The following is a 576,716-nucleotide window of genomic DNA, read 5'->3' as shown; positions in this document are numbered from 1 at the left end:
AGCAATACAACTCCGACTTCTCTTTCAAAACAACCTTATTATAACCTTGATATATATGCATGCTCATTCATTGTTACCAGAGAACCTCTTATATTCCACCATATTATCATCAGCGTTTAATCATCTAAAAACACAAATTCTCCTGAAACTACCTCGGTTTGATAACCGATAACTCAGATCAGTTAACTTTGAAAATGCTGACGAAGCAGCATGTTGTAGATGATCTTAATGGCTAAAAGTTTGATGATAAGGAATGGAGTGTTGGGAACGCTCGATAGAAAATTTAGTACTGAAAAACGGATTTTGCTAACCATGAAGGAGACCAAGGACAAATACAAGGACCAAACCCTATATTCATAGAACCCAGATAATTCTGGATCCAACGAAATCTTAGAGAATACCTTGCTCTGAAGTCATGTTAAAATCTTGAGAAAAATTTTTCTCCATCAACCTTCGAACTTAGAAATTCCAAAATATCATCATAAATATCTTCGATAAATATTTATGAGGATATTTTCATAAATATTCTTGTTCGAAATTATCTACCTCTTCGTGTTTTCTGTACTCCATTATGTTGGAAACTTCTGTAAAATCTATGTATAAATTATGAATGAATTGCGGAGAAATGTTGGGAATTGAAGCATGGGTTAGTATAATATAATGACCCTTGGCCAACGTGATTATATTACAGTAAGCCATGCTAAGTTTTTAATGAAACGTGATGATGGTTCACAGTAGATCATACCACCATCATGTGCCATGTTGCATAACTCTTTCATTCTACTTAACCTCTGAACATATCAAGAAAATATATTCTTGATAGTTCTATCCTCGGTGATTTTGATAAATTTGAAAATCAAATCGTGCTATCACGTTCCTTTCTGCTTAGAATATCATAATCATTCGAAACTTATTATCTACGAATTCTGGACCATGATTCGCTTGACTTGAAGTCGGGAAGAGAAGATGTAACGACCCGCACTTTTTCGATCATTCTATACTTATAAGATTAATATTTACATAAATTAAACCTTACCAACATGATAAGCAATCCAAATTGTCGAGACTTATGTTTTTCGAAAAGAGATTTACACAACGTTTAACCGTCTAGTTTGACCGATGATATCACGAACTATACAATATATGATAATTATACGTTTGTATATATATATGTATATATACATGTTTAACATGATTTAAGGATGTTTTAATACCTCATTTTGTATTAATAACAATAAGTTATAAGTATATTTTGAAACTACTAACTTAAGTTTTCAAAACGATAACCATACGTAACGTTATTTGACTTAAATACTTATGACATATAATGTTTATACATATATCGTATAAGTAATGTATTTAATCATTTTTAAGGACTTAAATACATAAAACCATATAAGTATATTCACAAAAGATAGCTATATTTGAATCCTCGTTCCGTTTTCACAAGATTTCTATACGTATACTTAGGGTATATGTACCCGTATAAATACGCAGTTTCTAGAAGTTTTACTATTGAAAAATACCAATTATTAGACTTCAATTATATGATCTTAGCAGCCTTTGATTAGTCAATACATGTGGGATCATATATGAGGACTTTTGAGCTAAAAATCAAAAAAATAAAGTCTATATATACATATACATATATACGCCTATATACACATATGCACACTTTCATAACAATTTTCTTTCAAGTTAAATGATCTTCTAAACTCTCTTATCTTCAACCTTCAAGTGTTCTTCAAGGTCCTCATAAGTTTTTAGCTTCAAAACATCACTTAATCATCATAAGAAAACCCTTACAAAAATACTTCAAGAAAACCTTCCAAGAACACCAACTTACTTCCAATCTTTCATCCACTTCCATCACCCTTTTGGTTCTAGGTTCTTACTCCTCTTTTACAGCAACCTTGTCCAAGGAATTTGAGGTAGAATCTATGTTCATAACCTTATTCGATTCATATATATATAGCTATCTTATTTTGTGGTATAAAATTTTAACAACAAGAACATAGTTTGAATGTTTTCAAACTTGTTTGCAAACTAAATAGATCCTTCTAACTTAACTTTTAAAATACTCCAAGACCTGTAATATAACTTAAATATATGCTAATTTAACAAGGTATAACTTGGTTTTTCAAAGATTATCTTAAAAACTGTTTTTACGACGTCGGAGTGCCACCGGGGACTGTTTTGGGTTGGATAATTAAAAACTATCTTAAACTTTGAATTGGAGGTTTATGTTCTGGAAAAATGATTTTTACTATGGATATGATAACACATAAAAATTCCATGATTTAATTCAAAGTATAAGTATTTTTAGAAAAATAATCATTTAAGGTTGTTTACATAAAGGAAAATGTTTAACTTCATAAGTTTCACTAAAGTTTCACCTATGCCGTGTGATTTTGAATACAAACCAAGGTATTTTCAGTTCATAGTCTTAAAGAGGGACTCTATCCAAGGAGATGTCAAGTTGAATCAACGAAAACGGATTTGTAACGAAGAAACTATGACCGAAACAAAATTGGTTATCCAAGACTTGTTTAACTTCGGGATTAATTGGGAAAAATTAAATAAAATCACATCTTTCTAAGATAACATGATATTTTATATAATTCAATTTTATATGGTTCAGGATCACCCGTAAACAACACGAGAAGATTAATCATAAGATCCCATGATTGTACGCAACACGTCATTTGACAACACCGGTACTTTATGTACGCAACACGTCATTTGACAACACCGGTACCGTTGGTCAAGATTAATCTCGACCAATACATATACGATGGGGTTTTATTTATTTCGTTGGGGGTTTTATTTATTTCATTGCGGGTATATTAAACATCTAAAAATGAACCATTAAAATTGAATTACTAACAACGAACTGCTAACTACGGACTAAGGAATTATTCAAAGTATTAAAAGTATAACAAGTATATATATGTGACGTTTGTTTAAAAAGAAAAGGTATTGATATATTATATATGGATAGGTTCGTGATATCAACCGGAGACCAAGTCAAATTATATATATATATATATCTTCAAGACGAAAGTGAGTATATAGTCCCACTTTTAAACTCTAAATATTTCGGGATGAGAATACATGTATTTTATGTTTTACAATATGGACACAAGTAACTGAAAAATATATTCTACGTTGAGTTGTACCACTGGCATACTTCCCTGTAGCTTGGTAACTAATATTTACAGCGGTATTGTAAACGCGAATCCTGTTGATAGATCTATCGGGCCTGACAACCCCAACCGGACTGGACGACCAGTATTCAACGGTTGCACAGTACTTCGTTTCGTGACTACACTTGGTACAGTGTAGTAAGATTTCATATTAAAGGGAATATGCGACGTGATTAATTGTTAAGTATGGTTACCAAGTGCTCAACCACTTAGAATATTTTTATTAAACTGTTTATATACGAAATCTTGTGGTCTATATATATATTGCTGCCTGCACTAAACCTATATCTCACCAACTTTATGTTGACCTTTTAAAACATGTCTATTCTCATGTGATTTCTAAAAGCTTCCGCTGCATTATGTTGAATTTGAGCAGGATCTTGCGTACGCATATTTGTGTCAAAAATAAGACTGCATATCCAAGAACTTGTGTTGTAAAGTATGCTAGAAATCGTGTTGTTATCATCATTTGTAAAGTTTGTAAGTCGAAGATTATCGCTAAACGATAATCATCTTTATTTCGTCCAAAGCTTGTATCAAAAATAAGAATCATGGTTTGTAATGTATAATATATGCAGTTTTTCTTTTAAAAATGTCGCATATAGAGGTCAATACCTCGCAATGAAATCATACGTTATCTAACACGTTCTTACGGTTAAGGATGGGTTATGACATGTGGTATCAAAGCGGTGGTCTTAGCGAACCAGGTTTGCATTAGTGTGTCTAACTGATAAGTCGTTAGGATACATTAGTAAGTCTGGACTTTGACCGGGTCTGATTTAAAAACCATTGCTTATCATTGTTGGTTAAAATTTATATGTAAATATTATGTAGTACTAATGGGTTAGTTGTTGTGTGATAGATGTCGGGCTCAAAACTTGTTATCACATTCAGCGACTCCGAACCAGAATCTTCAGATGGTGTTCCAGTCATTAACCTATCCGATGACGAAAATAATATCTTTGGGGAAGACTCACAAATTCCGGATGAACCGACTATAGAGAACCCGGAAAGTAAACCCGAGGAGGAAAGTGAACCCGAGGAGGAAAGTGAACCCGAGGAGGAAAGTGAACCCGAGGAAGAAATACAGGAAATTACAAAAGAAGAGTTCGAACTAGGAAAGAAACGAAAGGCTAATGAATTAGAAAATTCAAATCCTGAGTTTAATAAGGATGATGTGGCACCAACTCCACTAGACACTACCACCCCTATTCCCGCTATTCCTATTCGTTCTATCCCGGCATCCAGTTCTTCAGTCCCACAGCCAAAATATAGGCAGACAGCCAGGATAAGCGTTAAGCGATTCTTTGAACCTAAACGTCCTAGAAAATAGACCAAACGATGCGCTGCCGTATTAAACCATGGGATCATATAATGTTTTGTATAATATTATTAGTGTGGTTTGCTTAATGTTCGATGTAAGATAAGCATATGTAAAATAGTGAAGTGTGAAATGCAATAATTTTCCATGGTTAAGTATTATTTAGATGGTAGTAATTGATTCTGTACTAAGCTATTAAGTATGGACATTAACGGGTAGGTACTACCCTAGATATAATTATAAAATGCTAATAAGAAGAAAAGGCTTTTATAATAATACCTGGTTCATATTATTAATAAGCTATAATGTACTGTAAATATACACTACATCTATAATATTCCATGTGAATAATTATTTTCTTTTCATTCTTATAGAAGAATATGGCGCGATTGAACCGAATGACGGAACAAGAAATCCAGGAACTCATCAATCAGCGAGTGAACGACAGAATGTTATGGGTCGAGGCTGCAAGAGGTGCTGCAGTTAACCCAAATCCTCGTGTGGGGTGCACTTACAAAACTTTTCAAGCTTGCAAGCCCTCATCATTCAGTGGAACAGAAGGACCGATCGGTTTAACCCGGTGGATAGAAAAGATGGAGACTGTGTTTAAAATCAGTGGTTGTGTTGAAAAGGACATGACCAAGTATGCATCGTGCACTTTACAAGATAGTGCACTCACGTGGTGGAAAAATTATGTGAATGCTGTAGGAGGAGATGTAGCTTATGATACTCCATGGGAAGAATTCAAAATAATGTTAATCAACGAGTATTGTCCAAGGAACGAGGTTAGAAAGTTGGAAGATGAATTACGAAGCCTGAAGGTTGTTGGTACTGAAATCACCAACTACAATCAGCGATTCATGGAATTAGTTTTGCTATGTCCTGAATTGGTTCCAACCGAAGAACGGAAGATTGAAATGTACAAAGATGGTTTGCCCAAAAAGGTCAAGGAAAATGTTACAGCATCGAAACCTAAGACAATTCATGAAGCTATAACCATGGCAAACGAGCTAATGGATCAGGTCATCATGGATAAGAAAGCATCCAATATTGATGTGAAGGTATCAGGTAACAAAAGAAAGTGGAATGGAAATTATGATCGAGGTAACCAACAACAATCTTTTAAGAAACAAGAAACCACGCAAGGTGCAGGTAGTGGTTCAAGCTTTGGTTACAAAGGACAAAATCCTTTATGCAACCGTTGTCACAAACATCACTTTGGTTACTGTAGTGTGTTATGCACCAAGTGTAATCGACAGGGTCATCTTGCTGAAGATTGTAGGGCTCTCGTTACAAATACAAATGGTACCAAGACTCCTGCCACCAATGCAAATAGAACTGCTTTGGCTACCGTTACTTGTTTTGGGTGTGGAAAACAAGGTCACTATAAGAGTCAGTGCCCGAATTCAGAGAAGAATGTCAGACCTGCACGTGGGAGAGCATTTGTTATTAATGCTAGAGAGGCACGCGAAGATCCGGAGCTTGTTACGGGTACGTTTACCATTAATAACTTATCCGCATCTATTATATTTGATACTGGTGCTGATAGAAGTTACGTGTGTAGAGACTTTCACGCTAAATTGAATTGTTCATCATTACCTCTAGATGCTAAGTACATGATTGAGTTAGCTAATGGTAAACTAATTAAAGCCGATAAAATTTGCCGTGATTGTAAAATAAATTTAGCCGGAGAAACATTTAAGATTGATTTGATACCCGTAGAATTAGGAAGTTTTGATGTAATAATCGGCATGGACTGGATGTCCAAAATAGGAGCTGAAGTTGTGTGCGCCAAGAAGGCAATTCGCATTACTCGTAAGGATAAAACGCCAGTAATGATTTATGGAGAGAAGGGTAACTCAAAGCTAAAACTCATTAGTTATTTGAAAGCTCAAAAGTACTTGAAGAAAGGGTGCTATGCTATCTTAGCACATGTTAATAAAGTCGAAAAGAAAGAAAAAGAGAAGTGCATCAATGACGTGCCTGTGGCAAGAGATTTTCCTGAAGTATTTCCGGAAGAGTTGCCGGGATTACCTCCATTTAGATCTGTAGAATTTCAAATAGATCTTGTATCAGGAGCTGCACCGGTTGCCCGTGCTCCATATAGACTTGCACCGTCCGAGTTAAAAGAACTTCAGAGTCAGTTAAAAGAATTACTGGATCGTGGATTCATACGACCAAGTACTTCACCGTGGGGAGCTCCAATTTTATTCGTCAAGAAGAAAGACGGATCTTTCCGAATGTGTATAGATTATCGTGAATTAAATAAGTTAACTATCAAGAATCGGTATCCACTACCGAGAATTGACGACTTATTTGATCAACTCCAAGGATCATGTGTTTATTCGAAAATCGACCTAAGATCGGGTTATCATCAATTACGTGTCAAAGAAGAAGATATACCGAAAACTGCTTTTCGGACACGTTACGGTCATTACGAATTTTTGGTCATGCCGTTTGGATTGACGAATGCGCCAGCTGTATTCATGGACCTCATGAATCGAGTTTGTAGTCCATATTTAGATAAGTTTGTTATTGTTTTCATTGATGACATTCTTATCTATTCCAAGAGTGAGCAAGAGCATGAGCAGCATTTAAGTTTAATATTAGAGTTGTTAAGAAAAGAACAGTTATATGCTAAATTTTCTAAATGTGCTTTCTGGTTGAAAGAAGTGCAATTTCTTGGCCACGTTGTTAGTAGCAAAGGAATTCAGGTTGATCCAGCAAAAATTGAAGCCATTGAAAAATGGGAGACTCCTAAGACAGCAATGCAGATACGCCAATTTTTGGGTTTAGCCGGTTATTATAGAAGGTTTATTCAAGATTTTTCCCGAATAGCTAAGCCGTTGACAGCGTTAACACAAAAAGGGAAGAAATATGAATGGACTTCTGAGCAGGAGAGTGCATTTCAATTACTAAAGAAGAAGTTAACTACGGCGCCTATTTTATCGTTACCAGAAGGGAACGATGATTTTGAAATATATTGTGACGCTTCGCGACAAGGTTTTGGTTGCGTTCTTATGCAACAGAAGAAAGTTATTGCATACGCATCCCGACAATTAAAGATTCACGAGCGGAATTATACGACGCATGATCTAGAACAGGGAGCAGTCGTGTTTGCATTGAAGATATGGAGACACTACTTGTATGGGGTTAAATGCACTGTGTTTACTGATCATAAAAGCCTTCAACATATTTTTGATCAGAAACAGTTGAACATGAGGCAACGTAGGTGGGTCGAGTTAATAAATGACTATGATTGTGAAATTCGTTATCATCCCGGGAAAGCGAACGTAGTGGCCGATGCTCTAAGCAGAAAGGAACGAGAACCAATCCGAGTTCGAGCAATGAACATAAAAATTCGCATGAATCTCAACTCACAAATCAAAGAAGTTCAACAAGAAGCACTCAATAAAGAAAACATAAGAAATGAAATAATGAAGAAGTATGAGAAGCAACTCGTTATACGGGAAGACGGAATTCGATATTTTTCAAATCGTATTTGGGTACCGAAGTTGGGTGGATTAAGGAAGTTGATATTGAATGAGGCACATAAGACAAGATACTCGATACATCCTAGAGTTGGAAAGATGTATCAAGATCTTAAGACACGTTATTGGTGGCCTAATTTAAAGACAGACGTAGCAACATATGTTGGGGAGTGTTTAACTTGTTCCAAGGTCAAAGCAGAACACCAAAAGCCATCAGGATTACATCAACAACCAGAAATCCCAGAATGGAAATGGGATGGTATTACCATGGATTTCATCACGAAGTTACCAAAGACTGCCTGGGGTTACGACACCATTTGGGTGATTGTTGATCGTCTCACCAAGTCTGCACATTTCTTGCCTATAAAGGAAACGGATAGAATGGAGAAACTATTACGATTGTATATAAAGGAAGTTGTTTCAAGGCATGGAATACCTATTTCCATTATATCTGATCGTGATAGTAGATTTACCTCAAAGTTCTGGCAAGCACTACAGGAGGCATTAGGAACTCGTTTAGATATGAGTACCGCATATCATCCGCAAACGGACGGGCAGAGTGAAAGAACAATTCAGACTCTTGAAGATATGCTCAGGGCATGTGTGATCGATTTTGGAAACGGATGGGATAAGTATTTACCGTTAGCAGAATTCTCGTATAATAATAGTTATCATGCGAGCATTGGAGCTGCGCCATTCGAAGCATTGTATGGAAGGAAGTGTAGATCTCCTATCTGTTGGAATGAAGTAGGAGATCGACAATTAACTGGTCCCGAGATCATACACGAAACGACTGAGAAGATAGTACAAATCAAGGAGAGATTGAAAACAGCCCGTAGTCGCCAAAAGAGCTACGCCGATGTCCGAAGGAAACCATTAGAGTTTCAGGTCGGGGACATGGTTATGTTAAAGGTGTCACCTTGGAAAGGTGTAATACGTTTCGGCAAAAGGGGTAAGCTGAACCCAAGATATGTAGGCCCGTTCAAGATTATTGAACGCATTGGACCGGTAGCTTATCGCCTTGAGTTACCGCAACAACTCGCCGGGGTACATAATACCTTTCACGTCTCAAACCTTAAGAAGTGTCTTGCAAAGGAAGACCTCACTATTCCTCTTGAAGAAATCCATATCGACGAGAAACTACAATTCGTCGAAGAACCAATCGAAATCATGGACCGTGAAGCTAAACAGCTCAAACAGAGCAACATACCGATTGTTAAGGTTCGTTGGAATGCTAGAAGAGGTCCCGAGTTTACTTGGGAACGAGAGGATCAGATGAAACAAAAGTATCCACACTTGTTTCTCGATGACGCAAAATAGGTACAATTTTAAAATTTCGGGACGAAATTTATTTAACGGGGAGGTAATGTAACGACCCGCACTTTTTCGATCATTCTATACTTATAAGATTAATATTTACATAAATTAAACCTTACCAACATGATAAGCAATCCAAATTGTCGAGACTTATGTTTTTCGAAAAGAGATTTACACAACGTTTGACCGTCTAGTTTGACCGATGATAACACGAACTATACAATATATGATAATTATACGTTTGTATATATATATGTATATATACATGTTTAACATGATTTAAGGATGTTTTAATACCTCATTTTGTATTAATAACAATAAGTTATAAGTATATTTTGAAACTACTAACTTAAGTTTTCAAAACGATAACCATACGTAACGTTATTTGACTTAAATACTTATGACATATAATGTTTATACATATATCGTATAAGTAATGTATTTAATCATTTTTAAGGACTTAAATACATAAAACCATATAAGTATATTCACAAAAGATAGCTATATTTGAATCCTCGTTCCGTTTTCACAAGATTTCTATACGTATACTTAGGGTATATGTACCCGTATAAATACGCAGTTTCTAGAAGTTTTACTATTGAAAAATACCAATTATTAGACTTCAATTATATGATCTTAGCAGCCTTTGATTAGTCAATACATGTGGGATCATATATGAGGACTTTTGAGCTAAAAATCAAAAAAATAAAGTCTATATATACATATACATATATACGCCTATATACACATATGCACACTTTCATAACAATTTTCTTTCAAGTTAAATGATCTTCTAAACTCTCTTATCTTCAACCTTCAAGTGTTCTTCAAGGTCCTCATAAGTTTTTAGCTTCAAAACATCACTTAATCATCATAAGAAAACCCTTACAAAAATACTTCAAGAAAACCTTCCAAGAACACCAACTTACTTCCAATCTTTCATCCACTTCCATCACCCTTTTGGTTCTAGGTTCTTACTCCTCTTTTACAGAAACCTTGTCCAAGGAATTTGAGGTAGAATCTATGTTCATAACCTTATTCGATTCATATATATATATAGCTATCTTATTTTGTGGTATAAAATTTTAACAACAAGAACATAGTTTGAATGTTTTCAAACTTGTTTGCAAACTAAATAGATCCTTCTAACTTAACTTTTAAAATACTCCAAGACCTGTAATATAACTTAAATATATGCTAATTTAACAAGGTATAACTTGGTTTTTCAAAGATTATGTTAAAAACTGTTTTTACGACGTCGGAGTGCCACCGGGGACTGTTTTGGGTTGGATAATTAAAAACTATCTTAAACTTTGAATTGGAGGTTTATGTTCTGGAAAAATGATTTTTACTATGGATATGATAATACATAAAAATTCCATGATTTAATTCAAAGTATAAGTATTTTTAGAAAAATAATCATTTAAGGTTGTTTACATAAAGGAAAATGTTTAACTTCATAAGTTTCACTAAAGTTTCACCTATGCCGTGTGATTTTGAATACAAACCAAGGTATTTTCAGTTCATAGTCTTAAAGAGGGACTCGATCCAAGGAGATGGCAAGTTGAATCAACGAAAACGGATTTGTAACGAAGAAACTATGACCGAAACAAAATTGGTTATCCAAGACTTGTTTAACTTCGGGATTAATTGGGAAAAATTAAATAAAATCACATCTTTTTAAGATAACATGATATTTTATATAATTCAATTTTATATGGTTCAGGATCACCCGTAAACAACACGAGAAGATTAATCATAAGATCCCATGATTGTACGCAACACGTCATTTGACAACACCGGTACTTTATGTACGCAACACGTCATTTGACAACACCGGTACCGTGGGTGAAGATTAATCTCGACCAATACATATACGATGGGGTTTTATTTATTTCGTTGGGGGTTTTATTTATTTCATTGCGGGTATATTAAACATCTAAAAATGAACCATTAAAATTGAATTACTAACAACGAACTGCTAACTACGGACTAAGGAATTATTCAAAGTATTAAAAGTATAACAAGTATATATATGTGACGTTTGTTTAAAAAGAAAAGGTATTGATATATTATATATGGATAGGTTCGTGATATCAACCGGAGACCAAGTCAAATTATATATATATATATCTTCAAGACGAAAGTGAGTATATAGTCCCACTTTTAAACTCTAAATATTTCGGGATGAGAATGCATGTATTTTATGTTTTACAATATGGACACAAGTAACTGAAAAATATATTCTACGTTGAGTTGTACCACTGGCATACTTCCCTGTAGCTTGGTAACTAATATTTACAGCGGTATTGTAAACGCGAATCCTGTTGATAGATCTATCGGGCCAGACAACCCCAACCGGACTGGACGACCAGTATTCAACGGTTGCACAGTACTTCGTTTCATGACTACACTTGGTACAGTGTAGTAAGATTTCATATTAAAGGGAATATGCGACGTGATTAATTGTTAAGTATGGTTACCAAGTGCTCAACCACTTAGAATATTTTTATTAAACTGTTTATATACGAAATCTTGTGGTCTATATATATATTGCTGCCGGCACTAAACCTATATCTCACCAACTTTATGTTGACCTTTTAAAACATGTCTATTCTCAGGTGATTTCTAAAAGCTTCCGTTGCATTATGTTGAATTTGAGCAGGATCTTGCGTACGCATATTTGTGTCAAAAATAAGACTGCATATCCAAGAACTTGTGTTGTAAAGTATGCTAGAAATCGTGTTGTTATCATCATTTGTAAAGTTTGTAAGTCGAAGATTATCGCTAAACGATAATCATCTTTATTTCGTCCAAAGCTTGTATCAAAAATAAGAATCATGGTTTGTAATGTATAATATATGCAGTTTTTCTTTTAAAAATGTCGCATATAGAGGTCAATACCTCGCAATGAAATCATACGTTATCTAACACGTTCTTACGGTTAAGGACGGGTTATAACAGAAGACAAGAGCATGAAACTCCGATATATAAGGGAAAATACAAAACCCAACAAGAACACCGAAATTACAAACCGTGTATATCAATGTTTATCGCAACGTAAAGACACGGGAGAATTAAAAACATTATAACCCCAAGGGCGAAGTAGAAGAAAACAGATTCCTCTGGTGGTAGTTGGAAAAGGAGAAGGATTGTTGCGATAGTAAGGATAAGGACAAGAATCAGAACCGGATTAAGCATTTTCAAAATCTTTTGAATTTGGAAATTTAGTATAGGAGTGGTGAAAAATAATAGAATGGAAGAGCTTAATTTATAATGGAAATATCAGACAGAGAAATCGAGTCAGATCACCTTATTTAATTATAGAGATCTTAATTTCCTTATTTGACGAAGAATCAAATCTTTTAGATTTCGAAGATTTTCTTTAAATCCCTTAAATTTCGAAATTCAACAGTAACTACGTCAAAAGTTAAGGCGAAGAGTTATTTCCACATTTCACTCTTTTGTGAGAGCTTCATTTGTACGCTTCACATAATCGAATCGTTTTACCTATATTAATCAATAATGCTAAAACTCTATTTATCAACTCATATTCGTCATGAAAACATTCTTATTATTAGACATGACGACCACACTCAAATTTCGGGACGAAATTTCTTTAACGGGTAGGTACTGTGACGACCCGGGAATTTCCGACCAAATTTAAACTTGATCTTTATATGATTTCGACACGATAAGCAAAGTCTGTTAGGTTGAGTCTCAAAATTTTTGAACTGTTTTCATGAATTCATTTAACCTCGACCAGTTTCGATGATTCACGAACAACTATGTGTAAATAAATATATATATATATATATATATATATATATATATATATATTATTTGAAATATAAATTAATGTGCATGGTCACAGTAGTAGCTAGTTTTAATATTTGGTTAGCACTTAGTATTTAATTAAATGTTATTGTTAGTTGGTTTATTTTTCAAGCTATAGTTGTATAAGTTGATCACCGATTCTTTAGCATTAGAGTTGGTAAATTTGACATTAATGGGTGGGTGTGAGTATCCCTACTTTCATGCCACGTTGATTTAGATTTTGGCTATATGAATAAAGTAGTAACCTTTGTTTTTCTTTCTGTTACTACTTCAATTTTAAGGGATTTGATCCTACAATATATACAGACATATAATTATACAAATCATTTTGGACAGCTCAGCTCGACACACACCATGCAACCTTCAACTATTGTCTTTACTGTATACCTTTTGAATTCATGAAGTTATTGCATGTTACTAGGCCACTTTTTGTTATCTATCATTTTCTATCATTGTCCTTGTTGTCTTCCCTCTATTATATATGGATATTGATTGCTTGCTTTATGTCATCCATCCTTTTCATTCATACATTAAGCTATATAAAATATCGATATAGATATAGTAACTTGATCAACGATTAACAAACACCACACTTCACCATCTCTCTGCTTCCTTTCGATTCACAACCTTCACTCCATCCCTTTTTTTCTCTCTCTACAACTCACGATTTTATTTTATTTTTTATTTTGATTCCTGGTTCGATTATAGCAGCCAACATCACGACCACCATCACACTTCAATCACCACCACTTATCAAACATCAAATGACTTGTTGTTACTATGAATTCTTCTGTTTCTAACCAACCACAACTCACCACCATTGTAAATCGATCACCACCACATCGAGCCCATAACCACGGTTAACCATCATCACCTCTATGTGTTATTTTCCATTCGTTTATGTTGTATTTTCTTTTGTCTGTTCGTGGTCATTCAGCAAAACCACCGTGACCTTCACTCTTACCATTTTACAACCACGATCCGCGTATATTATCCTTATTCCTGTTTCGATCAGTTCTCATCACAAGACCACCACCCATAAGATTTAATATTGTTGCTTTATCCAAATACTACTATCCACTTACTCGGTTACACACCCAAGCAAAACTTACTTGTTATCTATTTCAATCGAACCCTAATATCTATATTTTTTTTCCTGGCCAACCACCATGAACCATTTGCGTGAAAACTGCTCAAACCATAACCCATACGCTGCTATTCCTTTTTTTTTCTTCTTTTATGTTTTCTACTGTTGCTCAACATTAACGGGGGAGATGAAAATATAAAGATGTTGTATTAAATATTAATATGCACTACCTTGTCAAGCTCCAAGACAAATGTGCATATGGAATACGTTGAAATATAGACGCCAACACCCAAAAGCAAATAAAGCAAGTGGATTGATTGATAAGGACATGCACTACCATAATCCTAATAATTAACTAGTTAAGAAGGTGTAATTGGGAGACCAAACCTTCAACGTACAACACCTTTATTACAATTATATGATTGATTACATCCAAACAACATCACCATGTAGTTTCATCTGCTATTCGATCATGTTTCACTACTACCATTCGGTTTGATACTATTTCCTTCAGTTTCATTGTTACTTTCCGAAAATGTGATTTAATTATGATGATGATACGAATAACGATATAGTTGGTGACACAATGATCATGACGAGGATAATCATTGTAAGATGACAACGATGATTGTTATAGATGAAAGTGAATTATGTTAAAGAGGTTGAGAACGGCGTATTATACCTGTTTATACTTCTACGGCCATCCCAATATTTCTATTACCTAAACCTTAATCCTTTCAACAAAAACGCATTTGGATTAACTAGCTATTTTTGGATTGAGTCTGTTATTGGATCATTTACGTTTTGCAATATGGATTAAATGATATTGGGCCCTATGTTCGGGTTGCTAGTTGGGCTGAAAACCCAAAATGTAATCAGATAAAACGGATAGAATAATGGTGAACGTATGATTATTTTAAATGTGTGGGGGAATAATTATGATTAAGATGAAACACATGGTTAAATTAAATAAGAATGGGTTCAATTCGAAGCAATTGAATGGTGAAAGGGTCTGGGGTGTCTATGTTTAGAAAGAGGTCTAGAGTTCGAGCCCAGAGGTGGATTATTTTTTTAAGCTTGTCTCTTTGAAGGTTCGTCAATTCAAAGTCAACCCTGCATTGTTCAGTTGTTCAATACAGTCATATGTATTTTTACTACAAAATACATTAGGTGAGTTTCATTTGCTCCCTTTTTATTTGCTTTTGCAATATATATTTTTGGGCTGAGAATACATGCGCTGCTTTTATAAATGTTTACGAAATAGACACAAGTACTTGAAAATATATTCTACGTTGAGTTGTACCACTGGCATACTTCCCTGTAGCTTGGTAACTATTATTTACATAGGTATTGTAAACGCGAATCCTATTGATAGATCTATCGGGCCTGACAACCCCAACCGGACTGGACGACCAGTATTCAACGGTTGCACAGTACTTTATTTTGTAGGCTACACTTGGTACAGTGTAGTGAGATTTCATAATAAAGGGAATATGCGACGTTGATTAATAGTTAAGTATGGTTACCAAGTGCTCAACCACTTAGAATGCTTTACATACACTTGCGAGTGTATTATGTTTATGATTATGAAATCTTGTGGTCTATTAATATATTAAAAAGATTGTTATGATAAACCTATGAACTCACCAACCTTTTGGTTGACACTTTAAATCATGTTTATTCTCAGGTACGAATTAAGTCTTCCGCTGTGCATTTGCTCATTTTAAGGACATTACTTGGAGTCGATCATCGCAATGGGACCAAATGTTGATGACTTCGTCCAGGTGAATAAGGACGGGTTGTTACAATCTTAAATGCTTTAGTTAACTTATCTAAATATCAATCGAATCAATAAACGAATGTTACTATCGTTTACTAAATAACTTGAAATTATATATATGTATATATCTTTTTAATATATAAATCAGTTTTTAAATACACCTTGAAAGTTATCTATAAATAAATTTTAATAATAAATATTTCAACTTATCATATATATTCAAATAGATATTTAAACCAATAAGTTTAATGTACGGTATCAAACAATTAATACATTGTTACCTTTTCAAGTTATAGTATATATGTATCTATATAATTGTTCGCGAATCGTCAAAAACAACCGAAGGGTATTTAAATATATAAAAGTAGTTCAAAAATTTTGAGATTCAGTTTTACAGACTTTGCTTATCATGTCGGAAATGTTAATCATACAAAGATTAAGTTTAAATTTGGTCAGAAATTTTCGGGTCATCACAAGATAGTAGCCCCAACATGATTCTCGATGTACCTAACTACAATATTAAATATAAACAAGTATCAAAGTGGTATTTAAACAGACACAACAATTTACATGTGAAGGTATTACTTATCATATGATCTAAAAGTGCAAAATTCACCTTTAAAAATAGTAAAATGTCATTTTCGGCATCTAAACTTCTTCGAACGGGGGAACGCCTTAACAAAGTCTTGCTTATAGTGCTATTTTATAGTTATCTTGGAAAAATGGGCCTAATCAGCAATTGAAATTTTTTCGTAAAATTCTCCACAAAATTTTGCCCGATTTTGTGGGGAATGTAGTGACTTCAAATATGTGTTTTGCGGCCATTAATTATCATCAAAACGAAACTACACTCTCATATATTCGCATTCAATATAAAATTTAGAAACAAAAACAAAAATAAGGTTATGAATCTAGAGAAATAAAAAAGCGGCTAAAATTACTCGAACAATAAAACCAAGACGTTATAAAAGCGGCAACATTTTGTAGCTAGTGGTGAGATAGTAGCGCCAACATGATTCTCGATGTACCTAAATAAAATATTAAATAAAAACAAGTATCAAAGTGGTATTTAAAAAGACACAACAATTCACATGTAAAGGTATTACTTATCCTTAGATCTAAAAGTGCAAAATTCACCTTTAAAAATAGTAAAATATCATTTTCGGCATCTAAACTTCTTCGAACGGGGGAAAGCCTTAACAAAGTCTTGCTCGTAGCGCCGTTTTATAGTTATCTTGCGAAAATTGGCCTAATCTGCAATTGAAATTTTTTCGTAAAATTCTCCACAAAATTTTGCTCGATTTTGTGGGGAATGTAGTGACTTCAAATATGTGTTTCGCGGCCATTAATTATCATCAAAATGAACTACACTCTTATATATTCGCATTCAATATGAAATTTAGAAACAAAAACAAAAATAAGGTTATGAATCTAGAGAAATAAAAAATCGGCTAAAAATACACGAACAATAAAACCAAGACGTTATAAAAGCATCAATGTTTTGTAGCTAGTGGTGAGATAGTAGCCCCAACATGATTCTCGATGTACCTAAATACAATATTAAATAAAAACAAATATCAAAGTGGTATTCAAAAAGACACAACAATTACCATGTGAAGGTATTACTTATCATAAGATCTAAAGTGCAAAATTCACCTTTAAAAATAGTAAAATGTCATTTTCGGATTCTAAACTGCTTCGAACGGGGGAAAGCCTTAACAAAGTCTTGCTCGTAGAGCCGTTTTCTAGTTATCTTGCGAAAATGGGCCTAATCTGCATTTAAAAATTTTTCAGAAAATTCTCCTTGCCCGTTTTTGTGGGGAATGTAGTGACTTTAAATATGTGTTTTGTGTAGTCACCCGAACTTTTCCATGATTATATATTAAATGAAATTGATATTTACATGATTAAATGTTTCCAACATGTTAAGCAATCGAACTTGTTAAGACTTAATTATTTGAAATGAGTTTCATGTAGACAATTGACCACCCAGTTTGCCTGATGATTCACGAACGTCATAACTTGTGATAATTATATAATCGTTTTATTTTTTTATGATGTAAGTTTTTATTATATATATATATATATATATATATATATATATATATATATATATATATATATATATATATATATATATAAGAAAAAATACAATTAAATTCAAGATGTACAAGTAAAACACTATTTGCTACAATAAAACACTATTTGCTACAGTAAAACACTATATGCTACAGTAAACACAATTTACTCGTATTCAATCCGTATTCGTACTCGTACAATACCCAGCCTCTAGACGTATATACTATTGGTATATACACTTCAATGATCAGCTCTTAGCAGCCTTAATGAGTCACCTAAACATGTGGGAACCATCATTTGGCAACTAGCATGAAATATCTAACAAAAATACAAACTAATGGAACCTTATATTCAAGGGTAGGATCACGTTTTTCTTCACCAACCATAACACTTTCATTTTTCAATTTTCGTGCATCAAACTTATCTCTTCTCTTGATGTTCTAAGTGTTCTTCATCACCTTCATCAAAATCTAGCTCAATCTAGCTCATAAATCCTAACCTAGATCAACTTACAAAACAACTACTCAAGAACACACCAAAAACACTTTCAAGTTTACTAGCTTACTTCCAATCTTGCAAATCCATTTCAAGTGATCATCTAAGAAATCTTTCTTATTTACAGTAAGATATCTTTCTAATTCAAGGTAATACTCATATTCAAACTTTGATTCAACTTCTATAACTATAACAATCTTATTTCGAGTGGAAATCTTACTTGAACATGTTTTCGTGTCATGATTCTGCTTCAAGAACTTTCAAGCCATCCAAGAATCCTTTAAAGCTAGATCTATATTTCTCATTTCCAATAGGTTTATCTAATAAAATTAAGGTAGTAATGATGTTCATAACATCATTCGATTCATACATATAAAACCATCTTATTCGAAGATTTAAACTTGTAATCACTAGAACATAGTTTAGTTAATTCTAAACTTGTTCGCAAATAAAGTTAATCCCTCTAACTTGACTTTTAAAATCAATTAAACATATATTCTATATCTATATGATATGCTACTTAATGATTTAAAACCTGGAAACACGATGAACACCGTAAAACCGGACATACGCCGTCGTAGTGAAACCGGAGGCTGTTTTGGATTAGAAAAATAAAAAAACTATCTTAATCTTTGAATTGAAAGTTTATTTTCTGGAAAAATAATATTTCATATGAACATGATACTATATCCGAAAATCATGGTTAAACTCAAAGTGGAAGTATGTTTTTCAAAATGGTCATCAAGATGTCGTTCTTTCGACGAAAATGACTACCTCTTTAGTAAATGACTTGTAACCTGTATTTCTGACTATAAACTTATACTTTTTCTGTTTAGTTTCATAAATTACAGTTCATTATGAAACCATAGCAACTGGAATCACTCAAAACGGATTTAAAACGATGAAATTATGGGTAATACAAAATTGGAAAATTTTACTTGTTGTAGCTACGAAAATTTTACAACAAATCTACACTAATCATATCCTAGCTAACTTATATTGTATTATACATGTATTCTAACATATATTATGTAATCTTGGGATACCATAGACACGTATACAATGTTTTGACATATCATATCGACCCATATATATATATATATATATATATATATATATATATATATATATATATATATATATATATATATATATATATATATATATTATTTGGAACAACCATAGACACTCTATATGCTATAATGTTCGAGTTCGCTATACAGGGTTGAGGTTGATTCTAAAAATATATATACTTTGAGTTGTGATCTAGCCTGAGACGTGTATACACTGGGTCGTGGATTGATTCAAGATAATATATATTGATTTATTTCTGTACATCTAACTGTGGACAACTAGTTGTATGTTACTAATGAGGACTGCTAACTTAACAAACTTAAATCATAAAAACGTAATAAAAAATGTTGTGAATATATTTCAATCATACTTTGATATATATGTACACATTTGTTATAGGTTCGTGAATCGACCAGTGACCAAGTCTTATTTCCAACGAAGGAAAAAATATGTGAAAGTGAGTTATAGTCCCATTTTTACTATCTAATATTTTTGGGATGAGAATACATGCAGTTTTATAAATGTTTTACAAAATAGACACAAGTACTTGAAACTACATTCTATGTTGGATTATGAATACCGAATATCGTCCTTTTTAGCTTGGTAACCTAAGAATTAGGGAACAGTACCCCTAATTGACGCGAATCTTAAAGATAGATCTATGGGCCTAACAAACCCCATCCGAGGTACGGATGCTTTAGTACTTCGATTTTTATACAGACGGGAGGATTCTGTTATATAGACGAGAGGATTCTGTTTTGGGGATATTCTATATGCATCTTGTTAATGTCGGTTACCAGGTGTTCATCATATGAATCATTTTATCTTAATGCAGACGAGAGGATTCTGCTTGAGGATTATGTTTATAAAATGAAATCTTGTGGTCTATTATTATTACAATTTGATATATATAGATTAAACCTATAACTCACCAACATTTTGTTGACGTTTTAAGCATGTTTATTCTCAGGTGATTATTAAGAGCTTCCGCTGTTGCATGCTAAATTAAGGACAAGAATTGGAGTCAGCATGCTTGCATAATATTGTTTAAAAACGGCATTCAAAGACTTAAGTTATTGTGTAATATTATTGTAAATCATTATGTAATGGTTGAGTGAAAACACTATATAGAGGTTATGGTTTGTTTTAAAAACGAATGCAATCTTTGAAAAATGTCTCATATAGAGGTCAAAACCTCGCAACGAAACCAATTAATATGAAACGTTTATAATTGATATGAACGGGACATTTCAGTTGGTATCCGAGCGTTGGTCTTAGAGAACCAGAAATTTGCATTAGTGTGTCTTATCGAGTTCGTTAGGATGCATTAGTGAGTCTGGACTTCGACCGTGTTTACTTGAAAAATGATTGCTTAACATTTTCTTGTTGGAAACTATATATTGTTAACATGTAAATATTATGTGATATATTAATCTCTTAACGTGTTTGATATTATGTGATAGATGTCTACCTCTAGTACAAATCCTATCGACTCACCTAATAATAATGAAGAGTCAAATTTATATTGGGAAGATTCACAAATTCCAGAAGAGGAACCGGAAGAAGAGGAACCGGAAGAGGAGGAACCGGAAGAAGAGGAACCGGAAGAAGAGATTCCAGAGGGGGAAATATTAGGAACCACAGATAAATAAAAGAAAATCCTCAACCAATGGACCAAAGTTAATAATGGTCAATGGTGTTTCCGCCAAGGAAGCAAAATATTGGAAAAATTACCAATTTTCTGATGAATCGGATTCCGATGAGGAATCCGATGATGTTATAGAAATTACCTCGACTCAATTTGAAAAAGCAAAAGAAAATAATAAGGAAACGGGCATCAAACTAGATAAACCTGATTCCAACCCTGATGAATTTTATATGTATCGTCAACACCCGTATTTCTTAAGTTGTAACAATAACCCGGGAACCTCTAAGCCAACAGGTTTTTCTAAACCATTTGTGAAAACAACGGCTCGTATTAGAGGAACATCATATATCCCTAGGAAATTAGCTAAACGAACCAAGTCGGAAGAGGAAGAAACGAGTGAGTCGAAATAAAGAGTTGTAATCATGTTGTGTAATATATGTATTGTTGTATGCTTGTATTTTCATGTTATATGTAAAAATTGCTTGTATTGTTTGTTAATTATCTTTTACGAATCTAATCCTCATCTATTTTACAGTATAAAAACACACAATGGACGTTAAGGATAGACAACTGAATATTTTAGAAGACCTACTCGGGGACGTGATTGATGAAATCTTGTCTAAAGTCAGTCAGAATTCGTCGGCACAATTATTTACGGCAAAATTAGTTTGTAGAACATTTGAAGAATGTTCCAGGCATGCCTTAGTTTATAAAAGGCATTCATTTGAAAGATGGGGTATATCACATTGGGGACACCGTAAGTTACACCGTGTTTTCTGTAAAGCGTTAAATGTGGGGAACTCAAATGCAATTTTACGCTACGGGTTAAGAACCTATTTTAACTCAACATATCCCAACGTAGGACTTCGTGAGTTAGAAAGAGCTTCTTACATGCAACATAAAGAAGCATGTTATGCTTACCGGTTAGTGATGTTCACTTCTCACCAAAGTGAGAAAAAGAACATCGGATTACAAATTTTAAATAAAACCTTCCCACAAGTGACGGATTCAGTAGTTGGGGTGAGAAACAAGGTTTTTAGATTATTACGGGGCTGTTGGACATTACAAAACCCTTGTCACTTTGATGACGTTACAATTGTTGTCTTGTCAACGGCCACAATGGTTATGTTCCACAAGACCAAGGATGGTAAGTAGTCTTAGTAAAACCAGAATGCATGACTTGTTTCTGGACTTATGAATTACGTGTTTTTATTGCTTTTGCTGAACGACTTGTGTATTAACTAGGATTGTTGTCACAACTATTTTGTATCAAAGTTATTGTGTGCTATATTTCATGCTATATGTATAATAGCGGTATTGTAAGTTTGTAAAATATTGTATAAAAGTTTGAACGCGAAATATTATTATAATCAGTTTTTTCATATAGAATTGTAGTAGTTGAATTGTATGTTAGCTACTAAGTATGAACTTAACGGGTAGGTACTACCTGAATTAAAAATTATAAAACGCTAATATAAAGAAAAAGCTTTTATAAATAAGTTCATATTATGCTATGAAATACTATTGACTACTCTTAAAATTCTATATGATTAACTCAATTCTTTTGGCTATTTTTGAAGGAAATGGCACCGACTACTCGTCAGAATTTGAATATGAGCGAGGAAGATTTCCGTGCATTCCTTGCCGCAAACATAGCCGCAGTTCAGGCTGCGATGCAAAACAACAACAATAACTCTGGGTCTAGCAGTGGAGTTAACTCCACAGGAAACCGTGTAGGATGCTCCTACAAGGCTTTCACTACCTGTAAACCTCTAGAATTTGATGGAACTGAAGGACCAGTCGGACTGAAACGATGGACCGAGAAGGTTGAATCTGTGTTTGCTATAAGCAAATGTACCAAAGAAGACAGGGTTAAGTACGCCACGCATACCTTCACAGGTACTGCGTTAACATGGTGGAACACCTACCTCGAACAGGTGGGACAAGATGCTGCTTACGCACTACCGTTTCAAACACTTGATGAATGAGCAGTATCGTCCCAGAAATGAAGTCAATAAGCTCAAGACAGAGCTTAGAGAATTACGAGCGCAAGGATTCGATATTACCACATACGAACGACGATTCACAGAGTTGTGTTTATTGTGTCCAAGAGTGTTCGAAGATGAAGAAGAGCAGATCGATGCGTTTGTAAAAGGGTTACCAGAGAGAATTCAGGAGGATGTGAGTGCGAGCGCGCCTACCTCAATGCAAAAGGAAAGTCGAATGGCTCACAAACTTATAAATCAGATCGAGGGGAGGATTAAAGAGCAGGCGGCCGAGGAGGCCAAAATGAAACAAGTCAAGAGGAAGTGGGAAGAAAACAGTGACAAGGCTCACCAACACAACAACAGTAACTATCGCTTCAACATTCAGCCCAACAATCACAACTACAATCGCACCATTTTTCGCAAAAACAAACGCAACAACAACCATCTCAATAACAACTACAACAATCGTTCCAACAACAATAATAACAACAACAACAACAACAATCCCAGCAATAACAACAAGGGGCAGAAACCGTGCCAGAGGTTTGAAGGATACCATCCGAATGGGTTCTGCACGACATTTTGCACCAAGTGTAAGAGAAATGGTCATAGTGCGATGAAGTGTGAAGTCTACGGACCAATGACCAACAGAATTAAAAGAAGAAATAATGTCGGAACAAATAATGTCGGAATAAATAATGCCGCCATTATTTGTTATGGATGTGGGAAACCGGGCCACTTCAGGACTAACTGCCCGAACCAAGGGAATACTAATGGGCAAGGCCACGGAAGAGTCTTCAATATTAATGCGACAGAAGCACAGGAAGACCCGGAGCTTGTTACGGGTACGTTTCTTATTGATGAAAAACCTGCTTATGTTTTATTTGATTTGGGTGCGGATAGAAGCTATATGAGTAGAGATTTTTGTGCTAAATTGAATTGTCCATTAACGCCTTTAGATAATAAGTTTTTACTCGAATTAGCAAACGGTAAATTTATTACAGCGGATAAAATATGTCAGAACCGAGAAATTAAATTAGTTGGCGAAACGTTTAAGATTAATTTGATACCAGTAGAGTTGGGGGGTTTCGATGTAATAATTGGCATGGATTGGTTGAAAAAGGAGAGAGCAGAGGTTGTATGTTATAAAAACGCGATTCGCATTGTACACGAAAAAGGAAAACCCTTAATGGTGTACGGAGAAAAGAGCAATGCGAAGTTAAATCTTATTAGTAGCTTGAAGGCGCAAAAACTAATAAGAAAAGGTTGCTATGTCATTTTAGCACACATCGAGGAAGTCAAAACCGAAGAAAAGAACATCAGTGATGTTCCCGTCGCAAAAGAATTTCCCGATGTATTTCCGAAAGAATTACCGGGACTACCTCCACATCGATCCATTGAATTTCAAATAAATCTTGTACCCGGAGCTACACCAATAGCTCGTGCTCCATACGGACTCGCACCCAGCGAAATGAAGGAATTACAAAGCCAATTACAAGAACTTTTGGAACGTGGTTTCATTCGACCAAGCACATCACCATGGGGAGCTCCTGTTTTGTTTGTCAAGAAGAAAGATGGTACATTTAGATTGTGTATCGACTACCGAGATTTGAACAAAGTTACCATCAAGAACCATTATCCACTACTGAGAATCGACGACTTATTCGATCAACTGCAAGGTTCGTTGGTTTATTCGAAGTTCGATTTAAGTTCTGGGAATCATCAAATGCGGGTGAAGGAGGATGATATTCCAAAGACTGCATTTAGAACACGTTATGGTCATTATGAGTTTATGGTTATGCCGTTTGGTTTAACTAAAGCACCAACCGTGTTCATGGACCTCATGAACCGAGTGTGTGGACTATACCTTGACAAGTTTGTCATTGTTTTCATCGATGACATACTCATTTACTCAAAGAATGATCAAGAGCACGAAGAACATTTGAGAAAAGTGCTAGAGTTGCTGAGGAAAGAAAAACTGTACGCTAAGTTTTCAAAGTGTGCATTTTGGTTGGAAGAAGTTCAATTCCTCGGTCACATAGTGAACAAAGAAGGTATTCAGGTGGATCCGGCAAAGATTGAAACCGTTGAAAAGTGGGAAACCCCGAAAACTCCAAAGCATATACGTCAATTTTTAGGATTGGCTGGTTACTACAGAAGATTCATCCAAGATTTTTCTAAAGTAGCAAAACCCTTGACTGCATTAACGCATAAAGGGAAGAAATTTGAATGGAAGGATGAGTAGGAGAAAGCGTTTCAATTGTTGAAGAAAAAGTTAACAACGGCACCTATATTGTCATTGCCTGAAGGGAATGATGATTTTGTGATATATTGTGACACCTTAAAGCAAGGCCTCGGTTGTGTATTAATGCAACGAACAAAGGTAATTGTTTATGCGTCTAGACAATTGAAGATTCACGAGCAGAATTATACGACGCATGATTTGGAATTAGGCGCGGTTGTTTTTGCATTAAAAACTTGGAGGCACTACTTATATGGGGTCAAAAGTATTATATATACCGATCACAAAAGTCTCCAACACATATTTAATCAGAAACAACTAAACATGAGGCAGCGTAGGTGGATTGAATTGTTAAATGATTACGATTTTGAGATTCATTACCACCCGGGAAAGGCGAATGTGGTAGCCGACACTTTGAGTAGAAAAGATAGAGAACCTATGCGGGTAAAAGCTATGAATATAATTATTCGTACTAACCTTACTACTCAAATAAAGGAGGCACAACAGGGAGTTTTAAAAGAGGGAAATTTGAAGAATGAAATACCCAAAGGATCGGAAAAACATCTTAATATTCGGGAAGACGGAACCCGGTATAGGGCTGAAAGAATTTGGGTACCAAAATTTGGAGATGTGAGAGAAATGGTACTTAAGGAAGCACATAAAACCAGATATTCGATACATCCCTGAGCGGGGAAGATGTACAAAGATCTCAAGAAACATTTTTGGTGGCCGGGTATGAAAGCCGATGTTGCTAAATACGTAGGAGAATGTTTGACGTGTTCTAAGGTCAAAGCTGAGCATCGAAAACCATCAGGTCTACTTCAACAACCTGAAATCCCGGAATAGAAATGGGAAAATATTACCATGGATTTCATTACTAAATTGCCAAGGACTGCAAGTGGTTATGATACTATTTGGGTAATAGTCATCGTCTCACCAAGTCAGCACACTTTCTGCCAATGAGAGAAGATGATAAAATGGAGAAGTTAGCACGACTATACTTGAAGGAAGTTGTCTCCAGATATGGAATACCAATCTCTATTATCTCTGATAGGGATGGCAGATTTGTCTCAAGGTTTTGGCAAACGTTACAACAAGCATTGGGGACTCGTCTAGACATGAGTACTGCCTATCATCCACAAACTGATGGGCAAAGTGAATGGATGATACAGACTCTTGAAGACATGCTACGAGCATGTGTTATTGATTTTGGAAACAGTTGGGATCGACATCTACCGTTAGCAGAATTTTCCTACAACAACAGTTACCACTCGAGTATTGAGATGGCACCGTTTGAGGCACTTTATGGCAGAAAGTGCAGGTCTCCAATTTATTGGAGTGAAGTGGGGGATAGACAAATTACGGATCCAGAAATTATCCAAGAAACTACCGAGAAAATCATTCAAATTCAACAACGGTTGAAAACCGCTCAAAGTCGACAAAAGAGCTACGTGGACAGTAAAAGAAAGGATATAGAATTTGAAATTGGTGACATGGTCATGCTTAAGTTTTCACCTTGGAAAGGCGTTGTTCAATTTGGTAAACGGGGGAAATTAAATTCGAGGTACATTGGACCATTCAAGATTATTGATCGTGTCGGACCAGTAGCTTACCAACTTGAGTTACCTCAACAACTCGCGGGTGTACATAATACCTTCCACGTCTCAAATTTTAAGAAATTCTTTGCTAAAGAAGATCTCACCATTCCATTAGATGAGATTACTATTAACGAAAAACTACAATTCATTGAAGAACCCGTCGAAATAATGGATCATGAGGTTAAAAGACTTAAGCAAAATAAAATACCAATCGTTAAGGTTTGATGGAATGCTCGTAGAGGACCCGAGTTCACCTGGGAGCGTGAAGATCAAATGAAGCTGAAATACCCGCACCTATTTCCAGAAGATGCGTCAACACCTTCAACAACTTAAAATTTCGGGATGAAATTTATTTAACGGGTAGGTACTGTAGTGACTCGAACTTTTCCATGATTATATATTAAATGAAATTGATATTTAAATGATTAAATGTTTCCAACATGTTAAGCAATCAAACTTGTTAAGACTTGATTATTTGAAATGAGTTTCATGTAGACAATTGACCACCCAGTTTGCCTAATGATTCATGAACGTCATAACTTGTGATAATTATATAATCGTTTTATTTTTTATGATGTAAGTTTTTATTTTATATATATATATATATATATATATATATATATGTATATATATATATATATATATATAAGAAAAAATACAATTAAATTCAAGATGTACAAGTAAAACACTATTTGCTCCAGTAAAATACTATTTGCTACAGTAAAATACTATTTGCTACAGTAAAAAAACTATTTGCTACAGTAAAATACTATTTGCTACGGTGAAATACTATTTGCTACAGTGAAATACTATTTGCTACAGTAAACACAATTTACTCGTATTCAATTCGAATTCGTACTCGTACAATACCCAGCCTCTAGATGTATATACTATTGGTATACACACTTCAATGATCAGCTCTTAACAGCCTTAATGAGTCACCTAAACATGTGGGAACCATCATTTGGCAACTAGCATGAAATATCTAACAAAAATACAAACTAGTGGAACCTTATATTCAAGGGTAGGATTGTAGTGACCCGAACTTTTCCATGTTTATATATATTAATTGAGATTGATATTTACATGATTAAATGTTTCCAACATATTAAGCAATCAAACTTGTTAAGACTTGATTAATTGAAATAGGTTTCATATAGACAATTGACCACCCAAGTTGACCGGTGATTCACGAACGTTAAAACTTGTAAAAAAAACTATATGATGACAAATATATGGTTATATATATAGTTAACATGATATTATGATAAATAAACATATCATTAATTATATTAACAATGAACTACATATGTAAAAACAAGACTACTAACTTAATGATTTTGAAACGAGACATATATGTAACGTTTATCGTTGTAACGACATTTAATGTATATATATCATATTAGGAGATATTCGTACATCATAATATCATGATAATATAATAATTTAAAATCTCTTTTGATATTATAAACATTGGGTTAACAACATTTAACAAGATCGTTAACCTAAAGGTTTCAAAACAACACTTACATGTAACGACTAACGATGACTTAACGACTCAGTTAAAATGTATATACATGTAGTGTTTTAATATGTATTTATACACTTTTGGAAGACTTCAATACACTTATCAAAATACTTCTACTTAACAAAAATGCTTACAATTACATCCTCGTTCAGTTTCATCAACAATTCTACTCGTATGCACCCGTATTCGTACTCGTACAATACACAGCTTTTAGATGTATGTACTATTGGTATATACACTCCAATGATCAGCTCTTAGCAGCCCATGTGAGTCACCTAACACATGTGGGAACCATCATTTGGCAACTAGCATGAAATATCTCATAAAATTACAAAAATATGAGTAATCATTCATGACTTATTTACATGAAAACAAAATAACATATCCTTTATATCTAATCCATACACCAACGACCAAAAACACCTACAAACACTTTCATTCTTCAATTTTCTTCATCTAATTGATCTCTCTCAAGTTCTATCTTCAAGTTCTAAGTGTTCTTCATAAATTCTAAAAGTTCTAGTTTCATAAAATCAAGAATACTTTCAAGTTTGCTAGCTCACTTCCAATCTTGTAAGGTGATCATCCAACCTCAAGAAATCTTTGTTTCTTACAGTAGGTTATCATTCTAATACAAGGTAATAATCATATTCAAACTTTGGTTCAATTTCTATAACTATAACAATCTTATTTCAAGTGATGATCTTACTTGAACTTGTTTTCGTGTCATGATTCTGCTTCAAGAACTTCGAGCCATCCAAGGATCCATTGAAGCTAGATCCATTTTTATCTTTTCCAGTAGGTTTATCCAAGGAACTTAAGGTAGTAATGATGTTCATAACATCATTCGATTCATACATATAAAGCTATCTTATTCGAAGGTTTAAACTTGTAATCACTAGAACATAGTTTAGTTAATTCTAAACTTGTTCGCAAACAAAAGTTAATCCTTCTAACTTGACTTTTAAAATCAACTAAACACATGTTCTATATCTATATGATATGCTAACTTAATGATTTAAAACCTGGAAACACGAAAAACACCGTAAAACCGGATTTACGCCGTCGTAGTAACACCGCGGGCTGTTTTGGGTTAGTTAATTAAAAACTATGATAAACTTTGATTTAAAAGTTGTTATTCTGAGAAAATGATTTTTATTATGAACATGAAACTATATCCAAAAATTATGGTTAAACTCAAAGTGGAAGTATGTTTTCTAAAATGGTCATCTAGACGTCGTTCTTTCAACTGAAATGACTACCTTTACAAAAACGACTTGTAACTTATTTTTCCGACTATAAATCTATTCTTTTTCTGTTTAGATTCATAAAATAGAGTTCAATATGAAACCATAGCAATTTGATTCACTCAAAACGGATTTAAAATGAAGAAGTTATGGGTAAAACAAGATTGGATAATTTTTCTCATTTTAGCTACGTGAAAATTGGTAACAAATCTATTCCAACCATAACTTAATCAACTTGTATTGTATATTATGTAATCTTGAGATACCATAGACACGTATACAATGTTTCAACCTATCATGTTGACACATCTATATATATTTCGGAACAACCATAGACACTCTATATGTGAATGTTGGAGTTAGCTATACAGGGTTGAGGTTGATTCCAAAATATATATAGTTTGAGTTGTGACCAATACTGAGATACGTATACACTGGGTCGTGGATTGATTCAAGATAATATTTATCGATTTATTACTGTACATCTAACTGTGGACAACTAGTTGTAGGTTACTAACGAGGACAGCTGACTTAATAAACTTAAAACATCAAAATATATTAAAAGTGTTGTAAATATATCTTGAACATACTTTGATATATATGTATATATTGTTATAGGTTCGTGAATCAACCAGTGGCCAAGTCTTACTTCCCGACGAAGTAAAAATCTGTGAAAGTGAGTTATAGTCCCACTTTTAAAATCTAATATTTTTGGGATGAGAATACATGCAGGTTTTATAAATGATTTACAAAATAGACACAAGTACGTGAAACTACATTCTATGGTTGAATTATCGAAATCGAATATGCCCCTTTTTATTAAGTCTGGTAATCTAAGAATTAGGGAACAGACACCCTAATTGACGCGAATCCTAAAGATAGATCTATTGGGCCTAACAAACCCCATCCAAAGTATCGGATGCTTTAGTACTTCGAAATTTATATCATATCCGAAGGGTGTCCCGGAATGATGGGGATATTCTTATATATGCATCTTGTTATTGTCGGTTACCAGGTGTTCACCATATGAATGATTTTTATCTCTATGTATGGGATGTGTATTGAAATATGAAATCTTGTGGTCTATTGTTACGATTTGATATATATAGGTTAAACCTATAACTCACCAACATTTTTGTTGACGTTTAAAGCATGTTTATTCTCAGGTGAATATTAAGAGCTTCCGCTGTTGCATACTAAAATAAGGACAAGATTTGGAGTCCATGTTTGTATGATATTGTGTAAAAACTGCATTCAAGAAACTGATTTCGATGTAACATATTTGTATTGTAAACCATTATGTAATGGTCGTGTGTAAACAGGATATTTTAGATTATCATTATTTGATAATCTACGTAAATCTTTTTAAACCTTTATTTATGAAATAAAGGTTATGGTTTGTTTTAAAAAGGAATGCAGTCTTTGAAAAACGTCTCATATAGAGGTCAAAACCTCGCAACGAAATCAATTAATATGGAACGTTTTTAATCAATAAGAACGGGACATTTCAGTTGGTATCCGAGCGTTGGTCTTAGAGAACCAGAAAATTTGCATTAGTGTGTCTTATCGAGTTTGTTAGGATGCATTAGTGAGTCTGGACTTCGACCGTGTTTTCTTTAAAAATGATTGCTTAACATTTTTGTTGGAAACTATATATTTTTAACATATGAATTTTATGTGATATATTAATCTCTTAACGTGTTTGATATTATGTGATAGATGTCTACCTCTAGAACAAGTCCCATTGACTCACCTAATAATAATGAAGAGTCAAATGTAAATTGGAATGATTCGTGGACTGATTCACAAGTTCCCGAAGAGGAACCGGAAGAAGAGTCGGAACCGGAAGGAGAATCGGAACCGGAAGAAGAATCGGAACCGGAAGAAGAATCGGAACCGGTGGGGGAAATAATAAAACGGTTAAGTAAAAGAGAATCCTCAACCAACCGACCAAGGTTAATTATGGTCAATGGTGTTTCCGCCAAGGAAGCAAAATATTGGGAGGATTACCAATTCTCCGATGAATCGGATTCCGACGAGAATTCCAATGATGTTATAGAAATTACCCCAACTGAATTTAAAAAGGCAAAAGAAAATAATAAGGGAAAGGGCATAAAAATAGAGAAATCTAATTCCAACCCCGATGAACTTTATATGTATCGTCAACCCCCGAAGACCTTAAGTTGTAACAATGACCCGGGAACCTCTAAACCACCAGGTTTTTCTAAACCAATGTGGACAACGACGGCTCGTATTAGGGGAACATCATATATCCCTAGAAACTTGGCAAAACGAACCAAAACCGAAGAAGAAGAAACGAACGAGTCGGAATAAGATAGTTGTATTCGTGTGGTGTAATATATGTAATATAGTGTTCTTATGCTTTATGATATATGTAAAAATTGCTTGTATTAATAAGTATTTTTTTATGAATCTAACTCTTGTCTATTTTACAGTTTAAAAACACAAAATGGATAGACAACCCAATATTTTAAGAGACCTACCCGGAGACATGATTGATGAAATCTTGTCTAGAGTCGGCCAGAATTCCTCGGCACAACTATTTAAGGCGAGATCAGTTTGTAAGACATTCGAAGAACGTTCCAAGAATGTCTTGGTTTATAAAAGGCTTTCGTTCGAAAGATGGGGGATATCACATTGGGAAATCCATAAGTTACGATGTGTTTACTTTGACGCATATATTGCGGGGAACCCAAATGCTATTTTACGCAATGGGTTAAGAAATTATTTTGACTCAATATATCCGAATATTGGACTTCGTGATTTAGAAAAAGCGGCTAACATGCAACATAAAGAAGCATGTTATGCTTACGGATTAGTAATGTTCGCTTCTCACCAAAGTGAGAACAAGAACATCGGGCTACAACTATTAAACAAAACGTTCCCACAAGTGACGGAGTCGGTAATTGGGGTAAGAAATGAGGTTTTTAGATTGTTATGGGACTGTTGGACATTACGTAACCCTCGTCCCTTTGACGACGTTACAACACGCTGTCTTATCAATGGCCATAACGGTTATGTTCCACAAGACCAAGGATGGGAAGTAGTCCTAGTAAAACCAGAATGCATGACTTGTTTCTGGACGTATGAATTACGTGTCTTTATTGCCTTTGCTGAACGACTTGTGTACTAGCTAGAATTATCTTCAAAACTATCTTGTATCAAAGTTATTGTGTGCTATATTTCATGCTTTATGTAAAATAAGCGGTATTGTAAGTTTGTAAAATATTGTATAAAAGTTTGAACGCGAAATATTATTATAATCAGTTTTTCATATAGAATTGTAGTAGTTGAATTGTATATTAGCTACTAAGTATGAACTTAACGGGTAGGTACTACCCGAATTTAAACTTATAAAACGCTAATATGAAGAAAAAGCTTTTATAAATGAGTTCATATTATGCTACGAAATACTATCAACTACCCTTAATATTCTGTATGATTAACTTGTTCCATTTGACTATTTTGAAGGAAATGGCACCGACTACTCGACACACCGTGAATATGAATGAAGAGGAATTCCGTACTTTTCTAGCTTCAAACATAGCCGCAGTACAGGCTGCGCTACATACCAACAATAACCTTGGATCTAGCAGTACAGGAAATCGTGTAGGATGCACCTACAAAGAATTCACTGCCTGCAAACCTTTGGAATTTGATGGAACCGAAGGACCGATCGGATTGAAACGGTGGACCGAGAAGGTCGAATCGGTGTTTGCCATAAGTAAGTGTACTGAAGAGGACAAAGTGAAGTACGCTACGCATACCTTCACAGGTTCTGCGTTAACATGGTGGAATACCTATCTAGAGCAAGTGGGACAAGACGTTGCGTACGCACTACAGTGGTCAGCATTCAAGCACTTGATGAATGAGAAGTACCGTCCCAGAACCGAGGTCAATAAGCTCAAGACAGAACTTAGAGGGTTACGAACCCAAGGATTTGATATTACCACGTATGAAAGACGATTCACAGAATTGTGCCTATTGTGTCCGGGAGCATTCGAAGATGAGGAAGAGAAGATCGACGCATTTGTGAAAGGATTACCGGAAAGAATCCAAGAAGATATAAGTTCACACGAGCCCGCCTCCATACAACAGGCATGTAGAATGGCTCACAAACTAGTGAACCAGATTGAAGAAAGAATTAAAGAACAGACTGCTGAAGAGGCCAATGTGAAGCAAGTCAAAAGAAAGTGGGAGGAAAACGGTGATAAGAATCACCAATACAACAACAACAGCAATTACAACAATAATCGCAACAATTATCCCAACAATCGCAACATCAATCGCAACTACAACAAACGGCCCAACAACAACAACAACAACAACAACAACAATAACAACAACAGCAACAGCAACTACAACAATCATCCCAACAACAATAATAACCGCAACAACAACAACAATCAGAAGCATCTATGCCAAAGGTGTGAAAAGTATCACTCGGGGTTCTGCACCAAATTTTGCAACAAGTGTAAAAGAAATGGTCATAGCGCGGCGAAGTGTGAGGTCTACGGACCAGGGGTTAATAGAACGAAAGGAACAAATGGTGTCGGAACGAGTAATGGCGGAGCAAGTAGTGTCAGAGCAAGTTATGCCAATGTAGTTTGTTATAAATGTGGAAAACCGGGCCACATTATTAGAAATTGCCCGAACCAGGAGAACACGAATGGACAAGGCCGCGGAAGAGTTTTCAATATTAATGCGGCAGAGGCACAGGAAGACCCGGAGCTTGTTACGGGTACGTTTCTTATTGACAATAAATCTGCTTACGTTTTATTTGATTCGGGTGCGGATAGAAGCTATATGAGTAGAGATTTTTGTGCTAAATTAAGTTGTCCATTGACGCCTTTGGATAGTAAATTTTTACTCGAATTAGCAAATGGTAAATTAATTTCAGCAGATAATATATGTCGGAATCGAGAAATTAAACTGGTTAGCGAAACATTTAAGATTAATTTGATACCAGTAGAGTTAGGGAGTTTTGATGTGATAATCGGTATGGACTGGTTGAAAGAAGTGAAAGCAGAGATCGTTTGTTACAAAAATGCAATTCGCATTATACGAGAAAAAGGAAAACCCTTAATGGTGTACGGAGAAAAGGGCAACACGAAGCTACATCTTATTAGTAATTTAAAGGCACAAAAACTAATAAGAAAAGGTTGCTATGCTATTCTAGCACACGTCGAGAAAGTACAAACTGAAGAAAAGAGCATCAATGATGTTCCCGTCGCAAAAGAATTTCCCGATGTATTTCCGAAAGAATTACCGGGATTACCCCCACATCGATCCGTTGAATTTCAAATAGATCTTGTACCAGGAGCTGCACCAATAGCTCGTGCTCCTTACAGACTCGCACCCAGCGAGATGAAAGAACTGCAAAGCCAATTACAAGAACTTTTAGAGCGTAGTTTCATTCGACCAAGCACATCACCGTGGGGAGCTCCTGTTTTGTTTGTCAAGAAGAAAGATGGTACATTCAGGTTGTGTATCGACTACCGAGAGTTGAACAAACTTACCATCAAGAACCGCTACCCACTACCGAGAATCGACGACTTATTTGATCAACTACAAGGCTCGTCTGTTTATTCAAAGATTGACTTACGTTCCGGGTATCATCAAATGCGGGTGAAAGAAGATGATATTCCAAAGACTGCTTTCAGAACACGTTACGGTCATTACGAGTTTATGGTCATGCCGTTTGGTTTAACTAATGCACCAGCTGTGTTCATGGACCTTATGAACCGAGTGTGTGGACCATACCTTGACAAGTTTGTCATTGTTTTCATTGATGACATACTTATTTACTCAAAGAATGACCAAGAACACGGTGAACATTTGAGAAAGGTGTTAGAAGTATTGAGGAAGGAAAAATTGTACGCTAAGTTTTCAAAGTGTGCATTTTGGTTGGAAGAAGTTCAATTCCTCGGTCACATAGTGAACAAAGAAGGTATTAAGGTGGATCCGGCAAAGATAGAAACTGTTGAAAAGTGGGAAACCCCGAAAACTCCGAAACACATACGCCAGTTTTTAGGACTAGCTGGTTACTACAGAAGGTTCATCCAAGACTTTTCCAGAATAGCAAAACCCTTGACTGCATTAACGCATAAAGGGAAGAAATTTGAATGGAAGGATGAACAAGAGAAAGCGTTTCAGTTATTGAAGAAAAAGCTAACTACGGCACCTATATTGTCATTGCCTGAAGGGAATGATGATTTTGTGATTTATTGTGATGCATCAAAGCAAGGTCTCGGTTGTGTATTAATGCAACGAACGAAGGTGATTGCTTATGCGTCTAGACAATTGAAGATTCACGAACAAAATTATACGACGCATGATTTGGAATTAGGCGCGGTTGTTTTTGCATTAAAGACTTGGAGGCACTACTTATATGGGGTCAAAAGTATTATATATACCGACCACAAAAGTCTTCAACACATATTTAATCAGAAACAACTGAATATGAGGCAGCGTAGGTGGATTGAATTATTGAATGATTACGACTTTGAGATTCGTTACCACCCGGGGAAGGCAAATGTGGTAGCCGATGCCTTGAGCAGGAAGGACAGAGAACCCATTCGAGTAAAATCTATGAATATAATGATTCATAATAACATTACTACTCAAATAAAGGAGGCGCAACAAGGAGTTTTAAAAGAGGGAAATTTAAAGGATGAAATACCCAAAGGATCGGAGAAGCATCTTAATATTCGGGAAGACGGAACCCGGTATAGGGCTGAAAGGATTTGGGTACCAAAATTTGGAGATATGAGAGAAATGGTACTTAGAGAAGCTCATAAAACCAGATACTCAATACATCCTGGAACGGGGAAGATGTACAAGGATCTCAAGAAACATTTTTGGTGGCCGGGTATGAAAGCCGATGTTGCTAAATACGTAGGAGAATGTTTGACGTGTTCTAAGGTCAAAGCTGAGCATCAGAAACCATCAGGTCTACTTCAACAACCCGAAATCCCGGAATGGAAATGGGAAAACATTACCATGGATTTCATCACTAAATTGCCAAGGACTGCAAGTGGTTTTGATACTATTTGGGTAATAGTTGATCGTCTCACCAAATCAGCACACTTCCTACCAATAAGAGAAGATGACAAGATGGAGAAGTTAGCACGACTGTATTTGAAGGAAGTCGTCTCCAGACATGGAATACCAATCTCTATTATCTCTGATAGGGATGGCAGATTTATTTCAAGATTCTGGCAGACATTACAGCAAGCATTAGGAACTCGTCTAGACATGAGTACTGTCTATCATCCACAAACTGATGGGCAGAGCGAAAGGACGATACAAACGCTTGAAGACATGCTACGAGCATGTGTTATTGATTTCGGAAACAGTTGGGATCGACATCTACCGTTAGCAGAATTTTCCTACAACAACAGCTACCATTCAAGCATTGAGATGGCGCCATTTGAAGCACTTTATGGTAGAAAGTGCAGGTCTCCGATTTGTTGGAGTGAAGTGGGGGATAGACAGATTACGGGTCCGGAGATTATACAAGAAACTACCGAGAAGATCATCCAAATTCAACAACGGTTGAAAACCGCCCAAAGTCGACAAAAGAGCTACGCTGACATTAAAAGAAAAGATATAGAATTTGAAATTGGAGAGATGGTCATGCTTAAAGTTGCACCTTGGAAAGGCGTTGTTCGATTTGGTAAACGAGGGAAATTAAATCCAAGGTATATTGGACCATTCAAGATTATTGATCGTGTCGGACCAGTAGCTTACCGACTAGAGTTACCTCAACAACTCGCGGCTGTACATAACACTTTCCACGTCTCGAATTTAAAGAAATGTTTTGCTAAAGAAGATCTCACTATTCCGTTAGATGAAATCCAAATCAACGAAAAACTTCAATTCATTGAAGAACCCGTCGAAATAATGGATCGTGAGGTTAAAAGACTTAAGCAAAACAAGATACCAATTGTTAAGGTTCGATGGAATGCTCGTAGAGGACCCGAGTTCACCTGGGAGCGTGAAGATCAGATGAAGAAGAAATACCCGCATCTATTTCCAGAAGATTCGTCAACACCTTCAACAGCTTAAAATTTCGGGACGAAATTTATTTAACGGGTAGGTACTGTAGTGACCCGAACTTTTCCATGTTTATATATATTAATTGAGATTGATATTTACATGATTAAATGTTTCCAACATATTAAGCAATCAAACTTGTTAAGACTTGATTAATTGAAATAGGTTTCATATAGACAATTGACCACCCAAGTTGACCGGTGATTCACGAACGTTAAAACTTGTAAAAAAAACTATATGATGACAAATATATGGTTATATATATAGTTAACATGATATTATGATAAATAAACATATCATTAATTATATTAACAATGAACTACATATCTAAAAACAAGACTACTAACTTAATGATTTTGAAACGAGACATATATGTAACGTTTATCGTTGTAACGACATTTAATGTATATATATCATATTAGGAGATATTCGTACATCATAATATCATGATAATATAATAATTTAAAATCTCTTTTGATATTATAAACATTGGGTTAACAACATTTAACAAGATCGTTAACCTAAAGGTTTCAAAACAACACTTACATGTAACGACTAACGATGACTTAACGACTCAGTTAAAATGTATATACATGTAGTGTTTTAATATGTATTTATACACTTTTGGAAGACTTCAATACACTTATCAAAATACTTCTACTTAACAAAAATGCTTACAATTACATCCTCGTTCAGTTTCATCAACAATTCTACTCGTATGCACCCGTATTCGTACTCGTACAATACACAGCTTTTAGATGTATGTACTATTGGTATATACACTCCAATGATCAGCTCTTAGCAGCCCATGTGAGTCACCTAACACATGTGGGAACCATCATTTGGCAACTAGCATGAAATATCTCATAAAATTACAAAAATATGAGTAATCATTCATGACTTATTTACATGAAAACAAAATAACATATCCTTTATATCTAATCCATACACCAACGACCAAAAACACCTACAAACACTTTCATTCTTCAATTTTCTTCATCTAATTGATCTCTCTCAAGTTCTATCTTCAAGTTCTAAGTGTTCTTCATAAATTCTAAAAGTTCTAGTTTCATAAAATCAAGAATACTTTCAAGTTTGCTAGCTCACTTCCAATCTTGTAAGGTGATCATCCAACCTCAAGAAATCTTTGTTTCTTACAGTAGGTTATCATTCTAATACAAGGTAATAATCATATTCAAACTTTGGTTCAATTTCTATAACTATAACAATCTTATTTCAAGTGATGATCTTACTTGAACTTGTTTTCGTGTCATGATTCTACTTCAAGAACTTCGAGCCATCCAAGGATCCATTGAAGCTAGATCCATTTTTCTCTTTTCCAGTAGGTTTATCCAAGGAACTTAAGGTAGTAATGATGTTCATAACATCATTCGATTCATACATATAAAGCTATCTTATTCGAAGGTTTAAACTTGTAATCACTAGAACATAGTTTAGTTAATTCTAAACTTGTTCGCAAACAAAAGTTAATCCTTATAACTTGACTTTTAAAATCAACTAAACACATGTTCTATATCTATATGATATGCTAACTTAATGATTTAAAACCTGGAAACACGAAAAACACCGTAAAACCGGATTTACGCCGTCGTAGTAACACCGCGGGCTGTTTTGGGTTAGTTAATTAAAAACTATGATAAACTTTGATTTAAAAGTTGTTATTCTGAGAAAATGATTTTTATTATGAACATGAAACTATATCCAAAAATTATGGTTAAACTCAAAGTGGAAGTATGTTTTCTAAAATGGTCATCTAGACGTCGTTCTTTCAACTGAAATGACTACCTTTACAAAAACGACTTGTAACTTATTTTTCCGACTATAAATCTATTCTTTTTCTGTTTATATTCATAAAATAGAGTTCAATATGAAACCATAGCAATTTGATTCACTCAAAACGGATTTAAAATGAAGAAGTTATGGGTAAAACAAGATTGGATAATTTTTCTCATTTTAGCTACGTGAAAATTGGTAACAAATCTATTCCAACCATAACTTAATCAACTTGTATTGTATATTATGTAATCTTGAGATACCATAGACACGTATACAATGTTTCAACCTATCATGTTGACACATCTATATATATTTCGGAACAACCATAGACACTCTATATGTGAATGTTGGAGTTAGCTATACAGGGTTGAGGTTGATTCCAAAATATATATAGTTTGAGTTGTGACCAATACTGAGATACGTATACACTGGGTCGTGGATTGATTCAAGATAATATTTATCGATTTATTACTGTACATCTAACTGTGGACAAGTAGTTGTAGGTTACTAACGAGGACAGCTGACTTAATAAACTTAAAACATCAAAATATATTAAAAGTGTTGTAAATATATCTTGAACATACTTTGATATATATGTATATATTGTTATAGGTTCGTGAATCAACCAGTGGCCAAGTCTTACTTCCCGACGAAGTAAAAATCTGTGAAAGTGAGTTATAGTCCCACTTTTAAAATCTAATATTTTTGGGATGAGAATACATGCAGGTTTTATAAATGATTTACAAAATAGACACAAGTACGTGAAACTACATTCTATGGTTGAATTATCGAAATCGAATATGCCCCTTTTTATTAAGTCTGGTAATCTAAGAATTAGGGAACAGACACCCTAATTGACGTGAATCCTAAAGATAGATCTATTGGGCCTAACAAACCCCATCCAAAGTATCGGATGCTTTAGTACTTCGAAATTTATATCATATCCGAAGGGTGTCCCGGAATGATGGGGATATTCTTATATATGCATCTTGTTATTGTCGGTTACCAGGTGTTCACCATATGAATGATTTTTATCTCTATGTATGGGATGTGTATTGAAATATGAAATCTTGTGGTCTATTGTTACGATTTGATATATATAGGTTAAACCTATAACTCACCAACATTTTTGTTGACGTTTAAAGCATGTTTATTCTCAGGTGAATATTAAGAGCTTCCGCTGTTGCATACTAAAATAAGGACAAGATTTGGAGTCCATGTTTGTATGATATTGTGTAAAAACTGCATTCAAGAAACTGATTTCGATGTAACATATTTGTATTGTAAACCATTATGTAATGGTCGTGTGTAAACAGGATATTTTAGATTATCATTATTTGATAATCTACGTAAAGCTTTTTAAACCTTTATTTATGAAATAAAGGTTATGGTTTGTTTTAAAAAGGAATGCAGTCTTTGAAAAACGTCTCATATAGAGGTCAAAACCTCGCAACCAAATCAATTAATATGGAACGTTTTTAATCAATAAGAACGGGACATTTCAAGGATCACGTTTTTCTTCACCAACCATAACACTTTCATTTTTCAACTTTCATGCATCAAACTTAATTCTCTCTTGTTCTCTCTTGATGTTCTAAGTGTTCTTCATCACCTTCATCAAAATCTAGCTCAATCTAGCTCATAAATCCTAACCTAGATCAACTTACAAAACAGCTACTCAAGAACACACCAAAAACACTTTCAAGTTTACTAGCTTACTTCCAATCTTGCAAATCTATTTCAAGTGATTATCTAAGAAATCTTTCTTATTTACAGTAAGATATCTTTCTAATTCAAGGTAATACTCATATTCAAACTTTGATTCAATTTCTATAACTATAACAATCTTATTTCGAGTGGAAATCTTACTTGAACTTGTTTTCATGTCATGATTCTGCTTCAAGAACTTTCAAGCCATCCAAGGATCCTTTAAAGCTAGATCTATATTTCTCATTTCCAGTAGGTTTACCTACTAAAATTAAGGTAGTAATGATGTTCATAACATCATTCGATTCATACATATAAAACCATCTTATTCGAAGATTTAAACTTGTAATCACTAGAACATAGTTTAGTTAATTCTAAACTTGTTCGCATATAAAGTTAATCCCTCTAACTTGACTTTTAAAATCAACTAAACACATGTTCTATATCTATATGATATGCTAACTTAATGATTTAAAACCAGGAAACACGATGAACACCGTAAAACCGGACATACGCCGTCGTAGTGAAACCGGGGGCTGTTTTGGGTTAGAAAAATAAAAACTATCTTAATTTTTGAATTGAAAGTTTGTTTTCTGGAAAAATGATATTTCATATGAACATGATACTATATTCAAAAATCATGGTTAAACTCAAACTGGAAATATGTTTTTCAAAATGGACATCAAGATGTCGTTCTTTCGACGAAAATGACTACCTCTTTAGTAAATGACTTGTAACCTGTATTTCTGACTATAAACTTATACTTTTTCTGTTTAGTTTCATAAATTACAGTTCATTATGAAACCTTAGCAACTTGAATCACTCAAAACGGATTTAGAACGAAGAAATTATGGGTAAAACAATATTGGAAAATTTTACTTGTTGTAGCTACGAAAATTTTACAACAAATCTACACTAATCATATCCTAGCTAACTTATATTGTATTATACATGTATTCTAACATATATTATGTAATCTGGGGATACCATAGACACGTATACAATGTTTTGACATATCATATCGACCCATCTATATATATTATTTGGAACAACCATAGACACTCTATATGCTGTAATGTTCGAGTTCGCTATACAGGGTTGAGGTTGATTCCAAAAATATATATACTTTGAGTTGTGATCTAGCCTGAGACGTGTATACACTGGGTCGTGGATTGATTCAAGATAATATATTGATTTATTTCTGTACATCTAACTGTGGACAACTAGTTGTAGGTTACTAACGAGGACTGCTAACTTAACAAACTTAAATCATAAAAACGTAATAAAAAATGTTGTGAATATATTTCAATCATACTTTGATATATATGTACACATTTGTTATAGGTTCGTGAATCGACCAGTGGCCAAGTCTTATTTCCAACGAAGGAAAAATCTGTGAAAGTGAGTTATAGTCCCACTTTTTACTAACTAATATTTTTGGGATGAGAATGCATGCAGTTTTATAAATGTTTTACAAAATAGACACAAGTACTTAAAACTACATTCTATGTTGGATTATGAATACCGAATATTGCCCTTTTTAGCTTGGTAATCTAAGAATTAGGGAACAGTACCCCTAATTGACGCGAATTCTATAGATAGTTCTATGGGCCTAACAAACCCCATCCGAGGTACGGATGCTTTAGTACTTCAATATTTATACAGACGAGAGGATTCTGTTTTGGGGATATTCTATATGCATCTTGTTAATGTCGGTTACCAGGTGTTCATCATATGAATGATTTTACCTTAATGCAGACGAGAGGATTCTGCTTGAGGATTATGTTTATAAAATAAAATCTTGTGGTCTATTATTATTACAATTTGATATATATAGATTAAACCTATAACTCACCAACATTTTGTTGACGTTTTAAGCATGTTTATTCTCAGGTGATTATTAAGACTTTTCGCTGTTGCATGCTAAATTAAGGACAAGAATTGGAGTCAGCATGCTTGTATAATATTGTTTAAAAACTGCATTCGAAGACTTAAGTTATTGTGTAATATTATTGTAACCATTATGTAATGGTCGAGTGAAAACGCTATATTTTAGATTATCATTATTTGATAATCTTCGTAATGTTTTAAACCTTTATCGATAAAATAAAGGTTATGGTTTGTTTTAAAAACGAATGCAGTCTTTGAAAAACGTCTCATATAGAGGTCAAAACCTCGCAACGAAACCAATTAATATGAAACGTTTATAATTGATATGAACGGGACATTTCATTTTGCAGCCATTAATTATCATCATTATAAAACTACACTCTCATATATTCGCATTCAATATGAAATTTAGAAACGAAAACAAAAAAAAGGTTATGAATCTAGATAAATAAAAAAGCGGCTAAAAATACTCGAACAATAAAACCAAGACGTTATAAAAGCAGCAACATTTTGTAGCTAGTGGTGAGATAGTAGCCCCAACATGATTCTCGATGTACCTAAATACAATATTAAATAAAAACAAGTATCAAAGTGGTATTTAAAAAGATACAACAATTCACATGTGAAGGTATTACATATCCGAAGATCTAAAAGTGCAAAATTCACCCTTAAAGATAGTAAAATGTCATTTTCGGCATCTAAACTTCTTTGAACGGGGGAAAGGCTTAACAAAGTCTTGCTCGTAGCGCCGTTTACTAGTTATCTTGCAAAAGCGGGCCTAATCTGCAATTGAAAATTTTTCGAAAAATTCTCCACAAAATTTTGCCGATTTTGTGGGGAATGTAGTGACTTCAAATATATGTTTCGCGGCCATTAATTATCATCAAAATGAAAGTACACTCTCATATATTCGCATTCAATATGAAATTTAGAAACAAAAACAAAAATAAGTTTATGAATCTAGAGAAATAAAAAAGCGGCTAAAAATACTCGAACAATAAAACCAAGACGTTATAAAAGCAGCAACGTTTTGTAGCTAGTGGTGAGATAGTAGCCCCAAAATAATTCTCGATGTACCTAAATGCAATATTAAATAAAAATAAGTATCAAAGTGGTATTCAAAAAGACACAACAATTACCATGTGAAGGTATTACTTATCATAAGATCTAAAAGTGCAAAATTCACATTTAAAAATAGTAAAATGTCATTTTCGGATTCTAAACTGCTTCGAACGGGGAAAGCCTTAACAAAGTCTTGCTCGTATAGCCGTTTTCTAGTTATCTTGCTAAAATGGGCCTAATCTGCAATTGAAAATTTTTCAGAAAATTCTCCACAAAATTTTGCCCGATTTCGTGGGGAATGTAGTGACTTTAAATATGTGATTTCCAGCCATTAATTATCATCATTAAAAAACTACACTCTCATATATTCGCATTCAATATGAAATTTAGAAACGAAAACAAAAATAAGGTTATGAATCTAGATAAATAAAAAAGCGGCTAAAAATACTCGAACAATAAAACCAAGACGTTATAAAAGCAGTAACGTTTTGTAGTTAGTGGTGAGATAGTAGCCCCAACATGATTCTCGATGTACCTAAATACAATATTAAATAAAAACAAGTATCAAAGTGGTATTTAAAAAGACAACAATTCACATGTGAAGGTATTACTTATCCGAAGATCTAAAAGTGCAAAATTCACCTTTAAAAATAGTAAAATGTCATTTTCGACATCTAAACTTCTTCGAACGGGGGAAACCCTTAACAAAGTCTTTCTCGTACAGCCGTTTTATAGTTATCTTGCAAAAATGGGCCTAATCTGCAATTGAAAAAGTTTCGAAAAATTCTCCACAAAATTTTGCCTGATTTGTGGGGAATGTAGTGACTTCAAATATGTGTTTTGCGGCCATTAATTATCATCAAAACGAAACTACACTCTCATATATTTGCATTCAATATGAAATTTAGAAACAAAAACAAAAATAAGGTTATGAATCTAGAGAAATAAAAAAGCGGCTAAAAATACTCGAGCAATAAAACCAAGACGTTATAAAAGCAGCAACGTTTTGTAGCTAGTGGTGAGATAGTAGTTCCAACATGATTCTCGATGTACCTAAATACAATATTAAATATAAACAAGTATCAAAGTGGTATTTAAAAACACACAACAATTCATATATGAAGGTATTACTTATCCTAAGATCTAAAAGTGCAAAATTCACATTTAAAAATAGTAAAATGTTATTTTTGGCATCTAAACTTCTTTGAACGGGGGAAAGCCTTAACAAAGTCTTGCTCTCATATATTCGCATTCAATATGAAATTTAGAAACAAAAACAATGTTATGAATCTAGAGAAATAAAAAAGCGGTAAAAATACTCGAACATTAAAAACAAGACGTTATAAAAGCAGGAAGGTTTTATAGCTAGTGGTGAGATAGTAGCCCCAACATGATTCTCGATGTACCTAAATACAATATTAAATAAAAACAAGTATCATAGTGGTATTTAAACAGGAACAACAACTCACATGTGAAGGTATTACTTATCGTAAGATCTAAAGGTGCAAAATTTACCTTTAAAAATAGTAGAATGTCATTTTCAGAATCTAAACTGCTTCGAACGGGGGAAAACCTTAAGGAAGTCATGCTCGTAGCGCCGTTTTCTAGTTAACTTGTGAAAATGGGCCTAATCTACAATTGAAAATTTATCGAAAAATTCTCCACAAAATTTTGCCCGATTTTATGTGGAATGTAGTTACTGCAAATATGTGTTTTGCATCCATTAATTATCTTCAATAGTTAAACTACACTCTCATATATTCGCATTTAAATGAAAATTAGAAACTAAATTAAAAATAAGGTTATGATGTTAGAGACATGAAAAAGCGGCTAAAAATACTCGAACAATAAAACCAAGACGTTATAAAAGCAGCAACATTCTATAGCTAGTGGATAGATAGTAGCCCTAACATGATTCTCGATGTACCTAAATACAATATTAAATAAAAACAAGTATCATTGGTATTTAAACAAGCACAACATAGTAAAATGTCTTTTTCGGAATCTAAACTACTTCGAACAGGGAAAAGCCTTAAGAAAGTCTTGCTCGTAGTGCCGTTTTATAGTTATCTTGCCAAAATAGGCCTAATCTGCAATTGCAAATTATTCGGAAAATTTTCCCCAAAATTTTGCCCGATTTTGTGAGGAATGTAGTGACTTCAAATATGCGTTTTGTGGCCATTAATTATTAACAAAACGAAAGTACACTCTCATATAGTCGAATTCAATATGAAATTTAGAAGAAAAAAAACAAAAATAAGGTTATGAATCTAGAGAAATAAAAAAGCGGCTAAAAATACTCGAACAATAAAACCAAGACGTTATAAAAAAAGCAATGTTTTGTAGCTAGTGGTGAGATAGTAGCCCCTACATGATTCTCGATGTACTTAAATACAATATTAAATAAAAACAAGTATCAAAGTGGTATTTAAACAGATACAACAATTCACATATGAAGGTATTACTTATCCTAAGATCTAAAAGTACAAAATACACCTTTAAGAATAGTAAAATGTTATTTTCGGCATCTAAACTGCTTCGAACGGGTGAAAGCCTTAACAAAGTCTTGCTCGTAGCGTCGTTTTCTAGTTATCTTGAGAAAATGGGCGTAATCTGCAATTGAAAATGTTTTGGAAAATTCTTTACAAAATTTTGCCCGATATTATGGGGAACTAATGTAGTTACTACAAATATGTGTTTTGTGGCCATTAATTATCATCAAAATGAAACTACACTATCATATATACTCAATATGAAATTTAGAAATAAAAACAATAATAAGGTTTTGAATCTAGAGCAATAAAAAAGCGGCTAAAATTACTCGAACAGTAAAACCAAGACGTTATAAAAGCAGCAACGTTTTGTAGAGAGTGGTGAGATTTTAGCTCCAACATGTTCCTCGATGTACCTAAATATAATATTAAATAAAAACAAGTATCATAGTGCCATTCAAACAGACACAACAATTCACATGTGAAGGTATTACTTATCCTAAGATCTAAAAGTGCAAAATTCACCTTTAAAAATAGTAAAATTTCATTTTCGTAATCTAAACTGCTTCGAACTGGGGAAAGCCTTAAGGAATTCTTGCTCGTAGCGCCGTTTTATAGTTATCTTACGTAAATGGGCATAATCTGCAATTGAAAATGTTTCAGAAAATTCTTCACAAAAATTTGCTCAATTTTGTGGGGATTGTAGTGACTTTGAATATGTGTTTTATGGCCATTAATTATATTGAATGCGAAACTACACTCTCATATATTCGCATTCAATATAAAATTTTAAACCAAAAACAAAAATAAGGTTATGAATCTTGAGAAATAAAAAAGCAGCTAAAAATACTCGAACAATAAAACCAAGACGTTATAAAAGCAGCAAAGTTTTATAGCTAGTGGTGAGATAGTAACCCCAACATGATTCTCGATATACCTAAATACAATATTAAATAAAAACAAGTATCAGAGTGGTATTTAAATAGATGCAACAATTCACATGTGAAGGTATTACATATCCTAAGATCTAAAAGTGCAAAATTCACCTTTAAAAATAGTAAAATGTCATTTTTGGCATTTAAATTACTTCGAACGGGGAAAGCCTTAACAAAGTCTTTCTTGTAGCACCATTTTCTAGTTATCTTGCGAAAATGGGCCTAACCTGCAATTGAAAATTTTTCAAAAAATTCTCTACAAAATTTTGCCCGATTTTGTGGGGAATGTAGTGACTTCAAATATGTGTTTTGCGGCCATTAATTATCATCCAAACAAAACTACACTCTCATATATTCGCATTCAATATGAAATTTAGAAACAAAAACAAAAATAAGGTTATGAATCTAGAGAAATAAAAAAGCGGCTAAAAATACTCGAACAATAAAACAAAGACATTATAAAAGCATCAATGTTTTGTAGCTAGTGGTGAGATAGTAGCCCCTACATGATTCACGATGTACCTAAATACAATATTAACTAAAAACAAGTATCAAAGTGGTATTTAAACAGACACAACAAATCACATATGAAGGTATTACTTATCCTAATATCTAAAAGTGCAAAATACACCTTTAAAAATTGTAAAATGTCATTTTCGGCATCTAAACTGCTTCGAACGAGGGAAAGCCTTAACAAAGTCTTGCTCATAGCGGTGTTTTCTAGTTATCGTATGAAAATGGGCCTAATCTGCAACTGAAATTTTTTTGGAAAATTCTTCACAAAATTTTACTAGATTTTGTGGGGAACGTAGTGACTTCAAATATGTGTTTTGCGGCCATTAATTATCATCAAAACGAAACTACACTCTCATATATTCGCATTCAATATGAAATTTAGAAACAAAAATAACAATAAGGTTATGACTCTAGAGCAATAAAAAAGCAGCTAAAAATATTTGAACAATAAAACCAAGACATTATAAAAGTAGCAACGTTTTGTAGCTAGTGGTGAGATAGTAGCCCCAAAATGATTCTCGGTATACCAAAATATAATATTAAAAAAACAAGTATCATAGTGGTATTTAAAAAGACACAACAATTCACATGTGAAGATATTACTTATCCTAAGATTTAAAAGTGCAAAATTCACCTTTAAAAATAGTAAAATGTCATTTTCGGCATCTAAACTTCTTCGAACGGGTGATAGCCTTAACAAAGTCTTGCTCGTAGCGTCGTTTTCTAGTTATCTTGCAAAAATGGGCCTAATCTGAAATTCAAATTTTTTCGTAATATTCTCCACAAAATTTTGCCCAATTTTGTGGGGAATGTAGTGACTTCAAATATGTATTTTGCGGCCATTAATTATCATCAAAACGAAACTATACTCTCATATATTCGCATTTAATATGAAATTTAGAAACAAAAACAAAAATAAGGTTATAAATCTAGAGAAATAAAAAAGCGGCTAAAAATATTCGAGCAATAAAATCAAGATGTTATAAAAGCATAAACGTTTTGTAGCAAGTGGTGAGATAGTAGCCTGAACATTATTCTCATTGTACCTAAATAAAATATTAAATAAAAACAAGTATTATAGTGGTATTTAAACAGACACAACAATTCACATGTGAAGGTATTATTTATCCTAAGATCTAAAAGTGCAAAATTCAACTTTAAAATTAGTAAAATGTCATTTTTCGCATCTAAACTGCTCTGAACGGAGGAAAGCCTTATCAAAGTCTTGCTCGTAGCACCGTTTTATAGTTATCTTGCGAAAATGGGCCTAATCTGCAATTGTAAATTTTTCAAAAAATTATTCACAAAATTTTGCCCGATTTTGTGGGGAATGTAGTGATTCAAATATGTGTTTCGCGGCCATTAATTATCATTAAAATGAAACTACACTCTCATATATTCGCATTCAATATGAAATTTAGAAAGAAAAAAAAATAAGGTTATAAATTTAGAGAAATAAAAAAGCGGCTAAAAATACTCGAGCAATAAAACCAAGACGTTATAAAATCAGCAACGTTTTGTAGCTACTGGTGAAATAGTAGCCCCAACATGATTCTCGATGTACCTAAATACAATATTAAATAAAAACAAGTATCATAGTAGTATTTAAACAGACACAATAATTCACATGTGAAAGTATTATTTATCCTTAGATCTAAAAGTGCAAAATTCACCTTTAAAAATAGTAAAATGTCATTTTCGACATCTAAACTGTTTTGAACGGGGGAAAGCCTTAACAAAGTCTTGCTCGTAGCACCGTTTTATAGGTTTCTCGCGAAAATGGGCCTAATCTGCAATTGAAAATTTTTCGAAAAAATCTCCACAAAATTTTGCCCGATTTTGTGGGGAATGTAGTGACTTCAAATATATGTTTTGCGGCCATTAATTATCATAAAAAAGAAACTACACTTTCATATATTCGCATTCAATATGAAATATAGAAACAAAAACAAAAATAAGGTTATGAATCTAGATAAATAAAAAAACGGCTAAAAATACTCGAACAATAAAACCAAGACGTTATAAAAGCGGCAACATTTTGTAGCTAGTGGTGAGATAGTAGCCCCAACATAATTATCAATGTACCTAAATACAATATTAAATAAAAACAAGTATAAAAGTGGTATTTAAAAAGATACAACAATTCACATGTGAAGGTATTACTTATCCTAAGATCTAAAAGTGCAAAATTCACCTTTAAATTAGTAAAATGTCATTTTCGGCATCTTAACTTCTTCGAATGGGGGAAAGCCTTAACAAAGTCTTGCTCGTAGCACCGTTTTATAGTTATCTTGAGAAAATTGGCCTAATCTGCGATTGAAAATTTTTCGGAAAATTCCCCACAAAATTTTGCCCGATTTTGTGGGGAATGTAGTGACTTCCAATATGTGTTTCGCGGCCATTAATTATCATCAAAATGAAACTACACTCTCATATATTCAATATGAATACTCGAACACTAAAACCAAGACGTTATAAAAGCAGCAACGTTTTGTAGTTAGTGGTGAGACAGTAGCCCCAACATGATTCTCAATGTACCTAAATACAATATTAAATAAAAACAAGTATCAAAGTGGTATTTAAATAGACACAACAATTCACATGTGAAGATATTAAGATCTAAAATTGCAAAATTGACCTTTAAAAATAGTAAAATATCATTTTCGACATCTAAACTTCTTCGAACGAGGGAAAGCCTTAACATAGTCTTGCTCGTAGTGCCGTTTTATAGTTATCTTGCGAAAATGGGCCTAATCTACAATTGAAAAATTTTCGGAAAATTCTCCACAAAATTTTGTCCGATTTTGTAGGGAATGTAATGACTTCAAATATGTGTTTTGCGGCCATTAATTATCATCAAAACAAAACTACACTCTCATATATTCGCATTCAATATGAATTTAGAAATAAAAACAAAAATATGGTTATGAATCTAGAGAAATAAAAAAGCGGCTAAAAATACTCGAACAATAAAACCAAGACGTTATAAAAGCAGCAACGTTTTGTAGCTAGTGGTGAGATAGTAGCCCCAACATGATTCTCGATATACCTAAATACAATATTAAATAAAAACAAGTATCAAAGTGGTATTTAAAAAGACACAACAATTTACATGTGAAGGTATTAATTATCCTAAGATTCCAAAATTGTAAAATTCACCTTTAAAAATAGTAAAATATCATTTTCGGCATCTAAACTTCTTCGAAAGGGGGAAAGCCTTAACAAAGTCTTGCTCGTAGCGCCTTTTTATAGTTATCTTGTGAAAATGGGCCTAATCTGCAATTGAAAATTTTTCGGAAAATTCTCCACAAAATTTTGCCCATTTTATGGAGAATGTATTGACTTCCAATATGTGTTTCGCGGCCATTAATTATCATTAAAATGAAACTACACTCTCATATATTCGCATTCAATATGAAATTTAGAAACAAAAACAAAAATAAGGTTATGAATCTAGATAAATAAAAAAGCTGCTAAAAATACTCGAACAATAAAACCAAGACGTTATAAAAGCAGCAACGTTTTGTAGCTAGTGGTGAGATAGTAGCCCCAACATGATTCTCGATATACCTAAATACAATATTAAATAAAAACAAGTGTCAAAGTGGTATTTAAAAAGACACAACAATTCAAATGTGAAGGTATTACTTATCCTAAGATCTAAAAGTGCAAAATTCACCTTTAAAAATAGTAAAATGTCATTTTCGGCATCTAAACTACTTCGAACAGGGGAAAGCCTAAACAAAGTCTTGCTCGTATCGCCGTTTTATAGTTATCTTGCGAAAAAGGGCCTAATCTGCAATTGAAATTTTTTCGGAGAATTCTCCACAAAATTTTGACCGATTTTATGGGGAATGTAGTGACTTCCAATATGTGTTTTGCGGCCATTAATTATCATCAAAATGAAATGACACTCACATATATTCGCATTCAATATGAAATTTAGAAAAAAAACAAAAATAAGGTTACGAATCTTGAGAAATAAAAAAGCGGCTAAAAATACTCGAACCATAAAACCAAGACGTTATAAAAGCAGCAACGTTTTGTAGTTAGTGGTGAGATAGTAACCCCAACATTATTCTCGATGTACCTAAATACAATATTAAATAAAAACAAATATCAAAGTGGTATTTAAAAAGACACAACAATTCACATGTGAAGGTATTACTTATCCTAAGATCTAAAAATGCAAAATTCACCTTTGAAAAAAGTAAAATGTCATTTTCGGCATCTAAACTTCTTCGAACGGGGGAAAGCCTTAACAAAGTCTTGCTCATAGCGCCGTTTTATAGTTATCTTGTTAAAATGGGCCTAATCTACAATTGAAACATTTTCGAAAAATTCTCCACAATATTTTGCCCGATTTTGTGGGGAATGTAGTGACTTCAAATATGTGTTTCGCAGCCCTTAAGTATATCATTAAAACAAAACTACACTCTCATATATTCGCATTCAATATGAAATTTAGAAACAAAAATAAAAAAAAGGTTATGAATCTTGAGAAATAAAAAAGCGGCTAAAAATACTCGAACAATAAAACCAAGACGTTATAAAAGCATCAACGTTTTGTAGCTAGTTGTGATATAGCAGCCCTAACATGATTCTCAATATACCTAAATACAATATTAAATAAAAACAAGTATTAAAGTGGTATTTAAAAAGACATAACAATTCACATGTGAAGCTATTACTTATCCTAAGATCTAAAAGTACAAAATACACCTTTAAAAATAGTAAAATGTCATTTTCGGCATCTAAACTTCTTCGAACGTTGAAAAGCCTTAACAAAGTCTTGCTCGTAGCGCTGTTTTATAGTTATCTTGCGAAAATGGGCCTAATCTGCAATTGAAAATTTTCGAAAAATTCTCCACAAAATTTTGCCCGATTTGTGGAGAATGTAGTGACTTCAAATATGTGTTTCGTGGCCATTAATTATCATCAAAACGAAAATACACTCTCATATATTCGCATTTAATATGAAATTTAGAAACTAAAATATAAATAAGGTTATGAATCTAGAGAAATGGAAAAGCGGCTAAAAATACTCGAACAATAAAATCAAGACGTTATAAAAGCAGCAACGTTCTGTAGCTAATGGATAGATAGTAGCCCCAACATGATTATCAATTTACCTAAATACAATATTAAATAAAAAAAAAGTATCATAGTGGTATTTAAACAAGCACAGCAATTCACATGTGAATGTATTACTTATCCTAAGATATAAAAGTGCAAAACTCACCTTTAAAAATAGTAAAATGTCATTTTCGGCATCTAAACTGCTTAGAACGGGGGAAAGCCTTAACGAAGTCTTGCTCGTAGTGCCGTTTTCTAGTTATCTTGCGAAAATTGGCCTAATCAGCAATTGAAAATTTATTGGAAAATTCTCCATAAAATTTTGCCCAGTTTTGTGGGGAATTTAGTGACTTCAAATATGTGTTTTGCGGCCACTAATTAATATCAAAACGAAACTACACTCTCATATATTCGCATTCAATATGAAATTTAGAAACAAAAACAAAAATAAGGTTATGAATCTAGAGAAATAAAAAAGCAGTTAAAAATACTCGAACAATAAAACCAAGACGTTATAAAAGCAGCAACGTTTTGTAACTAGTGGTGAGATAGTAGCCCCGACACGATTATCGATGTACTTAAATACAATATTAAATAAAAACAAGTATCATAGTGGTATTTAAAAAGACACAACAATTCACATTTTAAGGTATTACATATCGTAAGATCTAAAGGTGCAAAATTCACCTTTAATAATAGTAAAATATCATTTTCGGATTCTAAACTGATTCGGACGGGAGAAAACCTTAAGGAAGTGTTATTCGTAGCGCCGTTTTCTAGTTATCTTGCGAAAATGAGCCTAATCTGCAGTTGAAAATTTTTTGGAAAATTCTCTACAAAATTTTGCCCGATTTTGTGGAGAATGTAGTGACTTCAAATATGTGTTTCGCGGCCATTAATTATGATCAAAACAAAACTACACTCTCATATATTCGCATTTAATATGAAATTTAGAAACTAAAATAAAAATAAGGTTATGAATTTAGAAAAATGAAAAACGGCCAAAAATACTAGAACAATAAAACAAAGACGTTATAAAAGCAACAACGTTATGTAGCTAGTGGATAGATAGTAGCCCCAACATGATTCTCGATATACATAAATACAATATTAAATAAAAACAAGTATCATAGTGGAATTTAAACAAGCACAACAATTCAAATGTGAAGGTATTACTTATCCTAAGATCTAAAAGTGCAAAATTCACCTTTAAAAATATTAAAATATCATTTTCGACATCTAAACTGCTTAGGACGTGGGAAATCCTTAACAAAATCTTGCTCGTTGCGCCGTTTTCTAGTTATCTTGCGAAAATGGGCATAATCTGCAATTGAAAATTTATTGGTAAATTCTCCACAAAATTTTGCCCGATTTTGTGGGGAATGTAATGACTTCAAATATGTGTTTTGCGGCCACTAATCATCATCAAAACGAAACTAAACTCTCATATATTCGCATTCAATATGAAATTTAGAAACAAAAATAACAATAAGGTTATGAATCTAGGTCAATAAAAAAGCGGCTAAAAAATAATCGAACAACAAAACCAAGACGTTATAAAAGCAGCAACGTTTTGTAGCTAGTGGTGAGATAGTAGCACCAACATGATTCTCGATGTACCTAAATACTATATTAAATAAAAACAAGTATCATAGTGGTATTTAAACAGACACAATAATTTACATGTGAAGGTATTACTTATCCTAAGATCTAAAAGTGCAAAATTCACCTTTAAAAATAGCAAAATGTCATTTTCGTAAACTAAACTGCTTCGAACGGGGAAAAGCCTTATAGAATTCTTGCTCGCAGCACCGTTTTCTAGTTGAGAAAATGGGCCTAATCTGCAATTGAAAATGTTTCGGAAAATTCTTCACAAAATTTTTTCCGATTTTGTGAGGATTGTAGTGACTTCAAATATGTGATTTGCGGCCATTAATTATTATCAAAACGAAACTACACTCTAATATATTCTCATTCAATGTGAAATTTAGAAACAAAAACAAAAATAAAGTTATGAATCTGGAGAAATAACAAAGCGGCTAAAAATACTCAAATAATAAAATCAAGACGTTATAATAGCAGCAACATTTTATTGCTAGTGGTGAGATAGTAGCCCCAACATGATTCTCGATGTACCTAAATACAATATTAAATTAAAACAAGTATCAAAGTGGTATTTAAACAGACACAACAATTAACATGTGAAGCTATTACTTATCCTAAAATCTAAAAGTGCAAAATTCACATTTAAAAATAGTAAAATGTCATTTTCGGCATCTAAACTGCTTCGAACGGGGAAAGCCTTAACAAAGTCTTGCTCGTAGCGTCGTTTTCTAGTTATCTTTCGAAAATGGGGTCTAATCTGCAATTGAAAATTTTTCAGAAAATTCTCCACAAAGTTTTGCCCGATTTTGTGGGGAATGTAGTGATTTCAAATATTTATTTTGCGGCAATTAATTAACATCAAAACGAAAGTACATTCTCATATATTCGCATTCAATATGAAATTTAGAAACAAAAACAAAAATAATATTATGAATATAGAGAAATAAAAAAGCGGCTAAAAATACTCGAACAATAAAACCAAGACATTATAAAAGCAGCAAGGTTTTGTAGCTAGTGGTGAGATAGTATGATTCTCGATGTACCTAAATACAATAGTAAATAAAAACAAGTATCAAAGTGGTATTTAAAGAGTCACAACAATTCACATGTGAAGGTATTACTTACCATAAGATCTAAATGTGCATAATTCACATTTAAAAATTGTAAAATGTCATTTTCGTAATCTAAACTGTTTTGAACGGGGGAAAGCATTATAAAATTCTTCCTTGCAGAGCCGTTTCCTAGTTATCTTACGAAAATAGGCCTAATCTGCAATTGAAAATTTTTCAGAAAATTCTTCACAAAATTTTGTCTGATTTTGTGTGGATTGTAATGACTTCAAATATGTGTTTTGCGGCCATTAATTATTATCAAAACAAAAGTAAACTCTCATATATTCCCATTCAATATGAAATTTAGAAACAAAAACTAAAATAAAGTTATGAATCTAGAGAAATAACAAAGCGGCTAAAAATACTCGAACAATAAAATCAAGACGTTATAAAAGCAGCAACGTTTTGTTGTTAGTGGTGGGATAGTAGCCCCAACATGATTCTCGATGTACCTAAATAAAATATTAAATAAAACAAGTATCATAGTGATATTTAAAAAGACACAATAATTAACTTGTGAAGGTATTACTTATCCTAAGATCTAAAAGTGTAAAATTCACCTGTAAAAATAGTAAAATGTCATTTTCGGCATCTGAACTGCTTTGAACGGGGAAAGCCTTAACAAAGTCTTGCTCGTAGCGCCGTTTTCTAGATATCTTACGAGAATGGGCCTAATCTGCAAATGAAAAATTTTTGAAAAATTCTTTACAAAATATTGCCCGATTTTGTGGGGAAGGTAGTGATTTCAAATATGTGTTTTCCGACCATTAATTATCATCAAAACGAAACTACACTCTCATATATTTGCATTCAATATGAAATTTAGAAACAAAAACAACAGTAAGGTTATGAATCTAGAGAAATAAAAAAGCAGCTAAAAATACTCGAACACTAAAACTAAGACGTTATAAAAGCAGCAACGATTTGTAGCTAGTGGTGAGATACTAGCCCCAACATGATTGTCGATGTACCTAAATACAATATTAAATAAAAACAAGTATCATAGTGGTATATTTAAACAGACACAACAATTCACATGTGAAGGTATTACTTATCCTAAGATCTAAAAGTGCAAAATTCACCTTTAAAAAGAGTAAAATATCATTTTAGGCATCTAAACTGCTTCGAACGAGAGTAAGCCTTAAGGAGATCTTGCTTGTAGCGACGTTTTCTAGTTATCTTACGAAAATGGACCTAATCTGCAATTGAGAATTTTTCGAAAAATTCTCCACAAAATTTTGTCCGATTTTGTGGGGAATGTAGTGACTACAAATATTTGTTTTGCGTCCATTAATTATCATCAAAATGAAACTACATTATCATATATTCGCATTCAATAGGAATACTCGAACACTAAAACCAAGACGTTATAAAAGCAGCAACGTTTTATAGCTAGTGGTGAGATTGTAGCTCCAACATGTTCCTCGATGTACCTAAATATAATATCAAATAAAAACAAATATCATAGTGGTATAAAAACTGACACAACAATTCACATGTGAAGGTATTACTTATCCGAAGATCTAAAAGTGCAAAATTCACCTTTAAAAATAGTAAAATGTCATTTTCGTAATTTAAACTGATTCGAACGGAGGAATGCCTTAAGGAATTCTTGCTCATAGCACCGTTTTCTAGTTATCTTGCGTAATTGGGCCTAATCTGCATTTGAAAATTTTTTGGAAAATTCTCCACAAAATTTTGCTCGTTTTTGTGGGGAATGTAGTGACTTCAAATATCTGTTTTGTGGCCATTATTCATCATACAAACGAAACTACGCTCTCGTATATTCTTATTCAATATGAAATTTAGAAACAAAAACAACAATAAGGTTATGAATCTAGAGCAATAAAAAAACAGTTAAAAATACTCGAACAATAAAACCAAGACGTTATAAAAGTAGCAACGTTTTGTAGCTAGTGGTGAGATACTAGCCCCAACATGATTCTCGATGTACCTAAATACAATATTAAATAAAAAAAGTATCATAGTGGTATTTAAAGAGACACAACAATTCACATGTGAAGTTATTACTTATCTTAAGATTTAAAAGTGTAAAATCACCTTTAAAAATAATAAAATATCATTTTGGGCATCTAAATTGCTTCAAACGAGAGAAAGCCTTAAGGAAGTCTTGCTCGTAGCAATGTTTTCTAGTTATCTTGCGAAAATTGGCCTAATCTGCAATTGAAAATTTGTCGGAAAATTCTCCACAAAATTTTGCCCGATTTTGTGGGGAATGTAATGCCTTCAAATATGTGTTTTGCGGCCATTAATTATCATCAAAACGAAACTACACTCTCATATATTCGCATTCAAAATGAAATTTAGAAACAAAAAAAAATAAGGTTATGAATCTAGAGAAATAAAAAACGGCTAAAAATACTCGATCAAAAAAAACAAGACGTTATAAAAACAGCAACGTTTTGTAGCTAGTGGTGAGATAGTAGCTCTAAAATGATTCTCGATGTACCTAAATACAATATTAAATAAAAAAAAGTATCAAAGTGGTATTTAAACAGACACAACAATTCACATGTGAAGGTATTACTTATCCTAAGATCTAAAAGTGCAAAATTCACATTTAAATATATTAAAATGTCACTTTCGGCATCTTAATTCTTCGAACGAGGGAGCGCCTTAAAAAGTCTTGCTCATAGCGCCGTTTTATAGTTATCTTGCAAAAATGGAGCTAATCTGCAATTGAAAATTTTTCGAAAAATTCTCCACAAAATTTTTCTTGATTTTGTGGGGAATGTTGTGACTTCAAATATATGTTTTACGACCAATAACTATCATCAAAATGAAACTACACGCTAATATATTCGCATTCAATATGAAATTTAAAAACAAAAACAAAAATAAGGTTATGAATCTAGAGAAATAAAAAGCGACTAAAAATACTCGAGCAATAAAACTAAAACGTTATAAAAGCAGCAACGGTTTGTAGCTAGTGGTGAGATTGTAGCTCCAACATGTTCCTCGATGTACCTAAATATAATATTAAATAAAAACAAGTATCATAGTGGTATTCAAACAGACACAACAATTCACATGTGAAGGTATTACTTATCCTAAGATCTAAAAGTGCAAAATTCACCTTTAAAAATAGTAAAATGTTATTTTCGAAATCTAAACTGCTTCGAACGGGGGAAAACCTTAAGGAATTCTTGCTCGTAGCTCCGTATTCTATTTATCATGTGTAAATGGGCCTAATCTGCAATTGAAAATTTTTCGAAAAATTCTTCACAAAATTTTGCTCGATTTTATGGGGAATGTAGTGTGTTTTGTGGCCATTACTTATCATTAAAATGAAACTACACTCTCATATATTCGCATTTAATATGAAATTTATAAACAAAAACAAAAATAAGGTTATGAATCTAGAAAAATAAAAAAGCGGCTAAAGATACTCGAACAATAAAACTAAGACGTTATAAACGCAACAAGGTTTTGTAGCTAGTGGTGAGATAGTAGCCCCAACATGATTCTCAATGTACCTAAATACAATATTAAATAAAAATAAGTATCAAAGTGGTATTTAAACAGACACAACAATACACATGTGAAGGTATTATTTATCCTAAAATCTAAAAGTGTAAAATTCAAGTGTAAGAATTGTAAAATGTCATTTTCAGCTTCTAAACTGCTTCGAACGGGGGAAAGCCTTAACAAAATTTTTCTCGTAGCGCAATTTTCTAGCTATCTTAGAAAATAGCCCTAATCTGCAATTAAAAAATTTTCAGAAAATTCTCCACAAATTTTTTTCGATTTTGTGGGGAATGTAGTGACTTTAAATATGTGTTTTGCGGTCATTAATTATCATCAAAAAGAAACTACACTATCATATATTCGTATTCAATATGAAATTAAGAAACAAAAACAAAAATAAGGTTATGAATCTAGAGAAATAAAAAATTCAGCTAAAAATACTCGAACACTAAAACAAATACGTTATAAAAGCAGCAACGTTTTGTAACTAGCGGTGAGATAGTATGCCCAACATGATTCTCGACGTAAGAAAATACAGTATTAGATAAATAAAAAAACAAGTATCATAGTAGTATTTATACAGGCACAACAATGCACATGTGAAGGTATTACTTATCTTAAGATCTAAAAGTGCAAAATTCACCTTTAAAAATATTAAAATGTCATTTTCGTAATCTAAACTGCTTCGAACGGGGGGAAAACCTTGAGGAAGTTTTGATCGTAGTGCTGTTTTCTGGTTATCTTGCGAAAAAGGCCCTAATCTGCTATTGAAAATTTTTCGGAAAATTCTTCACAAATTTTTGACCGATTTTGTGCGGAATGTAGTGACTTCAAATATGTGTTTTGCGGCTATTAATTATCATCAAAATGAAACTACAATATGAAATTTAGAAACAAAAACAACAATAAGGTTATGAATCTAGAGAAATAAAAATGCGGCTAAAAATACTCGAACACTAAAACCAAGACGTTATAAAAGCAGCAATGTTTTGTAGCTAGTGGTGAGATTGTAGCCCCAAGATGACTCTCGATATACCTAAATACAATATTAAATAAAAACAAGTATCAAAGTGGTATTTAAATAGACACAACAAATCGCATATGAAGGTATTACTTATACTAAGATCTAAAAGTGTAAAATAAACCTTTAAAGATTGCAAAATGTCATTTTCGGCATCTAAACTGCTTTGAACGGGGGAAAGCCTTAACAAAATCTTGCTCGTAGCGCCATTTTCTAGAAATCTTACGAAAATGGACCTAATCTGCAACTGAAAATTTTTTGGAAAATTCTCCACAAAATTTTGCCCGATTTAGTGGGGAATGTAGTGACTTCAAATATGTGTTTTGAGGCCGTTAATTATCATCAAAACGAAACTACACTCTCATATATTCGCATTCAATATGAAATTTAGAAACAAAAACAACAATAAGGTTATGAATCTAGAGCAATAAAAAAACGGCTTAAAATACTCGAACAATAAAACCAAGACATTATAAAAGTAGCAACATTTTGTAGCTAGTGGTGAGATAGTAGCTCCAACATGATTCTCGATGTACCTAGATACAATATTAAATAAAAACAAGTATCATAGTGGTATTTAAACACACACAACAATTCAGATGTGAAGGTATTACTTATCCTAAGATCTAAAAGCGCAAAATTCACCTTTATAAATAGTAAAATATCATTTTGGGCATCTAAACTGCTTCGAATAAGAGAAAACCTTCAGGAAGTCTTGCTCGTAGCGAAATTTTTTAGTCGTCTTGCGAAAATAGGCCTAATCTACAATTGAAAATTTTTCGAAAAATTCTCCACAAAATTTTGCCCGATTTTGTGGAGAATGTAGTGATTACAAATATTTGTTTTTTGGCCATTAATTATCATAAAAACGAAAATATGAAATTTAGAAACAAAAACAACAATAAGGTTATGAATCTAGAGAAATAAAAAAGCGGCTAAAAATACTCGAACACTTAAATCAAGACGTTATAAAAGCAGCAACGTTTTGTAACTAGTGGTGAGATAGTAGCCCCTACATGATTCTCGATGTACCTAAATACAATATTAAACTAAAACAAGTATCAAAGTGGTATTTAAACAGACACAACAATTCACATACGAAGGTATTACTTATCTTAAGATCTAAAAGTGCAAAATTCACCTTTAAAAATCGTAAAATGTCATTTTCAGCATCTAAATTGCTTCGAACGGGGGAATGCCTTAAAAATTTCTTGCTCGTAGCGCCATTTTCTAGTTATCTTGCGAAAACGGGCCAAATCTATAATTGAAAATTTTTCGGAAAATTCTCCACAAAATATTGCCCGAATTTGTTGGTAATGTAGTCACTTCAAATATGTGTTTTGCGGTCATTAATTATCATCAAAACGAAACTACACTCTCATATATTCACATTCAATATGAAATTTAGAAACAAAAACAAAAATAAGGTAATGAATCTAGAGAAATAAAAAAGCGGCTAAAAATACTCGAACAATAAAACAAAGACGTTATAAAAGTAGCAACGTTTTGTAGCTAGTGGTGAGATAGTAGCCCCTACAAGATTCTCGATGTGCCTAAACGGACACAACAATTCACATATGAAGGTATTACTTATCCTAAGATCTAAAAGTGCAAAATTTACCTTTAAACATATTAAATGTCATTTTTGGCATCTAAACTGCTTCGAACGGGGGAAGCCTTAACAAAGTCTTGCTCGTAGCACCGTTTTCTAGTTATCATACGAAAATGGGCCTAATCTACAACAGAAATTTTTTTGGAAAATTCTCCACAAACTTTTACCCGATTTTGTGAGGAATGTAGTGACTTCAAATATGTGTTATACGGCCATTAATATTTATCAAAACGAAACTACACTCTCATATATTCGCATTCAATATGAATTTAGAAACAAAAACAACAATAAGGTTATTAATCTTGAGCAATAAAAAAGCGGCCAAAAATACTCGAACAATAAAACCAAGACGTTATAAAAGTAGCAACGTTTTGTAGTTAGTGGTGAGATAGTAACCCCAACATGATTCTCGATGTACCTAAATACAATATTAAATAAAAACTAGTATCATAGTAGTATTTAAAACGACACAACAATTCACATGTGAAGGTATTACTTATCTTAAGATTTAAAAGTGCAAAATTCACCTTTAAAAATAGTGAAATATCATTTTGGGCATCTAAACAGCTTCAAACGAGAGAAAGGCTTAGGGAATTCTTGCTCGTAATGACGTTTTCTAGTTATCTTGCGAAAATGGGCCTAATCTGCAATTGAAATTTTTTCGAAATATTCTCCACAAAATTTTCTTGATTTTGTGGGGAATGTAGTGACTTCAAATATGTGTTTTGCGACCATTAATTATCATCAAAACGAAACTACACTAATATATTCACATTCAATATAAAATTTAGAAACAAAAACAAAATTAAGGTTATGAAAGTAGAGAAATAAAAAGCGACTAAAAATACTTGAACAATAAAACTAAGACGTTATAAAAGCAGCAACGTTTTATAGCTAGTGGTGAGATAGTAGCTCCAACATGTTCCTCGATGTACCTAAATATAATATTAAATAAAAACAAGTATCATAGTGGTATTCAAACAGACACAGCAATTCACATGTGAAGGTATTACTTATCCTAAGATCTAAAAGTGCAAAATTCACCTTTAAAAATAGTAAAATGTCATTTTCGTAACCTAAATTGCTTCGAACAAGGGAAAGCCTTAAGGAATTCTTGCTCGTAGCACCGTATTCTATTTATCTTGCGTAAATGGGGATAATCTACAATTGAAAATTTTTTGAAAAATTCTCCACAAAATTTTGCTCGATTTTATAGGGAATGTAGTGACTTCAAATATGTGTTTTGTGGCCATTACTTATCAATAAAATGAAACTACGCTCTCATATATTCGTATTTAATATGAAATTTATAAACAAAAACAAAAATAAGGTTATGAATCTAGAAAAATAAAAAAGCGGCTAAAAATACTCGAACAATAAAACCATGACGTTATAAAAGCAGCAAGGTTTTGTAGCTAGTGGTGAGATAGTAGCCCCAACATGATTTTCGATGTACCTAAATACAATATTAAATAAAAACAAGTATCAAAGTGGTATTTAAACAGACACAACAATTCACATGTGAAGGTATTATTTATCATAAGATCTAAAAGTGCAAAATTCACGTTTAAAAATAGTAAAATGTCATTTTCAGCTTCTAAACTGCTTCGAACGGGGTAAAGCCTTAACAAAGTTTTTCTCATAGTGCCATTTTCTAGTTATCTTGCGAAAATAGGCCTAATCTGCAATTGAAAATTTTTTGGAAAATTCTCCACAAAATTTTCCCGATTTTGTGGGGAATGTAGTGACTTCAACTATGTGTTTTGCGGTCATTAACTATCATCAAAACGAAACTACACTATCATATATTCGCATTCAATTTGAAATTAAGAAACAAAAATAAAAATTAGGTTATTGATGTTATGCGAGGTGTATATGAAATAGCTATATATTTTTCTAAGAAAAACTATTAAATACGATACAATTTTACACAAAATATGACAAGTTTTAATTATTTATTTACAAATGGGATATACCTAAATCTTGCTACAACACTATAGGCAGTGTACCTAATCGTAGAGTAGTGTAGTTTTTAGTAAGTCCGGTTCGTTCCACAGGGAGCTGGCTTATTTCACACTATATTTTAAACAATTATATTCGTACAAAATATATTATATTAATAATATATAAAAGGGGGTTTTACCGGTTAATGACCGGTTTGTCGATTTTATATTTTAAGCGAAGCGTAAAGTAAATGACGATATTTAACTAACAATATAAAATAAATAACAATAATTAAAATGACAATAAATAAAAGTACGAGGAAATATGAAATAAAATATATTATGCTTATTTAAACTTCCGTAATCATGATGTTTGACGTGTTGATTTTTAATTTATTCCCATGGGTTAATTGTTCTTTGTCCTGGATTATTTAATATGCCTGTCTGGTTTTTGTCCATAACAGTCCATCAGTCATAAATATAAAGTGCGAGTGTCCTCGTCAAATTATCCTTATATCCGAAGTCAAATATTCCAACTAATTGGGGACTTAAACTGTAACAAGGTTTTAATACTTTGTTTAATAATTACACCAGGATATCGACTGCGTGTAATCCAAGGTTTAATACTTTATTAACAATTACGCCAAGTGTCCTTGTACATAATTTCACCCCTGTTTTAATAATTCCATAGACTATTAATCCATTCCCGTGTCCGGTTAAATGAACGATTATTCGTACATATAAATATCCCACCCATCGTGTCCGATCGAGTGTATATGGTTATTTATAGGGACGTCCAATTGTAAATCTTTATATTAAAATTAACAAACTATCATTTAGTTAAACAAATATAAAGCCCATTAATAGCCCATAGTCTAATTTCCACAAGTGTCGTTCTTTTGTCCAAACCCCAATTATGGTACAAAGTCCAATTACCCAATTTTAGATATTTTTAGCCCAACATCATGATTACTTCGGTTCAAATAAGCATAATAACAACTTAGTTATGAGACATTAATTTAAAAAGGGAGAACATAACTTACATTGATTATTTAACGCGTAGTGTTACACGGACAGAGTTCCGGCTTAAAAACCCGTAAATAACCGTTACATAACCCAAACTAACTAATATAAAACTACCCTATACTATATATATATATATATATATATATATATATATATATATATATATATATATATATATATATATATATATATATATATATATTTATTTATTTATTATTTATTACAGAGTATTATTATTATTTTTTTATGTTTTTTAAACTCGGCAGAATGCATGGCCTTTTATAGGCATTTCTGATTTTTGCAGCTCCGCGAGTTGCGGCATTTTAAGCCTTCAAACTTCACGAGTCGCGGAGTTTGAAAATCCAGCTCACACAATTTTGAAACCTTGCTTGTCGACATAATTTATATATAAATATAAAATATAAATAATTAATATAATTATTTATATATTATATTATATTCTTGTGCATAGTAGACTTGTAATTTTTAGTCCATTGCATCGGGCATTGATAGTTGGCTCGGGTACCGGTTTCGGATTTTCGAACGCCTTTTCGTATAATTTAATATCTTGTACTTTGCATTCCGCAACTTGTACTTTTGTCATTTTTAGACGTTTCTTATCAATAAGTTGAACCACTTGGATTGTATCTTGTACATTTGAGCTTTTTGGACGTTTTTGTCTTCAAATCGTCGTTTTCGCCTTTTGTCTTCGCACTTATTTAATATAAACGATTACAACTTAAAATAGAACAATTACAACTAAATAATTTACATATTGGGAGGATATTGCTACAAAATATATGTTCATTTGGAGCACTATCAAATATCCCCACACTTGAACGTTGCTTGTCCTCAAGCAATACATAACTTGAAATAATATAATACATCACACGAATCACTTCTTTATTCTTCACACTTTGTACATCAGTGATTTTAATATGGCGGTATAAATAATTATAGTAACGATAGAACCATGGTTGAAGGTGGGTGTATCATCCACAGTTGCCTCAGGTTTAGGTCAACAACACTTGCAATCAAATAGCCGATTTACTTTCGGTTTCCAAAGCAAAGTGCACATTTGAAAGGCGGTTTACAGTCCCACATGACTATAAAAATGTAGATCCTTAAGGAAATTGGATCTTTATGAAAACATTTGATCTTTTGAAAAGTCAATCTAGCTTTTACCCTAGATAAGTTTTCCGGAATAACCCTTCACCGGTGTTTGCAAAATGATTTTTTGTGGGTTTTGTGGGTTTCAGATTTGAAAATTTTAGCTCAAAACTTATGGTTTTGTGTTACACACTTGCTAACCTTGTATTAGGAAAGCAACACGTCCAGTTTACTTGTCCCGTATATTACCTTTCGGTAAACTACCGTCCGGTTGTAAAGGAAAGCGATGAACAAGCAACTGTTAAGGCAATGTCCCGTGACTTGCTTTTGATTATGGTCTATAAATGTGTCGGATGCTAGTACTATCCTTTGTAGGAACAATAGTAAAGATCATCCTATGATTTTTCGGTCTGGCACAAGGTCCTGTCTCCGACCATGCTCTGCAACCACCGTTCTTACGGTTGACACCCGATTTGGTTCAGGTGACCTAATGAATTCCAGGTGAATTCCTAGGATTTTACGTTCAATGGTAATGAACGCATTGAAAATAGGTTTTCAGAAAACAAATCGGTTTTAATTTTGATCAAAATATTTTCTCGTTCAAGCTCGAGTTTAGATATCATTGAATTCCATGAGTTTGTAATTCTCAATCTTTAAGGTCAATCTCAAGGATTGAGTAATATCAGGCTTAAAAGCTTATTTTTAATCTTTAAGGAGATTATCCTTTCTGGGGATCTGATTCATTAATCTTATCAAGCTAATTTGCACGGTGCCGCCCCATTGTACGAGCTAAATCCTTCTCATGGTTAGGATAAATCTGAACACTTGGCGACCCTGTTTGATGCTGAGGTCCGTGGATTTCCTACTGATTTTAGTGATGACTTTTCTAGATTTTTCGTCAACCTACAGCTGGTCTGGACGACAACTTCTTGACCTAAATCAAGAAGCGCGTGTCTTTTTCGGAAGACTTTACTTCCTTTTAATGATGGAATCGATTCATCGTGTAGATCCATCTTTTCTTTTCTTTCATCGGGTAAAATAGTTAATTTAGTCCAAAATAAAAGCACCTGCAATAAACTTTACAGAAACATGTGCTAGATAGTTTTTAATTGAATAACTAGGTACATTCTCCCCACACTTAGTTTCTTTCTTTGCCTTTTTATTCTCCTTTATTCCATTTTAAATGAATTCAAGCATTTTAGGGTGTTTCTCAATTTATTTCCTTTCTGAGGTAACGATAATTTCGGTATTAACACCTAGTTTTCACCGTTCATAAATATATATAAACATGATTTTAAATTCATTTAGTTGAAAATTTTTCAAATTTTCATAAAATTTGGCAAATAAACCAAGTATAAACCCGAGAGAATTTATAACCCTTCCCCACACTTGAGATCATGCAATGTCCTCATTTGCATGAAATCAGACTCTAATTATAAATTCATGAGGGTGATTAGTGTAGAAAAGTGATTGAAAATACCCAGTTTGAAATTACAAAGCTTGTCGAATGATAGATGGCGCGCCTCATCATTCATTCCTTCTTGTTTTATCACACATGCTTTTTTTCAAAAACGGCTGCTTTTGTGAACTGTTTACTAATATTTGAAAAAGTGTCTTTTACCCTAATCATGTATTTTTATTAACGAGTTATGCACTAACCCGAACCCCTAATTTAACGTTAAGTGGGGTCAGACTTCCCCACACTTAGCTGACGACATGTGAAGTCGGTAGAATAAGTTCCACGAATTAAAATAGTGAGCCAGTTATTTACATCTCGGGTGGTATATATTATATCAATGGGTTTAAAGTTTAGATCCACCCGATCGTTACTACCTAATTCTTTTTTAAGTGTAGCTTTTAGTAAATGGATATGTCTCTTTTCTGGTTCTTGGTCAAATGGATCGATATACACCGACATACTTATTTCTACAGGGTGGACAATTCTTAATATTTCCTTCCTTTTATTCTCGTGATCAAAGTTTTCACCTCTATTACCCGATTGGGTAAAATCCGAGGTGTCATTATCTATTACAGCTCATAGTTCATCTTCGGTAGATGACTCGTCTATTGAGAATATTGGGCTGGAAGGTTATGTAATGGTGAAGTTCGGTTTGGCCTCGGGGGTAAAATTTTCAACGTTATCGTTTTCCCAAGAGTACCAATTTGTCACCCTTACTTCTTCTTCATCATCCATTGATGGATTGATGATTTCGTCGGTAGAGGCTAATGTGTCATTATGTTGTGAAATTGGTAAGACTGAATAAAAAGTATCATCGGGATAGTTGGTGATTTCGGAGCTCTCAAATTCATCAAAATTCGATAATCTGAGATTTTCTTGCACACTACTCCTCAGATCAACAGCTGTATAATCTGATAGAGTTTCAACTTGCCTATTTACAAACTCTCTCATTTGTTCATTTTGAGCATGAAGTTCTTCGAGTTTGATTTTCATATAATCTAAAGAATTTTCAGACACATACTTTTCCTCGTCCTCTGGTTGTTGAGTTTGGATATATTCTTGGGAATAATCCCAATTAGAATTGTATTCTTCATAATCGTTCCATTCAGGTTCTATGGGTTCATAATTTTCCATAGGAACGTAATAATAACATTCTCATGTTGAGTGATAATCTCCACAAATTTCACAACCATTTACTGTTTCGTCATTCGTGATCCAAGATTGACTGAACGAATTACCATCAAAACCCGTTTGAGAGTATTGATTTAATTGATTTTGGAGTTCAAAAAGAGTTTCCAAGGCCTTGTTTTCAAAAATTTTCATTTTATTGCGATGGCCAAATTTTAATTAATAAAACTAAACTAATTATAATAATAATTAAGTAAATAGGGTTAAATAAAAAAATAATAAATAATAATTACTCCGTACTTAATGCGAATTAGGGTTTGTGGTGGCCTGACAGGGCGGCTCCGCGAGTCGCGGTTCCACCTGGCAACAAACTCCGCGAGTCGCGGAGATTTGAAATTAAAATGACAAGTTTCGTTTTTTTTTAAATATTTATATTAATTAAATAAAACTTATATTTAAAAACTAAAATATAAATACTTTATGATTTTATAAATAGAAATCTAAAAAAAATAAATTTATATATATATTTTTTTCGATTTTTAATTTTTTAAAAAAAATTTTTTATTTTTATTTTTGGACACTTATAATAAATAAGAAAATATTTTTACGAAATAAGAAATAATATATTTTTACAAAAATATAGTTTTTTACCCGATCCCCGACAGCGGCGCCAAAATACTTGATGTTATGTGAGGTGTATATGAAATAGCAATATATTTTGCTAGGAAAAACTATTAAATACGATACAATTTTACACAAAATATGACAAGTTTTAATTATTTATTTACAAATGGAATATACCTAAACCTTGCTACAACACTATAGGTAGTGTACCTAATCGTAGAGTAGTGTAGTTTTTAGTAAGTCCGGTTAATTTCACAGGGAGCTGGCTTATTTCACACTATATTTTAAACAATTATATTCGTACAAAATATATTATATAAATAATATATAAAAGGGGGTTTTACCGTTTAATGACCGGTTTGTCGATTTTATATTTTAAGCGAAGCATAAAGTAAATGATGATATTTAACTAACAATAAAAAATAAATAACAATAATTAAAATGACAATAAATAAAAGTACGAGGAAATATGAAATAAAATATATTATGCTTATTTAAACTTCCGTAATCATGATGTTTGACGTGTTGATTTTTAGTTTATTCCCATGGGTTAATTGTTCTTTGTCCTGGATTATTTAATATGCCCGTCTGGTTTTGTCCATAACAGTCCATCAGTCATAAATATAAAGTGCGAGTGTCCTCGTCAAATTATCCTTATATCCAAAGTCAAATATTCCAACTAATTGGGGACTTAAACTGTAACAAGGTTTTAATACTTTGTTTAATAATTACACCAGGATATTGACTGCGTGTAATCCAAGGTTTAATACTTTGTTAACAATTACGCCAAGTGTCCTTGTACATAATTTCACCCCTATTTTAATAATTCCATAGACTATTAATCCATTCCCGTGTCCGGTTAAATGAACGATTATTCGTACATATAAATATTCCACCCATCGTGTCCGATCGAGTTTATATGGTTATTTATTGGGACGTCCAATTGTAAATCTTTATATTAAAATTAACAAACTATCATTTAGTTAAACAAATATAAAGCCCATTAATAGCCCATAGTCTAATTTCCACAAGTGTCGTTCTTTTGTCCAAACCCCAATTATGGTACAAAGCCCAATTACCCAATTTTAGATATTTTTAGCCCAACATCATGATTACTTCGGTTCAAATAAGCATAATAACAACTTAGTTACGAGACATTAATTTAAAAAGGGAGAACATAACTTACATTGATTATTTAACGCGTAGTGTTACACGGACAGAGTTCCGACTTAAAAACCCGTAAATAACCGTTACATAACCCAAACTAACTAATATAAAACTACCCTATACTATATATATATATATATATATATATATATATATATATATATATATATTATATTTATTTATTATTTATTACAGAGTATTATTATTATTTTTTTATGTTTTTTAAACTCGGCAGAATGCATGGCCTTTTATAGGCATTTCTGATTTTTCCAGCTCCGCGAGTTGCGGCATTTTAAGCCTGCAAACTCCGCGAGTCGCGGAGTTTGAAAATCCAGCTCACACAATTTTGGAACCTTGCTTGTCGACATAATTTATATATAAATATAAAATATAAATAATTAATAAAATTATTTATATATTATATTATATTCTTGTGCATAGTAGACTTGTAATTTTTGGTCCATTGCGTCGGGCGTTGATAGTTGGCTCGGGTACCAGTTCCGGATTTTAGAACGCCTTTTCGTATAATTTAATATCTTGTACTTTGCGTTCCGCAACTTGTACTTTTGTCATTTTTAGACGTTTCTTATCAATAAGTTGAACCACTTGGATTGTATCTTGTACATTTGAGCTTTTTGGACGTTTTTGTCTTCAAATCGTCGTTTTCGCCTTTTGTCTTCGCACTTATTTAATATAAACGATTACAACTTAAATAGAACAATTACAACTAAATAATTTACATATTGGGAGGATATTGCTACAAAATATATGTTCATTTGGAGCACTATCAGTTATGAATCTAGAGAAATAAAAAATTCGGCTAAAAATACTCGAACAATAAAACAAATACGTTATAAAAGCAGCAACATTTTGTAACTAGAGGTGAGATAGTAGCCCCAACATGATTCTCGACGTACCAAAAAACAATATTAGGTAATAAAAAAAAACAAGTATCATTGTGGTATTTATACAGGCACAACAATTCACATGTGAATGTATTACTTATCCTAATATCTAAAAGTGCAAAATTCACCTTTAATAATATTAAAATGTCATTTTCGTAATCTAAACTGCTTCGAACAGGGGGGAAAACCTTGAGGAAGTTTTGATCGTAGTGCCGTTTTCTGGTTATCTTGCGAAAATGGCCCTAATCTGCTATTGAAAATTTTTCGGAAAATTCTTCACAAAATTTTTACCGATTTTGTCAGGAATGTAGTGACTTCAAATATATGTTTTGCGGCAATTAATTATCATCAAAACGAAACTACACTATTATATTTACACATTCAATATGAAATATAGAAATAAAAACAAAAATAAGGTTATGAATCTAAAGAAATAAAAAATCGGCTAAAAATACTCGAACAATATAACCAAGACTTTATAAAAGCAACAACGTTTTGTAGCTAGTGGTGAGATAGTAGCCCCAACATGATTCTCGATGTACCTAAATGCAATATTAAATAAAAACAAGTATCGTAGTGGTATTTAACAGACACAACAATTCAAATGTGAATGTATTACTTATCCTAAGATCTAAAATTGCAAAATTCACCTTTAAAAATGGTAAAATGTCATTTTCAGATTCTAAACTGCTTCGAACGGGGGATATTCTTACGGAAGTCTTGCTCGTATTGTCATTTTCTAGTTAGCTTGCGAAAATGAGGCTAATCTGCAATTGATAATTTTTCTGGAAAATTCTCCACAAAATTCTGCCCTATTTTATGGGAAATGTAATGACTTCAAATATATATTTTGCGGCCATTAATTATCATCAAAAGGAAACTACACTCTCATATATATGCATTCAATATGAAATATAGAAACAAAAACAAAAAATAAGGTTATGAATCTAGAGAAATAAAAAAGTGACTAAAAATACTCGAATAATATAACCAATACGATATAAAAAGCAGTAATGTTTTGAAGCCAGTAGTGAGATAGTAGCCCCAACATGATTCTCAATGTACTTAAATACAATATTAAATAAAAACAAGTATCATAGTGGTATTTAAACAGACACAACAATTCACATGTGAAAGTATTACTTATCCTATGATCTAAAAATGCAAAATTCACCTTTAAAAATAGTAAAAAGATGTCATTTTCGGCATCTAAACTACTTCGAACGGGTGAAAGCCGTAAGGAAGTGTTGCTCGTAGCGCCATTTTGTATTTATCTTGCATAAATGGGCATAATCGGTATTTGAAAATTTTTCGAAAAATTCTCCACAAAATTTTGCCCGATTTTGTGGGGAATGTAGTGATTTCAAATATGTATATTGCGGCCATTAATTATCATCACATGTGAAAGTATTACTTATCCTAAGATCTAAAAGTGCAAAATTTACCTTTAAAATAGTAAAATGTAATTTTCGGAATCTAAACTGCTCGTAGTGCCGTTTCCTATTTAAATAAAAATTGCTCGTAGTGCCGTTTTCTATTTATCTTGTGTAATTTTCAGAATCTAAACTGCTCGTAGTGATTTCAAATATGTGTTTTGCGGCCATTAATTATCATCAAAACAAAACTACACTCTTATATGTTCGCATTCAATATGAAATTTAGAAACAAAAACAAAATAAGGTTATGAATCTAGTGAAATAAAAAAGCGGCTAAAAATACTCGAATAATAAAACCAAGGCGTTATAAAAATAGCAACATTTTGTTTCTAGAGGTGAGATAGTAGCCCCAACATGATTCTCGATGTACTTAATAACATTATTAAATAAAAACAAGCATCATAGTGGTATTTAAACATGCACAACAATTCACAAGTGAGGGTATTACTTATCGTAAGATCTAAAAGTGCAAAATTCACCTTTAAAAATAGTAAAATGACATTTTCGGCTTCTAAACTGCTTCGAACGGGGGAAATCCTTAAAGAAGTCTTGCTCGTTGCGCCGTTTTTTAATTATCTTGAGAAAATGGGTCTAATCTGCAACTGAAAATTTTTCAAAAAAATCTCCACAAAATATTGCCCGATTTTGTGGGGAATGTAGTGACTTCAAATATGTCACACCTCCAAATAGGGCCTGGGGTATTTGTGACTAATTATATCAAATCACAGTTGTATAAACGAGAACGACTCTATATGAGACATTTTATTGAGTTTTGCAGCGGAAGATTAATAGATTACATTGTATTTAGAGCATTAAATGTTCTTAATTAATATGATATGTAATGAAGACTCCAAGCATAGCAAGCAATCATCATCAAAGCAGCAGATATATAGCAGAAGCTATATTTAAGTACCTGAGAATAAACATGCTTTAAAGTGTCAACACGAGGTTGAGTGAGTTCATAGATTTATCATAAATAATGATTTCAGTAATAGATATAGACCACAAGATTTTTATAAAGTAGATCTCGCAGATCAAAAAGTTATGCCAGTTCGTGATATTTAGACTAAACGTTCAAAGTTTGCCCCAATGACAAGTTGTGTCTATACTTGTCGGTTTAATTTCATTATTAAGGAATACAAAGACTTAGTCAAATGTATCGGGGACGTTACTCCCGATAGGCCTACCCCCAATAATTAAGAATGCATTTAACGAGCAATTAAAAATATCACTGTAGGGACTTAGTCGGACATAGCCAGGTATAACATAGTTTAACAGTTGGTACGTGTGTCTAACGTATAAAACAGTTATAAAAGTTGCGCATGTATTATCAGCCCAAAAATATACAAAAAGGGAGCTATGAAAACTCACGATACTGTATTTCGTATTTTTACGAGTATGATGGCACTTGAACAAGTGCAGAGTTGTCCTCGGATTCACGAACCTATATCAATTATTTATATATTAACATGTATACTCGTAATTGAATAAGTTTATATATATATATATATATATATATATATATATATATATATATATATATATATATATATATATATATATATATATATATATATATATATAGGGGCAGGATCAATGAGGAGGAAGTAACCAATCGGGGGGAAGAGGGGGAAGCAAAAAAAAATTCGTTTTTTGAAAAAACTTTGTTCACGAACATTATAGATTGGATGAAAATAAGAACATTTATAAAAGACACTTCGTGATGAATGTTATTATTTTGGCGGGAAAACGATCGACAAAAATAACATTCAAGATAATATTGTTCGTGAAGAATGTTAACGTTTTTTCCATGTTTTGTGAAGTAAAATTTAGCCCCATTTAGAGTTTAGGGTTTAGGGTTTAGGGTTTAGGGTTTGGTGTTTTGGGTTTATTCCATAAACCCAAAACACCAAACTCTAAACCCTAAACCTTAAACTCTAAACCGTTCGTGTTAAAAACTCAATCTAAATCCTAAATCTATACCCTATATCTAAACCCTAAACCCTAAACCCTAAATTTCTAAACCCTAATATCTAAACTCTATAAACCATAATATCTAAACCCTAATATCTAATCTCTAATGTCTAAAACCTCAACATACGCTCGAAAAACACGATAATTGTTATATATTACTTCTTCGAGCGTTTTCCCGCCAAAATAATAACATTCATCACGAAGTGTCTTTTCAAAATGTTCTTATTTTTATCCAATCTATAATGTTCGTGAACAAAGTTTTTTCAAAAAACAAAAAAAAAAATTTTGCTTCCCCCCGCTTCCCCCCGATTTGTTACTTCCCTCTTGATCCTACTATATATATATATATATATATATATATATATATATATATATATATATATATATATATATATATATATATATATATATATATATATATATATATATATATATATATATATATATATATATATATATATATATATATATTAGTTGTTATATTTTTATATATATACTGTTATGTATATATTCTACATATAAGTATTTATTTGATAAAATATTATTAATAATGTTAATGAATAAAGAGTTGTAATATTTTGTAATAATAATAATACTGGTAGTAAAAATGATAATAATCATAATAAGGTGTAAAATTAATAATAATTATTATAATAATTGTAAAAGTGAAAGTTCTTATAATAATTAAAATGTTATATGTTTATAGTAGTAATGATATTAATAATTTTTGTAATATCTACAATAATAATCTTAGTATTAGTAATAATAAGAGTGATATTACAACAACAACAACAACAACAACAACAATACCCAATCCCGCTCCTGCGAGGTATGTGGGAGGTAAGATGTAGACAATCCTTCATCTACCCTAAACTAGAAGAGAAGTCGTTTCTGTTACCACGAGTCGAGAGAATTCTCCACCCACGGGAAAGGAAATTCATCCCCCTCTCTACTCCAGGGTAGAGAGATTGCTTTCGTGAGGACCTCCGGCTAAAAAAAGACTTTTTTTTTTAAATTTAAAACTAAAAAATAGAAATTAAAAAATACAAAGATAAATATAAAAAAATAATAAAAATAATAAAATATATAAAAAAAAAGGGGGACGCCATGAAAATGGTAGAATCAGATTTTCATGGGGTTTAAAGCATGCCTAAGAATCAATAAGAGTGATATTAGTAGTAAAAATAATAATAATAATACTATAGTGTTAATGATAGCAAAAATAATAATTTTTGTAAAAATGATAATACTTTTTAATAATAATAATACTAATAAAGATAGTCATATTAGTAATAATAATAATGATAATGTTAATAATAATACTTATATAAAATGATACTAGTACTAATAACAATGATAATAATAGTTTGTATTGTTTTCAAATTAATAATAATAATAATAATTCTAATCATAATAATGATAGTAATGTTTAAAACGATAATAATAATGATAGTTTTAATAATACCAATAATTATAATGATAATACTAATAATTATAATAATAATACTAGTAATACTAATAATACTTTTAATACTAGTAACAATAATAATAATAATATTAGTAGTAGTAATAATAATAATAATAATAATAATAATAATAATAATAATAATAATAATAATAATAATAATAATAATAATAATAATAATAATAATAATAATAATAATAATAATAATAATAAAATAATAATAATAATAGTAAAAGTATACCTCACAAGAATAGGTTTTAAAAAAATAAACTGCCATGACCGGGACTCGAACCCGCGACCTCACGTTAGTCCTACAACACACTGAACCATTGTACTGCTGCATACTTATCTGATTAAGTCTCCCCTCCTATTTTATTTAACCCAAATTTCAAATTCATCTTCTTCTTCCTCTTCTTTATTAATTAATCGATCAGAGGTATTTAAAACCAAAATAATGAATTTATGATACCATTTAGGACTTGTAAATAAATATAGAACTAGAAAGAGATTTTTTTAAAAAAATAAAAAATAAAAAAAAGGAAACAGCATAAGCTGCTGTTCGTCGCATGGTTTTAAAAAAATATATTAATTTTTGATTTACAAACGTTTTTAGCTTATGATTCCTTCATGAAGCATTTTCCAAATCACTTCTTGAAACCTTGTGAATCCTCAATTTGAACCGAAACATCAAACATAAATTGAATTTTAGAATGAACACATCGGTTGACTTTTAAAATACAAACTTTGACTCAAAAATTAGAATTTGATACAAAGAATTGGAAGCTAAGATTTTTCAGAAAGATTAACTAGATTAATCCTAAACTAGATGCATTTTTACATTTTAAAAAACAATTGGAATTCGAGGTTTTTGATAAATGAATTAGGAATAGAGAATGCTCGAGCTTTTAATAAAAAAAATCTATTTTTAATTCTTTGAATTGCAGCAATGATTTTATAGAGTGCAAGTATGATTAATACAGTCACAATGACTCGATCAAATTTGTTTTGTATCATAATTGAAATCGACTGGATCCAAATTCGTTACCAGTAGAAGATTAAAATATATCAGGAAAATAAATAAATAAATAAATAAGTTGCTCGTGATTTATAAAAAAAATAAAAGTAGATATGAATCTATATAAAAAATAGAGGAAGCAGATACAAAAATTTATAAATCGTGATCTGTTCTTGACTTCTATATTTATTTTTTTTATTAATAATTAATAGATATATTAATAATAATAATACTATTAATAATAAAAATGCTAATAATAATAATAATAGAATTTATAATAATTATTATTATATTAATAATAATAATAATAATATTAATGATAAATAATAATATTGATAATAATAATAATAAATAATTATAATGATAATAATAATAATTAATAACAAGTATAATAATGACATTAATAATAATGATATTTATAAAAATCTTATCACTTTTAGTAAAAGTGATAATAATATTGAGAGTAATAATAATTGTAATTGATAATGATGAGTGATAATAATAATATTAATATAACAATTTAATATTAATAAATAATTATTTACAAATAATGATTCGTGAATCGTCGGAATTAGTTGAGGTCAGGTTTAAATTTAGTCGGAAATTTCCGGGTTGTCATAGTACCTACCCGTTAAAAGAAATTTCGTCCCGAAATTTAGTTGTTGCCATCAATCAGCGTTGTTCGTACATAGACGAGGATATTTACGTTTTATTTAGTCTTCACGTTTGAAATGTCCCGTTCTTATTGATTAAAAACGTTCCATATTAATTGATTTCGTTGCGAGGTTTTGACCTCTATATGAGACGTTTTTCAAAGACTGCATTCATTTTAATACAAACCATAACCTTTATTTCATCAATAAAGGTTTAAAAAAAGCTTTACGTAGATTATCAAATAATGATAATCTAAAATATCCTGTTTACCCGCGACCATTACATAATGGTTTACAATACAAATATGTTACAACGAAATAAGTTTCTTGAATGCAGTTTTTACACAATATCATACAAGCATGGAATCCAAATCTCGTCCTTATTTAGGTATGCGATAGCGAAAGCTCTTAATAATCACCTGAGAATAAACATGCTTAAAACGTCAACACAAATGTTGGTGAGTTATAGGTTTAACCTATATATTATCAAATCATAATAATAGACCACAAGATTTCATATTTCAATACACATCCCATACATAGAGATAAAAATCATTCATATGGTGAACACCTGGTAACCGACATTAACAAGATGCATATTTAAGAATATCCCCATCATTTCGGGACACCCTTCGGATATGATATAAATTTTGAAGTACTAAAGCATCCGGTACTTTGGATGGGGTTTGTTAGGCCCAATAGATCTATCTTTAGGATTCGCGTCAATTAGGGTGTCTGTTCCCTAATTCTTAGATTACCAGACTTAATAAAAAGGGGCATATTCGATTTCGATAATTCAACCATAGAATGTAGTTTCACGAACTTGTGTCTATTTTGTAAATCATTTATAAAACCTGCATGTATTCACATCTCAAAAATATTAGATTTTAAAAGTGGGACTATAACTCACTTTCACAGATTTTTTACTTCGTCGGGAAGTAAGACTTGGCCACTGGTCGATTCACGAACCTATAACAAATATGTACATGTATATCAAAGTATATTCAAAATATATTTACAACACTTTAAATACATTTTGATGTTTTAAGTTTATTAAGTCAGCTGTCCTCGTTAGAAACCTATAACTAGTTGTCCACAGTTAGATGTAGAGAAATAAATCGATATATATTATCTTGAATCAATCCACGACCCAGTGTATACATATCTCAGTATTGATCACAACTCAAACTATATATATTTTGGAATCAACCTCAACCCTGTATAGCTAACTCCAACATTCACATATAGAGTGTCTATGGTTGTTCCGAAATATATATAGATGTGTCGACATGATAGGTCGAAACATTGTATACGTGTCTATGGTATCTCAAGATTACATAATATACAATACTAGTTGATTAAGTTATGGTTGGAATAGATTTGTTACCAATTTTCACGTAGCTAAAATGAGTAGTTTTTACCATTTTTGTTTTGTTCGCCATTTCTTCGTTTCTAATCCGTTTTGAGTGATTTAAGCGACCACGGTTTCGTATTGAACTTGAATTTATGAAACTAAATAGAAAAGGTATAGGTTTATTGTCGGAAATATAAGTTACAAGTCGTTTTTGTAAAGGTAGTCATTTCAGTCGAAAGAACGACGTCTAGATGACCATTTTAGAAAACATACTTCCACTTTGAGTTTAACCATGATTTTTGGATATAGTTTCATGTTCATAATAAAAATCATTTTCCCAGAAGAACAACTTTTAAATCAAAGTTTATCATAGTTTTTAATTAACTAACCCAAAACAGGCCGCGGTGTTACTACGACGGCGTAAATCCGGTTTTACGGTGTTTTTCGTGTTTCCAGGTTTTAAATCATTAAGTTAGCATATCATATAGATATAGAACATGTGTTTAGTTTATTTTAAAAGTCAATTTAGAAAGATTAACTTTTGTTTGCGAACAAGTTTAGAATTAACTAAACTATGTTCTAGTGATTACAAGTTTAAACCTTCGAATAAGATAGCTTTATATGTATGAATCGAATGATGTTATGAACATCATTACTACCTCAAGTTTTCTGGATAAAGCTACTGGAAATGAGAAAAATGGATCTAGCTTCAAAGGATCCTTGGATGGCTTTAAAGTTCTTGAAGCAGAATCATGACACGAAAACAGTTCAAGTAAGATTTTCACTCGAAATAAGATTGTTATAGTTATAGAAATGGAATCAAAGTATGAATATGAGTATTACCTTGTATTAGAAAGATATGTTACTGTAAATAAGAAATATTTCTTGAGGTTGGATGATCACTCTACAAGATTGGAAGTAAGCTAGCAAACTTGGAAGTATTCTTGATTTTATGAAACTAGAACTTGTAGAATTTATGAAGAACACTTAGAACTTGAAGATAGAACTTGAGAGAGATAAATTAGATGAAGAAAATTGAAGAATGAAAGTGTTTGTAGGTGTTTTTGGTCGTTGGTGTATGGATTAGATATAAAGGATATGTAATTTTGTTTTCATGTAAATAAGTCATGAATGATTACTCATATTTTTGTAATTTTATGAGATATTTCATGCTAGTTGCCAAATGATGGTTCCCACATGTGTTAGGTGACTCACATGGGCTGCTAAGAGCTGATCATTAGAGTGTATATACCAATAGTACATACATCTAAAAGCTGTGTATTGTACGAGTATGAATACGGGTGCATACGAGTAGAATTGTTGATGAAACTGAACGAGGATGTAATTGTAAGCATTTTTGTTAAGTAGAAGTATTTTGATAAGTGTCTTGAAGTCTTTCAAAAGTGTATGAATACATATTAAAACACTACATGTATATACATTTTAACTGAGTCGTTAAGTCATCGTTAGTCATTACATGTAAGTGTTGTTTTGAAACCTTTAGGTTAACGATCTTGTTAAATGTTATTAACCCAATGTTTATAATATAAAATGTGATTTTAAATTATTATATTATCATGATATTATGATGTACGAATATCTCTTAATATGATATGTATACATTAAATGTCGTTACAACGATAATCGTTACATATATGTCTCGTTTCAAAATCATTAAGTTAGTAGTCTTGTTTTTACATATGTAGTTCATTATTAATATAATTAATGATATGTTTACTTATCATAATATCATGTTAACTATATATATAACCATATATATGTCATCATATAGTTTTTACAAGTTTTAACGTTCGTGAATCACCGGTCAACTTGGGTGTTCAATTGTCTATATGAAACCTATTTCAATTAATCAAGTCTTAACAAGTTTGATTGCTTAATATGTTGGAAACACTTAATCATGTAAATAACAATTTCATTTAATATATATATAAACATGGAAAAGTTCGGGTCACTACAGTACCTACCAGTTAAATAAATTTCGTCCCGAAATTTTAAGCAGTTTGAGGTGTTGACGTATCTTCTGGAAATAAATGCGGGTATTTCTTCTTCATCTGATCTACTCATTCCCAGGTGAACTCGGGTCCTCTACGAACATTCCATCGAACCTTAACAATTGGTATCTTGTTTTGTTTAAGTCTTTTAACCTCACGATCCATTATTTCGATGGGTCCTCTATATGATAGGTAACTCAATTCGGTAAGCTACTGGTCCGACACGATCAATAATATTGAATGGTCCAATATACCTTGGATTTAATTTACCTCGTTTACCAAATCGAACAACGCCTTTCCAAGGTGCAACCTTAAGCATGACCATCTCTCCAATTTCAAATTCTATATCTTTTCTTTTAATGTCAGCATAGCTCTTTTGTCGACTTTGGGCGGTTTTCAACCGTTGTTGAATTTGGATGATCTTCTCGGTAGTTTCTTGTATTATCTCCAGACCCGTAATCTGTCTATCCCCCACTTCACTCCAACAAATCAGAGACCTGCACTTTCTACCATAAAGTGCTTCAAACGGTGCCATCTCAATGCTTGAATGGTAGCTGTTGTTGTAGGAAAATTCTGCTAACGGTAGATGTCTATCCCAACTGTTTCCGAAATCAATAACACATGCTCGTAGCATGTCTTCAAGCGTTTGTATCGTCCTTTTGCTCTGCCCATCAGTTTGTGGATGATAGGCAGTACTCATATCTAGACGAGTTCCTAATGCTTGCTGTAATGTCTGCCAGAATCTTGAAATAAATCTGCCATCCCTATCAGAGATAATAGAGATTGGTATTCCATGTCTGGAGATGACTTCCTTCAAATACAGTCGTGCTAACTTCTCCATCTTGTCATCTTCTCTTATTGGCAGGAAGTGTGCTGATTTGGTGAGACGATCAACTATTACCCAAATAGTATCAAAACCACTTGCAGTCCTTGGCAATTTAGTGATGAAATCCATGGTAATGTTTTCCCATTTCCATTCCGGGATTTCGGGTTGCTGAAGTAGACCTGATGGTTTCTGATGCTCAGCTTTGACCTTAGAACATGTCAAACATTCTCCTACGTATTTAGCAACATCAGCTTTCATACCCGGCCACCAAAAATGTTTCTTGAGATCCTTGTACATCTTTCCCGTTCCAGGATGTATTGAGTATCTGGTTTTATGAGCTTCTCTAAGTACCATTTCTCTCATATCTCCAAATTTTGGTACCCAAATCCTTTCAGCCCTATATCGGGTTCTGTCTTCCCGAATATTAAGATGCTTCTCCGATCCTTTGGGTATTTCATCCTTTAAATTTCCCTCTTTTAAAACTCCTTGTTGCGCCTCCTTTATTTGAGTAGTAAGGTTATTGTGAATCATTATATTCATAGATTTTACTCGAATGGGTTCTCTGTCCTTCCTGCTCAAGGCGTCGGCTACCACATTTGCCTTCCCCAGGTGGTAACGAATCTTAAAGTCATAATCATTCAACAATTCAATCCACCTACGCTGCCTCATATTCAGTTGCTTCTGATTAAATATGTGATGAAGACTTTTGTGGTCGGTATATATAATACTTTTGACCCCATATAAGTAGTGCCTCCAAGTCTTTAATGCAAAAACAACCGCGCCTAATTCCAAATCATGCGTCGTATAATTTTGTTCGTGAATCTTCAATTGTCTAGACGCATAAGCAATCACCTTTGTTCGTTGCATTAATACACAACCGAGACCTTGCTTTGATGCGTCACAATAAATCACAAAATCATCATTCCCTTCAGGCAATGACAATATAGGTGCCGTAGTTAGCTTTTTCTTCAATAACTGGAACGCTTTCTCTTGTTCATCCTTCCATTCAAATTTCTTCCCTTTATGCGTTAATGCAGTCAAGGGTTTTGCTATTCTGGAAAAGTCTTGGATGAACCTTCTGTAGTAACCAGCTAGTCCTAAAAACTGGCGTATGTGTTTCGGAGTTTTCGGGGTTTCCCACTTTTCAACAGTTTCTATTTTTGCCGGATCCACCTTAATACCTTCTTTGTTCACTATGTGACCGAGGAATTGAACTTCTTCCAACCAAAATGCACACTTTGAAAATTTAGCGTACAATTCTTCCTTCCTCAATACTTCTAACACCTTTCTCAAATGTTCACCGTGTTCTTGGTCATTCTTTGAGTAAATAAGTATGTCATCAATGAAAACAATGACAAACTTATCAAGGTATGGTCCACACACTCGGTTCATAAGGTCCATGAATACAGCTGGTGCATTAGTTAAACCAAACGGCATGACCATAAACTCGTAATGACCATAACGTGTTCTGAAAGCAGTCTTTGAAATATCATATTCTTTCACCCGCATTTGATGATACCCGGAACGTAAGTCAATCTTTGAATAAACAGACGAGCCTTGTAGTTGATCAAATAAGTCGTCGATTCTCGGTAGTGGGTAGCGGTTCTTGATGGTAAGTTTGTTCAACTCTCGGTAGTCAATACACAACCTGAATGTACCATCTTTCTTCTTGATAAACAAAACAGGAGCTCCCCAAGGTGATGTGCTTGGTCGAATGAAACCACGCTCTAAAAGTTCTTGTAATTGGCTTTGCAGTTCTTTCATCTCGCTGGGTGCGAGTCTGTAAGGAGCACGAGCTATTGGTGCAGCTCCTGGTACAAGATCTATTTGAAATTCAACGGATCGATGTGGGAGTAACCCCGGTAATTCTTTCGGAAATACATCGGGAAATTCTTTTGCGACGGGAACATCATTGATGCTCTTTTCTTCAGTTTGTACTTTCTCGACGTGTGCTAGAACAGCATAGCAACCTTTTCTTATTAGTTTTTGTGCCTTCAAATTACTAATAAGATGTAGCTTCGTGTTGCCCTTTTCTCCGTACACCATTAAGGGTTTTCCTTTTTCTCGTATAATGCGAATTGCATTTTTGTAACAAACGATCTCTGCTTTCACTTCTTTCAACCAGTCCATACCGATTATCACATCAAAACTCCCTAACTCTACTGGTATCAAGTCAATCTTAAATGTTTCGCTAACCAGTTTAATTTCTCGATTCCGACATATATTATCTGCTGAAATTAATTTACCATTTGCTAATTCGAGTAAAAATTTACTATCCAAAGGCGTCAATGGGCAACTTAATTTAGCACAAAAATCTCTACTCATATAGCTTCTATCCGCACCCGAATCAAATAAAACGTAAGCAGATTTATTGTCAATAAGAAACGTACCCATAACAAGCTCCGGGTCTTCCTGTGCCTCTACCGCATTAATATTGAAAACTCTTCCGCGGACTTGTCCATTCGTGTTCTCCTGGTGCGGGCAATTTCTAATAATGTGGCCCGGTTTTCCACATGTATAACAAACTACATTGGCATAACTTGCTCCGACACTACTTGCTCCGCCATTACTCGTTCCGACACCATTTGTTCCTTTCGTTCTATTAACCCCTGGTCCGTAGACCTCACACTTCGCCGCGCTATGACCATTTCTTTTACACTTGTTGCAAAATTTGGTGCAGAACCCCGAGTGATACTTTTCACACCTTTGGCATAGCTGCTTCTGATTGTTGTTGTTGTTGCGGTTATTATTGTTGTTGGGATGATTGTTGTAGTTACTGTTGTTGTTGTTGTTGTTGGGCCGTTTGTTGTAGTTGCGATTGATGTTGCGATTGTTGGGATAGTTGTTGCGATTGTTGTTGTAATTGCTGTTGTTGTTGTATTGGTGATTCTTATCACCGTTTTCCTCCCACTTTCTTTTGACTTGCTTCACATTGGCCTCTTCAGCAGTCTATTCTTTAATTCTTTCCTCAATCTGGTTCACAGTTTGTGAGCCATTCTACATGCCTATTGTATGGAGGCGGGCTCGTGTGAACTTATATCTTCTTGGATTCTTTCCGTTAATCCTTTCACAAACGCGTCGATCTTCTCTTCCTCATCTTCGAACGCTCCCGGACACAATAAGCACAATTCTGTGAATCGTCTTTCGTACGTGGTAATATCAAATCCTTGGGTTCGTAACCCTCTAAGTTCTATCTTGATCTTATTGAGCTCGGTTCTGGGACGGTACTTCTCGTTCATCAAGTGCTTGAATGCTGACCACGGTAGTGCGTAAGCATCATCTTGTCCCACTTGCTCTAGATAGGTATTCCACCATGTTAACGCAGAACCTATGAAGGTATGCGTAGCGTACTTCACTTTGTCCTCTTCAGTACACTTACTTATGGAAAACACCGATTCGACCTTCTCGGTCCACCATTTCAATCCGATCGGTCCTTCGGTTCCATCAAATTCCAAAGGTTTGCAGGCAGTGAATTTTTTGTAGGTGCATCCCACACGATTTCCTGTACTGCTAGATCCAAGGTTATTGTTGGTATGTAGCGCAGCCTGTACTGCGGCTATGTTTGAAGCAAGAAAGGCACGAAATGTAGTGACCCGAACTTTTCCATGTTTATATATATTAATTGAGATTGATATTTACATGATTAAATGTTTCCAACATGTTAAGCAATCAAACTTGTTAAGACTTGATTAATTGAAATATGTTTCATATAGACAATTGACCACCCAAGTTGACCGGTGATTCACGAACGCTAAAACTTGTAAAAACTATACGATGACATATATATGGTTATATATATAGTTAACATGTTTTTATTATAAGTATGTATCTCATTAGGTATTTTAACAATGAGTTATATACATAAAAATGAGACTATTAATTTAAGAAACTCGAAAACGATATATATAACGATTATCGTTATAACAACGTCTTACTAGGTACATATGAATCATATTAAGATATTGATACACTTGGTTAATTATGTTAAATTATAAGTAAATATATTATTAAGTGTATTAACAATGAAATACATATGTAAAAAATAAGACTACTAACTTAATGATTTCGAAACGAGACATATATGTAACGATTATCGTTGTAACGACATTTAACTGTATATACATCATACTAAGATATATTATATATCATAATATCATGATAATATAACAATTTAACATCTCATTTGTTATAATAAACAATGAGTTAACAACATTCAACAAGATCGTTAACCTAAAGGTTTCAAAACAACATTTACATGTAACGACTAACGATGACTTAACGACTCAGTTAAAATGTATATACATGTAGTGTTTTAATATGTATTCATACACTTTTGAAAGACTTCAAGACACTTATCAAAATACTTCTACTTAACAAAAATGCTTACAATTACATCCTCGTTCAGTTTCATCAACAATTCTACTCGTATGCACCCGTATTCGTACTCGTACAATACACAGCTTTTAGATGTATGTACTATTGGTATATACACTCCAATGATCAGCTCTTAGCAGCCCATGTGAGTCACCTAACACATGTGGGAACCATCATTTGGCAACTAGCATGAAATATCTCATAAAATTACAAAAATATGAGTAATCATTCATGACTTATTTACATGAAAACAAAATTACATATCTTTTATACCTAATCCATACACCAATGACCAAAAACACCTACAAACACTTTCATTCTTCAATTTTCTTCATCTAATTGATCTCTCTCAAGTTCTATCTTCAAGTTCTAAGTGTTCTTCATATATTTTACAAGTTCTAGTTACATAAAATCAAAAATACTTTCAAGTTTGCTAGCTCACTTTCAATCTTGTAAGGTGATCATCCAACCTCAAGAAATCTTTGTTTCTTACAGTAGGTTATCATTCTAATACAAGGTAATAATTATATTCAAACTTTGGTTCAATTTCTATAACTATAACAATCTTATTTCAAGTGATGATCTTACTTGAACTTGTTTTCGTGTCATGATTCTGCTTCAAGAACTTCGAAGCATCCAAGGATCCGTTGAAGCTAGATCCATTTTTCTCTTTTCCAGTAGGTTTATCCAAGGAACTTAAGGTAGTAATGATGTTCATAACATCATTCGATTCATACATATAAAGCTATCTTATTCGAAGGTTTAAACTTGTAATCACTAGAACATAGTTTAGTTAATTCTAAACTTGTTCGCAAACAAAAGTTAATCCTTCTAACTTGAATTTTAAAATCAACTAAACACATGTTCTATATCTATATGATATGCTAACTTAATGATTTAAAACCTGGAAACACGAAAAACACCGTAAAACCGGATTTACGCCGTCGTAGTAACACCGCGGGCTGTTTTGGGTTAGTTAATTAAAAACTATGATAAACTTTGATTTAAAAGTTGTTATTCTGAGAAAATGATTTTTATTATGAACATGAAACTATATCCAAAAATTATGGTTAAACTCAAAGTGGAAGTATGTTTTCTAAAATGGTCATCTAGACGTCGTTCTTTCGACTGAAATGACTACCTTTACAAAAACAACTTGTAACTTATTTTTCTGACTATAAACCTATACTTTTTCTGTTTAGATTCATAAAATAGAGTTCAATATGAAACCATAGAAATTTGATTCACTCAAAACGGATTTAAAATGAAGAAGTTATGGGTAAAACAAGATTGGATAATTTTTCTCATTTTAGCTACGTGAAAATTGGTAACAAATCTATTCCAACCATAACTTAATCAACTTGTATTGTATATTATGTAATCTTGAGATACCATAGACACGTATACAATGTTTCGACCTATCATGTCGACACATCTATATATATTTCGGAACAACCATAGACTCTCTATATGTGAATGTTGGAGTTAGCTATACAGGGTTGAGGTTGATTCCAAAATATATATAGTTTGAGTTGTGATCAATACTGAGATACGTATACACTGGGTCGTGGATTGATTCAAGATAATATTTATCGATTTATTTCTGTACATCTAACTGTGGACAACTAGTTGTAGGTTACTAACGAGGATAGCTGACTTAATAAACTTAAAACATCAAAATATATTAAAAGTGTTGTAAATATATTTTGAACATACTTTGATATATATGTATATATTGTTATAGGTTCGTGAATCAACCAGTGGCCAAGTCTTACTTCCCGACGAAGTAAAAATCTGTGAAAGTGAGTTATAGTCCCACTTTTAAAATCTAATATTTTTGGGATGAGAATACATGCAGGTTTTATAAATGATTTACAAAATAGACACAAGTACGTGAAACTACATTCTATGGTTGAATTATCGAAATCGAATATGCCCCTTTTTATTAAGTCTGGTAATCTAAGAATTAGGGAACAGACACCCTAATTGACGCGAATCCTAAAGATAGATCTATTGGGCCTAACAAACCCCATCCAAAGTACCGGATGCTTTAGTACTTCGAAATTTATATCATATCCGAAGGGTGTCCCGGAATGATGGGGATATTCTTATATATGCATCTTGTTAATGTCGGTTACCAGGTGTTCACCATATGAATGAATTTTTATCTCTATGTATGGGATGTGTATTGAAATATGAAATCTTGTGGTCTATTGTTACGATTTGATATATATAGGTTAAACCTATAACTCAAAAACATTTTTGTTGACGTTTAAAGCATGTTTATTCTCAGGTGAATATTAAGAGCTTCCGCTGTTGCATACTAAAATAAGGACAAGATTTGGAGTCCATGTTTGTATGATATTGTGTAAAAACTGCATTCAAGAAACTGATTTCGATGTAACATATTTGTATTGTAAACCATTATGTAATGGTCGTGTGTAAACAGGATATTTTAGATTATCATTATTTGATAATCTACGTAAAGCTTTTTAAACCTTTATTTATGAAATAAAGGTTATGGTTTGTTTTAAAAATGAATGCAGTCTTTGAAAAACGTCTCATATAGAGGTCAAAACCTCGCAACGAAATCAATTAATATGGAACTTTTTTAATCAATAAGAACGGGACATTTCAGTTGGTATCCGAGGGTTGGTCTTAGAGAACCAGAATTTTGCATTAGTGTGTCTTATCGAGTTTGTTAGGATGCATTAGTGAGTCTGGACTTCGACCGTGTTTACTTGAAAAATGATTGCTTAACAAATTTTGTTGGAAACTATATATTTTTAACATGTGAATATTATGTGATATATTAATCTCTTAACGCGTTTGATATTATGTGATAGATGTCTACCTCTAGAACAAGTCCCATTGACTCACCTAATAATAATGAAGAGTCAAATGTAAATTGGAATGATTCGTGGACTGATTCACAAGTTCCCGAAGAGGAACCGGAAGAAGAGTCGGAACCGGAAGAAGAATCGGAACCGGAAGAAGAATCGGAACCGGAAGAAGAAATAGAACCAGTGGGGGAAATAATAAAATGGTTAAGTAGAAGAAAATCCTCAACCAACCGACCAAAGTTAATTATGGTCAATGGTGTTTCCGCCAAGGAAGCAAAGTATTGGGAGGATTACCAATTCTCCGATGAATCGGATCCCGACAAGGATTCCGATGATGTTATAGAAATTACCCCAACACAATTTAATAAGGAAAAAGAGAACAATAAGGGAAAGGGCATAAAAATAGAGAAATTTGATTCCAAACCCGATGAACTTTATATGTATCGTCAACACCCGTATTTCTTAAGTTGTGACAATAACCCGGGAACCTCTAAACCACCAGGTTTTTCTAAACCAATGTGGAAAACGACGGCTCGTATTAGGGGAACATCATATATCCCTAGAAACTTGGCAAAACGAACAAAAACCGAAGAAGAAGAAGAAACGAGCGAGTCGGAATAAGATAGTTGTATTCGTGTGGTGTAATATATGTAATATAGTGTGCTTATGCTTTATGATATATGTAAAAATTGCTTGTATTAATAAGTATTTTTTTTATGAATCTAACTCTTGTCTATTTTACAGTATAAAAACACAAAATGGATAGACAACCCAATATTTTAAGAGACCTACCCGGAGACATGATTGATGAAATCTTGTCTAGAGTCGGTCAGAATTCCTCGGCACAACTATTTAAAGCGAGATCAGTTTGTAAGACATTCGAAGAACGTTCCAAGAATGCCTTGATTTATAAAAGGCTTTCGTTCGAAAGATGGGGGATATCACATTGGGAAATCCATAAGTTACGATGTGTTTACTTTGACGCATATATTGCGGGGAACCCAAATGCTATTTTACGCAACGGGTTAAGAAATTATTTTGACTCAATATATCCGAATATAGGACTTCGTGATTTAGAAAAAGCGGCTAAGATGCAACATAAAGAAGCATGTTATGCTTACGGGTTAGTAATGTTCGCTTCTCACCAAAGTGAGAACAAGAACATCGGGCTACAACTATTAAACAAAACGTTCTCACAAGTGACGGAGTCGGTAATTGGGGTAAGAAATGAGGTTTTTAGGTTATTTCAAGACTGTTGGTCATTACGTAACCTTCATCCTTTTGACGACGTTACAACACGCTGTCTTATCAACGGCCATAACAGTTATGTTCCACAAGACCAAGGATGGGAAGTAGTCCTAGTAAAACCAGAATGCATGACTTGTTTCTGGACGTATGAATTACGTGTCTTTATTGCCTTTGCTGAACGACTTGTGTACTAGCTAGAATTATCTTCACAACTATCTTGTATCAAAGTTATTGTGTGCTATATTTCATGCTTTATGTAAAATAAGCGGTATTGTAAGTTTGTAAAATATTGTATAAAATTTTGAACGCGAAATATTATTATAATCAGTTTTTCATATAGAATTGTAGTAGTTGAATTGTATATTAGCTACTAAGTATGAACTTAACGGGTAGGTACTACCCGAATTTAAACTTATAAAACGCTAATATGAAAAAAAAGCTTTTATAAATGAGTTCATATTATGCTACGAAATACTATTAACTACTCTTAATATTCTGTATGATTAACTTGTTCCATTTGACTATTTTGAAGGAAATGGCACCGACTACTCGACACACCGTGAATATGAATGAAGAGGAATTCCGTACTTTTCTAGCTTCAAACATAGCCGCAGTACAGGCTGCGTTACATACCAACAATAACCTTGGATCTAGCAGTACAGGAAATCGTGTAGGATGCACCTACAAAGAATTCACTGCCTGCAAACCTTTGGAATTTGATGGAACCGAAGGACCGATCGGATTGAAACGGTGGACCGAGAAAGTCAAATCGGTGTTTGCCATAAGTAAGTGTACTGAAGAGGACAAAGTGAAGTACGCTACGCATACCTTCACAGGTTCTGCGTTAACATGGTGGAATACCTATCTAGAGCAAGTGGGACAAGACGATGCGTACGCACTACCGTGGTCAGCATTCAAGCACTTGATGAACGAGAAGTACCGTCCCAGAACCGAGGTCAATAAACTCAAGACAGAACTTAGAGGGTTACGAACCCAAGGATTTGATATTACCACGTACGAAAGACGATTCACAGAATTGTGCCTATTATGTCCGGGAGCATTCGAAGATGAGGAAGAGAAGATCGACGCGTTTGTGAAAGGATTACCGGAAAGAATCCAAGAAGATATAAGTTCACACGAGCCCGCCTCCATACAACAGGCATGTAGAATGGCTCACAAACTAGTGAACCAGATTGAAGAAAGAATTAAAGAACAGACTGCTGAAGAGGCCAATGTGAAGCAAGTCAAAAGAAAGTGGGAAGAAAACGGTGATAAGAATCACCAATACAACAACAACAGCAATTACAACAATAATCGCAACAATTATCCCAACAATCGCAACATCAATCGCAACTACAACAAACGGCCCAACAACAACAACAACAACAACAACAACAGCAACTACAACAATCATCCCAACAACAATAATAACCGCAACAACAACAACAATCAGAAGCAGCTATGCCAAAGGTGTGAAAAGTATCACTCGGGGTTCTGCACCAAATTTTGCAACAAGTGTAAAAGAAATGGTCATAGCACGGCGAAGTGTGAGGTCTACGGACCAGGGGTTAATAGAACGAAAGGAACAAATGGTGTCGGAACGAGTAATGGCGGAGGAAGTAGTGTCGGAGCAAGTTATGCCAATGTAGTTTGTTATAAATGTGGAAAATCGGGCCACATTATTAGAAATTGCCCGAACCAGGAGAACACGAATGGACAAGGCCGCGGAAGAGTTTTCAATATTAATGCGGCAGAGGCACAGGAAGACCCGGAGCTTGTTACGGGTTCGTTTCTTATTGACAATAAATCTGCTTACGTTTTATTTGATTCGGGTGCGGATAGAAGCTATATGAGTAGAGATTTTTGTGCTAAATTAAGTTGTCCATTGACGCCTTTGGATAGTAAATTTTTACTCGAATTAGCAAATGGTAAATTAATTTCAGCAGATAATATATGTCGGAATTGAGAAATTAAACTGGTTAGCGAAACATTTAAGATTGATTTGATACCAGTAGAGTTAGGGAGTTTTGATGTGATAATCGGTATGGACTGGTTAAAAGAAGTGAAAGCAGAGATCGTTTGTTACAAAAATGCAATTCGCATTATACGAGAAAAAGGAAAACCCTTAATGGTGTACGGAGAAAAGGGCAACACGAAGCTACATCTTATTAGTAATTTGAAGGCACAAAAACTAATAAGAAAAGGTTGCTATGCTGTTCTAGCACACGTCGAGAAAGTACAAACTGAAGAAAAGAGCATCAATGATGTTCCCATTGCAAAAGAATTTCCCGATGTATTTCCGAAAGAATTACCGGGATTACCCCCACATCGATCCGTTGAATTTCAAATAGATCTTGTACCAGGAGCTGCACCAATAGCTCGTGCTCCTTACAAACTCGCACCCAGCGAGATGAAGGAACTGCAAAGCCAATTACAAGAACTTTTAGAGCGTGGTTTCATTCGACCAAGCACATCACCGTAGGGAGCTCCTGTTTTGTTTGTCAAGAAGAAAGATGGTACATTCAGGTTGTGTATCGACTACCGAGAGTTGAACAAACTTACCATCAAGAACCACTACCCACTACCGAGAATCGATGACTTATTTGATCAACTACAAGGCTCGTCTGTTTATTCAAAGATTGACTTACGTTACGGGTATCATCAAATGCGGGTGAAAGTAGATGATATTCCAAAGACTGCTTTCAGAACACGTTACGGTCATTACGAGTTTATGGTTAAGCCGTTTGGTTTAACTAATGCACCAGCTGTGTTCATAGACCTTATGAACCGAGTGTGTGGACCATACCTTGACAAGTTTGTCATTGTTTTCATTGATGACATACTTATTTACTCAAAGAATGACCAAGAACACGGTGAACATGTAGTGACCCGAACTTTTCCATGTTTATATGTATTAATTGAGATTGATATTTACATGATTAAATGTTTCCAACATGTTAAGCAATCAAACTTGTTAAGACTTGATTAATTGAAATAGGTTTCATATAGACAATTGACCACCCAAGTTGACCGGTGATTCACGAACGTTAAAACTTGTAAAAAACTATATGATGACATATATATGGTTATATATATAGTTAACATGATATTATGATAAGTAAACATATCATTAATTATATTAACAATGAACTACATATGTAAAAACAAGACTACTAACTTAATGATTTTGAAACGAGACATATATGTAACGTTTATCGTTGTAACGACATTTAATGTATATATATCATATTAAGAGATATTCGTACATCATAATATCATGATAATATAATAATTTAAAATCTCTTTTGTTATTATAAACATTGGGTTAACAACATTTAACAAGATCGTTAACCTAAAGGTTTCAAAACAACACTTACATGTAACGACTAACGATGACTTAACGACTCAGTTAAAATGTATATACATGTAGTGTTTTAATATGTATTTATACACTTTTGAAAGACTTCAATACACTTATCAAAATACTTCTACTTAACAAAAATGCTTACAATTACATTCTCGTTCAGTTTCATCAACAATTCTACTCGTATGCACCCGTATTCGTACTCGTACAATACACAGCTTTTAGATGTATGTACTATTGGTATATACACTCCAATGATCAGCTCTTAGCAGCCCATGTGAGTCACCTAACACATGTGGGAACCATCATTTGGCAACTAGCATGAAATATCTCATAAGATTACAAAAATATGAGTAATCATTCATGACTTATTTACATGAAAACAAAATTACATATCCTTTATATCTAATCCATACACCAACGACCAAAAACACCTACAAACACTTTCATTCTTCAATTTTCTTCATCTAATTGAACTCTCTCAAGTTCTATCTTCAAGTTCTAAGTGTTCTTCATAAATTCCAAAAGTTCTAGTTTCATAAAATCAAGAATACTTTCAAGTTTGCTAGCTCACTTCCAATCTTGTAAGGTGATCATCCAACCTCAAGAAATCTTTGTTTCTTACAGTAGGTTATCATTCTAATACAAGGTAATAATCATATTCAAACTTTGGTTCAATTTCTATAACTATAACAATCTTATTTCAAGTGATGATCTTACTTGAACTTGTTTTCGTGTCATGATTTTGCTTCAAGAACTTTGAGCCATCCAAGGATCCATTGAAGCTAGATCCATTTTTCTCTTTTCCAGTAGGTTCATCCAAGGAACTTAAGGTAGTAATGATGTTCATAACATCATTCGATTCATACATATAAAGCTATCTTATTCGAAGGTTTAAACTTGTAATCACTAGAACATAGTTTAGTTAATTCTAAACTTGTTCGCAAACAAAAGTTAATCCTTCTAACTTGACTTTTAAAATCAACTAAACACATGTTCTATATCTATATGATATGCTAACTTAATGATTTAAAACCTGGAAACACGAAAAACACCGTAAAACCGGATTTACGCCGTCGTAGTAACACCGCGGGCTGTTTTGGGTTAGTTAATTAAAAACTATGATAAACTTTGATTTAAAAGTTGTTATTCTGAGAAAATGATTTTTATTATGAACATGAAACTATATCCAAAAATTATGGTTAAACTCAAAGTGGAAGTATGTTTTCTAAAATGGTCATCTAGACGTCGTTCTTTCGACTGAAATGACTACCTTTACAAAAACGACTTGTAACTTATTTTTCCGACTATAAACCTATACTTTTTTTGTTTAGATTCATAAAATAGAGTTCAATATGAAACCATAGCAATTTGATTCACTCAAAACGGATTTAAAATGAAGAAGTTATGGGTAAAACAAGATTGGATAATTTTTCTCATTTTAGCTACGTGAAAATTGGTAACAAATCTATTCCAACCATAACTTAATCAACTTGTATTATATATTATGTAATCTTGAGATACCATAGACACGTATACAATGTTTCGACCTATCATGTCGACACATCTATATATATTTCGGAACAACCATAGACACTCTATATGTGAATGTTGGAGTTAGCTATACAGGGTTGAGGTTGATTCCAAAATATATATAGTTTGAGTTGTGATCAATACTGAGTTACGTATACACTGGGTCGTGGATTGATTCAAGATAATATTTATCGATTTATTTCTGTACATCTAACTGTGGACAACTAGTTGTAGGTTACTAACGAGGACAGCTGACTTAATAAACTTAAAACATCAAAATATATTAAAAGTGTTGTAAATATATTTTGAACATACTTTGATATATATGTATATATTGTTATAGGTTCGTGAATCAACCAGTGGCCAAGTCTTACTTCCCGACGAAGTAAAAATCTGTGAAAGTGAGTTATAGTCCCACTTTTAAAATCTAATATTTTTGGGATGAGAATACATGCAGGTTTTATAAATGATTTACAAAATAGACACAAGTACGTGAAACTACATTCTATGGTTGAATTATCGAAATCGAATATGCCCCTTTTTATTAAGTCTGGTAATCTAAGAATTAGGGAACAGACACCCTAATTGACGCGAATCCTAAAGATAGATCTATTGGGCCTAACAAACCCCATCCAAAGTACCGGATGCTTTAGTACTTCGAAATTTATATCATATCCGAAGGGTGTCCCGGAATGATGGGGATATTCTTATATATGCATCTTGTTATTGTCGGTTACCAGGTGTTCACCATATGAATGATTTTTATCTCTATGTATGGGATGTGTATTGAAATATGAAATCTTGTGGTCTATTGTTACGATTTGATATATATAGGTTAAACCTATAACTCACCAACATTTTTGTTGACGTTTTAAGCATGTTTATTCTCAGGTGATTATTAAGAGCTTCCGCTGTCGCATACTTAAATAAGGACAAGATTTGGAGTCCATGCTTGTATGATATTGTGTAAAAACTGCATTCAAGAAACTTATTTTGTTGTAACATATTTGTATTGTAAACCATTATGTAATGGTCGTGTGTAAACAGGATATTTTAGATTATCATTATTTGATAATCTGCGTAAAGCTTTTTAAACCTTTATTGATGAAATAAAGGTTATGGTTTGTTTAAAAATGAATGCAGTCTTTGAAAAACGTCTCATATAGAGGTCAAAACCTCGCAACGAAATCAATTAATATGGAACGTTTTTAATCAATAAGAACGGGACATTTTAGTTGGCATCAGAGCGTTGGTCTTAGAGAACCAGAAAATTTGCATTAGTGTATCTTATCGAGTTTGTTAGGATGCATTAGTGAGTCTGGACTTCGACCGTGTTTTCTTTAAAAATGATTGCTTAACATTTTTGTTGGAAACTATATATTTTTAACATATGAATATTATGTGATATATTAATCTCTTAACGTGTTTGATATTATGTGATAGATGTCTACCTCTAGAACAAGTCCCATTGACTCACCTAATAATAATGAAGAGTCAAATGTAAATTGGAATGATTTGTGGACTGATTCACAAGTTCCCGAAGAGGAACCGGAAGAAGAGTCGGAACCGGAAGAAGAATCGGAACTGGAAGAAGAATCGGAACCGGATGAAGAAATAGAACCGGTGGGGGAAATAATAAAACGGTTAAGTAAAAGAAAATCTTCAACCAACCGACCAAAGTTAATTATGGTCAATGGTGTTTCCGCCAAGGAAGCAAAATATTGGGAGGATTACCAATTCTCCGATGAATCGGATTCCGACGAGAATTCCGATGATGTTATAGAAATTACCCCAACTGAATTTAAAAAGGCAAAAGAAAATAATAAGGGAAAGGGCATAAAAATAGAGAAATCTAATTCCAACCCCGATGAACTTTATATGTATCGTCAACCCCCGAAGTCCTTAAGTTGTAACAATGACCCGGGAACCTCTAAACCACCAGGTTTTTCTAAACCAATGTGGACAACGACGGCTCGTATTAGGGGAACATCATATATCCCTAGAAACTTGGCAAAACGAACCAAAACCGAAGAAGAAGAAACGAGCGAGTCGGAATAAGATAGTTGTATTCGTGTGGTGTAATATATGGAATATAGTGTTCTTATGCTTTATGATATATGTAAAAATTGCTTGTATTAATAAGTATTTTTTTTTATGAATCTAACTCTTGTCTATTTTACAGTTTAAAAACACAAAATGGATAGACAACCCAATATTTTAAGAGACCTACCCGGAGACATGATTGATGAAATCTTGTCTAGAGTCGGCCAGAATTCTTCGGCACAACTATTTAAGGCGAGATCAGTTTGTAAGACATTCGAAGAACGTTCCAAGAATGTCTTGGTTTATAAGAGACTTTCGTTTGAAAGATGGGGGATATCACATTGGGAAACCCATAAGTTACGATGTGTTTACTTTGACGCATATATTGCGGGGAACCCAAATGCTATTTTACGCAACGGGTTAAGAAATTATTTTGACTCAATATATCCGAATATTGGACTTCGCGATTTAGAAAAAGCGGCTAACATGCAACATAAAGAAGCATGTTATGCTTACGGATTAGTAATGTTCGCTTCTCACCAAAGTGAGAACAAGAACATCGGGCTACAACTATTAAACAAAACGTTTCCACAAGTGACGGAGTCGGTAATTGGGGTAAGAAATGAGGTTTTTAGATTATTACGGGACTGTTGGACATTACGTAACCCTCGTCCCTTTGATGACGTTACAACACGCTGTCTTATCAACGGCCATAACGGTTATGTTGCACAAGACCAAGGATGGGAAGTAGTCCTAGTAAAACCAGAATGCATGACTTGTTTATGGACGTATGAATTACGTGTCTTTATTGCCTTTGCTGAACGACTTGTGTACTAGCTAGAATTGTCTTCACAACTATCTTGTATCAAAGTTATTGTGTGCTATATTTCATGCTTTATGTAAAATAAGCGGTATTGTAAGTTTGTAAAATATTGTATAAAAGTTTGAACGCGAAATATTATTATAATCAGTTTTTCATATAGAATTGTAGTAGTTGAATTGTATATTAGCTACTAAGTATGAACTTAACGGGTAGGTACTACCCGAATTTAAACTTATAAAACGCTAATATGAAGAAAAAGCTTTTATAAATGAGTTCATATTATGCTACGAAATACTATTAACTACTCTTAATATTCTGTATGATTAACTTGTTCCATTTAACTATTTTGAAGGAAATGGCACCGACTACTCGACACACCGTGAATATGAATGAAGAGGAATTCCGTACTTTTCTAGCTTCAAAAATAGCCGCAGTACAGGCTGCGCTACATACCAACAATAACCTTGGATCTAGCAGTACAGGAAATCGTGTAGGATGCACCTACAAAGAATTCACTGCCTGCAAACCTTTGGAATTTGATGGAACCGAAGGACCGATCGGATTGAAACGGTGGACCGAGAAGGTTGAATCGGTGTTTGCCATAAGTAAGTGTACTGAAGAGGACAAAGTGAAGTACGCTACGCATACCTTCACAGGTTCTGCGTTAACATGGTGGAATACCTATCTAGAGCAAGTGGGACAAGATGATGCGTACGCACTACCGTGGTCAGCATTCAAGCACTTGATGAACGAGAAGTACCGTCCCAGAACCGAGGTCAATAAGCTCAAGACAGAACTTAGAGGGTTACGAACCCAAGGATTTGATATTACCACGTACGAAAGACGATTCACAGAATTGTGCCTATTGTGTCCGGGAGCATTCGAAGATGAGGAAGAGAAGATCGACGCGTTTGTGAAAGGATTACCGGAAAGAATCCAAGAAGATATAAGTTCACACGAGCCCGCCTCCATACAACAGGCATGTAGAATGGCTCACAAACTAGTGAACCAGATTGAAGAAAGAATTAAAGAACAGACTGCTGAAGAGGCCAATGTGAAGCAAGTCAAAAGAAAGTGGGAGGAAAACGGTGATAAGAATCACCAATACAACAACAACAGCAATTACAACAATAATCGCAACAATTATCCCAACAATCGCAACATCAATCGCAACTACAACAAACGGCCCAACAACAACAACAACAACAACAACAACAGCAACTACAACAATCATCCCAACAACAATAATAACCGCAACAACAACAACAATCAGAAGCAACTATGCCAAAGGTGTGAAAAGAATCACTCGGGGTTCTGCACCAAATTTTGCAACAAGTGTAAAAGAAATGGTCATAGCGCGGCGAAGTGTGAGGTCTACGGACCAGGGGTTAATAGAACAAAAGGAACAAATGGTGTCGGAACGAGTAATGGCGGAGCAAGTAGTGTCGGAGCAAGTTATGCCAATGTAGTTTGTTATAAATGTGGAAAACCAGGCCACATTATTAGAAATTGCCCGAACCAGGAGAACACGAATGGACAAGGCTGTGGAAGAGTTTTCAATATTAATGCGGTAGAGGCACAGGAAGACCCGGAGCTTGTTACGGGTACGTTTCTTATTGACAATAAATCTGCTTACGTTTTATTTGATTCGGGTGCGGATAGAAGCTATATGAGTAGAGATTTTTGTGCTAAATTAAGTTGTCCATTGACTCCTTTGGATAGTAAATTTTTACTCGAATTAGCAAATGGTAAATTAATTTCAGCAGATAATATATGTCGGAATCGAGAAATTAAACTGGTTAGCGAAACATTTAAGATTGATTTGATACCAGTAGAGTTAGGGAGTTTTGATGTGATAATCGGTATGGACTGGTTGAAACAAGTGAAAGCGGAGATCGTTTGTTACAAAAATGCAATTCGCATTATACGAGAAAAAGGAAAACCCTTAATGGTGTACGGAGAAAAGGGCAACACGAAGCTACATCTTATTAGTAATTTGAAGGCACAAAAACTAATAAGAAAAGGTTGCTATGCTGTTCTAGCACACGTCGAGAAAGTACAAACTGAAGAAAAGAGCATCAATGATGTTCCCATTGCAAAAGAATTTCCCGATGTATTTCCGAAAGAATTACCGGGATTACCCCCACATCGATCCGTTGAATTTCAAATAGATCTTGTACCAGGAGCTGCACCAATAGCTCGTGCTCCTTACAGACTCGCACCCAGCGAGATGAAAGAACTGCAAAGCCAATTACAAGAACTTTTAGAGCGTGGTTTCATTCGACCAAGCACATCACCGTGGGGAGCTCCTGTTTTGTTTGTCAAGAAGAAAGATGGTACATTCAGGTTGTGTATCGACTACCGAGAGTTGAACAAACTTACCATCAAGAACCGCTACCCACTACCGAGAATCGACGACTTATTTGATCAACTACAAGGCTCGTCTGTTTATTCAAAGATTGACTTACGTTCCGGGTATCATCAAATGCGGGTGAAAGAAGATGATATTCCAAAGACTGCTTTCAGAACACGTTACGGTCATTACGAGTTTATGGTCATGCCGTTTGGTTTAACTAATGCACCAGCTGTGTTCATGGACCTTATGAACCGAGTGTGTGGACCATACCTTGACAAGTTTGTCATTGTTTTCATTGATGACATACTTATTTACTCAAAGAATGACCAAGAACACGGTGAACATTTGAGAAAGGTGTTAGAAGTATTGAGGAAGGAAGAATTGTACGCTAAGTTTTCAAAGTGTGCATTTTGGTTGCAAGAAGTTCAATTCCTCGGTCACATAGTGAACAAAGAAGGTATTAAGGTGGATCCGGCAAAGATAGAAACTGTTGAAAAGTGGGAAACACCGAAAACTCCGAAACACATACGCCAGTTTTTAGGACTAGCTGGTTACTACAGAAGGTTCATCCAAGACTTTTCTAGAATAGCAAAACCCTTGACTGCATTAACGCATAAAGGGAAGAAATTTGAATGGAATGATGAACAAGAGAAAGCGTTTCAGTTATTGAAGAAAAAGCTAACTACAGCACCTATATTGTCATTGCCTGAAGGGAATGATGATTTTGTGATTTATTGTGACGCATCAAAGCAAGGTCTCGGTTGTGTATTAATGCAACGAACGAAGGTGATTGCTTATGCGTCTAGACAATTGAAAATTCACGAACAAAATTATACGACGCATGATTTGGAATTAGGCGCGGTTGTTTTTGCATTAAAGACTTGGAGGCACTACTTATATGGGGTCAAAAGTATTATATATACCGACCACAAAAGTCTTCAACACATATTTAATCAGAAACAACTGAATATGAGGCAACGTAGGTGGATTGAATTATTGAATGATTACGATTTTGAGATTCGTTACCACCCGGGGAAGGCAAATGTGGTAGCCGATGCCTTGAGCAGGAAGGATAGAGAACCCATTCGAGTAAAATCTATGAATATAATGATTCATAATAACATTACTACTCAAATAAAGGAGGCGCAACAAGGAGTTTTAAAAGAGGGAAATTTAAAGGATGAAATACCCAAAGGATCGGAGAAGCATCTTAATATTCGGGAAGACGGAACCCGGTATAGGGCTGAAAGGATTTGGGTACCAAAATTTGGAGATATGAGAGAAATGGTACTTAGAGAAGCTCATAAAACCAGATACTCAATACATCCTGGAACGGGAAAGATGTACAAGGATCTCAAGAAACATTTTTGGTGGCCGGGTATGAAAGCCGATGTTGCTAAATACGTAGGAGAATGTTTGACGTGTTCTAAGGTCAAAGCTGAGCATCAGAAACCATCAGGTCTACTTCAACAACCCGAAATCCCGGAATGGAAATGGGAAAACATTACCATGGATTTCATCACTAAATTGCCAAGGACTGCAAGTGGTTTTGATACTATTTGGGTAATAGTTGATCGTCTCACCAAATCAGCACACTTCCTACCAATAAGAGAAGATGACAAGATGGAGAAGTTAGCACGACTGTATTTGAAGGAAGTCGTCTCCAGACATGGAATACCAATCTCTATTATCTCTGATAGGGATGGCAGATTTATTTCAAGATTCTGGCAGACATTACAGCAAGCATTAGGAACTCGTCTAGACATGAGTACTGCCTATCATCCACAAACTGATGGGCAGAGCGAAAGGACGATACAAACGCTTGAAGACATGCTACGAGCATGTGTTATTGATTTCGGAAACAGTTGGGATCGACATCTACCGTTAGCAGAATTTTCCTACAACAACAGCTACCATTCAAGCATTGAGATGGCGCCGTTTGAAGCACTTTATGGTAGAAAGTGCAGGTCTCCGATTTGTTGGAGTGAGGTGGGTGATAGACAGATTACGGGTCCGGAGATTATACAAGAAACTACCGAGAAGATCATCCAAATTCAACAACGGTTGAAAACCGCCCAAAGTCGACAAAAGAGCTACGCTGACATTAAAAGAAAAGATATAGAATTTGAAATTGGAGAGATGGTCATGCTTAAAGTTGCACCTTGGAAAGGCGTTGTTCGATTTGGTAAACGAGGGAAATTAAATCCAAGGTATATTGGACCATTCAAGATTATTGATCGTGTCGGACCAGTAGCTTACCGACTAGAGTTACCTCAACAACTCGCAGCTGTACATAACACTTTCCACGTCTCGAATTTAAAGAAATGTTTTGCTAAAGAAGATCTCACTATTCCGTTAGATGAAATCCAAATCAACGAAAAACTTCAATTCATCGAAGAACCCGTCGAAATAATGGATCGTGAGGTTAAAAGACTTAAGCAAAACAAGATACCAATTGTTAAGGTTCGATGGAATGCTCGTAGAGGACCCGAGTTCACCTGGGAGCGTGAAGATTAGATGAAGAAGAAATACCCGCATCTATTTCCAGAAGATTCGTCAACACCTTCAACAGCTTAAAATTTCGGGACGAAATTTATTTAACGGGTAGGTACTGTAGTGACCCGAACTTTTCCATGTTTATATGTATTAATTGAGATTGATATTTACATGATTAAATGTTTCCAACATGTTAAGCAATCAAACTTGTTAAGACTTGATTAATTGAAATAGGTTTCATATAGACAATTGACCACCCAAGTTGACCGGTGATTCACGAACGTTAAAACTTGTAAAAAACTATATGATGACATATATATGGTTATATATATAGTTAACATGATATTATGATAAGTAAACATATCATTAATTATATTAACAATGAACTACATATGTAAAAACAAGACTACTAACTTAATGATTTTGAAACGAGACATATATGTAACGTTTATCGTTGTAACGACATTTAATGTATATATATCATATTAAGAGATATTCGTACATCATAATATCATGATAATATAATAATTTAAAATCTCTTTTGTTATTATAAACATTGGGTTAACAACATTTAACAAGATCGTTAACCTAAAGGTTTCAAAACAACACTTACATGTAACGACTAACGATGACTTAACGACTCAGTTAAAATGTATATACATGTAGTGTTTTAATATGTATTTATACACTTTTGAAAGACTTCAATACACTTATCAAAATACTTCTACTTAACAAAAATGCTTACAATTACATTCTCGTTCAGTTTCATCAACAATTCTACTCGTATGCACCCGTATTCGTACTCGTACAATACACAGCTTTTAGATGTATGTACTATTGGTATATACACTCCAATGATCAGCTCTTAGCAGCCCATGTGAGTCACCTAACACATGTGGGAACCATCATTTGGCAACTAGCATGAAATATCTCATAAGATTACAAAAATATGAGTAATCATTCATGACTTATTTACATGAAAACAAAATTACATATCCTTTATATCTAATCCATACACCAACGACCAAAAACACCTACAAACACTTTCATTCTTCAATTTTCTTCATCTAATTGAACTCTCTCAAGTTCTATCTTCAAGTTCTAAGTGTTCTTCATAAATTCCAAAAGTTCTAGTTTCATAAAATCAAGAATACTTTCAAGTTTGCTAGCTCACTTCCAATCTTGTAAGGTGATCATCCAACCTCAAGAAATCTTTGTTTCTTACAGTAGGTTATCATTCTAATACAAGGTAATAATCATATTCAAACTTTGGTTCAATTTCTATAACTATAACAATCTTATTTCAAGTGATGATCTTACTTGAACTTGTTTTCGTGTCATGATTTTGCTTCAAGAACTTTGAGCCATCCAAGGATCCATTGAAGCTAGATCCATTTTTCTCTTTTCCAGTAGGTTCATCCAAGGAACTTAAGGTAGTAATGATGTTCATAACATCATTCGATTCATACATATAAAGCTATCTTATTCGAAGGTTTAAACTTGTAATCACTAGAACATAGTTTAGTTAATTCTAAACTTGTTCGCAAACAAAAGTTAATCCTTCTAACTTGACTTTTAAAATCAACTAAACACATGTTCTATATCTATATGATATGCTAACTTAATGATTTAAAACCTGGAAACACGAAAAACACCGTAAAACCGGATTTACGCCGTCGTAGTAACACCGCGGGCTGTTTTGGGTTAGTTAATTAAAAACTATGATAAACTTTGATTTAAAAGTTGTTATTCTGAGAAAATGATTTTTATTATGAACATGAAACTATATCCAAAAATTATGGTTAAACTCAAAGTGGAAGTATGTTTTCTAAAATGGTCATCTAGACGTCGTTCTTTCGACTGAAATGACTACCTTTACAAAAACGACTTGTAACTTATTTTTCCGACTATAAACCTATACTTTTTTTGTTTAGATTCATAAAATAGAGTTCAATATGAAACCATAGCAATTTGATTCACTCAAAACGGATTTAAAATGAAGAAGTTATGGGTAAAACAAGATTGGATAATTTTTCTCATTTTAGCTACGTGAAAATTGGTAACAAATCTATTCCAACCATAACTTAATCAACTTGTATTATATATTATGTAATCTTGAGATACCATAGACACGTATACAATGTTTCGACCTATCATGTCGACACATCTATATATATTTCGGAACAACCATAGACACTCTATATGTGAATGTTGGAGTTAGCTATACAGGGTTGAGGTTGATTCCAAAATATATATAGTTTGAGTTGTGATCAATACTGAGTTACGTATACACTGGGTCGTGGATTGATTCAAGATAATATTTATCGATTTATTTCTGTACATCTAACTGTGGACAACTAGTTGTAGGTTACTAACGAGGACAGCTGACTTAATAAACTTAAAACATCAAAATATATTAAAAGTGTTGTAAATATATTTTGAACATACTTTGATATATATGTATATATTGTTATAGGTTCGTGAATCAACCAGTGGCCAAGTCTTACTTCCCGACGAAGTAAAAATCTGTGAAAGTGAGTTATAGTCCCACTTTTAAAATCTAATATTTTTGGGATGAGAATACATGCAGGTTTTATAAATGATTTACAAAATAGACACAAGTACGTGAAACTACATTCTATGGTTGAATTATCGAAATCGAATATGCCCCTTTTTATTAAGTCTGGTAATCTAAGAATTAGGGAACAGACACCCTAATTGACGCGAATCCTAAAGATAGATCTATTGGGCCTAACAAACCCCATCCAAAGTACCGGATGCTTTAGTACTTCGAAATTTATATCATATCCGAAGGGTGTCCCGGAATGATGGGGATATTCTTATATATGCATCTTGTTATTGTCGGTTACCAGGTGTTCACCATATGAATGATTTTTATCTCTATGTATGGGATGTGTATTGAAATATGAAATCTTGTGGTCTATTGTTACGATTTGATATATATAGGTTAAACCTATAACTCACCAACATTTTTGTTGACGTTTTAAGCATGTTTATTCTCAGGTGATTATTAAGAGCTTCCGCTGTCGCATACTTAAATAAGGACAAGATTTGGAGTCCATGCTTGTATGATATTGTGTAAAAACTGCATTCAAGAAACTTATTTTGTTGTAACATATTTGTATTGTAAACCATTATGTAATGGTCGTGTGTAAACAGGATATTTTAGATTATCATTATTTGATAATCTGCGTAAAGCTTTTTAAACCTTTATTGATGAAATAAAGGTTATGGTTTGTTTAAAAATGAATGCAGTCTTTGAAAAACGTCTCATATAGAGGTCAAAACCTCGCAACGAAATCAATTAATATGGAACGTTTTTAATCAATAAGAACGGGACATTTCAGAACATTTGAGAAAGGTGTTAGAAGTATTGAGGAAGGAAGAATTGTACGCTAAGTTTTCAAAGTGTGCATTTTGGTTGGAAGAAGTTCAATTCCTCGGTCACATAGTGAACAAAGAAGGTATTAAGGTGGATCCGGCAAAGATAGAAACTGTTGAAAAGTGGGAAACCCCGAAAACTCCGAAACACATACGCCAGTTTTTAGGACTAGCTGGTTACTACAGAAGGTTCATCCAAGACTTTTCCAGAATAGCAAAACCCTTGACTGCATTAACGCATAAAGGGAAGAAATTTGAATGGAATGATGAACAAGAGAAAGCGTTTCAGTTATTGAAGAAAAAGCTAACTACGGCACCTATATTGTCATTGCCTGAAGGGAATGATGATTTTGTGATTTATTGTGACGCATCAAAGCAAGGTCTCAGTTGTGTATTAATGCAACGAACGAAGGTGATTGCTTATGCGTCTAGACAATTGAAGATTCACGAACAAAATTATACGACGCATGATTTGGAATTAGGCGCGGTTGTTTTTGCATTAAAGACTTGGAGGCACTACTTATATGGGGTCAAAAGTATTATATATACCAACCACAAAAGTCTTCAACACATATTTAATCAGAAACAACTGAATATGAGGCAGCGTAGGTGGATTGAATTGTTGAATGATTACGACTTTGAGATTCGTTACCACCCGGGGAAGGCAAATGTGGTAGCCGATGCCTTGAGCAGGAAGGACAGAGAACCCATTCGAGTAAAATCTATGAATATAATGATTCATAATAACCTTACTACTCAAATAAAGGAGGCGCAACAAGGAGTTTTAAAAGAGGGAAATTTAAAGGATGAAATACCCAAAGGATCGGAGAAGCATCTTAATATTCGGGAAGACGGAACCCGGTATAGGGCTGAAAGGTTTTGGGTACCAAAATTTGGAGATATGAGAGAAATGGTACTTAGAGAAGCTCATAAAACCAGATACTCAATACATCCTGGAACGGGGAAGATGTACAAGGATGTCAAGAAACATTTTTGGTGGCCGGGTATGAAAGCCGATGTTGCTAAATACGTAGGAGAATGTTTGACGTGTTCTAAGGTCAAAGCTGAGCATCAGAAACCATCAGGTCTACTTCAACAACCCGAAATCCCAGAATGGAAATGGGAAAACATTACCATGGATTTCATCAATAAATTGCCAAGGACTGCAAGTGGTTTTGATACTATTTGGGTAATAGTTGATCGTCTCACCAAATCCGCACACTTCCTACCAATAAGAGAAGATGACAAGATGGAGAAGTTAGCACGACTGTATTTGAAGGAAGTCGTCTCCAGACATGGAATACCAATCTCTATTATCTCTGATAGGGATGGCAGATTTATTTCAAGATTCTGGCAGACATTACAGCAAGCATTAGGAACACGTCTAGACATGAGTACTGCCTATCATCCACAAACTGATGGGCAGAGCGAAAGGACGATACAAATGCTTAAAGACATGCTACGAGCATGTGTTATTGATTTCGGAAACAGTTGGGATCAACATCTACCGTTAACAGAATTTTCCTACAACAACAGCTACCATTCAAGCATTAAGATGACGCCGTTTGAAGCACTTTATGGTAGAAAGTGCGGGTCTCTGATTTGTTGGAGTGAAGTGGGGGATAGACAGATTACGGGTCCGGAGATTATACAAGAAACTACCGAGAAGATCATCCAAATTCAACAACGGTTGAAAACCGCCCAAAGTCGACAAAAGAGCTACGCTGACATTAAAAGAAAAGATATAGAATTTGAAATTGGAGAGATGGTCATGCTTAAAGTTTCACCTTGGAAAGGCGTTGTTCGATTTGGTAAACAAGGGAAATTAAATCCAAGGTATATTGGACCATTCAAGATTATTGATCGTGTCGGACCAGTAGCTTACCGACTTGAGTTACCTCAATAACTCGCGGCTGTACATAACACTTTTCACGTCTCGAATTTGAAGAAATTTTTTGCTAAAGAAGATCTCACTATTCCGTTAGATGAAATCCAAATCAACGAAAAACTTCAATTCATCGAAGAACCCGTCGAAATAATGGATCGTGAGGTTAAAAGACTTAAGCAAAACAAGATACCAATTGTTAAGGTTCGATGGAATGCTCGTAGAGGACCCGAGTTCACCTGGGAGCGTGAAGATCAGATGAAGAAGAAATACCCGCATCTATTTCCAGAAGATTCGTCAACACCTTCAACAGCTTAAAATTTCGGGACGAAATTTATTTAACGGGTAGGTACTGTAGTGACCCGAACTTTTCCATGTTTATATATATTAATTGAGATTGATATTTACATGATTAAATGTTTCCAACATGTTAAGCAATCAAACTTATTAAGACTTGATTAATTGAAATATGTTTCATATAGACAATTGACCACCCAAGTTGACCGGTGATTCACGAACGTTAAAACTTGTAAAAACTATACGATGACATATATATGGTTATATATATAGTTAACATGTTTTTATTATAAGTATGTATCTCATTAGGTATTTTAACAATGAGTTATATACATAAAAATGACACTATTAATTTAAGAAACTCGAAAACGATATATATAACGATTATCGTTATAACAACGTCTTACTAGGTACATATGAATCATATTAAGATATTGATACACTTGGTTAATTATGTTAAATGATAAGTAAATATATTATTAAGTGTATTAACAATGAAATACATATGTAAAAATAAGACTACTAACTTAATGATTTCGAAACGAGACATATATGTAACGATTATCGTTGTAACGACATTTAACTGTATATACATCATACTAAGATATATTATATATCATAATATCATGATAATATAACAATTTAACATCTCATTTGTTATAATAAACAATGGGTTAACAACATTCAACAAGATCGTTAACCTAAAGGTTTCAAAACAACATTTACATGTAACGACTAACGATGACTTAACGACTCAGTTAAAATGTATATACATGTAGTGTTTTAATATGTATTCATACACTTTTGAAAGACTTCAAGACACTTATCAAAATACTTCTACTTAACAAAAATGCTTACAATTATATCCTCGTTCAGTTTCATCAACAATTCTATTCGTATGCACCCGTATTCGTACTCGTACAATACACAGCTTTTAGATGTTTGTACTATTGGTATATACACTCCAATGATCAGATCTTAGTAGCCCATGTGAGTCACCTAACACATGTGGGAACCATCATTTGGCAACTAGCATGAAATATCTCATAAAATTACAAAAATATGAGTAATCATTCATGACTTATTTACATGAAAACAAAATTACATATCCTTTATATCTAATCCATACACCAACGACCAAAAACACCTACAAACACTTTCATTCTTCAATTTTCTTCATCTAATTGATCTCTCTCAAGTTCTATCTTCAAGTTCTAAGTGTTCTTCATATATTTTACAAGTTCTAGTTACTTAAAATCAAGAATACTTTCAAGTTTGCTAGCTCACTTCCAATCTTGTAAGGTGATCATCCAACCTCAAGAAATCTTTGTTTATTACAGTAGGTTATCATTCTAATGCAAGGTAATAATCATATTCAAACTTTGGTTCAATTTCTATAACTATAACAATCTTATTTCAAGTGATGATCTTACTTGAACTTGTTTTCGTGTCATGATTCTGCTTCAAGAACTTCGAGCCATCCAAGGATCCGTTGAAGCTAGATCCATTTTTCTCTTTTCCAGTAGGTTTATCCAAGTAACTTAAGGTAGTAATGATGTTCATAACATCATTCGATTCATACATATAAAGCTATCTTAATCGAAGGTTTAAACTTGTAATCACTAGAACATAGTTTAGTTAATTCTAAACTTGTTCGCAAACAAAAGTTAATCCTTCTAACTTGAATTTTAAAATCAACTAAACACATGTTCTATATCTATATGATATCCTAACTTAATGATTTAAAACCTGGAAACACGAAAAACACCGTAAAACCGGATTTACGCCGTCGTAGTAACACCGCGGGCTGTTTTGGGTTAGTTAATTAAAAACTATGATAAACTTTGATTTAAAAGTTGTTATTCTGAGAAAATTATTTTTATTATGAACATGAAACTATATCCAAAAATTATGGTTAAACTCAAAGTGGAAGTATGTTTTCTAAAATGGTCATCTAGACGTCGTTCTTTCGACTGAAATGACTACCTTTACAAAAATAACTTGTAACTTATTTTTCCGACTATAAACCTATACTTTTTCTGTTTAGATTCATAAAATAGAGTTCAATATGAAACCATAGCAATTTGATTCACTCAAAACGGATTTAAAATGAAGAAGTTATGGGTAAAACAAGATTGGATAATTTTTCTCATTTTAGCTACGTGAAAATTGGTAACAAATCTATTCCAACCATAACTTAATCAACTTGTATTGTATATTATGTAATCTTGAGATACCATAGACACGTATACAATGTTTTGACCTATCATGTCGACACATCTATATATATTTCGGAACAACCATAGACACTCTATATGTGAATATTGGAGTTAGCTATACAGGGTTGAGGTTGATTCCAAAATATATATAGTTTGAGTTGTGATCAATACTGAGATACGTATACACTGGGTCGTGGATTGATTCAAGATAATATTTATCGATTTATTTCTGTACATCTAACTGTGGACAACTAGTTGTAGGTTACTAACGAGGACAGCTGACTTAATAAACTTAAAACATCAAAATATATTAAAAGTGTTGTAAATATATTTTGAACATACTTTGATATATATGTATATATTGTTATAGGTTCGTGAATCAACCAGTGGCCAAGTCTTACTTTCCGACGAAGTAAAAATCTGTGAAAGTGAGTTATAGTCCCACTTTTAAAATCTAATATTTTTGGGATGAGAATACATGCAGGTTTTATAAATGATTTACAAAATAGACACAAGTACGTGAAACTACATTCTATGGTTGAATTATCGAAATCGAATATGCCCCTTTTTATTAAGTCTAGTAATCTAAGAATTAGGGAACAGACACCCTAATTGACGCGAATCCTAAAGATAGATCTATTGGGCCTAACAAACCCCATCCAAAGTACCGGATGCTTTAGTACTTCAAAATTTATATCATATCCGAAGGGTGTCCCGGAATGATGGGGATATTCTTATATATGCATCTTGTTAATGTCGGTTACCAGGTGTTCACCATATGAATGAATTTTTATCTCTATGTATGGGATGTGTATTGAAATATGAAATCTTGTGGTCTATTGTTACGATTTGATATATATAGGTTAAACCTATAACTCACCAACATTTTTGTTGACGTTTAAAGCATGTTTATTCTCAGGTGAATATTAAGAGCTTCGCTGTTGCATACTAAAATAAGGACAAGATTTGGAGTCCATGTTTGTATGATATTGTGTAAAAACTGCATTCAAGAAACTGATTTCGATGTAACATATTTGTATTGTAAACCATTATGTAATGGTCGTGTGTAAACAGGATATTTTAGATTATCATTATTTGATAATCTACGTAAAGCTTTTTAAACCTTTATTTATGAAATAAAGGTTATGGTTTGTTTTAAAAATGAATGCAGTCTTTGAAAAACGTCTCATATAGAGGTCAAAACCTCGCAACAAAATCAATTAATATGGAACGTTTTTAATCAATAAGAACGGGACATTTCACGAAATTCCTCTTCACTCATGTTCAAGGTGTGTCGAGTAGTCGGTGCCATTTCCTTCAAAATAGTCAAATGAAACGAGTTAATCATATAGAATATCAAGAGTAGTCAATAGTATTTCGTAGCGTAATATGAACTTATTTATAAAAGCTCTTTCTTCACATTAGCATTTTATACTCTTTAATTCGGGTAGTACCTACCCGTTAAGTTCATACTTAGTAGCTAACATACCATTTCAACTACTACAATTCTATATGAAAAACTAATCACAAAAAAAAAAAATATATATATATATATAATATATATATATATATATATATATATATATATATATATATATATATATATATATATATATATATATATATATATATCATATTCAAACCTTTATACAATAACTTGCAAACTTACAATACCTCTATTTTACATATAGCATGAAATATAGCACATAAAAATTTGATATAAAGTAGTTGCGAAGATAATTCTAGTTAATAAATAAGGCGTTCAGCAAAGGCAACAAAGACACGTAATTCATACGTCCAGAAACAAGTCATGCATTCTGGTTTTACTAATACCACTTCCCATCCTTGGTCTTGCGGAACGTAACCGTTGTGACCGATAGTATGACAACGTGTTGTAACATCGTCAAAAGGGCGAAGGTTACGTAATGACCAACAGTCTCGTAATAACCTAAAAACCTCATTTCTTACCCCAATTACCGACTCCGTCACTTGTGGGAACGTTTTGTTTAATAGTTGTAGCCCGATGTTCTTTTTCTCACTTTGGTGAGAAGCGAACATTACTAACCCATAAGCATAACATGCTTCTTTATGTTGCATGTTAGCCGCTTTTTCTAAATCATGAAGTCCTATATTAGGATACATTGAGTCAAAATAATTTCTTAACCCGTTGCGTAAAATAGCATTTGGGTTCCCCGCAATATATGCGTCAAAGTAAACACATCATAACTTATGGGTTTCCCAATGTGATATCCCCCATCTTTCAAACGAAAGCCTTTTATAAACCAAGGCATTCATGGAACGTTCTTCGAATGTCTTACAAACTGATTTTGCCATAAATAGTTGTGCCGAGGAATTCTGACCGACTCTAGACAAGATTTCATCAATCATGTCTCCGGGTAAGTCTTCTAAAATATTGGGTTGTCTATCCATTTTGTGTTTTTATACTGTAAAATAGACAAGAGTTGGATTCATAAAAGATACTTATTAATACAAGCAATTTTTACATATATCGTAAAGCATAAGCACACTATATTACATATATTACATCGCACAAATACAACTATCTTATTCCGACTCACTCGTTTCTTCTTTTTCGAACTTGGTTCATTTTGCTAAGTTTTTAGGGATATATGATGTTCTCCTAATACGAGCCGTCGTTTTCCACATTGGTCTAGAAAAACCTGGTGGTTTAGAGGTTCCCGGGTTATTGTCACAACTTAAGAAATACGGGTGTTGACGATACATATAAAGTTCATCGGGTTTGGAATCAAATTTCTCTATTTTTATGCCCTTTCCCTTATTATTCTCTTTTGCCTTATTAAATTGTGTTTGGGAAATTTCTATAACATCATCGGATTCCTTGTCGGGATCCGATTCATCGGAGAATTGGTAATCCTCCCAATACTTTGCTTCCTTGGCGGAAACACCATTGACCATAATTAACTTTGGTCGGTTGGTTGAGGATTTTCTTCTACTTAACCGTTTTATTATTTCCCCCACTGGTTCTATTTATTTTTCTGGTTCCGATTCTTCTTCCGGTTCCGATTCTTCTTCCGGTTCCGACTCTTCTTCCGGTTCCTCTTCGAGAACTTGTGAATCAGTCCACGAATTATTCCAATTTACAATTGAATCTTTATTATTATTAGGTGAGTCAATGGGACTTGTTCTAGAGGTAGACATCTATCACATAATATCAAACACGTTAAGAGATTAATATATCACATAATATTTACATGTTAATAATATATAGTTTCCAAAAAAAAAAATTAAGTAATCATTTTTAAAGAAAACACCGTCGAAGTCCAGACTCACTAATGCATCCTAACAAACTCGATAAGACACACTAATGCAAATTTTTCTGGTTCTCTAAGACCAACACTCGGATACCAACTGAAATGTCCCGTTCTTATTGATTAAAAACGTTCCATATTAATTGATTTCGTTACGAGGTTTTGACCTCTATATGAGACGTTTTTCGAAGACTGCATTCATTTTAATACAAACCATAACCTTTATTTCATCAATAAAGGTTTAAAAAAAGCTTTACGTAGATTATCAAATAATGATAATCTAAAATATCCTGTTTACACGCGACCATTACATAATGGTTTACAATACAAATATGTTACAACGAAATAAGTTTCTTGAATGCAGTTTTTACACAATATCAAACAAGCATGGAATCCAAATCTCGTCCTTATTTAAGTATGCGACAGCGGAAGCTCTTAATAATCACCTGAGAATAAACATGCTTAAAACGTCAACAAAAATGTTGGTGAGTTATAGGTTTAACCTATATATTATCAAATCATAATAATAGACCACAAGATTTCATATTTCAATACACATCCCATGCATAGAGATAAAAATCATTCATATGGTGAACACCTGGTAACCGACATTAACAAGATGCATATTTAAGAATATCCCCATCATTCCGGGACACCCTTCGGATATGATATAAATTTCGAAGTACTAAAGCATCCGGTACTTTGGATGGGGTTTGTTGGGCCCAATAGATCTATCTTTAGGATTCGCGTCAATTAGGGTGTCTGTTCCCTAATTCTTAGATTACCAGACTTAATAAAAAGGGGCATATTCGATTTCGATAATTCAACCATAGAATGTAGTTTCACGAACTTGTGTCTATTTTGTAAATCATTTATAAAACCTGCATGTATTCTCATCCCAAAAATATTAGATTTTAAAAGTGGGACTATAACTCACTTTCACAGATTTTTTACTTCGTCGGGAAGTAAGACTTGGCCACTGGTCGATTCACGAACCTATAACAAATATGTACATATATATCAAAGTATATTCAAAATATATTTACAACACTTTTAATACATTTTGATATTTTAAGTTTATTAGGTCAGCTGTCCTCGTTAGTAACCTACAACTAGTTGTCCACAGTTAGATGTACAGAAATAAATCGATATATATTATCTTGAATCAGTCCACGACCCAGTGTATACATATCTCAGTATTGATCACAACTCAAACTATATATATTTTGGAATCAACCTCAACCCTGTATAGCTAACTCCAACATTCACATATAGAGTGTCTATGGTTGTTCCGAAATATATATAGATGTGTCGACATGATAGGTCGAAACATTGTATACGTGTCTATGGTATCTCAAGATTACATAATATACAATTCAAGTTGATTAAGTTATGGTTGGAATAGATTTGTTACCAATTTTCACGTAGCTAAAATGAGTAGTTTTTACCAATTTTGTTTTGCTCGCCATTTCTTCGTTTCTAATCCGTTATGAGTGATTTAAGCGACCACGGTTTCTTATTGAACTTGACTTTATGAAACTAAACAGAAAAGGTATAGGTTTATTGTCAGAAATATAAGTTACAAGTCATTTTTGTAAAGGTAGTCATTTCAGTCGAAAGAACGACGTCTAGATGACCATTTTAGAAAACATACTTCCACTTTGAGTTTAATCATGATTTTTGGATATAGTTTCATGTTCATAAGAAAAATCATTTTCCCAGAAGAACAACTTTTAAATCAAAGTTTATCATAGTTTTTAATTAACTAACCCAAAACAGGCCGCGGTGTTATTACGACGGCGTAAATCCGGTTTTACGGTGTTTTTCGTGTTTCCAGGTTTTAAATCATTAAGTTAGCATATCATATAGATATATAACATGTGTTTAGTTGATTTTAAAAGTCAATTTAGAAAGATTAACTTTTGTTTGCGAACAAGTTTAGAATTAACTAAACTATGTTCTAGTGATTACAAGTTTAAACCTTTGAATAAGATAGCTTTATATGTATGAATCGAATGATGTTATGAACATCATTACTACCTCAAGTTTTCTAGATAAAGCTACTGGAAATGAGAAAAATGGATCTAGCTTCAAAGGATCCTTGGATGGCTTGAAAGTTCTTGAAGCAGAATCATGACACGAAAACAGTTCAAGTAAGATTTTCACTCGAAATAAGATTGTTATAGTTATAGAAATTGAATCAAAGTATGAATATGAGTATTACCTTGTATTAGAAAGATATCTTACTGTAAATAAGAAAGATTTCTTGAGGTTGGATGATCACTCTACAAGATTGGAAGTAAGCTAGCAAACTTGGAAGTATTCTTGATTTTATGAAACTAGAACTTGTAGAATTTATGAAGAACACTTAGAACTTGAAGATAGAACTTGAGAGAGATCAATTAGATGAAGAAAATTGAAGAATGAAAGTGTTTGTAGATGTTTTTGGTCGTTGGTGTATGGATTAGATATAAAGGATATGTAATTTTGTTTTCATGTAAATAAGTCATGAATGATTACTCATATTTTTGTAATTTTATGAGATATTTCATGCTAGTTGCCAAATGATGGTTCCCACATGTGTTAGGTGACTCACATGGGCTGCTAAGAGCTGATCATTAGAGTTTATATACCAATAGTACATACATCTAAAAGCTATTTATTGTACAAGTACGAATACGGGTGCATACGAGTAGAATTGTTGATGAAACTGAACGAGGATGTAATTGTAAGAATTTTTGTTAAGTAGAAGTATTTTGATAAGTGTCTTGAAGTTTTTCAAAAGTGTATGAATACATATTAAAACACTACATGTATATACATTTTAACTGAGTCGTTAAGTCATCGTTAGTCGTTACATGTAAGTGTTGTTTTGAAACCTTTAGGTTAACGATCTTGTTAAATGTTGTTAACCCAATGTTTATAATATCAAATGAGATTTTAAATTATTATATTATCATGATATTATGATGTACGAATATCTCTTAATATGATATATATACATTAAATGTCGTTACAACGATAATCGTTACATATATGTCTCTTTTCAAAATCATTAAGTTAGTAGTCTTGTTTTTACATATGTAGTTCATTATTAATATACTTAATGATATCTTTACTTATCATAATATCATGTTAACTATATATATAACCATATATATGTAATTTTTACAAGTTTTAACGTTCGTGAATCACCGGTCAACTTGGGTGGTCAATTGTCTATATGAAACCTATTTCAATTAATCAAGTCTTAACAAGTTTGATTGCTTAATATGTTGGAAACACTTAATAATGTAAATAAAAATTTCATTTAATATATATATAAACATGGAAAAGTTCGGGTCACTACAACGTTCCCATGTATGCTCGGGGCATTTCGTGAATTCCAACGGATATAATATTGTTCTGTGTCAAGCGTTTGAACCATAATTTCTATAGGTTCTTCTATGAAGTGCATTTTATCATTAATGCGGAGGTTATCTAAAGGATTAACAAGAGTGTCATTTGACTAGGTTATCCTCAAAGGGATGATGGTGTTATATGAGCATTTCAGTAAACTGAACACATGAAATGTGTTATGAATAGTATTGAGCTTATTTAAAACTTTGAGTGTTTATGCCACAATATTAGGGCAGACAAAACAGAGAGTAGTTCATGAAATTTGATAGAGATCATCATTGTTTACAACAAGAATATTGTAATGATGAATATAAGTTGAAAAATAAAGTTTTATCACTATTGAATAATATGGATAAAACGATTCGATTATAGGAAGCGTATAAACGAAGCTATCGTAAAAGAGTGAATGAGAAAATTAAATGTTCGCCTTAACTTTTGACGTAGTCATGATTGATCCAGAATTCAAGGGATTAAAGGAAATCTTCGTAATCTATAAGATTTGATTCTCCGGTATTTACGAAATTTTGGGATTTCTTTGATTAAATGCGGTGAATTGCCTCGATTGCTGTGTTTAGAATTTTGCTATAAATTAGCTTCTTCCGTTTCATTATCTTCACCACTTCTATACTTTCTTCCTAAATTCATACTTTCAAAGATTGTGAAAATGCTCCATCCAGTTCTCATCCTGGATATTTTTCTGACTATCGTTTCTGTCATTCTTCTTTTTCATTTACCCCCAGAGGAATTTGTTTACTTCTACAATTACCTTGGGGTTATAGTGTTTTTAATTCTCCCGTGTCTTTATGTTTCTATACGCATTGATATACACGGTTTGTAATTTCGGGGTTGTTATCGGGCTTTGTATTTTCCCTTATATGTCGGAGATCTTTGCCTTTTTATTCTCCTCTCGACTCTAAGTAAAGCGAGTAATGGTCCAGAATTTGTAGGTATGAAGTTTCGAATGGACCTACTGTTCTAAGCGTAATACGATTTGATTTGGTAAATTACCAGAATTACTGAGGATAAAACTATCAAGAATATATTTTCTTGATATGTTCAAAGGTTAAGTAGAATATAAGAGTTGTGTAACATGGGAAATGATGATTATAAAGTCTATGAATCATCATCTTCCATTAAAAATTTAGCATGACTTACTGTAATATAATCACGTTGGCCTGACGTCATTATATTATACTAACTCATGCTTCAATTCCCAACACTTCTTCAAAACATTTATAATTTATTGAATTTTACAGAATATAGAAACTAATACAGTTTCCTGAAATAAAGATATCGCAAAGAGATAATTAATTGCGGACAAGAATCGTTATGAAGATATCTTCAGAAATATAGAGGATATTTATAACGAAGGATACGATGATATCTTAGAATTTCTAATATCGCATGATGATAAAGAAGATTTGTCCGTAAAGGTTTAGAGTCAGGAGCAAGGTATTCGTTAATGACTTCATCAGATACTGAATCATTTGAATTCTTTAAAGGCAGGTTTAGTCCTTGTGATTTATCCACAGCCTCCTTCATAGTTTGCTCAATCCATTTTTCAGTTCCAAATCTGAGTTTATTGAAATGTCCCGTTCATATTGATTATAAACGTTCCATATTAATTGATTTCGTTGTGAGGTTTTGACCTCTATATGAGACGTTTTTCAAAGATGCATTCATTTTTAAAACAACCATAACCTTTATTTTATCAATAAAGGTTTCAAAAGCATTACGTAGATTATCAAATAATGATAATCTAAAATATACTGTTTACACACGACCATTACATAATGGTTTACAATAGAAATATATTACATCGACATATGTTTCTTGAATGCAGTTTTTACACAATATGATACAAACATGGACTCCAAATCTTGTCCTTATTTTAGTATGCAACAGCGGAAGCTCTTAGTATTCACTTGAGAATAAATATGCTTTAAACGTCAAAAAAAATGTTGGTGACTTATAGGTTTAACCTATATATATCAAATCGTAACAATAGACCACAAGATTTCATATTTCAATACACATCCCATACATAGAGATAAAAATCATTCATATGGTGAACACCTGGTAACCGACATTAACAAGATGCATATATAAGAATATCCCCATCATTCAGGGACACCCTTCGGATATGATATAAATTTCGAAGTACTAAAGCATCCGGTACTTTGGATGGGGTTTGTTAGGCCCAATAGATCTATCTTTAGGATTCGCGTCAACTAGGGTGTCTGTTCCCTAATTCTTAGATTACCAGACTTAATAAAAAGGGGCATATTCGATTTCGATAATTCAACCATAGAATGTAGTTTCACGTACTTGTGTCTATTTTGTAAATCATTTATAAAACCTGCATGTATTCTCATCCCAAAAATATTAGATTTTAAAAGTGGGACTATAACTCACTTTCACAAATATTTCCTTCCTCGGAAATAAGACTTGGCCACGAATCGATTCACGAACCTATACAAATATGTACATATATATCAAAGTATGATCAAAATATAATTACAACCATTTTTATTATGTTTTAAAGATTTGAGTGTATTAAGTCAGTTGTCCTCGTTAATAACCTACAACTAGTTGTCCACAGTTAGATGTACAGAAATAAATCGATATATATTATCTTGAATCAATCCACGACCTAGTGTATACACGTCTCAGGCTAGATCATAACTCAAAGTATATATATTTTTGGAATCAACCTCAACCCTGTATAGCTAACTCCAACATTACTGCATATAGAGTGTCTATGGTTGTTCCAAATAATATATATACATGGGTAGATATGATATGTCAAAACATTTGCATACGTGTCTATGGTATCCCAAGATTACATAATATATTAGAATACATGTATAATACAATATAAGTTAGCTAGGATATGATTTGTATAGATTTGTTAAACATTTCCCGTAGCTAAAAAGATCAAAAATATCTAATCTTGTTTTACCCATAACTTCTTCATTTAAATCCGTTTTGAGTGAATCAAATTGCTATGGTTTCATATTGAACTCTAATTTAAGAAACCAAATAGAAAAATTATAGGTTTATAGTCGGAAATTTAAGTTACATGTCAATTACTAAAGAGGTAGTCATTTCCGTCGAAAGAACGACATCTTGATGACCATTTTGAAAAACATACTTTCACTTTGAGTTTAACCAAGATTTTTGGATATAGTTTCATGTTCATATGAAAAATTATTTTCCCAGAAGAACAACTTTTAAATCAAAGTTTATCATAGTTTTTAATTATCCAAACCAAAACAGCCCCCGGTTTCACAATGACGGTGTATATCCGATTTTATGGTGTTCATCGTGTTTTCAAGTTTTAAATCATTAAGTCAGCATATCATATAGATATAGAACATTTGTTTAGTTGATTTTAAAAGTCAAGTTAGAAGGATTAACTTTTGTTTGCGAACAAGTTTAGAATTAACTAAACTATGTTCTAGTGATTACAAGTTTAAACCTTCGAATAAGATAGCTTTATATGTATGAATCGAATGATGTTATGAACATCATTACTACCTCAAGTATTTTGGATAAAACTACTGGAAATGAGAAAAATAGATCTAGCTTCAAAGGATCCTTGGATGGCTTGAAAGTTCTTGAAGTAGAATCATGACACGAAATCAGTTCAAGTAAGATTTTCACTCGAAATAAGATTGTTATAGTTGTAGAAATTGAATCAAAGTTTGAATATGAATATTACCTTGAATTAGAAAGATAACCTACTGTAAATAACAAAGGTTCCTTGATCTTAGATGATTACTTGGAATGGATTAGAAAGCTTGGAAGTAGACTTGCAAACTTGGAAGTATTCTTGATTTTTATGAAACTATACTTATGGAATTTATGAAGAACACTTAGAAATTGAAGATGGAACTTGAGAGAGATCAATTATATGAAGAAAATTGAAGAATAAAAGTGTTTGTAGGTATTTTTGGTCGTTGGTATATGGATTAGATATAAAGGATATGTAATTTTGTTTTCATGTAAATAAGTTATGAATGATTACTAATATTTTTGTAATTTTATGAGATATTTCATGCTAGTTGCCAAATGATGGTTCCTACATGTGTTAGGTGACTCACATGGGCTGCTAAGAGCTGATCATTGGAGTGTATATACCAATAGTACATACATCTAAAAGCTGTGTATTGTACGAGTACGAATACGGGTACATACGAGTAGAATTGTTGATGAAACTGAACGAGGATGTAATTGTAAGCATTTTTGTTAAGTAGAAGTATTTTGATAAGTTTCTTGGTGTCTTTAAAAAGTGTATGAATACATATTAAAACACAACATGTATATACATTCTAATGGAGTCGTTAAGTCTTCGTTAGTCGTTACATGTAAGTGTTTTTTGAAACCTTTAAGTTAACGATCTCAATTAATGTTGTAAACCCAATGTTTATTATATCAAATGAGATGTTAAATTATTATATTATCATGATATTATGATGTATGAATATCTCTTAATATGATATATACATTAAAATATCGTTACAACGATAATCGTTACATATAAGTCTCGTTTCGTAATTCTTGAGTTAGTAGTCTTGTTTTTACATATGTAGTTCATTGTTAACACACTTAATGATATATTTAAATATCATTTTATCATGTTAAATATAGTGTATCAACATTTTAATATGATACATATGTATTTAGTAGACGTTATCATAACGATAATCGTTATATATATCATTTCGAGTTTCCTAACTTAGTAATCTCATTTCTTATGTATATCACACATTGTTAATATACTTAGTGAGATACTTACTCATCATAATCTCATGTCTACCATATATATATGTCTATATATACCACAACATGTAGTTTTTACAAATTTGTAACGTTCCTGAATCGCCGGTCAACTTGGGTGATCAATTGTCTATATGAAACTTATTTCATTTAACCAAGTCTTAACAAGTTTGATTGCTTAACACATTGGAAATATTTAGTCATGTAAATATCAATCTCAATTAATATATATAAACATGGAAAAGTTTGGGTCACTACAGTTATACCATTCTTTATCATCAAACTTTTGGCCCTTAAGACCTTCTACAATGTTTCCTCTGCATTTAATGCAACCATATTTGAATCGTTGGTTATCAATCTGAGATGGTTTCAAGAAATCTTATTTTTAGATGATTAAACGCTGATTGTAATCGTCAACGGATCTAATGGTTGACGAATAGGCGTTGTTGATTTCAAAAGTAATGAATGATAATTTCGGTGGTTTGATGTGATAATTCATCATAGAATACGAATTAATATAATTCATGAATGTAGTGATATTTAGGAAGATAACACCTACTAAAGCTTTACTTGGATTCTGATATGTCAAAATCAGAATATGTAATTGAAAATGGTTGTTCTTTAGTGAACGGATATATATATATATCTTGTGAATGTAAGTAGTATAGTTAATAATTGCTGAATCAGAATGGAAGAATGTACAATGTAATATATTACTATGAGATATAAATATGTCTCGGGTATTACCTACCCGTTAAAATATTTTCACAATTAACAGTTTGTACAAAAGAATTTTTAATTACAATCTTTATGAAGATATACGTTCATATATGTATTCTTCCGGTATAATATATATTTAATGAGTTAATATAATATTAAACTCATTTGATTTGCAGTTGGAATGAGAATAATCCCAAAACTTTAGAGATTTCATAATTGTCGCGAAATATTTCGCTAATGAAGTTATGAATCAATGCTTCATTGTTCATTGTTATTGATATACCTCGGTATATGATGTTGATGCTCGTGAAATTCTTGTGAAATTCACAAGGCACGGATAATATTTTCTAGAAAGTTTCGAGTACATCGAAAATATGAGTTTAAGATCAAATATGTATTTAAATAATACACTTGGTTTATTATGAAATGGCTTTTATTGTGCTGAAGCAGTGATTAACGATCGTTAAGTCATTAACGAAGGATGTACATCATAGCATATTAGTGATATGAATTAACCAAGTAGTACATACTAGTTAAGATTCACACGTAATAGCTTAGTACGAAATGATTTATTAAACCATATATATATATATATATATATATATATATATATATATATATATATATATATATATATATAAATTATACATATATAATTCTTCAGGAAGAATGAGTCAATACATTTTAACTCATTATTACTAATATTCCTTGGTATCTATGGGGCGTATGATGTTGATATCTGAGGTACCGAATGTGATGTTGAGGCGTGGGATGCGGATGTTGTTGTTGATGAAGCTGGTGATGTTGGTGGTGATGCTGATGGTACTGGTGGTGATGGTTATGCTGCTGGTGTTCGTAGGTTTTGCACCATATTTTCTAAAGCCACTACTCGAGCGCGAAGCTCGTTGACTTCTTCTATTATTTCGGGATGATTGGCGGTTCGGACAAGGGGACGAATAAGATCTAGAATTCTAGATATTATATAATTGTGGCGAGCTGTTCTGGAAATGAGGGTGAAAATGGTGTTTTGGATCGGTTCGCCGGTAAGTGCTTCAGGTTCTTCGCCAAGTGGTGAATTTGGTTGGTGGAAGGGATCACCTTCTTATTGCCTCCATTGATTGAGTCGACTACGAACCCACCCCCAATTCATCCAAAATAGATGATGGCTAATTGGTTCGTTTGTTCCGGTTATGCTGCCATTAGAGCTCGAGGAATCAAGTGAGTAATCCATATTATGTGATCGGATAAGGGTTTCGATATGAGATGAGTTGTTGAATACTGAATGATATATTCATTTCCTTGAATACGTATGTATAGCAAAAAGATTTCCATAATTTACTGAGAAAATTTAGGAAAAGTGTTAGACAAAGTTTATTGGGATAGATATGATAAGATATGATTTGTCTATACTCCAATAATGGCAGTATGACGTGTCGAGATCATAAAATGATAAGTATGTAATCTAATAATCTTTCGATTAAAGACTTTCAATTCGCATAATGTGATAACCCAATGACATTTTCTGGTTCGCAAACCGATGCATAAAGGCATAAAGCATATAGGTACGTGATATATAACAGGGAGTTATATACGTTTGAGTATGAATAGTAACAATTATAGGAGTTTCAAAAATCATAGATAATATTTCATGTAATACATAAAACCATGATAAATGATATAGGAATGTTAAGAATTTCTGAAATCATGGTGTTGCATTTAAATGCGGTGGCATAATTGGATAGTACTTAGGAAAGTGAGCAGAGTTCTTAGATTGGCTCGGCATTCTAAGAAAAGTAAAGTTTCTAAAGTATAGTGTAGCATTTATCAGTTAAAGGCAACAATTAAAAGCACTACGGTCAAGGAAAGTTGTAGTCCTACATTGCTAAGGTACCTAATTGTATAAGGCACACTTAAAATGCAATCCTGGTTCTCTACAACAAACTGCTCTGATACCAATCTATGTCACACCCCAAATAGGGCCTGGGGTATTTGTGACTAATTATATCAAATCACAGTTGTATAAATGAGAACGACTCTATATGAGTCGCTTTATTGAGTTTTGCAGCGAAAGATAAATAGATTACATTGTATTTAGAGCATTAAATGTTCTTAATTAATATGATATGTAAATGTAATGAAGACTCCAAGCATAGCAATCAATCATCATCAAAGCAGCAGATATACAGCGGAAGCAATATTTAAGTACCTGAGAATAAACATGCTTTAAAGTGTCAACACGAGGTTGAGTGAGTTCATAGGTTTATCATAAATAATGATTTCAGTAATAGATATAGACCACAAGATTTTTACAAAGTAGATCTCGCAGATCAAAAAGTTATGCCAGTTCGTGATATTTAGATTAAACGTTCAAAGTTTGCCTCAATGACAAGTTGTGTCTATACTTGTCGGTTTAATTTCATTATTAAGTAATACAAAGACTTAGTCAAATGTATCGGGGACGTTACTCCCGATAGGCCTACCCCCAATAATTAAGAATGCATTTAACGAGCAATTAAAAATATCACTGTATGGACTTAGTCGGACATAGCCGGGTATAGCATAGTTTAACAGTTGATACTTGTGTCTAACGTTTAAAATAGTTATAAAGTTGTGCATGTATTCTCAGCCCAAAAATATATAAAAAGGGAGCTATGAAAACTTATGATACTGTATTTCGTATTTTACGAGTATGATGGCACTTGAACAAGTGTAGAGTTGTCCTCGGATTCACGAACCTATATCAATTATTTATATATTAACACGTATACTCGTAATCGAATAAGTTTATATATATATATATATATATATATATATATATATATATATATATATATATATATATATATATATATATATATATATATATATTAGTTGTTATATTTTTATATATATATATACTGTTATGTATATATTCTACATATAAGTATTTATTTGATAAAATATTATTAATAATGTGAATGAATAAAGAGTTGTATTATTTTGTAATAATAATAATACTGGTAGTAAAAATGATAATAATCATAATAAGGTGTAAAATTAATAATAATAATTATAATAATTGTAAAAGTGAAAGTTCTTATAATAATTAAAATGTTATATGTTTAGAGTAGTAATGATATTAATAATTTTTGTAATATCTACAATAATAATCATAGTATTAGTAATAATAAGAGTGATATTAGTAGTAAAAATAATAATAATGCTATAGTGTTAATGATAGCAAAAATAATAATTTTTGTAAAAATGATAATACTTTTTAATAATAATAATGCTAATAAAGATAGTCATATTAGTAATAATAATAATGATAACATTAATAATAATACTTATATAAAATGATACTAGTACTAATAACAATGATAATAATAGTTTGTATTATTTTCAAAATAATAATAATAATAATAATTATAATTCTAATCATAATAATGATAGTAATATTTAAAACGATAATAATAATGATAGTTTTAATAATACCAATAATTATAATGATAATACTAATAATTATAATAATAATACTAATAATACTTTTAATACTAGTAACAATAGTAATAATAATATTAGTAATAGTAATAATAATAATAATAATAATAATAATAATAATAATAACAATAATAATAATAATAATAATAATAATAATAATAATAATAATAATAATAATAATGAAATAATAATAATAATAATAATAATAATAATAATAATAATAATAATAATAATAATAATAATAATAATAATAATAATAATAATAATAATAATAATAATAATAATAATAATAATAGTAAAAGTATACCTCACAAGAATAGGTTTTAAAAAAATAAACTGCCATGACCGGGACTCGAACCCGCGACCTCACCTACAACACACTGAACCATTGCACTGCTGCTTACTTATCTGATTAAGTCTCCCCTCCTACTTTATTTAACCCAAATTTCAAATTCATCTTCTTCTTCCTCTTCTTTATTAATTAATCGATCAGAGGTATTTAAAACCAAAATAACGAATTTATGATATCATTTAGGACTTGTAAATAAATATAGAACTAGAAAGAGATGTTTTTAAATAAAATAAAAAAATAAAAAAAAAGGAAACAGCATAAGCTGCTGTTCGTCGCATGGTTTTAAAAAAAATATATTGATTTTTGATTTACAAACGTTTTAGCATATGATTCCTTCATGAAACATTTCCCAAATCACTTCTTGAAACCTTGTGAATCCTCAATTTGAACAGAAACATCAAACATAAATTGAATTTTAGAATGAACACATCGGTTGACTTTTAAAATACAAACTTTGACTCGAAAATTAGAATTTGATACAAAGAATTAGAAGCTAACATTTTTCAGAAAGATTAACTAGATTAATCCTAACCTAGATGCATTTTTACATTTTGAAAAACAATTGGAATTCGCGGTTTTTGAAAAATGAATTAGGAACAGAGAATGCTCGAGCTTTTAATAAAAAAATCTGTTTTTGATTCTTTGAATTGCAACAATGATTTTATAGAGTGCAAGTATGATTAATACAGTCACAATGACTCGATCAAATTTGTTTTGTATCATAATTGAAATTGACTGGATCCAAATTCGTTACCAGTAGCAGATTAAAATATATCAGGAAAATAAATAAATAAATAAAAAAGCTGCTCGTGATTTATAAAAATAAAAATAAAAGTAGATCTGAATCTATAAAAAAAATAAAGGAAGCAGATACAAAAATATATAAATCGTGGTCTGTTCTTGACTTCTATATTTATTTATTTATTTATTATTAATAATTAATATATATATTAATAATAATAATACTATTAATAATAAAAATGCTAATAATAATAATAGAATTTATAATAATTATTATTATATTAATAATAATAATAATAATATGAATGATAAATAATAATAGGGATAATAATAATAATAAATAATTATAATGATAATAATAATAATAATTAATACCAAGTATAATAATGACATTAATAATAAGGATATTTATAAAAATCTTATCACTTTAAGTAAAAGTGATAATAATATTGAGAGTAATAATAATTGTAATTGATAATGATGAGTGATAATAATAATATTAATATAACAATTTAATATTAATAAATAATTATTTACAAATAATGATTCGTGAATCGTCGGAATTAGTCGAGGTCAGGTTTAAATTTAGTCGGAAATTTTCGGGTTGTCATAACATATGTGTTTTGCGGCCATTAATACTCATCAAATCGAAACTACACTCTCATATATTCGCATTCAATATGAAATTTAGAAACAAAAACAAATATAAGGTTATAAATCTCGAAAAATAAAAAAGCGGCTAAAAATACTCGAAAATAAAACCAAACCGCTATAAAAGCAGCAAGGTTTTGTAGCTAGTGGTGAGATAGTAGCCCCAACATGATTCTCGATGTACCTAATTACAATATTAAATAAAAACAAGTATCATAGTGGTATGTAAACATGCACAACAATTCACATGTGAAGGTATTACTTATCTTAAGATCTAAAAGTGCAAAATTTACCTTTAAAAATAGTAAAATCTTATTTTCGAAATCTAAACTGCTTCGAACGGGGGGAAGCCTTAAGGAAGTTTTGCTCGTAGCGCTGTTTTCTGGTTATCTTACGAAAATGGGCCTAATCTGCAATTGAAAATATTTCGAAAAATTCTCCACAGAATTTTGCCCGATTTTGTGGGGAAATGTAGTGACTTCAAATATGTGTTTTGCGGCTATTAATTATCATCAAAATGAAACTACACTCTCATATATTCGCATTCAATATGAAATTTAGAAACAAAAACAACAATAAGGTTATGAATCTAGAGAAATAAAAATGCGGCTAAAAATACTCAAACATTAAAACCAAGACGTTATAAAAGCAGGAACGTTTCGTAGCTAGTGGTGAGATAGTAGCCCCTACATGATTCTCGATGTACCTAAATACAATATTAAATAAAAATAAGTATCATAGTGGTATTTATACAGGCACAACAATTCCCATGTGAAGATATTACTTATCCTAAGATCTAAAAGTGGAAAATTCACCATTAAAGATAGTAAAATTTCATTTTCGTAATCTAAATTGCTTCGAACGGGGGAAACCATAAGGAAGTCTTGCTCGTAGTGCCGTTTTCAAGTTATTTTACGATAATGGGCCTAATCTGCAATTGAAAATTTTTCGAAAAATTCTCCACAAAATTTTGCCCGATTTTGTGGGGAATGTAGTGACTTCAAATATGTGTTTTGCGGCCATTAATTTTCATCAAAATGAAACTATACTCTCGTATATTCACATTCAATATGAAATTTCGAAACAAAAACAAAAATAAGGTTATGAATCTAGAGAAATAAAAAAACGGCTAAAAATACTAGAACAATAAAACAAACACATTTTAAAAGCAGCAACATTTTGTAGCTAGTGGTGAGATAGTAGCCCCAACATGATTCTCGATGTACCTAAATACAATATTAAATAAAAACAAGTAGCATAGTGGTATTTAAACAGGCACAACAATTCACATATGAATGTCTTACTTATCATAAGATCTAAAAGTGCAAAATTTACCTTTAAAAATTTTGAAATGTCATTTTCGTAATCTAAACTGCTTTGAACGAGGGAAAGCCTTAAGGAATTCTTTCTCGTAGCGCCGTTTTCAAGTCATCTTGCGAAAATGGTCCTAATTTTCAATTGAAATTTTTTTGAAAAATTTTCCACAAATTTTTTTTCTGATTTTGTGGGGAATGTAGTGACTTCAAATATATATTTTACGGCCATTAATATTTATCAAAACGAAACTACACTCTCATATATTTGCATTCAACATAAAATTTAGAACAAAAACAAAAATAATGTTATGAATCTAGAAAAATAAAAAAGCGGCTAAGAATACTCAAAAATAAAACCAAGACGTTATAAAAGCAGCAACGTTTTGTAGCTAGTGGTGAGATAGTAGCCCCAACAAGATTCTCGATGTACCTAAATACAATATTAAATAAAAAAAGTATCATATTGGTATTTAAACATGCACAACAATTCACATGTGAAGGTATTACTTATCATAGGATCTAAAAGTGCAAAATTGACATTTAAAAATAGTAAAATGTCATTTTCGTAATCTAAACTGCTTCGAACGAGGGAAAGCCTTAAGGAATTCTTGCTCGTAGCGCCGTTTTCTAGTTATCTTGGGAAAATGTTCCTAATCTGCAATTGAAAATTTTTCAAAAAATTCTCCACAAAATTTTGCCCATTTTGTGGGGAATGTAGTGACTTCAAATATGTGTTTTGCGGCCATTAATTATCATCAAAACGAAAATACACTCTCATATATTCGCATTCAATATGAAATTTAGAAACAAAAACAAAAATAAGGTTATGAATCTAGTGAAGTGAAAAGGCGGCTAAAAATACTCTAACAATAAAACAAAGAAGTTATAAAAGCAGCAACGTTTTGTTGCTAGAGGTGAGATAGTAGCCCCAACATGATTCTCGATGTACCTAATAACAATATTAAATAAAAACAAGCATCATAGTGGTATTTAAACAGGCACAACAACTCACATGTGAAGGTATTAGTTATCGTAAGATCTAAAAGTGCAAAATTCACCTTTAAAAATAGTAAAATGACATTTTCGGCTTCTAAACTGCTTCGAACGGGGGAAAGCCTTAAGGAAGTCTTGCTCGTAGCGTCGTTTTTTAATTATCTTGAGAAAATGGGCTTAATCTGCAATTGAAAATTTTTCGAAAAAATCTTCACAAAATTTTGGCCGATTTTGTGGGGAATGTAGTGACTTCAAATATGTGTTTTGCGGCCATTAATACTCATCAAAACGAAACTACACTCTCATATATTTGCATTCAATATGAAATTTAGAAACAAAAACAAAAATAAGGTTATAAATCTAGAAAAATAAAAAAGCTGCTAAAAATACTCGGAAATAAAACCAAACCGCTATAAAAGCAACAAGGTTTTGTAGCTAGTGGTGAGATAGTAGCCCCAACATGATTCTCGATGTACCTAATTACAATATTAAATAAAAACAAGTATCATAGTGGTATTTAAACATGCACAACAATTCACATGTGAAGGTATTACTTATCTTAAGATCTAAAAGTGCAAAATTTACCTTTAAAAATGGTAAGATGTTACTTTCAGAATTTAAACTATTTCGAACGGGGGAAAGCCTTAAGGAAGTCTTGCTCGTAGCGCTGTTTTCTAGTTATCTTGCGAAAATGGGCCTAATCTGCAATTGAAAATATTTTGAAAAATTCTCCACAGAATTTTTGCCCGATTTTGTGGGGAATGTAGTGACTTCAAATATGTGTTTTACGGCCATTAATTATCATCAATACGAAACTACACTCTCATATATTCGCATTCAATATGAAATTTAGAAATAAAAATAAAAATAATGCTATGAATCTAGAGAAATAAAAAAGCGGCTAAAATACTCGAACACTAAAACCAAGACGTTATAAAAGCATCAACGTTTTGTAGCTATTGGTGAGATAATAGCCCTAACATTATTCTCGATGTACCTAAATAAAATATTTAAAAAAACAAGTATCATAGTGGTATTTAAACACGCCTAACAGTTCACATGTGAAGATATTACTTCCTAAGATCTAAAAGTGCAAAATTCACGTTTAAAAATAGTAAAATGTCATTTTCGGCATCTAAACTGCTTCGATTGGGGGAAAACCTTAAGAAAGTTTTGCTCGTAGCGTAGTTTTCTAGTTATCTTGCGAAAATGGGCCTAATCTGCAATTGATAATTTTTTGGAAAAGTTTCCACAAAATTTTGGCCATTTTTTGGGGAATGTAGTGACTTCAAATATGTGTTTTGCGGCCATTAATTATCATCAAAACGAAACTACACTCTCATATATTCGCATTCAATATGAAATTTAGAAACAAAAACAAAAATAAGGTTATGAATCTAGAGAAATTAAAAAGCGGCTAAAAATACTCAAACAATAAAACCAAGACATTATAAAAGCAGCAACATTTTGTAGCTAGTAGTGAGATAGTAGCCTCAACATTATTCTCGATGTACTTAAATACAATATTAAATAAAAACAAGTATCATAGTGGTAATTAAACAGTCACAACAATTCACATGTGAAGGTATTACTTATCTTAAGATCTAAAAGTGCAAATTCACCTTTAAAATAGTAAAATATCATTTTCAAAATATAAACTGCTTCGAACAGAGGAAAGCCTTAAGGAAGTCTTGCTCGTAGCTCCGTTTTCTAGTTATCGTGCGCAAATGGGCCTAATATGCAATTGAAAATTTTTCGAAAAATTCTCCACAAAATTTTGCCCGTTTTGTGGGAATGTAGTGACTTCAAATATGTTGTTTGCGGCTATTAATTATCATCAAAACGAAACTACACTCTCATATATTCGCATTAAATATGAAATTTAGAAACAAAAACAAAAATAAGGTTATAAATCTAGTGAAATAAGAAAGCGGCAAAAAATACTCGAATAATAAAACAAAGACGTTATAAAAGCAGTAACGATATTTTGTGAAGGAGATGGTTCGTGATTGCGAGCAAATTCGGTCCAGGGGATTTTGTTGTTAAATCCTAATGGCGAGCAACTTTAAGCCATAACTTAATTTTTACGAATCATGAGCTAGAGTTGGGCGATTTTGACCATTCAAAAGCTATTTCTTCGCCAAACCTAAAGAGCTTTCATCAAGGATTAATGATTAAATCATTTTAACATATTTGGTACTCTAGTTTCATTGTTTTGGTGATTTAATTATGATTTCTATTATTTCCATAAGCTTAATTGTTCCTACTTTGATCATGATTAGCTAAACCTTTTAATGTTTACTTGGATGTTAAACTAGTTAATGTGAGTTAATTGGTGATAAACAGATTGTACTTCAACACTTATGTGATCAAGATAATTGCATTTGCGTGTAATTGGTAACTGAATGATAATTGAACATCACAATCGTGTAATTGCATTGATCGATCTTTTTAAGTTGGATTTTATGTAAATTTAATTCATGTTGAATCTTAATAGCTTAATCATTATATAGTTTAGTCATTTGAATGAAATTAATGTGAGTTAGTCAAGTTTGATTGATTATATTATAATCCACTAGACATTATTCAGTTTTAATTGTTAAAGACATTCCACCATTATTGTGAATCATTTGGATGAACATTGCTCTTTATCATCTGAATTTCTTTTACTTTAATTTTTGCATTTTAGTTTTAATTTAAAATCCAGAATTTTATAACCTCTTTCCTTAGAACAATTAATTGATATTTGAATCTTGAGCAAACTTTTCCCTGTACATTGAACCGTTATTTGCATAAACTAGTTAAATACAATTGATAACAGTTGCTCATTTGTGTGGAATTAACCCTAAGTTTTGTCTTATTTAAGTAGATGTAGTTTTCCCATATCAGACACAGAATTTTTTTCTTACTTATCGAAAGAAGAAGCATGACAAATAAGATTAATGAGAATAGTCTTTTAGACATATAGTAGACGTTAATAATATATAATATAACATTATAATATTAATATACTCCATTACTCTATATAATCTACTTATATATAATAAGAAACACAAAAATAGGTCATCTCAATTTTGAACTTTTAATCCTTGCCATCCATTTATAAGTTACCATTAGATCTAAACCATTAAAAAAGTAATGTAATGATTATGACCTCATAATCTTTCAGATTAACAATAATGAGACTAAAATACCCTTACAATTAAAAAAACACGGGATAAAATATAGAAAATAGGGGTTCTGTAGTGACCCAAACTTTTCCATGTTTATATATATTAATTGAGATTGATATTTACATGATTAAATGTTTCCAATATGTTAAGCAATCAAACTTGTTAAGACTTGATTAATTGAAATATGTTTCATATAGACAATTGACCACCCAAGTTGACCGGCGATTCACGAACGTTAAAACTTGTAAAAATGACATGACGATATATATATGGATATACATATGGTTAACATGAGATTATGATAAGTAAGTATCTCCATAAGTATATTAACAATGAGTTGTATACATATAAACAAGACTACTAACTTAAGGATTTCGAAACGAGACATATATGTAACGATTATCGTTATAACGACATTTAAATGTATATATATCATATTAAGATATATTAATATATCATAATATCATGATAATATAATAATTTAACATCTCATTAGATATAATAAACAATGGGTTAACAACATTAATTGAGATCGTTAACTTAAAGGTTTCAAAACAACACTTACATGTAACGACTAACGATGACTTAACGACTCGGTTAAAATGTATATACATGTAGTGTATTTAGATGTATTAAAATACTTTTGGAAGACTTCAAGACATATATCAAAAAACTCATACTTAACGAAAATGGTTACAGTTACTTTCCCATTCTTTTCTTTCATCAAGAATTCTAGTCGTATTCTTACCCGTATTATACACAGCTTCAAAACGTACTTACTATGGGTATATACCAATAGGAACTAGCATGGGATTCCACTCTTGATTATGTCATGTATGACTAATCAATTTTAACTTCTACCATGAGCTAGTCAACTAACTAGAACTCCTTTTAACCCCACTCACCACTCACCAATTACCACTCATCATTCACTCCATTTCACTTCCAATTCTCTTTCTAATTCTCTCTCAACACACACACCCTATTATGAACGTATTTTTCCAGTAGTTAATCATCATCTTCATCAAAAATCACTTCAAGAATCAAGCTATAATCATCATAGGAAGAACACTTCAAGAACACTTCAAAAATCCCTTCAAGTTTACTAATTTACTTCCAAGCTTTCTAATCCATTCCAAGTAATCATCTAAGATCAAGAAACCTTTGTTATATACAGTAGGTTATCTTTCTTATTCAAGGTAATATTCATATTCAAACTTTGATTCAATTTCTATAACTATAAACTATCTTAATTCGAGTAAAAATCTTACTTGAACTTGTTTTTGTGTCATGATCCTACTTCAAGAACTTTCAAGCCATCCAAGATCCTTTGAAGCTAGATAATTTCTTGTCACTTCCAATAGGTTTACCTACTAAACTTGAGGTAGTAATGATGTTCATAACACCATTCGATTCATATATATAAAACTATCTTATTCGAAGGTTTAAACTCGTAATCACTAGAACATATTTTAGTTAATTCTAAACTTGTTCGCAAACAAAAGTTAATCCTTCTAACTTGACTTTTAAAATTAACTAAACACATGTTCTATATCTATATGATATGCTAACTTAATGGTTTAAAACCTGGAAACACGAAAAACACCGTAAAACCGGATTTACGCCGTCGTAGTAACACCGCGGGCTGTTTTGGGTTAGTTAATTAAAAACTATGATAAACTTTGATTTAAAAGTTGTTATTCTGAGAAAATGATTTTTATTATGAACATGAAACTATATCCAAAAATTATGGTTAAACTCAAAGTGGAAGTATGTTTTCTAAAATGGTCATCTAGACGTCGTTCTTTCGACTGAAATGACTACCTTTACAAAAATGACTCGTAACTTATTTTTCCGGCTATAAACCTATACTTTTTCTGTTTAGATTCATAAAATAGAGTTCAATATGAAACCATAGCAATTTGATTCACTCAAAACGGATTTAAAATGAAGAAGTTATGGGTAAAACAAGATTGGATAATTTTTCTCATTTTAGCTACGTGAAAATTGGTAACAAATCTATTCCAACCATAACTTAATCAACTTGTATTATATATTATGTAATCTTGAGATACCATAGACACGTATACAATATTTCGACCTATCATGTCGACACATCTATATATATTTCGGAACAACCATAGACACTCTATATGTGAATGTTGGAGTTAGCTATACAGGGTTGAGGTTGATTCCAAAATATATATAGTTTGAGTTGTGATCAATATTGAGATACGTATACACTGGGTCGTGGATTGATTCAAGATAATATTTATCGATTTATTTCTGTACATCTAACTGTGGACAACTAGTTGTAGGTTATTAACGAGGACAGCTGACTTAATAAACTTAAAACATCAAAATATATTAAAAGTGTTGTAAATATATTTTGAACATACTTTGATATATATGTATATATTGTTATAGGTTCGTGAATCAACCAGTGGCCAAGTCTTACTACTCGACGAAGTAAAAATCTGTGAAAGTGAGTTATAGTCCCACTTTTAAAATCTAATATTTTTGGGATGAGAATACATGCAGGTTTTATAAATGATTTACAAAATAGACACAAGTACGTGAAACTACATTCTATGGTTGAATTATAGAAATCGAATATGTCCCTTTTTATTAAGTCTGGTAATCTAAGAATTAGGGAACAGACACCCTAATTGACGCGAATCCTAAAGATAGATCTATTGGGCCTAACAAACCCCATCCAAAGTACCGGATGCTTTAGTACTTCGAAATTTATATCATATCCGAAGGGTGTCCCGGAATGATGGGGATATTCTTATATATGCATCTTGTTAATGTCGGTTACCAGGTGTTCACCATATGAATGATTTTTATCTCTATGTATGGGATGTGTATTGAAATATGAAATATTGTGGTCTATTGTTACGATTTGATATATATAGGTTAAACCTATAACTCACCAACATTTTTGTTGACGTTTTAAGCATGTTTATTCTCAGGTGATTATTAAGAGCTTCCACTGTCGCATACTTAAATAAGGACGAGATTTGGAGTCCATGCTTGTATGATATTGTGTAAAAACTGCATTCAAGAAACTTATTTTGTTGTAACATATTTGTATTGTAAACAATTATGTAAGGGTCGTGTGTAAACAGGATATTTTAGATTATCATTATTTGATAATCTACGTAAAGCTTTTTAAACCTTTATTGATGAAATAAAGGTTATGGTTTGTTTTAAAATGAATGCAGTCTTTGAAAAACGTCTCATATAGAGGTCAAAACCTCGCAACGAAATCAATTAATATGGAACGTTTTTAATCAATAAGAACGGGACATTTCAGTTGGTATCCGAGCGTTGGTCTTAGAGAACCAGAATTTTGCATTAGTGTGTCTTATCTAGTTTGTTAGGATGCATTAGTGAGTCTGGACTTCGACCGTATTTACTTGAAAAATGATTGCTTAACAAATTTTGTTGGAAACTATATATTTTTAACATATGAATATTATGTGATATATTAATCTCTTAACGCGTTTGATATTATGTGATAGATGTCTACCTCTAGAACAAGTTCCATTGACTCACCTAATAATAATGAAGAGTCAAATGTAAATTGGAATGATTCGTGGACTGATTCACAAGTTCCCGAAGAGGAACCGGAAGAAGAATCGGAACCGGATGAAGAAATAGAACTGGTGGGGGAAATAATAAAACGGTTAAGTAAAAGAAAATCCTCAACCAACCGACCAAGGTTAATTATGGTCAATGGTGTTTCCGCCAAGGAAGCAAAATATTGGGAGGATTACCAATTCTCCGATGAATCGGATTCCGACGAGAATTCCGATGATGTTATAGAAATTACCCCAACTGAATTTAAAAAGGCAAAAGAAAATAATAAGGGAAAGGGCATAAAAATAGAGAAATCTAATTCCAACCCCGATGAACTTTATATGTATCGTCAACCCCCGAAGTCCTTAAGTTGTAACAATGACCCAGGAACCTCTAAACCACCAGGTTTTTCTAAACCAATGTGGATAACGACGGTTCGTATTAGGGGAACATCATATATCCCTAGAAACTTGGCAAAACGAACCAAAACCAAAGAAGAAGAAACAAGCGAGTCGGAATAAGATATTTGTATTCGTGTGGTCTAATATAAGTAATATAGTGTGCTTATGCTTTATGATATATGTAAAAATTGCTTGTATTAATAAGTATTTTTTTTTATGAATCTAACTCTTGTCTATTTTACAGTATAAAAATACAAAATGGATAGACAACCCAATATTTTAAGAGACCTACCCGGAGACATGATTGATGAAATCTTGTCTAGAGTTGGTCAGAATTCTTCGGCACAACTATTTAAGGCGAGATCAGTTTGTAAGACATTCGAAGAACGTTCCAAGAATGCCTTGGTTTATAAAAGGCTTTCGTTCGAAAGATGGGGGATATCACATTGGGAAATCCATAAGTTACGATGTGTTTACTTTGACGCATATATTGCGGGGAACCCAAATGCTATTTTACGCAATGGGTTAAGAAATTATTTTGACTCAATATATCCGAATATTGGACTTCGTGATTTAGAAAAAGCGGCTAACATGCAACATAAAGAAGCATGTTATGCTTACGGGTTAGTAATGTTCGCTTCTCACCAAAGTGAGAACAAGAACATCGGGCTACAACTATTAAACAAAACGTTCCCACAAGTGACGGAGTCGGTAATTGGGGTAAGAAATGAGGTTTTTAGGTTATTACGAGACTGTTGGTCATTACGTAACCCTCGTCCCTTTGACGACGTTAAAACACGTTGTCTTATCAACGGCCATAACGGTTATGTTCCACAAGACCAAGGATGGGAAGTAGTCCTAGTAAAACCAGAATGCATGACTTGTTTCTGGACGTATGAATTACGTGTCTTTATTGCCTTTGCTGAACGACTTGTGTACTAGCTAGAATTATCTTCACAACTATCTTGTATCAAAGTTATTGTGTGCTATATTTCATGCTTTATGTAAAATAAGCGGTATTGTAAGTTTGTAAAATATTGTATAAAAGTTTGAACGCGAAATATTATTACAATCAGTTTTTCATATAGAATTGTAGTAGTTGAATTGTATATTAGCTACTAAGTATGAACTTAACGGGTAGGTACTACCCGAATTTAAACTTATAAAACGCTAATATGAAGAAAAAGCTTTTATAAATGAGTTCATATTATGCTACGAAATACTATTAACTACTCTTAATATTCTGTATGATTAACTTGTTCCATTTGACTATTTTGAAGAAAATGGCACCGACTACTCGACACACCGTGAATATGAATGAAGAGGAATTCCGTACTTTTCTAGCTTCAAACATAGCCGCAGTACATGCTGCGCTATATACCAACAATAACCTTGGATCTGGCAGTCTCTGAAATCATGTAGGATACACCTACAAAGAATTCTCTGCTGCAAACCTTTGGAATTTGATGGAACCGAAGGACCGATCGGATTGAAATGGTGGACCGAGAAGGTCGAATCGGTGTTTGCCATAAGTAAGTGTACTGAAGAGGACAAAGTGAAGTACACTATGCATACCTTCACAGGTTCTGCGTTAACATGGTGGAATACCTATCTAGAGCAAGTGGGACAAGATGATGCGTACGCACTACCGTGGTCAGCATTCAAGCACTTGATGAACGAGAAGTACCGTCCCAGAACCGAGGTCAATAAGCTCAAGACAGAACTTAGAGGGTTACGAACCCAAGGATTTGATATTATCACGTACGAAAGACGATTCACAGAATTGTGCCTATTGTGTCCGGGAGCATTCGAAGATGAGGAAGAGAAGATCGACGCGTTTGTGAAAGGATTACCGGAAAGAATCCAAGAAGATATAAGTTCACACGAGCCCGCCTCCATATAACAGGCATGTAGAATGGCTCACAAACTAGTGAACCAGATTGAAGAAAGAATTAAAGAACAGACTGCTGAAGAGGCCAATGTGAAGCAAGTCAAAAGAAAGTGGGAGGAAAACGGTGATAAGAATTACCAATACAACAACAACAGCAATTACAACAATAATCACAACAATTATCCCAACAATCGCAACATCAATCGCAACTACAACAAACGGCCCAACAACAACAACAACAACAACAACAACAACAACTACAACAATCATCCCAACAACAATAATAACCGCAACAACAACAACAATCAGAAGCAGCTATGCCAAAGGTGTGAAAAGTATCACTCGGGGTTCTGCACCAAATTTTGCAACAAGTGTAAAAGAAATGGTCATAGCGCGGCGAAGTGTGAGGTCTACGGACCAGGGGTTAATAGAACGAAAGGAACAAATGGTGTCGGAACGAATAATGGCGGAGCAAGTAGTGTCGGAGCAAGTTATGCCAATGTAGTTTGTTATAAATGTGGAAAACCGGGCCACATTATTAGAAATTGCCCGAACCAGGAGAACACGAATGGACAAGGCCGTGGAAGAGTTTTCAATATTATTGCGGCAGAGGCACAGGAAGACCCGGAGCTTGTTACGGGTACGTTTCATATTGACAATAAATCAGCTTACGTTTTATTTGATTCGGGTGCGGATAGAAGCTATATGAGTAGAGATTTTTGTGCTAAATTAAGTTGTCCATTGACGCCTTTGGATAGTAAATTTTTACTCGAATTAGCAAATGGTAAATTAATTTCAGCAGATAATATATGTCGGAATCGAGAAATTAAACTGGTTAGCGAAACATTTAAGATTGATTTGATACCAGTAGAGTTAGGGAGTTTTGATGTGATAATCGGTATGGACTGGTTGAAAGAAGTGAAAGCAGAGATCGTTTGTTACAAAAATGCAATTCACATTATACGAGAAAAAGGAAAACCCTTAATGGTGTACGGAGAAAAGGGCAACACGAAGCTACATCTTATTAGTAATTTGAAGGCACAAAAACTAATAAGAAAAGGTTGCTATGCTGTTCTAGCACACGTCAAAAAAGTACAAACTGAAGAAAAGAGCATCAATGATGTTCCCATTGCAAAAGAATTTCCCGATGTATTTCCGAAAGAATTACCGGGATTACCCCCACATCGATCCGTTGAATTTCAAATAGATCTTGTACCAGGAGCTGCACCAATAGCTCGTGCTCCTTACAGACTCGCACCCAGCGAGATGAAAGAACTGCAAAGCCAGTTACAAGAACTTTTAGAGCGTAGTTTCATTCGACCAAGCACATCACCGTGGGGAGCTCCTGTTTTGTTTGTCAAGAAGAAAGATGGTACATTCAGGTTGTGTATCGACTACCGAGAGTTGAACAAACTTACCATCAAGAACCGCTACCCACTACCGAGAATCGACGACTTATTTGATCAACTACAAGGCTCGTCTGTTTATTCAAAGATTGACTTACGTTCTGGGTATCATCAAATGCGGGTGAAAGAAGATGATATTCCAAAGACTGCTTTCAGAACACGTTACGGTCATTACGAGTTTATGGTCATGCCGTTTGGTTTAACTAATGCACCAGCTGTGTTCATGGACCTTATGAACCGAGTGTGTGGACCATACTGAAAGGACCCTTTCATATACATTATAAACGATTCACAATAGTTGATTACATCACAAGGTATTTGACCTCTATATGATACATTTTACAAACATTGCATTCATTTTTAAAAGACAAACTTTCTTTACAACGAAAGTTGACGGCATGCACACCATTTCATAATACATCCAACTATAATTGGCTTAATAATAATCTTGATGAACTCAATGACTCGAATGCAACGTCTTTCAAAATATGCCATGAATGACTCCAAGTAATATCCTTAAAATGAGCTAATGCACAGCGGAAGATTTCTTTAATACCTGAGAATAAACATGCTTTAAAGTGTCAACCAAAAAGTTGGTGAGTTCATAGGTTTATCATAACAATCATTTCAATATATTAATAGACCACAAGATTTCTGTTTATAAATATATGTACACTCGCAAGTGTATAAAAGTATTCTATAAGTTGTAGGCACCCGGTAACAAGCCTTAACGTTCATGTTTTACCCTCTGAAGTACACCAGATCAGGTGTGTTTAAAATAACCTCGAAGTACTAAAGCATCCCATAGTCAGGATGGGGTTTGTCAGGCCCAATAGATCTATCTTTAGGATTCACGCCTACCGTACATAGACAAGTAGTTTAATGTTACCAAGCTAAGGGTATATTTCTGGTTTAAACCCACGTAGAATTAGTTTTAATACTTGTGCCTATTTCGTAAAACATTTATAAAACAGCGCATGTATTCTCAGCCCAAAAATATATATTGCAAAAGCAATTAAAAAGGGAGCAAATGAAACTCACCATACTGTATTTCGTAGTAAAAATACATATAACGTCATTTAACAAGTGCAAGGTTGGCCTCGGATTCACGAACCTATATTAATTATATATATTTATATGTTGGTCAATATTTGTCTAACAATTTTTGGTCAAGTCATAGTGTACCACAATCCTAATGCTCGAGACTAATATACAAAAGTTAACAAAAGTCAACTTAACCCAAAATGACTTCTAAAATTTATACGTGTTTATTATATAACTTAACTATAGTCATTTTATATATTTAAATATATTTATTAGATTTTATAATAATAAAAGTCATTTATTAATAAAAATGTATATTAACGTTTATATATGATAAAATATACTTTTATATATCTTAAGTAGTAAAATTTATAAAGTTCACTTAATATCGTAAAACTATAGTGGTAAGTATTATTAATGTAATTATATTACGCGTGGTGAAAAATATCTTTGTATCCCCTATTTATTTGATAAAATAATATTGATCATAATAATAATAAGTAAAAGTTGTATTATTTTGTAATAATTATTATTATTATTCTATAAAAAAAATAACAATATTTATATTTACTAAAAATGTTATTATGATAAAATGATAATACTAACATAATAGTAATAATGATATTTTATAATAACAATGATATTTCTATTAAAATAATAACGACGATAGTAATAATAATCATTTTAACAATAATACTAAAATTCAGTTGACTATAACTTCTAATCCGTTCATCGAAACCATTCGATATCTAAATGAAAAGTTCTTAATTTTTCGCTAGCTTTCCAATGACGTGCATATCATATACCCTATCTCAGTAGCATATGTATCTAATTCAGGATTCAACAAACCTATCTAAGGACAATATCGAATGTACAAGCATGCATAATCCTATATACTCGAGCACTAGTCAGGGATACACTATTGAAATATAAAAGTTAAGTTATGAGTGCTCACGTATCAATATTGAGATTCAATATTGCAGGAAAGTACGTAGACGAAACAAAAATGATAAACGTTAGGTTGACCACACGAGCAATACCCTCGATCAATACCCATAACCTCCATAGCTATAACCCATAATTTCCTTAGCTCTATCCCGTTTGAAAACTTATTTTAAAATCGTCTGAATATAACTCCGTCGTAGTATTTTATGTATACTAATAATATCTTGAAATAATACAAAGAAAATATATATGTGTAATTCGATTGAGAGAGTTTAGAGAAATATATTTTCAAGTTTCTATAAAATAATAAAACTTATTGAATTCTATTTATAATAGATTTTTGAATTATTAAAGTGAATTATTAAAGTATGAATTATTAAAGTGAATTATTAAAGTATGAATTATTAAAGTGAATTATTAAAGTATGAATTATTAAAGTGAATTATTACAGTAAGAATTATTAAAGTTAAAGTAAAGTAAAAGTAAGGTAAAGGTAAAGTTAAAGTATAGTAAAAGTATAAAACTATGTACGTATAATACGCGTATAAATATATATAATATTAATTTAAATCGTTATATATATTTGATAAAATAAAATATAAATATCGTTATTTTATCATACTAGTTAAGTAATGAGTGGTCAAAAAGAATAGATTTCTTAAATCACAGTGGACCTCATAACATAGGCCCGTAATCATATCATAATGTATCTGATAATTCAATCATTTGATATTATCTCTTAATTCTGTCAATAAATATATCGAAACAAATACGTTCATGTAAAGTATCATATATCTAATACTTTGTTAATGTTTTCAGTTAATATTATATATTATATATACATATCTATATACACATAATTGTTCGTGAATCGTCGAACACGGTCAAAGGATAATTGATTACATGAATGTAGTTCCAAACTTTTTGAGATTCAACATTACAAATTCTGCTTATCGTGTCGGAAACATATAAAGGTTAAGTTTAAATTTGGTCGGAAATTTTCGGGTCGTCACAGTACCTACCCGTTAAAGAAATTTTGTCCCGAAATTTGATCGAGGTCGTCATGGCTAACTATAAAAATGTTTTCATGACAAATATGAGTTGATAAATAGAGTTTTATCATCATTGAGTAATATAGATAAAACAATTTTATTACGCGAAGAGTATAAGTGAAGCTATCGCAAGAGAGTGAAATGAGTAAACGTATATTTATTTTAACCGATGACGTAGTTATGATTGATTTCCAGAATTCATTGGATTTAAAGAAAATCTTTGCAATAAGATTTGGTTCTTCGGCGATTAAGAAAATCATGACCTTCTTTGATTAAATGCGATAATCTGTCTCGATTTCTCTGTCTGATATTTTACTATAAATCCACCCCCTTCGTTTCTTTATTTCCACAGCTCACACCTTCTAGTCTTTCTCCCCAATTCATACTTTAAAGCATTCGTTAATATGCTTCATCCAGTATTGATTCTTGATATACTCTTAACTTTCATATCTGTCATTCTTCTTTTTCATCTACCACCGGAGGAAGTTATTTTCTTCTACCATTACCTTAGGGTTATTGTGTTTTTCATTCTCCCGTGTCTTTATATTGCTATACGCATTGATATACACGGTTTGTAATTTCGAGGTTGTTATCGGGCTTTATATTCTCCATTATATTTCGGAGCTTCATGCTTTCATTTTCTCTTCTCAGCCTTAAGTCAAGCAGATAATGGTCCAGAATTCGTAGATATGAATTTTTGGATGAACATAGTTAATGTTCCAAGAAGAAAATCGTAATGGCACGATCTTAATTTGGCAACTTACCAGAATATCTGAAAATATAGAGCTATCAAGATGATATGTTCTTAATATGTTTGGAAATTGGGTAGAATGTAAGAGTCGTGTAAATAGTACATGATGAAGGTATGTTCTATGAATCATCACGTTCCATTAGAAACTCAGCATGACTTACTGTAATATAATCACGTTGATCAAGTGTCATTATATTATACTAACTCATGTTTCAGTTCCCAACACTGCTTTAAAAACATTCCTATTTTAAATTCGAATTTCTTTTTTCCTTCAGAATTTAGAAACTAACACAGTTTCTTTTTATGTTGTAACGCAGATATTGCGAAGAGATAAAAGATTTCGGATAAGAATAGTTGTGAAAATATCTTCAGGAATATTGAAGATATTTATAATAAAAGATATGATAATATCTTAGAATTCTTAACATAGATGGATGATGAAGAAGATTTGTCTGTGAAGGTTTAGAATAAGAAGTAAGGTGTTTGCTAACGATTTCAGTAGACACTGAAACATTTGGATCCTTTGAAGGCAAGTTTAGTCTTTGTGATTTGTCCACGGCCTCCTTCATGGTCTGCTCAATCCATTTTCCAGTTTCAAACCTTCTCTTTTTCTCAGCTTTACCACCATACTATTCTTTATCATCAAACTTTTGACTGTTAAAGTCGTTTACAGTTTTTGCTGCTTCATCAGCATTTTTCCAATTTCGGAGAACTAGTTCATAGTTTGGGATGTTTTTCCGAAAATTCACATTCGAAGTATGTAAGTCTAGGAGATAGACGTTATATGTATACATATAACTTTTAACGTAAAATTGTCGCGAAATTCAAAATACTGATTGCTAATTCCCAGTAGTTGGTGTGACAATTATTGTTACAGGATGTAGGTGAGTACATGATGGGGTTTTAATGAATAAGTATAGTGGATTTTCGGAGAGGCTTAAGTAGAAGGTTAATGAAGTTGTTGATAAGTTTACTGCTAATGTGACGAGATATGAAAGGTTCCCCGGTAACCATGATGAAGGGTTTATTCGTATAAACAAATGAAGGTGATTTGCTGGAGCTGTGACAAAACTGTCTATTTTGGAAAGAGATTGAAAAATTATATTTGGTAATAAATATCAAAGGATCTGACATTGATACATGTTAAACTATAACTTTGGTTTCGAGAGCTTTTCAGGTGCATGACAGTGGGTAATGTGTGGTTGGATAATCATCTCGCATGTCTTTAGGAATTTCGAAGTGTTTGAACACATATTGTAATTGTTAATATACATATGATGTTCTAAGATTTTGAATGATACAAATATTTTTGTGAGTTCCATGAATAGAAATGAGGTTCTAGGACAGTTTTGAAGTCAAAGTATAGTTTTGAAAGATGTAGGAATCTAAGAGTGATGATTTCGGTTATATCTTGAATCGAATTCTGAGATTTTAAAATCAGAATATGTAATTAGATTTTGAATGAGTATGGTTGTTTTGATTTATATAAAAGAATGTATATTGTTGTGAAAGTAGGGAGTATAATGGATGACAAGCTGAATCAGATTCGAAGAATGTAATATATTAATTGTGAATTTATATATCTCTCGGGTATTACCTACCCGTTAAAAAAAATTCACAATTAATATTTTGTACAAAAGAATTTTATTACAGTCTTTATGGAAATATATATGTGTATATTTCTTCAGATGTAATATAGATTTAATGAGTTAATATTAAATTAAACTCATTTGATTTATGGTTAAGGCTAGGATAGATAATTTCTAAACTTTAGAAATTACATAATCGCCGTAGAATGTTTCCTCAATGAAGTTATGAATCAATACTTAATCGTTGTGGTATTCCTTGGTATCTACATGGCGTATGACGTCGATGCTCGTGGGACAGATTGTGAAGTTGAGGTTTGCGATGCGGTTGTTGTTGGTGGTGGTAATGGTACTGTTGATGTTGTTGATGGTGGTACTGGTTATGCTGCTGGTGCTGCTGCTGGTGTTTGTAACCTTTGCACCATATTCTCCAAAGCCACTACCCGAGCGCGAAGCTCGTTGACTTCTTCTATTACACCGGAGTGATTGTCAGTTCGGACGAGCGGATAAATAAGATCTAGAATTTGGTGTAGTATATAATCATGATGAGATACTCTGGAAATGAGAGAGAAAATGGTGTTTCGGACAGGTTCGCCAGTAAGTGCTTCAGGTTCATTGCCAAGAGGGCAATGTGGTGGATGAAAGGGATCACCTTCTTCTTGTCTCCAATGGTTAAGTAGATTACGAACCCATCCCCAATTCATCCAGAATAGATGATGGCTAATTGGTTGATCCATTCCGGTCACGCTGCTTTCGGAGCTCATGTGGAAATCCATATCGGCATAGCTGTCGGAATCCGAGGAACTCAAACTGGTTGAGGGATCCATCTTGTATGATCAGGGAAAGAATTTTTTTGTATGAAATAGATTGTAGAATTTAGATTTGGTATTCTTCAATACATAATTTACATATGTATATATAATACCAAAATCCCATAAATTACGGAGGAATCTTTGAAAGATGTCAGTCAAAGTTCACAGTAACAGATATGCTAAGATAAGAATTCGTCTATACACTATTATGCAATAAATGTAGGAAAACGCATCTAGACTTAAGAATGATAAGCAGGTAATTTCCTAAGGGTGGTAAGTAGATGATTTCAGACTAAAAATGATAAGCAAAACTTTTGACATGCAGACACGGTCGAAGTCCAGACTCACTGATGCATCTTAACAACTATCAGTTAGACACACTAATGCAAGACCTGGTTCGCTAAGACCACCGCTCTGATACAAACTGAAAGGACCCGTTGATATACATTATAAACGATTCACAATAGTTGATTACATCACAAGGTATTTGACCTCTATATGATACATTTTACAAACATTGCATTCGTTTTTAAAAGAAAAACTTTCTTTACAACGAAAGTTGACGGCATGCACACCATTTCATAATACATCCAACTATAATTGGCTTAATAATAATCTTGATGAACTCAATGACTCGAATGCAACTTCTTTCAAAATATGCCATGAATGACTCCAAGTAATATCCTTAAAATGAGCTAATGCACAGCGGAAGATTTCTTTAATACCTGAGAATAAACATGCTTTAAAGTGTCAACCAAAAGGTTGGTGAGTTCATAGGTTTATCATAACAATCATTTCAATATATTAATAGACCACAAGATTTCTGTTTATAAATATATGTACACTCGCAAGTGTATAAAAGTATTCTATAAGTTGTAGGCACCCGGTAACAAGCCTTAACGTTCATGTTTTACCCTCTGAAGTACACCAGATCAGGTGTGTTTAAAATAACCTCGAAGTACTAAAGCATCCCATAGTCAGGATGGGGTTTGTCAGGCCCAATAGATCTATCTTTAGGATTCGCGCCTACCGTACATAGACAAGTAGTTTAATGTTACCAAGCTAAGGGTATATTTCTGGTTTAAACCCACGTAGAATTAGTTTTAGTACTTGTGCCTATTTCGTAAAACATTTATAAAACAGCGCATGTATTCTCAGCCCAAAAATATATATTGCAAAAGCAATTAAAAAGGGAGCAAATGAAACTCACCATACTGTATTTCGTAGTAAAAATACATATAACGTCATTTAACAAGTGCAAGGTTGGCCTCGGATTCACGAACCTATATTAATTATATATATTTATATGTTGGTCAATATTTGTCTAACAATTTTTGGTAAAGTCATAGTGTACCACAATCCTAATGCTCGAGACTAATATACAAAAGTTAACAAAAGTCAACTTAACCCAAAATGACTTCTAAAATTTATACGTGTTTATTATATAACTTAACTATAGTCATTTTATATATTTAAATATATTTATTAGATTTTATAATAATAAAAGTCATTTATTAATAAAAATTTATATTAACGTTTATATATGATAAAATATACTTTTATATATCTTAAGTAGTAAAATTTATAAAGTTCACTTAATATCGTAAAACTATAGTGGTAAGTATTATTAATGTAATTATATTACGCGTGGTGAAAAATATCTTTGTATCCCCTATTTATTTGATAAAATAATATTGATCATAATAATAATAAGTAAAAGTTGTATTATTTTGTAATAATAATTATTATTATTCTATAAAAAAAATAACAATATTTATATTTACTAAAAATGTTATTATGATAAAATGATAATACTAACATAATAGTAATAATGATATTTTATAATAACAATGATATTTCTATTGAAATAATAACGACGATAGTAATAATAATCATTTTAACAATAATACTAAAATTCAGTTGACTATAACTTCTAATCCGTTCATCGAAACCATTCGATATCTAAATGAAAAGTTCTTAATTTTTCGCTAGCTTTCCAATGACATGCATATCATATACCCTATCTCAGTAGCATATGTATCTAATTCAGGATTCAACAAACCTATCTAAGGACAATATCGAATGTACAAGCATGCATAATCCTATATACTCGAGCACTAGTCAGGGATACACTATTGAAATATAAAAGTTAAGTTATGAGTGCTCACGTATCAATATTGAGATTCAATATTGCAGGAAAGTACGTAGACGAAACAAAAATGATAAACGTTAGGTTGACCTCACGAGCAATACCCTCGATCAATACCCATAACCTCAATAGCTATAACCCATAATTTCCTTAGCTCTATCCCGTTTGAAAACTTATTTTAAAATCGTCTGAATATAACTCCGTCGTAGTATTTTATGTATACTAATAATATCTTGAAATAATACAAAGAAAATATATATGTGTAATTCGATTGAGAGAGTTTAGAGAAATATATTTTCAAGTTTCTATGAAATAATAAAACTTATTGAATTCTATTTATAATAGATTTTTGAATTATTAAAGTGAATTATTAAAGTATGAATTATTAAAGTGAATTATTAAAGTATGAATTATTAAAGTGAATTATTAAAGTATGAATTATTAAAGTGAATTATTAAAGTGAATTATTACAGTAAGAATTATTAAAGTTAAAGTAAAGTAAAAGTAAAGTAAAGGTAAAGTTAAAGTATAGTAAAAGTATAAAACTATGTACGTATTATACGCGTATAAATATATATAATATTAATTTAAATCGTTATATATATTTGATAAAATAAAATATAAATATCGTTATTTTATCATACTAGTTAAGTAATGAGTGGTCAAAAAGAATAGATTTCTTAAATCACAGTGGACCTCATAACATAGACCCGTAATCATATCATAATGTATCTGATAATTCAATCATTTGATATTATCTCTTAATTCTGTCAATAAATATATCGAAACAAATACGTTCATGTAAAGTATCATATATCTAATACTTTGTTAATGTTTTCAGTTAATATTATATATTATATATACATATCTATATACACATAATTGTTCGTGAATCGTCGAACACGGTCAAAGGATAATTGATTACATGAATGTAGTTCCAAACTTTTTGAGATTCAACATTACAAATTCTGCTTATCGTGTCGGAAACATATAAAGGTTAAGTTTAAATTTGGTCGGAAATTTTCGGGTCGTCACACATACCTTGACATGTTTGTCATTGTTTTCATTGATGACATACTTATTTACTCAAAGAATGACCAAGAACACGGTGAACATTTGAGAAAGGTGTTAGAAGTATTGAGGAAGGAAGAATTGTACGCTAAGTTTTCAAAGTGTGCATTTTGGTTGGAAGAAGTTCAATTCCTCGGTCACATAGTGAACAAAGAAGGTATTAAGGTGGATCCGGCAAAGATAGAAACTGTTGAAAAGTGGGAAACCCCAAAAACTCCGAAACACATACGCCAGTTTTTAGGACTAGCTGGTTACTACAGAAGGTTCATCCAAGACTTTTCCAGAATAGCAAAACCCTTGACTGCATTAACGCATAAAGGGAAGAAATTTGAATGGAATGATGAACAAGATAAAGCGTTTCAGTTATTGAAGAAAAAGCTAACTACGGCACCTATATTGTCATTGCCTGAAGGGAATGATGATTTTGTGATTTATTGTGATGCATCAAAGCAAGGTCTCGGTTGTGTATTAATGCAACGAACGAAGGTGATTGCTTATGCGTCTAGACAATTGAAGATTCACGAACAAAATTATACGACGCATGATTTGGAATTAGGCGCGGTTGTTTTTGCATTAAAGACTTGGAGGCACTACTTATATGGGGTCAAAAGTATTATATATACCGACCACAAAAGTCTTCAACACATATTTAATCAGAAACAACTGAATATGAGGCAGCGTAGGTGGATTGAATTATTGAATGATTACGATTTTGAGATTCGTTACCACCCGGGGAAGGCAAATGTGGTAGCCGATGCCTTGAGCAGGAAGGACAGAGAACCCATTCGAGTAAAATCTATGAATATAATGATTCATAATAACATTACTACTCAAATAAAGGAGGCGCAACAAGGAGTTTTAAAAGAGGGAAATTTAAAGGATGAAATACCCAAAGGATCGGAGAAGCATCTTAATATTCGGAAAGACGGAACCCGGTATAGGGCTGAAAGGATTTGGGTACCAAAATTTGGAGATATGAGAGAAATGGTACTTAGAGAAGCTCATAAAACCAGATACTCAATACATCCTGGAACGGGGAAGATGTACAAGGATCTCAAGAAACATTTTTGGTGGCCGGGTATGAAAGCCGATGTTGCTAAATACGTAGGAGAATGTTTGACGTGTTCTAAGGTCAAAGCTGAGCATCAAAAACCATCAGGTCTACTTCAACAACCCGAAATCTCGGAATGGAAATGGGAAAACATTACCATGGATTTCATCACTAAATTGCCAAGGACTGCAAGTGGTTTTGATACTATTTGGGTAATAGTTGATCGTCTCACCAAATCAGCACACTTCCTACCAATAAGAGAAGATGACAAGATGGAGAAGTTAGCACGACTGTATTTGAAGGAAGTCGTCTCCAGACATGGAATACCAATCTCTATTATCTCTGATAGGGATGGCAGATTTATTTCAAGATTTTGGCAGACATTACATCAAGCATTAGGAACTCGTCTAGACATGAGTACTGCCTATCATCCACAAACTGATGGGCAGAGCGAAAGGACGATACAAACGCTTGAAGACATGCTACGAGCATGTGTTATTGATTTCGGAAACAGTTGGGATCGACATCTACCGTTAGCAGAATTTTCCTACAACAACAGCTACCATTCAAGCATTGAGATGGCGCCGTTTGAAGCACTTTATGGTAGAAAGTGCAGGTCTCCAATTTGTTGGAGTGAAGTGGGGGATAGAAAGATTACGGGTCCGGAGATTATACAAGAAACTACCGAGAAGATCATCCAAATTCAACAACGGTTGAAAACCGCCCAAAGTCGACAAAAGAGCTACGCTGACATTAAAAGAAAAGATATAGAATTTGAAATTGGAGAGATGGTCATGCTTAAAGTTGCAACTTGGAAAGGCGTTGTTCGATTTGGTAAACGAGGGAAATTAAATCCAAGGTATATTGGACCATTCAAGATTATTGATTGTGTCGGACCAGTAGCTTACCGACTTGAGTTACCTCAACAACTCGCGGCTGTACATAACACTTTCCACGTCTCGAATTTGAAGAAATGTTTTGCTAAAGAAGATCTCACTATTCCGTTAGATGAAATCCAAATCAACGAAAAACTTCAATTCATCGAAGAACCCGTCGAAATAATGGATCGTGAGGTTAAAAGACTTAAGCAAAACAAGATACCAATTGTTAAGGTTCGATGGAATGCTCGTAGAGGACCCGAGTTCACCTGGGAGCGTGAAGATCAGATGAAGAAGAAATACCCGCATCTATTTCCAGAAGATTCGTCAACACCTTCAACAGCTTAAAATTTCGGGACGAAATTTATTTAACGGGTAGGTACTGTAGTGACCCGAACTTTTCCATGTTTATATATATTAATTGAGATTGATATTTACATGATTAAATGTTTCCAACATGTTAAGCAATCAAACTTGTTAAGACTTGATTAATTGAAATATGTTTCATATAGACAATTGACCACCCAAGTTGACCGGCGATTCACGAACGTTAAAACTTGTAAAAACGACATGACGATATATATATGGATATACATATGGTTAACATGAGATTATTATAAGTAAGTATCTCCATAAGTATATTAACAATGAGTTATATACATATAAACAAGACTACTAACTTAAGGATTTCGAAACGAGACATATATATAACGATTATCGTTATAACGACATTTAAATGTATATATATCATATTAAGATATATTAATATATCATAATATCATGATAATATAATAATTTAACATCTCATTAGATATAATAAACAATGGGTTAACAACATTAATTGAGATCGTTAACTTAAAGGTTTCAAAACAACACTTACATGTAATGACTAACGATGACTTAACGACTCAGTTAAAATGTATATACATGTAGTGTATTTAGATGTATTAAAATACTTTTGGAAGACTTCAAGACATATATCAAAACACTCATACTTAACGAAAATGGTTACAGTTACTTTCCCATTCTTTTCTTTCATCAAGAATTCTAGTCGTATTCTTACCCGTATTATACACAGCTTCAAAACATACTTACTATGGGTATATACCAATAGGAACTAGCATGGGATTCCACTCTTGATTATGTCATGTATGACTAATCAATTTTAACTTCTACCATGAGCTAGTCAACTAACTAGAACTCCTTTTAACCCCACTCACCACTCACCAATTACCACTCATCATTCATTCCATTTCACTTCCAATTCTCTTTCTAATTCTCTCTCAACACACACACCCTATTATGAACGTATTTTTCCAGTAGTTAATCATCATCTTCATTGAAAATCACTTCAAGAATCAAGCTATAATCATCATAGGAAGAACACTTCAAGAACACTTCAAAAATCCCTTCAAGTTTACTAATTTACTTCCAAGCTTTCTAATCCATTCCAAGTAATCATCTAAGATCAAGAAACCTTTGTTATATACAGTAGGTTATCTTTATTATTCAAGGTAATATTCATATTCAAACTTTGATTCAATTTCTATAACTATAAACTATCTTACTTCGAGTAAAAATCTTACTTGAACTTGTTTTTGTGTCATGATCCTACTTCAAGAACTTTCAAGCCATCCAAGATCCTTTGAAGCTAGATCATTTCTTGTCACTTACAGTAGGTTTACCTACTAAACTTGAGGTAGTAATGATGTTCATAACACCATTCGATTCATATATATAAAACTATCTTATTCGAAGGTTTAAACTCGTAATCACTAGAACATAGTTTAGTTAATTCTAAACTTGTTCGCAAACAAAAGTTAATCCTTCTAACTTGACTTTTAAAATTAACTAAACACATGTTCTATATCTATAAGATATGCTAACTTAATGGTTTAAAACCTGGAAACACGAAAAACACCGTAAAACCGGATTTACGCCGTCGTAGTAACACCGCGGGCTGTTTTGGGTTAGTTAATTAAAAACTATGATAAACTTTGATTTAAAAGTTGTTATTCTGAGAAAATGATTTTTATTATGAACATGAAACTATATCCAAAAATTATGGTTAAACTCAAAGTGGAAGTATGTTTTCTAAAATGGTCATCTAGACGTCGTTCTTTCGACTGAAATGACTACCTTTACAAAAACGACTCGTAACTTATTTTTCCGACTATAAACCTATACTTTTTCTGTTTAGATTCATAAAATAGAGTTCAATATGAAACCATAGCAATTTGATTCACTCAAAACGGATTTAAAATGAAGAAGTTATGGGTAAAACAAGATTGGATAATTTTTCTCATTTTAGCTACGTGAAAATTGGTAACAAATCTATTCCAACCATAACTTAATCAACTTGTATTGTATATTATGTAATCTTGAGATACCATAGACACGTATACAATGTTTCGACCTATCATGTCGACACATCTATATATATTTCGGAACAACCATAGACACTCTATATGTGAATGTTGGAGTTAGCTATACAGGGTTGAGGTTGATTCCAAAATATATATAGTTTGAGTTGTGATCAATACTGAGATACGTATACACTGGGTCGTGGATTGATTCAAGATAATATTTATCGATTTATTTCTGTACATCTAACTGTGGACAACTAGTTGTAGGTTATTAACGAGGACAGCTGACTTAATAAACTTAAAACATCAAAATATATTAAAAGTGTTGTAAATATATTTTGAACATACTTTGATATATATGTATATATTGTTATAGGTTCGTGAATCAACCAGTGGCCAAGTCTTACTTCCCGACGAAGTAAAAATCTGTGAAAGTGAGTTATAGTCCCACTTTTAAAATCTAATATTTTTGGGATGAGAATACATGCAGGTTTTATAAATAATTTACAAAATAGACACAAGTACGTGAAACTACATTCTATGGTTGAATTATCGAAATCGAATATGCCCCTTTTTATTAAGTCTGGTAATCTAAGAATTAGGGAACAGACACCCTAATTGACGCGAATCCTAAAGATAGATCTATTGGGCCTAACAAACCCCATCCAAAGTACCGGATGCTTTAGTACTTCGAAATTTATATCATATCCGAAGGGTGTCCCGGAATGAAGGGGATATTCTTATATATGCATCTTGTTAATGTCGGTTACCAGGTGTTCACCATATGAATGATTTTTATCTCAATGTATGGGATGTGTATTGAAATATGAAATCTTGTGGTCTATTGTTACGATTTGATATATATAGGTTAAACCTATAACTCACCAACATTTTTGTTGACGTTTTAAGCATGTTTATTCTCAGGTGATTATTAAGAGCTTCCGCTGTCGCATACTTAAATAAGGACGAGATTTGGAGTCCATGCTTGTATGATATTGTGTAAAAACTGCATTCAAGAAACTTATTTTGTTGTAACATATTTGTATTGTAAACCATTATGTAAGGGTCGTGTGTAAACAGGATATTTTGGATTATCATTATTTGATAATCTACGTAAAGCTTTTTAAACCTTTATTGATGAAATAAAGGTTATGGTTTGTTTTAAAATGAATGCAGTCTTTGAAAAACGTCTCATATAGAGGTCAAAACCTCGCAACGAAATCAATTAATATGGAACGTTTTTAATCAATAAGAACGGGACATTTCAGGTTCTCCCCATTTTTATTCATTCAAGTTTAAGCTACAAGGAATAAAACCCTAACGCTCTCCCCAAAATCGTGGACACCGATCAAGCTCAACTGTAAAGGTATCGTCCCAAATTAGTAAGAAAAATCATCAACAATTACACTCTGATCGTTGATTCGATAGTATTAAACCCTAGATCGCCGTTATATTGATTTTTTGAATTTCCATCGATGATTCTGCTACAATCTTCTAGGTACGCAAAACAGTCTTTAGAATTAGTTATTAAATTAGATAAGATCACCTAAAAAAACCCTAGGCGAATTGTCGACGAATTGCTATTTAATCGGTCTTAATTTTAACATCAGTTCATGTATACACATGGAAGCTAATTAGGGTTTCATCGAATAGATCATATGAAGATCGAATACGCTATCTGAAGATTTCACTTACGAATCAATTGGAGTCATTCTAGGGTTTCATTGAACACGCCATCTGAATATCGAATACGCTATATGAAGCAGATGTTTCAACCATCTTTCAAAGGTAGATTAACATTAGTTTGAAACAGATGGTTTAGTTCACATTATGGATTTGTACATTTTTCTATTATTGTGTTGCAAATTCGGGTTCTTATTAATTATAAGATTTTAAATTAGCTTGTGGGTTGGGTATGGTCATTTGATCGACACTTCAACAAGGTGCTTGAGTATGTTAGAGAAATAAAAACTGGGGTTAGTTAATTCATGAAATTTAGTTGTGCAACATTTTTTATTCTTATTTTATTTTACAAAATTCTTTGTTCAAAAAAGCTTGTGCCTTCTATGATATCATCATGGATTTTATATGTTAGGTGCCCAAGACATGAAAAGACAAAGAAGAAAGCATTTTATTTTTACATAGATAAGTTCATTAGCAAGATGTTTATCCGAGGTGATTCCATCACCATTCATCATTCTATTTATTAAACCTGTTGTAAAAGGTATTCTTCTTTTTTCTTTTCTTGATCGTCTTTCGTTTTAGCTTTTTGATTTCAAGATGATGTAGTGTTTACAAAGTGACTTGTGATGCAACTTATTGGTGCTTCTGCATTTTTTTTCTCATGTGGGCTTCACACATAGGTTAGTCTGTTTATTCATTGTGCCCGTTTACTATGCCCTGCTGCTCCTAAGGGGGATGTTATATGTAGTATATGGGGGATCAACGCAAGCTTCCTTTATGAGACTCACGAAAAAATTGCTAAAAGTACAAATTTTTCAGTGTGTCTCACACATACCAAACTGAATAAAACAGGTATAAAACTGAATCCAAACTTTTATTACTTTAAACAATTGTTTAGGTGCCAACTTTTGGAAGTTATAGGGTTGAACAATCCAAGATGCTAATTATGTATTTACCTGCTGCACCAGTGCCATATAGGGTATGTGTTGCATATGTATGCTTATTAAGATACAATTGACTATATGAATGAAGGAAGAATAAATAAAACAAAGTTTGTTATTCAAATTGTTGCTGACTATTTAGATAATTACAAAGTTAGGGAAAGAAAATATATGTTAGTATTTAATTGATAGTTCATTTCTTGATTATTGATTTGAATGACGGCTTATAGTCTCGACTAAAAATTTTGGAGTTTACTAATGGTTAGATTTGGGTAAGAAGTTTTAACAGGGTTAGCATGGTTAGCAAAATTATAAGATTGTATGCTTTTAAGTTTACTTACATGTTTTATCAGAATTGGTAAAATTGAGGGGTTGAATTAAGACGTTTTCTTAGGGTGTTTTAAGAATTTAAATTTTAAAGTAAGCTATGGATTCAATGTTTCTTATTGGATGCAAATTGTTGAATATTCTTCCTCTTGGACGATTTTACGATTTTAATCCTTTTTGTATAGGCTGCTGCAAGAGTGTGGTGGGATGGGCAAAGTAATAGAGTATGCATGTATAAGTTTTACGATAATATGTTGTATTGTGAATGTGTACCAGGATGAGATATTTAAAAATATCCTTCAAAAAGTCATTCAACAAGAAAAATGTCAAAAAGGTTCCAAGATCCAGGTGTTTGTTGTTTCGTATTTGCTTCAATCCAGGAGTCAAAATTGACCAAGAATATGATGTTCAATGATCTTGGTAATCAATTGAATTTGTATTTCTACTTTTTTGTTATTATCTTGGACTCTAACCAATGATAATTATTAGTGGTTATCTTTGTAGATGTTAATAAGAAATGGTGTAAGTATTCTATTTAGCTTGAAGATAAAAAATGATGATCTGAGATCTTCTTTGAAGAGGTTAGAGGTAGATAAGGAACAAGGAAAGGTATGTTATTCGGAAGTTCATAAAAGATAGTTGCTCGCAAGTTTAGACCCTTTTAACTCTAAAAGGTCAAACAAGATAATCTTTTTAAACGATCAAATGGGTCGAACATGTCTAACGGGTATAAATAATGATGTTGAAGCTTTACATGTATTTTGATAGGTTCGCGTGGGACTATAAATCATGTTCAGTGGTATGGATCCGTATTGTATTTGTCAGTGTTCTTTTTCGTTGAACAGAGCAAGTAATATACCGTAACGTTGATATTCATTTTTCAATTGTTTGATCACTACCTGAACCCTCATCACCGGGACTCAATTATTCACTCACTCTGCTGGTTGCCAAAAGATAAGGAAAAAGGTTAGCAAATTCTCATATTAAGGAGATCTTTTAATTGCCACATTTGGGTTTTTGTTGAATTTATCCAACTAACTATTTTCAGTTGACCCATCAAGTATTGGTTTAGTTTTTTAGTTTATTTATCTTCTTGAAATATAGATGTAATTTTACAATTAGTAAAAAAAATGAAGAATGGGGTTTTAAGTACCATGGTCGCAAAAGCTAATGCAGAAGGGAATGCTCACACAAATACTCATATTTGACTCCATTTTTTCTTCGTAAAAGTAAAAATCTGGTTAATTCTTTTTTCAATGCAGAGATTGCAACCTAAATATATGGAAGAATATTGGAGGACGAGTTACATATAGGATTCGGTAATGCCCTGCAACAACTTTGTCATTCTCAAGGTTAGCCCTTGAAACTTGAATAATTTTTTGTAGTGACTATATTATAATAGATAGAATTACATGGTTATGATTTATAGGTTAATTATATAACGTGTGTCATGAATTATGTATGTATGTATGTATATATATATATATATATATATATATATATATATATATATATATATATAGTGGTAGGATCAAGAGGGAAGTAACCAAGCGGGGGGAAGCAAAAACTTTTTTTTTTTTCATTTTTTGAAAAAACTTTGTTCACGAACATTATAGATGAGATGAAAATATGAACATTTAGTAGGGACACTTTGTGATAAATGTTTTTATTTTGGCGGGAAAACGCTCGAAGAAGTAATATATAACAATTATCGCGTTTTTCGAGCGTATATTGAGGTTTTAGCTATTGGGGTTTAGATATTAGGGTTTATAGGGTTTAGATATTAGAGTTTAGAAATTTAGGGTTTAGGATTTAGATTTAGGGTTTAGATTGAGTTTTTAACACGAACAGTTTAGAGTTTAGGGTTTAGGGTTTAGGGTTTAGGGTTTGGTGTTTTGGGTTTATGGAATAAACCCAAAACACCAAACCATAAACCCTAAACCCTAAACCCTAAACTCTAAATCGGGCTAAATTTTACTTCACAAAACATAAAAATAAAAAAAAATAAAAAAAAAACGTTCATATATATATGGTTGTGTTATGTGTGTCAAAATTCAGTAGGAGTAGGTGATTACTGTACTGTTTTAATTATTCACACAATTACAGGTTGCAAAATGGGTAAAGAGGGCATGTGGGCTGGTGGGTAATACTTCTCATTGTATCCTATCATGTTAACCACTTATGTGGTATATAATTTAGTTGTGTTCTTTGAGTGAGTAGACAGTTATTTTGGTTTATATGTGACACATCAATGTATTTTATGAAATCAAGTTATTGTATTTTATCGAGTTGGAGTATGGATGTTGTCGTGCTGAATGACATACGATTTTTTTTTTACTAATAATTGGACATCTATGCAGAATAGACCTAAAATGACAATAAAGGTACATGATTAAAGATAATAAACAGAGGAGTACTTGAATTTCTTGAATTGTTATTTTCCTCCGTTTTGTGGATTCTATATCAGATAACGATATGCTCAACATTATGGTACAAGTTGCGATATGTTAGAATGTGCTGTGGAAGAGTAACGTAATAGGAGCAATTGAACTTGATGCTTGTGCTTTGGAGGTTGATAGAAAATTTAGATGAACATCTGAGAGTTTAAATTAAACAAAAACAATTTGGGGCAAAAATTAGCAGAAATAAAGACCGATTTTGTAGAAGTTTGAAAGAACTCGAAAGTGAGAAACATGCACGTGAGATAATGGAACGAGTTTGTGAGGAATTAGTTGATGTTAGTGAAGATCGGGATGATGAAGAAAAATCTGAACGAGATTCGGCTAAAGTTTATGACAAGTTTTAAGTGGACTCATGATCATAACGCATCAATGCTTACAGATTTGTTTGATGATGAAAAAATGGAGTAATTTATTCAACGGGAAAACATCAAAATGTAAGTGTTCGATTCAAATGAACATTTCAGATGGAAATGATGGAAAATCCAAGAGACTTGTATGTTTATATTAAGAATCTGACTTCAACAAGTCATCGGCGGTGCTGAGATACAAGTCGGTCAAAGATCTAATATACCAAATGTTGACTATCTTGAAGCCACATCTGTCAACAGATATTGACAGTTCGGTTCACACGAGTGACATAAGAAGTCTTATGCTTAGTATAGTCTTTTACAATGATGGATTTGTGTTTTGCAAGTGATTGCTTATTAACTAGATATATTAATAAAACTCTGTTAGGAAACCATCATGGAAAGATTATACAAAGTACGTTAATAGATGATACACATAGTTACTTTTTCTGTAACAAGTTGTTTTTGGGTGGTTTTAATTTATGATTTTGTATTTCATGGATTCATGTTCTTTGTACAAGTGCTTAATTTTCTCTAACGATTAATTTTAATTGGTGTGTTAGTAGGTACAAAGATTGGTTTAGTTGGTTTATTGGTTAATATCCTATAGTGTAAGATTTTACTATGATTACAATTTGTCCTTTTTCTTATTTGAATGACGTTATGTTCATGAAAAGCTAATACACACAAGACCTTGAGAACAAAACTGTTACCCATGATTTACTATCAAATCATTTGCATATAATACATGGAAATTGACTAATACCATAGTATTAGTGTATTACAAATTGGATCATACTACAAAATTACAAATAATTTTAACAACTTGATTAAATTACGTATACCATATTTAAATTGAGTACTATAACAAATCCCGTTTCTACTTTACTACTATAAAAAGATAAATGTGTGCTTCATGTTAATTGTTTACAAAAGAGCTAATGGTCTTTGCGATGGTTATCAATGTGTAAAAACTTATATTTTTTTATCAATGTGTGTTTATATATAAAGTTACTTTACTGGAACCATCACAATTTCAATAATGCCTATAATAAAGTGCCCGCGAAATCGCGGGCCTTAAGCTAGTTATAATATAACGTAATAACATAAATAATGTAATTAAATAATAAGAATAAGATATAGATTATATTTTTGGGTAGGTACTAATGAATCACACGCACAAATAAGAGTGCTCTCCCTAGGTTGATTGGTCACTTGAAAAGATGATTTTTGCTAGCTAGGATTGTTGAGTTTCTACTTAGTAGTGTGGAAACCAGAACTCTTATAATAAATGTGTATGCTCCTTAATGATACCGCGGCCAGCAAGCACTAGTATGCGCATGCGCATGGAATCTGCGGTATGCGGTAGCGCATTGAATACTTTGTTTCCGGTATGACGGTTACTTGTTGACTAAGTTCCGGTATGACGGTTACTTGTTGACTAAGTTCGGTAATCTTTTCCATAATTATGTCCGATATATGGGGGAGTTGGTTATGGAAAGGATTATCACAATCACGGATGAATCTAGTGTTAGGGTTTGCCTATATATACTAACCCTAATCATCATTCTTAACATAATAACACGTAACACGTCTTACGTAACCACTATTATCATCATCTCTCTTATCTGCTAGTATTAACATGTTAGTTCTCTTACGACTGTTGCCTACAACCTTACTTAGGGCCTTCCGATCGACGGCCGTCATCGAAGGTGGACTAGCCACTTAGCCACCTAGCCGACATCATCATGTCGGCCAGGGTTATTTACGGTAGGTGGACCGGAGAGCTAAGTTCTAAGATCCTTAAACCCGCTTAAATGTATTGAGCGTGCATATTTACCTTTTGGAAAATATACGCATGATCAAGTGGTGCTTTCATTGAGAGTCGAACTAATTCAAGACGTGTTTAATTGTTTTTTCTTTTAAGTTTTGAATTGTAAAGCTCGTTACTCACAAAATTTTTTCAAACTTTTTGTTTCTTAACAGAATCATGACTTCCGGGAAATCATCGGAACGTACTCAAACTGATAATCAGAACACGTCGTCTGGTAATCAGCACACACAACCAAAACCACTTTTCGAAGCATCGCAATAAACGACGAAATCATCACTACCTTCAGGAAGAGATAAGATAGGTGTGGTGGTCAACTTCTTCTTCAAGGTTTGAAATGCTGATTCGTGTGCGGGTTCCCAAATGAACTTCTTCCCTTTGTGAGTCAACGTGGTCAAAGGACGCGCAATCAAAGAGAAACCTTCGATAAATCTTCGATAGTAACCGGCGAGACCTAAAAATTGGCGAATATGAGTCGGGGTAGTAGGGGTCTCCCACTTGCTGATAGCTTCAATCTTGGCGGGATCAACTTTGATACCCTGGTCACTCACAACATGACCCAGAAATTGGACTTCCTTCAACCAAAATTCACACTTGGAGAATTTGGCGTAAAGTTGCTCTTGCCTCAAGAGTTCAAACACTAATCGAAGGTGTTGCTCATGCTCTTCTTCGCTCTTGGAGTAGATGAGGATATCATCTATGAAGACGATAACGAACTTATCCAGGTATGGCTTGCAGACACGATTCATGAGATCCATGAACATGGCAGGTGCGTTGGTTAGACCGAATGGCATCACGAGAAACTCATAATGACCATAACGAGTTCTGAACACAGTTTTCATCACATCACTTTCCTTCACCCTCAACTGGTGATAACCGGATCGCATATCGATCTTAGATTAAACACTCGATCCTTGAAGTTGATCAAAAAGATCGTCAATGCGGGGAAGAGGATACCGATTCTTGATTGTCAATTTGTTGAGTTCACGGTAGTCGATACACATGCGGAAGAATCCATCCTTCTTCTTCACAAATAAAACAGGTGCGCCCCAAGGCGATAAACTTGGTTGGATAAATCCACGGTCAAGTAGTTCTTGTAGTTGGCTCTGTAATTCTTGCATCTCGGAAGGTGCGAGTCGATAAGGTGCGCGAGCTACAGGTGCAGCTCCTGGTACTAAATCGATCTGAAACTCTACTGCTCTCGGCGGTGGTAATCCAGGCAATTCTTCAGGGAAGACATCGGAAAATTCATTCACAATTCGAACGTCGTTCACACTCTTCACCTCGGTTTCTACCGTTTTCACATGTGCTAGGACAGCAATACGTCCCTTCTTCATGATCTTTTGCTCTTTCACGCAACTAATGAGGTTCAGCTTCGAGGTACATCTCTCTCCGTAAATGATCAGTGGCTCACCGTCTCCGTGTGGTATACGAAGAGCTTTATCTCCACAGATAATGTCGGCCCTTATCTTGGTCAACCATTCCATACCGACAATAACATCAAAGCTTCCCAACTTAATGGGTATTAGGTCAATCTCGAAATTCACACCAGCTATGTTGATAATAGCTCCTCGACTAATATGGTCAACTTTCTCAAGTTTTTCATTGGCGACCTCGACAAGCATACTCTCTTTTAACGGGACTAACGACCAATTAATCTTATCGTAAAAGTGTCTACATACATAACTTATATCGGCACCAGTATCAAATAGGACAGAAGCTAAAAGATTGTTGATAGTGAATATACCTGTCACCAAGTCGGGGTTCTCACGGGCGTCCCTTGCATTAACATTGAAAGCTCTACCACGCGGTGGTCCGCCATCTTTTCGCTTGTTGGGACACGCGTTTCTGAAATGGCCCGTCTGTCCGCATTCGTAGCACTTTTTCTGTCCATTGGGGTTCGCCTTCACATTCAGGGTGGTGACCTTGCAGTCCTTACCGATATGTCCAGTCCGTTGGCACTTTTCAAAAACAACATTACAATACCCGGTATGGTGCTTGTAGCACCGCTTGCATTGTGGTAGGGTACCCTTGTAGTTGGGGTTTGAGTTGGTGTTCGGATTGGGGTTTCCACCGTTGTTGTTTCCTCTGAAACCCTCATGTCGTTTCGCCAGGTTTTGATCATAGGTCCTTCCCCTATTGTTATCCCATTTGCGCTTCTCACTACTACCCGCTTCAGACTTAGCCTTCTCCGGTTCGTCGATGATAATTTGGTTCATTAAAGTATGCACCATGCGCATCGCTTCCGAGACATTGGGTGGTTTGGACGAGTTGACGTTTCCCTTAATGGACTTAGAAAGTCCCCACAAATATCTCTCCATACGCTTGAATTCCGGGGTGACCATGGTAGGACACATCAGGGCTAGTTCCAAATATCTACGATTGTACCCATCGAGATCATTCCCCACGACCTTCAACTTCATAAACTCAATCTCCATCTTCTGGATCTCGGTCCTAGGGCAATATTCCTCAATCAGGGCCCCTTTGAATTCCTCCCATGGAGTAGCAAATGTGACGACCCGGAAATTTCCGACCAAATTTAAACTTAACCTTTATATGTTTCTGACACGATAAGCAGAATTTGTAATGTTGAATCTCAAAAAGTTTGGAACTACATTCATGTAATCAATTACCCTTTGACCGTGTTCGACGATTCACGAACAATTATGTGTATATAGATATGTATATATAATATATAATATTAACTGAAAACATTAACAAAGTATTAGATATATGATACTTTACATAAACATATTTGTTTCGATATATTTATAGACAGAATTAAGAGATAATATCAAATGATTGAATTATCAGATACATTATGATATGATTACTGGCCTATGTTATGAGGTCCACTGTGATTTAAGAAATCTATTTTTTTTGACAACTCATTATTTAACCAGTATGATAAAGATAACGATATTATATATAACGATTTAAATTAATATTATATATATATTTTATACGCGTATTATACGTACATAGTTTTATACTTTTACTATACTTTAACTTTACCTTTACTTTACTTTTACTTTACTTTAACTTTAATAATTCATACTTTAATAATTCACTTTAATAATTCATACTTTAATAATTCACTTTAATAATTCATACTTTAATAATTCACTTTAATAATTCATACTTTAATAATTCACTTTAATAATTCACTTTAATAATTCATACTTTAATAATTCACTTTAATAATTCATACTTTAATAATTCACTTTAATAATTCATACTTTAATAATTCATACTTTAATAATTCATACTTTAATAATTCAAAAATCTATTATAAATAGAATTCAATAGGTTTCATTATTTCATAGAAAGTTGAAAATATATTTCTCTAAACTCTCTCAATCGAATTACATATATATATTTACTTAGTATTATTTCAAGATATTATTAGTATACATAAAATACTACGACGGAGATATATTCAGACGATTTCAAAATAAGTTTTCAAACGGGATAGAGCTAAGGAAATTATGGGTTATAGCTAAGGAGGTTATGGGTATTGTTCGAGGGTATTGCTCGTGAGGTCAACCTAATGTTTATCATTTTCGTTGCGTCTACGTACTTTCCTGCAATATTGAATCACAATATTGATACGTGAGCATTCATATCTTATTTTTTTATATTCATAGTGTATCCCTGACTAGTGCTCGAGTATATATGATTATGCATGTTTGTATGCTTAGTTTCGTCGTTAAATAGTTTATGATAAATCACGAATTTGATACATATGCTACTAAGATAAGGTATATGATATGCACGTCGTTAAAAAGCTAAAGAAAAATTAATAACTTTTCATTTAGAAATCGTGTGGGTTCGATGAATGGATTAAAAGATATGGCCAACTGAATTATTATTAATTTTAATATTATTATTAAAACTATTATTATAATTGTTATCATTTGATGTTATTACTAAAATTATCTTTATTACTAAAAATTAATATTTTTTATTGAAACTATCATTTTATTATTTGTATCATTATTATTATTATTATCAATATTATTTAATCAAATAAATATGCGTACAAAGATATTTTTACCACACGTAATATAATTACATTAATAATACATACCACTATATTTTTATGATATCAAGTGAATTTTATAAATTTTATTACTTGAGATATATAAAAGTATATTTTTATCATATATGAATTTAAATATAAATTTTTATTTATTAATAAATGACTTGTATTATTTAGTATAATAAGATCTGATAAATATATTTAAATATATAAAATGACTATATATAAGTTATATAATAAACATGTATAGATTTTGGAAGTCATTTTGGGTCAAGTTGACTTTTGTTGACTTTTGCATGTCGGTCTCGAGCATTAGGATTGTGATACACTACGACTTGACCTAAATTGTTAGACAGATATTGACCAACATATAAATATATATACTTAATATAGGTTCGTGAATTTGAGACAAACCCTGCACTTGTTCAGTTCCGTCATATACATAATTGCTACGAAATACAGTATGGTGAGTTTCATTTGCTCCCTTTTTATATATATTTTTGGGCTGAGAATACATGCGCTGATTTATAAATGTTTTACGAAATAGGCACAAGTACTAAAACTAATTCTATGTGGGTTTAAACCAGAAATATACCCTTAGCTTTGTAACATTAAACTACTTGTCTATGTACGATAGGCGCGAATCCTAAAGATAGATCTATTGGGTCTGACAAACCCCATCCTGACTATGGGATGCTTTAGTACTTCGAGGTTATTTTAAACACACCTGATCTGGTGTACTTCAGAGGGTAAAACATGAACGTTAAAGCTTGTTACCGGGTGCCTACAACTTATAGAATACTTTTATACACTTGCGAGTGTACGGATATTTATAGAAACTGAAGTCTTGTGGTCTATTACTATTACGGAAATGATGGATTATGATAAACTAATGAACTCACCAACCTTTTTGGTTGACACTTTAAAGCATGTTTATTCTCAGGTATTAAAGAATTCTTCCGCTGTGCATTAGCTCATTTTAAGGATATTACTTGGAGTCATTCAAGACATACTTTGAAAGACGTTGCATTCGAGTCGTTGAGTTCATCAAGATTAATATTAAGTCAATTATAGTTGGATGTAATATGAAATGGTATGCATGCCGTCAATTTTTGATGTAAAGAAAGTTTGCCTTTTAAAAACGAATACAATGTTTGTAAAACGTATCATATAGAGGTCAAATACCTCGCGATGTAATCAACTATTGTGAATCGTTTATAATGTATATGAACGGGTCCTTTCAGTTGGTATCATAGCGGTGGTCTTAGCGAACCAGGTCTGCATTAGTGTGTCTAACTGATAGTCGTTAGGATGCATTAGTGAGTCTGGACTTCGACCGTGTCTGAATGTCAAAAGTTTTGCTCATCATTTTTGTCGGAAATTATCTGCTTATCATTCTTAGTCTAGACACATCTTATTGCATTGATTGCATGAATAGTGTATAGACAAAATTCATATCTTAGCGTATCTGCTAATTCATATCTTAGCGTATCTGTTACTGTAAACTTTGCCTGACATATTCCGTAAATTCCTCCGTAATCTACGAAACCTTTTGCTCTATATAATTAGAATACCACCTGATAGCCGGAAAATCATTTCATATCGAAAAATTCTTTATTCAACCGTACGAAATGGAATTCGTCATTAGTTCAAGTCCCTCGGATTCCGAAATGGAATCCCACTCAAGTTCCGAAAGCAGTGTGACCGGAATGGATCAACCAATTAGTCATCATCTATTCTGGATGAATTGGGGATGGGTTCGTAGCCTCCTTAATCATTGGAGACAAGAAGAAGGTGATCCCTTCCATCCACCACATTACCCTCTTGGCAATGAACCTGAAGCACTTACCGGCGAACCTGTCCGAAACACCATTTTCTCTCTCATTTCCAGAGTATCTCATCATGATTATATACTACACCAAATTCTAGATCTTATTTATCCGCTCATCCGAACCGAAAATCACCCCGGTGTAATAGAAGAAGTCAACGAGCTTCGCGCTCGGGTAGTGGCTTTGGAGAATATGGTGCAAAGGTTACAAACACCAGCAGCAGCACCAGTAGCATAACCAGTACCACCATCAACAACATCAACAGTACCATTACCACCACCAACAACAACCGCATCGCAAGTCTTAACTTCACAATCTGTCCCACGAGCATCGACGTCATACGCCATGTAGATACCAAGGAATACCACAACGATGAAGTATTGATTCATAACTTCATTGGGGAAACATTCTATGGCGATTATGTAATTTCTAAAGTTTAGAAATTATCTATCCTAGCCTTAACCATAAATCAAATGAGTTTAATTTAATATTAACTCATTAAATCAATATTACATCTGAAGAAATATACACATATATATTTCCATAAAGACTGTAATAAAATTCTTTTGTACAAAATATTAATTGTAAAAAAATTTTTTAACGGGTAGGTAATACCCGAGAGATATATAAATTCACAATTAATATGTTACATTCTTCGAATCTGATTCAGCAAATCATCCATTATACTCCCTACTTTCACAACAATATACATTCTTTTATAGAAATCAAAACAACCATACTCATTCAAAATCTAATTACATATTCTGATTTTGAAATCTCAGAATTCGATTCAAGATATAACCGAAATCATCACTCTTTGATTCCTACATCTTTCAAAACTATACTTTGACTTCAAAACTGTCCTAGAACCTCATTTCTATTCATGGAACTCACAAAAATATTTGTATCATTAAAAATCTTAGAACATCATATGTATATTAACAATTACAATATGTGTTCAAACACTTCGAAATTTCTAAAGACATGCGAGATGATGATCCAACCACATATTACCCACTGTCATGCATCTGAAAAGCTCTCGAAACCAAAGTTATAGTTTAACACGTATCCGTGTCAGATCCTTTGATATTTATTACCAAATATAATTTTTCAATCTCTTTCCAAAATAGACAGTTTTGTCACAGCTCCAGCAAATCACCTTCATTTGTTTATATGAATAAACCTTATTATAACAATTACCCCTTCATCATTGTTACCGGGGAACCTTTCATATCTCGCCACATTAGCAGTAAACTTATCAACAACTTCATTAACCTTCGACTTAAGCCTCTCCGAAAAGCCACTATACTTATTCATTAAAACCCCATCATGTACTCACCTACATCCTGTAACAATAATTGTCACACCAACTACTGGGAATTAGCAATCAGTATTTTGAATTTCGCGACAATTTTACGTCAAAAGTTATACATATAACATCTATCTCCTAGAATTACATACTTCGAATGTGAATTTTCTGAAAAACATCCCAAACTATGAACTAGTTCTCCGAAATTGGAAAAATGCTGATGAAGCAGCAAAAACTGTAAACGACTTTAACAGTCAAAAGTTTGATGATAAAGAATAGTATGGTGGTAAAGCTGAGAAAAAGAGAAGGTTTGAAACTGGAAAACGGATTGAGCAGACCATGAAGGAGGCTGTGGACAAATCACAAAGACTAAACCTGCCTTCAAAGGATCTAAATGATTCAGTGTCTACTGAAATCGTTAGCAAACACCTTACTTCTTATTCTAAACCTTCACAGACAAATCTTCTTCATCATCCATATTATCGTATCTTTTATTATAATATCTTCGATATTCCTGAAGATATTTTCACAACTATTCTTATCCGATATCTTTTATCTCTTCGCAATATCTGCGTTACAACATAAAAAGAAACTGTGTTAGTTTCTAAATTTAAAAAAAAAATTTGAATTTAAAATAGGAATGTTTTTGAAGTAGTGTTGGGAACTGAAGCATGAGTTAGTATAATATAATGACACTTGATCAACGTGATTATATTACAGTAAGTCATGCTGAGTTTCTAATGGAACGTGATGATTCACAGAACATACCGTCATCATGTACTGTTTACACGACTCTTACATTCTACCCAATTTTCAAACATATTAAGAACATATCATCTTGATAGCTCTATATTTTCGGATATTCTGGTAATTTGCCAAATCAAGATCGTGCCATTACGATTTTCTTCTTGGAAGATTAACTATGTTCATCCAAAAATTCATATCTACGAATTCTGGACTATTATCCGCTTGACTTAAGATCGGGAAGAGAAAACGAAAGCATGAAGCTCCGAAATATAATGGAGAATATAAAGCCCGATAACAACCCCAAAATTACAAACCGTGTATATAAATGCGTATAGCAATATAAAGACACGGGAGAATGAAAAACACAATAACCCCAAGGTAATGGTAGAAGAAAATAACTTCCTCCGGTGGTAGATGAAAAAGAAGAATGACAGATATGAAAGTTAAAAGTAAATCAAGAATCAATACTGGATGAAGCATATTAACGAATGCTTTAAAGTATGAATTGGGGAGAAAGACTGGAAGGTGTGAGCTGTGGAAATAAAGAAACGAAGGGGGTGGAATTATAGTAAAATATCAGATAGAGAAATCGAGACAGATTATCGCATTTAATCAAAGAAGATCCTGATTTCCTTAATCGCCGAAGAACCAAATCTTATTGCAAAGATTTTCTTTAAATCCCATGAATTCCGAAAATCAATCATAACTACGTCATCGGTTAAAACGAACATACGTTTACTCATTTCACTCTCTTGCGATAGCTTCACTTATACTCTTCGCGTAATCAAATTGTTTTATCTATATTACTCAATGATGATAAAACTCTATTTATCAACTCATATTCGTCATGAAAACATTTTTATAGTTAGCCATGACGACCTCGATCAAATTTCGGGACAAAATTTCTTTAACGGGTAGGTACTGTGACGACCCGGAAATTTCCGACCAAATTTAAACTTAATCTTTATATGTTTCTGACACGATAAGCAGAATTTGTAATGTTGAATCTCAAAAAGTTTGGAACTACATTCATGTAATCAATTACCCTTTGACCGTGTTCGACGATTCACGAACAATTATGTGTATATAGATATGTATATATAATATATAATATTAACTGAAAACATTAACAAAGTATTAGATATATGATACTTTACATAAACATATTTGTTTCGATATATTTATCGACAGAATTAAGAGATAATATCAAATGATTGAATTATCAGATACATTATGATATGATTACGGGCCTATGTTATGAGGTCCACTGTGATTTAAGAAATCTATTTTTTTTTTTAACAATTCATTACTTAACCAGTATGATAAAGATAACGATATTTATATTTTATTTTATTAAATATATATATATATATATATATATATATATATATATATATATATATATATAACGATTTAAATTAATATTATATATATATTTTATAAGCGTATTATACGTACATAGTTTTATACTTTTACTATACTTTAACTTTACCTTTACTTTACTTTTACTTTACTTTAACTTTAATAATTCATACTTTAATAATTCACTTTAATAATTCATACTTTAATAATTCACTTTAATAATTCATACTTTAATAATTCACTTTAATAATTCATACTTTAATAATTCACTTTAATAATTCATATTTAATAATTCACTTTAATAATTCATACTTTAATAATTCATACTTTAATAATTCACTTTAATAATTCAAAAATCTATTATAAATAGAATTCAATAGGTTTCATTATTTCATAGAAACTTAAAAATATATTTCTCTAAACTCTCTCATTCGAATTACATATATATATTTACTTAGTATTATTTCAAGATATTATTAGTATACATAAAATACTACGACGGAGTTATATTCAGACGATTTCAAAATAAGTTTTCAAACGGGATAGAGCTAAGGAAATTATGGGTTATAGCTAAGGAGGTTATGGGTATTGTTCGAGGGTATTGCTCGTGAGGTCAACCTAATGTTTATCATTTTCGTTGCGTCTACGTACTTTCCTGCAATATTGAATCACAATATTGATACGTGAGCATTCATATCTTATTTTTTTATATTCATAGTGTATCCCTGACTAGTGCTCGAGTATATATGATTATGCATGTTTGTATGCTTAGTTTCGTCGTTAAATAGTTTATGATAAATCACGAATTTGATACATATGCTACTAAGATAAGGTATATGATATGCACGTCGTTAAAAAGCTAAAGAAAAATTAATAACTTTTCATTTAGAAATCGTGTGGGTTCGATGAATGGATTAAAAGATATGGCCAACTGAATTATTATTAATTTTAATATTATTATTAAAACTATTATTATAATTGTTATCATTTGATGTTATTACTAAAATTATCTTTATTACTAAAAATTAATATTTTTTATTGAAACTATCATTTTATTATTTGTATCATTATTATTATTATTATCAATATTATTTAATCAAATAAATATGCGTACAAAGATATTTTTACCACACGTAATATAATTACATTAATAATACATACCACTATATTTTTATGATATCAAGTGAATTTTATAAATTTTATTACTTGAGATATATAAAAGTATATTTTTATCATATATGAATTTAAATTTAAATTTTTATTTATTAATAAATGACTTGTATTATTTAGTATAATAAGATCTGATAAATATATTTAAATATATAAAATGACTATATATAAGTTATATAATAAACATGTATAGATTTTGGAAGTCATTTTGGGTCAAGTTGACTTTTGTTGACTTTTGCATGTCGGTCTCGAGCATTAGGATTGTGATACACTACGACTTGACCTAAATTGTTAGACAGATATTGACCAACATATAAATATATATACTTAATATAGGTTCGTGAATTTGAGACAAACCCTGCACTTGTTCAGTTCCGTCATATACATAATTGCTACGAAATACAGTATGGTGAGTTTCATTTGCTCCCTTTTTATATTTATTTTTGGGCTGAGAATACATGCGCTGATTTATAAATGTTTTATGAAATAGGCACAAGTACTAAAACTAATTCTATGTGGGTTTAAACCAGAAATATACCCTTAGCTTGGTAACATTAAACTACTTGTCTATGTACGGTAGGCGCGAATCCTAAAGATAGATCTATTGGGTCTGACAAACCCCATCCTGACTATGGGATGCTTTAGTACTTCGAGGTTATTTTAAACACACCTGATCTGGTGTACTTCAGAGGGTAAAACATGAACGTTAAAGCTTTTTACCGGGTGCCTACAACTTATAGAATACTTTTATACACTTGCGAGTGTACGGATATTTATAGAAACTGAAATCTTGTGGTCTATTACTATTACGGAAATGATGGATTATGATAAACTAATGAACTCACCAACCTTTTTGGTTGACACTTTAAAGCATGTTTATTCTCAGGTATTAAAGAATTCTTCCGCTGTGCATTAGCTCATTTTAAGGATATTACTTGGAGTCATTCAAGACATACTTTGAAAGACGTTGCATTCGAGTCGTTGAGTTCATCAAGATTAATATTAAGTCAATTATAGTTGGATGTAATATGAAATGGTATGCATGCCGTCAATTTTTGATGTAAATAAAGTTTGTCTTTTAAAAACGAATGCAATGTTTGTAAAACGTATCATATAGAGGTCAAATACCTCGCGATGTAATCAACTATTGTGAATCGTTTATAATGTATATGAACGGGTCCTTTCAGCAAACGCCTCATCAATACCTTTTGCTTCAGCCAACGTGTTCCACCACGTTAGTGCGCCGTCATCAGATCCTCGACAGAGGGAGTGGGTGGGGCAGGCGGTGCAGTCGGTACGGGTGGTGCTGGTGGAGCTGGTGGTGCAGACGGTCCGGCTCCAGAAGTATAGGCTGCGAAGCGGTAAGGCTTACGGATGAAGAGATCAGCAGGATACGGCACAAGCCGCTTACGGGCGGTAACCCTACGACGCCGACCATATGCGTCAGTGAATGCTCGACCTCCATTGATCCCTGGAATGACGGTACCATCGAAACGGTACCGCTTCTTCGGCGGGGTGGAGGGTGGCTGAACAGGTGCATCATCGGGGTCCTCCTCGTCAAAGTCATCGGTGGAATCCTCGTCACTAGAGTCGTCTGTGGATGAGTCATCGGATGACGGGTCATCTGAATCATGTGGAGGTGGCTGCATGGGTGGCTGTACTGGCTCTCCTCGGGCGGCCATCATCTGTCGGTATCTGAAAGGCGGGATCGGCACGAGACGTCCATCAGGAGTGCGTCGGCACCAATGACGATACTGATTACGAAATGGACCTTCCCCAAATTCCGCGGGAATCACAACACCACTGGGATGGTGCTGTGGCTCCTGAGGTACCAGGGCAAGTGGAGCTGGAATCTCTGGGAGGTCCTAGGCTCCGTCTGCAGTACCCACTGGGGCAGGCGCATGACTACTAGCTCCGGAGGACGAAGCGCCTGGATCACTAGAGTGTGTCACCGACGGGATCGGGGGATCGGCAACAGTGGCAGGTGAAGTGGCTGAAGTGTCTGTGTCGCTGCCCAAAATGATAGCAGGTGGAATATCCGACATCTGAACAAGGAAAAATAACTTTTTCCATGTCAGTAAGTCATAAAGCAAGCATGTATTAGGCAAAGTAACTATGATAGTCTAAATCATGTGTAACCGTAAGTAGCATGGCAATAACGACAAGTATCATGAAATCGAAAAAGGATAATAGCATGCAATAGTGAAATCATGTAATAGCATACGGCATATGGCAGTAAAAGTAAGCAGCATCATGCAGTAAGTTCAGCAGAAACAAGTAAACTAGCAAGTTATAGATTAGTCCTATTAGTGAATCCTACTCGGGTCGGTCTTAGACGCACTAATACAACCTAATTCCCTACAACCAATGCTCTGATACCAAATGTGATACCCTATACAAAACCATCGTGTACGAATCATCAACAACAGGATCATTACAAGGTCAAACACTATATGCGTTTTCAAAACAAGTTTGCATTCGTGATAAAAGGTGACGTCATAACTAACGTCGAATGTTTTACATCAAATTATGCTCCTATGAATAGAAGCAAAGATAATAGTGCGTGACCCTTAGGTCATTACAAATCATTGTTTCAAAAGTAATAAAGTTTATGAATGCGAGATAAACATTCATGCGGTGACATCTCTAGAGCAACGGGTGTCTACAGCAAGACTAGTACGACAGCGGAAGCAGCTAACCTTAAGCACCTGAGAAAAACATGCTTAAAAACATCAACACAAAGGTTGGTGAGCTATAGTTTAAGTATAACAGTAATGTAAGGTAGGCCACGATATTTCAGTGCTACAAAGAGAGTTTCAAAACAGTATGATAAAGTATATGTTTAACCGTGGGCACTTGGTAACTAACTTAACGTTTATAAACCCCTGAAAGTACACTTGGAGAGTGTGTATGTTTAAGAAGTATTAAACAACCGTTAAATGCTAACGCTACTATCCCGAGTGGGGATGTCAAACCCTATGGTTCCATGTCTAAGATTCGCGTTCACCGGTTCAAAAACCAATGACTAAACGTTACCGAGCTAAAGGGAATGTTTATTCCGTTGTATAACCCACACATATATAAAGTTTAAGTACTCGTGCCTAGTATGTAAAACGTAAAATGCGCATGTATTCTTAGTTCCCAAAATAGTTAAAGTAAAAAGGGATGCTATAACTCACAGTGGTAAAGTAGTGGTAAAGTCGAGTCGGGAAGTAAGCAAGTCCGTAGGTCCGGAAAGTCCTCAACCTAAGTCAAATAGTACTAAGTCAGTAAATCTTCCCAATAGGTTTAAGTGTGTGTAAATTAGGTCTTAAAGGTCATCATCATTCATCATCAAACAAAAGGTGTAAAGTAAGTTTCATTCACGAAAAGAGTTTAAAACAAAGGCTGACTTCGATCAGTCACCATGGCTCCGTATATGAGTCCTTTAGTTGTGGTAAAAATTTCAAAATCAAACTCGTCTTCGTTTGACCATGACGACGGTCTAAGTGCGACTAGGTCAGAATTTTCGGCACAACGTTAAAGGACATAGTGACACTCGGAGGGCCATAGATCCTAAACCGTAACTCGGATTAAGACGAGTCTTAAATGAAAAATTATCTACTCGAATAGAGATAACTGAAAATCAACTTTACAGTAGCCAGGTATTCGGGTCTATTCCAAAAAACAGTAAATAGTAGGTTCCTGTGGGTTCTTGGTGCTCGATGCTTATCACGGTTCTCATCCTTGATGCATATAGCTTCAAGTGTACAACTCGTTGATGTGTTTGCATCATCTTAACCAAGGTTTGACCATCATAACACTTATGTAAGTCTAAGACATTTAGCACAACTCATTTAAGTGTTGCAAGTAGTTTGATGAACCAAAGTTACATCAAGATCTTAGATCCGACACATACATGAACTCTAAAAGTAATATTAACCAAGTTTTGACTATCATGACACAAGTGTAAGTCTAAGACATGTAGAACAACTCACTTAAGAGTTGTATGAAGTTTGATGAACCAAAGTTACATCCAAATCTTAGATCCAACACATACAAGAGTTATACAAGTAATATTAAGCTACAACTTGAAATTTAAACTTAAGCAAACAAGATCTTAGGTTGTAAAACATAGTTCTTAGTTAGATCTTGAAGATCCTAGACCCAAAAGTCTAGATCTAGAGTTCTTAAGTTAAATCCAACACAAGTATATGAAGTTATAACTAAAAAGTTATACTTTCATGTTCTTGAACCTTCAAAGTTAACTTTGGTTTCAAGAAGTATGAGATCAAGTTTTAACTAGTAATACTTGACCATGAACATCAAACATAAATTTAAAGTAAGTAAAATTGAAGAAATAAACTAGATCTACAAGTATTTTGTTTATATTTGCTTCATACTTGATAAGATTCAAACTAAAGTTTTGAATCTTAAGAATTCAAGTCTACAAACATGAAAACAAAGAAGATTATAAACTTATGAATTTTTAGTCTTGAAAACACTTTAATATAGAACCACCAACTAGTAAGTTTTAGGTTCTTTGTTCTTGGTTCTTCATCAAATAAAAGATGGAAAGTAACCAAAATTTATGAAGATGCAAACTAATAAGTTTGATCTTTAACAACAAACAACAACAACTTGTAAGTAATTAAACATTAAACAAGAACAAATAAAGATGATGATGAGGTGATTGGCTACGGTTTTGGAAGGGAAAAGGAAAGAGAAGAAATGTTGTTACTAAGTCTTAGAGAGAATAAGAGAGAAAATTGAAATGGTGTTTGTAAGTGTGTGAAATGGAAATGAAATACAAGAGTTTATGTATCAAAAATTGGAAAATAAAAACTCCCTCCTAGCTACATGAGAATGGACGGTTTTGGAGCTCAAGAAGGAAGGTCAAATGGTGCTTTCATGTATTGGAAAGATGGGGAAAGCTAGGAAGGGTAATGAGGTTAAAAGCATGGAAAAGAATGCATGCATGCTTGTAAGGTTTTGTCTCTTCATTAAGCTAATTAACCATGATTATTCCTAATGTAATACTAGCATGAAAGTTGGGCTTACAAGTCCATTATGGGTGTAGAGTGGGCTTACTAGTCCAAGTTTATTAATTAAAGGCCCAAGTCCAAGTAAGGATGCAATTAAATACATAAAAGCCCAAGTAATTAACTACTAACCTTAGTTAATTAAAAATGACTAATATTAATTAATCATGAATGTAAATAATATTCAAAAATATTATTCGTGAAAAGTACGCGTGTCACAAAGGCTAGTCGGGCCATGAAAAAATTAAATACGATAACAAGTAAATGTATATAAATACATTTATTAAAGCGCAAGTATTAATAATAAATATTAATAATAAACGTTGAAAAATTCCGGGTTGTTACAAAACCTGTGAAACGCATTTGGCACGCGACGTTGTTGAAAAAATGTTACATGTAGTTGGTTGGACCTGATCACTCCAACATACTTTAGCACATTATTTTTTCTTTTTGTTTATGTAATTCCCGTCCGTTTGGATGTGTCGCGGTTGTAATCACACTTTTAATGCCTATGAAAATATTTACTCGCGCATACTTTTTCTATATATGTTTCATCTTTTTGTATGCGGTTTCCTGCCTACACAAGGGGTGTCCTCTAGCCCCCGCGCGGCAGAAGCCTGTTTGGTTACAAGGCTAGACATACACGGCAGGTGAAGGGAATTAGTTTTCCCCCAGCCAAGCGCCACGCAGACTAGAATGCTGCAAAGTCGACTTAAAATACAAGCATTGGTTTGCTTGTGCGTAATTACTCTCTCGCATTGGTTTGCTTGAAGAACTCTTAAGTAGAAAAGCATTGGTTTATTTTTAGTTGCGTTGCTTACCATATAGCTAAAGTGCACCTCTAGTACGTGACAAAGCAAGAACGCAGTAGCTTTTGAGTCTAAAACACTTAGGGTAAGTTTGCTAAAATATTGATTTATTTTATGCAATGCCCGCGTATGCGCATAAGTTTTGGTTAACTCACGCGCATAGGCATGCGGTTTACATTTGTTTTGATTCGCGATATATAAACAATATAACAAAGGCGCATGCAAAAGATACAAACATAATGTACATAAATATACAATGTGCTGCATTATTTTAAACGCCTGCCCAACACGGGACTTAGGGCTTCAAAAATTTGAATACATAATCATGCCTAAGCATAGGACTTACGGCGCAGTTGTTGGGGCATTGTTTCAAGATTACAAATTTTCTTTTAAAAGCTGATCGATGGAGGCGTTTGGGTCCGTGGAAAATGCAACAAGCTTCATAATGTCAATACATTGAACTGCTTGCTCTGCATCCAGAAGTACGACGGCGGTATCCTCCTTGATGTGTTTCTAGACGGCGTCTGGGTAAGGGGGCGCAAGGTCATAACATCGAAGCACCTCTCTCAAGACCTTATTGCAGTCATGCTCCATCGTCGCGTCCACATACGCGTTGAACTTTTTGGTTACGGGATCTGTATCCATAACCTTCTGCGCAAGGGCCGGGAGAGAGGTGCATAGCTTTGTCAAATCTGCTTCCACCAACTCGCGACCCGTTACCGCGTCATCCTTTTCTCTGCAGACCTTCTCAAGCTCAGTCCGCAAACGCTTTGCTTCCCCCTTGGCCTGATCAACTGCTCCCACCAACTCTTGGTTCTTCTTCCTCTCTGCAATCAAGGTCGTCTTCATTTCAACATCAGTAGTTTCGGCAGTTGAATGCGCATCTTCCACAACTTTCCTATCATCCCTCAACTGCTGCCTGCAGCAAGCCGAGCTCGATTTCCTTTCGCAGCGCCACTTGGTGCAAATTGTTGGAACGATGGGCGTAATCCGCAAACATGCCAAAAAACACAAGGCCATTTTGAATAATAGCGTCATGTGCTTGGCGGAAGGGGAGTGCGGAAAGTTGCTAGTGGAATTCCGTCGGAAAAATTTGCTGCAGGAAGGCGGACTGCTCGGCGGCATTTTCGGCAGAGGACTGGGTGAGCTGGGCTAGATTAGCCAAGTGGAAGCTACCGCGCGGTGGTGTTGGTGTAGTATCTGAATCCAAGTGTATGGCCTGGTCTTTGGAAGTGGCGGTTGCTTCAAGATCGGGATTCCCCCGCGGCAGCGTTTGATGCGTGTCATCAATATGCTCTGCGAGAATGTGTGTAAGTTAGAACAAAGGAAACGCTCATGTCAAACGCATAATGAAATGCTTACCAGTAACTGGAGGAGGCAGGTTTGCGGATGGCTGCTCAACGGGAACAAAGTTGTCATTCCGCATGTCTTTCTTTTGTTTCGGGGTGAGTTTCTTCTTCTTGGGTTGATTCGTTTGTGGGGTTTCGGCTGCCTTGCGCTTGGTTGCCGAGGTTTGCGAGGCGGAAACCTCATTCTCACTAGTTTTCTCCTGCTCTAGTTGCTCCTCAACGTTCTGTTTACGGAAGGAGATTGCCGCAATCTCCTCCACGGTCAACACCTTCTTCATTTTCATCTTCATCTCTGTGTAAACAAGCAAATGATTAAATTATAGACATATGTGGATGCGTAATATAAAGTGCACGTATTACTATTCCTACCCTTTCCATTCGGTGCGACTATCGCTGGGTGCATGTTTTCCCACGGCCAATGTGAGGATATCTTTCCCAACCGCAGCATCACATTCCCATACGTGCGGTGGACAAGTTGTGCGTTCGCGCACTCCATGAGCAATTTGGTTTCTTCATCGTCAAGTTTTGTGGTTTTGTTAACATCTTTGGCTATGCCATCACACCAAACCAAGGTCTGCGGAAAATTTGTGCCCACTACGGTTTGGTCGATGAAGAAAAAGGTTTCTTTCCATTGGCCAACGTTGGATTTGGGGTTTTCGTGAAGTTTTGACGGGCGAAAAAAGTGAACCAGGACTTATGGTGAGTGGCAAGGCGGTATAAATGACAAAACACGTTGACCATTGGTACTTTGTTCAACGCAGTGCACCACATTTCAAACAGGATTATCTTTCCTATGGCGTAAGGGTGCAACTGCCCTAATCCTACATGGTAATGGTCTAGAAAGCCTAAAAAGAAGTCCGACGGTGGAACCCTAAAGTTTCTGTGCTTAAAAGCGTGTTCATATATGGCTACTTTTTTCTCCGGTGGTTTATGGGCACGTTGGTTGGCAAGGGGTGGCACCGGGTTGTACTGTTTTAACGGCGGGTATTGTTTAACCAGGGAATCTATGTGTTTCTGTTCGATAACGGATACTACACTATCTACGAAGGTTTCATTTGCTTTCGTCATTTAATAAAAGTTATCGAACGAGGGACTGACCTGAAAATATTTTGCCGGAATGTTTGCTAGAATGATCGGAATTTTTGTGGCAGCGTATCGGAGACGATTTGGCAGAAGAGTGAAAATGAGGGGTTTTTGCGTGTATTTATAGGCAAGAGTGGGATGGCAATGTAATCATGAAAGTACACGTGTCTCAATCTGACGGTCGTTATTTTTCACCCATAAGTTATCATTGGGCTCCGTTCCTAATGTGGGGCGAGTGGCTCACCTGCACCGAATCACCGTTGCTTTATGTCTTGTCAGCCGAACAGGATCTGTGGCATGGACAGGCATTTAATGGCTTCGGGCCGTGTAAGGGGCATTTAATGTCCTGCAGTTTCTTTTTCTTTTTCTTTTTGCTTAATAGTTTGTGATGTGTCAAGACGTAACTTTTAAAATGTAGACAATATGCTCAATAATTAACACATAATAAAGGCAACTAAACCCGATCATGCAGTAACTAGCAAGTAAATTGACCAGTTCGATCCACATGGAGAAGTTTGTTTTAAGGACTTTACAACAATTAATTATTCTAAAGGGGGATTTATATTTGAAGTTGTATTTCTGTTAACAAAACAGTAATTAAAATGTAGTGAATAACAAGAATGAGAATGCGATGTTTACTTCTATGCTTGATAAACGACAAGGATTGTTCTTTTATAATTAAAACCATTATGTGATAGTTACAATAGAGGAGTTTATATTAATTTCACAATTTCTATAAACTTAAGAACTATGTTTAATCAACAGGATTTTTTCTTGGTTAAATTCACATAAAACCTAGTTTACTAAGATCACTCTAAGTGAACTACACGACTGTAAAACCTAAATATCATTCAATTATCATCCTATACTCACATATAGGTGACTAGATCACTAGGTGTTGAAGTACAAGTTATAGCCAATGATAAACTCACATAAATCAAGTCACAACTCGTATAATTGAACTAGGATATAAAGATGGTTACAACAATGGATTTCTCGAAAGAACACGGTGATTTAGATTAATTTAACTAACTAGACCCAACCCGGTTAAACTCACGTAAAACCTAAACTATAACAATCACTTGAGGTAATTTCATGACTATGTTGCTTTGAAACTTGTTCAATTACCGGATTAAACACATAACGAAATCACTTAAGCTTATGTATCTAACCGTCTAGATTACTAGGTGTATTGAAGAATAAATTGTTCACCAAGTTAACTCACATTAATTGGTTTACTATTTACGTAATTGAAGTGAGAAACTAACAATCATAACTATGGTTCTTTTGGTTGGACTAGGTAATTTAATCAATCAAACATATATGTAACTATCATAACATCGAAATATAGAACAATCCCAAGCCATAAATCTTACATTGAAGTAACCACACAAGGCTTTTAGCCAAACATAATCATAGTAGAACTAATGAAACAGTAAATACAATTTGAATTCATGTTTAAAAGATATAAAATGATAATATCGATTGCGATGAATAATCCTAACTTAATCTTGATGTTGAAAGAATGGAGATTGACCTTATAACCTTCCTTGAGCCTTGAAAATCGTACTAGAACTGAAGGAATTCGTTTATTTCAGGGTATGTTCAATATGTAACCAAAGCCTTCCTTAAATAGGCTCAAAAGTTAGGTATTTTGGCCAGAAAGTGACCAGATGCGCCGCATTTACTTTGGATGCACCGCATCCCTTTAAGGCTAGTGTAATCCAGCTCGTTTTGGCACTCAGACTGTCGGCAGGGGGACAGATGCTCCGCATCCATTTCAGATGTGCCGCATCTGTTGCTGTTTTGGTCCAAAATTCCTAATGTTCCGCATCTAAAACTGTCGGGATTTATTTTGTGCATAGATGCGCCGCATCTAAGAGAGATGCTCCGCATTTGGACCTGTTTCAGTAGTTTCAGGCTGTTTTACGCGTTCAATCTTCGTTTTAACGTCGTTTTCGCTGTTGGTCTTCATTTATTCAATCACAATGGACTTTTACAAATATACATGAATTACAATACTTAAGTACAATAAATACATACAAATAGATATAGAATTAGATTGAAATAACGACAATAAACATGTTTGATATTGGCGTTTTCAGTTTGCTATCATATGTCTTGCGTCACATAACACCAAACTGGGGGGACATAATGATACCGCGACCCGCAAGCACTAGTATGCGCATGCGCATGGAATCTCTGCGGTATGCGGTAGCGCATTGAATACTTTGTTCCTGGTATGGCGGTTACTTGTTGACCAAGTTCGGTAATCTTTTCCATAATTATGTCCGATATATGGGGGAGTTGGTTATGGAAAGGATTATCACAATCACGGATGATTCTAGGGTTAGGGTTTGCCTATATATACTAACCCTAATCATCATTCTTAACATAATAACACGTAACACATCTTACTTAACCACTATTATCATCATATCTCTTATCTGCTAGGGTTAACAGGTTAGTTCTCTTACGACTGTTGCCTACAACCTTACTTAGAGCCTTCCGATCGACGGCCGTCATCGAAGGTGGACTTAACCACTTAGCCACCTCGCCGACATCATCATGTCGGCCAGGGTTATTCACGGTAGCCGGACCGGAGAGCTAAGTTCTAAGATCCTTAACCCCCTTAAACGTATTGAGCGTGCATATTTACCTTTTGGAAAATATACGCATGATCACTCCTCAAGGTGAGATCCGAAAAGTCGACATCCAGTTTCAAGTAAGGCTGTTAGCTTCGAAATGGAGTGGACCGATGTGCGTACACTCTTGGAGATTTCAACTGTACATGCTCTCATGAAGAAACACTTCGAGAGATAAGAAAAGCTCTAATGTTTTAACGGGAATTATGACGTAAAATTCAAGCTTGTGTTTCATGGCTAAAATAAGGAGATAAAGACACGAAATTTTTCTTCTTATGGCTTGAATTCGTCTCTTTCGTGTCATGTAGCAGGGCTTATCATTGATGACATTTGGAAAGTCAATCCAGAGTTGAATAGAATTTTGATGTCTCATTTGAAATATCTGTGATCCATGGTTTCTCATTTGATGCTACCGATTCAAGTTGGATGGCAATCTCCTGTTTTTGTTGTGTTCACTTAGACAAATGTATAGATGATTTTGGTTGCAATGTTTGTGTAGGACTTTTGTTACTTTGTATGTCCCTCATTACCTTTGTACTTATCAACTCCTTTATCATTTTGATGATTCGAGTCTCTTATTTATTGTGGGCTTTATATAATTATGTTTTTCGCCAAAAAGGTAAATAGGTCGAAACATGGAAAGAAGAACTGATATATTTGTGTGATTGATAAATAAATAAAAACTTGAGTAAATTATCTTGTTGGTTCTATTTACATGAGCCCCGTGCGTTGCACGACTACTCAAAAATCATTTCAAATAAATTATTTATAGAGATTGATTTAATAGTCTATTTCAACTACATAATATAAAATATACATACCTTCAATTTCAATTGCATAAAACAATTTGTATCATCAAGCCATCAATAGATGCAGTAGGGACTTCACGTAAGTGAAAAATCTAGTAAGTGAAACCTAGTAAATGATCGACATTGGCTACACGTGAATCAAGTAATGAAAGACTTCTCTCATTACTCAAACAATCCATTGCTAAACAGAATCAAAACTCCAAGTATAAATCAAAGAAGACTAACAAAAAAAAAAAGTTCAAAGACATAATTTAACTCTAACACAAATAAATTAAGCTTATAAAATACTAACCAACTAACACCCAAAAATAAATCGCTTTTGAAACAATATCAGTGAAACATAGGTTAAGCGGTTGAGTTGTCCATTCCACCAATGATGAACCTGTATTTTTAAAACACTATATAGTTAATCAAGGGGAAGTGACACGTATAATATTCAATCGTAACAATATATAGAAAAAACTCAATCAACAACTTAATGTTGTTTCAATATGCACTTCTAAGAAACTGCATTTTAATCGACTATTGTATAGTTGATCCAGTTAAGATCACAACTATGTGATACAAAAACAATTGCCTTGACATAAGTAGTGACAACTAAACTTTGTCAAAATTTAGTCAGAGTAAAGACAAAATTACACGGGGGTCCTTGTGGTTTGTTCGAAATTACACAGGGGGTCCAAAAGAATTTTTTCGACTTGAGGGGTCACTGTGGTTTGCAATTGTTTCACCGGGAGTCCAACTCAGTAACAGACGTTAGTTTTTCTGTCAAAGCTCATCACATGCTAAACATGTGAGGGTAAAATCGTCTATTTACTTTTCCCATCCTCAACTTCATATGCCCTTATTTTAGAACCCCACTTCCCATCCCCATTTTCATTTTCTTCCTTTTTTTATTCACCAAAATCATAAACATATAATTCAATGTCAGGTACAAATTGTAATTCTAAATTTATAAATCTCAAATTTTGAACTTAAAAAATTTCTATCTTCTTCCCTAATTTTAAAACCTAAGTTTCACATCATATTTTGTTCACCTAAATCATAAACATTTCAATTCAATCTCTAGTACAATTTACAAATCTCTTATACGATTAGCAAAACCCATTTGTGTACGGATTGAATTCGTCATTAATTTGAGCATGTGGATAAACACAATTTGTATAGCTCATTCGGCATGTTGATAAACAGAGAGTACTATTTGTGAAACCCATTTGACATTCGAATCCCAATTTGTAAGACTAAAATCAGTCAAAAATATTAAAATTAGAAGAAGAAAAAACGAACAGGTAAATCATGAATTAAACTAATAATAAATTAATCAAAAGAGGACAACAATCACATCTTTACCAAAAATCCAATAAATTACCAAACCACCACTGCTGCTGCGACGGTGACGATTCCAGCGTTGTGGCGACGACAGTGACAAATCCAACGCCGACTTTGAAGATGATAATGCGTTGCACGACATTTATTGGTGGTATCGTACTTATTTGTAAGGATGTAGGTTCCAATTTTGGACGAGTTATCTGAGGGGATTCATCCCACTATGGATGGATGGATACCTGATGGAAAAATGATAACACAAAGGAAAGGATAAACATACAAAAAAGTGAAATGCGATGAGATCAGAGGCAATTAATTTGTCATGACAGGATTGGTCTGAGTTTGTGTTGGTGATATAAAAGATGAAGGTAGGTATGAAGGGTTTTACTGTCAAGTGGGCAGAATTAAAATAAGGCCCAAATATAATAATTAACTAGTTTTGGAAGTCCGTGCTTCGCTACGGAGAACAAATCCACACATATATAATTTCAATACTTTTCTTAATCAATAATAAATAAACGGGTTATAAAATAAGGTAAATTATAAGTCGACTTCCAAAAATAGATAAAAATAATCATTACCTTTTGTATATAAGATAAAAATATAGGTAAAAAGTAACTGGTTAAATGGTAAAGTAAATAAAAAGTATAATATAATGAATGTAATATTTTAAACTGTGTATTTTTACCTAAAGACTATTAATATTGAACCGAGGAGTAACATATAACAATATTTTATAATACTTAAAAAAGTTAACAATTTTTCTATTTTGTATGTAATATTTGTATATGTTCGGTTTCATATTGGTCGGAGGTCTCCTTGGAAGCAATCTCTCTACCCGTCAAAGAGAGAGATGAATTTCTCTGCTTTTGTTAGTGTTTCACTTGGGGTGGAGAAACGACTTTTCTTTATTCAAGGATAGATGAAGAATTATCTACGTCTCACCTCTCCTATAACCCATACATGTGGGATTGAGTTTTGTTGTTGTGTTGTTGTGTACACCAAATTATATATTTTAAAGAAAAATCAAAGAAATCATTTGTTCAATTACTCAACCAACGTTTTAACATCCAAAACCCACCAATGGGCCTCTGGGCTGGCCCGTCTACTAAAAACCCTAATCAGACTATATATTACTCCCTCCGTCCCAAATCTATTGTCCACGGATAAATAACACGCAGTTTTAGGAAATCCCACTAACTTCATTCTCCACCAATAATATATCTTGTCTCACCAGATTAACCTCTTTTGATTGGTTGAAAAGGAATCTGGACAATTAATTTGGGACATCCCAAAATGAAATAATGGACAATATATATATATATATATATAAATTTTAGTTTTTCGACTCATTATTTTTGTTTGTATATCGATATACATAATATGTATATTTATAGTTGCAAAATACACAGCAATTGTGTTTATCTATGGATTTATATTTTATACTTCATTGTGGTAAGGGAAAAAAAAATCAGAGCAACTGTGTTTATCTATGGATTTATATTTTATACTCCATTTTGGTAAGGGAAAATTCAAAAGATTTATATTTTATACTCCATTGTGGTAAGGGAAAGAAAAGAAAAATTCATAGCAACTGTGTTTATCTATGGATTTATATTTTTATACTCCATTGTGGTAAGGGAAAACCCAAAAAAAAAAAAAAAAAAAAATGGAATCTGTACAATTAATTTGGGACATCCCAAAATGAAATAATGGACAATAGATTTGGGACGGAGGAAGTATATAAATAAAATCACTTTTCCATTGATTACCTCATTTCTCGAGTGTTCTTTCTCCATTCTCTCATCCCATATTCCCCATTCACCTTCTCATTCTTTTCTTGTTATTCTTTTACTTATCATCTACTAAATGTCTAATATCTAATTAGGTAATTAAAATTAGTTCGTTATGAATACTTGGAATATTGAAGTTTTCTAGATCTGTTGTATAATCCTTTTACCCACACGACTTCATTTTAGTTAATCTAGTTTGTTAAAAAATTATGCTATGGTGTGTGTGTGTGTGTGTGTGTGTATATATATATATATATATATATATATATATATATATAAATTTAGTTTTTTGACTCAAATTTTTGTTTGTATATCGATATACATAATATGTATATTTATAGTTGCAAAATACACAACAATTGTGTTTATCTATAGATTTATATTTTATACTCCATTGTGGTAAGGAAAAAAAAATTCAGAGCAACTGTGTTTATCTATGGATTTATATTTTATACTTCATTTTGGTAAGGGAAAACCAAAAGATTTATATTTTATACTCCATTGTGGTAAGGGAAAGAAAAAAAAATTCAGAGCAACTGTGTTTATCTATGAATTTATATTTTATACTCCATTGTGATAAAAAAAAATTGCTACAGTAGCTACCGTGATTTTAGGCGAGGTGGCGAGATATGATTGGTGGGTGTTGTCCATATTTAGTATATAGTATAAGGGAAAGAAAAAAAAATTCAAAGCAACTGTGTTTATCTACGGATTTATATTTTATACTCCATTTTGATAAGGGAAAACCCCAACAAAAAAACAAAAAACAAAAAAAAAAGGAATCTGGACAATTAATTTAGGACATCCCAAAATGAAATAATGGACAATAGATTTGGAAAGGAGGAAGTATATAAACAAAATCACTTTTCTATTGATTACCTCATTTCTCCAGTGTTCTTTCTCCATTCTCTCATCCCATATCTCCCATTCTCCTTCTCATTCTTTTCTTGTTATTCTTTTACTTATCATCTACTAAATGTCTAATATCTAATTAGGTAATTAAAATTAGTTCTTTATGAATACTTGGAATATTGAACGTTTCTAGATTTGTTGTATAATCCTTTTAGCCACACGACTTCATTTTAGTTAATCTAGTTTGTTAAAAAATTATGCTATGGTGTGTGTGTGTGTGTCTATATATATATATATATATATATATATATATATATATATATATATATATATATATATATATATATATATATATATATATATATATTTTTTTTTTTGTAGTTTTTTGACTCAAATTTTTGTTTGTATATCGATATACATAATATGTATATTTATAGTTGCAAAATACACAGCAATTGTGTTTATCTATGGATTTATATTTTATACTCCATTGTGGTAAGGAAAAAAAAAATTCAGAGCAACTGTGTTTATCTATGGATTTATATTTTATGCTCCATTTTGGTAAGGGAAAACCCAAAAGATTTATATTTTATACTCCATTGCGGTAAGGGAAAGAAAAACAAAATTCAGAGCAACTGTGTCTTTCTATGAATTTATATTTTATACTCCATTGTGACAAGGGAAAACCCAAAAAAAAAAAAAAAAAAATTTAAATTGCTACAGTAGCTACAGTGATTTTAGGCGAGGTGGCGAAATATGATTGGTGGGTGTTGTCCATATTTAGTATATACTATAATAATATAATTTCATTAATAATAATAATCAATAACCAATTCTAAAATATATTAAATAAATATTATCATTATTATTATAGAAGTGAAAGACAAAAATACCCTCATGTGCACTGCACATGATAAGGTTTAACAGAAAAATTAATGGATTTTAGGCAAATGGACTCTCCATGAAACAAGTGCATACCACAGTGACCTCTCAAGTCGAAAAAATTCTTTTGAACCCCTTGTGTAATTTCGAACAAACCACAAGGACCCCCTGTATAATTTTGTCCAGAGTAAATCCAAATTGTATATGTATACAATCATGTCACTAATTCCATTTGAACATAAGTAAAATATATGATCTTAGATTTTATACACACTTATATTATAACAAATCATACATGAAATATATGCTCTTAGTTGTTTTACACACTTATAATATTACATAATATAAGGTTAGAATTAATGCACATGTGCATTATAGTGTACGTGAAGATCTAAGTAATAAATGTGTTATGTGAGTTGAACTTTTATTTTTTATTTTTTTTGGCGAAAAAGGAAAATAGCATTGAAAGGATTAGATATCTTCATTAAAGTAATGAAGAATATCAATCAAAATATACAATGACGGAGTTAAGCTCGATCATGAGTTCAAGATTACAAAAAAAGGCAAAATAGCCTAGGAGCACAACAAAAAAGCTTTGATCACATACATAAAATTGAAACCCGTGACAAGAGTCGAAGTTAGTTGCCCGAAAAAAGACGTTAAACCTGAAAATCTGCACTCGGTTAACGTGATCTGCTTCTTTGATAATAGTTTGGAGCCCGGTAAAAAGGACCTCATCTAAGTGGGCTTGTGATCGGAATTAACTTATAGGGTCGTTGTTGGGCCGTTTGAAAAAATGCATCAGCCCTCAATTTATCCCATTTGCTTCGAAGAAAAAAATGACAATTGTTAACAATTGAACCATCGGGCTAATGTTTATATAAACACGAAATAAGAGGCGATGCTTTGTGATCTTTAATCTCGTAGAACCATGGCTTATTGAATTGATATGAAAAGGACTTGAGAGATATTGACCAACGAACCCGCCATACGACTACTCGACTAGTTTCCAATGTCACGGGTGTTCTAAGAGGCGGGCCTCATGATTTTGAAGCGTTGACCGAAGACTCATATTCCGCCATATTCTTCATCATTGCGTCAAAATTCTGCAACTCTTCCTTGTATGTCAGTTTCTTAGCCCCGAATTGTTGTCCATTAATTTTGCTTTTTTTGAAATTTGATTCCTGCCCGACTACATGGTTGATTTCACAAGAAGTAACAAAGATATCAGAGAGGTTTGGAACCTCTTCGACCCAATTATTATCTTTAGGTTTGGTATTCCTCTTGCCTTCTCCTTTCTTTGCTTGAACAAAAGGTTCATTGTTGAACTCATTGGGAATACATCGTGATATAATTTTTTCGCAGGATGACCGGCAGTTGTTACCAAAGCATTGATCGTTTTCGATAATATTACTCGTATCCTTTAATTTGGAAGCAAATGAATCCGCATTGTTACTGAGTGCATGATTTTTCGGAACCGAGGAACTGTTTGGAATATGTTTAGAATTGGTAGGACTCTTCGGTGATAATTGATCAAGGGCAGGATATTCGACTTCATTGAAGGTAAATGGTTTATCTTGGGAGGTGAAGTGTTTAGCCAAGGGTAACCTATCCACATTGTCATCTTTGTCAAGGACTTGATCGTTGTTTTTAGAAACAAAAAGAGTCCTTTTGATCTCCTCCGCAGCTTAATAGTTGAACTTGCTAAGCACCTGGTACATCGAGTAATTCAAGTTCGCACATACATTAATTCATTCCTAAATGGCATCGTGATTTTAGGGTTAGGTTTGGGTGAAAGGGATGAGAATAGGTTTTTAAAAAAAGGCAGGTAGATGAACGATATATGTTTGGTTTTCCTATCTTTTAGCTATTCTATATGATTAATTAATTAATTTTCTTTATTATCAATAAAAACGTGTTTGATTAGTTGTTAATTACTCTCAATAATATTATTTATTAGTGTAAATTTTGTTGTGTTGACATCTGTAATTTCCAAGTGTCAATAATTCCTATTAATCCTATTTTAATGACAACAAGGCTTAATCAAACTCTTATATATATATATATATATATATATATATATATATATATATATATATATATATATATATATATATATATATATATATACTAGCCTTTAAGAGCCCGTGCGTTGCACGGCGGGCTCTAATAAGACTAAGTATAAAATGTTAACGAACTTATCAAAAACAACGAAACAACATCGATATAAAACATCACACTTGATATTAAAACGAACAATGTTTTTCATTGAACCAATGCATTCAATTTGTTCTAAGGATTGTTGTAAACATTAATAAAGATAGAACGCACGTTCCCACCAACACTCCATCTTTTGTGAACCTGTAAAACACCCATACACCGACTTTAGAACTAAAAAGTCAACATAAATCCCTAAACCCAGCAAAAAAAGCATCGAATTTTTAGTTCTACCTTAAACCAAATTAAAAACTGAACTAATGATAATGGCAATTACAGACCTTTACTCATGAATGGTACAGACTTCGAAGTCGATTTTTAATGGATGCAAGCTCCTAAGTGTTTTATTAATACCTAAAACTATTAGTAGCAATTTAAACTATTACAATATTTACGTATGGGACAAGTTCTCTTTTTTCCGGGAATCATTGCTTATATTAGCATTTGTTCAATTGTGTGTGTGTGTGTGTGTGTGTTTGTATGTGTGTATCAGCAGGGGCAAATGTACACGTCTAACCGTCACCTCACTCTAGCTCATGCCCCTAGAATTTACAAAAAGTGCCTGTTTTGCAGCTTGGATATACAATATAAAGTCAAAAGGCAAAAAATTGAAGTACACGTCAAATTAGAAAGTTATACAACATATTAAAATCAACAAAATTTTCAAAAACATTATCTGTAATAGAAGAAAATCATCATCCACATTGACCAATCTGAGTATTCCAAAGCACAATATCATCATATGTACCCATTATTAACACAGCCAGAAAATCATCATCCACATTGAGCTTTTGCAAACTGCTAGTACTGATATAAAATAAGTTTACATATACTCAATAACTATGTCAATCTGTGTTGTAAATAAACCATGTCATGCAAAAATAGAATATGAACTATCAAGTATAGTAAATTACTAAATTAGTTTATGTATCAAATATCAGTACTCAAAATTCAGTTAACACGGCCACATAAAGCACACAAGTAGACATACTCACAAACTTAGACATTAATATTCATTCATATGTATATAATAGTGTTCTGAAACATTTCATACTCACCAAATTGACATTCATATATATCTTAGGTTGCTTCAAATTTGATTGTTGTTTGGTATCATCAGAGCAAAAGTTAACTTGAATAACGTTAAAACGTACTACCAAATTTTCTGTAAAATCAAAATTAGTCAAGCGAAATACCTGCGAAATCAGAAACGGTAAATAATAATAAAAATGAAGGAAATAAGAAAATAGTGAGATCATTAAGTGTAGACAAAGTGTAGATCTACTTTGTTGTAGACAAAGTGGATTTACAATCAAACTTTCAAATAACCTATTTAATCACCCTATTACAAATGAACCATTTCTTTAATACATTCATGATTATAATTAATATGGTAAAAATATCATAAAAATACTTATGGTAGAATAATAGCCGATGGACCTAAAACAACCTATTTGAACCAGTATTCCAAATTTACTATTATTTTGACCGATTACCCATACTGCTCGTATTGTCACCAAGAATAGGGACCATTTACATTCCAGAAGTAAACAAAAGCTCAAGCATACCAATGAGGCCATATTTCAACACTCACTATATGCAAGCTTACACCTTCAACTGATTCATTAAATAAACAGTGATAGAGCGTCACCTTTAACACACTAATTTTTTTTTTTTTAAATTGATAAAGTGTGGAGGCACCAAAGTTTACAACCTACAAAACATATTACTCTGTATTAATCATCAAGATACAGTTATTATCTCAAGTATTATGTAAGGCATAAATGATAAACCCATAGCCACGTGGATACTCGAACAATAGAACGGATATTGGTTAAAAATCAAACATATAACATTCAACATAAACTAAACCGTGAAAAATATAAGTGGTTTCAAGTCAAAATAATTAAGTTTCACCACACATTCAAACACCAAATGTAGAAAATTTATACTGAGATAAACTACCCCACTTGCGTTTACCTCAAACACTCAACTTTCAATCGCAAGTTCAGGGCATTGGATCACGCTTTGCCTCTTTTCAGCTAAATTATACACAAGGAAACCAATAACAATGTTTGAAGTGAGTTATTAATCAAGTTATATTTGATAATAAAAAAAAGTCACCTATCCACACACGAAATCAGTCCAAATTACCTTATATGTCAATATGTCACCTGATTATATGATCAGTCAAAATGGCCAGATCAACTGAGGTAACAGAGGTGTTGATCAATGTTAACAGAGGTGACAGATTAAACAAAAATTTGAAACTATAATGTTATTGTCGAAAGCTGTTCATAGAACTTACTGTAAGATCTTGGCCATCTGCTAAACTATCAAACGTTCTTCTAACAGCATGGTCGCATAATTTTCTCACAAGTGAGGCTTCACTCTTGTTCTGCAAAGAGCATAGGTAAGAAAATGTCATGTGTTAGCCTAAAAATATGTCAACACAAAAGAGTAAAGTGAACTACACAATTCCAGTATCCTTACATTGTGAACTACACAACCAGCGTCCTTTTGGTTGTTTAATGCCGCTTCACAGCCACCATAATCTACAAGGTCAGTCACAGTAAAATGTATATAATGGAAAAAAAGCAATCATGATATCTGTTATAATCGGTGTAACATCCCGCATTTTTCCGTTAAATTATTTTAACGCCCGTCTTTTTCTTTTTAAATAATACCCTTCGTATCTAGATTCGTATCCTTTGTTAAGTAACATTTTAAATATTCTCGTTATCGGAATTTAATATCTCCCGTACTCCCGTGAAATTTAAAATAATTCGTTCGGTTAATTCCCGCACCCGATTCATAGTTGAGGGACCAAACTTGCCAAGGGTTCAAACCTTTGACTAGGTCAAAGGGTCAAACCCTTTCCACCCTTTCATTATCACCTCCTCCATTTTATTACTTCCTTCATTTTCTCTCTAACTCCAAACACAAAGATTCATCATCCATTTATGATCTAGCGGGTGTTTTGCAAAACAAATTACATATTTGAGCTCCTTACAACTTCCTCTTCGTTTTGGTACCAACTTCATCTCATTTGGGTAACATTTCTAAAACACTAGATTTCTTTAAATTCGTGTTCTTGACTTATAAAGTTGTTAATTAGCGTCTATGGCTCATTGTGATGTCGTGTGTGTAATTTATATGCTCGATCTCGTTGTTTTAGTGTAACTAGCATGAACTTGAATTTTGGTGCGTTGTTCTTGAATTTAGGATGACCATATGTTGTTAGATGTTAAAAGTTGATGTTTTAATTGTGTTACTAGCATCACTAGCTTCAATTTGATGTGTAGGTTGCCTTAGAAAACTTCATGAACTTGATTATTGATTTTGGTGAATTTGGGTTAGGGTTTGATGAACTTGAAATGGACTTTTGATGCATTGAATGCCATGGATTATTATTGGTAAGTGTTTAGTTGGATTGTATGCTTGATTACCTTCGAAACGGCATATCATACATGTAAATTGGTTGCCCGAATCATAAAATGCGTTTTTGGAACTTGAACTTTGATTATGAATGTTTAATTGCGGTTTTTGGTTGTTTTAAGTGCAAGTTTGATTGATGATATGTGTTTATTTGCATTCCTCGTCAAAATACCTTTCCAACGATATATGATAGGCGTTATAAGTGTTTGCGGGTCAAGAGTTGTGTTAGAATTGGTTTTGGCTCGTGCATAGTTTGAAAGACAGAAAAATAGCTGAACCACAGGTCGCGCGGCGCGCACCCTACCCCGCGCGGCGCGCCAAATGGCCTGGACAGATTCTGACCTCCATGTCCCTTTTAACGTGAAATGTTTGACTAGCTACCGACCTCCGATTCACATGAAACTTGTTTTAATATACTTGTATATGAATAATTAGCATGGAAAATTTGTCCGGGACCCGACCCGAACATGTTGACTTTTTCGTTGACTTTGACCCGACCAAGTTTGACTTTTTGTCAAACTTAACCAATTAATTATGCAATCTTCCTAACATGCTTTTATACTTGTATCTTGCATGAAACTTGACAATTTGCTTCACATGCTATATTAATCGAGTCGTATTGAGCCATAGGACTAATTGAACATCTTTGACCGTTTGTGTTTACCGTTATTGATATAACCTATATGTTTAGGTCAAGACTAGCCTTGTCTTTGCACACGTTTACTTGTTGAAGTACCTTTATACTCGTGCACTCGAGGTGAGATCATAGTCCCACCTTTTCAACAACTTTTATACCTTTAAATCGTGGGCTGAGAAAACATATACTTTGTTACATCTTGTACTACTTACTTTTATGTTTTGAACACAAGTGTGAAAACAAACATTCCACGTGCGAGTTAGAATAAAAATGCCTCAATTCGATTATCATTAGTTACACTTGCAGGGTGTAAGCGAGAACTTATATTGTGTGGCCATACGGGTTTAACAAACCCTCATTCGGACGGTTCGCTACCGTTATGCGGATGAAATATATTTTTGTGTTTTAGTGCGGGTTCTAGCACTGTGTGATGGGGTAACGTTGGTTAAGTTTTGATAATTGAGTGCTCGCGTATAACAACACTTTTGGAATGCAAATGATTTGGATAATCTACGTTATGGAAATACAAAATCTTGTGGTTCAAAAACAACGTTTAATACTTACTAAACCTATGATTTCACCAACGTTTTCGTTGACAGATTTCTATGTTTTTCTCAGGTCTTGCACGATATGTGATACATGCTTCCGCTCACTATTTGATACTTGCATTGGATGTCGAGTATACATGCATTACTTGGAGCGTCTTTTGACTTTACTTTAAACCGTGTCGCCTAGATTTCAAATGTACTTATAACCTTGTAACTTAACTTTTGGTTGAACAATTCTTGTAAACTTTGAAAACAATCTTTATTTTGAAATGAGGGTGACATATTTTGGTCAAACATTGTCATAAAGACTTATGACCAGGTAATGGGACCCACGTAGTCGACGCCGTCACTTGACGATTTGTCGGGGTCGCTACAAGTGGTATCAGAGCCTTGGTTGTAGGGATTTAGAGTTCATTTGTGTCCACCCCGAGTCATAGGGTACATAGGTGAATCTAGACTACAACCGGCATATAGACTGAAGTAGGAATTACTTGACTATTTGTGCATTTATACTCGAACTCTTCTATCATATCTAACTCGTATTCGATCTTGATCTTACGTTGATAAATTTTGTTGACGCGCCACCTTGACTTTATGAAGTAATGTTAAATGCACATGAGAATCAGGGTAATATAATTTCCGGGATTATATTACGGTGATTCATATGGACATTCCGACATTATGACATAAAGAATTTAAGGCGAGTCAAGGAAAATTTTCTCTACATCATCATTCCCTATCATGATTAGTATTATTGAGAATACTAATCAACGATATTCTTGTGTCTTGAAGGAACAATGCCTCCCCGTCGCGGGCCACGTAATGAAACTCCCAAACAAGCTTTTCAACGCATGATAGCCACCGCCATAGGTGCGGCTATGGCTAGTATCTCCTCCGACATCAATAACAACCACAACCACAACAACCATGGAGCCGGTAATTCAAACGAGGGTTGCTCCTACAAAACTTTCATGGGGTGCAAACCTCACACCTTCGATGGGACCGGAGGACCGGTTGTGCTCACCCGATGGTTTGAGCAAACAGAAGCCGTTTTTAGCATAAGCGGTTGTCGGGACCAAGACAAAGTCAAATATTCCACCCACACTTTTGCCGGTATCGCCCTCACATGGTGGAATACGTATGTGCTGTCGGTGGGTATCGATGAAGCCCACACACTCTCATGGGCCGACTTAAAGAAAAAGATGATCACCGAATACTTCCTGCGCGAAGAGACCCGTAAGCTCGAACACGAACTAAGAACTTTAAAAGCGGTCGGGAATGACCTAAAGGCATATAATCAACGATTTTCTGAGCTATCCTTGATGTGCCCAAACCTCGTGACCCCCGAACCTCTAAGGGTTGAACTTTACATGGATGGTCTTCCCAAGAGCATCAAACAAGGAGTAATGTCATCCAAACCCAGTAATCACCAAGAGGCCCTGAATATGGCCCGTCAATTGATCGAAACGGTAGACGAGATTGAAGTGCCGGCACCTAAAGCCGAGGATGAGTCGGGTGACAACAAAAGAAAATGGGAAGCCCCCCAATCGAGTAACTACAACAACAACTTTTCCAAGGAACCTCTCACCCCCGTCGGCAAGAAAAGTTATGCCGGGACACGACCTTTTTGCAACAAATGCCACAAGCATCATTTTGGTGAATGTGGCAAGCTAATTTGCCATCGGTGCCAAGGTAGTGGTCATATTGCCAAGTATTGTGGAAGTACCGCCCCCGTCACTCAAAAGGGGCCCGACGCACCAAAGCCGAGTATTTGCTACAAATGCGGCCAATCGGGTCATTTTAGGAATGAATGCCCAAAGAATAAAGCAAAAACCAACGCGCGCCGTTGAACTTACGACATCGACACCTAGGATGCCCGAGACGATGATGGACTAGTCACGGGTACGTTTCCTCACAACAAACCGTATATTTCATACTTATTCGATTCAAGTACCGTTGGACGTTTTATAACCAAGGATTTAACTCGTGCTCTTTATATTCCACCTCTTTCCCCCAGATACTACTTAGACGATTTAAGTGACCGACGGAAAATATTGTGTGCCTATAAATTTTATTGGAGGATATACGTTAAGACTTTTGACTTGACACCTATAGAACTAGGGAGCTCGGAACCTATTCGTTTAATTTTTTTCCCCATCATCTTGTATAGATTATTGTGAACTGAGTAATTTTCGGTTGGAAACCGATACCCTCTCCCTCGCATCCATGACTTCATGATTATTTGCACGAATCCCGTATGTTCCAAATCGACCTCCGTTCCGGTTATCATCAATTGGGGGTTAAGTGAGACGATGTCTCCTAAGCCACTTTCCGAACTCGCAACGTTAGTTGTAAAACTCTCTTAGTACCGTTTGATTTATTTAGGGCTCGCCCGTATCCATAAACCTCTTGAACCGCGTATGCAAATTCATATAGACTAATCTGTTGTCGTATTTATAGATGACATCTTAACTTATTTAAGTAAAGAAGGAAAACGAACAACATCACCATCTTACGCTCGAACTTTTGAGAAAAGAGCAACTTTATACCAAATTCTCCGAGTGAGAATTTCTGTTGAACGAAGTCCAATTTTCTAGACCATGATGTTAATGGTCAAGGTATTACAATCAATCTCGAAATCAAGCCACATGTAATCAGGAAACTCTCCCAACTCAGACTTGTATTCGTAAAATCTTAGATCTCGCCTGTTATCACCGAAGATTCATTTCTGACTTTTCTCGTGTTACCCGACTTTTACACTCGTTAACTCACTAAGGGAAAACTTTAAACCTCTCCGTGTTCGAACCTTGAGCGTGATTCTTCACACCAACATTTCTAGTTAAAATCGTATAGCAACAGATGGAACTCAAACATGGAAATATTTCTACATGAACGCCGAAAGGCATACTCTCTCGACTCAAAATTAACGTAACTAAAATTCGTTATTTTGCACGAAGAATTCGAATACTAAACTGTAGATCCGATCAACTTTCTCGTCATCACGTACCACACACATACCTCTGTAATTTCACCGTTACTGTCTGATATTACTGGAATTTAAGATAACACACAATCCAACGATACTTCACTCTTCTTTGACTTAACGCCCTTGTGTTTCTGATAATTGGTCAACTATTATTCAACCCCGAACTATACAACTACGTGTACTACCTCGTTTCTCTTTCAGACTTCAACTTTTGACACTAGAGGCACGTTATGGCAACCTCGAGATGTAAACTCATCCTATTCTAAGTCCTCATTTCACTACTATCTTTACCGTTCGCATTTCCGTTTAAAGAAACTCCTTGTAACATTTCTCCATGGATAGAGAAACTCCTCATATTACATAAGTATTCGCCACGAGGGTGAATAGTCCTAACGAACATTTTTCGAACCCTAACTAACTTGTTCAAACGTATCTTAAGAGATTCTATTCCAACACGGTGTATCTTTGTCAATTATTCCGTATTGAAATACTCGTTTCACTTCTAGTTTTACAAGGAACCTTGGGAAACCGCTTAGACATGAGTACCGCGTACCGCCCACAAACTGACGAACCGAGCAAACGAACGATTTACGTCTTGGAAAGACATGTCACAAACTCGTATTGTCACCTTTAGTAGATCACTCTTACAACAGTAGTTACCACTCGTGTGTTCACGCGCACTTTCCGAAACCCTATATGACCGCTAATGTCATACCCCTGTTCATTTAACCAAAGCATCAACCACCGAAATCTGAACTCCATCAAGAAACAACAATTGAAATCATTCAAATCCGAGGAGGGCTCGAGACGATCCGTAGTCGCCAAAAGAGTTATACCAAACTTAGATGAAAACCTCACAAATCCCAGTGTGTAACCGCGTAATATTGAGAAACCGCACCTTGGAAAGGTGTAATCCATTTTGGGAAATCGAGAAAGGCTATAGCCGCAATATTGAACCTTTTGAAACCTTGGGGTGTATTGGAACCGCTTCCTACCGTTTAGAACTTCCGACTCAATTAAGTTTCCGTTTACCTTACATTTCGTGTAACAAACATAGAAACGTGTCCTACGGAACAGGAACGTGCAATTCTTCTAAATGCACCAACTATTGAAGACAAACTTCTCTTCATAGGAAAACCAGTTGAAACCGGGGATCGTAAAAAAAAAAAACCGAACCTTAATGCAACGTAAAACCCTGACTATCCAAATTCATGAGAACCCTCAAGAACGTACTTTCACTTATTCATAGCATTGACAACGTAAAGTCTCGAGTAAGAGATATCGACTACTACTTCCAACTAAATTTCGGGACGAAATTTCTTTTGAGGTGTGGATAATGTAACATCCCGCATTTTTCAGTTAAATTATTTTAACGCCCGTCTTTTTCTTTTTAAATAATACCCTTCGTATCTAGATTCGTATCCTTTGTTAAGTAACATTTTAAATATTCTCGTTATCGGAATTTAATATCTCCCGTACTCCCGTGAAATTTAAAATAATTCGTTCGGTTAATTCCCGCACCCGATTCATAGTTGAGGGACCAAACTTGCCAAGGGTTCAAACCTTTGACTAGGTCAAAGGGTCAAACCCTTTCCACCCTTTCATTATCACCTCCTCCATTTTATTACTTCCTCCATTTTCTCTCTAACTCCAAACACAAAGATTCATCATCTATTTATGATCTAGCGGGTGTTTTGCAAAACAAATTACATATTTGAGCTCCTTACAACTTCCTCTTCGTTTTGGTACCAACTTCATCTCATTTGGGTAACATTTCTAAAACACTAGATTTCTTTAAATTCGTGTTCTTGACTTATAAAGTTGTTAATTAGCGTCTATGGCTCATTGTGATGTCGTGTGTGTAATTTATATGCTCGATCTCGTTGTTTTAGTGTAACTAGCATGAACTTGAATTTTGGTGCGTTGTTCTTGAATTTAGGATGACCATATGTTGTTAGATGTTAAAAGTTGATGTTTTAATTGTGTTACTAGCATCACTAGCTTCAATTTGATGTGTAGGTTGCCTTAGAAAACTTCATGAACTTGATTATTGATTTTGGTGAATTTGGGTTAGGGTTTGATGAACTTGAAATGGACTTTTGATGCATTGAATGCCATGGATTATTATTGGTAAGTGTTTAGTTGGATTGTATGCTTGATTACCTTCGAAACGGCATATCATACATGTAAATTGGTTGCCCGAATCATAAAATGCGTTTTTGGAACTTGAACTTTGATTATGAATGTTTAATTGCGGTTTTTGGTTGTTTTAAGTGCAAGTTTGATTGATGATATGTGTTTAGTTGCATTCCTCGTCAAAATACCTTTCCAACGATATATGATAGGCGTTATAAGTGTTTGCGGGTCAAGAGTTGTGTTAGAATTGGTTTTGGCTCATGCATAGTTTGAAAGACAGAAAAATAGCTGAACCACAGGTCGCGCGGCGCGCACCCTACCCCGCGCGGCGCGCCAAATGGCCTGGACAGATTCTGACCTCCATGTCCCTTTTAACGTGAAATGTTTGACTAGCTACCGACCTCCGATTCACATGAAACTTGTTTTAATATACTTGTATATGAATAATTAGCATGGAAAATTTGTCCGGGACCCGACCCGAACATGTTGACTTTTTCGTTGACTTTGACCCGACCAAGTTTGACTTTTTGTCAAACTTAACCAATTAATTATGCAATCTTCCTAACATGCTTTTATACTTGTATCTTGCATGAAACTTGACAATTTGCTTCACATGCTATATTAATCGAGTCGTATTGAGCCATAGGACTAATTGAACATCTTTGACCGTTTGTGTTTACCGTTATTGATATAACCTATATGTTTAGGTCAAGACTAGCCTTGTCTTTGCACACGTTTACTTGTTGAAGTACCTTTATACTCGTGCACTCGAGGTGAGATCATAGTCCCACCTTTTCAACAACTTTTATACCTTTAAATCGTGGGCTGAGAAAACATATACTTTGTTACATCTTGTACTACTTACTTTTATGTTTTGAACACAAGTGTGAAAACAAACATTCCACGTGCGAGTTAGAATAAAAATGCCTCAATTCGATTATCATTAGTTACACTTGCAGGGTGTAAGCGAGAACTTATATTGTGTGGCCATACGGGTTTAACAAACCCTCATTCGGACGGTTCGCTACCGTTATGCGGATGAAATATATTTTTGTGTTTTAGTGCGGGTTCTAGCACTGTGTGATGGGGTAACGTTTGTTAAGTTTTGATAATTGAGTGCTCGCGTATAACAACACTTTTGGAATGCAAATGATTTGGATAATCTACGTTATGGAAATACAAAATCTTGTGGTTCAAAAACAACGTTTAATACTTACTAAACCTATGATTTCACCAACGTTTTCGTTGACAGATTTCTATGTTTTTCTCAGGTCTTGCACGATATGTGATACATGCTTCCGCTCACTATTTGATACTTGCATTGGATGTCGAGTATACATGCATTACTTGGAGCGTCTTTTGACTTTACTTTAAACCGTGTCGCCTAGATTTCAAATGTACTTATAACCTTGTAACTTAACTTTTGGTTGAACAATTCTTGTAAACTTTGAAAACAATCTTTATTTTGAAATGAGGGTGACATATTTTGGTCAAACATTGTCATAAAGACTTATGACCAGGTAATGGGACCCACGTAGTCGACGCCGTCACTTGACGATTTGTCGGGGTCGCTACAATCGGAATGGGTTATAAATAAAGGAAATTTAAAGACAAATGTGTAGCAAAACAACAAACAGAGCACACCACATATAGAAAAAAACATAAAATATGCAGTCTTTAAAGGATAAAAAACACAATGCTCTATAGGTAAATGAAAAAAATAACGAAAACATATAGATCATGGAGGTATGATAATAAACATGAATTAAAACCTTACCTTTCACCGTCATCGACCGCTTAAAGAAGTAAGAATCATCCGCGAACCTCATCGCAAGTATTCGCAACGAAACAAAAATTAAACCCTAAATTTCCTCCATTATCGTCGGTTTCAAAAGCCTGTCAAATAGATCGTGGAGGTCGATTTCAATCGTATACAAATATATGAATTTTCAATCGAGTATAAAACGTAAACCATCGATTAAAACCATCATTGTTGATGAATCGTATTGATGAACAAACCTAATTCTTGGTCGATATTAACAAACTACCATCAAATCATGTTGATGAATCGTTGCAGATGAATCGCTGATCAATTTATTTGAATGTGTGGTTGCTAGATAAATCAATTATTATTCCATCTGAATTGCAATTCGATTGAATAGCAATTCGAATCGCTGAATGATGCGGAATTGTGTTCCGCGTGTGAACCCTAAAACGTGTTTTGGTGTAGTTACGAATGGAAGAAACAATCGACTAATGACAATTTTGATTTGGTAGATAGAGCGAAGAACCCTAAATTGTTAGAACGGACGTCGGCTATGATGGAGAGGAAATTTTTTTGAAAAAAATGCATCGAATGAGGTAGGGGTTGTTTGAGATGGGGTTTGGGTTGTTGCCACGTGGCGTCTATTTGGGCTTGGTTACGTGGAATTTATTGGCCAATAGTAGAGTGACAAATGGATGGAGAGATGGTAGATGAATGGAAGGGAGCCATGTGGCAGTATGCCACATGCTTTGTAAGATGTGTATATATATATATATATATATATATATATATATATATATATATATATATATATATATATATATATATATATTACTAATTCGGTAGTGTAAATCCACGTGGCAGCACCAGAATTCTCCTCACACATTCTAATTTTCTCATAATTTTGAATTAAAAAAATAGCTAATTACATACAAGTGACGCGTGTCCCTGATTAATCCCTTAATTAACAAATCGACGGTTTCTTCTTCTTTTCTAATCTGTATCTCCTCTCTCTCTCTATTCCGAAATTAAAAAAAACCCTAAACACCTTCTGATGATTGATTGCTTCTTTTTTCGGAGTGTTAGTTAACGCCACCACCACCAATAAATTCGTAGCGAATTTCTGAACATGATGATACAAATTTCATATTGGTCGATTTCTAAAGATAGTATTAATAATCGACAACTGAAGCCGTCTGATATTATTATTCTTTTACTATGTTTCAGATCGCATTACAGGTGAGGATTTTGATTATTTTTTTGTTTGGTCTATTTGATTGATTTCAATTCTAGGTCTGTTCTTTGATATTTCGGTTCCATCGACAACAATTTTGATTGTTTTTATTTGGTTTAATAGGGTTGATTTCATATCAAGAATCAAGATGTACAATACTTTGATTTTAAACTATTGATTAAATATTCAGGTTAATCAGGTTAATCATTATTCTATATACTTAGTAGTATATTTATTTAACGATTTTGGTTGTTCTGTCTATTTTTATGAAGGATACAAAATCAGAAACTGATAGTGTATGCATACTACTGTTATGAGTTATTGAAGATCACATGCTCGATAAAATGCCACAAAGAAGTTCAACAGCGAATGTGGTTAGTTATTTAATATGAAATCATAATTATTTTAAGTGATGCACTGTTAATCATGATTTATAGGTTTTTAATTAACTTACGAATTTGGTTTTTTCTTTGTAGTTTTATTTGTTTAATTCTGACATTCTTTTGTGTTTAGGGTTTGATAATAGACATTGTTCTTCATGAGCTTACGACAGGCTATGATGGTCAACATATGGGACGTAATGCTGAGCAATAGATGTTTTCGTATTTTTGCAGGGCACTCCGCCAAGCTTTTCTTTTAAGTTATTACCAGGTTAGTGTTTTTTATTCTTCTGATAACTACCCTAATTTTTTAGGGTAGTTAACTCTCATTAGGGTTTACATCGATTTGTTTGATTTTTTTAGTCCAAAAATTAGTTTACAACAGATCGAAATTCTTAATTTTTTAGGGTAGCTTTAAATTTGGTGATCCTTGTGTGAAAACAGGAACCCACATGTTCTTGTGAATATAATGTTTTTAATTGAATATGAGATACTCCAGTTAGGGTCAATAGAATTTTAGGATACTATAACTAGGATTGGATAAAGTTTTGCATTAATGTCAAAAACATGGGTAAGTTATTTGTACAGTTAAAGTTGAAGTACATAATTTATAGCAATATTCTTTCTACAATTGGTGTAATGGTAATAGTAAAGTTGAAGAACGTAATTTTGAAGAAGGGTGAAGATGGTTGAAGAAGGGTTCACTCGGCTAAAAAGGGTTTGTATTTCTTTGAATTTTCATTGTAGTTTATTTTTTTAATAAACTCATGGGTTTATGAATATCTGTGTGACTAAATTCAAAACCTCATTTTGTTAAACATTTAGATTTTTGTTGTCTGTTGGGAGATTTGGGAATGCAACTCCCTACCAGGTTGCTCTTGGAAGTCTGACAGCTGAAAGTGTTAAAATAAATGTGGGTGTTCTGACATTAACATGTTTCACGCAGTCAATAGCTTGCAACTTCTATCGGACTATTCAACTCGAAAAATGAAGCTGATCATTCATCAGTTTTGTGAATTGGGTGTTGCGGAAAATATGCTGCACAAAGTTATTGCTAATATTATGCAAAAACCTTGAGTTTTTTCAGGTTGGTTATTTTTTTCTCTTTAAATCTTTATTAGCTTTGCATTGTTACTAAGAGTCCTTAACAGACTATGGTGTTTGAAATTATGTACTGCTCTGGGTAGAAATTTCATACGAATTTCTCTCGATGGCGTTAAAGATGAAGCTGACATTAGAGGCCATAGGAGAACATACATTGGAAGCATGCCAGGTCGCCTTATTGATGGATTAAAGGTGAACATGTTTTTTTTTATAATACATTTTTTTTTTACTTTTTGAAATGTTCATTTTGACAAGCATATTGAGGTATTAAAGTGATTTTAGGAATATATTTATTCATACGTTTGACTTTTGAGATATTGTTTTGACTTCAGAAAGTAGGTGTTTGCAACCCAGTTATGTTATTGGATGAGATTGATAAGACGGGATCTGATGTTCGTGGTGACCCTGCATACATGTATATTGCATCAAAGTTGAGGTTTTGGTTACAATCGAAGCAGGATACGCAGAAGAAGAATTGAATCAGTTTATCTCATCTTCTCTCAATACATGTGAGTAAACATTTATGTATATGAATACTTGTACTTAATAATTTTGATTGTAGGTTGCTAAATAATATTTTTTTTCACTTTTGCTTCAAATGATATATGATTTATGTATATGCATACTAGCTGATTGATTTAATGTTAAGATTTTAATAAAGAGTTCTTGAAGCAATTGGAACACAAAAGAAAAGGTACATTATGTTAGGTTTTTAAGTTTGCGGCTTTGATTATATTAATAAGATTATGTTTCTGTAAATATATTAGCATAGTGATATCTGTATTTTGTATTTTTTTTTTCGTTGATTAATTGGTGACCTGAAATGTGTATGTATAGTACTAAGTAAACTATGGGTTGTTGGTAAGAAACTTAACTACATTGTTTGTAAAACAGCATTGTTACTTGATCCATTCGAGTTGTGAAATCGGTAGGAATTATGTCAGATTGACTGTACATTATTTTTAGTATTGATGAACCAGTATGATAAATGGCCAAAACCAGTAATAGTAAAATAACAAAAAAAAAAATTATTGCCAAGCAGTTATACATTAATGAAGCTCTTCTGCAACCACAATAACATGCAGTCTGATTCGCTTCTATGCATAGAATATTAGACCCAATGTGCACTTCTACTAAACGACAATGGATTTCTTCTTTGTGTGTTAGGGTTGATCAGTTTTCCAAAAGCCCCTTAGTTATTGATATAGGCTTGAAGAACTTTCGATCATTTCATCTGTTTTCGTCGGTCGACGTTGATCTTCTTTGTTTAACATTGTTTCAGTATAAAGGACCCAAAATCAGTCTCAGGTAAACCTTTCCGTTCAATTTTAATAATCGCTCTATTATTTTGTAATGTAATCAATTAAATATAGGCTGTTATATACGTATTTTTATCTCACAGGTCATTCTGTTAAAATGTTCATGGCCGCCTCAAACCACTACCATGGTAACTTAATAATGATTATATAGCATCACTTTGTTGCATGTTTTATCGCTATTCATTGTTCACATCATTAAGAAAAGTAAAGTAGAAAAACAAATTATTTTCTTTTTTTCTTTGAAATTTTTTTCAGAAATTGTTTTTTCCTGAAAATTTAGTAGTTTACTAGTTTATAATGTAAGTGTGTGGGATGTGCGCTAAAAATCATCTCCTTTAACTTTTAAATATAAAAAATGATTTCAATTCATATGCTTCTTTTTTAGGTTTATATTTATGTTTTTAATTTGATGCAATCTACCACGTTTCTAAGTTTAGAGCTCTTGCCAATTCATTAATTAATTTCCGTCGAAGATTTGCAAAAAAAAGGAACATGACAGTGAGTTGAAAGTGACTCTAATTAGTATTAAAAATAATATTAATTCCTAACATTTTTTATATAAAAACTTTTATGATATTTGAACTTGAAATATGGATAGGTACTTTGTAATTATATTTAACATTGTGTTCAAGCTTTTCGGTTAACACTCAACCCACCCATTTCACCTACTCTTTGTAATTATTATATTTAATTTAATGTAGTTTAACATTTTTTTCATTTTTTAAGTTAGTAATTAAAACGTAGTTTTATGACTTTCGTTCAATGGACGGGCTCATAAAACTGTTAATACACATATACTAACTTTTAATGTTATTTTCAAGGTTATAAATTTGTAAAAAACAAAAAAGGAAATCTGGACCAGTAGCTCGAAAATGCAGTATTAAAGGTTCGAAACTTACTAACTTTTACCATGTTGCTAAGTTCAGAGCTCTTACCAATTCATTAATTAAGATCGTTGCTGATTGATAAACTTAAAACCGGTAAGTCTCTGATTGTTGATCATGATTTTTATTCACCCATTTCTTATGTTAAAGGTTGATATGCCTTAAAACCTATCCGGATATTAAATGGTGTAACGTTCGGATCATGCATTAAATTTGCATTTTTAGTTTTTGACATCGAAATTCCAAATGCCATTTTTGTTGATAATTGATATTATCATGCAGGCTCCATCGGTGACGTTGCTGGCACCTGATCGAGTAGTGTACCCAGAGACATACCTCAAGAGGTAGATATAGCTTCTGGATATACATTTCGTTCATAATCTTTTTCATTTCTTTTTGTCACTAGAGCACAATTTAGGGGTTTTGCAGGAAAGTTGACTTCCAACAGTCAATGGGTCATGTTTTTTATTACTGAAATTTAGTTTGTGATGGTTTCTGAATTTGATAAATATGCCGCTAATCGGTTGTAGGTGGAAATTTAGTTGTGATTTTTTGGATAGTCTGGGTTTAAGTTTGACCTCAAACAGTCAAATGGTAGAATATTGGACTAAGGGTGGATACTTTGTTTAGTTCATACCCATTATTACAAATATTTATGATTTTTTTTTAATTTATACGTGCTTCTTATAACATGTATTATTATTTGTCTATGCTTCAGTTTTTTCGTTAACTGCATGACAAAGTATGTATATGTGATGACCCGTCCTTATCCACCTAGACGAAATCATCAACATTTAGTCCCATTGCCATGATCGACTCCAAGTAATGTCCTTAAAATGAGCAAATGCACAGCGGAAGACTTAATTCGTACCTGAGAATAAATATGCTTAAAAGTGTCAACCAAAAGGTTGGTGAGTTCATAGGTTTATCATAACAATCATTTCAATATCTTAATAGACCACAAGATTTCATATTCATAAACATTTCAATAAAAATATTCTAAGTTGTTGAGCACTTGGTAAACATACTTAACTATTAATCAACGTCGCATATTCCCTTTATTATGAAATCTCACTACACTGTACCAAGTGTAGCCTATAAAACGAAGTACTGTGCAACCGTTGAATACTGGTCGTCCAGTCCGGTTGGGGTTGTCAGGCCCGATAGATCTATCAACAGGATTCGCGTTTACAATACCCATGTAAATAGTAGTTACCAAGCTACAGGGAAATATGCCAGTGGTACAACTCAACGTAGAATATATTTTTTAAGTACTTGTGTCTATTTTGTAAACATTTATAAAAGCAGCGCATGTATTCTCAGCCCAAAAATATATATTGCAAAAGCAATTAAAAAGGGAGCAAATGAAACTCACAATACTGTATTTTGTAGTAAAAATACATATGACGTCATTTAACAAGTATAGGGTTGACCTCGGATTCACGAACCTATATCAAGTATATATATTTACACATATAATTAACATGTAATAATTATTATATGTTAATATTGAAATTAATGATTTTACTAACCTTAATAATAATAATAACAAATAATGATAATAATAATAATAATAAATAATAATAAGTAATAAATAAACTACCTCAAAGAAGTAGTCCTAAAGAAAATGTCCAAGTCCAGGTTTGAACCCGTGACGTCCCGCTAACCCAATTTACACCTTTAAACCAATGAACCAGCGATTTGTTTTGATATTAACCCGCATGATTTATTTAGTTCGTCTTTATCAAACACTTATCATTTCATCATCATTATCATGATCTAATATCCCCGTCTTTCTTATATCATGATCATCTAATCATTATCATTATCATAATTATAATCACAATCATATTCAAAATCATAAGTCATAATCCATGATCTTAATCATATATCATAATCTCATTCTCGTTACTAACATCGTTCATCCGTATTCATCACTTCATCGTCATTAACTATATCGGCATCATCTTAATCATACTCATCATTCAACAATATCACGACATTATCTCCCTCGTTCATTCTCATCTATCATCGTTATTGTCATGAAAATCATATCCTCATAATCTTAACTCACACGCATTATTTTCTTAATCTTCCCATAATCCTCACGTCATTTCATCATAGGACGTCTACACTAGTTTAAAACTCGTTAATTGTTCCAGCTCATTTAACAACTCAGGTGTACAGCCCAAGTAGAATCCTATATTTAACATATTATGGCCCAGTTTCATAGAAGAATCACGGCCCAAGAAAAGGTTTCGCTCCAAATTAAATGGTTAGTCTAGTAGTTGATCAGTTTAGCATTTGAAACATTAATATCCCCAATTGAATTCGTTCACCAGCAATCCCACCCAAATTGTCTGCCATAATATGTTCCACTTAGTTATTTAATAGACACCATATGCCATTATTTTTTTTATAAACAAGTTTGGCCAAAACTTTTCTAAATTGCAACCGTACCTGCAGGCCTTCAATGATTTGATTACATTTTTTTTTATCACGCCATCCTTTCAATAACCCCACTTGGTCGGCCATCATCAATAAAAAGGAATACTTGATCCCATTATATATATCATACCTCAACCCTATTGTATAACCCTCAAGAATATTTTACTCTCACTATTGTTTGAAAACAGAAACTATAGCAGTTTGCACAGCAGAAACAAAGATAGTTGGGTGGTGTATTGATCAACGAAACAGTGGATAAAAGACGCCTTAGCAACTACAGTAACTACAGAAACTACAAGGAAAAATTGGTGGGTTGCTGAGTAAGAATAAGAGTGAGAGACTATGGTGGTATTTGTAGTGACAGAAATCGAAGTAGCAGCACAGGATGTTGTTATGACTGCAAAAATAGTGATGGGTTTTTATGATGATAAAGATGAATGAGATTGTATTAATCCTTGGTGATCTATGATGGTAGGTTGTGGTGATTGAAGTGGGTTTGTACATGGTGATCGTAGAGGTTTGTCGCAGGTGAGGTAGTGATTCGAACGAGATAGTAGTGGTTGTTCGTGGTTTCAACAAAAATAGAGACACTGACGAGTTGATGGTGGTTATAGGGTGTTCGGCCAGAAAACATAAGGGACTAATTGTAGTCCGTAAGCATAGCAGCAGATAAGGAAACTAGAAGCGTGTGGTATTGAGGTGTTTGAATAAGAAGAAAGTGGTTTAGGGTGGTGATGAAAGTCGAGATTAGGAGAGAGAGAGAGAGAGAGAGAGAGAGCAAAAGGTGGGTTTTCAAGTGGGTTTGTGATGGTGGATCATGGAGAAGTGGTGGCGAGTTGATTGGTTGGGGTGGTGTTAACAACCAAACAGCAGATCAGTTAGCAAGTTATTCGCAGGTTTTAGTTTTGTGGTGGTGTTCCATTTAGTAACAGAAGCAACCAAAAGGTGTAACAGGTGGGGTTTGGTTGGGTTGTTCGATAAGCAAAAATCGAAGTGAGTAGCATCTTATAATGATAGCCATCTAATGTATGAACCTAATAACAATGATTTGTTTATATGCCAATTGATTTAGACGTGTAACTAAACACAGATAGATAATCACGAGTATCACAGTATATCAGGAAAAAAAAAATAGAAGGAAACAGATACTGATAATGATGCTTTTAAATCTGTATTTATTCTATTATACGGATTTATTTATATTAATAAACATATTAATTAATATAATACCATTAGTATTATAAATAAAGAAATATACTAATATTACAATATTAATAATTAAATTAATGATACTGATAATAATAATAATCAAAACATTGATAATAATGATTTTACTTATATTAATACTAATCATATATAATATTAATATTATTATGATAATAATATTAGTAATAATAATATAACAGTTTATTAAATTCATTAAATTTCGAATTTAACCTACTTAATAACCATCAAAATGATAAACGAGTGCTACAAACGTTTGTTAAATAAATTCTAAATCATCTATATATATTCAGTATACTTTTCTTATATATATATATATATATATATATATATATATATATATATATATATATATATATATAAATTTATAGCAATATCATATATTATTTTATTTACACAAATGCATTAAATCATATAAGTTTCTTGTTCAAATTAATATATATATATATTTAAATATATATGTATTTATTTACAGATAATGGTTCGTGAATTGTCGAGAACAGTCGAAGGGTAAATGAATTCATGAAACAGTTCAAACTTATTGAGACTTAACCTAACAGACTTGGCTTATCGTGTTGAAATTACACTATCGTATCGAGAGTTTGGTTTAAAATTAGTCGAAATTTTCCGGGTCGTGACAGTACCTACCCGTTAAAGAAATTTCGTCCCCAAAATTTGAGTGGGGTCATCATGGCTAACAATAAAATTGTTTTTATGACTAATATAAGTTGATAAATAGAGTTTTATCATTATGGATTAATATAGATAAAACAATTAGATCATGTGAAGCGTACGAGTGATGCTATTATAAAAGAGTGAAAAGTTTCGTCTTAACTTTGGACGTAGTCATGGTGGATTTTCAGAATTCAAGGAATTTAAAGAAATCTTCTAATCAGAAAGAAAATGTATTCGCACGATTTATTAGCAAACTGTTGGAATTACGGAAGAACAGGAATATCAAGGAATTATTTCCTTGATATACTTAGAGATTAAATAGAATGAAAGAGTTGTGTAACATGGCACATGATGATGATAAGGTCTGTGAATTATCATCACGTTACATTAAAAACTCAGCATGACTTACTGTAATATAATCACGTTGGCCTGACATCATTATATTATACTAACTCATGCTTCAATTCCCAACACTTCTCTAGAAAATCATTCATAATTTAACTTGAATTTTAAAGAATATAGAAACTAAAATAGTTTCTTTTAGGATGTAACACAGATAGCACGAAGAGATAGATAATTTCGGACAAGAATATTTATGAATATATCTTCAGAAATATCAAAGATATTTATGACGATATTTTGGAATTTCTAAGTTCGAAGGTTGATGAAGAAAATTTTCCGCAAGATTTTAACATGACTTCGGAGCAAGATATTCTCTAAAGATTTCATCGGATCCAAATTTACCCGAATTCTTTGAATATAGGGTTTGGTCCTTGTATTTGTTCTTTGTTTCCTTCACAGTGTGCTCAATCCGATTTTCAATATCAAACTTTCTATCGAGCGTTCCTAACTCTTCATTCTTTATCATCAACTTTTGGCCATTAAGACCATCTACAACATGCTGCTTCGTCAGCATTTTCAAAGTTAACGGATCTGGGTCATCGGTTATCAAACTGAGGTGGTTTCAGGAGAATTGTGTTTGTAGACGATTAGACGCTGATGGTAATATGGTAGAATATAAAAGGTTCTCTGGTAACAATAAATAAGCATGTAGATATGCCGAGGTTATAATAAGGTTGTTTTGAACGAAGAGTCAAAATCAACTTGCTGGAGCTGTGACAAAATTGGCTAATTTGGAAGGGATTACCCAAATTATTTTGGGTAATGATAACACTAAAAGAATTAGCACAGATACGTGATTACTCAGTTTCCGAGAGTTTTTCAGGTGCATAACTATATGCATCAATCTTTTCTTCTGTAGATGAGGTGCGGTTGGTTCATCCTCTCGATTGAGGTTCTTCAAGAATCAAGAAAGGTTTGAACATGGATTGGAATCGTCAAGATTCAAATGAGGTTTAAGATGAAATCAAGTTACAAAGGATGTTTAAGATGAAATCAAGTGGCAAACTTGAAGAATTGTTTAGTTTCATATGTTATAATCAATATTTTAATTCATTTTAATTGTCCAATGTTATTAGTCCACAGTTGATAGTCCACATTTAACAGTCCAATAGTTCATATATAGTTTAATATATAACATTCGAATTAATTAATACGTATCGTGACCCGTGTACCGGTCTCAGTATTGATCACAACTCAAACTATATATATATTTTGAAATCAACCTCAACCCTGTATAGCTAACTCCGTCATTTGCATATAGAGTGTCTATGGTTGTTCCAAGATAAATATATAGATGGGTCAATATGATATGTCGAAACCTTGTATACGTGTCCCGTTATTTAAAGTGCGTAAAATAAATACAGAAATTAAATGACGATAAATAAAATTGCGAGAATGTAAATTGCGATAATTAAATTGCGATAAATAAAATGTAACCAGTTAGCTAGGAACAGTTAGCTAGGAACAGTTAGCGTGGATTCTTAACAATATTTCAATTAGTTAGTTTGTTTGTTTCTAACAAATTTTACCTTGTCCGATGTTTTCTTCATTATGTCACTTGTTGGATTCTGATAGATCAAAATCCAAATATGAAATTGAATGAAAATGGTTATTCTGTGGTGAACGGATATGTATATCGGTGATTGTAAATAGGATCGTAAATGACTATTGAATTAGATTTGGAAGAATGTACAGTATACTTATTAATGTGAAATCTGAATATTCCTCGGGTATTACCTACCCGTTAAAATATTTTCAACATTAACAGTTTGTACGAAAGAATTTTCAATTACAATCTTTAAGAAAATATACATACATATATATTTTCTTCAGATGTAATCATGGATTTAATGAGTCAATAAGATATTAAACTCATTTGATTTATCGTTAGTACTAAATTACATAATCTCTAAAACTTTAGAAATTACATAATCGACATGTCGAGCGAATATAATCGATGTAGAATGATATGTAGAATGAAGATAAAGTAGATAGAACGATACGTAGAACGATGATTATGCTCGAGGTACAGAATGAGATGTCGAAGCTGGTGACGCGGATGTTGTTGTTGGTGGTACTGTCAGTGCCGGTGATGATGCTGGTGCTTGTAAGTTTTGAACCATATTCTCCAAGGTTAGCACTCGAGCTCGAAGTTCTTTAACTTCTTCTACTAACCCTGGTTGGTTATCAGTGTGAGGTAGAGATCGGATATCTTCTCTAGTTCCATTAATGGTAGTCTCAAGACGAAAAATTCTCGCAAAAAGGGTATAAACGGTGTTGCGAACAGGTTCGCCGGTGAGCAGGTCGAGTACTCCAAGGTTAGGTGGTAGATTCGGTTCATGATATGGAGTACCTTCTTCCCTTCTCCATAGGGTGAGTATGTCGCGAACCCACCCCCATCTTCTCCAGTAATCATGGTAGTTGATTGGTTGGTGTGCTCCCGTCACACTGTCTTCGGAGTCAGAGGAACTTGGACGATTCGTAGAGGCCATCTTTCGCGATCACAGAAAAATATTTTTGGTATGAAACGTTTAGTGACAGCAACTGATAGTTGGATGGTATTCTCAATGCATAATATGCATAGATATATATAATACCAGGATTCCTTAAATTACGGAGAAATTTACGGGAGATATCAGGCAAAGTTTATCGTAATAGATACGCTAAGATATGAATTAGCAGATACGCTAAGATATGGATTTGTCGGTACACTATCTATGCAATAAAGGCAGTAGGACGTGTCTAGACTTAGAATGATAAGCATGTAATTTTTGACACAAAATGATAAGCAAAACTTTTGACATGCAGACACGGTCGAAGTCCAGACCCGCTAATGCATCTAAACAACTATCAGCTAGACACACTAATGCAAGACCTGGTTCGCTAAGACCAACGCTCTGATACCACCTGTGATGACCCGTCCTTATCCACCTGGACGAAATCATCAACATTTGGTCCCATTGCGATGATCGACTCCAAGTAATGTCCTTAAAATGAGCAAATGCACAGCGGAAGACTTAATTCGTACCTGAGAATAAATATGCTTAAAAGTGTCAACCAAAAGGTTGGTGAGTTCATAGGTTTATCATAACAATCATTTCAATATCTTAATAGACCACAAGATTTCATATTCATAAACATTTCAATAAAAATATTCTAAGTTGTTGAGCACTTGGTAACCATACTTAACTATTAATCAACGTCGCATATTCCCTTTATTATGAAATCTCACTACACTGTACCAAGTGTAGCCTACAAAACGAAGTACTGTGCAACCGTTGAATACTGGTCGTCCAGTCCGGTTGGGGTTGTCAGGCCCGATAGATCTATCAACAGGATTCGCGTTTACAATACCCATGTAAATAGTAGTTACCAAGCTACAGGGAAATATGCCAGTGGTACAACTCAACGTAGAATATATTTTTTAAGTACTTGTGTCTATTTTGTAAACATTTATAAAAGCAGCGCATGTATTCTCAGCCCAAAAATATATATTGCAAAAGCAATTAAAAAGGGAGCAAATGAAACTTACAATACTGTATTTTGTAGTAAAAATACATATGACGTCATTTAACAAGTATAGGGTTGACCTCGGATTCACGAACCTATATCAAGTATATATATTTACACATATAATTAACACGTAATAATAATTATATGTTAATATTGAAATTAATGATTTTAGTAACCTTAATAATAATAATAATAAATAATGATAATAATAATAATAATAAGTAATAAATAAACTACCTCAAAGAAGTAGTCCTAAAGAAAATGTCCAAGTCCAGGTTTGAACCCGTGACGTCCCGCTAACCCAATTTACACCTTTAAACCAATGAACCAGCGATTTGTTTTGATATTAACCCGCATGATTTATTTAGTTCGTCTTTATCAAACACTTATCATTTCATCATCATTATCATGATCTAATATCCCCGTCTTTCTTATATCATGATCATCTAATCATTATCATAATTATAATCACAATCATATTCAAAATCATAAGTCATAATCCATGATCGTAATCATATATCATAATCTCATTCTCGTTACTAACATCGTTCATCCGTATTCATCACTTCATCGTCATTAACTAAATCGGCATCATCTTAATCATACTCATCATTCAACAATATCACGACATTATCTCCCTCGTTCATTCTCATCTATCATCGTTATTGTCATGAAAATCATATCCTCATAATCTTAACTCACACGCATTATTTTCTTAATCGTCCCATAATCCTCACGTCATTTCATCATAGGACGTCTACACTAGTTTAAAACTCGTTAATTGTTCCAGCTCATTTAACAACTCAGGTGTACAGCCCAAGTAGAATCCTATATTTAACATATTATGGCCCAGTTTCATAGAAGAATCACGGCCCAAGAAAAGGTTTCGCTCCAAATTAAATGGTTAGTCTAGTAGTTGATCAGTTTAGCATTTGAAACATTAATATCCCCAATTGAATTCGTTCACCAGCAATCCCACCCAAATTGTCTGCCATAATATACTCCACTTAGTTATTTAATAGACACCATATGCCATTATTTTTTTTATAAACAAGTTTGGCCAAAACTTTTCTAAATTGCAACCGTACCTGCAGGCCTTCAATGATTTGATTACATTTTTTTTTATCACGCCATCCTTTCAATAACCCCACTTGGTCGGCCATCATCAATAAAAAGGAATACTTGATCCCATTATATATATATCATACCTCAACCCTATTGTATAACCCTCAAGAATATTTTACTCTCACTATTGTTTGAAAACAGAAACTATAGCATTTTGCACAGCAGAAACAAAGATAGTTGGGTGGTGTATTGATCAATGAAACAGTGGATAAAAGACGCCTTAGCAACTGCAGTAACTACAGAAACTACAAGGAAAAATTGGTGGGTTGCTGAGTAAGAATAAGAGTAAGAGACTAGGGTGGTATTTGTAGTGACAGAAATCGAAGTAGCAGCACAGGCTGTTGTTATGACTGCAAAAACAGTGATGGGTTTTTATGATGATAAAGATGAATGAGATTGTATTAATCCTTGGTGATCTATGATGGTAGGTTGTGGTGATTGAAGTGGGTTTGTCATGGTGATCGTAGAGGTTTGTCGCAGGTGAGGTAGTGATTCGAACGAGATAGTAGTGGTTGTTCGTGGTTTCAACAAAAATAGAGACACTGACGAGTTGATGGTGGTTATAGGGTGTTCGGCCAGAAAACATAAGGGACTAATTGTAGTCCGTAAGCATAGCAGCAGATAAGGAAACTAGAAGTGTGTGGTGTTGAGGTGTTTGAATAAGAAGAAAGTGGTGTAGGGTGGTGATGAAAGTCGAGATTAGGAGAGAGAGAGAGAGAGAGAGAGAGCAAAAGGTGGGTTTTCAAGTGGGTTTGTAATGGTGGATCATGGAGAAGTGGTGGCGAGTTGATTGGTTGGGGTGGTGTTAACAACCAAACAGCAGATCAGTTAGCAAGTTATTCGCAGGTTTTAGTTTTGTGGTGGTGTTCCATTTAGTAACAGAAGCAATCAAAAGGTGTAACAGGTGGGGTTTGGTTGGGTTGTTCGATAAGCAAAAACCGAAGTGAGTAGCATCTTATAATGATAGCCATCTAATGTATGAACCTAATAACAATGATTTGTTTATATGCCAATTGATTTAGACGTGTAACTAAACACAGACAGATAATCACGAGTATCACAGTATATCAGGAAAAAAAAATAGAAGGAAACAGATACTGATAATGATGCTTTTAAATCTGTATTTATTCTATTATACGGATTTATTTATATTAATAAACATATTAATTAATATAATACCATTAGTATTATAAATAAAGAAATATACTAATATTACAATATTAATAATTAAATTAAAGATACTGATAATAATAATAATCAAAACATTGATAATAATGATTTTACTTATATTAATACTAATCATATATAATATTAATATTATTATGATAATAATATTAGTAATAATAATATAACAGTTTATTAAATTCATTAAATTTCGAATTTAACCTACTTAATAACCATCAAAATGACAAACGAGTGCTACAAACGTTTGTTAAATAAATTCTAAATCATCTATATATATTCAGTATACTTTTCTTATATATATATATAAATTTATAGCAATATCATATATTATTTTATTTACACAAATGCATTAAATCATATAAGTTTCTAGTTCAAATTAATATATATATTTAAATATATATGTATTTATTTACAGATAATGGTTCGTGAATTGTCGAGAACAGTCGAAGGGTAAATGAATTCATGAAACAGTTCAAACTTATTGAGACTCAACCTAACAGACTTGGCTTATCGTGTTGAAATTACACTATCGTATCGAGAGTTTGGTTTAAAATTAGTCGAAATTTTCCGGGTCGTGACAGTATAACCGGTCCTCAAAAACTTTTAAAGTTCTAATTATATTTGAATATTATTTTAGTAGTTGTTAGAGCAATAACCTAAATGACTTAATAAGATATTTTTTTAAGTCCTAATTATATTTGTTCTCATTTATTTTTTGTTATATTTTGTATTTTCAATAAAATTTCTAAATTGGGTAATTTTATTTGTAGGTTGCGTAGCTCACTTTGACTTCAGTTCAAACTCATCAGATAATTCTTCTAATGATGACCTGCCCTAAGAGTTTACCCATTTTGACCCACCTAAATGGGCAACCTGTCTCTATTTTTCCATTATTAGGGCATTGTGTAACCTAAATTTGACACGTAACATAAGTGGGTTGAATTAACCACTACTATATCTATTGATCTCGACTCTTGTGATTATATCTGTATATTGACTTTATTTTATTATTTTGCAGATGTTGTCCAATAGTTAATGAAGTTGTTCTAGAGCGTTGCATGAAATATGGTAATTCAATTACTATGTAACTATGTGTCAATTAAATGAAAATCGACCAATCATTTTAGTCGAGTTTAACATAAGAGTTATTTTCATTGTAGGCTCTTTGGTTAATTGTGATGACTCATTCGTTTATTTACATGAGATGCGTTTCATGATTTTTGTCACGTCCGTGAATTTCAAATGTTGCATATGTAACTTTCATGTTGTTGCTAAAACATTTTCAAATGCTGCACGTTCTATATGGTATAATAATATGCTATATAGAATGTTATATATGTCTTACAACAATTTTTATTTCATTTTATTTGTCAAACTCATGCAAGTTTTACAATATATTTTATGAATAGATGTATAATGAATGTCACTAAATCGTGCCATATAATGTTTGAACAAATTATGTACAATGTATAAGAACGTCTTCAGTCGTAAAATGTTTACTTATAGAGACTATTGTATACACTTGACAAATATGGTAGCTTAGTGCTAGATACTATAGAAAGTGCAAAATAGTAATATGTAATATTCCACAACAGTACTTTGACACTTTCGGTATAATATCGTTATTTCATATATAATTTTAAAAACCAATACGGTGTGCGGAAGAGTTCCCGTGCAACGCACGGGCTCATAAATCTAGTATATATATATATATAAAATAATATCAGTAGTCTTTATATTTTAAAACACATACACGCCATCATTTACTTTATATCATGTACATAATGCTAGTCCTTTAAATTAATAACATTATATTGTATTATAATTATAATTATAATTATAATTATAATTATAATTATAATTATAATTATATATTATAATTATAATTATAATTATAATTATATCAATAGAAAATATAGATTTATTATTTACCAGATTATTATATTGGTTAAATGGTATTTCAGTCATTTTACACCTCTCCTATGTACGCTTAATACCTTCAACGGTCTCCAGCTCTTCATTTGCTAAGGTCTTTTTGCGCCAGAAGGTTCTGGAGATTTTATCGCCAACATCGTCCCCATCACCACCAATCATCCTCTCCACCGCCACCAAACATCGTCTCCATCCACAACGTTCTTGCAACTTTTAGAGCCTCAATTGCCACCATCATCTCCATCTTGCTCCACCGATAGAGATTACTTCCTCCGACAATTTTGACAATCCCAAACATCTTACCCTTTTTTTTTAACTAAACTATCTAATTACGGATTTTTTTTTTTATCTGATTTTTGTATCAAATTAGTGCCCACGCCTACCCATCTCTCATAATCAAAATCAAGATTTCTCTACTACACTCACTTCTTCCATGGCTGATCGATTCTCATCTCCTCGTTTGTTGCTTTTAACCTAATAATATAAATTATTTTACTCTATTTTTAGTTTGTTCCGTGACTTTCCTTATATCTCCACGAAGCCTTTCCTTTTAGTTTCTTTGAATAAACATGTTAATAATGCATTAATAATCCACTGTTATAATATGGAGTAATTTCAAGTGGCTTAGAGTAGTTTTGGTAATTTGATTTTTTCATTAGAAACATAGTAAAAAATATATTCTTTTTTGATATTTGTCAAAGTGAGTTTAATGCCGCTTTGGATGAAATTTTTGATATGTTTTTAGGATTTACCTATATTGCCTATGACGAGAACATAGATTGAATTTTTGTTGGTTCTATTGATTGAGGTTGGTTAGTTCAAGGAGGCGGTTGAAAGACCGACCTTGAGAGGACATTCTCTTCTTAACTTTCCGTAACTGTTGCTCCGTATTTACTTTCTATGACATGATTGCTAGGTATACGTGTATATATGTTGTCGGTTATTATATATATATCAACATCTCACTTTACTGGCTGCTAAGTTTATGCTTTGTTTATGCTTTGTTTTATAATATAATATAATATCAACTATTATGTCACATTGTATTAAGGCCTCAACTGTTGTTATTTATATTTGAGATGATGTTTATGAGTTTAAGATCTTTTGCTAACATGTTTTATACCAAAACATCAGTTACATTGTTAACAGGCTGATTGTATATCTTTTTTCCAAGTTGTATCAAAAGTTATATTTGTACTTTAGTCCTCATTTCCTGTATTGTGTTCTATATGGTAACACACTTAGTTATTCATATTGTTGTAGATGATTTACTTTTCGTTATGTATGCTTGCTTATCTATTCCTTTGCACAGATTTATTTGAATCAGAGTGAAGATGTAGATAGGAATTATGGTTTTATTCGATTTATCCGCACGTATTTTCTTGGTTTTTTTAAAAAGTATTGGACAGTTTCATGCGATTATCTTCATTAAGTAGGTGTCTTTATTGATCGGTCCGATGAGTCGGATTCGTATTTTAGGATGAGGACGTCTATGAGGAACTATCCGCGGACATTGATGAAGCTGATAAGAATGAGCCACTTGTTGTGGTTAAGTGTGTTGATGAGATTCATGGTTACTACCGGAAACAATAGGTAATTTTTACGAGTTTATGTTGAAATCTCTTATTAGGAGCATTAACTATGATATAGTGATGATTTTGAGAAAGCATAAGAAAAACAGTAGCATCTTTCATACCACAACATTCATGTTTTTTAGAATTTTTTGTTATATTTTTCAATTTAACACATTCAACTTTTGTTCCCTATTATTATTATCTTCTTAGAACAACAAAACTATGGTGTCAAATGTTTAGAGAAGTTTATGGGATTAAACTGTATTTATTTATGTTACTACATCACATGTTTACTTTAGTACATTGTTGCCTTAGGCAAACATCAAAAGAACTGGTCCAACTTTTAAGTTTCTCAATCGTAATTAAGTTTCCCCCCGAACTCCCAACTTTTTCTCAATCGTCCGTTTTCATGTTCCCAGAGACTATACTTTCGAATCACCTCAATCAGAATTCGTATGAGGGAGATATGACCAAAACAGTAGAGACACATAATTTGGCAACATACTTCCTAGTTATAACAACCCGTCCTAATCCATCTGGACGAATACATTACATTTGGTTACATCGCGAGGTACTTGACCTCTATATGATACATTTTACAAATATTACATTCGTTTTTAAAAGACAAACTTTCATTACATCGAAAGTTGACAGGCATGCATACTATTTCATAATATATCCAACTATAATTGACTTAATAATAATCTTGATGAACTCAACGACTCGAATGCAACGTCTTTTGAAAAATGCCATGAATGACTCCAAGTAATATCTTTAAAATGAGCAAATGTACAATGGAAGATTTCTTTCATACCTGAGAATAAACATGCTTTAAAGTGTCAACCAAAAGGTTGGTGAGTTCATTAGTTTATCATAACAATCATTTCAATATTTTAATAGACCACAAGATTTCATTTCCAATTCTCATAAATATACGTCCCATGCATAGAGACAAAAACATCATTCATATGGATTGAACACCTGGTAACCGACATTAATAAGATGCATATAAGAATATCCCATATCATTCCGGAAAATTCTTCGGACATGATATAAAACAACATCGAAGTACTAAAGCATCTGCTACAACGGATGGGGTTCGTTAGGCCCAATAGATCTATCTTTAGGATTCACGTCAATTAGTAGACTGGTTTACTAATTCTTAGGCTACCAAGCAAAAAGGGGCATATTCGGCTTCGATCATTCAACCATATAATGTAGGTTCGATTACTTGTGTCTATTTCGTAAAACATTTATAAAACAGCGCATGTATTTTCAGCCCAAAAATATATAATGCAAAAGCAATTAAAAAGGGAGCAAATGAAACTCACCTAATGTATTTTGTAGTAAAAATACATATGACTATATTTAGCAATGTAGGGTTGGCCTTGGATTCACGAACCTATATCATTTGTATTTATATTAAAACGTATAATCGTAATCGAACAAATTTATATATTATATCTTAAATTATATATTATACTTATCTAGTTTGTGTTTATATTAGAATGTTTAATATTTATATAGATATATTGATCACATTTGATTAGTATTTTAATAAAAATATATAACATGTTATATATGAATATTTATATAAACTTTGTTAATTTGATTAAAAACATACTTACAACCTTAATAATATCTTTAAAACTTTTATTTTCATAAACGTAATTATTTTTGGTAATATTGATATAGATAATTCTGGTAATAATAATAATAGTTTTAATGGAAATAACATAATAATTTTGGTAAAAATAATCATAGTAATAGTAATAATAACTATATTAATAATGATAATATCAGTAATTTTTAATATAATGGATAATTTAATAATAATAATAATGATGATACTATTACTAATAATACCTATGTTAATAATAATACAAGTAAAAATAGCACCAACTAATAATAATAATAATAATAATAATAATAACCATAATAATAATAATAATAATCTTGATAACAACAATAATTATAATAATAATAATAATAATAATAATAATAATAATAATAATAATAATAACTACCTTTAAAGCTTTCCTAAAAATAAAATGCCTCGAGCAGGGCTCGAACCCGCGACCTCCCGCTCCACACAAACACCATGAACCATTCCTCTTGTCCTTACATTCTGTTACAGTTACTAATTAATTTTCTTTTAACTCGTCATCATTTACAGTCCAACGAATTTTTGTGCTACTTTTATCATTTTCTTTTAAATCAGTCTCGGCCCAGTAACGGTTTTACAAGCCCAAAGCACGGCCCAACAGGAAATCTGATTCTCTCGACCCAAATGATTATTAAGTGGCTTCTTTTATATATAAAAAAAAATGTTTGCAGTCGTCTGGATTCGAACCCAGGACCTCTCTTTCCCCGACCACACTACTAACCATTGAGCCGTCTATTGCTTTCTGGATTAATTAAGATTTTAATTTCTTTTAACCTGATTTCTGTCTATTTCCCATATAACATCATCATCTTAATTCTAATATCTATCACCCTCATTAACATCGATACATACATCATCATCATGATCATTGTATCATCATCGTCATTTCCATTTAACAACATCATTACCACATCATCGTTGTCACTAATCATCATCGTTCCATCTTCATCATTAGCTTATCATCATGCATATCGTTTTCCCTCACCACCACCATCATCATCATCACAAACGATATCATTTTATCGTGGCGATCATCTGGTCATCGTTGTAGAAATAGAAATAAGTATAAACAGCTGCTGTGGCAGCAAACATTGACGAAGAAAGATAACAATATATATATATATATATATATATATATATATATATATATATATATATATATATATATATATAAAGCCGGCTGTTTAATATGAAAAATAGACGCAGCTACAGTGGGTTGCTGGAGGTTTGTGGTGTTTACCATGTAACGTAAACAGAAGTGCTGCAGTAGTAGTAAAATAACAGCCCAAGCTGGTTGTTGTCGTCGAACAAGAACAACAACAACAAAAAAATAAAAAAAATAAAGAAAAACAGTTTCAAGCGATGGTTCTTGGTGGTTTGTTCTTAGTGTTTTAAAACTGTCAACAGAACTAGTAGGGTGGCGGATGAGTGGTTGACGGAGAGGGTGGGGGTGATGTAATGATGGCCGGTGGTGATTTGCATATGAAAGTGGTGAGGTTAATGGTTTCACAGGGTGTTCAATGGTGGTGTTTAAGGTGGTAGAAGATGGTTGTTTATGGTGTTCGGAGATGGTGGAGAGTGGTGGGTTCACGATGGTGGTGATGTATTAAACAAGAAGAAGGTTAAATGATTTGTGGTTTGATCGAATCGAAACAAAGAAGAAGAAGAAGAAGAAGAAGAAGAAGAAGAAGAAGAAGAAGAAGAAGAAGAAGAGGTAGTTGGTGTAATATTCTCATATGTATATGTTTGTATATATAAGATTTTGATAGATATGAAAAGCCAAACAATAATCTTCAATCATTCATAATTCACGGGTAATATTTACTATTACTCTGCCGACATTTTACATGGGTCGTGTCCATTGCTAAACAGTTAACGTATAAAAGTGTTCCTAAAAATCCCAAATTTTTAGATTAAATATATTTAATTATTTCACTCATTAACTGTTTGAAACCTGATCAAAAAGGTTCGATAATTATTTATTTTATGTTTCAATTTATATGTACGGAGTACTAATATTTAAACTTAAAAATGTAAAAATATTTTTAACAAATCTAAAATCTTCGTAATCAATTTACAGTCCAACTTTTATTTCAATCCATCATGAACATGTACAATATATATATATTAAAACTAACAAAACATCAACTGAGTGTTACTGACGTTTACTAATTAAGCTCGAAATCATTTATATTCCCTTTCTATATATAAACAGTTTTAAAATAGCAAAGTTAATTACTAAAACAATTATATTATATATTTTTAAGCAAATAGATTTAATATAACTTTATATATTTACAAGTAATATTTATATACATATTTATATATATCTATATATTCTATAGTTTTCATTAATCGCATTTTATTTTATTTATTTTACAATATAAATCCTAATAATCATATTATATAATATTCTAAATTATATTTCAAATTATAAATACCTAATTAAATATATATATGTTATCTATTTACAAATAGTTGTTCGTGAATCGTCTGGAATGGTTGAAAGTCAAACGAATATATGAAACAGTTCGAAATATTTGTGACTCAACATTACAGACTTTGCTTATCGTGTCGAAATAATATAAAGATCAAGTTTAAATTTGGTTGAAAATTTTCGGGTCATCACAGTACCTACCCGTTAAAGAAATTTCGTCCCAAAATTTGAGTGAGGTGGTCATGGCTAACAATAAAAATGTTTTCATGACGAATACGAGCTGATAAATAGAGTTTTATTACTGTTGAGTAACATGGATAAGATAATTCGACTACTCGAAGAGTACGAGTGAAGCTATCACAAAAGAGTGAGATGAGAAAATAAAGTTTCGTCATAACTTTTACTAGTCATGATTGAATTCCGGAATTCAAGAGATTTAAAGAAAATCTTTGAAATCTAAAAGATTTGATTCTTCGGCGAATAAGGAAATTAAGATCTCTATAATTAAATACGGTGATCTGCCTCGATTACTCTGTCTGATATTTCCATTATAAATTAAACTCTTCCGTTCCATTATTCTCACCATTTCTATACTTTCTTTCTTAGTTCATACATTCAAAAGTTTGTGGAAATGCTTAATCCAGTTCTAATCCTTGTCCTTATCCTTACTATCACAACAATCATTCTCCTTTTTCAACTTCCACCGGAGGAATCTGTTTTCTTCTACTTCGCCCTTGGGGTTATAGTGTTTTTAATTCTCCCGTGTCTTTATGTTGCAATAAACATTGATATACACGGTTTGTAATTTCCGTGTTGTTATTGGGCATTATATTTTCTCTTATATTTTGAAGCTCTATGCTTTTGTTTTCTCTTCTCGACTTCAAGTCAAGCGAATAATGGTCCAGAATTCGTAAGTATGGAGTTTCGAATGAACTTAATGTTCTAATCAAGAAAGAACGTAATAGCACGATTTGATTTGTCAAATTACCAGAATTACTGAGAATAGAACTATCAAGAATAAATTTTCTTGATATGTTCAGAGGTTAATTAGAATGAAAGAGTTATGTAACATGGCACATGATGATGGTATGATCTACTGTGAACCATCATCACGTTTCATTAGAAACTCAGCATGACTTACTGTAATATAATCACGTTGGCCAAGCATCATTATATTATACTAACCCATGCTTCAGTTCCCAACACTTCTCCACAATTCATTCATAATTTATACTTAAATTTTACAGAAGTTTCCAATATAATGGAATACAGAAAACACGAAGAGGTACATAATTTCGGACAAGAATATTTATGAAAATATCCTCAGAAATATCGAAGATATTTATGATGATCTTTTGGAATTTCTAAGTTCGAAAGTTGATAAGGGAAAAAAAAAATTCCGCAAGATTTTAACATGACTTCGGAGCAAGATATTCTCTAAAGATTTCATCAGAAACAGAATCATCAAGATTCTTTATGTACAAGTTTAGTCCTTGTGATTTATCCACAGTCTCCTTCATAATTTCGCATAATCCGCTTTTTGGTACTAAATTTTCTATTGGGCGTTTCCAAAACTCCTTTCTTTATTATCAAACTTTTGGCCGTTTAGACCATCTACGATTTTGCTGTTTCCTCTGCATTTAATGCTACCATATCTGAATCATTGGTTATCAATCTGAGGTGGTTTCAAAAGAATTGTGTTTTTAGATGATTAAACGCTGATGGTAATATGGTGGAATATAAAAAGTTCCCTGGTAACTGAAATGTCCCGTTCTTGTTGATTAAAAACGTTCCATATTAATTGATTTCGTTGCGAGGTTTTGACCTCTATATGAGACGTTTTTCAAAGACTGCATTCATTTTTAAAACAAACCATAACCTTTATTTCATCAATAAAGGTTTAAAAAGCTTTACGTAGATTATCAAATAATGATAATCTAAAATATCCTGTTTACACACGACCATTACATAATGGTTTACAATACAAATATGTTACAACAAAATAAGTTTCTTGAATGCAGTTTTTACACAATATCATACAAGCATGGACTCCAAATCTCGTCCTTATTTAAGTATGCGACAGCGGAAGCTCTTAATAATCACCTGAGAATAAACATGCTTAAAACGTCAACAAAAATGTTGGTGAGTTATAGGTTTAACCTATATATATCAAATCATAATAATAGACCACAAGATTTCATATTTCAATACACATCCCATACATAGAGATAAAAATCATTCATATGGTGAACACCTGGTAACCGACATTAACAAGATGCATATATAAGAATATCCCCATCATTCCGGGACACCCTTCGGATATGATATAAATTTCGAAGTACTAAAGCATCCGGTACTTTGGATGGGGTTTGTTAGGCCCAATAGATCTATCTTTAGGATTCGCGTCAATTAGAGTGTCTGTTCCCTAATTCTTAGATTACCAGACTTAATAAAAAGGGGCATATTCGATTTCGATAATTCAACCATAGAATGTAGTTTCACGTACTTGTGTCTATTTTGTAAATCATTTATAAAACCTGCATGTATTCTCATCCCAAAAATATTAGATTTTAAAAGTGGGACTATAACTCACTTTCACAGATTTTTACTTCGTCGGGAAGTAAGACTTGGCCACTGGTTGATTCACGAACCTATAACAATATATACATATATATCAAAGTATGTTCAAAATATATTTACAACACTTTTAATATATTTTGATGTTTTAAGTTTATTAAGTCAGCTGTCCTCGTTAGTAACCTACAACTAGTTGTCCACAGTTAGATGTACAGAAATAAATCGATAAATATTATCTTGAATCAATCCACGACCCAGTGTATACGTATCTCAGTATTGATCACAACTCAAACTATATATATTTTGGAATCAACCTCAACCCTGTATAGCTAACTCCAACATTCACATATAGAGTGTCTATGGTTGTTCCGAAATATATATAGATGTGTCGACATGATAGGTCGAAACATTGTATACGTGTCTATGGTATCTCAAGATTACATAATATACAATACAAGTTGATTAAGTTATGGTTGGAATAGATTTGTTACCAATTTTCACGTAGCTAAAATGAGAAAAATTATACAATCTTGTTTTACCCATAACTTCTTCATTTTAAATCCGTTTTGAGTGAATCAAATTGCTATGGTTTCATATTGAACTCTATTTTATGAATCTAAACAGAAAAAGTATAGGTTTATAGTCGGAAAAATAAGTTACAAGTCGTTTTTTGTAAAGGTAGTCATTTCAGTCGAAAGAACGACGTCTAGATGACCATTTTAGAAAACATACTTCCACTTTGAGTTTAACCATAATTTTTGAATATAGTTTCATGTTCATAATAAAAATCATTTTCTCAGAATAACAACTTTTAAATCAAAGTTTATCATAGTTTTTAATTAAGTAACCCAAAACAGCCCGCGGTGTTACTACGACGGCGTAAATCCGGTTTTACGGTGTTTTTCGTGTTTCCAGGTTTTAAATCATTAAGTTAGCATATCATATAGATATAGAACATGTGTTTAGTTGATTTTAAAAGTCAAGTTAGAAGGATTAACTTTTGTTTGCGAACAAGTTTAGAATTAACTAAACTATGTTCTAGTGATTACAAGTTTAAACCTTCGAATAAGATAGCTTTATATATATGAATCAAATGATGTTATGAACATCATTACTACCTTAAGTTCCTTGGATAAACCTACTGGAAAAGAGAAAAATGGATCTAGCTTCAATGGATCCTTGGATGGCTCGAAGTTCTTGAAGCAGAATCATGACACGAAAACAAGTTCAAGTAAGATCATCACTTGAAATAAGATTGTTATAGTTATAGAAATTGAACCAAAGTTTGAATATGATTATTACCTTGTATTAGAATGATAACCTACTGTAAGAAACAAAGATTTCTTGAGGTTGGATGATCACCTTACAAGATTGGAAGTGAGCTAGCAAACTTGAAAGTATTCTTGATTTTTATGTAACTAGAACTTGTAGAATATATGAAGAACACTTAGAACTTGAAGATAGAACTTGAGAGAGATCAATTAGATGAAGAAAATTGAAGAATGAAAGTGTTTGTAGGTGTTTTTGGTCGTTGGTGTATGGATTAGATATAAAGGATATGTAATTTTGTTTTCATGTAAATAAGTCATGAATGATTACTCATATTTTTGTAATTTTATGAGATATTTCATGCTAGTTGCCAAATGATGGTTCCCACATGTGTTAGGTGACTCACATGGGCTGCTAAGAGCTGATCATTGGAGTGTATATACCAATAGTACATACATCTAAAAGCTGTGTATTGTACGAGTACGAATACGGGTGCATACGAGTAGAATTGTTGATGAAACTGAACGAGGATGTAATTGTAAGCATTTTTGTTAAGTAGAAGTATTTTGATAAGTGTATTGAAGTCTTTCAAAAGTGTATAAATACATATTAAAACACTACATGTATATATATTTTAACTGAGTCGTTAAGTCATCGTTAGTCGTTACATGTAAGTGTTGTTTTGAAACCTTTAGGTTAACGATCTTGTTAAATGTTGTTAACCCAATGTTTATAATATCAAATGAGATTTTAAATTAATATATTATCATGATATTATCATGTATGAATATCTCTTAATATGATATATATACATTAAATGTCTTTACAACGATAATCGTTACATATATGTCTCGTTTAAAAATCATTAAGTTAGTAGTCTTGTTTTTACATATGTAGTTCATTGTTAATATACTTAATGATATGTTTACTTATCATAGTATCATGTTAACTATATATATATCCATATATATGTCATCATATAGTTTTTACAAGTTTTAACGTTCGTGAATCACCGGTCAACTTGGGTGGTCAATTGTCTATATGAAACATATTTCAATTCATCAAGTCTTAACAAGTTTGATTGCTTAACATGTTGGAAACATTTAATCATGTAAATATAAATCTCAATTAATATATATAAACATGGAAAAGTTCGGGTCACTACAGTAACAATAAAAGATCACGTAAAATTTTTAAGGTTATAATGAGGTTGTTTCGAACGAAAAGTCGAAGTTGACTTGCTAGAGCTGTGACAAAATTGGCTAATTTGGAAAGAGATTTAAAAGTTATTTTCGGTAATAATAACGCTAAAGGAATTAGCACAGCTACGCGTTAAACGTTTACTCAGTTTCCGATAGTTTTCAGGTGCATAACTATACGCATCAGTCTTTTCTTCCGTAGATGAAGTGCGGTTGGTTCATCCTTTGGATTGAGGTGTTTTTTTAAGAATTATGAAAGGTTTGAACGCAGATTGTAATCGTCGAGATACAATTGAGGTTTAAGATGAAATCAAGTGGCAAACTTGAAGAAATATTTAGTTTCATATGTTATAATCAATATTTTAATTCATTTTAATTGTCCAATGTTATTAGTCCACAGTCGATAGTCCACAGTTAACAGTCCAATAATTCATATATAGTTTAATATATAATATTTGAATTAATTAATACGTATCGTGACCCGTGTACACGTCTCAGACTCGATCACAACTCAAAGTATATATATTATTGTATAATCAACCTCAACCCAGTATAGCGAACTCTAGCATTACAGCATATAGAGTGTCTATGGTGATTCCAAATAATATATATAGATGCGTCGATATGATATGTCAAAACCTTGTATACGTGTCCCGATATTTAAAGTGCGTAAAATAAATAACAAAAATTAAATGACGATAAATTAAATTGCGAGAATATAAATTACGATAAATAAATTGCGATAAATAAAATGTAATCAGTTAGCTAGGAACAGTTAGCTAGGAACAGTTAGCGTGGATTCTTAACAAATTTTCCCATAGTTAATTTGTTTGTTTATAACAAATTTTATTTTTTGTCCAATGTTTTCTTCATTATGCCACTTGTTGGATTCTGATAAGTCAAAATCCAAATATGAAATTGAATGAAAATGGTTATTCTGCGGTGAACGGATTCGTATCTTTGTAGATGTAAATAGGATAGTAATTGAATGTTGAATCAGATTTGAAGAATGTACAGTGTAACTTATTAATGTGAAATCTAAATATTTCTCGGGTATTACCTACCTGTTAAAATATTTTCACCATTAACAGTTTGTACAAAGGAATTTTTTTTTTTCAATTACAATCATTATGAAAATATATATACATATACATTTTTCTTCAGGTGTAATCATGGATTTAATGAGTTAATATGATATTAAACTCATTTGATTTACCGTTAGAACAAGAATATATAATCTCTAAAACATTAGAGACTACATAATCGCCATGTAGAACGAAGATAAATGATGTAGAACGATACGTAGTACGATGATTATACTCGAGGTACAGAATGAGATGTTGAGGCATGGATTGTTGATGGTACTGGTGCTGTTACTGATGGTACTGTTGGTGCCGGTGATGTTGCTGAATCTGGTAAACTTTGCACCATATTTTCCAAAGCTATAACTTGGGCGCGAAGCTCGTTGACTTCTGCTATTACTCCAGGATGATTGTCGGTTCGGACGAGCGAATGAATAAGATCAAGAATCTGAGATGGTATATAATCGTGACGAGATACTCTGGAAATGAGAGAGAAAGTGGTATTTCAAACAGGTTCGCCGGTAAGTGCTTCAGTGTGATGACCCGGGAATTTCCGTTCAAATTTAAACTTAATCTTTATATGTTTCCGACACGATAAGCAAAGTCTGTAATGTTGAGTCACAAAAATTTTGAACTGTTTAGATGGATTCATGTAACCTTTGACCATGCCCGACGATTCACGAACAATTGTTTATAAATAAATATATACATATATATATTCAAATACATAAAATTATGTAGATTAAATATAAATAATAAAGTACAATAGATCCGTAAGATTTATTATGAAAAATAATATACAAAATAATAAATTGGTTATTATAATAAAGCTACACTTAAAAATGAATGAATTCTATAAATAACTATTATGATATATATATATATATTGGATTACATATAAAAGATACAAATATTATATGCATTATAGATATAATTATGATACGTAATTTATAATATGTTACAAGTTATAATACAAATTGTTATTAATATTATTACATTCATTAGTATTATCAACATTAGTATTATTATTAATATTAACATCAGTATTATTAATATTATTGTTTCTAATATGAAATTCGATACATGTGACTTGTTGTATCTTAATTAATACTTGTATTATTATTAAATATTATTATTATCTCTATCAAAATATTTATCATTAATAATAATATAATTATCATTCTTGTATAACACTATTATTATTACTTTATCATAATTCTTATTCATATTAGTATTATTATTATTGTTATTATTAATATTATCATAAAATTATTATCACTTTTATTATTAATATCTTTAAAAGAAAAATATAGTATTAGTACTAATAAAAGTGCATCATTTTATAAATAAAATTATTGTTGTTTAGTATTATTAATATTAATGTATATATATATTAATTAGTAATGTTTATCAATAATATAAAAATAAAAACAGATAAATGAATCTGCTTTCTCTTGTGATCTCATCTACAGCGAAATTTTTTCTTTCTATCTACTCTTGTACGAACCAGAGAATCAGACATCAGCATAAAACAAAATCTGTTTGGTGTCAATTTTAACTTTATTTATTTTATGTTATTTTTTTTCCTGTGTTCTTCTTTAATTGATTCTTCTACTGATATTGTCTCAGCTATAAATCAAATAAATATTGTTGTTTTATCAACAACTCAATCGACTTTCCACACTCAATAACCCTTATAACAATTTTGGAACAGATTTTAATTGTAAAAAAAAAAAAATTAAAACCGAGTTATTTTTTTCTGCCGTCCTCTGTTCTTCACATTCTCAATCAAAACTCAATTTCGAATTTAACTTCCAAATCTAAAAATGCAGATAGATTAGGAATCCTCCATTGAACATTTCTGCAAAGTTTCAAATACTAAATCATCTTATCGAGTCATAATTTTCGAGTCAAAGTTTTTACATAAAAAAAGTCAACCGGTGTTCATCACAAAATTCGACAATGTTTTTGTGTTTTAAGTTAAATTAAGGATACAAAAAGTTTCTATAAATCATTTACAACCTTTTTCATGTTGAGTTAATGAGCTAAAACCGTATGAATTTCAAAAGCAATGCTTGAGTTGTCATCGTGAATATTTCTTTCTGTCACAGCTTGTATTTTGAATTTTGTTCTGTTTTAATCTATCTGATTAATCTCTAAACGTTTCTGGGTTAATTATGAACTTCAAATTAATAAATCGAATGGCAGTTAAGAAGGTTTGATATTTAGTCGATTGTGAGTTGAAGAAGAAGAAAACACAGGAGACAGTATACACGGTTTATATTTATATAATTATAAGCTATATCAGATAAAACAGAAACGGAGTAATTGTTGAGGTTGTTTGCGGGTTAGCGGGTGGTCGTGATTTCGAGCCCTGCTATGGGCAGTCTTTTTTTTAGCCTCTTTAAAGGTAGTTTTAAATTTTAAGAATTATTATTATTATTATTATTGTTATTATTATTATTATTTTTGCTATTACTTATTAATGTTATTATTATTAAATATTGATAGGATTATGATTATTATTATTATTACTAGGAATATAAGTAAAGTGAACATTATTAAGGTATTTATTATTGTAAACTTGTCATTTAAGGATTAGTTATCATTTATCATTAATATTATTATGGTTATAGTTAGAATTAAGAATATAATTACTATAATTATCATTAATATTGTTATTATTACTACTTATTATTATTATTATTATTATTATTATTATTATTATTATTATTATTATTATTATCATTATTAGGAACATAATAAAATTATAATTAGTGACAAAAATAATGCGACTTATTATTATTTTTGTAAATATTAGTAATTGTACCATTTCTAGTACTATTATTATTATTATAAATATGTTTAGGATTATTATTATTGTTGTTATAAAACAATACAAGTTATCATTACTCTCACTAATATTGGTATAAATATCATTTTTCGTAATTATTAGTTTTACTATTATTATTATTATAAACATATTTTAGCAATATCGTTATTAATATTAGTATTATCAATATTAAGAAAGTTATTATAACTAGTAAATCATTATTATCAAAACTATCATTTTCGTTACAAATAAATATCTTGTACCTAAAATATACTTAATACATATATTATAATCATATTAATAGTTTATATATCACATACCAAAAATAATAACATTATTTATATAAATACTTATATATAATAAATTAAGAATATTTTCATATAATACTAACCATATATATATAGAAATATATTAATATAACCAAATATATAGATATTAAACATTTTAAATATATACACAAACTAAATAAGTATAATATATAATTCAAGTTATAATATATAAACTTGTTTGAATATAATTATACATTTTAATATATATGCAAATGATATAGGTTCGTGAATCCGAGGCCAACCCTACATTGTTCAGTTGTCTAATGTCGTCATATGTATTTTTACTACAAAATACATTAGGTGAGTTTCATTAATCCCTTTTTAAATGCTTTTGCAATATATATTTTTGGGACTGAGAATACATGCGCTGTTTTTATAACTGTTTTACGAAATAGACACAAGTAATCGAAACTACATTGTATGGTTGAATGATCGAATCGAATATGCCCCTATATAGTCTGGTAATCTAAGAATTAGGGAACAGACACCCTAATTGACGCGAATCCTAAAGATAGATCTATCGGGCCCAACAAGCCCCATCCAAAGTACCGGATGCTTTAGTACTTCAAAATTTATATCATGTCCGAAGGAGGATCCCAGCATGATGGGGATATTCTTATATGCATATCGTGAATGTCGGTTACCAGGTGTTCAATCCATATGAATGATTATTTTTGTCTCTATGCATGGGACGTATGTTTATGAGAAATGGAAATATGAAATATTGTGGTCTATTAAACTTATGAAATGATTATTTATGCTAAACTAATGAACTCACCAACCTTTTGGTTGACACTTGAAAGCATGTTTATTCTCAGGTACGAAAGAAATCTTCCGCTGTGCATTTGATCATTTTAAAGATATTACGTAGAGTCATTCATGACATATTTCAAAAGACGTTGCATTCGAGTCGTTGAGTTTATCAAGATCATTATTAAGTCAATTATAGTTGGATATATTATGAAATGGTATGCATGTCTGTCAACTTTAGATGTAATGAAAGTTTGTCTTTTCAAAACGAATGCAATGTTGTAAAATGTATCATATAGAGGTCAAGTACCTCGCGATGTAATCAACTGTTGTGAATCGTTTATAATCGATACGGACTTCGTCTGGATGGATTAGGATGGGTCCTTTCAGTTGGTATCAGAGCGGTGGTCTTAGCGAACCATGTCTGCTTTAGTGTGTCTAACTGATAAGTCGTTAGGATGCATTATTGAGTCTGGACTTCGACCGTGTCTGCATATCAAAAGTTTTGCTTATCATTTTGTGTCAAAAATTACCTGCTTATCATTCTTAGAGAATCACTTACTTATCATTCTTAGTCTAGACACGTTTTACTGCATTGACTGCATGAATAGTGTATAGACAAAATTCATATCTTAGCGTATCTGCTACTTCATATCTTAGTGTATCTATTACTGTAACTTTGCCTGACAACTTCCGTAGATTCCTCCGTAACTTATGGGATTTTAGTATTATATATGCATATGTAAATTATGTATTGCAGGGTACTAATCTACATCCTATAATCTATTTCTTATCAAAAATCCTTCATCTGATCGTACGAGATGAATCCTGCAACCAGTTCGAGTCCCTCAGATTTCGATAGCTATTCCGATAGTTTTTTTCGACAGCTAGTCTGACATAGATGTTCACCTAAGCTCCTAAAACAGCGTCATCGGCATGAATCAACCAATCAGCCATTATCAATTCATCTAATGGTTTCGTAGTTGACCTAATTAAGGGAAACGCGCAGAAGGTAATCCCTTCCACCAACCGAATTCACCTCACAATGAACCTGAAGCGTTTACCGGCGAACCTGTTCAAGACACCATATTCAGTCTCATTTCCAGGGTAACTCGACAAGATTATATTCTATCCACAATTCTGAACCTTATTCATCCGTTCGTTCCGATCGACAATCATCCTGGAGTAATAAGTCAACGAACTTCACCCTCGAATAGTCAATTCGGAAAATATGGTGCAAAATGTACCAGCTTCAGCAACATCACCGGCACCAACAGTACCATCAATAACAGCACCAGTACCATCAACAAACCATGCTTCAATATCATCATCTGTACTTTGAGTATGATCTTCGTGCTACGTATCGTTCTACCTCATTTATCTTCGTTCGACATGGCGAATATGTAATCTCTAAAGTTTTAGAGATTTTTTATTCTAGCTCCAACCGAAAACTAAATGAGTTTAATATCATATTAACTCAATGAATCAATGATTACATCTGAAGAAAATGTATATGTATATACGTTTTTCATAAAGATTGTAATTAAAAATTCTTTCGTACAAAGTGTTAATTGTGAAAATATTTTAACGGGTAGGTAATACCCGAGGAATATTTAGATTTCGCATCAATAAGTTACACTGTACATTCTTCGAATCCGATTCAACAGTCATTCACTATCCTACTTACATCCACCGGTATCCGTATCCGTCACCGTAGAATAACCATTTTCATTCAATTCTAAATTTGGATTTTGACCTATCAGAATCCAACAAGTGACATAATGAAGAAATAATGGACACAATAAAAATTGATTTGAAACAGACTAATTAACAATATAAAATTTTGTTAAGAAACCACGCTAACAAGATCCTAGCTAACTGTTCCTAGCTAACTGGTTACATTTTTTTTATCACAAGTTAATTATCACAATTTACATTCTCGCAATTTTAGTTATCGTCATTTAATTTCTGTTATTTATTTTACGCACTTTATTTATCGTCATTCTGTTATTTACGCATTTTAAATATCGGGACACGTATACAATGTTTTGACATATCATATCGACCCATATATATATATATATATATATATATATATATATATATATATATATATATATATATATATATATATATATATATATATATATATATATATATATATATATATATAGTTTGAGTTGTGATCGAGTCTGAGACGTATACGGGTCACGATACGTATTAATTAATTCGAATATTATATATTAAACTATATATGAATTACTGGACTATCAACTGTGGACTATCAACTGTGGACTACCAACACTGGACAATTAAAATGAATTAAAATATTAATTATAACATATGAAACTAAACAATTCTTCAAGTTTGCCACTTGATTTCATTTTAAACCCCATTCGTATCATCACAATTACAATCTGCGTTCAAACCTTTCATGATTCTTGAAAACACCTCAGTCGATAGGATGAATCAACCGCACTTCATCTACGGGAGAAAAGATTGATGCATTTAGTTATGCATCTGAAAAACTCTCAAAAACTGAGTAAACGTTTATTACCCAAAATAACTTGGTAATTCCTTTCAAAGTAGCAAATTTTGTCACAGCTCCAGCAAATCAACTTCGACTTTTCGTTCGAAACAACCTTATTATCACCTTGATTTATATGTATGCTCTTTTATTGTTACCGGGGAACCTTTTATATTCCACCATATCACCGTCAACGTTTAATCATCTAAAAACACAATTCTCTTGAAATCACCTCAGATCGATAACCAATGATTCAGATATGGTAGCAGTAAATGTAGAAGAATCGGCAAGCAGTACTTTGAAAACTCACAGCATATCTACATCAACAGTTATATGTATAACATTTATCTCTTAGAATAATGATCTTCCATTCTGAAATTCTGAAAAGCACCCAGTCCGCGAACCAACACCCTGAATTTTGAAAAGTTGAATGAAGCAACAAAAACTGTAAACGACCCTAATCATCAGAAGTTTGATGATAAAGAATAGAATGTTGAAAAAGCTCAGAAAAGTTGGAACTGGAAAACGGATTGAGCTAACCACGAAGGAGTCCAAGGACAAATACAAGGACCAAACCCTATATTCAAAGGATTCAGGTAATTCTGGATCCGTTGAAATCCTTAGAGAATATCTTGCTCCGAAGTCATGTTAAAATCTTGCGGAAAATCTTTCTCCATCCACCATCGAACTTAGAAATTCCAAAATATCATCATCAATATCTTCGATATTTCTGAGGATATTTTCATAAATATTCTCGTCCGAAATTAAATACCTCTTCGTGTTTCCTGTGTATCATTATATTGGAAACATTCAATAGAAAATTTGGTACCGAAATGCAGATTATGCGAAACTATAAGGGAAGTCGTGGTCAAATCACAAAGAATAAGTTTGACTTCAAAGAATTCAAATGATTCAATGTCTGCTAAAGTCTTTAGTGAATATCTTGCTCCTTACTCTAAACCCTTGCAGACAATAGTTTCTATCATCCTCTGATCTTAGATATTCCAAGATATTATCGTATCTTTCATTATAAATATCCTCTATATTTCTGAAGATATTTACATAACTATTCTTATCTGAAATCATTAATCTCATCATGATATCAGCGTTACATCATATAGAAAACTGTTAGTTTCTATATTTTGTAAACTTTCGAGCTTAAAATATAAATGTTATTGAAGTAATGTTGGGAACTGATGCATGAGTTAGTATAATATAATGACACTTGATCAACGTGATTATATTACAGTAAGTCATGCTGAGTTCTAAGGGGACATGATGGTTTACATTAGATCGGAATAAGGGTTTTTGTTATAAGATGAGTGTTGAATATTGAATGATATATTTGTCTTCTTGATATACGTATATATAGCAAAAAGATTTCCGTAATTTACGGAGGAAATTTAGAAAAAGTGTTAGACAAAGTCTATTAAGATAGATATGATAAGATATAATAAGATATGATGTGTCTATACTCCAATAATAGCAGTATGACGTGTCGAGATCATAAAATGATAAGTATGTAATCTGATAATCTTTCGATTAAAGACTTTCAATTCGTAATGGCCTATTCAGGTCTACGGCTTGAGCTATAGGATCCTTTAAATCGATAATCCAAACCCTTCTATTCTAGAGTTTCGTAGACGCCATCCGTCAAGAAAATTCAATGATAAAAAAATAACGAGAAATCAAAGATTTAAAAGTAATGAATATGAGTAGTGATGACATTATAATGTCTTTGAGATAACTCAATGACATTTTTCGGTTCACAAACCGATGCATAAAGGCATAAAGCATATAGGTACGTGATATAACAAGGAGGTTATATACGTTTGAGTATGAATAGTAACAAATATAGGAGTTTCAAAAATCATGGATAACATTTCATGTAATACATATGTAATACACAAAACTATGATAGATGACATAGGAATGTCGAGAACGGTGTCGCATTTAAATGTGGTGACGGAATTGAATAGTACTTAGGAAAGTGAGCAGAGTTCTTAGGTTGGCTCGGCATTCTAAGATAAGTAAAGTTTCTAAAGTATAGTGTAGCATTTAACAGTTTAAGGCAACAATTAAAGGCACTATAGTCAAGGAAAGTTGTAGTCCTACATTGCTAAGGTACCTAATTGTATAAGGCACATATAAAATGCAATCCTAGTTCTCTACGTCAGCCTGCTCTGATACCAATCTATCACACCCCTAAAATGGACCAGGGGTAATTGTGACCAATCATATCATAACACAGTTGTATAAACGAGAACGACTCTATATGAGACTTTTTAAATAAAACCTTTGTTAATAAAACAGCGGAAGCAGTAATACATGTTTACATTATTATTAAAACGTAAAATAAATGTTTATGAACTAAATTATAATATGCGATGTGGACTCCATGCAAGCATCAAATCTATCATCACAAAGTTGCAAACAGCTAGCTCAATCATCACCTGAGACAAAACATGCTTAAAGTGTCAACCAAAAAGGTTGAGTGAAATTCACAGGTTTATAAATAATATCCAAAGTTTTAGACCACAAGATTTAGTTTAAAGTTGATTGATATAGAAATATCAATCTAAAAGTGTTGCTGCATTTTGTAATATCGCTACTAAACAAGTTTACCCTATGACACCTTGTACTGTCAGTGTCGTGGAATCATTATTATGTAACCAAAGACCAACGGTCGAATGGTTAGAGACGTTACTCTCAATAGGCCTACTCACAATAATTAAGTTTGCATTTAAACGTAGCAATTAACGATATTACGGTAGGGATTTAGCTTGAATCAAAGCATGACAGCATAGTTAACAATTTAGTACTTGTGCCTAAGCGTAAAACAGTTATAAAGCAAGCATGTGTCTCACCCCAAAAGTTATAAAACAGTAAAAAGTGGGGCTATGAAGTTCACCTTAGTAGCACACGAAAGAATTGAACGGAAGGACGTGACCGAGATCTCAACCTAGAGATAGAACGTATGATCAGACATTGCCTAACAGACAATAGTATATAGTACTATATTGATAGTAATGGTTCACTAAAGAATTTCCATTTTCGGAAGGTTACTATTTATGAAAAGTTTCCACTTATAGTAATTTTCCAATTTTAGAAAGTTCGGTTAATCTTTAGCAAAACGTTGTATAACTTTACTTAAACTTCGTTGCTATCAAATAAGTCAGGAATGACCAGATGTAACCGGGGGCCCAGGACTCTTGACCAGAATCTAAGTCATGGCATTCGAGATCCACAAGCTTACCCATAAATGGCAACCTAGACATCATTCACTTACGACCGTGAGTAGCGATGAAGTTCACATGAATTATACATTATCTTTGATTAACCTTCACTTTAGGTGTATACACACAACGAATTATTAATGTACTTAATAATTATATATGTGATAATATAACCTAAGTTTTATTTAATATTTAGTTATTATATCTTAGTATGTCTTATATATATTAAATATAATTATCTTTAAATAAATACCTAAATTACTTCAAAAATAATAGTTTTTTATTAATCGAACATTATTCAAAAATGTCTAAATAATAAATTAAATATCTAAAAATTACATACATAATTTTTATAGTCTTAGTTAATCATATAGATTAGTAGAAAAATTTAAGAAAACGTTTTTATTATATTTTTGTATTTATTTTTGTTTTTACCCTTAATGTATTCACAAAACAATTTTAATTCTACATAATTACTAAATAAACCCAAATAATTATTTTTATAATTTTTATAAGTTTCTATCAGTCTAATAACCTGTATAAAAATATTTAAAAAAAATATTTTTTATTATTTTATATTTATTCTTAATTTACCTTCGAATTACATAATAATAGAGTTTAATTATATAATAAATACCAATTCGACCCAAGTAATTATTTTTATAATTTTTTTCAGATCTATATAAGTTTTAAAAACTCAGAAAAAAATTATATATATTTTATTTTTGGTTAAAAGTATTTATTACGAATTTTACATTGTTTTTACGTCTAAACACTACATAATTCGTATTTAATTATAAATAATATTCCATAAATTATCAAAATTATTTTTATGCATCATAACACTTATAATACTAATTATAACATATAAACATAATTAATTTCGAATTTTACAAAGAATATACAATAAATATAAATATAAATGACAATATTGAAAAAAATTAATAAAAATAGAAAGTACCTCAAATTTTCTTCAAGGTTTTGAGAGAATAACTTAAGTTTTTGTGTTTGGCAAGAAAAAATGAATGAGGAGCCATGTATTTATAGGTAAAAAATGGTTGGAGAAAAGAAAAAAATAATAAAATAAAGGTGCCAATTTTGACAAAATAATAAAAACATGTTAAAAATGTTTTTAATAAGTTTTTGTTTTTAAAAATATTTAGTCAAAATTCATGGGCTCATTATTTAATTTATAAAAAAAAAATCTTATTTCTTTTTATTTTTATTTTTTTATAAGCTAAAAATATATATAATGATTAAAATAACTTATCATTTAATTAATAATTATGTTACATATAGTTTTAAATATAATACGCATTAATATTAACTAAAGTTATTTTATATAATTAGTGTAAACTTTAGTTAACAAAAAGTGTCGACTAAAAATAAATATTTGATCAATGTCAAATTTAATTATATATTATGTATGGATAACAACCCTATAGTCAAATTAGTCAATTCAGGCATGAAAATATGAGGGTTGTTATAGTACCTACCCGTTAAAAGAAATTTCATCCCGAAATTTAGTTTTTTCCATTAATCGGTGTTGTTCGTACATAGACGAGGATATTTACGTTTTATTTGGTTTTCACGTTCCCAGGTATGCTCGGGGCCTTGCGTGAATTCCAACGGATAGAATATTATTCTGTTTCAAGAATTAAAATCATACAAACCATAATTTCTACAAGTTCTTCTACGAAGTGCATTTTATTATTAATGCGGAGATCATTCAAAATGATGATGTTATAGAAGTCATTTCAGTAAATTGGATATATAAAATGTGTTATGAATAATATCGAGCTCATTTAAACCTTGAGCGTTTATGCCACCACGCTAGGGTAGACAAAATAGAAAGGAGTTCATGAAAATCATAGTCGTGAAATTTGATAGAGATTGTCATTCTTTACAACAAGAATGATGAATATGAGTTGAAAATATTGTTTTATCAACATTGGGTAATATGGATAAAACGGTTCGATTATAGGAAAAGTATAAATGGAGTTATCTTAAAAGTTTAAAATAAGGAAATATCAGTTTGCCTTAACTTTTGACATAATTAAAGGTGATTTCCGGAATTCAAGGGATTTAAAGGAAATCTTTATAATCTGTATAAGATTTGATTCTCCGGTAATTAAGGAAATTAAAATTGCCTTGATTGTTGTGTCTAGAATTTTGCTATAAATTAGCTACTTCTGTTTCATTATCTTCACCACTTCTATACTTTCTTTCTCGATTCATACTTCCAAAGATTGTGAAAATGCTCCATCCAGTTCTTATCCTGGATATTTTTCTGACTATCGTTTCTGTCATTCTTCTTTTTTATTTACCCCCAGAGGAATCTGTTTACTTCTACAATTACCTTGGGGTTATAGTGTTTTTAATTCTCCCGTGTCTTTATGTTGCTATACGCATTGATATACACGGTTTGTAATTTCCGTGTTGTTATCGAGCTTTATATTTTCCCTTATATGTCGGAGCTTTATGCTTTTGTTTCTTCTTCTCGACTTCAAGTCAAGCGAATAATGGTCCAGAACTCGTAGGTATGAAGTTTCGAATGATCATAATTTATAAAGTAGAAAGGAAAGGTAATAGCACGATTTGATTTGTCAAATTACTAGAATTACTAAGGATAGAACAATCAAGAATATATGTTCTTGATATGTTCATAGGTTAAGTAGAATGTAAAAGTCATGTAACATGGCAAATGATGATTATAAAGTCTATGAATCATCATCTTCCATTAAAAATTTAGCATGACTTACTGTAATATAATCACGTTGGCCTGACATCATTATATTATACTAACTCATGCTTCAATTCCCAACACTACCTCAAATCATTCAAAATTCAAACTTGTATGTTATAGAAATATAGAAACTAAAACAGTTTCCTTTATTATGTAACACAGAAAGTGCGAAGTGATAAATAATTTCGGACAAGAGTAGTTATGAATGTATCTTCAGAAATATGGAGGATATTTATAACGAAAGATACGATGATATCTTAGAATTTTCTAAGATCAAATGATAACGAGAAAAATTCTTCTGTAAAGATTTAGAATGCGTAAGGAGATCTTTTGTGATTTTCATCAGAAATCGAATCATCTAGATTCTTTGATTACAGGTTTAATCCTTGTGATTTGTCCACGGTCTCCTTCATGGTTTGCTCAATCCGTTTTTCAGCACCAAATTTTCTATCGAGCGTTCCCAATACCCCATTCTTTATCATCAAACTCCTGGCCATTTAGGCCATCTACAATTTTGATGTTTCCTCTGCATTTAATGCAGCCATATTTGAATCGTCGGTTATCAATCTGATATGGTTTCAAGAAATTTCATTTTTAGATGATTGAACGCTGATTGTGATCGTCAAGATTCAAAGGATGTTTTCAAAAATTTTGAATTTGAAATGTTTAAGCGTAAGATGCATCCATCAATGGATCTAACAGTTGACGAAGAAATGTTTGTGATTTTCAAAAGTAAGGAATGGTAAGTTCGGTGGTTTGATGTGATAATTCATCATAGAATACGAATGAATATAATTCATGAATGTAGTGATCTTTAAGAAGATAACACTTGCTAAAGTTTTACTTAAATTCCGATATGTCAAAATCAGAATATGTATTTGAATTTGTATGAAAATGGTTGTTCTTTAGTGAACGGATACATATGTGGATGTAAGTAGTATAGTTAATGACTGTTGAATCAGAATTGAAGAATGTACGGTGTAACATATCAATGTGAGATATAAATATTTCTCGGGTATTACCTACCCGTTAAAATATTTTCACCGTCAACATTTTGTACAACAGAATATTTAATTACAATCTTTATGAAAATATACGTACATATATATTTTCTTTCAGATGTAATCATGGATTTAATGAGTTAATATAATATTAAACTCATTTGATTTACGGTTGAAATGAGAATTAATAATCTCCAAAACCTTAGAGATTTAATAATTGTCGCGAAATATTTCGCTAATGAAGTTATGAATCAATACTTCATCGTTCATTGTTATTGATATATCTCGGTATATGATGTTGGTGCTCGTGGATTTCTTGTGAAATTCACAAGGCACGAATAATGTTTTCTAGAAAGTTTTGAGTACATCGAAAATGGAAGTGTAAAATCAAACATGTATTTGAATAATACACTTGATTTATTATGAAAATGGAGTTTAGTGTGCTGAAGCAGTGATTAACGATTGTTAAGTCATTAACGAAGGATGTACATCATAGCATATTAGTGATATGAATTAACCGAGTAGTATTTACTAGTTAAGATTCACACGTAATAGCTTAGTACGAAAATATTTATTATTGTTCCAAACCATATATATATAAAGTATACATATATAATTCTTCAGGAAGAATGAGTCAATACATCTTAACTCATTATTACTAATATTCCTTGGTATCTATGGGGCGTATGATGTTAATGTTTGAGGTACTGAGTGTGATGTTGAGGCGTGGAATGCAGATGTTGTTGTTGGTGAAGCTGATGTTGTTGGCGGTGATGCTGATGGTACTGGTGGTGCTGGTTATGCTGCTGGTGCTGCTGCTGGTGCTCGTAGGTTTTGCACCATATTTTCCAAAGCCACTACTCGAGCGCGAAGCTCGTTGACTTCTTCTATTATTCCGGGATGATTGGCGGTTCGGACAAGGGGATGAATAAGATCTGAAATTCTAGATATTATATATTCGTGACGAGATATCCTGGAAATGAGGGTGAAAATAGTGTTCCGAACGGGTTCGCCGGTAAGTGCTTCAGGTTCTTCGCCAATAGGGCAATGTGGTGGGTGAAAAGGATCACCTTCTTCACTTCTCCATTGATTAAGTAGACTACGAACCCACCCCCAATTCATCCAGAAAAGGTGATGACTAATTGGTTGGTTCATTCCGGTTACGCTGCCATTAGATCTTGAGGAGTTCAAGGAATCAAGTGAGAAATCCATATTATCTGATCGGAATAAGGGTTTTTGTTATAAGATGAGTGTTGAATATTGAATGATATATTTGTCTTCTTGATATACGTATATATAGCAAAAAGATTTCCGTAATTTACGGAGGAAATTTAGAAAAAGTGTTAGACAAAGTCTATTAAGATAGATATGATAAGATATAATAAGATATGATGTGTCTATACTCCAATAATAGCAGTATGACGTGTCGAGATCATAAAATGATAAGTATGTAATCTGATAATCTTTCGATTAAAGACTTTCAATTCGTAATGGCCTATTCAGGTCTACGGCTTGAGCTATAGGATCCTTTAAATCGATAATCCAAACCCTTCTATTCTAGAGTTTCGTAGACGCCATCCGTCAAGAAAATTCAATGATAAAAAATAACGAGAAATCAAAGATTTAAAAGTAATGAATATGAGTAGTGATGACATTATAATGTCTTTGAGATAACTCAATGACATTTTTCCGGTTCACAAACCGATGCATAAAGGCATAAAGCATATAGGTACGTGATATAACAAGGAGGTTATATACGTTTGAGTATGAATAGTAACAAATATAGGAGTTTCAAAAATCATGGATAACATTTCATGTAATACATATGTAATACACAAAACTATGATAGATGACATAGGAATGTCGAGAACGGTGTCGCATTTAAATGTGGTGGCGAAATTGAATAGTACTTAGGAAAATGAGCAGAGTTCTTAGGTTGGCTCGGCATTCTAAGATAAGTAAAGTTTCTAAAGTATAGTGTAGCATTTAACAGTTTAAGGCAACAATTAAAGGCACTATAGTCAAGGAAAGTTGTAGTCCTACATTGCTAAGGTACCTAATTGTATAAGGCACACATAAAATGCAATCCTAGTTCTCTACATCAGCCTGCTCTGATACCAATCTGTCACACCCCCTAAAATGGACCAGGGGTAATTGTGACCAATCATATCATAACACAGTTGTATAAACGAGAACGACTCTATATGAGACTTTTTAAATAAAACCTTTGTTAATAAAACAGCGGAAGCAGTAATACATGTTTACATTATTATTAAAACGTAAAATAAATGTTTATGAACTAAAATATAATATGCGATGTGTACTCCATGCAAGCATCAAATCTATCATCACAAAGTTGCAAACAGCTAGCTCAATCATCACCTGAGACAAAACATGCTTAAAGTGTCAACCAAAAAGGTTGAGTGAAATTCACAGGTTTATAAATAATATCCAAAGTTTTAGACCACAAGATTTAGTTTAAAGTTGATTGATATAGAAATATCAATCTAAAAGTGTTGCTGCATTTTGTAATATCGCTACTAAACAAGTTTACCCTATGACACCTTGTACTGTCAGTGTCGTGGAATCATTATTATGTAACCAACGACCAACGGTCGAATGGTTAGAGACGTTACTCTCAATAGGCCTACTCACAATAATTAAGTTTGCATTTAAACGTAGCAATTAACGATATTACGGTAGGGATTTAGCATGAATCAAAGCATGACAGCATAGTTAACAATTTAGTACTTGTGTCTAAGCGTAAAACAGTTATAAAGCAAGCATGTGTCTCACCCCAAAAGTTATAAAACAGTTATGAAACAGTAAAAAGTGGGGCTATGAAGTTCACCTTAGTAGCACACGAAAGAATTGAACGGAAGGACGTGACCGAGATCTCAACCTAGAGATAGAACGTATGATCAGACATTGCCTAACAGACAATAGTATATAGTACTATATTGATAGTAATGGTTCACTAAAGAATTTCCATTTTCGAAAGGTTACTATTTATGGAAAGTTTCCACTTATAGTAATTTTCCAATTTTAGAAAGTTCGGGTTAATCTTTAGCAAAACGTTGTATAACTTTACTCAAACTTCGTTGCTATCAAATAAGTCAGGAATGACCAGATGTAACCGGGGGCCCAGGACTCTTGACCAGAATCTAAGTCATGGCATTCGAGATCCACAAGCTTACCCATAAATGGCAACCTAGACATCATTCACTTACGACCGTGAGTAGAGATGAAGTTCACATGAATTATACATTATCTTTGATTAACATTCACTTTAGGTGTATACACACAACGAATTATTAATGTACTTAATAATTATATATGTGATAATATAACCTAAGTTTTATTTAATATTTAGTTATTATACCTTAGTATGTCTTATATATATTAAATATAATTATCTTTAAATAAATACCTAAATTACTTCAAAAATAATAGTGTTTTATTAATCGAACATTATTCAAAAATGTCTAAATAATAAATTAAATATCTAAAAATTACATACATAATTTTTATAGTCTTAGTTAATCATATAGATTAGTAGAAAAATTTAAGAAAACATTTTTATTATATTTTTGTATTTATTTTTGTTTTTATCCTTAATGTATTCACAAAACAATTTTAATTCTACATAATTACTAAATAAACCCAAATAATTATTTTTATAATTTTTATAAGTTTCTATCAGTCTAATAACCTGTAGAAAAATATTTAAAAAAAATATTTTTTATTATTTTATATTTATTCTTAATTTACCTTCGAATTACATAATAATAGAGTTTAATTATATAATAACTACCAATTCGACCCAAGTAATTATTTTTATAATTTTTTCCAGATTTATATAAGTTTTAAAAACTCAGAAAAAAATTATATATATTTTATTTTTGGTTAAAAGTATTTATTATGAATTTTACATTGTTTTTACGTTTAAACACTACATAATTCGTATTTAATTATAAATAATATTCCATAAATTATCAAAATTTATTTTTATGCATCATAACACTTATAATACTAATTATAACATATAAACATAATTAATTTCGAATTTTACAAAGAATATACAATAAATATAAATATAAATGACAATATTGAAAAAAATTAATAAAAATAGAAAGTACCTCAAATTTTCTTCAAGGTTTTGAGAGAATAACTTAAGTTTTTATGTTTGGCAAGAAAAAATGAATGAGAAGCCATGTATTTATAGGTAAAAAATAGTTGGTGAAAAGAAAAAAAATAATAAAATAAAGGTGCCAATTTTGACAAAATAACAAAAACATGTTAAAAATGTTTTTAATAAGTTTTTATTTTTGAAAATATTTAGTCAAAATTCATGGGCTCATTATTTAATTTATAAAAAAAATCTTATTTCTTTTTATTTTTATTTTTTTATAAGCTAAAAATATATATAATGATTAAAATAACTTATCATTTAATTAATAATTATGTTACATATAGTTTTAAATATAATACGCATTAATATTAACTAAAGTTATTTTATATAATTAGTGTAAATTTTAGTTAACAAAAAGTGTCGACTAAAAATAAATATTTGATCAATGTCAAATTTAATTATATATTACGTATGGATAACAAACCTATAGTCAAATTAGTCAATTCATGCATGGAAATATGAGGGTTGTTATAGTTTGATATTTAGTCGATTGTGAGTTGAAGAAGAAGAAAACACAGGAGATAGTATACACGGTTTATATTTATATAATTATAAGCTATATCAGATAAAACAGAAACGGAGTAATGGTTGAGGTTGTTTGCGGGTTAGCAGGTGGTCGTGAGTTCGAGCCCTGCTATGGGCAGTCTTTTTTTTTAGCCTCTTTAAAGGTAGTTTTAAATTTTAAGAATTCTTATTATTATTATTATTATTATTATTATTATTATTATTATTATTATTATTATTGTTATTATTATTTTTTCTATTACTTATTAATGTTATTATTATTAAATATTGATAGGATTATGATTATTATTATTATTACTAGGAATATAAGTAAAGTGAACATTATTAAGGTATTTATTATTGTAAACTTGTCATTTAAGGATTAGTTATCATTTATCATTAATATTATTATGGTTATAGTTAGAATTAAGAATATAATTACTATAATTATCATTAATATTGTTATTATTACTACTTATTATTATTATTATTATTATTATTATTATCATTATTAGGAACATAATAAAATTATCATTATAAACATTAATTAGTGACAAAAATAATGCGACTTATTATTATTTTTGTAAATATTAGTAATTGTACCATTTCTAGTACTATTATTATTATTATTATAAATATGTTTAGGATTATTATTATTGTTGTTATAAAACAATACAAGTTATCATTACTCTCACTAATATTAGAATAAATATCATTTTTCGTAATTATTAGTTTTACTATTATTATTATAAACATATTTTAGCAATATCGTTATTAATATTAGTATTATCAATATTAAGAAAGTTATTATAACTAGTAAATCATTATTATCAAAACTATCATTTTCGTTACAAATAAATATCTTGTACCTAAAATATACTTAATACATATATTATAATCATATTAATAGTTTATATATCACATACCAAAAATAATAACATTATTTATATAAATACTTATATATAATAAATTAAGAATATTTTCATATAATACTAACCATATATATATAGAAATATATTAATATAACCAAATATATAGATATTAAACATTTTAAATATATACACAAACTAAATAAGTATAATATATAATTCAAGTTATAATATATAAACTTGTTTGAATACAATTATACATTTTAATATATATGCAAATGATGTAGGTTCGTGAATTCGAGGCCAACCCTACATTGTTCAGTTGTCTAATGTCGTCATATGTATTTTTACTACAAAATACATTAGGTGAGTTTCATCAATCCCTTTTTAAATGCTTTTGCAATATATATTTTTGGAACTGAGAATACATGCGCTGTTTTTATAACTGTTTTACGAAATAGACACAAGTAATCGAAACTACATTGTATGGTTGAATGATCGAATCGAATATGCCCCTATATAGTCTGGTAATCTAAGAGTTAGGGAACAGACACCCTAATTGACGTGAATCCTAAAGATAGATCTATCGGGCCCAACAAGCCCCATCCAAAGTACCGAATGCTTTAGTACTTCGAAATTTATATCATGTCCGAAGGAGGATCCCGGCATGATGGGGATATTCTTATATGCATATCGTGAATGTCGGTTATCAGGTGTTCAATCCATATGAATGATTATTTTTGTCTCTATGCATGGGACGTATGTTTATGAGAAATGGAAATATGAAATCTTGTGGTCTATTAAACTTATGAAATGATTATTTATGCTAAACTAATGAACTCACCAACCTTTTGGTTGACACTTGAAAGCATGTTTATTCTCAGGTACGAAAGAAATCTTCCGTTGTGCATTTGATCATTTTAAAGATATTACGTGGAGTCATTCATGACATATTTCAAAAGACGTTGCATTCGAGTCGTTGAGTTTATCAAGATCATTATTAAGTCAATTATAGTTGGATATATTATGAAATGGTATGCATGTCTGTCAACTTTAGATGTAATGAAAGTTTGTCTTTTCAAAATGAATGCAACGTTGTAAAATGTATCATATAGAGGTCAAGTACCTCGCGATGTAATCAACTGTTGTGAATCATTTATAATTGATACGGACTTCGTCCGGATGGATTAGGACGGGTCCTTTCATTCAGGTCCTTCGCCAAAAGGGCAATGTGGTGGTTGGAAAGGATCGCCTTCTTCTTGTTCCCAATGATTAAGGAGGCTACGAACCCATCAGATGAATTGGGGATGGATGATTGGTTGATTCATTCTGGTGACACTGCTTTCGGAGCTTAGGTGAAACTCCATATTGGAATAGCTGTCGGAATCCGAGGAATTCGAACTGGTTGAGGGATTCATCTCGTACGATCAGATGAAAGATTTTCGATAAGAAATAGATTATAGGATGTAGATTAGTACCCTGCAATACATAATTTACATATGCATATATAATACTAAAATCCCATAAGTTACGGAGGAATCTACGGTAGCTGTCAGGCAAAGGTAACAATAACAGATACGCTAAGATATGAATTTATCTATACACTGTCTATGCAATAGAGGCAGTAAGACGTGTCTAGACTTTAAGGATAATAAGCAAATAATTTTCGACACTAAATGATAAGCAAAACTTTTGACATGCAGACACGGTCGAAGTCCAGACTCACTAATGCATCTAAACAACTATCAGTTAGACACACTAATGCAAGACCTGGTTCGCTAAGACCACCGCTCTAATACCAACTATAACAACCCGTCCTAATCTGTCTAGACGAATACATTACATTTGGTTACATCGCGAGGTACTTGACCTCTATATGATACATTTTACAAACATTACATTCGTTTTTAAAAGACAAACTTTCATTACATCGAAAGTTGACAGGCATGCATACCATTTCATAATATATCCAACTATAATTGACTTAATAATAATCTTGATGAACTCAACGACTCGAATGCAACGTCTTTTGAAAAATGCCATGAATGACTCCAAGTAATATCTTTAAAATGAGCAAATGCACAGCGGAAGATTTCTTTCATACCTGAGAATAAACATGCTTTAAAGTGTCAACCAAAAGGTTGGTGAGTTCATTAGTTTATCATAACAATCATTTCAATATTTTAATAGACCACAAGATTTCATTTCCAATTCTCATAAATATACGTCCCATGCATAGAGACAAAAATATCATTCATATGGATTGAACACCTGGTAACCGACATTAACAAGATGCATATAAGAATATCCCCTATCATTCCGGGAAATCCTTCGAACATGATATAAAACAACATCGAAGTACTAAAGCATCCGCTACAACGGATGGGGTTCGTTAGGCCCAATAGATCGATCGTTAGGATTCGCGTCAATTAGTAGACTGGTTTACTAATTCTTAGGCTACCAAGCAAAAAGGGGCATATTCGGCTTCGATCATTCAACCATATAATGTAGTTTCGATTACTTGTGTCTATTTCGTAAAACATTTATAAAACAGCGCATGTATTCTCAGCCCAAAAATATATAATGCAAAAGCAATTAAAAAGGGAGCAAATGAAACTCACCTAATGTATTTTGTAGTAAAAATACATATGACTATATTGAGCAATGCAGGGTTGGCCTTAAATTCACGAACCTATATCATTTGTATTTATATTAAAACGTATAATCGTAATCGAACAAATTTATATATTATATCTTAAATTATATATTATACTTATCTAGTTTGTGTTTATATTAGAATGTTTAATATTTATATAGATATATTGATATACATTTGATTAGTATTTTAATAAAAATATATAACATGTTATATATGAATATTTATATAAACTTTGTTAATTTGATTAAAAACATACTTACAACCTTAATAATATCTTTAAAACTTTTATTTTCATAAACGTAATTATTTTTGGTAATATTGATATAGATAATTCTGGTAATAATAATAATAGTTTTAATGGAAATAACATAATAATTTTGGTAAAAATAATCATAGTAATAGTAATAATAACTATATTAATAATGATAATATCAGTAATTTTTAATATAATGGATAATTTAATAATAATAATGATACTATTACTAATAATACCTATGTTAATAATAATATAAGTAAAAATAACACTAACTAATAATAATAATAATCATAATAATAATAATCTTGATAACAACAATAATTATAATTATAAACATAATAATAATAATAATAATAATAATAATAATAATAATAATAATAATAATAATAATAATAATAATAATAATAATAATAATAATAAAAACTACCTTTAAAGCTTTCCTAAAAATAAAATGCCTCGAGCAGGGCTCGAACCCGCGACCTCCCGCTCCACACAAACACCATGAACCATTCCTCTTGTCCTTACATTCTGTTACAGTTACTAATTAATTTTCTTTTAACTCGTCATCATTTACAGTCCAACGAATTTTTGTGCTACTTTTATCATTTTCTTTTAAATCAGTCTCGGCCCAGTAACGGTTTTACAAGCCCAAAGCACGGCCCAACAGGCAATCTGATTCTCTCGACCCGAATGAATTATTAAGTGGCTTCTTTTATATATAAAAAAAAAATGTTTGCAGTCGCCTGGATTCGAACCCAGGACCTCTCTTTCCCCGACCACACTACTAACCATTGAGCCGTCTATTGCTTTCTGGATTAATTAAGATTTTAAATTCTTTTAACCTGATTTATGTCTATTTCCCATATAACATCATCATCTTAATTCTAATATCTATCACTATCATTAACATCGATACATACATCATCATCATGATCATTGTATCATCATCGTCATCTCCATTTAACAACATCATCACCACATCATCGTTGTCACTAATCATCATCGTTCCATCTTCATCATTAGCTTATCATCATGCATATCGTTTTCCCTCACCACCATCATCATCATCACAAACGATATCATTTTATCGTGGCGATCATCTGGTCATCGTTGTAGAAATAGAAATAAGTATAAACAGCTGCTGTGGCAGCAAACATTGATGAAGAAAGATGACAAAAATATATATATATATAAAGCCGGCTGTTTAATATGAAAAATAGACGCAGCTACAGTGGGTTGCAGGAGATTTGTGGTGTTTACCATGTAACGTAAACAGAAGTGCTGCATCAGTAGTAAAATAACAGCCCAAGCTGGTTGTTGTCGTCGAACAAGAACAACAACAAAATAAAAAATAAAGAAAAATAAAGAAAAACAGTTTCAAGCGATGGTTCTTGGTGGTTTGTTCTTTGTGTTTTAAAACTGTCAAGGGTGGCGGATGAGTGGTTGACGGAGAGGGTGGTGGTGATGTAATGATGGCCGGTGGTGATTTGCATATGAAAGTGGCGAGGTTAATGGTTTCACAGGGTGTTCAATGGTGGTGTTTAAGGTGGTAGAAGATGGTTGTTTATGGTGTCCGGAGATGGTGGAGAGTGGTGGGTTCACGATGGTGGTGATGTATTAAACAAGAAGAAGGTTAAATGGTTTGTGGTTTGATCGAATCGAAACAAAGAAGAAGAAGAAGAAGAAGAAGAAGAAGAAGAAGAGGAGGTAGTTGGTGTAATATTCTCATATGTATATGTTTGTATATATAAGATTTTGATAGATATGAAAAGCCAAACAGTAATCTTCAATCATTCATAATTCACGGGTAATATTTACTATTACTCTGCCGACATTTTACATGGGTCGTGTCCATTGCTAAACAGTTGACGTATAAAAGTGTTCCTAAAAATCCCAAATTTTTAGATTAAATATATTTAATTATTTCACTCATTAACTGTTTGAAACCTGATCAAAAAGGGTCAATAATTATTTATTTTATGTTCCAATTTATATGTACGGAGTACTAATATTTAAACTTAAAAATGTAAAAATATTTTTAACAAATCTAAAATCTTCGTAATCAATTTACAGTCCAACTTTTATTTCAATCCATCATGAACATGTACAATATCTATATTAAAACTAACAAAACATCAACCGAGTGTTACTGACGTTTACTAATTAAGCTCGAAATCATTTATATTCCCTTTCTATATATAAACAGTTTTAAAATAGCAAAGTTAATTACTAAAACAATTATATTATATATTTTTAAACAAATAGATTTAATATAACTTTATATATTTACAAGTAATATTTATATACATATTTATATATATATCTATATATTCTATATTTTCCATTAATCGCATTTTATTTTATTTATTTTACAATATAAATCCTAATAATCATATTATATAATATTCTAAATTATATTTCAAATTATAAATACCTAATTAAATATATATATGTTATCTATTTACAAATAGTTGTTCGTGAATCATCGGGAATGGTCGAAAGTCAAACGAATATATGAAACAGTTCGAAATATTTGTGACTCAACATTACAGACTTTGCTCATCGTGTCGAAATAATATAAAGATCAAGTTTAAATTTGGTTGGAAATTTCCGGGTCATCACACTAGTCCTTAACGTCATAGCAAGACAATCAAGTTTGAGATGTTACAAACGTCTCCACACAACTCACTCATGTTTCCATTTAAGATATCATCATATATCAACTACAACAAGTTTCTGATAAATTCGGAATGACCTTGTATTCAGCATATAAATTTTGCAGGAAATGTTATCCTATTTGCTGACCTGTCTCAAGATAGCGTAATCAGCATTCAACAGATACCATTTGATATGGTGCAGGGTAAATTGGGTATTGGGATCTCTCTTGCCCTTAGAGCACTGGGTGTGGTGACGTGTCAGTTCAGTGTTAGTTCAGTGTCTTGCTGATGACTGGACGCTGACTGGACTGACACTGAAAACTGACATAGGTGAAAAAACAGGGGAATTGGGAAGATGGTCAGTTCAGTGTCTTAGAGAGAGAAGATATTTTATATTTTATTATTTAATCCTTTATTTAAATTAATTAATTTATTTTATAAAACATTATTAACACAAAATAAATATTTTATTATTATTATGATTATTATTATTATTATTATTATTATTATTATTATTAATAATATTAATTAATAATTAATAATCACAATGATAATAATTAATGATAACAATAATTATAATTATACTTATTAAAAAAATGTAAAGAATCCTTACACAATCTTACACAATGTTACAGTATTATTTTTATTTTTATTTTATCACTAATTAAAAAAAAAAAAAAAAAAAACCCTTGGATTCCAAATAAACTCGTCATCTTTTATTTATATTATTATTTATCATTATCATCTATCATCTATATCTTACCATCTCTTTCCCTTTCCCCTTCATATACACACATATACATATAGACACATATACATATAGATACAGATACGCACCACCATTTTCTTCATCAAAATTAATTCCTAAATTCTAGACTATCAAAATTAACGGCTAGTAATTTGAATTTGGGACCCACAAAACTAACACCTCCACTTTCGTGCAGACGACTTCGGCCCTTGAGACGCCGGACCGACACCGAGATGGTGTGGTCCGACCGTCGGCGGGTTAACCGACGCAATCCGACGCCGAGCTGACTGGATCCACACCCAGTGCTCTTAATGTTCTCATTTTGGAAGCAAAAGTGGGACAAACTGCTAAAGCATGAATTGAAGGCATGTACTTTCACAGTTTCACCCTTAATTTGGTTGTGAATCCTAATTCCCACATATGTTTCTGTTGGCAGTTCAATATATACGTGCAAGTAAAAATATAAGGTTGACGAGAACATGTATCTAGTGTTATTAAAAAGGATGCTTAGGTGCACGACTATTTTATTCACAAGGTGCTTAACAATAAGTTGCACGGCGATTTTGTTCACAAGGTTCTTAATAATAAGTTGTATGAATTCTGATGTTAACACTTATTTGCTAAGAAAAACACATGGCAAGATGGCCAAGGTTGGGGTGGGTAACATATCTAATAGGTTCAAATGGGTCATGTTTAGCATGGGTCAAAATGACATGGTGGGGTTGATCAAAACGTTTTTTGGTATATTTCTTAATATATACTGTAATAATTAGTTTATATTGAATTGAATGTGATAATATATATAGGACATTTAATTCATCTACAAAACATACACATACCTCGGGCGACTTTCAACACGTTTGACATCTTTTCGACTAGATCTATTTTTGACTCAACTTCTTGATTTGACATGTCGATAAGTTCCCCTAATAGCAAGATTTTGATTACTTGGTCCGTTTAATAGAACACAACCCACACCAACCAAAGCTTGAAAGCTGACAATGAAGGGGCCAAAAAACTCAACCAAAACATGTAGTCTTATATATATAAATAAAATTCATAAATTTCATGAATAATACACAATTGAAGGGGAAACACAACCTTTATTAAAAAGAACTATACTCTGTACATTATAATGTAGTAGTTGAGAAAATATAAAATGTAGTAACAACAAAATAGAAAATGAATAGAATACGTGTCATTGATGCTGCAAGATGAAACTTACGAGCATAACAATAATACAAGGAGCAGAAATCTCGAAACTGTTATACGGTTTGTAATCTAATAACCTATTTAGTTTTACAATTTAATAACCAAAGAGTGATAAAATGTATGCTAGAAGTTCAAATTTTAATTTGGTAGGGCCAAGATTTGAATTTTAACATATTTAGTCTCTAAAACCATAAAAAATGCTAGTAAGAACAAAACTTGTTGGGGGGACCATGGCACCCTCCTGCCCTTTAAATCCTCCGTCGCTGACACCAACCATTATAAAGAAAATGGGTTGAAGCTGCCAAATGTGCTAAGGAGGTTCTTTCCTTGCAGGTTGGCGATCTCAAGCAAGACTCCACAGACTTAGAGACTATGGAAGAACCTGTCAACTCCAAGATCGAACGCAAGACTTGACAAACTTAGGACTACTTTTGGATTCACTGGGTGATCGAATTGTATACTCGATTAGGAACATTTATGGGGGGGTAAAACAATAAAATATGACTTTGACCATTGTTAAAAAGTATTCACATGCTAGTTTAGTACTAGTATATGTAAGTTCAATTTGCAACCAGGGCTCTGCTGTTATGAAACATCTGGTACTAGTAATCTAACTCCTATTATGTGAAACCATAATATATGCACATTAAAGTATGAAATCAATTACATCTGAACTAATTATATGCCATGTCAAGTGAGTAGCAAATTGGTTCAACTAGAAACGGGTACCTTTGATTAACAAAATTGATGGTGGCAAACAAACAAAATGATACAACTGAGAGAATAAATATATGACGTGTATAATTTATCCATGAATAACATAACATAAGCCTCATATATGATACATACTCATTATTATTATTATTTATTTTATTTATAACGTATAATATACTTTTTCATTTTATTATATGATATGATATAGTGATGATAAGTGATATAGCTAGTGAAAAAGCTAGCACTACACCGATAAAGCTAGTACTAATAACACAACCACTATGGTTCCAACAGTCACTTGACTGAAAACGGCACCGTTTGGGGCTGGAGCAGGCGCAAATCCATAAAACGGAGAAACCGCAATTGGTGCACTAGCCGGTGGTGAAGGAGGAGGTTCGTTAGTTTCGGAAAACAGTGAAACAGGCGATGGAGACGGCGTTAGATCAATAATCGAAGTTGCTGGTTCTGAAGCTGGTGAAAAAGGAGGATGGCCATTAGCTTTAGATGACATTGTAACAGGAGATGGTGATGGTGTTAGTTCGATAATAGTAGTTTCTGGTGCAGAAGCTCGTGGTTCGGAAGCAATTGCAGATGCTAATAACAGCAGAGTAATTGATAACATGGTGAGAATGATGGAAGCCATTGTTGAGTACAATTATGAAGTTTGTTGAATGAGAAGAATAAAGGACTTTTTAAGGTTTATATAGAGGTATTACTATACAGGGTAGAGTAAAAGTCTGGATGACCGTTTTTTACTGAATTTGGACAGTTGGATTGTTGTATGTGATTAAACCAACGGTGATGATGCTGTGTAACAAATAACCAAGGGTCTCATATTAATCCATGCATAAGGTGAAATAAGTAACAATAATAATTAATTATTTAAATAATATTTGAACAGTAATTTTCTTTTAAACAGTTTTTTTTTTTTCATATATCTAGTTGATTGATTTTGGACAGATTAGCCAGGTTACTCTGTTAAACAAAAAGTAAAAATGATGAGCTTTAGATATCACTAAAACATAGAAATAGGTCCAATCTAATGATAAACGCCCATAGTACAATTTTATGAATAACATGAACCACTAGTGCAAACACAACAGATATAATATAAATTGCAGCTTCAAATGCAAGCTAGCTAAGACATCTATTAAATGGTCAATTCAAGTTTAATGGAGTGTTCCTGCACCATATACATGACCCATCTTGGTTCGTTTGGTCTCGAGATATCGCTTATTATCCTCTGTAATGGCAGTCAGAACTGGAACTCTCTCTACAACTTCTAAACCATACCCCTTTAGCCCGATGCATTTGGCTGGGTTGTTTGTCATCAACCTCAGTGTTTGAACTCCCAAATCCTTCAAAATCTGATCAACATAATCAAGTTACTAAACACGTACGACAAGTATATATTCTCAAGATCTAAAAGGACTGTTATGATCATATGAAATGGAAAGAATATAATGTTTGGTAATTTTGAAAACACAATTAATGCAATGCCAATAGAAAAAGGTAGATAACCAAAGGGCTTCTGGCCAGCGGTATCGAGTAGTCTCATTAACCTTTAGTTTATAAGTTCAAGCCCCGTCTTGGACAAAAATGGGTGCGTGTTTGCCGTTCTAAAATGAAAGGTAGGTAATTACTGTTAAAATACAATGCAAATTTAGAATAATATGGAATTAGTAAATGTATATGGGTAAAATATCTAGATATTAATATGTATAAGAAAATATCTAGATATTAGAATATGAGAGAAAAATCTAGAAATTAAAATGTATAGAAAAATCTAGATATTTATATGTGTAAGAAATATCTAGATATTTATATGTATAAAAATATCTAGATATTTATATATCCATGGAAATATCTAGTTTCTAGAAACTTCCATGGAGTAGTATAAATATAGGTGGTGGGTTCATTTGTGTAAGGTGTGAAGTAAGTTGTGAAAGTTGTGAGAGTGAAATAAGAAGTGAGTTGTGAAGAAGAGAAGAAGAGTGTGAGTTAGCGAAAGTAGAGAAGAGAAAACTTGTAAGTAATATTGTAATTGTAATTTGATATAAGTGTTTTTGTTAAGTTTCCCGATCAAGCCTTAGTTTGTGTTTAAGTTCTTAGTGCACTTTTGTTGTTCTTATTATATGGTCGGCTCTGCCGCCTAAGTAATACATGGTCGGTTATACCGCCTAAAGATATATGGTAGACACTGTCGCCTAAGTACATTGTGCACTAAGGATTTATAAAATTAAAGGCTAAACAACGCCAAAGTGTTGGTGTAGTGAGTCTTGTATAGTCTAGATCCTCTATAGTGGGTGTGTTGGGCTCGTCGAAGCTTCCAACAATTGGTATCAGAGCGGGTCGTTCGGGACCATTTCTAGTGGAGGAAATCGGTAAACGTTGGACGTTTACATCGACTTGTTTTCACCAAGGCTCTAAAGGAGATTCTGTCGGAGCACAGTTAGGAACTGTGAAAGCTCATCGGTCAGGGACCAAGCTTATTGGACGTTGGACGTCATGATGGCAGATCTTGCAAGTACGAGCAGTGGAATCAAGAGTCTCAATAACCACAACTATGGTTATTGGCGGACTTGCATAGAATCCTACCTACAAGGACAGGATTTATGGGAAATAGTTGCTGGCAGTGACACAACGCCTCCACCGAAAGAAAATGCTGAAGCCTTGAGAAAATGGAACATCAAGGCCGGGAAGGCTTTATTTATATTGAAGACTACAATCGAGGAGGATCTATTGGAGCACATCCGTGACGAGAAAACACCAAAGGCAGCTTGGGAAACTTTTGAAAAATTATTTTCAAAGAAGAATGAAGCACGCCTCCAGCTCTTGGAAAATGAGCTCGCGGGTATCTCACAAGGAAGTCTGTCTATTTCTCAGTATTTCACCAAGGTGAAATCAATTTGCCGTGAGATATCTCAACTTGCTCCTGAAGAGAAAGTGAGTGATGCAAGGATGAAGAGAATTATCATCCATGGCTTAAGGTCCGAGTATAATGGATTTATAGCCGCTGTGAGAGGATGGCCTACTCAACCATCATTAATAGAGCTGGAGAATTTGTTGGCTAATCAAGAGGCATTAGCCAAGCAGATGAATGAAGCAACCATAAAACACGGAGAAGATGCACTCTTCACCAATAAAAAGAAAGCAACATCTCGAAGACAAGAGGCGATGAAAGAAAGTAAGACATATGGGTGGAAGGGTCACCCAAAATCAAAAGGCAACGCTTCAGGGGGAGCTCAACAAGGAAGTAGAGATCATCACCAACAATACGGGGAAAATGATAAGAGAAAGAATGGTGAATGCTTCAATTGTGGCAAGAAGGGTCATTTTGCTCGAGAATGTAGATTCCCCAGAAGGCGAACTTTCGAAGGAAATGTGGCCGCCGCAAGAGATGAGAAGAAAGATGTCACATTCGAAGCAACCATTAATGAGGAAACATGGGATGCAGAAGCAGGACTCTCCGTCGAAGCTGACATGGATGATCAAGCTCTTGCAGCAACCTTAAAGTCAAAAATAAACTACAAAGATGATTGGATCATTGATTCTGGGTGCTCAAATCATATGACCAATGATGAGACGAAGCTGCAAGAAATGGAGGATTACAAAGGAAAGAGAGTCGTGTTGACAGCCGACAATTCAAGGTTGTCTATTTCTCACATTGGAAAGACAATAATTCCAAATGAAGGCGACTCTCATAAGCTCCAACTCGAGAAGGTGTATCTTGTCCCTGGCCTAAAGAAGAATTTACTGTCAGTACCACAATTGACAGCAGAAGGGAACTATGTGCTCTTTGGACCAGAAGATGTGTCCGTATTCAAGAGAGTGAAGGTGGTTGGCAATCCAATTATGCAAGGAAGAAGAATAGAGTCGGTCTATGTACTATCTGCTGAAACAGCATATGTGGATAAGACTCGAAAGAATGAGACGGCTGATCTTTGGCATGAACGTCTTGGACATGTGGGCTACAACAAGTTAAAGGAGATGATGGTGAAACACATAGTAAATGGACTTCCTCAAATTGATATCCGAACAGATACAATATGTGCTGGATGTCAATTTGGAAAAGCTCACCAATTGCCATTCAAGGAGTCACAACATCAGTCCAAGACACCACTAGAGCTCATACACTCAGACGTCTTTGGCCCAGTGAAACAAACATCACTTGGAGGAATGAAGTATATGGTGACATTCATTGATGACTTCTCAAGGTATGTGTGGGTTTACTTCATGAAGGAAAAGTCGGAGACTTTTCAGAAGTTTAAAGAGTTCAAGAAGAAGATAGAAAGTGAGCTCAATAATAAGATTAGGTGCTTACGCACAGATAATGGAGGGGAATATTTATCGACTGAGTTCAATATGTATCTTGAGAAGCACAAGATCAAAAGGCAATTAACTTGCCCTAATACTCCACAACAGAATGGAGTGGCAGAACGTAAGAATCGTCATCTTGCTGAAACTTGTCGAAGTATGCTTCATGGTAAGAATGTACCAGGAAGATTTTGGGCCGAATGTATGAGGACGGCTTCATACGTGATTAACAGACTCCCACAAACAAAGTTGGGATATATTTCACCATATGAAAGATTATGGAAGATCAAGCCAACCGTCAACCATCTCAAGGTTTTTGGATGTGTATGCTACGTCTTCGTACCAGATCATCTACGAAGCAAATTTGATAAGAAGGCAATCCGATGCATTTTTGTCGGTTATGATGAATCAAGAAAAGGATGGAGATGTTGTGATCCAAATACTGGAAAGTGTCATACTTCAAGAAATGTGGTATTTGATGAAGCTTCTTCATGGTGGTCACCTCAAAAGATAGAGCTTCCAGAATCTCATGGATTAGAAGAAGTTCCAGAAGAGAAAGAAGAACATAAAGAGCACATATCGGATCCAATTAAAGAAGGAGATGGATCGTACTCTAAGGAAACGAGTCCATGGAAAACTGGGGTACATCAATCTACATCCGAAGAGGTTCGTCCAAGCCAAATGGATGCCGAGGAGCATGTGCAAGAATTACGGAGATCAACAAGGCCGAGGCAACCTAATCCGAGGTATGCCAATGCTGCTCATGTGGATGAATCAATACCTATTGAGCCTTCCACTTATGAAGAAGCAGCACAAAGTCAAGAATGGCAGAAAGCGATGGAAGAAGAAATTAATGCTCTAAAAGAAAACCAGACATGGAGTTTAGTTCCAAAGCCAAAAGATGTAAAACCAATATCTTGTAAATGGGTTTACAAGGTGAAGACTCGATCAGATGGCTCCATTGAAAGGTATAAAGCTCGACTTGTTGCTAGAGGTTTTTCTCAACAATATGGGCTGGATTATGAAGAAACGTTTAGTCCAGTAGCAAAGATCACAACAATTCGAGCTTTACTAGCTTTATCCGCCAGCAAATCTTGGAAGATGTGGCAGATGGATGTCAAGAACGCTTTCTTACATGGAGAACTTGACAAAGACATTTATATGGAGCAACCAAGAGGCTTTGAGAATAAGTCCCATCCTGACCATGTCTGCAAATTAAAGAAAGCACTATACGGCTTGAAGCAGGCTCCAAGAGCTTGGTACGGGAAGATTGGCGAGTTCTTGGTACAAAGTGGTTTCACAGTTGCTCCTTCAGATTCTAGTTTATTTGTGAAACAAGATCAAGGAAAACTAGCCATAGTGCTAGTATATGTGGATGACTTAATCATCACGGGAGATCACTATGAGGAGATCCAAAGAACAAGAGAGAATCTGTCTATCAGATTTCGTATGAAGGAGCTTGGAGAACTCAAACATTTTCTTGGACTCGAAATAGAGCAGAAAAGAGAAGGATTATTTCTGGGACAACAGAAATATGCGCGAGATCTTTTACAAAAGTACGGAATGCTTAATTGCAAACCTATCTCAACTCCGATGGATCCGAATACAAAACTACGAGCAGATGAAGGAAAAAGTCTTCAAGATGTTACCATGTATCGAAAGATGGTCGGAAGTCTTATTTATCTCACACTAAGCCGGCCAGACATATCTTATGCAGTTGGAGTGGTTAGCCGATACATGAGCAATCCGAAGAAGCCTCACCTTGATGTTGTACGACGCATCTTAAGGTATGTTAAAGGCACTATTAACTTTGGCATTTTGTACAAGAAAACAAAAGAATGTCACGTGACTGGATATTGTGACGCCGATTACGCTGGAGACTATGATACACGACGGTCAACAACTGGATACATGTTTAGTCTTGGATCAGGAGTAATATCATGGTGCAGCAAGAGACAACCAACAGTATCCTTGTCAAGCACTGAAGCAGAATATCGATCGGCATCGTCAGCAACACAAGAAATGACATGGTTGAAACAACTAATGGAAGATCTTCATCAATCAACAGACTATCAAGTAGAGCTTTTCTGCGATAACCTATCAGCTATACGTCTAGCAGAGAATCCAGTCTTTCACGCAAGAACAAAACATATAGAAGTACACTATCACTATGTTCGCGAGAAGGTCCTTGAAGGAGAGATCAAGATGGTGCCAACAAAGACCGATGAACAGGTAGCAGATATATTCACCAAGAGCCTAAGTAAACCGAAGTTTACAAAATTCAGAGAAGCACTTGGAATGGTCTGCAAGACATCGTTGGAAGAAAATTTGCATTGAGGGGGAGTGTTAAAATACAATGCAAATTTAGAATAATATGGAATTAGTAAATGTATATGGGTAAAATATCTAGATATTAATATGTATAAGAAAATATCTAGATATTAGAATATGAGAGAAAAATCTAGAAATTAAAATGTATAGAAAAATCTAGATATTTATATGTGTAAGAAATATCTAGATATTTATATGTATAAAAATATCTAGATATTTATATATCCATGGAAATATCTAGTTTCTAGAAACTTCCATGGAGTAGTATAAATATAGGTGGTGGGTTCATTTGTGTAAGGTGTGAAGTAAGTTGTGAAAGTTGTGAGAGTGAAATAAGAAGTGAGTTGTGAAGAAGAGAAGAAGAGTGTGAGTTAGCGAAAGTAGAGAAGAGAAAACTTGTAAGTAATATTGTAATTGTAATTTGATATAAGTGTTTTTGTTAAGTTTCCCGATCAAGCCTTAGTTTGTGTTTAAGTTCTTAGTGCACTTTTGTTGTTCTTATTATATGGTTGGCTCTGCCGCCTAAGTAATACATGGTCGGTTATACCGCCTAAAGATATATGGTCGACACTGTCGCCTAAGTACATTGTGCACTAAGGATTTATAAAATTAAAGGCTAAACAACGCCAAAGTGTTGGTGTAGTGAGTCTTGTATAGTCTAGATCCTCTATAGTGGGTGTGTTGGGCTCGTCGAAGCTTCCAACAATTGGTATCAGAGCGGGTCGTTCGGGACCATTTCTAGTGGAGGAAATCGGTAAACGTTGGACGTTTACATCGACTTGTTTTCACCAAGGCTCTAAAGGAGATTCTGTCGGAGCACAGTTAGGAACTGTGAAAGCTCATCGGTCAGGGACCAAGCTTATTGGACGTTGGACGTCATGATGGCAGATCTTGCAAGTACGAGCAGTGGAATCAAGAGTCTCAATAACCACAACTATGGTTATTGGCGGACTTGCATAGAATCCTACCTACAAGGACAGGATTTATGGGAAATAGTTGCTGGCAGTGACACAACGCCTCCACCGAAAGAAAATGCTGAAGCCTTGAGAAAATGGAACATCAAGGCCGGGAAGGCTTTATTTATATTGAAGACTACAATCGAGGAGGATCTATTGGAGCACATCCGTGACGAGAAAACACCAAAGGCAGCTTGGGAAACTTTTGAAAAATTATTTTCAAAGAAGAATGAAGCACGCCTCCAGCTCTTGGAAAATGAGCTCGCGGGTATCTCACAAGGAAGTCTGTCTATTTCTCAGTATTTCACCAAGGTGAAATCAATTTGCCGTGAGATATCTCAACTTGCTCCTGAAGAGAAAGTGAGTGATGCAAGGATGAAGAGAATTATCATCCATGGCTTAAGGTCCGAGTATAATGGATTTATAGCCGCTGTGAGAGGATGGCCTACTCAACCATCATTAATAGAGCTGGAGAATTTGTTGGCTAATCAAGAGGCATTAGCCAAGCAGATGAATGAAGCAACCATAAAACACGGAGAAGATGCACTCTTCACCAATAAAAAGAAAGCAACATCTCGAAGACAAGAGGCGATGAAAGAAAGTAAGACATATGGGTGGAAGGGTCACCCAAAATCAAAAGGCAACGCTTCAGGGGGAGCTCAACAAGGAAGTAGAGATCATCGGGAATGGTCGAAAGTCAAACGAATATATGAAACAGTTCGAAATATTTGTGACTCAACATTACAGACTTTGCTCATCGTGTCGAAATAATATAAAGATCAAGTTTAAATTTGGTTGGAAATTTCCGGGTCATCACACTAGTCCTTAACGTCATAGCAAGACAATCAAGTTTGAGATGTTACAAACGTCTCCACACAACTCACTCATGTTTCCATTTAAGATATCATCATATATCAACTACAACAAGTTTCTGATAAATTCGGAATGACCTTGTATTCAGCATATAAATTTTGCAGGAAATGTTATCCTATTTGCTGACCTGTCTCAAGATAGCGTAATCAGCATTCAACAGATACCATTTGATATGGTGCAGGGTAAATTGGGTATTGGGATCTCTCTTGCCCTTAGAGCACTGGGTGTGGTGACGTGTCAGTTCAGTGTTAGTTCAGTGTCTTGCTGATGACTGGACGCTGACTGGACTGACACTGAAAACTGACATAGGTGAAAAAACAGGGGAATTGGGAAGATGGTCAGTTCAGTGTCTTAGAGAGAGAAGATATTTTATATTTTATTATTTAATCCTTTATTTAAATTAATTAATTTATTTTATAAAACAATATTAACACAAAATAAATATTTTATTATTATTATGATTATTATTATTATTATTATTATTATTATTATTAATAATATTAATTAATAATTAATAATCACAATGATAATAATTAATGATAACAATAATTATAATTATACTTATTAAAAAAATGTAAAGAATCCTTACACAATCTTACACAATGTTACAGTATTATTTTTATTTTTATTTTATCACTAATTAAAAAAAAAAAAAAAAAAACCCTTGGATTCCAAATAAACTCGTCATCTTTTATTTATATTATTATTTATCATTATCATCTATCATCTATATCTTACCATCTCTTTCCCTTTCCCCTTCATATACACACATATACATATAGACACATATACATATAGATACAGATACGCACCACCATTTTCTTCATCAAAATTAATTCCTAAATTCTAGACTATCAAAATTAACGGCTAGTAATTTGAATTTGGGACCCACAAAACTAACACCTCCACTTTCGTGCAGACGACTTCGGCCCTTGAGACGCCGGACCGACACCGAGATGGTGTGGTCCGACCGTCGGCGGGTTAACCGACGCAATCCGACGCCGAGCTGACTGGATCCACACCCAGTGCTCTTAATGTTCTCATTTTGGAAGCAAAAGTGGGACAAACTGCTAAAGCATGAATTGAAGGCATGTACTTTCACAGTTTCACCCTTAATTTGGTTGTGAATCCTAATTCCCACATATGTTTCTGTTGGCAGTTCAATATATACGTGCAAGTAAAAATATAAGGTTGACGAGAACATGTATCTAGTGTTATTAAAAAGGATGCTTAGGTGCACGACTATTTTATTCACAAGGTGCTTAACAATAAGTTGCACGGCGATTTTGTTCACAAGGTTCTTAATAATAAGTTGTATGAATTCTGATGTTAACACTTATTTGCTAAGAAAAACACATGGCAAGATGGCCAAGGTTGGGGTGGGTAACATATCTAATAGGTTCAAATGGGTCATGTTTAGCATGGGTCAAAATGACATGGTGGGGTTGATCAAAACGTTTTTTGGTATATTTCTTAATATATACTGTAATAATTAGTTTATATTGAATTGAATGTGATAATATATATAGGACATTTAATTCATCTACAAAACATACACATACCTCGGGCGACTTTCAACACGTTTGACATCTTTTCGACTAGATCTATTTTTGACTCAACTTCTTGATTTGACATGTCGATAAGTTCCCCTAATAGCAAGATTTTGATTACTTGGTCCGTTTAATAGAACACAACCCACACCAACCAAAGCTTGAAAGCTGACAATGAAGGGGCCAAAAAACTCAACCAAAACATGTAGTCTTATATATATAAATAAAATTCATAAATTTCATGAATAATACACAATTGAAGGGGAAACACAACCTTTATTAAAAAGAACTATACTCTGTACATTATAATGTAGTAGTTGAGAAAATATAAAATGTAGTAACAACAAAATAGAAAATGAATAGAATACGTGTCATTGATGCTGCAAGATGAAACTTACGAGCATAACAATAATACAAGGAGCAGAAATCTCGAAACTGTTATACGGTTTGTAATCTAATAACCTATTTAGTTTTACAATTTAATAACCAAAGAGTGATAAAATGTATGCTAGAAGTTCAAATTTTAATTTGGTAGGGCCAAGATTTGAATTTTAACATATTTAGTCTCTAAAACCATAAAAAATGCTAGTAAGAACAAAACTTGTTGGGGGGACCATGGCACCCTCCTGCCCTTTAAATCCTCCGTCGCTGACACCAACCATTATAAAGAAAATGGGTTGAAGCTGCCAAATGTGCTAAGGAGGTTCTTTCCTTGCAGGTTGGCGATCTCAAGCAAGACTCCACAGACTTAGAGACTATGGAAGAACCTGTCAACTCCAAGATCGAACGCAAGACTTGACAAACTTAGGACTACTTTTGGATTCACTGGGTGATCGAATTGTATACTCGATTAGGAACATTTATGGGGGGGTAAAACAATAAAATATGACTTTGACCATTGTTAAAAAGTATTCACATGCTAGTTTAGTACTAGTATATGTAAGTTCAATTTGCAACCAGGGCTCTGCTGTTATGAAACATCTGGTACTAGTAATCTAACTCCTATTATGTGAAACCATAATATATGCACATTAAAGTATGAAATCAATTACATCTGAACTAATTATATGCCATGTCAAGTGAGTAGCAAATTGGTTCAACTAGAAACGGGTACCTTTGATTAACAAAATTGATGGTGGCAAACAAACAAAATGATACAACTGAGAGAATAAATATATGACGTGTATAATTTATCCATGAATAACATAACATAAGCCTCATATATGATACATACTCATTATTATTATTATTTATTTTATTTATAACGTATAATATACTTTTTCATTTTATTATATGATATGATATAGTGATGATAAGTGATATAGCTAGTGAAAAAGCTAGCACTACACCGATAAAGCTAGTACTAATAACACAACCACTATGGTTCCAACAGTCACTTGACTGAAAACGGCACCGTTTGGGGCTGGAGCAGGCGCAAATCCATAAAACGGAGAAACCGCAATTGGTGCACTAGCCGGTGGTGAAGGAGGAGGTTCGTTAGTTTCGGACAACAGTGAAACAGGCGATGGAGACGGCGTTAGATCAATAATCGAAGTTGCTGGTTCTGAAGCTGGTGAAAAAGGAGGATGGCCATTAGCTTTAGATGACATTGTAACAGGAGATGGTGATGGTGTTAGTTCGATAATAGTAGTTTCTGGTGCAGAAGCTCGTGGTTCGGAAGCAATTGCAGATGCTAATAACAGCAGAGTAATTGATAACATGGTGAGAATGATGGAAGCCATTGTTGAGTACAATTATGAAGTTTGTTGAATGAGAAGAATAAAGGACTTTTTAAGGTTTATATAGAGGTATTACTATACAGGGTAGAGTAAAAGTCTGGATGACCGTTTTTTACTGAATTTGGACAGTTGGATTGTTGTATGTGATTAAACCAACGGTGATGATGCTGTGTAACAAATAACCAAGGGTCTCATATTAATCCATGCATAAGGTGAAATAAGTAACAATAATAATTAATTATTTAAATAATATTTGAACAGTAATTTTCTTTTAAACAGTTTTTTTTTTTTCATATATCTAGTTGATTGATTTTGGACAGATTAGCCAGGTTACTCTGTTAAACAAAAAGTAAAAATGATGAGCTTTAGATATCACTAAAACATAGAAATAGGTCCAATCTAATGATAAACGCCCATAGTACAATTTTATGAATAACATGAACCACTAGTGCAAACACAACAGATATAATATAAATTGCAGCTTCAAATGCAAGCTAGCTAAGACATCTATTAAATGGTCAATTCAAGTTTAATGGAGTGTTCCTGCACCATATACATGACCCATCTTGGTTCGTTTGGTCTCGAGATATCGCTTATTATCCTCTGTAATGGCAGTCAGAACTGGAACTCTCTCTACAACTTCTAAACCATACCCCTTTAGCCCGATGCATTTGGCTGGGTTGTTTGTCATCAACCTCAGTGTTTGAACTCCCAAATCCTTCAAAATCTGATCAACATAATCAAGTTACTAAACACGTACGACAAGTATATATTCTCAAGATCTAAAAGGACTGTTATGATCATATGAAATGGAAAGAATATAATGTTTGGTAATTTTGAAAACACAATTAATGCAATGCCAATAGAAAAAGGTAGATAACCAAAGGGCTTCTGGCCAGCGGTATCGAGTAGTCTCATTAACCTTTAGTTTATAAGTTCAAGCCCCGTCTTGGACAAAAATGGGTGCGTGTTTGCCGTTCTAAAATGAAAGGTAGGTAATTACTACCTGCGCTCCTACACTATAATCCCTAGAATCAATAGGCAAACCAAGATCCTCGTTGGCTTGAACAGTATCACGACCATCATCTTGCAAGTTATAAGCACGAAGCTTGTGACCTAACCCGATTCCTCTTCCTTCATGACCTCTAAGATAAACCACCACTCCCCTACCAGCTTCTTCGATTTGTTTCATCGCGAGTTCCAACTGGTCCCCACAATCACATCTAGCAGACCTAAATATGTCTCCAGTTAAACATTCTGAATGAACCCTAACAAGAATATCCTTTCCATTCCCAATCTCACCCTGTTAATTATACATTATACATATGTATCATTTTTTCTTTAATTTGTAAAATAAAAATAAAATGACCAAAGCTAGAATCAGTAAATACAACGCGCGCAGATCTGTAAATTCAAGTAAATCGTCACTGACCTTAACCATCGCAACATGCTCTAATCCATCTGACATTGCTTTATAACAATATGCAACATATGATCCCCATACAGTAGGTACTCGTGCAGCAGAAACACGCTTTGCTAGTTTATCGGCTTTACCAATTTTATACCTGAAAAGTTAAACCATCACAACAAAAATCTTACATACACACATACATATAATTCATTCGATCGTTCGTATATATTTACATAAAATAAACAATTTGTGATATGAACAAAACACTTACAGTGACAAAATGACTGCTAATACACCAACAGCACCTAAAGCAATGGTCACTTGGTTCACAATTGCAAAATTCTTTGGCGAAGGTGTCGTTGATGGAGATGATGAAGGAACCGACGAGCCAATGAGCAAAAAAATTAACAGCAACAGGACACTGAATGAATAAGCCATTAATAAAAAATGAAAAATTAGCTGAATGTAGATGAATTGAGATGGTGATCAGGGTTTAAATAGAAAATATTTAAGAGTTTTTGTGTAGTGACATATGATCAGTAGCTAATGGCTGCCTGTTTCAATTAAATTATAGCCGTTGATCGTAGTGATCGTATCATCGTATGGGGAGTGTGTAGATAGTATATTCTAATCAAAGCTCACATGTTAATTGCTTCCCTCCATATTTGGAAGATATTGTAATACAAATATTTGTAGCATGATGAACGGCTTGATAAGCCTGAGTATAATATCTTTAGAATTTAATTGCATTAAATTAAAATAAAAATATAAGACAAAAACATAAAAAAAATCTTGACACTTTAGAAAAATTATACACATACTATAATGTACATGGATTCCGTGGTCGTTTAATATTTTTAATCTTTATCGCATTACTAACAGCGTCCATGTTTAATATTTCAAACCAAAAATATTACTAGAATATCGTTTGATTTGTGTTTTAATTATGAGGTATTAAGTATTAATTTAAAATACGAATGTGTCTATGATTGATTACCATTCAAAATCATGTAATTAATCCGGATTTGGAAACTTATTAATTGTTACCTAAGTTCATGTTAATCTTTCTTTAATTGCGTAATTCGTTTTCCATTGTTCTAGTTTCTTTACTAGATATGCGATTTGCCACTTAAAAGGAAAAAGAAACACATGTTTCATGTGATTGTAGTATAAGAGCACCAGGAGTCGACTTGTTTTTTCGCCGTTATACACATTTAACGGTGGGGACAGTGGGGAATCCCACTCCCTCCCGCCGTTAAAATCCAAAGTTAGGCACCAGCGTCGAGTGGGCAACGGTGGTTGCTTGATGCCGTTGCTTTTTTTTTTCTTTTTCTTTCTTTTTTTCTTTTGTTATTTGATGCTACTGCTGTAATTTTTTTGCTTTCCCTTTTCTTTTATGATTGCAGGTAGGTTTATATGATGAAGAAGAGTTGCAGGTTTATATGATGAAGAAGGTTTATGTGATGAAGAAGATAAATAAAAGAAGTAAAAGAGGCGTAAAAAGAAAAGGAAACACGATTCACAATTCATTTATACTCCATTCTCGAAATTTATTAATTTTTTTGAGTAAAAAGAAAAGGAAACAGACAAATTAAAAGATAGTAGTGATTCTCGAGTTTTTATATTTAAGTAAAAAGAATAAGAGAGTAGTGAATTAGAAAGGATAATACATTAACATTTTATTAGCAATACTCTCCGCCCATATTTGGGCGGATTGGGAAAGATAGTAAAACACTCTCATATCTTTTCTTATCCACTCCTTTCTGCTGAAATTAAAACTCGAGAATACAACGTTAAGATATGTTGGACTGTTGTCCAAATATTTACAATTATTTTGTTGAATATGATATTGCATGGAAAATATGGGAACTAAGAATAATGTTCCAAGCCAATGGGGCTTTGCCTCATTGGTCACCATGTTAACATGGTGTTCGAGGAGACCAGGGTTCGAGTCTCGGGGGGGGGGGATTTTCGTGAATTAACTTCGTGTGCTAACCACTAACATTGCCTTTCAAAAAAAAAAAGAATAATGTTCCAAATTGTTAAAGACTTTGCCTATCTTCAAACGTGCACAATCACAAATCAAAGAATAACTAGTATGACTATTTTTGTATGTCTCTTTCACATGTAGAGTTTACATGAGGGAAAAGCAATATGAATACATGGTTGTGTAGCTAGAGGAAGACATCATAAAAGTAAAAGTAGTAAACATAGTTGATCGATAATATTAACAGAGTGTGTTTCTTTGTGAGGTCGAGAGTTTTATTCTTGTAATGAGTGTAAAAGTGTGTACGAGAAACTTAGATTTTATACTAAATATAAGGGCTTGAGTTTGCGTTTAACTCATAGTGTACTTTTTCTTGTGTCAGGTTCTTTTATATTATAAGAATAAAGGAGACTCTTGAGGCGGACGTAGGCAGGGTTTTGCCGAACCACGTTAACTCGTCATGTTATCATCAGTTACTTTATTTTGCATTCTACTATTTCTCGCAAGTTTGTCTCAAACAATTACATCCTTGCTTCCGCTGGTGTGGGTGTGTTAGACAAGTTTTCATAACAAGTGGTATCGGAGCATCCAGGTGTTTCGGATAGTTTTTTGTTTAGAGATGGCTAGAAATTGCAGTATGCTTTTTAAGGTGGAGCCATTTGATAGAACCGGGAATTTCACATTATGGCAAACAAGGGTGAAGGATGTCCTGGTTCAGCAGGGCTTGGCAAAGCTGTTGAAGGGTAAAAAGGACGGCAAGCCCCTAAAGATGACGAATGATGATTGAAATGACATTGAGAAAAGATGTGTCAGTACCATTCGCCTTACTTTGTGTTTATGGCTTTATCATCTCTCAACTCAATAAGTCTTATCTCTTTCATCTTATGTTATGAATTACATGATTATTACATTATGTCTAACATAACTCCAAGCCATTATGACATGTATGACTTGTTATATCGAAGTCACAGAAAAGTTAGGGTTTATTTTTGTTATTTGTATTTTGATTTGTGTTTTATTTTTGTATTGTTCTTGTTAGTCTTGGTCGCTTGGTCGCATGTTTCTTGATTAAGCTCACTAAGTTCGGCTTTGGCATGTTCCATGTTATTTCTTTATTCAGCCGGCTCAGCTCGTAGAAATCCATTTATGGCTAGTCGGTGTCTGTTATGTTGCGTTTTCTAGTTGCGAGATCTACCCGGATCCCTTGTATCTTTTGATAGGTTTTTCATCATTTGATGAAAATTCATTGTTTATATCCGTTTATTGTTTTTTCAAAAAAAATCCCAAAAAAGTAACATAAACCTATAAAAGAAATCAAGAAAAAGTCACAAAAAGTAAAAAATAAAAATAAACACTATGTACAAGTTAACGGTCAAGAAACTAACGACAAAGAATTTAATAGTAAAGAAGTTGGAAGTTGCAAAAAAATAAAACTTAGGTCACAAAACCGGTGAATATAAAAGTGAAAGGGCCAAATAGTGACACTTTATAAAATATAGTATAAAATTCATGGGAGCGTAGCCGCGTATCCTTAATCGTGAATCGGCAACAACTGAAAACCCTAGACGCCTTCTCATCTCTTTACCTATCTCTAATCTATCGTAAGTTCGTATAAATCTCGATTCGAATTGCTTATGATTTCGATTGTATGTATTTTGTTTTTTGTTTTTGTTTTTATAATCTGATGTTGTATTCGTTTATATTCATTGATGTTGTGTACTTGTAACAGTAGATTTGTTAATTGTTATGAATCTATGATTGTTTGTTTATAAATCAATCAATATAAACTGTGGTTTATAGGTTATTTCTATATTATATACAAATATGTTTTCTGTTAGCTACTTTGGACAATCTGTTAGATATATTGCTTACAGCTCATGTGTAATAATTAAAGTGCATTTTGGTGATTTTTGGTCATATCATTTGGTATATAGATCCATAAGAACCAGAAATAGGTAAAATTAGAAGCAAAAAAAGAAAATAAGATCTAAACATTACTTTATTGATCAAAGGCATTATTATGTGATTGATACTTTCATATAGTAATTTTATTTGGTATTCAACATATACTAATTTGTTACCATCATGTATGTGAAGGTTGTGTTGGTGTGCGGCATCTGTTCTATAAATTCCAAGTTGGAGTTCTCGGAAAGTTAAAAGGGCTTTTTATGTCCGAGCAGGCTATTCGCTACTTAGGGGATATCGGTTTGTTGGGGCAGTATTGTCCTATACTGAAGGAGGAAACTCGTATGCAGCGTGCCCTATTCGAAAATTTCGGTTGCAGATTGTCGCAACCTTCCGTTACTACAAGTATCTTTATTCGTTGGTCTGATCGTTTTCTCTAGAAAAATCAATAATGGCTTTGCAGAACATTGGTGCGAGCAACAGCGATGATGCCTTTTACAGGTATAAGATGCCAAAGATGATAACTAAAATTGAGGGTCGTGGAAATGGAATTAAAACCAATATCGTGAACATGGTTGATGTTGCTAAAGCGTTGGCTAGGCCAGCTTCTTATACTACAAAGTATTTTGGTTGTGAGCTTGGAGCGCAGTCTAAATTTGATGAAAAAACAGGCGTGTCGCTTGTTAATGGTTCTCATGACACAGCAAAACTTGCTGGTCTACTTGAGATATTTATCAAAAAGTATGTTCAGTGTTACGGCTGTGGCAACCCTGAAACGGAGATATTAATTACAAAGACTCAGATGGTTCAGTTAAAGTGTGCTGCTTGTGGTTTTGTTTCTGATGTGGATATGAGAGACAAGCTGACATCATTTATCTTGAAGAATCCACCCGAACAGAAGAAGAATTCGAAAGATAAGAAGGCGATGAGGAGGGCTGAAAAGGAGCGGTTAAAGGAAGGTGAGGCAGCTGATAAGGTACAAAAGAAGCTGACTAAAGATGTTAAGAAGACTAAAGATGTGAATGTGAAGACTAAAAAGAAAGGGAATGTTTCTGATGAGGATCGCGTTTCACCAACTGTAAGCCAGGCTGGCGACAAGGAGGATTCTGAGGGAGATGATGATGTCCAATGGCAGACTGACACGTCAGCAGAAGCAGCACGTCTACGTATCCAGGAACAGCTTAGTGCAGTTACAGCTGACATGGTCATGCTTGCTACAGAAGAGCCTGCAAAGGAGAAGTCCAATGGTGGCGTGACACATAAGCAGCTGGTTGAAATTGCCAAGGAGAATGTGAAGAAGGGTGTTGGTTTAAAGGAAATGTGGGAATTAATGTCGGGTTCGCACCAGGAAAATGTGAGTGCTCTTTATGAAGCGTTGATGGATGGAGTAGAGAAAGGGTTTGCGAAATACGTCGTTAAGAAGAAAAAGTATTTAGCGGCTGTTGTTGTTGAAGGTGAGGGTTCGCAGATGGTTTTGTTGCGAGCGATTGAAGAGTTTTGTGGGAAGTCGAATCCGAATGCGGTTAAGGAAGTGGCACTTGTTCTGAAAGCGTTGTATGATGCTGATATATTGGAAGAGGAATATGTAGTGAAGTGGTATGAGGAGGGATTAAGTGGTGGGAATAAGGGATCTGCGATTTGGAAGAATGCAAAGCCTTTTGTTGAATGGCTTCAGAGTGCTGAGTCTGAAACCGAAGAAGAGTAAGATTATGCTATGCTATGCTCTGCTAATTATACCTTATGGCGTTTTAAGTAACTGTTTTATGCTATTGTTCTTTATTTTAAGGCAGCTTGGATACCTTTGCTTTTGTTTTGTTTGGATCTTGTTGGAACCTTGAATTTATCAATAAATCTTGTTTCTGTTTGCTAATTGTCATGTTGTGTGTGTGTGTGTGTGTGTGGCTGTTTGTGAGCTATCACTAAATTTGGATCTCATGCACTAGGACCAAAGTAGGTTGTTCTTATAAGAGATGTAATGTAAAACTGTTGTTCGTTGGTATGATTAGATTCACAATGTTTTGTCAATGCCAAATGATTCTAGACAGTGATTTAAATTCCACTTTTTGACATAAACAGTCATCTTGTTATGATGCATTTTATAATCATGTTTGGTTTTTTTTTAGGGTAACTTTATCAGTTACGCATCTATATATGGCTCATCATTCAATTTGTTTAACTATTCAGGAAGTATGCATTTCATGTAGTTACCATTTTTGCATATATCTCTACCATGACTCTTAAGTTACCATCAAATATAACAACCCTCATATTTTCATGCCTGAATTGACTAATTTGACTATAGGGTTGTTATCCATACGTAATATATAATTAAATTCGACGTTGATCAAATATTTATTTTTAGTCGACACGTTCTGTTAACTAAAGTTTACACTAATTATATAAAATAACTTTAGTTAATATTAATGCGTATTATATTTAAAACTATATGTAACATAATTATTAATTAAATGATAAATTATTTTAATCATTATATATATTTTTAGCTTATAAAAAAAATAAAAATAAAAAGAAATAAGATTTTTTTTTATAAATTAAATAATGAGCCCATGAATTTTGACTAAATATTTTCAAAAATAAAAACTTATTAAAAATATTTTTAACATGTTTTTATTATTTTGTCAAAATTGGCACCTTTATTTTATTATTTTTTTTTCTTTTCACCAACCATTTTTTACCTATAAATACATGGCTCCCCATTCATTTTTTCTTGCCAAACACAAAAACTTAAGTTATTCTCTCAAAACCTTGAAGAAAATTTGAGGTACTTTCTATTTTTATTAATTTTTTTCAATATTGTCATTTATATTTATATTTATTGTATATTCTTTGTAAAATTCGAAATTAATTATGTTTATATGTTATAATTAGTATTATAAGTGTTATGATGCATAAAAATAATTTTGATAATTTATGGAATATTATTTATAATTAAATACGAATTATGTAGTGTTTAAACGTAAAAACAATGTAAAATTCGTAATAAATACTTTTAACCAAAAATAAAATATATATAATTTTTTCCGAGTTTTTAAAACTTATATAGATCTGAAAAAAATTATAAAAATAATTACTTGGGTCGAATTGGTATTTATTATATAATTAAACTTTATTATTATGTAATTCGAAGGTAAATTAAGAATAAATATAAAATAATAAAAAATATTTTTTTTAAATATTTTTCTACAGGTTATTAGACTGATAGAAACTTATAAAAATTATAAAAATAATTATTTGGGTTTATTTAGTAATTATGTAGAATTAAAATTGTTTTGTGAATACATTAAGGGTAAAAACAAAAATAAATACAAAAATATAATAAAAACGTTTTCTTAAATTTTTCTACTAATTTATATGATTAACTAAGACTATAAAAATTATGTATGTAATTTTTAGATATTTAATTTATTATTTAGACATTTTTGAATAATGTTCGATTAATAAAACACTATTATTTTTGAAGTAATTTAGGTATTTATTTAAAGATAATTATATTTAATATATATAAGACATACTAAGGTATAATAACTAAATATTAAATAAAACTTAGGTTATATTATCACATATATAATTATTAAGTACATTAATAATTCGTTGTGTGTATACACCTAAAGTGAAGGTTAATCAAAGATAATGTATAATTTATGTGAACTTCATCGCTACTCACGGTCGTAAGTGAATGATGTCTAGATTTCCATTTGTGGGTAAGCTTATGGATCTCGAATGCCATGACTTAGATTCTGGTCAAGGGTTCTGGGCCCCCGGTTACATCTGGTCATTCCTGACTTATTTGATAGCAACGAAGTTTGAGTAAAGTTATACAACGTCTTGCTAAAGATTAACCCGAACTTTCTAAAATTGGAAAATTACTATAAGTGGAAACTTTCCATAAATAGTAACCTTCCGAAAATGGAAATTCTTTAGTGAACCATTACTATCAATATAGTACTATATACTATTGTCTGTTAGGCAATGTCTGATAATACGTTCTATCTCTAGGTTGAGATCTCGGTCACGTCCTTCCGTTCAATTCTTTCGTGTGCTACTAAGGTGAACTTCATAGCCCCACTTTTTACTGTTTCATAACTGTTTTATAACTTTTGGGGTGAGACACATGCTTGCTTTATAACTGTTTTACACTTAGACACAAGTACTAAATTGTTAACTATGCTGTCATGCTTTGATTCATGCTAAATCCCTACCGTAATATCGTCAATTGCTACGTTTAAATGCAAACTTAATTATTGTGAGTAGGCCTATTGAGAGTAACGTCTCTAACCATTCGACCGTTGGTCTTTGGTTACATAATAATGATTCCACGACACTGACAGTACAAGGTGTCATAGGGTAAACTTGTTTAGTAGCGATATTACAAAATGCAGCAACACTTTTAGATTGATATTTCTATATCAATCAACTTTAAACTAAATGTTGTGGTCTAAAACTTTGGATATTATTTATAAACCTGTGAATTTCACTCAACCTTTTTGGTTGACACTTTAAGCATGTTTTGTCTCAGGTGATGATTGAGCTAGCTGTTTGCAACTTTGTGATGATAGATTTGATGCTTGCATGGAGTCCACATCGCATATTATATTTTAGTTCATAAACATTTATTTTACGTTTTAATAATAATGTAAACATGTATTACTGCTTCCGCTATTTTATTAACAAAAGTTTTATTTAAAAAGTCTCATATAGAGTCGTTCTCGTTTATACAACTGTGTTATGATATGATTGGTCACAATTACCCCTGGTCCATTTTGAGGGGTGTGACAGATTGGTATCAGAGCAGGCTGATGTAGAGAACCAGGATTGCATTTTATGTGTGCCTTATACAATTATGTACCTTAGCAATGTAGGACTACAACTTTCCTTGACTATAGTGCCTTTAATTGTTGCCTTAAACTGTTAAATGCTACACTATACTTTAGAAACTTTACTTATCTTAGAATGCCGAGCCAACCTAAGAACTCTGCTCATTTTTCTAAGTACTATTCAATTCCGCCACCACATTTAAATGCGACACCGTTCTCGACATTCCTATGTCATCTATCATAGTTTTGTGTATTACATATGTATTACATGAAATGTTATCCATGATTTTTGAAACTCCTATATTTGTTACTATTCATACTCAAACGTATATAACCTCCTTGTTATATCAGGTATCTATATGCTTTATGCCTTTATGCATCAGTTTGTAAACCGGAAAATGTCATTGAGTTATCTCAAAGACATTATAATGTCATCACTACTCATATTCATTACTTTTAAATCTTTAATTTCCCGTTATTTTTTTATCATTGAATTTTCTTGACGGATGGCGTCTACGAAACTCTAGAATAGAAGGGTTTGGATTATCGATTTAAAGGATCCTATAGCTCAAGCCGTAGACCTGAATAGGCCATTACGAATTGAAAGTCTTTAATCGAAAGATTATCAGATTACATACTTATCATTTTATGATCTCGACACGTCATACTGCTATTATTGGAGTATAGACACATCATATCTTATTATATCTTATCATATCTATCTTAATAGACTTTGTCTAACACTTTTTCTAAATTTTCTCCGTAAATTACGGAAATCTTTTTGCTATATATACGTATATCAAGAAGACAAATATATCATTCAATATTCAACACTCATCTTATAACAAAAACCCTTATTCCGATCAGATAATATGGATTTCTCACTTGATTCCTTGAACTCCTCAAGCTCTAATGGCAGCGTAACCGGAATGAACCAACCAATTAGTCATCACCTTTTCTGGATGAATTGGGGGTGGGTTCGTAGTCTACTTAATCAATGGAGAAGTGAAGAAGGTGATCCTTTTCACCCACCACATTGCCCTATTGGCGAAGAACCTGAAGCACTTACCGGCGAACCCGTTCGGAACACTATTTTCACCCTCATTTCCAGGATATCCCGTCACGAATATATAATATCTAGAATTTCAGATCTTATTCATCCCCTTGTCCGAACCGCCAATCATCCCGGAATAATAGAAGAAGTCAACGAGCTTCGCGCTCGAGTAGTGGCTTTGGAAAATATGGTGCAAAACCTACGAGCACCAGCAGCAGCACCCGCAGCATAACCAGCACCACCAGTACCATCAGCATCACCGCCAACAGCATCAGCTTCACCAACAACAACATCTGCATTCCATGCCTCAACATCACACTCAGTACCTCAAACATTAACATCATACGACCCATAGATACCAAGTAATATTAGTAATAATGAGTTAAGATGTATTGAATCATTCTTCCTGAAGAATTATATATGTATACTTTATATATATATGGTTTGGAACAATAATAAATATTTTCGTACTAAGCTATTACGTGTGAATCTTAACTAGTAAATACTACTCGGTTAATTCATATCACTAATATGCTATGATGTACATCCTTCGTTAATGACTTAACAATCGTTAATCACTGCTTCAGCACACTAAACTCCATTTTCATAATAAATCAAGTGTATTATTCAAATACATGTTTGATTTTACACTTTCATTTTTGATGTACTCAAAACTTTCTAGAAAACATTATTCGTGCCTTGTGAATTTCACAAGAAATCCACGAGCACCAACATCATATACCGAGATATATCAATAACAATGAACGATGAAGTATTGATTCATAACTTCATTAGCGAAATATTTCGCGACAATTATTAAATCTCTAAGGTTTTGGAGATTATTAATTCTCATTTCAACCGTAAATCAAATGAGTTTAATATTATATTAACTCATTAAATCCATGATTACATCTGAAAGAAAATATATATGTACGTATATTTTCATAAAGATTGTAATTAAATATTCTGTTGTACAAACTGTTGTAACATCCCGCCTTTTTCCGTTAAATTTATTTTTAACACCGTCTTTTTCTTTTAAATAATACCTTTCGTTATTTAAATTCGTAGTTTCCGTTGACTAACGTTCACAATAATTCCGTCATTTAATTATAACATCTCTCGTTAACTTGCGTTTTAAAAATATTCGTTTGGTTAATTCCCGCACCCGCTCTGAAACTTGAGGGACTAGTTCCGCCACTTGACCAAAGAGGTGGCTAGTAGTTGACTAGTCAACCACTCACCACCTCCACCCCTCATTCATCCATTTCTTCTTCTTTCTTTCTTTCTTTTTTTCTCTCAAGAACACAAACATAAATCATCATCTAAATTCGGATCGGGAAGCAAACTTCAAAACAAATTACATATTTGGAATCCTCTCTTCATCCTCTACAATTTGATACCAACTTCATCTCGTTTGGGTAACATTTCTAAAACTCTAGATTTCTCTAAATTCGTGTTTTTGATTTGAAATGGTGTTAGTTAGTGTCTATGGCTCGTGTCTAGCATGAATATATGATTTACTTGCTCGATTTGTTGTTTTGAGTAACTAGTTGAACATTTGAAATGGGTTTGCTTAATCCTTGATTTTGGATGAGTTAATGTTGTTAGATTGTTAAAGTGCATGTTTTAATTGTGTTACTAGTATCACTAGCTTCGTTTTGATGCGTAGGTTGATTAAGAAAACTTCAAAAACATGAATATTGATTTTGTGATGTTTGACTAGGGTTTGATAGTTCTTGACATGAACTTTTGGATGCTTAAATGCCATGGAATGTTAATTGTTAGTGTTTAGTAGTAATGTATGTTTCATTACCTTCAAAACGGCATATCGTATGTGTAAATTGGATTCCCGAATCATAAAATACGTTTTACGAACTTGAAACTTTGAAAATTAACCTTTCTTGATCAATTGACGAGTTTTCGGTTATTGTAATTGATGTTTTTGCTTGTGAAAGGTAGTTAATTGTATTCCTTGTCAAAAGAGCTTTCCAACGATATAAGATGCGAGTTCTAAGTGTTTGCGGTTTGTGTTTTATGCATAAAAAGGTTTTGGGTTGAGACTTAGAAAACTGAAACTGGCCAGGTATCAGCTCGCGTGTAATGCCGCGGCGCGGCCAGCTTTGTCGCGGCGCGGCATATGCCGTGGTCAGATTCTGACCTACTTTGTCAAATTTCGAAAAATGTTTGCTATGCTACGCACCTCCGATTAACATGTAACTTGGCCAACATGCTCATATATGATTTCTAAGATTAGAAAAATAGTTCGGGACCCGACCCGAACGTGTTGACTTTTTCGTTGACTTTGACCAAGTTTGACTTTTAGTCAAACTTAACCAAACTTTTATACAACCATTCTAACATGCTTTTATACTTGTTTCTTGTATGAAACTTGACAACGTGATTCACATGCTATACTTAATCGAGTCGTAACGAGCCATAGGACTAATTGAACACATTTCACCCAACCATGTGTCGTAACCGGTTAATTGATACAATTTACTTGTTTAGGTCAAGACTAAGCAACTTTCATGCACACGTTTACTTTGTGAAGTACCTTTATACTCGTGCACTCGAGGTGAGATCATAGTCCCACCTTTTCAACAACTTTTTATACTTTTAAATTGTGGGCTGAGAAACATATACTTTGTTACATTTTGTACTACTTGCTTTTATACTTTGAACACAAGAACAAGGAAAACAAACATTCTACAGCGAGTTTAGAACGAAAATCCTCAATTCGATTATCATTAGTTACACTTGCCGGGTGTAAGCGAGAACTTATGTTATATGGCCATATGGGTTGACAACCCTCATCCTTGACGGTTCGCTACCGTCTACGGATGAAATATATTTTCGAGAATCAGTGTTTGTTCTAGCACTAAGTGATGGGGTATACAATGGAAGGAATGTTAAGCTTTGATAATTGGGTGCTCGCGAACCAACTTTTGGAATGCAACTTTTGGATGATCAATTTATGGAAATACTAAATCTTGTGGTTCAAAATATAACGTTTACTAATACACCTATGATTTCACCAACGTTTTTCGTTGACAGTTTTCTATATGTTTCTCAGGTTCATACATGGCTATTTGATACATGCTTCCGCGTACATTCATACTTGCTTGGGGTCAAGCATACATGCATACACTCTGATTTCATGCTTGGAGTCAAGCATACATACATACATACGCTAGTGATAGCACCTTTGGATTCAAACTTTTGTTTACATACTTACGCTATTTATAGCAACTATGTTTTTCAACTTATATTATGTCGCAAGTTATTTCATTTATACTTTACGACTTTTGTAAACTTAGACTTGTTGTCGAACGGTTTTGTAAACTAGACTTGTAAGTCTTGTACCTTTCAAATGATGCGACATAATTTTGGTCAAACGAGTCTCATATAGGGACTACGACCACACAACGGGACCTAAGTTAACGGCGCCGTCAATAACGGTTTTGGTCGGGTCGTTACAAGTGGTATCAGAGCGTTGGTTGTAGGGAACTAGGACGTGCATTAGTGTGTCTAACAGAGTCGTTAGGACGCATTAGTGAGTCTAGACTACAACCGGATAGTTAGCATTTGCATTCTGACATACATTGCTATAGATAGCACTTACTTGACTACTTGTGCATTATACTTGAAACATTCTTAGGCAAACTTTTTTTTTATGGTACCCAACCTTCATCATACGAACTCGTATTCCGCCAATTTTTGGTAAAACACGTGAATTCAAGATTCATACGCGTACGGATGACCGCGACTTCGTTAGCTACTCTAGCTCGGGAACTCAAATTCTTTGGTTGTTATCCACCCCGTCTTAGCTTACTATCCATGAGTATTGTAAAGTCACTGTCACTACTCTAGGTGAGTATCGTCATCACTATTTATCGCTACGGTTGTGTACTACTCGCTATCATGACTCGTTACTCTTTTCATACCTAACTACTTTATTGTCTGATTCGAACCGCATTGACGTGAACAATCACTTATACACTTCCCTCGGGGAACGCATCTTTAGAGTTGCACTAATTCTTTCGATTCAATACGAATCATGTTTGAGACGTCGTTACATTTTGTTCATTTTAGATTTTCACGATGACACGAACTTGAACTCATGGAGTGATGTGGGAATGGAAGTATGATTTGGCGTAATATAACGACACTCGATCAACGTGGTTATATTACGGTAAGACATACCAAAGTTCTAGTGACGCGTGATGGTGGTTAGACTCGATCAACCTAAACACCACCATGTGCCATGTACATGACTTCATCTTTTCATGTTTGGACATCCGAAAACTCCGAGAATATTTATAACAACCATACCGGGGACACACCTTCAATTATTGTCAAATTATATTTATGCTTCCGAATGAATTACCGATTCCATTCGACTTCAACCGTATGTCACACGGGTATACTAGCTCGTCCTCGCGCAGTCTTGTTGACTAACTGCAATTTACTCGTTATGCTCACATCGGGGCGGAAACTTCTCTTGCATCACCCTCGTACTTCCGGTTCAGGAGGTCCTTATTCTAAATTCTCAAAGGAGAGCGACTCTTCACGTCATATAAGTATTCGCCGCGAGGGTGGATAGTCCTAACAACCGTTTTCAAAACCCGATAAGAACTTGCCCCGACGAACGTTTTTGGAAACCGATAAATCTCCCGCGACGTGAATTTCTTGAGAAACTTGTTCCAGCTAACGTTTTCAATTCATAGCAAACTTGTTCAATATGCCTTAGGGAAATGTACCCCGTTTCGGATCGAGACTCGTTTCACTTCTAGATTTTGGAGTACCTTACAAAAAGCCTCGGGACCGCGTTTAGACATGAGTACCGCGTACCATCCACAACCCGACGGACCGAACAAACATGCGATTTAAACCTTGGAAACCATAATACAAGTTTGTATTACCAACTTCAAATTTACTTGAGAAAAGTATTTTCCTTTAACCGAATCCTCGTACTACAATGATTTTCATTCGAGTTTTAACGTCACTCCTTTTGAAACCACATGTGACCGGAAACGTCATTCTCCTTTGTCGAACCAAGTAAACGATGATCAATTCACCGGGGCCGAGGTTATTCATGAGCAACCGAGAAAATTTATTCATATTCAGGCAAAACCCTACGCGACTCGTAATCACCAAGAGCTACGCCGATGTTAGACGTAAACATTTCAAATTCCACGTGAGAAACCGCGTCACGTTAAGAGTCGCACCTTGGAAAGGTGCAATCCGTTTCGGGAAACGTAGGAAGCTAAATCCGCGATATTTTGATCCTTTAAATTCTTGGGGTGTTTTGGACCCGTCGCTAGCCGTTTAGATTTTTCCGACTCATTTTGGGTCTCCGTTTATCCTACATTCGATGTATCAACTCAAAGACGTGTTTTGCGAAACGAGAACTTGTTATCTCCTTTGATGAACTCACTATCGACGATAACCCTCACTTCCTAGGAGGACCGGTTGAAACCATAAATCGTGAAGCCAAACCTTAAAACAACACATGATCCCGACCGTCAAAATTCGTTGAAATACCTTAGAACGTACTTCTCCCTCATTCGTAGAATTGGCAACACAAGATCTCGAGGAAGATTCAACGACTACTACTTCCAACTAAATTTCGGGACGAAATTTCTTTTGAGGTGTGGATAATGTAACATCCCGCCTTTTTCCGTTAAATTTATTTTTAACACCGTCTTTTTCTTTTAAATAATACCTTTCGTTATTTAAATTCGTAGTTTCCGTTGACTAACGTTCACAATAATTCCGTCATTTAATTATAACATCTCTCGTTAACTTGCGTTTTAAAAATATTCGTTTGGTTAATTCCCGCACCCGCTCTGAAACTTGAGGGACTAGTTCCGCCACTTGACCAAAGAGGTGGCTAGTAGTTGACTAGTCAACCACTCACCACCTCCACCCCTCATTCATCCATTTCTTCTTCTTTCTTTCTTTCTTTTTTTCTCTCAAGAACACAAACATAAATCATCATCTAAATTCGGATCGGGAAGCAAACTTCAAAACAAATTACATATTTGGAATCCTCTCTTCATCCTCTACAATTTGATACCAACTTCATCTCGTTTGGGTAACATTTCTAAAACTCTAGATTTCTCTAAATTCGTGTTTTTGATTTGAAATGGTGTTAGTTAGTGTCTATGGCTCGTGTCTAGCATGAATATATGATTTACTTGCTCGATTTGTTGTTTTGAGTAACTAGTTGAACATTTGAAATGGGTTTGCTTAATCCTTGATTTTGGATGAGTTAATGTTGTTAGATTGTTAAAGTGCATGTTTTAATTGTGTTACTAGTATCACTAGCTTCGTTTTGATGCGTAGGTTGATTAAGAAAACTTCAAAAACATGAATATTGATTTTGTGATGTTTGACTAGGGTTTGATAGTTCTTGACATGAACTTTTGGATGCTTAAATGCCATGGAATGTTAATTGTTAGTGTTTAGTAGTAATGTATGTTTCATTACCTTCAAAACGGCATATCGTATGTGTAAATTGGATTCCCGAATCATAAAATACGTTTTACGAACTTGAAACTTTGAAAATTAACCTTTCTTGATCAATTGACGAGTTTTCGGTTATTGTAATTGATGTTTTTGCTTGTGAAAGGTAGTTAATTGTATTCCTTGTCAAAAGAGCTTTCCAACGATATAAGATGCGAGTTCTAAGTGTTTGCGGTTTGTGTTTTATGCATAAAAAGGTTTTGGGTTGAGACTTAGAAAACTGAAACTGGCCAGGTATCAGCTCGCGTGTAATGCCGCGGCGCGGCCAGCTTTGTCGCGGCGCGGCATATGCCGTGGTCAGATTCTGACCTACTTTGTCAAATTTCGAAAAATGTTTGCTATGCTACGCACCTCCGATTAACATGTAACTTGGCCAACATGCTCATATATGATTTCTAAGATTAGAAAAATAGTTCGGGACCCGACCCGAACGTGTTGACTTTTTCGTTGACTTTGACCAAGTTTGACTTTTAGTCAAACTTAACCAAACTTTTATACAACCATTCTAACATGCTTTTATACTTGTTTCTTGTATGAAACTTGACAACGTGATTCACATGCTATACTTAATCGAGTCGTAACGAGCCATAGGACTAATTGAACACATTTCACCCAACCATGTGTCGTAACCGGTTAATTGATACAATTTACTTGTTTAGGTCAAGACTAAGCAACTTTCATGCACACGTTTACTTTGTGAAGTACCTTTATACTCGTGCACTCGAGGTGAGATCGTAGTCCCACCTTTTCAACAACTTTTTATACTTTTAAATTGTGGGCTGAGAAACATATACTTTGTTACATTTTGTACTACTTGCTTTTATACTTTGAACACAAGAACAAGGAAAACAAACATTCTACAGCGAGTTTAGAACGAAAATCCTCAATTCGATTATCATTAGTTACACTTGCCGGGTGTAAGCGAGAACTTATGTTATATGGCCATATGGGTTGACAACCCTCATCCTTGACGGTTCGCTACCGTCTACGGATGAAATATATTTTCGAGAATCAGTGTTTGTTCTAGCACTAAGTGATGGGGTATACAATGGAAGGAATGTTAAGCTTTGATAATTGGGTGCTCGCGAACCAACTTTTGGAATGCAACTTTTGGATGATCAATTTATGGAAATACTAAATCTTGTGGTTCAAAATATAACGTTTACTAATACACCTATGATTTCACCAACGTTTTTCGTTGACAGTTTTCTATATGTTTCTCAGGTTCATACATGGCTATTTGATACATGCTTCCGCGTACATTCATACTTGCTTGGGGTCAAGCATACATGCATACACTCTGATTTCATGCTTGGAGTCAAGCATACATACATACATACGCTAGTGATAGCACCTTTGGATTCAAACTTTTGTTTACATACTTACGCTATTTATAGCAACTATGTTTTTCAACTTATATTATGTCGCAAGTTATTTCATTTATACTTTACGACTTTTGTAAACTTAGACTTGTTGTCGAACGGTTTTGTAAACTAGACTTGTAAGTCTTGTACCTTTCAAATGATGCGACATAATTTTGGTCAAACGAGTCTCATATAGGGACTACGACCACACAACGGGACCTAAGTTAACGGCGCCGTCAATAACGGTTTTGGTCGGGTCGTTACAACTGTTGACGGTGAAAATATTTTAACGGGTAGGTAATACCCGAGAAATATTTATATCTCACATTAATATGTTACACCGTACATTCTTCAATTCTGATTCAACAGTCATTAACTATACTACTTACATCCACATATGTATCCGTTCACTAAAGAACAACCATTTTCATACAAATTCAAATACATATTCTGATTTTGACATATCAAAATTTAAGTAAAACTTTAGCAAGTGTTATCTTCTTAAAGATCACTACATTCATGAATTATATTCATTCGTATTCTATGATGAATTATCACATCAAACCACCGAACTTACCATTCCTTACTTTTGAAAATCACAAACATTTCTTCGTCAACTGTTAGATCCATTGATGGATGCATCTTACGCTTAAACACTTCAAATTCAAATTTTTTGAAAACATCCTTTGAATCTTGACGATCACAATCAGCGTTCAATCATCTAAAAACGAAATTTCTTGAAACCATCTCAGATTGATAACCGATGATTCAAATATGGCTGCATTAAATGCAGAGGAAACAGCAAAATTGTAGATGGCCTAAATGGCCAGGAGTTTGATGATAAAGAATGGGGTATTGGGAACGCTCGATAGAAAATTTGGTGCTGAAAAATGGATTGAGCAAACCATGAAGGAGACCGTGGACAAATCACAAGGATTAAACCTGTAATCAAAGAATCTAGATGATTCGATTTCTGATGAAAATCACAAAAGATCTCCTTACGCATTCTAAATCCTTACAGAAGAATTTTTCTCGTTATCATTTGATCTTAGAAAATTCTAAGATATCATCGTATCTTTCGTTATAAATATCCTCCATATTTCTGAAGATACATTCATAACTACTCTTGTCCGAAATTATTTATCACTTCGCACTTTATGTGTTACATAATAAAGGAAACTGTTTTAGTTTCTATATTTCTATAACATACAAGTTTAAATTTTGAATGATTTGAGGTAGTGTTGGGAATTGAAGCATGAGTTAGTATAATATAATGATGTCAGGCCAACGTGATTATATTACAGTAAGTCATGCTAAATTTTTAATGGAAGATGATGATTCATAGACTTTATAATCATCATTTGCCATGTTACATGACTTTTACATTCTACTTAACCTCTGAACATATCAAGAACATATATTCTTGATAGTTCTATCCTTAGTAATTCTAGTAATTTGACAAATCAAATCGTGCTATTACCTTTCCTTCTGCTTTGTATATTATGATCATTTGAAACTCCATACCTACGAATTCTAGACCATTATTCGCTTGACTTGAAGTCGGGAAGGAAAAACAAGAGCATAGAGCTCCGACATATAAGGGAAAATATAAAGCCCGATAACAACACGGAAATTACAAACCGTGTATATCAATGCGTATAGCAACATAAAGACACGGGAGAATTAAAAACACTATAACCCCAAGGTAATTGTAGAAGTAAACAGATTCCTCTGGGGGTAAATGAAAAAGAAGAATGACATAAACGATAGTCAGAAAAATATCCAGGATAAGAACTGGATGGAGCATTTTCACAATCTTTGGAAGTATGAATCGAGAAAGAAAGTATATAAGTGGTGAAGATAATGAAACAAAAGAAGCTAATTTATAGCAAAATTCTAGACACAACAATCAAGGCAATTTTAATTACCTTAATTACCGGAGAATCAAATCTTATACAGATTATAAAGATTTCCTTTAAATCCCTTGAATTCCGGAAATCACCTTTAATTATGTCAAAAGTTAAGGCAAACTGATATTTCCTTATTTCAAACTTTTAAGATTACTTCATTTATACTCTTCCTATAATCGAATCGTTTTATCCATATTACCCAATGTTGATAAAATAATATTTTCAACTCATATTCATCATTCTTGTTGTAAAGAATGACAATCTCTATCAAATTTCACGACGATGATTTTCATAAACTCCTTTCTATTTTGTCTACCCTAGCGTGGTGGCATAAACGCTCAAGGTTTAAATGAGCTCGATATTATTCATAACACATTTTATATATCCAATTTACTGAAATGACTTGTATAACATCATCATTTTGAATGATCTCCGCATTAATAATAAAATGCACTTCGTAGAAGAACTTGTAGAAATTATGGTTTGTATGATTTTAATTCTTGAAACAGAACAATATTCTATCCGTTGGAATTCACGCAAGGCCCCGAGCATACCTGGGAACGTGAAAACCAAATAAAACGTAAATATCCTCGTCTATGTACGAACAAAACCGATTAATGGCAACAACTAAATTTCGGGACGAAATTTCTTTTAACGGGTAGGTACTATAACAACCCTCATATTTTCATGCCTGAATTGACTAATTTTGTAACGACCCGGAAATTTTCGACCAAATTTAAACCCTAATCTCTATATGTTTCCGACCCGATAAGCAAAAACCCTAATGTTGAGTCTAGAAAGTCTGAAATCTATATCTGAATGATTAGTTACCCTCTTGACCAAGCCTGACGATTCACGAACAACTATTTGAAAATAGATAAATATATATGTAGATATATATGTTTATGTATATAAATATTACTTGAAAAATTTATAAAGTTATATTAAATCTATTTGTTTAAAAATATATAATATATTTGTGTTAGTAATTAACTTTCCATTTTAAAATTGTTCATATATAAAAAGGGAATATATTAAAAATAAATATTAGACGCACCTTTTTGATCAGGTTTCAAACAATTAATGAGTGAAATAATTAAATATATTTAATCTTAAAATTTGGGATTTTTAGGAACACTTTTATCCGTTAACTGTTTAGCAATGGACACGAAATATAACACTTGAAAACTGTCGGCAGGAGGTTGCTATTTGTTAACACGTTTATTAACATTTAATTATTATTAATACTTTACTGTATTTGTATGCTATTGAATGTATCTATCTATCTGTTTGGTTCTTAAATAAAGATATAAATATATCTATCTTTACAACACATACATATAGATATGTGATATCACCAAGTATCCACCATTTCTCTCATTTTTACTATCTCTCTTTTCTTTCTCTGCTGCTCACAATTCGAATAGTATTCACTACTCATATGTGCCGCCATGATTATGTTCATAAACAAATTCCAACACCAACACCGTATTGTGTGCTGTTTACAACCATTAAACCATCACCTTGGAGCCATCACCACCATCACCGATTAGTTCCCTTGAAACCCGTCACCTTGAACCATACTAGTTTCATCACCTTTGTCCATCATAAAAACCACTACACGCCACAAAAACTACTACTGCAGTCGTCTAGACTACTTCTATTTCGATCAACACCCACATACACAAACATCATCACCCCGGCTACTTCCTAGTCGACCCAAAAACCACCCAAAATCGAATACTACAATCGCCACTTTCATCAAATAAGATCAAACCCAACAACCACCTTCACTTACCACTACAATGATCATCATCACGAATCCTTTTTCTTAATCTTATCACAACTAAACCACCATGTCACGTACCTCTACGTTCTCTTCTTTTTGTTCTTTTTCTACTCCAACAACCATCTTCTATCACCTTTAACCACTCTACCACCTTCCAACCACCATAAAACCGCCACCATAACTCTACAACTTATATCACCACCGTGAGCTTCCACCACCATCAACCACGATCTCAATACTCGTGAACCACCTCTATCTTCTTTCATCTCTCTCTCCTGCCATTAACCGTGAACCTGCGAGTATTTTTTTTTTCTGTTCTACACTTCTGTTTGAAACCCAAAACAAACACCATTTATTAATTACATGACTACTAGCTCCTGGTCAACTTTACAATCAAAACTATTACTACCTACTGATTGAACTTTTGGGAAACAAATATAAAGGATCCTTTAAAGTAATTAATTTTTAACAAGTGGATGAGTATAGTGGGATTGTTTGGTATGGAATTCGTTGGAAAGTCCCACATGGAGAACAAGTGGGGATAATGAAAGTGATACACATAAAAGGTGGTGGCTTATTACAACACGTATTATATATATTTTTTTTTTATCTAGCGGACCAATTGGATTTTTATTGGTTTTGTGATCTTGTTCTAGGGACCGAAGTGTTTAAGGGTTAGGCCATGGATTTAGTTAAAACGTAGGGCTTGAACAATTAATTTGGGCCGAGGTGAGTTGGGCCGTTAGTTTTTTATTTTGCCTTCTGTCCATTTGAGATAAATGTTTGCTGTACCGATGATGTACTATGACAAGTGATGAGGATCGAGAAGCGATTTCTGTGGCGATAAAGGATGATCGATTATGAATTAGAATAATCGTGATGTTATAGTTATGTAGAAAATAATTAAGATTATGATCGTAAAAACTATGAATGACACTTGATGATTAGATGATGGTTAGTTGATGATGAGGTTGTTTATGATAAATGAAAATAGTGAAGACGGTGACGAATATAATTTTATGACTATGATTTACATTCGATAATAATATCATGGTATCACGATGGTTAAATTAAGTAAGTAATGATGGTAGAATTTAATGACGAGTTAAAACGATATTTATTATGAATACGAGTTGGATATTGATTAGATGATATCATATGAGAGGGTCACGAGTAAAATATAACGATGATAATAGTTATGTTAAGTGATGATGGGAAATGAATAAGATAATGAATAGTTTTGGGTTTAATTTGATGAAGAATTGAAACACACATCGTAATGGTTAAGAATGTTATCGGGTAACGGGACGTCACGGGTTCAAACCCGGACTTGGGCAATTTCTTTTAAGACTACATCCATGAGGTAGTTACCTATTACTCATTATTATTATTGTTATTCTTATTATTATCATTATTATTATTACCACTATTATTATTATTATTCTTATTATTAGTATTAAAAATTTTCTTATATGTATTAAAATTAACATTTTTTTAATAAGATTACCTTTAATATTATTAAAATTATCAATGTTAGTATCATTAATATAATCATTAATATAATTATCATTATTATTTCGAATATCAAATTTTTTTATTTTTTTTATTTTTTTTATAACAAATTATAGATACAATACTGAAATACATATTAAGATATCTATATGTATAAATATTAATTATTCAAAATATATACGAATTAAATACATATAACATATAAACTAAGATAAAATATATATAAATTTGTTCGATTACAAATATATGTGTGTTAATATACATTAATGATATAGGTTCGTGAATCCGAGGCCAACCTTATATTTGATCAATGATGTTATATGTATTTTTACTACAAAATACATTAGGTGAGTATATAGTCCCTTTTAAACTCTAAATATTTTTGGGCTGAGAATACATGCGCTGTTTTTTATAAATGATTTACGATATGGACACAAGTGATCAAAAACTAAATTCTCGGTTGAGTTGTACCATGGCATATCTCTTTATACTTGGTAACTGCTAATTACGTGAGGAGCGTAAACGCGAATCCTGTTGATAGATCTATCGGGCTGACATCCCCAACCGGGCTGGACGACCAGCATTTAACGGTTGCACAGTACTTCGTTCTCGTTACTACACTTGGTACGGTGTAGGGTTTATTTAAGAATATGCTACGATGACTTTTAGTTAAGTATGGTTACCAAGTGCTCAACTGCTTTTCTATACACGAGGAGTGTATTATGTATAAACTTAAAATCTTGTGTTCCATAGTTATAACGCTGCTAGCATCAAACCTATATATCTCACCAACTTTATGTTGACATTTTAAAGCATGTTATTCTCAGGTACGAATTAAGACTTCCGCTGTGCATTAGCTCATACTAAAGACATTACTTGGAGTCGATCATCGCAATGGGACCAACTGTTGAAGACTTCGTCCGGGAGGATTAGGACGGGTTGTTACAGTTGGTATCAGAGCGTTGGTCTTAGCGAACCAGGCCTTGCATTAGTGTGTCTAACTGATAAGTTGTTAGGATACATTAAGTGAGTCTGGACTTTGACCGTGTCTACCTGTCAAAAAGTTTTGCTTATCATTTCTAGTCGGAAACCATCTGCTTATCATCCTTAGGGAATTGCCTGCTTATCATTCTCTAGTCTAGACACGTTCTACTGCATTTAGTGCATCGATAGTTTATAGACGAAATTCATATCTTAGCGTATCTGATAATTCCTATCTTGGAGTATCTGTAGATTTGCCTGTCATATGCCGTAGGTTCCTCTGTAGGCTACGAAATCTTTTGTATTATATGTAGATATTCTATGAAGTTAGAATATCATCCTATATTCGAAAATCATTTCACATCGAAGATCCATTTCATTCATCGATTTTCTCTTGGCAATGAACCTGAAAGCACTTACCGGCGAACCTATTCGACACACCATTTTCTCTCTCATTTACAGAGTGTCTCGTCATGATTATATACTATCCCATATCTCGAATCTTATTCATTCGCTCGCTCCAACCGCCAATCATCCCGGTGTACCAGCAGAAATTAACGAACTTCGCGCTCGTGTGACGACATTGGAGAACATAATGCGAAGGTTGCAAACACCAGCAGCAGCACCAGCAGTATAATCCGTACCACCATCATCAACACCGACAATACACTTATCATTCCAACCACAATCACGTCGTAAATCTCAACATCACGATCTGTACCTCGAATATCCATATCACACGCCTCAATATCATCATCTGTACTTCAAGTATAATCCTCGTTCTACATATTGTTTTACATCGATTACCTTCACTTTACGTAACATTCTACCTCATATATCTTCGTTCGACATGGTGATTATGAAATCTCTAAAGTTTTAGAGATCATGTAATCCAGTATTAACGATAAATCAAATGAGTTTAATATCTTATTGACTCATTAAATCCATAATTACATCCGATGAAAATATATATGCAAGTATATTTTCATAAAGATTGTAATTAAAAATCCTCTGGTACAAACTGTTAATGATGAAAATATTTTAACGGGTGGGTAGTACCCAAGGAATATTTAGAATTCACATTAATAAGTTACACTGTACATTCTTCGAATCTGATTCAACGGTCATCTATTATCCTACTTACAACCACCGATATTCGTATTCGTTCACCCCAGAATAACCATTTCCATTCAAACTTCATATTCGGATTTTGACCTGTCAGAATCTAAACAAGTGGCATAATGAAGAAAACATTGGATATAATAAAATTTGTTAGAAACAAACGAATTAACTAATTGAAATATTGTTAGGAATCCACGCTAACTGTTCCTAGCTAACTGTTCCTAGCTAACTGTTCCCGGCTAACATTTAATTTATCGCAATTTACATTCTCGCAATTTTATTTATTGTTATTTAATTTCTGCACTTTACATACCGTCGGGACACATGTACAACAACACGTCGGATTAATTCTGAGACAACACGTTGTATAATGGGTCATGATATATATTAATATATTTTACGCATTTAAATAACGGGACACGTATACAAGGTTTCGACTTATCATATTGACCCATCTATATATATATTTCGGAACAACCGTAGACACTCTATATGTGAAGGTGGGAGTTGGCTATACAGGGTCGGAGTTGATTCCAAAATATATATATACTTTGAGTTGTGATCGACACCGAGACCGGTACACGGGTCACGATACGTATTAAGTAATTCGAATATTATATATCTAATTTATATATGAATCTATTGAACCATTGGACAATCGGACTATTGGACTGCTAACTTTGGACAATTAAAATGAGTTAAAATGCTGATTATAACATATGAAACTAAACAATTCTTCAAGTTTGCCACTTGATTTTATCTTAAACCTCATCCATATCTTGACGGTTACAATTCGCATTCAAATCTTTTCATAATTCTTAAAAACACCTCGATCGAGAAAGTTGAAACTGCTGCACCTCGTCTACGGAAGAAAGATTTATGCATACGGTTATGCACCTGAAAAACTTTCGAAATCGAAGTTATAGTTAAATCATAACCGTGTCGAATTCCTTATCATTCATTAAGCAAAAACAATCATATGATTCCTTTTCAAGTAGCAAATTTTGTCACAACTCCACTTCGACTTCCCAGAAAGACTACTCTTATTATAACCTCGATATTTATACCTTGTCCTTTCGCCGTCGTTATCAGAAAACCTTTTACATTCCACGATATCATCATCAGATGTCCCAGCAGTTTGTTATCTATTCGGTGGAATCCGCAATCAGTATTTTGAAAATCTCGCAGAATTTTTCCCGTCATGCCTAAAACGTCTATTCCTAAGAATTTCATACTCCGAATGTGAAGTTTCTGAAAAACACCCTGGACTATGAAGTAGTTCTTGAAATGCTGATGAAGCAGCAAAAACCGTAAACGACCTTAACAGTCAAAAGTTTACGATGAAGTACAGCATGTTGGAAAACCTCAGAAAAAGAGAAGGGTTGAAACTGGAAAACGGATTGAGCAAAGTATAAAGAGACCGTGGACAAATCGTGAATACTAAACCCGACTTCAAAGGATTCAAATGAATCAGTGACTGCTGAAAACGTTAGTAAGAACCCTACTCCTTATTCTAAACCTTTCCGGATGATATTCTTCATCAACATTTTATCTTAGAGATTATAAGATATTTTCATATCTTCCGTTATGCATATTCTTCAAAATTTCTGGAGATATTATTCCCACCCGAAATCATTTATCACTTCATAACATCTACGTTACAATATAAAAGAAACTGCATTAGTTTCTAAATTCTGAAATCTTTGAGAAATGTTCTGAAGTAGTGTTGGGAACTGATGCATGAATTAGTATAATATAATGAAACTTGATCAACTTCATTATATTACAATAAGTCATGTTAAGTTTCTAATGGAATGTGATGATTCACAGTACCGTCATCATGTGCCATGTTACACGGCTCTTACATTCTGTCTAATTCCCAAACGTATTAGGAACATATCATCTTGATGGTTCTATCTTTTCCAGGGTATTCTGGTAACCTAGCAAATCAAAACCATGCCAATATCCTTTCTTTCATAGAGCATTAGCTATGTTCATTCCAAATCTCATACCTACGAATTCCGGACTATTGCTCGCCTGACTCAAAAACGGGAAGAAGAAACGAAGGGAGTAGTTTTATAGTGAAATATCCGACAAAGAAATCGAAATAGATTACCGCATTAAATCAAAGGAGATCCTGTTTTCTAAATCACCGAAGAACCAAATCTTATTACATAAGATTTTCTTTAATTCCATAAATTTCGAAAATCAATTTTAAACACGTCATTGGTTAAAACAAGTATATTTATTCATCTCACTCTTTTGTGATAGCTTCATTCGTGCGCTTCACATGACTGAATCGTTTTATCTAATATCTTTCGGTAATAATAAAACTTCATTATCACCTCATAATCGTCATGAAAACATTTCCATTATTATCTATGACAACCTCTACCAAATTTCGGGGACGAAATTTCTTTAACGGGTGGGTACTGTAACGACCCGGAAATTTTCGACCAAATTTAAACCCTAATCTCTATATGTTTCCGACCCGATAAGCAAAAACCCTAATGTTGAGTCTAGAAAGTCTGAAATCTATATCTGAATGATTAGTTACCCTCTTGACCAAGCCTGACGATTCACGAACAACTATTTGAAAATAGATAAATATATATGTAGATATATATGTTTATGTATATAAATATTACTTGAAAAATTTATAAAGTTATATTAAATCTATTTGTTTAAAAATATATAATATATTTGTGTTAGTAATTAACTTTCCATTTTAAAATTGTTCATATATAAAAAGGGAATATATTAAAAATAAATATTAGACGCACCTTTTTGATCAGGTTTCAAACAATTAATGAGTGAAATAATTAAATATATTTAATCTTAAAATTTGGGATTTTTAGGAACACTTTTATCCGTTAACTGTTTAGCAATGGACACGAAATATAACACTTGAAAACTGTCGGCAGGAGGTTGCTATTTGTTAACACGTTTATTAACATTTAATTATTATTAATACTTTACTGTATTTGTATGCTATTGAATGTATCTATCTATCTGTTTGGTTCTTAAATAAAGATATAAATATATCTATCTTTACAACACATACATATAGATATGTGATATCACCAAGTATCCACCATTTCTCTCATTTTTACTATCTCTCTTTTCTTTCTCTGCTGCTCACAATTCGAATAGTATTCACTACTCATATGTGCCGCCATGATTATGTTCATAAACAAATTCCAACACCAACACCGTATTGTGTGCTGTTTACAACCATTAAACCATCACCTTGGAGCCATCACCACCATCACCGATTAGTTCCCTTGAAACCCGTCACCTTGAACCATACTAGTTTCATCACCTTTGTCCATCATAAAAACCACTACACGCCACAAAAACTACTACTGCAGTCGTCTAGACTACTTCTATTTCGATCAACACCCACATACACAAACATCATCACCCCGGCTACTTCCTAGTCGACCCAAAAACCACCCAAAATCGAATACTACAATCGCCACTTTCATCAAATAAGATCAAACCCAACAACCACCTTCACTTACCACTACAATGATCATCATCACGAATCCTTTTTCTTAATCTTATCACAACCAAACCACCATGTCACGTACCTCTACGTTCTCTTCTTTTTGTTCTTTTTCTACTCCAACAACCATCTTCTATCACCTTTAACCACTCTACCACCTTCCAACCACCATAAAACTGCCACCATAACTCTACAACTTATATCACCACCGTGAGCTTCCACCACCATCAACCACGATCTCAATACTCGTGAACCACCTCTATCTTCTTTCATCTCTCTCTCCTGCCATTAACCGTGAACCTGCGAGTATTTTTTTTTTTCTGTTCTACACTTCTGTTTGAAACCCAACACAAACACCATTTATTAATTACATGACTACTAGCTCCTGGTCAACTTTACAATCAAAACTATTACTACCTACTGATTGAACTTTTGGGAAACAAATATAAAGGATCCTTTAAAGTAATTAATTTTTAACAAGTGGATGAGTATAGTGGGATTGTTTGGTATGGAATTCGTTGGAAAGTCCCACATGGAGAACAAGTGGGGATAATGAAAGTGATACACATAAAAGGTGGTGGCTTATTACAACACGTATTATATATATATTTTTTTTATCTAGCGGACCAATTGGATTTTTATTGGTTTTGTGATCTTGTTCTAGGGACCGAAGTGTTTAAGGGTTAGGCCATGGATTTAGTTAAAACGTAGGGCTTGAACAATTAATTTGGGCCGAGGTGAGTTGGGCCGTTAGTTTTTTATTTTGCCTTCTGTCCATTTGAGATAAATGTTTGCTGTACCGATGATGTACTATGACAAGTGATGAGGATCGAGAAGCGATTTCTGTGGCGATAAAGGATGATCGATTATGAATTAGAATAATCGTGATGTTATAGTTATGTAGAAAATAATTAAGATTATGATCGTAAAAACTATGAATGACACTTGATGATTAGATGATGGTTAGTTGATGATGAGGTTGTTTATGATAAATGAAAATAGTGAAGACGGTGAAGAATATAATTTTATGACTATGATTTACATTCGATAATAATATCATGGTATCACGATGGTTAAATTAAGTAAGTAATGATGGTAGAATTTAATGACGAGTTAAAACGATATTTATTATGAATACGAGTTGGATATTGATTAGATGATATCATATGAGAGGGTCACGAGTAAAATATAACGATGATAATAGTTATGTTAAGTGATGATGGGAAATGAATAAGATAATGAATAGTTTTGGGTTTAATTTGATGAAGAATTGAAACACACATCGTAATGGTTAAGAATGTTATCGGGTAACGGGACGTCACGGGTTCAAACCCGGACTTGGGCAATTTCTTTTAAGACTACATCCATGAGGTAGTTACCTATTACTCATTATTATTATTGTTATTCTTATTATTATCATTATTATTATTACCACTATTATTATTATTATTCTTATTATTAGTATTAAAAATTTTCTTATATGTATTAAAATTAACATTTTTTTAATAAGATTACCTTTAATATTATTAAAATTATCAATGTTAGTATCATTAATATAATCATTAATATAATTATCATTATTATTTCGAATATCAAATTTTTTTATTTTTTTTATTTTTTTTATAACAAATTATAGATACAATACTGAAATACATATTAAGATATCTATATGTATAAATATTAATTATTCAAAATATATACGAATTAAATACATATAACATATAAACTAAGATAAAATATATATAAATTTGTTCGATTACAAATATATGTGTGTTAATATACATTAATGATATAGGTTCGTGAATCCAAGGCCAACCTTATATTTGATCAATGATGTTATATGTATTTTTACTACAAAATACATTAGGTGAGTATATAGTCCCTTTTAAACTCTAAATATTTTTGGGCTGAGAATACATGCGCTGTTTTTATAAATGATTTACGATATGGACACAAGTGATCAAAAACTAAATTCTCGGTTGAGTTGTACCATGGCATATCTCTTTATACTTGGTAACTGCTAATTACGTGAGGAGCGTAAACGCGAATCCTGTTGATAGATCTATCGGGCTGACATCCCCAACCGGGCTGGACGACCAGCATTTAACGGTTGCACAGTACTTCGTTCTCGTTACTACACTTGGTACGGTGTAGGGTTTATTTAAGAATATGCTGCGATGACTTTTAGTTAAGTATGGTTACCAAGTGCTCAACTGCTTTTCTATACACGAGGAGTGTATTATGTATAAACTTAAAATCTTGTGTTCCATAGTTATAACGCTGCTAGCATCAAACCTATATATCTCACCAACTTTATGTTGACATTTTAAAGCATGTTATTCTCAGGTACGAATTAAGACTTCCGCTGTGCATTAGCTCATACTAAAGACATTACTTGGAGTCGATCATCGCAATGGGACCAACTGTTGAAGACTTCGTCCGGGAGGATTAGGACGGGTTGTTACAAATTTGACTATAGGGTTGTTATCCATACGTAATATATAATTAAATTCGACGTTGATCAAATATTTATTTTTAGTCGACACGTTCTGTTAACTAAAGTTTACACTAATTTTATAAAATAACTTTAGTTAATATTAATGCGTATTATATTTAAAACTATATGTAACATAATTATTAATTAAATGATAAATTATTTTAATCATTATATATATTTTTAGCTTATAAAAAAAATAAAAATAAAAAGAAATAAGATTTTTTTTTATAAATTAAATAATGAGCCCATGAATTTTGACTAAATATTTTCAAAAATAAAAACTTATTAAAAACATTTTTAACATGTTTTTATTATTTTGTCAAAATTGGCACCTTTATTTTATTATTTTTTTTTCTTTTCACCAACCATTTTTTACCTATAAATACATGGCTCCCCATTCATTTTTTCTTGCCAAACACAAAAACTTAAGTTATTCTCTCAAAACCTTGAAGAAAATTTGAGGTACTTTCTATTTTTATTAATTTTTTTCAATATTGTCATTTATATTTATATTTATTGTATATTCTTTGTAAAATTCGAAATTAATTATGTTTATATGTTATAATTAGTATTATAAGTTTTATGATGCATAAAAATAATTTTGATAATTTATGGAATATTATTTATAATTAAATACGAATTATGTAGTGTTTAAACGTAAAAACAATGTAAAATTCGTAATAAATACTTTTAACCAAAAATAAAATATATATAATTTTTTCCGAGTTTTTAAAACTTATATAGATCTGAAAAAAATTATAAAAATAATTACTTGGGTCGAATTGGTATTTATTATATAATTAAACTCTATTATTATGTAATTCGAAGGTAAATTAAGAATAAATATAAAATAATAAAAAATATTTTTTTTAAATATTTTTCTACAGGTTATTAGACTGATAGAAACTTATAAAAATTATAAAAATAATTATTTGTTTTTATTTAGTAATTATGTAGAATTAAAATTGTTTTGTGAATACATTAAGGGTAAAAACAAAAATAAATACAAAAATATAATAAAAACGTTTTCTTAAATTTTTCTACTAATTTATATGATTAACTAAGACTATAAAAATTATGTATGTAATTTTTAGATATTTAATTTATTATTTAGACATTTTTGAATAATGTTCGATTAATAAAACACTATTATTTTTGAAGTAATTTAGGTATTTATTTAAAGATAATTATATTTAATATATATAAGACATACTAAGGTATAATAACTAAATATTAAATAAAACTTAGGTTATATTATCACATATATAATTATTAAGTACATTAATAATTCGTTGTGTGTATACACCTAAAGTGAAGGTTAATCAAAGATAATGTATAATTTATGTGAACTTCATCGCTACTCACGGTCGTAAGTGAATGATGTCTAGATTTCCATTTATGGGTAAGCTTATGGATCTCGAATGCCATGACTTAGATTCTGGTCAAGAGTCCTGGGCCCCCGGTTACATCTGGTCATTCCTGACTTATTTGATAGCAACGAAGTTTGAGTAAAGTTATACAACGTCTTGCTAAAGATTAACCCGAACTTTCTAAAATTGGAAAATTACTATAAGTGGAAACTTTCCATAAATAGTAACCTTCCGAAAATGGAAATTCTTTAGTGAACCATTACTATCAATATAGTACTATATACTATTGTCTGTTAGGCAATGTCTGATAATACGTTCTATCTCTAGGTTGAGATCTCGGTCACGTCCTTCCGTTCAATTCTTTCGTGTGCTACTAAGGTGAACTTCATAGCCCCACTTTTTACTGTTTCATAACTGTTTTATAACTTTTGGGGTGAGACACATGCTTGCTTTATAACTGTTTTACACTTAGACACAAGTACTAAATTGTTAACTATGCTGTCATGCTTTGATTCATGCTAAATCCCTACCGTAATATCGTCAATTGCTACGTTTAAATGCAAACTTAATTATTGTGAGTAGGCCTATTGAGAGTAACGTCTCTAACCATTCGACCGTTGGTCTTTGGTTACATAATAATGATTCCACGACACTGACAGTACAAGGTGTCATAGGGTAAACTTGTTTAGTAGCGATATTACAAAATGCAGCAACACTTTTAGATTGATATTTCTATATCAATCAACTTTAAACTAAATGTTGTGGTCTAAAACTTTGGATATTATTTATAAACCTGTGAATTTCACTCAACCTTTTTGGTTGACACTTTAAGCATGTTTTGTCTCAGGTGATGATTGAGCTAGCTGTTTGCAACTTTGTGATGATAGATTTGATGCTTGCATGGAGTCCACATCGCATATTATATTTTAGTTCATAAACATTTATTTTACGTTTTAATAATAATGTAAACATGTATTACTGCTTCCGCTATTTTATTAACAAAAGTTTTATTTAAAAAGTCTCATATAGAGTCGTTCTCGTTTATACAACTGTGTTATGATATGATTGGTCACAATTACCCCTGGTCCATTTTGAGGGGTGTGACATCAAAACTCGAAAACAAACAGTTTACATTGTGAAAAAAGTGATGACCAGAAAGTCCATCTCATAATAGGTACATCAAGTGTTTCTTGCTGAAAGTTAATGCAATGACATCCTAATTTGTTCATAATCATCTTAAATGCACATTCTGGATGCAATTATCTTTATAAAAATCAAAGGCATGCATAAACTAAACTTGCAACATTTCTCCATCCGATGACAATCGACAAACATCACAGTTTCAATAAAAATAATGAATAATGAATTCACCCCGGTTATAATCTCTTAATCTTACAAATTATGATTTTCCTTTGAGTCCTATATGACTTTTTTTGATCTGGGGTAAGTAAAGAATGTGAAGTCAATCAAAAGCTTCAAACTTATTCACTTGCGTTTTCAATGGTTGGTTTGTCGTTTGAAGTGATGAGGTTTGGGACACCATTCTCAGAGCCATAAACATGACCCATTTTGGATCTTTTAGTCTCGAGATATCGTTTGTTGTGCTTTGTAATGGGAGTGAGAAGGGGAACCCTTCCCGCAACCTCCAAACCATAACCCTTGAGCCCAATGTACTTAGCAGGGTTGTTGGTCATCAGCTTCATTGTACTAACTCCCAAATCTCTCAAAATCTGCACACATAAATTCAGAAAAAGAAGATAATAATAGTGTTGAAGAATCACAATTCATGCTCCACATTTGACACTTCAGAATAATATGGCAGTTTCTTTGTTGGAAACTATTTATTATTTATTATTATTATTATTATTATTATTATATTATTATTACCATGAAAAGAAGATGCTTTTGATTATAAAATGACCCCATTAAACTAGGCATCCACATAAATGATATATATATATATATCGACGATATGCTCCTAACAAATTTAGCAAACGCAATTCAAATATCATTATTTTTTTAACAACACTGGGCGAAAGAAATGTTGCCAGCTTCGGAACTTCCTATAAAAGAAAACTTGGCATTTAGTTTACATGAAGTAGACTATTCTCCACATGTCTAAACCACCCTCCAATAATGAAAAAAAAAAAAAAAAAACTGGCCCATTAGTTTTGACCTTCACAACAAAACACCGTTTTAACCCGTACTCAACCAGCCCATATTGACCATTATTTGTTTTGTTCGATGTCATAAACAACAAGAAGATTAATCATTTTCCAAATGTCATAAGTATCACATGGAATAAAATGTATATAGTTATACCTGTGCACCAATACCGTACTCCCTGGAATCTACAGGCAAACCAAGCTCTTCATTGGCTTCAACCGTATCACGACCATCATCTTGCAGGTTATAAGCACGAAGCTTGTGACCTAAACCAATTCCTCTGCCTTCATGACCTCTTAGATATACCAAAACTCCCCTGCCGGCCTCTTCAATTTGTTGCATTGCAAGTGCCAATTGATTCCCACAATCGCATCTAGCAGACCCGAATATGTCTCCCGTTAAACATTCTGAATGTACCCTAACAAGAATATCCTTTCCGTCACCAATCTCACCCTGTTTTTTTATAACCAGAAAATCGTTCATTAGTTTGATACCAACTATTTATGGTTACTTCGCAAACTGCATCATAAGGTGCTCTTTAGTTTCATAGAAGGAAATATATGCACAGCTATACCATTAATGAAAAATGATAAATCTGGAAAATTTAAGACTTCAAAACAATAACTGTGTAATGATTGCGATAGAAAATAGGTATCGAATTCCAAAAAAGGAAGCCAGGATTGATTCTTTTACATGTGAAAAATGATAAACACGTGAAATCTCACCTTAAATTATTATAAGTACGTTCCTTTTACATGCAATTTAACCTCAAAATTTTGCCTACGTATCCATTAACAGATAGCACATTTCTATATATTCGCTCACCTTGACCATCGCAATATGTTCGATTCCATCTAATATTGATCGATAACAATAGGCAACAGATGGACCCCATGTAGTAGGGATACGTGCAGCTGAAGTACGTTCAACTAGTTTATCCGTTTTCCTTCTATACCTGCCAAGTTACACCGCACACATAAGATGGGAAAAAAAAAAAATTACTCATAAATCCCAAACACAAAAGCAAACTATATAAACATTTACCTAATTAGATCAGCAATAGATATAATCTTTAAATTCTCCCTTTTGACGATTTCTAGAAGCTTTGGCAGTCTAGCCATGGAACCATCATCATCCACAATCTCACATAAAACCGCTACAGGGTCAAATCCAGCTAACACGGCTAGGTCAACAGAAGCTTCCGTATGACCAGCTCGTTTTAAAACGCCGCCCTCTCTGTATTTTAATGGAAATATATGCCCGGGTCGGTTGAAATCCCCAGGCTGTGAATCTTTTGAGGCCAGAGCTTTTATGGTTGCCGCCCTATCCCGTGCTGACACCCCAGTAGTAGTACCGTGTTTTGCATCCTATAAATCAATACATGATTATATATAAATTCACTCATTCCCATTGTTTATGTTGTGTACAAAAGGTTTCTCGTAGAAGTGACAAAAAATGGAGGTCAGACAGGTTGGGTATTAGGTCAAGAAATGATTAAACTTTGGCGTCAAAATACTAATCATCCAATTACTATTCTGTAAGCAATTTGTGTATTAAATACACTAACAAAAATATATGTATAGTATTTGTCTGAATTTGTTTAATAAAGGTTTAGTTCTTGTATGCATTTTAAATACATGTTGTGTGACTTTCAAGCTGTTTCCTTTTAGCTACCGTTATATTATTGACCCGTTGAAAGCCACTCATATTAACCAGTACATAGGGGTGGCAATTTGGGTTGGGTAGGGATGACCCACTTGGTTATTTGGTTGGTGGGTCAGAACTAGTCAACGCAGACCCGACAAAATTTTCCAATCGAGTGAGTATTTCAACTAACCCAAAACCTGCCAACCAGACCGAACCCATGTAACACTTTTATCTAATCAGATCAACAAATTTCAGGTCAGTTTCAGCTAATAGAGAAATTTCAGGTCATATGGGTCACTCTCTAAATTTATATTTCATCATAAATAAGCATAAAAACAACAGTGTGCGTTATTAGATTTAAATAAACATTTCAATCTTTATCTACTGTCAAAATTTATTCGGATGACTGGACAACCCAAAAACTCATTGGGTGACCCAAACCCGACCCATAAAAACAGCAGGTTGGCCGGTTTCAGTTTGGTGAGTTTGTGAGTCAATAATCCTGACCAAAAATTATGTATTTCGAGCGGAAAATTGCCAGCCCTACCCGTTATACAAAATTTGGTCATGATTATACATACAGTTTCTTGTATTATAGAGCTACTACATTTGTTTCTGAGTTAACTCTATTGAAAATATATATACCACTGAGATTGTAAAGGCGGTTGAGAGCTTCTCCTCATTATCTTTATGATTAACCATCAAAGGAAGGTCTAATCTATCCAAGTCTTCACCTTTCATGCTTACACAAACGATCCCGGTTCCATGCTTAACAATAAAAGCCATAGCTTCCGGTGTAACACATGTTGCTGCCATTATTAGATCTCCTTCATTTTCTCTATCTTCATCGTCAACAACCACTACCATCTGCCAATATACATAAATATATATAAATTGTTAAAGATGACACCATAGTTTATAAGAGTAGGATAAGAGATCTCATTAAAAGCAAAACTTAAAATGGACAAAAAATTGTGTTACACTTACTGAATCCTGGTGCAGACAGGTATACAGATATGTTTCATCCAAAAATAATATGTAACAATATTCGGTTACGAGCTATTAGTGATTTTACTTGCAACTTTCCATAATCCTAAACTTTCCTTTATTCCTAATTTAGTTCTAGTTAATGCTCAAGTTTCAAAATGGAACGATACCCTTTTTTCTAGTTTTAACTTTAACTCCAACAGTACCTTTATGTTCTGTGAAAACCATAGGAAAACATTAGACCACTGCCATTCGTCACCCTCAAAGCTTCATCAACTTAGCCCTCGAGGACGCCAATGGCAGCTTCGTGTCCTCGCTTGGTCCTCATCCACCCTCAAACTTTCGCGATGCACTTCGTCCTTTTACAACATTTTTGAAAACGAGAATTGTTGAATAAATGGGTTGTATACTTAGCTTTAATATGTTCACATTAGTTTAATTAATTAATATAGTGGGTCCCAGTTTTTTAGTAAGGTGTTGTTTGTTTTTCAGTCAGCAGATCTTATTATGTCTTATGTATGCACGCCCGCATACGTTTTACTGTGCAGACTGTTTGTTTTTCTGAAGGCATAAGACAATATAATGTCTTATTATGTCCGCAATCTCGCAAACCTAGAAATATACTTTTAAGTGCTACATACAGGATTACGATATTTTGCAGAAACAAAAATAAACAGTCTTCACTATTTTGCATGTAGACCTTTAAACCACATCTTCTCTATATATCTTCAGAAAAAAATCTTAAAAAACAAAAAGCACCCATGTATGTCATGGATGGCAGTGGTTCAGTTCTCATTCAGTTCTGGGAGTAAGTTTGAGGAAGTGCTAATGTGACGTTGATGTGATAGTCAATACTGGAAGGAAGTTTAGTGATGGTTGGGAGTGGTCTTGTAAGAAGAAAAAATTAAACCAAGAGATTCTAATAATGCCACCATTTGAGTTTCGAAACAATTATATTCGTCCAAACAGATATTGTACTTCTTTTTAGTACAAGAATTATGAAATAGTTAACTAAATTTAGTGTTAACAAATTCACAAGATATTTCTAATCTATAACATTATACAATCTGAGAAAAGAAAGAAAAAATGAGATAATGAATGAATAAATACCTTCCCTTGGCGTATATCTTCAATTGCTTCCGGAATAGATGAGAAACCCGTAGTGGGCTGGTCTAAATCGTATTCACCAGCACCACTAGAAAACCCATTCATGGTAGGAGTTGTTTCAGCTGCTAGTGCACCCAAAGATATTGAATCCGGTTGTATCACAATTCCAGACGACACACTAACACCGTTTTTCTCTACGCCATCTACCGGATATAACGAGGCTCTGACACCTTTACCTTTGGAGCATGATCTACTACCCAACTGAAGAAACGCATCTGACGTATATCCATTCGACGATAAAAGATTTACAAAGTGAAGACCACTATTTGAGCTGAAATTTGTAATCATCCTGCACCATGGTGAATGGTGATCATAAATAAAGGAAGTTGATGTTTAAAAGTATCTACATTGTTATACTATTGATAAAATACCCGAACAAAACAAATTAAATTGACCAGAATGATTACCATCAAGGTTTTGTAACATATTTAATGAGTGATATCCCATTTAAAACATATACCAAAAATAAATTACAATAGAACAATTCAACACTTTATCCCTATCAAGTATCACAAAATTCCAAATCTTGTTACCTTTTAAGGTTAAAGGATGAAACTTTTTATGGAGTGTTTTACCATTTACCCAAAGTACCCTAGTAAAGTACAAACAAGATCAATAGAATCGGAATTAGAATCAAAGAAACTTTAACTTTGCACCAAATAAGTTGTGATTCCAATAAATTTTATTACAATTACAATATTGACTTCTTCATGTGTCCCTTCTTAGGATCTTTCTAGCTAAAAAAATGACTAATTCAAACAACCCCAAAAGCTTAAAAACAAGCTAAATCAAGAAAAGAAATACCCAATTGAAATCGGAACATAAACGCATCAATCGGCATGAGATTGAATTAAAAGAAAGATGGAAAAAAAAAAACTCACTTTGAGCGAAGTAAAGATGTGGATGGGGAGGACATGTTAATGGAAGCCATGAAATGTGAAGAAATTATGAATCTTGAAAATGGGTTTTTGCTGAATTAATGAAAAAGAAGGGATTTTGATGCGATAAAACAAGAGATTTGAGCCAAATTGGTGGCTGTTTGATAGTAGTAAGAGATAATAGACGATGAAGCAACAACTGGGAAGCAAAGAAACGATGGGTGTATAAGAAAAGTTGTAGGTGTGTGTGTTTGTGGGTGATACATTCTTACGTCACGCATACATCACATACATTCATGAATCATCATCAACAACAATAACAAAACTCAATCCCACACGTGTAGGGTACGGAGGAGGTGAGACGTAAACAATCCTTCCTCTACCCTAGAATAAAGAGAAGTCATTTCTCCTCCCGAGTGAAACACTCCAAGGTTAAAGAAAGTCTTCCCTCTCTATGTTCGACGGATAGAGAGATTGCTTCTATGAGGACCTCCGCCCAAAAAAAGATTAAAAAAAAAATTAAATAAATAAATAAATAAATAAATAAAAATAAAATAAAAAATAAAATAATATATATATATATATATATATATATATATATATATACACACATATATATATATATAATACAACATAAATGAAAAAAGGAAACGCCATAAAAATAGTAGAGTCAAATTTTCATGGGTTTTAAATAATGCCTGGAGTTCACTTTAGGCTCTAAGCGGTAGTTACATTGCCAATAGATCGACGCGAGTTGTTCATTCACATACATTCATGAATGAAACCCTCAAAATTAGGATTATACTCCTTCCCTCGTGTCACTAGTGAAATGATCCGTGAAATCACTAGTTGCTTAAATGAAATAGTTTAATTATATATTTTAGGTATTAAGTTAATGTAAATATTAAAGTCATTTATATTAATAACCCGTGGAACCACAAATTTCGCCTAAAAATTTTATCGTTGTTTTTGCAAATATATTGATATATACTTAACTTGGTCAGAATAAATGAATCAATTATCATCACAATTACTATTTTCTTTGTCATAAAAACCTACACTATATCATTTTATTGAGACATGTATTTCGTATAAATATGTAGCGTAATTAATTCCGTAAAGAGAACTCATATTTGGATAATAATAAGAATATAATAATTATTAGTAATAACAAATGTCACTTTAATTTTTTTATTTAAAATACAATTATTATTATATGAAGGTTGTACAATATACTTCAAAGTTTGTACGTGTGTTTATGTGGTGTTTTGTAAAAATTGTACAATTTGTTTTAAAATTTGTACATATGATAATTATGGTGTTTTATCATAAGGTTGTACATAATATTATGCTTCAAATATTGTACATATGGTCATTGAGGTGTTTTACCATAAGGTTGTACATAATGTTTCAAATATTGTACATATAGTCATGAATGTGTTTCATTGAGGTTTTTTTTTTTTTTTTTTTAAAGAACATACTAATAAAATTAATTATTTTAATAACATCATCATAAGGAGTTTAAATTTTTTCTTTTATTTTTATTTTTTTAAAGTTAGATAATAATTATTTATGACATCATCATTTTAGATATTTATATGATATATGATACTATAGATTTTTCACAATTAATTTTGAACCAAAATAATTTTCTACATCTTGATGGATAAATTACAATGTACTCCATGTTTTTTTATGTTGCTTTTTCTTAACTAAACTGTGTAATTTTATTCGAAGATAGATAAATTAATAAATAATAAATAATCATAACAAAAAATGACTTTTTTGTTTTTATGTCAGATTACATTTTCAAGGCTTCTTTTTAGGTTTCCTTTTCAGGCTTATGTAATCAGACCAAAAAATTAAGCCGACATTTGCATCGTAATATCTAAACTTTTTTTGGCGTAGTTGGTACCTCAGTTTTGCTTAACTATCGTGGTTGACACCCCATCCGAACTGTCGTCAAAATTTTATGGTTAACTACTCATATTATACAATCATAAAAGTACAAGTACTACTAGTGTAATATAGTAAAATTTTATAGAGTATCCTTAAATCAAGTATCTCTTCTTTTGAGTTTTTGACTAGAACTCTAGAAGCATGTTTTTGTAGCATATATTTACCAAACTCATGCATTTTTTTTGAAAATATATTGATAAGTCAATTACATCCTCCTATCTCTAACTTATTATCTCTAACTTATTAAATACAAGAAAGAAAGAAAAAAAATTCCTTATGAGAAAACTCGAGCGTATTCTTCCAGTTATCATCTTCTTACTCGCTGCACGCTCCATCGTATTGATCGTGAGTTCATTGCACACTCCATCTTATTAAAATACAAGAAAAAGAAATCCTTACTCGTTGCGCATATCTGTTGCAATTCCTTTGAAGTTACCAAATTACCCTTCCCAACCACCATTACATTCTTCATTCCTTTCACATTTTTAGCAAGATTCAAAGTTTTTTCATCAGAAACTTCCAGATCCAGATACAACAAGTAATAGTTTCTCGGATGGTAAACCGCTCGGACCAACCGGTTCAGACGAACCCCGTCTCCAATTGAACCGGTTATGAAGTAAGCTAATCGGGGTACTTCAGGCAACTTGGTTTTCAAATATGTGGTTTTTGATTTTGAGATGGGTTTGGAATGGATGATGATTTTAGAGAAAGAAAAAGGATGAGAGAGAGTAAAGTGAGTAGAATTATCATGTATGGGAGTTGATTAGTGAATTTTTTAGTGGAATTGATAGTGGTGAATCGAAATCGAATGTGTGATCGTTTGTTGGTGGTAGTCATGTTTGAGATTTTAGAGCATGATTGATGTTGCTATTGCATCTTCCGTACTCTATTTCCAATATTTAATAAATCTTTTTTTCTTTTTGGCTTTAAAAAAATCGTAAGTTCACTGCAATAATATAAATCATTTGAGAATTATGATAATAAAAACGAAATAGAGTGCCAGTGTTGTAACATTCATCCAACTTCAAACCTAAGCAGTAAACAAGAAATGGAGGATGAAACTTAAATATTGTGAGGATAGTTCCTAAACTTTTACTATATTACCTAGTAGTCGTTGTGCTTTAATGAGTGTATTATGTGAGGAGTTAATCATTAAACTTTGACGGCAGTTAGGTTGGGGTGTCAGCCACAATAATTAAGCAAAACTGAGGTACCAACTATGCAAAAAAAATAAATAAATAGGTGTTATGATGCAAATGTGAGCAAACCACAGGTACCAACAGCATAATTTTTTCTAATCAGACCGATGTCTAAACTTCTTTGGACCAAATTCTACATTTTTGTAGGCTATAGAAGAATAATATAACAGAATATGATGATTATATATTTTATTTTAGTTTTTATATTATTTTCTTATTAAGTATTATTAAATAAATTAAATTTAAATATCTAAAGATCTAGCTGTAACACCGTACATTATTTTTAATACACTACGGAAGTTCCTAATCGGCGTATTATATTAAACAACCACAAACTTTGAAATCGTTAGTTTCTAAAACATATGTCGAAGTATAAATATTACAAACATCATAGTTACTATCGTCGTGTCAAACATAACAAAGACAAACATAACTTGTCCCATCCCAAAAGCATGCACACACTTCCATAAGAGAAAATTTAGGGGATTAACACAATGCTAATTGAATGAGATATCCAGACGAACATCAACACAATGTCCCATGCCCAGCTTCTATCGAAAACAGTAACATATACACAAAATATAATAAGAGGTCTCGCGGCCTGTCCGGGCCTGCAACCCATAGCTGATCGGGCCAGAGTTTACTGATAGTCCTTGCTACAACCTCACTAGCATAGTGCTCTTGATGAAACACATGCGTCATTTGACCTACACCATTTAGGTAGTAACAGTTGAACCAAACCTACCCTGTCGAAGGTTGACCTCTTACGTCAAGACAACACTTTGACGGTAAGCACATAGTGCACATAAGATCACTTGTACAAATAATATAATCGATAGTAGTAATAATCATGCAATCATTCCATTAGTAGCGTAACATGATACGATATAATTATATCCATACGGATAATCCCATTCACCTGATAACGCAAGGTAAGGATACGTAGATATTATTTTACTGAGTCATATCCTTTCCTTTATCGCCTGAGAATACCATATTCTAAGCTCGTTTACATTTCCAAATCATATTCCAGCAATAATATGTGTAAAAGACACTTACATATCACATGGGTTGAGATTGCATCCGACGCATACACTGTCAACATTGATCGTGTGGTTAGTTGCAGGCATATTCGTACGGTTCAAACCGTATCCGTACGATTCAACCGTATACATACGGTTCAAACCATATCCGTATGGTTACGGTTGTAACTCACACCCGTATAGCTGTAGTTCATCAGTGACAACAGGGAGGCTGTTCGTGGTTTTAACCCAAAATTTTGTTTTTGACATGTTTTGGACCTAAAAACCATTAAGGAACTTCATAAAAACCGTATACAAAATAATTCAAACATCTATTTTGACTCACAAACACATTTAAGGAAGATTTGGACACAAAAACCATTTTGTAACAAAAATAACAAAAGAAAAAAAAATATTTAAACATATTAAAGTTTCATGAATTCAAACAGTGATTACCTTATATTCGATTTATAACACAGAGACAAAACCACAACACTAATTCGATTTGATTCGCTTTTAATAGCCTTTGAGGCAGAAGCATTATAGCCCCAACTGGATTACGAGTAATTCAGGTTTGGCAAGTATTAAAACCTAATAAAGCTTAGAAATGGACCAAAAGTTGCAAATATCAACTACACTACATTTTAGAGTTTTTATTTTTAATATAGATGTTGAAACGAAATAAAAACAACGGAGAAAGAGAAAGTGGTCATTTTGAGTATTATTTTGAGTATGAACGAAATGAGAGGAATGGAAAAGAAGCCATAAATCATTAATTTATTTGCTTTGTCTTTTACGAAGAAATGAAAATTATGGGTGTCTATAATAGGTAGGATTGAGTAGCCCTCCAAAGCACAAAGTATAGGGCCGTCGTTAACGTGCTTTATTATGTTGTACAATGTGATAACCGTGAGTTAGAAACTGATAACCATTATAAACAATCATATAATGCATGTTAACGAGAGTTGTCGTTAGCAAAATCCATAAATAAATAATAAAAACAATAAGGATTTTACTAACGACAATCCTTAGGTTGTTGTTAGCAAAACAATAAGGGGTAACTTGTGCAAAAAATACTTGTAAAAACAATATAAACAGTAAGAGTTGTCGTTAACATACAAAAAATACTTGTAAAGTTCAATAACTGTCTTACAAAAGGCAAAATAAACCGTCATGTACAACAAATTGATGCACACTATTGACAGCCTCCCGAGGGGCGGTAGGACTGTAATGTTCATCTCAAGATTTGATTGGGTGAGTGGTTTCCGAAATCACGTTTGAGGTTCCGTCAGTGACTTTTAACCGCCGTTCAAGAAAATAAAAACAAATAAAAGCTTTTCTAACCAAAGCTTTTATGTCGATGACTCAGAAAGGTATAACATACGTAACACTTTATTGTAATGAAGTCCTAAATAAAAATATTTTGTAGCGTATCGTCTATATCTCTAAAATGAGTATTTGAAAATATATTATTTACATGAATCGATTCTTTACATTGTTTTTGTATTATTTATATTTATTATTTATTATTATTATGTCTGCCGGTAGTAAATAGTAAATTTATGGCGACAATAAAAAAATCAAAAATAAAATATTTTATTGTATTGTTTACATGTTAAATGAATATATGATTCTTTATTCAATTTCATTTATTATTATTATTATTATTTAAAAATTAATAGAAAAAGTTTGTTAGTACATATTTCTAACCAAAGCCTTTAACGGTAATAATATATTAATATCTACTCGGTAACAATATTTGCTTGCACATTAAGCAAATAAAAAAATTAACGGTACTAATATTTTTTGCTATAAGCAGCGATATATAAAATCCTATAAACACAAATCAAATCGCACACCGCTTGATAAACAAACCCCTCTTCTAAAACCCTTCCCGCTGTCTACTCTCTCTGCAACGTCGCCGGCTCCGGCGCAAGCACCGGCGATGATGGTATCCACCTTGAGTCTACTTCTAGGTTCCGCTCTTTCGTCGATTAAACCTAGGTAAATAATACCCAATTCCCGCCATTCTACTCTCTTTCTGCAATGTTGTCGGCACCGGCACCGGCACCGGCACAAAAATGGGAGATGTTCGATATACATGGTTGCTTCATATCATCAATTCTCACGATTATAATCATAATCGTGAATTGATCTTAAGGCAAAATTCATTACAACAATTTCATCAGATACGCTGCTGATACGCAAGAATTTAGGGTTTTGTTTCATTACAACATGAGTTTCATCAGGTATGTTGCTGTTACACACGAATTTAGGTTTTTTTTTTTTTTTATAAATTGTATGAATGCATTTACGTATGGCATGCTCATCTTTACTGTGTTTCTTTACTAGTGTTAAATTGTTAATCTTGAATCATCAGCAGGTTGTGCATTAGGGTTTCTGATTGAGGAATTCTTTAAGAAACATTGATTTTTAATTTGTTTTACTCTAATAATATTTCAAGAAACATTGTTTTGAATTAAGGTTTTTGAGAATATTTTTCAAGGAACATTGTATTTAGTTATAGTTTTTGAGAATTTTTTCAAGAAACATTGCTAATTAACAGGGGACCTTTTTTAAGAAAACTTTGTTAATTATCACTAATTTTGAATTCAATGGAATGAATCTTTTTTTGTAAAACCTTGTTGTTTGATAATCCAGACTATTCAAACTTCTTGTCGCTTGCGGTTTGTGGGTTTTTGATGTAGTGGGGTTGTTTTCTTGATATTGTAATTCTTTTCTACTCTATTTTGTTCTTCTTCTAAATTGATTTGCTTCTTTGTAATCATTCTGATTTTATTTTTAATTGCAGTTTTAAGCACAATTTATTGGTTTTTGGCTTCATTTGTTTTGCTTTCCAATAATGAATTTTTACCTTACATTCAAGGAATTGTAATCCTCTAACTAGAACACCTAAACACCTACTTCAACGACCAATTGGTTGAATGGTACCCGGCTCCCATGAACCCCGGGCCCGCAGTTGTATACCCCTTGCCAAATATGGGGTGCAGGTTCGATTCTGGCCTGCGCCAGCTGTTGGGTATTGGGGGGAGGAGTTTTACACGGTATACTTAGCCCTTACGGGGTGGGCGGTATAGGTGCTACGGCACACGGTGTCAGGGTTTCACCGCCAAATTAAACCTTTTGCCAAACACCTACTTCAACCTTTTTGTGCTTTGAGGCTTGTACTTCAAGGTTGACCAGGGATGTACATAGGTTGTTGAAGTAGCTGAATTGCTTTCTCCTTGATAGGGGTATCTTTGATGCTCTCTTATTTATTGATTTTATTAATTCTTCTCAATTATCTTTGTAATAATTTTTAACGTTTTTTGTTCATGTTGGTATTAGCTTCCATAACTATTTGCCTTTTATTGACAAGTTTTCATCTACAAGTATTTTCATTATAACGTTTTACTGTATCGATTCACTGATTTACTTTCCTACTTTTTAATTGTAAATTTTTTCCTATATTCGGAGCTTCCATTACTAGCACATATAAACACTCGATTCAACTTTGTTGTACTTTGAGGCTTGTACTTTAAGGTTGAGTGGGTGTATGTATGTTGTATATGTTATGGGTGCTCGTTCGATATGAGTATCTGCAGCTTTCTTTTTATTTTTTATTTTAATTCTATTTTATTAGTTCACTACTCCATAGCCACCCGTTTCAATCTTCTTGTACTTTGAGGCTTGTATCTTAAGATTTGGTCCAGTGACATTTATAATTGTTTTTTTGGTTTTTAATTTCTGTTGATATTAGCTTTCTTTTTAATTTGGTTTTTGTTCAGATTTTTACTCGTAGTATTTTTGGCTTATATATATCTCGGTATATAATTATTTTACATGTATACTTTTATACTTTATATTCTGTTTATTATATTTTGATTTTAGTAATGATTTTTATTTTAATTCGAGAAGTCGTAATCCAATATTTAACACTTAGAGCACCCACTTTAACATTCTTGTACTTTGAGGCTTGTACATTGATGTTGATTAGGTGTATCTAGACTCGTAAAGTTTTGAGATTTCCTTTTCTTGAAATGGGTATATCGGTTTCACTTACTTACTTTTTGTCTGTTATACTTTTTTTAGTTTTCATTTATGGATTTTCTCCTCGTTTTCTAGTCTTTCTATACTAATATAGTCCATATTTTACTCTCTTGTATCCTTGGTTATTTCCTCATATTTTTAACGCTATACCTTTGTCTTTTTGTTTTTTGGGTAAAGGGTGTTCACCCGATGAGTTAACATGACCCATAACAAACCGAAAATAACACAATTTGGTGAGATGTTCCATCTGGCCTAAACATATTTTTCTGTTTTTTAATAAAGTGTTTTTTACTAACGTTCGTGAAGTTGGAATTCGTTACTTTTTTTTTTTTTTTTATCTTTTCCCAATCATGAACATGAAAATATGCTCCGCTATCGAGGACTTGCAAACACGTCTCCATTACATCTGAACCCCTATTTTAACCATGACATTTCTAATAGTTTCGAGGTTATCTGCTATGCACAACTGAATTATCTTCATATTAAGTCAGTTGTATGTTATTATGATTCTATAGTTCCAGCCTCTGATATTATGATCAAATATGCTTTAGTTTTATGAACTATTTTTTTTCTTTGACATGACATGAAAAATTATTTTAGTTATAAATTGTATATGTAAGGTGCTCCATTCAACTTGTAAAAGAAAACTTCTCTTTAGTTATAAATTGTATATGCTTACTTCGTAGCTGTAGTTCTTCTGTCCAAATTAGCACATAATTACACCTTCATCCATCTCCTAGATACACTTTCTCCCGAAACACACATCACAAAAAAATTAAACCTTTCCATTTTGTAAAGTCTTCACAGGTATGTTTTTTTCATCCTCTTTGTACTTTTCTTCTATTTACAACACGTTTCTTGAAAAAAAATTATCCTGCATCCTTTTATTCTGTCTTTCTTTTTTATTTATTTATTTATTTATATCAATATGATTTCTATTAGTATAAGTATATTATTTCATACGGGTTACGTTCTTTTTTATAACTATTTCTATCTGTTAGTTGTTTGAAGGTTATTCTGGAATTGCTACAAAGCCTGATACTAACTTAATGCTTTATGATTTTGGATTTCAGGTCAGGTTGTTTGAAAGTATACTCTGCTATTTAGTTCAGTCTTTGACTCTAAATACATATCATTTGTAGTATGCATTCAATAAAACTGATCTATATGCTGAAGATGACATGCCTGCCTGAACTCTTGGTTTAATTGCACAGGTCTTTTTGGATCTGGAACGTTCTGTTTTTACTCTATGTTTTTACTCACTATGCTTCACACTTGTTATTCTCAAATGAAGCAATTAGATTCTTTTAAATAAAGAAGTTTGACTTTGTATAAGCATGCAGTAGTAGAGATCAGTGGGATGTTTAAGCAAATTCGTGAAAGAATCCTGATGAAATCAAATGGTAACTAGATATATTTTAGATTTTTATTAAGTTTCCATACTTAAGGCACATTTAGTTGACGATCGGTAAAGTGCTGGTGTCAGTGTTGATTCGGCTAGGCAAAACCTGGCAGCAACGTTTGTACATTTGTTCGTTAATGCTGGTTATGGTCATGTAGATTGTTTTTCTGGCTACTCTTGCCGTTATGATTTGTTGCTCTGTTTAAGGATAAATTCATGCCGGTCCCATCCGAGTGTAAAAGGTGTTTAATATTTGAATCATTGTTATTTACCTAACGTTAATTGAGTATGAACTGTAACATACGTGTTCACGATTCAGGGAATGATCAATCTTTGGGATGTTGATACTTCTCTTGCCCAACTTGACAAGTATACATCGAATTGAACATGTTACTTTGTTCAATTTTTTTTTTTTTTTAGTTTTACACGGCATATATAGTCACCACTGATTTGTTCTTATTGATATGACAGCCTGAAGATTGGGATGAGGAGTTTATTCCTGGTGCAAAAATCACATTCAGGTTTGCCATCAACAAATGTGAACATGCTAAACAGGTTAGTCTCTTAGTATCACCTGTTAAATTGCGTTACGATTTTGCATTCTTCTAATTCACCCTGTTAATATTTAAACTGTTGATTTTTAATGTTTTCAACTAACATTTGGTTAATAGGAAGAAGACTTGGATCAGTCACTTATCTACACACCAATCATTGTTATGCGGCTTGGTAACATCAGTCTGGATTTAATGCTTACTGACCATCCCAATCTGAATCAAATTAGGGTTCAGGTAACCTTTTTATGCAAGTCTATTTATTGTTCGTGTCAGTTTTAGGTTGTTTCTAGTTTTATCCTTCATTTACTTACCCTCAAGAATATTATTATTTCTGATGAATAAAAAGATAACTATAATTATATTGCAGTCAGTGTGGACCAAAAAAGTGGGTCGGTTCTCCGTTTGCAGCAATGTGTAGTACTAATTCTACTTCCATTCAGTTCCAATATCAGACAAGTAAACTACATGTCAATTATTCTTCAGGTAGAAACATAAGTTCTTTTTGTACAGTATCCACGATTCTAATATGTTTTTTCTGTAATTTCTATGTTTTATCTTTAATCATTTTGAGATCCATCCAGTAAAGGTTCATAATTGCTCTATCTTTGTACATTAAACACTGTTTTATCTTTAATCAATAATAATTAGTAATTTAACAACATTTCTTACACATGCTGTAGATCGTAGCAAGCTTTCTCCCAGGAGATTTATATTCCAGCTATAATTCAACACAGGAGACACTGATGTCTATGCTGCACAGTGTGATTAAGGTATTTTAATGATAATTTCACGCTTTCTATGGCTCTTATATTATAATATTATAATATTATAATTTATAATTAAATTATGATTATTATCTTTGGAGTTGCTGCTGTTGTTCAATCTATTATTAGGTTCCTGAAATAAAAAAACAAGACGGTTGAACTGAATGGGGTTCTCGTTAATCATGCTTTGATTACTTTACTTGAACTCTCTATCAAGTGTGCACAATCATGGTAACCGTACCCCAATTAAACTCGAATATGATTGTTTTTCTTTGATGTTATCTCATCATCTTTTCTTTATTTATTTATCAGTTTATGATGTAAAATTAGGAGGTAGTGAGTTGGACATACGTGGTGAAATCTATACAATGTTAGGACTTGCTGGTTTATGCCTAACATGATTTTATAAATTTATATATAGTTGTATATCTAGTTGAGTACTTAGAGTAATTGATAGATAAAAGAAGCTAAAGTAATATGACCTTGAAAATAAGCATTGTTACCCATAAATAGATATAAGAGTGATGAAGATATAAAGAGTAAAGAAGTAAGAGTAACTAGTTAACACTGAGATAGGGTAATGTTTTACGTCACTAAATGCTGCAAGGGATGTTAATAGTTGTGATGAAAGGGGAGTAAGTAGTAATGAACACAATACTTACGGATGATATACGATGTGATAAATTACAAGGATAAAGATTTTTTAGACTGTTTTTGAAAGGTGTGAGAGGAGATTATAGTAGTTGGCTTAAAGTAGTGAGTTTTGTTAAATGATAGACGACTGAATACCGTATGATATGGATGAAGTCATGAAACTTATATTGTTGTAGGCATTAGAATCTGGAAACAACCTTCTCTCTTACGAGTAATGAAGTGGATAGATTAAGAAAGAATCTATAATATTGATGACGGTTGAAGTTTTTTATAGTGGATTTAAGAGTATATATAGTGGGAGAATTTCAATATTAACAGCACAGGGTAGGGGTAAGATATAGAATGTTACCATTTTGTTAAGGTGAATGCAAAACAAGTGGAACGATATTAATGTAATAAATACAATGATGCGTAACATGATAGGAGACAGGATGTCAATGATGTGGAAATAGTAGTGACATGGTAAAAGTAGATAATTATATATAGTGATCGAAGAACAAAGATTTGAGCAAAAAATATGTCCTTGTTGCTCAGCACTAATAAGTTGTTTACATATCACTAAATTTGATAAGGATTGTTGTAGTAAGAGTAAGTAAATGATTAGGTGTGTTGAATAAAAGTAGGATCGACTAAACTAATACGAAGACTTAAACTTACTGTATAGAATAAGAAAATGAATAAAAAAGGTAAGAAATTAGGTATGAATAAATAATCATAAGAAGGTATATATACTGATAGAAATTTAACTAAGACAAGTAAATGCTTCCGCAAGTGAAGCGAGTAGAGTTTAAGATATGTCAATGGAGTTTGTAGTTGAGTTGGAGGGAGTGAATATTAGACGAAATTGATTAAATTGAAATAGTATGGTTATGTTTTATATTTCAGGTAATAGATATTAGCCAACATTAAGCATGAATGGAAAGGTTGAGTAAAGACTTCTCTCTATAGTAAGTATATATATATATATATATATATATATATATATATATATATATATATATATATATATATATAGTGCTAGGATCAAGAGGGAAGTAACCAATCGGGGGAAGCGGGGGGAAGCAAAAACTTTTTTTTTTTTTTGGTTTTTTGAAAAAACTTTGTTCACGAACATTATAGATGAGATGAAAATATGAACATTTAGTAGAGACACCTTGTGATAAATGTTTTTATTTTGGCGGGAAAACGTTCGAAGAAGTAATATATAACAATTATCGTGTTTTTTGAGCGTATATTGAGGACTTAGCTATTGGGGTTTAGATATTAGGGTTTAGATATTAGGGTTTATAGGGTTTAGATATTAGGGTTTAGAAATTTAGTGTTTAGGGTTTAGATTTAGGATTTAGATTGAGTTTTTAACACGAACGGTTTAGAGTTCCATAAACCCAAAACACCAAACCCTAAACCCTAAACTCTAAATCGGGCTAAATTTTACTTCACAAAACATGAAAAAAAAAACGTTCATATTCTTCACGAACAATATTATCTTGAATGTTATTTTTGTCGATCGTTTTCCCGCCTAAATAATAACATTCATCACGAAGTGTCTCTTCTAAATGTTCATATTTTCGTGTGATCTTGATGCCGGAAAAAAAAAATTCCAAAAAAAACGAAAAGAAAAAATTTTTTTTGCTTCCCCCCGCTCCCCCCGATTGGTTACTTCCCCATTGATCCTGCCCCTATATATATATATATATATATATATATATATATATATATATATATATATATATATATATATATATATATATATATAAGGTGCAGTGGTGTTATAAGAAGGGGATTCAAGTAAAAATTAGGAGCCCAAAGAGTGGATGTTGGCTTATAGTTTCTCGGTGTATCGTGAGTGGTTCGTGAGGACATGAACGAACTAATGAGGGAGAATTGTAACAACCCAAATTTTCAAGATAACTTATTATTATGAGTATGTGTTATGTGTTATTTTATGATGTTAATACAAATTAAAATGTATTGAAAATTAGTTTTGGGATATATTTTATTATGTGGACAAGGAGGGACCAAATGTTAGGGGTAGTTTTGCTAAAAGAGTAAAAGCTGAAAGTAGAGGGTAAAAGAAAGCAGGCTAATTGCCACCTTAATAGGAAATGTAGAGAAACGGAGTGGCATTTTGATCATGATCTTCTTCCTTCAAAGCAAAGCAGAATAATGACCAAGAATCTAATAAGGTGAAGTTAAAGCCATGGTGACAGGGTGATATAATGTGGATATGTAATTGTAAGAGTTCATTAATGCTCACCAAATCCTAATTTTATTTTATCTTTTTTCTATTACTGTCTCATTCTATAAATCAAGGACAGTTCGAAGATTGCCAGATTTGGATGACAAGGATTGAATATGTCTGAATAAGGTAAAGTTAAAGCCATGGTGACATAGTGTGAATATGTAATTATATGATACACCCAACTTGGATGCATAAAGCATAAACACAGGGTTGGATATATGCCAGGTTTAATGGTTTTTAAAATTAGGGCTTTTTCTTTTGATGTTTTTAAATCATACGTACCTAAATAGGATTTTGTTTCTTCTGATTCTGTAATTTTCCACAAATTATATATTTTGGTTGTTTTAACAAAATGATTATTTTTTGTCAAACTTAAATTAAGAGGTTTAAATTGCCACCATAATAGGAAATAGGAAATGTAAGGAAACAGAGTGGCATTTTGTATACTGATCAGGAGCATTAAGGACCAAGAATCTAATAAGCTAATGTTTAAGCCATATTGACAGGGTAATATTGTGTGATTATGTAATTGTAAGATTTTTTTTAATGCTCAACAAATCCTAAATTTGTTCTCTTTATTTTCATTACTCTCCCATTGGACACTCAAAGATTGTCACGTTTGGATGACAAGGAGTCTATTCGTGACCTTGAAGACCCATTAAGTGAAATCATATATTCTGCTTTTACATAAGATTTTTTGGTTGATTTGTATCATCTTCTTTGGCATTTCGTTAATTTTATAAAGCTTTATATGATGCACTGATGCACACGACATGGATGATGCATATAGCATAAAAAGAGGCTTGGATATATCCAGGTTCAAAGGTAATTAAGGAATCAGTGGTGAAGAAGTTAAAACTTAAGACATTGTCACACAGGCAAGCTCTTGAATATCTAACTTGGTAAGAGTTTTGTGTAATTCTCATCAAATACTTACTTTTATTTTCTCATGTGTTAATAACTGTCCATTTCTTGTAATATACAGATTGTTATAACAGCTTGAAGATTGGGATGAGTTCATTCCTGACCCTGAAGAAAAGAAGCATGAGGTACTAATTAATATATTAATTTATTCTCTTTCTCTTTAATTTTCAAATGTACTCTTTCTCTAGATGATAGTCTTCTTTTTATCAGGGTGATTTTGTTACCAAGTTCCATCACTGTCTTGTATATCTTTTTATAATCGACTGATGTCACAAACTCTCCACGAGACCGCCTTCATGCCTCTAATCACGTATCTGTACGTTCTTTCTGTTGGTTCAGTCTTTTCTTTTGTTTTGTTATTAGGTCGCTCCCATTGTTCCCGTCCACCCAAGCGCCCAGGCCGCCGCCCACCTGGGCGCCGATGGCAGTAATTCGCCCAGAGGGCCGCCCAGCAATTCGTCCGGCTCATCGTTCTCCCACTCGTGCTTTTTTGACATATTTGTGGACGGATATTTTGATTGTATTTCACATTTCTTTGTATTAATTCTTTTTTTTTTTTTTGCCTACACATGGAGTTTTCAAGTTTGAGAGTGGAGAAGTAAGATGAAGTGTGGAGAAGAAGATGAAGTCAGATGTAATTTTTTTTTTAGGGTTTATTAAATTGGAATTGGGGCCACAGATTGGGCCACATTATTTTTAATAAAATTATATTATATTTTAAGTTTAAGTTAGATTAGATTTAATTTAATTTTTAATTAATAATTATAGTTAAAGTTAATTATCAATGAAATATGTTAATAAATATTTATAATTTATAATTTATAAATGAATAATTAAAATTATTTTATTTTCGAAAAAAATAAAAAATTAAATAAAAAGGGGAAGGAAGAAGTGTCATGGTTGGGAGTGTTTAGTCCTGGGTTTAGTCCTGAAAAGGAAGTGGGAAAAAAGTGCTGATATGGCGCTGATGTGGCGCTGAAGACTAAGGTGGAGACATGTCTCCATTGGGAGCTCTCTTATACCAAATTTCTGTTTTTCTGATAGGGTTAAAATAATGTTAAAGTATGCTAGAGCTTAGTTGTATTAAATTGGTGTAGAGTAGATATACTCAAAATTAGTGGTAAAAGAGAAAAGGGGGATTGTTTAGGAGGTAGAATATTGTGACGATCGCTCCAAATCCATATGGACAATACGTCATTCATCGATTTCATTGCGAGGTATTTGACCTCTATATGATATGTTTTGTAAACATTGCATTCTTTTGAAAAGGCACACCATAAATGAATATTTAAATCAAAGGTTTTCGACATCTGATAATTTCTACATATAGACAATCATCGTAATATAATAGTTTACAATGATACTTCCGTTGACAATGCAGTCAAAATAAGATACATGGTGATGATTTGGTGAATGCAACGTTTCCTTGAAAAGTATGTCATGTAAGACTCCATGCACATAGCTTGTCTAACATATAAGCAAACAGCGGAAGACTTCTAGGGAACCTGAGAATAAACATGCTAACAAGTGTCAACACAAAGGTTGGTGAGTTCATAGTTTTAGTGTTTCGCATAATCTGTATATAAAAGTGGATCACAAGATTTCAGTTGTTTCATCCAGAAACGTTTATCAATAGATTCTACATAACAGAGCACCCTGGTAACTAAGCTTTAACGTTATAATGATAAATACCCCCATTCGTTTTAATACACGCAAACCAACGTGTCCTAAACTCAAATAACACACGTCTGTTAAAAGGCTAGCGCTCTAGCTCGGACGGGGATGTCAAGCCCTATGGATTCATATACTGTTATTCGCGCCCACCGGTCCACATCCTATGTACTGGCAGCTACTAGTTACCAAAGCTAAGGGATTTTCGGTTCAAACTCAGTGTAGAATTAAGTATGTACTTGTATCCATTGCGTTTAAATTAAAGTGCATGTATTCTCAGCCCAAAAATGTATTGCAAAAGCAATTAAAGAGGGATCATATGAAACTCACCTTAGCAGCATATAAAGTTGTTCATCGTAATGTGACCAAAACTTGGAATATCAAATAATCGTAGATCTCAACCTAGAGAACATATGTTGGTCAATAAATGTCTATTAAGTTAGGTCTGGTCATAGTGTATCACAATCCTAATGCTCGAGATCGACATACAAAAGTTATCCAAAGTCGTTTCAAAAAGTCAATTTTTGACAATAGTTTAGCAAAACGAGACGTACCTTATATAAGGATTCATTTACTCGGTTGGTAATATTCATTTATCAATCTCGTAAACAAGTTGTTTAAATCTTAATTGCAGATTCAAAAGTAATTTCAATTAACGTCAATCATAATTCAGTTGATCATATATTTTAATCCGTTCATCGAAACTCTTCGATATCTAAATGAAAAGTCATTGATTTTTCGCCAGCTTTCCAAAAACATGTATATCATATACCTTTTACCAGTAATATATGTATTTAATTCGTGATTCATCATAAACGGTTTAACGACGAAATTTAGCATACAAGCATGCATAAACATATATACTCGAGCACTAGACATGGATACGCTATTAATATATAAAAGATAAAATATGTGTGCTTACGTATCAATATTGAGATTCAATATTGTAGGAAAGTACGTAGACGTAACGGATACGATAAACACTAGGTTTGATTTGCCAATAATACTCACGTACATTACCCATAACCTCCATAGCTATAACCCATATTTTCCTTAGCTCTATCCCGCTTGAAAAACCCATTTTGAAAGTGATACGCTCATAACCTCGTCGTAGTATTTTATGTATAATACTAATTAATAATACTAAAAATAATAAGATTAATAATAATATTAATCTTGATAATAATAATAATAATAATAATAATAATAATAATAATAATAATAATAATAATAATAATAATAATAATAATATATCGAGAGAGAAGTGAATGGAGTGCATCACAGAACCCGAAATAGTTCAATTTATAGGACTTGGCCTGAAAAAGTACCCCATGCGAGTGCATGGGATTTTAGTGCAATTCTCATGCACTTGCATGGGTTTTATGCCTATTTCCCATGCGATCGCATGGCCGTCAGATCCAGCTCACATATTTTTTGTTTTCTTGTTTGTCGACATAATTAAATATAATATATATAATATATATAATTTAAATAATTAATTATATATTATATTAAATTCATGTGCATAGTTAACTTGTAATTTTCGTTCCGATGACTCGTACGTTGTCACTCGACTTATGTCCCGGTTCCGGTTTCTCGAACGCATTTTCGTACGCTTAGAAAACTCGCAATTTACGTTTTGTGACTCGTACCTTTGTCAAAATATAGCCTTAAATTATCCATAAACTATACCACTCAAAGTATATCTTAATCTTTCGAGTGTTTTGGTCATTTACTTCTATAAATCATTGTCTCGTTATTTATTAATATAATAATATTTATCAAACATTTCATAACCAAGTTAATATCTATTCTCAATATTTATAAACACGTTTTAAAATACATATCGCAAGTTATTCATATAATTAATTCTTAACAATTAATATTCTAATTATTGTATGTGTCCAAATTACGTTATTTAAACAAACACTTTATCATTTATTCCGAATACCGTTAAAAAGGAATAATTTCTCAAATCAGTGTGGTCCTCACAACAGAGACCCGTAACAATATCATAATCATTAAGAGACTTAATAAATATCTTTTAATTCAATTGTTTGGCATTATCTTTTAACTTCGTAGTTAAATATATCAATCAGATAATCAAACCAATAAGTTTAATGCACAGTATCATATACTCAACACTTTGTTACGTTTTCAAGTTATAGTATATGTATCTATTTACATATAATTGTTCGCGAATCGTTGAGAACCATCGAAAGGTAATTGAATAGTTCAAAAGTTTTGAGACTCAGTTTTACAGACTTTGCTTATCGTGTCGGAAACGTTAAAGATTAAGTTTAAATTTGGTCAGAAATTTCCGGGTTATCAAAGCTGTTTTTAGGGTTAAACGAATCATGTAGACCTATTTGAGTAGTTAAGTCGTGTGAAATGACCTAAGTTGAAAACATTATATGTAGATCAAGTGAAACGAATTTTTGAAGGATCGGGTAATTAGTAAAGTATGTCAGAAGGAAATGAAAGAGTAAAAGATATAATAATACTGATATTTTTGAACTGTAAGATTTTTGTGTAATTCTAATCAAATACTATACTATTTTTGTTGATGTGACAGCTTGATGCATTAAGTAATATATTCATGTATTCTCTGTAATATTCAAAAGTGAACCAAATGAGTTTTAGGGAAGTGTTGATAATCATAAAGAGATTTAAGAAATGTTCCGGAATGTTTTCAAGGTACGAATAAAGTCATAAAACTTATTTTAGTCAAGATGATTATTTATTAGAGCTAGTATGTATAAAGTGCACTCCATGTGTCAAGTAGGTGACTTATGATAAGAAATTAGTTTGAAAAGTGACTATAATATTATGAAGTAAGCTAGATTGATTTTGAACTTTTGTTAAAAGAAGAACAAGTTAAGTTGAACTACAATATTGATGTTATGATATGAAGGATGTATATTTGGAGGTAGTGAGAACTGGACATGGGTGAAGTCTATACAATGGTATAACTATTATAATTATTAATGTCGACATGAAATGATAGTGATGAGGATATGAGAGGATAGTATTGTATACCTTGTTTATAGAGTATTCAAAGTCATTGATATATAAAAGAAACTAAAGTAATATGACTTTGAAAATAAGGATTGTTACCTATAGTGGGTAAATAAACAGATATAAGAGATGAAGATATAAGAGTGATTGAAGTAGTGAATGTTTAGTAATTGGGTAACGTTTCACAACATTTAAGGTTAAATAAATGTAAATAACGTAGTTTCAAAGAAAGAGAACACAAGTTAATGACCACTATAATACTATAGCATGGGGAAGATCATAGTTATACGAATTAAGATCATAGGTATTGAGGGAATTGTAATTACTTATACGTAACTAAAAGCTTTAAGGGATGTTAATAGTTGTAATGAAGGTGGATTGAGTAGTAACGGAAGATATACATTGTGATAAATTATAAAGATACGGATTTTTTAAACTGTTCATTTAACCTAAAAAGGTGTGGGGGAGATGACCGGTAGATAGTTTTAGTAGTGAAAATAATCAAAGTAAGGAAATTGATGATAGACGACTGACAACTGTATGATCGGGATGAAGTCATGAAACTTATATTGTGGTAGGCATTAGAACCTGGAAACAACCTCCTGTTTCCTCCTCTCTTACGAGCAAGTATGAGGTGTCTAGATTAAGAGCAAAGGTAGATAAGTGATTTAATGGATGATTCAAATTAACATAGTTATGGGGTAAGTTAGAATCTAGAAGTGATGAAGGTTGATGTTTTTATAGTGGATTTATGAGTATATATAGTGGGCTACTTTTTTTTTTTTTTTTTTTTTTTAACAACACGTGATAAGTTATGGAATGTTATTTCATCATTTGTATTTCTCATGTCTAAATCATAGAAAAGTAATTAGCTTCTCAGATCACGTGATAAGATATGGAATGTTATTTCTATCATTTATATTTCTCATGTCTAACTCATAGAAAAGTAATTAGCTTCTCAGATTTTAAATGGGAGTTTTTAATTTTATACGGTTGTGGCGTAGAGAACAATCTTGAAGAAAATCGGACGCATGATTTCCTTCTATTGAAGACTAGTTCCTCGAGTGGCTGCAACAATAGGAACTTGGATAACGTATTTTAGGTACTCATTTTCATTCACTTTCTCATTTGACCGTTGTATCAATATGCACCAACTACATAGTAGTATGAGAGAGAGAGAGAGAGAGAGAGAGAGAGAGAGAGAGAGAGAGAGAGAGAGAGAGAGAGGGAGGGAGAAGGGGAGGGGGGGGGGGGGGGGGGAGGGGGGGAGGGGGAGCATTTCTCTTTATCCCTGTCATCCAATTTGTCTGTTATCTCAACGAGTTTGGCTTTTCAACGCTTTTACCTAAGGTATGATGTACACCATATAAATTGACGTACATATAAGTTTATCGATTTGGGTAATATTTTGTTCTTATTGGGTGTATTCAAGGATGAAAAGAACGAGAAATTTTGGATAATGAGCCACAGTTTGGTTTACAAGGTCAGAACAATCTCCATGTTCATGTTACTTTTTTAGAATAAAACGCCCCACTTACTAGTATAGCTCAAAATTTTTGATGGGTTGACCCACAATCCTTGAAAAGAACGAGAAATTTTGGATAACGAGCCACAGTTTGGTTTACAAGGTCAGAACAATCTCCATGTTCATGTTACTTTTTTAGAATAAAACGCCCCACTTACTAGTATAGCTCAAAATTTTTGATGGGTTGACCCACAATCAGTTTCTTGAACATTTCTTGAAATATGAATTTATAGTTTGCTAATTAGTTTTACACATGCTGCAATATTACTTTACAAGAATAATTTTCCCATGCAGGTGATTCGGCTGTACATTATGTTGTCATATATATGGTTGAGGTGTAGAGAACAATTCTAAGGAACTCATAACAGATACGTTAAAGATTCTTTCCTTCTATTAAAGACCAGTTCCTCGAGTAGCTGCAACAATAGGAGGTTGAATTAATGTATTTAAGGTATCTCATTCTCTTTCTGATACGATTTATATGGTGTATGTCCTTTATGGTTTTCTTCTTGCTCAACAACACTCAAATCTTTAGCAAACTCACTATCAGATGACATCCTCTCCTGAGAGTATGTAGTCTTCATAGGTCATGTTGTCTTTGGTTGTGGCTGCTATGTTTCTTCCTTCTTCTGTACTTTGAAGAATGATGTATTCTTCCATACCCATACCCACACTCAGTGAGCTTCAACAAATAGGGCTTGATCTTCAGCAGTGCTTAGCCTTAGCTCATTTACTTTAAGTTATATGCCTATCGTCATTTTGAGGTTGACAGCATTGATGTAGTGTTGCTGGTCGAGTGGATGATGTAGAACTCCGATTCTTCTATCTCTATCTTCCCTTCACCATCTCATCTTTACGCCGCCATTCTTCAACATATTTGTTTAGCCTTTGGGTTTCTCTTTCTTCAAATGACAAAGATGGAAGTACAAGAGTGCTTGGCTTAACTTCGGTTGTACCAGATGGGACCAGCTTCTCCATGTTTGAGAGATTTCATCATTTTGTCAAAGCTCAACAACTTTCAGTTGTGGATCCATAAAAGAAGATCCTGCTAGCTGGTTAGTAGCAACTAGAGCTGGTCCAGAGCTAGTTCTTGTTGCATGTTTTTGAGTACCAAGCTCAACTAACTTTGATGGGTCTTCTATTTCTTCTTTTTCCAGTAGCACACTTCTTGTTGAGTCTTCTATCTCAACAGCTCCAGTTAAGTCTTCAGATGGTCTTGGCTCATCACTTTTATCACTGCCTCAAATAAGAGTTCAGATCTCAGAGTTTGATTATCTCTTGACCTTGTTTTGACCCTTTGTTCATCAATTGAATCGGGTTCATGAGATTGTTCTTGTGGTAGTGTTGGTTCTTATGTGGCCAAGATAGGGGTAGCCGAAGCTTGCTCCCGCTCCCCCTTAGCAGTAGACTGAGTAGCTACTGCTGGTCTTGATGACCAGCATGACACTAATTAGCTCTTCCTGATTCAGAGACTAATTAGCTCTTGCTATTTCTTCTTCTTGACTAGCAGTAGACTAACTATTTGTCCTGTTATTGTTGTTGTTGTGATATTGGTCCCTTAAATTTGGAGAAGGCCTTGGAGAAGACAAACTCTCTGAGGATAGCACTTCTTTCTTCATGAGATCTTGCTATTTCTTCTTCTTGACTAGCAGTAGACTAACTATTTGTCCTGTTATTGTTGTTGTTGTGATGTTGGTCCCTTAAATTTGGAGAAGGCCTTGGAGAAGACAAACTCTCTGAGGATAGCACTTCTTTCTTCATGAGACTTTGCATTCAGGAGATAGATTTTTGATCTGCCTCAGGAGATAAATTTTTGATCAGTTCTTCTCTTTTGGCATACAGTTTGACTTTCTTCTTCTCCAACTTGATCTGGAAGAGTATCAAAATCATTATTCAACTTTTGTTGCTTCTTTTGATGTCTCTTTGTCTTTCTTTGTATATTTTTTCAATAGATTCAGAAAAAGTTGGAATCTTTGCTTTTGCTGAAGCTTCAGCTTTAGCTTTGTTGGCAGGATTGCTAGTACCATCATCATCCTTCATGTGCTTGTTGGGAGTCTTCTCAGTTTCATGATTCCCTCAGATGTTTTACTTTTCTTTTCATGCTGCTTTGACTTCTCCCCCTTTTTAACATCAGCAGAGCTTCAACAGAGGTAGAAGCTGGGGGAACAGAGAGCTCAGTATCATTGACACTGTCGCGAGACAGTACATGATGATTTCAATTTGCATCAATTTTGGATAAGTTGGCACTAGGATCACCCTGCAAGTGCTTTCTACATAGGTTGACCATCCTTATTTCATTTCCGAAAGCAATCATTTAGATGCGTTATAGGTCTGGTTTAGTAGTAGAGAATAGTTCGACCAGTTGTTGAAGTGTTTCCAGGTGTTTGAGATATTCACTGGTTGGGATTCGAGCAGCAGCCTCCATTTGCAAGTTTTCAATGATCTCATCCTGGTGGACATTCTAGCATCAAGGTACCTATTGATCCTTCTCTCTTTCTCAAGTTCTTCTTGACGGCAATATCAGATATATATTTTTCATGGGAGAGAATCTTGGTACCCAGTTCAATAGTAGAAGCTTGTTGCTGGTGGATATCGTGTGCAACCAGATTTGAACAATCAACAATGTGCTTCAATTGATCTTCAAAAGAGGAAATAGATGCATGTGGAGGCTGAGAATCATTAACTTCTTGAAATGCCTTGCCGACTGCCTGATAAATAAAGTTGTTGTTCAATGGAGGGTAGCAGCAGGGAAACACCCCTTTGAACAGCCGAAAAAGATAACCCTTGTATTTCTTCAGCTTTCATGGTGCTTAGTGATGGTGAAGGAGCACGCGTAACTTGTATAATTGGAGAATGAGGTTGAGGAGCATCATCATCATCATCATCATCATCTTCCATTTTACCCTTACCCTTGTCAGTGGGCTTGGAACCATCCCTAGTATTATCACTATCACCAAATTCACCCTTGTAGAGACCAGTGTTGAAACTAGCAGGCTTTGGTTCCATTTCGATATCAACATCACTCTCATCCGCAAAATAATTATGTGTCTGAATTTTTTTTAGATTATATGAAAATCAAACTCGAAGAACTTGACGCTCAAAATGAACAAATGAGAGAGTTCGCAAATAGGCAAGCTGAAACTCCATCAGACTACACACTTGTTGATCTGAGGAGTATTGTGCAAGAAAATCTCATATCATCGAATTTTGATGAATTCGAGAGCTCCGAAATCACCAATTATCCCGATGATACTTTTTATTCAGTCTTACCAATTTCACAACATATCGACACATTAGCCTCTACCGACGAAATCATCGATCCATCAATAGATGAAGAAGAAGTAAGGGTGACAAATTGGTACTCTTGGGAAAACGATAACGTTGAAAATTTTACCCCCGAGACCAAAGTGGAGGGACCGATAATGACCGATAAAGAAGAAGATTTTGCTTCGATCCCAAAATTCACCATCCCACAACCTTCCAACCCAATATTCTCAATAGACGAGTCATCTACCGAAGATGAACTACGAGCTGTAATAGATAATGACACCTCGGATTTCACCCAATTGGGTAATAGAGGTGAAACCTTTGATTCCGAGAATGAACGGAAGGAAATGTTAGGAATTGTCCACCCTAAAGAAATATGTATGTCGGTGTATATCGATCCATTTGACCAAGAACCAGAAAAGAGACATATCCATTTACTAAAAGCTACACTTCAAAAAGAATTAAGTAGTGACGATCGGGTGGGTCTAAACTTTAAACCCATTGATATATTATACACCACCCGAGATGTAAATAACTGGCTCACTATTTTAATTCGTGGAACTTATTCTACCGACTTCACATGTCGTCAGCTAAGTGTGGGGAAGTCTAACCCCATTTAACGTTAAATTAGGGGTCCAGGTTAGTGCATAACTTGTTAATAAAAATGCATGATAAATTAGGGTAAAATACGCATTTTCAAAAATTAGCAAACAGTTCAGAAAAGCAACCATTTTTGAAGAAAAACATGTGTGATAAAACAACAAAAGGAATGAACGATGAGGCGCGCCATCTATCATTCGACGAGCTTAGCAATTACAAACTGGGTATTTTTAATCACTTTTCTGCATTAATCACCCTCATGAATTTATAATTATAGTCTGATTTCATGCAAATGAGGGCATTACATGATCTTAAGTGTGGGGAAGGGTCATAAATTCTCTCGGGTTTGCACTTAGTTTATTTGCCAAATTTTGTGAAAATTTGAAAAATTTTCAACTAAATGAATTCAAAATCATGTTTATACATATTTATGAACGATGAAAACTAGGTGTTAATACCGAAATTATCGTTACCTCGGAAAGGACATAAATTGAGAAACAGCCTAAAATGCTTGAATTCATTTAAAATGAAAAAGAGGAGAATAAAAAGGCAAAGAAAGAAATAAATAAAAGCCAAGTGTGGGGAGAATATATCAAGTTATTCAATTAAAAACTATCTATCACATGTTTCTGTAAAGTTATTGCAGGTACTTTTATTTTGGACTAAATTAACTGTTTTACCCGGTAAATTGTAATAAAGATGAAAGAAAGATGGATCTACACGATGAATCAATTCTATCATTAAAAGGAAGTAAAGTCTTCCGAAAAAGACACGCGCTTCTTGATTTAGGTCAGGAAGTTGTCGTCAAGACCAGCTGTAGGTTGACGAAAAATCTAGAAAAATCATCTCTAAAATCAGCAGGAAATCTACGGACCTCAGCATCAAACAGGGTCGCCAAGTGGTCAGACTTATCCTATCCATGAGAGGATCTGTCTCGTAAAATGGGGAGGACGCCGTGCAAATTAGCTTGATAAGACTAATGAATCAGACCCCCAGAAAAGGATAATCTCCTTAAAGAGTAAAAATCAGCATTTAGGTCTGATATTACTCAATCCTTGAGATTGACCTTAAAGATTGAGAATTACGAACTCATGGAATTCAATGATATCTAAACTCGAGCTTGAACGAGAAAATATTTTGATCAAAATTAAAACCGATTTGTTTTCTGAAAACCCTATTTTCAATGCGTTCATTACCATTGAATGTAAAATTCTGAGAATTCATCGGAATTCATTAGGTCACCTGAACCAAATCGGGTGTCAACCGTAAGAACGGTGGTCGCATAGCATGGTCGAAGACAGGACCTTGTTCCAGACTGGAAAATTATAGGGTGTTCTTTACTATTTCTCCTACAAAGGATAGTAATTGCATCCGACACGTTTTTGACCATAATTATCTGCATGTCATGGGACATTGCCTTAACAGTTGCTTGTTCATCGCTTTCCTTTACAACCGGACGGTAGTTTACCGAAAGGTAATGTACGGAGCAAGTATACTGGACGTGTTGCTTTCCTAATACAAGGTTAGCAAGTGCGTGACACAAAACCACAAGTTTTGAGCTAAAATTTTAAAAATCTGAAACCCACATAACCCACAAAAACATTTTGCAAACACCGGTGAAGGGTTATTCCGGAAAACTTGTCTAGGGTAAAATCTAGCTTGAATTTTCAAAAGATCAAATGTTTTCATAAAGATCCAATTTCCTTAAAGGATCTAAATTTTTATAGTCATGTGGGACTGTAAACTACATTGTTACTATCATTGTTTATACCGCCGTATCAAAATCACTGATGTATAAAGTGTGAGAATAAAAAAAAGTGTGATTCGAGTGAAGTGTGATTTAATTTCAAGTTATGTATTGCTTGAGGACAAGCAACGTTCAAGTGTGGGGATATTTGATAGTGCTCCAAATGAACATATATTTAGGCACAATATCCTTCCAATATGTAAAGCTTTCAGTTGCAATTGTTCTATTTTCATGTAATAATCGTTTATATTAAATAAGTGCGAAGACAAAAGAAGAAAACGACGATTAGAAGACGCAAATGACCAAAAAGCTAAAACGTACAAGTTATGTAACGACCCTGGATTTTTCAACGTTTATTTATTAATAATTATTATTAATACTTGTGTTTAATGAATGTATTGTTTATATACATTTACTTGTTACCGCGATTAACTTTAAATGTCCGAAACGTCTTTGTGACACGCGTACATTACACGAATAATATTTTCAAGTATTATTTACATTCATGATTGATTTTATTAATCATTTTAATTAACTAAGGTTGTTAGTTAATTACTTGAGCTTTTATTGGATTAACTTGAGAATTACTTGAACTTGGGCTTTGATTAATATTAATGGACTTAAGAGCCCACCCTATATATTTAATGGACTCATTAGCCTAACTTATCATGTAAGTATTACTTATGACTTAACTAGCTTGATTAAAGACTTATGGAATCTAGTTACACACCTTTCCCATGCAAATACATCTAGTAACCATCTTTTTAAGACTTTACATGTAAGAGACTAGTGGTTCTTTTCCTTCCTCCCTTTCCCCTTGATGGCCGTCGGCCATAGTAGGCCTTTAGAGGATTTTGTGCTTTTTTTATTTTATTTACTTCATTCACTAGTTTCATTCACTACACACACACACACACAAATACTTCACTTTTCTCTCATCTTTTCCTCTCATATTCTCTCTAATATTGTAAGTAACTTGAGCAAACTTTTCTCTTCTTCTTTATTTGAAAACCGATTCATATCACATCCATATCATCATCATTTACTTACTTTGTTACTTGTTCTTTGTTGTTGTTAAATTACTTACTTTGTTGTTGTAGTTACTTACTTGTTACTAAGAACCAAACTCTTTAGTTTGTTCTTCATATTATCTTGTATTTACAAGAACACACAAGAGCTAAACTCTCTAGTTTATGTTCTACATCTAATATTTTAAAAGATTGTAAGTTCATGTGTTGTAAGTCATACTTGTAATTCATGTTTGTAAACTTAAAGTTTACTTTCTTAAAGATCAAGACTTTGACTTGAATCTTTAAAGTATGAACAACAATGAACTAGTTACTTGTTTATTTAGTTTGTTACTTCATTTCTTGCATCTTTAAATTTTTTTGATTTATGTTGTTCTTGGTCAAATGTTACTAGTTAACTTTGATCTCATTTTTCTTGAACAAAAGTTAACTTTAAAAGTTCAAGAACATGGAAGTGTAACTCTTTAGTTATAACTTCATACACTTGTGTTAGATTTAACTTAATAACTTTAGATCTAGACTTTTGGGTCTTGGATCTTCAAGATCTAACTAAGAACTATGTTCTACAACTTAAGATCTTGATTAGTTAGTTTACTTTCAAGTTTGTAGTTCAATATTACTTTTATAGTTTGGTTCATCAAACTACATACAACACTTAATTGAGTTGTGCTACATATCTTAGACTTACACTTGGGTTATGATGGTCAAAACTTGGTTAAGATGATGCAAACACATCAACGAGTTGTACACTTGAAGCTATATGCATCAAGGATGAGAACCGTGATAAGCATCGAGCACCAAAAACACACCGGAACATACCGTTTTACTGTTTCTGGGTCTGATCAGTACCACCTGGGCTACTATAAAGATGATTTTCAGTTAGCTCTGTTCGAGTATATAACTTTTCATTTAGGACTCGTCTTAATCCAAGTTACGGTTTAGGATTTATGGCCCTCCGATCGTCACTATGTCCTTTTAACGTTGTGCTGAAAATTCTGACCTACTCGCACTTAGACCGTCACCACTGTCAAACGAAGACGAGTTTGCTTCTGGAATTTTTACCACAACTAAAGGACTCATATACGGAGCCATGGCCACTGGTCTCACCTTATTTCAGTAGGTATTGAGGTCGTGGTGACTGATCCAAGTCAGCCTTTGTTTTAAACTCCTTTCATGAACAAAACTTACTTTACACCTTTTGCTTGATGATGAATGATGATGACCTTTAAGACCTAATTTATATACATTTAAATCTTTTGGGACGATTTACTGACTTAGTACTATTTGACTTAGGTTGAGGACTTTCCGGACCTACATACTTGCTTACTTCCCGACTCGACTTTACCACTACTTTACCACTGTGAGTTATAGCATCCCTTTTTTACTTTAACTATTTTGGGAACTGAGAATACATGCGCATTTTACGTTTTACATACTAGGCACGAGTACTTAAACTTATATATGTGTGGGTTATACAACGGAATAAACATTCCCTTTAGCTCGGTAACGTTTAGTCATTGGTTTTTGAACCGGTGAACGCGAATCTTAGATATGGATCCATAGGGTCTGACATCCCCACTCGGGCTAGTCGCGCTAGCATTTAATGAGTGTTTAATACTTCGTATACATACGCACTTGCCAAGTGTACTTTCAGGGGGTATAAACGTTAAGTTAGTTACCAAGTGCCCACGGTTAAACATATACTTTATCATACTGTTTTGAAACGCTCTTTGTAGCACTGAAATCTCGTGGCGTACCTTACATACTGTTATACTTAAACTATAGCTCACCAACCTTTGTGTTGACGTTTTTAAGCATGTTTTTCTCAGGTGCTTAAGGTTGCTTCCGCTGTGTACTAGTCTTGCCGTAGACACCCCTGCTCTAGAGTTATCACCGCATGAACTATTTATCTTGCATTCATAACTTTAATACTTTTGAAACTATGATTTGTAACAACCTAAGGGTCACGCACTATTATATTTGCTTCTGTTCATTGACGCATACTTTGGTTGTAAAACTTTTGGCGTTGGTTATGACGTCACCTTTTTATCATGAATGCAAACGTATTTTGAAACAACATATAGTGTTTGACCTTGTAATGATCCTGTTGTTGATGGTCCGTACATGATGATTTAGTACGGGGCGTCACAAGTTACAATTCAAGTGGTTCAATTTATTGATGAGAAACGTTTAAAAATTACAAAGAGTACAAGTCGCGAAACGCAAAGTACAAGATATCTAAGCGTACGAAAGGACGTTCGAAAATCCGGAACCTAGACATGAACTGAGCATCAACGCGCGAGTCAACAGAGCTAAAAGTACAAGTCAACTATGCATAAGAATATAATATAATATATAAATAATTATATAAATTATATATATTTATTAATTATGTCGACAAGCAAATGGCCAAAAAGTGGTGAGCTGGAATCCGAAGCTCCGCACTCGCGGAGCTGTAAGGCACAAAAGTACCGCACTCGCGGAGCAGCCAAAGTCAGAAATCTCCTATAAAAGGCACGAAGTCTGCCGAATCTATTGCACCCCATATCAATTCAATCTCTCTATTTCTATAATATATATTATATATTTATAATATATATTTATAATATATATTTATAATATATATTAGTTTAGTTTTATATTAGTTAGTTTGGGTAATGTAAAAGTTATTTTACGGGTTTTAAAGTCGGAACTCTGTCCGTGTAACGCTACGCGATTAATAATCATTGTAAGTTAAATTTTCCTTTTTCAATTATGTATCGTACTTAAGTTATTATTATGCTTATTTGAGACGAAGTAATCGTGATGTTGGGCTAAATATTAAGACGGGGTTATTGGGCTTTGGACCATAATTGAGGTTTGAACAAAAGAACGACACTTGTGGAAATTGGACTATGGGCTATTAATGGGCTTTATATTTAATTAACTACAAGATATCTTGTTAATTTAATATAAAGGTTATAATTTGACGTATCTATAAATAACCACACACGCTTAATCAGGTACGATGAGCGGGATATCTATAAATACCAATAATTGTTCATTTGACCGGACACGGGAATGGATTAATAGTCAATGGACTCGTTGAAACATGGGTGGATTACATTCAAGGGTAATTGGTGTAATTGTTAACAAAGTATTGAAACCTTGGATTACACGCAGTCGATAACCTGGTGTATTCATTAAACAAAGTATTAAGACCTTGTTACAGTTCGAATCTCCAATTAGTTGGAATATTTGACTTCGGGTATAAGGTTAATTTGACGAAGACTCTCGCACTTTATAATTATGACCGATGGACTATTATGGACAAAATCAGATGGACATATCGAATAATTCAGGACAAAGGACAATTAACACATGGTAATAAATTAAAATCAACACGTCGAACATCATGATTATGGAAGTTTAAATAATCATAATTCCTTTATTTTATTTATCGCACTTTAAATTATCGCACTTTAATTATCGTCATTTACTTTACGCTTTAAATTAAGTTATATTTATTTTTAATATTTTGCATTAGGTTTTAATTGTGACTTAAGTTTTAAAATCGACAAACCGGTCATTAAACGGTAAAACCCCCCTTTTTATAATAATGATAATTATAATATATATATATATATATATATATATATATATATATATATATATATATATATATATATATATATATATATATATATATATATATTTTGTACAAATATATTTATATAAAAATATAGTGTAAAATAAGCCGTCTCCCTGTGGAACGAACCGGACTTACTAAAAACTATACTACTTTACGATTAGGTACACTGCCTATTGTGTTGTAGCAAGGTTTAGGTATATCTCATCTGTAAATAAATAATTAAAACTTGTGTAACTTGTATTATATTTCGTCGTATTTTGTAATATAAATAATAATATTTCGTATACCCCGTTGCACACATTAGCGAGCCCACTTCCCTGGGCTCAATTGCTATTTAGTCCAAGGCTGTTTAATAAATGGGAATAAAAAAGCAGCTGCCTAGGTTGGAACTTTGAACATCTAGCTCAACATGTCAAACGGCACACCACCCAGACAACCACACGATCATAACATTAGTTGAGGAACATATATATTTATTTATACAAAAAAGGGAAAAAAGTTGAAAGCAACACCTCACTGTTTTAACCCTCAATTTTAAAGTAATTACGATTGTAGACTAATTGAATAGTACCCATTTTATTTTTCCAATTGAATGTATATATAATATTAATATTTAAGTTTAGTGGGGAATACCTTCGAAGCGAAACCGGATTATCAGTTTATCAACGATAAAAACCTAAAGCTCCTTGTCCACGAATATGCTTCTTTGATTATCTTGTTATCTCTTCATCTTATCATGCGCTGTCTATTTTATTTATGAAACATCATTTGTAGAACTTTGGTGAAATTGGTTTTTGAAAAAGCCTTTCTATAAGATTAAATGATTTTTGAAAAACTTTGTGAATTTTCGAGTGTTCTCAATCCATTTGATTAGGCTTCATATATGGTTGACATATATGTTGTGTGGTTGGTTTATATGTTCATTGTGCTAGTATAAAACCCATATATTGTATGTTTAAAGATTTAAAGTTATTTATAAGACATTATTTATGACATATTTTAATCATTCGTTGTTTATTATGTTAAGAGACTATATCAAGAATTTAATATTTAGCAATAAATATTAAATTGTGGAGGATGATTAGAAGAGAATATATCAATTTTAGAAGAGAATATATCAAGGTGTTTAACGTCTTTCAAGTTATGTTTTAGTCATCAATTTTATGTATGGGATACCAATCCCGGACTTTTGTGTCATTCGGCTTAATTTCTTGTTGTATTAATTCGTGTAAGTTTCATGCTGAATGACTAATTTTGTAATGTACTTTTATGATCCGTTCATTGTTTCGATGAAGGATTAAATTATATGAGATGATTCTCTTTTCGCCGGAAAAAAGAAGAAGAGAATATATCAAGAATTTAATCATTCGTTATTTATTATCTTTGAATGCCCCATTGCGGATGAATTGTGGAGGATGATTAGAAGATGGATCGACAAGCCTATTCCGATTTTCGCCATTTGGTTGGAGTTCAGATAACGAAATAGAGAAGGTGAAAGACAAGCTTTATGTTATTGTGGCGGTGGCGATTTGCCATATTTGGAGATATAGAAATAGCATCATATTCCTGTCTCCTATGAAGAAAATTTTGCTTTTTGATTGTATTTGTCTTATGTCGTTGAATTGGATTAGTAGTAGAGGAAAATGTAATGTTAGTTGGAACTCTTGGCTTTTGATGCCATTGTAATTTGAGGCCTTTCCCTAGCTTCTTGCTAGGGAGTTTTGAGTTTATATAATTGAAAATTGTTCCAAAAATATATATATATATATATATATATATATATATATATATATATATATATATATATAAATAAATGGGTTTCCTTGTTTTGAAGAGGTGTTGGAATACATGCTTTAAATCACCTGACTATTAACAAGTCTATCGTAATTTGTGCATTTATGTATTAATATACGATCTAATGACAAACAAAATAAACACGATACATATAACAATATGATAATCTCCAACTACACTATACTAAGCCGACGATAAAGATTTTCTACACAAAAATGACATTTTCAAACACACTGACAAATTAGTAAAACCCCAATGCTACTTAACAGTTAACCCATATTATTAGAATTTATTAAAATAATAGTAATTTATAGCACAAACATATATTTATCATTTTCGAACCCATTAACATAGTAGTAAAATTTCAATTCTCACTCTTAAAGTGCTACTTTGAAAAACAATGTTGTATCAAATTCAACACGTTTTATCATCATTCAGAATGGCATGTGCAGTGAGTACTTAGCATACAGCACAGCCACACACTTTTTTTCTGCCTTACCCATTATCACCCATTGCATCAACTAAATATCATACTGCAAGCTAATAATAATAGCCTCCAATTACTAAGTTTAATTATTATAATCATATTACAAAAAATCTCAACTAAATATCATACTACAAACTTATGTTTCAAAAATCTTTACTTTTTCCATCTCCATTAATAACTAAATGGAGACCTCTTCAGTTTTCACAACTCCATTAGTCTTCCCATATTCAAGATCAACGTGTTTACATAACCGAATTTGTCCACCACCATTTTCGCTTCTCATCAGATCCCCGCCACAACTGATCACCTCTAATCGTTACGCTAAGCCTTTATTTACGCAACTCACAAAACCCATTAGGCCCATTTTAGTATCGTCGTCAAATGATGACAATTTGATAACAGAACCGCCTAAATTTGAACCACAAGGTGCAAAGATTGTACCTTTAGTACTCTCACTTGCAGTTGGATTAATTTTACGATTTGTTATTGAGAAACCAGATGGTATAACTGATCAAGCATGGCAGCTTCTATCTATCTTTGTGTCCACTATCGCGGGCCTTGTTTTATCTCCATTGCCCGTTGGTGCGTGGGCTTTTCTTGGTCTCACAACAACAATATTAACTAAAACGCTAACTTTTTCAGAAGCGTTTAGTGCGTTTACTAATGAAGTTATTTGGTTGATTGTGATTTCTTTCTTTTTCGCTCGTGGGTTTGTTAAGACTGGGTTAGGTGATAGAATTGCAACGTATTTTGTGAAATGGTTAGGGAAGAGTACATTGGGGTTGTCTTATGGGTTGACTTTGAGTGAGACTTTGATTGCTCCTGCAATGCCTAGTACGACTGCAAGGGCCGGTGGTGTTTTCTTGCCGATTATTAAGTCGTTGTCTCTTTCGGCTGGTAGTAAGCCAAATGACCCGTCTTCTAAAAAGCTCGGGTCTTATCTTATTCAGTCGCAGTTTCAGGTACTAAAATCTTCAAGTACTAAAATCTTGATTACAAGTGTTATTAAGTCGCATATACAATACAAGTATCCATTTTGATTCCAACCCATTTTGACCCCTATCCCGCATATACAATACAAGTGACCATTTTGATTCCAACCCATTTTGACCTGTGACCCGCATGAACAATACAAGTGACCATTTTGATTCAAACCCACTATGTATCTTACATTGTTGTTTATGATTGATGACAGTGTACTGGTAATTCTAGTGCTCTTTTTCTGACTGCTGCAGCTCAAAATCTATTATGTTTACAATTAGCAGAAGAACTGGGCGTTGGCGTTGCAGACCCATGGGTCGAATGGTTCACAGCAGCAAGTTTGCCTGCTCTTGTTTCTCTATTAGCCACTCCATATATCATTTACAAAATATACCCTCCTGAAATTAAAGATACGCCTGATGCTCCTTCCTTGGCTGTAAAGAAACTTGAACTTATGGGTCCAGTCAAAAATAACGAGTGGGTCATGATTGGCACCATGTTTCTTGCCGTCTCTCTATGGGTATTTGGGTATGCAACATTTCTCGATTCATACTTTTTAGCCTCTGCATACACTCATATTGTCTTTTTACACCATATTATTAAATGAACAATATGTTGCTTCTTTTTGTACTCAGAGATGGTATCGGGATATCGAGTGTTCTTACCGCAATGATCGCGTTATCGGTACTTTTATTATTAGGAGTGCTCGAATGGGAAGACTGTTTGAAAGAGGTATCAGCATGGGACACTTTGGCTTGGTTTGCGGTACTAGTGGGCATGGCTAGCCAATTGACTAACCTTGGGATCGTTACTTGGATGTCAAGTTACGTTGCACTTTTTCTGAAATCTTTATCTTTAAGCTGGCCTGCTGCGTTTGGTATTCTTCAGGCAGCTTACTTCATAATCCACTACATGTTTGCAAGTCAAACGGGTCACGTTGGAGCCCTATATCCTGCTTTTCTTGCTATGCACCTGGCAGCCGGGGTGCCTGGTGTGTTGGCAGCCCTTGCTTTAGCTTATAATACAAACTTGTTTGGTGCTTTAACACATTATGGTAGCGGCCAAGCAGCAGTTTACTTTGGAGGTGCGTTTCTATTATCTGGTGGCAATATGGGCCCGTACGGTGGGTTGGGTAACCGGTCTTGAATCAAAGTGGATAACTTTCAGTATGGGTCAACCACTTTTATGCAGTTTTTTTTTATTATTATTATTATAGTTAAATACTGTATGTGTTAATTTTACACATTGAGAGATTTTGACAAGTTTGACTGCTTTCTTTTCAAGCTTATGTTGTTGATTTTACCCATTTGATGTGTTAGAAGTAACCATAACCTGAATCTACCCAATCATATGTAAATGTATCAAAAATGCTGCTACAAAGTAAGACTGATATGGTTTATTTCTTTTGTCTGTAGCTGGTTACGTAGACCTCCCGGATATCTTCAGGATCGGGTTTGCTATGGCCTGTGTGAATGCAGTGATTTGGGCAATCGTTGGTAGTCTTTGGTGGAAGTACTTGGGTCTCTTTTGACACTCTAATTACATGTATATATATATATATATATATATATATATATATATATACTGAATAATATTTGGGGATCTAACTGTATTCTTGACTGAATAATTAATACTGTATATATTTGAATACTTTGCTAATTGAAAAGCAACATGTTATATGAGTCACAAATAGCATCCATAAAGTTAATGATATTAGTACCTTCTCTTTATAAAAAATTGATAACATACAGAAACAACTCATAAAACAGAGTTGATCCCACGTACTATCTCATCAAGAAAGAAAACTGAACATATATAACCAGATAAATTAGTGGCATTACAATATAAATGTTAAAAATAAAACCTGGAACCATAATTAATGAAACGTCATAATTCATACACCTGCAAACGATGCAATGAATTGAAACCTAGGAGGACGGTAGCAACGGAATGGTTTGGAATACGGGAGCTTATGTAGAGTATTTGACATGGTTTTATATTGCATAATTGTTCCATCTAAATCAATAACCATGAATGAATCCTCTTCTCTTTCGCCTAAAACAATGCACCAAACATCAATTGAAACCAACTTATGAGGGTACACCCAAAATTTAGGAAACGATCTCTTCGCTTCATCAAGATGAACAATGTACTTGATCGACCATTCACAATGCCCAATACTCATCTCGTATACGTTCAACTGTTTTAGCTCTCCACGATCAAGACTAAAATGAGGACACACACAAACAGTAAGTAAACAACCACGAGACTCGAACAACTTGTGATTACAACCGTTCTCCCCGGGTGCTTGTACACTTGTGATAGCTAAATCCTCCAAACATAACTTGTTATGATTCGAACCTTCAACCCAATGTATAGCATTACTCCAATATATTCCATGCTCTAAAAATTTTAAACATGATAATTTGGACCAATATCTATCACCACAATCACTCCAAATTCCTGTTTCCGAAGAGTAAGTATAAATTCGAATATTATTAAGAACATGATTATAATCTCTAGGTCTAGCATACACCAATTTGTAATGAGGTGATTTAGTAGGATCATAAGCCATTCTCATAATACCATTATGAATGGGACATGGTGGAATCCTTTTAAACAGACTAGTGGTTGGATTGTACACGTAATAGTGATGAAACCCTAGACACAAAAGTAACCCATGGCAGGACTGTAGAATTATAACTCCGAAGCGGTGATTATAGCTGGAAATTAATTTAAATGGATATCTACTGATCTGATCTACTCTGTTATCTAAAGGCACAAAATCATAAGCAAAGAATGCTCCAGGGTTTTGAATATATAGACCAGAAACAGGTTCGGATTTAGGAATAATTTGGCATAGTAGAGTGATGAAATGAGGGTTTGTGATAATAGATAACCAGCGTTTGGATACGGATTTGAATAGGACAAGTGAGATAACTGGTAAACGGAGCAAGATTTCGATTAAAAGGTCGTCGTTGGATTCGACCGCATGCATGGATGAAGGGATGACTTTGTTTCTGCCGCTTTTGATAACTGCAGGATGTGAAGATGAACAACATCCGGCAAAGGATTTTAGAAAACGGCGTGTCTTTCTAAGCCCGGGAATGAAACACGATCGGACAATATGCATGATCTACGGTATCGTAATAGTACGTGTAAAACGCTATGCTTTATGTAAATCAAAACCCTAGCTAGCTACCGAAATAACATCTAGTCTCTAGTTTATTTATATACAAGAACAAGAACGAGTCCAAGTCTGATATATATTATCATCTATCTATCTATCTATCTAAAGAAGCATTCAAAATGAGAATGTTTTAAATTTTAATTTTTGTGATAATATAGATAGACTAGCATTTAGGGATAATTAGGTACTTCCTTTGAACATGCGCATGAATTTATTTCAGTTAGTTGGAGTAATAACTAAACATTCTTTCACGGTTAATTACATTCAAATCCAAAACTACCTCTCCTTAATAAGTGGCTTTGAAACTGTATGCAATATTTGGATACGAAGGATGAAGACCATATATAATCAGATCATTGATATTATAGTTTAGTATCTATATATTATCTATATCTATATATAATATATATATAATATAAATATAATTTTTATGTATGTTATATAGTATAGATTAATAAATTAATAATTAATTAATATTAAAAAAAGTATAGATTAATAATTACAGTAATATGTATAATTTTAAATTAATTATACATAAAGAGATAAAGAAACCAAATTTATCATCACTTTTTTAATACATGAGTAAAGATTGATAAACATATTTTGTGCTCTAACACATTATAGTAGCGGGCAAGCGGCATTTTACTTTGGAGGTGCGTTTTTTATATCTAGTAGCAAAATGGGCGGGTATGGTGGCTTGGGTAACGGTCTTAAATCAAAGTGGATAACTTTCAGTATGGGTAAGATGTCTTTTGAATTAAAATTATTTCGGAGTCTGCATGTGTTAAAATTACACCTTGGGTGATTTCAACCTGTTTGACTGCTTTCTTTTCAAGCTTATTTTGTTGATTTTACCCATTTGGTGCGTAGTAAATTTATCAAAAATGCTGCCTCCGATTAAGACTGATATGGTTTATTTCTTTTGTCTGTAGCTGGTTACGTAGACCTCCTGGATATCTTCAGGATCGGGTTCGCTATGGCCTGTATGAATGCAGTGATTTGGGCAGTTGTTGGTAGTTTCTGGTGGAAGTACTTGGGTCTATATTGACACTCAAATTACATGTAAATAGATATAGATATATTTCCTTTGTATATACAGCCCTTATTTTACTACTGATTTTCTTTTGTACAAAAGTTGGGATCTTTCGATAGAAATCATTTAAATGTATTTATAGTCTGACTTGGGATTTAACTGTATGTATTCTTGACTGTATAATATATTGAATCCTTTGCTAATTGAAAAGCAACATTTTATTATATGAGTCACAGGGAAAATATTACAGAATGCACACGAACTTCGTTAACAGTAGTCCTATAAAATTCACTGAACGAGCTCTATACAAATTAGATCTAAAACATTCTTAAGTGATGACAAAACTTATGCTTGTTCAAACTAAATGTCGTTGTACAAGTATTTATGCATCTAATACTCGTAGAAAGAATTTTATAAAAAATATTCTGATACAGAAATCAAGTAATTACTAATAGTGGTACATTATTCCTTGTTATAATCCTGGCTGCTACCATCCCAGCAGCTAAAGCAGCTCCAAATAACGCATGCAATCGAACACAGAAATATTTTGCCATAAATATCTTCATTTTATCCTAAAAAGGAAACAAAATAATAAAAACTCATTTACCCTGTTATGTGTCACAATACTTCACAATTTTGTGAATTCGAGACTGACCTGGTGGTTATCCGCAATAAAGGTAACCACAAGCTTGCCCATGGGTAGCGTAAGCGCACACAGAAACTAAACCACAAGATTCAGGTTACTTTTCTTATACGAAAAGTTACATTTGCATGGGAAAAAGATTTAAAATTTAAAAATCTTACGATGGAAGTGATTGGAAGGACTCTACAAATGCCGAAAAGAAACAGAAGTGAATATAAGGAAATCACTGCCAGTTTCACCATATATGAACCAGTTTCTGTGCCGATCCTTACCTATAGATGAACCGACACGTTTTAGTCACGTGGGAGTATCAGAATATGGGTTTGAATTACCACATGACGAAGTGTGAACTATTGTGGGTTGAAAGACTACTTACCAAAGGAGAGAACTTTCCTACCGCTTTATCGCCTGTAATCTGAGTTTGCAATTCAAGAGAACTTAAAAAAGTCAGAAAGATAGCAAAAACAATACAAAAAAAGAGGAAGCAAAATGGGCAGGATGGTACAGATTGGGTCGAGCTGGGTTCGCCCAGAGCATTCTTTATCCAATATTTCCAATTGTATTTTTTTATTATAAATATATGTAGTTTGTCATATATACAAAAATAATATAACTTCAACAATAATAATCTTTCGCGAATAAAATGATTAGGGGGCTTTATGCGTCACAAAATACCCTCTGGGAGATTTTCGACCAGTTTAACATGTTATCCTTTTACTTTTTTAATAATAATACTAATAATTTTCCAAATCAGCTATTCATAAGTATAACGATACCTGGTGAAAGTGACTACAAAAAAGAATAAGAGATGTTGTAATGCCAACTAGTACTGAAGCTGATAGTATTGTAGCAGTTATCGGTACCGTCTCCATTCTTGTGCTACTACATTGTAACAGGTAAAAGGCCGTGGTTGCAAACGGACCGAACGCTGCAAAGCACAACGGTTCACCCAGACCCCGGTAACTCAACCGGAAAGGTGGACACTATAACGGGTTAGTTGTACTGTACAAATCCAGAATGCAGAGCGGAAAATTTATTTTTTGTGTAGAAGATTGTTACCTGATATATGTAACCACAAGTGACTGCAGAAGCCAATAGCAAAATTGACCTCACATTTCCAGCCTCCATGGCTGCCCAAATAAGCCCCATTGACCCGAACCCAAGCAATAGCAATGCAACCATAAGGGTCCCTGTGCAGCTGCATACGCATGATAAATATACATATTGTAGGTGATTATATGTATATTACAACTTCAGATGAATAAATAATCATTTTTACATAACATATACAAAAGGATAGGTTGTAATCTACCTGCCGATCATGTTAACGACGGATTCTTTCTTGTTAATATCTGCTCCTGTATCAAAATCATAAACGGAGCAAGATTTCGATTAAAAGGTCGTCGTTGGATTCGACCGCATGCATGGATGAAGGGACGACTTTGTTTCTGCCGCTTTTGATAACTGCAGGATGTGAAGATGAACAACATCCGGCAAAGGATTTTAGAAAACGGCGTGTCTTTCTAAGCCCGGGAATGAAACACGATCGGACAATATGCATGATCTACGGTATCGTAATAGTACGTGTAAAACGCTATGCTTTACGTAAATCAAAACCCTAGCTAGCTACCGCGATAACATCTAGTCTCTAGTTTATTTATATACAAGAACAAGAACGAGTCCAAGTCTGATATATATTATCATCTATCTATCTAAAGAAGCATTCAAAATGAGAATGTTTTAAATTTTAATTTTTGTGATAATATAGATAGACTAGCATTTAGGGATAATTAGGTACTTCCTTTGAACATGCGCATGAATTTATTTCAGTTAGTTGGAGTAATAACTAAACATTCTTTCACGGTTAATTACATTCAAATCCAAAACTACCTCTCCTTAATAAGTGGCTTTGAAACTGTATGCAATATTTGGGTACGAAGGATGAAGACAATATAATCTGATCATTGATATTATAGTTTAGTATCTATATATTATCTATATATAATATATATATATATATATATATATATATATATATATATATATATATATATATATATATATATATATATATATATATATATATATATATATATATAAAATATAATATAAATATAATTTTTATGTATGTTATATATAGTATAGATTAATAAATTAATAATTAATTAATATTAAAAAAAAGTATAGATTAATAATTACAGTAATATGTATAATTTTAATTTAATTATACATAAAGAGATAAAGAAACCAAATTTATCATCACTTTTTTAATACATGAGTAAAGATTGATAAACATATTTTGTGCTCTAACACATTATAGTACCGGGCAAGCGGCATTTTACTTTGGAGGTGCGTTTTTTATTATCTAGTAGCAAAATGGGCGGGTATGGTGGCTTGGGTAACGGTCTTAAATCAAAGTGGATAACTTTCAGTATGGGTAAGATGTCTTTTGAATTAAAATTATTTCGGAGTCTGCGTGTGTTAAAATTACACCTTGGGTGATTTCAACCTGTTTGACTGCTTTCTTTTCAAGCTTATTTTGTTGATTTTACCCATTTGGTGCGTAGTAAATTTATTAAAAATGCTGCCTCCGATTAAGACTGATATGGTTTATTTCTTTTGTCTGTAGCTGGTTACGTAGACCTCCTGGATATCTTCAGGATCGGGTTCGCTATGGCCTGTATGAATGCAGTGATTTGGGCAGTTGTTGGTAGTTTCTGGTGGAAGTACCTGGGTCTATATTGACACTCAAATTACATGTAGATAGATATAGATATATTTCTTTTGTATATACAGCCCTTTTTTTACTACTGATTTTCTTTTGTACAAAAGTTGGGATCTTTCGATGGAAATCATTTAACTGTATTTATAGTCTGACTTGGGATTCAACTGTATGTATTCTTGACTGTATAATATATTGAATCCTTTGCTAATTGAAAAGCAACATTTTATTATTTGAGTCACACGGAAAATATTACAGAATGCACACGAACTTCGTTAACAGTAGTCCTATAAAATTCACTGAACGAGCTCTATACAAATTAGATCTAAAACATTCTTAAGTGATGACAAAACTTATGCTTGTTCAAACTAAATGTCGTTGTACAAGTACTTATGCATCTAATACTCGTAGAAAGAATTTTATAAAAAATATTCTGATACAGAAATCAAGTAATTACTAATAGTGGTACATTATTCCTTGTTATAATCCTGGCTGCTACCATCCCAGCAGCTAAAGCAGCTCCAAATAACGCATGCAATCGAACACAGAAATATTTTGCCATAAATATCTTCATTTTATCCTAAAAAAGAAACAAAATAATAAAAACTCATTTACCCTGTTATGTGTCACACAATACTTCACAATTTTGTGAATTCGAGACTGACCTGGTGGTTATCCGCAACAAAGGTAACCACAAGCTTGCCCATGGGTAGCGTAAGCGCACACAGAAACTAAACCACAAGATTCAGGTCACTTTTCTTATACGAAAAGTTACATTTGCATGGGAAAAAGATTTAAAATTTAAAAATCTTACGATGGAAGTGATTGGAAGGACTCTACAAATGCCGAAAAGAAACAGAAGTGAATATAAGGAAATCACTGCCAGTTTCACCATATATGAACCAGTTTCTGTGCCGATCCTTACCTATAGATGAACCGACACGTTTTAGTCACGTGGGAGTATCAGAATATGGGTTTGAATTACCACATGACGAAGTGTGAACTATTGTGGGTTGAAAGACTACTTACCAAAGGAGAGAACTTTCCTACCGCTTTATCGCCTGTAATCTGAGTTTGCAATTCAAGAGAACTTAAAAAAGTCAGAAAGATAGCAAAAACAATACAAAAAAAGAGGAAGCAAAATGGGCAGGATGGTACAGATTGGGTCGAGCTGGGTTCGCCCAGAGCATTCTTTATCCAATATTTCCAATTGTATTTTTTTATTATAAATATATGTAGTTTGTCATATATACAAAAATAATATAACTTCAACAATAATAATCTTTCGCGAATAAAATGATTAGGGGGCTTTATGCGTCACAAAATACCCTCTGGGAGATTTTCGACCAGTTTAACATGTTATCCTTTTACTTTTTTAATAATAATACTAATAATTTTCCAAATCAGCTATTCATAAGTATAACGATACCTGGTGAAAGTGACTACAAAAAAGAATAAGAGATGTTGTAATGCCAACTAGTACTGAAGCTGATAGTATTGTAGCAGTTATCGGTACCGTCTCCATTCTTGTGCTACTACATTGTAACAGGTAAAAGGCCGTGGTTGCAAACGGACCGAACGCTGCAAAGCACAACGGTTCACCCAGACCCCGGTAACTCAACCGGAAAGGTGGACACTATAACGGGTTAGTTGTACTGTACAAATCCAGAATGCAGAGCGGAAAATTTATTTTTTGTGTAGAAGATTGTTACCTGATATATGTAACCACAAGTGACTGCAGAAGCCAATAGCAAAATTGACCTCACATTTCCAGCCTCCATGGCTGCCCAAATAAGCCCCATTGACCCGAACCCAAGCAATAGCAATGCAACCATAAGGGTCCCTGTGCAGCTGCATACGCATGATAAATATACATATTGTAGGTGATTATATGTATATTACAACTTCAGATGAATAAATAATCATTTTTACATAACATATACAAAAGGATAGGTTGTAATCTACCTGCCGATCATGTTAACGACGGATTCTTTCTTGTTAATATCTGCTCCTGTATCAAAATCATAAACATCGTTGCTGCCCAGATTACACACCACATGGAGAGTCTTTCTATAAAAAAAAATTTTGAAATATTTTTATAAACTTGATGATATTGTTACCTTAGATTAAGCCAAGTGATTATAAGAACAGATGAAGCTAAAAGCAGAACATATTGCTTGGCTGAACATAACCCTGTTTCTAAATAAGCTGCAGCCGTACCTACCTATAAACAGATAGTGTCATTTGATAATTTCATTGACCAGTTAAAGTGTGACACGAGTGCTCGATTTTCTTAGAAAACTTACAGTCAAGGGAACAAGTGCAACTGAATAGATTGGTAATTTGATCGCCCTCCAAACTAAGGTTGCTCTAGAGATATCATCTTCATTAGTTGAAGTTGTAGTAGGATCATATGTTTGACTTTTTAGGGGAATATGTTGACTTCGTCTTTTACGATGGACTACTGAGGGCCTAATATGCGTCTCGTTGAAGTACAATCTAGTGGAGAAGCAGCACCATGATACAATTTTTAAGTTACTAGACAATGTAACCATAGGGTATAACCTATAAAAACAATTTAATAGTTTAGCAGCTTACAGAACTTAAAAGATAGTTACCATAAGTTACTTATCAATAAAACAACATTGAGATGCCAGATTCAACATTCTGTATGTCTAAAAATAAAAAATAAAGAAATAAATTATTCAATTTTTATAATGTTATTGATTGACAGATGCAGAAATTTCTTAAGTAGGCCTCAAAGAAAAAATCACATTTCCCAAGTTTCTACAAAATTTCATGTAATTCGGTAAAAAAAATAAAATAAAAAATAAATAAATGGGATTCAGAATAGCAATCACATTTTCACAAATTAAGAATACCAAATTTCATGTAATATAGAAAAATAACAATAAACGGATTCAAAATGACAATATAAAATAAAAAGTTCCAATCTTTCAATGAACAGATGATGATGATAAACCAAGATTGTATATGCCCAATTCCTAAAAATACAAGAATTCTCAAAGTATACTAAAATCAACAAATGACAATTATGGAACTTGTAGAAACATAAAAACAGAGTATTCATTATAATTTAAAAATAAATAAATAGGACCATTAGGGGACATGCCTGGGTACATTGTGGGTGTTTTGAATATGAAATCCAGAAGAATCAAATAGTTTTTGGTTGCAAGTTTTGGGCATCATTTTTAACTAACTCCCACACCACATACTCTTACTCTCGAAATGAGGAGAAAAAGGATAAGGGTCTGATGGTTTTCTTATTCATCCTATCCTATATATATATATATATATATATATATATATATATATATATATATATATATATATATATATATATATATATATATATATATATATATATATATATATATATATATATATAATATATATATATATATAGGATTCCTATATACATTCTGGGCTCACTTGGGTAAATTGGGCCGATTGGGCTGAATGTTACTCCATTTAAGTAGGCCACTTGGGCTGAATGTTATTTAATTAGTCGACTTGGGCTTAATATTATTTAAATAGGCCACTTACGCTGAGATAGTAGTAAAGTAATTAGGGAAACAGGTCAAAATGCTTCATGTAAGTTCGAAAGTGTATAACATGCCCTGAAATTTTGAAATTGTAATAATGTTTCCTGACCACGCATCTCACACCACGCATGATGCGTATAGCTTGGTGCGTGATACGTGATCACCGAGCACTTAAGCAAGACAAGCAAGTGGTAACGCATCATGCATTAACCAACGAGCAACACGCATGGTGCCTGTTGCCCGTTTAATAAGGCTCCCCATCAGTTTTAGAACTCACACACACTAAAAACCTAAAAACTCATGAAACGGCGATTATTGTGAATTCATTCGATTCATCCGTTTTTTTTGTCACTCACTCGATTCTAGTTAAGCTTCAACCTACAACCGTGTTTAAAGATCAGGTAACAACACTTTTCCTTTCGTTTGTTTCGTTATCTGTTCAAGACATTTCGTCAAACACTTGGTGTGCGTATATGAATTTGGATTTTATTAATCGATTTAGGTTATAATGTAATATATATGTAGTTTATATGTATTGTCATTGTTGTGTTGTTGTGGTTATAGTACAACAAATTAAAGGAAGAATATTTTGGAAGATAAAGAGAATTTTATTTTAGAAGAAATTGGGGTGAAGCAACAGAATGATGATATGACAAGTTTTGTCTCTAAAAATCCTTTTAGTGCTTTATATGAAGAGAATAATGACATCAGGGACTCTGATTCATAAGGGGATTAGGATACTGAATATGAAATGTACAATTATGAAATAAGGAATGATGATAAGTATCTCTATGACAAAAAAAAAAAAAAAAAAAAAAAAGTATCTCTATTATATAAAAAGTATCCCCTCGAGAAGTCAGATTGAAGTGGAGGGTAAACAAATTGATTATTTCAATTTGAAATGTTCAGGTTTAAATGATCATGAAGATGTTGCTTCTATCTGAAGCAAATGGAACTGCTCAGTTCATGAAGATGGATCATTGTGAAAGTTAAAACTAGCTAGCAATATAAGAATAGTGGGCAGTATTGAGCTAATAGTTCCCAATGACTCAAAATTTTAGGTTGGAATGTTAGAAGTTTGAACAACATTTTGACTTATATTTGGTGGTTATTGAGTCTGATGGTAATGAAATATTATTTGATTTGTACGAGTATATTTTATGAGGGTCACATTTTGGTAGTGTATTTGGATGATTTATGAAGTATTATGTGTTACTTTGAACTCGAGTATGGAGCTGAATGATAACGACACCTCGTATGTCATTTTAAAGCCAAAGTTAGAGTTGGATGATCGAAATTTGTTTGAAAATACTAAGGGTGATTTTGTTTAACTCTTAATAAAATGGTTCAGCGACGAATGCTGACACATTCAGCATTCAGCGCGGTTATTTCTGACACCCAGGGGTGGAACATTGTGGAGACATGGTGGGGCATCCGCCCTAGCCGAATTTTTTGTTTTTTTAAAAAAATCACACTAAAAAAGAAAAATTAAAAATAAGGTTTTTCTTAGTGTTCGCCTCAGCTTCAATGAAAAATTAAATAAATTTTTGCACTCGCCCCTTCTGTGGTCGGGTTCAAGTTCCGCCACTGCTGACACCTGAACGACAAATGATGCTGAATGGTTTAGATATTCAGTGTTTAACTATTTGGAGTTGAAATACACTTTTAAGCACTAATAATATAAATTTTATGTAATATCTTATTTAAATTATATCAATAACACTTATTAAAAAACTATATTCTAGTTTTTATTCATATAAAAGTTAATAAGGTACTTTTAAATCATTAACATTGCTCATTGAAAATGATTATCAAACAGTTTATTGTCATTCAAAACTAAACTCATTCTGTATCTTTATATCATTCAGATTATGCACCATTTAGCGGTTAACCATTCAGTTTTAACAAACGCACCATAATTTCAAGACGAATTGTGTGATGGTTTATATTCTTGCTAGCTATGTGTTGTGTGCTGGGCAAACATCCAATAAAAGTGTAATCACTTTCACTACTTGATATTGATATTGATATCTTCATTAAAACAAAGATTAATAACATTCCAATATTATTATTGAATATCAACGAACATCATCAATATTCACCTTTCTTAGATAAGAAAAACCACTATTTCATTTCTGTTGAATAGTTAAAAGTTCCAAAAATTTCACGATAAACTAATTTTTCTAATAAGTTCTAAGTCAGAAACTAAACTAAGAGTACACAAATTAGCATAACATAAGACAAATAATAAATATATATTTTTTAAAATTCTTACTTTTACTCTATTCAATTGCTATTTTCAGCGTTCGTAGTAGTTAAGATGTCTGTTCGGTCTATATTGAAAACCAAATATTGAAAACATAGTATTAAATTCCTCAAAAGAGTGATCAAGAGGATAGCAAAACTTATTTTGCATTTGTTTTTAAATAAAAATAAATAACAAACGGGCCTAAGCTGTATGAAAGTAGTTAGTTAGTTAAGACCACTTGTTAACAAAAACGTTAATTGGCTAAGATAGCGTGCGAAAACGCCCACAACGACTATTGTAAGGCGTTTTTGACGAGTTTATTATGAGGCATGAATATGCCTTCTCCGACAACATTGATCACTACACCCATTTTTCCCACAACATTGTCACAGGCATTTCACCCAAAAAAAATCCCCACAAATCCATAATCACAATACGTCATAGTAACAATAAAAGATTGTGCTATGATTTATCCATAAAGTTAATGATATTAATTAATACCTATCTTAATAATAAATTGATAACATACAGAAACAACTCATAAGACCGAGTTGATACCACTAAGTCATCAAAAAGAAACCTGAACATATAACCAGCTAAAGTGTAGCAGTAATGGCAGTACAATATAGAAGTTAAAAAATAAAACCTAGAACCATAATTAATGCAGCAACATCATAATTCATACACCTGCAAAGGATGCAATGAACTGAAAGCTACGAGGGTTGTTATAATATGATTTGGAATACGGGAGCTTGTGTAGAGTATTTGACATGATTTTATATCGCATAATTGTTCCATTTAATTCAATAACCATGAATGAATCCTCTTCTCTTTCGCCTAAAACAATGCACCAAACATCAATTGAAACCAACGTATAAGGGTACATGCAAATTTCACGAAACGATCTCATCGCTTCATTATGATGAACAATGTACTTGATCGACCATTCAGAATGCCCATTACTCAACTCATACACGTTTAACTGTTCTAACTCTTCAAGACTAAAATGAGGACACACACAAACACTAAGCAAACAACCACGAGACTCGAACAACTTGTGATTACAACCGTTCTCCCCAGGTGCTTGTACACTTGTGATAGCTAGATCCTCCAAACTTAACTTGTTATGATTCGAACCATCGACCCAATGGATAGCATTACTCCAATATATTGCATGATATAACAACCTAAAATATGATTGGGGCAAATATCTATCATGACAATTACTATCACCACAATCACTCCAAATTCCTGTTTCCGAAGAGTAAGTAAAACTTCGAATATTAAGAACAAGACCATGATTATAAGCTCCAGGTCTAGCATACACCAATTTGTAATGAGGTGATTTTGTAGGATCATAAGCCATTCTCATAGTACTAGATGATATTGTGGGATCATAAGCCATTCTCATAGTACCATTACTAATGGGACAAGGTGGAAGCTTCTTAAACATATTAGTGGTTGGATTGTGAACGTAATAATGGTAAACCCCTCGACACAAAAGCAACCCATTGCAAGACTGTAGAATTTCATACCTGAAAATTATTTTAGATGGAGATCTAATGATCTGACCTACTCTGATATCTAGCGGCACAAAATCATACGCAAAGAATGATCCAAGCTGCTTAATATAGAGACCAGAAACAGGATCGGTTTTAGGAATTTGGCGTAGAGTGATGAAATAAGGGTTTGTGATAATAGATAACCAGCGTTTGGATACGAATTTGAATAGGAGAAGTGAGATAACTGGTAAACGGAGCAAGATTTCGATTAAAAGGTCGTCGTTGGATTCAACTGCATGCACGAATGAAGAGACTAATTTGTTACTGCATTCTTCGATGACAGGATATGGAGATGAACCTTCTCCAGTCACGCAATTTTGAAAACGGTGTATCATTCTAAGCCCAGGAATGAAAATCGATCGGACAATATGTTCTACGGAATCGGAATCGGAATCGAAATCGTACGTGTAAAACGTTATGCTATACGTAAATCAAAACCCTAGTCAAGTCAGATATATAGTTTATAATAAATAATCTTTGCCGTTCAAAAAAAAAACTTTTAAGTTTATGATTTTAGAATATCTATATATAGAAAAGATAATTGACAAAAATAAAATGAACTATACTCGTTATTTAGTTTTTTTTTTTTTTTCTTTTTTTTGATAATTTTGATTTTATTATCTTAACTAATAATGTGTGGTAACAACCGTTTTTAATCATTTAATTAAAGGTTAAAAGGTACAAATAAGTCATATAGTTTCACTTTTTTTTCATGGGAAATTGACCAAAATACACTTTTTTTAAAGTTTTCAAAGAAAACACATTTTTAAAAAAAAATGTCAATATACATCACTGGGTAGACCAAAGTGTTGGTCGACCACCATATACCTTGGTCGACCACCTCATTTTTCAAGGTGGTCGACCAATCTTCATTGAGTTTCTGGTCGACTACCGTGTAAACATGATCGACTACCCCAACAAAAAACAACGCATGCGACCCAATACATGGTCGACTACCAAAAATTGGTCATAAAACTTCATAGTTCAATTAAGAACAGCTTTTCATGGATGTCATGAAGAGAATTTGAGTAACTTGAGTGACACCCATTTAAAACTTCATAGTTCAATTAAGAACAACTTTAAACCTTTAAGATACATGCCTTCACGAGAGGACTTGGTCAGGTGGATGTCACGAGAGGACTTGGTCAAGGCCTTAGAAGATACATGCCTTTATGAACATGGTGTCTCATTTTTTTTCATCCAATTAAATTGAATTACTCCGTAAATGATACGGATTGAAAACACCACAAATCTTTATGACCATGTATTGGGTCGCCCACAAATTGAATTACTCCGTAAATGAACATGGTGTCTCAATTTTTTTCATCCAATTTTTTTTTATCATAGCTTTAATATTTAAGAAATTGGTTACAACAGTAAATTACATACTACTTATTAGTTATTACTGACCATGTATTGGGTAGTCGATCATGTATTGGGTCGCCCGCGTTGTGGGATGGATAGTCGACCATGAAAAAATGAGAGGTAGTCGACCATGTTTACACGGTAGTCGACCGGAAACTCAATGAAGCTTGGTCGATCACCTTGAAAAATGAGGTGGTCGACCAAGATATATGGTAGTCGACCAACACTTTGGTCTACCCAATGGTGTATATTGACAATTTTTTAAAAAAAAGTGTATTTCTTTGAAAACTTTTTTAAAAAGTGTATTTTGGCCGATTTCTCTTTTTTCATTATATTGTATGCTATATACCCCAAATAATTTTCGTGCAAGTTATAAACTTTCAAAAAGTATGTTCGTGTCAACATAAGGTTACTTGCTACCTATTGCACTGGTTAATTAATTACGTGGCATTTTTCTTTTCTTTCAAAGATGACATGGAATGAATATAATTAAGGGTTAAAGTTATAAATAGACTATGTAGTTTCTCTTTTGTTCCAAATGTAGCCTATATACTCAAAAGAATATTATCGTAGGGGATTTAAATACTAACCCTAATCTACGTGGAAGGACAACTCAACGCCAAGTAGGATGACCCGTCATCACGTGTTTTTGTTACATGTTAAAAAAAGTTTCGTCGTTTATATTAATACTTTTTGAAAGTTTATAACATACAGTGTGATTATTTGTGGTATATAGCCTACAATATATTAAAGTGAAAGTAAATAGTATATTTGTATAGCTTTAACCCATTAATTAAATATTATTTATATAGACAAAAATTAAGATCGGGTATTGACATGAAGACTAATATTCAGGACAATATTTCTCATTATCATCTCTCTTTCTCTTCACATTAAAAGAAAAACTTAATTGTGAAATAATTATTCAAATTAAGATATCAAATAAAATATTAACCATTAGACCAAATAGGGTTTCACCTCAATCGGGTTAAACCAAACTCGTTTCAACCAAATACGTAAATCAAACAGGTTTCAATCATATAGGTAAACCAAACAGGTTTCAACCTAATACAATCTAAAACTGTCCAAATATCGTCCGAAACCCGTTCAAAGTCATGTTCAAAATAGTCCGAAAACGATCCAAAAACTGTTCGAATCGACCATTTCATTCAAGACCTTGCGGCACAAGAAATCAGAATGACTCCAAGCCTGAACCGCGATCACAATTTGAGCATCACTCAATCAACAAGTAGGGAAGCGATTTTAGTCAACAATCTCGCAAGGTTCGGTCAAGAACCTCGCAAGGTTCGGTCAAGAACCTCGCAAGGTTCAGTATATGGTCAGCTAAAAGAACATCTTTTACTGCCAACGCATAAAGTTCACACAAGTGAACTTTTCAGGTATTTCAACCTGAGTAAGAGCTACATCCGACTTCGGGTTAAAAAACCTAAATCGGTATGAAAACAAACCCGATAACAGTCGAAAAACGTTTCTGAAATCTGTCCAGAAACAATTTATAAACTGTTCACAATCAATCCGCAAAGCTGTCCAAGAAGTTGTCCGAGAACAGTATGCAAAGCTGTCCAAATTTGTTCTAAACGCAGCAAATTAATAGTAATCGAAAACAAAACAGTGACATGATCTCAATTAATCAGCAAATTAACAACAGTTTAGCAGCACTTTATTTTCATAATAACAACAAATTCCATGTGATCTCAACAAGCAGCTTTATACATTTGGCAAAACAACTTATAAATTCAGCAAACATAATATGCGTTTAACACCAAATATATCTATCTATCTATCTATACACTCTTATAAATCAAGGGATTGAATCCTATGTGTCGGCTCCTCCTTCATCGTGTCCACGTGTCATCCAACGTGTCCTATGATCATTGGTCAGTTTCTTTTCCGCCTGATGACTTGACATCCCGCTTGGCTACAATTTGAATTCAAATCCATATTTTCAGCGGTTACAAGCAAATATTTAGGATCTCACGTACTTAATTTATCAAAAACTTTTTCCATCAATAAATTAATCGTCTTCTCTCTGATTTCATCTACAAAATCGTATTCTTTCTATATCTACAAAATCGTGATCCATCTAATTCCTCTCAATTCTGTCATCGATCCATATGATGCATCTGTGATCCATCTACTACAAAACCCTAATACACCAACAGATGATATATGAATCCAATCAATCATATGCTATTGATAAAAAAGCCCAACCGTCATTAGAATGGGGTTTTCGAATACAATGATCGATCCATGAATTGAAGTGTGTTTTTATAAATTTTTATTATTTAATATGTATTATTTTTTTTATAAAAAGACAAACAAGGGAAAAAATAAATCAAACAAAATTAAAATTAAATTAAAATGGTGGGACCAATTTAACTCATCACATAACCATCACGCCCACCACTACAAACTCCATCACGCCATCACCTTTGTCAAATCAGCACTATACCCCACAAAACACCTCATCACGCCCCATCACCCGAGCACCACTGTGAATGGTCTAATGCGCTTCACAAATTCCAAGTGTACATGTAGTGGTACATGTGGTACGAACGTATCATTTGATTGAATAAATTTAATCATCACTTCCAACATTTAGCGTTCTCTATGTATGTCGAAAGTGAAAGTAGTCATTACTTCAATATGGGGTGCGCTTCCCCCGTAACGCCATGCTTTTGAGCGCTGCGCTACCATGTACCATCAATGACGTAAACGCACGGTGCCATGACATTGTCATTATCATTACGCAATCAATAACGGATAAACTCATGTGACACCATCCGGATGGGGCTCCTGCCCCTTTGCATCACAAGTCCATGGTTGTGGTACGTAAACCAATGGCATCGCATCACCTACGTATGTATCGCGCCATCATTGGCTCCATGAATGTAGTTAAGACGTGGAATGCATTTGAAGTTCGCTAGACCATTCCCAATGGTGTGTTATACACCATGTCATCAAAAGTGTCACATGAGGGCGCCGATGGCATTGGTCCCGCCCTCGGCCGCCCTCCACCGCCCTCGTCACCATCTCCCTCCTTTTTTTTTTCCCACAAGCACAAATCAGGACGGATGCTTTTCTCTTTCTTCTTTAATTTGCATAAACAACTTGTACATATTGCTATTAAAGTTGTAAATTTATTTATTTAATTAATTTTGTGGGGTATGTAATGAGGAGGGAGTATGTCATGGTTGGTAGTAATGTATTATGGGAGTGTTATGGGAGGAAGTGGTGAGTAAGATGGAGAGAGAAAGCTGATGTGCCGCTGAGGAAATGCACATGACGGCGTCATGGTAGGGATTGGTCTAACGAGGAACTATATAGTAACGGCACACCGCACACTTGAAGTCTATGGTGGCGATAAATATGTTACGGCGTCAAATAAGATCGTAACGGCACCACATTTGAAGACCGCTATGGAGGTAAAGTTAAATCCATCACGGGACGACATCCATTTAAACATCCGTTGTAATGTGATGCGGTTCGGATGTGACGTTGCGGAGGTTAAGCCAAGTCAGTTACGGGTGTAATACCGTTACAGATGTGATGATGTTGCGAAGGTCGCGTCGTTGTGTGAGTGATTACCTACCGTCTCCCGGTATCGTACTTAATCATGTGGTTCATTTGTAAGATGTTCATCTTGTACGTGATGCCTCCTGGATGTGATACCATTCCGGTGCGTGATGCATTCCTTCAACTGATGCCGTTACGTATGTGATGCTATCATGCCATTCCGGATGAACGTTGCGGCTTGAGATATTCTCCAAGCAAATATACCTGCCATTACGTTTCTTGTTAATAAAAAATTAAGAGAATAGATGAAGAAACATACGGAGTATGAGAAGATGCCAATATTTTTTGTGGAAAGTAACTATATTGGACGTGACTTTAGGAGGTTTAAACAAGTAATTGTATGGAATAAGCTTATTCAGGCTCTAATTTACTAGCACGTGTAGTGCACTTGGAAGATTGTGGAGTGGTTGCCCTGCTTGTCATCATGTAACAAGATTATTTTCTTTACACATGATAAAATAAATATTGCACTTCTCAATATCACCTAGTGACGTATTTGATGCTACGTACAATGCATAATGTACATGCATATATGCTTTGAAGGTCGCTATTTTCGTATGAAGTAATGCCACCGAATGATGGTTCCATTTTGATATATCCCGTACAAGACTACAAGCGGAGTGCACATGTTGGGTTTACAAGCACATTATATTATAAGTCCATGACTAAGTAGCTTAAATCCATGGCACAAAATTGTAAGTTCGTGGCTGTTAAGTGCAACTCCATGGCGTAGTATTATGAGTTCATGGCTGTTTAGCGTAAGCATATGGCATACATTTGAGGTTCGCTGAGGTATAGTTAAACCATTACGGCACCGAAAATTATTATGATTAGTTGAAAAATTATGATTTTTGTTATTATTAAGATTATTATTATTATTATTATTATTTTTATAATACCCTGTATCATAAAAATCATTATTAATATTATAATATTATCATTAATAATATCATTTTTTTGTTATAAATAATTATTATTATCATCGTTGTTAATATTATCATTTATTATTTATATAATTATTATTATTAGTATTATTATTATAAATATATTTATTAATATTAAATATATAATTAAAAATAATAATAATAATAATAAAAGAGTACGATTCTGTTGTAGGTTCCTTTCAACCTGTTTATGATTGGTACTAGTGTCTCTAATTGCGATTGAATGACATAAACGAATCTGAATGCCAACAAATTCAGTTTTACATCTATATCTGCTTTATTTATTTTATTTTTATTTATCCTTTATTTTTTTTCTTTTTCTTCTTTGTCTGAGTAAACTGTCGACACCTTTATCTATATATCCATCGATTATTTCAGGCTTATTGATAAACTCATTTGAGTTCACTATCAATCATCAATTATTAACTGTAACTGCAATTTTCGATTGAATTAAACAGAAACAAAAGTAAGAATGAAACCGTCGGTCCCCTGCTCGTGTTCATCCTAATCAATCCTTTGAATTTGTAATAAATTTTCAAAATCTTTAAATGTAGTTATGTTAGGAATTCTTCAATCAAACTGTCTGTAAATTCTCAGATTCCAATTCTTTGAAACGAGTTCGAATTATCGAGTCAAAGCTTTGAATTTCAAAAGTCAAACCTGGTGTTCATAGGGAAATTCGTATTAGTATTGATAGTTCTGAATCAATTAATGGTTGATAAAGTTTCTATGGGCGATTTACAACCTTTTTTGTGTTATAAACTTTTTCTAAAACATTCTAATAATCGAATTCAGATATTGAGTTAACAAAACTCAAGAACCACGACTATTTACAGTTTTAAATTATTTTTTTCTTGATTTCTATTACATAATCCAACTCAACTGAATCTTACTCGTTTCTGTTCTATTTGAGAGTCTTAAAAATCAAAAGATTGTTTGTTGTATTGGTGAGATTCTGGTCGACATAATTTGAAAAGAGAAGAACATTTTTTTTCCAGATTAAATGAATTAGGATGACGTTTAAAATAGAAATTTAATGAAAGGAGGAATGGTTAAGTGATGGTGTCGGGTTTCGAGAGGTCTCGAGTTCGATCCCTACTTGGTGCAATTCTTTTTAAAATGAGCTCCTAAGGTAGTTTTTCTTTAATATTATTATTATTATTATTATTATTATTATTATTATTATTATTATTATTATTATTATTGATATTGTTATTATTATTAGTAATATACTTATTATTATTGTTATTGCTACTAATTCAAGATTATAGATCATTTATTATTATTGTTATTATAAAGGTTATAATTATTATCATTAGGATTATATCTAAAAGTATTATAATTATCATTAGTATTATTAGTATTATTAGTATTATTATTATTAATGATTGTATTAAAACAAGTATTATAGTTGTTATCATTATTAATACTAAAATAAGTATTAGTTACCATTTATTATTTATCATAAATAAAACTTCAAATATGATTATTATTATTATCAAAATAACACAAACTATTATTATTATTACTAATATTAGTATTAGTATCATTATGTACTTATTAGTATTATTAGAATCATTATTAACATATGTATTATTATTATTATCATTATCATTTTATTATTAGTATTATCGTTATTAATAAAATTATTATTTGTAAGACTATTATTAGTAAATCATTAATATCAAAACTATCATTTTTAACAAATAAATATTTGGTACATAAAATATACTTATTACATATACTACAATTATATTGATATTTCATATAACTATATATAAGACATATTAACATTTCTTATATAAATACTTACATACAACAAATTTGATATTTTTTATATAATACTAAATATATATATATGGATATATAAAAATAACTAAATGTATAGATTTTAATCATTTTAAATATATATAAAATAAATATATATAACATATACTTTAAAATATAATATAAATATATATTTTTAAATGGAATTTAATATAATGTATATAAACTACAAACACATAAATAATATATAATTAATAAAAGAAATTATGTGATTTCCATTATATGTTATAATAGATATACAATTGATATAGGTTCGTGAATCCGAGGCCAACCCTGCATTGTTCAATATCGTCATATGTATTTTTACTACAAAATACAGAATAGTGAGTTTCATTTGCTCCCTTTTTAAATGCTTTTGCAATATATATTTTTGGGACTGAGAATACATGCGCTGCTTTTATAAATGTTTTACGAAATAGACACAAGTATTCGAAACTACATTCTATGGTTAGATTATTGAACCAAATATGCCCCTTTTTAGCTTGGTAGCCTAAGAATTGGTGTTTATGATAATTGCCACCAATTGACGCGAATCCTAAAGATAGATCTATGGGAACTAACAAGCCTCAGTCAGAGAATTTGAACTGCTTTAGTACTTATTTTTAACATGTCCGATGTGAGTCCCGAAATGATGGGAATATTCTATATGCATCATGTTAAGGTCGGTTACCAGGTGTTCACCATATGAATGAATTTTAATTCGCGAGTTACGCGTGACAATATATGAAATCTTGTGGTCTATTAAAATGATGGAAATGAATGATTATGATAAACTAATGAACTCACCAACCTTTTGGTTGACACTTTAAAGCATGTTTATTCTCTGGTATTAAAGAAATCTTCCGCTGTGCATTTGCTCATTTTAGAGATATTACTTGGAGTCATTCATGACATATTTCAAAAGACGTTGCATTCGAGTCGTTGAGCATCAAGATTATTATTAAGTCAATTATAGTTGGATATATTATAAAATGGTATGCATGCCGTCAACTTTCGATGTAATGAAAGTTTGTCTTTTAAAAACGAATGCAATGTTTTTAAAATGTATCATATAGAGGTCAAGTACCTCGCGATGTAATCATATGTTATTGTATTCCTCCTTATGGATTAGGACGGGTCATCTCATGTGGTATCAGAGCGGTGGTCTTAGCAAACCAGGTCTGCATTAGTGTGTCTAACTGATAAGTCGTTAGGATGCATTAGTGAGTCTGGACTTCGACTGTGTCTGCATGTCAAAAGTTTTGCTTATCATTTTTGTCAGAAATTGTCTGCTTATCATTCTTAGTCTAGACACATCTTATTGCATTGATTGCATAAATAGTGTATAGACAAAATTTATATCTTAGCGTATCTGTTACTGCTACCTTTGCCTGACAGCTTTCTAAATTTTCTCTGTAATCTACGAAATCTTTTGCTCTATATATATAAATATTCTATGTAATTAAAATACCACCCGATAGCCGGAAAATCATTTCATATCGAAAAATTCTTTATTCAATCGTACGAAATGGAACTCGTCGTTAGTTCAAGTTCCTCGAATTCTGACAGCTATTCCGACATGGATGTTCACCTAAACTCCGGAAGCAGCGTCACCAGAATGAATCAACCAATCAGCCATCCCCAATTCATCTGATGAGTTCATAGTCGACTTAATCAACGGAAATGAGAAGAAGGCAATTCCTTTCCACCAACCAAATTTCCTTCTTGGCAAAGAACCTGAAGCACTTACAGGCGAACCAGTCCGAAACACCATTTTCACCCTCATTTCCCGAATATCTCGCCATGATTATATACTATCTCAAATTCTAAACCTTATTCATTCGCTCGTTCTGACCGACAATCATCTTGGAGTAATGGAAGAAGTCAACGAGTTTCGCGTTCGAGTAATCAATTTAGAGAATATGGTGCAAAATTTACCAGCTTCAACAACATCACCAACACCAACAGTATCATCAGTAACAACACTAGTACCATCAACAATCCATGCCTCAACATCTCATTCTGTACCTCGAGTATAATCATCAATCTACGTATCGTTCTACATCAATTATCTTCGTTCTTCATGGCGATTATGTAATCTCTAAAGTTTTAGAGATTATTCATTCTAGTTCCAACCGAAAACTAAATGAGATTAATATTACATTAACTCATTAAATCCATGATTATATCTGAAGAAAATATATATGTATATATATTTTCATAAAGATTGTAATTAAAAATTCTTTCGTACAAACTGTTAATGGTGAAAATATTTTAACGGGTAGGTAATACCCGAGAAATATTTAGATTTCACATTAATAAGTTACATTGTACATTCTTTGAATCCGATTCAACAGTCATTTACTATCATACTTACATCCACAAACATACGAATCCGTTCACCACAGAATAACCATTTTCCTTCAATTTCGTAATTGGATTGTGACTTATCAGAATCCAACAAGTGGCATAATGAAGAAAACATTGGACAAAAATAAAATTTGTTAGAAACAAACAAATTAACTATGAGAAATTTTGTTAAGAATCCACGCTAACAAAATCCTAGCTAACTGTTCCTAGCTAACTGTTAATTCCTTATTACATTTTATTTATCGCAATTTAATTATCGCAATTTTAATTCTCGCAATTTTATTTATCGTCATTTAATTTCTGTTATTTATTTTACGCACTTTAAATATCGGGACACGTATACAAGGTTTTGACATATCATATCGACGCATCTATATATATTATTTGGAATAACCATAGACACTCTATATGCGGTAATGATCGAGTTAGCTATACAGGGTTGAGGTTGATTCCAAAATAATATATATACTTTGAGTTGTGATCGAGTCTGAGATATGTATATAACGGGTCACGACACCTATTAATTAATTCGAATATTATATATTAAACTATATATGAATTGTTGAACTACAAATTGTGCCTGCTACCTGTGGACTGTCAACATTGGACAATTAAAATGGATTAAAATATTGATTATAACATATGAAACTAAAATATTTCTTCAAGTTTGCCACTTGATTTCATCTTAAACCTCATTTATATCTTGACGATTACAATATGCGTTCAAACCTTTCATGATTCTTGAAAACACTTCAATCGAGAGGATGAACCAACCGCACTTCATCTATGGAAGAAAAGATTGATGCATATAGTTATGCACCTGAAAATACTCGGAACCTGAGTAAATGTTTAACACATATCTGTGCTAGCTCCTTTGGGCGTTGTTATTACCAAAAATAACTTTTCAATCCCTTTCTATAGTAGCCAGTTTTGTCACAGCTCCAGTAAATCAACTTCGACTTTTCGTTCGAAACAACCTTATTATAACTTTGATATATATGCGTGCTCTTTTATTGTTACCGGGGAACCTTTGATATTCCACCATATTACCATCAACGTTTAATCATCTAAAAATACAATTCTCTTGAAACCACCTCAGATTGATAACCGATGATTCAGATATGGTAGCATTAAATGAAGAGGAAACAACAAAATCGTAGATGGTCTAAACGGCCAAAAGTTTGATAATAAAGAATGGAATGTTGGGAACGCTCGATAGAAAATTTGGTACTGAAAAACAAATTGAGCTAACCATGAAGGAGACCAAGGACAAATACAAGGACCAAACCTTATATTCAAAGAATCCTGATGATTCTGTTCTGATGAAATCTTTAGCGAATATCTTGCTCCTTAATTGCTCTAAATCATTGTGAATGAATTTCTTCATCACACTTTGATTCTAAAATTCTAAGATATTATCGTATCTTGCATTATAAATATCCTCGATATTTCTGAAGATATTTTCATAACTATTATTATCCGAGATTATTTACTTCTTCGCGCTATCTGTGTTACATCATAAAAGAAACTATTTTAGTTTCTAAATTCTGAAACCTTCAAGTTTAAAATATGAATGTTTTTGAAGTAGTGTTGGAAACTGATGCATGAGTTAGTATAATATAATGACACTTGATCAACGTGATTATATTACAGTAAGTCATGCTGAGTTTCTAATGGAACGTGACGATTCACAGACTCTACCGTCATCATGTGCCATGTTACATGACTCTTACATTCTATCTGATCTTCAAACATATCAAGAACATAATTTATTGATAATTCTATCTTCTGGTAATTTAATCAATCAAGATCGTGCTATTACAATTTCTATCTTAGAACATTAACTCTGTTCATTCTGAAATTCAAATCTACAAATTCTGGACCATTTTTCGTTTGACTTAAAGTCGGGAAGAGAAAACAAAAGCATGGAGCTCCGAAATATAAAGGAGAATATAAAGCACGATAACAACACATAAGTTACAAACCGTGTATATCAATGTTTATCGCAACATAAAGACACGGGAGAATTAAAAACACTATAACCCCAAGAGCGAAGTAGAAGAAAACAGATTCCTCCAGTGGAAGTTCGAAAACGAGAATGATTGTTGCGATAGTAAGGATAAGGACAAGGATCAGAACTGGATTAAGCATTTTCACAATATTTTGAAATTGGGAATTGAGTATAGGAATGGTAAAAGTGATAGAACAGAAGAAGTTAATTTATAGTGAAATACCTGATAAAGAAATCAAGGCAGATCTCCGCATTTAATTAAAGAGGATACTAATTTCCTTGTTTACCGAAAAATCAAATCTTTTATAGATTTCAAAGATTTCTTTGAAATCCCTTAAATTTCGGAATTCAATCATGACTAGTCAAAAGTTACGATGAAACATGTTTTTCTCATTTCACTATTTAGTGATAGCTTCATTCGTACTATTCGAGTAATCGAATTATTTTATCTGTATTACTCAATGATGATAAAACACTACTTATCAACTCATATTCATCATGAAAACGTTTTTTTATTGTTAGCCATGACTACCTCACTCAAATTTCGGGACGAAATTTCTTTAACGGGTAGGTACTGTGACGACCCGGAAATTTTTGACCAAATTTAAACTTGATCTTAATATGAAATCGACACGATAAGCAAAGTCTGTAATGTTGAGTCTAGAAAATTTTGGAACGATGTTCATATAATCAATTGACCTTCGACCGCTCTCGACGATTCACGAACAAGCAGTTACAATTATATATATATATATATATATATATATATATATATATATATATATATATATATACATAGATAAGTGTGTATATATATAAGTATATCTATATATATATATATATATACATAGATAAGTGTGTATATCTATATATATATATATATATATATATATATATATATATATATATATATATATATATATATATATATATATATATATATATATATATATATATATATAATGTAAAAACAAGTATGTATATAACGATTTGAAATAATAAAATACAATTTAATCAATTGAAATTAAAAGTGTAAACTAATGAACAGAATAATTAAGTTGATATGAATATATATATTTATGAAATCTATAAGTAATGGTATATATATAGTAATATATATAATTTATAAATATTCAATAATTGATAAAAGATATTATGTAATATATACATTACATATCTATTAAATATTACATCAAATGTATTACAAGTTTGAAATATAATTGTTATACTAATGTTATTATTACTTCTATTATTATTATTAACATTAATATTAATATCACTACTTGTTAAATTATTATTTTCAATATATATTATAAAGATATGAAGATTAATACATGTAAGGTGTTATAATTACTAATATTATTATTATCTTATTATTATTATATTGATATCAGTATTATTAATTAAAATATACTATGAAAATTTGATACATTTAATCTATTATAGTTATTATTATTATCATTGTTAACAACACTATTATAAATATTAGTAAAGGTATAATATTAGTTATTATGAATGATATTAGTATTATTATTAAATATTATTATTATTACCATTATCACTAAGGATTATGTTATTATTATTATAAATGTTATTAATATCATTATTATTATAATTAGTGGAAAAATTATGATTTTTGTTATTATTAAGATTATTATTATTATTATTATTTTTATAATACCCTGTATCATAAAAATCATTATTAATATTATAATATTATTATTAATAATATCAATTTTTTTTATAAATAATTATTATTATCATCGTTGTTAATATTATCATTTATTATTTATATAATTATTATTATTAGTATTATTATTATTAATATATTTATTAATATTAAATATATAATTAAAAAATAATAATAATAATAATAAAAGAGTACGATTCTGTTGTAGGTTCCTTTCAACCTATTTATGATTGGTACTAGTGTCTCTAATTGCGATTGAATGACATAAATGAATCTGAATGCCAACAAATTCTGTTTTACATCTATATCTGCTTTATTTATTTTATTTTTATTTATCCTTTGTTTTTTTTTCTTTTTCTTCTTTGTCTGAGTAAACTGTCGACACCTTGTATCTATATATCCATCGATTATTTCAGGCTTATTGATAAACTCATTTGAGTTCACTATCAATCATCAATTATTAACTGTAACTGCAATTTTCGATTGAATTAAACAGAAACAAAAGTAAGAATGAAACCGTCGGTCCCCTGCTCGTGTTCATCCTAATCAATCCTTTGAATTTGTAACAAATTTTCAAATTCTTTAAATGTAGTTATGTTAGGAATTCTTCAATCAAACTTTCTGTAAATTCTCAGATTCCAATTCTTTGAAACGAGTTCGAATTATCGAGTCAATGCTTTGAATTTCAAAAGTCAAACCTGGTGTTCATAGGGAAATTTGTATTAGTATTGATAGTTCTGAATCAATTGATGGTTGATAAAGTTTCTATGGGCGATTTACAACCTTTTTCGTGTTATAAACTTTTTCTAAAAAATTCTAATAATCGAATTCAGATATTGAGTTAATAAAACTCAAGAACCACGACTACTTACAGTTTTATATTATTTTTTTTCTTGATTTTTGTTACATAATCCAACTCAACTGAATCTTACTCGTTTCTGTTCTATTTAAGAGTCTTAAAAATCAAAAGATTGTTTGTTGTATTGGTGAGATTCTGGTCGACAGAATTTGAAAAGAGAAGAACATTTTTTTTCGGATTAAATGAATTAGGATGGCGTTTAAAACAGAAATTTAATGAACGGAGGAATGGTTAAGTGATGGTGTCGGGTTTCGAGAGGTCTCGAGTTCGATCCCTACTTGGTGCAATTGTTTTTAAAATGAGCTCCTAAGGTAGTTTTTCTTTAATAATAATAATAATAATAATAATAATAATAATATTATTATTATTATTATTATTATTATTATTATTATTATTATTATTATTATTATTATTATTATTGATATTGTTATTATATTAGTAATATACTTATTATTATTGTTATTGCTACTAATTCAAGATTATAGATCATTTATTATTATTGTTATTATAAAGGTTATAATTATTATCATTAGGATTATATCTAAAAGTATTATAATTATCATTATTATTATTATTATTATTATTATTATTATTATTATTATTATTATTATTATTATTATTATTATTATTATTATTATTATTATTATTATTATTATTATTAATGATTGTATTAAAACAAGTATTATAGTTGTTATCATTATTAATACTAAAATAAGTATTAGTTACCATTTATTATTTATCATAAATAAAACTTCAAATATGATTACTATTATTATCAAAATAACACAAACTATTATTATTATTACTAATATTAGTATTAGTATCATTATGTACTTATTAGTATTATTAGAATCATTATTAACATATGTATTATTATTATTATCATTATCATTTTATTATTAGTATTATCGTTATTAATAAAATTATTATTGGTAAGACTATTATTAGTAAATCATTAATATCAAAACTATCATTTTTAACAAATAAATATTTGGTACATAAAACATACTAATTACATATACTACAATTATATTAATATTTCATATAACTATATATAAGACATATTAACATTTCTTATATAAATACTTACATACAACAAATTTGATATTTTTTATATAAGGATATATAAAAATAACTAAATGTATAGATTATAATCATTTTAAATATATATAAAATAAATATATATAACATATACTTTAAAATATAATATAAATATATATTTTTAAATGGAATTTAATATAATGTATATAAACTACAAACACATAAATAATATATAATTAATAAAGGAAATTATGTGATTTCCATTATATGTTTTAATAGATATACAATTGATATAGATTCGTGAATCTGAGGCCAACCCTGCATTGTTCAATATCGTCATATGTATTTTTACTACAAAATACAGAATAGTGAGTTTCATTTGCTCTCTTTTTAAATGCTTTTGCAATATATATTTTTGGGACTGAGAATACATGCGCTGCTTTTATAAATGTTTTACGAAATAGACACAAGTATTTGAAACTACATTCTATGGTTGGATTATCGAACCAAATATGTCCCTTTTTAGCTTGATAGCCTAAGAATTGGTGTTTATGATAATTGCCACCAATTGACGCGAATCCTAAAGATAGATCTATGGGAACTAACAAGCCCCAGTCAGAGAATTTGAACTGCTTTATTACTTCGATTTATCATGTCCGATGTGAGTCCCATAATGATGGGGATATTCTATATGTATCCTGTTAAGGTCGGTTACCAGGTGTTCACCAAATGAATGAATTTTAATTCGCGAGTTACGCGTGACAATAAATGAAATCTTGTGGTCTATTAAAATGATGGAAATGAATGATTATGATAAATGTAGTGACCCGAAATTTTCCATGTTTATATATATTAATTGAGATTGATATTTACATGATTAAATGTTTCCAACATGTTAAGCAATCAAACTTGTTAAGACTTGATTAATTGAAATATGTTTCATATACACAATTGACCACCCAAGTTGACCGGTGATTCACGAACGTTAAAACTTGTAAAAACTATACGATGACATATATATGGTTATATATATAGTTAACATGTTTTTATTATAAGTATGTATCTCATTAGGTATTTTAACAATGAGTTATGTACATAAAAATGAGACTATTAATTTAAGAAACTCGAAAACGATATATATAACGATTATCGTTATAACAACGTCTTACTAGGTACATATGAATCATATTAAGATATTGATACACTTGGTTAATTATGTTAAATGATAAGTAAATATATTATTAAGTGTATTAACAATGAAATACATATGTAAAAATAAGACTACTAACTTAATGATTTCGAAACGAGACATATATGTAACGATTATCGTTGTAACGACATTTAACTGTATATACATCATACTGAGATATATTATATATCATAATATCATGATAATATAACAATTTAATATCTCATTTGTTATAATAAACAATGGGTTAACAACATTCAACAAGATCGTTAACCTAAAGGTTTCAAAACAATATTTACATGTAACGACTAACGATGACTTAACGACTCAGTTAAAATGTATATACATGTAGTGTTTTAATATGTATTCATACACTTTTGAAAGACTTCAAGACACTTATCAAAATACTTCTACTTAACAAAAATGCTTACAATTACATCCTCGTTCAGTTTCATCAACAATTCTACTCGTATGCACCCGTATTCGTACTCGTACAATACACAGCTTTTAGATGTATGTACTATTGGTATATACACTCCAATGATCAGCTCTTAGCAGCCCTTGTGAGTCACCTAACACATGTGGGAACCATCATTTGGCAACTAGCATGAAATATCTCATAAAATTACAAAAATATGAGTAATCATTCATGACTTATTTACATGAAAACAAAATTACATATCCTTTATATCTAATCCATACACCAACGACCAAAAACACCTACAAACACTTTCATTCTTCAATTTTCTTCATCTAATTGATCTCTCTCAAGTTCTATCTTCAAGTTCTAAGTGTTCTTCATAAATTCCAAAAGTTCTAGTTTCATAAAATCAAGAATACTTTCAAGTTTGCTAGCTCACTTCCAATCTTGTAAGGTGATCATCCAACCTCAAGAAATCTTTGTTTCTTACAGTAGGTTATCATTCTAATACAAGGTAATAATCATATTCAAACTTTGGTTCAATTTCTATAACTATAACAATCTTATTTCAAGTGATGATCTTACTTGAACTTGTTTTCGTGTCATGATTCTGCATCAAGAACTTCGAGCCATCCAAGGATCCATTGAAGCTAGATCCATTTTTCTCTTTTCCAGTAGGTTTATCCAAGGAAATTAAGGTAGTAATGATGTTCATAACATCATTCGATTCATACATATAAAGCTATCTTATTCGAAGGTTTAAACTTGTAATCACTAGAACATAGTTTAGTTAATTCTAAACTTGTTCGCAAACAAAAGTTAATCCTTCTAACTCGACTTTTAAAATCAACTAAACACATGTTCTATATCTATATGATATGCTAACTTAATGATTTAAAACCTGGAAACACGAAAAACACCGTAAAACCGGATTTACGCCGTCGTAGTAACACCGCGGGCTGTTTTGGGTTAGTTAATTAAAAACTATGATAAACTTTGATTTAAAAGTTGTTATTCTGAGAAAATGATTTTTATTATGAACATGAAACTATATCCAAAAATTATGGTTAAACTCAAAGTGGAAGTATGTTTTCTAAAATGGTCATCTAGACGTCGTTCTTTCGACTGAAATGACTACCTTTACAAAAACGACTTGTAACTTATTTTTCCGACTATAAACCTATACTTTTCTGTTTAGATTCATAAAATATAGTTCAATATGAAACCATAGCAATTTGATTCACTCAAAACGGATTTAAAATGAAGAAGTTATGGGTAAAACAAGATTGGATAATTTTTCTCATTTTAACTACGTGAAAATTGGTAACAAATCTATTCCAACCATAACTTAATCAACTTGTATTGTATATTATGTAATCTTGAGATACCATAGACACGTATACAATGTTTCGACCTATCATGTCGACACATCTATATATATTTCGGAACAACCATAGACACTCTATATGTGAATGTTGGAGTTAGCTATACAGGGTTGAGGTTGATTCCAAAATATATATAGTTTGAGTTGTGATCAATACTGAGATACGTATACACTGGGTCGTGGATTGATTCAAGATAATATTTATCGATTTATTTCTGTACATCTAACTGTGGACAACTAGTTGTAGGTTACTAACGAGGACAGCTGACTTAATAAACTTAAAACATCAAAATATATTAAAAGTGTTGTAAATATATTTTGAACATACTTTAATATATATGTATATATTGTTATAGGTTCGTGAATCAACAGTGGCCAAGTCTTACTTCCCGACGAAGTAAAAATCTGTGAAAGTGAGTTATAGTCCCACTTTTAAAATCTAATATTTTTGGGATGAGAATACATGCAGGTTTTATAAATGATTTACAAAATAGACACAAGTACGTGAAACTACATTCTATGGTTGAATTATCGAAATCGAATATGCCCCTTTTTATTAAGTCTGGTAATCTAAGAATTAGGGAACAGACACCCTAATTGACGCGAATACTAAAGATAGATCTATTGGGCCTAACAAACCCCATCCAAAGTACCGGATGCTTTAGTACTTCGAAATTTATATCATATCCGAAGGGTGTCCCGGAATGATGGGGATATTCTTATATATGCATCTTGTTATTGTCGGTTACCAGGTGTTCACCATATGAATGATTTTTATCTCTATGTATGGGATGTGTATTGAAATATGAAATCTTGTGGTCTATTATTATGATTTGATATATATAGGTTAAACCTATAACTCACCAACATTTTTGTTGACGTTTTAAGCATGTTTATTCTCAGGTGATTATTAAGAGCTTCCGCTGTCGCATACTTAAATAAGGACGAGATTTGGAGTCCATGCTTGTATGATATTGTGTAAAAACTGCATTCAAGAAACTTATTTTGTTGTAACATATTTGTATTGTAAACCATTATGTAATGGTCGTGTGTAAACAGGATATTTTAGATTATCATTATTTGATAATCTACGTAAAGCTTTTTAAAACCTTTATCTATGAAATAAAGGTTATGGTTTGTTTTAAAAATGAATGCAGTCTTTGAAAAACGTCTCATATAGAGGTCAAAACCTCGCAACGAAATCAATTAATATGGAACGTTTTTAGTCAATAAGAACGGGACATTTCAATAAACTAATGAACTCACCAACCTTTTGGTTGACACTTTAAAGCATGTTTATTCTCAGGTATGAAAGAAATCTTTCGCTGTGCATTTACTCATTTTAGAGATATTACTTGGAGTCATTCATGACATATTTCAAAAGACGTTGCATTCGAGTCGTTGAGTTCATCAAGATTATTATTAAGTCAATTATAGTTGGATATATTATGAAATAGTATGCATGCCGTCAACTTTCGATGTTATGAAAGTTTGTCTTTTAAAAACGAATGCAATGTTTGTAAAATGTATCATATAGAGGTCAAGTACCTCGCGATGTAATCATATGTTATTGTATTCGTCCTTATGGATTAGGACGGGTCGTCTCATCGGGTAAGAGCCACGTTGCGCCTCTGAGTACCAGTCACGTGACGCCATCGGGTAAGAGCCACGTCGCACCTCCGAGTACAAGTCACGTGACGACATCGGGTAAAAGCTACGTCGCACCACTGACTAAGAGATCACGAGACACCATCTGGAGAGTTATTTTATTTCAAATTGTAAGTCCTGATTCGGGCTAAAAGCCGTCAAGCACAATATAGAAGTTCAATATGATTCTTTGCGTAGTATCACACCGAACTTAGGGGACTAAGATGCTATACTATGTTATTAGCTCGTTTTTCAGTACAATTTGACGAGATATATTCCAGGCGTTATTACAACCAGCGTGTGAAACCACGTTCTTCTCATCCCGATCATTTGGTTTGGCGTAACAAACATATGAGCAAGATATAGGAATTTGGCAATTTATGGCCAATTTGGGAAGGCCCCTATGCAGTGGTTGAAACGTTACCGTGCCACTTGGGAACACCTAATGAAATACTTGTGCCACGAGCTTGGTATGTAAGCAACCTGAAGATGTGTTACCTTTGATGAACTGATAAGTTCTTATTTTGTTTGGCTGATCACCAAACTTTATAGGAGCGTTGCGCATCTGACTTTTCTTCTTGGTTGCTTATTAATTTAAACACATTTCACTTCCCAATTTTAACGAATGTGTTATGTAACTGTCTATGGCCGCACTTCGTTGTTTCGTAAGAATGTAATAATGTAAGTCCATTCATATGTTATACATGCTTTGAACAAAGTATAATCTAGATTTCGGACGGCATGAACGGCGCTTCGCGTAGAAACGTACGCCAGGTGACACCGTAATGAGATACCTTCGAATTTCGTACCCTTCGTGTTTATCTCGGCATGGTCTAGATACATGCATGTCATGACAATTATGGTACAAGTGTTAACTTGATGACGCTATGCAACCGTGGCGACGGGTAGCGTCCTAACAACACAAATGTGTTTTGATACAATTATTAGTAACAAGGGCCCTAAATGGTGGCTCTTAGACGATCAAACTCGTCATCAGCCTCTTGAGAAACTTCAAGCTCGAGATTGTTGTTATTTTTGTTGTGATAAAGGTTTCAAATACTATCTGTCACATTTTCGTTATTTGGACTCGTTACAAATTCATCATCGATTGGGATGATATCTTTTGAAGTTATTAAAAACGATATGTGAAGAAGTTCCATGGCGCGCGTCAGTCCATCGTATTGAAATTAAGGGACTTGACGACATCTGTTGCGCATGACATCTTTTTTATGATTCACGCTTTAAACTCAATTTTCTATTTGGCTCGTTGCAAGCCCGTCATCAGTGATGACATCTTTTGGAGGTACTTAGCCCATTATTTCTTTGTTGTTGTCTGTGGTGATGACATGATTGAAGAAGTTCGACACGACATGTACGAGCTTGTCATATCGAACTTGGGGGACTTAATGACGTGTATATTATTAATACAAACGGGCCATTCTTAATGGGTTATGTTAATGAATCACTCTTGATGGGCTTTCGTATTATTTTACTCTAGGAGTATCATGGGCCAACTATTTTATTACTTGACAACTTATTGGCGGGCTCCCTTTAATGGAGCATCTTTAGTGGGCTTGGCCCACTCCATCCTATATAAAGAAGATTAGGAGGCTTCCAGGGATTTTTCATGTTCATTCTATGCACACATACAAGGAATGAGATGGAGAAACTCCTTCTCCTCTCATCAATACTCATGGAGACTCGGCAAAGGTCAACCACCAACACCACCATCAACCCCTCTTTACCACCCTTGATGAGAACTATCTCGACGGGTTACCACGGCCACCCGGAGTATAAAGAGGCGATTCCCTCACAAGTTGCACTCAGGTCAGTTTTAGCTTGATCAATCATCAACTGTCCAACTGCTCATTTTGTGATCTTCGCGCATGATTAAGAATCCCACATCGCTTCTGGAGGGAGAAATAATTAGCTATTTAAAGTACATTTCAGTCAATCTGATAAATGTAAATTTAAGGCTTTATTGACTCTAGGTTAGTTGGTTAAGTAATTTCAGCCTTTTTCTTACAATTAAATGCAAAAACTACTTGGGCCAAGCCTTTTCTGGGCCCCTTAAATTCATGGGCCCTGTGAAAGTGATCAACTTGCACTACCATCGGGCCGGGCCTGACTTTCAGTATGGGTCAACCACTTTTGTAGAGGGTTTTTTAATATTAGTTTAATACTGTATGTGTTAATTTTACACATTGGGTGATTTTAACCTGTTTGTCTTTGTCTGCTTTCTTTTCAAACTTATGTTGTTGATTGTACCCATTTGATGTGTTAGAAATAACCATAAGCTAAATCTTCGATTTTTCATTACCAGTAGTGCTCTAAAATTAGAACATCCATAGTTAGTGCTGTAAGATTAGTAAGATTACAATATTATCATTGAATATCAACAAACATTGATAACATAGAGTATTGCATACCCAAAAAGAGTGATCAATAGAATAATCAAACATGCATGATCAATAGAATAAATAAACAGGCAGTTTTATATCAGTAAGATCATAACCAACATCAAAGGCCAATGTACATCAATATAATGTTTTAGGGATTCTACTAGGGTTCATTTCGCGTATGGATTAACAAGTTCGTAAGCCATTTTAATTGGAGTTGCGAAATTGGATATGAAAGTAGTTAATTAGTTAAGATCACTTGTTAACCAAAAGGTCATGTTGGCTAATGTAACATGCGAAAACACCCACAACGACTATTGTAGGGCGTTTTTGACGCGTTTATAATGGGAGCTTGAATGGTGTTTCAACAGATGTTTTACATTTTACTAATATTATTTGGTTTGAAAATCCAACCACAATTTCACACTTTTTCACTAAACTCTCATAAATCTTTGCCATTATCACCTTTTCACATATTATTTGGCTAAGTTAATGACATTGATACCTTCTCTTAATAATAAATTGATAGCATATAGAAATAACTCATAAAATAGAGTTGATACCACTATAGCACTATGTCATCAAGAAAGAAAACTGAACGAATATAACCAGCTAAAGTAGTGGCAGTACAATATAAATGCTAAAAATAAAACCTGGAACCATAATTAATGCAGCATCATAATTCATACATCTGCAAATGATGCAATGAACTGAAAGCTATCAGGATGGTAGTGACGTAATGGTTTGGAATACGGGAGCTTATGGAGAGTATTTGACATGATTTAATATTACATAATTGTTCCATCTAAATCAATAACCATGAATGAATCCTCTTCTCTTTCGCCTAAATCAATGCACCAAACATCAATCGAAACCAACTTATAAGGGTACACCCAAATTTCAGGAAACGATCTCATCGCTTCATCAAGATGAACAATGTACTTGATCAACCATTCATTATGCTCATTACTCATCTCGTATACGTTCAACTGTTTTAACTCTCCACGATCAAGATTAAAATGAGGACACACACAAACACTAAGCAAACAACCACGAGTCTCGAACAACTTACGATTATAACAATTCTTCCCAGGTGCTTGTACACTTGTGATAGATAGATCCTCCAAACATAACTTGTTATGATTAGAATCATCGAACCAATGTATAGCATTACTCCAATATATTCCATGCCCAAAAACATTTGAATATGACTTGGACCAATATCTATAACCACAATCACTCTAAATTCCCGTTTCTGAAGAGTAAATATAAATTCGAATATTATTAAGAACAAAAACATGATTATGATCTCTAGGTCTAGCATACACCAATTTGTAATGAGGTGATTTTGTAGGATCATAAGCCATTCTCATTATACCATTATCAATGGGACATGGTGGAATCTTTTTAAACAGATTAGTGGTGGGATTGTACACATAATAGTTATTATAGTTAATATGATAGTCCCCTAGACACAAAAGTAACCCGTGGCAGGACTGTAGAATTATAACTTGGCGGTGATCATACCTGGAAATTATTTTAGATGGAGATCTAATGATCTGGTCAACTCTATTATCTAACGCCACAAAATCATACGCAAAGGATAATGGAGTACGCTGAATTAAGAGACCAGAAATAGGATCCGATTTTGGAATTTGGCGTAGAGTGATGAAATAAGGGTTTGTGATAATAGATAACCAGTGTTTGGATACGGATTTGAATATGACAAGTGAGATAAGTGGTAAACGGAGCAAAATTTTGATTAAAAGGTCTTTGTTGGATTCGACTGATGAAAAACCGTGTGTACTTTTAACAATTCAGATTAACGTAGCGGATAGTTAAAATAATAATCTTTTATTATTTCATAAAACATTTACAAGATTAAATATTCATATATTTAATGAAACATGCACACGATTAATTTATCCCAACGAGATCCAGTTACACCATAATAATTGTCAAGAATATTAAATCATAAGATGAGTTAACGGTATACCTTTCCTGAAGAAACTGATGAACGAAGAGAAACTTATGATCAAAGAGTATGATCGTCTCTTTGGATAGTCCACTATACTTTCAAACAACGCCAATGGATGCTAGTCCAAACCCAAGTAACAATATAATCAACCCTTGATTAATTGTGTGAAACAATTAAAAATAACAAAACTTCGTATGTGTTTCTGTCTTTGATTCAATGGATGATAAAAATCCTAACACCTTTTATTTGTCGTGGCTTTTTAAGCATCCAGAAATACTAACATAATTATATGATTTTCTAAGAATAAAGGGATAGAAAGGGTTGTAAAGAATTAGGTAGTCTCAGTATGTTTTCATGCGTATATATATATATATATATATATATATAACACCCTCGAAGCGGTCCTAGATGTTAGATTACTATTTTTTGCCCTCAAGGTGTGTGGTGTTATTATATGCTTTTATTTTATTTTTATATTTATTATTAAATAATGATGTGGTTAGGACCAGTTTATGACAAGGGTCACATAACCGGTTTGTTTATCTAATTTGGACTTCGTTTGGGTTGCCAAATGATGTACGAAAGATACCAGATAACTGATAAATACCCGTGTGTTGCACAGTATGGGAATTAAACCCAATTAAGTGACTAGTGAGTTGTGTTCTTCCCATTTTCTAGACTTTTCTTCTCAAACCTCGCTCTTCATCTTCTCCACCTACACCAAACCCTAATCCTTAATTCTTGTTTTAAAGCTCAAATCGTTTGTATCTTGGTGTTCCTTGCGATTTACTGATTCTATCAAGGTAAGAATCACAAGTTTTCATGCTTTAATCTTTGAGAAAATTGGATTTTTGTGTAAGTTTTTACAAAGTGTGTAATTTGGGTCAAAGTGGTTAAATTTGATGTTGTTTGAGTCCAAATCTTGTGGGTTTATGTTTCTACATGTTTAGTGTCTTTGATTTGGTCAGTTTTGAGGTCGTAATCGAGCTCTAGAAGAATTGGTCGATTTTGGGTGAAACCCGTCACTTTGTTCTTCAGCTTCTGCAGATAAACACAGTCGGCCGACTGTCTCTTGACAATCGACCGACTGACTCGACCATCGACCGACTGACTCGACCATCGGTCGAGTGTGTCTGTGAGAGACCATCGACCGAGTGTAAAGACACTCAGCCGAGTGAGTGTAGACAGTCGGCCGACTGTCTCTGACAGTCGACCGAGTGTCTTTGGCAGTGTAAAATTTTACTAAGTGTTGATTTTTTAGCCGTTATGCTGCCCGTTTGTATATGGATGATCATAATATTATAACTAACTTGTGAGTATTGTTTTCAGGTGATACAGACGAGGAGAAGACTCGGTGACATTAGACTACCGAGTGATGTCGGTATCGGTGAGTGGGACTAACTGGAGAATATAGTATATAGAAACATGTTATATTATGATTGCCATGCTTGTTAGATATACTTATTGTTGTGGTTAGTTAGTTCTTGTGATGACTGCATGTTAGTTAATGCTTGTCTGCTGGAGCCCAGTGCGTCCCTATTGTGTGGTAGCCTCGGTAGGAGAGATCAACCTGCAGGTTGGGTTCCTCTGTGGTAGCCTAAACAGCCTTGGTGTATATATATGTGAATGACGCGTCCGTGGCGTGTGGATTATATATATACACACGGTGGTGGAGGAACTTCTGGTAAGCCCCAGTCCGATCAGCTGGTGGTTAATGGTTTGGCCGAGCAGCCAGAGTCTCTGTAGACGGCACTTGGGTGATGTTTATGTGTTAGACTATGTGACATGATTAGTATGACGGTTCCTGTATACTATTGCCTGTAGTTAGTTGCACTCACTTAGCTTCGTGCTAATTCCCCACATCTTCCCTGCAGGTTATGGATTTGTTGTATGCTAGTTATCAGGGCGAAGATGGGATGTTGGGAGATATGTTTGACAAAGCCAGAAACTATGATGTCGCGTCTTTTCTATTAAACTTGTATTTACGTTTTAATATAACACCCGGTCGTTTATTTATTAACGTGTTATCATTAAGTGGATTATATATGTATATATACATTTTTAACTTATGTATTAGTTAAATTGGTCTTCTGCTGTATTATTATATAAAAAAAAAATCTTAGGTGTTATAAGTTGGTATCAGAGCGTAGGTTTGGCAGCATGTGCACGGAAGTGACATGTTCCCAAACCGTGTGTCGAGTCAAACATATCTTGGGGTGGGTTAAGTGAATGAAGTAGGTATTGACGAGTTAGTTGGCAGAAACTAACAGATTATCTACTAAGCTTTGTGTGTGAGATGTTGTATTAAGACAGGTATGAAGATCGATTCTACCCTGCTGGTGCCCTGTTGACCCTCAGTACTGACAGAACTTCGGTGGATGCGTTTGATGCCGATTTGGATGAAGGACTTGACGCGTATTAGTTGACATGGCTCCAATGATGAGGATTCAGTTGCAGAGTTGATGAGGGTTAAGGGTGCGGGTGTGATCGAGGTGTTGATAGATACAGAAGATGTCTTCTTATTCATAAAGGTACATTCTTATTACAATGCTGTAATTCTTATTATTGTACTTGTAGATTGTGTTCATGTCTTTGTCGAATTTTGTATGTGTTGTTAGGATAATCTGTGATGATTAGTGATTCTAGTTGTGATTGGGTAATTATTCCTGTAAGATAGAAGTAGATAATAGTTGACGGATCTAGTTACGATGATTGTGTCTAGAGCTACCTGCCACTATCGGGATTTTATTCCCTTAGACTGACTGTTATATTCTATGAGACTTTATAGATATGACCTTTGTGATATGGTGTCATGCTATTGTGAATTGTTTGTTATATGGCCTGTTATACTATATGTGAGATTACTGTTGGCCTAGACTAGAAGAATTGAAGTGAATGATTTGTAGTATTAACAAAAGACGAATATGAAGTCATTTCCTGACCGTTGACTGATGGGACACACGTAGTGACCCATAAAGACTGATTAGAGTAGTAACCCCTTGATAAGTAGTGAAAGTCTCGAACCCTATTGTGTAACTATGTGAAGTGTAGTCTTCATGCTTGGCGATCGTGACTGAACCAGTAGATGACAGACCCTATGATATTATAGTATGACGAGACTTATTGTGTTGGACTTAGGTGAAATGTAATTCTTTCCCATGGATCGACGGGACACACGTAGTGGCCCTTAAGGATTGAAATAGAGTAGTAGTTTCCTTGTCTTCTCATAAGAGGACCCAGACCCTGTTTGTTACTGTCGTATGTATATAGTTTGCGTGTCATGTATGATGTAGACTTTTGGTTCAGATGTTCGTGATCGTAGTAAGACCTTGAGGATTCGCTTTTCCTGCCTTAGACTCATGTGAGTTGGTGGTGACCTTTAAGAAGTATGTTTGAAAGGAGCTTTCCATGTAGTCTTGATTAAAGATAGGAAAATTATGTTTTGTTGTTATGTGAGGATTATTACTAGCCTGATAGTACCGTTGAAGGATTTGACTAGCTATGTAGGATCGTAGAGTTGTCCTGAGAAGTTGTTGACTTTTGTGAATTGATGTGACTCATTAGATGTGAAAGGACCCGTTCATATAGATTATAAACGATTCACAATAGTTGATTACATCGCGAGGTATTTGACCTCTATATGATACATTTTACAAGCATTGCATTCGTTTTTAAAAGACAAACTTTCTTTACATCAAAAAATGACGGCATGCATACCATTTCATATTACATCCAACTATAATTGACTTAATATTAATCTTGATGAACTCAACGACTCGAATGCAACGTCTTTCAAAGTATGTCTTGAATGACTCCAAGTAATATCCTTAAAATGAGCTAATGCACAGCGAAAGATTTCTTTAATACCTGAGAATAAACATGCTTTAAAGTGTCAACCAAAAGGTTGGTGAGTTCATTTGTTTATCATAATCCATCATTTCCGTAATAGTAATAGACCACAAGATTTCAGTTTCTATAAATATCCGTACACTCGCAAGTGTATAAAAGTATTCTATAAGTTGTAGGCACCCGGTAACAAGCCTTAACGTTCATGTTTTACCCTCTGAAGTACACCAGATCAGGTGTGTTTAAAATAACCTCGAAGTACTAAAGCATCCCATAGTCAGGATAGGGTTTGTCAGACCCAATAGATCTATCTTTAGGATTCGCGCCTACCGTACATAGACAAGTAGTTTAATGTTACCAAGCTAAGGGTATATTTCTGGTTTAAACCCACATAGAATTAGTTTTAGTACTTGTGCCTATTTCGTAAAACATTTATAAATCAGCGCATGTATTCTCAGCCCAAAAATATATATAAAAAGGGAGCAAATGAAACTCACAATACTGTATTTCGTAGCAATTATGTATATGACGGCACTGAACAAGTGCAGGGTTTGTCTCAGATTCACGAACGTATCAATATTGTGATTCAATATTGCAGGAAAGCACGTAGACACAACGAAAATGATAAACGTTAGGTTGACCTCACGAGCAATACCCTCGATCAATACCCATAACCTTCATAGCTATAACCCATAATTTCCTTAGCTATATCCCATTTGAAAACTTATTTTGAAATCGTCTGAATATAACTCCGTCGTAGTATTTTATGTATACTAATAATATCTTGAAATAGTACTAAGTAAATATATATATATATATATGTAATTCGATTGAGAGAGTTTAGAGAAATATATTTTTAAGTTTCTATGAAATAATGAAACCTATTGAATTCTATTTATAATAGATTTTTGAATTATTAAAATGAATTATTAAAGTATGAATTATTAAAGTGAATTATTAAAGTATGAATTATTAAAGTGAATTATTAAAGTATGAATTATTAAAGTGAATTATTAAAGTATGAATTATTAAAGTGAATTATTAAAGTATGAATTATTAAAGTGAATTATTAAAGTATGAATTATTAAAGTTAAAGTAAAGTAAAAGTAAAGTAAAGGTAAAGTTAAAGTATAGTAAAAGTATAAAACTATGTACGTATAATACGCGTATAAAAATATATAATATTAATTTAAATCGTTATATATATTTAATAAAATAAAATATAAATATCGTTATCTTTATCATACTGGTTAAGTAATGAGTTGTCAAAAAGAATAGATTTCTTAAATCACAGTGGACCTCATAACATAGGCCCGTAATCATATCATAATGTATCTGATAATTAAATCATTTGATATTATCTCTTAATTCTGTCGATAAATATATCGAAACAAATATGTTCATGTAAAGTATCATATATCTAATACTTTGTTAATGTTTTCAGTTAATATTATATATTATATATACATATCTATATACACATAATTGTTCGTGAATCGTCGAACACGGTCAAAGGGTAATTGATTACATGAATGTAGTTCCAAACTTTTTAAGATTCAACATTACAAATTCTGTTTATCGTGTCGGAAACATATAAAGGTTAAGTTTAAATTTGGTCGGAAATTTCCGGGTCGTCACAGTACCTACCCGTTAAAGAAATTTCGTCCCGAAATTTGATCGAGGTCGTCATGGCTAACTATAAAAATGTTTTCATGATGAATATGAGTTGATAAATAGAGTTTTATCATCATTGAGTAATATAGATAAAATAATTTGATTACGCGAAGAGTATAAGTGAAGCTATCGCAAGAGAGTGAAATGAGTAAACGTATATTCGTTTTAACCGATGACGTAGTTATGATTGATTTTCGGAATTCATGGGATTTAAAGAAAATCTTTGCAATAAGATTTGGTTCTTCGGCGATTAAGGAAATCAGGATCTTCTTTGATTAAATGCGATAATCTGTCTCGATTTCTCTGTCTGATATTTTACTATAATTCCACCCCCTTCGTTTCTTTATTTCCACATCTCACACCTTCTAGTCTTTCTCCCCAATTCATACTTTAAAGCATTCGTTAATATGCTTCATCCAGTATTGATTCTTGATATACTCTTAACTTTCATATATGTCATTCTTCTTTTTCATCTACCACCGGAGGAAGTTATTTTCTTCTACCATTACCTTGGGGTTATTGTGTTTTTCATTCTCCCGTGTCTTTATATTGCTATACGCATTGATATACACGGTTTGTAATTTCGGGGTTGTTATCGGGCTTTATATTCTCCATTATATTTCGGAGCTTCATGCTTTCGTTTTCTCTTTCCGACCTTAAGTCAAGCGGATAATGGTCCAGAATTCGTAGATATGAATTTTTGGATGAACATAGTTAATGTTCCAAGAAGAAAATCGTAATGGCACGATCTTGATTTGGCAAATTACCAGAATATACGAAAATATAGGGCTATCAAGATGATATGTTCTTAATATGTTTGGAAATTGGGTAGAATGTAAGAGTCGTGTAAACAGTACATGATGACGGTATGTTCTGTGAATCATCACGTTCCATTAGAAACTCAGCATGACTTACTGTAATATAATCACATTGATCAAGTGTCATTATATTATACTAACTCCTGCTTCAGTTCCCAACACTACTTCAAAAACATTCCTATTTTAAATTCAAATTTTTTTTTTTTTTTTAGAATTTAGAAACTAACACAGTTTCTTTTTATGTTGTAACGCAGATATTGCGAAGAGATAAAAGATTTCAGATAAGAATAGTTGTGAAAATATCTTCAGGAATATCGAAGATATTATAATAAAAGATACGATAATATGGATGATGAAGAAGATTTGTCTGTGAAGGTTTAGAATAAGAAGTAAGTTGTTTGCTAACGATTTTAGTAGACACTGAATCATTTGGATCCTTTGAAGGCAGGTTTAGTCTTTGTGATTTGTCCACAGCCTCCTTCATGGTCTGCTCAATCCATTTTCCAGTTTCAAACCTTCTCTTTTTCTCAGCTTTACCACCATACTATTCTTTATCATCAAACTTTTGACTGTTAAAGTCGTTTACAATTTTTGCTGCTTCATCAGCATTTTTCCAATTTCGGAGAACTAGTTCATGGTTTGGGATGTTTTTCAGAAAATTCACATTCGAAGTATGTAAGTCTAGGAGATAGACGTTATATGTATAACTTTTGACGTAAAATTGTCGCGAAATTCAAAATACTGATTGCTAATTCCCAGTAGTTGGTGTGACAATTATTGTTACAGGATGTAGGTGAGTACATGATGGGGTTTTAATGAATAAGTATAGTGGCTTTTCGGAGAGGCTTAAGTCGAAGGTTAATGAAGTTGTTGATAAGTTTACTGCTAATGTGGCGAGATATGAAAGGTTCCCCGGTAACAATGATGAAGGGGTAATTGTTATAATAAGGTTTATTGGTATAAACAAATGAAGGTGATTTGCTGGAGCTGTGACAAAACTGTCTATTTTGAAAAGAGATTGAAAAATTATATTTGGTAATAAATATCAAAGGATCTGACATGAATACGTGTTAAACTATAACTTTGGTTTCGAGAGCTTTTCAGATGCATGACAGTGGGTAATATGTGGTTGGATCATCATCTCGCATGTATTTAGGAATTTCGAATTGTTTGAACACATATTGTAATTGTTAATATACATATGATGTTCTAAGATTTTGAATGATACAAATATTTTTGTGAGTTCCATGAATAGAAATGAGGTTCTAGGACAGTTTTGAAGTCAAAGTATAGTTTTGAAAGATGTAGGAATCTAAGAGTGACGATTTCGGTTATATCTTGAATCGAATTCTGAGATTTCAAAATCAGAATATGTAATTAGATTTTGAATGAGTATGGTTGTTTTGATTTTTATAAAAGAATGTATATTGTTGTGAAAGTAGGGAGTATAATGGATGATTTGCTGAATCAGATTCGAAGAATGTAACATATTAATTGTGAATTTATATATCTCTCGGGTATTACCTACCCGTTAAAAAAAATTCACAATTAATATTTTGTACAAAAGAATTTTATTACAGTCTTTATGGAAATATATATGTGTATATTTCTTCAGATGTAATATTGATTTAATGAGTTAATATTAAATTAAACTCATTTGATTTATGGTTAAGGCGAGGATAGATAATTTCTAAACTTTAGAAATTACATAATCGCCGTAGAATGTTTCTCCAATGAAGTTATGAATCAATACTTCATCGTTGTGGTTTTCCTTGGTATCTACATGGCGTATGACGTCGATGCTCGTGGGACAGATTGTGAAGTTGAGGTTTGCGATGCGGTTGTTGTTGGTGGTGGTAATGGTACTGTTGATGTTGTTGATGGTGGTACTGGTTATGCTGTTGGTGCTGCTGCTGGTGTTTGTAACCTTTGCACCATATTCTCCAAAGCCACTACCCGAGCGAAGCTCGTTGACTTCTTCTATTACACCAGGGTAATTGTCGGTTCGGACGAGCGGATAAATAAGATCTAGAATTTGGTGTAGTATACAATCATGACGAGATACTCTGGAAATGAGAGAGAAAATGGTGTTTCGGACAGGTTCGCCGGCAAGTGCTTCAGGTTCATTGCCAAGAGGGCAATGTGGTGGATGAAAGGGATTGCCTTCTTCTTGTCTCCAATGGTTAAGTAGATTACGAACCCATCCCCAATTCATCCAGAATAGTTGATGGCTAATTGGTTGATTCATTCCGGTCACGCTGCTTTCGGAGCTCATGTGGAAATCCATATCGGCATAGCTGTCGGAATCCGAGGAACTCGAACTGGTTGAGGGATCCATCTTGTATGATCAGGGAAAGAATTTTTTGGTATGAAATAGATTGTAGAATTTAGATTTGGTATTCTTCAATACATAATTTACATATGTATATATAATACCAAAATCCCATAAATTACGGAGGAATCTTTGAAAGATGTCAGTCAAAGTTCACAGTAACAGATATGCTAAGATAAGAATTCGTCTATACACTATTATGCAATAAATGTAGGAAAATGCGTCTAGACTTAAGAATGATAAGCAGGTAATTTCCTAAGGATGGTAAGTAGATGATTTCCGACTAAAAATGATAAGCAAAAATTGTGACATGCAGACACGGTCGAAGTCCAGACTCACTAATGCATCTTAACAACTATCAGTTAGACACACTAATGCAAGACCTGGTTCGCTAAGACCACCGCTCTGATACCAACTGAAAGGACCCATTCATATAGATTATAAATGATTCACAATAGTTGATTACATCGCGAGGTATTTGACCTCTATATGATACGTTTTACAAACATTGCATTCGTTTTTAAAAGACAAACTTTCTTTACATCAAAAAATGATGGCATGCATACCATTTCATATTACATCCAACTATAATTGACTTAATATTAATCTTGATGAACTCAACGACTCGAATGCAACGTCTTTCAAAGTATGTCTTGAATGACTCCAAGTAATATCCTTAAAATGAGCTAATGCACAGCGAAAGATTTCTTTAATACCTGAGAATAAACATGCTTTAAAGTGTCAACCAAAAGGTTGGTGAGTTCATTAGTTTATCATAATCCATCATTTCCGTAATAGTAATAGACCACAAGATTTCAGTTTCTATAAATATCAGTACACTCGCAAGTGTATAAAAGTATTCTATAAGTTGTAGGCACCCGGTAACAAGCCTTAACGTTCATGTTTTACCCTCTGAAGTACACCAGATCAGGTGTGTTTAAAATAACCTCGAAGTACTAAAGCATCCCATAGTCAGGATGGGGTTTGTCAGACCCAATAGATCTATCTTTAGGATTCGCGCCTACCGTACATAGACAAGTAGTTTAATGTTACCAAGCTAAGGGTATATTTCTGGTTTAAACCCACATAGAATTAGTTTTAGTACTTGTGCCTATTTCGTAAAACATTTATAAATCAGCGCATGTATTCTCAGCCCAAAAATATATATAAAAAGGGAGCAAATGAAACTCACAATACTGTATTTCATAGCAATTATGTATATGACGGCACTGAACAAGTGCAGGGTTTGTCTCAGATTCACGAACGTATCAATATTGTGATTCAATATTGCAGGAAAGCACGTAGACACAACAAAAATGATAAACGTTAGGTTGACCTCACGAGCAATACCCTCGATCAATACCCATAACCTTCATAGCTATAACCCATAATTTCCTTAGCTATATCCCATTTGAAAACTTATTTTGAAATCATCTGAATATAACTCCGTCGTAGTATTTTATGTATACTAATAATATCTTGAAATAGTACTAAGTAAATATATATATATATATATATATATGTAATTCGATTGAGAGAGTTTAGAGAAATATATTTTTAAGTTTCTATGAAATAATGAAACCTAATGAATTCTATTTATAATAGATTTTTGAATTATTAAAGTGAATTATTAAAGTATGAATTATTAAAGTGAATTATTAAAGTATGAATTATTAAAGTGAATTATTAAAGTATGAATTATTAAAGTGAATTATTAAAGTATGAATTATTAAAGTGAATTATTAAAGTATGAATTATTAAAGTGAATTATTAAAGTATGAATTATTAAAGTGAATTATTAAAGTGAATTATTAAAGTATGAATTATTAAAGTTAAAGTAAAGTAAAAGTAAGGTAAAGTTAAAGTATAGTAAAAGTATAAAACTATGTACGTATAATACGCGTATAAAAATATATAATATTAATTTAAATCGTTATATATATTTAATAAAATAAAATATAAATATCGTTATCTTTATCATGCTGGTTAAGTAATGAGTTGTCAAAAAGAATAGATTTCTTAAATCACAGTGGACCTCATAACATAGGCCCGTAATCATATCATAATGTATCTGATAATTAAATCATTTGATATTATCTCTTAATTCTGTCGATAAATATATCGAAACAAATATGTTCATGTAAAGTATCATATATCTAATACTTTGTTAATGTTTTCAGTTAATATTATATATTATATATACATATCTATATACACATAATTGTTCGTGAATCATCGAACACGGTCAAAGGGTAATTGATTACATGAATGTAGTTCCAAACTTTTTAAGATTCAACATTACAAATTCTGCTTATCGTGTCGGAAACATATAAAGGTTAAGTTTAAATTTGGTCGGAAATTTCTGGGTCGTCACAAGATGTCAGCGTAGGAGACGTTCGTTTAGTGACTTTCTTGGAAGTGGAGAAGACTTTAATCGGAATAGGAATTCAGTTCAAGCTGAATTGTGATGAATTTTGACTAGGTCGGGAGATGTGATTAGAACAGTGATCATATTACTGTTAAGGTAGAATCATTGATTTGATAGTTCGATAGTGACTAATGTGAATATCTTATCTTTTGAAGATTTGAATGCAGGATCGAGGATGGACAATAATAGTATTTGCAAATAAGATGAAGTAAGTAGGTATAGTTTATTGAATGTTGGGTCAGATTTTCAAATGTGGTTGCTAAAGAGGACTTAGTAGAATTAAGATCGAGCTAGAACCAAGTTAAGTGTTTACTTACAAGACTTCTTGCGATTTTGATAGTCTTAGATTGTAAAATCTATTTGATTGGGGTATAGTGAAGATTTATAACTACCATTGACTTGAGAAAATAGACCGTGTTGTATTGATAAACTCTATTAAGATCTTGTTCCGAAATACTCGAAATGAAAGTGTGATTTAGAATGATGTATTACGTCTGGCCAACGGAAATACATTGTAAGTAAATCATATAGTAGTTTTGAGAGTCGGAAGAGATGTATCGAGTGTTAGATCGAGTGTTGTTTGACGATGAATGTGATTTTCGATGAACTGTTGACCGAGTGTAGACTTTTCTGACATAGTAATGTTAGTTGAACAATATTTGGACCTAGGCTATTGATGATCGAATAAGCCTTAGTTTTGAATTTTGATTAAGTTCGAAGCAAAATAAAGTCGATGCAGAGATAGTTTTAGTGGTGTCAAACGCGTGTATTGATATCATTTGACGGACTTAATTGTTAGATGGATGTTTATTGCTTGTGGTAGTGGATATTGTTGACTTGAAATCCATGTTCGAATGATTAATGTTGGGTTAATATTGCATTTGTAAGTATTTTTTCTAATGATGATATGAATAAAGTTATGCTTTAAGTGATGAATTTTGGGTAAGTATCAACCTAGATAAGTGATTCATGACGAAAACCTTAAATATCGAACTTGAACTAGGTATTTAATTGCGGGTTGTGGTAGCATTTTAACCAAGTGACGATCTTTCTGATGTAACTGTAGTAGTGTTGGGCATGTGTATTGATGTTACTTGAGGAAAATTAATACTTAAATATCTACTTTCAGAATGTGTGGACGATTATTCTTTACTCAAGATTTGTGATGTAATGATTGAATTGATTTGAAATTGGGTTGGTAATCATTTCTACTATGATTGAGTTGATCAGAATAACGATTTAGTCGTTGAATAATTGGGGAACATTGAACCAGATAAGCGAATTTCAACAAAATTCTTGAATATCGGGATTGAAACAAGTCTTAAATTACGGAGTTTGGGAAATTTACTGTAATCCGAGTTGATTTGGCTATGTTGTAGTGATGAAACTTGCTAAGTTTGTGTATTCTAAGGTAAATGATAACCATTATTCAGTGTTTTAGAGTGAGTTGATCTAGGAGATTCGATGATGTTGACTCGGGGATAACCTCAAATCATGATTGACAGATTTCAGGTAGTGGGTCATTAGTAGTGACTCGAGAGTTAGTGTGTAAAATCTAGACATGAGATGAAATTTTTGTGGTATTTTGTAAGATTAATGATAGACCAAGTTTGGAATTTAGACGAAATTAGACTTGTTCAGTTACTAGATAGCGGTAGGTTGTCAGCATTGAATTTCTTTAACTCGTGGTAAAGACTGTTTTCTAAGCTCAGAATGTGAGAAACAGTGCAGATATCGTGTAGTGTGCGTAAGTAAGTTTGCAGATCGGTGTATGGCGGGACTTTGACCCTTGGATAGTAGACTAGCAGATGGTGTGTTTAGCCTTAGATCGATAAGTTAGCTTTTGACCTACGAGAATGGACGGAGCTTTGTAAGGTGTATGACCGTAGGACATGTTTTGACTTAGATTATGTTGTGGCCCGTTGTGGTGGTTTGTAATACCATGACCTTTGTTGATTTGATGATGTAGAATTGTAGGCTTAATTAAGTTGTATCTTCATGCGACACTTGGGCAACAGACGGATGACTTAGAATAAACTAAATGGGAAATTTGATGGATCAGTCCGATTCGATGAAATTGATAGTGTATAACCGTTGGTATCTTCAGAAAGTGGGGTGTAGTGACAGTTTGACGTGAAACTTTTCGTGGGAAAACCGAGAAAATCAGACTGATTTATGTAAATTGGAGGACTAAATGATGGATAGTTACATATGATTCGAGAATACGATATGTAAGCGGAAACTTGTTGTGAACCATTTCGTGGAAATCAACTAAATTGATGATGGGTCTGTATAATACTTTTGGGTTGTCTTGTATTTGAATGAATGTTGATTGCATCTAGTATTGAATTGTTTAATCGTTATCCTCTTAGCATAGCGCTAGGATAAAAGATGACGTGCACGACCCTTGTTAAACAGTTGATTGTTGGTACTTGGTTACCCCTTCAAGCGATAATTGGGGTGCTATAGACAATTGCGGGATAAATTATCTGAATGTTGTGTTGATATTTGTTACCTGTGACCCGTGTTGGCTTTGACTTAGCAGATTCCGAGGACGGAATCTCTTTAAGGGGGTAGAATTGTAACACCCTCGAAGCGGGCCTAGATGTTAGATTACTATTTTTTTCCCTCAAGGTGTGTGGTGTTATTATATGCTTTTATTTTATTTTTATATTTATTATTAAATAATGATGTGGTTAGGACTAGTTTGTGACAAGGGTCACAGAACCGGTTTATTTATCTAATTTGGACTTCGTTTGGGTTGCCAAATGATGTACGAAAGATACCAGATAACTGATAAATACCCGTGTGTTGCACATTGTGGGAATTAAACCCAATTAAGTGACTAGTGAGTTGTGTTCTTCCCATTTTCTAGACTTTTCTTCTCAAACCTCGTTCTTCATCTTCTCCACCTACACCAAACCCTAATCCTTAATTCTTGTTTTAAAGCTCAAATCGTTTGTATCTTGGTGTTCCTTGCGATTTACTGATTCTATCAAGGTAAGAATCACAAGTTTTCATGCTTTAATCTTTGAGAAAATTGGATTTTTGTGTAAGTTTTTACAAAGTGTGTAATTTGGGTCAAGTGGTTAAATTTGATGTTGTTTGAGTCCAAATCTTGTGAGTTTATGTTTCTACATGTTTAGTGTCTTTGATTTGGTCAGTTTTGAGGTCGTAATCGAGCTCTAGAGCAAGAATTGGTCGATTTTGGGTGAAATCCGTCACTTTGTTCTTCAGCTTCTGCAGATAAACACAGTCGGCCGACTGTCGCTTGAAAATCGATCGACTGACTCGACCATCGACCGACTGACTTGACCATCGGCCGAGTGTGTCTGTGAGAGACCATCGACCGAGTGTAAAGACACTCGGCCGAGTGAGTGTAGACAGTCGGCCGACTGTCTATGACAGTCGACCGAGTGTCTTTGGCAGTGTAAAATTTTACTAAGTGTTGCTTTTTTTAGCCGTTATGCTGCCCGTTTGTATATGGATGATCATAATATTATAACTAACTTATGAGTATTATTTTCAGGTGATACAGACGAGGAGAAGACTCGGTGACATTAGACTACCGAGTGATGTTGGTATCGGTGAGTGGGACTAACAGAAGAATATAGTATATAGAAGCATGTTATATTATGATTGCCATGCTTGTTAGATATACTTATTGTTGTGGTTAGTTAGTTCTTGTGATGACTGCATGTTAGTTGATGCTTGTCTGCTGGAGCCCAGTGCGTCCCTATTGTGTGGTAGCCTCGGTAGGAGAGATCAACCTGCAGGTTGGGTTCCTCTGTGGTAGCCTAGACAGCCGTGGTGTATATATATGTGAATGACGCGTCCGTTGCGTGTGGATTATATATATACACACGGTGGTGGAGAAACTTCTGGTAAGCCCCAGTCCGATCAGCCGGTGGTTAATGGTTTGGCCGAGTCGCCAGAGTCTCTGTAGACGGCACTTGGGTGATGTTTATGTGTTAGACTATGTGACATGATTAGTATGACGGTTCCTGTATACTATTGCCTGTAGTTAGTTGCACTCACTTAGCTTCGTGCTAATCCCCCACATCTTCCCTGCAGGTTATGGATTTATTGTATGCTAGTTATCAGGGCGAAGATGGGATGTTGGGAGATATGTTTGACAAAGCCGGAAACTCTGATGTCGCGTCTTTTCTATTAAAGTTGTATTTACGTTTTAATATAACACCCGGTCGTTTATTTATTAATGTGTTATCATTTAGTGGATTATATATGTATATATACATTTTAACTTATGTATTAGTTAAATTGGTCTTCCGCTGTATTATTATAAAAAAAAAAATCTGGGGTGTTATAATATATATATATTTTGTCACCTAATTCGTTTGACCAAAAACATTCATGCACCTAACATTCCTCAATGATATAAATATATTATTTTTGAGAAAAAAACAACACCCGTGAATCCTTTTCGTTAATATATTATATTCATATATTAACCCGTGAACCTTTTACTTTTTAAGAGAATGAAAGATAGGATATTGTTTTCGATTTCTATCGGATATAATATCATAAAGTCATATTTCTCAAATACTTTAGGGGTATGTTATGTAACTTATGATTAATAATTTCTATCATATCGCTTTCATGTGAATAGTAAATTAATTAATTGCATTTTATTTACTATTCATATGAATAGTAAATGAATTAATATCGATTCCAAATAACTAAAATATTTAATTAAATATTTTAACTTATTTTGTTACTTGAGTAATATATATACATCATATATATATTTTATTTGACGTCTCGGTGTATATGTGTGTGACCCTGAAGGCTCAAATGAATTTAGCCATATAATTATATGTTGTACCTTACACATTAATCTTACAGACCCCCACTTGTGCATGGCACAACATCAAGTAACTATACAAATAATGGCAAGCGTCTAGCAACACGTCATTGTCCCCAAATTCACGTGAGGGTAGTTTCTCAGAACTACTTATATTAAGTGTTAAATGTCATTCGTCCCTTAGTTTCAGATACTTTAGTTAAACTTGAGATATGGATCATCGGTCATTCTCATTTGTTTAACAATTTTATTTCTCGATCTTAGAACTGAATTAGATCACAAAATTAATTAAGTATCATCTTAGTTATATCTGGGTGCGGCCACACAAATATCTTATTCATTCATCGAGGAGCTCAAAAGTATCTAACTCCAAACATTTTGGAGGAACAAATCCTATATTGCATACACGTGTCTGTTACGAGCTTTACATTATACCCAATAATGGCCTTTATTACAGCCTTATTTAGGACACCATTTAACCATATCAAAGTACAATATTCCACACATCGAAACTGGCGTGCATCTCAAGTCTAAGGACATAAAGACATAATTACTAAAAGATTCACTACTGACAACGATCCATGTAGTGACATCTCGGATTGGTCATTCCAATATTCATCATCAATGAATACATATGAATTTTGGACTCTACAAGTTAACTATTTATCATCAATAAATATAACCAAAACTTCATATTAATCTTAATTCATGTTATTCCCATAACAAGACCGATTATGGAGATTTTGAATAATCAACAATTACTCATGCATTAAACATGCTAATATAGAACACAGTGATATAAATGAAAATGATCGTACCATCAATATATCAATTCATTATGATAATACTGTTTAATGTTCCAAAAATATCCAAATACTAAATTACAAATTAAAAAGATCAGCAGCATAACGAAGTCCAATGCTACTAGCATGATCATCATGCTTGTTTTGTGTCATGGGCTTCGTGAACAGGTCAGCCACATTATCATCTGTATGAACCTTAAGAATACTAATATCATTCCTCTCAATGACTTCTTGAATGTAGTCAAACTTTCGAAGAATGTGTCTGCTACTTTTACGTACACGTGATTCTTTTGCAAGTATAATAGCACTTGAATTATCACAGTACATTTCCATAGGGGATTCAATGCTGGGAACTACTCCAAGTTCAGCAATAAACTTCCTAATCCAGATAGCTTCTTGAGCAGCTTCTGAGGCAGCAATGTATTCTGCTTTCGTTGTAGACTGTGCAACTGTGCTCTACTTTAAGCTTCTCCAATCAACTGCCCCGCCATTCATGACCAAGACATACCCTGACTGGGATCGAGAATCATCTCGATCAGTTTGGAAACTAGCATCTGTATAACATCTAATACTCAACTCTTCTTCCAAACCTCCATAAACCAAGAACATATCTTTAGTTCTCCACAAATACTTAAGAATGCTCTTAACAACAATCCAATGTTCTTCACCTGGATTCTGTTGATAACGACTCGTCAAACTCAAGGCTAATGAGACATCAGGTCTAGTACATAACATGGCATACATAATGGATCCTATAGTCGAAGCATACTGAACACATTTCATTCGTCTTATCTCATCAGGTGTGATAGAACTTTGAGACTTGCTCAAGGTTATGCCCTTTTGCATGGGCAATGCTCCGCGCTTGGAGTTTTGCATGTTAAATCTTCACAAGATTTTGTCAATGTATGTACTTTGACTCAAACCAATAAGCCTTTTGGATCTATTTCTATAGATCCTGATTCCTAGAATATACTTAGCTTTTCCAAGATCTTTCATGGCAAAACATTTTCCAAGCCAAGATTTGACATCTTGCAAAGTTGGAATGTCATTTTCAATAAGTAGGATGTCATCAACATACAAGATCAAGAAGACAACTTTGCTCCCATTAGCTCTAATGTAAACACATGGCTCAACTTGGTTTTAAGAAAAACCAAACTCTTTGATTTTCTGATCAAACTTAAGATTCCAGCTCCTGGATGCTTGGTTTAATCCATAAATGGATTTTAGAAGCTTGCATACTTTATTAGGATGCTTAGGATTCACAAACCCTTCCGGTTGAACCATATATACGTCCTCGCTTAGGTCGCCATTTAGGAAAGCGGTTTTGACATCCATTTGCCATATTTCATAATCATGAAAAGCAGCTATGGCAATAAGTATCCTAATTGATTTAATGCTCGTGACTGGTGAAAAAGTTACCTTATAATCAATTCCTTGAGTTTGAGTATAACCTTTTGCCACCAACCGAGCCTTAAAAGTGTTTACATTACCGTCCATGTCAGCCTTCTTTTTGAAGACCCATTTACTGCCCACTGTCTTGCATTTGGGTGAAAAATCAATCAAGTCCCACACTTGATTATCTTTCATGGACTGCATCTCTACCTTCATAGCATCTCCCCATTTGTCAGATTGTGGATCTGACATGGCTTCACCATAGCTAGAGGGTTCATCATGATCCCCTAGATGAGGTTCATCTGAATTAATCAGAAGATTTAACCTCTCGGGTTGATGAGGAGTTCTACTAGATCTACGAAGTATAGGTGCAACACGTTCTGGCTCACCAACAGTGTGTTCAACTTCAACGTGCAGTTAGCTAGTGCCTTCATAAGGTATGTTACTTTGTGATTCTTGAATTTCCTCAAGATCTACTTTACTCCCACTGACTTCGTGTAAGAGAAGATCTCTTTCAAAGAATTCAGCAAACCGAGTAGTAAACACTTTGTTTTCAGCTTGGTAGTAAAGTAGTAACCCATTGTTTCCTTTGGGTATCCCACAAAGTGACATTTGATACCTCTGGGTTCTAACTTGTTTGAAGTGTCACGTTTCACATACGCTTCACAACCTCAGACTTTCAAATAAGACAACTTAGGACTCTTTTCATGCCATAACTCATATGGTGTCTTTTCTACCTTCTTGGTTGGAACCATATTGAGTATGCGTGCAGCAAACTTTAATGCATAACCCCAAAAAGACATCGGTAGAGTAGTTAGACTCATCATAGATCGAACCATATCAAGTAAAGTTCGATTCCTCCATTTCGACACACCATTGTGCTGTGGTGTGTAAGGAAGAGTGAACTGTGAGACAATCTCACGATTCTTCAGGTGGTCCAAAAACTCTTGACTCATATATTCCCCTCCCCGATCAGAGCGAAGGGCTTTAATGGTCTTTCCAAGTTGATTCTCTACTTCATTTTGGAAGATTTTGAATGTTTCAAAAACTTCATGTTTATGTTTCAGCAAGTAAACATAACCATATCTACTATAATCATCAGTAAATGTAACGAAGTATGATTCACTATTTGTAGACATAGTTCTAAAAGGGCCACACACATCAGTATGTATTAGTCCTAAAAGATCTTTAGTTCTTTTACCTAAACCGGAGAAAGGAGCGTTTGTCATCTTTCCACATAAACATGACTCGCATATATCAAATGACTTAGAGCCAGTTGATTCCGAAAGCCCATCAGATTGGAGTTTTAAAATGCGTTGTTTGTTTATATGACCAAGACGACAATGCCATAGATAGGTATTATTCAAGTCTTGCTTGACTCGTTTGGTAGTACAGGTATATACATAATTATTATTTGAAATCACACCATGCATATCAATTTTAAAAATACCATCATGTTGAATAGCATTAAAATAAAATACATTATTCTTAGAAACTGAAATACCAAGGTGCGTAAAAGTAAGTTCAAAACCAACATCTTTTAAAAGAAAAACTGAAATTACATTGCTCGTAATACTAGGAGCATAATGACATTGTTCCAACAAAACAATAAGACCACTAGGTAGAGTAAGCTCATAGGTGCCAATAGCTTCGACAACAGCTCGAGCCCCATTGTCCACTCTTAAGTCTAGTGTGTTGTTATTCAGTCTCTTACTTCTTCTCATTCCCTGCATATTGTTACAGATGTGAGTACCACAACCAGTATCAAAAATCCAGGAATCACTAGAAAAAGTATATAACTGTATATGAAATATACCTGATTTGCTGGTCTGGCCAGTTTTGCCTTTTCTCAACTCAGATAGGTAGGAAGGACAGTTCCTCCTCCAGTGGCCAACTTTTCCACAGTGAAAACATTCAGCGTCTTTCGCTGGGTTTTCTTTCTTGGGAGGTGGTGGAATTTTCTTCTTAGCAATTGACTTGCCTTTTCCTTTTTCCCAAGTTTTCGGCTTATTCCTTTTTACCTTACCATCCCTAATCATTAGGACACCTGGAATGGAAACCTTAGATGGAATATTCTGTTCAGCAGTTTTGAGCATCGAGTGCACCTCTGCCAGAGATTTCTCCCAACCTTGCATATTGTAATTCATCACAAATTGGTGAAACGATTTTGGCAGTGAAGCCAAAACTGAAATGTCCCGTTCTTATTGATTAAAAACGTTCCATATTAATTGATTTCGTTGCGAGGTTTTGACCTCTATATGAGACGTTTTTCAAAGACTGCATTCATTTTAAAATAAACCATAACCTTTATTTCATCAATAAAGGTTTAAAAAGCTTTACGTAGATTATCAAATAATGATAATCTAAAATATCCTGTTTACACACGACCATTACATAATGGTTTACAATACAAATATGTTACAACAAAATAAGTTTCTTGAATGCAGTTTTTACACAATATCATACAAGCATGGACTCCAAATCTCGTCCTTATTTAAGTATGCGACAGCTGAAGCTCTTAATAATCACCTGAGAATAAACATGCTTAAAACGTCAACAAAAATGTTGGTGAGTTATAGGTTTAACCTATATATATCAAATCATAATAATAGACCACAAGATTTCATATTTCAATACACACCCCATACATAGAGATAAAAATCATTCATATGGTGAACACCTGGTAACCGACATTAACAAGATGCATATATAAGAATATCCCCATCATTCCGGGACACCCTTCGGATATGATATAAATTTCGAAGTACTAAAGCATCCGGTACTTTGGATGGGGTTTGTTAGGCCCAATAGATCTATCTTTAGGATTCGCGTCAATTAGGGTGTCTGTTCCCTAATTCTTAGATTACCAGACTTAATAAAAAGGGGCATATTCGATTTCGATAATTCAACCATAGAATGTAGTTTCACGTACTTGTGTCTATTTTGTAAATCATTTATAAAACCTGCATGTATTCTCATCCCAAAAATATTAGATTTTAAAAGTGGGACTATAACTCACTTTCACAGATTTTTACTTCGTCGGGAAGTAAGACTTGGCCACTGGTTGATTCACGAACCTATAACAATATATACATATATATCAAAGTATGTTCAAATATATTTACAACACTTTTAATATATTTTGATGTTTTAAGTTTATTAAGTCAGCTGTCCTCGTTAGTAACCTACAACTAGTTGTCCACAGTTAGATGTACAGAAAAAAATTGATAAATATTATCTTGAATCAATCCACGACCCGGTGTATACGTATCTCAGTATTGATCACAACTCAAACTATATATATTTTGGAATCAACCTCAACCCTGTATAGCTAACTCCAACATTCACATATAGAGTGTCTATGGTTGTTCCGAAATATATATAGATGTGTCGACATGATAGGTCGAAACATTGTATACGTGTCTATGGTATCTCAAGATTACATAATATACAATACAAGTTGATTAAGTTATGGTTGGAATAGATTTGTTACAAATTTTTACGTAGCTAAAATGAGAAAAATTATCCAATCTTGTTTTACCCATAACTTCTTCATTTTAAATCCGTTTTGAGTGAATCAAATTGCTATGGTTTCATATTGAACTCTATTTTATGAATCTAAACAGAAAAAGTATAGGTTTATAGTCGAAAAAATAAGTTACAAGTCATTTTTGTAAAGGTAGTCATTTCAGTCGAAAGAACGACGTCTAGATGACCATTTTAGAAAACATACTTCCACTTTGAGTTTAACCATAATTTTTGGATATAGTTTCATGTTCATAATAAAAATCATTTTCTCAGAATAACAACTTTTAAATCAAAGTTTATCATAGTTTTTAATTAACTAACCCAAAACAGCCCGCGGTGTTACTACGACGGCGTAAATCCGGTTTTACGGTGTTTTTCGTGTTTCCAGGTTTTAAATCATTAAGTTAGCATATCATATAGATATAGAACATGTGTTTAGTTGATTTTAAAAGTCAAGTTAGAAGGATTAACTTTTGTTTGCGAACAAGTTTAGAATTAACTAAACTATGTTCTAGTGATTACAAGTTTAAACCTTCGAATAAGATAGCTTTATATGTATGAATCGAATGATGTTATGAACATCATTACTACCTTAAGTTCCTTGGATAAACCTACTGGAAAAGAGAAAAATGGATCTATCTTCAACGGATCCTTGGATGGCTCGAAGTTCTTGAAGCAGAATCATGACACGAAAACAAGTTCAAGTAAGATCATCACTTGAAATAAGATTGTTATAGTTATAGAAATTGAACCAAAGTTTGAATATGATTATTACCTTGTATTAGAATGATAACCTACTGTAAGAAACAAAGATTTCTTGAGGTTGGATGATCACCTTACAAGATTGGAAGTGAGCTAGCAAACTTGAAAGTATTCTTGATTTTATGTAACTAGAACTTGTAGAATATATGAAGAACACTTAGAACTTGAAGATAGAACTTGAGAGAGATCAATTAGATGAAGAAAATTGAAGAATGAAAGTGTTTGTAGGTGTTTTTGGTCGTTGGTGTATGGATTAGATATAAAGGATATGTAATTTTGTTTTCATGTAAATAAGTCATGAATGATTACTCATATTTTTGTAATTTTATGAGATATTTCATGCTAGTTGCCAAATTATGGTTCCCACATGTGTTAGGTGACTCACATGGGCTGCTAAGAGCTGATCATTGGAGTGTATATACCAATAGTACATACATCTAAAAGCTGTGTATTGTACGAGTACGAATACGGGTGCATACGAGTAGAATTGTTGATGAAACTGAACGAGGATGTAATTGTAAGCATTTTTGTTAAGTAGAAGTATTTTGATAATTGTATTGAAGTCTTTCAAAAGTGTATAAATACATATTAAAACACTACATGTATATACATTTTAACTGAGTCGTTAAGTCATCGTTAGTCGTTACATGTAAGTGTTGTTTTTAAACCTTTAGGTTATCGATCTTGTTAAATGTTGTTAACCCAATGTTTATAATATCAAATGAGATTTTAAATTATTATATTATCATGATATTATCATGTATGAATATCTCTTAATATGATATATATACATTAAATGTCTTTACAACGATAATCGTTACATATATGTCTCGTTTAAAAATCATTAAGTTAGTAGTCTTGTTTTTACATATGTAGTTCATTGTTAATATACTTAATGATATGTTTACTTATCATAGTATCATGTTAACTATATATATATATCCATATATATGTCATCATATAGTTTTTACAAGTTTTAACGTTCGTGAATCACCGGTCAACTTGGGTGGTCAATTGTCTATATGAAACATATTTCAATTAATCAAGTCTTAACAAGTTTGATTGCTTAACATGTTGAAAACATTTAATCATGTAAATATCAATCTCAATTAATATATATAAACATGGAAAAGTTCGGGTCACTACAGTACCTACCCGTTAAATAAATTTCGTCCCAAAATTTTAAGCTGTTGAAGGTGTTGACGAATCTTCTGGAAATAGATGCGGGTATTTCTTCTTCATCTGATCTTCACGCTCCCAGGTGAACTCGGGTCCTCTACGAGCATTCCGTCGAACCTTAACAATTGGTATCTTGTTTTGCTTAAGTCTTTTAACCTCACGATCCATTATTTCGACGGGTTCTTCGATGAATTGGAGTTTTTCGTTGATTTGGATTTCATCTAACGGAATAGTGAGATCTTCTTTAGCAAAACATTTCTTCAAATTCGAGACGTGGAAAGTGTTATGTACAGCCGCGAGTTGTTGAGGTAACTCAAGTCGGTAAGCTACTGGTCCGACACGATCAATAATCTTGAATGGTCCAATATACCTTGGATTTAATTTCCCTCGTTTACCAAATCGAACAACGCCTTTCTAAGGTGCAACTTTAAGCATGACCATCTCTCCAATTTCAAATTCTATATCTTTTCTTTTAATGTCAGCGTAGCTCTTTTGTCGACTTTGGGCGGTTTTCAACCGTTGTTGAATTTGGATGATCTTCTCGGTAGTTTCTTGTATAATCTCCGGACCCGTAATCTGTCTATCCCCCACTTCACTCCAACAAATCGGAGACCTGCACTTTCTACCATAAAGTGCTTCAAATGGCGCCATCTCAATGCTTGAATGGTAGCTGTTATTGTAGGAAAATTCTGCTAACGGTAGATGTCGATCCCAACTGTTTCCGAAATCAATAACACATGCTCGTAGCATGTCTTCAAGCGTTTGTATCGTCCTTTCGCTCTGCCCATCAGTTTGTGGATGATAGGCAGTACTCATGTCTAGACGAGTTCCTAATGCTTGCTGTAATGTCTGCCAGAATCTTGAAATAAATCTGCCATCCCTATCAGAGATAATAGAGATTGGTATTCCATGTCTGGAGACGACTTCCTTCAAATACAGTCGAGCTAACTTCTCCATCTTGTCATCTTCTCTTATTGGTAGGAAGTGTGCTAATTTGGTGAGACGATCAACTATTACCCAAATAGTATCAAAACCACTTGCAGTCCTTGGCAGTTTAGTGATGAAATCTATGGTAATGTTTTCCCATTTCCATTCCGGGATTTCGGGTTGTTGAAGTAGACCTGATGGTTTCTGATGCTCAGCTTTGACCTTAGAACACGTCAAACATTCTCCTACGTATTTAGCAACATCGGCTTTCATACCCGGCCACCAAAAATGTTGCTTGAGATCCTTGTACATCTTCCCCGTTCCAGGATGTATTGAGTATCTGGTTTTATGAGCTTCTCTAAGTACCATTTCTCTCATATCTCCAAATTTTGGTACCCAAATCCTTTCATCCCTATACCGGGTTCCGTCTTCCCGAATATTAAGATGCTTCTCCGATCCTTTGGGTATTTCATCCTTTAAATTTCCCTCTTTTAAAACTCCTTGTTGCGCCTCCTTTATTTGAGTAGTAAGGTTATTATGAATCATTATATTCATAGATTTTACTCGAATGGGTTCTCTGTCCTTCCTGCTCAAGGCATCGGCTACCACATTTGCCTTCCCCGGGTGGTAATGAATCTCAAAGTCGTAATCATTCAACAATTCAATCCACCTACGCTGCCTCATATTCAGTTGTTTCTGATTAAATATGTGTTGAAGACTTTTGTGGTCGGTATATATAATACTTTTGACCCCATATAAGTAGTGCCTCCAAGTCTTTAATGCAAAAACAACCGCGCCTAATTCCAAATCATGCGTCGTATAATTTTGTTCGTGAATCTTCAATTGTCTAGACGCATAAGCAATCACCTTCGTTCGTTGCATTAATACACAACCGAGACCTTGCTTTGATGCGTCACAATAAATCACAAAATCATCATTCCCTTCAGGCAATGACAATATAGGTGCCGTAGTTAGCTTTTTCTTCAATAACTGAAACGCTTTCTCTTGTTCATCATTCCATTCAAATTTCTTCCCTTTATGCGTTAATGCAGTCAAGGGTTTTGCTATTCTGGAAAAGTCTTGGATGAACCTTCTGTAGTAACCAGCTAGTCCTAAAAACTGGCGTATGTGTTTCGGAGTTTTCGGGGTTTCCCACTTTTCAACAGTTTCTATCTTTGCCGGATCCACCCTAATACCTTCTTTGTTCACTATGTGACCGAGGAATTGAACTTCTTCCAACCAAAATGCACACTTTGAAAACTTAGCGTACAATTCTTCCTTCCTCAATACTTCTAACACCTTTCTCAAATGTTCACCGTGTTCTTGGTCATTCTTTGAGTAAATAAGTATGTCATCAATGAAAACAATGACAAACTTGTCAAGGTATGGTCCACACACTCGGTTCATAAGGTCCATGAACACAGCTGGTGCATTAGTTAAACCAAACGGCATGACCATAAACTCGTAATGACCGTAACGTGTTCTGAAAGCAGTCTTTGGAATATCATCTTCTTTCACCCGCATTTGATGATACCCGGAACGTAAGTCAATCTTTGAATAAACAGACGAGCCTTGTAGTTGATCAAATAAGTCGTCGATTCTCGGTAGTGGGTAGCGGTTCTTGATGGTAAGTTTGTTCAACTCTCGGTAGTCGATACACAACCTGAATGTACCATCTTTCTTCTTGACAAACAAAACAGGAGCTCCCCACGGTGATGTGCTTGGTCGAATGAAACCACGCTCTAAAAGTTCTTGTAATTGGCTTTGCAGTTCTTTCATCTCGCTGGGTGCGAGTCTGTAAGGAGCACGAGCTATTGGTGCAGCTCCTGGTACAAGATCTATTTGAAATTCAACGGATCGATGTGGGGGTAATCCCGGTAATTCTTTCGGAAATACATCGGGAAATTCTTTTGCGACGGGAACATCATTGATGCTCTTTTCTTCAGTTTGTACTTTCTCGACGTGTGCTAGAACAGCATAGCAACCTTTTCTTATTAGTTTTTGTGCCTTCAAATTACTAATAAGATGTAGCTTCGTGTTGCCCTTTTCTCCGTACACCATTAAGGGTTTTCCTTTTTCTAGTATAATGCAAATTGCATTTTTGTAACAAACGATCTCTGCTTTCACTTCTTTCAACCAGTCCATACCGATTATCACATCAAAACTCCCTAACTCTACTGGGATCAAGTCAATCTTAAATGTTTCGCTAACCAGTTTAATTTCTCGATTCCGACATATATTATCTGCTGAAATTAATTTACCATTTGCTAATTCGAGTAAAAATTTACTATCCAAAGGCGTCAATGGACAACTTAATTTAGCACAAAAATCTCTACTCATATAGCTTCTATCCGCACCCGAATCAAATAAAACGTAAGCAGATTTATTGTCAATAAGAAACGTACCCATAACAAGCTCCGGGTCTTCCTGTGCCTCTGCCGCATTAATATTGAAAACTCTTCCGCGGCCTTGTCCATTCGTTTTCTCCTGGTTCGGGCAATTTCTAATAATGTGGCCCGGTTTTCCACATTTATAACAAACTATATTGGCATAACTTGCTCCGACACTACTTGCTCCGCCATTACTCGTTCCGACACCATTTGTTCCTTTCGTTCTATTAACCCCTGGTCCGTAGACCTCACACTTCACCGCGCTATGACCATTTCTTTTACACTTGTTGCAAAATTTGGTGCAGAACCCCGAGTGATACTTTTCACACCTCTGGCATAGCTGCTTCTGATTGTTGTTGTTGTTGCGGTTATTATTGTTGTTGGGATGATTGTTGTAGTTGCTGCTGTTGTTGTTGTTGTTGTTGTTGGGCCGTTTGTTGTAGTTGCGATTGATGTTGCGATTGCTGGGATAATTGTTGCGATTATTGTTGTAATTGCTGTTGTTGTTGTATTGGTGATTCTTATCACCGTTTTCCTCCCACTTTCTTTTGACTTGCTTCACATTGGTCTCTTCAGTAGTCTGTTCTTTAATTCTTTCTTCAATCTGGTTCACTAGTTTGTGAGCCATTCTACATGCCTGTTGTATAGAGGCAGGCTCGTGTGAATTTATATCTTCTTGGATTCTTTCCAGTAATCCTTTCACAAACGCGTCGATCTTCTCTTCCTCATCTTCGAATGCTCCCGGACACAATAGGCACAATTCTGTGAATCGTCTTTCGTACGTGGTAATATCAAATCCTTGGGTTCGTAACCCTCTAAGTTCTGTCTTGAGCTTATTGACCTCGGTTCTGGGACGGTACTTCTCGTTCATCAAGTGCTTGAATGCTGACCACGGTAGTGCGTACGCATCGTCTTGTCCCACTTGCTCTAGATAGGTATTCCACCATGTTAACGCAGAACCTGTGAAGGTATGCGTAGTGTACTTCACTTTGTCCTCTTCAGTACACTTACTTATGGCAAACACCGATTCGACCTTCTCGGTCCACCGTTTCAATCCGATCGGTCCTTCGGTTCCATAAAATTCCAAAGGTTTGCAGGCAGTGAATTCTTTGTAGGTGCATCCTACACGATTTCCTGTACTGCTAGATCCAAGGTTATTGTTGGTATGTAGCGCAGCCTGTACTGCGGCTATGTTTGAAGCTAGAAATGTACGGAATTCCTCTTCATTCATATTCACGGTGTGTCGAGTAGTCGGTGCCATTTCCTTCAAAATAGTCAAATGAAACAAGTTAATCATACAGAATATTAAGAGTAGTTAATAGTATTTCGTAGCATAATATGAACTCATTTATAAAAGCTTTTTCTTCATATTAGCGTTTTATAAGTTTAAATTTGGGTAGTACCTACCCGTTAAGTTCATACTTAGTAGCTAATATACAATTCAACTACTACAATTCTATATGAAAAACTGATTATAATAATATTTCGCGTTCAAACTTTTACACAATATTTTACAAACTTACAATACCGCTTATTTTACATATAGCATGAAATATAGCACACAATAAATTTGATACAAGATAGTTGTGAAGATAATTCTAGCTAGTACACAAGTCGTTCAGCAAAGGCAATAAATGTAACGACCCGGAAATTTCCGATCAAATTTAAACCTTAAACTCTATATGTTTCCGACACGATAAGCAAAATCTGTAATGTTGAGTTTAGAAAGTGTTGAAATTGATATTCATGTCATCAATTACCCTTTGACCAAGCCTGACGATTCACGAGCAATTGCTGTAAATAAATATATATGTGTAAATATAAATCATAGTATATGTATAATAATTTGAGATAATAATATTATCATTATTTTTTTTTAAATTATTATGGATATCATTTATTTAATATTATTTAAAAATATTGATATTATTATTATCATTATTATTATTATTATATTTATTAATTATTAATATTATTTATAAATTATATAAATTAGAAAAACAATCAGGAAAAGGGATTGGTTATGTTGCTTGTTACTTTCAATGTCTCCCTTTACTATTAATCCGTGATTTAATAACATGAGCACTGTGTTTGATTGAGTTTATTCTGTGTCCATTTGCATCTTGAAAGACTTATATATATATTATATATAATATATACATATGCACATATCACATACATAGAAAACCCACTTCATCATCTCACCCACCATCCTTGTTCTTCTTCAACAACCCGACACCCGGGAGACCACCATAAACCACCACGAGCCACCCTAATCAAAACTACAACCACCATCATCAATTTAAATTTTTTTCTTCTTTCGTGTTTATATCCGATGACAAGAACTCCCCAAACCGCCACACAAAAACAACCCTCACATGAAATTGAAACCCACAAAAACCATCACAAATTAATGTTACTATGTTCAACTTTCTGTTTTATGTTCGAAGTAAAACTCATCGCCATAACCATTACAACCGACGACCGCCACTATCCTCCAACACCCAACCACCACCTTCATCATGTGTAACCACCAAATTAACTCCTTCGTTCACCACAACCTACACCATCTTAAACCGAAACACCATCATTTAAAAACGAGGCTGCTATCACGAATCTCTTTCTCTTTCAGTTTTAAACTATCGCAAACCCCAACTTGTTACTAAGGTTTCTGTTTCTAATTTCTGTTCGAGAATCACAACGTACGTCACCCTAAACTACTCGGCCGAACTGTACTACTAAGGATGGTCATGTACAGTGAAGACGTTGTTGGTGATAAAACACGAGGAAGATGAAGGTAGTATATATATAGGTGAAGTTTAGTGATTTAAATAATGATGATATTAATCATATTATGATTATAATTATGATATAATTATGAGTATGATATGATTATGATTTGAAAATGATGAGATGATGGTTAAGATATGATGATGATTCGTGAATGGCAAAAATGAAATGAGAAAAAGATAATGGGTGGTGACGTTTAATTTTAAATGAAGAAGAAGAGAAACTGACCAGTAGAAACGTAAGTTATATAGTTTAATTTGGGAATAAAGTCAGTAATTAAGTGACAACTGAGTGGGTTGGAGTGTTGTGGTTAAACAAGAGGTCCTGGGTTCGAAACCAGGAACCTACAAGTTTTTTTTTTTTTTTTTATTTAAAAGCTGTCTTGAGAAGTGGGGGTCTGTTGGGCCGAAGTTGGGCCGAGGTCTAAGGTTTCAGTTGGGCTTATTAATGAATTCGGGGTCTGGGCTATTAATTTCTAAAAACGGGCTAGAAGATGAAACAGAAATGAAATGGGTTAAATAGAAGTAGCCTATGTATTAAATAAGAAAAGTTACAGTTGGATCTGTGGTTCAAGGTGTTTGTGTTAACTGTGAGGTCGTGGGTTCAAATCCCGTCCTAGGCATTTCTTTTTAGCAAATCCTTTAAGGTAGTTTTCTAATCTTATTATTATTATTATTATTATTATTATTATTATTATTATTATTATTATTATTATTATTATTATTATTATTATTATTATTATTATTATTAACATTAAAATTAATATTTTTAATAAAAATTATAACTATCATTATTATCATTTTTACTATCATTACTATTATTTACATTAACAAAATTTTTATATAATTTTATTATCATTATTATTATCATTATTACGGTATTATTATTACTACAAACATAAATACATTATTTACATAAATATTTACAAATAACAAATTTTGATGTAACTATATAATACTAATTATATAGATATATATGTATTAGTACAACTATATGTATAAAAACTAATATGCAAAATAAATAAATAAATATATATATAACTTTTGAAATGACAAATAGATTACTAAATTAAATATGTAATATACATAAACTAGTTTGATTATCATTACGTGTTAATTATATGTGTTAATATACATACTTGATATAGGTTCGCGAATCCGAGGCCAACCTTACACTTGTTAAATGATGTTATATGTATTTTTACTACAAAATACATTAGGTGAGTATATAGTCCCTTTTAAACTCTAAATATTTTTGGGCTGAGAATACATGCGCTGTTTTTATAATTGATTTACGTTATGGACACAAGTGATCAAAAATAAATTCTACGTTGAGTTGTACCATGGCATATCTCTTTATACTTGGTAACTACTAATTACGTGAGGAGCGTAAACGCGAATCCTGTTGATAGATCTATCGGGCTGACATCCCCAACCGGGCTGGACGGCCAGCATTTAACGGTTGCACAGTACTTCGTTCTCGTTACTACACTTTGGTACAGTGTAGGGTTTATTTAAGAGTATGCTGCTGTGACTTTTAGTTAAGTATGGTTACCAAGTGCTCAACTGCTTTTCTATACACGAGGAGTGTATTATGTATAAACTTAAAATCTTGTGGTCCATAGTTATAACGCTGCTAGCATCAAACCTATATATCTCACCAACTTTATGTTTACGTTTTAAAGCATGTTATTCTCAGGTATGAATTAAGTCTTCCGCTGTGCATTAGCTCATATTAAGGATACTACTTGGAGTCGATTATCGCAATGTAACCAAATGTTGAAGATTTCGTCTAGGGGGATAAGGACGGGTCCTCACAGGTGGTATCAGAGCGTTGGTCTTAGCGAACCAGACCTTGCATTAGTGTGTCTAACTGGTAGTTGTTAGGATACATTAGTGAGTCTGGACTTTGACCGTGTCTGCCTGTCAAAAGTTTTTCTTATCATTTCTAGTCGAAAACCATCTGCTTATCATCCTTAGGGAATTATCTGCTTATCATTCTTAAGTCTAGACACGTCTTACTGCATTTACTGCATTGATATTGTATAGACGAAATTTATATCTTAGCGCATCTGTAGACTTGCCTGACATATGCTGTAAATTCCTCTGTAGTCTACGAAATCTTTAGGGTTATAGATATTCTATCTAGTTAGAATATCATCCGATATCTGAAAATCATTTCACATCGAAGATCTCTTCCATCCACCAAATTGCCCTTTTCAACCTGAAGCGCTTACCGGAAAACATGTTCGAGAAACTATTTTCTCTCCCCTTTTTCCGAGTATTTCATCACGATTACATACTATCCCATATTTCGAATCTTATTCATTCGCTCGCTTCAACCGTCAATCATCCCGTAGTACTAGAAGAAGTTAACAAACTACACGCTCGTGTGACGACTTTGGAGGACCTGGTGCGAAGGTTACGAACACTAGTAGCCACACCATCAGCATAATCCGTACCACCATCATCAACGCCGACAATACTCTTATCACCCCAACCACAATCACGTCATAAATCTCAACGTCACGATCTGTACCTCGGATATCAACATCACACGCTTCAATATCATCATCTGTACTTCAAGTATACTCCTTGTTTTACATATCATTCTACATCGATTAATTTCGTTCTACGTATTGTTCTACCTCATTTACCTTCGTCCGGCATGGCAATTATGTAATCTCTAAAGTTTTAGAGATCATGTAATCAAGTGCTAACAATAAATCAGATGAGTATAAAATCTTATTGACTCATTAAATCCATAATTACATCTGAAGAAAATATATATGCAAGTATATTTTCATAAAGATTGTAATTAAAAATTCTTTCGTACAAACTGTTAATGATGAAAATATTTTAACGGGTGGGTAGTACCCAAGGAATATTTAAAATTCACATTAACAAGTTACACTGTACATTCTTCGAATCTGATTCAACGGTCATTTACTATCCTACTTACAATCACCGATATACGTATCCGTTCATCACAGAATAACCATTTCCATTCAAATTTCATATTTGGATTTTTACCTATCCGAATCCAACAAGTGGCATAAAGAAGAAACATTGGACAAATTAAAAATTGTTAGAAACACACGAATTAACTAATTGAAAATCTGTTAAGGATTCCACGCTAACTGTTCCGGCTAACTGTTCCCAGCTAACTGATTAACATTTAATTTATCGCAATTTACATTCTCGCAATTTTATTTATTGTTAATTAATTTCTGCACTTTACATACCGTCGGGACACATGTACAACAATACGTCGGATTTATTCTGAGACAACACGTTGTATAATGGGTCATGATATATATTTATTTATTTTACGCATTTTAAATAACGGGACACGTATGCAAGGTTTCGACTTATCATATTGACCCATATATATATATATTTTGGAACAACCGTAGACACTCTATATGTGAAGGTGGGAGTTGGCTATACAGGGTCAGAGTTGATTCCAAAATATATATATACTTTGAGTTGTGATCGACACTGAGACCGGTACACGGGTCACGATACGTATTATTTAATTCGAATATTATATATTAAATTATATATGAATCATTGAACTATTGGACCATTGGACAATCGGACTATTGGACTGCTAACTTTGGACAATTAAAATGAATTACAATGTTGATTATAACATATGAAACTAAACTAATCTTTAAGTTTGCCACTTGATTTTATCTTAAACCTCATTCGTATCTTGACGATTACAATCCGCGTTCAAATCTATCATGATTCTTAAAAACACCTCAATCGAGAAGTTGAATCTGCCGCACCTCGTCGACGGAAGAAAGAATTATGCATACAGTTATGCACCTGAAAAACTTTCAAAACTGAAGTTATAGTTAAAACGTATCCGCGTCGAATTCCTTATCATTTATTAGCAAAAACAACTTTATAATTCCTTTTCAAAGTAGCCAATTTTGTCACAGCTCCAACAAGTTAACCTCGACTTCTCATCAAGACTAGTCTTATTATAACCTCGATATATATACGTTGTCCTTTTGCCGTCATTACCAGAGAACCTTTCATATTCCACGACATCATCAACGGATGTACCAGCAGATCGTCATCTCTTTGGCGGAACCTGCAATCAGTATTTTGAAATTCGCAGAATTTCTCCAGTTATACCTAGGACGTCTATTCTTAAGAATTTCATAATTCGAATGTGAAGTTTTTGAAAAACACCCTGAATTACGGATTAGTTCTTGAAATGTTGATGAAGCAGCAAAAACTGTAAACGACCTTAACAAGTCAAAAGTACAGTGTGTTGATAAAGCTCAGAAAAAGAGAGGGGTTGGAACTGGAAAAAGGATTGAGCAAAGTATGAAGGAGGCAGTGAACAAATCGTGAAAACTAAACCTGACTTCAAAGGATCCAAATGATTCAGTACCTGCTGAAGCCGTTAGTAAGAACCCTACTCCTTATTCTAAACCTTTCCAGATGATATTTTTTTTATCATCATTTTATCTTAGATATTATAAGATATCTTCATATCTTCCGTTATACATATTCCCCATATTTCTAGAGATATTTTCACAACTATTCCTATCTGAGATCATGTATCTCTCTGTAATATCTGCGTTACAATATAAAGGAAACTCTGTTAGTTTCTAAGTTCTAAAACCTTCGAGTTAAAAATAGGAATGCTCTGAGAAGTGTTGGGAACTGATGCATGAATTAGTATAATATAATGAAACTTGATCAACTTCATTATATTACAGTAAGTCATGTTGAGTTTCTAATGGAATGTGATGATTTACAGTACCATCATCATGTGCCATGTTACACGACTCTTACATTCTATTCAAATTCTAAAAATATCAAGAAAATATTTCTTGATGATTCGATCTTTTCCAGGATATTCTGGTAATTTGACAAATCAAAATCGTGTCATTACCAATTCTTTCTAAGAGCATTAGCTATGCTCATTCCAAATTTCATATCTACGAATTCCAGACCATTACTCGAAGTCGGGAAGAGAAAACGAAAGCATGAAGCTCCGAAAAATAATGAAGGATATAAAACCCAACAACCATCCAGGATTTACAAATCGTGTATATCAATACGTATTGCAACTTAAAGACACGGGAGAATTAAAAACATTATAATTCCGAGAAAATGATAGAAGTGAATAGATTCTTCTGACGGAAGATGAAAGAGAAGAATGAAAGATATGCAAGTTAGAAGTATAACCAGAATCAGAACGGGATGGAGCATTTTAAAGAATACTCTAAGGTATGAATTGGGGATAGAAGATGTGGAAAGTAAGGAAGGGAAGGAGGTGGATTTATAGTGAAATATCCGACAAAGAAATCGAAACAGATTACTGCATTAGATCAAAGGAGATCCTGATTCCTGAATCGTCGAAGAACCAAATCTTATTACATAAGATTTTTCTTAAATCCCTTAAATTCTGGAAATCAATCCTAATCACGTCATTGGTTAAAACAATTCCATATTCACCCATTTCATTTTTTTTTGTGATAGCTTCACTCGTGCGCTTCACATGATCGAATCGTTTTATCCATATCTTCCAATAATGATAAAACTCTATTATTACCTCATATTCGTCATGAAAACATTCCTATTGTTATTTATGACAACCTCTACCAAATTTCGGGGACGAAATTTCTTTAACGAGTGGGTACTGTAACGACCCGGAAATTTCCGATCAAATTTAAACCTTAAACTCTATATGTTTTCGACACGATAAGCAAAATCTGTAATGTTGAGTTTAGAAAGTGTTGAAATCGATATTCATGTCATCAATTACCCTTTGACCAAGCCTGACGATTCACAAGCAATTGCTGTAAATAAATATATATGTGTAAATATAAATCATAGTATATGTATAATAATTTGAGATAATAATATTATCATTATTTTTTTTTAAATTATTATGGATATCATTTATTTAATATTATTTAAAAATATTGATATTATTATTATCATTATTATTATTATTATATTTATTAATTATTAATATTATTTATAAATTATATAAATTAGAAAAAACAATCAGGAAAAGGGATTGGTTATGTTGCTTGTTACTTTCAATGTCTCCTTTTACTATTAATCCGTGATTTAATAACATGAGCACTGTGTTTGATTGAGTTTATTCTGTGTCCATTTGCATCTTGAAAGACTTATATATATATATTATATATAATATATACATATGCACATATCACATACATAGAAAACCCACTTCATCATCTCACCCACCATCCTTGTTCTTCTTCAACAACCCGACACCCGGGAGACCACCATAAACCACCACGAGCCACCCTAATCAAAACTACAACCACCATCATCAATTTAAATTTTTTTCTTCTTTCGTGTTTATATCCGATGACAAGAACTCCCCAAACCGCCACCCAAAAACAACCCTAACATGAAATTGAAACCCACAAAAACCATCACAAATTAATGTTACTATGTTCAACTTTCTGTTTTATGTTCGAAGTAAAACTCATCGCCACAACCACTACAACCGACGACCGCCACTATCCTCCAACACCCAACCACCACCTTCATCATGTGTAACCACCAAATTAACTCCTTCGTTCACCACAACCTACACCATCTTAAACCGGAACACCATCATTTAAAAACGAGGCTACTATCACGAATCTCTTTCTCTTTCAGTTTTAAACTATCGCAAACCCCAACTTGTTACTAAGGTTTCTGTTTCTAATTTCTGTTCGAGAATCACAACGTACGTCACCCTAAACTACTCGGCCGAACTGTACTACTAAGGATGGTCATGTACAGTGAAGACGTTGTTGGTGATAAAACACGAGGAAGATGAAGGTAGTATATATATAGGTGAAGTTTAGTGATTTAAATAATGATGATATTAATCATATTATGATTATAATTATGATATAATTATGAGTATGATATGATTATGATTTGAAAATGATGAGATGATGGTTAAGATATGATGATGATTCGTGAATGGCAAAAATGAAATGAGAAAAAGATAATGGGTGGTGACGTTTAATTTTAAATGAAGAAGAAGAGAAACTGACCAGTAGAAACGTAAGTTATATAGTTTAATTTGGGAATAAAGTCAGTAATTAAGTGACAACTGAGTGGGTTGGAGTGTTGTGGTTAAACAAGAGGTCCTGGGTTCGAAACCAGGAACCTACAAGTTTTTTTTTTTATTTATTTAAAAGCTGTCTTGAGAAGTGGGGGTCTGTTGGGCCGAAGTTGGGCCGAGGTCTAAGGTTTCAGTTGGGCTTATTAAGGAATTCGGGGTCTGGGCTATTAATTTCTAAAAACGGGCTAGAAGATGAAACAGAAATGAAATGGGTTAAATAGAAGTAGCCTATGTATTAAATAAGAAAAGTTACAGTTGGATCCGTGGTTCAAGTTGTTTGTGTTAACTGTGAGGTCGTGGGTTCAAATCCCGTCTTAGGCATTTCTTTTTAGCAAATCCTTTAAGGTAGTTTTCTAATCTTATTATTATTATTATTATTAACATTAAAATTAATATTTTTAATAAAAATTATAACTATCATTATTATCATTTTTACTATCATTACTATTATTTACATTAACAAAATTTTTATATAATTTTATTATCATTATTATTATCATTATTACAGTATTATTATTACTACAAATATAAATACATTATTTACATAAATATTTACAAATAACAAATTTTGATGTAACTATATAATACTAATTATATAGATATATATGTATTAGTACAACTATATGTATAAAAACTAATATGCAAAATAAATAAATAAATATATATATAACTTTTGAAATGACAAATAGATTACTAAATTAAATATGTAATATACATAAACTAGTTTGATTATCATTACGTGTTAATTATATGTGTTAATATACATACTTGATATAGGTTCGTGAATCCGAGGCCAACCTTACACTTGTTAAATGATGTTATATGTATTTTTACTACAAAATACATTAGGTGAGTATATAGTCCCTTTTAAACTCTAAATATTTTTGGGCCGAGAATACATGCGCTGTTTTTATAAATGATTTACGTTATGGACACAAGTGATCAAAAATAAATTCTACGTTGAGTTGTACCATGGCATATCTCTTTATACTTGGTAACTGCTAATTACGTGAGGAGCGTAAATGCGAATCCTGTTGATAGATCTATCGGGCTGACATCCCCAACCGGGCTGGACGACCAGCATTTAACGGTTGCACAATACTTCGTTCTCGTTACTACACTTTGGTACAGTGTAGGGTTTATTTAAGAGTATGCTGCTGTGACTTTTAGTTAAGTATGGTTACCAAGTGCTCAACTGCTTTTCTATACACGAGGAGTGTATTATGTATAAACTTAAAATCTTGTGGTCCATAGTTATAACGCTGCTAGCATCAAACCTATATATCTCACCAACTTTATGTTGACGTTTTAAAGCATGTTATTCTCAGGTATGAATTAAGTCTTCCGCAGTGCATTAGCTCATATTAAGGATACTACTTGGAGTCGATTATTGCAATGGAACCAAATGTTGAAGATTTCATCTAGGGGGGATAAGGACGGGTCCTCACAATAAAGACACGTAATTCATACGTCCAGAAACAAGTCATGCATTCTGGTTTTACTAGGACTACTTCCCATCCTTGGTCTTGTGGAACATAACCGTTATGGCCGTTGATAAGACAGCGTGTTGTAACGTCGTCAAAGGGACGAGGGTTACGTAATGTCCAACAGTCCCGTAACAATCTAAAAACCTCATTTCTTACCCCAATTACCGACTCCGTCACTTGTGGGAACGTTTTGTTTAATAGTTGTAGCCCGATGTTCTTGTTCTCACTTTGGTGAGAAGCGAACATTACTAATCCGTAAGCATAACATGCTTCTTTATGTTGCATGTTAGCCGCTTTTTCTAAATCACGAAATCCAATATTCGGATATATTGAGTCAAAATAATTTCTTAACCCATTGCGTAAAATAGCATTTGGGTTCCCCGCAATATATGTGTCAAAGTAAACACATCGTAACTTATGGATTTCCCAATGTGATATCCCCCATCTTTCGAACGAAAGCCTTTTATAAACCAAGGCATTCTTGGAACGTTTTCGAATGTCTTACAAACTGATCTCGCCTTAAATAGTTGTGCCGAAGAATTCTGACCGACTCTAGACAAGATTTCATCAATCATGTCTCCGGGTAGGTCTCTTAAAATATTGGGTTGTCTATCCATTTTGTATTTTTATACTGTAAAATAGACAAGAGTTAGATTCATAAAAAAAAATACTTATTAATACAAGCAATTTTTACATATATCATAAAGCATAAGCACACTATATTACATATATTACACCACACGAATACAACTATCTTATTCCGACTCGCTTGTTTCTTCTTCTTCGGTTTTGGTTCGTTTTGTCAAGTTTCTAGGGATATATGATGTTCCCCTAATACGAGCCGTAATTTTCCACATTGGTTTAGAAAAACCTGGTGGTTTAGAGGTTCCCGGGTCATTGTTACAACTTAAGGACTTCGGGGGTTGACGATACATATAAAGTTCATCGGGGTTGGAATTAGATTTCTCTATTTTTATGCCCTTTCCCTTATTATTTTCTTTTGCCTTTTTAAATTCAGTTGGGGTAATTTCTGTAACATCATCGAAATTCTCGTCGGAATCCGATTCATCGGAGAATTGGTAATCCTCCCAATATTTTGCTTCCTTGGCGGAAACACCATTGACCATAATTAACCTTGGTGGGTTGGTTGAGGATTTTCTTTTACTTAACCGTTTTATTATTTCCCCCACCGGTTCTATTTCTTCATCCGGTTCTGATTCTTCTTCCGGTTCCGATTCTTCTTCCGGTTCCGAATCTTCTTCCGGTTCCTCTTCGGGAACTTGTGAATCAGTCCACGAATCATTCCAATTTACATTTGACTCTTCATTATTATTAGGTGAGTCAATGGGACTTGTTCTAGAGGTAGACATCTATCACATAATATCAAACGCGTTAAGAGATTAATATATCACATAATATTCACATGTTAAAAATATATAGTTTCCAACAAAATTTGTTAAGCAATCATTTTTCAAGTAAACACGGTCGAAGTCCAGACTCACTAATGCATCCTAACAAACTCGATAAGACACACTAATGCAAAATTCTGGTTCTCTAAGACCAACGCTCTGATACCAACTGAAATGTCCCGTTCTTATTGATTAAAAACGTTCCATATTAATTGATTTCGTTGCGAGGTTTTGACCTCTATATGAGACGTTTTTCAAAGACTGCATTCATTTTAAAATAAACCATAACCTTTATTTCATCAATAAAGGTTTAAAAAGCTTTACGTAGATTATCAAATAATGATAATCTAAAATATCCTGTTTACACACGACCATTACATAATGGTTTACAATACAAATATGTTACAACAAAATAAGTTTCTTGAATGCAGTTTTTACACAATATCATACAAGCATGGACTCCAAATCTCGTCCTTATTTAAGTATGCGACAGCGGAAGCTCTTAATAATCACCTGAGAATAAACATGCTTAAAACGTCAACAAAAATGTTGGTGAGTTATAGGTTTAACCTATATATATCAAATCATAATAATAGACCACAAGATTTCATATTTCAATACACACCCCATACATAGAGATAAAAATCATTCATATGGTGAACACCTGGTAACCGACATTAACAAGATGCATATATAAGAATATCCCCATCATTCCGGGACACCCTTCGGATATGATATAAATTTCGAAGTACTAAAGCATCTGGTACTTTGGATGGGGTTTGTTAGGCCCAATAGATCTATCTTTAGGATTCGCGTCAATTAGGGTGTCTGTTCCCTAATTCTTAGATTACCAGACTTAATAAAAAGGGGCATATTCGATTTCGATAATTCAACCATAGAATGTAGTTTCACGTACTTGTGTCTATTTTGTAAATCATTTATAAAACCTGCATGTATTCTCATCCCAAAAATATTAGATTTTAAAAGTGGGACTATAACTCACTTTCACAGATTTTTACTTCGTCGGGAAGTAAGACTTGGCCACTGGTTGATTCACGAACCTATAACAATATATACATATATATCAAAGTATGTTCAAATATATTTACAACACTTTTAATATATTTTGATGCTTTAAGTTTATTAAGTCAGCTGTCCTCGTTAGTAACCTACAACTAGTTGTCCACAGTTAGATGTACAGAAAAAAATTGATAAATATTATCTTGAATCAATCCACGACCCAGTGTATACGTATCTTAGTATTGATCACAACTCAAACTATATATATTTTGGAATCAACCTCAACCCTGTATAGCTAACTCCAACATTCACATATAGAGTGTCTATGGTTGTTCCGAAATATATATAGATGTGTCGACATGATAGGTCGAAACATTGTATACGTGTCTATGGTATCTCAAGATTACATAATATACAATACAAGTTGATTAAGTTATGGTTGGAATAGATTTGTTACAAATTTTTACGTAGCTAAAATGAGAAAAATTATCCAATCTTGTTTTACCCATAACTTCTTCATTTTAAATCCGTTTTGAGTGAATCAAATTGCTATGGTTTCATATTGAACTCTATTTTATGAATCTAAACAGAAAAAGTATAGGTTTATAGTCAGAAAAATAAGTTACAAGTCGTTTTTGTAAAGGTAGTCATTTCAGTCGAAAGAACGACGTCTAGATGACCATTTTAGAAAACATACTTCCACTTTGAGTTTAACCATAATTTTTGGATATAGTTTTATGTTCATAATAAAAATCATTTTCTCAGAATAACAACTTTTAAATCAAAGTTTATCGTAGTTTTTAATTAACTAACCCAAAACAGCCCGAGGTGTTACTACGACGGCGTAAATCCGGTTTTACGGTGTTTTTCGTGTTTCCAGGTTTTAAATCATTAAGTTAGCATATCATATAGATATAGAACATGTGTTTAGTTGATTTTAAAAGTCAAGTTAGAAGGATTAACTTTTGTTTGTGATTACAAGTTTAAACCTTTGAATAAGATAGCTTTATATGTATGAATCGAATGATGTTATGAACATCATTACTACCTTAAGTTCCTTGGATAAACCTACTGGAAAATAGAAAAATGGATCTAGCTTCAACGGATCCTTGGATGGCTCGAAGTTCTTGAAGCAGAATCATGACACGAAAACAAGTTCAAGTAAGATCATCACTTGAAATAAGATTGTTATAGTTATAGAAATTGAACCAAAGTTTGAATATGATTATTACCTTGTATTAGAATGATAACCTACCGTAAGAAAAAAAGATTTCTTGAGGTTGGATGATCACCTTACAAGATTGGAAGTGAGCTAGCAAACTTGAAAGTATTCTTGATTTTATGTAACTAGAACTTGTAGAATATATGAAGAACACTTAGAACTTGAAGATAGAACTTGAGAGAGATCAATTAGATGAAGAAAATTGAAGAATGAAAGTGTTTGTAGGTGTTTTTGGTCATTGGTGTATGGATTAGATATAAAGGATATGTAATTTTGTTTTCATGTAAATAAGTCATGAATGATTACTCATATTTTTGTAATTTTATGAGATATTTCATGCTAGTTGCCAAATTATGGTTCCCACATGTGTTAGGTGACTCACATGGGCTGCTAAGAGCTGATCATTGGAGTGTATATACGAATAGTACATACATCTAAAAGCTGTGTATTGTACGAGTACGAATACGGGTGCATACGAGTAGAATTGTTGATGAAACTGAACGAGGATGTAATTGTAAGCATTTTTGTTAAGTAGAAGTATTTTGATAAGTGTATTGAAGTCTTTCAAAAGTGTATAAATACATATTAAAACACTACATGTATATACATTTTAACTGAGTCGTTAAGTCATCGTTAGTCGTTACATGTAAGTGTTGTTTTTAAACCTTTAGGTTATCGATCTTGTTAAATGTTGTTAACCCAATGTTTATAATATCAAATGAGATTTTAAATTATTATATTATCATGATATTATCATGTATGAATATCTCTTAATATGATATATATACACTAAATGTCTTTACAACGATAATCGTTACATATATGTCTCGTTTAAAAATCATTAAGTTAGTAGTCTTGTTTTTACATATGTAGTTCATTGTTAATATACTTAATGATATGTTTACTTATCATAGTATCATGTTAACTATATATATCCATATATATGTCATCATATAGTTTTTACAAGTTTTAACGTTCGTGAATCACCGGTCAACTTGGGTGGTCAATTATCTATATGAAACATATTTCAATTAATCAAGTCTTAACAAGTTTGATTGCTTAACATGTTGGAAACATTTAATCATGTAAATATCAATCTCAATTAATATATATAAACATGGAAAAGTTCGGGTCACTACAAAAACCGTGTTCACAGCCAAGTTAGGCGGCAAGGTAGTTCCAAGTTTTTTCAATCGGTCAATGTAGCTTTTCATTTTCAAGACATGAGAGCTCACTGATTGACCCTCCTCCATTTTACATGTTTGAAGAAGCTTATAAGTTACATATAACTCTTGACTAGCCTGTTTCTGAAATATATTTTTTAGCTCAGTCATCATATCATATGCTGTACGATCTTCCATTTCCTTTTGGAGGTCAGAAGTCATACTAGCAAGCATGATTAAAGCTATCTTCTCTTGCTCATCAAACAACTTCTGATAAGCATTCTTTTGAGCAGCAATAGCTGTCTCAGCAGGAGAATCTGGTAAGGGTTCTTCGATTTTGTTCAACTTCCCTTCATATTTGAGAACAATTCTCAGGTTACGGTACCAATCGAGGAAGTTTGAACCATTGAGTTTCTCCTTCTCCAACAAAGAACGGAGGTTATTTTGGTTTACGTTTTGATTGTTTGACATCTACAAAAGAACAAGGTTCAATTTTAGTATTTTCGATATAATACTTTAATAAATTAATTACCCAAGTTTTAATATATTTAAAAACAATTAATTTACGAAAGCCTAATGAAATGTCCCGTTCATATCGATTATAAACGTTTCATATTAATTGTTTTCATTGCGAGGTTTTGACCTCTATATGAGACATTTTACTAAGACTGCAAGCGATTTTTAAAACAACCATAACCTTTATTTTATCGATAAAGGTTTAAAAATATACATAGATTAACAAGTAATGATAATCTAAAATATAACGTTTACACACGACCATTACATAATGGTTTACAATAATATTATACAACAATATAAGTTTCTGAATGCAGTTTTTAAACAATATCATACAAACATGGCTCCAAATCTTGTCCTTAATTTAGTATGCAACAGCGGAAGCTCTTAACAATCGCCTGAGAATAAACATGCTTAAAACGTCAACAAAAATGCTGGTGAGTTATAGGTTTAACCTATATATCAAATTATAATAATAGATCACAAGATTTCATTTTTCATAAATATCGATCTGCATAAAAATCATTCATATGAATTGAACACCTGGTAACCGATATTAACAAAAATGCATATAGCATATCCCCATACAGGCACCTCATATGTATATAATATAAACTTCGAAGTACTAAAGCAGTTCAAATTCTCTGACTGGGGCTTGTCAAGGCCCATAGATCTATCTTTAGGATTCGCGTCAATTAGTGGCGTTCACTAATTCTTAGGTTACTAGACTAAACAAAAAGGGATACGTGGTATAACAATTCAATCATAGAATGTAGTTCAAGTACTTGTGTCTATTTTGTAAAACATTTACAAAACTGCATGTATTCTCATATCAAAAATATTAGATAGTAAAAATGGGACTATAACTCACTTTCACATATTCTTAATTCGTCGAGAATTAGACTTGTCCATGGGTCGATTCACGAACCTATAATACATATTTACATACATATCAAAGTATGATCGAAATATAATCACAACATTTTTATTACGTGTTGACGATTTAAGTTGTTAAGTTAGCAGTCCAACGTTAGTAGTCCACAATTAGTAGTCCACAGTTAGTAGTACATAAATAAATCAATATATACATATTATCTCAAATCAATCCATGACCCAGTGTATACATGTCTCAGACTCGATCACAACTCAAGTTATATATATTATTTTAGAATTAACCTCGACCCTTTATATGCTATGATGTTATGCGAGGTGTATATAAAATAGTTTATATTTTAGCAGAAAAAAACTATTAAATACGATACAATTTTACACAAGATATTTATTTATTTATAGAATGGATATACTTAAACCTTGCTACAACACTTATAGGCAGTGTACCTAATCGTACAGTAGTGTAGTTTTTAGTAAGTCCGGTTCGTTCCACAGGGAAATCTTTAAACAAAGCTCAACGCTATATTAGTTTACTTTTATTAAAAATACAAATATATATATAAGTAATATTATTATTATAAAGGAGGGTTTTTACCGTTTAATGACCGGTTTGTCAATTTTAAGACTTTAGTCGCAGTTAAAACCTAATGTAAAATATAAAATAAATACAAGACTTAAATTAAAGCGTAAAGTAAATAACGATAATGAAATTGCGAATAATAAAAGTGCGATAAAATAAACTTACGATAATTAAAAAGTACGATAATTAAAAGTGCGATTAAATAACAATAAATAAAAGTGCGATAATTAGAAGTGCAATTAAATATAAAATAAAGGAAATTAAATATGAAATAAAAGAATTATGCTTATTTAAACTTCCGTAATCATGATGTTTGACGTGTTGATTTTGGTTTTATGCCCATGGGTTAATTGTCCTTTGTCCTGGATTATTTAATATGTCCGTCTGGTTTTTGTCCATAACAGTCCATCAGTCATAAATATAAAGTGCGAGTGTCCTCATCAAATTATTCTTATACCCGAAGTTAAATATTCCAACTAATTGGGGATTCGAATTGTAACAAGGTTTTAATACTTTGTTTAATGAATACACCAGGTTATCGACTGCGTGTAAACCAAGGTTTTACTACTTTGTTAACAATTACACCAATTACCCTTGAATGTAATTTCACCCCTGTTTTAATTATTCTAGTGGCTATTAATCCATTCCCGTGTCCGGTTAAATGAACGATTATTCGTACATATAAATACCCCGCCCATCGTGTCCGATCGAGTGTATATGGTAATTTATAGGGACGCCCAATTGTAAATCTTTATATTAACATTAACAAACTATCATTTAGTTAAACAAATATAAAGCCCATTAATAGCCCATAGTCTAATTTCCACAAGTGTCGTTCTTTTGTCCAAACCCCAATTATGGTACAAAGCCCAATTACCCAATTTTAGTAATTAGCCCAACATCATGATTACTTCGTTTTAAATAAGCATAATAATAACTTAGCTACGAGACATTAATGTAAAAAGGTTGAACATAACTTACAATGATTAAAAATAGCGTAGCGTTACACGGACAGAATTTCGACTTACACCCTTACAATATTCGCTAACATACCCTTATTATTAGAATTATAATTAAAATTAAAATATAAATTATAAATATAAATATAAATTTTACGTATGAATGAGGAAGAAAAAGATGATGGTTTTTGATCAGAATTCGGTTGGCTTTATAGGCAGTTTTCAAATTTGGGGCTCCGCGACTCGCGGCAAAATCCTCTTCAAACTCCGCGAGTCGCGGAGAATGAAATTACAGCTCAGTCCTTGGAGTCTTTCTCTGCCGACGGTTTTTTTATTTATAAATATAATATATATATAATTAATATAATTAATTATATATTATATTATATTTATATACATAGTTAACTTGTAATTTTTAGTCCGTTGCGTCGAGCGTTAAGAGTTGACTCTGGTCCCGGTTCCGGATTTTCGAACGTCCTTGCGTACAATTTTATATTTTGTACTTTGCGTTTTGAATCTTGTACTCTTGTAATTTCGAGACGTTTCTTATCAATAATTGGAACCTTTTTGATTGTCTTTTGTACTTTTGAGCTTTTTGGTCGTTTGCGTCTTCAATTCGTCGAATCTGTCTTTTGTCTTCACCTTTTATTATTTAAACGAATATCTCTTGTAAATAGAACAATTGCAACTAAAAGCTTGTCTTTCTTGAGGAATAATGCTATGAAATATATGTTCGTTTTTAGCATTATCAAATATTCCCACACTTGAGCATTGCTTGTCCTCAAGCAATATCGTCTTGAAATACTAGAATCACTTCTTTATTCTTCACACTTTGTACATCAGTGATTTCTATACGGCGGTATAAACAATGGTAGTAACGATATGGTTTACAGTCCCACATGACTATAAAAATTTAGATCCATTAAGGAAATTGGATCTTTATGAAAACATTTGATCTTTTGAAAATTCATTCTAGCTTTTACCCTAGATAAGTTTTCTGATTTGATCCATCATCGGTGTTGCAAAATATATTTGTGGATCAATATTTTGGCTAAAACTTTTAGGTTCGTGTAATCCACTGCTATCCCGGTATCGGAAAGCACACATCCAGTTTACTTGTTCCGTATATTACCTTTCGGTAAACTACCGTCCGGTTGTAAAGGAAAGCGATGAACAAGAAACTGTTAAGGCAATGTCCCGTGACATGCAGATGATTATGGTCTTATTAACGTGTCGGATGCTAGAACTATCCTTGGTAGGAGCGATAGTAAAGATCATCCTATAATTTTTCGGTCTGGCACAAGGTCCTGTCTCCGACCATGCTATGCAACCACCGTTCTTACGGTTGACACCCGATTTGGTTCAGGTGACCTAATGAATTCCAGGTGAATTTCTTAGGATTTTACGTTCAATGGTAATGAACGCATTGAAAATGGTTTTTCAGAAAACAAATCGGTTTGTATTTTTGATCAAAATATTTTCTCGTTCATGCTCGAGTTTAGATATCATCGAATTTCATGAGTTTGAATTCTCAATCTTTAAGGTCAATCTCTAGGATTGAGTATTATCAGTCTTAAAAGCTGATTTTTAATCTTTAAGGAGATTATCCTTTTCTGGGGATCTGATTCATTAGTCTTATCAAGCTAATTTGCACGGTGCCTCCCCATTGTACGAGATAAATCCTTCTCATGGTTAGGATAAATCTGACCACTTGGCGACCCTGTTTGATGCTGAGGTCCGTGGATTTCCTGCTGATTTTAGTGATGACTTTTCTAGATTTTTCGTCAACCTACAGCTGGTCTGGACGACAACTTCATGACCTAAATCAAGAAGCGCGTGTCTTTTTCGGAAGACTTTACTTCCTTTTAATGATGGAATTGATTCATCGTGTAGATCCATCTTTCTTTAAAATATATTACAGTAAACCGGGTAAAACTGATTAGTATCGTCCAAAGCAAAAGTACCTGCAATAATTCTTATACAAAAATGTGATAGATAGTTTTTAATTGAATAACTTGGTACATTCTCCCCACACTTAGCTTTTATTTATTCTTTTCTTTGCCTTTTTATTCTCTTCTATCCCATTTTAAATGAATTCAAGCGTTTTGGGTTGTTTCTCAATTTATGTCCTCGAGGTAACAATAATTCGGCATTAACACCTAGTTTTATCGTTCATAAATATGTATAAACATGATTTTGAATTCATTTAGTTGAAATTTTTTTCAAATTTTCACAAAATTTGGCAATTAAAACAAGTGTAAACCCGAAAGAATTTATAACCCTTCCCCACACTTGAGATCTTGCAATGCCCTCATTTGCAAGAAATCAGTAACAATTTAAATTATTGAGGGTGATTTGTGCGAAAATGATTAAATTTTTACCAAAGTTTCCAAATATATTGGCGTTTGTTTGCTGAATGATAAATGGTGCACATCATTTGTTCATTCCGTCTTGTTGTTATTTCACATATATTTTGCATCTTGTCGTCAAAATTAGTTGCTTTTGCTGAACTTAATGCCAGTCTTTGAAAATGCGTTGTTTTACCCTGTTGTGTACATAAGATAAACTGCAAACATATATACATATTTTTGAAGTTTGGTATATTACCCCACATTCAAAAATTATTAAAATCTAAGAATAAAAGTTAGATAATTATAAAAATGATTACAATATTAACAAAAATATTAAATGTATCAATAATTACAAATTACAAAATAAAAAAAATAATAATAAGTAAACTAAGGATGATATTGGTACCAATAGGGGTTCCAGGCATAACCATAAGTGCTATAGAATGCTTCGGCAGGGTCATACGTAGGATATGGTGGCTGCATCTCTATAGACCAAGGAGGGAAGATGGGTTTCGGTGTAGGAATATAGTTTCTACCTATATGTTGGCAATGAGCTATGATCTGGTTCTGATGAACTTGCCAATCTTCAAATGCTCTCTGTCTAGCATTTTAGTATTCCTGAGAAGCTATAAACCTATGCATTTCTTGCATCTCATTCCCCCCTCCTACATTACCTTGCTGCTGGTTTCTCTCCACCTGTGGATGTCTACCATGGTATCGTACTGCGGCGTTATTTCGCCTCTTCAAAACTTTCGCACCATGGTATACATTTAAACCTATAGTATCGCGGGGTTCTGGTTCTTCTACTAATAATCCCCCCCGACTTATATCCACACCGAGATATTCACCAATCAAAGTAATAAAAATTCCACCTCCTATTATGCTATGTGGTCGCATCCCCCGAACCATAGCTGATAAATAATAACCCACACAATATGGTATACTTACAGCGCTTTGTGGGTCTCGAATACACATATGGTAAAACAAATCCTGTTCATTTACTTTTTCCTTGTTTTTACCCCTTTGTGTAATCGAATTAGCTAAAAACCTATGTATCACTCTTAATTCGGCTCTATCTATATCCAAATAAGAGTAATTTCCCCCTTTGAAACGGTGATGGCTTGTCATTTGACTCCACACACCGTGTGTATCAAAATTCTCATCTATCTTTCTACCGTTTAGTATCAATCCTCTACAATCGGCAGACGCTAACTCCTCAGGCGTATATATACGTAAAGCCTGAGCCATGTCCAGTAAAGACATGTGGCGCATCGAACCTCCTAACAAAAATCTAATAAAAGAACGATCGGTTAAACTAGCTACCCGATCATTCAACTCTATACTACATAACAATTCTTCACACCATACTTTATATACAGGTCTGCGTATGATGAATAAACATATCCAGTCATTAAAAGAAGAATTACCATACCTCTGTACAAGTAATTCCCTAATTGGCCCGGCCAATTCTACAGCTTCTAAGGGTCCCCATTCTATGACCCTCGGTACCTCAACAACCTTAGAATGAGGAGTATGCAAACTCCGTTGATATTTTGGATAATCTATCCAAAGTCTGTCAAATCTCAGGTTCGGGTGCAACTCTTCCAAGTGCATATCGGAAAAGGTCATGACTGGATGAGGTATATCCTGCTTGTAGTAGTTATCTACCTCCTGTTGTTCCAAATTCTCAGCAGGAGCATTGCGGGCTTGGGATGAAGATTCACCCCTTTCATTCTGCAAAACACATCAAACACAATTTTTGTGCATCCAAATATGCATTAGTGTCAGCAAAATCATCAATCAAAATAATTACAATGACATTATCAATTTATATCAAACTTAAGCTTATTTTCACATTTTTATCAAATCTACACTTTTTCAAATAAGCATATACGAAAATTTTCGCCAAGTTCATAAGCATTCAACTCAAATAACATGTCAAAATAATCATTACTAGCAATCAAACAAGTCTCAAATGGCATTATCTTTCAAAAATCAAGTTCATGAATTTTAGACTTGAAAAAGTCCACTTTAATTCTCAAAATCATGTTTTGGCTCAAAGTTTGGATTATTTAACTACCTAGACATGTTACACTACTCAATTTAGCAACAATTCATGACAAAAATCGGCCATAACCTGTTTATATCAAAAAGCCCCAAATTTGCTCAAGAACACAAACCCTAAATTATTCAAAATTTGAAGTTTAAGGCTTCTAATCATGTTAAACAGCATCAATCTAGGTTATACAAGCATAATACATAAACAATTTAAGCTTAATTACACTAAAAAGCATCAAAATCAAATTGGGGAAAAAATAGCTCAAGAACACCAAATTTCGAATTAAATGGTGTTTAGGTGTAGAAATTTACCGTTTTTCTTGAGTAATTCTTAGATAGCATCCTTCTCAACATGATTTTAGCAAAAGATTTGGTGATTAACGGTTAAAAATTGTGATTTTTGGGATTTTTTCTCGGGTTTTTCCGGGTTTTTTCGCTGTGAAATTCGCTGTGTTTTTGAGTTGTGGAGTGTACTGATCGTTCAGCTCTTTTTATTTTTTTTCTGATTTTCGGTACCTCCGCGAGTCGCGGGGATTTACCCTCCAAACTCCGCGACCCGAGGAGTTTTTTATTTTATTTTTATAATCATTAATTTTTGAAACAATTAAGTACTTAATTTTAAAATTTTGTTTCCCTTGTTATTTAGGACGAGGTCGTTTCGGATCGATGTCCTAGTCCGTCCTTCGACAAAATTTTAAAATTTGTCTTTTTGTAGCGATTGTTTTAAAAGCTAAGATTTTTGGGTTTTTTAATGTTTTTGGCATACTTTAAATCAATAAGATTAAAAATAATGATAATAAAAGTTCTCGTCCCTCCCTCGGGTAAAGCAATTTCGGTTCAAAGACCTAGTCTTCAACTTACGACGAATTTTAAAAATCATATTCTTAACTTAATGAGATAAAGTAAATTTTTGTTTTTAAATTCACACAACTTAAATATAAAATTCAAAATTAATATTAAAAATTCACACCAAACTTAAAATTTGAAATGCATAAAATTAAAAATTAATATTTTAAAAATTAAAAATTCACACCAAACTTAATTTAAAAATTTATAAATTCATATCAAACTTATATTAATTTTTCAAATATTTACAATTTTAAATATATTAATTTAAGATTTAAATATTAATTTTAAAAACATGGTAAAAATAAATTTAAAAATCTTTTTGTCTTTTTATCCCACTTTAATTAATCAAATATTATCAAAAATATGCGCCCCTCTTTTCGGTAAAGTAATTTCGGTTCCAAAAACTAATTTAACTCATGACGAATTTTTGAAATATTTTGGGTTGATTGTTTAAAGATATTTATACCTTAAGAATAAACGTTAAATTTCGCAGTGATGTAATAAATTTTTGAATGATATCAATAATTTCGGTCGCCAAACCTAATTTTATTCAATACCAATTTAATACTTTTTAGCGAACAAATTAGCGTTTATTATCAAAAGGTTAAAAATAAAAATAAAAATAAAAACTGTACAGACATACCTGTGAAATAGATTTCTTAGTTATATGATCTATCCCATTCATAAGATAGTCGGTTTAATTGGTTTTCCATGGCTACATAGGCGTAACCTCGAGCATTCAGTGTCTTTTCTTCTAAACATATGAACGGTCCGTCTCTGCATAAAGTAACAAATTCGGTATTTGAATAGGTTTGATTATTTGAACATTTACCTCCATGTGACCATTTTCCGCATTTGTGACATCTTTCTAGGTGTCGTGCTCTTCTTTTCGCTGCGGATTTTGATTTTCCTTTACCAAATTGTAACTTATTATCTTCGCATCTGGATTCTTTTCTAACTCTGTCCATTCTTTCTCTGATTACTGATACTATTTCACTCGGTAGTATGTCATTATTACGTTTAGTGATCAAAGCGTGTAGCATTAGACCATGGTTTAGTTCACAGGCAGTCTTCATTTCGTAAAAACCTAAAAAAAATAAAAATTCAGAATGGGGGGAGAAGACTAGTTCTTTAGGGTCTGCTAGGGAAAGACCATTCGGGTTCCATTTTCGAGAACTACACGAAAACAGACAATCTAACTCTAACAGAAATACATATTATCCTTTAAAGACTTGATTCTTCCCACACTTAGTTAGCTGTGGTGTCGAAATTGTGATTAACTTTGTTGTCGACTTCCATCGGACCATGTATGTAATGTTTAACTCTGTGACCATTAACTTTAAATTCAATCCCATTTGAATTTATTAATTCTATCGTTCCGTATGGGAAAACTCTTTTGACTATGAATGGTCCAGACCATCTTGATTTCAATTTTCCAGGAAATAGCTTGAATCGTGAATTGAAAAGAAGAACTCTGTCTCCTTCTTTAAATTCTTTTGAACTTCTGATTCTTTTATCATGCCATTTCTTCGTTCTTTCTTTATAGATTAACGAATTTTCGTATGCTTCATGTCTTAATTCTTCTAATTCGTTTAGTTGACTTAATCGTAGACGTCCGGCTTCATGTAAATCAAGATTACATGTTTTCAAAGCCCAAAATGCTTTGTGTTCAATTTCTACTGGAAGATGACATGCTTTTCCATAAATAAGTCTAAAAGGTGTGGTTCCAATTGGAGTTTTGTAGGCTGTTCTAAAAGCCCAGAGTGCATCCTCCAATTTAATGGACCATTCCTTCGGATTTGATCCTACGGTTTTCTCTAGAATACGTTTTAAAGCTCGGTTGGTATTTTCAACTTGTTCACTTGTTTGTGGATGATATGCGGTGGAGATTTTATGAGTTACTCCATATCTTTTAAGAACTTTCTCAAGTTGATTATTACAGAAATGAGTACCCCGATCACTTATTAAAGCTTTCGGTGTTCCAAACCTTGTAAAAAGACGTTTTAAAAAGTTGACTACAACTCGTGCATCATTAGTTGGGAGAGCTTGTGCTTCCGCCCATTTAGATACATAATCAATGGCTACGAGTATATATAGATTATTATTAGATTTTGGAAATGGACCCATAAAGTCAATACCCCAAATGTCAAATACTTCACATACTTGGATGACATTTTTTGGCATTTCATCACGTTGACTTATTTTTCCGGCCCTTTGACATGCATCACAGGATTTACAAAGAAGGTGTGCGTCTTTGTAAATTGTAGGCCAATAGAATCCAGCTTCATAAACTTTTCTTGCTATTAGTTGAGGCCCATAATGCCCTCCTGTTGGTCCTGTGTGACAATGGTTTAAAATTTTACTAGCTTCATCTCCAAATACACATCGGCGTATTATTCCATCGGGACAACTTTTAAACAGATGTGGATCTTCCCAGAAATAGTGTTTTATATCACTGAAGAATTTCTTTCGTCTTTGGTACGATAATCCTTTTTCAAGGAATCCACAAACTAAGTAGTTTGCATAGTCTGCAAACCATGGGATTTCTTTATAATCTATCTTCAATAGATATTCATCAGGAAAGTTGTCTTGTATGGCTGATTCATTTAGAACTTCTAATTCGGGATTTTCAAGACGAGAAAGATGATCAGCGGCGAGATTTTCTGCTCCTCTTTTATCTCGGATTTCAATATCAAACTCTTGTAAGAGTAAGATCCAACGGATTAATCTTGGTTTAGCATCTTGTTTTGAAAATAGGTATCTAAGAGCAGAATGGTCTGTATAGACCACCATTTTTGCTAGAACGAGATATGATCGAAATTTGTCAAAAGCAAAGACAATAGCAAGGAGTTCTTTTTCCGTAGTTGTATAGTTTGTTTGTGCTCCTTGTAATGTCTTACTAGCATAATATATAGGTTGAAATCGTTTTTCAATCCTTTGTCCTAAAACGGCTCCCATTGCAAAATCACTTGCATCGCACATTAGTTCAAATGGTAGATTCCAATTTGGTGTTATCATGATTGGTGCATTAGTGAGTTTCTCTTTAAGAATATTAAAAGATTTGATACACTCATCTGAAAAGATGAATGGAGCATCCTTTTCTAGGAGTTTATTCATAGGAGTGGCAATTTTAGAAAAATCTTTTATAAAACGTCGGTAAAAACCGGCATGCCCTAGAAAACTCCTAACTCCTCTAACATTGGTGGGATGTGGAAGTTTAGCAATTACATCTACTTTAGCTCTATCCACTTCAATTCCTTCTTTTGAAATTTTATGTCCAAGAACGATGCCTTCTTTAACCATGAAATGGCATTTCTCCCAATTAAGTACTAGATTTGATTTTTCGCATCTAATTAGCATTCGTTCCAGATTAACTAGACATGATTTAAATGTATTACCGAAGACTGAAAAGTCATCCATGAATACTTCCATGCATTCTTCTATCATGTCGTGAAAAATCGCCATCATACACCTTTGAAAGGTTGCAGGGGCGTTACAAAGTCCAAATGGCATGCGTTTGTAAGCAAAAGTACCATAAGGGCACGTGAATGTGGTTTTCTCTTGGTCCTCGGGTGCTATTGGAATTTGAAAATATCCGGAAAATCCATCTAGAAAACAATAGTAACTATTTCCGGCTAATCTTTCCAACATTTGATCTATGAAAGGTAAGGGAAAGTGATCTTTTCTGGTGGCGTCATTTAATTTTCTATAATCAATACATACACGCCATCCTGTTACAGTCCTAGTAGGAATAAGCTCATTTTTCTCATTTGTAATGACAGTCATGCCACCCTTCTTAGGTACGCATTGAACTGGGCTTACCCATGGACTATCAAAAATTGGATATATCAAACCTGCATCTAGCAGTTTAATAATCTCTTTCTTAACTACATCTTGCATATTAGGATTTAGTCTTCGTTGGCGTTGCACATACGTTTTATGACCTTCTTCCATAAGGATTTTATGTGTGCAATACGAAGGACTTATTCCTTTAATATCATGAATCTTCCATGCAATGGCTGGTTTATGAGCTTTCAACACAGAAATGAGTTGTGATTTTTCATTTTCTGTAAGAGAAGACGATATTATTACAGGTAATTCAGATTCACCATGTAAATAAGCGTATTCCAAATGGTTTGGAAGTGGCTTTAACTCTAATTTCGGAGGTTCTTCTATCGATGATTTATATCGATATCTGTCTTCTTCTTTTAGCATTTGAATTTCTTCTGTTGTTGGTTCATATCCATTAGCTATAAGTGTAGCTAACATTTCAGCTTCATCAATTGGTTCATTACCTTCTCCTAAAGAACATTCTCCTGTTCCTTGTAATTCTGGAAATTCTTCTAATAATTCTGCATGTGCATCTATAGTTTGAATATAATAACATGTATCATCTGCAGATTGTGGTTGTTGCATTGCTCTATCAACTGAAAAGGTAACACTCTCATCCTCTATACTTAGGGTCAGTTTCTTACCGAACACGTCTATCATTGCTTTAGCCGTGTTTAAGAATGGTCTTCCTAATATGAGAGGAACTTGAGAATCTTCTTCCATGTCCAAAACAACAAAATCTACTGGAAATACTAAAGTACCAACTTTAACTAGCATGTTCTCCATTATCCCTCTAGGATATTTTATTGATCTATCGGCTAGTTGTATGCTTATTCTGGTTGGTTTTAATTCTCCAAGGTCTAGTTTAGCGTATAGTGAATACGGCATTAGATTTATACTAGCACCTAAGTCTGCCAATGCTTCTATTGAACTAAGACTACCCAGAAAACATGGAATTGTGAAACTTCCTGGATCAGATAGTTTTTCTGGTATCTTATTCAACAGCACTGCTGAACAATTAGCATTCATAGTAACAGCCGAGAGTTCTTCCATTTTCTTTCTATTTGAGATTAGATCTTTCAAGAATTTAGCATATCTAGGCATTCCTGAAATCACATCAATGAAAGGAAGATTTACATTTATCTGTTTAAACATATCCAAGAATTTAGATTGCTCGGCTTCAAGTTTCTCTTTCTTCATTTTACTCGGATAAGGAAGTGGTGGTTGGTATGGTTTAACATAAGGTTTATCCTTAACTGTGTTATCTTCATTAACCTTTTCAACTACCGGTTCTTTTTCCTTATCTTGATCAGGTTGTGGTTCTTGTGGAGTAGGAATAGTTTCATCAGAAGTTACAGGTATTTCAGGTGGTTTAAGTGTTGTACCACTTCTTGTGGTAATAGCTTTAGCTGTTTCATTCCGGGGGTTAGCATTTGTATTGCTAGGTAGACTTCCCGGTTTTCTTTCACCTATTAACCTTGCTAGGTTACTCACTTCTTGTTCCAGATTTTGAATAGAAGCTTGTTGATTTCTAAATGCTTGAGCATTTTGTTCATTAGTTTGTTTTTGAGATGTGAAAAACTGTGTTTGAGTTTCAACTAGCTTCGTCATCATATCTTCTAAATTCGGCTTTTTATCATCGGTTTGTTGTGGTGGTTTGTTTTGAAAATTCGGTCTTTGCTGATTATAAGTATTATTGGATACTTGTTGATTGCTAGGACCTTGTTGGTTGTTGTATGGAATATTTCGGTTATAATTCTGGTTTTGATTGTAAATCGGTCTTGGCGGTTGATAATTATTCTGATAATTATTTCCAGGCCTTTGGTTTATGTATGAAATATTCTCTCTTTGTTCCATTGTTAATTCAATACTGAGACAATCTTTTGTCAAATGTGGTCCTCCACACTGCTCACAACTAATTCGTATTGAGTGAATATCCTTAGTCATCTTTTCCATTCGTCTCTCCACAGCATCTATCTTTGCGGAAATGGAATCTAAGTCATGGCTAGAATCGGCTCTAGCTGCTTTAGATGATCTAATGATGTCTTTTTCTTGGTGCCACTCATGTGAGTGGGAAGCAGTGTTATCAATAATTTTGTAAGCATCAGTTTCGGTTTTCTTCATAATAGAACCACCAGCTGCTATATCTATGTCTTTTCTTGTAGTGATGTCGCATCCTTGGTAGAATATTTGTACTATTTGACAGGTGTCTAAACCATGTTGCGGACATCCTCTTAATAACTTTCCATATCTTGTCCACGCCTCATATAGAGTTTCATTTGGTTTCTGTGTAAAAGTAACAATTTCTGCTTGAAGTCTTACGGCTTTAGATGCAGGAAAGAATTGTTTAAGAAATTTGTCAACTAAAACGTCCCATGTATCGATCGCCCCTTCAGGTAACGATTCCAACCAATCTTTGGCTTCTCCCTTTAAAGTCCAGGGAAATAACATGAGATATATCTGTTCATCCTCCACTTCTCGGATTTTAAATAGTGTGCAGATCCTATTAAAGGTACGTAGATGTTCATTTGGATCTTCCTTCGGCGCACCACTAAATTGGCATTGATTAGTCACCATGTGTAAAATTTGTCCTTTGATTTCATAATCTGGCGCATTAATGTCTGGATGAGTAATTGCGTGACCTTGGCCAGTGCGTTTAGCTCTCATTCGGTCTTCCATACTTAAAGGTTCCAGATTCTCCATAATTGAATTTGTTGAATCGGTATCACTAGATGATTCTGATTTAATGGTTCGTTCCTCAACAATCTCTGTTTGAATGATTGGTGGTTCCGGAGGAAAGTTTAGTGGTTCAGGATCTACGAACCGTTCCTGAATATTCTCCGGATTCTCAATTGTGATGTCGGGTTCAAAAAATGGATTATCGGAAATTTGAACTGAAGTACTTGGTCGACTGGATGACGATTCTAAAGAAAAATCAACGGCGGTTATATTTGTTAAACGATGTCTTGATCGAGTTACAGGTGGTGAACGTACAAAAGGTGATGAACGTCTTGCTCGGTGCATTCACTGAATATCCTATTAGTTTTTAAAAGGAAAGAAAAATTATAATAAGTTATCCAATCAATAGACTTTTCTGATTTTGCCCACGTTTCGAATAGCCAAAAGATGTAGCAGAGGGGCAGGATTCGTTTGGTCTCAATATAATTAAGGACTGTTTGGCTCCAATAACCCGGTCCACGTACAAATCCAACTATTACTACGAACCAGAAAATTTTGATGTCTATCAATTTAACCACTCAAAATAAATTTTCGTAATTTTAAGAAATTTAGATAAGAAGTAGAAAAAAATTCTAAGTCCTAAAAACTAGAATAGCGAGAAATAAGAGAGAAAAAGAGTTCGTCGCAAAAGGTAGAAAAAGAAAAAAAATGGTTGAAAAATAAAAGGTGACGGAAAAATAAAAGAAACTTATAAAAACTTAAAAATACTTAACTAACCTAACCTTATTACTACAACTAACTTAAAATTATAATTGCAAATTGAAATTACTAATTGGAATGATAATTGATACATAGTAAAAGGTCTAAAAATATTAAAGCTTACAAGGAAAAACTAAATTCCAAATGAAATAACTTAAAAAGAAACTAAAACTTAAAAAGGCGTCGCAAAATTCTAAAGCACCTAAATCTTAGTCTAAAGAAAAAGCACTTAAGGAATTCTACGGCAAAGCCTAAAAATCTAGGAGTAAAAATAACTATAGCAAAAACTAAGTTTAAAATTAAATATGAGCTAAAAAATACAAATATTACGCTACAACGATTAAAAAGGGACAAAATATAAAAATATACAAAAAGTTGTAAAAAGTACAATTTTTATAAAAATATTATTTTTATATTATTTATTTAATAAAACTACTAATTTTATAATTTAATTAAACTTATTTAAACTAAAATATAAATTAAATAAAACTTAAATTAAAATAAAACTTAATTATAATATTAATTAGGGTTAATAATAATAATAATAATTAATAATCCGTAATAAATGCTGAATTAGGGCTTCTGTCCGTGTGTCAGATGGTCTTCGCGAGTCGCGGTATTTTATGCTTCAAACCCCGCGAGTCGCGGGGTTCCAGAATTCAGATGACAGCTTTCAATATTCGACGCGTTTTTTCTTTATTTATTTTTTTTTTTATTTTTTTTTATTTTCTGTTTTCTGTTTTCTGTTTTTTAATTAAATAAAAGATATTAAAACTTATATTTTTATAAACTAAAATAAAAATAAAGAAACTTATAAAACTTAAATATTTAACAAAATCTTAAAAATACTTATATTTTTGTTTTTCTTTTTATATTTTCGAATTTTTAAAACGTATTTTTACAAAAACGACTTTTAATAAAAGTAACTAAAAATCTTTTTTTTTTTTTATATTAGCGTTGCGCTTCCGGTGTTTAAGAGTGTTCCCCGGCAGCGGCGCCAAAAATACTTGATGTTATGCGAGGTGTATATAAAATAGTTTATATTTTAGCAGAAAAAAAACTATTAAATACGATACAATTTTACACAAGATATTTATTTATTTATAGAATGGATATACTTAAACCTTGCTACAACACTTATAGGCAGTGTACCTAATCGTACAGTAGTGTAGTTTTTAGTAAGTCCGGTTCGTTCCACAGGGAAATCTTTAAACAAAGCTCAACGCTATATTAGTTTACTTTTATTAAAAATACAAATATATATATAAGTAATATTATTATTATAAAGGGGGGTTTTTACCGTTTAATGACCGGTTTGTCGATTTTAAGACTTTAGTCGCAATTAAAACCTAATGTAAAATATAAAATAAATACAAGACTTAAATTAAAGCGTAAAGTAAATAACGATAATGAAATTGCGAATAATAAAAGTGCGATAAAATAAACTTACGATAATTAAAAAGTACGATAATTAAAAGTGCGATTAAATAACAATAAATAAAAGTGCGATAATTAGAAGTGCAATTAAATATAAAATAAAGGAAATTAAATATGAAATAAAAGAATTATGCTTATTTAAACTTCCGTAATCATGATGTTTGACGTGTTGATTTTGGTTTTATGCCCATGGGTTAATTGTCCTTTGTCCTGGATTATTTAATATGTCCGTCTGGTTTTTGTCCATAACAGTCCATCAGTCATAAATATAAAGTGCGAGTGTCCTCATCAAATTATTCTTATACCCGAAGTTAAATATTCCAACTAATTGGGGATTCGAATTGTAACAAGGTTTTAATACTTTGTTTAATGAATACACCAGGTTATCGACTGCGTGTAAACCAAGGTTTTACTACTTTGTTAACAATTACACCAATTACCCTTGAATGTAATTTCACCCCTGTTTTAATTATTCTAGTGGCTATTAATCCATTCCCGTGTCCGGTTAAATGAACGATTATTCGTACATATAAATACCCCGCCCATCGTGTCCGATCGAGTGTATATGGTAATTTATAGGGACGCCCAATTGTAAATCTTTATATTAACATTAACAAACTATCATTTAGTTAAACAAATATAAAGCCCATTAATAGCCCATAGTCTAATTTCCACAAGTGTCGTTCTTTTGTCCAAACCCCAATTATGGTACAAAGCCCAATTACCCAATTTTAGTAATTAGCCCAACATCATGATTACTTCGTTTTAAATAAGCATAATAATAACTTAGCTACGAGACATTAATGTAAAAAGGTTGAACATAACTTATAATGATTAAAAATAGCGTAGCGTTACACGGACAGAATTTCGACTTACACCCTTACAATATTCGCTAACATACCCTTATTATTAGAATTATAATTAAAATTAAAATATAAATTATAAATATAAATATAAATTTTACGTATGAATGAGGAAGAAAAAGATGATGGTTTTTGATCAGAATTCGGTTGGCTTTATAGGCAGTTTTCAAATTTGGGGCTCCGCGACTCGCGGCAAAATCCTCTTCAAACTCCGCGAGTCGCGGAGAATGAAATTACAGCTCAGTCCTTGGAGTCTTTCTCTGCCGACGGTTTTTTTATTTATAAATATAATATATATATAATTAATATAATTAATTATATATTATATTATATTTATATACATAGTTAACTTGTAATTTTTAGTCCGTTGCGTCGAGCGTTAAGAGTTGACTCTGGTCCCGGTTCCGGATTTTCGAACGTCCTTGCGTACAATTTTATATTTTGTACTTTGCGTTTTGAATCTTGTACTCTTGTAATTTCGAGACGTTTCTTATCAATAATTGGAACCTTTTTGATTGTCTTTTGTACTTTTGAGCTTTTTGGTCGTTTACGTCTTCAATTCGTCGAATCTGTCTTTTGTCTTCACCTTTTATTATTTAAACGAATATCTCTTGTAAATAGAACAATTGCAACTAAAAGCTTGTCTTTCTTGAGGAATAATGCTATAAAATATATGTTCGTTTTTAGCATTATCATGCTAACTCGAGCACTACCGCATATAGTGTCTTACGGTTATTCTAAAATAATATATATAGATGATGTCAATATGATATGTCAAAACATTGTATACGTGTCTATGGTCTATCAAGGTATATTATATATATATAGAATATAGGATAAGTTAGTTAGGATATGGTTAGTATAAATTTGTTATAAAATATTCGTAGCTAAACTTGTAATTCTATCCAATTTTGTTTTACCCATAATTTCTTCATTTCAAATCCGTTTTGAGTGAATCAAAAGGCTATGGTTTCGTATCGAACCATAATTTATTAATTTAAATAGAAAAAGTATAAGTTTATAGTCATAAATATAGGTTACAAGTTATTTTTGAAAGAGTTAGTTATTTCCGTCGAAAGAACGACATCTTGATGACCATTTTGAAAAACATACTTCCACTTTGAGTTTAATCATGATTTTTGGATATAGTTTCATGTTCATAAGAAATATCATTTTCCCAGAAGAACAACTTTTAAATCAAAGGTTATCATGGTTTTTAGTTATCCAACCCAAAACAGCCCCCAGTTTAACTATGACGGCGTATGTCCGGTTTTACGGTGTTCTTCGTGTTTCCAAGTTTTAAATCATTAAGTTAGCATATCATATAGATATAGAAAATGTGTTTAGTTGATTTTAAAAGTTAAGTTAGAAGGATTAACTTTGTTTGCGAACAAGTTTAGAATTAACTAAACTATGTTCTAGTGATTACAAGTTATATTCTTCGAATAAGATAGTTATATATATATATATATGTATATGTATATATATATATATATATATATATATATATATATATATATATGAATCGAATGATGTTATGAACATCGTTACTACCTCAAGTATAGTAGGTAAACCTACTGGAAATGACAAGAAATAATCTTGAGCTTGAATGGATCTTTGATGGCTTGGAAGTTCTTGAAGTAGAATCATGACACGAAAACAATTTCAAGTAAGATTACTACTCAAATTAAGATAGTTATAGTTATAGAAATCGAATCAAAGTTTGAATATGAATATTACCTTGAATTAGAAAGATAACCTACTGTAAATAACAAAAGTTTCTTGATCTTAGATGATTACTTGGAATGGATTAGAAAGCTTGGAAGTATACTTGCAAACTTGAAAGTATTCTTGATTTTATGAAACTAGAACTTGTAGAATTTATGAAGAACACTTAGAAATTGAAGATAGAACTTGAGGGAGATCAATTAGATAAATAAAATTGAAGAATGAAGGTGTTTGTATATGTTTTGGGTCGTGATATATGGATTAGTTATAAAGGATGTGTAAGTTTGTTTTCTTGTAATTAATTCATGAATGATTAATAATATTTTTGTAATCTTGCTAAATAATTCATACTAGATTAAAAAGAATGGTTCCCATATGTTTGATGACTCATTAAGCTGCTAAGGAGCTGATCATTGAGCGTATATACCAATAGTATGTACAACTAGAAGTTAGGTATTGTACGAGTACGAGTACCGAACGAATACGAGTAGAATTGTTGATGAAAATGAACGAGAATACAATTGTAACCAACTTTGATAAGTATGAGTGTTTCTATATGTGTCTTGAAGTCTTCAAAAAGTGTATTAATACATCTTAATACACTACATATATATACATTTTAATTAAGTCGTTAAGTCATCTTTAGTCGTTACATTTAAGTGTTGTTTCGAAACCTTTAAGTTAACGATCTTGTTAAATGTAATTAATCCATTGTTATTATACTTAATGAGATGTTAAATTGTTATGTTAACATGATAACATGGTGTATTAATATATCTTAATATCATATATATATATATATATATATATATATATATATATATATATATATATATATATATATATATATATATATGTTAAAATATCATTACAACGATAATCGTTACATATATATATTGTTTCGAAATCCTTAAGTTAGTAGTCTCATTTTACTCATGTAGTTCATTGTTAATACACTTAATGATATATTAAATTATCATTTATCATGTTAAACATAGTGTGTTAATATCTTAAGACAATACATATGTATTTAATTTAATTAAAACGCTGTTATAACAATAATCGTTATATATATCGTTTCGAGTTCTTTAATTCAGTAGTCTCATTATATGCATATAACTCTTTGTTAAAATACTTTGTGAGATACTTACTTATCATAATATCATGTTATATATATATATATATATATATATATATATATATATATATATATATATATATATATATATATATATATATATATCATGTCGTTTTTACAAGTTTTAACGTTCGTGAATCGCCGGTCAATTTGGGTGGTCAATTGTCTACATAAACTCATTACAATTAATCAAGTCTTAACAAGTTTGATTGCTTAACATGTTAGAAACATTTAATCATGTAAATATAGATATCATATAATATATAATCATGGAGTTCGGGTAACTACCGTACCTACCTGTTAAATAAATTTCGTCCCGAATTTTTAAGTAGATGGAGGTGTTGACGCATCATCTAGGAATAAGTGCGGGTATTTCTGTTTTATCTGATCTTCACGCTCCTAGGTAAACTCGGGCCCTCTACGAGCATTCCATCGAACCTTAACGATTGGTATTTTATTTTGCTTTAGTCCTTTAACCTCACGATCCATTATTTCGACTGGTTCTTCAATGAATTGTAGTTTTTCACTGATTCTAATTTTGTTTAAAGGAATAGTGAGATCTTCTTTAACTAAGCATTTCTTCAGATTCAAGACGTGAAAAGTATTATGTACGCCAGCTAATTGTTGCGGTAATTCAAGTCGATAAGCTACCGGTCCGACACGATCTGTAGTGACCCGAACATTTCCATGTTTATATATATATTAAATGAAATTGTTATTTACATGATTAAGTGTTTCCAACATGTTAAGCAATCAAACTTGTTAAGACTTGATTAATTGAAATAGGTTTCATATAGACAATTGGCCACCCAAGTTGACCGGTGATTCACGAACGTTAAAACTTGTAAAAACTATACGATGACATATATATGGTTATATATATAGTTAACATGATTTTATTATAAGTATGTATCTCATTAGGTATTTTAACAATGAGTTATATACATAAAAATGAGACTATTAATTTAAGAAACTCGAAAACGATATATATAACGATTATCGTTATAACAACGTCTTACTAGGTACATATGAATCATATTAAGATATTGATACACTTGGTTAATTATGTTAAATGATAAGTAAATATATTATTAAGTGTATTAACAATGAAATACATATGTAAAAATAAGACTACTAACTTAATGATTTCGAAACGAGACGTATAGGTAACGATTATCGTTGTAACGACATTTAACTGTATATATATCATACTAAGATATATTATATATCATAATATCATGATAATATAACAATTTAACATCTCATTTGTTATAATAAACAATGGGTTAACAACATTCAACAAGATCGTTAACCTAAAGGTTTCAAAACAACATTTACATGTAACGACTAATGATGACTTAACGACTCAGTTAAAATGTATATACATGTAGTGTTTTAATATGTATTCATACACTTTTTAAAGACTTCAAGACACTTATCAAAATACTTCTACTTAACAAAAATGCTTACAATTACATCCTCGTTCAGTTTCATCAACAATTCTACTCGTATGCACCCGTATTCGTACTCGTACAATACACAGCTTTTAGATGTATGTAATATTGGTATATACACTCCAATGATCAGCTCTTAGCAGCCCATGTGAGTCACCTAATACATGTGGGAACCATCATTTGGCAACTAGCATGAAATATCTCATAAAATTACAAAAATATGAGTAATCATTCATGACTTATTTACATGAAAACAAAATTACATATCCTTTATATCTAATCCATACACCAACGACCAAAAACACCTACAAACACTTTCATTCTTCAATTTTCTTTATCTAATTGATCTCTCTCAAGTTCTATCTTCAAGTTCTAAGTGTTCTTCATAAATTCCAAAAGTTCTAGTTTCATAAAATCAAGAATACTTCCAAGATTGCAAGTTTACTTCCAAGTTTTCTAAATCCATTCCAAGTAATCATCCAAGATCAAGAAACCTTTGTTACTTACAGTAGGTTATCTTTCTAATACAAGGTAATAATCATATTCAAACTTTAATTCAATTTCTATAACTATAACAATCTTATTTCGAGTGGAAATCTTACTTGAAATTGTTTTCGTGTCATGATTCTGCTTCAAGAACTTTCAAGCCATCCAAGGATCCTTTGAAGCTAGATCTATTTTTCTCATTTCTAGTAGGTTTATCCAAGGAACTTGAGGTAGTAATGATGTTCATAACATTATTCGATTCATACATATAAAGCTATCTTATTCGAAGGTTTAAACTTGTAATCACTAGAACATAGTTTAGTTAATTCTAAACTTGTTCGCAAATAAAAGTTAATCCTTCTAACTTGACTTTTAAAATCAACTAAACACATGTTCTATATCTATATGATATGCTAACTTAATGATTTAAAACCTGGAAACACGAAAAACACTGTAAAACCGGATTTACGCTGTCGTAGTAACACCGCGGGCTGTTTTGGGTTAGTTATGAAGGTATTTCGTATGCCCGAGAGACATATTAAATTAATGTGGCCACTATGTTATGATCCAAGTCGGGTCATACCCAATAACACGCTTACCAACACTTTATGTGTATTTATTTTAACGAATGGATTGTTAAGAAAATACGCGACACTTGGATTTTAGAAAAATCGGTTTTCTAAAGTATTATCACTTGAGGTAAATTATTTGGATAATTTATATATAATTGTTTATAGGTTTAAATGATTATATTATGTTATATTTTATAAAAAGTTTATAAAATATAAGTAACATAAATAATGCATGGTTTTATTTAACAAGTTTTGTAATTGTACTAACTAGTTTTATATATATTACACTTGTTATTTAAATAAATAAAAGGATGCAGATTTTAGGACTCCTAGGTGTGATTCCCATGTTTGCTTGGTAACTTGGAACAAGATATTCCTTAAGCATGCAAGTCTCCTTTTAACCAAGGCATTTCCTAGACTCAAGAGTAGAGAGAAACAAGCAAAACACTTCAAAAAAACTGCATTTTTTCCTGCTGAAACAGGCCTGCTGGCCGTGGCAGTTTTGGGACCAAAAGGGGGTTCTAAAATTGTATTGCAAGCTTGTATCAAGTGTCAAACAAAAGCCTAACCATAGAGAAAGGTGTTGGGGTTAATTGCTTGGGGTATTGCACACTTGAGGCTTCAAGTTAGAAGCTCATTTTGCATCATCTTCTTCTACATTCCTGCTGTCCAAAACAGCCCTCAATCTATATTGAGGAGGTATTATCTCTTATCCTTCTCTTTAGTTTGTAAGTATAGCTTCAAGACTTGATAACTTCATGGAATTCAATCTAAAATGGTTTAACATATACATTTGTTCATAAATAACATAATGCTTCCGCTTGTATTAACATTCATAATATTGGTTTTATGATTTATAAACACTATGAACTTGTTGATATATTGAATTCCATCATTGGTATCTAGAGCCGAAGTCTTGAAATATGCTTCGAGATGGTTTTTGAACTCACCATAACTTTGCATTTTATGTACATGCATGATAATAGAATGCAAAAATTATGGGTTTTGGGTGGGTTTGTTTTTTGGCCGAATTTGGAAGCTCCAAAAATGGGTTTGGTTCCTCCATTTTGGTCATTTTGTTGTATGTTGAAGTTCACAATCAAGCCTTGGCCTTTTGTTTGAAAGTTGCATGTTTGGATGATTATTAATAATTCATTTGGTATGTAATATTAATTCATTCATGTGGTTGTAATATTCATTCAATTTGGTTTGTAATATTATTATTTTGGTTATGTAATTTATTTTATTTTGGTATGTAAAATAGATTAGGTTGTATTTTCATTTTTTAGAAAAGTGTATTAGGATATAATTTTGTAAAAATGAAGATGCAAAAGATGGAGTCAAAGGAAGAACACAAGAAGAATCTACTTGGATGCAAGATTAAGTGGGAGTGGTAAAATCTCCTACTTTGTGTTATGACTCATTACACGGTGGCATTTTGTTTTCGGCTAAACAAAACGCTTACCAAAAGGCTTGATTGTGAACAAATTTATTTTGCATGCGTGGTTGTTTTAATTTCTTGTATGATTGTGGATTGTGTATGTTACTACAACAAGTTATCACACAAGTTAACAACAAACAAAACTACAATTTAATTGGTTAAATTATTAACTATATGCAATGAACAAAACTACAATTTAATTGGTTAAATTGAAATGGCAAAAGACGTTAATAAATGGTTATTAAGAACTAGAAACGGATTAAATGGTTTATATCATAGTAATAAAATTGGCATTATTACATGACATGAAAATGGATTTTCATAAGTACCATACACTAAATGCATGTTGGTGTATGGCATAATTGTTTTCTCAAACTAGAAATAACGAAAACTTAAAATCCCTTTTAACAACAAGGTAAACAAGTTTAAACGCCATCCTATTGTGTGACACTTAGGCGTATTAGGGAACTCATGATGGGATAAAGGTCACCTAACCGTTATGAGCAAACTAATATGATTAAGGTAAATTTTGCACACTTGTGGGATAAAGGTCACCTAACCACTTGTATGTTAAATTTACAAGTTTACACAAGTAGTACGACTTGATTTGGGAATCATGAACTTAGGGTCACCGAAGCATGAGGAACAAATAAGCGTTGATGGGATAAATATGCCATGCAAAAGGATTGCATGATCCCATAATTTAGAAGTTGCAAAAGGATTGCAATTGTCATTATGACTACCTAGCTAAATCAAATAACGGGATAAAGGTCACCTAACCGAAATTTGATTTACCGTTGGATTCTAATATTTAATATGTCAATTAAAATATAAAAGGGTATTGTTTATTAAATTCAAAACCAATACTTAAATGAACTTTGTTAAATTTTGTAGATGGCCACCAATAATATCAACAACACGTAAAATGCACCAATTAACTTACACAACCTATCATTAAGGTCTCTCCTCGAGAAATACAAACTCAACCATACGAACTTTATGGATTGGTTCCGCAATCTTAGGATTGTCCTCAAACTCGAGGATAAGGCGTATGTGTTGGAGGACCCCATTCCCGATCAACCCGACGAGGATGATACGGAAGGCATGGCTTATTGGGATAAGTATTGCACCGATTCGGTGCAAGTCGCTTGCCTAATGCTTGGGACTATGATACCCGAACTCCAAAAGGATTTCAAGCATCATACTGCATACGACATGATCACACAATTGAAGGAGATGTTCCTTCAACAAGCACGTGTCGAGCGCTTCGAGACCGTTCGAGCGCTTCATGCATGTCGTATGGATGACTCCCAATCCGTTTCATCTTATGTCCTTAAGATGAAAAGCCTCATTGATCGCGCAAACCGTCTTAATCTCAACATATCTAATGAGCTAGTCACGGATCTTATCCTAAACTCCTTGTCAAAGAGGTTTGACCAATTTGTAATTAATTACAATATGAATGGGATGGATAAGACCATTGGCGAACTTCATGGCATGCTTAGGACGGCGGAAACTAGTATGTGTAAGAGGGCTTCACCCGTGCTAATGATCAATGATGGTAGGTCCAAAGGTAACAACACCTCTAAGTCAAAGGCGGCTAAGAGAAAAGGACCCGCCCATCAAGGCAAGGGAAAGGGGAGGATGGTTACCCCAACCAAAAACAAGAACAAGAAGCAAAAGGTTGTCGGATAAGAAAACCCCAAGGAAGACCCGTGCTTCGGTTGCGGTGAAATGGGTCACTAGAAACGCAACTGCCCGGTCTACCTTAAGGAGTTGAAGGAAAAGAGGGATGTGGGGCAAACCTCAGGTAATATATATATGGTATATATAGAGCTTAGTATTACTTCTTCTAATACATGGGTATTAGACACTGGATGTGGAACTCACATTTGCAATTCTTTGCAGGGGTTTAAAAGAAGTAGCAAGCAAATGGGAACATCAAGTCTCTTTATGGGTAATGGAGCCAAAGTGCAAGTGAAGGCTCAAGGAGACTTTGTATTAAAACTTCCAAGTGGTTTGGAACTTATTTTGAACAATGTTTTGTATGCACCGGATTTATGTCGAAACATTATTTCAGTTTCCCGTTTAAAACAATGTGGTTTTTATCTTAATTTTGTTAATGATGATATCCACGTTTATTTAGATAATGTATTCTATTTTAAGGCTTCGCCTTCAAATGGAATTTATGAATTGGTTCATGATGACACATCATCTAGTAGCTCAATATACCATACTAGCACCAAGAAACTCAAAAGGGATTTGAGTGATTCCTACTTATGGCATTATCGCCTTGGTCACATAAACAAGAATTGAATGCATACACTTCAAAAGAATGGCCTTTTGAAATCAAATGAACTAGACTCGTTTGATGTATGTGAATCTTGTTTACAAGGCAAAATGACTAAAGCACCTTTCAAAGGGACCTACGAAAGGGCTAAGGACTTATTGGGATTAATACATTAGGATGTATGTGGACCCTTTAAGTCCATAACTAGGAATGGTGAAAGATACTTCGTTACTTTCATTGATGACTTCAGTCGTTTCGGATATGTCTACTTGTTAAGACATAAGGACGAAACTTTAGAAGCATTCAAAGAGTATCAAAACGAAGTACAAAATCAACTCAATAAGACAATCAAGGTACTCCGTACCGATAGAGGAGGTGAATACCTAAGCGATGCCTTCCAAGATCATCTTAGAAGTTGTGGGATAATCTCGCAACTTACTCCACCCGGGACACCACAGCTTAATGGTGTATCCGAAAGGAGGAACCGAACCCTAATGGATATGGTTCGATCAATGATGGCTAGAAGCTCGTTACCTCTGTCATTTTGAGGTTATTGTCTATACTCCGCGGCTCGTATTTTAAATATGGCCCCAACCAAGAAAGTGGAACGAACTCCTCATGAGATGTGGTTTGGAAAACCTCCATCTCTATCATACTTAAAGGTATGGGGATGTGAAGCTTATCCTAAGCGTTACGTCCCTAATAAGTTGAATGCTCGATCCACGAAGTGTATCTTCATAGGATACCCCAAGGATGATATGGGATATTATTTCTATGATCCATCCGAGCAAAATGTATTTGTTGCTCGAAAGGCTGAATTCCTTGAAACTAAGTTCCTAATGGAAGGAAATAGTGAAAGGAAGATAGATCTTGAAGAGGTTCAAGATCAAGTATATGATACACAATTGGTTGACACTAGCACTCAACATGAAAATGTTGAGAGTGATTGTGACGACCCGGAAATTTCCGACCAAATTTAAACTTAACCTTTATATGTTTTCGACACGATAAGCAGAATTTGTAATGTTGAATCTCAAAAAGTTTGGAACTACATTCACGTAATCAATTACCCTTTGACCGTGTTCGACGATTCACGAACAATTATGTGTATATAGATATGTATATATAATATATAATATTAACTGAAAACATTAACAAAGTATTAGATATATGATACTTTACATGAACATATTTGTATCGATATATTTATCGACAGAATTAAGAGATAATATCAAATAATTGAATTATCAGATACATTATGATATGATTACGGGCCTATGTTATGAGGTCTATTGGGTCTGACAAACCCCATTCTGACTATGGGATGCTTTAGTACTTCGAGGTTATTTTAAACACACCTGATCTGGTGTACTTCAGAGGGTAAAACATGAACGTTAAAGCTTGTTACCGGGTGCCTACAACTTATAGAATACTTTTATACACTTGCGAGTGTACGGATATTTATAGAAACTGAAATCTTGTGGTCTATTACTATTACGGAAATGATGGATTATGATAAACTAATGAACTCACCAACCTTTTGGCTGACACTTTAAAGCATGTTTATTCTCAGGTATTAAAGAAATCTTCCGCTGTGCATTAGCTCATTTTAAGGATATTACTTGGAGTCATTCAAGACATACTTTGAAAGACGTTGCATTCGAGTCGTTGAGTTCATCAAGATTAATATTAAGTCAATTATAATTAGATGTAATATGAAATGGTATGCTTGCCGTCAATTTTTGATGTAAAGAAAGTTTGTCTTTTAAAAACGAATGCAATGTTTGTAAAACGTATCATATAGAGGTCAAATACCTCGCGATGTAATCAACTATTGTGAATCGTTTATAATGTATATGAACGGGTCCTTTCAGTTGGTATCAGAGCGGTGGTCTTAGCGAACCAGGTCTTGCATTAGTGTATCTAACTGATAGTTGTTAAGATGCATTAGTGAGTTTGGACTTCGACCGTGTCTGCATGTCAAAAGTTTTGCTTATCATTTTTAGTCGGAAATCATCTACTTACCATCCTTAGGAAACTACCTGCTTATCATTCTTAAGTCTAGACGCGTTTTCCTACATTTATTGCATAATAGTGTATAGACGAATTCTTATCTTAGCATATCTGTTACTGTGAACTTTGACTGACATCTTTCAAAGATTCCTCCGTAATTTATGGGATTTTGGTATTATATATACATATGTAAATTATGTATTGAAGAATACCAAATCTAAATTCTATAATCTATTTCATACCAAAAAAATTCTTTCCCTGATCATACAAGATGGATCCCTCAACCAGTTCGAGTTCCTCGGATTCCGACAGCTATGCCGATATGGATTTCCACATGAGCTCCGAAAGCAGTGTGACCGGAATGGATCAACCAATTAGCTATCATCTATTCTGGATGAATTGGGGATGGGTTCGTAATCTACTTAACCATTGGAGACAAGAAGAAGGCGATCCCTTTCATCCACCACATTGCCCTCTTGGCAATGAACCTGAAGCACTTACCGGCGAACCTGTCCGAAACACCATTTTCTCTCTCATTTCCAGAGTATCTCGTCATAATTGTATACTACACCAAATTCTAGATCTTATTTATCCGCTCGTCCGAACCGACAATCACCCCGGTGTAATAGAAGAAGTCAACGAGCTTCGCGCTCGGGTAGTGGCTTTGGAGAATATGGTGCAAAGGTTACAAACACCAGCAGCAGCACCAGCAGCATAACCAGTACCACCATCAACAACATCAACAGTACCATTACCACCACCAACAACAACCGCATTGCAAACCTCAACTTCACAATCTGTCACACGAGCATCGACGTCATACGCCATGTAGATACCAAGGAATACCACAACGATGAAGTATTGATTCATAACTTCATTGGGGAAACATTCTACGGCGATTATGTAATTTCTAAAGTTTAGAAATTATCTATCCTAGCCTTAACCATAAATCAAATGAGTTTAATTTAATATTAACTCATTAAATCAATATTACATCTGAAGAAATATACACATATATATTTCCATAAAGACTGTAATAAAATTCTTTTGTACAAAATATTAATTGTGAAATTTTTTTTAACGGGTAGGTAATACCCGAGAGATATATAAATTCACAATTAATATGTTACATTCTTCGAATCTGATTCAGCAAATCATCCATTATACTCCCTACTTTCACAACAATATACATTCTTTTATAGAAATCAAAACAACCATACTCATTCAAAATCTAATTACATATTCTGATTTTGAAATCTCAGAATTCGATTCAAGATATAACCGAAATCATCACTCTTAGATTCCTACATCTTTCAAAACTATACTTTGACTTCAAAACTGTCCTAGAACCTCATTTCTATTCATGGAACTCACAAAAAATATTTGTATCATTCAAAATCTTAGAACATCATATGTATATTAACAATTACAATATGTGTTCAAACACTTTAAAATTCCTAAAGACATGCGAGATGATGATCCAACCACATATTACCCACTGTCATGCATCTGAAAAGCTCTCGAAACCAAAGTTATAGTTCAGCACGTATCCGTGTCAGATCCTTTGATATTTATTACCAAATATAATTTTTCAATCTCTTTCCAAAATAGACAGTTTTGTCACAGCTCCAGCAAATCACCTTCATTTGTTTATACGAATAAACCTTATTATAACAATTACCGCTTCATCATTGTTACCGGGGAACCTTTCATATCTCGCCACATTAGCAGTAAACTTATCAACAACTTCATTAACCTTCGACTTAAGCCTCTCCAAAAAGCCACTATACTTATTCATTAAAACCCCATCATGTACTCACCTACATCCTGTAACAATAATTGTCACACCAACTACTGGGAATTAGCAATCAGTATTTTGAATTTCGCGATAATTTTACGTCAAAAGTTATACATATAACGTCTATCTCCTAGACTTACATACTTCGAATGTGAATTTTCTGAAAAACATCCCAAACTATGAACTAGTTCTCCGAAATTGGAAAAATGCTGATGAAGCAGCAAAAACTATAAACGACTTTAACAGTCAAAAGTTTGATGATAAAGAATAGTATGGTGGTAAAGCTGAGAAAAAGAGAAGGTTTGAAACTGGAAAATGGATTGAGCAGACCATGAAGGAGGCTGTGGACAAATCACAAAGACTAAACCTGCCTTTAAAGGATCCAAATGATTCAGTGTCTACTAAAATCATTAGCAAACAACTTACTTCTTATTCTAAACCTTCACAGACAAATCTTTTTCATCATCCATATTATCGTATCTTTTATTATAATATCTTCGATATTCCTGAAGATATTTTCACAACTATTCTTATCCGAAATCTTTTATCTCTTTGCAATATCTGCGTTACAACATAAAAAGAAACTTTGTTAGTTTCTAAATTCTAAAAAAAAAAAAAAATTGAATTTAAAATAGGAATGTTTTTGAAGTAGTGTTGGGAATTGAAGCATGAGTTAGTATAATATAATGACACTTGATCAACGTGATTATATTACAGTAAGTCATGCTGAGTTTCTAATGGAACGTGATGATTCACAGAACATACCATCATCATGTACTGTTTACACGACTCTTACATTCTACCCGATTTTCAAACATATTAAGAACATATCATCTTGATAGCTCTATATTTTCGGATATTCTGGTAATTTGCCAAATCAAGATCGTACCATTAAGATTTTCTTCTTGGAACATTAACTATGTTCATCCAAAAATTCATATCTATGAATTCTGGACCATTATCCGCTTGACTTAAGGTCGGGAAGAGAAAACGAAAGCATGAAGCTCCGAAATATAATGGAGAATATAAAGCCCGATAACAATCTCGAAATTACAAACCGTGTATATCAATGCGTATAGCAATATAAAGACACAGGAGAATAAAAAACACAATAACCCCAAGGTAATGGTAGAAGAAAATAACTTCCTCCGGTGGTAGATGAAAAAGAAGAATGACAGATATGAAAGTTAAGAGTATATCAAGAGTCAATACTAGATGAAGCATATTAACGAATGCTTTAGAGTATGAATTGGAGAGAAAGACTAGAAGGTGTGAGCTGTGGAAATAAAGAAACGAAGGGGGTGGAATTATAGTAAAATATCAGATAGAGAAATTGAGACAGATTATCGCATTTAATCCAAGAAGATCCTGATTTCCTTAATCGCCGAAGAACCAAATCTTATTGCAAAGATTTTCTTTAAATCCCATGAATTCCGAAAATCAATCATAACTACGTCATCGGTTAAAACGAATATACGTTTACTCATTTCACTCTCTTGCGATAGCTTCACTTATACTCTTCGCATAATCAAATTGTTTTATCTATATTACTCAATGATGATAAAACTCTATTTATCAACTCATATTCGTCATGAAAACATTTTTATAGTTAGCCATGACGACCTCGATCAAATTTCGGGACGAAATTTCTTTAACGGGTAGGTACTGTGACGACCCGGAAATTTCCGACCAAATTTAAACTTAACCTTTATATGTTTCCGACACGATAAGCAGAATTTGTAATGTTGAATCTCAAAAAGTTTGGAACTACATTCACGTAATCAATTACCCTTTGACCGTGTTCGACGATTCACGAACAATTATGTGTATATAGATATGTATATATAATATATAATATTAACTGAAAACATTAACAAAGTATTAGATATATGATACTTTACATGAACATATTTGTATCGATATATTTATCGACAGAATTAAGAGATAATATCAAATAATTGAATTATCAGATACATTATGATATGATTACGGGCCTATGTCATGAGGTCCACTGTGATTTAAAAAATCTATTCTTTTTGACAACTCAATACTTAACCAGTATGATAAAGATAACGATATTTATATTTTATTTTATTAAATATATAAAACGATTTAAATTAATATTATATATATATTTTTTATACGCGTATTATATGTACATAGTTTTATACTTTTACTAACTTTAACTTTACCTTTACTTTACTTTAACTTTAATAATTCATACTTTAATAATTCACTTTAATAATTCATACTTTAATAATTCACTTTAATAATTCATACTTTAATAATTCACTTTAATAATGCATACTTTAATAATTCACTTTAATAATTCATACTTTAATAATTCACTTCAATAATTCATACTTTAATAATTCACTTTAATAATTCAAAAATCTATTATAAATAGAATTCAATAGGTTTCATTATTTCATAGAAACTTGAAAATATATTTCTCTAAACTCGCACAATCGAATTACATATATATATTTACTTAGTATTATTTCAAGATATTATTAGTATACATAAAATACTACGACGGAGTTATATTCAGACGATTTCAAAATAAGTTTTCAAACGGGATAGAGCTAAGGAAATTATGGGTTATAGCTAAGGAGGTTATGGGTATTGTTCGAGGGTATTGCTCGTGAGGTCAACCTAACGTTTATCATTTTCGTTGCGTCTACGTACTTTCCTGCAATATTGAATCACAATATTGATACGTGAGCATTCATATCTTATTTTTTTTATATTCATAGTGTATCCCTGACTAGTGCTCGAGTATATATGATTATGCATGTTTGTATGCTTAGTTTCGTCGTTAAATAGTTTATGATAAATCACGAATTTGATACATATGCTACTGAGATAAGGTATATGATATGCATGTCGTTAAAAAGCTAAAGAAAAATTAATAACTTTTCATTTAGAAATCATGTGGGTTCGATGAACGGATTAAAAGATATGGCCAACTGAATTATTATTAATTTTAACATTATTATTAAAACTATTATTATAATTGTTATCAGTTGATGTTATTACTAAAATTATCTTTATTACTAAAAATTAATATTTTTATTGAAACTATCATTTTATTATTTGTATCATTATTATTATTATCAATATTATTTAATCAAATAAATATGCGTACAAAGATATTTTTACCACACGTAATATAATTACATTAATAATACATACCACTATATTTTTATGATATCAAGTAAATTTTATAAATTTTATTACTTGAGATATATAAAAGTATATTTTTATCATATATGAATTTAAATATAAATTTTTATTTATTAATAAATGACTTGTATTATTTAGTATAATAAGATCTGATAAATATATTTAAATATATAAAACGACTATATATAAGTTATATAATAAACATGTATAGATTTTGGAAGTCATTTTGGGTCAAGTTGACTTTTGTTGACTTTTGCATGTCGGTCTCGAGCATTAGGATTGTGATACACTACGACTTGACCTAAATTGTTAGACAGATATTGACCAACATATAAATATATATACTTAATATAGGTTCGTGAATCCGAGACAAACCCTGCACTTGTTCAGTTCCGTCATATACATAATTGCTACGAAATACAGTATTGTGAGTTTCATTTGCTCCCTTTTTATATATATTTTTGGGCTGAGAATACATGCGCTGATTTATAAATGTTTTACAAAATAGGCACAAGTACTAAAACTAATTCTATGTGGGTTTAAACCAGAAATATACCCTTAGCTTGGTAACATTAAACTACTTGTCTATGTACGGTAGGCGCGAATCCTAAAGATAGATCTATTGGGTCTGACAAACCTCATCCTGACTATGGGATGCTTTAGTACTTCGAGGTTATTTTAAACACACCTGATCTGGTGTACTTCAGAGGGTAAAACATGAACGTTAAAGCTTGTTACCGGGTGCCTACAACTTATAGAATACTTTTATACACTTGCGAGTGTACAGATATTTATAGAAACTGAAATCTTGTGGTCTATTACTATTACGGAAATGATGGATTATGATAAACTAATGAACTCACCAACCTTTTGGTTGACACTTTAAAGCATGTTTATTCTCAGGTATTAAAGAAATCTTCCGCTGTGCATTAGCTCATTTTAAGGATATTACTTGGAGTCATTCAAGACATACTTTGAAAGACGTTGCATTCGAGTCGTTGAGTTCATCAAGATTAATATTAAGTCAATTATAGTTAGATGTAATATGAAATGGTATGCTTGCCGTCAATTTTTGATGTAAAGAAAGTTTGTCTTTTAAAAACGAATGCAATGTTTGTAAAACGTATCATATAGAGGTCAAATAACTCGCGATGTAATCAACTATTGTGAATCGTTTATAATGTATATGAACGGGTCCTTTCAGTGATCAAATGGATGATCAAAATATACAAGACGTTCGCAGATCTGGTAGGATTAGTAATCCTCCTGAGAGATATGGGTTTCTCATGGATGGTTGCTATGTGGTTGATTTGGATGAACCAACAAACTACCAAGATGCTTTATCAAGGATTGATAAGGATAAATGGCAGGAAGCCATGAATGCTGAGATGCAATCCATGTATGACAACCAAGTTTGGGAACTTGTTGAACAACCTACTGGCTCAAGGCTAGTTGATTGTAAATGGTTTTTCAAGATGAAAACCGACATACATAGAAACTTGGATACATATAAAGCTAGACTTGTAGCAAAAGGTTTCACTCAAACTCAAGGGGTTGACTATGATGAAACTTTTTCGCCTGTGGCAATGTTAAAGTCTATTAGGATATTACTTGCCATTGCTGCTCATTATGATTATGAAATATGGCAAATGGATGTCAAGACCGCTTTCCTAAACGGACATCTTGAGGAAGATGTCTACATGGTTCAGCCTGAAGGTTTTGTTGATCCGAAATATCCTAAGAAGGTATGCAAGTTAAAGAAGTCGATCTACGGATTGAAACAAGCATCTAGAATGTGGAATCATCGTTTTAATGAGGAGGCCAAGAAATTTGGCTTCATTAAAAATGGTGATGAAGCTTGTGTATACAAGAAAGCTAGTGGGAGCACTATCATGTTCTTTGTATTATATGTGGATGATATATTACTATTTGGAAATGATGTTCCTGCAATGCAAGGAGTTAAAACTTGGTTAAGTAAATGCTTCTCCATTAAGGATCTTGGAGAAGCACAATACGTTTTGGGGATTGGGATCTACAGGGATAGATCCAAGAAGCTGATAGGTTTGAATCAAAGTGCATACATTGAAAAGATCTTGAAAAGGTTCAAGATGGAGAACTCTAAGAAAGGTTTGGTACCTATTCAAAAGGGAACACTTCTCAGTTCATCTCAGTGCCCCACCACGAAAGATGAATAGGAGAGAATGAAGAAAGTCCCATATGCTTCTGCTATTGGGTCAATCATGTATGCAATGATATGCACTAGACCGGATGTGTCATGCGCTCTTAGCCTGACAAGTAGATACCAGAATAACCCAGGAAACAGTCATTGGATTGCTGTCAAAAGTATATTGAAATACCTTAGGAGGACTAAGGATATGTTTCTTATATACGGGTCTGGTGAGGAGGAACTCGCTGTAAAAGGTTACGTAGATGCAAGTTTCCAAACTGATCGAGATGATTCTCGATCACAATCCGGTTATGTCTTCACGTTAAATGGAGGTGCGGTCTCTTGGAAGAGTTCAAAACAGGATGTTGTTGCTTTATCCACTACTGAGTCAGAGTACATCGCCGCATCATTGGCAGCTCAGGAAGCTGCATGGATGAAGAAATTCATCGACGACTTAGGAGTAGTCCCTTCCATTCAGGACCCTCTTGAGATCTTTTGTGACAACGAGGGTGCGATTGCTCAAATCAAGGAACCTCGTGCTCACCAAAAGACCCGTCACATTGAGCGGAGATTCAACTACATAAGGGATGAAGTTGAAAAAGGAAAGATATGTATTCGCAAAGTTCACACAGATCTTAATATAGCGGATCCTCTCACGAAGCTCTTACATGGAGTGAAACATACTGGACATGTTTGTGCATTAGGGCTTTGATATTCTAGTGATTGGTCATGATCTGTTTTAAGTATTGTAACGGAACGAAATTGTTCAAACTCATTAATATAATTATGGTATTAATTTATTTTGAGTTATGTTCCTATTTTTCATATTTTATCCATGAATAAGTAATTATTCTAAATTCCGTAGTCGATCACATTTGTGGGAACAAGTGTGAGGTTTAGACTATTATAAACTTGGATTGGTATACATTCACGGGATGAATATGGGGCAAGGTTGCAACCAAGGTTCATAGATATTTGTGGGATATAAATATTGGAAGACCCGCTCTCAAGATTTACTAAATGGAGCCTTTGTGGTTGATCACACGTAATCTTGAGTAAAGGCGAATATCATTGTATCCTCTGACCTGAGATACATATTCGGTTCGGATATTTACCAAGTATTGTACCTTGATTCTTTCCTTCGCTATTCTGAAATATGGTAGTTCATAAGGAAGAGCTCAGGTATAATGCAAGGTATATATTTAGGACGTATGTAGTCAAGATGGAATTTGTCCCTCTTATTCGTTGAGAGTCAGATGTCTAAGGCCTGATAAAGTTAAATCTAGAAGAGAGTGATCACTCTGTATCTCTTGGATATAACATGACATCTAGGACAAAAGGAAATAATGAAAGATTCACCTATTCATAGTCGAGATGGGAACTCGAAAGGGATGATGTTATTGAATGGCACAAAGTCATAACATATTGGGGGTGATGGACGGTCGTTAGGTGGTATCCATCACTTGCATTAATTTCTTATGTTTCTCGTACAAGTGGGAGATTGAAGGTATTTCGTATGCCCGAGAGACATATTAAATTAACGTGGCCACTATGTTATGATCCAAGTCGGGTCATACCCAATAACAAGCTTACCAACACTTTATATGTATTTATTTTAATGAATGGATTGTTAAGAAAATACGCGACACTTGGATTTTAGAAAAATCGGTTTTCTAAAGTATTATCACTTGAGGTAAATTATTTGGATAATTTATATATAATTGTTTATAGGTTTAAATGATTATATTATGTTATATTTTATAAAAAGTTTATAAAATATAAGTAACATAAATAATGCATGGTTTTATTTAACAAGTTTTGTAATTGTATTAACTAGTTTTATATATATTACACTTGTTATTTAAATAAATAAAAGGATGCAGATTTTAGGACTCCTAGGTGTGATTCCCATGCTTGCTTGGTAACTTGGAACAAGATATTCCTTAAGCATGCAAGTCTTCTTTTAACCAAGGCATTTCCTAGACTCAAGAGTAGAGAGAAACAAGCAAAACACTTAAAAAAAACTGCATTTTTCCTGCTGAAACAGGCCTGCTGGCCGTGGCATTTTTGGGACCAAAAGGGGGTTCTAAAATTGTATTGCAAGCTTGTATCAAGTGTCAAACAAAAGCCTAACCATAGAGAAAGGTGTTGGGGTTAATTGCTTGGGGTATTGCACACTTGAGGCTTCAAGTTAGAAGCTCATTTTCCATCATCTTCTTCTACATTCCTGCTGTCCAAAACAGCCCTCAATCTATATTGAGGAGGTATTATCTCTTATCCTTCTCTTTAGTTTGTAAGTATAGCTTCAAGACTTGATAACTTCATGGAATTCAATCTAAAATGGTTTAACATATACATTTGTTTATAAATAACATAATGCTTCCGCTTGTATTAACATTCATAATATTGGTTTTGTGATTTATAAACACTATGAACTTGTTGATATATTGAATTCCATCAAGTTAATTAAAAACTATGATAAACTTTGATTTAAAAGTTGTTATTCTGGGAAAATGATTTTTATTATGAACATGAAACTATATCCAAAAATTATGGTTAAACTCAAAGTGGAAGTATGTTTTCTAAAATGGTCATCTAGACGTCGTTCTTTCGACTGAAATGACTTCCTTTACAAAAATGACTTGTAACTTATTTTTCCGACTATAAACCTATACTTTTTCTGTTTAGATTCATAAAATAGAGTTCAATATGAAACCATAGCAATTTGATTCACTCAAAACGGATTTAAAATGAAGAAGTTATGGGTAAAACAAGATTGGATAATTTTTCTCATTTTAGCTACGTGAAAATTGGTAACAAATCTATTCTAACCATAACTTAATCAACTTGTATTGTATATTATGTAATCTTGAGATAACATAGACACGTATACAATTTCGACCTATCATGTCGACACATCTATATATATTTCGGAACAACCATAGACACTCTATATGTGAATGTTGGAGTTAGCTATACAGGGTTGAGGTTGATTCCAAAATATATATAGTTTGAGTTGTGATCAATACTGAGATACGTATACACTGGGTCGTGGATTGATTCAAGATAATATTTATCGATTTATTTCTGTACATCTAACTGTGGACAACTAGTTGTACGTTACTAACGAGGACAGCTGACTTAATAAACTTAAAACATCAAAATATATTAAAAGTGTTGTAAATATATTTTGAACATACTTTGATATATATGTATATATTGTTATAGGTTCGTGAATCAACCAGTGGCCAAGTCTTACTTCCCGACGAAGTAAAAATCTGTGAAAGTGAGTTATAGTCCCACTTTTAAAATCTAATATTTTTGGGATGAGAATACATGCAGGTTTTATAAATGATTTACAAAATAGACACAAGTACGTGAAACTACATTCTATGGTTGAATTATCGAAATCGAATATGCCCCTTTTTATATAGTCTGGTAATCTAAGAATTAGGGAACAGACACCCTAATTGACGCGAACTCTAAAGATAGATCTATTGGGCCTAACAAACCCCATCTAAAGTACCGGATGCTTTAGTACTTCGAAATTTATATCATATCCGAAGGGTGTCCCGGAATGATGGGGATATTCTTATATATGCATCTTGTTAATGTCGGTTACCAGGTGTTCACCATATGAATGATTTTTATCTCTATGTATGGGATGTGTATTGAAATATGAAATCTTGTGGTCTATTGTTACGATTTGATATATATAGGTTAAACCTATAACTCACCAACATTTTTGTTGACGTTTAAAGCATGTTTATTCTCAGGTGAATACTAAGAGCTTTCGCTGTTGCATACTAAAATAAGGACAAGATTTGGAGTCCGTGTTTGTATGATATTGTGTACAAACTGCATTCAAGAAACTGATTTCTATGTAACATATTTGTATTTTAAACCATTATGTAATGGTCGTGTGTAAACAGGATATTTTAGATTATCATTATTTGATAATCTATGTAAAGCTTTTTAAACCTTTATTTATGAAATAAAGGTTATGGTTTGTTTTAAAAATGAATGCAGTCTTTGAAAAACGTCTCATATAGAGGTCAAAACCTCGCAACGAAATCAATTAATATGGAACGTTTTTAATCAATAAGAACGGGACATTTCAGTTGGTATCCGAGCGTTGGTCTTAGAGAACCAGAAATTTGCATTAGTGTGTCTTATCAAGTTTGTTAGGATGCATTAGTGAGTCTGGACTTCGACCGTGTTTTCTTTAAAAATGATTGCTTAACATTTTTGTTGGAAACTATATATTATTAACATGTATATATTATGTGATATATTAATCTCTTAACATGTTTGATATTATCTGATAGATGTCTACCTCTAGCACAAATCCCATTGACTCACCTAATAATAACGAAGAGTCGAATATATATTGGACTGATTCACAAGTTCCCGAAGAAGAACCGGAAGAAGAATCAGAACCGGAAGAGGAGGAACCGGAGGAGGAAATAGAACCGGTGGGGGAAATAATAAAACAGTTAAGTAAAAGAAAATCCTCAACCAACCGACCAAGGTTAATTATGGTCAATGGTGTTTCCACCAAGGAAGCAAAATATTGGGAGGATTACCAATTCTCTGATGAATCAGATTCCGACGAGAATTCCGATGATGTTATAGAAATTACCCCAACTGAATTTAAAAAGGCAAAAGAAAATAATAAGGGAAAGGGCATAAAAATAGAGAAATCTAATTCCAACCCCGATGAACTTTATATGTATCGTCAACCCCCGAAGCCCTTAAGTTGTAACTGATGATGTAGCGTGAGGGTACGAAATAGTATTAAATTTTTAATACAAAATACTACAAAATATGACACAAGTTTTATTAATTTACGGATGGGATATACCTAAACCTTGCTACAACACTATAGGCAGTGTACCTAATCGTAGAGTAGTGTAGTTTTTAGTAAGTCCGGTTCGTTCCACAGGGAGCTGGTGAAGTTAACGCTATATTATTAAGTTTATTTGTAAAAATATATATATAAATAAGTAGTAGTATTATTATAAAATGGGGGTTTTACCGTTTAATGACCGGTTTGTCGATTTTAAGCGTAAAAATAAATGACAAAAATTAAAGTGCGTAAAATAAATTGCGATAAATAAAATGACAGAAAATAAAATTGCGAGTAATAAAATGACAGTAAATAAAGATACGATGAGAAATATAATAAAAGAATTATGCTTATTTAAACTTCCGTAATCATGATGTTTGACGTGTTGATTTTAATTTATTACCATGGGTTAATTGTCCTTTGTCCTGGTTTATTTGATACGTCTATCTGGTTTTTGTCCATAATAGTCCATCGGTCATAAATATAAAGTGCGAGTATCCTCGTCAAATTACCCTTATACCCGAAGTCAAATATTCCAACTGATTAAGGATTTAAACTGTGACGCAGTTATCACTTCTGTCAACAATTACACCAGTTATCACTGTATGTAATCCACCCCTGTTTTAATTAGTTTATGAATATTAATTCATCCACTTGATCAGAATGAATAATCAATTACCCAACCCAATTGATTAATTAAATGATTATAACAGATTCCATATGAACATCACTAAATAGGACAACCATAATCATTATTAATTATTAGGTTAATTAATTTGAAGATAGGTTCGACAGACTCCAATGAGTTGTCACTCAATTAGACAATACCCCCCATCTATTAATAGTCAATAGTTCAATTTCCACAAGTGTCGGTCTTTTGCCCAAACCTTAATTATGGTACAAAGCCCAATTACCCAATTTTAGTAATTAGCCCAACATCATGATTACTTCGTTTTAAATAAGCATAATAATAACTTAGCTACGAGACATTAAATTAAAAAGGAAAGACATAACTTACAGTGGGTAATAATATCGTAGTATTACACGGACAGAGTTCTGACTTAAAACCCGTAATTCATTTGTTACATAACTAAATTATTATTAAACTTTAATATAAAATTAAAAATATAAATTATAAATATATATATGTATCATTCGAGAAAGATACAGAGAATGAAAAAGAAAAAGATAGAAAATATGGTGTACATCATATGAACGAAATATGTTGCTTTTATAGGCAAATTGTTAAATGGAATTTTCACTTACGACCCCTGAACTATGCTCAATTAACAACTTTTTATTTTTTAATATTATTCTTATTATGAATTATTTAAATATTATATTTTATTCTTGTGCATAGTTGACTCATAATTTTTACACCGTTGCGTCGAGCGCTGAAAGTTGGTTCATGCCTCGGTTCCGGATTTTCGAACGTCCTTTCGTATAATTTAATATCTTGTACTTTGCGTTTTGTAACTTGTACTCTTGTCATTTTTAGACGTTCTTCATCAATAATTTGAACCTTTTTGATTGTATCTTGTACTTTTGAGCTTTTTGGACCTTTGCGTCTTCAAATCTTCGTTTTCGCCTTTTGTCTTCGCACTTATTTAAAATAAACGAATATTACTCGAAAATGGAACAATTGCAACTAAAATCTTGTCTTTCTTGGGGGATTTTGCTATGAAATATATGTTCCTTTTTAGCCTTATCAATATCCCCACACTTGAGCGTTGCTTGTCCTCAAGCAATACAGTCTTGAAATAATATAATACATCACACGAATCACTTCTTTATTCTTCACACTTTGTACATCAGTGATTTTGATAGAGCGGTATAAACAATGATATTAACAATAGAACCATGGTTAAAGGTGGGTGTGTCATCCACAGTTGCCTTGGGTTTAGGTCAACGACACTTGCAATCAAATAGCCGATTTACTTTCGGTTTCCAAAGCAAAGTGCACATTTGAAAGGCGGTTTACAGTCCCACATGACTATAAAAATGTAGATCCTTTAGGAAATTGGATCTTTATGAAAACATTTGATCTTTTAAAAATTCAAGCTAGATTTTACCCTAGACAAGTTTTCTGATTTGACCCACCATCGGTGTTGCAAAATATATTTGTGGATCAATATTTTGGCTAAAAACATTTAGGTTCGTGTAATCCACTGCTATCCCGGTATCGGAAAGCACACATCCAGTTTACTTGTTCCGTATATTACCTTTCGGTAAACTACCGTCCGGTTGTAAAGGAAAGCGATGAACAAGAAACTGTTAAAGCAATGTCTAATGACATGCATTTGATTATGGTCTTTAAAACGTGTCGGATGCTAGAACTATCCTTGGTAGGAGCGATAGTAAAGATCATCCTATAATTTTTCGGTCTGGCACAAGGTCCTGTCTCCGACCATGCTATGCAACCACCGTTCTTACGGTTGACACCCGATTTGGTTCAGGTGACCTAATGAATTCTGATGAATTCTCAGGATTTTACGTTCAATGGTAATGAACGCATTGAAAATGGGTTTTCAGAAAACAAATCGGTTTATAATTTTGATCAAAATATTTTCTCGTTCAAGCTCGAGTTTAGATATCATTGAATTTCATGAGTTTGAATTCTCAATCTTTAAGGTCAATCTCTAGGATTGAGTAATATCAGTCTTAAAAGCTGATTTTTAATCTTTAAGGAGATTATCCTTTCTGGGGATCTGATTCATTAGTCTTATCAAGCTAATTTGCACGGTGCCTCCCCATTGTATGAGATAAATCCTTCTCATGGTTAGGATAAATCTGACCACTGGCGACCCTGTTTGATGCTGAGGTCCGTGGATTTCCAGCTGATTTTAGTGATGACTTTTCTAGATTTTTCGTCAACCTACAGCTGGTCTGGACGACAACTTCATGACCTAAATCAAGAAGCGCGTTTCTTTTTCGGAAGACTTTACTTCCTTTTAATGATGGAATTGATTCATCGTGTAGATCCATCTTTCTTTCAAATATATTACAATAGATTGGGTAAAACTGATTAGTATCGTCCAAAGCAAAAGTACCTGCAATAATCTTGTACAAAAATATGTGATAGATAGTTTTTTTTTAATTGAATAACTTGGTACATTCTCCCCACACTTAGTTTCTTTATTTGCCTTTTTATTCTCTTTTATTCCATTTTAAATGAATTCAAGCGTTTTGGGTTGTTTCTCAATTTTTGTCCTTTCCGATAATTTCGGTATTATCACCTAGTTTTCACCGTTCATAAATATGTATAAACATGATTTTGACTTCATTTAATTGAAAATTTTTCAAATTTTCACAAAATTTGGCAATTAAACCAAGTATAAACCCGAGAGAATTTATAACCCTTCCCCACACTTGAGATCATGCAATGCCCTCATTTGCATGAAATCAGACTCTAATTATAAATTCATGAGGGTGATTAGTGTAGAAAAGTGATTAAAAATACCGAGTTTGCAGATATATTGTTTAAATCACATTTGATATTGTACGTCTTGTCGTCAAAATTAGTACTTAATGACAGTCTTTGAAAGTGCGCTGTTTTACCCTGTTTCGTACATAATAAAATACAAACATATATATACATATTTTTGAAGTTTGGTATATAACCCCACGTTCAAAAATTTATACAATATAATATTTTTTTGGGCATACTTTAAATCAATAAAATTAAAAATAATGATAGCAAAATTTGTCGTCCCGCCCTCGGGTAAAGTAATTTCGGCTTAATGACCTAGTCTTCAACTCACGACGAATTCTAGAAATCATTTTTTCAACTTAATGAATTAAAGTAAATTTTGTTTTTAAATATCACACAAAACTTAAAAGCATATTAATTTCATATAAAACCTAAAAAAAAAAAAAAATTCAGAATAGGGGGAGAAAACTAGTTCTTTAGTGTCTGCTAGCGGAAAAGACCAATCGGATTCCATTCTCGGAACTACACGAGAACAGAACAAATAACTCCAGACAGCATTTTCTTTTTAGAACATTTGAATCTCCCCACACTTAGGTAGTTGTGGTGTCGAAATTGTGATTAACTTCATCGTCAATTTCTCTTGGTCCATAATCAACTTGCGTATCTGTGACTTTTTCTTTAAACCACTGGCTAGCATCCACAGTAATATCCACAATTTCAACTAGCTTCGCCTTTTCTTTAGGCGATAGATTGGATACTAACCGGTTACATAACTTAAAGTTCCCCTTATTTTTAGCATCAATAGCCCGTTTATAAAGTTTCTTCATTGAACTATTAATAACGGGGTCATCTAATTTCGTATCAACAACGGGGTTCTTTGTTATCAGGTCATCATTAGGTGTTACTTCATTTTCCCCACACTTAGGCGTTTTATTATTATTGAGCACTACCGTTGGAGTTGGTAAAACAACATGGTTATTACCAATCGTTTTTATTGGTTCAACGGTTTTGGTTGGTGGAGATTTAGACTTTCGAATCATAAAGGTAATTGACTTGTCACCACTTTTAAGTGTCATTCTTCCATTTCCTACATCAAATAACGCCCCGGTGGACGCTAAGAATGGTCGACCTAAAATTAGAGGAATGTTTGGGTCCTCTTCTATGTCAATGACAATGAATTCGACTAGAAAGGTTAAATTGCCTACTTGAATGGGTAGGTTGTCAGCGATTCCAACTGGGTGCTTAATGGTTTGATCAAAGAGTCGAACACTCATATCCGTTGGAGTTAACTTACCTACACCTAATCTCTTATATAAGGAAAGAGGCATAACACTTACACTTGCACCTAAATCTGCTAGTGCATCATACATGACACAATCACTAAGTAGACAAGGAACAATAAATTCACCCGGATCACCTACCCTAGGTGGAGGTTTTGGTGGAACTGTCTTCACCGGGTTTATATTTACGGCTTTTATTTCTTGCACTTTCTTATTCTTTTTCTTCTTCTTCTTTCCAGAGGTATCACAATCTTTATTACCTATCACTTGCTCATACTCAACTCCTTTTCTTGGAGACGGGATGGGTGGTTTATATGGTGCCACCACTGGCTTTACATACTCTGGTGGTGGTGCTGTAACTTCTTCATTTTTATTCTCATCTAAAACCTTCCCATCTTCCGGAGCTGGTTTTTCAGAATTTGTTGAAACCATATTAACATTCTCGTTCCGAGGATTTACTTCAGTATCACTCGGTAGCTTTTCTTGTTCCCTCTCACTCATCATGCTAGCAAGAGTACCTACATGTTTTTCTAGATTCAAAATGGAAGCTTGTTGAGTTCTTAATGACTGATCAAACCTCTCATTCGTTTGGGTTTGAGATGTAATAAATTGTGTTTGAGATTCAATCAGCTTTGCCATCATTTCTTCTAGATTTGGCTTTTTCTCTTCGGGTTGTTGTGGTGGTTTATACAAGCTAGGTCTTTGTTGATTGAAAGTGTTGTTTTGAGTTGGTTGGTTATTCGGACCTTGTTGGTTATACCAGTTATTTTCGGGTCCTTTTGGATTGTAAAGAATGTTTTGATTTCGATTTAAGTTTAGCCTTGGCGGTTGATAATTATTTTGATAATTATTTCCCGGCCTTTGGTTCATATAGGAAACATTCTCTCGTTGTTCCATCGTTGGTTCAATGTGACAATCTTTCAATAAGTGTGGTCCACCGCATTGCTCACAACTGATTCGTATTGCGTGAATATCTTTATTCATCTTTTCCATTCGTCTTTCGAAAGCATCTATTTTTGCGGAAACGGAATCAAAGTCAGGGCTAGAATCGGCTCTAGCCGCTTTAGATGATCGAAAGATATCTTTTTCTTGGTGCCACTCATGCGAGTGGGAGGCTGTGTTATCAATAATTTTGTAAGCTTCAGTTGCGGTTTTCTTCATGATGGAACCACCAGCGGTTATGTCGATGTCTTTTCGTGTGGCGATGTCTACGCCTTTATAGAAGATTTGTACTATTTGAAAAGTATCTAATCCGTGTTGAGGACATCCTCTCAACATCCTTCCGAATCTTGTCCACGCCTCATATAATGTTTCATTTGGCTTTTGCGTGAACGTAACAATTTCTCCTTGAAGTCTCACGGCTTTGGATGCCGGAAAGAATCGTTTAAGAAATTTTTCAACTAAAACATCCCATGTGTCAATCGCCCCTTCAGGTAACGATTCTAACCAATCTTTGGCTTCTCCCTTTAAAGTCCAGGGAAACAACATGAGATAGATCTGCTCATCTTCCACTTCTCGGATTTTGAATAGTGTACAAATTCTATTAAACGTACGAAGATGTTCGTTTGGGTCTTCATTCGGTGCACCACTGAATTGGCATTGGTTAGTTACCATGTGTAGGATTTGTCCTTTAATTTCATAATCTGGAGCATTAACTTCTGGTTTAATAATGGCGTGACCTTGGCCCGTGCGTGTAACTCTCATTCGGTCTTCCATACTTAGAGGTTCTAGATTTTTCATGATTGGAAGTGTTGTATCTGAATCACTAGAGGTTTCTGATTTAATGGTTTCTTCCTCAACAATCTCTGTTTGAATGATTGGTGGTTCCGGAGGAAAGTTTAATGGTTCGGGATCTACAAACCGTTCCTGAATATTTTTCGAATTCTCAATTGTGAGGTCGGGTTCAAAAAATGGATTATCGGAAATTTGAACTGAAGTACTTGGGCGACTGGATGACGATTCTAAAGAAAAATCAACGGCGGTTATATTCGCTAAATGTCTTGATCTAGTTACAGGTGGTGAACGTATGACCGGCGGCGAACGTCTTGCTCGGTGCATTCACTGAATATCCTATTAGTTTTTAAAAAGGAAAGAAAAATTATAATAAGTTATCCAATTAATAGACTTTTCTGATTTTGCCCACGTTTCGAATAGCCAAAAGATGCAGCAGAGGGGCAGGATTCGTTTGGTCTCAATATAATTGAGGACTGTTTGGCTCCAATAACCCGGTCCACGTACAAATCCAACTATTACTACGAACCAGAAAATTTTGATGTCTATCAATTTAACCACTTAAAATAAATTTTTGTAATTTTAAGAAATTTAGAGAAGAAGTAGAAAAAAATTCTAAGTCCTAAAAACTAGAATGGCGAGAAATAAGAAAGAAATAGATTGCGCGTCGAAAAATGTCGAAAAATAAAAGGTCGAAAAATAGGCGTCGAAAAATAAAAATAAGAAAGTAGTGCGAAATACGGCGTCGTAAAATTCTAAAGCACCTAAAACTTAGTCTAAGGAATAAGCACTTAAGGGATTTTACGGCAAAGCCTAAAAATTCTAGAAGTAAAAATAACTATGGCAAAACTAAACTTAATACTAAAAGTTGCGACTATAGTCTAAAAATCTAAAGGTAATAAAACTAAAAAAACATTTTTTTTTTATAGACAAAATTTTAAAAATATATATATATTTTTTTAATAATTTTTTTTTTTTTTTTTTTTTTTTTTTTTTACGTTTTTTTTTTTTTTTTACGTTTTTTTTTTTTTTTTTTTTTTTTTTTAAAAAAAACGATTTTTTTTTTTTTTTTTTTTTTTTTTTTTTTTAAAACGATTTTTTTTTTCTTTTTAAAAAAAACGATTTTTTTATTTTTTTTTTTTTTTACACAAATTTTTTTTTTTTTTTTTTTTTTTTTTTTTTTTAAAACGATTTTTTTTTTTTTTTTTTACAAATTAATAATTTTTTTATAATTATAATTTTTTTTTAAAATTTTTTTTTTTTTTTTTTTTAATTCATTTACTATTCATGAATAGTAAATGAAAATAAATTAATTAATTTACTATTCACATGAAAGCGACATGATAGCAATTATTAATTATAAGTTACATAATATACCCCTGAAGTATTTAATAAATACGACTTTTTTTTTTAAATTTTACGTAAACTTTTATTCTTAAATATTTTTATATTATTATATTCTATTTCAATATTATTATATTATTATATTCTATTTCAATATTATTATATTATTATATTTTATTTCAATATTATTATAATTAAAAATATAGCGTTTTAGCGCTCCCCGGCAGCGGCGCCAAAAACTTGATGATGTAGCGTGAGGGTACGAAATAGTATTAAATTTTTAATACAAAATACTACAAAATATGACACAAGTTTTATTAATTTACGGATGGGATATACCTAAACCTTGCTACAACACTATAGGCAGTGTACCTAATCGTAGAGTAGTGTAGTTTTTAGTAAGTCCGGTTCGTTCCACAGGGAGCTGGTGAAGTTAACGCTATATTATTAAGTTTATTTGTAAAAATATATATATAAATAAGTAGTAGTATTATTATAAAATGGGGGTTTTACCGTTTAATGACCGGTTTGTCGATTTTAAGCGTAAAAATAAATGACAAAAATTAAAGTGCGTAAAATAAATTGCGATAAATAAAATGACAGAAAATAAAATTGCGAGTAATAAAATGACAGTAAATAAAGATACGATGAGAAATATAATAAAAGAATTATGCTTATTTAAACTTCCGTAATCATGATGTTTGACGTGTTGATTTTAATTTATTACCATGGGTTAATTGTCCTTTGTCCTGGTTTATTTGATACGTCTATCTGGTTTTTGTCCATAATAGTCCATCGGTCATAAATATAAAGTGCGAGTATCCTCGTCAAATTACCCTTATACCCGAAGTCAAATATTCCAACTGATTAAGGATTTAAACTGTGACGCAGTTATCACTTCTGTCAACAATTACACCAGTTATCACTGTATGTAATCCACCCCTGTTTTAATTAGTTTATGAATATTAATTCATCCACTTGATCAGAATGAATAATCAATTACCCAACCCAATTGATTAATTAAATGATTATAACAGATTCCATATGAACATCACTAAATAGGACAACCATAATCATTATTAATTATTAGGTTAATTAATTTGAAGATAGGTTCGACAGACTCCAATGAGTTGTCACTCAATTAGACAATACCCCCCATCTATTAATAGTCAATAGTTCAATTTCCACAAGTGTCGGTCTTTTGCCCAAACCTTAATTATGGTACAAAGCCCAATTACCCAATTTTAGTAATTAGCCCAACATCATGATTACTTCGTTTTAAATAAGCATAATAATAACTTAGCTACGAGACATTAAATTAAAAAGGAAAGACATAACTTACAGTGGGTAATAATATCGTAGTATTACACGGACAGAGTTCTGACTTAAAACCCGTAATTCATTTGTTACATAACTAAATTATTATTAAACTTTAATATAAAATTAAAAATATAAATTATAAATATATATATGTATCATTCGAGAAAGATACAGAGAATGAAAAAGAAAAAGATAGAAAATATGGTGTACATCATATGAACGAAATATGTTGCTTTTATAGGCAAATTGTTAAATGGAATTTTCACTTACGACCCCTGAACTATGCTCAATTAACAACTTTTTATTTTTTAATATTATTCTTATTATGAATTATTTAAATATTATATTTTATTCTTGTGCATAGTTGACTCATAATTTTTACACCGTTGCGTCGAGCGCTGAAAGTTGGTTCATGCCTCGGTTCCGGATTTTCGAACGTCCTTTCGTATAATTTAATATCTTGTACTTTGCGTTTTGTAACTTGTACTCTTGTCATTTTTAGACGTTCTTCATCAATAATTTGAACCTTTTTGATTGTATCTTGTACTTTTGAGCTTTTTGGACCTTTGCGTCTTCAAATCTTCGTTTTCGCCTTTTGTCTTCGCACTTATTTAAAATAAACGAATATTACTCGAAAATGGAACAATTGCAACTAAAATCTTGTCTTTCTTGGGGGATTTTGCTATGAAATATATGTTCCTTTTTAGCCTTATCAGTAACAATGACCCGGGAAACTCTAAACCACCAGGTTTTTCTAAACCGTTGTGGAAAACGACAGCTCGTATTAGGGGAACATCATATATCCCTAGAAACTTGGCAAAACGAACCAAAACCGAAGAAGAAGAAGAAACGAGCGAGTCGGAATAAGATAGTTGTATTCGTGTGGTGTAATATATGTAATATAGTGTGCTTATTGAAATGTCCCGTTCTTATTGATTAAAAACGTTCCATATTAATTGATTTCGTTGCGAGGTTTTGACCTCTATATGAGACGTTTTTCAAAGACTGCATTCATTTTTAAAACAAACCATAACCTTTATTTCATAGATAAAGGTTTTAAAAAGCTTTACGTAGATTATCAAATAATGATAATCTAAAATATCCTGTTTACACACGACCATTACATAATGGTTTACAATACAAATATGTTACAACAAAATAAGTTTCTTGAATGCAGTTTTTACACAATATCAAACAAGCATGGACTCCAAATCTCGTCCTTATTTAAGTATGCGACAGCGGAAGCTCTTAATAATCACCTGAGAATAAACATGCTTAAAACGTCAACAAAAATGTTGGTGAGTTATAGGTTTAACCTATATATATCAAATCATAATAATAGACCACAAGATTTCATATTTCAATACACATCCCATACATAGAGATAAAAATCATTCATATGGTGAACACCTGGTAACCGACATTAACAAGATGCATATATAAGAATATCCCCATCATTCCGGGACACCCTTCGGATATGATATAAATTTCGAAGTACTAAAGCATCCGGTTCTTTGGATGGGGTTTGTTAGGCCCAATAGATCTATCTTTAGGATTCGCGTCAATTAGGGTGTCTGTTCCCTAATTCTTAGATTACCAGACTTAATAAAAAGGGGCATATTCGATTTCGATAATTCAACCATAGAATGTAGTTTCACATACTTGTGTCTATTTTGTAAATCATTTATAAAACCTGCATGTATTCTCATCCCAAAAATATTAGATTTTAAAAGTGGGACTATAACTCACTTTCACAGATTTTTACTTCGTCGGGAAGTAAGACTTGGCCACTGGTTGATTCACGAACCTATAACAATATATACATATATATCAAAGTATGTTCAAAATATATTTACAACACTTTTAATATATTTTGATGTTTTAAGTTTATTAAGTCAGCTGTCCTCGTTAGTAACCTACAACTAGTTGTCCACAGTTAGATGTACAGAAATAAATCGATAAATATTATCTTGAATCAATCCACGACCCAGTGTATACGTATCTCAGTATTGATCACAACTCAAACTATATATATTTTGGAATCAACCTCAACCCTGTATAGCTAACTCCAACATTCACATATACAGTGTCTATGGTTGTTCCGAAATATATATAGATGTGTCGACATGATAGGTCGAAACATTGTATACGTGTCTATGGTATCTCAAGATTACATAATATACAATACAAGTTGATTAATTTATGGTTGGAATAGATTTGTTACCAATTTTCACGTAGCTAAAATGAGAAAAATTATCCAATCTTGTTTTACCCATAACTTCTTCATTTTAAATCCGTTTTGAGTGAATCAAATTGCTATGGTTTCATATTGAACTCTATTTTATGAATCTAAACAGAAAAAGTATAGGTTTATAGTCGGAAAAATAAGTTACAAGTCGTTTTTGTAAAGGTAGTCATTTCAGTCGAAAGAACGACGTCTAGATGACCATTTTAGAAAACATACTTCCACTTTGAGTTTAACCATAATTTTTGGATATAGTTTCATGTTCATAATAAAAATCATTTTCTCAGAATAACAACTTTTAAATCAAAGTTTATCATAGTTTTTAATTAACTAACCCAAAACAGCCCGCGGTGTTACTACGACGGCGTAAATCCAGTTTTACGGTGTTTTTCGTGTTTCCAGGTTTTAAATCATTAAGTTAGCATATCATATAGATATAGAACATGTGTTTAGTTGATTTTAAAAGTCAAGTTAGAAGGATTAACTTTTGTTTGCGAACAAGTTTAGAATTAACTAAACTATGTTCTAGTGATTACAAGTTTAAACCTTCGAATAAGATAGCTTTATATGTATGAATCGAATGATGTTATGAACATCATTACTACCTTAAGTTCCTTGGATAAACCTACTGGAAAAGAGAAAAATGGATCTAGCTTCAATGGATCCTTGGATGGCTCGAAGTTCTTGAAGCAAAATCATGACACGAAAACAAGTTCAAGTAAGATCATCACTTGAAATAAGATTGTTATAGTTATAGAAATTGAACCAAAGTTTGAATATGATTATTACCTTGTATTAGAATGATAACCTACTGTAAGAAACAAAGATTTCTTGAGGTTGGATGATCACGTTACAAGATTGGAAGTGAGCTAGCAAACTTGAAAGTATTCTTGATTTTATGAAACTAGAACTTTTGGAATTTATGAAGAACACTTAGAACTTGAAGATAGAACTTGAGAGAGATCAATTAGATGAAGAAAATTGAAGAATGAAAGTGTTTTTAGGTGTTTTTGGTCGTTGGTGTATGGATTAGATATAAAGGATATGTAATTTTGTTTTCATGTAAATAAGTCATGAATGATTACTCATATTTTTGTAATTTTATGAGATATTTCATGCTAGTTGCCAAATGATGGTTCCCACATGTGTTAGGTGACTCACATGGGCTGCTAAGAGCTGATCATTGGAGTGTATATACCAATAGTATATACATCTAAAAGCTGTGTATTGTACGAGTACGAATACGGGTGCATACGAGTAGAATTGTTGATGAAACTGAACGAGGATGTAATTGTAAGCATTTTTGTTAAGTAGAAGTATTTTGATAAGTGTCTTGAAGTCTTTCAAAAGTGTATGAATACATATTAAAACACTACATGTATATACATTGTAACTGAGTCGTTAAGTCATCGTTAGTCGTTACATGTAAATGTTGTTTTGAAACCTTTAGGTTAACGATCTTGTTAAATGTTGTTAACCCAATGTTTATAATATCAAAAGAGATTTTAAATTATTATATTATCATGATATTATGATGTACGAATATCTCTTAATATGATATATATACATTAAATGTCGTTACAACGATAATCGTTACATATATGTCTCGTTTCAAAATCATTAAGTTAGTAGTCTTGTTTTTACATATGTAGTTCATTGTTAATATACTTAATGATATGTTTACTTATCATAATATCATGTTAACTATATATATAACCATATATATGTCATCATATAGTTTTTACAAGTTTTAACGTTCGTGAATCACCGGTCAACTTGGGTGGTCAATTGTCTACATGAAACCTATTTCAATTAATTAAGTCTTAACAAGTTTGATTGCTTAACATGTTGGAAACATTTAATCATGTAAATATCAATCTCAATTAATATATATAAACATGGAAAAGTTCGGGTCACTACACTTATGCTTTATGATATATGTAAAAATTGCTTGTATTAATAAGTATTTTTTTTTTTATGAATCTAACTCTTGTCTATTTTACAGTATAAAAACACAAAATGGATAGACAACCCAATATTTTAAGAGACCTACCCGGAGACATGATTGATGAAATCTTGTCTAGAGTCGGTCAGAATTCTTCGGCACAACTATTTACGGTGAAATCAGTTTGTAAGACATTCGAAGAACGTTCCAAGAATGTCTTGGTTTATAAGAGACTTTCGTTTGAAAGATGGGGGATATCACATTGGGAAACCCATAAGTTACGATGTGTTTACTTTGACGCATATATTGCGGGGAACCCAAATGCTATTTTACGCAACGGGTTAAGAAATTATTTTGACTCAATGTATCCGAATATAGGACTTCATGATTTAGAAAAAGCGGCTAACATGCAATATAAAGAAGCATGCTATGCTTACGGGTTAGTAATGTTCGCTTCTCACCAAAGTGAGAAAAAGAACATCGGGCTACAACTATTAAATAAAACATTCCCACAAGTGACGGAGTCGGTAATTGGGGTAAGAAATGAGGTTTTTAGGTTATTACGAGACTGTTGGTCATTACGTAACCCTCGTCTCTTTGACGACGTTACAACACGCTGTCTTATCAACAGCCATAACGGTTATGTTCCACAAGACCAAGGATGGAAAGTAGTCCTAGTAAAACCAGAATGCATGACTTGTTTCTGGACGTATGAATTACGTGTCTTTATTGCCTTTGCTGAACGACTTGTGTACTAGCTAGAATTATCTTCACAACTATCTTGTATCAAAGTTATTGTGTGCTATATTTCATGCTTTATGTAAAATAAGCGGTATTGTAAGTTTGTAAAATATTGTATAAAATTTTGAACGCGAAATATTATTATAATCAGTTCTTCATATAGAATTGTAGTAGTTGAATTATATATTAGCTACTAAGTATGAACTTAACGGGTAGGTACTACCCGAATTTAAACTTATAAAACGCTAATATGAAGAAAAAGCTTTTATAAATGAGTTCATATTATGCTACGAAATACTATTAACTACTCTTAATATTCTGTATGATTAACTTGTTCCATTTGACTATTTTGAAGGAAATGGCACCGACTACTCGACACACCGTGAATATGAATGAAGAGGAATTCCGTACTTTTCTAGCTTCAAACATAGCCGCAGTACAGGCTGCGCTACATACCAACAATAACCTTGGATCTAGCAGTACAGGAAATCGTGTAGGATGCACCTACAAAGAATTCACTGCCTACAAACCTTTGGAATTTGATGGAACCGAAGGACCGATCGGATTGAAACGGTGGACCGAGAAGGTCGAATCGGTGTTTGCCATAAGTAAGTGTACTGAAGAGGACAAAGTGAAGTACGCTACGCATACCTTCATAGGTTCTACATTAACATGGTGGAATACCTATCTAGAGCAAGTGGGACAAGATGATGCGTACGCACTACCGTGGTCAGCATTCAAGCACTTGATGAACGAGAAGTACCGTTCCAGAACCGAGGTCAATAAGCTCAAGACAGAACTTAGAGGGTTACGAACCCAAGGATTTGATATTACCACGTACGAAAGACGATTCACAGAATTGTGCCTATTGTGTCCGGGAGCGTTCGAAGATGAGGAAGAGAAGATCGACGCGTTTGTGAAAGGATTATCGGAAAGAATCCAAGAAGATATAAGTTCACACGAGCCCGCCTCCATACAACAGGCATGTAGAAGGGCTCACAAACTAGTGAACCAGATTGAGGAAAGAATTAAAGAACAGACGGCTGAAGAGGCCAATGTGAAGCAAGTCAAAAGAAAGTGGGAGGAAAACGGTGATAAGAATCACCAATACAACAACAACAGCAATTACAATAATAATCGCAACAATTATCCCAACAATCGCAACATCAATCGCAACTACAATAAATGGCCCAACAATAACAACAACAACAACAACAACAACAACAACAACAGCAACTACAACAATCATCCCAACAACAATAACAACTGCAACAACAACAACAATCAGAAGCAGCTATGCCAAAGGTGTGAAAAGTATCACTCGGGGTTTTGCACCAAATTTTGCAACAAGTGTAAAAGAAATGGTCATAGCGCAGCGAAGTGTGAGGTCTACGGACCAGGAGTTAACAGAACGAAAGGAACAAATGGTGTCGGAACGAGTAATGGCGGAGCAAGTAGTGTCGGAGCAAGTTATGCCAATGTAGTTTGTTATAAATGTGGAAAACCGGGCCACATTATTAGAAATTGCCCGAACCAGGAGAACATGAATGGACAAGGCCGCGGAAGAGTTTTCAATATTAATGCGGCAGAGGCACAGGAAGACCCGGAGCTTGTTACGGGTACGTTTCTTATTGACAATAAATCTGCTTACGTTTTATTTAATTCGGGTGCGGATAGAAGCTATATGAGTAGAGATTTTTGTGCTAAATTAAGTTGTCCATTGATGCCGTTGGATAGTAAATTTTTACTCGAACTAGCAAACAGTAAATTAATTTCAGCAGATAATATATGCCGGAATCGAGAAATTAAACTGGGTAGCGAAATATTTAAGATTGATTTGATACCAGTAGAGTTAGGGAGTTTTGATGTAATAGTTGGCATGGACTGGCTGAAGAAGGTGAAAGCAGAGATCGTATGTTATAAAAATGCAATTCGCATTGTACGAGGAGAAGGAGAACCCTTAATGGTGTACGAAGAAAAGGGCAACATGAAACTACATCTTATTAGTAATTTGAAGGCACAAAAACTAATAAGAAAAGGTTGCTATGCTGTTCTAGCACACGTCGAGAAAGTACAAACTGAAGAAAAGAGCATCAATGATGTTCCCGTCGCAAAAGAATTTCCCGATGTATTTCCAAAAGAATTACCGGGACTACCTCCACATCGATCTGTTGAATTTCAAATAGATCTTGTACCAGGAGCTGCACCAATAGCTCGTGATCCTTATAGACTCGCACCCAGCGAGATGAAAGAACTGCAAAGCCAACTGCAAGAACTATTAGAATGTGGTTTCATTCGACCAAGCACATCACCATGGGGAGCTCCTATTTTGTTTGTCAAGAAGAAGGATGGTACATTTAGGTTGTGTATTGACTACAGAGAGTTGAACAAACTTACCATCAAAAACCGTTATCCACTACCGAGAATTGACGACTTATTTGATCAACTACAAGGCTCGTCGGTTTATTCGAAGATCGATTTACGTTCTGGATATCATCAAATGCGAGTAAAGGAGGATGATATTCCAAAAACTGCTTTTAGGACGCGTTATGGTCATTACGAGTTTATGGTTATGCCGTTTGGATTGACTAACGCACCAGCTGTGTTCATGGACCTTATAAACCGAGTGTGTGGGCCATATCTTGACAAGTTTGTCATTATTTTCATCGATGACATACTTATTTACTCAAAGAATGATCAAGAGCACGAAGAACATTTGAGAAAAGTGCTAGAAGTATTGAGGAAAGAAAAACTGTACGCTAAGTTTTCAAAGTGTGCATTTTGGTTGGAAGAAGTTCAATTCCTCGGTCACATAGTGAACAAAGAAGGTATCCATGTAGACCCGGCAAAGATCGAAACCGTTGAAAAGTGGGAAACCCCAAAAACTCCGAAGCACATACGTCAATTTTTAGGATTGGCTGATTACTACAGAAGATTCATCCAAGATTTCTCCAAAATAGCAAAACCCTTGACTGCATTAATGCATAAAGGGAAGAAATTTGAATGGAAGGATGAACAAGAGAAGGCGTTTCAATTATTGAAGAAAAAGCTAACTACGGCACCTATATTGTCATTGCCTGAAGGGAATGATGATTTTGTGATTTATTGTGATGCATCAAAGCAAGGTCTCGGTTGTGTATTAATGCAACGGACGAAGGTGATTGCTTATGCGTCTAGACAATTGAAGATTCACGAGCAAAATTATACGACGCATGATTTGGAATTAGGCGCGGTTGTTTTTGCATTAAATACTTGGAGGCACTACTTATATGGGGTCAAAAGTATTATATATACCGACCACAAAAGTCTTCAACACATATTTAATTAGAAACAACTGAATATGAGGCAGCGTAGGTGGATTGAATTGTTGAATGATTGCGACTTTGAGATTCGTTACCACCCGGGGAAGGCAAATGTGGTAGCCGACGCCTTGAGCAGAAAGGACAGAGAACCCATTCGAGTAAAATCTATGAATATAATGATTCACACTAACCTTACTACTCAAATAAAGGAGGCGCAACAAGGAGTTTTAAAAGAGGGAAATTTAAAGGATGAAATACCCAAAGGATCGGAGAAGCATCTTAATATTCGGGAAGACGGAACCCGGTATAGGGCTGAAAGAATTTGGGTACCAAAATTTGGAGATATGAGAGAAATGGTACTTAGAGAAGCTCATAAAACCAGATACTCAATACATCCTGGAACGGGGAAGATGTACAAGGATCTTAAGAAACATTTTTGGTGGCCAGGTATGAAAGCCGATATTGCTAAATATGTAGGAGAATGTTTGACGTGTTCTAAGGTCAAAGCTGAACATCAGAAACCATCAGGTCTACTACAACAACCTGAAATCCCGGAATGGAAATGGGAAAACATTACCATGGATTTCATTACTAAATTGCCAAGGACTGCAAGTGGTTATGATACTATTTGGGTAATAGTTGATCGTCTCACCAAGTCAGCACACTTCCTGCCAATAAGAGAAGATGACAAGATGGAGAAGTTAGCACGATTGTATTTGAAGGAAGTCGTCTCCAGACATGGAATACCAATCTCTATTATCTCTGATAGGGATGAAAGATTTATTTCAAAATTCTAGCAGACATTACAGCAAGCATTAGGAACTCGTCTAGACATGAGTACTGCCTATCATCCACAAACTGATGGGCAGAGCGAAAGGACGATACAAACGCTTGAAGATATGCTACGAGCTTGTGTTATTGAGTTCGAAAACAGTTGGGATCGACATCTACCGTTAGCAGAATTTTTCTACAACAACAGCTACCATTCAAGCATTGAGATGGCGCCGTTTGAAGCACTTTATGGTAGAAAGTGCAGGTCTCCAATTTGTTGGAGTGAAGTGGAGAATAGACAGATTACGGGTCCGGAGATAATATAAGAAACTAGCGAGAAAATCATCCAAATTCAACAAAGATTGAAAACCGCCCAGAGTCGACAAAAGAGCTACGCGGACAGTAAAAGAAAAGATATAGAGTTTGAAATTGGAGAAATGGTCATGCTTAAGGTTTCACCTTGGAAAGGCGTTGTTCGATTTGGTAAACGGGGGAAACTAAATCCAAGGTACATTGGACCATTCAAGATTATAGATCGTGTTGGACTAGTAGCTTATCAACTGGAGCTACCTCAACAACTCGCGGCTGTACATAACACTTTCCACGTCTCAAATTTGAAGAAATGTTTTGCTAAAGAAGATCTCACTATTCCGTTAGACGAAATCCAAATCAATGAAAAACTTCAATTCATTGAAGAACCTGTCGAAATAATGGATCGTGAGGTTAAGAGACTTAAACAAAACAAGATACTGATTGTTAAGGTTCGAAGGAATGCTCGTAGAGGACCCGAGTTCACCTGAGAGCGTGAAGATCAGATGAAGAAGAAATACCCGCATTTATTTCCAGAAGATACGTCAACACCTCCAACTGCTTAAAATTTCAGGACGAAATTTATTTAACGGGTAGGTACTGTAGTGACCCGAACTTTTCCATGTTTATATATATATATATATATATATATATATATATATATATATATATATATATATATATATATATATATATATATATATTAAATGAAATTGTTATTTACATGATTAAGTGTTTCCAACATGTTAAGCAATCAAACTTGTTAAGACTTGATTAATTGAAATAGGTTTCATATAGACAATTGGCCACCCAAGTTGACCAGTGATTCACGAACGTTAAAACTTGTAAAAACTATACGATGACATATATATGGTTATATATATAGTTAACATGATTTTATTATAAGTATGTATCTCATTAGGTATTTTAACAATGAGTTATATACATAAAAATGAGACTATTAATTTAAGAAACTCGAAAACGATATATATAACGATTATCGTTATAACAACGTCTTACTAGGTACATATGAATCATATTAAGATATTGATACACTTGGTTAATTATGTTAAATGATAAGTAAATATATTATTAAGTGTATTAACAATGAAATACATATGTAAAAATAAGACTATTAACTTAATGATTTCGAAACGAGACATATATGTAACGATTATCGTTGTAACGACATTTAACTGTATATATATCATACTAAGATATATTATATATCATAATATCATGATAATATAACAATTTAACATCTCATTTGTTATAATAAACAATGGATTAACAACATTCAACAAGATCGTTAACCTAAAGGTTTCAAAACAACATTTACATGTAACGACTAACGATGACTTAACGACTCAGTTAAAATGTATATACATGTAGTGTTTTAATATGTATTCATACACTTTTGAAAGACTTCAAGACACTTATCAAAATACTTATACTTAAAAAAAATGCTTACAATTACATCCTCGTTCAGTTTCATCAACAATTCTACTCGTATGCACCCGTATTCGTACTCGTAGAATACACAGCTTTTAGATGTATGTACTATTGGTATATACACTCCAATGATCAGCTCTTAGCAGCCCATGTGAGTCACCTAACACATGTGGGAACCAAAATTTGGCAACTAGCATGAAATATCTCATAAAATTACAAAAATATAAGTAATCATTCATGACTTATTTACATGAAAACAAAATTACATATCCTTTATATCTAATCCATACACCAACGACCAAAAACACCTACAAACACTTTCATTCTTCAATTTTCTTCATCTAATTGATCTCTCTCAAGTTCTATCTTCAAGTTCTAAGTGTTCTTCATAAATTCCAAAAGTTCTAGTTTCATAAAATCAAGAATACTTCCAAGATTGCAAGTTTACTTCCAAGTTTTCTAAATCCATTCCAAGTAATCATCCAAGATCAAGAAACCTTTGTTACTTACAGTAGGTTATCTTTCTAATACAAGGTAATAATCATATTCAAACTTTAATTCAATTTCTATAACTATAACAATCTTATTTCGAGTGGAAATCTTACTTGAAATTGTTTTCGTGTCATGATTCTGCTTCAAGAACTTTCAAGCCATCCAAGGATCCTTTGAAGCTAGATCTATTTTTCTCATTTCCAGTAGGTTTATCCAAGGAACTTGAGGTAGTAATGATGTTCATAACATCATTCGATTCATACATATAAAGCTATCTTATTCGAAGGTTTAAACTTGTAATCACTAGAACATAGTTTAGTTAATTCTAAACTTGTTCGCAAATAAAAGTTAATCCTTCTAACTTGACTTTTAAAATCAACTAAACACATGTTCTATATCTATATGATATACTAACTTAATGATTTAAAACCTGGAAACACGAAAAACACCGTAAAACCGGATTTACGCCGTCGTAGTAACACTGCGGGCTGTTTTGGGTTAGTTAATTAAAAACTATGATAAACTTTGATTTAAAAGTTGTTATTCTGGGAAAATGATTTTTATTATGAACATGAAACTATATCCAAAAATTATGGTTAAACTCAAAGTGGAAGTATGTTTTCTAAAATGGTCATCTAGACGTCGTTCTTTCGACTGAAATGACTACCTTTACAAAAATGACTTGTAACTTATTTTTCCGACTATAAACCTATACCTTTTCTGTTTAGATTCATAAAATAGAGTTTAATATGAAACCATAGCAATTTGATTCACTCAAAACGGATTTAAAATGAAGAAGTTATGGGTAAAACAAGATTGGATAATTTTTCTCATTTTAGCTACGTGAAAATTGGTAACAAATCTATTCCAACAATAACTTAATCAACTTGTATAGTATATTATATAATCTTGAGATACCATAGACACGTATACAATGTTTCGACCTATCATGTCGACACATCTATATATATTTCGGAACAACCATAGACACTCTATATGTGAATGTTGGAGTTAGCTATACATGGTTGAGGTTGATTCCAAAATATATATAGTTTGAGTTGTGATAAATACTGAGATACGTATACACTGGGTCGTGGATTGATTCAAGATAATATTTATCGATTTATTTCTGTACATCTAACTGTGGACAACTAGTTGTACGTTACTAACGAGGACAGCTGACTTAATAAACTTAAAACATCAAAATATATTAAAAGTGTTGTAAATATATTTTGAACACACTTTGATATATATGTATATATTGTTATAGGTTCGTGAATCAACCAGTGGCCAAGTCTTACTTCCCAACGAAGTAAAAATCTGTGAAAGTGAGTTATAGTCCCACTTTTAAAATCTAATATTTTTGGGATGAGAATACATGCAGGTTTTATAAATGATTTACAAAATAGACACAAGTACGTGAAACTACATTCTATGGTTGAATTATCGAAATCGAATATGCCCCTTTTTATATAGTCTGGTAATCTAAGAATTAGGGAACAGACACCCTAATTGACGCGAACTCTAAAGATAAATCTATTGGGCCTAACAAACCCCATCCAAAGTACCGGATGCTTTAGTACTTCAAAATTTATATCATATCCGAAGGGTGTCCCGGAATGATGGGGATATTCTTATATATGCATCTTGTTAATGTCGGTTACCAGGTGTTCACCATATGAATGATTTTTATCTCTATGTATGGGATGTGTATTGAAATATGAAATCTTGTGGTCTATTGTTACGATTTGATATATATAGGTTAAACCTATAACTCACCAACATTTTTGTTGACGTTTAAAGCATGTTTATTCTCAGGTGAATACTAAGAGCTTCCGCTGTTGCATACTAAAATAAGGACAAGATTTGGAGTCCATGTTTGTATGATATTGTGTAAAAACTGCATTCAAGAAACTGATTTCGATGTAACATATTTGTATTGTAAACCATTATGTAATGGTCTTGTGTAAATAGGATATTTTAGATTATCATTATTTGATAATCTACGTAAAGCTTTTTAAACCTTTATTTATGAAATAAAGGTTATGGTTTGTTTTAAAAATGAATGCAGTCTTTGAAAAACGTCTCATATAGAGGTCAAAACCTCGCAACGAAATCAATTAATATGGAACGTTTTTAATCAATAAGAACGGGACATTTCACGATCAATAAACTTGAATGGTCCAATGTATCTCGGGTTTAGTTTTCCCTGTTTTCCAAAACGAACAACGCCTTTCCAAGGTGATACCTTAAGCATGACCATGTCATCAATTTCAAATTCTAAATCTTTTCTTCTAATGTCCGCGTAGCTCTTTTGCCGATTCTGTGCGGTTTTTCAACCGTTGTTGAATTTGAATGATTTTCTCGGTAGTTTCTTGGATTATCTCTGGTCCCGTAATTTGTCTATCCCCCACCTCACTCCAACAAATCGGAGACCTGCACTTTCTATCGTAAAGTGCCTCGAACGGTGCCGCCTCAATACTCGAGTGGTAACTGTTGTTGTATGAAAATTTTGCTAACGGTAGATGTCGATCTCAACCATTTCCAAAATCAATAACACATGCTCGTAGCATGTCTTCAAGCGTTTGTATCGTCCTTTCAATCTGCCCATCAGTTTGTAGATGATAGGCAGTACTCATGTCTAGACGAGTCCCCAATGCTTGTTGTAACGTTTGCCAAAATCTTGAAACAAATCTGCCATCCCTATCAGAGATAATAGAGACTAGTATTCCATGTCTGAAGATGACTTCTTTTAAGTATAGTCGTGCCAACTTCTCTATTTTATCATCTTCCCTCATTGGTAGAAAGTGTGCTGAATTGGCAAGACGATCGACTATTACCCAAATTGTATCATAACCACTTGCAGTCCTTGGCAATTTAGTAATGAAATCCATGGTAATGTTTTCCCATTTCCATTCCGGGATTTCAGGTTGTTGAAGTAGACCTGATGGTTTCTGATGTTCAGCTTTGACTTTAGAACAAGTCAAACATTCTCCTACGTATGTAGCAATATCGGCTTTCATACCCGGCCACCAAAAGTGTTTCTTGAGATCTCGGTACATCTTTCCCGCTACGGGATGTATTGAATATTTGGTTTTATGTGCTTCTCTAAGTACCATTTCTCTCGTATCTCCAAACTTTGGTACCCAAATTCTTTCAGCCCTAACCCGGGTTCCGTCTTCCAGAATATTAAGATGTTTCTCCGATCCTTTGGGTATTTCATTCTTCAAATTCCCTTCTTTCACAACTCCTTGTTGCGCCTCCTTTATTCGAGTAGTAAGGTTAGTATGAATAATTATATTCATAGCTTTTACTCGAATAGGTTCCCTGTCCTTTCTACTCTAGGCATCGGCTACCACATTTGCCTTTCACGAGTGGTAACGAATCTCAAAGTCGTAATCATTTAACAGCTCAATCCACCTACGTTGCCTCGTGTTCAGTTGTTTTTGATCAAATATATGTTGGAGACTTTTGTGGTCGGTATATATGGTACATTTGACCCCATATAAATAGTGCCTCCATATCTTTAATGCAAAAAACAACAGCGCCCAATTCTAAATCATGAGTCGTATAATTTTGCTCGTAAATCTTCAATTGTCTAGACGCATAAGCAATTACCTTCTTTCATTGCATTAATACACAACCGATACCTTGCTTCGAAGCGTCACAATAAATCACAAAATCATCATTCCCTTCAGGTAATGACAATATAGGTGCTGTAGTTAACTTTTTCTTCAACAATTGAAATGCTTTCTCTTGCTCATCCTTCCATTCAAATTTCTTCCCTTTATGCGTTAATGCAGTCAAGGGTTTTGATATTTTGGAAAAATCTTGGATGAATCTTCTGTAGTAACCAGCCAATCCTAAAAATTGGCGTATATGCTTCGGAGTTTTCGGGGTTTCCCAGTTTTCAACGGTTTCAATCTTTGACGGATCAACCTGAATACCTTCTTTGTTCACTACGTGACCGAGGAATTGGACTTCTTTCAACCAAAATGCACACTTTAAAAATTTAACGTACAATTTTTCCTTCCTCAACAATTCTAGCACTTTTCTCAAATGTTCTCCGTGCTCTTAATCATTCTTTGAGTAAATAAGTATGTCATCAATGAAAACAATGACAAACTTGTTAAGATATGGTCCACACACTCGATTCATGAGGTCCATGAACACAACTGGTGTGTTAGTTAATCCAAACGGCATAACCATAAACTCATAATGACCGTAACGCATTCTAAATGCAGTCTTCGGAATATCATCCTCCTTCACCTGCATTTGATGATATCCGGAACGTAAATCAATCTTCGAATAAACCGACGAGCCTTGTAGTTGATCAAATAAGTCGTCGATTCTCGGTAGTGGATAACGGTTCTTGATGGTAAGTTTGTTCAACTCTCTGTAGTCGATACACAACCTGAATGTACCATCTTTCTTTTTGACAAACAAAACAGGAGCTCCCCACGGTGATGTACTTGGTCGAATGAAACCACGCTCTAAAAGTTCTTGTAATTGGCTTTGTAATTCCTTCATTTCGCTGGGTGCGAGTCTGTATGGTGCACGAGCTATCGGTGCAGCTCCGGTTACAAGATCTATTTGAAATTCAACGGATCGATGTAGAGGTAGCCCCGGTAATTCTTTTGGAAATACATCGGGAAATTCTTTTGCGACGGGAACATCATTGATGTTCTTTTCTTCGGAATTTATTTTCTCGACGTTGTGCTATAACGGCATAGAAACATTTTCTTATTAGCTTTTGTGCCTTCAAGTTACTAATAAGATTTAACTTCGCGTTGCTCTTCTCTCCGTACACTATTAAGGGTTTTCCCTTTTCGCGCATAATGCGAATCGCATTTTTGTAACAAACGACCTCTGATCTCTCCTTCTTCAACCAGTCCATGCCAATTATCACGTCAAAACTCCCTAACTCTACTGGTATCAAGTTAATCTTAAATGATTCGTCAACCAGCTTAATTTTTCGGTTCCGGCATATTTTATCTGCTGTAATTAATTTACCGTTTGCTAATTCAAGTAAAAACTTATTATCCAATGGCGTTAATGGGTAACTTAATTTAGCACAAAAATCTCTACTCATATAGCTTCTATCCGCACCCGAATCAAATAAAACATAAGCAGGTTTATCGTCAATAAGAAACGTACCCGTAACAAGCTCCGGGTCTTCCTGCGCTTCTATTGCATTGATATTAAAGGCTCTTCCACGGACTTGCCCACTATTGTTCCCTTGATTTGGGCAGGTGCTTTCGAAATGGCCCGTCTTTCCGTAACCGTAACAAGTAATAATATTATTCGTTCTGTTCTTCCTATTGGCCATTGGTCCATAGATTTCGCACTTCGCTGCACTATGCCCACTTCTAGTACACTTGGTACATACTACCGTACAGAAGCTATCCGGATGGTACCCTTCACACCTTATACATCGATTGTTCTGGTTTTTGTTGCCATTTTTGTTATTGAATTGGTTGTTGTTGCGATTGTTATTGTTGTTAGAACGGTTGTTGTAGTAGTTGTTGTTGTTGGGATGGTTGTTGTTGCGTTTGTTTTTTGAGAAAAATGGTGCGATTGTATTTGTGATTGTTGTGTTGATTGTTGAAGCAATAGTTACTGTTGTTGTGTTGGTGACTCTGGTCACTGTTTTCTTCCCACTTCCTCTTGACTTGTTTTATTTTGGCCTCCTCGGCCGCTTGCTCTTTAATTCTTCCTTCAATATGGTTTATGAGTTTATGAGCCATTCGACTTGCCTTTTGTATGGAGGTGGGCTCGTTTGAACTCACATCCTCTTGAATCCTTTCTGGTAACCCTTTTACAAACGTGTCGATCTGCTCTTCTTTATCTTCGAACACTCTTGGACACAATAGGCACAACTTTGTGAATCGTCGTTCGTATGTGGTAATATCGAATCCTTGTGTTCGTAATTCTTTAAGCTCTGACTTGAGCTTATTGACCTCGTTTCTGGGATGGTACTGCTCATTCATCATGTGTTTGAATGCTGACAACGGTAGTGCGTAAGTAGCATCTTGTCCCACATGCTCGAGATAGGTGTTCCACCATGTAACGCAGTACCTGTGAAGGTATGCGTAGCGTACTTTACCTTTTCTTCTTTTGTACATTTACTTATGGCAAACACCGATTCGAACTTCTCGATCCACCGTTTCAATCCGATTGGTCCTTCGGTTCCATCGAATTCCAGAGGTTTACAGGCAGTGAATTCTTTGTAGGAGCATCCTACACGATTTCTTGTGGAATTTGTTCTATTGCTAGATTCAGAGTTATTGTTGTTTTGCATTGCAGCCTGTACTGCGGCTATGTTTGTTGCAAGGAAAACAAGAAAGTCTTCCTCGCTCATGTTCATGTTGTGTCGAGTAGTCGGTGCCATTTCCTTCAAAAATAGCCCAAAAGAATTCAGTTAATCATATAGAATATTTGGAGTAGTCAATAGTATTTCGTAGCATAATATGAACTTATTTATAAAAGCTTTTTCTTCAGATTAGCATTTTATAATTCAAATTCGGGTAGTACCTACCCGTTAAGTTCATACTTAGTAGCTAATATACAAATCAACTACTACAATTCTATCATGAAAAACTGATAATAATATTTCGCATTCAAATTTTTAATACAATGTTTTACAAATGTACAATACCGCTATTTTACATACAGCTTGAAATATAGCACATAATAACGTTGATACAAAGAAGTTGTAAGACAATTCTAGTGAAGCTCAAATTGTTCAGTGAAGGCAATAAAGACACGTAATTCATAAGACCAGAAACAAGTCATGCATTCGGGTTTTACTAATACTATTTCACATCCTTGATCAAGTGGGAAATAACCGTTGTGGTCGTTGGCAAGACCGCACGTTGTAACGTCATCAAAAGGACGAGAGTTATGAAATAGCCAACAGTTCCATAACAACTTAAAAACCTTATTTCTCACCTCAACTACTGAATCCGCCACCTGTGGAAATGTTTTATTAAGTAGTTGCAACCCGATGTTCTTTTTCTCAATTTGATGAGAGGTGAACATCACTAACTTTAAAGACCCGTCCTTATCCATCCGGACGAAGTCATCAACAGTTGGTCCCATCGCGATGATCGACTCCAAGTAATGTCCTTAAAATGAGCAAATGCACAGCGGAAGACTTAATTCGTACCTGAGAATAACATGCTTTAAAAAGTCAACATAAAGTTGGTGAGATATATAGGTTTGATGCTAGCAGCGTTATAACTATGGACCACAAGATTTCATATGTAAACATTTTAATAAAAATATTCTAAGTGATTGAGCACTTGGTAACCATACTTAACATTTAATCATGTCGCATATTCCCTTTATTATGAAATCTTACTACACTGTACCAAGTGTAGTCACGAAACGAAGTACTGTGCAACCGTTGAATACTGGTCGTCCAGTCCGGTTGGGGTTGTCAGGCCCGATAGATCTATCAACAGGATTCGCGTTTACAATACCGCTGTAAATAATAGTTACCAAGCTACAGGGAAGTATGCCAGTGGTACAACTCAACGTAGAATATATTTTTCAGTTACTTGTGTCCATAACGTAAATCATTTATAAAAACAGCGCATGTATTCTCAGCCCAAAAATAATTAGAGTTTAAAAGGGACTATATACTCACCTAATGTATTTTGTAGTAAAAATACATATAACATCATTGATCAAGTATAAGGTTGGCCTCGGATTCACGAACCTATATCATTTGTATATATATTAACACACGTAATCTTAATCAAGTAAATATATATATTATTATTATTATTATTGTTAATGGTATAATATTAACTAAAAAAAAAATTAGTAATGATGGTAATAATTATTTCTAATAATAATTTCTAATACTTACTAATTTTAACCATTTTACAATAATATTAATAATAATACATATCTTTATAATAATAAACTAAATATTTATAAATGATACTAGTATTGGTATTAATGAAAATAATAATAAATTTTATTATGTTCTTAATAATAATCGTAATCCTAATAATGATATTAATACTAAAATTATAAAAATAATGATAACAATAATAATAACATTAGTGATTAGTAATACTTATAATAATAATAATAATAATAATAATAATAATAATAACAATTTTTAGAATATATAAACTACCTTAGAGCCTATTTTAAAAAGAAATGCACCAAGCAGGGATCGAACTTGAGACCTCTCGCTTCCCGATACTAACACATTACCATTGAGCTGTCGCCCCATTTCTGAGAATATCCCAACTCAAAAATTTTATAACCCGTTAATTTCTTTTTGATTCTGTGTCTTCTTCACCCTTACCAACCCAGACGACCCCAAATTATAACCATAATCAAAATACGAAGTGTGATGCCATTTAAAACTTGTATCTCGAACTTCAGACTATCTGTGTTAAATAAAAATAAAATAAAAACAGATCGTAGGCCTGCTACTGCTGTTAGCGACTTCCTCTTTAAAAAAAAATTCAATTTTTGATTTTCAGTAGGTTTTAGATAATTGTTAAAACATAAAAGAGATCGCAAATCGTTTATGAAATCTTTCTGTTTCGCTAAATTAAGGTATAATCTCAAATCAAATGCGAATTTCTTGATGAACAATATTGTTGACTTAAGTTTGACTCACGAATTTGAAATTAATACAAGGAATTGGAAGTCGAGATTTTGAAGAATGTTTGAGTGACTGATTCCTAACACAATTGCGTTTTTACATTTTCAAATTGATTTCGAATTCGAATTTTGGCTATAAAGTTGAAGGACAGGGTACCTGCGATGGGTCTTCTTTTATTTTCTGTTTTATTTTACAAAATGGCAGTAGGTATCCTTTATAATGAATGATTAATATCGATTTTTGAATGATGGAGGTAGAATCAAAATGGACGATCGTTTCTTTGGATTTGTATGACTGCTAACCCGACATCTTACTGTATATATGAAGAAATTAGATGAAAAAAAAATAAAATAGCTAAAGTTGATTACGATGGGTAAACTGATCCTAAATATATCTAATATCCTTCGTATAAGTATAAAATATATACAAATAATGATGATATTTGTTATAAAAATAATAGTAATATTAATACAAAGATAATGATAGTTATTAATAACTATAATAATATTTATATTAATAATAATATTAGTAATAATAATATCATAATAATGTTAATATTAATATTAATAAAAATAATAATAAAGGTAATAAAATAATGATAGCAATAATTTTAATTAAAACTGATAATTTTTAGTAATGATACTAATAGAATTTGTAATAATAATAATAATAGATATAATAATAATTTTAATGATAATATAATAACAAAAATAAAGATATCAATTGTATCACTAAAGATAACACTAATGATATTATTATAATAAATTATACTTATCAATTCTTATTTCTATATATTATATATTAAATTTTTAGTATTGATAATACTGATATTAATATAAATAAAGAAAGTAATATTTATTAATATAATAGCTATATTTTAATTTATAACTATGTTTAAGTTATTAATTAAACGTGTTATAAATTTTGCAATACTTATATTATATAATACATATTTGAATGTTTAGTATTTATATAATATATATACACATATAATATTGAATATATATATGTATATAGAAATCATATATTTATATTTAAATTCCCTTTAATTATAGCATAATCGTTCTATATCTTATTTTACTTTTTAAATTTTAAATGTTTAAATTATATTTTATTATTTCCAAATATTATTGTATATCAATATATATTTATTTACATCCAATTGTTCGTGAATCGTCAGGCTTGGTCAAAGGGTAACTGATTATCCGAATAGAGATTTCAGACTTTCTAGACTCAACATTAAGGTTTTTGCTTATCGTGTCGGAAACATATAGAGTTTAAGGTTTAAATTTGGTCGAAAATTTCCGGGTCGTTACACTAACCCGTATACGTAACATGCTTCTTTGAGTTGCATGTTTGAAGTCCTTTCTAAAGAACGAAGTCCTATATCGGGATATAGGGAGTCAAAATAGGCCCTCAACCCGAAGCGAAAAAGTGCATTAGGGTTTCCCGAACACATAGCCTTAAAGAAAACACGAGCCAACTTAGGGTGTCCCCAGTGTGAGATACACCACCTGTCGAAGGAAAGCCTTCTATAAATCAAAGGATGCCTGGAACGTCTTTCAAATGTCCTACAAACTAATTTTGCCATAAACAATTAAGACGGTGAATTCTGACCAACTCTAGACAAGATTTCATCAATTATATCCCGTGGTAGGTCTTCTAAAATATTCGGTTGTCTATCCTTAATGTCCATTTTGTGTTTTTATACTGTAAAATAGACGAAGATTAGATTTATAAAAGATAATTAACAAACAATATAAGCAATATTTACAAATAACATAAAAGTACAAGTACACCACAATACATATATTACACAGCATGATTACAACTCTTTATTTCGACTCACTTGTTTCTTCCTCCTCGGACTCGGTTCGTTTTGCTAATTTCCTAGGGATAAATGGTGCTCCTCTAATACGAGCCGTCATTTTTACAAATGGTCTAGAAAAACCTGGTGGCTTAGATGTTCCTGGGTTATAGTTAAAATTTAAGAAATACGGGTGTTTACGGTATACTCCATCGGGGTATTTCATGTTAACATAGAGTTCATCGGATTTGGGATCGGTTTTCTCTATTTTGATAGCTTTTCTCTTATTATTTTCTTTTGCTTTATTAAATTAGGCCGGAGTAATTTCTATAACATCATCGGAATCCTCTTCGGGATCCGATTTATCGAAAAATTGATAATCTTCCCAATATTTTTCCTCCTCAGTGGAGACACCACAAACCATTTTTAACTTTGGTCCATTAGTTGATGATTTTATTTTATTTAACTCTTTTATGTAGTTTTTAATATTTCCTCCCCCGGATCTTCTTCTTCTTCTTTCGGTTCCTCTTCTTCCGGTTCCTCTTCTTCCGGTTCCTCTTCAGGAATTTGTGAAATTTCCAAAATACATTCGACTCTTCATTGTTATTAGGTGAGTCGATGGGATTGGTACTGGAAGTAGACATCTATCACACATTAACTAACACATTAGTAATATACCACATAATATTTACATGTAAACATATATAGTTTCCAACAAAACTGTTAAGCGATCATTTTTAAAGTAAACACGGTCGAAGTCCAGACTCACTAATGCATCCTAACAAACTCGGTTAGACACACTAATGCAAATTTCTGGTTCTCTAAGACTAACGCTCGGATACCAACTCAAATGTCCCGTTCATATCGATTATAAACGTTTCATATTAATTGGTTTCGTTGCGAGGTTTTGACCTCTACATGAGACATTTTTCTAAGACTGCATTCGATTTTTAAAACAACCATAACCTTTATTTTATCGATAAAGGTTTAAAAATATACATAGATTATCAACTAATGATAATCTAAAAGATAACGTTTACACACGACTATTACATAATGGTTTACAATAATATTATACAACAATATAAGTTTTCGAATGCAGTTTTTAAACAATATCATACAAACATGGACTTCAAATCTTGTCCTTAATTTAGTACGCAACAGCAGAAGCTCTTAACAATCACCTGAGAATAAACATGCTTAAAACGTCAACAAAAATGTTGGTGAGTTATATGTTTAACCTATATATCAAATTATAATAATAGACCACAAGATTTCATTTTTCATAAATATCGATCTGCATAAAAATCATTCATATGAATTGAACACCTGGTAACCGACATTAACAAAAATGCATCTAGCATATCCCCATACAGGCACCTCATCTGTATATAATATAAACCTCGAAGTACTAAAGCAGTTCAAATTCTCTGACTGGGGCTTGTCAAGGCCCATAGATCTATCTTTAGGATTCGCGTCAATTAGTGGCGTTCACTAATTCTTAGGTTACCAGACTAAACAAAAAGGGATACGCGGTATAACAATTCAATCATAGAATGTAGTTCAAGTACTTGTGTCTATTTTGTAAAACATTTACAAAACTGCATGTATTCTCATCCCAAAAAATATTAGATAGTAAAAATGGGACTATAACTCACTTTCACATATTCTTAATTCGTCGAGAATTAGACTTGGCCACGGGTCGATTCACGAACCTATAATACATATATACACACATATCAAAGTATGTTCAAAATATATTCACAACATTTTTATTACGTGTTGACTATTTAAGTTGTTAAGTTAGCAGTCCAACGTTAGTAGTCCACAATTAGTAGTCCACAGTTAGTAGTACATAAATAAATTAAAATATGCATATTATCTCGAATCAATCCACGACCCAATGTATACATGTCTCAGACTCGATCACAACTCAAGGTATATATATTATTTTAGAATCAACCTCGACCCTTTATATGCTAACTCGAGCCTTACCGCATATAGTGTCTTACGTGTTATTCCAAAATAATATATATAGATGATGTCAATATGATATGTCAAAATGTTGTATACGTGTCTATGGTCTATCAAGGTATATTATATATATATATATATATATATATATATATATATATATATATATATATATATATATATATATATATATATATATATATATATATGTATATATATATATATATATGTATATATATATATATATATGTATATATATATATATATATATATATATAGAATATAGGATAAGTTACTTAAGATATGGTTAGTATAAATTTGTTATAAAATTTCCGTAGCTAAACTTGTATTTCTATCCAATTTTGTTTTACCCATAATTTCTTCATTTCAAATCCGTTTTGAGTGAATCAAAAGGCTATGGTTTTGTATCGAACCATGATTTATTAATTTAAATAGAAAAAGTATAGGTTTATAGTCAGAAATACAGGTTACAAGTCATTTTTTAAAGAGTTAGTCATTTCCGTCGAAAGAACGACATCTTGATGACCATTTTGAAAAACATACTTCCACTTTGAGTTTAACCATGATTTTTGGATATATTTTCATGTTCATAAGAAATATTATTTTCCCAGAAGAACAACTTTTAAATCAAAGGTTATCATGGTTTTTAATTATCCAACCCAAAACAGCCCCCGGTTTAACTACGACGGCGTATGTCCGATTTTACGGTGTTCTTCGTGTTTCCAAGTTTTAAATCATTAAGTTAGCATATAATATAGATATAGAACATGTGTTTAGTTGATTTTAAAATTTAAGTTAGAAGGATTAACTTTTTTTGCAAACAAGTTTAGAATTAACTAAATTATGTTCTAGTGATTACAAGTTATATTCTTCGAATAAGATAGTTATATATATATATATATATATATATATATATATATATATATATATATATATATATATATATATATATATATATATATATATATATATATATATATATATATATATATATATATATATATATATATATATATATCGAATGATGTTATGAACATCACTACTACCTCAAGTATAGTAGGTAAACCTACTGGAAATGACAAGAAATAATCTTGAGCTTGAATAGATCTTTGATGGCTTGGAAGTTCTTGAAGTAGAATCATGACATGAAAACAATTTCAAGTAAGATTACTACTCGAATTAAGATAGTTATAGTTATAGAAATCGAATCAAAGTTTGAATATGAATATTACCTTGAATTAGAAAGATAACCTACTGTAAATAACAAAAATTTCTTGATCTTAGATGATTACTTGGAATGGATTAGAAAGCTTGGAAGTATACATGCAAAATTGAAAGTATTCTTGATTTTATGAAACTAGAACTTATAGAAATAGAATTTATGAAGAACACTTAGAACTTGAAGATAGAACTTGAGAGAGATCAATTAGATGAAGAAAATTAAAGAATGAAGGTGTTTGTATATGTTTTGGGTCGTGATATATGGATTAGATATAAAGGATGTGTAAGTTTGTTTTCTTGTAAATAATTCATGAATGATTAATAATATTTTTGTGATCTTGCTAAATAATTCATACTAGATTACAAAGAATGGTTCCCACATGTTTAATGACTCATTAAGGCTGCTAAGGAGCTGATCATTGAGTTTATGTACCAATAGTATGTACAACTAGAAGTTGGGTATTGTACGAGTACGAGTACCGAACGAATACGAGTAGAATTGTTGATGAAAATGAACGAGAATGCAATTGTAACCAACTTTGATAAGTATGAGTGTTTTTATATGTGTCTTGAAGTCTTCCAAAAGTGTATTAATACATCTTAATACACTACATATATATACATTTTACTTAAGTCATTAAGTCATCGTTAGTCGTTACATTTAAGTGTTGTTTCGAAACCTTTAAGTTAATGATCTTGTTAAATGTAATTAATCCATTGTTATTATAAATAATGAGATGTTAAATTGTTATGTTAACATGATAACATGGTGTATTAATATATCTTAATATCATATATATATATGTTAAAATGTCATTACAACGATAATCGTTACATATATATATATATATATATATATATATATATATATATATATATATATATATATATATATATATATTGTTTCGAAATCCTTAAGTTAGTAGACTCATTTTACTCGTGTAGTTCATTGTTAATACACTTAATGATATTTTAAATTATCATTTATCATGTTAAACATAGTGTGTTAATATCTTAATACAATACATATGTATTTAATTTAATTTAATTAAAACGCTGTTATAACGATAATCGTTATATATATCTTTCGAGTTCTTTAATTTAGTAGTCTCATTATATGCATATAACTCTTTGTTAAAATACTTTGTGAGATACTTACTTATCATAACATCATGTTATATATATATATATATATATATATATATATATATATATATATATATATATATATATCATGTCGTTTTTACAAGTTTGAACGTTCGTGAATCGCCGGTCAATTTGGGTGGTCAATTGTCTACATAAACTCATTTTAATTAATCAAGTCTTAAAAAGTTTGATTGCTTAACATGTTAGAAACATTTAATCATATAAATATAGATATCATATAATATATAATCATGGAAAAGTTCGGGTCACTACAGCACCTACCCGTTAAATAAATTTCGTCCCGAATTTTTAAGTAGATGGAGGTGTTGACGCATCATCTAGGAATAAGTGTGGGTATTTCTGTTTTATCTGATCTTCATGCTCCCAGGTGACCTCGGGCCCTCTACGAGCATTCCATCGAACCTTAACGATTGGTATTTTATTTTGCTTTAGTCCTTTAACCTCACGATCCATTATTTCGACGGGTTCTTCAATGAATTGTAGTTTTTCACTGATTCTAATTTCGTCTAAAGGAATAGTGAGATCTTTTTTAGCTAAGCATATCTTCAGATTCGAGACGTGAAAAATATTATGTACCCCAGCAAATTGTTGCGGTAATTCAAGTCGATAAGCTACCGGTCCGACACGATCAATAATCTTGAATGGTCTAATGTATCTCGGGTTTAGTGAAAACTTGACAAATGACATCGTTGTCAAATTGACCTGTTTGCCATCTTCTAAGTCAAACTCCACGTGCATCTTTATCTTTAATCTTCATCTTATTACATTTATTTAAAATTGAAAAATACAACTAATCTAATACTTTTACAATTTAGAATAAACTTAAATACAATACTATGAAAATTAAAAATAAATATAATACAACTTTGGCTTCAAAATGGCCATTCTAATAAAAATAAATAATCAACATGACTTAATATTGCCGTAATCAACAATCACAATAATCATACATAGGTCGGGGCATTATGGGTTATGTGTGCAATCACAATTTTAATAACTACATTATTAAAACCTTCATATGGCTTGTCCATGGTTATAATGCATGTGTACAACCATGGAATGAAATAAACAACAATTATTCAAGCCATAATAAATAAATTCAAAATTTATAACAGTGATTTTTTTCAGATCTTATTCTTGTGTTATGAGGTAATCAATAAAGTTGACTTTCAAAACCATAAAAGTTTTGACTTTTACCAAATCACCACAAAGCTAAATCTAAAGAAAATCACGCGACAATTAAGATGGTGTAAAAGCGGCTCTGATACCACTGATGGAAAACCGTGTGAACTTTTAACAATTCGGATTAACGCAGCGGATAGTTAAAATAATAATCTTTTATTATTTCATAAAACATTTACAAGATTAAATATTCATATATTTAATGAAACATGCACACGATTAATTTATCCCAACGAGATCCAGTTACACCATAATAATTGTCAACAATATTAAATCACAAGATGAGTTAACGGTATACCTTTCTTGAAGAAACTGATGACCGGAGAGAAACTTACGATCAAAGAGTATGATCGTCTCTTTGGATAGTCTACTACACTTTCAAACAGCGCCAATGGATGCTAGTCCATACCTAAGTAACAATATAATCAACCCTTGATTAATTGTGTGAAACAATTAAAAATAACAAAACTTCGTATGTGTTTCTGTCTTTGATTCAATGGATGATAAAAATCCTAACACCTTTATTTGTCGTGGCTTTTTAAGGATCCAGAAATACTAACATAATTATATGATTTTCTAAGAATAAAGGGATAGAAAGGGTTGTAAAGACTTAGGTAGTCTCAGTATGTTTTCATGCGTAAGTATATATATATATATATATATATATATATATATATATATATATATATATATATATATATATATGTAATGACCCGCACTTTTTCGATCATTCTATACTTGTAAGATTAATATTTACATAAATTAAACCTTACCAACATGATAAGCAATCCAAATTGTTGAGATTTATGTTTTTGAAAAGAGTTTTACACAACGTTTGACCGTCTAGTTTGACCGATGATATCACGAACTATATAACAAATGATAATTATACGTTTGTGTATATATATGTATATATACATATTTAACATGATCTAAGAATGTTTTAATATCTCATTTTGTATTAATAACAATAAGTTATATGTATATTTTGAAACTACTAACTTAAGTTTTCAAAACGATAACCATACGCAACGTTATTTGACTTAAATACTTATGACCTATAATGTTTATACATATATCGTATAAGTAATGAATTTAATCACTTTTAAGAACTTAAATACATAAAACCATATAAGTGTATTCACAAAAGATAGCTATATTTGAATCCTCATTCCATTTTTCACAAAATTTCTATACGTATATCTAGAGTATATGTACTCGTATCATACGCAGCTTCTAGATGTATTTACTATTGGTATATACCAATAAAAATCTGCTCCTTAGCAGCCTTAAATGATTAAGAAACATGTGGAACCAACCATTTGTCAAGTAGCATGAATTATTTAGCAAGAAAACAAAGTTAGGTATCTTTTTTTTCCTTTATAACCTAAAAACGTTTTTATGCATGCACACCATTTCTTCACCCCATTTTCTCATACTTACACTTCCATTTCTCTCTCAAAATACTCTTAACTTCATACTTGATCATCTCCAAGCATTTTCTCCATCATTTAGCTTCAAAAACAACACTTAAATCTCATAAAAAAACCTTACAAAAACACTTCAAGAAATCCTTCCAAGAACACAAACTTACTTCCAATCTTTCATCCAATTCCATCACCCTTTTGGTTCTAGGTTCTTACTCCTCTTTTACAGAAACCTTGTCCAAGGAACTTGAGGTAGTATCTATGTTCATAACCTTATTCGATTCATATATATATAGCTATCATATTTTGTGGTATACAATTTTAACAACAAGAACATAGTTTGAATGTTTTCAAACTTGTTTGCAAACTAAATAGATCCTTCTAACTTAACTTTTAAAATACTTCAAGACCTGTAATATAACTTAAATATATGCTAATTTAACAAGGTATAACTTGGTTTTTCAAAGAACACCTTAAAAACTGTTTTTACGACGTCGGAGTGTAACCGGGGGCTGTTTTGGGTTGGATAATTAAAAACCATCTTAAAATTTGAATTGAAGGTTTATGTTCTGGAAAAATGATTTTTACTATGAATATGGTAACACATAAAAATTTCATGATTTAATTCAAAGTATAAGTATTTTTAGAAAAATAATCATTTAAGGTTGCCTACATAAAGGAAAAAGGTTTAACTTCATAAATTTCACTAAAGTTTCACCTATGCCGTGTGATTTTGAATACAAACTAAGATATTTACAGTTCATAGTCTTAAATAGGAACTCGATCCAAGGAGATGGCAAGTTGAATCAACGAAAACGGAGTTGTAACGAAGAAACTATGACCGAAACAAAATTGGCTATCCAAGACTAGTTTAACTTCGGGATTAATTGGAGAAAATTAAAATAAATCACATCTTTTTAAGATAACATGATATTTTATATATATGTACTCATAATTCAATTTTATATGGTTCAGGATCACCCGTAAACAACACGAGAAGATTAATCATAAGATCCCATGTTTGTACGCAACACGTCATTTGACAACACCGGTACTTTATGTACGCAACACGTCATTTGACAACACCGGTACCGTGGGTCAAGATTAATCTCGACCAATACATATACGTTGGGGGTTTTATTTATTTCGTTGGGGGTTTATTAAACATCTAAATATGAACCATTAAAATTGAATTACTAACAACGAACTGCTAACTACGGACTAAGGAATTATAAAAAGTATTAAAAGTATAACAAGAATATATATGTGACGTTGTTTAAAAAGAAAAGGTATTGATATATTATATATGGATAGGTTCGTGATATCAACCGGGAGACCAAGTCAAAATATATATATCTTCAAGACGAAAGTGAGTATATAGTCCCACTTTTAAACTCTAAATATTTCGGGATGAGAATACATGTATTTTATGTTTTACGTTATGGACACAAGTAACTGAAAAATATATTCTACGTTGAGTTGTACCACTGGCATACTTCTCTGTAGCTTGGTAACTAATATTTACAGCGGTATTGTAAACGCGAATCCTGTTGATAGATCTATCGGGCCTGACAACCCCAACCGGACTGGATGACCAGTATTCAACGGTTGCACAGTACTTCGTTTCGTGACTACACTTGGTACGGTGTAGTAAGATTTCATAATAAAGGGAATATGCGACGTGATTAAATGTTAAGTATGGTTACCAAGTGCTCAACCACTTAGAATATTTTTATTAAAAACGTTTATATATGAAATCTTGTGGTCTATATATATATTGCTGCCGGCATTAAACCTATATCTCACCAAATTTATGTTGACGTTTTAAACATGTCTATTCTCAGGTGATAATTAGAAGCTTCCGCTGCAACATGTTGAATTTAAACAAGATCTTGAGTATGCATATTTGTGTCAAAAATAAAACTGCATATCGGAGGATTTGTAATGTAAAATATGCTAGAAATCGTATTGTTATCATCACATGTAAAGTTTGTAAGTCTAAGATTATCGCTAAACGATAATCATCTTTATTTTGTCCAAAGCTTGTATCAAAATAAGAATTATGGTTTGTAATGTAAAATATATGCAGTTGTTCTTTTAAAAATGTAGCATATAGAGGTCAATACCTCGCAATGAAATCATACGTTATCTAACACGTTCTTATGGTTAAGGACGGGTTATGACATGTGGTATCAGAGCGGTGGTCTTAGCGAACCAGGTTTGCATTAGTGTGTCTAACTGATAAGTCGTTAGGATACATTAGTAAGTCTGGACTTTGACCGGGTCTGATTTAAAAACCATTGCTTATCATTGTTGGTTAAAATTTATATGTAAATATTATGTAGTACTAATGGGTTAGTTGTTGTGTGATAGATGTCGGGCTCAAAACTTGTTATCACATTCAGCGACTCCGAACCAGAATCTTCAGATGGTGTTCCAGTCATTAACCTATCCGATGACGAAAATAATATCTTTGGGGAAGACTCACAAATTCCGGATGAACCGACTATAGAGAACCCGGAAAGTGAACCCGAGGAGGAAAGTGAACCCGAGGAGGAAAGTGAACCCGAGGAGGAAAGTGAACCCGAGGAAGAAATACAGGAAATTACAAAAGAAGAGTTCGAACTAGGAAAGAAACGAAAGGCTAATGAATTAGAAAATTCAAATCCTGAGTTTAATAAGGATGATGTGGCACCAACTCCACTAGACACTACCACCCCTATTCCCGCTATTCCTATTCGTTCTATCCTGGCATCCAGTTCTTCAGTCCCACAGCCAAAATATAGGCAGACAGCCAGGATAAGCGTTAAGCGATTCTTTGAACCTAAACGTCCTAGAAAATAGACCAAACGATGCGCTGCCGTATTAAACCATGGGATCATATAATGTTTTGTATAATATTATTAGTGTAGTTTGCTTAATGTTCGATGTAAGATAAGCATATGTAAAATAGTGAAGTGTGAAATGCAATAATTTTCCATGGTTAAGTATTATTTAGATGGTAGTAATTGATTCTGTACTAAGCTATTAAGTATGGACATTAACGGGTAGGTACTACCCTAGATATAATTATAAAACGCTAATAAGAAGAAAAGGCTTTTATAATAATACCTGGTTCATATTATTAATAAGCTATAATGTACTGTAAATATACACTACATCTATAATATTCCATGTGAATAATTATTTTCTTTTCATTTTTATAGAAGAATATGGCGCGATTGAACCGAATGACGGAACAAGAAATCCAGGAACTCATCAATCAGCGAGTGAACGACAGAATGTTATGGGTCGAGGCTGCAAGAGGTGCTGCAGTTAACCCAAATCCTCGTGTGGGGTGCACTTACAAAACTTTTCAAGCTTGTAAGCCCTCATCATTCAGTGGAACAGAAGGACCGATCGGTTTAACCCAGTGGATAGAAAAGATGGAGACTGTGTTTAAAATCAGTGGTTGTGTTGAAAAGGACATGACCAAGTATGCATCGTGCACTTTACAAGATAGTGCACTCACGTGGTGGAAAAATTATGTGAAGGCTGTACGAGGAGATGTAGCTTATGATACTCCGTGGGAAGAATTCAAAACAATGTTAATCAACGAATATTGTCCAAGGAACGAGGTTAGGAAGTTGGAAGATGAGTTACGAAGTCTGAAGGTTATTGGTACTGAAATCACCAACTACAATCAGCGATTCATGGAATTAGTTTTGCTATGTCCTGAATTGGTCCCAACCGAAGAACGGAAGATTGAAATGTACAAAGATGGTTTGCCCAAAAAGGTCAAGGCAAATGTTACAGCATCGAAACCTAAGACAATTCATGAAGCTATAACTATGGCAAACGAGCTAATGGATCAGGTCATCATGGATAAGAAAGTATCCAATACTGATGTGAAGGTATCAGGTAACAAAAAAAAGTGGAATGGAAATTATGATCGAGGTAACCAACAACAATCTTTTAAGAAACAAGAAAACACGCAAGGTGCGGGTAGTGGTTTAAGCTTTGGTTATAAAGGACAAAATCCTTTATGCAACCGATGCCACAAACATCACTCTGGTTACTGTAATGTGGTATGCAACAAATGTAATCGAAAGGGTCATCTTGCTGAAGATTGTAGGGCTCTCGTTACAAATACAAATGGTACCAAGACTCCTGCCACCAATGCAAATAGAACTGCTTTGGCTACCATTACTTGTTTTGGGTGTGGAAAACAAGGTCACTATAAGAGCCAGTGCCCGAATCCAGAGAAGAATATCGGACCTGCACGTGGAAGAGCATTTGTTATTAATGCTAAAGAGGCATGTGAAGACCCGGAGCTTGTTACGGGTACGTTTACCATTAATAACTTATTCGCATCTATTATATTTGATACTGGTGCTGATAGAAGTTACGTGTGTAGAGACTTTCACGCTAAATTGAATTGTTCATCATTACCTCTCGATGCTAAGTACATGATTGAGTTAGCTAATGGTAAACTAATTAAAGCCGATAAAATTTGCCGTGATTGTAAAATAAATTTAGCCGGAGAAACGTTTAAAATTGACTTGATACCCGTAGAATTAGGAAGTTTTGATGTAATAGTCGGCATGGACTGGATGTCCAAAATAGGAGCTGAAGTTTTGTGCGCCAAGAAGGCAATTCGCATTCCTCGTAAGGATAAAACGCCAGTAATGATTTATGGAGAGAAGGGTAACTCAAAGCTAAAACTCATTAGTTATTTGAAAGCTCAAAAGTGCTTGAAGAAAGGGTTCTATGCTATCTTAGTACATGTTAATAAAGTCGAAACAAAGGAAAAAGTGAAGAGAATCAATGACGTGCCTGTGGCAAGAGATTTTCCTGAAGTCTTTCCGGAAAAGTTGCCGGGATTACCTCCATTTAGATCTGTAGAATTTCAAATAGATTTAGTACCAGGAGCCGCACCAGTGGCTCGTGCTCCATATAGACTTGCACCGTCCGAGTTAAAAGAACTTCAGAGTCAGTTAAAAGAATTACTGGATCATGGATTCATACGACCAAGTACTTCACCGTGGGGAGCTCCGATTCTATTTGTTAAAAAGAAAGATGGATCTTTTAGGATGTGTATAGATTATCGTGAATTAAATAAGTTAACTATCAAGAATCGGTATCCACTACCGAGAATTGACGACTTATTTGATCAACTCCAAGGATCATGTGTGTACTCAAAAATTGACTTAAGGTCGGGCTATCATCAATTACGTGTCAAAGAAGAGGACATTCCGAAAACTGCTTTTCGGACACGTTATGGTCATTACGAATTTTTGGTCATGCCGTTTGGGTTGACAAATGCGCCAGCTGTATTCATGGACCTCATGAATCGAGTTTGTAGTCCATATTTAGATAAGTTTGTTATCGTTTTCATTGATGATATTCTTATCTATTCCAAGAGTGAGCAAGAGCATGAGCAGCATTTAAGGTTGATATTAGAGTTGTTGAGAAAAGAACAGCTATATGCTAAATTTTCTAAATGTGCTTTCTGGTTGAAAGAAGTGCAATTTCTTGGCCACGTTGTTAGTAGCAAAGGAATTCAGGTTGATCCAGCAAAAATTGAAGCCATTGAAAAATGGGAGACTCCTAAGACACCAACGCAGATACGCCAATTTTTGGGTTTAGCCGGTTATTATAGAAGGTTTATTCAAGATTTTTCCCGAATAGCTAAGCCGTTGACAGCGTTAACGCAAAAAGGGAAGAAATATGAATGGACTTCTGAGCAGGAGAGTGCATTTCAATTACTAAAGAAGAAGTTAACTACGCCGCCTATTTTATCGTTACCAGAAGGGAACGATAATTTTGAAATATATTGTGACGCTTCGCGACAAGGTTTTGGTTGCGTTCTTATGCAACGAAAGAAAGTTATTGCATACGCATCCCGACAATTGAAGATTCACGAGCGGAATTATACGACGCATGATCTAGAACTGGGAGCAGTCGTGTTTGCATTGAAGATATGGAGACACTACTTGTATGGGGTTAAATGCACTGTGTTTACTGATCATAAAAGCCTTCAACATATTTTTGATCAGAAACAGCTGAACATGAGACAACGTAGGTGGGTCGAGTTAATAAACGACTATGATTGTGAAATTCGTTATCATCCCGGGAAGGCGAACGTGGTGGCCGATGCTTTAAGCAGAAAGGAACGAGAACCAATTCGAGTACGAGCGATGAACATAAAAATTCGCATGAATCTCAACTCACAAATCAAAGAAGTACAACGAGAAGCACTTACTAAAGAAAATATAGGAAATGAAATAATGAAGAAGTATGAGAAGCAACTCGTTATGCGGGAAGATGGAATTCGATATTTTGCAAATCGTATTTGGGTACCGAAGTTGGGTGGATTAAGGAAGTTGATATTAAATGAGGCACATAAGACAAGATACTCGATACATCCTGGAGTTGGAAAGATGTACCAAGATCTTAAGACACATTATTGGTGGCCTAATTTAAAGACAGACGTTGCAACATATGTTGGGGAATGTTTAACTTGTTCCAAAGTCAAAGCTGAACACCAGAAGCCGTCAGGGTTACTTCAACAACCAGAAATCCCAGAATGGAAATGGGATGGTATTACCATGGATTTCATCACGAAGTTACCAAAGACTGCCTGGGGATACGACACCATTTGGGTGATTGTTGATCGTCTCACCAAGTCTGCACACTTCTTGCCTATAAAGGAAACGGATAGAATGGAGAAACTATTACGATTGTATATAAAGGAAGTTGTTTCAAGGCATGGAATACCTATTTCCATTATATCCGATCGTGATAGTAGATTTACATCAAAGTTCTGGCAATCACTACAGGAGGCCCTAGGAACTCGTTTGGATATGAGTACCGCGTATCATTCGCAAACCGACGGGCAGAGTGAAAGAACGATTCAGACTCTTGAAGACATGCTCAGGGCATGTGTGATCGATTTTGGAAACGGATGGGATAAATATCTACCCTTAGCAGAATTCTCGTATAATAATAGTTATCATGCGAGCATTAAAGCTGCGCCATTCGAAGCATTGTACGGAAGGAAGTGTAGATCTCCTATTTGTTGGAATGAAGTAGGAGATCGACAATTAACTGGTCCCGAGATCATACACGAAACGACTGAGAAGATAGTACAAATCAAGGAGAGATTGAAAACAGCCCGTAGTCGCCAAAAGAGCTACGCCGATGTTCGAAGGAAACCATTAGAGTTTCAGATCGGTGACATGGTTATGTTAAAGGTGTCACCTTGGAAAGATGTAATACGTTTTGGAAAAAGGGGTAAACTAAACCCAAGGTATGTAGGCCCGTTCAAGATCATCGAACGCATTGGACCGGTAGCTTATCGACTTGAGTTACCGCAACAACTCGCCGGAGTACATAATACCTTTCACGTCTCAAACCTTAAGAAGTGTCTTGCAAAGGAAGACCTCACCATTCCTCTTGAAGAAATCCATGTCGACGAGAAACTACAATTCATCGAAGAACCAATCGAAATCATGGATCGTGAAGTTAAACGGCTCAAGCAGAGCAACATACCGATCGTTAAGGTTCGTTGGAATGCTCGAAGGGGTCCCGAGTTTACTTGGGAACGAGAGGATCAAATGAAACAAAAGTATCCACACTTGTTTCCCGATGACGCAAAATAGGTACAATTTTAAAATTTCGGGACGAAATTTATTTAACGGGTAGGTACTGTAATGACCCGCACTTTTTCGATCATTCTATACTTGTAAGATTAATATTTACATAAATTAAACCTTACCAACATGATAAGCAATCCAAATTGTTGAGATTTATGTTTTTGAAAAGAGTTTTACACAACGTTTGACCGTCTAGTTTGACCGATGATATCACGAACTATATAACATATGATAATTATACGTTTGTGTATATATATGTATATATACATATTTAACATGATCTAAGAATGTTTTAATATCTCATTTTGTATTAATAACAATAAGTTATATGTATATTTTGAAACTACTAACTTAAGTTTTCAAAACGATAACCATATGCAACGTTATTTGACTTAAATACTTATGACCTATAATGTTTATACATATATCGTATAAGTAATGAATTTAATCACTTTTAAGAACTTAAATACATAAAACCATATAAGTGTATTCACAAAAGATAGCTATATTTGAATCCTCATTCCATTTTTCACAAAATTTCTATACGTATATCTAGAGTATATGTACTCGTATCATACGCAGCTTCTAGATGTATTTACTATTGGTATATACCAATAAAAATCTGCTCCTTAGCAGCCTTAAATGATTAAGAAACATGTGGAACCAACCATGTAGCATGAATTATTTAGCAAGAAAACAAAGTTAGGTATCTTTTTTTTCCTTTATAACCTAAAAACGTTTTTATGCATGCACACCATTTCTTCACCCCATTTTCTCATACTTACACTTCCATTTCTCTCTCAAAATACTCTTAACTTCATACTTGATCATCTCCAAGCATTTTCTCCATCATTTAGCTTCAAAAACAACACTTAAATCTCATAAGAAAACCTTACAAAAACACTTCAAGAAATCCTTCCAAGAACACAAACTTACTTCCAATCTTTCATCCAATTCCATCACCCTTTTGGTTCTAGGTTCTTACTCCTCTTTTACAGAAACCTTGTCCAAGGAACTTGAGGTAGTATCTATGTTCATAACCTTATTCGATTCATATATATATAGCTATCATATTTTGTGGTATACAATTTTAACAACAAGAACATAGTTTGAATGTTTTCAAACTTGTTTGCAAACTAAATAGATCCTTCTAACTTAACTTTTAAAATACTTCAAGACCTGTAATATAACTTAAATATATGCTAATTTAACAAGGTATAACTTGGTTTTTCAAAGAACACCTTAAAAACTGTTTTTACGACGTCGGAGTGTAACCGGGGGCTGTTTTGGGTTGGATAATTAAAAACCATCTTAAACTTTGAATTGAAGGTTTATGTTCTGGAAAAATGATTTTTACTATGAATATGGTAACACATAAAAATTTCATGATTTAATTCAAAGTATAAGTATTTTTAGAAAAATAATCATTTAAGGTTGCCTACATAAAGGAAAAAGGTTTAACTTCATAAATTTCACTAAAGTTTCACCTATGCCGTGTGATTTTGAATACAAACTAAGATATTTACAGTTCATAGTCTTAAAGAGGAACTCGATCCAAGGATATGGCAAGTTGAATCAACGAAAACGGAGTTGTAACGAAGAAACTATGACCGAAACAAAATTGGCTATCCAAGACTAGTTTAACTTCGGGATTAATTGGAGAAAATTAAAATAAATCACATCTTTTTAAGATAACATGATATTTTATATATATGTACTCATAATTCAATTTTATATGATTCAGGATCACCCGTAAACAACACGAGAAGATTAATCATAAGATCCCATGTTTGTACGCAACACGTCATTTGACAACACCGGTACTTTATGTACGCAACACGTCATTTGACAACACCGGTACCGTGGGTCAAGATTAATCTCGACCAATACATATACGTTGGGGGTTTTATTTATTTCGTTGGGGGTTTATTAAACATCTAAATATGAACCATTAAAATTGAATTACTAACAACGAACTGCTAACTACGGACTAAGGAATTATAAAAAGTATTAAAAGTATAACAAGAATATATATGTGACGTTGTTTAAAAAGAAAAGGTATTGATATATTATATATGGATAGGTTCGTGATATCAACCGGGAGACCAAGTCAAAATATATATATCTTCAAGACGAAAGTGAGTATATAGTCCCACTTTTAAACTCTAAATATTTCGGGATGAGAATACATGTATTTTATGTTTTACGTTATGGACACAAGTAACTGAAAAATATATTCTACGTTGAGTTGTACCACTGGCATACTTCCCTGTAGCTTGGTAACTAATATTTACAGCGGTATTGTAAACGCGAATCCTGTTGATAGATCTATCGGGCCTGACAACCCCAACCGGACTGGACGACCAGTATTCAACGGTTGCACAGTACTTCGTTTCGTGACTACACTTGGTACGGTGTAGTAAGATTTCATAATAAAGGGAATATGCGACGTGATTAAATGTTAAGTATGGTTACCAAGTGCTCAACCACTTAGAATATTTTTATTAAAAACGTTTATATATGAAATCTTGTGGTCTATATATATATTGCTGCCGGCATTAAACCTATATCTCACCAACTTTATGTTGACGTTTTAAACATGTCTATTCTCAGGTGATAATTAGAAGCTTCCGCTGCAACATGTTGAATTTAAATAAGATCTTGAGTATGCATATTTGTGTCAAAAATAAAACTGCATATCGGAGGATTTGTAATGTAAAATATGCTAGAAATCGTATTGTTATCATCACATGTAAAGTTTGTAAGTCTAAGATTATCGCTAAACGATAATCATCTTTATTTTGTCTAAAGCTTGTATCAAAATAAGAATTATGGTTTGTAATGTAAAATATATGCAGTTGTTCTTTTAAAAATGTAGCATATAGAGGTCAATACCTCGCAATGAAATCATACGTTATCTAACACGTTCTTATGGTTAAGGACGGGTTATGACAATATATATATATATATATATATATATATATATATATATATATATATATATATATATATATATATATATATATATATATATATATATATATATATATATATATATATTGTCACCCAATTTGTTTGATCAAAAACATTCATGCACCTAACATTCCTCAATGATATAAATATATTATTTTTGAGAAAAAAACAACACCCGTGAACCCTTTTCGTTAATATATTATATTCATATATTAACCCGTGAACCTTTTACTTTTTAAAAGAATGAAAGATAGGATATTATTTTCGATTTCTATCGGATGTAATATCATAAAGTCGTATTTCTCAAATATTTTAGGGGTAAGTTATGTAACTTATGATTAATAATTTCTATCATATCGCTTTCATGTGAATAGTAAATTAATTAATTTCGTTTTATTTGTTGGAAATAGGAGGTTATGTATATTATTTGTGGAAGAGATGATTGATGATTTAGATGTTTGATTGATCTTGAAAGCTTTGTTTATTGCTTATTGAATTTGCTTGATTACAAATGAGGGGTGAAGCCCTCTATTTATACTACTCAATGGAGTAGTCTAGAACTCTTCATCATCTACTAAAATCTAGATTTTTCCTAAGCATTATTTAGATATTTTCTAAGTATTATCTTTAGATATTTTAAAAGATTTTTCTACACACTTTCAATACTACATATTTTAAGAAGTTTCTACATAATGGAATACAATCTTGATCCAAAATACTTGGATACTTGCAAGCCCAAATCCAAAACCCATAGCCCAAAATCAAGTTTAGTTTCTAACAGCCCCCCTTAAACTTGATTTCTTCACTCCGAGCATATTCCGTAATCTCTGAAATGTCTCGTGTTTTAGGGGCTTTGTGAAAATATCAGCAACTTGGTCAAGTGACTTCGCGTACTTTATTTGCACCTCTTTATTTGTAACACACTCCCTTATGTAATGGTATTTTGTATCAATGTGTTTGCTTCGATCATGGAAGACTGGATTCTTTGCTATTGCAATCGCAGACTTGTTATCCACATATATATCTGTAGGTTCCTTTTGAAAAAAACTTAAGCTCATTTAGTAACTTCCTGAGCCATATTGCATGACAGGTGCACGATGTTGCTGCTACAAACTCGGCTTCACACGTTGACAGAGTCACAATGGGTTGCTTCTTCGAGCTCCATGTGAACGCTGTATCTCCCATATAGAACACGAAACCACTCGTACTCTTACGATCATCTATGTCTCCAGCCCAATCACTATCACTGTATCCAACTAGCTTGAAGTGATCAGAAGGCGAATAAAACAGGCCATAGTCAATCATACCTTTGATGTAGCGAAGTATCCTCTTGGCCGCCTTCAAGTGATTTATTGTAGGTGCTTCCATGTATCGACTTACTAGTCCAACTCCGTAGAGAATATCTGGCCTCGTGCAGGTTAGGTACCTCAGACTTCCAACCAAACTCTTGTATTGTGTTGGGTCCACCAAGTATCCTTCATCATCTTTTGACAATTTGAGATTGCAATCCACCGGTGTGTTCATTGACTTGCAGTCGTTCATCTTAAACTTCTTGAGCACCTCATTCGCATAACCTTCTTGGGATATGAATATTCCTTCTTTCTTTTATTTTACCTCGATCCCAAAATAGTAACCCATAAGTCCAATGTCGGTCATCTCGAACTCCCGAACCATTGCTTTCTTGAACTCCTCGAACATTTTGGGATTACTATCGGTGAATATCAAGTCATCCACGTATAGGCACACAATCATAACATCTCCATCAATGCTAACTTTGGTGTAGAGGGCATGCTCATGGGGGCATTTCGTAAAGTCATTCTGCTGAAAATACTTGTCTATCCTGCTATTCCATGCCCGGGGCGCTTGCTTCAACCCGTATAAGGCCTTTTTCAATTTTAGCGCCTTATTCTCTTGGCCTTTCACGATGTATCCCAAAGGTTGTTCTATATAGTCTTCTTCTTCTAAGTGGCCATTAAGGAACGCGGATTTGACATCCATTTGATAAATCTTCCAATTATGTTGAGCTGCAAGTGAGATTATTAATCTTATAGTTTCTGGACGAGCGACGGGAGCAAATACTTCTTCATAGTCTATGCCAGCTCGTTGGCTATATCCCTTCGCTACCAACCTTGCCTTGTATCTTTCAACTTCACTTTTAAAATTCTTCTTGGCCTTGTACACCCACTTTACACCAATAGCCTTATGGCCTCTTGGTAGAGTAGCAAGATCCCACGTATCATTCCTCTGGATTGCTTGAATCTCCTCGTCCATGGCATGTTTCCACTTTTAACTTTTTGTTGCGTCTTCATAGCTTATTGGCTCACAATCGGCAAGAAGGCAGAACAATGTTAGATCCTGTATAGGCTGTGTTACCTCGTACAACTCCTCAATGCTCCTTGTGTGATATTGTAGCCTACTTGATTCTCCTCCTGATATTGGTGTCACTTCATTAGGTGTAGTGGTTGGAGTACGTAGAGAGTGTGGAGATGGTGTGCTAGAAGGTTCTTGAACTTCTAGATATTCTTCATTCCTTGCAGTACTCTCGAATGGATAAGGGAGAAAGTCGCAGTTCTCCTCTTCAGGAACATTCCAATCCCATGTTGCTTCTTCATCGAACACCACATCTCGACTTGAGATTACTTTACCGGTCTTGGGATTGTATAACTTGTAACCCTTCGAACTTGAGTCATAGCCCACGAATATTAGTTTCTCACTTTTATCATCGAGCTTCGTCCTCTTCTGATCTAGCACATGAGCATATGCCACACTTCCAAACACTCGAAGGTGTGAGATGCCGGGCTTCCTTCCACTCTAAGCTTCAATGGGCGTTTTGTTCTTGACGCTTCTAGTTGGCGAGCGATTTTCTAGATAGATCGCATAGTCCACTGCCACAGCCCAAAACTCCTTAGGCATCCTTTTGCTCTTTAACATACTCTGGACCATATCAAGAATGGTCCTATTTTTCCTTTCAGCAACACCATATTGTTGAGGTGAATACGGAAGAGTTAGAGGACGTCGTAACCCATTGTTGTCGCAGAATTCCTTGAATTCCTTAGATGTGAACTCTCCTCCACGATCGGATCTCATCGCCTTTATGGTGAGACCACTTTGATTCTCCACAAATGCTTTAAACTTCTTGAACATTCCAAAAGCTTCCGAGTTCTCTTTTAGAAAATAGACCCATGTCTTTCGACTAAAATCATCAATGAATAGAGGAAAATATCTATTTTTACCGAAAGACGGTGGACTGATGGGTCCACATATATCCGTGTGAATAAGTTCTAGAGGTTACTTCGCTCTACTAGAAGCCTCAATTGGAAAACTGTTTCGGAAGTGCTTTCCTAGAAGGCATCCCTCACAAATTTGATCTGGATGATTAATTGGAGGCAAACCCTTCACCATTCCTTTACTTGATGATAATAATTTTAAGCCTCCAAAATTTAAGTGCCCGTATCTCATGTGCCAAAGCCAAGAATTATCTTTGAAACATGCTTTTAAACATCTTGGAATGTCATGTTGAATATTTAGCAAGAACATCCTATTCGTTGACATTAGCACCTTAGCAATCAGACCTCCTTTTTGGTCTCTCAGATAAAGACTACGATTTATCATGTGAATATCATAGCCTTTCTCTAAGAGTTGTCCAATACTCAGTATATTTGTCTTCATATTGGGCACATAATACACGTTAGAGATAATTTGATGCCTTCCATTTTTCAAGCGGATGAGGATCTTACCTTTGCCTTTAACCGGGACTTTTGAGGAATCTCCAAAGGTGATATTTCCATTTATTACCTCGTCTAACTCCACAAACATGCTTTTGTCACCATACATATGGTTGCTTGCACCCGTGTCAAGATACCACAAATTCGATTCTCCGTTGTCATCACCTTTGCATGATAGTAACAAAGTGTTTTCCACGGCTTTGTTATCTTCTTGTGCAAAATTTACTCTTGCTTGCTCGTAATTGTTTGACTTCTCGCATTCCAAAGCATAATGGCCAAATTTATGACAATTATAGCATTTGGTTTGAGAATTGTCATACCTTGGCCTTCTACTTGTCTAGCCTCTCCCGCGACCTCTTGTCAGGTGAAAATCTTGACTTCTTTCTTCATTTTTGTAAGAACTATACGTTTGATATATCCTTGCCCTCGTCCTCGGCCATGTACTTGACCACGACCTCGTTGACTCGTTTGATGAGTCTTTCACTATTCTCTTCCTTGAAAGAGAGTCTTGCTTGTAAAGCTTGCTCCAAAGGCTCTTTACTTTTCTTATTAAACCTCTCTTCATGGACTTGTAGTGAACCCATGAGTTCATCCATAGTCATTGATTCTAGATCTTTAGATTCTTCGATGGCTACGACTATATAGTCGAATTTTGAATCTAATGATCTAAGAATATTCTCAATGACTCTTACATCACTTAGAGTTTCACCATTCCTTTTTAATTTATTGACAATCGCCAAGACTCTTGTAAAATAATCAAAAATTGATTCTGAGTCTTTCTTATTTAAGGATTCGAACTCACCTCGTAGGGTTTGTAGTCGAACCTTTTTCACCTTTTCAACTCCCTTGTGAGAATTCTCCAAGATCTCCCATGCTTTCTTGGCGGTGGTTGCACTTGCAATTTTCTCAAAAGCTCCATCATCTACACTTTGTTGGATGATGGAAAGAGCATTTTGATCGTTGGTCTTCAATAGTTTTTTCTCCTTGCTAAGATGACCTTTTTCTGCAGGTTCCTCATAGCTTTCCTCCACAATCTCCCATAAGTCTTGTCCACCTAGGAAGGTCTTCATTTGGATGCTCCATCGATCATAATTTTCCTTTGTGAGGCGAGGAAACGTGATGACATTGTTGGCCATCATCTTGTCGAACCAAGCTCTTGATACCAATTTGTTGGAAATAGGAGGTTATGTATATTATTTATGGAAGAGAGGATTGATGATTTAGATGTTTGATTGATCTTGAAAGCTTTGTTTATTGCTTATTGAATTTGCTTGATTACAAATGAGGGGTGAAGCCCTCTATTTATACTACTCAATGGAGTAGTCTAGAACTCTTCATCATCTACTAAAATCTAAATTTTTCCTAAGCATTATCTAGATATTTTCTAAGTATTATCTTTAGATATTTTAAAAAAAATTTCTACACAATTTTAATACTACATATTTCAAGAAATTTCTACATAATGGACTACAATCTTGATCCAAAATACTTGGATACTTGCAAGCCCAAATCCAAAACCCATAGCCCAAAATCAAGTTTAGTTTCCAACATTATTTACTATTCATATGAATAGTAAATGAATTAATATCGATTTCAAATAACTAAAATATTTAATTAAATATTTTAACTTATTTTGTTACTTGAGTAATATATATACATCGTATATATATTTTATTTGACGTCTAGGTGTATATGTGTGTGACCCAGAAGGCTCAAATGAATTTAGCCATATAATTATATGTTGTACCTTGCACATTTATCTTACATCGACTGCATGCACGGATGAAGGGACTTTGTTACTGCCGCATTCGATAACTGCAGGATGTGAAGATGAACATCCGGCAATGGATTTAAGAAAACGGCGTATCTTTCAAAGCCCAGAAATGAAACTCAATCGGACAATATGCATGATCTACGGATTAATCGTAATAGTACGTGTAAAACGCTATGCTATACGTAAAATATTATATTATAGTTTATAAAACGATTACCACTTTTAAGTTTATGATTTAGGATATCTATAGAAAAAGATAATTGACAAAAATAAAATGGTTTATAGTCGTTATTATTATTATTATTATTAAAATCTCAAATAATAATGTGTAGCAACAACTATTTTTTAATAATTTAGTTAAGGATTTTTCTAATGATGACTTTTAGGTTTGTCATTAAGAATTAAAAGTGTGGTTAAATTGGTGATAAACGAGAGTAGTTTTTTGTAGTATGTGGTGGTTTATATTAATTGAAATGTATGTCGGAATGGCTTAATTAACCGTTTATAAATTGTATAAACTGTTAATGCGTGTCCGAATGGCTTGATATTAATTGAAATGAAGACAATATTCAAGACAAAAATTCTTCATTATTGACATTAAGATCGAGTATTGACATGAAGAATATTATTAAGACAATATTTTCAGCTATCATTGATTGCAATTTCTATTTAACTTTTTCGTTAAAAAACAATGATTAATTGAAACTTCAACATAATTTATAAAAATATTTATGGTACGATATCGTATTTATAGGTGAGTTCCTGAGTGGTCTCTCCGTTCCACTCAATATCTAATTGGCTATCTAAGATGTTTCCTCCTTGTGTCCAAGTACTTTAAGTAGGCATGTTGCACTTGGTGTTCTTCAGGCAGCTTACTTCATAATCCACTACATGCTTGCAATTAAAACGGGTCACGTTGGAGCCCTATATCATGCGTTTCTTGCTATGCACCTGGAAGCTGGGGTGCCTGGTATGTTGGCAGCGCTCGCTTTAGCGTATAATACAAACTTATTGGTGCTCTAACACATTATAGTAGCGCCCAAGCAGCAGTTTACTTTGGAGGTGCGTTTCTATTATCTGGTAGTAAAATGGGCGGGTATGGTGGATTGGGTAACGGTCTTAAATCAAAGTGGATAACTTTCAGTATGGGTCAACCGCTTTTATAGAGGGTTTTTTAATTTTAGTTTAATACCGTATGTGTTAATTTTACACATTGGGTGATTTTGACCTGTTTGACTGCTTTCTTTTCAAACTTATGTTGTTGATTGTACCCATTTGATGTGTTAGAAATAACCATAAGCTGAATCTGCCTCATTTCTTTTCGCCATGGCCTGTGTGAATGCAGTGATTTGGGCAATTGTTGGTAGTTTCTGGTGGAAGTACTTGGGTCTATATTGACACTCAAATTACATGTAAATAGATAGATACATTTCTTTTGTAAATATACTTAATACTTGGGGATCTAACTGTATGCTTGACTATATATATATATATATATATATATATATATATATATATATATATATATAATACTTTGCTAATTGAAAAAAAGGTTATACAAGTCACAAACAGCATCCACAGTTATATTTGTTGTAACAAAATGCACTAAATCTTAGATTATTTTCTTTTGCCAGTAGTGCTGTAAAATTACAACATCCATAGTTAGTGCTGTAAGATTAGTAACATTCCAATATTATCATTGAATATCAACAAACATTGAAAACATAGTATTGCATACCTCAAAAAGAGTGATCAATAGAATAAATAAACAGGTATTTTTATATCACTAGGATCACAACCAACATCAATGGCCAATTTACATCGATATAATGTTTTAGGGATTATACTAGGGTTCATTTCGCGTATGCATCAACAAGTTCATAAGCCATTTTAATTGGAGTTGCAAAATTGGAATTATAGTATTGTAAGCTGATATGAAAGTAGTTAATTAGTTAAGACCACTTGTTAACCAAAACGTCTGCAGTTGGCTAATGTAACGTGCGAAAACACCCACAAAGACTATTATAGGGCGTTTTTGACTAGTTTATAATGGGAGCGTGAATGGTGTTTCAACAGATGTTTTGCATCATACTAATATTATTTGGTTTGAAATTCCAACCACAACTTTCACACTTTTTCACTATCTCAATCATCTTTACCGTTATCACCTTTTCACATATTATTTGGTTTGAAATCCAACCACAACTTACACACATTTTTTGACATATTATTTGGCTAAGTTAATGACATTGATACCTTCTCTTAATAATAAATTGATAACATATAGAAATAACTCATAGAACAGAGTTGATACCACTATGTCATCAAGAAAGAAAACTGAACATATATAACCAGCTAAAGTAGTGGCAGTACAATATAAATGTTAAAAATAAAACCTGGAACCATAATTAATGCAGCATCATAATTCATACATCTGCAGAGGATGCAATGAACTGAAAGCTATCCGGATGGTAGCAACGGAATGGTTTGGAATACGGGAGCTTATGTAGAGTATTTGACATGATTTTATATTGCATAATTGTTCCATCTAAATCAATAACCATGAATGAATCCTCTTCTCTTTCGCCTAAAGCAATGCACCAAACATCAATTGAAACCAACTTATGAGGGTGAACCCTAAATTTAGGAAACGATCTCTTCGCTTCATCAAGATGAACAATGTACTTGATCAACCATTCAGAATGCTCATTACTCATCTCGTACACGTTCAACTGTTTTAACTCTCCACGATCAGGACTAAAATGAGGACACACACAAACACTATGCAAACAACCACGAGACTCGAACAACTTGTGATTACAACCGTTCTCCCCGGGTGCTTGTACACTTGTGATAGCTAAATCCTCCAAACATAACTTGTTATGATTCGAACCTTCGACCCAATGTATAGCATTAGTCCAATATATTCCATGCTTTAAAATTTCTGAAGATGATTTGGACCAATATCTATCACCACAATCACTCCAAATTCCTGTTTCCGAAGAGTAAGTATAAATTCGAATATTATTACGGACTAAACCACGATTATAATCTCTATGTCTAGCATACACCAATTTGTAATGAGGTGATTTTGTAGGATCATAAGCCATTCTTATAGTACCCTTATCAATGGGACAAAATGGAATCTTTTTAAACAGACTAGTGGTTGGATTGTACACATAATAGTGATGCAACCCTACACACAAAAGTAACCCATGGCAGGACTGTAGAATTATAACTCCGAAGCGGCGATCATACCTGGAAATTAATTTAAATGGATATCTACTCTGATCTACTCTGTTATCTAAAGGCACAAAATCATACACAAAGAATGCTCCAGGGTTTTGAATATATAGACCAGAAACAGGTTCGGATTTAGGAATAATTTGGCGTAGTAGAGTGACGAAATGAGGGTTATTGATAATAGATAACCAGCGTTTGGATACCGATCTGAATAGGACAAGTGAGATAACTGGTAAACGGAGCAAGATTTCGATTAAAAGGTCGTCGTTGGATTCGACCGCATGCATGGATGAAGGGACGACTTTGTTTCTGCCGCTTTTGATAACTGCAGGATGTGAAGATGAACAACATCCGGAAATGGATTTTAGAAAACGGCGTATCTTTCTAAGCCCGGGAATGAAACTTGATCGGACAATATGCATGATCGATCTTTAAAACGCTATGCTATACGTAAATCATCAAAACCCTAGCTAGCTAGCTACCGCGATAACATCTAGTCTCTAGTTTATATACAAGAACAAGAACGAGTCCAAGTCTGTTATATATTATCATCTTATCTATCTATCTAAAGAAGCATTCAAAATGAGAATGTTTTAAATTTTAATTTTTGTGATAATATAGACTGCTAGCATTTAGGGATAATTAGGTACTTCCTTTGAACATGCGCATGAATTTATTTCAGTTAGTTGGAGTAATAACTAAACATTCTTTCACGGTTAATTACATTCAAATCCAAAACTACCTCTCCTTAATAAGTGGCTTTGAAACTGTATGCAATATTTGGGTACGAAGGATGAAGACAATATAATCTGATCATTGATATTATAGTTTATTTATATTTTATATATATAATATAAATATAGTTTTTATGTATGTTATATAGTATAGATTAATAATTAATTAATATTTAAAAAAGGTATAGATTAATAAATACTCTAACTAGTTTATAACCCGCAGATTCGTGGGGCTATAAAAAAAAGTTTTGTTATACATTATAGTTACAAAAAGTTTATATTATAAATTACATTCAATAAACAACTTCCGTGAAAAAGATGTTACGTTGAATATGTTAAATGAGCATGTTGATCCCGATATGATTAAATTCTAATATTACGTGGGTACTACGTTTTTGTTGAAACGAAATATAAATGTTAGAGATACAAACGATGAAAATTATAAGTTGAATGTAATATTAATATTTATGTAACCCAAAAAATTGTGAATAATGAGTATAACGGCACAACATGGAATAGTTAACAATATACATTGCGTTTTGACCAAACATGATTGTTATTTCCAAAAATGTTTTATGAAAAAAGGTCCATTTTTCGAAGTTAAATTATGTTGTAAGTGTTATAATAATAATAATAATATAGATATGGATAGTCAATTTTGGTGTATACATATAGTCAATTTTGGTACACAAAGTATGTATTTTTATATTGAGATTTTAGGCTATAAATACTCATGAATGCAAGCATTAAACTTGCACCATTTCTCACACTTACAAAGTGTTTCTTTCTTTCTCTCCATTATCATCTTTGTTCTTATACTTCATTATTAGTATTCTAAATCAAGAATCAAATCACTAAAGGTAGTTATAAGCCTACTGAATTATAACATCAAAAATCAAACCACTAAAGGTAGTTATAAGCCTACTGAATTATAACATCAAGAATCAAACCACTAAAGGTAGTTATAAGCCTACTGAATTATAACACGTTATCAGCACGATAATCTTAATACTAAATATGGTTGGCTCTGCCACCAAAATGATATATGGTCGGTTATACCACCAAAATGATATATGGTCGGTTATACCACCAAAATGATATATGGTCGGTTATACCACCAGAATGATATAGGTTGGTTATACCACCTGAAAAAATATATGGTCGACACTGTCGCCAAATTTTCATTTATGTTTACTAATATTTATATTTTTGTTATATAACATTTATTTATGATTGCTTACACATGGTCGACACTGTCACCTACTTATCATTTATGTTATATTAAATTTATGTTTAATGTTTATATACTTATGAATATAAATTGACTCTAATTTATCATGATGTTTGTTTTAATTTTTGATAATAGAAAATGTCGAATCTGGAAAAGCTTAAATTTACTCCTTTAGAATCAACTGGAAACAACTACATGCCATGGGTTATAAAAGTAAAAATGCATCTTAAATCAATGGGCATTCTTGAAACCATAAATGAAAACAACACTTGTTCTGAAAAAGAACAAGCTACGGCATGTTGCTTTATTCATCAACATATTGATGAATGCTTACAAAATAATTATGTGACTGTAGAAGATCCCCATGTTTTATGGGAAGGTCTCAAAAGCAGATTCAATAATCAAAGAGAAATTTTACTTCCAGCTGCAATGGAACAATGGAGAACATTAAGGTTCCAAGACTTTAAGAAAGTAAATGAATACAGCTCAGCTCTGTATAATACATGTTCACAACTTAAATTCTGTGGACATGAAATTAGTGATGCAGACATGATGGAGAAAACTTTCTCCACAATGAATGCTGCAAACATCACAGTGCAAAGAAATTTGAGAATGCTAAAGTTCAAAACATATCCTGAACTTAATTCATATCTCTTAGTTGCAGAGCAAAATGATGAGCTATTAATGAAAAATCAGCAATCCCGTCCTACTGGTACACTTGCAATCCCTGAAGCAAATACTGCAAATAATTATAAACAGGGACAAGGACGCGGGCAAGGTCGTGGTTATAATAACCATCACCATCATCATGCCAAAAGCCATAACTATGGTAGAAACCATCCTTATGGTAATGGTAATGGTAATGGGCGTGGACGTGGTCGTGGTCGTGGCCGTGGTGGTCAAAGAAATAGTAATCCACGAAAATATAAATATCAACCACAAAACAAGCCCATTAAACAAGATGTTGAAGAAAATTCTTCTAAAAATTCTGAAGAATCTTGCTACAGATGTGGTAGAATGGGCCACTGGACTAATACTTGCCGAACATCTAAACATCTTGTTAAGATGTATCAGGATTCGCTGAAAGGTAAAGAAAAGGAAGTAAATTTTGTGGATAATATTGATCCAACAGTCACTGAGAAACCATCTGATTTATATGAAGATTTCTTGAATGTTTAAGTTGTGTGTCTTTTGAAAAATAAACGATTTAATATCGTCTGTCTTTGTCATTATGTTTGCTAAATGTTTCAGTACTATCTATTTGCGTTTAAAATATTGTGTAATATTAATGTACTCACTATTTATTTCTTATATATGAAGTTCAATATGAATTTTGCTGGAATACAACATCAATCAAGTGGTGGAGATCTCTGTATAGCAGACAGTGGAACTACACACACTATACTTAAATCCGAGAAATATTTTATTGACCTAAAACCAACGGAAGGAACTATACATACAATATCAGGACCTGCTAACTTGATAAAAGGGATAGGAAAGGCAAATTTCATACTACCAAATGGTACAAAATTTTTAATAAATGATGCCTTATTTTCTCCCAAGTCAAGCAGAAATTTATTGAGTTTCTCCGACATATACCTTAACGGGTATGATTATCAGTCAGTGACAACAGAAAATGAGAAATATTTAAGTATCACTGACAAGAGTTATGTGGTTGAAAAACTGCCAAGACTTAGTTCTGGATTACATTATACACATATAAATGTACCAGAAATACATATGGTAGTTAACGAAAAATATATTGATCCTGGTGTATTCAGTTTATGGCATAACAGATTAGGCCATCCAGGATCAACAATGATGAAAAGGATTATTGAATGTACTCATGGACATCCACTAAAGGATAGAAAAATCCATCATGATACAATGGTTCCATGTACATCTTGCTCTCTTGGAAAATTGATAACTAGACCCTCACCACTTAAGGTTGAGAAAGAATCACCAATGTTTCTTGAAAGAATTCAAGGTGATATATGTGGACCAATTCATCCACCATGTGGACCATTTAGATATTTCATGGTTCTAATAGACGCATCTAGCAGATGGTCTCATGTTTGTCTGTTATCAAGCCGTAATGTGGCATTTGCAAAATTTCTTGCCCAAATTATTAAATTGAGAGCTCATTTTCCTGATTACACCATTAAAAGGGTGAGACTTGATAATGCTGGTGAATTTACATCTCAAGCATTTAATGACTATTGCATGTCTATAGGAATTGTTGTTGAACATTCTGTTGCTCATGTGCATACACAAAATGGTTTAGCCGAGTCATTGATTAAACGTTTACAGTTAATCGCTAGACCATTGATAATGAGAACAAAACTCCCTGTATCTATATGGGGTCATGCAATTTTACATGCTGCTGCATTGATTCGCATCAGACCAAGTGCAAGTCATAAATATTCCCCCCTACAACTTGCTTTTGGTCAAGAGCCAAATATTTCCCATCTTAGAACATTTGGTTGTGCAGTGTATGTTCCAATTGCGACACCACAACGTACAAAAATGGGTCCTCAAAGGAGGTTGGGAATATATGTTGGATATGAAACATCTTCAATATTAAGGTATATTGAACCTATGACAGGTGACGTTTTTACAGCACGTTTTGCTGATTGTCATTTTAATGAAACATTGTTCCCTAGATTAGGGGGAGAAATGAAAAATAAAGAAAATGATGTTTCATGGTGTGAACCTCAATTAAAGTATCTTGATCCTCGCACAAAAGAATGCGAGACAGAAGTTCAAAAGATAATGCATATACAAGAACTTGCAAATCAATTGCCTGATGCATTTACAGATACAAAAACGGTGACAAAATCATATATACCAGCAGTAAATACTCCAGCTCGAATTGAAATTCCAAAAGCTGGCAATAACGTCACTCATGAATCTTTGCCACGTCAGAAACGTGGAAGACCAATCGGTTCAAAGGATAAAAATCCTCGAAAAAGAAAATCAGCTGATAATGAAGTAAAAGAAAGTGTTCAAGAAGAACCACAAATCAGTACTCCTACTGCAGAGGAGATTGATGATGTCAATACAGAAATTGCAATCAATTATGCATATTCAAAAATATTATGGAACCGAAATGAAATGAAAAATCTTGATGAGAAATTTTCATTTAATGTTGCATATGACATCATGAATAATGATGATGATCCAGAACCAACATCTATGGTTGAATGTCAAAATAGACATGATTGGGCTCAATGGAAAGAAGCAATACGAGCTGAATTAGAATCACTCAATAAAAGAAAAGTTTTCGGATCCATCATTCTCACTCCTAAAGATGTGAAACCTGTAGGATACAGATGGATTTTTGTCCGAAAAAGAAATGAGAAAAATGAAGTTACAAGGTATAAAGCTAGACTTGTAGCTCAAGGTTTTTCTCAAAGACCGGGAATTGATTATGAAGAAACTTATTCTCCTGTTATGGATGCAATTACTTTTAGGTACTTAATCAGTCTGGCAGTTTCTAAAAATTTAGAAATGCATCTCATGGATGTTGTGACTGCTTATCTATATGGATCACTTGATAGTGATATATATATGAAGTTACCTGAAGGATTTAAGGTACCAGAAGCATCAAATGCAAAACCCAAAGAAATGTATTCGATTAAATTACAAAGATCTTTATATGGGTTAAAACAATCGGGACGTATGTGGTATAACCGATTAAGTGATTACTTGATAAGCAAAGGGTATACAAATAATCTTACTTGCCCTTGTGTTTTCATTAAGAAAACAACATCCGGATATGTGATCATAGCTGTTTATGTTGATGATCTTAACATCATAGGTACAAATAAAGAGATCCATGAAGCCATTCAACTTCTAAAGAAAGAATTTGAAATGAAAGATCTCGGAAAAACCAAGTATTGCCTTGGTTTACAAATTGAGCATATGCCTAATGGTTTACTTGTACATCAAACAACATATACTGAAAAGATTTTGAAACGTTTCAATATGGACAAGGCAAAACCATTAAGTACTCCTATGGTTGTTAGATCACTCAATGTTGAAGCTGATCCATTTCGTCCATGTGAAGATCAAGAAGACATTCTTGGACCAGAAGTACCATATCTTAGTGCAATTGGAGCTCTTATGTATCTTACAAATTGTACAAGACCTGACATTTCTTTTGCAGTTAATTTGTTGGCAAGGTTCAGCTCTGCTCCTACCAAAAGACACTGGAATGGGATCAAACACATATTTCGATACTTTCGAGGAACTACTGATTTAGGATTATTTTATTCTAACGAATCAAAACAAGATTTGGTTGGTTATGCAGATGCAGGTTATTTATCTGATCCACATAAAGCTAAATCTCAAACTGGATATGTATTCCTAAATGGAGGTACTGCAATATCATGGCGTTCTCAAAAACAAACACTTGTTGCTACATCGTCAAATCATGCCGAAGTGATTGCATTACATGAAGCTACTCGAGAATGTTTTTGGTTGAGATCAATGACACAACTCATTACTGATTCTTGTGGACTAGAACGCGATAAAAGTCCAACAACTATCTATGAAGATAATGCAGCTTGCATAGCACAGATGAAAGAAGGGTATATCAAAAGTGACCGAACAAAACACATACCACCTAGATTCTTCTCATACACTCAAAATCTCATTAAGGACAACCAGATTGAAATGAGATATGTGCAATCTAGCAAAAACTCTGCTGATCTTTTCACGAAAGCACTTCCAACTGCTATTTTCAGAACACACGTTCATAACATTGGCATGAGACATGTTCAAAAGATGTAACAGCTGAAGCGATGTCTACTTGAGGGGGAGTCAACTCCATGCTGCACTCTTTTTCCCTTAGCTAAAGTTTTTTCCCACTGGGTTTTCTTTAGCAAGGTTTTTAACGAGGCAGTAATTTATAGTTGATCTTCAACAAAATAAAATTGCTATCCAAGGGGGAGTGTTATAATAATAATAATAATATAGATATGGATAGTCAATTTTGGTGTATACATATAGTCAATTTTGGTACACAAAGTATGTATTTTTATATTGAGATTTTAGGCTATAAATACTCATGAATGCAAGCATTAAACTTGCACCATTTCTCACACTTACAAAGTGTTTCTTTCTTTCTCTCCATTATCATCTTTGTTCTTACACTTCATTATTAGTATTCTAAATCAAGAATCAAATCACTAAAGGTAGTTATAAGCCTACTGAATTATAACATCAAAAATCAAACCACTAAAGGTAGTTATAAGCCTACTGAATTATAACATCAAGAATCAAACCACTAAAGGTAGTTATAAGCCTACTGAATTATAACAGTAAGACGAGTTTTTTAAAGAGGGATAAATGTTGTAAGTCTATTGAAGTAGTTGTTGATTGAAACGGTTATGGTTGTTTATTTTTTATCTCAATACTAGGTTTTGAGCCCGTGCGATGCACGGCTACTCAAAAACCTCATGTACATAGGTTTAGTATACGGCTATTTTATATAGACTTGCTGATTTGGATAACTAAATATTGATAACGAAATACATATGAATGATTTAGATCACAACTGGAGGCACATTTAGACTAAAATGGACCATTTATAAACAAAAACGATAAAAAAAGAAAGTGAGCTAAAAACGAATGTACATAGTTTTAATAGGAGGGGTCATGCAGACCCAAACCCAAGAGGTATATGCTGAACAATAACTCCATTCCGGAAATTAATTGAATACATCAAAAGTATTCGTAATTTATGAATGTTCTAAACTTTAGTTTTTACGTTCATTTTCTATTAATTATTAATTGCTTAAATTAAATTAATTTTTTATAAGCTGTTGACACTGATTGAATTAGCCAATAAATGCATCTGTCATTTTAACACTATTTTTGAAAAGGGTGGTGATCCCTACATCACTTCTTATTTGTCATACACCACCAAATTTATTTTTGAACCATTTTACCCTTCAAATTAAATTGAATTTCCCTTGTCTTTCAAAGCGCTATCTCCTCTGCAATTATTTTAGGCCTCCTCACATCTACTTCCCAAAAATTTGTTGCTACTTCTTTGATTAATTATTACAACGGACACATATGTGTTGACTCCAAAATTATTGACGCTCTATTTGTTGTTCATATTTTTTTGTATTTCAATCAGGAGATATAATTTTAATTATATAAATCAAAAGTAGATATTGATCTATCGCTACTTTTTTTTCCTTTTAAACCTTATTTAGCCCTAATGGTTTTTCAGACAACTTTCTAATTAATCGTCATCATGCTCATCGTTTTAATTTCTTTTCATTATTATTATTTTATTTTATGCATATTTGATGCGATGTTCGATAATTGTATCCTATAATTTTCTGTAAATCTGTAGTTTTCAGAGAACCTTAGAAGCCAATTAATGATTTTCTAACTATATGAGTTCGATTAGTAACACCGTACGGACGGTGACTGCCATAGCTTCAGTCGTAAACATTTGTGATTGATTAAGTGATAATATAATCAAGTAAAATTGAAGATTATATATGTTAACAGGTTAATTTTGTACTCCGTATACGTAATTTTTTTTTTGAAAAGCTTGTAAATTTATCATGGAAGGACCACTTATGAAGGTTATCTTAATCTGAATAGATTCTAGGGTGAAAACCATACATAAAGAAATGTTTGAGTTCAAGAATGAAAAGTTCAGATAATTAGGAATGGTGAAAGCGTTGAAAAGAACATGATACGGAGTATATTTTAAAAGACGGAAGAGTAGAAGTGCCCAAAATAATAGTTTGGTGGTGTATTGCATATAAGAAGTGGTGTGAAATGTGTAAATTCCACTTGTCACAATTTCCTATTAATATGCTCCTAATGATAACTATGCTAAATTAAACTCTCTTCCTATATAAGTATATATAGATAGATAGATGTGATGCTTGAAAAAGAAAAGAGTCCTTTTTATATAATCTAATAGTGAGTAAGCCCATCTTATTTTCAAATTCTAGCTTCACCCATATGTAATGATAACTCATTAAAATCTTGGTTGTACAAATCGCCACTCCAATTTTCAAACATTTACAAGTAATCTACAGTAAAACCTCTATAAATTAATAATGTTGGGACTTGGACATTTTATTAATTTAGCGAGATATTATTATATCGATAAATTAATAAATTATTAATTTAAAACATTGACTTATATTTGTGAGCAACTCTCAAAATAATACAATGACATTCAAAATTACCATGTCCGTTCACTTTACCTATTTGAATAAATGATAAACATGGACCTTCAAAATTCTCATTTCATTTACGTACATTTATACATTAATAAACTTGTCAAGTTCAATGTACATAGATCTAGATTGATCACTATAAAATGTCTAATGATAAATTTTAAAATCACATCTAGATCGATCGTTATAGATTACTTTTTTACTAAAAAATTCTAAAATTTTGGAATATTTTAGTAATTATTAATTTATAGTTTTGCTGGAACCAATATATTTACATTGAGATTTCAAAAAAATTATTATCTTATTATTTTATCGATTAGTGTCCAATTTTGTACTGGTCCCAAGTTAGGACCGGACAAATTATTAATTTTATCGAGGTTATTAATTTATCGAGTATTAAATTATAGAGGTTCTACTGTACTAATACATATACATTAACCATTAATGTTGACCATTAATATATGATTCCTCCACACTCTCATACATTGACCATTAATGTTGAAACTCTACTAATAATTATAAACTTTTACTACTTCACTGTGTGCAGAAAACATATGTGAAACAATAATTGAATACGGATGTATAACCTAAACAAAAACATTCAGTCTGGAGAAAAAAATGTGTAACAAATGCCTTTATAATTCAATATAATTCCATTCCAGCACCACAACACCTCTAAAGACCAAAAGATAACACTTGCCCTTAAATATTTTGATTTAGTGTTTCTGCTACTCTTCAAAATTTAAGAAACAGATAAAAAGGATCCATATCAATAACCATAATCACATTCACACACAATCTTCTTTAAGTATTAAGATTAGCTTCTTCTTTCATATTCACAATCATCTGAGCATACACTCTAAACGGCCGCTTAAATACCGTTCTCACCACATCCTTGAAATTGGGAGGAAACGTTGTACCTACATCAAAAAAAGTTGGATGAAATTAGTAACAAACGTTTTACTGAAAAACAGATTTGTCAGTTACAATGAACTATCACACACCAAGTTTCTGAGAAAATATTGATTCGTTATCAACTTGAGTTTCAATCCACTACATTAAATACTCCACATATTTAGGAGCAGATACTCTTATAGGTTTCTTAATAGAAACTCCATCAGCCCACATGTTCTCATATCTGCAAAAACAACAAAGAAAATACTTGATTGTCACAAATCTTTTGTCAACTACAGATATAGTTGACAAACAAACTGTTTTAGATTTTATTGTTTTCATATAATTTTGAGTAACTAATGAAGATGGATTAAACAAGTTACTTTGTTCCAGCTGTCATTGTTGGGCATGTTGATGGTGTGCAGAACTCGATGAGAGTACCATAAAGGATATTCACCTAATTAAAGAAATCAACAGCTGAAAAAAACATAAGGTAATTACATAAAGAAATTAGTGCTCAATTAGTCAAGATCAAACACAATTATAGAATTATAACCTAAATTGCATATAGTAATTGGTAGAAGGTTCTTCCCATTGATTGCCAGCCACTTGTTATTTACTTTCTAACAGTTTATTTCTTTTGTCTGTGGTTACGTAGACCTCCTAGATATCTTCAGGGTCGGGTTCGCTATGGCCTGTATGAATGCAGTGATTTGGGCAGTTGTTGGTAGTTTCTGGTGGAAGTACTTGGGTCTCTATTGACACTCAAATTACATGTAAATAGATAGATATAGATATATTTCTTTTGTATATACACCCCTTATTTTACTACTGATTTTCTTTTGTACAAAAGTTGGGATCTTTCGATGGAAATCATTTAAATGTATTTATAGTCTGACTTGGGATTTAACTGTATGTATTCTTGACTGTATAATATATTGAATCCTTTGCTAATTGAAAAGCAACATTTTATATGAGTCAAGAGCATCATCCATGGTTATATTTGCTGTAACAGAAATATAAAATTCACACGAACGAGCTCGATACAAAGATCTAAAACATTCTTAAGTGATGACAAAACCTGTGCTTTTCAGACGAAATGTTGTTGTACAACTATGCATCTAATACTCGTAGAAAGAATTTTGTAATAAGAATTCTGATATAGAAATTAAGTAATTACAAATTGTGGTACATTATTTCTTGTTATAATCCTGGCTGCTACCATTCCAGCAGCTAAAGCAGCTCCAAATAACGCATGCAATCGAACACAGAAATATTTTGCCATAAATATCTTCATTTTATCCTAAAAAAAGAAAAAAATAATAAAAACTCATTTACCCTGTTATGTGTCACACAAAACTTCATAATTCTGTGAATTTGAGACTGACCTGGTGGTTATCCGCAACAAAGGTAACCACGAGCTTGCCCATTGGTAGCGTAAGCGCACACAGAAACTAAACCAGAAGATTCGGGTCACTTTTCTTATACGAAAAGTTACATTTGCATGGGAAAAAGATTTAAAATTTAAAAAGCTTACGATGGAAGTGATCGGAAGGACTCTACAAATGCCGAAAAGAAACAGAAGTGAATACAAGGAAATCACTGCCACTTTCACCATATATGAACCAGTTTCTGTGCCGATCCTTACCTATAGATGAACCGACCCGTTTTAGTCACGTGGGAGTATCAGAATATATGAGTTTAAATTTTCACTTGAAACGTGAAATATTGCGGGTTGAAAGACTACTTACCAAAGGAGAGAACTTTCCTACCGCTTTATCGCCTGTAATCTGAGTTTGAATTTGCAATTCAAGAGAACTTCAAAAAGTTAGAAAGATAGCAAAAAAAAAAAAAAAAAAAAAAAATACAAAAAAAGAGGAAACAAAATGGGCAGGATGGTACAGATTGGGTCGGGCTGGGTTCGCCCAGAGCATTCTTTGTCCAAGAGTTCCAATCGTTTCTTTAATTATAAATATTATAATTTATACCTGGCGATTGATGTCCATACTCTCAAATTTGGGTCAATTAAAATCTATGTAAAAGTATATGACCCGTTTGGACCCATTTGACTCGTGAGCAGTTTTGACACATTACCCAACCTGACCCATTTGGACGAGTTTAAAATTTTGACCGTTTGACCCATTTGGACGAGTTTAAAATGATTAGGGGGCTTTATGCGTCACAAAATACCCTCTGGGAGATTTTCGACCCGTTAAACTTGTTATCCTTTTACTTATTTAATTATAATAATAATAATAATAAAATTTACCAAATCGGCTATTCATAAGTATAAGGATACCTGGTGAAAGTGACTACAAAAAAGAATAAGAGATGTTGTAATGCCAACTAGTACTGAAGCTGATAGTATCGTAGCAGTTATCGGTACCCTCTCGACTCTTGTGCTGCTACATTGTAACAGGTAACAGGCCGTGGTTGCAAATGGACCGAATGCTGCAAAGCACAACGGTTCTCCCAGACCCCGGTAGCTCAACCGGAAAGGTAGACACTAAAACGGGTTAGTTGTACTGTACAAATCCAGAATGCAGAACGGAACATTTATTTTTTGTGTATAACATTGTTACCTGATATATGTAACCACAAGTGACTGCAGAAGCCAATAGCAAAATTGACCTCACATTTCCAGCCTCCAGGGCTGCCCAAATAAGCCCCATTGACCCAAAACCAAGCAATAGCAATGCAGCCATAAGGGTCACTGTGCGACTGCAGAAGCATGATACATATACATATTGTAAGTGCTTATATGTATATTACAACTTCAGATAAATAAATAATCATTTTTACATAACATGTACAAAAGGATATATTGTAATCTACCTGCCGATCATGTTAACGACGGATTCTTTCTTGTTAATATCTGCTCCTGTATCAAAATCATAAACGTCGTTGCTGCCCAGATTACACACCAAATGGAGTCTTTGTATAAAAAAAGAAAAAAAGAAATTGAAATATTTTTTATAAACTTGATGATGTCGTTACCTTAGATTAAGCCAAGTGATTATAAGAACCGATGAAGCTAAAAGCAGAACATATTGCTTGGCTGAACATAACCCTGTTTCTAAATAAGCTGCAGTCGTACCTACCTATAAATAAAAAGTGTCATTTTTGATAATTTCATTGCACAGTTGAAGTGTGACACAAGTGTTCGGATTTTTCGAATACTCACAGTTAAGGGAACTAGTGCAACTGAATAGATAGGTAATTTGATTGCCCTCCATATTAATGTTGCTCTAGAGATATCATCTTCATTAGTTGAAGTTGTAGTAGGATCATATGTTTGACTTTTTAGGAGAATCTGTTGACTTTTTCTTTTTCGATGGACCACTGAGGGCCGCCTTATATGCGTCTCGTTGAAGTACAATCAAGTAGAGAAGCAGCACCATTATACAATTTTTAAGTTACTAGACAATGTAACCATAGGGTATAACCTATAAAAACAATTTAATAGTTTAGCAGCTTACAGAACTTAAAAGATAGTTACCATAAGTTACTTATCAATAAAACAACATTGAGATGCCAGATTCAATGATCATATACATAGCATTGTATATGTATATTTTATTTGCTAAAAGTCAAAAGCAGAATTGTGTGAGCTATAATGCAAAGTTATGAGATATTCGCTGAAAATAAGTACAGCAGTTATATTTTCGCGCTAATAAAAGACTGCGGTTTAATCCGCTGTGTTTCCGCGGATACTTAAGCAATTCGCAGACCGCGGATATTTCAAATACTATAAATAGAGAGTTTGGCCTCTCATTTATGGGTTGTTGATTCTCTGCCATTTTGCCCGAGCCTTTGTGATTCCCACTTGTGATCTTGCCCAAGGGGTTTTACATCGCGCTAAGGTGAATTATGCTAATTGACAATCAAGACCGGGTCGGAGTGGTTGATCACTTGATTGCTAAAGTGAAAGACGATCATCGGGGCCCTAAATAATCATCAAACATCCCATCTTCCGTTTTATTATTGCACTCAATCCTTAATTAAGTAATAACTTGATATAGGATTGATCATTTGGCGCCATCCGAGGGACACGTTTTACAAATTAAACTGAAAATTGTTTGTTTCGTGCTATCAAACAATTAATTTTACGGTTTAATTTCAATCGTGTTTTTGTTGTGATGATTTGCAGGTGCTCTTTGAAGGCGTAATCAGTTGATCTGCTTGATTATCGTGATGACAAACGCAAAGCAAATAGGTGTGTCTGCGAATGTTGATGCACTGATTAGCGATTCGCAGAATGTCATGTCATTTCCAATGCAAGCAAATGCTAATGTAAACGCGGGTAAATCGGTTCAAGAACCGACTGCTAAAACATCTGCTGCAAACAATGCTAGTGAATCGCAGCTAGAAGTTGCTGCTGAAAAAATGGTCGCACGCAGGAATTTGCAGCAACATCGCGAATGAAATGTCCCGTTCTTATTGATTAAAAACGTTCCATATTAATTGATTTTATTGCGAGGTTTTGACCTCTATATGAGACGTTTTTCAAAGACTGCATTCATTTTTAAAACAAACCATAACCTTTATTTCATAAATAAAGGTTTAAAAAGCTTTACGTAGATTATCAAATAATGATAATCTAAAATATCCTGTTTACACACGACCATTACATAATGGTTTACAATACAAATATGTTACATCGAAATCAGTTTCTTGAATGCAGTTTTTACACAATATCATACAAACATTGACTCCAAATCTTGTCCTTATTTTAGTATGCAACAGCGGAAGCTCTTAGTATTCACCTGAGAATAAACATGCTTTAAACGTCAACAAAAATGTTGGTGAGTTATAGGTTTAACCTATATATATCAAATCGTAACAATAGACCACAAGATTTCATATTTCAATACACATCCCATACATAGAGATAAAAATCATTCATATAGTGAACACCTGGTAATCGACATTAACAAGATGCATATATAAGAATATCCCCATCATTCCGGGACACCCTTCGGATATGATATAAATTTCGAAGTACTAAAGCATCCGGTACTTTGGATGGAGTTTGTTAGGCCCAATAGATCTATCTTTAGGATTCGCGTCAATTAGGGTGTCTGTTCCCTAATTCTTAGATTACCAGACTTCATAAAAAGGGGCATATTCGATTTCGATAATTCAACCATAGAATGTAGTTTCACGTACTTGTGTCTATTTTGTAAATCATTTATAAAACCTGCATGTATTCTCATCCCAAAAATATTAGATTTTAAAAGTGGGACTATAACTCACTTTCACAGATTTTTACTTCGTCGGGAAGTAAGACTTGGCCACTGGTTGATTCACGAACCTATAACAATATATACATATATATATCAAAGTATATTCAAAATATATTTACAACACTTTTAATATATTTTGATGTTTTAAGTTTATTAAGTCAGCTATCCTCGTTAGTAACCTACAACTAGTTGTCCACAGTTAGATGTACAGAAATAAATCGATAAATATTATCTTGAATCAATCCATGACCCAGTGTATACGTATCTCAGTATTGATCACAACTCAAACTATATATATTTTGGAATCAACCTCAACCCTGTATAGCTAACTCCAACATTCACATATAGATGTCTATGGTTGTTCCGAAATATATATAGATGTGTCGACATGATAGGTCGAAACATTGTATACGTGTCTATAGTATCTCAAGATTACATAATATACAATACAAGTTGATTAAGTTATGGTTGGAATAGATTTGTTACCAATTTTCACGTAGCTAAAATGAGAAAAATTATTCAATCTTGTTTTACCCATAACTTCTTCATTTTAAATCCGTTTTGAGTGAATCAAATTGCTATGGTTTCATATTGAACTCTATTTTATGAATATAAACAGAAAAAGTATAGGTTTATAGTCAAAAAAATAAGTTACGAGTCGTTTTTGTAAAGGTAGTCATTTCAGTCGAAAGAACGACGTCTAGATGACCATTTTAGAAAACATACTTCCACTTTGAGTTTAACCATAATTTTTGGATATAGTTTCATGTTCATAATAAAAATCATTTTCTCAGAATAACAACTTTTAAATCAAAGTTTATCATAGTTTTTAATTAACTAACCCAAAACAGCCCGCGGTGTTACTACGACGGCGTAAATCCGGTTTTACGGTGTTTTTCGTGTTTCCAGGTTTTAAATCATTAAGTTAGCATATCATATAGATATAGAACATGTGTTTAGTTGATTTTAAAAGTCAAGTTAGAAGGATTAACTTTTATTTGCGAACAAGTTTAGAATTAACTAAACTGCGTTCTAGTGATTACAAGTTTAAACCTTCGAATAAGATAGCTTTATATGTATGAATCGAATGATGTTATGAACATCATTACTACCTCAAGTTCCTTGGATAAACCTACTGAAAATGAGAAAAATAGATCTAGCTTCAAAGGATCCTTGGATGGCTTGAAAGTTCTTGAAGCAGAATCAAGACACGAAAACAATTTCAAGTAAGATTTCCACTCGAAATAAGATTGTTATAGTTATAGAAATTGAATTAAAGTTTGAATATGATTATTACCTTGTATTAGAAAGATAACCTACTATAAGTGACAAAGGTTTCTTGATCTTGGATGATTACTTGGAATGGATTTAGAAAACTTGGAAGTAAACTTGCAATCTTGGAAGTATTCTTGATTTTATGAAACTAGAACTTTTGGAATTTATGAAGAACACTTAAAACTTGAAGATAGAACTTGAGAGAGATCAATTAGATGAAGAAAATTGAAGAATGAAAATGTTTGTAGGTGTTTTTGGTCGTTGGTGTATGGATTATATATAAAGGATATGTAATTTTGTTTTCATGTAAATAAGTCATGAATGATTACTCATATTTTTGTAATTTTATGAGATATTTCATGCTAGTTGCCAAATGATGGTTCCCACATGTGTTAGGTGACTCACATGGGCTGCTAAGAGCTGATCATTGGAGTGTATATACCAATAGTACATACATCTAAAAGCTGTGTATTGTACGAGTACGAATACGGGTGCATACGAGTAGAATTGTTGATGAAACTGAACGAGGATGTAATTGTAAGCATTTTTGTTAAGTAGAAGTATTTTGATAAGGATCTCAGTAGGAAATGTGAAGGTTGCTTAAAGCCGGCCGGCCGATAGGCGAAAGAGAATAAACTAGTTTTGATCTGAGTAGGCTCATAACATAATAGGGAATACCCTAACCCTGGGAACCGGGGCCTGGCTATCCTTCGTTTGTGGTGTCTTGAAGTCTTTCAAAAGTGTATGAATACATATTAAAACACTACATGTATATACATTTTAACTGAGTCGTTAAGTCATCGTTAGTCGTTACATGTAAATATTGTTTTGAAACCTTTAGGTTAACGATCTTGTTGAATATTGTTAACCCATTTTTTATTATAACAAATGAGATGTTAAATTGTTATATTATCATGATATTATGATATATAATATATCTTAGTATGATTTATATACAGTTAAATGTCGTTACAACGATAATCGTTACATATATGTCTCGTTTCGAAATCATTAAGTTAGTAGTCTTATTTTTACATATGTATTTCATTGTTAATACACTTAATAATATATTTACTTATCATTTAACATAATTAACCAAGTGTATCAATATCTTAATATGATTCATATGTACCTAGTAAGACGTTGTTATAACGATAATCGTTATATATATCGTTTTCGAGTTTCTTAAATTAATAGTCTCATTTTTATGTATATAACTCATTGTTAAAATACCTAATGAGATACATACTTATAATAAAATCATGTTAACTATTTATATAACCATATATATGTCATCGTATAGTTTTTACAAGTTTTAACATTCGTGAATCACCGGTCAACTTGGGTGGTCAATTGTCTATATGAAACCTATTTCAATTAATCAAGTCTTAACAAGTTTGATTGCTTAACATGTTGGAAACACTTAATCATGTAAATAACGATTTCATTTAATATATATATAAACATGGAAAAGTTCGGGTCACTACAGCGAAGAAACCATCGCTGATGGTAAGCGATTAAAGATTTTGGCCGGAAAAGCAGACAAAGTACTTGGTAATGCTATTGAGCAAGCTAGAAAAGATTTTCGCGAAACTCGTATACCGCGAACTTATTTACGGCCGTTGAATGATTCTGGATCACAAGCTGATCGCTTAATCATTGATCATTGCGATAGTGATAGCGATGGTGCGGATGAACGTGTTATCTTAAATTATGTTTATAATTTGAAGACTGCGAAAATGCCAAGAGAAGAGAATGAATTTTCTGATGATTCGGACAATGCGGAAAAATTTGTAAAAATTCCACATGTTAAGCGAAGGCGACCACCAACACCTTTCCCTCGTCATGGGAATGAAAGTGAAGCATCTGATGATATTCTCAGAGAAGATGCTCAAATTTTTTTTTGGCGGATGCTTTCAAACGCATTGCGCCAAAGTCAATGCATCATAAGTTCGAACAGCCAAATTTCTTGCAAGATATGATCGCCAAGTTTTGTGCGAAGAATGTAGATACTCGCACAAAAAAGGCAACCGAAATCACTACTGCTGCGGACAAGTTTGTCCAGCATATTTCTGATTATCCAATTGTTTCTCCGCCAATTTTGCCGGCAACGTTGGGGGTTTACTCAGGTTTAACCGATCCTTTAGATTTTCTGCAACGCTTTGAAGGGGTGGTGGGCACCTATAACTGGGATGAGCCAGTTGCTTGTAGAGTTTTCCCTATGGCTTTGCAAGGGTCAGCGAGGGAGTGGTTTCATAGCATACAAGCTCGCAGTATTATTGGCTTTGTGTAAGACCCAAATATTTGTTGTACATAATGTATTTATGGTGTACGATGCGTGTATTAAGTATACGAAGCACGTACGTGTTGCTTGCTCGAACGTCGAAGGAAACTGGACGTTGTCTGAAGTGACAAGGTGTGTACGTATCTTTTTAACCCCAAATAAATTTTGAGTTGATGTTTCAAAGCCTTACCATTGGAAAGAAAATCTTATTACATTTCCAACGATATTTGATTCATCAAAAACGGAGCTACGGTCAAAAAGTTATGGCCAAAACAAGAAACTGAAAACTGACCTGAAGGTTGGAGCGGCGCTCCACCTTATGGAGCGGCGCTCCGATCCCGTCTGATGCAATTTTCAGCTTTTTTAAAGTGTTTAAATGAGGGGTACTTTGGTCTTTTCACTTGGGGTCGGTTTGGGGTCATCAAAACTGATCCATTGATCATTTTAGATCACATTTCACTCATCAAACCCTCTCATCAAACCCTAGAGTGAGAAACCCATTTTAAGTGAGAGAAAGCTCCATTTGGAGAAGAAGTTTGATTCGGGTCAAGTCTCAAGTATTAAAGTTGTTCATCTCGTCAACGGCATCATTTTGGCGGTATTGGTAAGTTCAAACTCCGAATTTCATTGTTTGATTTGAGATTCAATGTTAGGGTTTGAGATAGTTAGTTGTAAAACCCACTTAGTTGATGAAGAGAAACTTGCTATTTTGATATTTGGCGGGTTTTGGGTTGGTTAATGATTTAACCATGTTTAAGACTTGTAAATGGTGTATAATCACTAGTATTAGTGATTATTGATGTTTTGGAAACCATTAGGGTTCTTGTGGTTGACTAATTTTGACTAGAGTCAAAATTAGGGTTTGTTGATGATTATGACTCAATTGCCGATTTAATAAGGTTTATAAACTTAAAATGGATTAAGTTGAAGCATAGAACCGAGTTAAATATGTTTTGGTGTCAAAACTTGCTAATGGCGTGTTATTGACTTCTTATGGGTCAAATTAGGGTTTAAGTGTCATTATGGGCAAGATAGGTGTTTAACACCTATGATTGGGTTTAATTGGCGTATTAGGACCATTCTCACTTGTGTTAGTGATTATTGGTTAATTTGGGCGCGATTTGTACTTGGAAGTGCATTTGGGTCGAAATTGAACTAAGTGTCAATTGGGTTGGTTTGTAAGTCAACCCTAATTGTGTTACTTGTTATGTGATAAATGGAATAGGTACATTCCATCGGCGATTGCGGATTTTGGTTTGGCATCCATCAAGACTTCAAGGTGAGTGTTAATATCCTATGTGCATATGTATGTGTAGGATGGGTGCGGGTCGGGTGAAGTGATTCTCGGCTATAGAGCTCACTTCACATATAGGTGATTTTGATGGAATTGTGTATAGGTCCAATTGGCACGGTTGTGCATTTTGGTTAATCACCTTTGGCGAAGTACACATTTGGTGTGTACATTATCACACGTGGTTGTGATGTGGATGATATAACCCAAATGGCGAAGGGTTTTGATGTTGAGAAGTGAGTCGCGTGTAGTTCGGATTCACGATGACGCGTGTAGTTCGGTCATCTTATTGAGGTAGTAATCTCGTGTGGTTTCGGATTACTAAGGCTCGTGTAGTTCGGCCAACCTCGATGTTGTCTTGTTGAAGATAGTAATCTCGTGTGGTTTCGGATTACTAAGGCTCGTGTAGTTCGGCCAATCTTCATTGTGGTGTTTGGTATTCGGTAATGGGTTAAGGGGTTAACCTTATTCGTTTATATATTGTTTTATATATATATATATATATATATATATATATATATATATATATATATATATATATATATATATATATATATATATATATATATATATATATATATATATATTGTTGTATTGTTGTGATGTAGCTAACCCTCCGGGTGTAGCTTCTTGGCGTTGTTCACATCGTCGTTGGTGAACTTATGTTTGTTGATGCATATTTAGCTTGTTGCTTAGTGATCGTACGGTATGCTTAGATTAGCTTGCCTTTATGCTTGGATGCTCCGGTATGCGGTATTTGTTTATTTATGTGGCGTGTCCATTTTATGCATATATATGTATGTAGTATATTTTCACTCACTAAGCGTTAGCTTACCCTCTCGTTGTTTACATTTTTATAGATTTGCTTGGATGAGGTAGCTCGGGTAAGCGTGGGAACTAGTGGCTCGCGTAGTTGCTTTAGAAGACTTGCTTTTGGATTTGATTAGGATTGGGTAGCGTATCCCCAATCGCCATGCTCGGCTTTATTTTTTGTTAAAAATCATGTGGTTGAAAACTTGTATTTTGTACGAAAGTCGTAAAACGGCCAATGTGGGCCCGGTCTCGTAAAACTCATTTTATTATTGGAACGTGTTAGTTTTAACTAATATAAAATGTTGTGAAAAGCGTTTGGTCTAAAAGTGTCGGGAAGCAAGAGATCTTTTTCACAAAAAAGGAAAAGTTGGACGGGCCATTTTGGCACGCCGCGCCACTGTGCTGTACAACAATATTTTTTTTTAATTTGCATATTTCGATTGCATATGGGTTGGGTCATTACACTTTGTTGATCTTCGCGAAAAATTCTTGTTGCAGTTCCAGAATCTACTGCCGCAGAAAAAGACGCATATAGAATGTCATGATATTAAACAAGGCAACAAGGAAACTTTGAGTGCGTTACTCACGCGGTACATTTATGAGTGCCAAAAGATTCCAAGCTTGAACTAAGACCAAAAAATCTCCCGTTTTTTGCACGCTATTAATCTGCAGCGACATCCAACGCTTGTGCGAAGATTGCGAAGAGATGTCCCGCAGACTTTTGCTAAGGTTCAGCAAGAAACATATGATTATCTACGGGGGGGAGAGGATAGCACTATAACCCCTGCATGTGGATGGGGTAGAGACAAAAGTTGGCGGGATGACAATGATTCTTTTCGTGATGGTAACATGGATAGTTATCGCGGATCTGGATTTCCGCGGAGAAATAACGGCGGTGGTTACCCGCGAAATGAAAGGTTTCAGGGTCAGCATGATAATCATGGTTATGGCCGTCGTGATCGCTATTCTACGCGAAAGTGGAACAACGAATCCTTCAATATCATTCAGATGCTAACAAAAACCCCTAAAGAAATTTTGTTGCAAGAAAGGGTCGCTAAGTCTTTTCCTGATTCGCAACATTTGGGAGAGAATAGTAGGCGTGATCGGTCAAAGTTTTGTGTTTTCCATGATGATTATGGACATGACACCAACCGCTGTAGAGATTTGGCGAAATTAATCGCAGAGGCATATGAACAAGGTAAGCTGGACCATTTAGTCGCGCAGAACGTTGCAAGTACCGCGAATGCGATTATAATGCCTACAGAAGCCAATACCTCAAATGCGCCAAATGTGGTTGAGCGAAAGGCTCCCACAGTGAAAAATCTGGGTGTAAAGATGGTGAGTAAGAAAGAAAATCAACGCGGAATCCAGGTCATTAATGTGGAAGAAGTGCAAGGCGAAATGTCAGTACTTCAAATATCTGAGCAGATTGTTAGTTGGAAATGTCCCTCTATTACTTTTCCTCCTGTAAGTCTGACCGCGGATGTTGACAAACCAGTGGTGGTTTCATGCCGCATTGCAAATACGGGTATAATGATAATGAAGGTACATGTGGACACTGGTAGCAGTGTAGATGTCATGTACGAACAATGTTTTAGTAAACTGCCCGCAAACATTCAGGTTTTGATGAAACCTACTGCGGTTTCACTTGCTGGATTCTCAGGAGAGTCAACTTGGCCTGTTGGCCAGTTGGAATTTCAAATGGAGCTAGTTGATGACCGCGATGAGTCGCTGAGGCGCCAAGCTTTATTGAATCTGTACATAATGCGAAATCAGTCACGATTCAATATGATAATTGGGCGCACTGCTTTGCGCATGTTTGGCGCTATCCCTTCTACTATACATGGCATGGTAAAATTTTCTGCTAATAAGGGAATTGGAACGCTAACTTCTGCGGAAGTAGAGCCATTTTGCGCTATGATTATGGCAAGTGAAAACATGGGTGTTGAAGGGCATTCAATCCACTCTGAATAATGCGAACAATTAAAGTAGAAAAAGTTGTGATAGACTGCTTAGTCAAATTTGATCAATGTTTGATATGATGCGTTTATTTTCTGCATTATGTATCGCGAAAGGGTAATGAATAAGGCAAAGTTAATTTCAGTGTTAGTAATTGTCCCTTTACAAAGCGAAAACACTGCGTGTGCCACGCGTAGTTATTATTTTGCAGAATGCAATTACTCATTATATCATAACACTAAGTTAATGTTTGTGAGCATATAATTACGAATCCGCGGATACTTCAAGTAAAATGGCATGATTTTCGCTAAACATGGCCTGCTTAAATGTTATAATAATGCAAGTATGCATTGTGAAATAATGTGTTAAAAGCCAAGTGATGAAATTGCCCACTTGTGTTAAATTATAACTATTGCGAAAGGATAAAATTTCCTAAGTATTTGATCTTGCCAATACTTAGATGCTTCGCAATGCTAAATATTGACTAAGGATCGATTTGTCGGACTTAGAAGATTCATAATGATTAAAAGATTGTTTCGCATAAAGTACGCGTTTGTTATGTGCACAATAGCGAATGCGGAAATTGCAAAGGGCAAGTCTAAATTATGAATATATGATAAAGTAAAGCGTTATATAAATAAAAGAAGTTGCAACTGCGGAATGAAAATATGTTACTAGTATTAAGCGCGAAACAGCGCGAATAATTACAAAAAAAAAAAAAAAAAACGCAAGTAAGGATTGCGAAATAAGCGTTTGATATCTAACCAAGACAATTTAAAGCTCTAGCGCTTTTATGTCTGCAAAAGTAACGCCCTCTTGTTGAACCAGCTCCTCTAACGCTGGTATGCTAACTTTCTCAACCTCCTTCTTTGCCCTTGCGAGTGCTTCCCGGGTATCATCTGTAGCACATATTTCACTTGCCATATCTGAGGGGAGAGGTTGAGAGAGATCGCCAAGTTTGCACAATAAGTCATGCCACTCGCAGTGTGTGGCGAGTTTGGATGCTTGTGCATATGCTCGGAATTTTTCAGTGACTGGTTGCGAATCCATCACTTTATCTGCGAATTTCGGCAGATATTTCACAAGCTGGGCGAATTCTTTTTCGGCTTTCTCCGCCCTCTTCTTGAGTTAGATGTTTTCCTCTGCAGCCTTTTTAAGCTGTGCCTCAACCTTTCATTCTTTCCTTTCATGAGCAGTAGCAATTTTGACTTGCTTTTCATATTCATCCGAAATCTCAGTAAAACACTCAATGTTGTCAACAGCTAGGAAAATTGCATTATAACAATTGTGCAGTCGTTGTCTTTCTGCTTGAGGATATGTTATCTTGCGGTATTGATCTTATGTTTCCTTGGGAATGAATTTATAAAGCCTGCGGTACAAACGATTGGCTTTTTCTGCCTCTGCGGCTTCTTCCGCATCTTCTTCTTCTTCTTCTTCTCCTTCTTCCTGATTTGATGCTTCTGTTGTAGTGACCCGTCCTAATCCATCTGGACGAAGTCTTCAACAGTTGGTCTCATTGCGAGGTTCTGACCTCTATATGCCATGAACGACTCCATGTAATATGAGCAAATGCACAGCGGAAGATTTCTTTCATACCTGAGAATAAACCTGCTTTAAAGTGTCAACCAAAAGGTTGGTGAGTTCATAAGTTTATCATAAAACAATAAAATTCATCATTTTGATAGACCACAAGATTTAAATGCTGCATGGTACAAATGGGCCCGAATCCTATACCCACCTGTAATGTACATGCTATATCTTTTAAATACAGTACATCTTTCTCATGTACGAAACCATTTTCATAAATCATAGTAACCGTACACATATCTTGTGCACAAAAATAACATACACATAACATGTGTATAAAATCATTCTCTCGATATATAACATTCACATTAACTGGTGGCAATTATCATGTCCACATAATTCAATGGTGGCAATTATCATGTCCACATAATTCAATGGTGCCAATTATCATGTTCACATAATTCAATGGTGGCAATTATCATGTCCACATAATTCAATAATAATCCGCAGAACTTCTGTCTGCATAATAAATCATTCGAGAAATGTTTTGCTTGTGTCTATCTCGTCAAACATTTATAAAAGCATTTCATGTATTCGCAGTTCAAAAATATATTTCAAAAGCATTTAATAAAGCAGTTGTAAAAACAGCGCATGTATTCTCAGTCCCAAAAATGTAAAGAGTAAAAGGGAATCAAATGAAACTCACCTAATGTATTTTGTAGTAAAGATACATACGACTATATTGAACAACGCAGGGTTGGCCTCGGATTCATGAACCTATATCATTTGTATATATATTAACATACGTAATTGTATTCGAACAACTTTATATTTATTTTGTTATGTATTAAGATTAATATTCTTATAATATTCTTATATATATTTTATTAATATTTATACTTTTAATGTGATAGTATTTTTAATAAATTCAAGTTATATTAAAACGTAAATGAGCAAAAAGTATTTTATTAGTAAAAGTAATATACTTATTATATATACTTTTATATATCTAATGTTTGTATCTATTTTATAATATCTATCTTTTTAGTTTTAGATCATAAAAATATAGTTATATTTTATATACAAAATACATTTAAAATTAAAGTTATAGTTAGTAATGTTAATAATAATAATAATAATAATAATAATAATAATAATAATAATAATAATAATAATAATAATAATAATAATAATAATAATAATAATAATAATAATAATAATAATAATAGTAGTAATAATACTAATAATAATACTAATAATTTTTAAGTGATAATACTAGTAATAATAATGATAATATCATAAATTATATTATTAATCATTTTGTTAATAATAATATCTAACACATGATAACAATAATAATCAAAGTAATAATAATAATCAAAGTAACAATAATAATATAACAACAATAATAATAAGGAAGTAATAATAATAAAATGTAATAACTACCTCATATAAGCCCTTTTTTTTAAAAAAAACGTCCCAAGCTAGGCTTGAACCTCTGACCTCTCGTTAATCCACAAACACCCCATACCATCCTTCTGTCATTTCATTTCTATTTTAAAATCGAATTATAAACTATACAACCTATATCGTCTGCTCTTCTTCTTCAAGCTTCCCTCATCTCATCATCACTAAACATCATTGTTTTCGTATGCCTATCATCATTATCAAATAATCATTTTCATAATTATCATCACAATCCATTCCTAATATTATCATCTCGTCTCACCGTCACGTTATATTCATCATCACCGTACTTCACCGTTGTGTGTTAACGTCATCATCACCATTGGTCATTATCACCATCGTTAATATTATCTATACATCGTACACCATCATCTCGCCATCATCTTCATCGTCTTTGTTGTAAAAACCGAAATAGAATAGAAATAAAATCAAGTAGCAGCAAAATTTAAACGGGTGTGGTTTTTCTGGTGGCCCATCAAAACAATCAAACATACGGCCCAAAAATCTTTTCGGCCCAACAGCAGTTTCTAAGCCCAACTGATCACTAGTCCAATAATCTAAGCTAAAAGAGTGATCGGTTAAAAGAAAAAAAAGACGATTGCAGCAGCCTCCACCTCATCATATACTTTGTCACTACACATCATTATTTATACCTTTAATAAAACACTCAAGTGGTGTTATTTGATTAATATGTCGGTTAAGAGGAAAAAGAAGACACACCATAGTGGTACACTCTATCAACCTTAATATATATTAGTTTAAAATAAACAACAAAAGTTGGAGCTTGCAAGTGGGTTAGTCGATCAAGGAAGCAATCAACAAATTAGAGCGTGTTTAACTTTGTTGTAGGCTAAAACAGAAAACTATAGCGGGTAGCAACCCTTGGTGATCAACATGAATCGTAACAGTAAAAAGGTGGTTGTTATGGGTTGAAACAGAAAGACAAGCATAGCAGCCGTAGATTCATCATGGTTTCGATGATGGTGTTTGCTTCGTGATTTAAACGAAAAAGAAATAATACCACAACAATAGTTGCTGTTTCAAATAATAAGTTGATACAGAAAAATAGATTGAAATTGTAGGTTTACAAGGAAGAGGGGGAGAGAGAGGAAAAGAGGAAAAGAGAGAAGTGGATGGTGGTGGTTTGCGTTGGTCTTGCTCGTTGGGGAAACAGGAGCACAATTGATAGAATTAAATAAAGTAGTGGAATGTTTGAGGTGGTGATAGTGCATGGTTTATGGTGATATTTGCCGATGGTTGCAAGTTAGTAGGGGTTGGCGGTTGATGATGGAGGTGGTAGCCGTTGGTGTAGGTGACGGTGGTGGAGTCTAGATGGTGGTGGTGGAGTTTGATCTTGATTCCCTGTGATTGAGGGTGGAGGATGATTGATGATCGAGTAGGGAGTAGTAATAGGTGATGAGGATGGTGTGTGTATCCATATCTATATATATATATATACATCAATATATATATATATATATATATATATATATATATATATATATATAATATTTATAATTAATAATTAATAATACTAATGTGATATTAAAGTTAGGATGTGAGATGCCAGGAAACTCCATATGTAAAAGGGTGTGTGGGACAATCAAAACAAAAACAGTGAATTCATAATTAAGATTCATTCTACAGCATAATATACGCATTTCAGTAATCAACGAATTAAAATATGTGGCCTTTTGAATCCTTTTCCCACATGTGAACGTTGGGACCCCCATTAAATTTTATAACGCATTTGAAAATTGATGCAAGATCCCTTTGATTAAGGAGTACGTAATATAAATGATTGAAGGTAAAAATAAATTCCGTAAAGAAGATCCAACAAGAAACAAAATTTGGGGACTAATGAAAAGTAAATCTTATAAAAAAAAATCTGATGTCTTTTGTAAATTTGTACCGACAGTTATCACGGATAATATTTTGTGATCCGTTTTTAATTAGTGATGGATAAAAGTCTCTAAGAAAAATCCAAAATTTTTAAATTAAATTCCTTTATTTATTTAAGTCATTATAGTATAAAATTTAGTCATTAATTTAATAACTAAAAAGTACATCAACTGTCCCTCTCAATTCTGGGTAAAATATAAAAAGTGCTCAAATTAAATAACTAGATTCTGGATACATTGTTACTAAGCCTAAAATTTATAGAACTCATTTTTGAATCACCGTTTATTTTAAAATCATATAAGTTCGAATTAAACTTCTCTAAATAATAATCGAAACGTCCATCGAGTATTACAATTATTAAATAATTATATTTTCAACATACTTTATTTATATATATAGATATATTTTAAATAATAATTATTATAATACCCTATTTTTATTTTATTAACAACATATAATACTTCAAATTATATTTCGAATTATTATTTATATATACATACACACATATCTATTTACAATTAATTGTTCGTGAATCGTCGAGAGCAGTCGAAGGTCAATTGAATATATGAACATCGTCCCAATGTTTTCTAGACTCAACATTACATACTTTGCTTATCGTATCGAAATCATATAAAGATTAAGTTTAAATTTGGTCGGAAACTCCCGGGTCATTACAGTACCTACCCGTTAAAGAAATTTCGTCCCGAAATTTGAGTGAGGTCGTCATGGCTAACAATAAATATGTTTTCCTGACGAATATGAGCTGATAAATAGAGTTTTATCATTATTGAATAATACAGATAAAATAATTCGATTATTCGAAGAGCACGAATGAAGCTATCACAAAAGAGTGAAATGAGTAAATAAAGTTTCGTTATATCTTTTGACGTAGTCATGGTTGAATTTCGGAATTCAAGGGATTTAAAGAAAATCTTCGAAATCTAAAAGATTTGATTCTTCGTCGAGTAAGGAAATTAAGATCTCTATAACTAAATACGGTGATCTGCCTTGATTACTCTGTCTGATATTTCCATTATAAATTAAACTCCTCCGTTCCAATTTTCTCACCATTCCTATACTTTCTTTCTTAGTTCATACATCCAAAAGATTGTGAAAATGCTTAGTCCAGTTCTAATCTCTAATATTTTCCTAATTATCATTTCTGTCATCCCTCTTCTCAATCTTCCACCAGAAAAATCTGTTTACTTTTAATATAACCTTGGGGTGATACTATTCTTTAATTATGCCGTGTCTTTATATTGCTATTCGTATTAATATTCACGGTTTGTAATCTCTGTGTTGTTATTGGGCTTTATATTTTCTCTTATATTTTGGAGCTATTTGCCTTTTTATTCTCCTCTCGACCTCGAGTAAAGCGAGTAATAGTCCAGAATTCGTAAGTATGGAGTTTCGAATGAACTTAATGTTCTAAACGAGAAAGAACGTAATAGTACGATTTGATTTGTCATATTACCAGAATCACTGAGAATAGAACTATCAAGAATATATTTTCTTGATATGTTCAGAAGTTAATCAGAATGAAAGAGTTATGTAACATGACACATGATGACGTTATAATCTGTGAATCATCATGTTCTATTTAGAAACTCAGCATGACTTACTGTAATATAATCACGTTGATCAAGTGTCATTATATTATACTAACTCATGCATCAGTTCCCAACATTACTTCAATAACATTCATATTTTAAGCTCGAAAGTTTACAGAATATAGAAACTAACAGTTTCTATATGATGTAACACTGATAGCACTAAGAGATAAATAATTTCGGACGAGAATATTTATGAAAATATCTTCAGAAATATCGAAGATATTCATGATGAGATTTTGGAATTTCTAAGTTCGATGGTTGATAAAAAAAGATTTTCCACAAGATTTTAACATGGGTACGGAGCAAGATATTCGTTGAAGGTTTCATCGAATTCAGAATTACCTGGATTCTTTGAATATAGGGTATGGTCCTTGTATTTGTCCCTGGTCTCCTTCGTGGTTAGCTCAATCCGTTTTCCAGTTCCAACTTTTCTGAGCTTTTCCGATATACAATTCTTTATCATCAACTTTTGGCTGTTGAGGTCGTTTATGGTTTTTGTTGCTTCATTCAACTTTTCAAAATTCAGAGCATTAATTCGCAGACTGGGTGCTTTTCAGAATTTCAGAATGGAAGATCATAATTTTAAGAGATAAACGTTATACATATAACTGTTGATGTAGATATGCTGTGAGTTTTCAAAGTACTGATTGCTGATTCCCGGTAATTGGTATGTCAGTTCTTGTTACAAGATGCGGATGAATACATGATGAGACTTCAATAGGTGAATATAGTGATTTGTCGGAGAGATTTAAACCAAGAAGCGACGAGGTTGCTTGTACATCTACTGGTAATATGGTGGAATATAAAAGGTTCTCTGGTAACAAATAAAGAGCATGCATATAAATCAAGGTGATAATAAGGTTGTTTCGAACGAAAAGTCGAAGTTGACTTGCTGGAGCTGTGACAAAATTTGCTACGTTGAAAAGAAATTGCAAAGTTATTTTCGGTAATAACAATGCCAAAGGAGCTAGCACAGATATGTGTTAAACGTTTACTCAGTTTCTGAGAGTTTTTCAGGTGCATAACTATATGTATCAATCTTTTCTTTCATAGATGCAGTGCGGTTGGTTCATCCTCTCGATTGAGGTGTTTTCAAGAATCATAAAAGGTTTGAACGCAGATTGTAATCGTCAAGATACAAATGAGGTTTAGGATGAAATCAAGTGGCAAACTTAAAGAATTGTTTAGTTTCATATGTTATAGTCAATATTTTAATTCATTTTAATTGTCCAATGTCGGCAGTCCACAGTTGATAGTCCACAGTTGACAGTCCAATATTTCATATATAGCTTAATATATAATATTCGAATTAATTAATACGTATCGTGACCCGTGTACATGTCTCAGACTCAATCACAACTCAAACTATATATATTATTGTAGAATCAACCTCAACCCTGTATAGTGAACTCGATCATTACAGCATATAGAGTGTCTATGGTTATTCCAAATAATATATATAGATGCGTCGATATGATATGTCAAAATCTTGTATACGTGTCCCGACATTTAAAGTGCGTAAAAATAAATAACAGAAATTAAATGATGATAAATAAAGTGCGTAAAGTAAATAACAGAAATTAAATGACTATAAATAAAATTGCGAGAATGTAAATTGCGATAATTAAATTGCGATAAATAAAAATGTAAACAGTTAGCTAGGAACAATTAGCTAGGAACAGTTAGCGTGGATTCTTAACAAAATTCCTCATAGTTAATTTGTTTGTTTCTAACAAATTTTATTTTGTCAAATGTTTTCTTCATTATGCCACTTCTTGGATTCTGATAAATCAAAATTCAAATATGAAATTGGATGAATATGGTTATTCTGTGGTAAACGGATTCGTATCCCTGTAGATCTAAGTAGGATAGTAAATGAATGTTGAATCAGATTCGAAGAATGTACAGTGTAACTTATTATTGTGAAATCTAAATATTCCTCGGGTATTACCTACCCGTTAAAATGTTATCACAATTAACACTTTGTACAAAAGAATTTTTTAATTACAATCCTTATGAAAATATATATATACATATATATTTTCTTCAGATGTAATCATGGATTTAATGAGTTAATATAATGTTAATCTCATCTGATTTTCGGTTGGAACTGGAATGAATAATCTCCAAAACTTTAGAGATTACATAATCGCCATGAAGAACGAAGATAATAGATGTACAACGATACGTAGAACGATGATTATACTTGAAGTACAGATGGTGATATTGAGGCATGGATTGTTGATGATACTGGTGATGGTACTGTTGGTGCCGGTGATGTTGCTGAAGCTAATAAATTTTGCACCATATTCTCCAAATTGATTACTCGAGCGCAAAGTTCGCTAACTTCTTCTATTATTCCGGGATGATTGTCGGTCAGAACGAGCGGATGAATAAGGTTTTGAATTTAAGATAGTATATAATCGTGGCGAGATACTCTGAAAATGAGTGTGAAAATGGTGTTTCGGATAGGTTCGCCGATAAGTGCATCAGGTTCTTCACCAAGTGGTGAAGTTGGTTGGTGGAAAGGATCGCCTTTTTCTCGTCTCCATCGGTTAAGTCAACTACGAACCCATCAGATGAATTGGTTGATTCATTCCGGTGACACTGCTTTCCGAGTTTAGGTGAAACTCCATATCGAAATAGCTGTCGGAATCCGAGGAATTTGAACTAGTTGAGGGATTCATCTCGTACGATTAGATGAAGGATTTTCGATAAGAAATAGATTATAAGATGTAGATTAGTACCCTGCAATACATAATTTACATATGCATATATAATACTAAAATCCCATACGTTTCGGAGGAATCTACGGTACAGTACCAGATATGCTAAGATATGAATTAGCAGATACGCTAAGATACGAATTTTGTCTATACACTATTCATGCAATCATTGCAGTAAGATGTGTCTAGACTAAGAATGATAAGCAGGTAATTTCCTAAGGATGATAAGTAGATGATTTTCGACACGAAATGATAAGCAAAACTTTTGACATGCAGACACGGTCGAAGTCCAGACTCACTAATGCATCCTAATGACTTATCAGTTAGACACACTAATACAGACCTGGTTCGCTAAGACCACCGCTCTGATACCAACTGTAGTGACCCGTCCTAATCCATCTGGACGAAGTCTTCAACAGTTGGTCCCATTGCAAGGTTCTGACCTCTATATGCCATGAACGACTCCATGTAATATGAGCAAATGCACAGCGGAAGATTTCTTTCATACCTGAGAATAAACATGCTTTAAAGTGTCAACCAAAAGGTTGGTGAGTTCATAAGTTTATCATAAAACAATAAAATTCATCATTTTGATAGACCACAAGATTTAAATACTGCATGGTACAAATGGACCCGAATCCTATACCCACCTGTAATGTACATGCTATATCTTTTAAATACAGTACATCTTTCTCATGTACGAAACCATTTTCATAAATCATAGTAACCGTACACATATCTTGTGAACAAAAATAACATACACATAACATGTGTATAAAATCATTCTCTCGATATATAACATTCACATTAACTGGTGGCAATTATCATGTCCACATAATTTAATGGTGGCAATTATCATGTCCACATAATTCAATGGTGACAATTATCATGTTCACATAATTCAATGGTGGCAATTATCATGTCCACATAATTCAATAATAATCCGCAGAACTTCTGTCTGCATAATAAATCATTCGAGGAATGTTTTGCTTGTGTCTATCTCGTCAAACATTTATAAAAGTATTTCATGTATTCGCAGTTCAAAAATATATTTCAAAAGCATTTAATAAAGCAGTTGTAAAAACAGCGCATGTATTCTCAGTCTCAAAAATGTAAAGAGTAAAAGGGAATCAAATGAAACTCACCTAATGTATTTTGTAGTAAAGATACATACGACTATATTGAACAACGCAGGGTTGGCCTCGGATTCATGAACCTATATCATTTGTATATATATTAAAATACGTAATTGTATTCGAACAACTTTATATTTATTTTGTTATGTATTAAGATTAATATTCTTATAATATTCTTATATATATTTTATTAATATTTATACTTTTAATGTGATAGTATTTTTAATAAATTCAAGTTATATTAAAACGTAAATGAGCAAAAAGTATTTTATTAGTAAAAGTAATATACTTATTATATATACTTTTATATATCTAATGTTTGTATCTATTTTATAATATCTATCTTTTTAGTTTTAGATCATAAAAATATAGTTATATTTTATATACAAAATACATTTAAAATTAAAGTTATAGTTAGTAATGTTAATAATAATAATAATAATAATAATAATAATAATAATAATAATAATAATAATAATAATAATAATAATAATAATAATAATAATAATAGTAGTAGTAATAATAATACTAATAATTTTTAAGTGATAATACTAGTAATAATAATGATAATATCATAAATTATATTATTAATCATTTTGTTAATAATAATATCTAACACATGATAACAATAATAATCAAAGTAATAATAATAATCAAAGTAACAATAATAATATAACAACAATAATAATAAGGAAGTAATAATAATAAAATGTAATAGTTACCTCATATAAGCCCTTTTTTTAAAAAAAAAAAAACATCCCAAACTAGGCTTGAACCTCCGACCTCTCGTTAATCCACAAACACCCCATACCATCCTTCTGTCATTTCATTTCTATTTTAAAACCGAATTATAAACTATACAACTTATATCGTCTGCTCTTCTTCTTCAAGCTTCCCTCATCTCATCATCACTAAACATCATTGTTTTCGTATGCCTATCATCATTATCAAATAATCATTTTCATAATTATCATCACAATCCATTCCTAATATTATCATCTCGTCTCACCGTCACGTTATATTCATCATCACCGTACTTCACCATTGTGTGTTAACGTCATTATCACCATTGGTCATTATCACCATCGTTAATATTATCTATACATCGTACACCATCATCTCGCCATCATCTTCATCGTCTTTGTTGTAAAAACCGAAATAGAATAGAAATAAAATCAAGTAGCAGCAAAATTCAAACGGGTGTGGTTTTTCTGGTGGCCCATCAAAACAATCAAACATACGGCCCAAAAATCTTTTTGGCCCAACAGCAGTTTCTAAGCCCAACTGATCACTAGTCCAATAATCTAAGCTAAAAGAGTGATCGGTTAAAAGAAAAAAAAAGACGATTGCAGCAGCCTCCATCTCATCATATACTTTGTCACTACACATCATTATTTATACCTTTAATAAAACACTCAAGTGGTGTTATTTGATTAATATGTCGGTTAAGAGGAAAAAGAAGACACACCATAGTGGTACACTCTATCAACCTTAATATATATTAGTTTAAAATAAACAACAAAAGTTGGAGCTTGCAAGTGGGTTAGTCGATCAAGGAAGCAATCAACAAATTAGAGCGTGTTTAACTTTGTTGTAGGCTGAAACAGAAAACTATAGCGGGTAGCAACCCTTGGTGATCAACATGAATCGTAACAGTAAAAAGGTGGTTGTTATGGGTTGAAACAGAAAGACAAGCATAGCAGCCGTAGAGTCATCATGGTTTCGATGATGGTGTTTGCTTCGTGATTTAAACGAAAAAGAAATAATACAACAACAATAGTTGCTGTTTCAAATAATAAATTGATACAGAAAAATAGATTAAAATCGTAGGTTTACAAGGAAGAGGGGGAGAGAGAGGAAAAGAGGAAAAGAGAGAAGTGGATGGTGGTGGTTTGTGTTGGTCTTGCTCGTTGGGGAAACAGGAGCACAATTGATAGAATTAAATAAAGTAGTGGAATGTTTGAGGTGGTGATAGTGCATGGTTTGTGGTGATATTTGCCGATGGTTGCAAGTTAGTGGGGGTTGGCGGTTGATGATGGAGGTGGTAGCCGTTGGTGTAGGTGACGGTGGTGGAGTCTAGATGGTGGTGGTGGAGTTTGATCTTGATTCCCTGTGATTGAGGGTGGAGGATGATTGATGATCGAGTAGGGAGTAGTAATAGGTGATGAGGATGGTGTGTGTATCCATATCTATATATATATATATATACATCAATATATATATATATATATATATATATATATATATATATATACATCAATATATATATATATATATATATATATATATATATATATATATATATATATATAATATTTATAATTAATAATTAATAATACTAATGTGATATTAAAGTTAGGATGTGAGATGCCAGGAAACTCCATATGTAAAAGGGTGTGTGGGACAATCAAAACCCAAACAGTGAATTCATAATTAAGATTCATTCTACAGCATAATATACGCATTTCAGTAATCAACGAATTAAAATATGTGGCCTTTTGAATCCTTTTCCCACATGTGAACGTTGGGACCCCCATTAAATTTTATAACGCATTTGAAAATTGATGCAAGATCCCTTTGATTAAGGAGTACGTAATATAAATGATTGAAGGTAAAAATAAATTCCGTAAAGAAGATCCAACAAGAAACAAAATTTGGGGACTAATGAAAAGTAAATCTTATAAAAAAAAAACTGATGTCTTTTGTAAATTTGTACCGACAGTTATCACGGATAATATTTTGTGATCCGTTGTTAATCAGTGACGGATAAAAGTCTCTCAGAAAAATCCAAAATTTTTAAATTAAATTCCTTTATTTATTTAAGTCATTATGGTATAAAATTTAGTCATTAATTTAATAACTAAAAAGTACATCAGTCCCTCTCAATTCTGGGTAAAATATAAAAAGTGCTCAAATTAAATAACTAGATTCTGGATACATTGTTACTAAGCCTAAAATTTATAGAACTCATTTTCGAATCACCGTTTATTTTAAAATCATATAAGTTCGAATTAAACTTCTCTAAATAATAATCAAAACGTCCATCGAGTATTACAATTATTAAATAATTATATTTTCAACATACTTTATTTATATATATAGATATATTTTAAATAATAATTATTATAATACCCTATTTTTATTTTATTAACAACATATAATACTTCAAATTATATTTCGAATTATTATTTATATATACATACACATATATCTATTTACAATTAATTGTTCGTGAATCATCGAGAGTAGTCGAAGGTCAATTGAATATATAAACATCGTCCCAATGTTTTCTAGACTCAACATTACATACTTTGCTTATCGTATCGAAATCATATAAAGATTAAGTTTAAATTTGGTCGAAAACTCCCGGGTCATTACATCTGTGTCGGAAGGAATTGTTAAGTCCTCATGGCCAGGCTCTTCAAGAATATCTGTGGGGATACTCCCAGTAATATTGTAGAGCGGTGTAGCTTCACCAGTTGAATCTGAAAGGACAACTACAAACAGATAAGCAAATATAGCAAGACTGTGCGAAAATAATAAGGGTGTAATGAACAAGTATTGCAAAATTAACAATTGCTTACTTGCTTCTTGTTCAGAAATGGTGCGCATGCGTCTTTTGCGCGGGGTAGTCGCACTTTCCGTGGCTTTTCGCTTACCGCGGTCTTCACCGCCGGGAATGAAAAGCGTGTTGATGATTGGTTCATCAATTGGGATAATCTCGCCGTGGCCGTTTTTTAAGTGGCGAGCAGGTCTGATCCTGCTAATATCTGCCGACCTCATGATTAGGTCAAGCTCAACCACTGCGAAAATCAAAACGCATTAGGATATGCGAAGACAACAAAACAAAAAATTATATAATGCGAAAAGTTTAAGCGAAATACCATTATTCATTTGGTCGATTAAAAGCGCATCACGGTCGCTCCACGGCCATTGGATCGACACCCTACCAATGTACAGCGGTATGTTTGAGTATGTTCGCAGGATTACGCCTGCACCCTTGATTGTTTTAAGAATATCAGATACAAGATCGTCAAGAGCGACCCTATCATTAAGTGTGCCATCGAGTTCAGTGCACCACTTTTTTGGTATACTACTATCCACATGCGCGGTGTTGTTGATAAAGAAGAAAGAGTTGCGCCAGTTGCCAATCGAGTCTTTTGGCGAAGTCATTACGCCAAGCTTACTGCGGAAAGAGAACCATCCCGCATCATATAGCACAAGGCTATTGCATGAGCGAAAAACGTTAAGCAGCGGTTGTTTGTTGATAGCGTTACAATACATCTCAAACAACACGATTTTGTTAATCGCGTTTGGATGAAGTTGGGCAATAGCGATCTTATAATAATCGCATACACTGCGAAAAAATTGGGTAAGTGGAAAACGTAGGTTGCCTTGAGAGATGGCGGCCTCATACACAGTAATCATCCCCTTAGGGGGAGCGTTTGCTCGATCATCCACTGACGGTACAGTGGGAACAAATTGAGCGAGTGGAGGATACCATCATGCAGGTTATTGTCAAGTGGTCTGTGATAAGTGCAACAAGAAAGGACATGTGGCGAAAGATTGTTATGCCACCGTTTCTGAAGTAAAGACAAAACCGACCGATGTCAAGAAATGTTTTGGATGCGGGAAGTCTGGTCACTTTATAAATCAATGCCCTGATAAGGAGAAGAACAAAGAACCCGCACGTGGGAGGGCATTTAATGTTAGTACCAGTGAAGCACGTGAGGATCCTAATCTTGTCACGGGTACGTTTACCGTTAATAATCAACTAGCTTCTATTATGTTTGATACGGGTGTTGATAGAAGTTATATATGTAAAGACTTTAGTTCTAAACTAAAATGTGCATCATTACCTCTAGACGATAAATATACTATTGAATTAGCTAATGGTAAACTGATAAAAGCCGATAAAATTTGCCATGGTTGCGAAACAAATCTCACTGGTGAAACCTTCAAAATCGATTTGATACCCGTAGAATTAGGAAGTTTTGACGTAATCGTTGGCATGGACTGGATGTCCAAAACAAGAGCGGAAGTTGTTTGCGCTGAGAAAGCAATCCGCATCCCTCGTAAGGATGAAACGTCATTAATGATTTATGGGGAGAAGAGCAACTCAAATCTGAACTTTATCAGCTGTATGAAGGCCCAGAAACTTATAAGAAAAGGTTGTTATGCTATTCTGGCACACGTAAAGAAGATCGATACTGAAGAAAGAAGCATTAATGACATGCCGGTTGTAAGAGAATATCCTGGAGTATTTCCAGAAGAATTACCGGGGCTACCTCCACACAGATGTGTAGAATTCCAGATTGATCTCATACCAGGAGCTGCACCTGTAGCCCGATCTCCATATAGACTTGCACCTTCAGAAATGCAAGAATTACAAGACCAGTTGCAAGAATTATCGGACCGTGGATTTATTCGTCCTAGTTTTTCACCTTGGGGTGCTCCTATTCTGTTCGTCAAGAAGAAGGATGGATCTATGAGAATGTGCATAGATTATCGAGAATTAAACAAATTAACGATCAAGAATCGGTACCCATTACCGAGGATTGATGATTTGTTTGATCAATTGCAAGGATCAAGTGTTTATTCTAAGATTGATCTACGCTCCGGATATCATCAGCTGAGAGTGAAGGAAGAAGATGTTCCTAAAACCGCGTTCAGAACCCGTTACGGTCATTATGAGTTTCTAGTCATGCCTTTTGGATTAACTAATGCTCCAGCAGTATTCATGGATCTAATGAATCGCATCTGTAGACCGTATTTAGACAAATTTGTCATTGTTTTTATCGACGACATATTGATTTACTCGAAGAACAAGGAAGAACATGAGCAACACTTAAGACTGGTACTAGAGATACTCAAGAAAGAAGAATTGTACGCAAAATTTTCGAAGTGTGATTTTTGGTTACAAGAAGTACAATTTTTGGGTCATGTTGTCAGTAAACATGGAATTAAAGTTGACCCTTCCAAGATCGAAGCCATTAGTAAATGGGAAACACCGAAGACTCCAACACAAATCCGCCAATTCTTAGGTCTTGCTGGTTACTACCGAAGATTCATTCAAGATTTCTCTAGAATTGCCAAACCCTTAACTGCATTGACTCAAAAGGGAAAGAAGTATGATTGGTCCACGGAACAGGAATCCTCATTCCAGTTATTAAAGAAGAAGTTAACGTCTGCACCCATTTTGTCATTACCAGAAGGAAATGATGATTTCGTGATCTATTGTGATGCTTCGCGCCAAGGTTTAGGATGTGTATTAATGCAACGCACAAAAGTTATCGCATATGCCTCACGACAACTAAAAATTCATGAAAAGAACTATACGACGCACGATTTGGAACTTGGAGCAGTAGTTTTTGCACTCAAAATATGGAGACACTATCTATATGGCACCAAGTGTACAGTGTACACCGACCATAAGAGTCTTCAGCATATTTTTGATCAAAAACAACTCAATATGAGGCAACGTCGCTGGGTAGAGTTGTTAAACGATTACGATTGTGAAATCCGTTACCACCCCGGAAAGGCTAATGTTGTAGCTGATGCCCTAAGTCGAAAAGAAAGAGTAAAACCTCTTAGGGTCCGAGCCTTGAATATTACAATTCGTACTGATCTCACAAAGCAAATTCAAGCAGTACAGTTGGAGGCTTTAAAAGAAGAAAATGAAAAAGGCGAAATAAGCAGAGGGTTAGAAAAACAGCTTGAAGTAAAAGCCGATGGAACCCTGTATTTTGCTGATAGGATATGGGTACCAAAACATGGTAATCTAAGGCAACTAGTACTGGATGAAGCACACAAAACGAGGTACTCAATTCACCCAGGAAATGGGAAAATGTACCACGATCTCAAGAAGTTTTATTGGTGGCCTAATATGAAGACAGAAATTGCTACTTATGTAAGCAAATGTTTGACGTGTGCAAAGGTCAAAGTTGAGCACCAAAAGCCGTCAGGATTACTACAACAACCAGAAATTCCGCAGTGGAAATGGGAAAGAATAACCATGAATTTCATTACGAAATTGCCAAGGACTGCAAGTAGTCATGATACTATTTGGGTGATAGTTGATCGTCTAACTAAATCAGCTCACTTCCTACCAATAAAGGAGACAGACAGTATGGAGAAATTAGCACGCCTATATTTGAAGGAAGTAGTTTCCAGGCATGGTGTACCCATCTCCATCATATCTGATCGTGACACCCGATTCACATCACGTTTTTGGCAATCATTACAAAAAGCATTGGGAACTCGATTAGATATGAGCACCGCTTATCACCCACAGACAGATGGTCAAAGTGAAAGAACAATACAAACATTGGAAGACATATTACGGGCATGCGTGATTGACTTTGGAACCAGTTGGGATCGACACTTACCGTTGGCAGAATTTTCATACAATAACAGCTATCATACGAGCATCAACGCAGCACCATTTGAAGCACTTTACGGTAGAAAGTGTAGATCTCCTATCTGTTGGAGTGAAGTAGGAGAAAGACAACTTACTGGACCAGAAATTATTCACGAAACCACCGAAAAGATCATTCAAATACAACAGCGATTGAAAACGGCCATGAGTCGCCAAAAGAGTTATGCTGATGTAAGAAGAAAACCGCTAGAATTTCAAGTGGGCGACAAAGTCATGTTGAAAGTGTCACCCTGGAAAGGCGTTGTACGATTCGGTAAACGAGGAAAGCTAAGTCCTAGGTACGTAGGACCCTTTGAAATCACCGAAAGAATTGGAGCAGTTGCTTATCGATTAAAGCTACCGCAAGAACTTAGTAGTGTTCACGACACATTTCACGTGTCAAATTTGAAGAAATGTTTAGCTGAAGAGGATGTCGTAATTCCTCTTGACGAAATACGAATTAATGATAAACTCCATTTTGTCGAAGAACCTGTTGAAATCATGGACCGTGAGGTCAAACAATTAAAACAAAGCAAAATACCGATAGTTAGAGTTCGTTGGAACGCAAGACGAGGACCCGAGTTTACTTGGGAACGTGAAGATCAAATGAAGCAAAAGTATCCACATTTGTTCACTGATATCGCTCATGAAACAGGTACTACTCAAAAATTTCGGGACGAAATTTTCTTTAACGGGGAGGTACTGTGATGACCCGGAAAATTTCGACTAATTTAAACCATTTCTCTATACGATTTATTATTTTGGCACGTTAAACAAACTCTGTTAGATTGAGTCTCAAAATTTTAGAACTGTTCATATATACAATTACCTTTGATTACTCTCAACGATTCATGAACAATTATATGTATGTATATGTATATATATATATATGTACAAGTAAAAATGACTTTCCTACAGTAAAACCCTAGTTGCTACAGTAAAAATGACTTTGCTACAGTAAAACACTATTTGCTACAGTAAACCCGTATTTTGCTACACTGCTACAGTGAAAACGACTTTGCTACAGTGATTTGCTACAGTAACACACTATTTGCTACAGTAAACACTATTTGCTACAGTAAAACACTATTTGCTACAGTAAAATACTATTTGATGTCGACGAACTAGCAAACAAAAACAGAAAGGGCGGCCATGCGATCGCATGGCAAAAACACTGAAAACTCATGCGATCGCATGAGCTACAGTAAATGGAAAAGTATTATAAAAGGTCAGTTTGCTCGACGAAGTAATACAATCTATATCTCTTTGCTCATTCTTACATTCATATTATAATTATAATTATAATTATAATTTATAATTTAAGTTTAATAATAATAACGTATATACGCGGGTGTTTTAATTCGGGTTTCAAACCGCTTTAAGCTAAGAAAATATTGGGTATTGTTCGGGGTATTGTTCTTGAATCCAAGGCCAACCATACAGTCGTCTACCATCATTACGTCTACGCAATTTACCTACAATATTGAATCGCAATATTGAACTGTGAGTTTATAGTCTCCCTTTTTAAATACTTTAAATATTTTTGGGCTGAGAATACATGCAATTTATTTTAAACGCGATAAGACACAAGTACATACTAAATTCTACACTGAGTTAAACCGAAAATCCCTTAGCTTTGGTAACTAGTAGCTGCCAGTACATAGGATATGGACTGGTGGGCGCGAATAATTGTATATGGATTCATAGGGCTTGACATCCCCGTCCGAGCTAGAGCGCTAGCCTTTTAACGGACGTATGTTATTTGAGTTTAAGACACGTTGGTTTGCGTGTATTAAAACGAATGGGGTAATTATCACTATAGCGTTAAGTTTAGTTGCCAGGGTGCTCTGTTACGTAGAATCTATTAACTTTTGATGAAATCTTGTGGTCTATCTTTATATATGTTTATGACTCGAGCAATTAAACCTATAACTCACCAACATTCGTGTTGACTTTTTAGCATGTTTTATTCTCAGGTTCTTAGAATGCTTCCGCTGTGATGTGCTTGTTGCCTGCATGGAGTCTCTCATGCTTTGTACAAAGTTTATTGCATTCAAAATAAAACTGCGTTGTGTAATAAATAATTGGACTGTGATGTCAACCTGTAAATTAAAGACTTATGTATTTCGGGGTTTTGCTTATACCTAAGCACTTGCCCACATGTTTATAACTTTCTATGTTTAGAAAGTTACTTATTTTAATGAATGCAATATTTTATCAAAACGTATCATATAGAGGTCAAAACCTCACTGTGGAATCAATGATTAACGTGCCGCGTCAATAGTGATTTTGACGGGTCGTTACAACGGTAATAAAGGGGTGGTGAAAATTATAAAATATCACTTGCGAAAATTTTTAAGTGATTATTTCTTTATTTTTTTTAGAGTTTATCATGATACATCTGCTTCGCGAAATGTATCATAATAAACTGGGGGGGACTTGATCATATACATAGCATTGTATATGTATATTTCATTTGCTAAAAGTCAAAAGCAGAATTGCGTGAGCTATAATGCAAAGTTATAAGATATTCGCTGAAAATAAGTACAGCAGTTATATTTTCGCGCTAATAAAGGACTGCGGTTTAATCCGCTGTGTTTCCGCGGATACTTAAGCAATTCGCAGACCGCGAATATTTCGAATACTATAAATAGAGAGCTTGGCCTCTCATTTATGGGTTGTTGATTCTCTGCCATTTTGCCCGAGCCTTTGTGATTCCCACTTGTGATCTTGCCCAAGGGGTTTTACATCGCGCTAAGGTGATTTATGCTAATTGACAATCAAGACCGGGTCGGGGTGGTTGATCACTTGATTGCTAAAGTGAAAGACGATCATCGGGGCCCAAAATAATCATCAAACATCCCATCCTCCGTTTTATTATTGCACTCAATCCTTAATTAAGTAATAACTTGATATAGGATTGATCATTCAACATTCTGTATGTCTAAAAAAATAAAGAAATAAATTATTCAATTTTTGTAATGTTATTGATTGACAGATGCAGAAATTTCTTAAGTAGGCCTCAAAGAAAAAAATCACATTTCCCAAGTTTCTACAAAATTTCATGCGATTATTGTGAATTCATTCGATTCATCCGTTTTTTTGTCACTCACTCGATTCTAGTTAAGCTTCAACCTACAACTGTGTTTAAAGATCAGGTAACAACACTTTTCCTTTCATTTGTTTCGTTATCTGTTCAAGACATTTCGTCAAACACTTGGTGTGCGTATATGAATTTGGATTTTATCAATCGATTTAGGTTATAATGTAATATATATGTAGTTTATATGTATTGTCATTGTTGTGTTGTTGTGGTTATAGTACAACAAATTAAGGGAAGAATATTTTGGAAGATAAAGAGAATTTTATTTTAGAAGAAATTAGGGTGAAGCAACAGAATGATGATATGACAAGTTTTGTCTCTAAAAATCCTTCTAGTGCTTTATATGAAGAGAATAATGACATCAGGGACTCTGATTCATAGGGGGATTAGGATACTGAATATGAAATGTACAATTATGAAATAAGGAATGATGATAAGTATCTCTATGACAAAAAAAAAAGTATCTCTATTATATAAAAAGTATCCCCCCGTGAAGTAAGATTGAAGTGGAGGGTAAACAAATTGATTATTTCAATTTGAAATGTTCAGGTTTAAATGATCATGAAGATGTTGTTTCTATCTAAAGCAAATGGAACTGTTCAGTTCATGAAGATGGATCATTGTGAAAGTTAAAACTAGCTAGCAACATAAGAATAGTGGGCAGTATTGAGCTAATAGTTCCCAGTGACTCAAAATTTTAGGTTGGAATGTTAGAAGTTTGAGCAACATTTTGACTGATGGTAATGAAATATTATTTGATTTGTACGAGTATATTTTATGATGGTCACATTTTGGTACTGTATTTGGATGAGTAAGAAGTATTCTGTGTTACTTTGAACTCGAGTATGGAGCTGAATGATTACGACACCTCGTATGTTATTTTAAAGCCAAAGTTAGAGCTGGATGATCGAAATTTGTAATGGACTAAGGGTGATTTTGTTTACCTCTTAATAAAATGGTTCTGCTGAATGTTAAACCATTCAGCATTCAACGTGTTTTCTAACATCTGAATGATAAATGATGCTGCATGGTTCAGATATTTAGTTGAACTATTTAGAGTTTAAAATACTCTTTTAACCATCAATAACATAAATTTTATGTAATATCTTATTTTTTAAGTTAGAGTTGAAATACCTTTTATTTTTAGTCAAAATGATATATATTATTATATATTTATATCAAACAAAATTACAATACAATCGCAAATATAGGGGATCAAACAAATATCCCATGCACACCTAAAAAGGCAACACCAAAGGAAGAACCTGCTAATCTAAGAGCAACATCAACCAAAACAGCAAAAAACAAACCCACTTTCGATTCTTCTGAAATTTTCCATTCACCAAAACGAATCCCCACTACTTTGCTGCAATCTTCACAGATTTCTTCTCTTTGACATTTAGAGTCAACAACTGCAACTCAATATTATATTTGATGCTTTTTATCAAATCATTTTCATTTCTAGGAGGCTTGTTAAAAATTCTCCTATTTCTTTCATGCCAAATATGGTATACCACAGCAGCAACAGCAACAGTGAATCGATTAATAACACCCCATATGTCTTTTTTAAAATGATAATTTGCCAAGGTTTGAACAATATCCATCAAATTGTTACTCAAACCTCTAAACAGCAACTTCTTTTTCATAGTAATCCAAATCTTTTTGGAATAAACACATTCAAAAAACAAATGTGAGTGAGAATCTGGGCATGTACCACAAAGAGGACAAGCATAGTTACCATTTGCATTCCACCTCAACATCCTATCGTGTGTCATGAGTTTACCTTGAATAGCCAACCACAAGAATAAGGATTGCTTTGGGTTACTACATGAAAACCACACCAGATGATGCCACCTTATGGTATTACTACTTTCCCTTAAATCTTTCCATGCCTGTGCAGTTCTGCACCCTTCATTAGTTACCCACACCACTTCATCTTTCATATTTGCACTAAAAAAAGGAACCTGAAGCATTTGCAGCCTAGGAAATATTATTAACCAATCTTCAGGCCACACCCATTTATTACCTTGAATCAATTCAGCCACTTTTAAATCATTTGATAGCCTTGCATCATAAAGATCTCTAGCACTAACAATATCATTTAAAACACCAATAGCATTCCACTTAGCATGGCAAGTAGAGGTGTTTAACCTATTACCAATCTTATGAAACACATGAGGCTTTACTTTATACCTTACATCCAACAACTTTTTCCACCTCCAACTATCTTTAGTTGAAATACTCTTTTAACCATTAATATCCTAGTTTTTATTAATATAATAAAGGTTAATAAGGTAATTTTACATCATTAACATTGCTCATTGAAAATAATTATCAAACAGCTTATTGTCATTCAGAACTAAACTAATTTAGTACACTTATATCATTATCATTCAGATTATGCACCATTCAGCAGTTAACCATTCAGTTTTATCAAGCGTACCATAATTTCAAGACGAATTGTGTGATGGTTTATATTCTTGCTAGCTACGTGTTGTGTGCTAGGCAAACATCCAATCAAAGTTTAATCACTTTCACTACTTGATATCTTCATCAAAACAAAACAAAGATTAGTAACATTCCAATTTTATTATTGAATATCAACAAACATCATCAAAATATTCGCCTTTCTTAGATAAGAAAAACCACTATTTAATTTCAGTCGAATAGTTAAAATTTCCAAAAATTTCACAATAAACTAATTTTCTAATAAGGGTGTTACGAAGGGCGCGAGTAAAAGGAAAGGTAAAGAAAAGAAAAATAATGTAAAGGACGGGGAGCTTTGTTTGCATGATTCGAGTGACGGGGACGAGATCGAAGGGGCGGTTCAAGGGAGGTCAAATGGGGATAAAACTTTTCAAAGTGTTATAGAGAAAGCGTATTGGAGCGGGGGCGGGAGAGAAGTTTGTTGGTGTCGGCTTCTTTGACCAATTTAGAAATGGAGGTTTGAACTCGGATGGGATTGGGGTCGAGTCTACTTTTTCATTTAAGGCGAATGCAGAAGACGACATCAACAATTCAAAATGTGGTACTTGATTAGCTTTTATTGTTTGTGCGTTGTTTGGTTAACGTTAGGTCCTTTGTTTGTGGTTGTGTTCTTTTGTGTTGTCTTGTTCACGTAAAGGCTCGATTTTAGTTAGTGTCTCGTTTTTTGTCTTAGTTAGAGTAGTTTTCTGTCGTCGAGCCTCTTTTGTGTTTGATCCTTTGTATCTTTGTTTTCCAATCTCCTTTTTGGAGATTAGAATTATATATAGTTTTTTGTTTCTTTGCCCAAAAAAAAAAAAAAAAAAGAAAAAAACAAGAACTAATTTTCTAATAGTTCTAAGTCAGAAACTAAACTAAATGTACACAAATTAGCATAACATAAGACATATACTAAATATATATTTTATAAAAATATTACTTTTACTCTATTTAATTGCCATTTTCAGTGTTTGTAGTTAAGATGTCTGTTCGGTCTATATTGAAAACCAAATATTGAAAACATAGTATTAAATTCCTCAAAAGAGTGATCAAGAGGATAGTCAAACTTAATTTGCAAAAATAAATAACAAACGGGCCTATATGAAAGTAGTTAATTAGTTAAGACCACTTGTTAACAAAAACGTCTGTTGACTAAGATAGCGTGCCAAAACGCCCACAACTACTATTGTAGGGCGTTTTTGACGAGTTTATTATGGGGTGTGAATATGCCGTCTCCGGCAACATTGATCACTACACCCATTTTTCCCACAACATTGTCACACAGTCATTTCACCCAAAAAGACCATATCCCCATAAATCCGCAATCACAATATGTCATAGTAACAATAAAAAATTGTGCTAGGCTTTATCCATAAAGTTAATGATATTAATACCTATCTTAATAATAAATTGATAACATACAAAAACAACTCATAAAACCGAGTTGATACCACTATTTCATCGAAAAGAAAACTGAATATATAACCAGCTAAAGTGTAGCAGTAATGGTAGTACAATATAGAAGTTAAAAATAAAACCTGGAACCATATATAATCCAGCATCATAATTCATACACCTGCAAAGGATGCAATGAACTGAAAGCTACGAGGGTGGTAATAATACGATTTGGAATACGGGAGCTTGTGTAGAGTATTTGACATGATTTTATATTGCATAATCGTTCCACCTAAATCAATAACCATGAATGAATCCTCTTCTCTTTCGCCTAAATCAATGCACCAAACATCAATCGAAACCAACTTATAAGGGTACACCCAATTTTCAGGAAACGATCTCATTGCTTCATCAAGATGAACAATGTACTTGATCGACCATTTAGAATGCCCATTACTCATCTTTTATACGTTTAACTGTTTTAACTCTCCACGATCAAGACTAAAATGAGGACACACGCAAACACTAAGCAAACAACCACGAGACTCGAACAACTTGTGATTATAGCACTTCTTCCCAGGTGCTTGTACACTTGTGATAGCTAGATCCTCCAAACTTAACTTGTTATGATTCGAACCATCGACCCAATGTATAGCATTACTCCAATATATTACATGATATAAAAAACTAAAATATGATTGGGACCAATATCTATCATGACAATCACTATCACCACAATCACTCCAAATTCCTGTTTCCGAAGAGTAAGTATAAATTCGAATATTAAGAACAAGACCATCATTGTAATCTTGAGGTCTAGCATACGCCAATTTGTAATGAGGTGATTTTGTAGGATCGTAAGCCATTCTCGTAGTACCAGATGATTTTGTAGGATCATAAGCCATTCTCGTAGTACCATTACTAATGGGACAAGGTGGAAGCTTCTTAAACACATTAGTGGTTGGATTGTAAACGTAATAATGGTAATCCTCTTGACACAAAAGCAACCCACTGCAAGACTGTAGAATTTCATACCTGAAATTTATGTTAGATGGAGATCTAATGATCTGACCTACTCTGATATCTAACGGCACAAAATCATATACAAAGGATGATTCAGGCTGCTCAATATCAATATAGAGACCAGAAACAGGATTCGATTTAGGATTTTGGCGTAGTAGAGTGGTGAAATAAGGGTTTGTGATAATAGATAACCAGCATTTGGATACGGATTTGAATAGGACAAGTGAAATAACTAGTAAACGGAGCAAGATTTCGATTAAAAGGTCGT

The 576,716-nt window shown here is 33.1% G+C and overlaps 11 protein-coding genes across 27 annotated transcripts in view; 3 read left to right on the top strand and 8 right to left on the bottom strand.

Annotated features, from left to right (window-relative positions):
* Positions 1-261,173: 261,173 nt before the first annotated feature.
* On the bottom strand, positions 261,174-273,619 carry LOC139842718 (bifunctional riboflavin biosynthesis protein RIBA 1, chloroplastic-like). The gene is made up of 8 exons (XM_071832830.1): positions 273,453-273,619; positions 273,203-273,335; positions 272,777-273,073; positions 272,320-272,497; positions 270,044-270,103; positions 269,578-269,630; positions 269,220-269,237; positions 261,174-261,371 (listed from the first exon to the last, which is right to left on the bottom strand). The coding sequence occupies exons 1-8, from the start codon at positions 273,617-273,619 to the stop codon at positions 261,174-261,176; spliced, it is 1,104 nt and encodes a 367-aa protein (XP_071688931.1).
* Positions 273,620-276,692: 3,073 nt separating this feature from the next.
* LOC139845278 (eukaryotic translation initiation factor 5-like) lies at positions 276,693-278,943 on the top strand. Its single transcript, XM_071835541.1, has 2 exons — positions 276,693-276,769; positions 277,266-278,943. The coding sequence occupies exon 2, from the start codon at positions 277,525-277,527 to the stop codon at positions 278,776-278,778; it is 1,254 nt and encodes a 417-aa protein (XP_071691642.1). The 5' UTR covers positions 276,693-276,769; positions 277,266-277,524; the 3' UTR covers positions 278,779-278,943.
* Positions 278,944-306,752: 27,809 nt separating this feature from the next.
* On the bottom strand, positions 306,753-312,634 carry LOC139845276 (bifunctional riboflavin biosynthesis protein RIBA 1, chloroplastic-like). Its single transcript, XM_071835540.1, has 7 exons — positions 312,392-312,634; positions 311,454-311,799; positions 310,002-310,223; positions 308,754-309,076; positions 308,535-308,664; positions 307,866-308,162; positions 306,753-307,273 (listed from the first exon to the last, which is right to left on the bottom strand). Exons 1-7 carry the CDS (start codon positions 312,439-312,441, stop codon positions 307,025-307,027), a joined length of 1,617 nt encoding a protein of 538 aa, XP_071691641.1. The 5' UTR covers positions 312,442-312,634; the 3' UTR covers positions 306,753-307,024.
* Positions 312,635-318,444: 5,810 nt separating this feature from the next.
* On the top strand, positions 318,445-344,773 carry LOC139845275 (uncharacterized). 16 transcript variants are annotated; one of them, XM_071835533.1, is made up of 13 exons: positions 318,445-318,817; positions 321,692-322,021; positions 322,179-322,262; positions 322,340-322,421; positions 322,489-322,575; positions 322,692-322,808; positions 322,942-323,057; positions 323,255-323,344; positions 327,025-327,136; positions 327,220-327,283; positions 327,369-327,474; positions 333,667-333,823; positions 344,673-344,773. In XM_071835533.1, the coding sequence occupies exons 4-7, from the start codon at positions 322,359-322,361 to the stop codon at positions 322,990-322,992; spliced, it is 318 nt and encodes a 105-aa protein (XP_071691634.1). In that variant the 5' UTR covers positions 318,445-318,817; positions 321,692-322,021; positions 322,179-322,262; positions 322,340-322,358; the 3' UTR covers positions 322,993-323,057; positions 323,255-323,344; positions 327,025-327,136; positions 327,220-327,283; positions 327,369-327,474; positions 333,667-333,823; positions 344,673-344,773. The 16 variants fall into 16 exon arrangements, 8 of the variants coding, with proteins under 8 accessions (XP_071691634.1, XP_071691635.1, XP_071691636.1 ...); XM_071835534.1 differs by lacking the exon at positions 344,673-344,773 and having other exon boundaries at positions 321,692-321,832; positions 321,962-322,021; positions 333,667-333,974; XM_071835535.1 differs by lacking the exon at positions 344,673-344,773 and adding an exon at positions 333,280-333,330 and having other exon boundaries at positions 333,667-333,974.
* A 1,219-nt stretch (positions 344,774-345,992) lies between these two features.
* LOC139845273 (dicarboxylate transporter 2.1, chloroplastic-like) lies at positions 345,993-348,468 on the top strand. 2 transcript variants are annotated; one of them, XM_071835529.1, is made up of 4 exons: positions 345,993-346,888; positions 347,122-347,435; positions 347,543-347,991; positions 348,323-348,468. In XM_071835529.1, exons 1-4 carry the CDS (start codon positions 346,109-346,111, stop codon positions 348,436-348,438), a joined length of 1,659 nt encoding a protein of 552 aa, XP_071691630.1. In that variant the 5' UTR covers positions 345,993-346,108; the 3' UTR covers positions 348,439-348,468. The 2 variants fall into 2 exon arrangements, with proteins under 2 accessions (XP_071691630.1, XP_071691631.1); XM_071835530.1 differs by having other exon boundaries at positions 347,543-348,073; positions 348,323-348,451.
* A 197-nt stretch (positions 348,469-348,665) lies between these two features.
* Positions 348,666-349,482, bottom strand: LOC139842717 (F-box protein At5g07610-like). Its single transcript, XM_071832829.1, has 2 exons — positions 348,810-349,482; positions 348,666-348,712 (listed from the first exon to the last, which is right to left on the bottom strand). Exons 1-2 carry the CDS (start codon positions 349,480-349,482, stop codon positions 348,666-348,668), a joined length of 720 nt encoding a protein of 239 aa, XP_071688930.1.
* Positions 349,483-351,369: 1,887 nt separating this feature from the next.
* Positions 351,370-353,144, bottom strand: LOC139845272 (2-carboxy-1,4-naphthoquinone phytyltransferase, chloroplastic-like). Its single transcript, XM_071835528.1, has 7 exons — positions 353,086-353,144; positions 352,833-352,971; positions 352,550-352,756; positions 352,150-352,188; positions 351,935-352,045; positions 351,786-351,851; positions 351,370-351,702 (listed from the first exon to the last, which is right to left on the bottom strand). Exons 1-7 carry the CDS (start codon positions 353,094-353,096, stop codon positions 351,568-351,570), a joined length of 708 nt encoding a protein of 235 aa, XP_071691629.1. The 5' UTR covers positions 353,097-353,144; the 3' UTR covers positions 351,370-351,567.
* Positions 353,145-354,738: 1,594 nt separating this feature from the next.
* On the bottom strand, positions 354,739-541,181 carry LOC139845271 (2-carboxy-1,4-naphthoquinone phytyltransferase, chloroplastic-like; the record flags this gene model as incomplete). Its single annotated transcript, XM_071835527.1, has 9 exons — positions 354,739-355,075; positions 355,161-355,226; positions 355,310-355,420; positions 355,525-355,563; positions 355,925-356,131; positions 356,208-356,346; positions 356,461-356,532; positions 356,616-356,719; positions 540,993-541,181. Coding segments are annotated over 9 exons (1,062 nt in total), but the record flags the coding sequence as incomplete, so codon positions are not given.
* Positions 526,916-528,019, bottom strand: LOC139904663 (F-box protein At5g07610-like). Its single transcript, XM_071886595.1, has one exon. It carries the CDS (start codon positions 528,017-528,019, stop codon positions 526,916-526,918), a length of 1,104 nt encoding a protein of 367 aa, XP_071742696.1.
* A 31,744-nt stretch (positions 541,182-572,925) lies between the features above and the next one.
* On the bottom strand, positions 572,926-575,886 carry LOC139842716 (uncharacterized). The gene is made up of 2 exons (XM_071832828.1): positions 575,666-575,886; positions 572,926-573,718 (listed from the first exon to the last, which is right to left on the bottom strand). Exons 1-2 carry the CDS (start codon positions 575,884-575,886, stop codon positions 572,926-572,928), a joined length of 1,014 nt encoding a protein of 337 aa, XP_071688929.1.
* Positions 575,887-575,889: 3 nt separating this feature from the next.
* The window catches only part of LOC139842715 (F-box protein At5g07610-like), a 942-nt gene continuing 115 nt past the window's right edge, over positions 575,890-576,716 (bottom strand). Inside the window, exon 1 of the mRNA XM_071832827.1 lies at positions 575,890-576,716. This exon is cut by the window's right edge and continues 115 nt beyond it. Within this exon, the coding sequence (XP_071688928.1) occupies positions 575,890-576,716 (827 nt within the window).

This window comes from Rutidosis leptorrhynchoides, chromosome 4, assembly GCF_046630445.1.
Source record: "Rutidosis leptorrhynchoides isolate AG116_Rl617_1_P2 chromosome 4, CSIRO_AGI_Rlap_v1, whole genome shotgun sequence".
Lineage (NCBI taxonomy): Eukaryota > Viridiplantae > Streptophyta > Magnoliopsida > Asterales > Asteraceae > Rutidosis > Rutidosis leptorrhynchoides.
Note: the sequence above shows the minus strand (reverse complement) of the source record. Positions and strands in the feature narration are given on the sequence as shown.

Bases quoted from the DNA above. Each gene is read 5' to 3' on its own strand.
- LOC139845276 (XM_071835540.1), bottom strand. From the start codon at position 312,441: ATGGCTTCCATTAACATGTCCTCCCCATCCACATCTTTACTTCGCTCA. The intron at 309,077-310,001 runs GTATATATATTT...ATTGATTTATAG, and splicing joins CCGCCTTTACAATCTCAGTG to GATGCAAAACACGGTACTAC. The intron at 308,665-308,753 runs GTAAATGTTTAT...GTAACTTGGCAG, and splicing joins TCTATTGCTGATCTAATTAG to GTATAGAAGGAAAACGGATA.
- LOC139845275 (XM_071835533.1), top strand. From the start codon at position 322,359: ATGTTGATACTTCTCTTGCCCAACTTGACAAGTATACATCGAATTGAA. The intron at 322,576-322,691 runs GTTAGTCTCTTA...TTTGGTTAATAG, and splicing joins AATGTGAACATGCTAAACAG to GAAGAAGACTTGGATCAGTC. The intron at 322,809-322,941 runs GTAACCTTTTTA...ATTATATTGCAG, and splicing joins TGAATCAAATTAGGGTTCAG to TCAGTGTGGACCAAAAAAGT.
- LOC139845272 (XM_071835528.1), bottom strand. The intron at 352,189-352,549 runs GTATCGTTATAC...TTGCAAACTCAG, and splicing joins TTTGTAGTCACTTTCACCAG to ATTACAGGCGATAAAGCGGT. The intron at 351,852-351,934 runs GTAAGATTTTTA...CTTGTGGTTTAG, and splicing joins TCCTTCCAATCACTTCCATC to TTTCTGTGTGCGCTTACGCT.
- LOC139904663 (XM_071886595.1), bottom strand. From the start codon at position 528,019: ATGCATGCGGTCGAATCCAACGACGACCTTTTAATCGAAATCTTGCTC.
- LOC139842718 (XM_071832830.1), bottom strand. From the start codon at position 273,619: ATGGCTTATTCATTCAGTGTCCTGTTGCTGTTAATTTTTTTGCTCATT. The intron at 273,074-273,202 runs GTCAGTGACGAT...TATAATTAACAG, and splicing joins AGCATGTTGCGATGGTTAAG to GGTGAGATTGGGAATGGAAA. The intron at 269,631-270,043 runs GTATGTGTATGT...AACTGCCAACAG, and splicing joins CGTGTTGAAAGTCGCCCGAG to AAACATATGTGGGAATTAGG.
- LOC139845273 (XM_071835529.1), top strand. From the start codon at position 346,109: ATGGAGACCTCTTCAGTTTTCACAACTCCATTAGTCTTCCCATATTCA. The intron at 346,889-347,121 runs GTACTAAAATCT...GATTGATGACAG, and splicing joins TTATTCAGTCGCAGTTTCAG to TGTACTGGTAATTCTAGTGC. The intron at 347,992-348,322 runs GTGCGTTTCTAT...TTTTGTCTGTAG, and splicing joins AGCAGCAGTTTACTTTGGAG to CTGGTTACGTAGACCTCCCG.
- LOC139845278 (XM_071835541.1), top strand. From the start codon at position 277,525: ATGGCTTTGCAGAACATTGGTGCGAGCAACAGCGATGATGCCTTTTAC.
- LOC139842717 (XM_071832829.1), bottom strand. From the start codon at position 349,482: ATGGCTTATGATCCTACTAAATCACCTCATTACAAATTGGTGTATGCT. The intron at 348,713-348,809 runs GTGTATGAATTA...ATATATGTTCAG, and splicing joins ATTCATTGCATCGTTTGCAG to TTTTCTTTCTTGATGAGATA.
- LOC139842716 (XM_071832828.1), bottom strand. From the start codon at position 575,886: ATGAGTAATGGGCATTCTAAATGGTCGATCAAGTACATTGTTCATCTT. The intron at 573,719-575,665 runs GTATTCCAAATC...GATTGGTAATAG, and splicing joins AATACTCTACACAAGCTCCC to GTTAAACACCTCTACTTGCC.